The 576,716-nt window shown below is 39.1% G+C and overlaps 1 protein-coding gene and 1 long non-coding RNA gene across 2 annotated transcripts; one reads left to right on the top strand and one right to left on the bottom strand.

Annotated features, from left to right (window-relative positions):
- Window positions 1-1,632: 1,632 nt before the first annotated feature.
- On the bottom strand, window positions 1,633-125,099 carry LOC128150287 (uncharacterized). The gene is made up of 3 exons (XR_008238010.1): window positions 125,012-125,099; window positions 124,562-124,676; window positions 1,633-1,801 (listed from the first exon to the last, which is right to left on the bottom strand). It is a non-coding gene; the product is annotated as an uncharacterized LOC128150287 (long non-coding RNA).
- Window positions 125,100-248,640: 123,541 nt separating this feature from the next.
- Window positions 248,641-538,476, top strand: CHRM3 (cholinergic receptor muscarinic 3). Its single transcript, XM_052805705.1, has 4 exons — window positions 248,641-248,849; window positions 337,265-337,377; window positions 403,666-403,768; window positions 536,613-538,476. The coding sequence occupies exons 3-4, from the start codon at window positions 403,671-403,673 to the stop codon at window positions 538,432-538,434; spliced, it is 1,920 nt and encodes a 639-aa protein (XP_052661665.1). The 5' UTR covers window positions 248,641-248,849; window positions 337,265-337,377; window positions 403,666-403,670; the 3' UTR covers window positions 538,435-538,476.
- The last annotated feature ends 38,240 nt before the right edge of the window (window positions 538,477-576,716 follow it).

Here is a 576,716-nt window from a genome sequence, read left to right as displayed (position 1 = left end):
AGGCATCATTTACAAGGTGTCCCAAAAAGATGAAAACTTCCTAGTAATGGAGCTATGGTCCTCAGCAGAAGGCAATAATAGACAACAAGGTGGAAAGCCATAAGAAGCAAAAAGAATAAGAAGAACTACCATATAATTAACAATGGAAAACGTGCAAAATTATGCATTGAAGGAAACCTCAACATTTGCACTGGGATTGGAATTGGGCAACTGCCTGGCTCTGTGGCAATGCTGAACTAATACAGCATTGGCAACTGTCATTTCAGTCATTTTAACATTCATGATTTTTGTCTAAAACTGGAATCTGCTGTTTCTCAAGCTGTCATTAGTGATTGTCACCTGGAAGAAGCACTCGTTTATAGACTGAGAACAAGGGTGATCATTCCCCCAGCAAAGCCTTACTGATGTTTCTGTGTCCTCACTGCTTCTGCACTTGTCTGTGCTCATCTTGACATTTATCTCATGCTTATTCTATGTCTGATTTTTTTCTTATCAGTTACACTGGCTGTGGAAAATTAGCCTCTTTTTTTATGAGGCACTATGGGAATGGCACTGGAAAATGATTTCTCTTACTTTTGCCTTTTCCAGATACATGTTGTAGACCTTATGAAACTAACAGTGGCATTTAACCCATTCTTCAAGCAAATAAGCAATATGAATTTTAAAAACCCCTATTGTATTGTCCATATCAGTGGTAGGGAGATCTGAGTTAGAGATGAGATGAGAGCCTATATTATCTGTGAAATGGAGTCACAACTTTCAACAGTAAGTTCATCTGACAAGCCAAGGACGTCCCTTAAGTTCCTAAATACACCAAAATATATTAGCAACTTCAATGAAGATTTAACACATTTACAAAATGTGATAATCCTTCTCCTTCTTTTAAAACATAACAAACTGCCATTCGTTAGTTCACTGCCTCTGCTTTATAAATCAGAGGCAAGCAGTAAAAAAAGAAAAGTATTTAATTTTTAACAAATATGTTTCAAATATCTTTCTACTTTAAGGTTAACTAAAATTAAACAAATTTGATTTGTAAAATGTGACAAATCTCAAAAAAATCAAGAAGCAACACAGGGTAAAGAAGAGCAACTCTTTCCATATTAAAACCCAATGCTTTCAGAGGCTAAAGGCAAAGAGTTTTCACATTTTGAATGTCACTATCTTGCTAATAGCTCTTTAGACTGTGACTTCACAGCAATAATGCACTGTTTCATAGTTATTGCCTCTAGCTGAATTCCAGCTTGTTTTTTATTCATCTCAGTTCCCTAACACTCAACTAAATAACACCATTAATCCCGAGTATTTTAATTGCAGATGTGAAAATGGAGAGGTGGGTTCTTTTAGTCCAGTATTTCCGTTTAAACGGTACTTTTCAAGGGAACAACATTTAATGAAAAAAATGCACAATACAGTACTTACATACCACTGTATTTTAATACATTTGGAACACAAAACTACAAAAGTAGAAGGAAAGAATTTTAGCTGCTACCATTACTATTAACAATGTATTATTCACCAAGGCAAATTAGCCAAGCTCAGTCCTGCGCTTAACAGGGGCAGCTCTGTAATAGTTATGTGTTAGATATCTCACATCACATAGCTGATATTAAGCAATTCAAAGTGCTCATTTGTGAGCATTACTTACTTTTTCTTCAGAAAATTACAAAGATTCAAGAAAACTGGGAGCTGAAAATCACACGCAGCAACATTTAATCATTAGAGCACAGTCCAAGTCCAGTAACTTCTAATCTTGATCCTGACATTGGCTTGTTCGACCTCCTTTTGTTCGTTTCCTGACCTGTAAAATGGAGATAATATTTTACTTAGGTATTAAGATCCTTAGATATAAAACACTGAATAATGTAAAAAAGAGCACTGTTACATGCAACATATATCTCTTTCTTCATAGTATTTCTTAATTTTTCCCCATGATACATACACAAAAGAAATATAGATTTTTTTTTTACCCAGACTATAAATTCTCATATACATTCACATTGAACAAACCAAAACAGTCAGATTAACTTTGAGAGTGGGAAAGAAACTCATTCATTTTTGCTTGAACTGAAAAATAAATTTTACATCAACAACATATTGACTTGAAGTGGAGAAATGAAAATTGAGTCATGGATTTGAAAACTGCTATGATTTTCATTTAATACATAAATAATTTTTATTAATATGTTTGTGAGCTATTTCTCAGTCTTTTATGTATAAATACCACAGTAAAACTATTCCTATGGGAACAGTTATTAGTCGTCTCTGAGTGTTAAACTAACTCTGTAGCTTAACAGAGTGCTCCTACATTATTCAGATGTGCTAAATGTTCCTATTTTTCTGTGAAGTGTATGTCTGGAAACAAAGAAGGACATGATATTTCATTTTTTAGTAGCATAGTAAATAATCATTGAGAAAGTCAGACAGAATTTACAAAACTGTGTAAAAGAACTTAAGAGCACAAAGTGGTGGCTGTATGCATTGAACTGCTAGTACCAGCTTTGAACAACTAAACAGGATACCAAATCCCAAGTGATAAATGAGTTGTCAGATTTTTGACTCTGTCCCAGCCTCGTTGCTTTGCCGCAGGGAAGTGATGGCAGCCCGCATGGGGCAGAGATGCTGCTGCTCCCTGAGTCCCAGCCATCCAGATTCAGGTGGGGCCATATCCTGGCTCAGTACCCAGCCATAATTACACTCTCTTTGCCCGAAGCAGTCCAGAAAATAGCCATTAGACTAAACGTTTCAGACACGCCAGAGGGGACTGCCAAAAAAACTGTCAGATGTCAACCACAAGACGGTCAGCTTGTGGCTTGGCTTGGTCTGGGCTAGGACAGAAATAAGGTAACCAAGTCTGAGAAGTCTGGCGAGGTAAGGGACCTGGGGCGAGGTTCTCTGCCTTGATCAGCTCCGAGTTCAAAGCCTTCCTTAGTCTTCCCCAGTGGAGTTGTCTAATTTATGAAATGGGAGTGAAATCCTTATAACTGTTATGACGAGAAACTCTGAATGTAAGCAGCTTCCTACATTCATTACATGCTTTATTTCTGATAATTTATGTGATGGCATTGAAGCAAGCACTGTGCACTCTAATGTAAGAAATTGGTTTGTTAATTCTGGTCTTACTGAGACATATAAACAGACCACACAGCAAAACATGAACTGCTGGATGATGTTCTGATAAGTCATAAGGCTTTGTAATACAAAATTACACGCACCCCCACCAGTGTGTTTAGGAATGTTTTTTACGTTTTATAAAGCTCTAAAAAATAAGAAATAGGTAATAAAAATGCTATTCAAACTAGTAGAGCATTTTTTGTACAGGTAGTTTTGCTTGTCCAGTAGAACTGTGGCAGTTTCTCTTGTCTGAAATACAATTCAACTTTTGAGGTTAGTTTACTCTTGGGACCTTCCAATTTTTCTTCTACTTTCAAACTCAGTTCAAACATACAACTAGAAAACTTGGCACTTGGAGATCAAACATTCTATTCATTGCATGTGGCTCCAAGGATTCTCCTGGGAAAAAAAAAATAGGCTGCAAAATGTAATGAGTCTTAAGAATGAGGCAGTGCAGCTTCAGGTGATGGTTGGGACACAGGAGGAAGGTTTAGGGGACACTCATATTCAGCTGCAGCTGAGGGATTCTTGGAGAAAACCCAGAGGTCAAAAGGGACACAGGCTTATGGTTGCCTATATTCAGATGACAGCTGTCAATAAACTCCCTCAGGTAACAATCTTACCTAGAGGGGGTAGAGGAGTGCTGGCAGGCTCCACATTAGTTGAAATCCATGAATTAGGCATTTTGAGAGTCTTAGTTGGCCTTTGGCTCATTTGAGGTTATCAAATCCAGCACAAATCTGTTCCTTTGCCAGCAGTGAAATAAATATTCAATTGTTCAAAGGATTATAATCTTCCATGAATTCTGTATTTTCCCTGATTTTTAGAAAGATCTGTTAGGAAATGATCACCAGAGGTAGAGTGAGAGTATGTGTCTGGAGCTAAGAACATTGTATTGCGGTAATTAATAAATCTGAATCTAGAGAAATTTGCACAAATGTACTAGAGAACACTTTACCTTCCTTTCTTTTCATGTCCTGATGGCTTTCCCTTCTACTGCACAGTGATCCTGGCATTTTGGACGCCCTTTCAGTTATTGACTGAAATAAAGCCGTCCAGTTTGCTGACATTAGTGTCATATTCCTAAAACAAACTAAAAAATTCATCACATCTTTGCATTTTCATTTCCTCACTTGCAAGATTTGAGTTGCAGTTTATTTTAGGCATTGCATTTCAGTTTTAGAAACTCAGTTTATTGGGCTTGTTGTAAAATAATAACATACGAGCAATATGTTTAATGGAGCATAGAATGCCTTTGTGGATGAAGCATGCCCAGAATTGTTTTTGCAAACTAGATTGCTCAAACAATGCTTTATCTAATATAGACAAGGCCTGAGAGTGGGAGTTGTTTATACTATTGAAATATTCTACAGCTTGCTGTCTTTATTTTTGAATACTTTGCTGACTGGGAGGGCAGGTAAAATCTCAATCACCCGTTAGAGCACTGCCTTCACTGCTCTGCCACATGTTTTTATGTGGATGTGAAATTACTGTTGCAGTAACTACTGAACTTTTGATAATCTCTGTTGCCCTCTCAGCGTTTCTTTCCCTGCAGTACCTTCTAGCTGGTTTCATTTTATCTTAATACTCTGGGTGGAAAATGGTGTTCCAAGGTCTGATTCTTGAATGGCCAGATAACAGCACCATTTAATATAAGGCTGCAAGTCCAGAGCAGACTTCAGCACAATGCTGCTGGCTGTTGGACAGCTGGTAGCAATCACAAGGAGACAGCAAGGAGGTCAGGATTCTCTCATTTTGTGGCTAATATGCCATGAGTGATAACTGCAAGACTTGAGTGGAGCATGCACAGCATACGTGTTTTGTCTCACGTGCCTGATAAGTTGGCTGACATTGCTCACTTCCTCAGAGACAGTAAATTGGAGCAAAGCTCATTCTACATGGGGGAGGCCGTGAACAGAATTATTCTGAACAGTTTTCATTAAAATACTGTCAGGAGCAGAAAAACTGAGGATTTTATGCACCTCTAAGAGAACATTAGTCTTGTCAGAGATATGTGAGCATCTTGGATAGTTAAAATGCTTTTTTCTTCATTGAGAAATGACAGTTGGTCATTGGAGAATTAGAAGCAGTAACTGCTTTGAGAGAGCTTTGAGACAGTCCATCTGACTAGATGTTTTAGCAAAGAAGTGGAAGCAAATAGGATAGAATAAGTGGATAGTAGGAACAATCCTGGATAACAAAGGAAGAGAAAGGGAAAATCCAGTGGGATAGAAAGAAAAAGAAAATTGGAGATGGAAGATTAATTAATCCAAATCAAGGCAGATAACCTACATTATCTGCACTTTTTCTTCTTTGGATCTGGCCACATACAGGACCTCAAGCCTTCCTTTTTCATCAGTATGTGGCACTTCCAAATACCTAATCATGTTTGCATTGTTACAATATGGGAGTTGAGATGAATTAGATTGACTTTGTACATCCCATACTGTGGTTTTTATGCCTCAAAAGTGACCTCATCAAAGCATAAACATTACTTAGGAAGCCCTTCAGCTCTGCCAGCCTGGTCTTCCTCCTGAAGAACTTCTACTATTACTAAACTCTGGAAAAAAAAAAAGTTTGATTTTTATTTAAGATAAATAAAAATAATTGCAGGTTTTCAACTGTCACTGAATGTGTTTGAGGAGCTTGTTGCATGAAGAATTTGGAGAAAAGAAAATTAAAAGTACATGAGGTCACTGATGCTTTCCTAGAGGAAATGAAGCAAAATGAAGAAAAACTAAAAGCACTGTGTTGCTCAGGTTTTAGATGTAAGTAGAATGGTTTAAGACTTCTAATCAAGTGATTCATCAAGAGAAAATAACTGGTCTGATGTAAGTGACTGCTAATACCAGACTCTTCTGAGTCACACCTGCCCAAAATACCAGAAAACTGGACAACCTTATCTCTGACACAGGTCAAGTGTTCAGCTGTGACACAGAAATATCTAAGACAAGAAGTATAGCTGTTTAGTCTTTTATGAAATAAAAATCCCTGAAAATTCAAACGGAAAAGAAAAACTGTTTTAGAAATTACATTAACATACTGAAGAAAAATTTTCTCACTATTTTTGCTTCTGTTTGACTTTACAGTCCTGCAACAAAAAGATCTTGAGGCTTTAAAAACAATGTTTTCTAAGAAGATAAACTATGTGCCTGAAGGTCAGGTGTTCATCATTGTGAGCTATTTCTACCCAGAAAAAGCATAAGAAACAAGACAGTGTGCAGTTTCCACAATATATAGTATCTATACATCAGAAAGCCTGAAAAGAATGTGCAAATTATGCGTACATCTAGTCCTTTCAGAATTGATAGTACTGAATAATATTGTGGGAAAAGTCATACAAAATGTCATACAAGCTATGAAATACATTTTCATATACAAGAAAAAAAAAAGTATTGTCATTTGAGCAGAAGAAAAATGAGCTTCACAAGAGGTACTGCTGACTTCAATCACCTGTTCAATGAGCTTGCAATGTTACGCATCGTGAAGGGCCACTGGTTACAACCCTAGTAAATATGCAGTGTAAAAAAGACCTAATTCGTATAACTCTGCTGGAAATCATCAACCATTACTGCAGAATGAAGCAGACTCATCCACTTGATCTGGATACGCAAGAACAGATGTTTCCTAATTAGAATCTAATAGAAACTCATCAGCATTATGTATCTATTAGATTTGCAACAGAAGACAAATCCCTCTTTGATATCTGTTAATGTTATCAGCCAAGTATATTAGCAATTAGAGCACAGAAAATTTTCAGAAGATTTGGTGGTAAAAATAAAATACTTCTGTTTCATAATGGTAGTAGAAAGGGAAAGCTTTTTGATTTCTTACCCAATGATTCACTTACTTAGACCATATAGACCTACAAGAAATATTAGGAACAGAGACAGTTATTTCTTCATAAACATATGAAGTATTACAATATAGTAAATATAACAACTTCCAACTCATCAACATACATCATCAAGGGGAATTTTTTTTTTTTTTAACCTAACCTGGAAACATCGGTTGTTTAGGAAACAAAAGTTTGTGCATGATGAACTGAGTGACAATGATTGTGTGGAAATGTAAGTAAACAAGTGTTCACCGGTGAATCAGAGGAACATCCTCTGTATACGTAGATGCCCGAGAGGCAGGTGGAGTGCCTATTTGTGCTACTAATGGTACGCATTATGCACTTAAATGTTGATTTTTCTTGCTCTCTCTGTGTTGCATTCATTGGACTCACACTTCTGAAAACCATTTGATTTAACATATCTATTGACGCTTGTACATAATGGGAGGAATACAATCCAAGGGACCCAGAGATATTTTGATTTGGTCAGACTGCATATTAAACCAACTATACCCATCTTACTGCTGGTGCTTCTTTCCTTGAAGCCTGTGCCCTGGAAATCACCATAATTATGCGCCTCTGAACAGAGCCTTAATGTCTGCCCAAGGTGTGGTTTATGGGCTTGAAGGTAAAAGTTATGTTGAATAATGGCAGGTATGATCTGAGCTAATAAATATTTCCAAATTGAATCTAGCATTGTATATCCCTGACAGATTCATAATCCATAATGAATTTAAGATCCAACAGACATTTAAAAATTAATCACTGACGGTCAGGTTGCATAACCTGGTGTTCAGTTTGTGATGTATATTAATACTTTTGGCAGGCCTGCAGGTTAAAATATTAAGTTAAACATTTCCTCATCAAAATCTCGATATCTATACTACAGAGTATCATTTTAAAACTAGTACATCCATGTGTGTTTTGGTCTATTTTTTAAAAGGCAACATGAAAAGAGTAATGCCACTTAAATGAAAAATTATTGTACTAATAAAAAGCACATTTTTAAAGATATTTAAGAATGACATTCCATTTTTTTTGTGTTCTTTACATGCAACATATAAAGTAACTTCATATTTTGATAATGAATATGTCACCTAAGTCAATGTTATGTAGATGAAATCAAAGTAACAGACACCTCCAAGCAAATATCTCAGTCTTTCTCTCAGACTGTTTTACAGTCCCTCCCTTTAAGGACAGATGTTTTCGCTGTTGTCCTAATTGTGAGTAGTTGGTAATTTCCTCATTAATTTGGCTCTGCAGTCTGCTTAAGATGATAAAAGATGAGGGCTGTCTAAAGGAAGATAAGACTTTTCAAAGCAGTATGACATTAACAGTAAATACTGTATTCTTGTAGGCCACCCAAAAATCTGGGGATCAGAAATCGGTAGTGATTAAAGACCATGGACACGTCCAGTTTTTCCACTAAACTCGATGTATCAAGCAGCTGCCACCATTTGCCCAGATTTCTGGTTCAAAGCTTTGTAAGGCTGCACTGCAGTGACTCACTCTCGAGGTGAAAAAGGCTTAGATCACAAAAAAGCTGCATATGAACAAAGTATTTACATCTCAGCTGGAGCGGAGAAATGAAAAACAACATTCTTTACCAGTGCTGCCCTGCAACTATCTATCCTCCACAGAAAATACAGCTACTATTGTGAACTCAAGCTAGAAAGGAAAGGCATTTGCTTTCAGCCTTTCACTAGCATGACGTTTGTTGTGCAAGGTGGCCTCAGTCTTATCTGTATCAACTCCCATTCAGTGCCCCTTATCCATGCCCAAGCACCGGACCAGGTGTTTAGTATCACAGATCAGGTAGATCATGCAAAAGCTATTAACTTCCCTTCCAAGTACACTGGTGAGGCACTGGTGCCACCTCAGCAGTGTTCACAGAAGATTCCTAGCTGTAATTGTGTTGCAGCAGCGTAAGATGCTACTGCATGTGCCCGCACCCTCATTGCACCCTCCTTCTTGTCACTAGTGGTCCTTGCTTCCTCATATCCATCAGCAAAACTGCATGTGACGGTTACCCTACCTTCATTCTGTCAAAGAGGTTTGGGTGAGTCTGAATGCTTTCAACAGGGAGGCTGATGCTTGCTTTTGGTTGGGTTTTGTTGTTTTGTTTTTTTTTTTCCCCACCAGTTTGTTCGTTTGACAGCGGCAGGTTACAGAAGGGAACATGTGTGATGGTGCCAGCAGATCTGACAGGGCAATAATCTCCAGTGGGGAAGTGGTGATAATTTGCTTAGGGAGGTAGCGTTTTGTCTTCAAACAAAACTTTAGATACCTTAGGACAGTGCACCAGCTCCTGCCTTTTACTAGGTATGCTACTTGCAGAGTGATATGTTTATTTCTGTCAAGCTTTCCTCTCACCCTCTTCTCTGAAAAACCCCAGTAGTATAGCAACATGTAATTGTCCTGCATTATGATTTTACATTTCATAAGAATTTTAGGGAGAATTACACTTTTGAGTCCCTCTAGTAGTTATTTTTTGGTTTTCTGATCAATTGCAAGCTATCCCCTAAGCTAACCACTTCTTTTCTCACTTAAAAAACAAAACAGGCAATAAAGCCGGATAAGTATTCAATATTAGTTTTGATAGCTAACTTGCCTATTATTTAATGTTCAAGTTTGTTTGTAGAACATAATATATGGAAATTAGTGATTTTTAATCTAAGAAGTCTTATGTCTGTGCACGTAGCATGTAGAAGAGAATGTGAGGTTAGGAAAAGATGGCTGGCTGGGTGTTGGAAGTAAAGTATGTTCTGGTTGTCTGGGATTCTTGGCAGCTTTACGATTTGAGGAAGCACACTCTTTAAGTGGTGCTCAAGCATTACAGAGGCTTACGCTTCTCTTCCCCCTACCTTCTCTTCTTAGCACAAACTGCTTCACTGACTCCCATATCTATAATTTGGCCCTGAGCAGCTAAAGATGGATGAACTCATCTTGGAAACAAATGAGAAGTAAGAAAAAGAAAAATACATGTGAGGATGTTTTACATTCCCTGGACCCCCTGGTATTCAGCCCTCAAATTCCCTGTTTGCTTGAGGAGATGATATTAAAAACTGAGAAGAATTACAAGCTAAACCTAGGCTTTTAGTGCTGTCACTTCTGCACTGCATTCCCTACTATGTCCATTGGAAATATGCCTTAATTTCTAGAATCTGATACTGAAATGACGTCAGAGGCATAGGAGATCAAGCCAGAGCAGAGCCATTGTGAGGGGTTTGCTTTCTGGTTTGGATTTGAGTGTGTAGGAATTTTGTTAGGATTTTGGGTTGGTTTTTTTTTTTTTTTTGACATGCAATTCTGATATCTAGCTGTTCTGCAGACAGCTTGAATCAATAAGATGGTCAAACCACAGAAGACACCACCCACCCTCTTATGGTCCTTAAAGCAGAAAGGAGGGCACTTTAATAAGACTGAAAAAGCTTTCTTGATGTGTCAAGTATGTCAGTTTTCTGTGCAAAGTGAGAGCTGAGGCTTCACAGGGTAAATCAGTCCAAGAAATAACAAAGAGCTCTTACCCACTTTGGAGTGAAAAGAAAAAGCAGGCAATCTTTTTAAAGTGTAGCTTTGATTCAAGTGAATCAATTAGTAGTTAATCACATGCTTAATTTTAAAAGATTGAAATGCAAATAATCACATAACGTTACTTGAATTGTTTTTAAATATAGTAATCAAAATTCCTGTCTTGGATAAGAGTGTTAGCTGATACTTCACTCATGCCCATGTACATTTCCATACTTACAGTCATTTATGCTCCCTCTGATCATCTTTGAGCAGGCTCTGACTTGCAAGATTGCATGTGTTAGTGAAGAAAAAGAGCACAAAGGACAAGTTCCTCTAGCTGTCCTTAACAGACTCCTGCAACAAAAAGGAGAATTTCCTCTTCCTAAATCCAATGAGCATGCATGACAGCTAAAAGAGGGTGATGTGTTTGAGAGGACCCTTTCTCCCTCCTTTATTCACTATGCAGTGGCAAAATTGGACAGAAACATTGCATAGGTCCTTCACGTTCAGGGTGTCAGGAAAGCATCTGAAAAGCAACCTCGTGTGATCTCACCTGTGCCTTATTGCAAACTGCATTGACACGACTCCTTCAGAACTCACCCTCCTTAAAAAACATTACTTAGCCGTTGCTCAATAAATCACCCTCTGGAAGGGCATCCCCACTGACTGTATAATATCCTGATAGAGACTGTGCTCCCAACCTGAGATTTTTCAGCTAGGTTACACAGACTTGTTTGAAACTCCCTTTTTAAGATGTTACAGTTACCTCACTTCAGATTTGGAGTAACTCCACATAACGTCAGTCTTCTAGCAAAGGTCAATTTTATGCTCTGTGTATGACTAAGGTATGTCTACAGAGTATTGAAAAAAGGAGACTTTCAAGTCTGGAAGAACTATGGGTTGTTTCCACTTCTACAATAACTTTCAGTTCCTGCTCAAGACTGGCCTTTGAGAGAGACCAGTTTAAGAAACAGTATTGGTGCCACTAAACTACTCAGTTGCTGTTTTTCCAGGTAGTCAATGATTTGGTAGTTTAAGATTTGCAAATTTGCAATAAAGAGTTGTTCTGATTTGATGTTAGTTTTACCGACAAACTGCAGATTATGTTCACTAAAATGCTATTTGAGTTGTGTTATTTTACTGTCATGAGAAACAAATGCATTATAAATACAGCTTCAAGCAAAGCATAGTATATTGAGGATATGTTCACTTAATTTACTTGTTAAATATCCACTCAAACTATAAACAAATAGCTACTTGAAAGCCTCTGCATTATCTGCATTTCTATTTGGATTAGTGACAATGTTTTTCCCTTGTCAGTGGTATTTGTTTTAATTTATTGTATTGTTTAGTTTTCTTTGTCTTTTTGTTTCCCCTTAACTGACACACTTTCAAAATTTATGGTATTTTTCTTTTTTTAGGAATGCTGCTAAAGAGAAGTTTTAATTTAAAAATGTAAACAGTGTTTCCCTGGCAGGATTAGTCAATCATGTGAAGGGCAAGCCAGATATAGCTTCTGTAACAAAGCTGGAAAGCACTGGTTTTAAATCCAAAATAATAAGAGAGTTTTTGCATTCCTCAACACCTTTGAAAGGGGAGGAAACCTCTACTAGCTCTTTCTTTTGCAGCATTCAGGAGGAAAATTCTTTAGGTGAAGCCCAGAGCTTTGTGGTGTTTGCTGCCTGCATGGGCTGTGTATCAGGTGCATTCATATACCGCAACACAACATATTGGTGATATTTAGAGCTAGGGCAAAATAAGGTGCTTTGCATGAGATAATTCACCACATTAATTTGTCACAGGACAAATGTATCAGGATGGACAGAGAGTCAAGATATTTAACACTGCAAGAAAACACCCCTCCGATACTGGTGGACTCAGCCTCCTGAACCATAAAAAGCCCTGGCTATTTCTTTCCACTTAAATTCAGAAACAGTGTTCAACACCTAAAAAATATTTTAACAGAGACTTACTTTTCTGCTGAAATGTGGATGTGTGAAAAGAAGGCTCTGCTAGGGTCTTTTTATAACTAAATTTAAAAAAAAAAAATCAAATCAGAATGATTTTGCCTAATTCAGTCCAAAAATTTAGAGAATGAACTAATACTGGTCAAAGCAGCAAGACACCTTGCCTCAGAATATAACCTCTCTCATACCATTAACATTAACTCTGGCATTTACCTGAAACAACTCTTTGTTTTGATGGACCTTTGGAACTGTTTTGAACGTGCTGTTCAGGAGCCATAGACCATCTAAAGAGAATTTAGGAAAAAGTAAACGTACCATAGCTATTTTGATTGCATGCAGCAGAAAAAGAAATATGAATTAAAACTTTTGGTGTTCTGCAGACTGTATATTAACAAAACACCCAACATTCTCCAAAACCTGTGGCATAGAATAATCAAAACTTCAGAAAAATATGCAGTAAGGTGCAGTTAGTTATGCCCTCAAAACCATCGGAGTGTCCAAAACATGTAGCTTTTTGTTATTTTGGGAATTTCTGGTCCCTTTACGTGTCATAGGAAAAGCCTTAACATGTATGTTATCAACAAAAAACCAAACCTGTGGTTTTTTTTTTTTTCATTTTAAAGGAAAATTTATTAACATTGTTAGGTGTATATATGTGTGTAATTATATATCACACACAGGCAGGCTAATTATTCCAATAATAATGATAATTCCAGAAGCCGACTGTTCCACAAACAGTGCCTTATCTTTACAGCTATCATCTCAGTTGTACTTTCAGGCATTTCAGAAATTGATTTCATTCTGAAAAGAATCAACAAGATGATGACTCAGGGAATCTTTTTAGTTTTTTTTACTCCATTAGTAAAGAAACTTCCCAACTCTTCTCTATTCATATTGATACTTTACCCAAACTCATATCATAGCTTGAAAGAACTTCATGTAGCAGGGAACACACTCATGGCCTGAAGTGCACCAACCTTCCAGTTACTACATCTAGTCTCTCTGTAGGCCACTTGCTCAGACTGTGTGTGTATATGTATATAATAAGATAATCTCATTTGTAGACCTGAAACAGCTGGTTCCTGGGGTGGGGTTTCTGCAAAATAGTCAGCCTTTATTGGCAAAGACAAAGAAACCCAATTAACATCTTAACTGTTTCTTGCCAAATGAGCTTGGCTTGCAACTTCTTTATTGTCATGGGGTGGACAGTAGAGATCTTTTGATACCTAAAAAGTTTTCCAACAGCATACACAATAATAAGGTAGAAAAGAGCTGATGTTCACTGGGTCAAAAGCCAAACTTGTGCCAACGGTGCTGTGTTGTTGCAGAAAAGAAACTCGCCTGTATAGACATGCAAACTGCTGGTAAGACCCATGGATAACCCTGCAGCTCTGGTCAGGAATGGTAGGACTCAGTGGGAATACTGTGTCCTTTAGGTAGCACATCTCAAGAGAGGTGTTGACAAAGTGTGAAAGACCAGGGGAGATCCAGAAGAAAAAATCAAAGATGTTGGAAGCACAAAATGGAAAAAAAAAAAAAAGAAAAAGTCTTTACTTAAGACTACAGAAGAGAATCTTAAAAGGAGGCAAGATAAAGCTCTCCAGTTACACAAAGCTCTTGCAAAAAGCAAGGAAACAAGTTGTTTGTTGACAGGAGAAGCGCCTTAATCATTGGTTTGGACAGCAGCAAGCAAAGACTAGATTATATGCAGGAAAAGCTAAGGCTTTCTAAAAAAAAAAAAAAAACAAAAGCCAGGCTGTGGTTACCCAGGAGGGCTGAGGACGCTCCTTTGCTGGATGGAGTATGCCAGGAAACATTTCACAGGAGTGATGTAGAGGGCTGATCCTGTATTATGGCAGAGGAGAATAGCAGGTAACTTCCTGATGTCCTCTCTAAACCTTGTTCACCGTGATCCTCTGAATTTATGTCTTAGTAAGAAAAGAGTAGAGAGGGATTGAGCCATAATAGTGTTAGTTCTGATCAGAGGAAAGACTCAGGGTGTCACAGCCAATGTTTCTGGCATTTGGCAATGGACAAATCAGAAAAAAGAGAAACAATTGCTAGGTAATTGTAGCCCAGATTTTGAGAGAAATAAGCTACTTATGTGGCAGTTACATACATAGCCATTTTATCAGCAAATAGATTGTCTGTACTACAGGGCTTATTCTTAAAATATTGTTATTACCCCAAAGAGAAAACTAGAATCTTACTTCTGCATGTCACTGCAATTAATTTCCTTGCTATGCGGCTTACTCATGCCATCAGTAACGACTTGCTGCTAAGGCTCACAAAGACATTTCTACAGAGCAAATTTACATCATGTAACATCCTCTCTCTAACAAATATGCCTTCTTAAACTGGCAGCCGCTGAGTATCTTCATCAAAACCAAGCAAACACTCAGCACGTGTGCTTCAGAACTCCTCTACTGTGGTTGTAATTGTAAGAAGTGTTATCATTTAAACGAATAAATAAATTGAAAGATTTGGCAGTGTCTGCCCTTGCTCTTCCTTTTGGTAACTTTTCCCTGTGCAGGGCTACCAGCAAGGGAGAAGGCTTTGTGGCTCCAGCCTGTGCAAGAGCACCGGTCCGGCAGAGGTGAGAATACCTTTGACAAGGTGTCGGCAGCAGCGGGGCCGTGGCTGGGCAGCAGCCCTGCCCTTTGCTGCGGGGGGTGGTCGGCGAAAGCCTGGGAAGGGGCAGGTCTCATGGGAAAAACCAGGGATTTTTGAGTATTGGGAAAGAGTGAAGTGTATTGTCTGACAGACAGCTACTGACCTCTCAACTTTCAAAGAGTAAGGAGGAGAAGAGAGAATGAGGGAGAGGAGCAGAGTCTGTGACAGCCTATCCTCATAATCTGGGGGACAGAAACTGTGTTTACCCCAGCATTGCTTCATCTTCCTTTTGCAGGCAAGCAAGAAGTGCATCATTTGGCTTGTGTTTGTATGCAGGACCGTGAGGTCTCACCTGCGTTTCCTAAGCTGAGCACTAGGCGGTTTCCAACATGTTGTTGGATAAAATTATGTCCTAATTTTTTAAATTCTTGCATGCTAGGGAGTAACAGAAATTTCTGCCAAGCAATTAGTCTGTTTTAAAATGAAGGATAATGTCATAAAAATTATATAATTTTTAAGGACATTTTTTATATAGCAACAAAATTTCTGTCTAAAAGACATTCTAAAAACCCACAGTCACCTGTGCCTACTCTTTTGAAGACAAAAGTATGACAGAAAGCAAGCAATCACTTAGGGTTTTCTTTTTGTTGTGTTGACCCTTAAATTTTGAATGGATAATTGAGTGCGAATATAAATATATGCATATTCAACAACATTATGTCACAAGATTTACACACTTGCAATTTATTGGAGTATTTTTTTTAAGTCGCTTTAGTCACTTTACCTCAATTCTGTCCTAAGAACACGTGAACTGAGGACAGCTGTGTGAAAATCAACACCTTCAATAAAAAGTTCATGAGTTCATGACTGGCAAGAGGACTGGAGTTCACAGACTGGTTCAGTAACTACTTAACAGCTTTCCCTCAAGGTACAAGAAAAAAGTGTAGTTTGAGTTAACACTTTCTTTTACATTGCCTACAAATGTCTTGAAGCAATTTAATATCTCATAATGAGCTCGAAATTGGAAGCTGAAGTGAAGAACATGAAGGGGCATGCCCTAGTGTGTGGCTTAAAAAGGTTTCTAGATTTCTTTTTCTCTCATTTTTGGATAAGTAAATATGTTTAATTTATTAAGTGTGTTACAGGTGACTAGTTTATAACTATTTAATAGTTAGAACAGAGTAGGGGTCAGATTCCCTAGAAAACTTGGGGGTAGTTATGGTATTGTCTGTGATTTTAATTTTTTTAAATTCATTTGGCACGGTATTTAAATTGTTGCTGCTTCTTATTTAGAGATGTGTGATGCATTTGGGGGTGGAAACTCATAATCATGTTGTTCTACCTTTCTTCTTCATAAACTTTACTATCTTTACCAAAAAAACATTTATGTTGCATGAAAATCATTCCTTGTATCAGCTGAGATAGATAGCTGCTGACTTTCTTTTGATAGATCAGTAATTGTTTCAAAAACAAAACATGAGTTTTATCCAATAACTTATTCAGAAAAAGGTGTTTCTTCAACTGAAAGTTAAGCCCCCCATGTTAAAAAAATACTTTAATAATACAATAATATGTTTCTCCTTTCTGCTTCTTAATAACCTTTCTAATTTTAGTATTTAGTAGGTTTATTTTATCTTTTTTCCAAGACTAAGTGCTTAGTATCTAGTTAGTTCTATGTCTGGTCTGACCCTTATCACCTGCTATGCCATGTCTTCAATAGCTCTCACCGAACTCTGTAAACTCCCATGCTTTTACCTATGCAGAAAGTCATGGCCCTTTAATTTGTAGTTTATCAAACTTTAAGCACAGGTTTAATCTCTTAGCATCAGTCAAAGAAAAAGGTGAAGCTATGTAAGAAAGAGTGTGCCTTGCTTCATAGTCTGTTATTTTCCCCCTGTAGAGTTAGTGTGATGGCTTGGTAGTTACAGTCAAATCAAAGAATGAACACGTGAAACTGTATATAACACTTTACCTTATTAGTTTTTACTTTGTGTCTTGCTTCCAAATATGACCTCTCTGAACTTTGATGGCTGTAGTACTAAGTTGAAGAGTGGGCTGGTAAGTCTGATATCATGGAAATGTACTCATTAAGATCCCTTTTTGTTGCTGTTGGTTTATATCTGAAATTAAAGTAGCTTGGGGGGGGGGGGCTGAAATGTAGAAAGGGTGTGATTTTGATATTGTGGACCACTAAAGGAGGAAGGTCTAATAGTGACTGAAGCTGACTGAAGGGCTCCTTCAATCTGATGGTCCTAAACTTTATATTGAAGATTTTGTTGTTGTATTTAAACTGTATGAAGATACCAACTAGTTTAACAGCTTATGTTTGAATATGAAACATAAGCTGCAGAATTCAGTTGGTTAAACAATTTCACATACAATTCTGTTTCCTGGAACTGGAAGAAAACCAGGCAAATGAAGAATTACAGATGCTACTGAAGCCAATACACGCAGGCTTACTGGATCTCTCCTTGTCTAGCTCTAAGTATGTGACTTTTTTTTTTAAATCTGGGTGGAAGAAAGAGATTGCATTCTTTACTCTGTTTTCTGTTTGCACTGAAAATTGATTTAACAAATGCTTTTGTTAAAGCTTTACTTTTTTTTTTTTGCCTAGGCTTAGAAATAATAAAGGAAAGTTTTATTTTTAGTAGTTGTAATTTATGCGTTCTCAGTTTATCAATACACTACATAGTGTATGTTTTTCAGTAGACTTAAAAAAAAAAAGGCTGAAATGTTATAAAGTGTTTTAGTCAATGTAGTTTGTGTTTATGTGTTATACTCTTACTGATCTTGAATTCCATTTCATAACAAAAATCTGGAATACAATTTACCATAGCACAAACAGCACTCAGAAAATGACTTATTTACTCACTTATGGCTGGAATAAAGCATTTGAATTCTCCACAGGCTAGTAGCAACTGTGAAATCAGTATCCTTGGCAGTAAAGTTGATGACCTTATATGAAATGTTGTGCTTTGAGAAGCACTAGGCTGTGCTTCTAAGTCTCAGTCTTTTATGTATGCCTACAGCTGAGACTGTCCCTGTAGATATGCTGCAGTCACCACCTGCTCTGCCAAACAGAGCCCAAGGCTCACACAGCAGCAACTGGAAATTTTACATACAGCTGAATTGCCAGAGAATGCAGGAAAATACATCCCGATTTATGTTTGCTTGATGCAGCTCTGTTTCTGTGACAGGCAAAATCAAAATAGCTATAGATTTTACAGTTGATATTCACTCAGATCCTTTAGTCTGGATCTCTTGCTTGCTCTCTGCTGCCAGCTGTAATTATTTTCTATAAAGGTAACATACTCTAAAGCAGAAGGACCAAAAATTTGTTCTTTTTGGCAAGTATTTTTTTCCACTGCAAAACATAATACTAACATTATTTGAGAAAAACCAAACATGCTAATCTGTATTCACACAATTCAGTTGTTATTTGAGTATAAGGAGAAGAGATTGTCAAATGAAGGTCATGAGCTGGAGCTGCAGGTCGTAGGCCCTCATGCTATTAACATCACCAGAGCTCTACAATTTCTAGTCATATGGCTCTCTGTCATTCCTTTGCAAAGGTTTTTATCTTGCGTTTGAAAAACGATTGCTGGGAAGACCACAAAGGCCCTATGTGCAGTAAAGTATACTGTCTATATTTTCTATATTTAGCACCTACATTGTGCATTCTTGGGGAAAACCAAAAATTTTTCATGTCCAAAGGAGATGCATGGTCCTGAGAAGATAAAAATGTCACTGTGCCCTGGATATGGCAGACTCCACTGACAGAGATCTTGCTGCTCATTAAGAATGTGATGGCAGCTGCACCATAGTGGAGACTGGCAAAACTTGGACATGGAAGAGCTAAATACCTTTCCTGAGGTCATGCCTGACTTCCTCCATCCTTTTGGACACATTTCCGTCGTGCCCTTTTATTTGTGGTTGTGGTACTCTTACTTGATTACAGAAGGTATTTACAAACAAGGATGTTTGGCAGGGTGTATGGTGCCATGCAGTTCCATTATGTGCCAGTTCAAAGAGATGTCCAATAGATAATTTCAGACCAGCTCATGCAAAAGAACAATACAAGGCATGTGTGAATGATATTTCTTGAACCAGAGCTAACCTGATGAGAAGCTGTATTTATTTCCAGCTAAATGGAGGTCTATTACAGTAAAAGCTAAAATTACCATGTGATGGTCTTCAAATCAGATGCAAGCAGCGTAATTGCCATTGCAAAAGTGGAGTAAACAAGAAAACAACCTGTGCATCTTGTAAACACTTGGCACCCCCGTTCCTTTCTAATTCAAAGTAATGATTCCAGTTTGACCTCTTTGGCTATAGTTAAGCACAATAACACAAATTCTTCAGATTTCGGAACGTATCACTGGTTTGTTCCAGCAAAGAATTTCACTCATGGCATTTTCAAGTGATTTTTTTAGCAGCAATAGAAGCATGACAGCTTAGGCTGTGCAATTCTGAAAGGACTTAGAAAGCCGAGTCCTGTTCAACCTCTCTATACATATGCCTGCCTGTAGTCTGAAATATATTACCTTTGTCTTTTAAATAAATTTTTTAAACCCTTTTTATTGCTTTTCATTGTATAAAGACATCTGGCAGTTTTGGGGTTGGCTTTTTGTGTTCTTCTTTTTCCCCTGCAAGGGGACCCATGTCTGTGGAATTAGAGAATTGACAAATATCGTATCCAATAATGTAACAATTTACCAAAATAAGTATTTCCAATTGTCATTAGGAAGAACATCATGTCTGATCCTTCATATACACGTAGATCCAGGGGAGCTTAATGAAACATTTTTGATTGACAGCCATCCATCACCACACAATGAAGGAGCGGTGCTGGATCTGTGAGGAATACGAGGTTTAAGATAGGGATTTGAAGGGTGCATGTCAGTCAGTAGCTTTCCTGACAAATGCAGGTAATAGATTTTTGTAATGCAGGAGTTGTTCCTAGTGTGGTGTTAAACTTTACAGATGGAAATTTTTCAATTAATCTTTTTTTTTTTTCCCTGGAGGATAATAGCATGAACTGTCACAGAACTGTCTAAATTCCATTGATTTTTAGAGAGCCCTTTAAGTGGGAGGACACCAATGTATCATGAAAACTTCCTATTCCAATGAAAAAAGGAAACTGGTCTGGAAATAAAAGCTCAGCTCTCTGTTCAATAGAGCACCGAGTAGTACTTACACCCTGTACACTAGTTTAAGATAACAGTTTACTTCAAAACAGCACATGTAAATGTTGGTGACCTTTGATTTCTAATGCATCATAGTCCTTCTCATTTCCAGCTGGGGCTCACTTGACTTTCTTCAAGCCCTTTTAAACCAAATGTGAAGAGATCTTGTTAGGCATATGGGTAAGGAAACATGAAGCTTGACACTTGTCTTGGACATGACAAAACACCTGTAATAAATACCAGAATTTTTTCACATGACTTTTCACTGGGACCATTGCAAACAGCCTTTCCTATCTGATATTAGCTTAAGAGAATAAATAATTAATTTGATCAAGTATTGTTGGTTGGGTTTTTGGCTAAGAAAAATGTCTAGCAGTAATCTGAAATAATTAATCTTGACTGATGAACTTTGGACTCCATAAGTCAAAGAAGCATTAAAGGAGAGTAACACCGTGCATGTGTGCATACATGTATGGGGGAAACTGATATGCCTAGTCCTAATAGACATGCAGAATGCTTGCTTGTGTCTAATTTTAAAGGTATAAGTCATCTAGTAGAGTTAACTGGCAAGGTTCATTCTGAGAGTAAGTGCATGTATGAGGAAAGCAGTTATCTGATGCATAACTTGTCCTAATGACCTCTACAGCCCTATGTCCATGTTGTGAAGGAGGAATGTCAGAATATATGGGCTCAGCAATCCCTTTAGGACTGCAAAAAGACTTAGGTGAGCCTCTGAAAAACCTGTGCCGTATGTGGTAGTACACATGTACAAAATGTCCTACTGAGCTACTCCATTTTCCTCCTAAAGAAATATTGCAAATCAGATGCTGTATCTGAATTGGTCAAAAGTTGTTACCAGCTACTCAGGCATGTAAATCCAAGGAGCTGTTCAGGAGCTTTTAAACTCACTTCCCTGCTGCAGGTTTAGTTTCATGTTGTGGTACCCTGGGGGGAAAACACATAATGTTATCTTTCCTGTTCATCCTCATTAACAAGGAAGATAAAATATTTCCTACTATCAGCTTGGCACTTCTTTTTTTTTCCCTCCTTCTCCTTACCATGAAAATAAGATTTCTAGCAAAGCAAGTAGTTTCCTTCATATGGGCTTGAATGTATGGGACATGCCTGAGAAAGCTTATAGCTGTATTTCCTCCACTGTTTTAATCTTGTGACTTCAGTGGAGAACCATCACTGGTACAGCTTCTGTCACATGGAAGTTTAAAAGCCAAAAATTGTTATTTAAATATATAATTTAATAGAAACTAAGAGTAAAATTGTAATACAGACTGTTTGTTAAACTTAATGAAATTTCAAGGGGAATTATTTACATACTTTTCAGTTTTGCTGTTGGGAAGAAACCCTTTAATGAAGAACCAGGCAAACACCCACGAAGAAAAAGTTAAAACAAGTGTCTTTTGAAGGAAACTGTCTAGCAGAACAGTCCTGAAGTTAGTTAAAAGTCATTCTCACTTAGCTAGAGAGAGAGAACCAGCAGTAAGTATGAAATACTTTTCTAAGTTTCTGGCACCAGAACTGAAAACCCTGATACGAAATGCAAAGATATGAAGTGGATTACTACGTTATGGAGTCTTCATACTTCCAGTACTCAATATGTTTACTCAAATTTTGACAATAGGGGAATGAGGAAATGTTCAAAAGTGGGGTTTTTGTACGCTGAGATAATTTGAAATACCTTCCTAGTTATTAGATTCCTTTGTTGAGCTGAGCTTTTCAAGAAACTTAACCTTAAGTAGATACCTACATAATATAAAATGATAGCATATGCTAAAGTGTAGATCTCTAAAAAACAAACAAACAACCCCCCACCCCCCAAGAATGCCAAGTAAAGTGTACCTACATTTCTCTTCAGAGAAGTCTCCTGAAATTAGCACATGAGCTCAAACTCTACTCAAGTGAAGCTACTGGAATTATGTTCTCATTTAGAAATATAACCAAAAAACCCTGACACTCGAACAGCCACTGAAATCCTTGTTCTGTTTTAGACAATGGGAAGATTTAAAGAACTGTGCATATGCTTTAATTTGCATATATATGAGTTTTTTATGGTAACTTGTATAGCCTTTTTATTCCTGCTTTAGAATTTTTATAGAGATAAAGCTGAAGGAAGGAAGGAAGCAATTCCTTTAACACAAAGCAAATAAATAGTATTTATTTACCTAAATCATTGTTCATTGTCTGACATGTTGAAAATTGGTAACGATGCACACTGTTATTCTTGCTTTTCCTGAATTAAGTCCTCAGGTTTAGTGTTAGGATGTTCCTAGGACTTCGAACATTTTATAACCTAACTTAATGTTCTGAGTATGGTAAAGCTGATAATTATTTAACATGTGGCTGACAGTTTCGTTTTGGGTGTGTTTTTAGCTTTCCTTACTGATGACATATCAGTAAACTGATGATAGAAAAACTACTGTTGCAACAACTGTGATGTGCTTAAAGTGCATGTGTTTTACACTTTTCTAAATCAGCTAGACAAATAAATTAATATAAAATTTAAAAAGAATAGAATAGAAAATCTTGGAGGTTTTTGCTGGTCACACAGTAAGTCTTACAAGTACTACCAGCAGTTTGTTCAGTGAGACGGTTGGACCCACAGATCATTTGTGGCCATGTGGTTTTGAACACCACTGCCCGCTCCAGGCTTGGGCTTCCCTCCTCTGTCTCTCACTGCTCCACACCAAGGTTTAGACAAGGTGGGGAAATACTACTTCTGGTGGAATTATAAGTGCATTTCAGCATTTCACAGGTCTAAGACCACTTAAGGAGCACACCGTATCTTGGAAGAATACTTTTTTTTACTGCACCATCCCTCACCAATCTAGGGTTTATCATAGTGTCTACTACTGTGTTTTGCTAGTGTTTTGAAAAGTACTTATTCAACCTTTCCAAGAAAAGGTTTTTACCTTCCTCCATCCTCTGGAATTTATGCTGTATTTGAATGTGTTTGTTTCTCCTGATGATGATGATGATCCCTTTTTCTGTTTCATTCTTATGCTCTTTGCCTTCACTTTTAAATACAAAAAGTACACTAATTCCCACTCTCTTGTCTCTTTCTGAGCACTTGAAATAACCTGTGACAGCTCTCCATTTTGTCTTCACCTTATGCCAGGAATGACACAATTATATGGAGTAGAAATGTTGCATCCCAGCATTATCTCATGATGGCTCTTTGCAGAAAATCACGTTGACCTTTTTTGCTTACTTATCACAAGCTTGCATAGCTTTATACTGCTAGCCTACATTGGTCATGGATCACGTCATGGCAGAAATGGAGATATCTGCACAGCTCTATATGCTTTTAAAGGGGGGGTTGATAGAAACACTATTTGACAATGTTAAATATTATACCAGCCTGGTTTGGATTTCTTGATATGGGCAAAGCTATATTATTCCATTATTGTTCCTTTTAGTACCGTGGGTTTGACTTTTAGAGCAAGTGATTTCTGATTCTTATATATCCGTACGTCTTGCCTGAGGTATGTTCCTGTTCTGTATTGCTTCCATGGGAATGACTTGTACCATATTTATTTCTAGAATAAAAGAAAATATCATAGAAATGCCAAGTGCCCTTTTTCCCTTGACCTTTCTGTTACGGATTTGAAGAGCAAGTTTATTACTCATTAAGAAGGATAAATAATCAACAGTCATTAAAGCAATGAAATACGTCTTGCCCACAGCACTAGAAAATAGCTGCCGTTACCCACAAGAAGTTCAGAAAATCAATTACTGTTGTGTTTCTGTCTTACTCCATGATAAATGCATATGTGACCTACTTGCTAGTCCATAGGGCCAGATTCAAATATGAGATTTGGTTGCATTTAGGAGTAGCAGCCCTGAAAATCCCCCTCTCGATGCTGCCCAGCTCTGTCAGTGCCTAGATTTGAAGGCTGTGAGAGCGGCTCTTTTTTTGTGTGCCCTCCCCAGTTGCTATCATTGGGATAACACTGGAAAGCTTGGCATACGTTTCACATTCAGAATAGCTGGGGTTTCAAAAATAGGCATTCTCCGGACAAGCCAATCCTGCACTTATTTTAAGAGCATGTCTAAAATGTAAGTTTGGGATCTGGACAAAAAATAATTGCATTGTTTGCTATCACTGGCATCTATGAGATAGTGGTTAGAGAAGTCTTCAAGACAGACATAGACCTTGGTATCTATCACCTCCTAGGAGGGTACATGAATAAGACTATTAAGGGTATTTTCCTTTTGTTGAAATTGTTTTGTTGCAGCAAAGATTAGTTGCACTGCCTAGAAACAGATAACATATCTCTCCGTCAAAGTGAACTCTCTTCCCTGAGTTCTGATCCTGCTTTAAAGAGTATATGTGCTTCAGTTTTATAAATGGAAAAAGAAAATCTGATTCAGAAAGATCCTCTTTGTTCTTCCTAATTCACAGAATGTTACTGTTAACGATTCGGAAAACACCAAATGGACCTGAAACTATTACTGTTTGTGCAAGAGGTAAATCATGGTGCAGCTTCTAAACATTACTATTATTAACAACCATATTTCTTATATGCATCTTTCCTCCTTTAAGCAGAAGGTGAGTTACTACTGAAACAAATTCTGTTCATATGGTTTTTCAATACAGAATTTCTTTCAACATTTATTATCTAAACATTGACAAGACCTATGACAAAACAGGGCCATGCCCTTCCATTCACAGAAAGCTGAACTCCCTTATGGTGGTAAGCATGAATACTGTATTTGCCATCACCTCTGCCAGTAGGTACTTCACTAATGAGTCCAATTTTCTGTATTAAATGTAGCACCTCTGAAATTAAAGTAAAAGCAAAAGTACAGTAACTTTGTTCTTCTTTGTTCCTATGTTGTCTGCATAGTAAAAGACGCACTGCAAGTATGACTAATAGGGGATTTGTCAGTACCTGTGTGGTAGCTGAAACTGAATTTTCTTTAGCCAGATTGTGTGAGTTTCCTTCCTATATTTTATAATTTTTCTTTGCTAGAAGTAGGGTTTCAACAGGGATAAGATGGAAGTAAGAGGAAGGGTTCTGTTTGTTTTCTTATTATTGTTTATTAGGTTCAGCACTGAAGATTTATCTATAAGCTACATCCTGTCAGAAATCCTCAGGGAAGAATGGGATGAGATCAGAGACAGAAAATGACACTGACTGCTTAAGAGGAATATGATACCATCTGCTACAGAGCGAGATGAATTGGAAAAGTTATATTGTTGTGTTTTGTCTGCTATTCAAGCTACTCTTCTGTGTGCTAGCCTGTACTGAACCTGGGGTTCTAGTGGCCTGAGCAAATGGTAGAACCAGCTTATTCAGAAATTCTGCACTGCTCTTTCAGATTGCATTCCTCGGAATGCACTCAAGAACAGACTGACTACTTCATCTATTAAAAGTGACTACTTATTGTAAATGGATAAAGCTCAAGTACAGAAAGATACAGACCATCTGCACAAGCACTACTTCAGGGGAAGTATTTTAATGATTATGCATCCAGTGAGATGAAGGTGCTGTTTTATCACTACAGTGGTGAAGAGTGCTAATATCTTTTTAATTAAAAGTCGTGGCCTAGCACATTTTTTTACTCATAATTTAAAATCCTAGTGCATACTTTATTTCTTGGTCCAAAAGGAAAAAAAAAAAAAAGGGTGGGGAGGTGTTCATTCTTAACTTTTGAACTCTCAAGAATTAATTTAGTGAGTGTACAAAAACATGTCAGAGAGCATTCTGGAGAGTTAAGGGCCTGGTATTTGCAGAACAGCAGCACAGTTTTTAACTTTATAAGCAAGCACGTGTCAGAATCCTGGTTATACTATCCAACCCTGAGCCGAGTATTCTCTGAACTGAACAGTGAATTTGCCATTCCTGAATTTGCAAATACTCTTCCATCAGGTGTGCTTCAGTCCCAGCATGGGAAAAGAACAAACAAGCCCTCTTTTTACATGGAAAGATCATTTGGTTTCTCTGACTTGTTTGTTTCTTGCTAACTGTGAGGCTGACAATATCAAGAGTAATTAAGGTTCTAATATATAGCTTCAGCCACCCGAGATTTGATGTAGACTAGGGTCACTTTTCAAACAGGTCTGCAAATAGCAACAGACCTAAAGGTGTAAATCTTGCCGAGACAGTGACTTCCTTTGGTGACCTAGTGTAGAGCAGTCCGTATCCCTGAGATCCGAAACACAGAAGTGACAAGGGTACTGATGCTACAAAATTTTTCTGGCCCCTTCATTACTTGCTCAGGTGCTATGATGAAGTACAAAGGAATGGCAAGATTATGAATGATGGAAATAATGACACCAAGAGCGACTGGAATAATTGCATTGAGGTTTATCATCACCAGGGAGAGAATGAAGGAAAAACAAGTGGAATAGAAGAGCAAATGGAATAGGCAAGATGAGAAAAGAAAATTACAAACATTTTTTTATGGTTGTGGGGAAGGACAGAAAAAGGTGAAATACTTTTCAGAGATAAAAGAGGTAAAGATAGTGGACAATGAATATGATTTCTCCGTTTTTTTCCCCCCCTTCTAATTCCAGCTGCTCTGACTTCTGTATGTTCTGTGACTATTTCACGCTGGGTTTTCTACTACCTTTGGCTTTTGCTACTTCATTATTTGTAAGTGAATGAAATGCCCCTTAGTGCATAAACCAGTTTTGCCTATAGCAACATCTGAAAGAAGTGTGCAATGCAGCAAATTAAAGTCAAAACTAACTTAAGCACTGCCTCTGCTCTACTCATTTTTTTGTTGGCTTTGTGATTACAAAACATCATTCACTCTCCAGATGAAAAACAGGCTTCGAATAATATGGGCAATATGCAGAATAGCAAATTCTGTTGAAACTTGGGACACCAGCTGAAATAATAATGAATACTATTCTGCAGATAATATTTTGATGGAAATAGATGCAGTCAAATTATCCACTGCAGATGAATAAGAATGAATCATCAGAATGTTCTACTTCTGCCACAGGAGTAAAAGGGTGAGATAAATATTTTAAAGATATTAGCTATTTAAAAAAAATTTAGTAGTCATTAAAAGAGTTATTAAATAGTCAAGTTTGTTTTAAAGGTCTTGCCTAGATCTGCAGTTCCTTCAGGGCAAAAATCTTTTGGAAGAAAAAGCTTCAAACTCCTAAATACCTCACAATTTTGCCATATACAATTTGTTTTATTAACAATAGAACATAAGTAAGATTAAAAAACAAACAAACAAAAAAACCCCCCACCAACCCCCACACACACATAGGTATGGTTGGTGTTTAAAAACAAAGTTGATTGATTAGCATTGTTTTAGCTATGTATCTGAAAGCCAGACAATACCTGAATAGGTTTCAGCTGTTACAGACAGGGTTCTTCAAGGTATGTGGAAGCTCCCAGAGACTGGCTGAGGCAGAAGGATGTGAATGCACTACCACTTTGAAAACAAGCACAATATTTTGTGACATTACCTCACAATGAGGTAATTACCACAGAGAGCTTGTGGACCAGTGTGTATAAATGTTCCTCAGCCACTGCAAAGCAACATGAAGTGCTCTAATACTGCTGGAGATTAAGAGACCTCATGTAACTGTTTTGCTGCTGCTTCTGTGAAAATAAAAACCTCTGTACGTAAGATTTCTTCATTAAAAATGTCATAGAATAGATTCTGCAATCATTAATCGTGCTGAGCAGTAGATTACCATGTGAACAGGTTCGCTGAATTCAATAGCTGCATTGAAACGTGGTTTGTGATGGGAATACCTTTCAGTAACTGATCCAAAATTAAGTCAAGGCTCCACAGGATGGTGTCCAGGAATGGCTTAAGGGAATAAGATAATTATCTGCAAGTATATTGGTGGAAAAAAACAAATCAACCCTTTGCTGCTGTAAACCCTGGAAGGCACATAATTCAGAAATCTCCTATTTATCTAATATGAACACTAGTATAAATTGGATCAGTGAGGTGTTAAATGTTTGAAATGAAGGTGATGTGGGTCAGCAAGGTAGCTTGACCCCACCCACACCTGAAAATGCAGAACTGTCCTATAGCTTTGTTCAGCATCTCACTTTCCTGCAGTACAAAAAAAAAAGTTCCTAAAATTAAAGAAACTCACGAACAGAACATTTTGAAAAATTAACATTATTGTGCTGATGGCTGCTTGAAATATTAGATGAAAATGATGTGCATTGACGAGGCAGGATATTCTTCTTCAAATTACTTTTTAGCACACTTTGAAGTCAGTCTATCAGTCAGTAAACAAATTAAGGAATACATTTTGTTAAGAAAATCTACCATTGTCATAAAACATGCAGCTGCAGTACATTGATGAACCCTCAAATCTGAACAAAACATGTGGATGAGATTTGAGAATGAGTGGGAATAATACATGCTTTTGCACAAACACCTTTATTTGACCTGTCTTATGAAATTGCACTATTGGTAAGAGATCTTTTCTCTGTACTTGAAGCAGACATCCATCAAAAAATGTGTGGAGAGGAAGACTTGTTTAAGCTCATTTTTAGGGTTTTGCATGGAACAAAGTTTTTGAACTGGAATCATGCTATCTCAGGTCAGCGCAGTACTGATAAGGAGCTTAGTAAAGTGCAACACCTGTGCTAGGTTCAAATAGGGGTTATTGATTTTTAGTTTCAAAGGAAGAGCTGGAATTTAAAATCCATATGTGCAAAACCAAAATTCAATGCTAGCCTAAAATTTAGCAAAGAGTAAAATACCAAGTGTGTAACAGTTATTTCCTGGCTCAAGTAGACAGTTGTGGCAAGAGGTTGTGTGAAGCGTTCCCATTATCCTCCTAGGAAATTAGCAAGAAGCATTATCTGCTACTAATTTTCAAATAAGCTGAAAAATGAAAGTTAATCAGTGTCTGCCAACGATGAGTGTAATTTTGAAGGGCAGTTACAATCCTTGACTATTTTCGTCAAGATATTAGTTTGCAAATAGTTGTGTTCTGACATGCATTCAGAGTGACGATTCTGCCTGCTTGCTGGATGCAGGGAGTTCAGCCCTGTTGCCTGCGAGCTGCAGCCTGGCTCTCCCATCACTATGGGGTTCAGCAGCATGACAAGATTTTTCCATAGAGCTCGAGATGCATTACCATCTGAAATGTCTGCGTGGGTGATTGTCTCTTAGTTCATTGCTTCACCAGCAATGCTTCCTCCACCAGGTAGCCTGGGAGGAATACAGAGAAACTGTCCAAGGAGCCAGGGATCAGGTTAGGAAAGCCAAAGCCCTGATGGAATTAAATCTGGCCAGGGACATGAACAGCAACAAGAAAAGCTTCTACAGGTATGTCGGTGATAAAAGAAAGACTAGGGAAAACGTGGGTCCTCTCCAGAAAGAAACAGGAGACCTGGTTAGTCGGGATATGGAGAAGGCTGAGGTATTTAACAAATTTTTGCCTCAGTCTTCACCAGCAAGTGCTCCGGCTACACCACTCAAGTCACAGAAGGCAAGGGAAGGGACTGGAATAATGAAGAACTGCCCACCGTAGGAGAAGATCAGGTTCAAGACCATCTAAGGAAGCTGAAGGTGTGCAAGTCCATGGGGCCTGATGAGATGCATCTGCAGGTCCTGAGGGAACCGGTGGATGAAGTAGCTAAGCCACTATACATCATATTTGAGAAGTCGTGGCAGTCCAGGGAAGTTCCTACTGACTGGAAAAGGGGAAACATAACCCCCATTTTTAAAAAGGGAAAAAAGGAAGACCCAGGGAACTACAGGCCAGTCAGTCTCACCTCTGTGCCTGGCAAGATCATGGAGCGGATCCTCCTGGAAACTACGCTAGGGCACATGGGAAATATGGAGGTGATTGGTGACAGCCAACATGGCTTCACTAAGGGCAAATCATGCCTGACAAATCTGTTGGCCTTCTATGACAGGGTTACAGTGTTGGTGGATAAGGTAAGAGCAATGGATGTCAGCCACCTGGACTTGTGCATAGTGTTTGATGCTGTCCCGCATGACTTCCTTGTCTCTAAATTGGAGACATGGATTTGACAGATGGACCACTCAGTGGATAAGGAATTGGCTGGATAGTCGCACTCAAAGATTTCCAGTCAACGGCTCAATGTCCAAGTGGAGAGCAGTGACGAGCGGCGTTCCTCAGGAGTCGGTATTGGACTTGCGCTGTTTAACATCTTTGTTGGCGACATGGCCAGTGGGATGTCGAGTGCACCCTCAGCAAGTTTGCCAATGACACCAAGCTGTGTGGTGCAGTCGACATGCTGGAGGGAAGGGATGTCATCCAGGGGGACCTTGACAGGCTGGAGAGGTGGGCCTGTGCAAACCTCATGAAGTTCAACAAGGCCACGTGCAAGGTCCTGCACGTGGGTCGGGGCAATCCCAAGCACAAATACAGGCTGGGCGATGAGTGGATTGAAAGCAGCCCTGCGGAGAAGGACTTAGGGGTATTAGTGGATGAAAAACTGAGTATGAGCCAGCAATGTGCGCTCACAGCCCAGAAAGCCAACCGTATCCTGGGCTGCATCAAAAGCAGCGTGACCATCAGGTCAAGGGAGGTGATTCTTCCCCTCTACTCTGCTCTCATGAGAGCCCAGCTGGAGTACTGTGCTCAGCTCTGGGGCCCCCAGCATGAGAAAGACATGGACCTGCTCGAGTGGGTCCGGAGGAGGGCCATGAAGATGATCAGAGGGCTGGAGCACCTCCCCTATGAGGACAGGCTGAGAGAGTTGGGGTTGTTCAGCCTGGAGAAGAGAGGGCTCCAGGGAGACCTTATAGCAGCCTTCCAGTGCTTAAAGGGGGCCTACAGAAAAGATGGGGAGGGACTCTTTAACAGAGAGTGTAGTGATGGGATGAGGGGTAATGGTTTTAAACTGAAAGGGGGTAGATTTAGATTAGATATTAGGAAGAAACTCTTTACTGTGAGGGTGGTGAGACACAGGGTTGCCCAGAGAGGCTGCGGATGCCCCATCCCTGGCAGTATTCAAAGCCAGGCTGGATGGGGCTTTGAGCAACCTGGTCTAGTGGAAGGTGTCCCTGCCCATGGCAGGGGGTGTTGGAACTAGATGATCTTTAAGGTCCCTTCCAACCCAAACCATTCTATGATTCTATGATCTATGATCGGCCACTGTGTCTGATTTGGAATTACTTTTGCTTCTACATGTTCTTAACTCCTTGCCTTTCTGTATACTCAAGGCTGCAAGCAGAAGCTCCTGAAATCACCTAAGTGAAACTCATGTCCTGTGCTAGCAGTGCATGAGCACTACCTCTTTGCTGTTACAGTCAGAGTAAAGATTTCCAGACATTTGTCATGTTTGGATTTCTTTGATCAACTGTAATATTATATATATATGCAACATACATCAGACAAAGTATTCCCAGTTTTATCAGGCAACAGTTGGAGTTTGCTGGTATTTGACTGTTTTGGTTGTTTTTTTTTTATTTTTGTCCTGAAATTTTACACTGTCCTCCAAGATGTTTTTTTCCTGTCAGTCAGGGTGACCCTAGACCACATCAATTTCCAGCATAACCAGACTTATGGAAGTTAAATTGTGACAGAATAGTGTGGTGCTGGAGAAGAAAAGAATGTGATAATGGAGGTAAACCTCTAGAAAGTTTATGTTTATGAATATTCTTTTTATTTTAACTTTTTTATGAAGGGAGAATGTAGTGGGAAAGTGCTACACAAATGGATATGATCTATAGATCACACAGTACTAATAAAATTAATATCAGTTGTTGTGAATCTGCAAAATTCCTGTGAAAACAGATCGATCATTGCGTAGCAGCATTCGAAGCTGGGAACTCATGCCGCAGAAGCAGGCTGGGATTTCACAGCAAACGGCATACGACCTGCGCTATTTGACAACAGCAACCTCAACAAAGTGCCTGTTGCCAGGCCCAGCCTTCAAGGATCTGTGTCTGAAGGCTGTTGTAGCAGCGTGTTTACACAGAAATGAATGTGAAATGTGTTGCTGCATCAGTGTGACCAGCTGTCTCCCTGCAGTGACTCAGAGAGGCGTTTAGGTTGGGTTCCAGGGTGGTTTCATTACAAAGCTTTTCACTCTTTCCCCAGGACTGAGCAGTGATGCATGTGCATGTTTCCTAGTCTGTTCTTGCAAGGCTGGCTGAAGAGTTTCAGTACTTTAAGGACTATTTTTCAGTGAGTGGGTGTCTAAAGCTATCTGAAACATGAGCCCAAAAACAAAGATAAAAATCGCTCAGATCTGCAGTCAATTTTGGAAAATTGTTGACAGGTATTTTGTCAGCCCCCTGAATCCAGAGGCGGTAAGTTAAGGCCAGCTTGCACACAGCCTAGATCAGTCTCTAGCTGCTCCTACACATGCATACTTGTATGCAAGGGAGAATGCTATCCAGCTCGAGACTTCTGATTATCTGAATAATCTCACTTCAGATACTCTGAAAAAAGTCTTTCCTAAGTTTGCTGGCTGCATTTTTAAAGGGTCCACCTGCTGTCATGCTTTGTCATGGAGAGGCAAAGCATTTCAAGCTCAGGTGTTGTGTACTCACACTGGTTTTGGATCCAGAGCTTATTTACTGTGAGACAAGTGCCAACTGTGTCTTGCACAATGCAGAAAACTAAGAATGCACACTTAAATGAGATCCTTTCAAGGTGGTTGGCTGGGGATTCCCTTCTTGGAGAGCATGTTTTATTTCTCTGTGATGTAGCTCCAAATGCTCGGTAAGCGTAACAGTAAGTTTTCACATCACATGGATGTTGTGAAATATAGCTCTGTGTGTGAATCTCATCATCAGTTGCTCTGCTGAGTGCCATAAAATCCTATTGTATAAATGACAAAATTTACATTATGCATAGTAAAGGACATATGTTGAATGAGGAAGCCAGAATGAAATAATGAATTTCTGATCATGTAATAAGTGTTTGTTATTTTAGGCAGTGCTTATAACAGGAATTTGTGATATAGAAGAATATGTATATGGAATAATGAAAAAAGTTATTGAAGCACTTAAAGATTGTGTCATAGCAGCTTCTTACAGGGAAACTGAATTAAATGTGGTGTTGGCTTTAATTCTGACATTTAAAAATTCTTTAATTTTTTTTTTAATGAAGTTTTATAAAACACCAAAGTAAACAAAATTTTTAAACATGCTCTTATTTCCTTTGCCTGTTATATTTTCTATTTCTACTGAAACATGCTCATTAATTAATATATGCAGACATGTGTGTGCATGGGAGCAGTGTTCAAAATTCTCCTCTAGTCTGCCTGATCTCAAAAGTCACTGAATTATACCAGTGCCTTCATAATTCTCCTGGGTCTCAGAAACATCAAATAGACATGATCTCTCATGCTTACTTTCCTTTACCTACCACCTTCATGCCTCTGAAGGCAAAAGGAAATCCCATACAGATTCCAGGTCAGGGTGCAGGTGATGTTTCCACGTTATGGGCTCCAGTCTCATTTTGGAAGCACAGAGAGTATTTGTACCTTTACAAAATCATTTTTTCTACTAAAATCATACGTTTAAGGTGTAACAGATACTCCTGTCTACTGTGCTTGGTTTTGTTATGTTTACCTTCTGCTATTTCAACCATAGAATAATAAATGTTTATGTCTGACACTGCAATATTCATTTGCAGAGCTCAAACACTGTTGCAAAGGCAGGAAGACATTGTTATTACACATTACAAACGAAAAAAACTGGAGTCAAAGAGATCAGATGACCTGACAAGAAACACTGACAAAAAAAATGTGATAAAGTTTGTAGATCTTATGCAGTGCCATGACTCCTCCATTGCATCTGTCCAGAAATCACTGAATAAAGAACAACAGGATAAAATGGAATATTCTGTGTTTCTTTCTCTAAAATACAGAGAGAAAAGGCAACAAACAGATACTGTTGAAATAAGCAGATGCCTAGACACTGTCATTTTTTTTTCTAGGCATCCTGGAAGGAAAAATGCATTTTAGAAGGGATTATGAAGAGGATAACATCTTACTTTGCAGGTGTTCAAAAAGACCAACCTTCCCAGTCATGTATTATATCATCAAAGGTAGAACAGATGTGTTTGAAAACATACGGAAGACAGAGGCTGGTGTCATGGGATGATCAGAGGTAGGAATGAATCTCAAAGAGTGAATAAAAGATGAGCAGTGAAGGACCTTGATTATTTTTTTCACGCAGAAACAACTGAATATTTTAAGTTTATTTGAATATCCTCAGTTGTCAGATGAAAAGGAATTAGCTCTCAGAATGACATTTCCAAACCCACATCCAGTGGCTTTTGTTGGGGTCAAGCTGACAATGAAGGGGACCTGCCAGAGGTTGATGGCTTTGCCCTACTTCTGTTGGCATTCCAGAAAAGTTGTGCCATTCCCACCATTCCAACATCCTTCTGTCCTTTGTAATGAAATTAATTCATTGATACAAAAAATTTGATACAGTCCTCTGCTTGGAAAGCTTAGTCAGGGTAGAAGTCACAGACTTACTACAAATTGAGTGCAACAGTCAGTATAATTTCTTGTATAACTTAAGTCCAGTCAGATGGTCAAAATCTTTGCTACTGGGTCCTACATCCTAACCATTTTCACCTGCACATTCCAATTTTCTGTGTTTGAATCTAGGAACAAGGGATGAGCTATTTGGGAAAGAAACTATCTACAGATTGTCAATTATCACTACAACACAATAAAACTTACTGTTTTCTGTTAGAAAAAAGTAAAAAAAGTCTACCCAAGAGGGGTCCAGATACAGCTTGATTAAAAAAAAAAAGAAATTAATAAAAGCCAAATGATTAAAGGCTTCCAGTTGTGCTATTTTATTTATAAATTAGTAAATTGGGAACATATTCATGTTTCTGTATTCCATCTTAGGTCTTCTCAGAACAGACTTTACCCTAAAACTTCATCACAACAGAAGCTAAACAAACTATTTTGAATAATCTTAATGACTTTAAAACCAATGAAACTATAAGAAAAAGAAATTATTTCATCTTAGAGAAATCTTGCACTATGAAACAGAATAATTTGATTCCCGTATTTTAGCACTCATAGGCCTATACTGCCAAAGGCAAAGACCAATTTTCTCTTGGTTTCTTTTCCCTTATTGAGACTATCCTGTTAAACTAGAGCTTAACATCATCCTAGAGTTTATCCTACCCTTTTCCAAAATAATTTTCTCATTAGCTACAGATGTATGGCTAACTGAATTAAGAAGCTACTACAAAAGGATATACTAAAGTAAATTAAACTCATTAAGAAGATGGACAGATGTTTGCATATGCTTAATGCTTAACCAGCCTACCATAGCATTAGTATTCTTATGAATTTTAAAAGGATGCTAGTTTCAGGATATCAAAACAGTAACACTTCACAAACACACCTGACTTCACAGATTTCCAAGTGGAAGAGCACTGAATTCAAGTAACTTGTGTGTTAAACTCTCTTCTTTCTTTTAGGTTTCTGTCACTAATTCTGCCAACAGTTTGTCTGGATTCATCTCTCTTTCACACCAGCCTATAAAGAGTAATGCCCTAATAGTAAGGATTCAAGTCTTTGTTCTCTTATCTTTTGTAACTTGAAACTGTCACTTTCAATAATGTGCTTTTTTCCCCTCTTTTTTAAATGCAGTCAGATTATTTATATTCTGTAACATTAAGCATATACATTCATTTATGTTGAAAATAATGTTTAAACTTTTTGCTTTTTACAGTGCTGAAACAATATCAACAAACAAAGTAAATAAATAAAATCAATTCTCCATATTTTCTATGTCTGGAAAACTGATTGGATTTTATGGAAATCTGTTTGACATGGATGTACACTCTCTTTATATAAAAAAAATTTCTATAGTAAAATAAATATCACTAAAATAAATGCTAATAAATTTCAAAAGAAGCCAATCAATCTTCTCAGCCTAATTCTGTAGCTGTGAATGTATTAAAAGACTGTACTAGAATTGAACAGCCCAGATAATTTTCTTTTTTATCACATGAGAAAATTCTGATGAGTCGCAAATGAAATGGCATTACTCCCTACCTTCATTGACTTAATGGATAGAGATTAGCTTTCAGTTTATTATTAAAAGGAATCTTTCTGAATGTAAAACATATCTTTCAAACCTTCTAAAAAGTGTGGTAAGGGAATTAGTTCCAGAAATATTGTTCCAGATGTTTTAGGTCAGGATGACAACTATGATGGTAGTAGTAGGAGTGTGTTTTTTTCAAGCATGTATCAGAAATGAAACTGAAGTTATGTGCCTTTATAAAAGAGAAAAGAAATAAAAAAAGGATGTTACAGTCAACAAAATGCAATGCCTTTGTATAATTCTTTGCCTACACTTCTGAAGTTTGATATAATGCACTTTTGTGAAAGATTTATTTTGACAATAACCTATCAAGACAAACAAGATACCATTTATAGGAACAAAAACAAGTAGGTCTGGTTGAGGGTTCATCAAGCCCAATGTTGCATCTGAAATACCTAAGGAAGAGCAAGCACAGAATAAAGGAAATGTTATACATCCTCTGTCCACTTCTCCTAGTCTACAGGTATCTTTTGGGGGCTTTCCTGGGACTGATGTGGTTGGCTAGTAGCCCACTGTGTATCTCTCTTGCAAGTACTTGTTTAGCTTCTCCTTGAGCTCCACTAAACATATTGCAGCCTCAGAAGCGTGTTCCTAATTTACAGCATGATAATCTGGTGTAATACTGCAAATCAGCTCAGGAGAAACTTCTCCATAAAATTATCTCCTTGTGTTTCTGCATTGTTGCCTCTCCTCAGAAAAGTGCTCAGCCTTCCTGCCACCAAGGACTTATGGTAACAACTCCCTTGGTCTATATCTTATCTCAGGATATCAACTTTCTTACAGTTTCTTTCAAAATTTATGGTGACAGGAAGGGGAAAAAGCATATCTGAGTATATGTATCATTGCAGCAGCCTCTTCCTTGTTTCCTAGCACTAATCCGAGTTTCAATCCTATTCCTGTCTTCAGCACAGCTGTCTTTTCCCTTTCCCTATGCATGGCTGTGAGAATGGATCCATAATTTACTGAACTGTTATCCTCAAGTTGCTCCTGCAAAATACTTTCCAGTGAATCCATATCTTTTCTCTTACGCAGCTAGCCACTGTCCTCCTTCAACTTCATCTCCTGCCCCATGCTATTCATGTCATATCTCAAATGATCTCAAAACCTAATTATATGCAACGCCACATAAGGATGGAACTAAGTTCTCTCGCTAATTTTTGTAAAGAAATGACGAATGTGGACTGAGAAAAGACAATATCCTTTTGATCAGGCACAATGTCTCATTCATCTTGGGTGTGGAAGACACAGATAAACTTCAGTGTGGATTTTCTACAATCCACCTACATATGCTTATTCCTTCCTCAAAAGGTTCTAGCAACAGTAAATAGCAAAACAGAATTCAGAAATGCTAAAAACATATTAACAAAAATCCTATCAAGCTATAACTGACAATTCAGAAGAAAGAAATTTTTTTGTTGTTGTTCTTTAAATCCCTTTTAAAGTTTTAGTTATACCTTTAGCATAATAAAAATTAAATATTAGGGTAATGGGCAAGTAGATGCCAATCTCCTTCTTCAGGATTGTTCAAGAACAGTAACTCCTAAGACATGTAAAAAAACCCCAAGTACAAAGTACAGTTATGTGCAAATGGTGAAGAAAGAAGAAATGCATGGACTTCTATAGAACACTTTAATTGTATTTCTTGAAAAAAATGATTAACACTTTTATAATTGTCTCTGAAGTTATTTGTTTTATGCATATCTATCTTGGACTCTCAGATTAAGATAGTAAATAATGTCTATGTGGACAACAAAAGCTCCTAGTTTTTTCTTCAAAATGCAGATCAAACCCATCTGTCCAAATTTAATAACATACATCTTGGTTTTGATGCAAAACTAAGGAGTACCTGGACATGGTCTCTGAAATTTGGCTTATTATGTTTGGAAAGACAATTTACTGTTGCTGATAAAAAAAGGGGGTTAAGGCTCATCATTTCATTGTGTGATATTGTAATTACATATATGATGCAAAATAGTTATAGAATAAGCCCACAAAAATACCACAAAAATACCATAACATTTGAATTTCTAGACTAAACCATCCCAGATATAAGATGTTCCAAAGATAAAAGATAACATTTTTTCCAGGATGAAAAAAAAGAAGCATATGCATCTTGAAAATGACTTGTTTGATTTTCCAATCAACAAAACCCACATAAATAAATGTAAACAGATGTTATGTGGCATAACATATTTGTTGGAAAACCAAATTTGTCATGGAGAAATAAATTAAGATGACAGCTGTGTTAAAAGTAAATCCTGGGTTTTAACATATTTTTCTTCATATGAGTTGATACATCCACCTTGCTTTTTACAGATACATGGACAAGCCATATGATAAATAATCCATACACGCTACCGATATGTATTTTATATTTTCATTTCACTTCCATATTGTATAGAATTATTTTCTGACTCGATGGATAGCGAAACCCTTTCAATAGATCTCTTCTGGGCCACTGTCAAAAGTACTGACAAATCTTATGTATATGTTCACATATACATCACCCTTAAAATCATTGTAATTTTATTCAGGACATATGTTCTGCAGAAACACGAAAAATTAATAAAAGCATTTAAAATATGCTATAACTTTAGGAGAGGAGTTTACATAAAGGAGATATGGAACACATAATACTGAAACTCAAGATTTGGAAGAGAGAGGGATGCTAACAGCATTTTACAGGAAAAGAATATTTAATTTCCTGGTAGAAAGCAGGAAAAGTATATCTAAGTTTCAAGTGAGAATGAATGACTGAATAACACAAACATTAACCTATACCTGAAGGTTCAGAACCCTGAGAAAAACGTATTCTGGCTCTGTACTTTCCCCTCTTCTACCTCTTTTTGCCTCCTTCTCTGTCAGAAATGAACCTGGGCTATCACTGTAAGGAAAAAGTAGAAAACAGAGATATGAAAGGCAGAATTATTTACTTGTTAGGGCCATAGGTGTGTAGTTAAGCCATTGCTCTTCAGGTTATTATTAAAACACTTAGAGAGTCATAATTCAAAATGATTCATAGTTGCACCTTGACAGGGCTATAGGGAAACTAGTCTTAGACTGACTTAGTATGCACAGAGGGCAAAGTCTTCTCTTGGCTTAAGCTGAAAGGTTTTCAAAGGTGCTCCTTTACAGGTGGTCTGGGGTTACAGGGCCTTTTAAAATCATATCTGAAAAGAATTTCAAAGCAGAAAAAGCACTGTGTTAAAGCGTGAATTATGTATCATCCTCCCATGTACTTGAGCCACTCCTAAGCTTGTCTTCCCCTCCCTTGTTCCCTCCATCTCCCAGTCCAGACAAAACTGTAGTGTGATTCTCAGATTTCGGAAACACACCGAGACAGGTTATACTTCTGCCATCTCACATTTCTGACATCCTATTTGTGAAAAGGGACTAAACTGATCCATGAAACATGTAGTAATGGGAATGAGAGTAAGGAACAGCCACGTGGATGCAGTTCAGGATCAGCAAGTGCCCCAAGGAGAAAGGCTTGCCTGACCTAATTAATTCGAAGCTAATTCGAATTAAAGAAGGGTGTGTGAATTTTACTGTGAGTGTGAATCCAGGCTAGAATGAAGCAAATTTACTCATGAGCAAGAATATCTATTATCACAATTGCTCCAGAATAGCTGATCTTTATCGGGTCACAAGTGGTGTTCCCCAGGGCTCAGTGTTGGGCCCTGTTCTGTTTAATATCTTTATTGATGATTTGGATGAGGGGACTGAGTGCACCCTCAGCAAGTTTGCAAACAACACCAAGTTGGAAGGCAGGGTCGATCTGCTTGAGGGTAGGGAGGCTCTACAGAGAGATCTGGACAGGCTGGATCGATGGGCTGAGGCCAATTGTATGAAGTTTAACAAAGCCAAGTGCCGGGTCCTGCACTTCGGTCACGGTAACCCCATGCAGCGCTACAGGCTTGGGGAAGAGTGGCTGGAAAGCTGCCCGGCAGAGAAAGACCTGGGTGTGCTGGTTGGCAGCCAGCTGGATATGAGCCAGCAGTGTGCCCAGGTGGCCAAGAAGGCCAACGGCATCCTGGCCTGTATCAGGAACAGTGTGGCCAGCAGGAGCAGGGAGGTGGTTGTTCCCCTGTACTCGGCACTGGTGAGGCCGCACCTCGAGTCCTGTGTTCAGTTTTGGGCCCCTCACTACAGGAAAGACATTGAGGTGCTGGAGCGTGTCCAGAGAAGGGCAACCAAGTTGGTGAGGGGCCTGGAGCACAAGTCTTATGAGGAGCGGCTGAGGGATCCGGGGTTGTTCAGTCTAGAAAAGAGGAGGCTGAGGGGAGACCTTGTCGCTCTCTACAACTACCTGAAAGGGGGTTGTAGTGAGGTGGGTGCTGGTCTCTTCTGTCAGGTGTCTGGAGATAGGACGAGAGGAAATGGCCTCAAGTTGAGGCAAGGGAGATTTAGGTTAGATATTAGGAAAAATTTTTTTACTGAGAGGGTTGTCAAACATTGGAATGGGCTGCCCAGGGAAGTGGTTGATTCACCATCCCTGGAGGTATCCAAAAAGCGAGTGGACAGGGTACTCCAGGGCATGGTTTAGGGGGCATGGTTAATGGTTGGACTCGATGATCTTGAAGGTCTTTTCCAACCGAAATGATTCTATGATTCTATGATTCTATGATAAGTCCTATTCAGTATCTGAAAAATAGTACTGCCAACATAGGACTGTTTTTAAAGATCGAAGGCTGGTGGTCATCCAGGACTAACAGACTGACTTAAAGTGAACTTGTTCACACTTTATGCTAGTGCACCATTTTTAAATTGGTGTGGCTCACTGGAGTTATTCCTAATTTAAACAAGTGTACCAAAAAAGTAATCATACCTTACAATTCTAAAGCCTTTCTAAAATGTAAATGTACAACTGTAGAAACACATGTCATTTTGGGGTGTGTTCATAGAATTTTATTTCTTTAGTAAAGAAGGCAAAATTAAACCATGCTTAGAACTATATACAGAAAGTTAATTTTGGGTTTTTTCAGATTTCATTATTTTGATGTTTACTTTCAGATCAATCTCTCATTATTTTTAAATAGCCCATAAAAGTGAACGGAAGCTGGGCTCTGGGTCAATGGCATCAACAGGGTAAAACAGAGCCAGAAAATCTGGACCATCAAGAAGCTGGACAGATATATTCATAAATCTTACCAGACAGCACCGTGTCACCTGCAACCCAGGGAGCTCTATTCAGTTTCACCTTGTTAGGAGACTTACAGAGGACATTGGTGTTCAGGGCAGATGTGCTGTAAAAAGAGAAATATTAAAAGACAAGAGCTGGTTTCATCAAAGCTTTTTCTGGATTTCATTTGTATTAGATTCAGATACGTGAAACCTTTTTTTTTTTTTTTAATGACCTTGGCATTTTCTAATAAAAAGTTGATTTCCTGAAGAATGTCCGCCTCATGTACTGTACACAGTGATCTAGTTCTTTCACTGCTTCCTATCAAATCTGGTTACAAGTCTAAAGCTTAGAAGTCACCTGATATTTTTTACTGCATTATGTTTTACAATGAGATCCTATCATTTTTCTGGAGAACTATTTCTAAGTGTGAAAGAGCAGTTTAATAAACTCTTCTTGGAGTAGACGACCTGCACACTCTAATATCAAGCATGCTGGTGGTTTTGGTGCTGTAGATACCAATCCACAAGCAAACTTCTAACAGAAAACAGATCTTAATTATGCAGAAATGGTGGAAAACAGGACTGGACTTTAGAAACATAAAGGTCTCTACTGGTGTTGAACAGACAGAGTTTAAGAGATAATAAGAAAGTAGAATGAAAGAAACCCAATTTCCAGATCAATTCTGACCCTTTCTAGAGTGGAAATGCTGTGTAGTATTAATAATGTACCGTTATTTCAAATGCCCTTCCACTTGATGGCAATTGTAAGTTTATCACTTAGTTGTTCAAAGTGATGCCTGGTTGGTTTAATTTCTACTTGACATTGTAAATTAGTTCCCTGAGAAACTAGTGCTTGTTAGAAATGTCTCAGTTCTTATGCCAGCTTTCTCGCTAATTCACTTTGTGAGCTTGAACAGATCACTAATTTTCTCAAGAGGCTAGTCTATATGGCAAACTGACAGCGTAGTGCACAGATACACAGATTTTTTCATATAGTTCAGATGTGAAGAAGGGTCTATGCATGGCAGGCCAGTGCTCTTCTGTGTAGACTGATTCACCTTGCAAGAGAGTTAGTATGTAGGCATATCCCACCTTCATTTGTTTCTTGATGCAGACAAGTGGACTGATAACACAGACTCAGCTACCTCAGAGGGTCTGGAGGCAGGGCTACACTGCGAAACAGAGGGGGATGGCAGGCATGTTTTCTTATTTCTCTAGTCCTTTAGGAGTACTTGGTACTCATCCCACAGCAAATGGCATATTTTACATTTGGGGATATTTCCAATGGATTTGGGCCAAGTTTTTTTAATGTACCCAGATTACATCCTTCCTGTATCTATTATTTTTCCTTTGTGTTGTAACCCTCAAGCCCTTGTACCCCTGAGAGTACACTGTTGCCTCCAGAAATAAGGCAGCAGTTTTTATCTGTTCCCTACTACCCTACCTGAGAACACAGTATCTTTTGAGGATGATACTGTGTTTTCTTTACTAGCTCTATAATCAACAGTGTTGCCAGGGCTCATTAGCACACTTGATTTATAGAAAAAATGTGATAATGGAATAAGCCTTTTTTAATTTTGATTGTCTGATTTTATGCTTCATTGTTCTCATATTGCCTTGAGACTCAAATGTATTTCAATGTGCAACTTAATACCAAATGATACTAATAACTGTGAGGCTATCTATTCATCTGTCTCCTCTGGAAAATTTCATGTATTATGCTCTTTTATGCTACTTAGTCAATAAAAATTTCATACACCATGAAAGATACAGGTGTGGGTTATGGGCGCAGGATACTCAACTGTTCTGGAGTAGAGCTGGACTGAAAATTGGGTTGAAAGTTTGCTGGTCAAACAAATGATCTGTAAAATAATACCAGTCTTTCTTCTAAAAAAACAACTATCAATGAATTATGGTAAATGTCTTACTGAAGCTTTTTAATTCTGATGAAAGTCTAAGTGCTTCATATTAAAAACATCGAAACAACACATTTAGATTGTTAGGACATTTGTTCCCTTTCCCTCTGTTTTTTTGGCTGAAGTGGCTGAAATTCAACTGGGATTACAATTTGCAGTCATCCTGAACATGCTCTTTTCTGTTTAAGAACAAACATGTATTGTAACAACAACAACAAATCTGAGGGAAAAAAACCCCAAATCTACCCACAAAAAACCCCCACTGAAGTATATTTACAAATGAATTGACAAGCATATTGAGCCCCTGGCCCCAGTCCAGCCAAGCACTGAATTACATATTCATCTTTATTTTGGGTCTTCTTTCCATTTACTTTACTGAGTGGTAGATGTAATATTAGCCCAGGCAATCCCATAATCTAGGAAAAGTAGTACTACAAACTTCTAGCACAATCATAAGCAAGTGAAAAAAATGGTAATTGTCATTCCTGGATCAGTGAAGACTCCCCTGAGACTATAATTGAGTATTTTTACAGAAGTTTGTGTCTATTGGTACCTGACCCTATTCATTCTATCCTGTTTTTCTTCTTTCATGGACAGATTCATAGGAATCTGATGTGACTGAGAGAAACAACTTTTGCTTTGCTCCAAGCACCAACAGAGCACTGATTCCCTGCTATTACAGGGGTGACCCTGTGGAAGTGTTATATTTTCTTTATCCCAGGCTAACCATAAACCAGGTGAAATAAGGTAATTTTTCCTTCTCAAACATTTTGATTAAACCTTGGGGATATTAGAATTTATATTCACAGCCACGGTAGAGTTCAGATCTTTCTGAATGATGACTGATTCTCCTCCCTGTTCACTGTTTTCTTCAGTGTTCAGAAAGCATGAACAAATCTAATTTTCAAAAAAAGTGTCAAGGTTCCCAAAAGTAGATCTCAGACATACATTATGAAATGATGTTGTTGTTGTTATTATTATTTTTTAAATTATAAAACATTAATTTTTAATTAGATATTCACTTCTGGCCTCCCAGGTGCTGCTTCCCCATTCGCAGTAGAGCCTCTCCCACTAGCACAGTGGTAAAATTGGTTTTGAAGACAAAGAACCTGATCTTGGGATATTCTGAGTGTAAAACAGAGAAGGAGGACTACAAACAAAAATAAGCCTCTCAAGAAGTCTGGCATGAAACTGTAATTTTCACATATTACTATCTTTGATTAAAGCTGTGTTCAGAAAGACATCTTCCCATACATTCCTGTAAATTTATATTTATATAACCAATTATAACAACAGTCAGCCAGAGGAAGGTTTTTTTGTTTAATAACATAGCTTTAAATTATACATTGGTTTCTGCAGCAGTTCACCAACAGAAGCATGATTTGTACTGGAAAAACAGAGGTAGCAGAAGGAGAAGATTAAGAACACCTCTAAACTCCCAGCCACTCTACGTGGTTGGATTTTTCATAGTGGAAGATCCCAGAGGGCTTGGGGAGAGTCCTTTTCATCCATGACTATCACATAAGAGATGTGCAGTTATACATGTTCTTATTTGTTTGCAAATGTATGCGCAAATCCCACACAGTATGCTCTTTTTCTTTAGCAAACTAAAAATTGGTGAGCAGAGTAGAAGCAGAAGAGGAGCAATCAGCAGAGGTTGGTGGGGACAATCTTTGCTGCACAGTTAGAACTTGATAAAATCTATTCGGATTCTGTAAGTTTCTTTCAATAAAAATATGAAAATCTTACAGAATTGCCCACTTCGGTGTTTGCCTACACTTAAAGAGGAAATTTGCTTTTTTGGTTTTGGGCAAAATTCTGAAAAGAAAAGCTGTCCAGGGCAAAGGTTTTGTTAACCTAATTAAATATATACTATGTATAAGAACACATGCCACAAGTATATAGGTAAAATACATACATATATACATATATGTAAAATATGTAGTAAGAAAAATAAATTTACCTAAATTATTATGGCTAGTAACCTGTATTCCCTTGTGCTTATGCACAGTCCTACAACTTAGTTACAAGGATTGTGGTGACTTTTTGCCGGGCTGTGCCTTCCTGAGGAAGATCCAACTTCTTGTTAGTTTTCTTCAGGGATGTTGTATATATTTTAAAAATGAGTAACCATTTACCCACACCCTTAGTTTGAGTCTCTTTTTGTCTAATAATTGGTAAGTAATTTTTTTGTTGCTTTAGGCATTTGTCTTAAACTTAGAAGAGAGGTAAGGCAATGTCATGTAGGAGACACAATTTGTGCAAAGTAAGTGGCAAATGCTCATTTCATCTAGCATGCTGTATTGCAATTATTCTGAGACTGAAGTGGGCACAGTAGAGCCAGTCTGAAAGCGTGGTAGCAAGCCAGCACTTCCCAGCACATCCTGGGGGAAGTTTCTCTAGAGAGATCCTATCAAACAGCATAGGAGGGCTTACTGCATTGCGGCACTGGTGGGTTTTGTATTGTTCAGTAAAACAATCTGAATCGCTTGATAAACCCTGCCTATTCGAATAAAAACCTGTAATACAGCCAAATGAGGAGTTTTACACAGTTGAGAAAAAAAGAATGGAAAGCGTACAAATAGAGCAGGAAAATAGGTGTCCTGGAAGAGGATGTCTCAGAGAAAATGATGTAGGGATTCACAGTGGATAGACATCTCAATTGGAGCTATCATTGTAATGTTGGGTCAAAAAGGCCTAATGCAATCCTTAGATAAATACAGAGAAGAAGAGTGAATAGAAGGAATGAAGTGATTTTGCTACTGTACTAGAACGTCATGTAGGCTTTTTGTCTAACTTTTATAAAAAGGTTGTTGAAAATGTGAAAAGATGCCAGAGAGAGATGTAAAAATGAGTGGAGGGGTATAGAAAGTCCCTTTCAGGAAGGTACTTAGAGCTTAGACTGTTTAAATTATCAAAAAGAAGTCTGAGAAGTGAGTTGAATCCTGGACATAAGTACCTTTAAAGGGAGAAAACACTGGAAAGTGAAAGGCTCTTTAATCCAGGAGAGAGAGGAGCAGCAAGGACTAGTAGCTGCAGACCAAACCCAGGGCAACTGAAGCTTGGAACAAGCCATATCTTTTTAAACAGCAAATATGGTTAAACACTGGACAAATGGCAAGGGAGAGTAGATTTGCCATGCCCTAAGGTCTTCGCATCTAGAACGGGAGCCTCTCTGGGTAGAGGGAGGAAAGCAGCAGATGAACTGACTGAATTTGAGGTAACCTGAGACCCTGCTGGGAGCAGACCCTGCATAAGTCAGAAGTCCATAAAGCTTATTTCAGAAAGTAAGAGCAGCAAACATCAGGGGAAACTACAGTCCACAGCTTGGCTCTGGCCAGTTTTACCTAACCTGAGCCCTAAATACCGCTCTGGGTTTAGGAAGCATAGCAAGAGCTTGATGTCAGAAAGGTGAAAGAAGGACGAGCTGGAAGTAGTGAGGGTTTAGGTACCTGGTTTTGCCATAAAGCTGTGGTGCCCTGGGCAGAAAGAGGGGAGAAAACACCTTGTGAAAGGCAGAGACAACAGTCTGAAAGGGAGTGTGGGCACTGTTAGCCCTCAGCAGTGCCTGGGCTAGCAGCCCCATGAGACTCCGGGGCCCTGTTACGTGCCAGTTTGTTTCTATGAGTCACTGTCACACGCGTGGTCATATATATGTATATACTCCCCCATTCACTAAAAAAGCCACAAAGCTATTTATTATTCATGGAAAGTCCAATGTCAGAGTCATTCTTCCTTTAGTCATAGTCTCTATAAGTTGTTTTTTTAATCTAATGGGCCGGTTACAACTTTCATAAAAAATAACTTCTAAGGGGCTATTCTAAATATTTTTGCATGTGTATCCTAAGCTAATTTTCCTTAAGTATACATACAGATGCATACAGTACAATTTAACTTGACTATGCATCTTTTTTTCTTCATTTTTGCCTTTCTGAGTGATAACCTGGAAGGATGACTGCTTAAGCAAACATTTTGTGCTGGGGTATTCATAATGAAAGAAGTGGAAACAAATATCTAAAGCCTCTGATACAGTGGTGGCATCCCCTGCCTTCATTTTGGAAAGCATAATATGGAAAGAATTAATCTGAGATCTTCCATATTTCAAGCAGATTTCTTCTTCTGGAGGGTAATCTATACTCAGCTCATATTTTTTCCTTTTCTCTGAACTGCTTCTCTAATTCTTATCTGATTTCAAACTGGATGGATGCACATTTCTGGCAAACATAACTGTTTATGGGAAGGAAAGGAAAGAGCCTCCTTATTCTAGCTTGAAGGTTTTTCTCTCTGAAAATGTCATTAGAAATATAAAGAGATGTGACTCAAACTCCAGCATTCAAACTTTATCCATGGATAATTTTTTCCAGCAATTTTTCTAGGTGCTTATGGTTCTTTTTTCTTGTGAGACCTGTACAAAATATATGGAGAGAAGATCCCTCACAATCCTAGATTTTATTTCTTCTTAGAGAAACCTTCAGTAACTATAAGTTATGGAAAACTGCTGTTGATGAGACTGGTACGTGTCCTACTGGTTAAGAATATGATTAAGTCACTCTTCTTTGACATTCAGATACTACCACCTCATTTTGGTACTGTTAAATCCTGAAAATACATTCCTTGAATACATCTGCTCTGAAGAAAAGATTTTACCACAAGCACTCTTATATGTCATCATACAGAAGGTGCTTTCATGGTTTCATGGATTTACTGCAGTTTGGAAAATCCTGCTAGCACTCTGGATTAACATTGTAGCTGTGTTGCTGAATCTTTGCTGCTATTTTTACTCCTACTACCTAAATGCAAATGTAACTACTTCTGCTTTTAGACTGAAAGCTCATTTCACATGTGTCAATGCACAGCTTTCAGAAGGTAACAACACATTTTAATTTTTTCTCACTCCATTTAGATTTGAACTGAAAAACTGGAAGCAGATATCATGTATCCATTTACAGTGCAAATACTAATCACCCATGCATTAGGGTTATCTTCATTCTTTTGAAAATTAGTTCTTTTCAATAAGAAAATCATTTGGCTTCAAAATAAAGTGAATAAATCCTATAATGAGTGTTCTAAAAATATTAGTTCAATGTTTCTTTCTCCTGTCCCAAGAAAGGAGAACAGCTTCAAAGATCTATAATTCTTAATCCTTACAATATTATCAACCACATTTCACTTTGGTACTTGTGTCAAAATAAGATACAGCTGTAACTTGATGGAGTCAATCCAACAACAAAACAAAAAGTCATTTTCAAAACCATCTTTTCTCCTCAGCTTTTACTGCCCACCTGCTGTTAAATGACAGCAGCAAAGTTAGGCAAGAAAGATACCTCATAGCCAACAGCATCGGTGCCAGCCTGTGTCAGACAAGTGGGTAAAAAGTATGGAGACAGGGCTGGAAACTCAAGGTAATTCCCTCCAGAAAGTGGCGGTGCAATGGAGGGGAGATCTTAAAACAGTCATTGCTGTCATGGGAGAGTGGCAGGTGTCAGAGAAAGAAGGGTGCTTAATAGAGCCCAGCCTGGGGCATGATTCATGTCTGCAAGTTCTAGAAGTTGAGTTTAGTGGAGGTGACTGCCTGGCAGCTGTGGCTTGTGCTCTCGGTGGCACGGGGACATTGGAGATAGCTCGGGTTCAGACACAGGACCTCAACAAAAGGGTGAGAAAAAACTTCTTCTCCCTACTGGAAACTTATGTTTCAACACGTCATCATGTCTTACCAATGTGAGAGGGGGAGCAGGGCTTTCTGCCTCACCATGGCTGCAGCCCTGAAGGGCTTTGGTGGGGACTAGCACAGATTTGCTGGAGGAGTGCCTTCTTCCTCACTTCGGCACAAGGGATAGAACTGACAGGGGAGACGGCTGGCTTGCTCTTTTCAGAAGACTAAATTTTATAGGCAAATACAGGCTAACAGGTAAGAGGTATTACCTTACATGGTATTAGAATAGTTTTACAGTGGAATAGTTTTACAAGAATAACTAGAATGGTTTTACAGTTTCTGAGACTGGGCCAGCTTAAATAAGCCTGAAGGGGGATTAGTACATTTAAGGAAGAGGGACAGCAACTGCATCTTCAAACTGGAAGAAACCTCCCACCAGAGTTGCAGCTCTAACTAGGCAATTAGGCTCCAAGAAACACTCATTGACTACCTTGTCTGTTATCCTGGGGACGAAGATTTATGTGCTGACATAGCCAACACTAAGTAGTCACAGCAAGTTTGTAAATGCATTTTTCCCATTGCAGAGAGGTAAGGAGAAGCCAGCTCTGATGGAGTTCACCCAATGAAGAAGAATTTACATCTGTGGCTGTCTGACCAGAGCCAGTGGTAAAGGATTTGTCTTCATGATGTCCCTGCACCCTTCCCAGGAGGAGAAATACAGGGACAGCTTAATGCTTTCTTTCTCAAAGCATGAGGCAAAGGAACGTTATCTCAGAAGGGATCTGCAAGGAGCCTTCACTCAGCGAAAGTGCACATAGAGCTGTAGCAGCAGTGTTTGATTCTCAAGGTAAAGGCTGAGCTTGTAAAATCCTTAATTTTAAGGCACTGAGAGTTCTTTGCAAGCATCTATGCATATTAGACCATTATTTCTTAACATCCTTACAGGGCATGCCCTGGTTAACCAGGATGGCTGCTCAGCATATTGATGGGTAAATTTATTTATCAGGGTGACAAATTTTCAAGTGGGGAGCACGAGATAAGGCTAATGGCTAACAGAAGCCCCTCCCAGAGATCTCTGGAGGAATGCAAATTCAGGAGAGACTACGGATGATCTCTTTGCTTTCTGCAGCAAGACAACCGAATGAGCACAACCAGCAATCAGGCTTCAGACATATTCCAGTTACCTGTATGTATTATCATATTTAGGGGCTAAACCAAACTTTCATTCCCTGATAGGGCTGCTGGATAGAAAATGATATCAACTTTGGGTCCTATCCCATTGCTACTGAATAATCACTGTAAAGTTCTCATTAGTGGTACCTCAGCAAAGATCAGACAGATCTTGAGGGAAGCTGTGGGGGATTTTTATCTTTATTGGTTTTTTTCCCTGAAAAGGTCATCAGTTTCAGATTGTTAAAAAAATTGACTAGAAACCAGCTGGTCAAGCTGAAGGCTGGCAAGCACCTAGTGATGAATCTATATTATCCAGACCTGATTAATAGTGGAGACTCTGAAAATACAGCCTTCGCCACCTTTCTTAAACTTCTGGTAACATGTTTAGAAATATATTAGTTTATCTCTCCAAGCAAGTCTCTGGCATCTGTCAAAAGTGGCAGATTCCTGGCTCCATAAGAAAATGACAGTATCCTAGTCAAAATAAGAAGATAGCTGTATTACAAACACATACATTGTTTCACAGAGCGATTAGTTCTTCCCTACAAATTTATGTAATTGCATTAGGTTCAGAATCTGTCATTATTTGCTTAATCTGACATTAATGCAATAGGAAAGTCAAGATCATTTTCATATACTATAATCCTTTGTCCTTTTCTTTGCTTTTCTGCCCAAAAGATGAAACATGAGAAATACTGTCCCTTTGGAGTAATATTCATTGCTTTCACTTGCCTGCAGTCCTTACTGTAGTTGTCTTTATAGAAGCAATACTTCCTGGCAGTGACAAAGAGGCCATTTCAGAAAAGTGTGGGGCAAGCTTATGAAAGAATTGCAGCAAGCACAGGGTGCTTTACATTCTCTGAAAAGTGGTATGATGTTGTATTTTCACTTATTTTGCTGAGCAAATGATGAAAGTCACTCACTTTTCTCTGCAATATCTTTTAACAAGCTCTCCTAGCTGTGTAGTTACAGTGCAATACTATCCAGAATAGTAAAGATCTTCTTCAAATGGAAAAGGGGAGCTTATGTTATAAAAGAAAAGTGTTCCTTTTTTCAACATCTGAAAAAAGTTGCCTTCAGGCAGGTGTACTTTCTATATTAGTCTGGTCCTTGTATTGTGATATATATCAGTGGGTGACTCATTGTAAATCTGAAAAGAATAGATTTAGCTTTCCTAGGAATTAAAGATACTCAGATACGTTTCCTTTCAAAAAGGAATATTAAAAAGAGATTCTCACATCTTCTAGGAAAGCCATTATCAGTCAGGTAAATGTGCATTTATACAAGGTTGATTAGTGTTAATAGAAAAAACGAAAAGAAACTTGACACTAAATAAACAGGGAACCTGATGCCATGGTAGACATATGAACACACTAAACAAAGGATGTTTAGCTATTTTTGAATAAGCTGGGTTTGAACTAAAGGTCCATATCTTTCTCTTGTGTTTTGTGCTTTATCAAAAACGTGTCTCGATGTAATTCAAAGGGAGAGGGTGGAGGCAAAAACCAAAATCTCAGGCTTTTATGGGAAGGAAAAATAATCTTTCACATTTCCCTAACTGCTTAATTCAAAACTTCATTCTGTAGCAAGCCCCTTTTATTCCCACATATAGCAGCATTTTGTCATCAGTCAGCAACTTGTCCTGTTTTCTATAGTTTAACTAACCTACAGGAGTCAGAGGTGTCATTGTCATGTTGTCTGATATTTATATACGAGAGAGTAGAATTTGAGCAATTGATTGTGGGTCATTCATACAAATAACGTATTTGATCCTTTGTTGACTGAGGCAGGCTATGAAGACAAAGTAGGATACCTGTGTACGTACTTCACCCACCAAGAAGACAAAGGCATGTAATACAAGGGAAAAGGAGAAGGATGTATTGAAAGGCCTCAGAAGGATTTCAGGCATGTCTGTGGTTAAGGTAGAGTTATTTGCAGTTTTTATTTGGCATTTTAAGCTTTCTGAATTAAAATATCTAGATTTGACCTACCTTTTAAAAGAGGACTTAACTGTGTGACACTGCCAGCTGTCTCTTAGACCATCAGTAGTGGCCCAGTTCTATTACTTATAAAATGAAGACAAAACACTTGCAAAGAGTTTAGTGAGGGAAATCTATTTATTATTACAACTTACTCTATTCTGTGTATCATCTTCTCCATCGTTTTAGAGGGAGACGGTAGTGGAAGGAAGGGAGAGCAGGAAATATGTTGGAATTCTCCAGCAAGGAATTTTCCATGCAGGAATACATATAATTATTGGATGACATTTTCTTTGAGATAGAAATTATAATTGCAAATTAATCAGCAGGATGTGAATTATCCCTTGATAGTTAAATTTGATTTCAATTATAAGATTTGGTTTGGATCAGAAGCAAAATTTCTTGGCATGAGTGTCAAGTAACTACAATAAGAACCCGAATTTCATTTTCTGTGGCAGCCTCCTTTTTGCAAGAAGTGAGCCTGTATTTCCATTTTGTGGTAGCCCACAGCAAGAACTGCAAAGTGATTGCCCAGTGCTCTGCCTCAGAGACGCAGTACTGGAATTTCATGCGGTCAGATCCAGTCTGAAAACATGACAGGAAAGTCATAACAACTCTAATATAGCAAGTTCTTATTAAATGCATAGGTAAATGTTGTCTCGGTTGTTAGAGAGGGAAAAGGTAAATTGATCCTGGTGAGATGTCATTTGAAAAATTGTCAGCGCTTGATGTGTCAGTGTTCAGTTATGTTGCAGACAACTTCCAAACTAGTTTCTGACAGAAATGCTGCTGGACATCTCAGCAGGAGCAAGGGTGCACCATTCACCGCCCTGCCATTGAAATACAAGTGACCTGTGCTGGCCACTGTGCCTGAGAAGAGACGTGGCAGAGACAGAAAAGTCCAAATGCCTGCAGCTGCCTGTGAGAAGGGTAGCTGTGTCTAAGGGGATGTTTGAAGTGAGGTATTTAGAGTCCCTGTCTCTCAGAGCTTTTCTGACAGCACACTGAGTTACCCAGAGGGAGCTCTGGAGCTGGCACTTATTTATAGGTTAGGAGAATATTCAAGAAAAAAAATCCTTCCTGACAGATTTAGCCTGGAAGATCAATTTAATCCAGGTGAATTTACCCAGTGATATCTAAGGTGTTGCAAAGCCTTCTACTTTCAGGTCCGGTTTTGGGGAAGCTGCTGTGGTATTTAAAACATCCTCTTTCATTGTATTACCAAAGTCTGCAATGCCTTACTGTGCTAGACACAATGAAAACACTGGTTACATGAAAATATAACACAAGATCAGATTATACTGACTATGAATTTTCTTTTATGGAGGTGGCAAGTATCTGCCCTGCATGAGTATGCTGTGCAGTCCTTTCAGAGACAGACAAGGATCATTTGTGCTAGGAATTATGATGGCTGTGCCCTTTGAAATTCACTTCACAGAAAAATCAGTAATACAAGTGTGAATTCATGAGTTTCCTCCCTTGATGGCTACAGTTCCTGGAGATTTCTCTTCAGCCTTTGTTTTTCTGTAGAGGTCCACAACGGTCAGCCCAGACATTTTCCCTGCTGTGCTCTCAGGCACAACATCCTCTTACTAGGTCTCACTTAAATTAGGAGCACCTTTGAGAGCAATCTCCAGACCTTATTCTTCCACTTCCCATTAGCCATAGAGACTGTCTGAACATCACCACTGTCTGAAGGCCTGGCTTTTAGGCAAACTCAGATGAGACAGGCCTTACCCTTGGACAAAAAGACGGCAACAGGAGAGAAATGGTGAGGTGGGAGAAGTGCATTTAATTTTAGAATATAATAACATTTTTATTTACTTTAATAAAAGATACTTCATATATCGTACTTCTCAACTGATAAAACTTCAGTGAGATATAAGATGACCTCTAGGTTTTTTGCCCTAAAAATATTTTCTGGGTTTCTTTTAACTAAAAATATTGAATGAGCATGTCTATAAGACTGTACTTATTTTGCCCTATGAACTGGAATATATTTACTGAATAGGACACTGCATCCAAAGTATGCTTATCCAAATATTGCTGTCCTGGAGAAATGCAGTGCACTCGTTCTTCTCCTGCCACATCAGGCCACAGCACTAGTCCTGCATTTGTCATTGATTAGCAAGAATAACAGTGATACAGAGGAAAGTGAAGAGTATACTGAGACAGTATTAATATACTGTTACAAGGGCAGTAACATTGCACAGAAAAGACAAAAAAGAGTAAAAATACAAATAGTTTATTTTTTAGGCTTATAGTGCCATTGATGAACTTAGTGCCCTCATTAACACTGGTGGAAGGCAATAGCATTAGATACTAGCATGTACCAAGCCAGCTTTCATTCAGAATGAATAGCAAAAAAATAAACTTGTATTAAAATTATGCATGAGTGAAGTTAAAGCAGCACTGCATGGCACAGGTAAGTCAGAAATAGTATTGTCATTAACTAAAATATATTTTTATTATTTCTATGTGGTCTTTCACACTTGTTTGATCATTTCTAAGTATGTGTATCAAATAGAATAAAATTTATAACCACCTTCTCTATCTCATTGATTAAAGAGTGACAACATGCAGTATTCTCATTCTAAAAGGCATCCCTTGCTCTTCAGTTTTGTCTGCTTGATTCACAGTGTAATGAAGTTTCAGTCCAGCTATTAAATAGAGCAGATGGGATGACAAGGACATATTCTGCTAGGGCAGAATTACTTCCAGTGAAACCTGGGATCATTTTTGGTGGACGACCTTCCAGGCAACCAGGGGATGTGAACACAAAGGGCAGGAGTGCCTGTCCGCTCCACCGACACCTCCCTGGGAGCTTCCAGCTGCACACAACGTGGGGCCCAAAATCCGTGTGAGAGCGGTCATCGATAGTGATCTCATTTCTAAACCTGGAGTAAAGGCCTCAGAGCACCAGGCTGGAAAGTGAACTCTGCCACTTAAGCAAAGAAACAGAGAAACTTTGTTTGAATTGAGCAAGTTCTTATCTGTCTCACATAACGGCATCTGTCAAAATACAAAAGTCTTCCTCTGTTGAATTTCTAGGCCATGTTTTATTCTGGCTGTTATTTTATATGAGCTTCTTCACTTCTATCAGCTTTTTTTCCTAGGTTTTGAAAGCCAAAAAAAAAAAAAAGTTTATCTCACCCTATAGATAATGAGACAAAACTATGTGAACCAACTAAGACTGCTGAAGCAAAAAGCATAATAAATTGGTTTAAAAGGAAAGTAAATCCTTTATGGAGAAAGAGTTGGTAGGAGAATATGGTGGCAAAATGGGAAAGCCAAGTAGCAAGAAACTATAGGAAATTCAGTAGCTTTTCTCAGCAACTTCTTGTGCTCTTATGTTAACCTAATACATAGAAATTAACACAGAAATGTATTCTTTTCTGCTTTTTATTTCTTTGCTTTCCAGTTACAATAGTATTTTACTTCTTCTTAATGAAATAGCAATTGATAAATGCCCTGCAGAGTGTTTCACAGGGACAGCATTTAAACTTAAAGACAGAAAAGCAAAGCAATCTTACTTGAAGCTGCTCAAAGCTGAAATCACCTCTAAATGACTGATGTTCACAGTTCAGAAACAAGATGTTCTCTGGCCTTGAATCCTTACTGAACAATGACACCAAAATCAACAGTCTCTACTATAAATCAAATGTTTTGTCATCCACAAAAACAAGTAATAAATAAGCATTGACCATTCTGATTTTCTGCTATTTTTAGGAGAACAAGCTGCTTTCTCTCTGTCATGAACTATGGAACAAAATGCTGGCATTATGGCCTTCCAACAAGGCTTGTAAGGCTGTAGAAAAAGAAAATGGTATACTGCAGTGATTGATGGCTGCACAGTGATTTTCCTAGTACTAGAAGGGAAGACAATCTTTAGTGCAAGAATTAATTTCCTAATTATAGTCCCTTCTTACTGCTATCCTTTACTGACCAAACAAAAAGGGGAAAAAATGAAGTGGTGCTATGAGAATGTCAGAGTGGGAAAAGAGGACATATGGGCAGAGAAAGCAAGGAGATAATTTTTCTGAAAGACAGACACTTAAAAAATGTATTCTGGATAAAAGAATCCAGTACTCACTTAATCTAAGACCAAAACATATTTGGGAATGTTGAGGAATCTAAGGCAGGAAAATGAAAGTGAATGTCTATTCTTTCTAGCTGCATACATATTTTTCCCAGGCTAAGTAGGTGATTGATTACAAGATCTCCAAACAAGAGGATATTTGTATTATTTCCACTATTAGGCGCTTCTGAATTGGAGGAAAAGTATATTCCCAGAGTGCTTGTAAAGCTGCCACACGGGGAAAGGTTTTGAAATTGTTTGAAAGTCTGGGTCTGATTCTCTAGGGAAGCCAAGCTGTAAAGTCCCCTTTGCATGATGAGGTCTGCACCTGGCATCCAGTCAGATCAAGGGAAATGTAAGAACATATGGGCCTAATATCACGGGATTCAAAAGAGTAGTTCTGCGGGTATCCACCTGGGGTATACAATATGTTTGTTATATAAGATAATTACACAAAAAGAAATCATTAAAAGAACATTATTAAAGTTGCAAACTAAAAATCAGAGTTATTGATTTCTCTATGATTTTGCTGTTGGGCTCATGATTGTTCTATAGATGTGGATGCTTCTCATTTTTACATTATCTTTCTCAACACAGGAAAGACCTTAAGGACACAGTCTAAAGGACACAGGCTAAAGCACCTGTTAAGACAGAAGAGTGAAATTAATTAGAATGCTGTATAGGCATTCTTGATGTTTTTCCCTAGATAGGAACATTCTCTACAAGAGACATTGTAATTGACACATCAGTGTTGAAGATGTCTAACTTGGGGTGAGTTCCTGAGTGAAGGCCGCACATATTTTCATTGACAGATACAGAGGCGTCAAAGGATTTTCAGCCTCCTTGTACTTTCCATGTGGAGGTACAGACTTTTAGAAAAGTCATCCATATAGATGATTTTAGATGTGGGTTTTAGTTATCTTTCTAATGTTAGTCTGTGGGAGAAGAGAGAGGACACTTACTAGATGATTAAGCGGAAGTCCAGACTTCTGCACCATTCTGGTAGGGTTCTTCAGAAAATGTGTATAATCTCCAACGTAAACTGTTGGGTCAGTACTACCTTTGGAGATATGTATATGAGGTCCCATATGACAAGAAAACAGCCAAGAGTCCTTGAAGTGAAAGACCCTCAAAGGCAAATACACAAAGAGAAGCTGAAGACTCAGTGAATTTAAAGACAATGCAAGGTAAAGGTGTTCGTCCTGAGCACTAGCCAGGCAAGTGAAAAAATGTTCTTGATTTGTTACACAAAAGTGAAACTGAGACTCTAAATGACTCATCCTAAGTCCTGCTGGGAATTCAGACCCAGAAGGGATTTCGATCTCTGTCTTGCCCATTTGGGCTCAAAGACAGCTTGCTCCTCCTTCCACTCGATATCCCATCTGAGTCTTCTCTGAATTAAGACAAGTCACTCAACATTGAAGCATTTAAATCTAAATTACCATTGTCCCTGCACTTTTTTCAAGTGTTTTCTCATCATACTACTTACTTTCTATCACTTATCCTATGGATTTAATCTATACAAAATCTACAGCCACAGTCAGTTCTTTGACTGTAACAAGTCATTTAAGCAAGAATAGGTTTGAGTGGAGAATTCTTTGTTTCACAGACGTGAATTTATACAAACATGTAGATTTTTCCAGGAATGAAACTGAACCTGCACCATAAACTCACATTGTAGCTGATTATTTCTAGCTTTCAGAATAATTTTAAAATCATGCTACTTTAATTAGAATTGGAAGAAATGAAATCTCACAAGAAAGGCCAAATTTCCTGGAAGCGCTGGCTGAATTTTGAGTTTTGAGCATAAGTGAGGCCAATTATGTTGTCAGATGAAAATCATGTGAAACTGGATGGTTTGTTGTGTGACAGTTTTTCACAGACTTTTTCTGATTATTTTCCTGTTTTTCATCAGTGAGCTACTGATTTATTCCATTCAGAAATTAAAAGCAAAACTCAAGGAGTTAAATCCTGAAGTGGTTGAAGAGAGTGGGACTTTTACTCCTGAAACAAATAGCACAGTGAACCAACACTTCCTCCCTAATTAATTGCATTAACATTTGAAAGGAAAAAAAAAAGGAAGTTTTGCCTCTGTCTGCCCAAGCAAACCTGAAGCTTGCATGTTAAAGATGGTTGTTCCTATGAAGTACTGAAAAACTATTTTGGAAACTTTCCCGTCAAAACAGCTGTGTCCTTTTAACTTGAATCTGACTAAAAGGACCCTGTTTTTCATTCACATAGCAAGAAACGCTGAATGTAAAGCCATTAAAAGGAGCTTTCAAGATCACTTGGGCAGACTTAACATTTTTTAAATGTTAAGGCTTTAGCTTTTTCGCAAAAAATACCTTATTTAAAAATGAAGTTCATCTATAAAGTATTTTGATAGTCAATGATAAAACTCTTTTCAGCCCTTTAGTCTTAACAAATACCTCTTAATAGTTCCCATGTATTCTTCTATCACTGCTTTATTTTCTGTTTGCTTTGTCATTTGTTTTAATGAGTTACATAAAATATTATATCAAAATGAGATTTTTTTATCTCCTTGTTCTTATAAAGGCAAAAATATTACATAGTACTAGAAAGTCACTAGTAAGACTTTACAAGGAAATGTTGTTTTATAAAAATAGCAAAAATCTAACAAAACATATGGGACATTAGTAGAATTTTTGAAGCATTTTGGGGTTTTGTCATCAGATAATGAAGTATGGATCTCTTCAGTCACCAAGGAAAAAGGTGTATTCTGTGTACTGGTAATTCCAGTCCATGTATGAACTTCAGTGTTTATTCTAGCTAGAGTCCACTGGGTCATTCACTCAAAGGGGATGTTTGTATGGTCAAATTACAAGATACCAGACTCAGTAGAACTGCAGGGTTAAATACCAGGACCAAATTAAGATAAGAAGTCAGGCTGAGTGATCATATAAAGCCTTGATATGACTAACTTTCAATAAATCAGCATTTTTTCTTATGAACTTTCTTATTCCAAAGAAAGCCAAGTACGCAGTGCTGTGAGAATATGAAGTTGATGTGCTAATAAAGTAGCTCATCCTTCAGTGATATATAAGAATTTGGTGTTCCAGCAGGAATAGTTAGATACAAAAATTTCCATATCCTTGACTCATTGTCCTATTCGAATGAAATGAAGTAGCCTTAGTGGCTAAAGCGAGGCAGAACAGAACAGAAAAAATGTTTTTCTCTTTAGTGATGGAGAAATAAAATACCATATTGATAATATGGAAATGAGGAAAAGAATATTCCATTGAGGTACTATCAACTAGGAAGCTCTTGTTCCAGAGGACTGACTCCAGGAAATTAGAAAAACAGTCAAAATGCTATTGGTTCCTATTTCATTACTTTGCTTCATATATATCAATTATAAATGTTAGTCCTGAATAACAAATATAAATGTTAGGGCTGACTTGCTTGAAAAACAGTGGCTTTCTCACATCTGATTTTTCAACACCTGAAAAATTGCCATCCATGGGGTTATAAATACTGAAAAATATGGATGTGAGTTCATTACTTTTTAATTACAATGACAGAACATAGAAAAAAAAGAACCTGTTAGAAATTCTGTTCTTTGCTGGTAAACTATTCCAATAATTATATTTATTGTTGCAGTAGTAAAGAGTGAACTTTATAGAAACAGAAGAGTATGTGTTTGTCAGAGGAAAATATTTCTCAAATTTAATTGTGCTGCAGTAGACATTCAAGAAGAATTATTAAGTGTTTTTCATTTATATTTTACAAAACCCTCTTTCTGCATTTCTGTTCGACTTTTTGTATTTTTCCTTCTCAGAAATCAAGAAGATGTATGCAAAACTAATTCCAAAGAATAGTTATTTTGCTTTTTTATGAGTCTGTATTTTGTCATAATGAATACCTAGGTGGCTATTTCATGTTTAAAGTAGTTCTATAACAGTTTTCCTTTATTACTCTGTAATGTGCATGTCAGCAGTATTCACATGCAATTGTCTTATATGTGCTGGTGCAAAGACTAAATTCTAGCTTGTTTCTCAACTAGATAACTACACACTGAGAAAATGGAAGAAGCAACTGTTACTTTCAAAAAAGTTCTGTGCAAGATTAGTCAGTGCTATTGCTAATGTTGTTTTTGGAAAACTAGCCGCTGGAGCTGTCAGAAAAATTTCCTTTGAAACACTGTCTTTAAACTGATTTTTTCAAGGGTAGGGATCACTCCAGCTACCTCAGAGGTGGATTAGGCCATTTAAAATGTTGTATTCACTTAAATGTTGTATTCAACTGTTCAACCGCTACTCCAGGAAATCATATGTCTGTTGCAGATTTTATGTTAGTTATACCTGTTATGTGAACAAATGTCTTAACTACCCTCAAGTATTATCAGTATCTGGCACCAGAAAACTGCCTCAGTGGATGCTGTTCATTTGGGGCGCTGCTATTTTTATTAATAAAGTTTTATGGACTTCTTATTTTCATTTGTCCACTGATATTTCTCAGAATCAATGTAGTAAAATAGGAAAAAGTACAGGTATGAATAATAAGATTACCACAATCTTATGGGGTAGGAATGTTTCTATATTAAGGACAATTCACCTGAAACTTCTGCTTGGAAAATGGTAGCTGAAGGGAGATCTAAGAAATTATACAGTTGTGAATGGTATGGAAAATGTAGATTAAAAAATATTATTTATTTTTTATTATTAAACTGAGTGTTATGATTGGGTACCAGACTGAAAACAAAAGGGAAGCCTTTTTTTTCCCCACAAAAGAGCCTATTTTTACAGGAAGTTTTTAGACACCGCAAACATAAGTAGGATCAAAAGAAGAATTACTTAAATTCCCTGAAGGTAGATTCAGCTGTGGCTATTATCTATGATGATTTGAATCAAATTCTAGGTCACAAAATTTCTAGATTGCTGATTGCTGGGAAGGTAAAATAAGCAAAGAAAGATCTCTGTGTTATTTGTTCTTATACTCTAATCTTATTCCAAGACAGATGGCTTGCTACACCTATGATCTGACCTGGTTTTCTTGGTGGAGTTACCTGCCAAGCAGGAAGCATGCTAAGAGGTAAATTGTGATCCTTATGGGAAATGGGGGGGTGGTGGTGGAGATGACACCAATCAGTGGGGTTGGGTGTATAAACAAGTCTCCTTCACTTGCCACGGATAGTCTACCTGACAGTGTGTGATGGCTGGTTAGCACACATGACACCATTCTCCATATGCTTCCCTTCATTTCCTATCTGGCAAATTTACCTACTGAGTGTAAACCGCTGAGAAGGTCTGCTGTGTTGCAATAGCATCATGGCACGTCCTATTGTTTCTGTTCAGAGTTAGTCTACATTATGCCTCCTTGTGTACATATTCCACTTGTGTCAGATATACCTCACCTCAAAACTGAGCATGGACTCATCTTCTTGAACATTTCTTTGCGTCTTACTTTCCCTACCACAGCTGAAGTTGTAAATGATCTGGCTCATTTCCATTGCCTGACAGACTGAAACTGGAGTGGCAATGCCACTAGCCACTAACCATATGCAAGACTGAAAGCAGTAATAATCCACAGCAAAACAGATGAAAATCAGTAACAAATATTTTCAGGGTATATTCTGCATCAATTTCTAACTATTGCCACTAAAAATTAAAATTCAAAGAACAAGCTCTAATAATAAAGTTGAAGAAAAATAGGGGAAAATATAGCATAGATACGGATTCTTTCCACTGTTATTTCCATATTCTAAGGTTTTGGTTTTCCAGTCAACTCTTTCTGTGAACATAGTTACAGAGAGCTGTCAAGAAGCATTCTTCCCTGAAACACAGCTATGAGGAACCCTTGCCAATGACTCCAAGTGATTAATACTCATGGGACTATTTCATAAGCAAATGCAAATTATGATCTATTTTGCTGGTTTACCACAGCTGATTTCTTCAAATTTGTCTTTAATATCTTAGCCTTCTGTCTTTGTAGAAGAGAAGTCTGATCTTTGAAGGAAACTGACCCCAAATGCTGTAAGTTCAGGTCTTCTCAGCTGTGCTATACTGACAAGTATGATTAGCCTTATTTTTCATATAACCACTTGATAAGTAGCCTTATTGCGCTTACTCATTGATTTAGGGATTATAAAGATCCATTACAGTGCAAATGTTATAAAATTGCATAGCATGCTTTATTCTTTAAAACTTCCCATTTGTTTTTGCTATATTTATAAAACAATCTTGAGGTTTAAATATTTAGACCGAGACAGAGTAAAAGGTTAAAGGTTAAAGGTTAAACATTTAACTCATTGCAGTAAACTGACAAAAATTCCCATTAATTTCAGATAGAGAGTTTTGACCCAAACCACTTATATACTTTGAGCAGGATTCATTAAGTGTTTACAAGTCAGGCCAAGTGATTCATCTCATTTATGCCTCCTACATGAACAACATGGGGAGAACAACTCTTGATATGATTGATCTGACACTGAGAGTTTCCCAGATAGGGACAAGGATGCCAGTCTAGAAATGCCTCCCTCCCTCCTCTAACGATGCAGGGTTTCTAGACAACAACTTTAAACTAGATGCCTATCTTTAAATGTCTAAATTCTGAAGAGATTAATTCAGAAGAAATAAATACCACTCAATGTCAAACATTTTGTATCATCTTTGAATTTAAGCAAAATTAGTCCTTCTTAACATCAGGGTTCCATATCATGGAATCAAATCTTTCTTAGTATCTGTGCATATTTACCTTGAATGTTAGGCTGAAGGGGGAGGAGGGTTGGCTTTTTTTTTTTTTTTACTTTCCAAGGTTATCAATCGCCAGTTTCATTCATTAAAGGACCAACAATTATAACATCCAGCAAACACTAGTTACTAACTGTATTGGCTTTGTGTGGCAAGGTTTTGGTAGCGGGGGGGGGGGTGTTACAGGGGTGGCTTCTGTGAGAAGCTGCTGGAAGCTTCCCCTGTGATCAAGAGAGCCCATACCAGCCGGCTCCAAGACGGACCCGCCGCCAGCCAAGGCCGAGCCAATCAGCGGTAGTGGTAACGCCTCTGTGATAACATTTTTAAGAAGGGAAAAAAAAGCTGGGACAGATGGAAACGGCAGCCAGAGAGAGGAGTGAGAACATGTAAGAGAAACAACCCTGTGGACACCAAGGTCAGTGAAGAAGGAGGGGGAGGAGGTGCTCCAGGCACCGGAGCAGAGATTCCCCTGCAGCCCGTGGGGAAGACCATGGTGAGGCAGGCTGTCCCCCTGCAGTCCATGGAGGTCCACAGTGGAGCAGATATCCACCTGCAGCCCGGGGAGGACCCCACACCGGAGCAGGTGGATGCCCGAAGGAGGCTGTGACCCCATGGGAACCCTGCGCTGGAGCAGGCTCCTGGCAGGACCTGCGGATCTGTGGAGAGAGGAGCCCAAGGAGCAGGTTTGCTGGCAGGACTTGTGACCCCGTGGGGGACCCACGCTGGAGCAGTCTGTGCCTGAAGGACTGCACGCCGTGGAAAGGACCCATGCTGGAGCACTTCATGAAGAACTGCAGCCTGTGGGAAGGACCCACGTTGGAGAAGTTCATGGAGGACTGTCTCCCGTGGGTGGGACCCCACGCTGGAGCAGGGAAAGAGTGTGATGAGTCCTCCCCCTGAGGAGAATGAAGCGGCAGAAAATAACGTGTGATGAACTGACCGTAAACCCCATCCCCGTCCCCCTGTGCCGCTGGGGGGGGTTGGTAGAGAATCCGGGAGTGAAGTTGTGCCCAGGAAGAAGGGAGGGGTGGAGGGAAGGTGTTCTGAGATTTGGTTTCATTTCTCATTACCCTACTCCGGTTGATTTGTAATAAATTTTGTTAATTTTCCCCAAGCTGAGTCTGTTTTGCCCGTGACAGTAGTTGGTGAGTGATGTCTCCTGTCCTTATCTTGACCCACAAGCTCTTTGTTATATTTTCTCTCCCCTGTCCAGCTGAGGAGGGGGAGTGATAGAACGGCTTTGGTGGGCACCTGGCATCCAGCCAGGGTCGGCCCACCACACTAACCCACTTGAAGGAAAAATGCTATAAGAATATGTATATGGAGCTATAAGGCACCTTCAGAAAAAAAACCCCACCGCTTGTGTCACTGAAAGCTTGCAGGTATGTAAGCCAAGAAGGCAAGAAGCCAAGATTGAAGAAGACAGGAGAAGACAGAACAGAGGGCATGGATGAGAAAAGTTACAGCAAAGAAAGTCTGAGTGTTAATTTATGGCACACCTGTTATTTCAAAAGAATTGGCCAGAGGATTTCACATGCCTGCCCTATGAAAATGCAGGTAGACTGCTTCTCACAGCAAGGGGCAAACTACCTTGTATTAACCAGATTTAGAAAACATGTGCAGAAACATAAAATCCTACTATCCTAAGGCTTTGAGGTTGTTTATGCACTAAAATATTCCTGTTTTCTTTTCCTTATAACACAGGAAAAAGAAGAAACCTAACAATCATTTCTCTGGAGCTGAAGTGGATCCAAAAAAGGATAGCTTAAATAGCTTAAAAAAGGACACTATGCCAGTTGACAGTATATCATTGAAAAAGGAGTTTAAACTGTTTCCTCTTGGGTTTGTAGTGGTGGGATGTCTTCTGGGACACATTTTCTTTCCAGGAAAGTGATGGGCAGCAGGTGATCAATTGATCAGAAGTTGAGTCTAAGGAAGAACCAAAAAAAGGTGAGAACTGACTAAGGTAAAGGAAAAGCAAATAGCAGAGATCCTGCCCTGAGCTCAGCATGGCTCAGTGAGCTTCCCCATGCCGAAGTAATTACTGACCTTGCTCCTGACTGTGCGGTTGCCTCCAGTTAAAATGAATAAAACAGAGGAGCCTGAGCCATGGAGGTGCTCTGACCTAAGTGAGGTGGAGGGGGCCAGACACAGGACCCACAGCAAAGAGACCCTGCAGCTCCACTCAGAGCCTTGCTGTGTCACCAGTGTGTGGCCAGATGCTTGGGTGATGACTCGTTTACGGTACATGGCCAGTGAGATTTCTCTAACGCTGCTTTAAAAGCGGTGGTTAAAACCTCAGCAATAAACAGAAGATGGTTGCTTTCTTGATTATGGTAATATGAAACTTGAAATGTAAAAGCTTCAATTTGTTTTGAGGTTGTCTACATTGATATAAATCACTTGTTACTGCACTGGATGGACTGCAAACACCTTAAGAGACAGAGATTATTTTCCTTGTATATCAATCTTTTAAATGTTAGCAAGCAGTATAGACTCTACATTAAAAAGCAAACCAAAATTAACCTCTAAAATTAAGAAAGAAAAATGAATGTTCTCTATAATTTTGTCCTGGTTTTGGCTGGGAGAGAGTTAATTTTCTTTCTAGTAGCTGGTATAGTTATGTTTTGGATTTAGTATGAGAAGAATGTTGATAACACACTGATGTTTTCAGTTGTTGCCAAGTAGCGTTTCAACTAAGTCAAGGATTTTCCAGCTTCTCATGCGCAGTCAGCAGGGAGGCTGGAGGGGCACAAGAAGTTGGGAGGGGACACAGCCAGGGCAGCTGACCCAAACTGTCCAAAGGGATATTCCGTACCATGTGACGTCATGCCCAGTATATGAAATGGGGGGAGTTGGCTTGAGGGAGGTGGATCGCTGCTTCGGAACTAACTGGGCATTGGTCAGTGAGTGGTGAGCAATTGCGTTGTGCATCACTTGTTTTGTATATTCCAATTCTTTTATTATTGTCATTTTATTATTATCATTATTATTTTCTTCCTTTCTGTCCAATTAAACTGTCTTTATCTCAACCCATGAGTTTTACTTTGTTTTTCTGATTCTCTCCCCCATCCCACTGGGTGAGGGGAAGTGAGCGAGCGGCTGCGTGGTGCTTAGTTGCTGGCTGGGGTTAAACCACGACAAATTTGCAGAACAGGATTCTACATTTTTATGGGAAAAATATTTTTCAGGTCCCTTTTCCTAGACACTACATAGGTGCTATAGAAAATGTTAAGGTAGATGAGTAGCTTCTCAGTACCTTTTTTTCTGCATAATGAATAGTGGTTATAGTGTTTTTATGCAGATTTTGATTAGTTTTATGAAGAGCCATTGTTCTGTTGATATTAAAAAGGAGAAATAAGCTGTTTAATCTCATCCTGTGTAAGGAAATGACATTTATTTTACTAAATTGCATGCATGTACAATGAGTTTAATTCAGAAAAAGAGATGTCTTAAAAGTATAATACAAATTCTATTTGGATTAGATGCAACCAACTGCCAGGGGAGTAGCAATGACTGAGAGACTAACAGAATAGAAAGGATAACACTCATTAATGCCTTTCTTATGGATTCCACAAATTCTCTTGATATCTTCATGTAAGAAGAAGTGTACATGATGCTCCAGGCTCTAGCAGAAATTGCTGTGTGAACTGAGTGTTGGCCTGTGCCTGACTTCTGAACTGCAGGAAGGCTGTACTTCATTTCCCTACTTGTAAAATATTTATCGTGTTTATAATCTTAGATGGATTGGAAGGACTTGGTCACCCTTAATAAAAAGTAAGTTTCAGTTCTACCTCTAATGTTTTATTCATATGAATTAACGTAAATAAGATGTCACCCCCGAATCCTGATAAAGACAGATACATTTTGTTTTTGAAGTTCTATGATATTCTAAGAAGAGCACAGTAGAAATTATATAGAATTCTATACATCTTTTCTTATCTGTATTTCAGCAGAATCATTGTAAGAGACACATGTTCTGTCTTAGTTCTTATCCACCATTTTGGTACATCCACAGTCAAGCTAGTCTGTGTTTCTTTAGACATGATGACTTCACCATCACAGAACCACAGAATGATTGAGGTCGGAAAGGACCCCAGAAGTTCACCTTTTCCAACCCCCTTGCTCAAGCAGGGTCACCTAGTGCTGGTTGCCCAGGACCATGTCCAGACAACTTTTGAATATCTCCAAGGATGGCGACTCCACAACCTCTCCGGGCAACCTGTGCCAGTGCTCAGTCACCTGCACAGTAAAAAAGTGTTTCCTGATGGTCAGACGGAGCCTCCTGTGTTTCAGTTTGTGCCCATTGCCTCTTTTCCTGTCACTGGGCACCACTGGGAAGAGCCTGGCTCTGTCCTCTTTACACCTTCCCTTCAGGTGTTTGTATACATTGACGAGATCCCCTGAGTCTTCTCCTCTCCAGGCTCAGCAGTCCCAGCTCTCTCACCCTTTCTCCATAGGAGAGATGCTCCAGTCCCTTAATCACCTTTGTGGCCCTTCGTTGGACTCTCTCCAGTAGCTCCAGCCCTCTCATGTGCTGAGGAGCCCAGACCCGGGCACAACACCCCAGGTGCACCTTCACCAGTGCTAAGTAGAAGGGAAGGATCACCTCCCTCGACCTGGTGGCAGCCCAGGATACCATTAGCCGCCTTTGCCACTTAACACAAAGCCGATCAAGAGCCTTACTTATAGCTGTTTGATCAACCCTTGATAAATGCTTGGATTATGCTGCTTTTACTATTATTCTTTTATTTATGTTTCAGGGAAAGGGAAGTTATGGCATTGCAAATTACTTAAAGCAGACATTTAAATTGTTTTAAGATTCCTTGGATGAAAATGGACATCACTCAAGTCATTTTCCTGTCCCCTTTGTGTTTCTTTCCAATATTTCACCCCAGGAGTGAAGCACAAAATAGGCAAAGAAGGGCTTTTGTAAAGCTTTCAGTTATTGTTTGCTTCTGGATGCATGTAGATAAATGAAATGCAAAGCAGATAAAGCACATCCACAAACCCTGTCACTCTTCTGCAGATCTGAGAATTGCAATGATGTCTCAACAGTTCAGTCACTGTCATGTTGTTTGTAAATGTTAAAAGCCACTGTAAATGCACATGGTAGAACACTGCAGCTTGTCTATCAATGAAATATCGATTGGTAGTCAAGATTCATTAGAAGAGTTGGTAACTACATAGTTTTTTTCATACCTCCAGTTCTTTTTCAATGATAAAAGCATGATATCTGCTTATTCCGTTAATGCAATAAAATTATAAGTAATTTGTACTGGCAACTCACATATAGGTTTTAATAAGGTAATTTGTTAAAGGAATATATTTGAAATATTAGAGCTCTAAAGGTGCAACAGAAAATGAGAAACAAAGTTTTTGGCTTTTTCTCAAGCAAGGCTGTTATGCTTTGTTACAAAGGAATTGCTTTCCAATGATGTACTATGTGTCCATTCTACTGCTCACTATAATTACGGTCACAATTAAACCTCAAAAATTGTTACTGTCAGTTTAGGATGTATGAAGCTGAAAAGACAGTTTGCACTGCAATGAATTTTATTATTATTAAAGACTGGGTAATCATAGCCAGCTGCAGTTGATCAATCTGGAAATCTCACACATTTACGAACATGTCATTGAGCTGATTCTCTTAACTTTGGGGGGGGGGGGGGTGCAGTTAAATTGTAGCCATCTCTGTGGAAAGAACTATCTTAAATGTCTTTCCTCCTTCACTGCCCTTGTTCAAACCATCATGAGCAGAATAAGTCCTTTCTTTAGCATTTTTTAATGCAATTGGGAATTCTTTGTGATTAGGTTTGGACTCTTGCATTGTTATCATTAAAAAGACACTTCTATGGATGTGGAAGTAAGGTACAAAATGCTAACTTTCTCAAATTAGACCTTGGACTCAGAAAATTTTCATTTGAAACTCTCTCTTGTAGTATTATGAGACAAAGTTCTGAATTTATAGGATTAAAACATTTTTCCCTAGATTTTCAAACTCATAGCCTTTGAGTTTGATATACAAAACTTTAGTGCTTTAGTTGATGCCACAGTGTAATGCTTGGCTATATATCAAAATATATAGATTATATTCTAGCCACAAATCTTTATGAAATAATAGATTAGATTTTGCTCTTTTGTTGGTTGGTGCAACTGGAATTTTGAATTGAGTGCTTGAATTACTAGAGTTTTATGCTTAGGTGAAAGAGCACACAGTTAAGTATTTAAAACAATCTTTATATGTTTCAGTGTTAGATTTATTTTTAACTTCAGTAAGTGCATAAATTTTTATGCCACAATAATTTCTGATCTCACAGAGCAGCAGTATTTCAATTGCCATGTTTGACCTGTCCTATAGATTCCAGACTGGTTAGTAGGTGGAGCACTCGAGCCCTCGACACATACCAAGAACTACTAATGCTTCTTTCTCTCCGGGACTTGACTCTGAAAGTTTTGAGTTTGTAACATTTGACTTCTGTTATAATAGTAAAAGCTCTGTTATGTTTTCCAACCTTCAGTTACTCGTTCCTTAACTTGTATCTCAACTATAGGTTTTTATGTCTGGGAGAATGAGAAAAGTACAGGTTAGAACTATGAGAAATATTCTTTCAAAAAGTAATTATTTTTAAAAAAAGTCATGAAAATTTAGTTGTTGTAAGGTATGAAAGGGGAGTACAGATTTCGAATTGATTTCTATTATTATTTAAAAGCTTATTTATATAGACCATTTCAATAAACACTATGTCACTGTTATTGTGATATGCATTTCTAAATGTAAGAGAAATTAATTTTCATTTTTTCACATCCATCTTATAAGCAAAATCAGTGGCTTTAGAAAATAGCATCCATTTGCCAACTACAAAACTTTATTTGAGTTTCCTGTATTATAGTCAATACAGCTATGCACTATGCATATGTGAGAGTATATAAGAAAGTGAAAATCTAAAGTCATGAGAATCTAAAGTCATGAGAATAGGAGACAGAGAAATGAATTAGAGGCAGAGTAGTGTCAAGAAAAGAGGCACCTGAACAGAGCCTGTATGACTGAGTATTTAAAGTGGAAACACTGACCCAGACGAACCTGCATGGGAATATGAATAGTTCCTCAAAGCAGTCTGTTGTCACAAATTTTGGACTTAAGACAGAACATAGGTTTTTACCTCTGTCCCTGAGCAATATCTTCAGTAAGGTATTAAAAAAAAAAAAAAAAAAGAAAGAAATTTGATTTGTGAAATTCTAATTGCATTATAAGAATGGAATTTCTTAGACGATTTTGCCTGGTAAATCACAGTATCGAAGTACTCCAGTATTCAGCAATATTCAGAATCTCAAAGTTTTATGTCACTCTGTATCTGTGTTTAACAGCTGGACTCAACAATTTCACCTGAAGTGATAATTAAATCGGGATTTTTTCCTTTCTCACAAAGCTCGTTGCCAAAGTCTCTAGTGGTAGACTTGTGCCTGAAGACAAGTATGAGATCTTGCACTGATTTCATTTAAAAAATGGGCTGTCTTTTTGTATTTGACTCTTTGTTCCTTTCTCTTTCAATTCACTTCAAATTGACAATTATACCTCCTTATAGCTATGGCAACAGCCACAAGCTTGCTCTCTTGGTTTCTTTTTCACTGTGTGCTTCAAATGTTATGCCAGTTTTAGTAACATGGTAGACATTAATAAAGACTTTGTTTTCAGTGTGCTTCATTTGGTGGTTAGCTTTTCTACTTCTGTTGAAATAAACTCACCTCATAGTTTTGAAGTTCAGAGTATTATTAGTTGTTGTTGTTCAATATTTTAAATACAAGCCTAAGCTTATGTCCTACAGAAGAAAATATCCTCAGCCCCGAAGTCTGAAATGATGTGCAGTTAGTATCATAGGGATGGAGGACTCCATGTCACACTCCCTTAAAAAGAAAAAGAGCTAGGTTTCTATGTCAGTAAGACAGTTAATTTCAAAGTATATTTATAAGTCATTTTTACCTCCTATATATTTATCAGTTTTCATGAGAATATGCTGTATTATCAGATGCAAAACACAATAGCAAAAGTATCCTCACCCCCAAGCATCAAGCCCATAAATTTTCAAGTTCATTCAAATTTTGAATCTAAGACATAATACAAAGTTTTAAACTAGGAGTATTCCATATTCTGCATAGCATGGTCATTACACTTCATCCCACCTCATGCAACAAGCCCAGTAACATCTCTGACTGAAATATAAGTTGTACTGCTGATGGCTATGTACATGCTCCTTATCAAAGTGCAATTTTGTAGTCAAACATCATACTTCAAACCTGGCAGTAACTACCTTTGTGTGTAATTCCTGTAGGTGATAGTAGTTTAAATACTATCTTCCTGAAGGACAATTAAAGAAAAGAGTATGAAAAGCATGCATGAGGATAAACTAATAGGAATGAAAAGAAAATCCACTATTCTCTGTTCTTCGGTGGCCTTCAGATCAAATCATTGTTTTCATACTCAGATGTCAGAGGATAAACCTTTTTAAAATGCCACTTAGATACACCTGACTCCTTCTTAACTTTGCATAATGATTATAGTTATCAGACCTACCTCTAAAGTTCACAGCTTTCAATTTCATATCAATATGTTTACTCTGTTCACTAATAAATGAATTAGAAATTACTACAACTTGATTATTGTGGATGATATTCAGATTTCCAGGTTCACCTGAGCTGTGTCCTTAACAGCAAATATCAGAATCCAGCTACAAGAATTCTCATTAAACCTGCTTTTATTTGTTTCTTTTGTAATTTCACATGCTATAAAGACAACTGTTTTCCACTAAAATTAATGGCCCTGGGAATTATCAAAGTTTTATTGTAATTCAAGTACCTGCAGTTATAATGGAAGTGACTGGAAAAACCTTTGAAAACAAGTTTATCATATTTTCTAATCCATTCCAATTAATTTCTAATCCAAATTATCTCATTTATTGCATTACAGAAAATAAAAGGTAACTAAATAATCTTTGTTGTTACTCATAAGATAGCTGCAATAAAAATTGGAAACAATTTCCCCTCTCTGATGTCTTTCTTTGAGCATATCCAAACCTATACAATTATTGAAGACTTTTTTTCACACTTATCAGTATGCAATTTGTAGCAATACAGGACACTCATTTTCATTCTGCATTCTGGTTTATAGGCATCTATAGGAATTACTTGGCTATTACTAAAAGAAGGTATAAATTTACTTTATTTATCTTTGTTGTTTCAAAAGCAGGATCCAAATTATACATCCCTTTTTCTAATCCAGCAGAACTAGAGGCAGAGGGATAAAGGCTATTGACATGTTCTTGTTATGGGCAATACACGGCTTGGGTCTTGTCTACTATAAAGTCTGTGGGCAAGTTAAAGAGTTTGAGCTCTTGGAACAAGCTCTAACTAAGTTTTGAGGGGGCCAGCATTTTAGGAGCCCCTCTGGTCCTGCGAATGTGCAGGGTTGGTGCATCCCTCAGAGCCCACTGATTGTGGGCAGACAGCAGCGAGCATTGCTGGAGGTGGGTAAGGAAGACTTCATTCTCAGCCTTCTGTGTTTTAAAATTGAAACCTGACTGTTGTAATGCTAACCCACTTTCTGAAAAAAAGTGAAAAAATGAATTAGTTTATTGGTATTTTCTCCTTTCCTTTGTTCTGCGCGTTTCTAGCCTAGAAGAATTCATCGAAGGTAATACCAGTGCTGAGTGGCCATTGCTTTGCAGATGAAAGCCTTTGGGGAAGCCCCGTGTCTGTGCTGGCCACCCAGACTGCAGACACAGGAGCAGGAGGGAGATGTTTGGTGCCAGGTGTCCCCAGCCTGACTCCACGCCGGCTCCTTCACCTGCAGAAGAGCAGCTTTTCCTGACCAGCAAGAGCAAATGACTCTTGCTGGGGGTGAGGTTTTCAGTTCATTCCTGCTGATCACATTATTGTATGCTCTTGCCTTGTTACTGCTCTTTGAGCGGGGATATATTGCACTTGCAGGTTTCCATTACCCTTGCTTATGCTGTAAACTGGTATCCACCGATGCCCAGGAAAGTCAGGAACACCGTTGCGTAGGATTAGTAGGAGGTCAGATAGCGTCAAAGACTGATGAAGCAAATTAAGCTTTCTGTCACTTTCAACATATTCCAGTATAACCTTTTTATATATGATTACAAACATAATGTACTGTAGCTTTTTATAATTTTCTAGTTCCCTATTTGCAAACTCAAACTGTTTTTAACTCTCAAACTCTTCCCCATGCAATTAATTTTCCTCATGGACGAGTGGTTTAAAAATAACCTATTTGGAAAAAAGATATAAAATTTCCTCAGTTACTGCAGTGAGTGGTTTTGATATTATAGAAATACTTACAGTAACAAAGATACTGAGGATATCTCATAGCATTATTCATACATAATTGGCGTGTTTTAGAGACAAAACAAAAAGGGTGTATCCAAAGTACACCCTTTACTAATGGATCTCCAGTCCACGCTTTCTCTCACACAGAGGATCATACTTGAAATTATGGGATCTATATACATTGTTAGAAGTTGTTCTTTCTCAGAGGAAAAGCACTGTTGCCTTTAAAAGCAATTAGTTTTACCATGGAGTTGACTGAACAAATGAAGCCATCTGTCTGCATTTACCACCGTCAAACCAAGGCAGAGCCCTGCTGTTAATTTCTGGTAGGCATTGATAGGGCTCCACAAGCAGAATGACAGCAGACTGCAGCTTCAGCTGGCATCTAAATTCCCCCTCCACTCTGTTCCGGGGCATAATCTGAAGGTGGGTGGCCCTGCTTCCCCGTGCAAGCTTGCTCCTCATGGGCATGCAAGCATGCATTCCTACTGCCCCACCAGGCTGGGACAAGGCACTTTCTGCTCCCCTTACAGAAGTCCTGTAAGAGACATGATGGCAGATACTCACCATCATTTTTTTAAGCTAGTTTCAGACCAAAGACAGAACTTGCATCCATCTTAAAGCTGAGCATTTATGGTGGGTGAAGCAGGAAGCTCAGCATGGGAGGCCGCCAAGAAGCCCAACCTGGACAGTCTGTGTATTTGCTTGGTTGAGAGGCAGGTTTTACGCTCCTTTTGTAAGAGAAATTATTTTCCATCTCCATCACATACTGTAATTTTATCTCTTGTTCAGTTGTTGAGAATATAATGAACTTGAAACCTTAGTTTTCTCTGGAGAAAACTCGGAGATGTTCAGTGTGAGAATACTGAGGGAAATAACTGGACTGTTACTATTATTGTATGCATCTCTCTGTTCAAGGGATAAATTTTATAAATAACCCGTAATGTCATTGGAAACAACTAATTACCACAGCAATACGTAAATAATCCAATTTCATTTCAAGTAACAGAAAAGTTAAACCTTACAATAAGCATCACTACTATGACAGCAAGGTCATAAATACATTATAAATGGGTAAATTTGAAAATTCACTTTCCTTTGCAGGTTGGATGAGTTTTAGCTTTTCTGGTACATGCCTTGATAATAGAAAAATCAGAAAATGAAATTACAAATGCTATAAAGAAGTTTTTATCTTCTACTTTATGCCTACTTGAAAATAATCCAATTGATTAAAAAAGCAAACAAGGAAAAAAACCCCAGACACTCACAACTTTCAACCTGAGGCTTTATTTTTATAATTTCTGTATTAAATATCATTGTAAAGAACTTCAGTTTGCATGATGTGTACTTGCAGCTCGATGTTACCAACACTGAATCTTTGGGATTTTCAGAAAACTTTTTATGTAATTCCCAGAAAACAATAGTTTAATCACAAGGTGACATCTGGACTAAGGAGAATTCTTCAGCAGACCTCATACTGAGATGATCCTGATGAACAAGAAATCATTACATGCTTTTGTTTTGTTATATGCAAAAAAATACAAAATAAAAAACTATTATAAACTTTCTTCTTGCTTTAGAAAGGCCATTTTCAATAAGGGATAAATCCAGAACCAAATCATCTAGGGCACATAATTAAAGATTAAAATTTTTAATTGAGTTGTTTCAGAACGTTTTAATAGGCATCCAAAAATGTCACACTGATGAAATAAAAGAAGCTATAGTCTTAAAACAATAAACCAAGATTAAATCAGAAGCAAAACCAGCTATAATAAAATTTAAAAAGGAAATACAAACAAAAGGAAGAGTATGTTTATAGCAATAAAGATAAACTAATGCTAGGAACTCAGAAAACTGAAAAACTTTCTAGAAAAACATAAGAACATCTATATATATAACATAAGGACATCTAGAAAAACATAAGGACAGGTTGAAGGATAAAGAATATTTCAAAGAGCATGAAGAAAAAAAGAAACTTAAAAGACTTGTATTGATCACAGTTTTGCTTGACTAGGGGGGTTCATCTTTTGACTGATAAATCAAATCTAACTGATCAATGAGACTTGACAAGCTCTACCTTTTCATTTCAATTACGTGACAGGCGAAAGCATTCAGAAATAGATATTATGATAGAAGATGTCAGATGACTACTTCATTCATATCATATGATGAACTATTTTCTATTGCATCAGTAACTTTGGGAGGTTTTAACAACAGTTACAGGACCTAGACATGTTAAAATGAGGATTTTTCAGACAACTTGAAAACTTACACTTAAATAGTTCAGGAAAAATCCCTAATTAACATATTTAATGTTGATTTTCAATAACTAATGGAACAGCCAATATTCAAAAAAGACAAATGGGATGATCAAACCAGTTATGTCTGTCAGCTTGTCATAAAGCCTGAAGAACAGAGTGGACAAACTGAAAAAAGACTTTATTAATAAAGATTTAAAGGAAAGTAATGTAATTCATGCCAATCGGCATGAGTTTATGGAAATAAGATCTTGTTGGACAAGCTTTATACCTTCCTATTGCTGAAAATAAAACCAATCATCTATGGAGAAAAAGGACAAGGAGCAAGCTGTAGATACAGGACCAAGGCTGAGGACTCGCATCGGTTGTAGGAAGCTGTTACCCTGATGTGTGCAGGATGCCTACCTGAACAAGAGATCCCACTGGAGTAGGCAGACCAAAGGAGCAACTCTTAATATCAGGGCCATATGGGATCACAAAGTGATATATCCCTTTTACCTCTATTTCCCTCAGCCTTCCCAGGTCAGGAAGGAGGCTGGGACTATTCTCAGTAGGTTTCTTGGAATGGTCATATTTTTGGGGGCAAAGGGGTCATAGATAAGAGGTTTTAATAGTATGAATGCAGACTGTTCTTTGCCAGATGGACTCAGCACCAGGAAATAATCCTGGGCATGTACAATTTGTGGGGGTAGAGGCAGCCAGAGTGCCTGCATTTGGCACTGTTGCCATCTCACACAGGAATTCTCTGTATAGCCCAGAAGTTACTGATTAAGGAGGTTGCTGGCAGACAGAGAAGATGTCATGGAAAAGCCACAAGAACAGCTGGCAGACTGGAAAGATGCTTTAGAGTCCGAGAAGTCATCCACTGTGTCTGAAAGCTTAGCAAAGATTAAGGTGTGAGTTGATAACCTCTTGTAAGTGCCTACTGAGGAAACAGGAGTTTGATAGTGGAGAATAGATGTCCCATGGTTACAAATGGATGTTAAAGATTTCAGACTAAAGAAAAAAAAGACACCATTTTTCAACTACAAGAGTTATAATAATAACCACTTAGCAAGGACTATAGTGGTTTTTTCCATTACTTGCTTTAAAGAACACAGTTATATATTTTCATTCAAGATACATTTCATACAAAGGGAATTAAGCCAATGTAACTATAAAGTCAGAACAGATGTGTTAGAGCTGCTGATTGTGATTCAGCTCACAGGTGTGATACAGAGGCTGTTGCTATCGCCACAGTTTATATGCCATAAACAGCTGTACGCATATTGCTGAGAACAATCTATTATTTTGAGAGACTGTTAGCTGTCCAGACTTTCGGACCTACTCGCCAGCTGGGAGGCATAAGAACTTGCTTGGGGATGAAATTCAGAGCATGCTATTGCTAATTTCAAAGGTGGAATTTCATTAAGGGACAGCAACCTGGGAGCAATTACCCCATACCTTCAGGTGTCTAACTGAGGGATTGTACCATAGCAGGCACTGACTCTATACATTGTGCTCCTGTCATCTAGCTCAGGGGAACATCTGACAGAGCTACCTTAATTATTTCAGTGGCAGTTTAGGAAGCAGAGACTTCTAACTTTATGCGCTCTGAACTGCACCAAAAGTAGGTGCCTACAGTAGGCGGCATGAATAGCTTCCATTGTGGCAGCTGCTTGCACCAAGTGAAAAAGAAAAGGAAAAAAGAGGTGTATCACCACAGCTTGTCCAAGGAACATGCATAAGCAATGTGCCTAACTCACACTGGAAGTCAACAATGAGTAGATACCTAAAAGCACAAATGGCACTAGGCTCTTAAACACCTTTGACTTACAGAGGGAGTCAAGCAAGCATGCACAGCTTGACTCTGTGCAATTCTGCACTCCAAGTACCTCACTTCTCTGCAAATCCCAAGTTCAGGACTAGGAGTACTGTGCAGACCACAAAAGTGGCTGCATTGTTGGCTACAGCTGTTTTGTGCCCTACATACCCTTGGGCTGTTTAGAGCTGTTATTATCTCTCAGGAGAGCTGAGCTACACTAGCATATATATATATGGATTTTAATCTATTCCTCTGAATTAGAGCCTTTACAATGCGTTTGTGCTGCAAGTATATAAGACCAAACATTTAAAGCCAAAATTTTCAAAGGCCCTTAAATATGCAAAAGCCAAAAAGTAAGGGAAGTTTGATAGTCGTGTTGAGGATAGTGAGAAACAGTCAAAACATACTCCGAAGCTTGCATTTCTAAACACCTTCTCTAATCTTGTTAGGCAAAGTTTTATTCCTTTGATGTACAGATGTAATTCCCACTGGTGATTCAGGTTATTTTCCAGATCTTTTTCAGCCAATGACCTCGCTTGCTTATTCTTGTCCATATACAATAACTTGCCCTAGAAAAATAGCACATAATTTTTTTTTCCTGACCCTCTAAAACCTGCCAAGGTTTCTTTGAATTTCATGCTAATAGTTACAACCTTCGTGCCTTGGTGACCCTTCATACTTAATGAGCACACCTTCTGTTTGCTTCTTTGGGTCACTCATGCAAACATTTAGCAATTTTCTACCCTGCAGAGACCCTTTGGAGAGTGGAAACTGCTCAGCTTTCCATTTACCTGTGGCATTTTCATCTAAACCATGCTTTTCCAGTTTCCTTCTAGGAAAGGCACACGAGCCTGTGTTGAAAACCTTACTGGAACTGTGATATGACATCTGCTGTTTCTTCTCCATCCATAAGGCCTTTACCTTTTGTAGGAGGAAATGAAGCTGGTTTGGCATGAGTCATTCCTGACACACAAAGGTTGGTGGTTATTCATCCCTCTGCTTTACTCAGTGTGTTCACAGATTGCTTGCTTATTGGCTCCATGTGTTTCTCAGAAGTGGAAGGAAGTTAGGGTATCTGCAATTTTCTAGCACCTCCTTTATAAAGCAGTGCACCACTTTTGCTGTTTGCTTTTTTTTCATATCCATCTGTCACAACTTCTCAGAGGAAACCTAACACTGAGCTTTTATTAACGAATGCTTTCAGTGCTCTGGAAAAAAAACATTATCAGATGAAGGCAGTTTGAAAACATCTGATTAAGTATCAATTTGTTCCTTGCTACACCGGGCTGAAGTCTTGATCCTTTATGCCTGATATTAATTATGATAGTGTCTGACAGCAAATGAGCTTTTCAGAGAGAGTGAAAAAAGTCATTAAGTGTTTAGAAATTTTCAGCATCATATGTCAATCACTTTCAATCTCTGCAGGGGCAAACTAACCAACTCTCTTGTTTTCATTTTACCTCTGGAATACTTACTTATACGTGGTTTCCTGCTGCAGTTCATTTCCTCCATGAGTTTCCTTTTGTGACTTTGTTTTTCTAACGCAAACTTTAATTGCAGTGCTGTGTTTTTGCACCCATCCTCAGTAGTTTGACCTGGTGCCTGTTTTCTATGCAGTTCTTTTTTGTGCTTAAAATGCCAATGAGATATTTCATCATATTTAGAGTTTCTCAGCTGTGTGCCCTTAATATTCTTTTTAATTGCTGATCTCTTTTACACCTTCTCATAGAAGCCATCTGAAATGATCTTTCCTCCCAATTCTCTGATTTCTTTGAGGTCGGGCTTTCTGAAAGCCCTTGTTTTCATTCTGCCCTTATTTGTGCACTCTGAAGGGTCATGAAGTTACAATGTCATGTTCACTCATACCCAAGTTATCTTTCAATTTGATAGCCTCAGAGTTCTTTCCTCTTCATTGAAATAATATGTAGAATTTCTCCCCTATAAATGCCCTACAGTTTTGCTACTAATTGGAAGAACTTACAGGGCAGTCAGTGTCTCGCTACGTTCATTTTTCATAACTTGTTTCTGTTATTAAACATCTTTACTGATGACTGCTTATTTAAGGGTTTTAAAGGGTCAGAATGACATCACCTACTCTGGCTTACAATTGCAACAAATATTTCTGCTCAAGAGTGTTCAGTGGCTCATTCTATATTTTGTGAGACTTTGCCACTTAAATCTATTTCAATTTCTCCTTATTTGCATTTTAGTGGCAGTTATGAGTCTCAGCTATGGCTGAGGATTCAATCTTTTGAGACACTCTGCACGCATCTGTAAAGATGATAATAATAATAATAATAATAACCTCCTCTGTAATTTTCATATGCTTTCACAATAAACTTAATTCTCTCAATTCCTTTGCTTTGCCTGTGTTGCCATTTTGTCTTTAACTACTTGTTCAGCACAGTGAACTTGCGCATGTGTGTATGCATAAGTGTACGTGCCTGCACTTACCTGAATACTGAACTTAGACGGTGATTTTGCATGGTAAGGAGGCTAAGGAATAACAGAAAAAGGAGTGTTTGTCTGACTCCTAGAACTACAAGTGAAAACTAAGCTGCCTATAATCTGTGGATTTAAAAACTTCTGGGCACAACAGGCAGATCCATGAGAACAGTTTAGTGACTGCAGCAACCATAAAAAAAAAGTTATCTTAGCCGTATATAAGCAGAGACATCTTCATAAAAACTAGGAGATTATTAATCTTAATAAAACCTGTTCAAAATTTAATTTTAAAAAGTGTTTAATTTTTCTCCTTCCTTACCATACATCTCTTTGGTCATGTCTTTCCATTACTTTAGAGGTCTTAGAATTGGAACTAGACAGGCTGATTTACTTTGGCTGATGCTTCATATAAGTTCGCATTTAAGCATCTTATCCATGAAAGCCAAATAAAAAGAAAACGTATCAAGGATTCAGAGGCCTGAGAAAAGTGTGATGTTTTTCTATCCTGGAATTAAACTACTGAGGAATTATAATTTCAATCTGCATTAAAAGCAAACTGTATTTTTTAACCCTGTGTGTCCTTAAAACCCTGATTCAATGAGGCTTTTAAACACCTGCTCTACTTCAAAGTACACTCACAATTGCTTTATTGGATCAGGTCCTAATTCGCTCAAAAACATAAATGGACCTTATTAAAAGTCAACAAGCTTGTGCTCTGTGGCTTACTTTCAAGTTATTTCATTTGAAGCCCAGGGATCCAATTAATTCCGATGGAGCTGTTTTACAGATATTAAATTTACATATTAAATACTAAGTTGAGGCCAAATTGAGGATTACTGATGCTCTAAAGGCTTCCAGTTCTATAGCTGTCTGCAGTGCAAAACTATTTTTGCAGAATAGTTTCCCGTTCTTAGACAATTTTATAAACTATAGAAATATAACTCTTTTCACCTAGCATTCACTTCATAAATACATTCATCTTTCTTAAACCACCAGCATATAGTCACAACATGATTTTCAAATATAGATAATAAAATAAATTAGCGTAAACAAATGATAATGTTTATCCACTGGAAATATTAGGTACTGAAATCGTCAGAATTAATTTTTGGTACACTTTAGCTGTATCTTGTTAACATGAAGATTGGTTCTGATTTATAGGATCATTGTGGAGTTCCTTATTAAACTGTCACTCAGACATTATAAGAGCGGAAAACCCATTACTGTGTTAATTAGGTCTGTGGTAGTTTTCATACTCGTGGTGACAGCTGCCCACATGTGGCCTAGCATATATATTATCTGAGTGGCAACACTACCTCTGTTGGGGTAGAAGACTTTGCAGAGTCATGAGAAAAGGGAAAAGGATGTTGCTTTGCCCCTTACAGACCGGTGTCACAATCTAGGAAAAAGCTTCAAAGGTTACATTTATTTTCTTGCAAAATATGTGTGAGGACAAAACATGCTGCAGCTTCAGTTCATTTTGCTCTTTTTTTATTTCTTTCTTACCCAGGGGTAGCTGCCTTGCACAAACACCCAGTTATGTTCATCTAGATACAAACGCTACTGAGAAAAAAACAGATAAATTAATACCAGTGGACTATATTCTTCAAAAACGTTGTGTTTCTTGCATGACCTCAGCCACAGGACTTCAGGAAATAATTCCATGATAAAATAGGTGTTTGCATTTCTGGCCTATACCAGGCTGGGCTTAGGCAATAGGTAGCCCCCCACATCTCTTGGTATCTTTCAGTTGTTAATGACTTTCAGTTTCAGCAAATAGGGGTGAGACAGAACTTTGTAACATGCCCTTGTGACATGGAGACTAATCAAATTTTCAAAAGTGATCTTGAAAGGTATGTCCCTGGTCTTTCAATCAGACTTAGGCTGCACTATACACATCTGTTACTGTTAAGCAAACCAAGGTACAATATTCAGATGTTTAGCCGCTCTAGAGCAAATTCATATAAGCCTACACTTACCTGTGGTAAACGTGTAGTAGCAAGGCCCACCTCCATCAACAGGAACATGTTTGGAAACGTTGACGAACTCGTTCAAATTGCCTCGAAGGTACTCAAAGCTGTTATCACTTAGTAGCTAATACTCCTTATAAACCCTAAAAATCCATATCCTGACTAGTAAAGCATTCACTCGTTCATGTAGCCAGCATGCTAAGTCACATTTGAAAAGCAGAATATTCTTTGCTAAGTCAGTAAAGCATGTCTTAAACAGTGTCTCAAAACTAGATGCAGTGAGGCCCACCAAAAGCGATACTATTGCCTCCTGAAAGCCAAGTGATTTTTCTTTTCTTCTACCTTCAAAAGAAAAGTACTCTCTCTTTTTGCTCCATCATTGCACTGGGAGATGCTGTCCAGCAGTGTGGCAAGCAGATACGGTACACAAACCGAGTCATTCATTAAGCAAGTATTTGTGGGCTGACACTAATACCTATACTTAGAGAGCATGCTAAATATCTATTCCTGCACACATTGCTGTTTCTGCTCTTTAAAAAGTAAAGTAGACCAAACCAGAACCTGCCATGAATTCACTGAAGTCAGTGGACAGTCTCCCCGCGCACTGGATTGTCTTTGTGCCTGGGTCTCATGCTGTGCTCTGCTGAGAAAAATGGCTTAATCCATTTTTCCCCATCTCTGACTTCAATGACTCCCTGGTGTTATTTTCCCCACATTTCCATTCCAATCTCACTTTCTACTGCATACATCATTTCATCATATTTTCTGTCACGTTTTTAAAACTCATCATTTAATACTGAAAATTATGTAGAACTTTTTGACATTTAAAAGTTCATGGACTTCTCAGCAGAAATAGGCAAAGTCTGCCAGTCAGGAGACAGGCCACAATTAGTGTGCAGTCAAAACTTCTCCCGTGCATATAAATTACTCCATCTCACAGAGTCAGAAAGAACATGTGGATGAGACACTAGTATCATGAAGTGCTGTTGATCTTTACTATTTAGGCTGAGCTCATGGACTTGCTTTTAGTCAAAGGACAGAATCCAGAGCCATTTGTCTGGAAAAAGACAGTTGCAGTCAGCTAGCAAATAAGATAATTCAGCTAGAATATTTACAAGACAAAAAAAAAAATTAATTACATTTGTCTGAGATCGTTGTGATCACTTAGGATGTTTGACTGAGCTACTAAATTCCAAGCAATGGCAGCTAGAGTATGAGAGAGAAAAAAGAAAGTTGCTCCAAGATTACCTACTCAGTGTTCACCGTCCATCCTTCACATGATAGAAGAATAAAATGGTAGGTTAAATTTTTTTCTCTCTGAATTAAAGAGTCTCTGCTCATGGAACTCACATGTCATCCTGCCTCCATCATGACCTCCTTTGGAGGTTTCTACTGGTCGAAGGTTTAAAAAAGTGGCAGGTAATCCATGTTAGAACAAGGAAATCAGAAACATATCATCCTTTTGCCAACAAAAGACAGTTTACGTTACTAGCTTTCCTTGAATTACCTTTCTCATGATATGGGTAAGACCTTCCAGACAGACAGCAGCTGAAGAATCACACTTTGAAGCTGTCTCCACTAAAGCAGGGATGCTAAGAAACAGTGGATTTTCATAGAATCATAGAATCAGAGAATCATTTAGGTTGGAAAAGACCTTCAAGATCATCGAGTCCAACCATCAACCATGCCCACTAAACCATGTTCTGGAGTACCCCGTCCATGCGTTTTTTGAATACCTCCAGGGATGGTGACTCAACCACTTCCCTGGGCAGCCCATTCCAATGTCAGACAACCCTCTGAGTAAAGAAATTTTTCCTAATATCTGACCTAAATCTCCCTTGCTGCAACTTGAGGCCATTTTCTCTCGTCCTATCTCCAGACACCTGACAGAAGAGACCAACACCCACCTCACTACAGCCCCCTTTCAGGTAGTTGTAGAGAGCGATAAGGTCTCCCCTCAGCTGCCTCTTTTCAGGACTGAACAGCCCCAGATCCCTCAGCCGCTCCTCATCAGACTTGTGCTCCAGGCCCCTCACCAACTTGGTTGCCCTTCTCTGGACACGCTCCAGCACCTCAATGTCTTTCCTGTAGTGAGGGGCCCAAAACTACAGGAAAGTAGTAACACAGTACTCGAGGTGCGGCCTCACCAGTGCCAAATACAGGGGAACAGTCACCTCCCTGCTCCTGCTGGCCACACTATTTCTGATACAGGCTAGGATGCCATTGGCCTTCTTGGCCACCTGGGCACACTGCCGGCTCATGTTCAGCCAGCTATTGACAATATCCCCAGGTCCTTTTCTGCCGGGCAGCTTTCCAGCCACTCTTCCCCAAGCCTGTAGCGCTGCATGAGGTTGCTGTGACTGAAGTGCAGGACCCGGCACTTGGCCTTGTTGAACCTCATACAACTGGCCTCAGCCCATCGATCCAGCCTGTCCAGATCTCTCTGTAGAGCCTCCCTACCCTCAAGCAGATCGACCCTGCCTTCCAACTTGGTGTCGTTTGCAAACTTGCTGAGGGTGCACTCAGTCCCCTCATCCAAATCATTGATAAAGATATTAAACAGAACAGGGCCCAACACCGAGCCCTTCAGAGGAAGGCACAAGAAATCTGGAGCTGCTATGAACATTTCAGGTTTTCTGCTGTTTTTATCAAACTTATTTTAATGTCTGGTATAAAAGAGAGTTCAGACCTGGGATCACAATCTGTTTCCTTGACTGTGTTCTCAGAAGCAGTATCTGTCCCTCCAAAAAGGGTCTGGATTTTTTTGTTCACCTTCATTTCTGAAGACTCGTTTGGAAAATGGATTATCAGAAGTAACAACAAGGGGGTGAAAAGATTTCCTCGGTTACAAACAGGATTAACCAGTAGCAACATTAAGTTATATCAAATTATTTAAAAATATTTCATATCAGGACAAGTCCTTACATTTATGTTCAGATATCACCTAGCATGTGAACTGCTACTTAACAAAATTATTTGAATTAGCACAAACTGATTAATCACTGCATGCAAGTTAAACTCTCTATTAGTGCCCATCACCTTCCTTCAAACTTGCTGTCAGAATCCAACCAACTCAAGCAGCAGAAGAAAAAAGACTGTCCTTATGATTAAAAAGATGGAATTTTATGACTCCACAGCATTGCAATTAGAGAATAAAATGCAAACCTAAAATCCTCCTCTTAGCATCACTCAGAGCAGACGTTCCAGTTTTTTGAGGGGTTGAAAACTGGTAAGGGTGTAGTACATGAACTTTAAGTATTTGACAGTTATGGTCCTATACCAGGGATACTCAGCTTATTTTGTAAATCCAATAGAGAAATAAAGTGACATATCATTTGTGATTTTATATAGAGAAGAGTCTATGCTTCAGAAGTCAGTCAAATTCTCTTTTTGTTTACACCTGACCAAAAATAAAACTGAAAACTTCATTGTCAAAGGAAGATTGCTACATCCACAGGCATACACTGCATTTTAGCATGCAGATTATTGAATGGGTGTTAGTGAAGGCAATGTGATTTAAATTCTGAAAGATTTCTAAAGGTATCTTAATTCAGGAGTCCATTCATAACAGAATTCAGTCTAGCAGCTCTAATGAAACTGGTAAGATGCATCAGCTGAAGTTATCGTCAATTGCAATGTGTGCAACAGCACTAAAGTGAATTAATCACTATTAGTCACTCCTGAACCAGTTGCTTTCATGCTGATAGCTGTGCTTATTCCAATAACCACTATGTATAACACCCAGACGATTTTGTTTCCAACAACAATAATTTGACAATAGAGGTGGAGAGGTATATACTTTATTACATATCTGAAGAAGAAAATACAAAACACTTTTTTTTTTTTTAAACTTGGATTTGCCTTTCTACCTTAACTGATCTCTTACTACCAGGAATTTAAATCTTACAGTATAATGCAGCAACACAAAACACCAGTCTCTCATGCCAATATATTTATTTCCATGTGGGAGGTTAGAAGAGTATTAGATTTGTAACAGCAATGCTATAAGGAAACACTTGGTCTCCTAGCTGCCATAATTATTATCAGCTGCAAACTTACTGGGTTTCCTCTTATTAATGTTATCACTTGGCACAGAATTATAATGCATGTTTAGCCAGTTATTTAGCCATCTGTGAAGTGGTTTAACTCTGTAAGGGATGGTATTAAACAAAATTCATATTAGTTTTGAGGAACACACTGTTCATGGCGTTGTCTGCAATTCAGTTAAATAAAAATGAAGTCAGTTGGGAAATTGCTATAGTTGGACTAATTACATATAATAGCATAGGAAAATATGGGGATTATAGATGAAACTAAATCTTTCAATAAAGCCTCCTTATGATAGACGTTTTTGGATTTCCTTCCCCTTCTTGCCCTGCAATAAACTATGAAAAAATTGAACCTCTCGCTAAATTATTTTCCTTTAATTAGTCAGATTTCAAATAGAATATTTTTCATCCCTTGTCTTCATTTCCTGGCAGAGAACAGAACAAATAAATTAATTCCATTAAGAGCCATTAGAGGAACAATATAGAATACTAAATCTGGTCAATAATAGACTGACCTATTGAATCATCTTGTAGTAAATTAAAAATAATTTTAACAGCCCACAGGCTAAAGTATTAAAAACAACATCAAACCCCTTTTGGTTTCATGTGTAAGATTCAAAGGAACTAAAGGGTTGGAGTCTAAACACTGAGTTCTCTGCTTATTTATTCCCATGGACCTCACCAGCAACTTCAGGCTTTATATCAACCGCTGATACACACAAATGATGCCAAGACTTATATTCTTATAAACCAGTGTAATGTCGTAAATGTATCTATCTGCACCAGTCTACATTGCTGGAGGTGTAATTTTCTAAGGAATACACTGGAAAAGTCAGGATGCTCAGAAATCCAGCGCTAACACTGGTATGGAGAAACTTAAAAACAAAGTTATTTAGGTTGCCACTGTTCCTCCCTGAGAAGCCAGTATATTGTTTTTATCATGTCTGATGGGGGCTAGATCAGATTAAAAAAAACCCAAAAACCAAAAAGCAACTTCTTTTTAGACAAAAATCAAGTATGCATTTTTTTTAAATAAAAATATGTCCCTCAATAGAAAACTTGCTAAAAAATGGTATCCAAAATTAAGAGCAGTTTCTTATGAACGCTGCAAGGAATCACAGAACTTTGTTGATGATTGATACATAACTAAAATTTAGGAGACATAATTATTTTATCAAGCAATAAAACAATTCTCATTTTCTACATCTTGTTTACTGGATGGATGGGAGTGTTCACAAATTTCATGTTCCTTGTTTGAGCTTTATATATATGAATATATATATGTATACATATGTGTACATATATATATATACACACAAAAAAATAAAGTTCCCTCCAATATAGTCTTCAAGGATACTGAAGGTTATTGCAAAAAGGAACAGACTGATCTGTTTGTGTCCATGGTGGATGGTATGAGAAGCAGTGGATTTAACAGCATGAAGGAAGATTCAGATTAATCTTTATTAAAGGGGTTTGTAAAGTGAAGCGATATCTAAGAGGGAACAAACTAGAATAGATTACGTGGGAGGTGATAGAATCTCCATTTTTGGAGGTCTTTACAAGCAAGCTGGAAAATACCAGGAAAAATACAGTTAATCCTACATTAGGGGAAGAAAGCAGATCAGATGATCTCTTGAGATGCCTAGACACCCAAAGCAGAGTTGTGTATATCTTTCTGGTGGCCAAAGACTTGAACTTAAGCTTAGGTGTTTGAGTGCATCCCCATGATTGTTTTAGTTTGGCTCAGGAAGATGATTTCCAAGTGAATTTTGCAATTGTTCTCACTCACCGCATGGTGCAGTGCTTGTGTAGCAGGGAGGTCTCAGTGGGTATGAACTCTGTTCTCTTTAGGTAAAACTGAACTGGAAGATGCACTCTGGGATCACACTTAATACATTTTACCTGCTAACTGGCAATCAGTTCATGGGGTCAAACTAGGTTAGTCTGGAGGAAAGTGACTATAGTGCAGAGAAAGGTCCTTATACCATTTGTTTTGCTCTACAAAGCCTCTCCTGTCAGACCATTCTTCTTGCTAGTGTAGATGTGACTTAAGGCTTTTACTGGTTATGACCATAAGTTCCCGAGGAACTGATGCAGCCAGGATCTGTTGTACTTCTGAGTGCTGTACCACAGACACAAGGAAAATAAAAGGAGAGACAGAATTTAAGCTCTTTTTAGTCCCTTTTAAAAGCAGGAATAATTTTATTAGAGCATATTTATTCCATATATTAGATCATCTATATAAATCTCTATTTATATATATGAAAATACATTCATAACACTGAGCTTCAGTCAGTTGAAAGCAAGTCTACAGACACTGGGAGTTTGCTTAGGCATCACCATTCTTCATCTTTCCTGAACATACTTTCCAAAGTAAACATTTCTAATACAGATTGCAAATGAAATACAAAGCTTTTTGCTAAAAGATGATGCCTTTTATGCTTTTTCCCGAATCATATATCTGACCTATTCTTTATCTTATAAACTATCTTTTGAAAATAGTAAGTCAACAACAGAACATAAATTAGTAGATCACCTCATGATATGATGATGTCTCTGCTCTCATGGCCCCCCATGCTTTTGGCCATCATCCAGACACCAACACGTAAGTGCAATAGACTGGGATATAAAAAACTGTGGAGACCTGGCGAATAGGCCTGGGACTGACTTCTGATTTCGCTGACATTAGAAGCTCTTTCTGTTAGACTTCAGGCTTGTTTCTTTTGTCTCTCTCGGTGGTTCCTCAGTGTGTTTCACACTGCACTGAAACCCACAGAGAGGCATGGCCACAGCCAAACACTTTTCCCCTCTACAAAAATACATGCAACACATGGCTTCTAGCTAGGAGAACTTCTTTATAACAGGGAAAAGGAGTCCATGGTCAGGAGCAGACCCCGACAGAAAAACTGGGACATTAAAAGGACAGGAATGGCTCAACTTTCACAACTTTCTCCTGATGGCTGCAAACTGCAGAGAGCTGCTGGAGGTACTGAATGAGAGAGGGCAATGTGCTAAATGTCAGTCAGCAAAGATTAGCCAAGGAGTGTTGTGTTCAGGTTGGTTGCTATATTCAAAATTGAGCTGTCCTTTTTACACTTTATCACTTAAGCAAAAGGTAAAGATAAAAGAGGTTTCACGAAGCTTATGTCTAATTACTTCTGAAATTGACTGTCCTTGGAAAGAGCTAAATGGCAAACCAGAGTATCTGCACCTTGGCTGAAATGCTAATGTGTCCTGGTTTCGGCTGGGACAGAGTTAATTTTCTTCCTACTAGCTGGTACAGTGCTATATTTTGGATTTAGTATGAGAATAATGTTGATAACATGCTGATGTTTTAGTTGTTGCTAAGCAGGGCTTATCCTAATTCAGGGATTTTTCAGTTCCCCATGCTGTGCCGGCTAGGAGATGCACAAGAAGGTGGGAGGGACCACAGCCAGGACAGCTGACCTGAACTAGCCAAAGGGATATTCCATACCATAGGATGTCATGCTTAGCATATAAACTAGGGAGAGTTGGCTGGGAGTGGCAGATCGCTGCTCGGGAACTGGCTGGGCATCGGTCGGCGAGTGGTGAGCAATTGCATTGTGCACCACTTGTCTTTCTTGGGTTTTATTTCTCTTTCTCTTTTTTGTTATCTTCCTTTTCATTACAGTTATTAATATTATTAATACCATTATTCAGTTATTCAGTTGTTAAACTGTTCTTATCTCAACTCGTGAGATTTACTTTTTTCTTCCAATTGTCCTCCCCATCCCACCAGGGCCAGGGGGAGGAGTGAGCAAGCAGCTACATGGTGCTTAGTTGCCAGCTGGGGTTAAACCACGACGTAATGGAACACGCAAGAGTGATTATGGAGGTTTGGGGACAGCCTAATTCATTCTGACATCAAAATTTTTGGCCTACAGATGACCTGACCCCTAGCAGCCCTTCTCACAAAGGCTTGAAATTCTCCTCTGAAATGGGCATACTAAGGCTGGAGGATAAAATCAGAGCCAAAATACTATAATACCCTGAGGTGATGACAAAATCAGAATTTCTGTACATATGTACAGCAAATATGCATCTCTGAGACACAAACGTACACACATATATAGTAATTACTAGTAAGTTAGCAAGAAGATCTGTTAATAATTTGTCAGAAAAAATGAAATGGTGAATTGTCTAAAATGCAAGAAGTGGTTTCTCTGACCAGCTGCATAATGATAAGATAAGATTCACAACTTGCAGTCTGCAGACTTTTTATGATCCACCTACAAGGTCCTGCAGATCTGTCCTCCCCCAGATCCTTTCATTTGGGAGGGACTTCAAAGTAGCCAAGGCAGCTGAAAGAAGAGGGGGGTGGACTATTATCAAGGATGCATATATTTAGGAAATCCCGAGCTCTTGAAAATCTGCCAATAATTGCCTCTCTGTCTTACGAAGCCATTTTTCTTTCTCCTAGCAGTGTGCTTCTATTAGCTTTGGTTACAGAAAAGCACAATCACTTATTCAAATAATGAAGGACTGTCTTCTTTTTTAAACACACACTGAGCACTGGTAGGCTGCAGTATTTCACTAAACACTAAGGCTAGTCCGAAGATAACACAAGGAAGAAGATAAAAAGAGCAGCACATTCCTGTGTGAAATATTATATTCGGGTTGCCTCAGAATCAGACACCGACTTCCACCCCCTGTGCGCGTGCAAACGGGAACCCGATGGCACCGCAGGTTATCATTTCCTCCTGCCCAAAGTCACAGTGGCAAGAGTTTGAAATTGCACCTGAGTTTAACTCTCTCACTGATACATGGTCCAATCTCACCAGCTGCTTACCAGCACCTGTACCACTGAACTGCAACAAATGCCAAGGAAATAGTAATTTCCTGCGGAGCTGCCCCTGCCCAGTGCTACCTTCTGTCTCCCTACAGGCTCTGACCTTGAGGTCCATAAAGCCAAAGTTTAAGAACGTCCAGCAACTAGCCAGCTTTGTTCCACAGAAAATATTAGGTTTTGGGGACTGACATCTTTGGGGAGGAACAGATTTCTAGCTCCGGCCATTCGATAACAAAAACCACTTTTTACAAACAACAAAGAAACGTTTACTAAGGTGTAAGTCAGTGATCTTGACTGAGTTGTCTAAGATGGCATTAATTTCATAATCAGTGTCCTTTTTCCACAGAAAGAATGAATGAATCCTCAATCAGGAGCTTATCTTAAAGATACAGAGTCTTGTTCTTTTTGCAGTCCATATCCAAAATAATCTTTGGAACTAAAAAAGAAATTATTTTGCTCTCATATTTCACACTAGTATTGACTGAAATGAAAACTAACTTTGACGCATGCAATTTTACTCATTTATTTAGGGAAATGTCAGCACAGTATTTAAAGCAGGCATGGCAAAGGAATGATCCCTTATTGCCTGCTTCGGCGATTGCAGGTGTCACATCTAAATTTTTTAGGGAGCGGGCACAAGAAAAATAAATGTTGTACAGCTGGCATATAAATATTCTTTTGGATATTGTCTGTGACAGCTGGCTCTCATACAAGAACAGGTGAATTCCTCACAGCAGGTGAGTGTTTGAGGAAGTTGTCAATTGCTGCAATAACTAGTGAATACACAGTTCAGGTTAGAAATGTGTACCAGGAGACAAGGTTACAGATGTTTTCCAGAAGGTAGAAAACAAAAGACCAGTTATTTAACTGCTCCCGGTCATGGAGGACAGGAGAGCCAGACAATTTTGTGTCTCTGTGTGTGTGAATGATCCCATGTGGCTTCTCAAGGGAGCACTTTTTTAACATACAAAAGCTCACATCAGTAATCCAGAATTCTAGAAGGATTTTTCCTGCTCCTAGAGTAAACAGGCAGTTTTTCTCCTGCTGAGGTGAATTTTTTATTAGTCTTATTGACATAGTCTCTAAAACCAGAAATCTCTACCGCTTCACATAAACCATGACGTTCTTCATGCAAATGTACTTGATAGCTTGTTGTGAGCAGACACTCTGTGAGAGTGTTTTTCTTAACAAGGTAATCACTGCATGTCACTCATGAGGTCATTGGAGACTGCCACACAACGGGACTTTGTTCTCTGCTTTGCTGGGCAACTCTGACAACAGAGCTACTTATGCAACAGCACAGTTGCAGTCCTCCCTTTAGAAAATCACCATGAGAGAAGTTTTTATTTTTAAAAGTATTGGATAATCTTACAAAAAATACATGTGGTATATATTATGTTGTAGTGTTACAAAGTTACACTCTCCAAAGCAAATTCCCTTTGATTTCTAGAAAAAAAGAAATAAAATGACAAGTAAACCCAATCTAAATAATGAATCAAACACCCCAAAATGATCAGCTTAAAGTATTTTTTCTTTCTTCTTTTTTTTGTTTTTGTCTTCATGTAATAGAAGTCTTTATCACCTTGTTTTGAAACCTGTAAGGTTCACTAAGGTTACATTTTTAAGCTTTTCTCTGCAACTACAGGGAAATTTTCCTCTTAGCTGAAAGTTAAGATTGGCGTGGACCCGGGATTTGTGGCTAAAAGGAAAATGTCAGATATTATGAGAGTTGTGATAATATCATACTAAATTCACCTCAAATATCCTGGTAGTAAGTCCTGAGTTGGGCGCGGGAACAACTCGCATGAGGAGATGACTGAGTAACCGAGGTGCCAGACTCAGGGTTCCTATCACGAAACAGGGACTGGGGACAATATACTTCTACCCTCACAAAGATAGTGGAGCACGTGCTTAGGCACAAAGGTACTTCACTCTGTCTGTAGCCCTTGTAAGGCAAAGAGCCCATGGTGAGAGTACAATGCTGTGCTGCTCCTTCTTCCCCTTCCTCTGCCATCCTTCTGCGCTATTCCCACCCCTGCCTGAGTGCAGTACACAGCTTGGGTCCTATGGCACCACTTTTTTCCAGAAATCACCCCAACAGATTTTTTTTTAATCTTATTTATTGAGGAAACATTTATATCTTGTTTATTTTGCTATGGGTCATGTTTTGCTTGTCTCTTCTCCTTCCACCCTTGCCCCCTCCCAGTCCTCAAACCCAGGTGTTGTGTAATGCTGCGAATGAGGAGCCTGTGCTAGAACTGGAATATCAGCTTCCCTGAGAGAGCAATGAAAAACAACATGAAAAGGTCACCTCTGTGGTAAAGTGCCCTTACACCTTTCTGATGGGAAAATACAAGGCTTCTGTTGACTTTGCAGAACTAATCAGAAACGATGATTTGGATCCAGACTTCCCTTTCCTTCAGAAGCCAGAGACTGATCCCCTTACATAAGCTGAAATGTAAGAAAGTTAACATGCCACTTAGCCTGGATTAAGAGAACTATCTGCAGACTACGATATCCTCAGTCGTGGAGTGACCATGTTTGGAAAGGGTAATTTTTAGGCATTATCAGCCTAAACTTCATGAATCTGAATTCTGTTTTGCTACGTAAGTGTGAACCCAGAGCAGCTCCATTGACTTATCTGCATTCTTACCAGGGTTACTGAGAATAAAATCAGGACAGGACTCCCAGATTTTTATCATTTGATTTCTAAATGGAGATGTATGCCCTTCAACACATAAAAGAACTATTTGTTAATTTTCTTTTTAATGGAGTTTCTTATAGGTTGCTAATATGTTACTTGGGAATCACTTCAAATATGAAAGGAGAGGTAATTCCCACTGCTGGGAGTAAAAAGAGAGAAATGATGGTTTGAGATTTATTCTACCAAAATATGCCCAAAATTCTGTTGGAAGTGGCTTTGATTAAAGAATGCATTAAAGTAGTTTTAAATAACGTTGATTAAGAAAGTGAGCATATCAAGAGGATATATTTTAGTAGACAGGTTAATATTTACCCTGAAAAACAAATTCATGGCTTGAGTGAGTCAGCAGGATGTGTGGGAGAAGAGCTGGTGGAAGGCTTCTCAGCAGTGGAAGTAAAATTGAATTATTCTGCCTCAATGAAAAGGGTACAATAAGGTAGCTCTTTCTGGCAAGGTATCTGTTTTCCTTTTTTTCTTCTCTTCTCTTCATCTCCATCTCCTCATCTCCCATTGCAGTAGCTGCTTCCCAGACTCTTTGGATCATTGCTTGGAAAGCAGAGTTTCGTACTCCGCAGCTTTGTGTTGCAGGGTAAAGTGAACAAGAAAGCCACTGCAGCCTCTTTTTGGGACACCTGCTGTCCCCCAGCACTCAGCCTGGCTATGAAAATGCCTGCTTTGCCCACACTGACAGTGACAAGAGTCAGACCTTCCAACCAGATGCATCTCATTAAGCAGCTTTCCTTCCATATACTCAAGAGCAAGAAGAGTCAAAGTCCCTGTGTGAGGCTGCTCTAGAGTAACCTGTCTCTGCATTAACTATCTAGAAGAACTGACCTCCCCAGACATCTAGTGCAGGTGTCTAGAATTAAATTTCCTATATCACTGCATTATTATGCAAACACACTGTTACTCAGATTTCCCTTCTCCAGGACCTGTCTGTCTTACAAGAGTTAGCTCTGCAGAAAACTGGTCATTTGTACTAGTTATTCCTGCATATTTTGGTCTTATTTAGGGTGAAATTTAATTTTTAAATCCAATTTCAGTGACTAACAGAAGAACCTGGCGAACTGATGGAAAATTTCTTGTGAGATCTAAGATATGATTGAAGCAGCAACTTTTGTAAGTACCTTCAAGTGATCTAGACAAATAATAGGTACTGATTTTTCTTTATTGAGGATGAAAGCTCATGTCCAGTCCTGCTTATTTGCAAGAATATGTTAGTGGTAGAAGTACAGGGATGTTGAGAAGCATATGTTCAAAGACAAAATCTTGGATTAACTTCAGAGGAAGCTTAAATGCTCCATTTGTTCTTCAATAATACATTTTATGTAATTGGATTTATTTTTCATTCAGATCCAAATAAGCAAAGGCTAAAAAATACAACATATTTCATCTTTCTGGCGGCTCAAGTCACTTCTTTCAATCCCTAAGATACCGACTATCTGGGTCTCAGTATATGCATTAGAAATGACCTTGTATCTTTAGCCTGGAGTTCAAATCCCCACTCATACCTGAGTCTGTCATACTTTTTTTTTCCTTAAGACCTTAAATCCTGAAACTGCCAAACTTCATTCAGCTACAAAAAAATTAGAAGATTTTTAATGTTGTAAAAATCAAATGTAGGATATTTGAGTGAATACAGAATTCAAAGTTAAAATGAAACTTGTGTAGCTAGATCTGGCCTGCATCACTATTTGTACTGATTATCAGGCATTGTGTAGTAAGGGAAAGTGGAAAAAAAGAAATAGATCTGTGACTTGTGAAGTCTGTAGCACTGAGTACAAAAACTGAAAACAGGACAGAAGATTTCATAGCTCATTTCAAGTACTTTTATGTCTGAATGTTCCACTGTTGGTGAACTTGCAGTATACCTAGAATATAACTAAAACCAAAGTTAAATCAAAGTGATGCTGATTTGAAATTTTCATACGAATAAACTTCAACAAACATACAAAGAAACCTCATTTCTCCTACAGAAAAATCAGAGCATTTCACTCTGATTTAAGTAAAAGCTCTCTTTGTTGAAGGAAAAGAAGTTGCTTTACGAAAATAACAGACTGATGTGATCTTTCAATAGAATAAGGTCCTGCATTATAAATGGACATATTTGGAGTTTAAAATATGACTGTTAACCAAAGTCATAATCTTTATGTTTTGGAAAGGAATAGTCACACCGTATGAAGTATTATAGCATTTTATGTTTTACAACAGAAAAGAAAAAAATGTATATGTGAAAGTTTTCCTTATACCTACAAAAAAAACTGATGACACATTTTCTGCCTGTTAAATGGCTGCCTTCCAAAGAGTTCTTGCTACCAAATCAAGCTTCATAAATACTTCAAATGTGTTTTCTATTGAAAACTCAGTGATGTATGAGGATTATGTGGGTTTTCCTTTTGTTTTGAAGGAGTTATCCTGGTCATCCTTATATTCTTTGGCAATTAACACTCACTAGAAAACATGGGTATTAATTTCTGCAGGATACCCATAGAAGTAATGGAGAAATTTATTTCTGAAGCTTTAAAAGGCTATTCAGATTTCTATAGCAAATTCCTGTCTGAAGAGTCTAAACATCACCTTATCTTCACAACCCTGTAATACAAAAAAAAAAATTAAGTAGAGCTTTTAAGAAAGAGTCTGTGGACATGCTTTTCTAGTAACTGCATGTAGAATACTTCCACCAGAAGCATATTTTGGATAATGAGGGCTGCAACGGCCAGGAGGCAGCATCAGTCTCCCTTCCCAAGTATAGCATTTATTGCCCTAGCTGTCAGAGCTGAATAGGTTTAGCATGTGGTGCTTACAACAACTCGTTAGCTGTTATATGCTTGACATGTGGCAACAGCTTAAAACCATTTGGAAGCAGAAGCTAAAGCAGGCTTCTGTACAATGAGGGTTGACATTGCTGGAGCAAACATTATTGCACCTGTGAGGATAGCCTATAGAAGCTGCCTTTCAGATCCTGGTTTCCATCCTACTGTGAGAAATCTGCCTGCATGGTGTGAGCCTGCATTTTGGAAAGGCTGCCTGGTCATCTGCAGGGCAGGTGAGGGAAAACCAGCCTGTGCCTCCCTAGGCCCCATCAGTCTGGAAACAGGCACCTTTGAAAGGGAAGGACTTGTGTTTGCTCTCACCTGAGATGTCACCAATGGCTGCATCAGAAAATTATTGTGACACAAAATACGGTAATATAGAACAAAACCAGCAAGAGATTTGGCACTCCATTCTCCTGGACTAAAACATCAAGCGCCAGGGCTCTGCTTTGGAAATAGCAAAGCAGTGCACTTACCATGGCAGTCAGGCTGTGTCCTTTCTTCGAAGTAGTTGCAGGTTTGAAGCAAGAATTATTGGGAAAAATCCAGTAGTGCACATGGGGCAAAAGGCCCCAAAGAGGAATTTGATGGTCTCCTCTGGCCTTAAATTCTATGAATACCGGGCATAAATGCAAAACTAACAGCCATAAAATTAGTGCTAAGTTCATCTTTCCTCTCTTACAGTTACTACTGCCCAAACTCTTCCCCATTTTTATTTTTTTTAAATGTCTGAGGAAACTTGTGCACTGTTACCAACAGATTTGGGCTGGTCTAGACCAAGGAGGAAAATCAATTCCAGGCCCTCAGCTCTCTCCCAGGTAATATTCTACTGGTTTCCGCTTGTGTTGTACCAGCTCTGCACAAGCTCACCTGCCTCCTGCAATCTCAGCTGGGGAAAATAACACAAAGGGGGAGCAATTCTCTCGTGGTCTTCCAATTTCTTTACAAAGAAAACAGATAGCACAACATATATCCACACTGTGTCCTATTTTAAAGGAAGTTTTATCCTGTAATTGTTGTACAATACTTCTGTAGTAAATACAATCTAATCTAATATTAGCCAGGGAAATAATAGCTTCATCTCCAATTAACTCTCAGGTTTATAGATATCTTTCCAAGAGATGCTGTTCTTTAACAATGCCTAACAGTATCATTTTATGGGAAACATTCATGTAGGCTTATTGTCATGGTGTCTAAGCACCTCATGTTTATTTAAAATATATATTTAAGAAGCATTTCAGTAAGGTGGAGAAAGAGCCCTTTTCTGATATTACAAATAGAGGCCGATGGCCTGGCCCAGACAAGGAGGTACATCTTTCTTTTAAAAGGAGAAGAGTATGTATCCATGCTTCTTCTTTACACCTAGTAAATAATTGGATAACTCCAGCAAGGTACAGAAGACATGGCTAGAAAATGACATTCAGGCCTAGACACTTCTCAGGAGTGACTGACTCTTAGTGCCAGACTTAGCCATTTAAGGACTATGAGCATTTCTTCAATGTCAGTGTTGATGTATTCGCCTTTGAATGTCATACTTTCAGATTTATGACCTGGAGAAGTGAGAGAGATTGCACAGGTCCTTCGCAGCTCTGTGAGATGGGGAAGAAAGAGATTTCCATCCCTCTTTGCATGGTTCCTATGTATCGCTATCCTCTGGTAGTTCAAAGTAAAAAAGTTGGAGCAAGAACCTCCTATGCACTCCCTGTGGGGCACGGCCATCAGACTGCAGTGTGGCTCTCTCCCTAGTTTTCACCTTCTGGCTCAATGACTCCTTAAATACTGCATACAAATTGAAACTTTTCAACAAAAATGAAAGAAAGTTCCCCATTCTCTATCTCAACTTGTGCCCAACTAGACACATCTGAAGCATCTGTACTGGATTTCCTTGAAAAAGGTTTCAGCCTCTTAGACCATCTCTTGCATACTCTAAAAACAGAAACCTACTTTACTAAAAACTAAGCCAAAGGTTTCACTTTCCAGTGGACACTCTTTGAAAAATATTTTTGTAGAAGGCACTTTCACTCTGCACAGAGGGGTAACGTAATTTTGGATTACATAGAGCTTCAGGCCAATACAGGTGCTTGACACCACTGAATTTCTCGTGACCACTGGGCGCAAGCAGTACTACAAGAGCTTAGGCAAATAAATACTTTCAGTGTTAGGCATCACCTGGGATGAGTTTTTAAACCTTCTCTATATTGGAGTCAAGTGTTTAAATTCAAACAGTCTAAAAAGAGTTTTGCCCAGAAAGCCTCTGAGGAAGGGTTGAATAAAGTAATTATTCCAAGTCTTGGGGTTAACAACTGCAACAGTGACTGATACAGCAAGAAACAGAAATTCCTTTCATTGCAGGAGCAGAGAGAAATGGCGTTTGTGAAGAAGGAAGACAAACCAGGTGTCTATCATGGTCCCTTCTGATTTTACATATCTGTGAAAGAGGTAAAGCCTCAGTAGCTATTAACAGGTTTTACCATATAGCTTGCCAAGACATGAACAGGTCTCCAGTGCTGCCATCATCCCTCACTATTTCTTCTGTTCCTTTTATTTGTTTGCTACCCCAAATCACCACACTTCACCTTCAAAGAGCAGGCGAACCCCTGAGGGCAGAGACTCTCTCTTACTCTGTTTGCACAGAGCACAGCATGATCCTGACAGAAGCTGCAGGAGCACACAGTTTAACTTCATTCATCAAATACTCCTAAAAGGAAGGAGTATTTTTGAGGGAACAAACTGACTCTAGTGATTCTGGGGAAGTGTAGGCTGGTTTTTTTGTTGTTGTTGTTGGGTTGGGTTTTTTTGGGGGGGTGGGGTCCCCCACAACTATCGTCAGATCAGCACTGTGCTGTATCAATGCTGCTTTTACCCTGGCACACCAGTGCTGTAACTGGGTCACCCTTGGTTTGCTCACAGGACCTCCAGACATTGAATTCTGAGTTTTGATTTTTATTTTCTTTTAAATTCAAGATTTTGTTATCTAAACAGACTTTATCTATTTCTTCTGCTTTGATGTTCTCTGAGCATGTTCTCAGGGTATAAATTTTTTTCCCTAACATCTAGGGAGCCGGCACCCACTGGCCCCAAACTCCACCTGCTTCTCCTCAGGTTGGGATCACAGTTAAATATAGTCTTTTATAGAATGCTAGAGAGGGTGCAAGTCCTCACTCATTAAGACATTGTTCACAGAGTACCCCCTCATTGGCTTGTATGGTGAAGCTTAGGAGAGTGGGTCTGCTCTTTCCCTTAAAAGACAAGGCCCTTCCAAATTTCAGGACACCGGTATATCAATTTTTCAAAGTACAGTTTATTTCTACCTTATTAAGCAACTGCCTAAACAGCCTCTTTTCGGCTTCAGCTGCTAAAAATGATTGAAGAAAGAGTGACTGTTCTCTCTTTTTTACAACTTTCCAAATCCACATGAAAGCTATTTGGAAAAATCACCATTCAGCTACCTTAGGGGATTGCAGACTGGTTACCGAACCAGGTAGCTTTGCTGTTGAAGTGGTGGTCTCTCTTGTTACATCTCTGACTACTGGGTAGTGTACTACCTAGGTGACTAGCTTCAGGGAAAGGCCAGATCAGGTGTAGCAGTCTCTTCTTGACAGGTTACTAGAATTTCAGCCCAAGAAGAATGTGGAAAATCAACAACAACAGCAAAAGGCTGCATGTCCAACATGGAATTTGGAGTTTCCTGGCAGCTTTGTCTGTTCCCAGAGTTTCTGAGCTAGAGAGGCCGACTCTCAAAATCCCACATCTGCCAGTGCCCCCTTACTCTAACTGCAGCAGTTCACTAGGGAAACTCAGCTGATGTGCTTTCCAATCACTGGGTTTCTGGAAACTCATGAATAACTACAGCAACATAGGCTACCTTTATTCTCTGAAAAATTCAGTCAGCTTAAAAGTAATGTGCTGTCATTATAGATCTTTGTCTTAGTTTACTATTTTGTAGTTTCTTAAACTCCTTGTATTAGTGGAAGCCAGGGAACAGAGGACAGGGAATTTGCGCACACTATTCTGGCAACTCATCTTTCCCTAACTGAATGGGAGGCAAACTAGGTGGCTCATTTCTTTTGCATCCTTCATGGCATCCCACAAATGCAAAGACAAATTATAACAATTCATCTGGATGGCTGGAGAATCATGTATGGATTTGTTCAGAAACTAGCAGACCAATACAACCATAGCATTCAACAAGCAGCTCGTGTGCTAAGGCTGTTTGCCAGCACTATGGGACAAACGCCGTTATCACATATCACTTTTAAAAAAATGGTACATAGCTTCTGGTTTTTTGTGGGGTTTTTTTCATTCTAGAAGGAATTTTACTGAGCATCAGTTTTCCCGTAACTATAGAAGATAACAAATGAACTCAAATCTAAAGAAAATAATATTGTAAGTGGAATGAAGCTGTGATGCTTTGTGACTGCTATACAAATTCTCATGATGAGTACAAACAAGGTGTAGAAAGTTAAACTCTGTATCACAGTTCTACAGAGTAAACAGCTTCTTGCTCTTAAGACAAATTTTATGAATATTGGAGACTGTTTCCCCTCTACACAAAATCCAAATATCTGGGAATAAAGAAACCCAAACACACAGTGTCAAAGTACATAGTTTTTGCCAGAACCAGTGTGCTTGACATAAAATACATGAAGAATCAACTTTGGTTAATGAAATATGGCACAAACTGTGCTCACTTCAGCAGTTAGGATCTGCTCCCATGAAAACATGCTGCCAATTTTACACTGAGATCTGCCCCCAGCAAACCAGGCTTCATGAATCTCAGGAGAAGCTACATGCTGATCAGCAAAGATGTTTCAGATAATTCTAGGAGTTCATCCTGTCGTAAATCCTCAAACAAAGCCTGCTGATGAAAAAAAGTATTTTCATAAGAGCTGTTGAGTATACTCTTATACTAAATCAAGTATTGCTTTTCAATTAGATCATGGTGTGCTCAGCCCTGCAAGTCAGCAGGAAGGTTAGAAAAGTCATCTTGTCCTGAATTAATCTACTAGCATAAGTGTTTGCGACGTTGTATGTCAAGCCGATCTAAACATAAATTGATACAACATACTTATTTAGAAAAAGCTGTGAAGAGGATATAAATTAAGGCAATCTTTTGGCTCACTTAAATTGCTACCTGAAGTTTTCCCTCATGCCTTTGTCTTCTTAACACTTCCTCCAAGCCATTGCAAAAGCCTCTGCTTCACTTTGTTCCTGTCTGCTGAGACAGAAGACTGTCCAAAATCGTGTTTGTCTTGTATTAACAACAACAAAAAAGTACTGTAAACCAGGATGAAGCTGTCAGGCAGGTTTCTACTTTTACAGACATTATTACTCCTTTCTAAGCTGTGGTTTACTAAATGGCAAATACTAAATCTTCCTTTTACTAAGAATTTTGTGGCCTTTATTATAATTTACAAAGTAAAGCATAGTTATAACTACCGCTTGACTGACAAAGCTTCTTAATGAGATCCAGCACAGATGGGAATTCCCATGTCCCATTAATGGTTTACATTTGTCACAGAACATGCAAGAAAAGAAAAAGCATTTCAGCCGTAGATGGGGAACAGTCTCGGGCCTAAATTAATAAATACCATGTTATTTATTTCTTGCCTCTTGAGCCAGGAGGAAAGGAGAGAATATACCAGGACAATATCCGTATGAACATGTCTTAACTGCATTTGGCCCCAAAGTTTTCAAATTTTGAAGATATCTAAAGATATCTAGCAAAAAAGAATGGGAATATCAATAAGACCTCACAGCTCTATGGAGGCTGCAGGTATGTTTCTAGTTAAAATTACCAGCAGCAGACCAATTCCTCACACCCTTCACTCCGGGTCTGGGGCTGAGGCTTTTGCACTTGCACCAGGACAAAGCTCTTGTCCCTGCATATAAGCTTCTACTACAGGAAAACAGTAGCTCCATACAAGTATAGCCCACCAAAACTTTAAGTTAGGCCAGTTTGGGGATACCTGATTGTCCTGATTTCAGCTCAGATAGAGTTAACTTTTTTCTTAGTGGCTGGCACAGTGTCTTTTGGATTTAGTGTGAGAATAATGTTGATAACATGCTGATGTTTTAATTGTTGCTAAGTAGTGCTTATCCTAATTCAAGGATTTTTCAGTTCCCCATGCTGTGCCAGTGAGGAGGCGCACAAGAAGGTGGGAGGGAGCACAGTCAGGACAGCTGACCTGAACTAGCCACAGGGATATTCCATACCATAGGACGTCATGCTCAGTATATAAACTGGGGGGAGTTGGCCAGGAGGGGCAATCGTTGCTCGGGCATTGGTCAGGGGGTGGTGAGCAACTGCATTGTGCATCGCTTTTCTTTGGGTTTATTTCCCTCTCTCTTTTTTTTGTTATATTCCTTTTCATTACTATTATTATTATATTTTATTATTATTGTTATTATATTTTATTTTACTTTAGTTATTAAACCAGTCTTATCTCAACCCCTGAGTTTTACTTTTTTTTTTCAATTCTCCTCCCCATCCCACCATCCCATTGTGGGGGTGGGGAGTAAGCAGCTGCATGGTGCTTAGTTGCTGGCTGGGTTAAACCACAACACTTATGTATGAAGGCTATTGCCTTTAATTTTCATGAATGCTGTCTCCTTGCCACTTTACATACTCTGCCTGCATGGATTCTTTTCTCCTAGACTCTTGAGGGGGCATTAGGAATAAGAAAAGAAAAACAAAAGGAGAATATTTATATTCTGTTGGTAAATGTGGTTGATGCAGGGGGTTCTGGTTACTAAGGGGCAAAGAAAATCTCAAATTTGTGAAGAAGTTGCAAGGACATGTGACTTTGAAGAATCTCAGTGTTTATAAAACTTAAGATACATTAAAATGGTGAAACATTTAATGATCTGTCTCTATTTTTCAGTCTTCGCTGCTTTCAAAATTGGTGTTTTAGGAGTCATTTGTCCAGTAATTCTGGATATATCTACACTAGCATTGCCAGAGAACATTGCTTGGGCAGTGAGAATCAGTCGTCTGTGTTGTCAAACTGTGGGGATGTCCCTGGCCTGGTGTGGACCCAGGGTAACAAAAAGTGCTCCTCTCTGTCCCTGGAGCAGTCTGGCTGTCAGCCTGGGCCAAGGACAGAGGCTGGAGGTAGCTGCCCTGTTCTGGAGGAAAAGGACATTTCATAGGAGAGAGATGGGCTGTCTCGTACCTGTTGGTCTCAGTGCCAACCCATGTGTCATGGCCACGTGAATTTTTAATATAGTTGTAGTGTAACCCTCCTAAACACCTGAAAAGAAAGTGGTGATTTCTTACTTTCACTCTGAGTTTCATTTCTCTCACTTGTAACGCTGGCAGATTTTTAGGGACACTTCAGCTCTGTAGCAGCACAAACTTCCGCATAATAAACATAAACAGATGAATAAATAAATCTCAGCAGGCTAAAACAGCCTGGTACAGACTTTTGGTTGTATATTATGATTATCCACATATTTTGTCAACTAATTTAGTGTTGTTGCTTCCTCCACGACTAGCCTCTGATAAAAAATATTCTTTTCCAGAGCATAAAAGCAATATTTATCTGTTGTGTTATAGTTGACTACATAGTTCTCGTTCACTAGCAAATTGCAGTGTCAACTTTATTGGCACAATTTAATTTTATTTACCAGGAAACAAAATTCTTCAACCAGATTAACTGGTTGTGGCTTTTATTTTTCAAAGTTACAATGAAGAGGGCTTTCAGAGAACAAAGTAAATATTTAATTAGTAACAAGTTATATAAAGCAATTACCTCTATAGGAAGCGCACTTTCTCCTCCTTTGTGTAAGAGACTCATTGTTTCCAAAAGCGAATTTTGCCAGAGTAATGACTGTATGACACACTTACTTACATAAAAGGAGAGAATGTCATCCACCAGTAGTGATCATAAGTATCACATAGCCATTATTGCCTTCTCTTTTGGCAAATGCCACCCAGAGTATCCAATGAACATTAAAGAGGCTTCATTTGCATACCACATAAGGCTATCTGTGTTATAAGTGTTTATTGCATTGAAATCTCAGAAATATGTGTGTATTTGTGTAAACTGGCACTTTTACTAGCTGATGTATTCAGAAAGTGCCAACACCTTATTGCTTTAAATCACTGTCCTTAGGGCTGGCATTATAGAACAGGCAAATATCTTTAAAAGCATGTAAAATCACCCCTCATGTCTTTCCTGGGGCGTCCCTGTCCTACCCCCAGCACAGCTCACAGCATCCTCTTCTGACAGTCACGAAAGCTCCCACAGCCTTGTCTCCCTCTGTGGCTTCTTCCATGAGCAATGCAGACTAATTAAGGGTATTTAAGAGTGATTAACTACTGAGATAGCCTCCCTGGGCTCGAGTTACTCTTTGTGAAGGTCTGCTCAGTCAATGACGCATCACAGATAACTTCATTGTCCAGAGATTGTAACAGTCAGGAAGGACCTTCTTACATGCGTGACATGAGCACTGGGAAAAAAGGATAGCGACACATAAAGGACCCTAAAAGCTCAATATTTACAAAAAGAAGTGCTCCCGTTCCACGAGCTAAGGAAAACCATGAGAAATGGCCTCCTGAGGTTATTTGCAAACCTCACTGGGGACCTCTTGAACACTTCCATAGACTCAGAATGGTTTGGGTTGGAAGGGACCATAAAGATCACCTAGTTCCAACCCCCCTGCCATGGGCAGGGACACCTTCCGCTAGACCAGGTTGCTCAAAGCCCCATCCAACCTGGCCTTGAACACTTCCAGGGATGGGTCACCCACAACCTCTCTGGGCAACCTGTTCCAGTGCCTCACCACCCTCACAGTAAAGAATTTCTTCCTAATATCTAATCTAAATCTACCCCCTTTCAGTTTAAAGGGGTTACCCCTTGTCCTATCACTACATGCCCTTGTTAAAAGTCCCTGACATTGGATGTTTCTCAGAGAGGACAACTGCACTGACACTGTGTCTCAGAGTTGACACAGAGGCTCACAGAGCATATAGGGATGAGCAGATATAATGCAGGCAGTTGTCAAGGCCGTCTGTGCCATAGGCGTGCTGGCCCAGGGAGTTGCCCATGAAGTGACTTTTCCTCAACTCCAGTCACTTTGGGTGCGAGTTCTGCACATTGACTCTCAAAGGTGCAGGCCACGAGTCAACAGCTTCAATGTGGAAGCAAGCCCCAACACTTACTGTGTGTCTAAAGTCATGGCTTCACAGACTCAAGAAGTGAGTGCTGGATCCTGTTTGGTCTACTTTCATTTGTCTTCACTGTTAGAGGACACTGAATGTACAAAATGTAAATCTGCACTGGGATGCTCTTACCCAGTGCAGGATGCTCTTCCACTGACTGGTGTTTCCTTAGCAATCTGTAGGACACTGACCTCCCCCGAAGAATCAGATACAACATGGGCTCTTTTCAGTAATGCTTACTTTAATAGTCTTGAGCAGGTTAAGCAAAATACTGAAACTTTCTCCATAGTAACATGAGATAAAGACACCTGAAGAGCGATCCTGTAAATGCTGATTTACAGAGAGCTATCCATGCTTAAAATTAAGCACTAACTGAAGGGTTTGGATGGCTGGGCACCAAAATTCTTAGTGTCTTGGAGTATCAGACCCTTTGTCAGTGTACGTAGCATAGATAGGCATGGTAGAATTGAGGAAATATTACACTACAGATGTATGCCATTGTCTTTATTAGAATTTTGCTTTTAATTATGAAAATATTTCACTATTTTATTCTAATAGTTACCCTAACTATACAGATGACTCTATAATGTTATGTTATAAACTCTCTTTAGTCCTTCCAGTCTCAAAGACATGTAAAATTATAGAGATAGTCAGATTTTGAGGTTTAAAAAGTGCACTTGAGATATCTGAAAAAGGGAAAGCCTGTCAGTTTTTTTCCCTTTTGTCTACCGAAGCATTCTAGTTTTGAATTAAAATATCTTAGGTTTGTGAATGCCAGGAGGGATTTACTGGAAACACAATGACAGCTGTGATGCTGGCACTCAGAGTAAAGTCAAATGCATGAAAAGGATCTGTTCTGTGATTCCATAGAAATATTGTTTGTTTGTTTAATCAGTCATAGGACTCAGTAATGGGGATAATAGTTGTCCTTACGGGGAGTGTTGCTCTGTGCCTTCACAGGAGTACTCTCACGGCAAAAGTATCTCTTACAATACAGAGCACTCCATAAGTGTGAAAACACTATCATTAACGCTGAGTGGTAGCACCATAGTTCATCTTTTGTAGTCTGTTGATAGCAAGGTATAACAAAAGTTATGCCTTTATATGACTGAATTCCCACCTGAAGTATAAAAAATTGTATCCATTTTCTGCTTCACAAGTTCTGTCAAACTACATGAGATGGGTAAATTGATTAGCTGTGGGGATTTTTATCTGATACAGAATAGACAAAGGCTCAAATCCTACTTTTGGAACTTATATTGGGTCTGCATGGCAAGGTTTTGGTAGCAGGGGGGCTACAGGGGTGGCTTCTGTGAGAAGCTGCTAGAAGCTTCCCCCATGTCCGACAGAGCCAATGCCAGCTGGCTCCAGGAGGGACCCGCTGCTGGCCAAGACCGAACCCATCAGCGATGGTGGTAGTGCCTCTGGGAGAACAGATTTAAGAAGGGGGAAAAGTTGCTGCACAACTGCAATTGCAGCCAGAGAGAGGAATGAGAAGGTGTGAGAGAAACAACCCTGCAGACCCCCAGGTCAGTGAAGAAGGAGGGGGAGGAGGTGCTCCAGGCACCGGAGCAGAGATTCCCCTGCAGCCTGTGGGGAAGACCATGGTGAGGCAGGCTGTCCCCCTGCAGTCCATGGAGGTCCACAGTGGAGCAGATATCCACCTGCAGCCCGTGGAGGACCCCACACCGGAGCAGGTGGATGCCCGAAGGAGGCTGTGACTCCATGAGAAGCCCACACTGGAGCAAGCCTCTGGCAGGACCTGTGGCCCCGTGGAGAGAGGAGCCCACGCTGGAGCAGGTTTTCTGGCAGGACTTGTGACCCCGCGGGGGAGCCATGCTGGAGCAGTCTGTGCCTGAAGGACTGCAGCCCATGGAAGGAACCCACACTGGAGCAGTTCATGAAGAACTGCAGCCCGTGGGAAGGACCCACGTTGGAGAAGTTCATGGAGGACTGTCTCCTGTGGGAGGGACCCCACGCTGGAGCAGGGGAAGAGTGTGAGGAGTCCTCCCCTGAGGAGGAAGGAGCGGCAGAGACAACGTTTGATGAACTGACCCCAACCCCAACTCCCCATCCCCCTGCGCTTCTGGTGGGGGTATGTAGAGAATTTGAGAGTGAAGCTGTGCCCAGGAAGAAGGAAGGGATGGGGGGAAGGTGTTTTAAGATTTGGGTTTATTTCTCATTACACTACTCTGATTTGATTGGGAATAAATTAAGTTGATTTTCCCCAAGTTGAGTCTGTTTTGCCCATGACGGTAATTGGCGAGTGATCTCTCTCTGTCCTTATCTCGACCCACAAGACTTTCGTTATGTTTTCTCTCCCCTGTCCAGCTGAGGGGGTGAATGATAGAGCAGCTTTGGTGGGCACCTGGCGTCCAGCCAGGGTCAACCCACTGCAGAAGTAAATAAAATCACAGTTACAGGTACCATCATTTTAATCCATTTTGATCACAAAAGATGTTATAATAAACTTCTCTCTATGTTGGAACTCATTCATCATTTTGAAATAAGCACACAGAGAGGATTAATTTTTAAACTCCCTTCTGTTTTCAAACCACAAAAATCAAGATAAAAACAATATTTATGACAAATGGCAGCTACGCGCATGATTTCTGTTATGAAAGTGTTCGTTTTCTGTAGAAAGATGGCAAGAACAAGGAGTTGCATTTTTATTGATCATCATTCAAGTAAAAAAAGTCACTTAAAATATAATTGAAATCACACTTTGAAGCCCTCAGGTAAGTTTGTATGAAGTTTCTGGACACTACACATAAATTTTTTTTTTAGAGAAATCATGGCCTGTGAACATATTATATTCTATTAATATTGAACATTTAGGATGAGATATACATATATCCCTCCTATTTTATTCCTATTGTCTGGATTCTATATTTTACATATAAGTTTACATTTTAGAAATATGCATGTAATAGTAGGTTCTTTTCAATAAAGACAGCAATATCAGAAATGTCAGAGTTGTAATCAATACATTGTTTGACCATCCCAAACCTATTTAGATTATAATAAACATTTGGCATTTGTCATTTGTAAATCAAAAGCAAATTTACAAATGTGGAAAATTGTTGTTGCATTTGTTTATGGTTAAAGGTAAGAACTCAGAGATGTAATTCCTTAAATTCTGAACAAGAAGCTCTTGCCAGAGCTGGGAATAAGCTAGAGGTGACATTTGGTCTTTCCTGAAATTGGAGAGAGTTTACTATTGACATTTTAAGAAAGTCAACATTTGTTTCACACTTCTTGGCTACAGCTGAGTAGCTCCTGTCTACTGCTTCAAGTGAAGTTGTTTGGGGCATTGTCATTCTGGTACCCAGCGGACACCCAGCTTCATCTCACAGGTGTTTTGCAGCACCTTTTGAGTTTACAATAATGTATTGTTTCTTGCTTTTGGCTTGGCTTGTACAGTGTGTCTTATTGCAGAGATGCATGCCTTTGATTGCATCTATTTGTTATGTGAACCGCAGGATAATTTATTCTAAGAATTTTGATGGTGCCAGTTATGACACCAAATCTTTTTTAAAAAGTTGCTTGTTGCTCTAAGAGGTTGATAAGGCATCGCCACAGACATAGTGTCCATAGGAGTTGACAATTCAGTAGCATATTTATTTTCTGAATTATATTTGCTAAATTTTACATTTAATTTGTCAAATACATACTGTTGCCTATCACAGAATCATCAGTGATCCATATCAGCGAGGATGTTGAGTCTGTTTATATTGAAAATTGCAACATTTTGCTGAGAAACAGGAAGGCAGTAAAAAGCTTGAAATCACATCACCATCATTCCCTCTGAAGGACAGAAAAAGGTCTGGACAATTACTTTTATGAAGCAGCCCTAAGAAGTGCTGTACAGAGTCTCACCCAAAAAGGCAAACACAGAAACAGAATACAAGATTTTTAATGGAGTCTTCAATGAAAGAAGAGCAGCACAAGCTGAATACAACCAAATGCTAAAGAGTTATCAGGATACACAACAAAACACTGCTTAGGAAATACTTGTATAAAAATTGAGCTGACAAAATAGTAGGTCCAGTGCAATGTTCCAAGTTTCATACACTCACAGACAAGAGGAGACAAAAATTGCCCTTGATTCACCCCGTTCCCAAACAGATTTGACTAAGATTAGTCACAACAGTATATGTTTTAGTTTGAAATGTTCAATATCTTAACCTGTTATGCTTCCAAGCCTTTTTAAGAAGGCTGTGTCTCAACCCAATGCCTAACTGTCAGGAGATTTTCCTCAGCGCTAAAGGTACACTTTGCCACCTTAAATTTATCAAGCTGCCTACTGCTGAGTCTTCCAGCCTGAACATCTCTCTTCTGTTATTGTCACACATATAAGTCTCAGGCAAGTTACACAAAATGGAGCTCTCAGTTTTCAACTTCAAACAATCTCTCCAGATAGTTTATTCTCTGATCTATCTTTTAAAGTCTAAAAATAGCATGTTTGGGTTTTTTCATCTGTTCTGAATAGAAAACAATAATCTATGTGTTTACTGAACTGATCTCAGACAGTGATTCCCCACATGAACCTCAAATTAAATATGGCTCCAAACCAGTTTGCAGTAAAATGTGCCCTGAATGGCAAACTGCACTTCATTCTCACTTGTATTATCACAGAATTACTTTCATATCTTTTCTCCACTTTTCACTTCACCTTTCACTGAAAACTTTTTTGAAGTTTTGTTCCATAATGCAAAAATATTCCTCAAGACTTATCAACACATAATATTTCTATGTATTTCTATTTTCGCCCAAACTTTTCTGTTCTGTCCTTGTCCTTTTGTACTTCTAACTCTGGTGGGTTGACGCTGGCTGGATGCCAGGTGCCCACCAAAGCCACTCTGTCACTCCCCTCTGCATCTGGACAGGGGAGAGAAAATATAATGAAAGTCTCATGGGTCGAGATAAGGACAGAGAGAGATCACTCACCAATTACCATCATGGGCAAAACAGACTCAACTTGGGGAAAATCAACTTAATTTATTCCCAATCAAATCAGAGTAGTGTAACGAGAAATAAACCCAAATCTTAAAACACCTTCCCCCCATCCCTTCCTTCTTCCTGGGCACAGCTTCACTCTCAAATTCTCTACATACCCCCACCAGAAGCGCAGGGGGATGGGGAGTTGGGGTTGGGGTCAGTTCATCACATGTTGTCTCTGCCGCTCCTTCCTCCTCAGGGGAGGACTCCTCACACTCTTCCCCTGCTCCAGCGTGGGGTCCCTCCCACAGGAGACAGTCCTCCATGAACTTCTCCAATGTGGGTCCTTCCCACGGGCTGCAGTTCTTCATGAACTGCTCCAGTGTGGGTTCCTTCCATGGGCTGCAGTCCTTCAGGTGCACACTGCTCCAGCATGGCTCCCCCGCGGGGTCACAAGTCCTGCCAGAAAACCTGCTCCAGGTTTTCAGGCTGCAGGGGGACAGCCTGCTTCGCCATGGTCTTCCCCACAGGCTGCAGGGGAATCTCTGCTCCAGTGCCTGGAGCACCTCCTCCCCTCCTTCTTCACTGACCTGGGGGTCTGCAGGGTTGTTTCTCTCACACCTTCTCACTCCTCTCTCCGGCTGCAATTGCAGTTGTGCAGCAACTTTTCCCCCTTCTTAAATCTGTTCTCCCAGAGGCACTACCACCATCGCTGATGGGTTCGGTCTTGGCCAGCAGCGGGTCCCTCCTGGAGCCGGCTGGCCTTGGCTCTGTCGGACATGGGGGAAGCTTCTAGCAGCTTCTCACAGAAGCCACCCCTGTAGCTCCCCTGCTACCAAAACCTTGCCATGCAAACCCAATACAAACTCTCAATTTAAATTAATTTATAAATGTTATTGAACATTTATAATCCCCCTTTTTTTGAAAAATAATGTACACGCTACAATTACAAGAAGTATTTATCCTTGTAGTATCTCTTCACAGCTCAATAGGTCATCTTTTATTATCTTTTCAGTACATATTCTTTCAGCAGATTGTATCCTTTCTTGTTTAAGGCAATAGGAATTGATAGAACAAAAAATATATTGTCATAAATCTTGTTGATTTCAAGTACTTTATATCTATAATGTCGTGTTTAATTAGTTAATACTTCATATAGAAATAAAACGGTGCTTTACAGTAAAATACTTTTTCAAAATATTCACTACTTGCTGTTTATGGCTTTTTTAATATGAAACAGGCGTGGATCTGCAATGTGTCTATGCACATTTACTCCTTTGCTTTTGAGCTATATACAAAGTACATTAAGTAATCAACTTCTGGGTTTGAATTTTGGTGCTACATTTACTTTTCTAAAATCCCCCAGATCATCATCAATTTTTTTCATGTCTGTTAAAAATGCTGCTTAGTGGTAGAGTAACTGACATGTTAGCTAATCTTCCTAACAGCCTAGAAGGATAAGGTAACCCTCACATATTCCATTTTAAGTACTTTTTTCCATCTTAGAAAGTTATTTCTACTGTCTTTTTTTGATACCTCTTTCATTTTTTTCAGTAATTTAATTTAGTTACCCTCATCTGGTAAACAATCTATGTTATATTTTGTGATATTTTTCTCTTATACATTTATGAGAAACTTTTCTTAATTTTTTTCTACCATCTCATTAAGTCCTAGTGGACTGTATGTATTAGATATTAATAATATTAAATTACTCTGAAGGGTTATTTCATAATTGTTGGAATTTCTGCTTCAGTCATTAGGCTGGGAGCTGTGTCCATTGTTACAGCTAGAACAACCCTGTGTAGGGGGCACCAGGAAAATGGCATGTAGAGGAGCAAATGAGGAAGGAGCTTGCAGCTCCTAGGAACTCTCCTTGAATGCTTGAATGGCACTTGCAACAAAAGCAACAGCTGCACGAATACACAGGTAGCACAAAAAAGAAAAGGTTGTGAGTCTATCACTCACTAGGTATGCAGCTTTGCTCCAAGCAGAAGACAGAATTTAGATTTCAGCACAAGTTAGCATTTCATAAGGAAGAATAAATAATGGCTCAGCTGTAGGAAAAGATTCAAAATACAACTTGAAACTATAAAACTTGTCTGGGTCTGCATATGAACATGATATATTGCATGTGCTACTTTCAGATTTGTTAAATATTACAAAACTAGTGAGTATAAGGAGGACTAATGTTGAACTGCATTTAATGAACAGAAATTGAGGATTAAAAAAAATGAGTGCTGCTTTTTTAAAAAGAAAAATACCTTTTTTTTTTTTTAATTTTAGTATTGTCATTGATGATTGAAAATTCCTGTTCTCTAAATACCAACCCTTGGAATAATATTCTTGTGTACCTACATGGTTTCATAGCTTTCTTCTGCCCACTTTTTACATGCAGGTAAAAGCACAAGTAGTCACTAGAAAGAGAATGCCTACATCAACTGAACCTGAGATTCAAGGCTGGGCTTCAGCACAAGAAAGGAAATGAGGAGACACCACTTGCAGTATACTGACAAGGGAAGATGCAAATGTTGAAATAGTCTCTACCAAAACTGGGTGGTTCACACCAGATGGACCTGAGGAAGAGACATCTACAACCTGTTCACATCACTCAAATCTGCATTTCTATTGCTGCAGGGTGAACTGATCTGTGGTGTGTCCTTAATGTCTTACTGGCCATGAAACAGACTGGAAGCTCCTCTTGTACTCATGCCTTGCACTGAAACTCTCCTACACATTGCAGTCAAGATGATAACCACATTGTGAGCCTCACTGGAATACAAACATAAACCCTAATAATGAGTAGTAGTAAAACTTAAAAGCTTTAATGCTTTAATTTACAGCATAAGCCAATTAATGTTGCCAAACGCCGTATGACTTCCCCAGGATGGGTACCTGAGGAACTGCGGTAGCTCCAATATTTCTCTTTACTCCTCCTCTGCCTGAATACTTCCAGCCTATTCTATACGCTTTCTTTAAAGGTGACCATTTTTACTCTAAATCCACCATTGTTCATAATAGGTAGGATTTGTCCCCTGTCTTGGGTTTCAGATGATGTTGACAGATGCCTTTTGATTTCACTATACATACACGTGCACGCGGTTACATAATTACCAAGATTCAGCATAAATACCCCCTAAAGATCACAGCCATTGCAGGTCTCCAAATCTCTAGACCTGACCCTTTAGGGACATAGACCCTTTAGGATGTAAATTTTTCAGCCTGTTCTAATATTAAGTGGTGAGTATAGTGACAGAAAAATAAAGACTTTGCAGTGCTGTGCAGGGAGTGAAAGTTCAAACTTGGGACTTGCACTGAATGTCCCCACATGTTATCCCCATGCCAGGGAGCACCTAACCTTTCACTCTGCAGACTCGGGGCAACTGGATGAAATCTTAGTCATACCGCTGTCTTGTTACTGTATCAAAATAAAGCATTGCGCATTTTACAGGCTTCACAACTCCCTTTTGAACCAACTATATCTGTTCTGAGGTTATTTTTATTGTAAAGGACTTATTTACATTCCTGACAAAATTTAGTCAAACCCATTTAGTCAGTAGCAGAATCTCTGTCCAACCCTGCACCCTCCACCCTATAACTTAATACCCACCTCATAACTTGATGGCTGATCACATTCCTATGTGTACGTACTTGCCCTCCCAAGGAGTTCATATGATAGTGCTGTCTTGGGCCAGATTTCACTTTACAAGCTTCACATTTCCAGGTTCAATCACTTCATGGTTTTCCCTGTTCCTTTCATACTCATCAGCAGCTATCCTTCAAACGGCACTCTTCCAGAGCCATTTACTCCAAATGGTGAAAACTGCTGCTCTGTGGCAATGCGATTTCTATCTAGGAGGGGGTCTGGATCCTTCCCCTCTTCAATTCATGCGTTTCACATTAAACAGCATAAGAGGCCTTGAAGTGAATCTCTCATCCAGCAAGTAATGTACGTTCATTTCAGATGGCATATAATGCCAGGCAAGCGCTGCATTCAGCTTGCTAATTAGGCAGTTAGTTTTGTCCCCTCACCTTGCTTCTGGCCCTTTGGAGAAGCAGTTTTTGAAAACAGGCTGGTAAGAACTAAATTACTGTTTGGAAAACTTTCCCTGATGATATTCTTTGCTTCTTTCTGCTTGGACAGACGTGGTTAAAGGTAAGGTATGTATTACGGAATGATTCAGAAGCTAATGATATGTGAACTTGACTCTGGGGCAGCCAGAGTATTTGGATTAGAATTGGTATTAACCTCCAGCAAATCTCTATGGAAGCTCTGCTGTAGCTTCTTGCCTCTCTTTTTTCCTTTGTTAGAATGTGCTTTCTTCAGTCACCCTCTTTCCTGAAATAATATTTTTCTGAAAGTATGCTGAAGAAGTAATGTGGGTAGCGAAGAAGCATGAAAAAGTGTTGAAAGGTGGGGAAAAGATGTAAGAAATCTGTCTGGTTTACCTCAGCCAATTAAGAGTCTGATACACAATCTGCATACACTGCCTGTGGCATTTCCCGATCCTCTCAAAGATTTTGAAGCAAATTACTTTTGAGAATAGGCTGAGAGACTGTGGTTTGGTAAATGTGGGAAAGGGATGGGAGAGGGGAGGGTCTTTTTGCTTTCTTCTACTGCTTAATGAGTAGTTACAGAGAAAGTGGAAAGAGACATTTATTGGAGGTGCACCCTGAAAGTCTGAGAGGCAGCGGGCACATATTTCAGCAAAGAACATTTCAATTAGATGTGAGAAAAAAAAAATTTCTCAGTGTTTGCCAAACCATTTGCCCAGAGATTTTTTTGGAAACTCCCGCTTTGGAGACATTATAAACTCAACTGGAAAAGGACATGACTAACCCAGACTAACTTTTACTTTGGCCCTGCTTTGGGCAGGAGGTTGGACCAGACAACCTCCATAGGTTCCTTCCAACCTCAATTACTCTTTTTCAGTAATTTGGCAGTAGAACCTGTGTCAGAGATATGATTAGAAAGAAGGAACGTATTTATCATGTTCCCATTTCATACTTTCTATCTGTTTTTTAGCTTTCTTTTTATTCTCCACCTCTGACATTTGTGGTACAGCACCGTTGGAAAGAACACCTTTCTTGACCTATCAAAATGATTTGCATGATTGCTTAAAACTCTTCCTTTATCTCCGTAAGAATCATGGAAGTTTTTTAAAGTTATGACATTCCCCATGAAACTATCCATTATAAGGTAAAATAAAAATATTTACAAGAATTGGGATAAATAATTAGGAAAAAACCTGCCCAAACTCCAGAAGTTTTGAAAGCTCACCTTCACCTGAATGGTTTGCCTCAATATAAATTTTTCTTCATTCTTTATCAGATCAACCTGATGTGCTCTCCATGCTGTTAAGAAAGTCTCTTACCTTACCACAAGACTCCAGTGATATGAAGATCAAAGAGCTAATGTTCATTATCATACCCCACTGTGGTTACAGTACTTCCACAGAACAGGGGGTACTACCTAATCAGGTAGGGCACGTGGCATTTGTTGTGGTACTCAGGTATTTCCCACTATGACACTCAGTGCTCAAATGCATCTTAATTTCACCAGGCCTTTAAGTATTTGAATTAATTTTCCCATATTGTAGCACTGTGTCAAGTGTAACGTTTTTTGGACAATTTCAGATAAAATTCTTTGTCTGTTTTCCAGAATGAAAATAGACTGAAAATTGCTGTTCTTTGTCCTTCTGCAATAAAAATTCTAGTTAATTTTTTCCTGTGCAAAAACTGTACAAACACTGCACTCTGGAAAAGAGACTTGCGTCCTGTGCCATAATCTGCATAAATCTGTATAAACTTCACAACTTAAAAATTAAGCTTTGCTTTCACATGCTTAGAGAAAGTAAAATACCCCAAAGCTCCCATCAGCTTGGGCTGGATCAGGTCATTATCTGCCACGAGACCTTCGCATAGCAGTTTGGAGTGGGGGTCAGGCTGGTTGGGCAGGGTCCCTGCCAGCAGCATGGCTCTTTGCCCAGTCTGGGCAGCACAAAGGAAATCCCACATCTGACTGAGGGGGAAGATATAAATGTGTTGTCTCAGAGAAAAGGCAGATGTTAATGTATAAATTCTGCAATTAAAAATAATGCAGGAAACAAATGCCTATGAATAAAAGGCCCTCACTGACCACCAAGGTGGCCTCCCTTAACAGTGGTCATCAATTTTCCCTTGACATAAAATCTAAATTTTATGAGCCTAGATGAACTGCCTCTATATCCTATCTGTGTGACTTATAACATTTTCATCATCAAATTAATTGGGACTCCTAAAAACTATTCTGAAGTACAAAGAGTCTTGAATTTATTTTTTAATTGGAACTATGCAACTTTATGTTAGCTAATTGCCATAGCTTCATCACCCAAATGTTTCACTTGATCCTTACTTACATACATTTTAGGATCTTAAAATATTTATCTAACCTAAAATATACTTATATCTATGATATCTAATATAAAAAGAAATGTCAATGTCTCATTTTTTTGTTTTCACTGCAAGCACTTTTCTGTAACCATTACATGTTTTTCCCAGTTCACAAAAATGTCTGTTGTATACATTTTGGTCCATGTTTGTTTGCTATAGATGAGTTTTCTAACCTGCTGAACCCAAGTACCTAATTTGCAAGTGGTTGTCAACTCACAGGACTTCAGTGATTTGTTTTAAGCAGTAGATTGGAGGAGTATAAGAACATGAAAGTTTGCGAACTTTTTTAGTCTCAAAGCTTCCTATAAGCAGTTGCAAGTGAAAATAAAAATAGCTCTGAAATTGTTACACCAAAAAATGTGCTGCAGAAAAAGGTCAAGATTTGTTGAAGTACAAGCGCTTCCTTCTAGAAAACAAGCCAGTTTTGTTCTTGTTAGCAAGGTCATGCAGCCAATTCATTTCATCTAACTTTCAAAAACCATTTTTAAAGCACTCAATTTATTAGATTTAGGGCCTTGGGCTGATACAGATTGTTGTGGCACCAGCAAACCTCTGGAGTTACGTCAGCTTGGGATCTGGTGCTTAAATTTTTATTCTGTGTCTTGCCACATAAATAAAAGTGGTTATCACAAGATTTCTCCTCACAGGATTTTACAGGTCACGGATGGGGTCACCAGCAACAGGAACTCACTGAAATAGTTTGCAGGTTCTTGTGTAACGGGACATGCTGCTATGTTCTTCCCCTGCCAAAAGGCAGCAATACAGTCCCAAAGACCACAGAAGATGTGCTACGCGTGGCTCTTGAAGGGATCCTGCCTGCCACAGAGATCCCATACGGACTGGTAAGACATATATGTACTTCCCTGACCACCTATGCCTCCTACCAGGGGTGTCTCCTCCCTCCAGGAGGTGTAAAACCAATCTGAATGTCCTGCAGAAAAGGATCAATCCTAAAACTTAATATGGCTTCCAAATTTTTGGAAGCAGGTCAAATAAGATAAGGCGGCGGCCAAGTCACGGGGCGTGTGTTGGGCCCAAGGGTGCCACCGTTCTGACTCTAAGCCTGGTGTCAGTGCCGCACCACCGTGGGACCTGGGCTCAGTTTGACCGTGAAAGCGGGTAAGGTGTGAGAAGGTGCTGGAGCTAGAGCCATGAACTGCAGGTAAGAAGTCCCATGGCTGTAGTTGCTGGGGCTAGAACAGCTAGCAACTCAAGGCTTCAAGACACCTGACATGAAGAAGTAAAAAAATAAAAAACAAAGGGAAAAAGGGGTTAAAGGGAACCTACAGAGGGTAACTCAGCAAGACCAAGGCTCAGCCTGCTCCAGGCTGCAGTGAAGGCTCACTGGTCCATCCCTGACTGAGAGCTACCTGCAGAAGTGTTTTGTTCAGCCTGAGGAGCATATTAGTGCTTAGCCTGGCACTGTGTTGGTCCTGGCCATCTATTGCATGTGTCACCCAATAAATAAGTGCTGCGCTCTCTGTGCTGTGTACAGCCTGCTTGCAAAGTCTCTTTGCGTGTGGTAAAAGGTGTCTGAACCAAGGTGACTCATGAGGGAGAGTGACGTGTGCTATTGGCATAAAGATTCCTGTTGACTTAACTTCAGCGTTTGCACTTCACATAAATATTTTAATTATTGATAAAAGCATGATAAGGAGGGAATGGAAAGGGACAATTAATGGGAAGGGACAGAGGAATGGGGAGGAAGGGAGAACAGCAAAGCAGAAATTGCCTCTGAACTTTGCTTGAGGCACGGGTCGTTCATATGATATTGTACTCGAGCCAAGCATGTGTCCATGCATGAGCAGAGATCTCCATCACGAGCAGGAGAAGGTTGCTGAGGCCTCCATGTGCTCCACAGACCGCCCTGCACCCCTACCCATACCGGGGACAATTTGTCCCCAGCGGCGGGGAGGGGGGTGCACTGATTCGTTCAAATTCATTCTCCCCTGAGGTTCACATCAGGGTTGAGAAGGGAGGAGGGAAAACAGGAAAAGAGCAGGGTGTGGGACAGAGAAGGAAAAGGGCAGAGGAAAGAAAAGCAACCTGCCTGAAAAAAGTGAAATAGTTATCCCACAGTGGAGTGGAGGTATGATCATTTGAATTTTATCACATTTTTCTTGGTCTAAGTGTACCTAGCCACGGACAGATATTGCAGATGAGCTGATTATCAGGTAAAATGTTAACCTTTAGTACTCTGTACTCTTAAATGTTAAAATTGGCTTGAAGTATAAAGTTTCTTTTTCTCCTAAAACTGTGTCATAGAGGAAACATTTAATTATACACTGACCAAAACAAATCCCCCATGTAATGGATTTGAGTGTATTTTCTTTTACTGCTGAGGGAAATTCTGTGTGCAATATAGCACAAAACAGATCATTCAGTTTCTTCTACTACAAGCCTCCATGGAGCATGGAAAATCTCAGATACGTCTCATTAGCTTTTCTGCATGTGTGTCTCTAATTATGAAGTGCTATAATTGATCATTTTCCTTTTCAAATTAATTTATAACATAAGAAGATTTGATTGAGGAAATGTACAAAAAGAATACTTTGGTTTGACCTTACAGCTTGTTCCAACTCTTTGGCTGGTGTCCATCAGGATCATTAAAATCAATTAAGGAGTTAAGTACAGGACATCTATTGTTCTGCCATAGAATCAATGGACCCTTTCAAATCTCCTGTAATTTTAGGGATCACAGCAGGCAGTTTAAAGAATTACTCTTTTGTAGAATCATAGGCTCTAATCCTGTATACAATGACTTTGTTAGGTCTATTTGCCTCTTTAAAGGCAAACACATACACTTTGGGGGATTGGAAATATAGTGTGATCTATAAGAGGCATTCAATCCACATTCCATCTGATACCACAGACACACTGCATGAAAACTAAAGTACAGCTGATTTCTTTGCTCCAATCAATTTCATTGAAATTGCTAAATATTCAGTGCACTAATCGTTGGTCATTTGTAGCTGCAGCTATATTTATAAAAAGGAAAAAAGAGATATTTATATCCAAATAATGAAGATGTGGCCAACGTCATAGCTACGTGGCTGGATCAGCCGGTGGCAGTCATTGCAGCTATTGAAATAAGAAATGTGGGGAAGGACAGACTACATAGTCCTTAAGGCCCAGAAGCTACACTGTTGCAATAATACCTTGGAGCCAGAAATAAGCTTGACTTGTTTGGTGAAATAGGATTATTTCATGTGAAGCGTGGCTCCATTCAGAAACTGTAAACTCAGAGCTGGGACAGTGTTCGCTCATATTTACGTAGCAGCTTCCAAATGGGACCGATAGCGCCTAGGGGTGTCAGTGCTAATGCTGGGTAAATGTTAAATGGCTCTTGTGCTTTTTATTATTTAGCAGCTATTGCTGGGCTGTGGAGGAGCCGGTGCTAAATATAATCATTTTCAATCACAGTGAAATATTATAGGCCAGATAGTCATTCTGGAAACTAAGGATGAATGGAGAATAATACCACACACCTTATTTATGACTGAGTTTAATACATATGAAGGAAAAATGAACAAGGAGAGGAAATTCTCTAAAGTCAATGCCTACAGTTACACTCAAATTTTATTTATGGGCACAGAGGAAGGACACCTTACATAAATAAAGCCAAGAGTTTATTGTTCGTATCATCGAAACTGAAAGAGTCTAATCGTTTTTAGTCCACATCTAATTGTTACGGAAAAAGAAAGAAGAAGAATAGAATTAGCAATGGTATACACACACATTTTAGTTTCTGCCCCTTTTCCTGGGGTTATGCTCCCCCTTTCCCTGCTCCGTGGGGGGTGTTATGGCAAGCTCTCAGCATTTGGAGTCCTTCATCAGGAGGAACACCATGTTCATGTTGATGGTTTCACCTCACTTGGCATCCTTCTTATATGTTTGCTAACATGCTTTCATACCTCACTCTTTCTTCGTTGGTCTGCAGCTCAGTGTTACATTCAACCTTATTATATATGGCATCTTTTTTTCTATGGATGCTATTTCTTTGTTCTTTTTTCCATCTCCAGGTCTGCATTTCTTTGACCAACCTTGGCTGAGCAGTTTATAGCCTTGGGGCCTCCAGTGCCAGCCACTGCCCCATCTCACCACTGAGCTGTGTTTGGTGCCTCCACTTCTCAAGGCTGCTATCTCACCAACCTGTGTTTCTGTACGTGACATCATCACGGTAGAGTCATCAAATCATGGTGGTACACCGTACAAAGACAGAACAAAAGAAAACAAATCAGCTGTAGACACCTGGTAATTAGAAAAAATGTTGTTACAGCTGAACCATATTGAAGCAAAGCTGCTGGCAGGTCAGTAAAAGTTCAGACAGAGCAGGCATGCCAGTCCTCAGACCTGAGGCCTTGCAAACTCAGTACAACACTTATGGCCACTTACTAGCAATTAATACCATGTTATAGAGCTACAGGGTAACACTTAGCTACATGTAGGTTCAGCAGTAAATCCTATAAAATTAGTATTTTCTTCATCTGACAAGATGCTTGGTTCAACATTAAAATGTTGTCTGCCTGCAGTGAGAAATAATCACTCATTTTTTTCCACTGAAAAGCCAAATTAAATATGTTTCCATATCCAGTGGGAGGACTCCTTAAGCACTGATTACTGCATAACCTGTACTACACTGTCATAGAAGGTGTCCACATTAAAAAAATGAGTGAAGTATCAGTGATGTAACTTCACTTTATAATGTGGCTTCCAGCTTATGTGAGAATAAGACTAAACGTAAGCACAGTACTTCTTATAGTCCATAATACCATATATATTTGTTATCATCCACAATATAAGGGTAATTCAAAAGCACTTTCTTAATTTGGGAAGAAGCGCTCAATTTCTACATTGGCAATGTGAAGATATCAAAAATTATGTTGGTTCTTTCTTAAATTAGCAGGCTATCCCTGTTCCTCTTTGCTCCTCAAGTTCTCAAGCAAATACCCCATCAGGCTGCAATTAGCTCTGCTGCCATCAGGGCAGTGGTAGATGCCAGTGTCACTTCCACCTGGGGACGCTCGGCCAAGCAGGGGCAGGAGGGAAACCCAGGAGGGCACAGTGGGAAGGGACGATGACAGGGCAACCCCCCCCCACAGCCACCAGTCTCTGGGGGTGACAGGGAGAGCTCTCGTCTCCCTTGGTCATGGATGAAGGTGCAACTGGTACCTGTAGAATGGGCTCAGAGAGAGGACGGCAGGGGACTTTGGAGGATCCCTAGCATGGCCCCTGTGAAGAAGTGGGGACAGAGATTCCTAGTCCCCTGTCGCCATGCCTCCAGGCCTGCCTGCCTTCTGACAAGCAGCTTTAACCCTCTGTCTTGCATAGGTGGGTACCAGGTCCATTTCCAAAACCTATGTGCTACTGTCAAAGCGAGAGACAGGAGTTAAGCACCCTGCCGCTCCTTGGCTTGCCCTAACAGCTAGCTGGGAAGCCGCAAAATGCTGACAGCCGAAAATTCATCATTAAAATGTTCTTCAGCGTCTGTCTTTCTTTCCCCTATCACCAGCAAGCCCACAACATCAAGACAAACAGGGTGACCCTGACAAAGAGCTGACTATTGCCTTGTGTGTGCCAGCTATCGGGTTTTACTACCGCTGTTTTCTCTCTTAGCAGAGCTATTCCTAATTGCGTGTCAAGAACATTTCCTGCCTCAGAAAGCAATAATCTATATCGGTAAAGAACTAAACTACCTAAGGCATCTCCATGAGCCAGTGTCCTTTTTCCTGAGCAGTACTTTGAGGGCTCAGCACCCCACTTTGGGTAGTGGTGTCTGGACAAGCCCCAAATCCCCAAGTAGCAGGGAATCAAAAAGGGGGAAAACAACATTTGCAGGGTTCCCCATGTAGCCTTCGGTTGAAACTCTTGACACTACAAGGGGCAGGATACAAGCAAACATACCTGGGGAACAAAGGAGCTTTGGCAAGAAAATGCTCTGTTAAAACTCATTAATTTAGATCATTTATGTGCACTGCGCAAAGCGGCACTATGGAAAAATAAAACGCTACATGCGTTTCTTCTTTTCTATGGAGCAAATATTGTAAGGACTGGCCTGCAATTTGTAATAAACTGCCTGGTGTTTCTTCAACTCTAACGGTCTGATGTTTCAGATTGCACCATATTTCCCTCATGGAACCCATGGGAAGAACATTTGCAACTTGGAAACCCACGTTGAGAAAAACACCTGGACATCTATTATATTAATGTATTCCTAACAAAAGCAAAAGGATGCTTCTGAATGCCATCAGAGTTTATACATATTTTTTTGAGCAGGTTGTAATTTTCTAGGAAAGCCTGGGATCCTGACTTTCTGTAGTGCAACTGCCACACCTGAACTGTTTATTCTGAATTTTTTTCTTTGGCAACTGTTAGCTATTTATACCTGGAAGATATGAACTTTTGTAGATCTAAGAAAGCAGCCATTATGTTTTTCAGCATTACAGACTGTTTTTTTCTGCTTCTTTATTATGTTTTTAAGCTTAAATTCCTTTCAGCCCTTTTTATTTTTCTTGAGAAATTAGACATATAACATCTTATGTTACTACTATAGAACATAAATTTTATCCTTACAATTTTATCTTTCATGCAGTTTGCAGTACGTTATTCTATGCAAACCATTGAGTACTCCAACTTCTACATATATCTGAACTCTCAGAAATACATGTAATCATATTTTATTTTCAATGTTTATTACTTTTGGGGAAAAAAAACCTGTTTATTGTTTTAATTAACCATCAGCTGGCACAATCATTTTTGTTTCTTCTTTTATATTACACAGTTTACAAGTCTTGGGAAAAAATCTATTAGGTAATAAAAAGTCATTTAAAGAACTGAACCATACAAATGTAATGTAGTATACATACATTTCTAAGTGGCATGTGTTGCAGATAAAAGGGATAATGTACAAGTCCCTTATTTTTCAATTACTATTGTTACATTCAGAAAAAAAAATCATTAAACTTATCAGAATTAAAGCAGAATTAAAATATTCCCATTTAACTCCAGTTCCTCCACTGATTTTTTTTTCTGAAAAACACTTCAACAAAGGCTCACCAGAATATTTTATAGCAAAAATTCAATACCTGAAAGATAATGATGCATGATAGCAAACTTACATATTGGCTTTCCCGACTCTGCAATAAATAGGGGAAAACGTTATATAACCTCAATGGAGAACATCTCTCTTATGTGAGATTTCTATTTGCTGGATTTAAAAAGTCACGTTATAACTACATAGAAAGAATAGTTCAATTTTTCTTTTTTTCTCTTGCATATGTAACTCTCTCCTAAATGAAATCTGGAGATCTGCTTATTACAGCCTCGCAACTTGTTCAGTCAGAAAAGGTACATTGTATATTTAATTCTATATAGCAGGGAAACCTGCCTCTCAAATGATCTTGAACTGGAACTTTGAATGCAAATTACCTTCCCACACGAATTAGAAGATAAAAGAAAAACGAAACAATCATAAGTGCTTGTTTAGATGAAAGTCAAAGGGAATAAGTATTTTTTCAGAATTTTTACCCAAATCTGGTATAAATAAAAGTTTTGTTTACAGAAATTTCTATAATAATGTAAAACCAGGTCTCCCTCCTCACCCTTCTTTCATGATAAAGTTGTACCAATACAATGGGCTGTTGCTGAATGGAGCAAAGCCGAAGTGCAACAGGCTTTACCAATGGAAGCAACTCTCTTGCACTTTGTCAGTGTGCTTGTATTTGCACTTTCTTACCGCAGCTCCTTATCCATGGGAACAGTTAATTTCCGTTTCAGCCATATCCCATTTTCTTATTCTACTCTTCCATTAGTACAGGATCTGAGTGCAGGCAGACAAGCCTTATATATAGCCCAGGCAGTGCAAACAGATGGTTTGTTTGCATTATGCTGTCATCACTATGATTTATCTCAACCACTCCCAGAGTAAGACATTAAATTTACCTTATTGTCCCTCAAGGACCAAGTTTTAGAGCTTATAGTGGAGAGCAGAGTAGAGTAGATGAAGGCTGTAAGGCTTCCCACAGTCACCAAATTGATTTTTTATGTCCCTGTGGTGCTGAACCACAGATTCATAAAGTTAGGTCGAAAGCAAGGTTTTCAAGAGAAAGTTTCAGACGTGCTGGTACGCAGTGATATGTCCTCCTTTGTAAAACATGAACACGCCAAATGCTAAGTGCTTCTTACCCCAAGACTCTGGCTCCCTGCTGATACAGTAACACAGGAACTCTGTTAACTATTATTTTCCTTGCCATATAAACCACAATGGTGAATCAATTTAGAGTCAGAATATTAGCACAGTGGTCATGTCACCAAGAAAAACTGCAGGTCTTCCTTCACCCGCACAAAGAAAACAGCTGGAGGAAATGCTTATTTTAAATATTTCTGGGTTACCTGTAGTTTCTTTCAAAAATTTCTTACAGAAAAGGTTTCCTTTTTTCCTGCTATGTAACCAGGTGTCTGCCATCTGCTTGAGGAAAGTGCAGTCTGCTGAGATATTCCTGCCTGGTGGTGGGAGAAGAAGAGACTGACTGAGTCAGAAAGAGGCAGCCACCCACATCTGCACCTAAGATAGGATTGTTCTTAAGAAAACAACACAATATAAGCCAAACAAACAAACTGATCATTCATTAACTTTACTAAAGGGGACAAGACAGTCCACTGTTGACTCACTTGTAACTCTTGGGGTTGCGTGTCCATTTGATCACAGTTTAGGACTTTTTTAACATGGAGGTATGCAATAAAGCTGTGAACTAGCAGAGGTTGTTAGGCACACCACACAAAACCTCTGCAGAAGCAAGCAGATGAAACATGAATCCCCTTAGAACAATGTAAAACTCCGTGCTTTTGCCTTTCTTTTGTATTGCCCATGCCCTTAGCTGAGTGTTTCTCTTCCACCAGAGAAGCCAAACTCAATTTGCTGTGCTGTGCTTACCTTTTTTATGATATTTTCCATCGCCCTGCAGTCCCAGACCACTGGACCTCCAGGTTAAGTATGTTTTGGAATTAGATACACCTGACCCAATAAACCTGCAAACCAAGCCAAACTTCAGCATGTCGTGTGTGTTAAAGGAATTAAAAAATGCACTTTTTACTGTGGTCAGTTTTTTCTGACACAGTTGGGCAGCTGTGAGTAATGATAGCACCTTATCAATTTAAGAAACTGTAAACTAAAATTCCTTGCCATGTCCATTTTTAAAAATAAATTTTTTAAAACCAGTAAAATTAAAATGTAAGCAAGTAACTTAGGTGAAGATTCATGCTTTAGAGCATTACACTTCAGTTTTGGTTGGCTTGTCATGTAAAGGTACGTAAGAGGTGCATCATATTGAGATTGGAAAAAATAGGAAATTATAGAAAAGCGAAAGAGAAGGATGTGCTGGAGGTTTTGGCAGAGGAAAGACTGTAGGAGCAGATGACTAAATCTTGTATTTGTGTCCACAAAAGGCTGTGAACATGAACTAAGATTGAAAAAAGAAGATAAAGATAGGAAAGATAAAGATATCAAGCATGGAGCACAATGGTACAGAGTAATGAAGAGCAGCAGCTACTCCCATGCAAAGATTTGAGGAAATCTGTAGTCTGTGAAAGTCAGTTTACAAAGGCAGTCACACAATGTTAGCCCATTCCTATGCTCTCCTCTTTGGCATAAGTAAGAACAAACTTTCTGCGGCACCTTGCGCAAAAGCTCTTGGCTTACCGAGTCTATCAGCAACCTATTAGATATTAGTACTGCCTGGAAACACAGTGAATTCCTTTCACTGTTAATACATTTAATCTGAAATCAGCATCTCGGCCACACAGAACATGCCACCTGAGGCAAGGTGTCCCCCCCCACCCCAGTCAGGCCCAAGGATGGGTCTTTGTAACCCCCACTTTCTGTGTTAGGAAGTACCTTTGCTTGTTGGTCAGCTCCAACAGGAGGGCGTCCGGAGCCAGCATAAGATGCTCCAGAGAAAAGCTCCTGTGGGGAAGCTTCTGCTGTGCTGGTAAGGAGCCTCGGAGGGTAGAAAGCTGGGGACATGGATAATTCAGAGATCATCAAAAGCAAATGAAAAAAGTGCTAGTATGGCCTGCCCTGGTTCTGGGGAGTTTGAAGTGGAGATCCGCAGCAGGATAACTTCCAAAAATATGTTCAGGGTTCTGGAAAACAGGCATTTCAAAAGAAATAGAAAAAGTCCTTCTTAAGTGTTAACAATCATAAAAACTTGGCCATGTGTCCATGACAATGAGAATATGAGAACGTTATCTGCCTTATGGACTCCTGATTTCCTCCAGCATGTGTCTGGATGGATAGCGTGTACTAATTTCAACATTTTTATTACCCAGGAAACCTTTGCATAAGAAAAGAAATAAGAATGCATACTCCTGAAAGGTTGCATACTTTGTAATAGGAAAGCCTTTCTGAATAATATACTTAAACTGAGTAAGGGAAAACTTATTCCTTTCCCACAGGGCTGTGTGTATTAAATCTTGTGTATTACAATGTCTACACTGAAAATGGCAAGTCAGCTAAAATAGGGAATTATCATCTTTAGCCATTTTTCATACATTTTTCAATTGTTTTTGTACTTCTGCTTTCTTCCATATCTGTAAAATATATGAAAATAAGCCTTTTGATACTCTCAAGCTTATTTCACAGTTTCTCATTTACTGGCTTTTACATATCAAGATGAGAAATATTTTTGAAGGTATATCTTTAACTTGCTTCAGAACGTCGTATTTTCTTTAACAATTATGACGATTAAAATCATATCTAATGCTAGTATGGAAAAATAATTTTAAAATTCAAATAAGATGACAGAATGGATTCTATAAGAGGTTTTATAGCTTAACTCATCAATAAGTTGAGTTCAAAACACATCATGATGAAGAAAAAAGAAACTAGACTCTACATGTGCATTCATAACTGCACTGATAGTCTTTGAAAAACAGACATGGAAACACACAATATAAAAAAAGCATCGGAATCTTGTAAGCAACCAAATCTGTGGTGTTAAATATAAAGGAAACTATTTACACTTCAAATGAAACGTAAGAAAATTAGTCCCAAAGAATAATGTTTAAGAACCCCTCCATACCTTCAACCTAAATTTTTGAGATGCTGTACTCTTACAGTACAACTCTGTAACTGTTCTTACCAATATCTGCTAGTAGCAGACTGACTGGTGTTACTCTGAACTAAGTTTCCCCAACTGAGTGAGAAGATGATACAAAAATTAATTTTGAAATATTTTTATATCCAAATATTGAGATAATACCCATTTTTCATGAGGTTAGGCTGTTCCCTGTTCAAAACCACTCCTAAGAAAGGTTAATAAATTCAGTAAATGTCATAAATGTCTTGTTGATGCTCTTTGTTTTCATATTTCAAAAGCTTGCCGCATCCAGTCAGGAAATAGTAACAGTACCATGTGCCAGCGGAAGCATTCATATCCTGCACCTCACAAATTTTGAATTCTCTGCTTCAGCAGTGTGTTTGGACTGTTCGCTAACCCACGCCTAAACAGCGAAAGTGGTTTACACATGACTTGAGCTTTTAAATGTATAGGCTTTTTTCCTACTCATCGTAACATTTAAACCAAGCCTAGTATTATGTGTGCACCCATGTCATTTGCTTACCCAAAATGGACTGAGGCAAATACCTACATTCTTTGCCAAACTCAGGTCTTTGCTAGTGTTAATGGATTCACGTGTATGCTAGCTCAGATGAAGGCCATATAACTACACAAGCAGATGATTGCATGAACACAAGAATGATTGAAATCCTAGATAATACTTACAGAGTGCTGCCAAAGAAAAGTCTTTGGGAAGAATGAAATTATTAATCAAGACTGTACTATTAACAACCCACATATGTTCCACTTTCAGTGCTCAGATATTCCTCTTTAGGACTTTCTGTCCCCAAGCTCGTCATGCAGCACTTGCAAAGAACAACAAAAAAAAGCACTTGCTTCTAGATTTAGCAATTTCTGACTTACATAAAGACACACTGATAGATGGATGTCTGGACTCATTAAATGAACTGGACACTGTTTTATAGGAAATGGCAGCTGGTCTTAAATAGCTGCTTTGAAAAAGGTCTCTATGCTGCCTTTGCTAGCAAGCAGCTAATACATTATTGTAAGCAGGAACCATGCTTACATTAACATATTAGGCAAGATACAGCTCTACCAGTGTTTGCTTATGTTATAATAAATTACTATTTAGTTCAGGATAAAACTGAACACCGAAGCCCCTTTATGAGTCTATCTATTTGACATTGGCAGGCAACCCTCAAGTAGCTGCACAGTATCTCCACGGAAGGGAACCAGTGATCTGGAAACTCCTAGTGAAGAACTCATGTCAGTGTTTTCACAGTGATACTAACTGAGGGAAAAAAAAAGGCAGCTGATTCTTTAAAAATTAAATATAGGGTTTATGGAGAGATGAGACTATTCAGGGAAACACTTCTTTCATCAAACTTTTGCAAGTCAGAATTAGTAGCCAACCTAAATTTACTTGTCACTGTTCCATTTTACCCTTGTGCACTGGCAGAGATGCAACAAAAATCATCTACCATGGCACAAAGCCTCACTTTGCAGGTGAAATGGTGACGAGGCCACTCTGCCCAGAATGAATTTACAGACCTTAAATCAGGGACAGAGGTAAAATTTGACTTCAATGTATAACCTCTCAGCCAGTGTTAATTTTCCTACATTAATATTAACTTTTAACCAAGCAGAAAAAATAATCTTAACGAAATACCGCTTGTGCAAAAAGAAATAATAGTGCTTCCCTCTTAAATGCTGTATGCCAAGTGATATAGAAGCATTTAGTGTCACACAATCAAAGGCTTTTAGAAGACCAGCTCTCACTGTGATTTTAAATTTGAGTCAAATTTCCCTGAGAATTGTCAGCAACTGCTCATTTTTAAACGTGAAGTCTTATTACATGGTTTTATAATGAATTCTGTGGAATGTTTATACAGATGACAAGCAACAGCTGTTGCAAAAATATTCCCCAATTTTCTTCCTGTCCAAAGAATAATTTTATACTATCTTCAAATATTTAAAATTATTGCTGCTCTCCAAAAGAAAAGAAAAGAAAAGAAAAAAAAGATAAGAAAAGAAAAAGAAAGTAGCCTGTCACAACAAGTTAGGGATGTCATGTCATTTGATCTGAATGTTTCTGTTGTGCTGTATATGCTCTACACATCAGCAGTAGGTGTAAGTGCAAAATAAAAAGTCTCACATTTCAGGATAACCTTTTATTTTTAAGCTTCTCAATTCATACAATCACTCCAAGTCCTGTTCCTCATTTGTGACACTCTAACAAGTCCTTACAACTATGTGAGAATCTCAATTTAATTCTTGTATGTATTTCTAAAGGCTTCTGTGCAGGATGACTGTGGAGAGAGGCTTAAGAACTTGAGCCAATCTTAAATCAAACCCAGAAACCTGAGGAAAAGAATATAAAATATTGTATCTACTTGTTTTCCTTTTTTTTAAAGCCCAAACCCAACACTATGCCACTTTCAATGAAATCAGAAAAGTCAGTGCAGGTCTCTTGACCAAGGCTTTAGTTTCACATATATCTATCTGCATAATAAGGGCCAGCCCAAATTATCGTATCACAACTACATCATATACATCCAAGCCCATTCTCAGACATGGGCTTAATAAAACCTTCAAATAGTTAAGAAATGATGTTATACTCTGAGCACTTCTTAACACAGATTTCAGTGAATCTGTCTTTCCCACCCAGCTCTGACCATCCTCTCTTAGGTCACATATCTGCAGGGCTTTCTTGGAAGGAAAAGTTGTTGCTTGCCACCAGAGGAGATAAGACTAAGCTCAGGCTTCCTACGAAATAGTAAGGACAAGGTCAACATAGCTGTGCAGAGGAGGGTCAAGGAGCATTCTGGGGCTGACAGCTCTTGTCTGGGAATAAGAAGAGAAGAACAGCATGGTGGCTAAGATCTAAATTGACTTTGACCTCTCTTACAGCAGTGAATAGCAGATGACTGAAGAAGACTATCAGAAAAGGACAAACTGCAGTTTAGGGATATGCTGGTCCAGAAGCAGATCTTTGTGTTTAACAGCCTTGGCTTTTTTCTTTTTCTCTTTTTAAATTTTTCTTTATTCTATTTTAATAATATATTTATGTAATCACTTTTGAAATTATGCAGACTTTTGACATCTTCGATATTCTGTGGCAAGAAAGTTCACTTTAACCCTGTGAAAGAAACTTCTACATTTGTTTATTTAGAATCAGATTAAGCCAGGGGGTTGATGACAGGGGGTAAGCAGTCATTGCCTGTTACCTGTTCACCTGCCTCATGGCACCAAGGATTGCAGAAATCCATACCACTTGTCTTCTTTCATTTTGAAATGCGGCCATCTTTTAAACACTTCCCTGGGTGAAGACTATTGCATAACTTTGGCCACCTTTGTCACTCTTCTTTTACACTTTCATGATTCTATTATATTCTTTTTTGAGATGGGAATCAGGGTTACGAGCAACCACTAAAACAGAAAGGTGTTTTATGGATTAGTGCAGTGGCAATGTAATGTTTTTCTTGAAATTTTCTAACATTTTTTTTGCTTTTCAAATTATTGCTTTTCCTTCAAATATCATGAGTATTGATGACTGCTTTCAAAATGTCTGTTAAAAATAAGCAAAAATGTCATGATAATTTCTGTAATTACTAGGCTTGACTGTTATAAAACCACCCTGAGTTCATGAAAATTACAACTACTATAGCCTGCTGACTCTACAATGTAGGTGGATTTTAGCATTTGTATGTACTCTCAAATGATTTCTGGCAGATTGTCATCACTTCCTGAAGTGTCTGTTAGCACTATGGTAAATTACACATTATAATTATAGTTTGCTCCTGCCTGCTCCCAAATTGGTTATTCGTGTTTCAGGTATGATTGTTACCTTGTTTTTGAAAAGGTAAAAATATTTGTGGTGACTGAATAGTTTTTGTAGATTATTTTAAAGGTGTTTTCATCTTGATATCTAAAAGGCATACCCACTGATGAGTTCTAAGGATGACATAAAGAATGACTTGTCTTAAATAAGATCCATATTTTCATCATCAGTTAATAAGTAGAAATGTTTCTTGCAAGATTCATCTTAAGTATGCCAGAAACTGCCATCATAAAAAAAAGCGAAAAGGCTTCTTTATCAATTTGAAACAGGTATTCTCTAATTATGATTTCTAAGTTTGATTGCCAACCTAGTCTAGAGATTCCCTAAAGCAGTGGAAAATATGCTCTGTGGGTAGAGCCTAAAACAACTTCCTTGAGGACAGAATAATTCTCTCTCACTGAAGATTGGGTACATTGCTAATGCATATCAAAAGATTACCTGGATTACCTACCTCTCTACAGTGTCTTATATTTGTAACTCTTCCTACATTATCTCATCAGTAATTGCAGAGCATGCAAAGGATGCCTTGATGCAGGCACAGTACCGCAAACAGGACTGTAATCAGAAATAAGGTTTGCATGTGGCAGAACAGCTGGTGCAGATGGCGGCTCTGTGGATGGCACTGCAAACGCAACATCCAACTGGGAGCAGAGCTGGATGAATGTAGCATAATGGGATTTCTGAATATTTTTGTGAAATCTGCTGAGCTTCTCGCTAGTGTCATTGAGGGCCCCCATACCCTTTTTTCCACTGAACAGCAAAACTGGAAGGTTTTTTTATTATTCATGTAAGAGACCTGCACAGTTGCAATAATTCAAGGATAATCCAAAGGAAATAATGGGGCCTTCCTCTACGAACACATATATAGAGTGATTTGATGATCACATAATATGCTATGAATATACAATACTCATTGCAATTAGTCACAGGCAATTTACTTGTCTAAACTGATGGTGCCAGCAGTTCCCCAAATAATTATGAATAGTAAATGTACAATAATATCTGTGGTTTGAGAAGTGATTATTCATACACAGGTATAGAAACTATATCTAGTAATTGGGACAGAGTCCAAACCCAGTTCATTCTCAGATTGATTACCCCTGGCTTTGGAGCCTATGAACTTGAAGACCACAACTCCTACATAGACCTCATAGCCACAACTTTTTAGTCAACTGTAAGAAAAGCCTAGAGAGGACAAATCTTCAAAAAAATCAAGTTCTCCCTGTTTGATGGGTACTCTGTGTCATTAGGCTGACTCACCTTTGAGAACTCTGCAAGGACATATCATATATCTTTGTTAATAACTGATGCTTTTTCCCATGACAGTCTCCAAGGCAAGGTAGAAACATATGGTGGACAAGAACACCGGCAGGTGGAAAAGTGTTAAAGGAGTGGTTACCAGTGGGTCATTATCAAAGTAGAAGCCTGGGGTCTGGGGTGTGGTTACAGTCAAGAATTTCGTTCATTGTGTTGGAAGTGCAATAATCATATCCTTTTTCATTTTCTGATGAGACAGAGGAGCAATGTGGAGGACACGACCAATGCAATATCTTTAGATACCACTTTCATAAACCATGTCTCTATATGCCTCAACTTTGTTCAGATCTGGTCATTATTACTTAGCAACATCTTCCTGGAAAGGATTTCAACTCAAAGCATATTCAGATTAGTTTGAAATAGATTTCATTCAATAGAGGTGAATACAGGTTATTATATTTTAGGCTAGGGAACTGACCAACTGACTGCCAGTCCTGCAGGAGACTACGCAGTTGATCATGATTCATAAATTAGACATGTATCAACAGTGATGCCTGTTCGAAAGAAAAAGCAAAGCACCTCACAGGATGTGTAAGCAAGACATATATGAAATGTGAAGTAATCCCCTAGCTTCACTCAACTGTACTTCAAGGGCCAACTTTAACCCCTGCTTTCAAAAAAGGTGCTGAACATCTAAGACAGCATCCAAACAGCAAAAGTTTACGGAAGTGTAGAAAAAATAACCTTCAAAGAGGGAAATGGAGTTATCCACCATACCAAAGAAAAAACCACAGAGAAAGACATAGTAAGTATTTTAACATATAAAAAACAGCTACAAGAAGGAAGGAAGTTAACCCTCTTGCCATAGGCAAAGAAGTTATAGGCTTGAAGTGCAGCAAGTGCAGCTGAGGTTGTGCTGGGAAAAACTTTCTGATAGGAAAGATGATGAAGCCCAAGTATGGAAAGGGAATGTTGCAGAATCTCCTGCTGAGAGGTTTGTAATAGCATACAAATAAAACAAGAACCTGGTATAAATGGCTCGGGCAGCATCTCGACAGGTTCTTACTTGAACCTGTTTTCTGTGATCTTACACTCCTTTTGCAGAAGAAAAAAACCCTATTCTTTTTGTTAATGTAAAATAATAAAAAAACCCTGCTGTTGTTTTCCAAAACACATGGAAACATGTATACTGATGTTAATGGAGGAACATGATGTTACTTCATTGTCAGTGATGTTCTTAAACTCTGTTTCTAGGTATATTGATTTTAAGACAGAACCCCCTTTGGTTCATCTTGATGATTAGGAGATAGACAAATTTAAACCTGAGGGAAGTTTAATTTCTTGATGTCAGTGAATCCAGATTCATGTACCTTGGATCTAAAATTGGCACTGAGAGCATGAGTGCTTTTACTTTCTTAATTTAAAAAAAACATCATTGCTGGTTTCATGGGGACAAGCCCACCCATTCATTGTTCTTATGGTTAACCCACCCATCCATTCTCCTTTCTGAGCCCATTTGTTCTATTTTAACTTCTTTATCTTCTTTATTTCCTTCTTGAATTCTAATATTTATTTTAAACAATAAAAGCTAATAAGATCTGCCAGAAACTTAAAATTCAAAACTAGAGATTAAAGTTGATTATAATGTTATCTGAATTATTATCTAACTGTTGGCAGGTACTCCACAGTCACCACTGAAAACTTCAGTAACTGAATTTATTGAGCCTATAATAAACAAAATCAGTGAGTTTAAAATGAAAACATTAAAAATTTTTACATTGAAGAATGAATTACTATTGATATTTTAATAAGATGTAAAATAAAAGTGAACGTTCCACATTGGAATGTCTTTTCATTATTGCATAGAAATAATTGGTTATGCATGTGCTCAGGTATTTCTAAATGCAGTTAATGCAAAATAAATGCAACAAAATGCCAGCTTAAATGCCATTATTGATAACTGCATCATTGCATATAAAAATAATAAGACACATTCATCAGATTTTAGTTTCATGAACATACTCCATCTCCTGTGGCTTGAAGACTAATAGTTCCAACAACTGAGCCACCCTAACTGAATCAGCTGTATTGTGTTACTGCACTTACAGTGTACCATGCCTTTGGTGAGTGAACTATATTTCTGATACAAGCAAACACATTTTGTTCAGCACTTGCAATGTGCTAAGATCATGCATATTGCCAGCTTTGATGGCTTATCTAGCAAGAGATAGTTTGATTGCTTGCAATCATTCTTTTTATCCTAAGATAAATACTGGGTATATTGGCTTTTGCATCACAGGCTGGAGCTATAGACAATGTTATATTTATGACTAACAGAACTTGATACATACTCACTGAGCTGAAAACAAGGATTTTACTAGCACAGGACATCAACCGATGAACATTGAGATGCAAGTGATGTGAAACCTCTTGCAAGACAGTTCTGAACCTCCTTGGGACACTGTCATTACAGAGATCATCACCACCAGAGGCTGACCAAAATACTGTGGACCCCAACAGACACCTGTTCTCTATTCCCTGGTCAAAGAGCTCTCTCTTTCCTTTGGTGACAACAGGTTTCTATTTTGGACAATAATAAACAATACAAGCATCTTTCAAAGGAAGTATCAGCACCACATGAACTCCCATATGTAGCGGTAGAAGGCATTGAGTTTTAAACTTAACTTGTGAATCTACTTTTTCTACTGTGTAAGCCTTCTGTCCTCTGAATCAGCATAAATAATATGTAGTACATTGCATTCCTTATGGTCTTCTATATCTCTCATGATATCTGAGGAACCATTTACTCTAAATATAGGAAAATGCCATCAACAACATCCTTTAAGAATTATTAGGAAATTGTTGGATTTCTTAATGGCAACTACTATCTTTTTTATTACTGACAATTATAGTGTCTTAATATGATCAAAGGTTGTTATAAAGTGCAATGCTGTAGTTCTTTACATGAATATAACAGGTACGCAACATAATTTTAAGATAATGCCACTAGAATCCCTCCATGCATCATCAATTGGTCTTGGTCGCTGTTGCACTCCAGGGCTACGCTGCCACCTTGCACACAGATTAATGTTTTAATTATGGCCCTTCTCGGAGATTATTTCACATAGGACTCATACTGCTGCTGTGGACTAACTATATATATATATGTATATATATATATGTGTATATATATATATATATATGTCTTTCTGAATCATCAAATTAGTGTAGGCGACTGAGTCCCAGTTTGAGAAGGGACTTGTGAATTTTGGGCCCAGATACCACCTATTGGATCTTGGAAAGGTTGGGATTTGGAGAAAATGGAGAGACATGAGACAGGGAGAAGAGGTAGGTGTCAGAAGATTGCAAGTCATGATAGAGGAATTGCTAGAATGTAGTCTGCTAAGATGGAAAAAAGAACAGCTTGAAATACTGTGCAAGTATAAGTAGATGATACTGTAACGACTTACAGACAGCTACCAAGACCCATGGAAATGCAGTAATGGGAAACAGATAGATTCTTTCTTACTTCTCTGTATATCTTTATCCAAAATGTCACTGTGCATCATGCAAACTTCATTCCTAATATTTTTTATTAATTTTTGCATATATATGATGTGCTATTAAAAACAATAAATATGTAGATTGATATTGTGCAATTTCAAAACTTCTTTTGTAGGAAGCACGTGAAGTGTGTGTGACAAATTGAGGACTTTCCACCAAATGCTCAAGGTTTCTGCCACTTAGGCCACAGGAATTGTAATTTGAAATGTATGCTCCAATCAGCATCTAGTTACCTGTATGAAAATAATGAGATGATAGATAGACAGAGAGACAGACAGAAAGAAACCTAACTATTACCGACAGCAAATATTGAGAAACTCACTGTGGAGCAGACAACAGCTAACTATGCAAGTCACTGGGATGTGAAAGAATTAAATTAAAGCCCCTGGTCTGAATTATTAAGTTAGATTTTCCTTATTTGACTATTCTAAATGAATCCAGAGCCTCCTGTTTTCACAAATTAATACAGATCCAATGAAAGACAGTTTTATCTGAACAGCCATAGAAGTCTAAAGGTTAAATCTTATCTTTTCTTCTTCTCAAAACCTGTAAATCCTTTAAGACCAGAACATACAGGTGTTCTTATCCTTGACTGGCTTGATTGGGTACAGAGGATACTGAGTAGCTTTTAATTTAATGAACGTTATTCCCCTGTCTCTTTCAAAATTTCTGAAGCCCATCTCTCAGACTCCACCTCTTGAAGAAGTATTTTCTAATCAGTGCCAACCTGGCCCACTTTACTAAAGCCTGTGTTTTTCTTGATTTTCTTACAGCAGCTCCTGGGACTCTGATGAAGTTTAACTTCTTCCATTTTCTATTTTCAGTCACTGTAGTGGAATAAATTTACTGCTTTGCTATACTGAAATTTTCTTTGCTGTCCCATGATCTTTCTGCAAAACAAGAGCATAAATGATTAGTTTGACTGTGCTACAGCAAGTTTTTCAGTTTTAACAGTGGTATTACTTGTGGGGCAAGCAATATTATTGTCTTATAAAACTGCTAAATCATTAAATATTTTTATGTGTTATAAGAACATAAATTCTTAGGCAAAGAGTAGTATAGAATAATTAATTTTAATATAACTTTGATTTATAAGATTTGTGTTGATACATACACATAATTCAGTTGATCAAAAAGTCCTTTCACGCTTTTATTAAGCAGTCATAACGGATCTGAAATGCACGTAAAGCACAAGTGTTGTTCTACTTTATAGTTACTCTCCTTTTATGGTCATGCTCTATTTAGTTCACAAAAATGCCCCTAATTCATGAGCAAAGCAACAAGCGAAGGAGATTGACTACTAAATTACAGGCCAATTCTCCCTGCTTATGGAGGAGAAAGGCCTTTATAATCCTGCCATAAACCTTTAGCCAAAGGTTTTACTGTTGGATGGGAATTCCCTGTTTGTGGCATGCTCTGAGCAGTTGTCCCTCAAAGCTGTCAGAGGAAGCTGCTAAGAGGGAAAAAGCATAAGGAAAAGGACATGGACTTGTTCTCCACTGACATGGAGTCCATGAACACCCTAGAAAGTTTTGGGCCTGCTTCACTGTGTGTTGAAGCCAAGTTCTAGCCCTATGTATCAAGAAATCATAGCAGCCTTCCTGAAATGCATTTATTCCCTACACATTGCCCTAGCAAGAGAAAGGAGATAACAGAGTCTGTTTTGAAATCTTTGCAAGCTGATCTTGATTGTTGTATTATACAGAAGCCAGAGGGCATCTGGGACGAAGAACTTCTTTTCCATAGCGTCCTCTTTTGTAATAAAAAAAACCCAAACAAGTGAAGATATGCACAGCTTCTAATTATCTCATGGGAGCACTGTTAGGAACATCCCATAACACAAGAGAATATGACTAGCAGTAAAAATATAATAATATAAGGTTAGCAAGTGATTGCCTTTTCAGTGGAACTGACTCACATAGGTGTTATTTCTCAGAAGTGCCCATATCCTATTTCAAAAATGACTGAGGTTCTTGGGAGCCAGCATCTTGCTCCACATTAAAACTAAATCTCTTTACACCTTGTGAAAATGTTACTCTGTATGTTTGTAGCATATTGCTACCCTTTTCCACCAGACTAGTTCATCAAAATTAATTTCTTTGTGTTCTCTCTGTATGGGAGAACTTGATAGTGGGGCCAGGTATTTCTTTGCACACATTCTTTGTAAATAAGGATTACGTCAAAGTCTGATTCCTCTGAATGCAACAGGAATCAAACAAGAAGGGAAAGTGTTTACTCCCTACTCCAGTATTTTATAATACATATTGTTCAAAGACTGTCTGAGATTAATTTCAGGTCATACTATAAGCTCTTTTTTGGCTTTTTGCTGCTTTTTTTGCTGTTTCTGCTGTGCCTCTCAGACACAAACACACTGCTGCAATCCAATCCATATCTTGCCCCACCTCTGTTAGCAGAAGTTCAGGATCTCCTTACGACCATGGCTTAAGTCCTGCTACATACTATCATACATAATCTATTTTGGCAATCCAGTCATATTGTTTTGGATTACTATTCCATGGAAAATACAATTTTCTAATTTCTCTGAATAAGAGGCTGCCAAATCCAGTTTACATTATGTTTTCTCATACCTTAACTGTGTTTTTTATGGATTAATGGTAAGCCTTCTCAACTAAAAAATTCTAAGGAATTTATCTGTCTTTTACAGTTACTCACTGCGGTCAGAAGAAAGGACTGATTGATTACAAATACCCTACACACTGCTATTTTCAGGAGGTCCTCTCTAACACATGGTGATAGCTCAACCTGCTGGTTGACTGAAATCATCTACTTTTTCTTCTTAAAATATTGGCAGTCAGCGCACAGTGGAAGGTGCTGAGGGGGATCCCAGCCATACTAAAATTCTGTAAATTTCTACTGAAGCAAATGAAGAAGTCTGAGTATCTGGAAAGGCAGAAGAGGGCTGAGGATTTTGTGTTTCCCTGACTGGGTAAGTGATATTCACCCCCAGAAGTGCAAGGCAAGTTAGGTGTTTCCCTATTCATAACAGTGGTAGGATAAAGCCTGATACAATTACCTCTTCCTGAAGCATCTCAGGGATTTCAAACTTGAAAATGACCAAGTTGGGTAAAAGTGTGTGATTACTAGAATGATACCAACCCCACCCTACCCCACCCCCCAAAAAACCCAACAAAAATATTCCCTTTACAGTCAACATCAGCAAAAATCAAATCTTAACTAATACGGAAATAAATTGACCTTGAAAGAACTTATTGGATTACACAGCGAGAAAAGATCAGACAAATATGTGGTGAATGTTATAGTGACATTTAGGCTTAAACTCCATTTAAGCAATTACTTCAGAAGCGCTGCTTCTAAATAGGTAATTTATATGTGTCAAATGTATCTGCCTGTCTCTGGCTTATTATAATCAATAGTATGATTTTTCAAGTCAGAGGAGAAATAACTACACAACACACATAGTAAGGGAATATGAGGAAGAGTGGAATTGCCAAATGTAGATTTTATACCTGTTCCTTCTTCATTTGACTTGGGTTTAGGAAAAGCTCCTGTTTATTCTCAGATTATTTCCTAGGGAGAATTGAGCAAATATAAAGCCACATACTTTTCCTGGTGCAGCTACTCAAATTCACACCAAAATTAACAGATTCTGTTTAAAGCATCAGATAATTTTACCCCAAATATTTGCTCAAAATCAGTGCATGTCCTGAGTGGTTTATAACGTATCTTATTCTATTGCAGCAAATCTGCTGTGAGTCAGTAAGTCTTATCCTGCAAGTAAGATGACTCCCACAAAAGTAATTCTCTCTTTTTAAAAAGATGACCTTTTTCAGACTGTTCTTCATCTCACTGGCAAGAAATGTACAAATTCCAGCTCATTAAGTCTTCCATTGTCCACATGGATCATCCTGGAATGAATTTATTCCTTCTGTCAAGGGCACACTTCAGCAGGATAACTTCCACTGTGCTGCTCCATCTATAAGAGGCCATCCACAAAACTGGGGGTTTACTCCAATTCTGTCAGAATCCTCCTGCTCGTCGTCCAACAGCACCTTTTTTAAACCGTAGTGCTTATGAAAGGATTATGAAGCAATGGAGTTTCCAAGACATGTATGTGGTGGTGGTAATAAATCAAGGCCCAAGTTTTTATAATGCTTTTCTCATTCCCAGTTATGAAGTCTCTGATGCTTTTAATTTACATTTAATCTTGCAAGAACTTGTTGTTTAAAAAAAGATGTGAGGCAATTCATACTTTAATTCACTGTGAACTAATTGCCTTAAAAAGTCATGATGGGAATCAATATTTCGTGTACTTAAGATACATATGCTATGTTAAGCATTAAGTGCATGTTGCTAGCTTGGTGTTAGTCCTGTCTGGAAGACAGCCAGTGAAGCTGAAACTAGCATTTTGACACATTCAGAATTGCAGGAAACCTCTTAATGAATAATTATTTCTACAGAATTGTTTACATTCAGAAGTTTTAACCAAATCTAATGCTTGTTTTAAGTAGAACCACATTTATCTTAGCATGCTGTTAAAGTGCATATAAATCATAATTTACCTTTGCTGCGTAACCTAATGCAATCTGTTAAGGAAATAGTTCTTTTAATAACAAGTCTTCAGGAAACAGAGCGCTCAATCACACACAAAGAGACAATAAGATTACTGTTAATACACTTTTAACCTTTTAATAACTCACTCTGATTAGCACACAGAGCTGAAAGGATCAGTGGTTGTTTCCCCCTTTATGGACTGACAATTTTGTCCCCCCCGAAACCAAACCCATGGGCCAGAAATGACCTGGCGTCCCACCTCGTTCCCTCGTCCTCCTGGCAGCAGGGCTGGGCCCCAAGCACGTCACTCTGGGTAGCTACCCGTACGGAGAGGTCGGAGGCACCAAGCACCGTGAGGCTCGTTTGAGCAGAGGTGGTTTACTTTGCAGTTGGGGCAGCTGTAGACAGCTCTCATGGGCAAATCACTCGGAGGTAACTCAGTAAGCTCCTGTAATTCAACACTTCGGTCTGAAATACCATCCCCTAAGATCCCTTCTTCTGCCTTTAGCCACACTACTGGTCTCAATGGAAAATGTATTTACTTCTCCGTACTTTTCCCTATATCAGTCTTTATCAAATGTTTCAACTTTTCTGAGAACTTTGACATTCATAGACAATATTTTTCTAATTAACAGAAATATTTTTTAAAAGGAAAAAAAGGATGCCGTTCCAACATTTATCTGTGGTTCAAAACATTCAAGAAAGAATAAAATACAAAACTCAGAAGATAAATGGACGCTTTCATGGCTTTCAAAAATTACAGAATTTTAATATTTTGAAAATATTTAATAAACCTTTTTTTTTTTGGAGGCAACTTCCAATAAGATATCTGTTAGTGCAATCACTGAGGCACTAAGCTAATAGAGATATATAGTGTGATGAGGCTATTTTTATTTGGTCTTAAAGTTGAAAAAAGGCATCGTACCCAACGATGCAAAGATTTCTAACCTTCACACTGAGCTTAAATTGTTTACCCCTGAATAGTTACAAGGGATTGAAATTTACAGTCAAAATATTGATTTGTTTTACCAAAACAGGTTTATAACATGCTACTGGCAAGCAAGAGACTGTTCAAAGTTTAAATGATGGATCAATGTGGAAAAGCATTGATAATCTGAAGCAATCAGACCTCTGGCATCTGTAAATCTTAGGACCAAACTTTCTTTTAGGACTGACAGCACCTTTCACTTCTGGTCTCTGGCCAGTGCCAAGCTGGTCCCAGTGCCAAACAAGTGATGTCTCTGAGGATTCCTTCATGAAGCCTTAGCCACAGTTGCAGATGCAAGCTGTGTGCATTTATTTCCAATTTTCAGAAAGTTCGGTCAGACACTTGATGCTAGCAATGTCCATGGGTGGAAGGAAGCTGCTGTTTTTCACAGGAGTTTGTTGGATCTGATCAGGAGTACAAGCCAGTTCTCACTGTATTTTAGTCTTCCACTCTCTTTTCTTTCTCGTTTCAGGCAACTTGGTTAAACCATTGATAGCTCGCAGGAAACCTTGAAGTTTGTTTCAGAAGAGCAAAGAATTTTCTAATCTCCCTTATTCATTATCTGACTGGTGGCTGGCTGCTGAATAGCCAGTAAGCAGACAGATTAATATCTCCCTAACAAAATAAAAACAAACCAAAAAGACACTTTTGACATCTGAGGGAGGCATACACAGATTTTCACAGCTCTTTTTTTTAAATGTACCTGCACAACTCAGGACTTTGAACTTCCTTCCAGGAAAAGGATGCACTCATTAAATGTACCCAGGGACATCTTTAATCATAGACCGCATACTGAACCAGGTCACACTTTGTTCTGGCTTACAGCGTGTTCCTTCCACATTTTGCTGAAGGGTTTTGTTTAGTCAGCTTTGGCTCTACAAGCCACTTTTGGCTGGTGGCATCCTCTCTGTCTTTTAAGCGACAAAGCTCCAAAAGCATTATAGATCGCAGTTAGGTTGGGAAGTAGGACTTAATGGAGACAATTTCCAGCTTTCTGTTATAATTATGCCTCTCCCTGAGCTGTAAATTTTGTATTGGCTTATTCAAAATACAGCCTGCTTTGCAGCTCGGCATCCTGGCTAGGCTAGCTCTGCAGTGCACTGAGAGTGTTTAAGAGCATTTCACAGGCCTCTCCGCCAGCAACCTGCTGCCACCCGCACCAGCCCTTCGCGGTGCCTCCTCTGGGCTTTTGCAGCCTCCACAACACGCGCGGGCCCCTGGCACAACCCCAGGCCCATCGGCCCTCATGCTGCTGCAGGGACACCCCACACACCCTGTGGTGTCCCCCCACGAAGCACTCTGAAATCAGCCACCAAAACCAAGGGACAAGGCTGGGGCTGTTGGGTGTAGGTGGCAGATAGTACTGGAGACCATCCAGGAAAACTAAACCCTAAGGAAGCCTGTGATTAGCTGAAATATTACACACATTTTACATCATAGAAGTTTTGAGGACGGTAACTGCTTCTTCAGCTGATGGACTTCAGTCATTAGTGTTCAATTCTGTAGCCTCAAGGACCAGCACCAGCAAACTGCTACACCTGATCTTTTTGAGGTGCCATACGGACCTCGGGAGCCTTGTCTTTATGGCAAATGCTGACTACCTCCATATCCATGACAAACAGCAAAAGCTGATCATGTGCTGTTTGTGCAATCAAAAGGATAGATAAGACCAAAAGCACATAGAAAAACAACAAGGTAAAATTAAGCTTTGGTTAAAAATTAAATAGCTACATATACACCTAGTAAAAACATGCAAACAAGAATATACATTATATGATAAAAGCTCTAGGTAAGAAGACAAAGCTTAGAGTTTAAAATATAACCAAAAGAACCTTCAGACACATCTAAGTAGAACTTGCTTCTGTATCACAGGCTGCTCTCACTCTCAGGTTTGACTTCTTCATGGCTGATCCCTTCACCTCAATTCGGGCCATACACTTGAGGAGAACATCTTTGCCTTGGTTTTACCTGAATGAATGTTCACAGAAGCCACTCATTGCAATCTTCTCATAGGGGTATTTGAAAAAAAAAAAGGAGTATATTTAAAATATTAGGCAGAACTATTTGTGTTGTAGTGCTTACATACTCTTCCTGTGAAGAGAAACACATGAATATTGTTGCCATTATCCAACACCGTTTAAGTAGCAAAAAGCTACAAAAATTGTTTCCAGTGAATGTTTGCACATTTTTATTAATTTATTTACTAAAGATTAGAAGTAAGTCATATTCTCCCCAGGGTTATTACACAAGCCGCAAGAGTATCTAAGTGAACTGAAAATACCAGTTATAAATTATCTATGCAGCTTTTCTTCTCAAATACTGGCAAGCAGACCTCTGAACTACTGGATTTAGGCTTCCTTTCCTCTTCAGTGGACTATAAAAAACCCTCCAATGTTAAGTGGCAGAGCGGAATACTTGTAGTCCTCCCCCATCTTCATCCAACATCAAGCTTGAACATGTATCACACCAGGAAAAACTGCTACTCCTGCAGCAGGCTGAGAGTTTTTTCCTTTTTACAAAATGGTTTTGGAAATGCAGAATTCTCAAATCTGAAACAGTTGGAATTCTCAAATCTGAACAGATTGGAAATACCAAATTCTCAGATCTGAACCTCTTGGGCAGGAACATACCAGCTTAAATTTAACTGAGTCTGCCATGAAATTGCTGACCAACATGGAAGTGGCGGATGCCAGAACAAAAGATAAGCAGGTGGTTGGGTTGCAGGTTTGGAATGTGATTAGCTGAGATGTGAAGGTTTTTGGACATTGAAAATAAGACCTGGCCCAGACTGTTGCCCCTCTCCTGTGCAAAGAACAAAGGTCTGCTTTTTTTCCAAAGCTGGTCATATCTCCTCACTATCTTTGGAGATACTCCTCAAATTCTAAAAAGTAGTTGCCATTTCCTGACTATTAAAATGGAGGAAATAGCTGTTCCTTAACTCTTTTCTTTCATGCTTGGATGAGTACTTGTACTCTTCTGTTTACCATCAGCAGCTTTTCAGGAAACCTTTGTTCATTTTCAGATACTCTTACTTTCTACAATGTCCTTCTTAGAAGAATGTATTTCCTTTCTTATGTATTCACAGCATAATAAACCTTTGCCATTCAAAGACGGTTATTTTCCTTAACAGAGAACACAATCTCTATATAAATGTTAGTAATAAAGATTGTTAAATGTAAAGTTTAGGGATTATGAAATGGTTATAAAACCACCATCAAGTTAACTTTCCTGTTGACTGAACTGTGCTTTGAAACATTTTTGTTCACTTGCTCTCTCAGTAAAGCTGCTGTCACTTCACTTCAGAGAGGAAGACAATTCCTGTTTTCTCCACTTTCAGCTTGGCTTCTCTGATTTGGGTTAATGTGTTTTGGTTAAACAAGAAAAGGTGATGACTGTTCTTGCAGGTCTTTTCCAATTTGTTAAGATGATATACTGAACAATAGCGTGGTCTTCATTCTCAGTCTATAGACCAGACATAGGATACAGAAATATGTACTTTTTCTGCGCTGTTGTTTCTGGCTTAGCTGAGCTTCATATGGTCTTGATTATCCAGTTGGCTATACAACCAAGGCATCACCAGGCAAAATAGAGCAGAGCAATATAGTGATTAATGCATAGATGATTTAGACAATACATGATATAGCATGACAAGGACAGAAAGAATACCTCTAGGTGGCATAACATGATGACTTTTCCTGGCATGCAAGGCCAGTTGATAGGAACCAGAAGCCATTACCTTGCCAAGAAACATTTAGAAATAATGTGAAACACTGGCCTAATGCAAACAATTGATACTATTTTCCAAAGCTAAGAAAATACTCATTGAGTTGCTTGAAGTAAAATAATTCTCTAGTTTATGAATGTTTCTGTAACTGAAATTCCAGAATTCTCAAAAGATGTCAATAGTCAAAAGCAAGGAAATTCACAGGACAAAATAATTTAAAAAAATGTAATACAAGGAGCACAGTATGGTATATTCATTCCATATCACTACAAATATTACCTGGTAGAGAAATTATGTATGCACTCCTGAATGGTTTTTGCCGAGTTTGGATGTATGAGTGATAAGCAGTTGGGAATGGCTGCTATGGTCTGTGTCACTGAGAAAGCTGCCTCCACAGATGGTGTGTCCCCTCCTGTCCCAGCAGTTCATTGTGATGCACTGTCAAGGTTTGCAGCTTCTTCCAAAGAAACCATCCATGAATCAGATAGACTTCTCCTGTGTCCTCTGTGTATCTTGTGTGCATAAAGCAGAATTTCCATGCACCCACCTATGAGATTCCTCACCATGTGGTTACTTTTCTAGGCTTCTTTTACGGTGTTCCACAGCTTTCCCATGGTCCATGTTGGCCACAAGCCATTTCTTTTTATTAATATGGTACTAAGCCCATGCTAATATTCTCTTCCTCTCCAGCAGGTTTTATTAAATTGGGATAACCTTAGTTACAAAGCTTCCGATTCAAATCTGGCTCACATTTGAGTGCTTTGGAAAGAGGATAAAGTTCTTGCATAGCTATCTGCAAAATTTCATTTAACTGTAGTCTCCATTGAAGCACAAGGTAACAGTATTTTATTGGCTCTAGTGTTGAAATTTTTAAACTGAAATCAGGTACTTACTTACAATTTAAAAGCAGACAATCTTCACAGTTATCTATCATTTTAAGTAAGAGATCTAAACTCTATTTTGAGAGTTTTTGAGGCAGAGCTTGGTGACTATTCTCAAAAGAGACTGTGAATGACAGAAAACATGTTATCTCACTCAGAATAGAATTAAAGTCCTATGCATCCATATCCTTCTTCCCTATAGAAAATGGGTCCTTTCCTGAGCTACCGTATATCCTATAATTTTTATGTACTTCGTATTGCAGCTACTTGCTACCTGTTTCTGATGCTTCTGCTTTCCCTGTATATGCTCTGTAGGAAACATCTATAGGGAATGCTCTTGAATTTGAAGTAAAAATAATTTATCTAAGAGCAGTTGAATATGTATATAAAAATTCACCATACTGCACTTAGATCACAATCTTGAAAGTGACTTTGAGTGAAGGAAGAGCTCTGAGAGTTCTTTGAAAGCCAATTTCCTAGGGATTTCATCAGCAAATCTGATCAATTTGAGGGTTGCCCTAGTGACTGCAGCAAATACCTATCCACAGGCAGTGGTTTAAATATGATTTCAGTTCATTAAGTTGGTGTTTGCATTGAAAAAAAAGTTATTACTTTCCACTTGTCATCCAGGTTTTTTCTCACGTTTTTAGTTCTAATTTTCTAAACTCTACTTATCTCATCATTAGAGTTTAGGGAATATGCTAAAATTGATCATTTTTTGCCCACAATTACTAGAAACCATATCTTCTAAACATGTTTTGCCTTCCTTCTCTCCAAGTCATTTATTTTAGTCTACAGGTACTTAAATTGGCTTGACTTGGTTTATTAGTTCCCTGATACATCATGCCTATTAAATTGTCCTTTCCAAATGCATCCAGAAGTATAATTATCTTCAACATATATCCACTCAACAAATATCTTAGTGTAGTCATCAGATTTTTTAGGTCTATAATTTCCATAGCACTTTGGGGGGTTTTATCCTTTTTAATAATGGAACTTTATTTGTGTTTTCTCCAGATAACCTGAAACTTCTGCTACATTAAAAGATTATTTTAAATTACTGACAGGAGGATGCTTTCTTCTTCAATGCCACTAAGGTTAAATTCTCTCACATGCAGAGTCTCTGGGTCCCTCAGAATGAATTCTGAGGATTTAAATGTTGAATAGCCTTGGCTGAGAAACCCCTCAGAATACAGAACATCAGAAAAATTAGCCAGGTTCTCGTCACTTTAGTTTAGTCCAGCGCCTCCTAAAGTAATGAAAAAATTCCTGTTGACCTCAAAAGATCATGTTATCTTTGCGTGCAGACTCGTTGAAGTTAATTTAGAGCAGGAGACCAGGGCAAAATCTGACACTTAGTCCATTAAAGCGGATGGAACTTGAATTCAACTAGTTCTCGAAGACCTACTTACATCCTTACTAACTGATAAATAAGGGAAAAGCAGTATGCATTGACAACATTTTGTGTAGGAGCAGTCTATTTTCAAGTGTAAACTCCAACACCCATCAGAGCAGGTGAGGGACATCAGACTGATTTCATTGTGCTTTTTATACCACAGTGAGGTGATGTACAGAAAGGTATGTAAATAACATAATGCTGTGTGGGACTGAGTTTATATAAGTCTGACTAGTTCATAGAGTTTAATATAAAGATACATATGCACAGATATTCACTAAAGCAACACAGTATATTTGTTGTCAAAGTGCTTGTTTGGTACTAGGCAAAAGGTAGTCAAGTTGTCCCTTGTTAGCAAAGAAATGACATGTATTTATACATACACACAGGAAATCCAACAGAAGGGAACGTTAAATGTTCAAGTTTCACTTCCAAACTATAAACTCATTCTTCCATGGAGGAAAGGCAGTTACGTGCAGAGGCGAAGAAGCTCCTGTTGGCTAAGTCTTTGGATGATCCTTTCAGTTTTAAAATTAGTAAACAATTCATCATGATTCTTGAAAACCTTTCAAGTCTGAATATTGCCTACAGTATACAAGGTGTAATTGAAACTCCATTTGTCTGAGATCAAACCCAAGGGAAATTACCTGAATTTGAGTGCACTAGTCAGTTCAATTTAAAACTGCCTTCTGATGACAGCGTGGGCTTTGTTTATTTGCTTGTTTATTTTCTAATCCGGCGTCTTCCTACCAATTGTTTGGTAAAAGTCCTTAATTAAAGGTGGGTGTTATTGTGAGCAGCCAGCTTAGTTTTATGAAGAAGCAGAGTTTCTAGGAAAGCTCTATTATGATCAGCATAGAAGGAAGCGGCACATTTGTCTTGTTTTGTGTCAACCTTATTTTTTCCTTACCGGTAAAGTAGTAGAGTTTCAAAGCCAGACACTGCAGCTTGGGGAAAGAAATGTCAGACACATTTTGCATCAGAAATGCAAGGCAAGTAATTGTAATTGCCTTTAGAAAAATCCTAACAGGACATCTGCCTGTGTGTGAAGCGTAGGCGTCTATCTAATAGCACACAGACATACTGTTTGCAAGTTTGCGGGACACTTTATGTAACTTTCATATGTTGCAGAAAGTTAAGAAAAGCATTAAATGACAGTGGGAACAATTCTCTAACATTTTTACTCCCCTGCACAGGACAAAGGACTCCACAAGCTGGAAACCAGTTGATCCGACACCTGCTTATCCAATAGCAGGAACAACAATGCCCAGATAATTATCTTAATGGGTTTTTTTCCTTGTGTTTGGGTCACTACAATTCTATCCTAGCTACATTTACTGGCAAACTTACTAAACAAACAAGGCTGTCCAAACTCTCCATCTTGTATGCTGGCTGAAAGTGGAAGTTTGATTATACACGCCCTTGTTATGGACTGATCACTATCTCTTTGTATATGATTTGTGGGGTGCTATTTTTGTGAGACAAACAGGGCCAACAGAACCACATAGAAGTACAGTCTGTAGGTTTTCCATCTTCTGCCAACTAATTGTTAGCAATATATCTAGTGAAGGATCTATTGCTTCACTTTAATTGTTGGGAAAACAATGCTTACACCATGTGCACCTTTCAGTGGGTGGAAGCAAAAGGAGCCAGAAGCAGACAAAGAAATAGGTCTTCCACTTCTTTTAGCCATCCGCGAGAAATGTGTCTGAAACCATACATAAAACTTCACTCTAGTTGGATTCTCCCAAGCTGAGATACACCTTCCCAGTTCAGTCACTTCTTTCAAATTAATGATAATACTTGAACAGATCTCCTGCTTGGAGCAGAAGAGTGAAAATACAGGATATGGGGAGCATCACTCTTGCTCTATAATGCAAGTCCTAAGAGTGAATTCTTTCACATTCTTCACCATAAAGCATATTTTTAAACTAGGATATTAATTTAGATTATTTGTTTTCACTCTGTGAAAACTTGCCACCATGACACCGCAGATAAGTTTGAAGGATGAAAAGGAATACAAAAGTAGAATCACTGACCGTGTTTGAAGGTTCTGATGCAGAACCGTGAAAAACAGCCACAGCTACCACAGAGGTCAAAAGCTTCTTGGAAACTTCTTTAAATGCTTAAAAAAATTTACTGGTGCCTTGGGCCAGATCTTAAAATTATACCATGTATTAATCTGTGTACCTCAAATTTTAGATGAGATTTGTCATGCTCATTACAAATGCGCATTGATATTTTTTTTCTTTCCCTACCACAATACTGTGTCTTATCCTGATCTTTGAAGTTTCCCAGAAAGTCACTCCTGGGAGACTAGTGGCAGGGAAAGCTAAAGGAGAGTTCTGCATGCTTCTTTATATACATAGCTAGGTCTCAAAAAGCAAATAATCTGAGGGATAATCTGTGGATGGGATTCAAAACCACTCTAATACCAGCCGCAACTGTTCTGCCAAAGCAGCTATGTTGTGCCCATATTTAGGGAGAAAAGCAAACAGGGCCAAGAGCTATTCTCCTATGTTTTGCATCTGACAGAGCTGTTTCATGTCAACATCACCAAATAGACCATGGTTTTGGGAGAAACCTGTTGTTGAACTCAGTCCACAAAAACAACGTGAGGACCATTTCCCAAGAAGAGAATGGCTCAGGGGTAATTTCACATGGGGACAAAAATCTAGGCAGGACTGGGAGTTCAACTGAGTTTTGCATTTGTTTGCCCCTGGGCCACAAACAGATGATTAAAAAGCCAGAGCTGCATCCTTATAACCGTTGCTGAGCTCCCTCCTGTTTCTGGACCTCGCCTGTCTCGGGTGACACCTGGTCTGTGGTCCCCAGCCTACCGACCTGGCTTGCTCTGGGCGTGTTTTGCAAGACAGCGAGACTGTCACCCTCGGGGCTTGCTCCTCCATGTTACAGTTTGTTCCGTTCAGTTTTTTATATAGTCAGGCCCTCTTCTAACATGTTTACCCATGGAAATAATTTTAACCCCCCAGTACCATTTTCCTAGCAATTTTACACTATTTATCACAGGAAGATAATGTTATTTGGTAGGCATCCTAACTTTTGCACATCAATGCAGTTGAACTGTTGTGATTAGAGTCTGTCCTGAAAAGAGTATGATATACCTCTGATTACAAGTAACAATTTTAATGTTAAAATGACAAGTTTTACATTTCATCAAGCATAGCCCCAAATGAAAACCTGAAAAAAAAGGCATATGACAAAAAGTGCTATGAAAATAAGATATGAAAGGTATAATTTATTATTCAACAACCCCTGATGAGTAAAATATTAAGAAGACAGTGCAATCATAAAGTACAATCATAAAAAAATCAACTACAAAAAATCCATGAAAAAGCAGCAGTGGTTAATCCATGCAACCAGATACTTTCTGTTTTGTAAGATGAATTAGTAGAAAATGGAGAGAGGAAAATACTAAACTTCACATTGAACTATACTGCTCAACTATTAAATGGAGCCATCGTTCTATTTTTATACACTTTCAGAGAATGTTAAACTTACTACCATTGCAGATGACTAGTTTGGAAGGGAGGATGCTGTGGGTAAAACTTTTGTGTAGAATAATTGCACTTTAAAACTTTGTAATGGAAGTTCCTTATGCATTTATAAACATACCAGCAGAGCAAAAATATGTATGCTTTCCACTTTCTCAGAAAAATGAAATTTTACACACACAGCCTATATACGTTTCAAAATCAGTCTTACATGTTGAAATGGTACTTCGAGGGTATATTTTTAGAAGTAGATTGATGGCCCTTCTGGGAAGGAGAGTAACACCGAAATTCAAACATTGCTGTGTAAGAATAACCAAAAGTTTCCTGGCTATAATTTACAATTTACAATTCACACCGGTGGAGTTGATTGGACCCTAAACTCTGAGTTCCCACCGATGGGCTACATGGCCTCTGTCTGCTGTCTGGTGAGGAGGGAGGTTGGTTGTAATAGTTACAACAGAATTACTGAAAATACTACTGTAATTATTGCAGAATAATAGTGGTCCCAGTAGTAATATGACTCTGTTTTTGCAGCAGTAAGCAGTCACAAAAGAAAAATGCTCATGGGTTGGTGTATAAAAATATTTTGTACAGTTGCTTTAACCCTCTAGCCCTTCCTAAATCCGCCTGATGTTTGAGTAATTTGATGACGTTTGTGGTGGAAGGGTGTCCCCGCTCAGAGGACCGGAGGTGCAAAGGCACTCAGGACATGTGGGGGAGGCGTGGGAGGCACCGTCCTTGGAGGAGGGAGCGCAGGCCTCGGGCACCCTCCTGACCAAAAAGGCCCCAGTGTCTTCCCAGTGCTGTGGCCAGGAGGCTGCAATCTTTGGAAATATGCACCCCAAACAGCTAGTGGATCCTGCAGCATTGCTGCTCAGGAGAAGACTTTGTGTTGTTTCAGAAAGATTTCATCCTGTTTTTCCAAAGAAACTCTTTTAATAAATTTTCTTTTCATGGAAAATATAAATATTGTTGAGTCCTCATTCCCACTGAAAACAAAAGCTTCAAAATATTGGCATTTTGCCCAGAATGGAAAGTCCAAGCTTTACTAAGCACCTCCCTTTGTTTGTCTTTTTTTCTGTTTAATGTCTTCTTTGTTTTGGATTTCTTTTTCATACTGTTTCGTACAACATCATGAGCTGGACAGTTGTTTCTTGAGCAGCTTGGCAGAGAGGTTCTGCAGCACAATTTATTTATCAGTTGAATTCTCAAACTATTGGATGTTATTGGATTGACTCAGAAATTGCAAACATAAAATGAAAAATATATTTTAAGCTATTAAATATATTCTAAAACACTAGCTAGGGGAAAAAAAAGTGTTAAGTTTATTTTCAGTTTAACAATATCTTGTCCCAAATTTACATTTTCTAATTTCTCATTTCTCATGTTTGATTACACATGAACAGGAGGGTCTTCAGACATCAAGACCTATCCAGGTTATTGGAGACAAGCATGTCCCTTGCACGTTCCTTTCTCAAAATAGGCAGCTGTCACCTTAGCATCAGTTAGACCTATCATCTCAGACATGCAAAGGTGTTGGGAAACAAAATATATATATACATTTTAAGTTCTTGAACTTCCTCTAGCTGCCTCACTGCTGCAGTCAGTGAAAACATCCATGGTGATAGTGTGGTCAAACAGGCTAATTAGCCCTCCTTGGGATTTAGCCCACAGTATCAGCCATGGTCTCTTTCTCATACACAAATACTTCCATCCCTACAGCAAAACAAAAGCGCAAAACCAAAAACGTGAAAGCTGGGTTAGCAGCAAGCACAGGCTCTGGTACCGTGACATTTAAATCTTCATCAAAGCTGCTACAGACCAAGCTGACCTTTTGTTAACAAGAGCTAGCGCTTCGTGTTGTTCGAATAAAAGTTTGCTTTAACAATTTACTCTTCAAAAGTGTAAAACACTTCATGTTTGCTTCTTAAAAATTACTTTCTTGTTACATTTCAAAGTTACTACTGATAACAAAACCTACACACCTTGAAGTAAAAAAAAAAAAAGGCAATGAGAAAGAAAACAGAACATTTCTGAAAGGGTTATAAAAATAACTGTAAGAATTGTTAAAGCCTTTTTCTTTTACTTTTGGGTAGAAAGTATTAAGTTTGCTTTGCATTCTTAGGCCAATAAAGCACAACACGCCAAAGGATTTTAAAACAAGTTTTAAAGTAGGTAATTACAATAGCCTGCATTAAAAGGCTTATATGCTGCTGGATCTTCCAGAGCCCACACCACTTGTTACGTACAGGCAAGAAGGCTTTGAACCTCAAAGCTATGGCTTTGGAGAAGAAAAAATACCCAACTATTTGTCCTTTGAATATCCACATATGTCCACATCCCGGTACCGCAAGGTTTCGTTGGCTGCAGCATCTCATTCCAAAGGTTTGCAGGGCTTCTCCGTCTCCCCTTCTGCCCCTGCCACTGGGGATTGTGCCCTTGTCCGTCCCTGCCTGCACCTTGCAGGGGCCAGGCAGGGCACACATCCCCAGGGGGGCACTGACGCAGCATGAGCAAGCAGGGGACCCCCAGCCTCCTCTTCATCCTCCCGTGTAAGATCTGCTTCTCTCCCTCCCCGTTTGCTTTGCTCAGATTAAAGGTAGAATTCCCATCCTGAGACAGCATACATGTTAAGCAGACAAGGAAGCAGCTACGCCCAACATGAAACATGATGTTGATGACAAGTATTTATACTACAACTCTGTGCTTTGTAAATTCTCTCTTCTCTTTACATTTTTAATTTTGTCTTCAAAGCCCCCTGAGCACTCAGTGTTTCATATTGGTTCCTTTCATGCTGATTAGATTTTCCTCTTTCCTTTTCATTCTTGCTGTTTAACCCATCTTTCTCTGTTAATAAAATCACTCTGGCAATCTCATCTTGTACTCTCGTTTCATTTGTGACAATCCCAGCTGTTGTTTGTTTGTTTGTTTTTTTATTCTGAAGTCCATTGTTAGGTTTAAATAATGCCTTTCAAAGAGTCCATCTTTTGCTTTAAATGTCCTTTAGCCACCCATGACCTTGGTTGCATTTTGGTACTCTCGTTCCCTCTTTTCCAAGTTCGAAGGCTAAATCTCTTTCTTTCTCATTCTCTTCTTTCGATGCAGTCATCTGAGGACCTAGGTTAATAGACTCTGAATTTCTTTTGGCCAATCCCTTGTGTGCTTCTTTCAAAATTTCCTTCAGAAAAGCCAACTCCTTATCCTTTTCTCATAATCTCCTTCCTAGTTCTCCCTGCAATGTTGCTACACTTCCCGTGGCTTTAGAGTTTCACTTCAACACACGGCCCAGCTGCTGAAACAATACCCTGTGACCTACTGTTGTGCTTTAAACCAATAAAGCAGGTACAAGTTGCCAGCACTGATTAAACAGCACGCTGAGGTTTCTGTTTTGCACTACTCTGGATTTTTTTATTTATTTTTTTAATTCCCATACTTCTTTACAGTTGAATCACTGATTTTTAACTTTATTTTATTGCAAATAAATCTTCCAAAGAGCATGCTCTCCTGCGGCACACTTAGACACACAGTGCAGGGGGAGAAGGTGCAAGTAAGGAAGGACTCTGCCTACAAATTTCAGCTCTGTTTAAGCTACCTTTAATGCTTTTTGAGTAGGACCATGTGTTTGGTGCTTAGGCTCCTTCCAGGCCGAAGGGACACAATGGGTTATCGCAGGGTAGGTCCAGAGGCAGCGGCGGAGGGGAGCATGGCCAGGAACCATCCCACCCCGGATGCTGTGCTGAGCCCAAGCCAGTAGGGAAAAGCTTCAGCCCTTCCCTTTGGAGGCTTATTCACAGCCAAAGAAAGTAGTGAAGGAGGCATGTGATAGCCTTTCTTTCAAATGCCCGGGTGGGCACCCTCAGCAGTGCCACCGGAGCCCCCAGAGCAGCTGCCTGGAGTGGACATTTCAGTCTGAAGGTCCTGGCTTCCCCAGACCACCTGAGGCTCCTAAATACTTTTTTACAGTTAGCTCTGAGAGACCTAGCCCTTAAGTCTCTGTCACTTCCAGTGAGTCATAGCAGAATTAAAATCCTTTGAAACGTACGATCCATTGCTGGTTTGAAGCCCTAGAGGTACGTCAGAGAGAGGAGTAACCGTTCATTATCCTGGAGAGCTGAAAAGTCAGAGCTGAGGGTAGGGGGCTGTGAGTTTTCTTCCTCTTTTCTTTTCCTTGGAAGTTTTGGCATTTTCCTGCTGGTTTTTGCCTCTCTGGAAAATATTTTCACTCAAAGTACAGCCTCTACCACCAACAACAATCCAAACACAGAAAAAGGAAAATAACAGAAGTAAAAAAACACCTCCAACCACAAATATCAAAAAGAAGCTTAAGCAACAAAAAAAAATTAATAATTGCAAGAAGCTAAGAAAAATATGAAAACCTATGTCATTAACACAGCAGTAGTACAAATCAGAGATGTCTGAAATATGGTCAGAATAAATCCTATGGTATTGCAGCAATAAGCCAGTTACTTCTATAAATCAAATTATTTGTTAACAAACCCTTGGGGTTTTTCCAAACCAAGTTTGAAAAGAAATACTAATTTTCAAAAGTACAAGAACTCCAGGATGTTTGTTAACCTCAGGGCTCCTGGCTGGTTTATCAAATTTTGCTGTGTTCATTTTAATGTAATAAAAGACACCTAGATTGATAATCGTGTCGGTATGCATCATTCAGCAAGTTCTTGGAGATGTAAGTGCACATACCTCCACTCACCGCCTATGGCTGTGACAGTTATTAACCATCTTGCTCTCTTATTTAAACATACAGAGAAATAAAGGGGAAAACCAAGGGTAAATAGCTGTTATTGGTGCAATCCACCTTTTTTTTTACCTTTCGAAAACTGCAGAAAAGTTGGTGGGCTGCCCTGAAGTGCTGGTGAGGCCGTCTTGGGCACTGAAGAGTCCTGTTCCCTCCGGGAGGGCAGCCCGTAGGTGACTGCTCTCACCGTGACTGTGTCCCCCTCGTCCTCCGGCCCAGCCACCCAGAGATGCAGTACCCTCCTGGAAGATGTGTGCCCAGACTGCTGTGGATTCTCCTTTTAATTATCTCCTGCCCTTCCAGCCTGAGCAATAGGCTCACCACGGTTTTTAAAGGTTGTCTCAGAAACACAAGTAACAAATTACTCATGGCAAATAAAACCAAAAGCTGACATTTTCTGGAAACAACATGATTCCATGAGTTTATGTTTGAGAGAAATAATGAATATTGCAAAGTTCTATGACAACTGTGTGAAATTTGTTAGGAGTGCATGGTAGAGGAATCCAAAGATTTTACATGCTCGTAATAGAGCTTGTTCTCAGCTGCTGTCCAGTACAGCCACTGACACCGGTGGCAGAGAAAGGGGGAGGTGGACAGGGTGAAGTTTCTCCAGATGTGACAGGAGTTGCTCTCACTGAAAAGCACAGCTGCTGTGAGGTTACAGCACACAAGACATCTTGCTGCCTGGGATTGCTTTCAGTGGGTGATAAACTCTGTCCATCTTCACCATGTTGGAAGGCTTTTTATGAAATTGGCTCATAAACTCTGATGCAGTCATAGCCTAAGGTCCTCACATGAAGTTTTTCCTATGCAGATCCACAAGCACTTAACAGGGTTAGCTCTACAGTTCTTAGGAATCAGTTGAAAACATTTTTCTTCAGTCCAAGAGGATCAAAATGAAAATAAACAGTGCTGGAATATTTTGCTGGTCTCATAATTTAATTAAAATGCAGGTCTGCTCCAAAATCCCTCCTCTCCTTCACTCTGCCCAGGCATTTGCACTGGGCGGCTGACTGTTCTCCAGTGTATTGATCTCTGTGTGTTTCTTCATAAAAATTAAAAAGAAAAACATTTAATAACTTTGATTTAATCTTTGAGGCAATTTTGCAAAACAGCCTAAACCTTTTGTTTGAAATCTCTTTGGCACGGTGTTAGCAGGCAGCAGTACCCCTAGTTGTTGTAAGCAGAAGCCAGCAGCAGAAGCTATTCACCCAGCGAGCAAGGGCAGACCTTGAACCCGAGTCCCTCAGAATTTGTTCAGTGCCTTGGCACATTGCCTCCCCCCAGCCTCCTCTATTTGCCTTTTGCAGAGTGAAAGCCCAGCCCCTTGTGCCCATGGGTACGGCTCTGCTTTGGCTTTGACGGGTCTGCATGGTCCTGCCTGCCTGCGCTCCTCGGGCAGGGGTGAACGGGAACAGGATAACACACAATGTAAGGTCAATCTCATCAAACATGAGGCTTCAAAGAGAAGTTTCTGTTCACAAAGCCGGAACTCTGCTGGCAGTAGTGTCACAGAAGTGGTGAGAAATTCAATTTTCTTGCCCTTTTTCTACTTCCAGGGTCATAGTCCAGCAAATAGATAGAAAAGTCATAAGGCTGTCGTATTTTCTTTTGATGAGTATAAATGACAGTGAAAGAGAACCGGCAATGATTCTTGTGTGCTAATGTTCATATTTATGAGCAAGAAAAGGCTCCTAGAGAAAAACAAAATGTAGTGTGTTTGTAGTAGACAAGGATAATTTCATTCTATTCTATTTTTGGCCAAGAAATAGTCTTTTGAAAACTTAAAGTGGTGTTATTTTGCACACTTTGAATACCTGCACACTAACATTACCACCTTTAGTTAAGAAATAAATAAAGTACCTGCACATTTCAGAGGCAAAACTCTGACAATATCAGATTCGATTTTAATGACAATAGGCCTCTCGTATGGATAACAAGAGGAACTGACAGATCATGATTATCCTGCTACTGTTGCTTAAAAAGGCATCAGGATGAGGGAACCTGAAATTCCTGGTTAGCATTCACGTGGCATGTTGACAGTCCCTGTTGTGCTCGCCTTTAGGCCCACACATCGCAGTTCAAAAACAGGGGCTTTTTCTGGCTCGCTGCCTTCTGTTCTGCCTGCATTTACCTGTACCAAGTCAGCCCTCTTCCACCGCCCGCAGCCTTGCCGATGGGCGCGTGGGGTGCTCTCACAGCTTTTTCACCTTCTGGTACATTATTGCTTCTTAGCTTTACCCTATTTCATGACAACTGCAAGTGTAAAAGTAAAACCTGCCTCCTGCCTGACGAAGCTCTGTGAATCTGAAACATGTTTTTCTATCAACTCAAGAGAAATTTTTTTGTCTCAGGAAGAGTTTTGTGAGGACATTCCTGTGCCATTTGCAACATACAGCTCAGCCAGGTGGCAATGCCAAGGGTTTTTATTCTTTTAGCCCCAGCACACACCTTGTCAGCGTGGCATTTTATAGATTTCCTACCACCATCTATATGGAGATAATTTTTGCAAAAATGCAATCTGCGGTATAAAGAAGTGACACTTTTCCAAAGCACTCAGTTTGGAAACACCTCTGCTTGAACACAGCTGTATAAATAAGTGAATCTTCAGATGATTTGAGTGAGAAAAGCAGGAAAATAGCTTTCTGGAGTCAACACCATGAAGTTTGTTCAGTCAAAAAAAGCCACCTTAAATACAATATTTCAGTTTTACTTAAAAGACTCCCAATAAAATAACTAGATTTCTAGACAGAACATTCTACTAATGTTTTTAGAACAGAAAGAATACAGGGTATTTTGACAAAATAAATCTAATTATTTTATTCTTTATTAGTCAGCTTTGTGGTGAAAAATTGTATCTAACAAGTTAATTCAGTTTTATTCATGGGTTTATCTCTTGGATTATGATTTTTAAAAAATCTAACCTTTTTGAAAGAAACCTATATCACAATTTTCAGTTCAAGACAATGCTATAAATGGCATCAAGGGTCTTTGTAAAGGTGGTGTAAAAAAATTACAATAAGTTACTATAATGTAAAGTTTAGAGAGATTTAAAATGGTAAAAAGACAACATAACTCTTCATTGCAGAACTAATAAGCATTCTATTTAACCTAAAGCATTTTAGCTATTCAGCCAGTGAACTGAAAACTTAGTGATTGCAATGTGTAATAACAGTAATGGCTATGTCTTGCAAAGCATTTCTCAGCCATTGACATAAAACACTTCACAAAGAACATAAGCACCAGTTTCAGGCAGGAATAATGATAAAAGCTCCATGTTACTTACTGGCTGAGGGGATCTTTGCAAGGCAAGGGACATGACGTGACGGCAAGGCAAGGCAAGGCGAGGCATGGGAAGTGGGGTGCATGCTGGGGGTCCACGCTGCCAAAAGGGCGGTGCATGAAGAGAGCGAAATCTGTCTTTGTCTTTCTGTCTCTTTACCCTCCTTCGTCTCCATGAACTAAATCCCTGTTGAAGATCTGAGGTGTATTTGACATCTGGGCCTGTTTCTGTGAAAAGCAGAATTTTTCTAGGTGTTAGAGAAGTGACTAGATTTGAAAGAGCTCATCTCCTTGGAGAGGCCTTACATATTAGTTTCTTTTTCAATGCATACACTGACTTGGCATGCAGGGATCAATACAAAAGCTGTGTATTTTTACTTGCTTATTGTAATAATAAAATGTCTCTGTGATATCACTCTTCTGTGTCTCAAAATCAGGGAAAAGATCAGACAGACACCTCCTTCCATCAAAATATCTAGAAGAACAATAATAGCACTGGGCTCCCTTGCATGAAGAAACAAACATATTAATGGCCAAATCTAACAGCAGTCTACTATTTCAGAGAGGCCTGGGTGGGAATCTATAAGCATAACCATTGGGGTTGGTGGCTATTGTCCCTCTCTTGAGCTTTAGCTAGAACTGGAAAATAAATCTGTGTTACTGAATCTCCTCTGCATTACATACACATGTATGCACACGCAATACAGTAAGGGATGCTGGTATTACATGTAAACACACACACACACAAGTTGCATATACTTAACTACTTTTCATTCTTTTGCTATGGAGCATAACAGTGAATGTTCAAGAACATGGTTTCAAACTATTCAAAGATATGAAGTTCCTGGATCAACAGGGTTAGCCAAATTCACGAGTGAAATATTTTCAAATTAGCAGAAAACATGTTTTTCAGCACCCATGGTAACAGAATTAACAGCATTTGAAACTCTACCCAAAACCATACTTTTTTACCTCTGGAAGAAAAGTCGTCTTAAATGAATAAACATAAAATAATTATACAAGTAGAATTTTAAAAATAAAGTAATATATGTTGTTAGCATTCCAAGCCAAAATGTTTTACATACTGCATTCAAATGACCATTTCATTTTAAGACACAAGATTAAGATTTATTAACCCAAACTTGCATTAGTATGCATACTGCACATTTTTTTACAGTTGTTTTGCACTAAGTGTTTAAGAACTATGGAGCTAATTCCCAGCAAGTTGCTACCTGAGGCAATCAAACTGAGGAGATAATATGTATATAAACTATCCTTCAGAAAAAGACTGTCTTTATTTTCATCTGCCATTGAGTGGAATGAACAGGGTATGTTTCTCCAATATGGTGACATGGTGAATATTTTTTTTCTGAATTTTTTAATTAATTTTATTCTACGTTGTGTCTGAAACATGCTACGCATTTGCAAGATTGGTGTTCTAGAGGATTTTATGATATTGCAGGAAGTGTTATTTACTTGAAATCCAGGGTTTTTTTCTTTTTCAGAGGGACTTAGGCATTGAATGTTTCCATGTCTGACATGTATGCACTGGAGCCCATTATGTACCCAGAGTCCTCAGGCTTCCTACAGACTCCTTGGAGTAGGAGCCACAAAAGTCAGCTTGATTAAGAGGATGCTGTGCTTGAAACCAACAAGCTGAGCTGTCAGTTTTCTAAATTCAGGCTCAGGTGACCCAATGCCCACACCTTTAAGGTACCAGAAGCACGTTCCATGAACCATCTTTGCAGCTTGACTTTTGCTAACTAGGTAGCAGAAAGGTCAGTGCAGCTGAGAAGCTCTGAACTTCAGCCAGGTGAGTGAAGTGTCCAGGGAGAGCTCAGCACAGTCACTGCGGTGGCAACCATAGCTGGATGCCTCAGCCTTCGCTCTTTGGCTAGAGAAAGAGGATAGTTGTTTTGGTCTTTTGTCTTGAAAACCCCTATGTAGTAAAAGATGACATTGATTTGGGTCAGAACAGGAAAACAGGGAATGCTAAAGATACTTAAGGACTTTTAAAATGACATCTTCTTCATGTTCCTAAAAAAAATATTAAGAGAAAAAAATCTTTCTTTCCTAAAAACAAAGTTTTCTTCTATAGCTGTATTGTAATTGATATTGTCTATAATGTAATACTTTCAGGGACCATCTTTCAGAAATACTTTCACCTATGGGAGTATTTGCTATCCTATTCTGCTTAAATAAGAGAAGTGGGGACTAGTGTCTGTCTGTCAAGAGGCACACACTGTCTAAGGTTAGCTCCTTAGACAGTGGGTATAGCAGGCTCCAAAGCTTTCTGGAGAAGTGTTGCAGGACTCTAGGGAGCCAAACCTAGTTCAGTCTTGGGAAGACTGTAATTTGGGATCCATCCTTGGAGTGAGCTACCTCCAGACTGTCCTTGGGGAGAGCTAGTTGATGTGACCCTGCAGGAGAACTGGGGAACAAGCTAATATTGAGATCGGACAAGCAGGGGTCCAGTACAAAATCTCTCCCCAGCCTTCTTTTATTTTGCAGCACAAAAAAACTCTGGAGTCATTTAAAAGAATAGCTTCATCATAATTATCCATGACAGCCCATGAAGTGCACAGCCACAGCTGCACTCAGGAGTCATGGTTGCACTGAAACGTGATACCCAGGGTAAAAAATCCACACACACCCCCCGCTCCTTGCAAAAAGCAAGCACAACACCTACATACTGTTTATATCCCAGTCGTGTTTTACTCTGACCTGAATGCAAGTGAGATATAGACCTTGTTTTATGAGGGCAAGTTTTCAATTCAATAATTAAATTAAACTCAAGAAGGAGACAAGCTGTATCATATGGTTGAGAAATCCTGAGGCTTCTGATAAGGATCTATCCAACGCCCGACAGGTGTAGCACAAGCTCTTAATCTGACCCTCTCCTCTACTCATCAACAGTATTAAACACTGATCTGGAAGTGATGGCTCTTACGTTTCTTGCTGCTGAAATCAGAGCTACAACTCCTCACTAGTAACACAGCTCCTGAGAGTTCACTGCGATGTCTCAAGGAATACCTCTGCTGCAGTGTTCCATGCCATGGCTTCAACAGTGGCTAATGGTTTTGCTATTACTTATTTTATTTTGGGATGACAATGACAGATCTTTGTTTTAAATATAGATGTACTCATTCCAGTTAGCTGAAATATAATGTCTAAACTACTTGGAAATATCTCTTTAAACACATATGTAAGGACAAAGACTTCTGCATTGTAAAGCAGCAAATTTTAGTAAGTGAAGAGAAACATAGGGCAAAGAAAATATATTTAATCAGTTCTAGAAAAGCAAAAGGATTCTGACACCGCACAAGACCATATTTTTCACTCCTTCTCTATAAATTGCAGTTAATGATCTCTTAAAACAGGAATGTGATTCTGGATTTTGGACAATGGCACATTCAGTCTTGGTCTTTGTTTGCCCAACCTCTGCCAAAGCCCATCCCCACGCTGTCATCCACATGTGCCCTTCCAACCATCGTCCCCTCCCTGAGGCTCAAGAGTGACATTCAGTGGAAAAGGGGTTGGGGGAAGGCTGGTGCTGCAGAGACCTTACCCTCCACGTCCTCCCTGCCCACCTTCCCATCTTACTAAAGTCACCCCATGCATCGCTCTGTGGGGTTTCTGAGCCTCTTTCATAGAGAGCTTTATGTGCCACCCTTCTGCCTTGAGGGACACATCGGTGGTTGGGTGCAGCATAGATATGCTTAGCATTATGTGTAAGGCCAAAGGCTGCTTTCTGCCATTGCACTGTCAATTCATACAGGACGTGGAGAAAGAGACTGCTTTACAAAACACATTTTTATTAAAATCTCTGGGATGAAGAATTGCTATCAATATGAACAGATGCAGAATAATTGGGTACTAAATGTACAGCATAATTGACTTCCACTAAAAATGGGGCTTTGAAGGATAATTGCTGATATCTTTTTCTTATATAAAAAATGGTTTGCAGATTATGAATAAATAAAATGGAGAGAATTGAACCTTTTTTTAAAAAAAAGTTCACTAGCACAAAATGTCTTTGAGAACACTAAGTAACTACATGAATAACGACCATGTCTTAAGAGGATAATTTCTTGTAAGGATATGTTAAATTATACACTAAATGACGTGTTACTATACCTAATACTTAAGTTAGGGCCATGCTATCCTAGATGCTGCAATAAGACAGCTTCAGGAAATGAAGCAGAAACTATTCCTGAGATCGTGAAAAACACTGTGGGTCTCTTTCTTTGAGCATGTTGCTGTCAATCACCCTGCTGATAGCAAGGACAGTTGTGGGGAGACCCCAGCTCATCTCCCTGCTCTCCAGTCTGGCCAGGCACAGGTCAGCTCTGGTCCAAAAGCTGCAGACCTGAGGTGGGGTGGTGCTGAGCATGGACTTCACTCACCCAGGCAGCTGGATCAAGTCCAAGCAATTTAAAATGCAGAAGCAAAGTAAGTTCATGTCCATCTTCTGACATCTGTGTAGAAAAGCCCACGGTATCTCAACATTTGCCTTCTCTGGCTGAAGAGTGAAATCCTTTGCACGTCTCTCTTTCACTGCAGGGTGCGGTGTAAACCAGCTCCTGTTTCATATTCTGGAGCTGTTGAAAGAAAACCACGACAGGTCCCTCAGATTGTTTTTTCCTGCATGTCACAATTACCCACATTGTTTGGGGTCTTTGGGCCCTAAAAGAAGGAGGACCTAAAGGTAATGCAAGTCTCCCCCATGTAAGCAGCAAGCAGATCACCTAAGGGACCAGAACAGCATATATTCTTTAGTTGATCCTACAAGTAGCTGCAAATTTCACTCCAATAAGACAAAAAAAGGGTGATAGGAATTAGTGTAAACCCAACATAGCCCTCTTTTTTATTTATTTATTTAAATTTTTGTTTATTTTATTACTTTTATTGCTTCACAAAATGAAGAAATTGCTAACATCATTTAAACTGGAATAATACTGTTAATGTTTTCAGTGCACATAATACTGGGATTTTGTGGTTTACAATTAATTTGACATTTCAAGCTGTATTGAAGGTCAAATCCAAATGACCTGTGTTATATTGCCAAACCCATCCACTAAAGCTTGTTAAGAATTTTTTAATTAAACAATGTTTAATTCAAAACTTTTCCTGGAAAAGGTTCCATCTGGAATTCTAATCAAATGAAAAAGAAAATTAGTGAACAAGATGTACAGAAAATAGCCAAGGAGTAAACAGTCATGGCACTCTTCAGGACAAGAGAAACTCTGGTTCATGCCTTTCCTGTACTCCTGAGCTCATTTCTCAATAATATTGCTATAATATTTTCTAAAAATTTTGGATAGGAATTTTAAAAGTATTTTAAACATCATCATTATATAGGACAGGGAAATTACTTACTCTTCAGCCTCAGTAGCCACAACCACCTGAAACACCAATAGCGTAGTCACACAGTGCACATGTAGAAGTGCACACATTTCTTTTTACCAAGTAAGAGTAAACGTCAGGCTTGCAGAACAAATCTGGGTCAGTTAGATCTGTGTCCATCATGACTTCATTCCTTTCAAGAGCTGCCTTTATGCAGCAGACAAACAATAACGCTGTAATTTCATGTGGTAGCTAATACTCGTTTGAATTGTATAACTTCAGATAGAAATACATAGCAGCAGGAAAGCAAATTATGGTAGGAAAGCAGTGGCAAAGTGGTTAATATTTCTTTATCCACTGTGCCCTTAGAAAATTATATGTGGCAAAGATGACTTTTTCTATTGGTGGTTTCCAAAGGAGCCACAACATAAATACTCAGCTATCTCCAAAGTGTTGCATACTTAATTTAGGTCAAATCCTTCCCTAGCAAGCAGGAACTTAGTATTTACCTAAATGGAATAGCAGATATGAAACAAAAGTGTGTCTGATGATTAGATACAATGTTTATCAGTATGAACAGAACTTGTATGATTATGTGACTTCAAGAAAAAAACCATCCAACGGAAATATTTATTTTCACAATCTTCAGTGCTTTGAAAAATAGCACCCTTACCTGTGAGAAGCAGGCTTTGCCATAGCAACTCACGCTTTTTTTCCCCAGCTTAGATCATTGCTCCAGAAAAATTAGTCTAAGCTGTCCGCAAATGCCACCAAGAACGACCGGGGAGTGTCTCTGGCCGCTTCCAACACAGCATAAAAGGGCAAGAGCAAACCACGCCTGGGAGACAGGGAGTGCAGCTCAGAGGACTCTCTTGACATGTACATAATTTGGGCAAGAGATATTCCAGAGACCTCATCCTCTCCAGCTGCTACTGCCAAAAGGCCATGTTCTTAAAAACGCAAAGCCGTTATTCATTTATTTTGGCTCAATCGTATCAGAGGACAAGGCAGACAACACAATACATTTCAGAAGCTTAGCAGGAGAAGTTTTAAAAGCCTGAGACGCTTTCAGTGACACGATGTAGGACAGAGTATCTCATCACCTGCTGCTGTTGACAAATGAACTGAGGAAACTGCCTGTATTCTCTGAGCAATATGATAGCATGGATGTTTCCCAGAAACAAAAATTACAGAAAATACAGGTGTGGGGGTAGTCCATTACACCCCCTCCCTGCTGCAGGGAAGGATAAACTATACCAAAATCATTCCCAGTAGAGAAATATCTACCAAATCAAAGCCAGATGGGTTCCCCCTTCGATGTCCATCCCACAGGCTTCCCACCCAGCCTGCTTTGTGCCCGGCTCAAGGCACACCTGCCAGCAGCCAGAGTGGGAAGCTGTCGGCTTTCTCTGTGCCCGAGGACAGGGAGAGGGCAAGGGCCGATCTGCAAGGCTTTCCTTCTCAGCGGTGAAGGACAAGCCTGGATGGAGAGGCAGGAACAGCTCCTGCGTGCAGGCAGCCTCCCCAGCAGCAACGGCAGCAATCCATTTGCAGCACCCTCCTCTTTCCTTCATCCCAACTTTTTCTCTTCCCACCGTAGTAGAGTGAGACTCTGACTCTGGTTTTGGCGTTGTGGCACCTGCAAACACTGCCAGGAGCCAGGAAAGGCTCGGGGGGGCTGGGGAGGATGCTCTTGGAGGGGTGACTCCAGCTCTCCATCTCCTACAGAGCCTCAAAACACCCCATAGCTACTCCACCCCCAGGACACCCCCCCAAAACTGCTTCACCTTTCTTTGTCACTTGCAGCCCTCCACTGACATCCTTTCCCACTGCAAGCTCCCGCACGTGAGCCCTCGTCCACCCAGGAATTCCCCGTGCCCCCCGCGCCTCCCCCAGCACCCCTTCCTTCCCCCTAGACCCCAGTTGCTTCACCTTCCATGCCCAGTCCTCACCCAGCAAGGTCTTTCATCTGACTGTGTCTCATATTTGTACCAGGGCTTCACTCCGAGCACAGCACATTTATTTCCCTATCATCAGACTCGTACAAAAAGCCCATTAACAGAGACATATGTCTGCACTTCCATAACACCTTATCTAACAGAGACAATCTTTTCTCTTAATAAAGTGCACATGGCACAGCCATTAATAGTGAAGACTCTGCAGCACCACTATTTGTTTTCAGAATGAGTTAACACTTACTTCGACATTTTCAGTGTTTGCTCCCCCATCCACTCTACCTTGTGTTTGAGCTTTGGCTGAGCACAGGAAATGGTTCAAATAATTATTCATCTATTTGGACAATAATGGGTCGCATCTCCATAGTTACAACCAAAATCAGTCTGTCTTATTTTACACTTCTATAACTTTGATTCCACAAAATGAGTTTGACATGGAATTTTAATCCAGTATTACCTCTAGATTCAGAGAGAAATAATTAAACTGTCTTTAAGCTAAATTTAAATAGTACAAAGGAAAAGGCAGTAAAAACTAGTTCCAGGTTTGCATTTTCAAGTAACATTCCTTTGTCTACCTCAAGCGTCTTAAAAATTCATGCTCAAGGTATACTTGGCAGTAGTTTTATAATTACAAAGCTATTAAGCTTTTGTAGGGAAAAAATGAAGCTGTTTTTTTCCTAATTAGCTAATCATAAATTTTTCAGGGAAATAGTCTTCTGCTAGAAAATGGTGATTTGAAGAAGCAAAGTCTTCAGCAGGAGTATGTTGATTATAATATATTTTCTTACAAAAATCAGTACATATCCCCAGTTAATTAAGTCTGTCCTTTGGTAGCAGATCCACTTCTCTGCCTGGATAACTCACATCCTTCCTCCCACCGCTGCCTTTAGAGATGCTGCACAGTGAGGTGCCAGGAAATCAAGCAGCTAAAAATGCTCACGACCCCATCAATTCCATTGTGAAAAGTTGAAACTTCTGTACCATTATTTCTCAGTGGAATTCCTGAATTCTGTGGGAAATATTTATGTTTATAAGGGAATGTTTAGCAATTTGGAGAAATTCTTATGAAATAGATTTCTGACTTCTCCATCTAATGCAATGTCATTGTAGCTTAGACTTGTAACGCATTGTCCCAAAGACCATATAGAACCTGTCAATATTAGCTGTCTAATACAGACATGAGAAGGCCAAAACTGAGGATACATTTGTAATAATGATAGCTCTTCACTGCAAAGGAGATACTCATACCTGGACCCATGATTATACTGTTGAGTTGTTAGAGAAAACAAAGATTCACAAACAGACTGGTAAAGTAACTTACTGTTTAATGATGAAGTAATCATCGGGTGTATTTTCCTCAATACACACAAGCCCTTCCTTCTGCTTGCAGAATCCATCTTAAAGATGTAAAAATATTTTTCTCAAGCCATTTTATAATTCAACATGAGACGCATATGTTCCTGGTGGGTTTCAGCCATTAAAGGAAAAAAAGGCTTAGCAAAAAGAACAAAGTGGCTGTATTCAATGTACAGAACAAACAAAAATCTTTCCACACCCATTCAGTCACACACACCCATACACACATGCACCAACAGCAACTGAATTTCCTGTCACAAGGAGTTTCCACCTGCTTTTGCAAGTTGTTATGAGAACTCTTTCTTAAAACTCACATTTAATATCTGATATCAAGCTGGCAAAAGGCTTTTCCAGCTTTTAGGCTCAAAGCAAAATCCTTCACCAAGGGTGAAGGCAGAGTCTGCACATCTGCATTATCTAAACTCATTTAGGGAGCTTGTCGGCAAGAACTTGAATGATTCTTGAATACCTAAAGCACAGTGACAGCTATCCTTCCCACTGACCTCTAAACCCAAAGTTAAGTGTGACAGGTAGGGAGAGAAAGGGCAATAAGCCAGGAAATTGGTGAATCTCCAGTGGGAAATGTTTTTGTTGCTAAGGAGGGTGAGAAACTAGGAACTGGAAAGTGAAGACAGGAGACCTTATAAGATAAAATTATCTTCCTCTAACTCCCCAATGAGCAGAAGACTTTTTCTACCATTCCTTATCCCCAGAACATAGGACTTATTCCACTTCTTAGGGGTTATAGTCTGAGTTGCTCTCAATCCTTCCCCAATGTTCCTGAAATAAAAAGCTAAGAGAGATCTCATTTCCTTTGCTTAGGAATACTCAGAAAGAAACAGTTTCCAAAAAAGAGAGTGTTTCATTGAAGATGTCCATTGTTCCTCCATCTTAATTCAGTATTTTCCATTGCCTCTTAGTCACTGTGTCTGGAGAGTGTGCAAATAACCTTGGTAGTATAAAAGTAAAAAATAAAAAATGTGTGTCTGGCTTTTCAAAACACTATTCGTGTAGTGTCAGACCCTGAGGACATTCTTGGGCACCCGAGATGCTCGTAAAGCTGCCCCATTACTATACCTCGTTACTCCACCACCGTACCTCTGAACTCTTAGACCCAGAGACGGACAGAAGTTGCAGTCCTGAATTTTTACCTCAGGGCAGTATAGGGGGAAGCACAAGTGAATAACAACACAATAAAGGGCAGCAAGAGAGGAAGGAGTCTTTGCAGCACATCCTCCAGTCTTTCCTTCTGCCTTTTAGGCATCTGTTGCCTTAAAAGCACCACTGCCTTAAGCTCCCAGTGAAGTCAACAGAGCATGAGGGGCACCCCTGAATAGGGACACCCCACAGCTGAGCTGCTCCTTTTGAGCTGCTGCACCTCCCTTCTTCAACAACATCGTGTGCCTGCATTAGTGATTTGATTCAGAGCAGTGTGTAGCTGTGGAGCAAATGCTCTGGTTTTATTTATCCTGTGTGGTTTGGTTCTTAGAGCACTTTTGGTGAACATGAGCTGGGTTCACTTTGGAAACTAGGACTTGTAGGAGGGCACAACGCAAGTCTGTTGCTCAGGAGAGTCATTCCCTTCTCTCAGAGTCGGAGCGGCTTTGCACCACCCTCTGTCTTTTATTCTTTGCCAGGTTTCCTACTGCCAGCCCTTTCTCCCAGCACCTCCATGCAGAGCAGCAAGCAGGTGCGCTTCTGTATCCCACACATGGGCTCGCCTAAGCAGCCCCTGGTAATTCCATTCCCCTAAATGACCCATTTTACTAAGGCCTGGGAAGGACAGAGCATAAAGATGCGGGCTTGCAAATGGAAGGAGTAGGTAATGTGGGCTTATTGAGCTGGCTCCTCTAAACTGGATGAGAAATGTTTGGGGATGCAGTTCAGCCCTCTCACTTCTTTATGTGAGAAAGCATGGAGATGAGCATTCAAAAGTTGCAAAGAGATGCCTTCAGGTTCAAGAGAAAATGTGAGGCTTGAAGGTAGGTCGAGAAAATTCTGCAACTGTGACAAGGAGAAAGCCACTGCTTAAAGAAAAATAACCACAGGATTGATAAGATTATGTCATGTTCTGTCATTTTCCTTAGGAAGAATCTTACTCAGTGAAAGGTGTGAGGGTTATAGGAAAATCAGGTTGGATGAGTAAGTTCAAGGTTGTGAAAAGATGTCTTCTTCAATGAAGCAGCAAAAAACAAGTTTCCTTAGTTATGAGGAAGATAAAATCAAGAGGCCTTAGAGATTCCTTTCCTTGGAGAATAATAAGAGAAGAAAAACAGCTCTGTAGGAAAATATTTGGCAGTCCTATGTCAGTATTGTTAATATTACAGATTATATAAATAATTTATTATGTAAATAGCTATTTAAGCTAATTGACAAATCATTGTAATTTATTATGAACACTGTACGTGTAACCATAGATGCACTGCCAGTTTGACTGATAGAATAATCAAGGCCTGAATTAATAAACGATGGTGAGAGATATTGTTGACTGACATGTCTTCCATTTTGGAGGCTGGCATTAGCCAATTTGGCCTTAAATGAAAGAGAAATCATTTTCAATCTACATATCCGTTCTGTTTTGTTAGCAGATTGTCTACTTTTGTTTGCAGATCAGCATGAGTTCCTGATGACAGCTGACTCACACATATCGTAAACCAAGAAATATCAAGTAAAATGATGTTTGGCAGCAAAGTAACAAAAACATATAACCATTTAAATATTGACACTTGACTTTTGTCATATGAGCAGCAGCATATTTTGTATGAGTCTTTTTCTTTTCACGATGAATCTAGAATGCTTAAGATCTTGTTGGTGCGTGGTGTTTTGTCTACCATGGAGATATCTTCAACACTCCAGATGTCAAAAGTGGCCCAGAAGCGATACAGACATTTTTTGCCGCACTTGTAAAAAGTGAAACACAAGCAAGGAGTCCCCACTGCATGCACAACAGTGATACTGTTGGACTTCTGCAAGCTCTGTTAGAGGCTACAGGCTTCTGCTATGGGCAGAAGCAGGGGTACAAAGTGGGGCATTGTGGGCATTTACTGAAGGCTGAGGAGAGCCGGAGGTGCCCCACAGTGGGGCATCGTGACAGCGCAAAGGAAATGCCAGCTCATTATGTAGAGGGGTGAACTCTTTGATTTCTATCAGGTGCTGTGCCATCTTACCAGAGCTGCCCAGTGTCACAAAGCTGCTCAGGCTTTCCTTTGCTTGCCCTTCACTTCTGCTGCGGATGTCCTTTCCAGAAGTACAGCACCAGTGCTCAGATCAGGTTTTCCAAAGCTTGGTCATGCAACAGGCGCAGCAGCATCCAAGCTAGGGGGAATTGAGGGGACCCCGCAGCTGCCCAGACCAGTCACTAAACTGGTGGGGTTCTCTACCAAATGATCCAGTATGGTTCCAAAGATGGAAAAGATATACAGAAAGAACAAAGTATAACAAACCTAGTGCCTCCTAGTTCAACAGGACCTTGCCTTTAGATACAGCTAATGTATGTAAGGACATGTTTCCAAAGCACAAAGGAGAATAAAGATGAGACCAATCAGTTGTCTTATCTATATAAAGAAAGGAAGATACATTATGTCTTATGTGTCATTTTTAACAGGAAAAATGCCCTTAAATACCTGTTACCAGCATTATGCTTTTACAGATTGTATTTATTCTTAAACCTTGTTATTTTGTTAACATTATTACACAGAAATTCTTAAAGACAGTTTTATATAGAAAGAGAAGCTTCATAGCCAGTTAAACACAAAGGTTTTCTGAACCGTTCATTTTTGGTTTGCAGCAGGGCAAGTGGACGCACAGTTTTGAACTGAGGAGCCAAACCTCTTAATAAGCCTAAGAAATTATTTCTCACTTGGAGCTGTTCTAGGGAAATTATTTTAACTAAACTGGGTTTTGATGGGAGTTAGATTCAGTGATATGGAATATTAATTAATTTATTTTAGTTTTATCAGATCATTCCTTTTTGTATTATAATGTTTTCTTCTGACATTTTGAAGAAATTGACATTTCTTTCAATTTGAATGTAAAGACTTTTAATAAAACTAATGCTCAAATCCAAAATAGTATTTGTGAATTGTCAAAAAGTTGACTTTTCTGTTTGGTTTTGAGTTGATTAGAGTTGAAATTTTGCCAGCCAACAAACCAATCAACCAACTAAAGAAACCAATTAGTTGCACATGCTTAACTTGGAAGAGCAGCTGGAAACCAATTTGATTCATAGCTCAGCAGTACAGCAAAGAATAAATGCTAATGAATATAGTAAAGTTTATTCTCTTCTCACATGCTTCACACATGCTGGTTGACTTTTCTCTTTTCTTTTACACCACTGACATATCTCTCCATTACAAACATTATACAATATCATACTCTGTGAAAACTGTACATCAGTTGGGCATCCCAGGAATCCTCTTCCAAATTGATTTTTTCTCATGTAAAATATAACTCTGTGTGTGTAAGGGTGCAACCACAACAGCCAAAATGATGTCAAATTAAGTTAGTCTTGAGTCTTACTTCTTCAATAGTGTATTAGAAAAATTGTCTCAAAAGATAGAGGCTTTGAAGATCTACTAATAAAGTGAAAGATCTGATGCTGTTTTGAGCCAGGAATACTGTTCTTTTCATTTCCTAATAGGGCTCAATAGTAACTCTTCTGATTAAATGGATCTTAATAATTAGAACTTTATTGACAATATCTCAAATGGCTTTACTGGGAGTGGAGGTCAACCAGTGAAAATAACTTACAGAAAAAAAAATTATTCAACAATTTTCTGAAGTGCTGTAGATTCGAGGTTACTGTATTTTTAAGTTAAAAATTATTTTAAAGTACACTATTGACTTTCAAGACAGTAAAAAAAGTGTGGTTTATATTTTCTTGTATTTTTTGTTGTTCTTAGTCTGTGTAAGGTGTTTATATAGATTGATTTTGTTTAAGTTTAAAAGTCTCAGGCAATTCTAAAATATCTGGTGGGGATATCAAGCTTTTCTGGTTGTCATTAGTGCTGACCCACACAGACTTTATCACATTTAAGAGCTATACTTTGGGCTATACTGTGCTTCTGGCACCCTACAAGAAGCAGAGTAAAAGTAAACGTCCTTGAGGAAGAACACTGGTGTGTCTCAAAGAGGTGTTATTTTTCATGTTATTCCTTGTTTCTGCTTGGAGATACAAAATGGCAGCGTCCCTTTGTAAGGCAGCACCGTTCTGCCCACACTGTGAGCAATCAGACTACTAGCTGCTCTGCGGTGCAAAAGCTGCCGCAACTGCGCAGGCTCTTCAGTCTCTGTCGTCCTTGGGTATCACACAGCCTCGGCATGCCAGGAACAGAAACAGGAGCAAGAATAGATTAGCTATCATAATTCCTAATACACAGTCAAGTTTGGCAGAGTTAGGCTCATCTGTAAATGCCACTTTGTCTGAGAATTCATTTATAGTGTATATAGTGTATAGTTAAATGAAAGACAAGGTTTCAGTCATTGCTTCTGCTATCATTGTTTCTTGCCCAGCTGCAAAGGAAACTAAACTTTGCTGCAACTGCTTTTTGTTTCCATGAAAACTATAGCACGTTCATCTTCATGTGGTTTAGGAAGATATGATAAGAGATGCACATAAAGACATTGTTTTCTCTTTCTATTGCCTCTAATGTCAATATGCTGTGTGAGGGCGGAAGCTGGGAGGAAATTGAAATTTCCCTCTGAAAGACCATAAATCTAGATCTGTTACTCATTAATGAACTCCATATAGCTCTTAATTGCCAGTAGATTTGCTGTGTAGAAAACGCATATGGTAGAGAGTCAAGAAGGCATGCAGGCAGCAGGCGTGACCAGCGTACTCTCTCCTTTAGCTTGCTAAGGTGCCCGATAGCCATATTGAAAAAGCAGAAAAATTTTGATGGAACCAAGCCTACTTGGTCTGCATTCATCATCAAATTGGTAGCAAAACCAGAAGTACTTTCCACTTAGGACATTTCCTCAGAGGAAAAAAAGCCTCTGCCTGTTAGGTTCGGTTTGGTGATGAAGCTTGCCCACCTCATTGCTGTGTCAGCTACTGGATTTGTAAGAGCTGGCACTTAGCCCGTGGTCCTCTTTCTGGAAGCTGCTGAAAGAAATCATCATAAAGACAAAGCAGTTTTGTACAGCCTCACAAATTTCAGCCAAACGCCAGAGTTTTAGGCCATAAGTAGCTATTTAAACAAGCTGTATAATATCTACAGTTGTAAAACCCCAGTATGTCCTGTTGCTGGGAATTACAGCCTTGGTGCCTGTGAGAAATCTGCTTAGAATGGCTAAAATGTGACAGGATGATCTTACCTGGGATGCAGATGGCGAAACTGCATTTTTGCATTTTGGTATGAGGTACTGAACAGAAACAAACAAACAGGAGGGGATGAACTGCAGAATGACACAAGGTAGCATATGTTTTTTGTTTAAGTTACCATTTGAATCTAACAGACCTGTTACTGGCAAGACAATGGAAAAACAGATTTTTCCCAAATTTTTTATCTCATCCTATGGGTACAGGCTGGAACAACTAAAATTTCTAACCTAAACAAACATGGTCTGTTCTTGAAGGCAGCCCAGTTAATTAGTTTTGACATCAGTACTTTTCAGCAATGACAGTGAGAACTCTGCTGTATCACACTTGGTTTTACTTCCAACAGCAGGGGAGGCAGAGTTATGGGAAAACCCTGTATCTCTTATACCTGATGATACCCAAATGGCTGCTAGGCACTGGATGATGGAGGCATGTATAAAACAGCACTCTGCAACATGTATGCTCCCTGCCTGAGGTCAGTGGGTGCTGCCCATGGGCAACAGCCATGGGGTGAGTAGAAAGATGCAAGCAGAATTCACCTAGTGCCTCATCTGGAAAATAACAAACTCTGTGCTTTGTTTTAATCAGGGGCTTAATGCTAAGTCATACAATGCCTGTTTGAGGGCCTAAACCACACATTTTTTTGATGAAGAGAGCCACATGGAAAAGATAAACCAGTCAAATACTGTGAAGGATCTTGCAGCCTGGATAGCTGGAGGCTCCCAGCTCTCTGCTGCTGTGCAGCGATGGGCTTAGTTGTTCTGGAGAAACTAAATGAGCAGGCTGCTTTGAAATGTCAACATTCTGTTATTTCCTTTCCTTCTGTCCATACTCAAAACACATCATATTCACCCAATTGATAAATTAACTTAAGAAGTTGGAGCTGTAGCAACAATCAACATGACCGCCTCTTCAGGACGAAGAACCGTGTCTGGTTTATCTGAGCAAATTTGATTTAATTGCTTAGTAGCAGGACAGGACGTGTTACAATGGTGTTACAATGGAAGTGGCCATCTTGAACGTATGGTATGCCTCATTTTTGCTTTTCCCCTGCAGTGTAGATGTAGCCTTTGATTTCTGCTTCTAGCTCAGCTGTGATCATACCAGTTTCATCCTCTCATTCCCATTCACCATCCTGTTTTCTCTTTGTTTCCACCATCAGTGTGCAGACAAAAACCTGAGCTGAAGTATTGTTTCAGTGTTGATTTACAGTTTTAATCTTTGCTTCTGCTTCTTCATTCCTCAACTTCCAGAACTTTATACTCTCTTTTGTAATTTCTAATTCATCTTGATTTTTCTTTTTCTCAGTTGACGCTTATACATCCTGACCTCTAAGTTCCAACCATTTGCCAGCAGTCCTTTTTTTTCTGCTCCTTAGGCTGTCTTCTGAGATCTCATATCTGTTCGAGGGTAGAAGAGGATGAAGGGGACGGGAATGAAGGCAGAGGAGAGGAAGATTTCAGGCTTTACCAAAAGGTTTTTTCCTTTTGCTTCACATACAGGTTAATTCTGTACTGATCGATGTAGGTAGTTGACTAAAATGGATTAAAACAGAAAAAAAAGAAACAAACCAACCAAAACCAAAAAACTGTCGAAATAGCAGAATGCGTGATTATTGGTTGCTCAGTTCTGATTTACCTCTGGTTACAGTAGTGCATCTACATTTAAAATGCCATTACATGTTATCAGTCACACTTTTTAGACTGTACATGCTGTGATTTTAGATACATTCTTTATCAGAATTATTTCTTAAATATATCTCTTTTCCTTTGGGGGATTTTTACAGTCTTTCCAGATCTGCCTTTATTTTAAAGAAAAAGAAAAATGAAAAAGTATTTTAAAATTAAAAATCTGAACCTTCATTGTTAGATAGCTAAGCTATCTGGAAACAAACTTCTCTGCAAGGGTTGCCTTCAGATAGTTAAATACTGCTGTCTGTTGGAATTGTCCATTATTTTAATTTCTCCAACTGAGAACTTTACAACTTAACAACATCTCAAAGGTGGTCAGGGCTGTTATATTTAAATCGTCCTATTGCAAAATGGGATGGTATAATTCATCACGTGTGAAAAACAACCTTGCCACTTTCATTGAAATACTCAAGTGTCCAAAATACTATCTGAATAAAATCAGAAACCTGTATTGTGTAGCTCCTGTACATTGACTAGTCTTTCATACAAACTGCTGTTCTGAACCCCAGTCAGCAAAGCAGCAAACTTATTTTTCCATAGATGAGAACCAGGTGATGTCTGATGAAATTCATAATTAGCTTGGAAGTATGTCATACATGCTGAATAATCAAAGGCATAATATCTTAAGCCATGCATGTGTGAGTGTGAGTAATACTTTATTGCTCAGCCCCCTTAGCTCCTCATAAGATGCTAAGATCAAGTTTGCTCTGCTGGGGTTGGGTTACACACAGGTTTCTAACCTATTTATTTCATTTTCTAGGACTCCACGTCAATCATTCTCTTTACTTTGGGTAGAATTCATTCTAGTAAATTTGATCAACAGGCTTCATCCTACGTCTTTTCTCAAGAGCTTTTACTATGTCATCTGAATATCAGAAGATGAATAGTCGTCTTTCACTCCAGTAGCAGGTAATGCGCTGGAGAGTTTCAAGCAGCTCAGAAAAACCCCTCTGACTCCACTCACTTTTAGGAGGAGAAAACCACAGAGAGAACTCTGGCAAAGATCACGGTAGAAAGCATGTAAGTTTTTCAGCTGGGGAAACTGTAGCGCAAAAAAGCTTAAGTGACTGCACAGCAAGGAGGTGATAAATATAGAAGAAAACGGAAATTCTACTATTGTTAATCTAAGTCTAATTTATTACTGATTCCACTTCTCTCTGTAGTTCTTTCTCTCTCAAAACTGACAAAATTGGGGTTAAAAATTAACTTTCCACTAAGATGAATAAGAAAGGATCATTTACCACTCATGCTTTTTTTGTTCTATCTGAGGATTTAGTAAGACATCACAAGAAAATTCATTTTCCCCTACTATAAAATTATATAGCACATAATACTGTTGACTCCAGAGCAACATCACATCTAACCCAGAACATAAATGTTAAAAATGTTTTTTTGTTTATAGGTTCTTAATACCATTTTCTAATTCACTTTTCTTACTTCAGCTTTCTTAAACCATTTCATCCTCAGCTCCTCCTTTTGCTGACATCGCTGATAAACTTGGGAGATTTGGGGGTTTTTACAGCTCTTCATTAAGCTGTGTGGAAGAATTGAAAAATTGGGATAGAAAACTCAGCCTTCTCACCATTTTAGCTTGTTGAGGACTAAGATTTATATTCAGATTGATTTTCAGTTATAATGGATCGACAAGTCAATAATAAGGCTGATAAAATATGGTTTCCAAACAGCAGGATATTAAGAAGTCTGCGTTAGAGAACAATTTGGACCCAAGCATCAGACTGTTCTTTTGAAAAGAGAAGAGCGAGTCAACACAATCAAGTGAACCCAAACTTTTACAATTGTTACTCTTTAAATTGCCATAGAATTAATTAGCAATGACTAACTGGTTTATTAGTTTGTTTTTCTCATTTGGAAACAAACACGTGAACTTGGTTGCAGGTTGTGAAATGTTATTTGTGCTGGTATATGAAAGAAATTTTAAACTTTGTTTTTGCAAAGTGCATGGTCCTTCAGAAAAAGTCTTCTAAGCTTTGCAAGCAAAATTCCTGCAAAATTAAACTCCAGTAAAATGCAACACATGATAAATGCTTGAGTGACATCTGATTAAATTAGTAAATCGATACTGGGTTCTGAACACACTTCTAGATCAGGCAGAAATAAGCATGGCAGTTGCTTGCTGCACAGTTACATGTTTCAGATTCATCCAGCAGAAGTGAAGCTCTTGACCTCAGGCTCCTGTGAGCAGTGCCTACCTCCCAACACGTATATCCTATATAGGCCAGCCCGGCAGGCAAGTGGCCCTTCCCATCCCCCTTCCATTTCTTAGTCGGATGCCAGTGATCCTCACAGACAATAATCATGATATCTGAAGTTAGATAAAGATCTTTCCTGTTTGATTTGACAAAATACTTTTTAAGAGTTTATTCCCTATGTACCACTTAAATACGGAAATTATAAAGAAGTAGACTAAGAGAAGCCTTCAAAAGACCATAGAATCCAGCCCTCTTTTCTTTGGATATAGGATCAAATATTCACATATTGGCTTGGTCAGAAGTCTGTCTAACTTCAGTGTAGAAGGAGAGATGAAGGGAAAATGGGCAGTATGCAGACCCAGACTCCCGTGCACACGTTGCTGACGCAGTTACACATAGCCACTGCCCAGAAGTAACTGCTCTCCTCCCGTACCCTGATAACTGATTTCACAGTTTTACATTTTATGCAGTTTGAGCACACATTTTAAAAATACTGATAAATGTGTTACCTGCTTTTTTTATCATGGTGTGCAAGTAAATACAGCACTTTAAAAAACAAGCATTCATTTTCTTTCACTGCCCTTTAAAATATATGGACTTTCTGTGACTTCAGTTACAGAACTTTGACTAGGTTTTCTTACTCCAGTAAAAACTCAGGCTCTTTCTGTCTTTGTCAGTGCATAAACAGATACTACATTCATCAGCCAACTATTCAGTCTTCAGAACAAAACTCATAAAATTTGACTGCAATGGCACAGACCTCACTCATATACTGAGGCAAAAAAGCAATGGCATCTGTCTGGATAAGCCAAGCAAATGAAGGCCTGAAAAGATCACTGAAAAACAGTCACTTCTTAGTCTCCTTGCTAGGAAACCGATCTTATTTACCTGGGTTTTTTTACTTCTGTATCTCAATTTTCCTAGGCCCCTTCAGCAAGGGCTGATATATCTCCTCATTCTAAAGCTTTCCTTTAGAGTTGTGTTTAATTCTGTGGTTACAAAAACCCCACAGGTATATGTGCTCATTTTAATATTTATCTTTAAATGTCAAACAATGTAAATTAATTTTCACAGGTCGTGATGCTACTGAATCAAATTTCAGCTGCATTAATTTCTGAATCTATACTGTACAATGTACACTGGTGGGGATTAAATCTTTTTTTTTTTCTTTCTAAAAACATACATTCTGGCTGCTCTGAATATATAAATAGCAAAAGAAAAAGAAAGAAAAAAATTTAAAAAAAATACTATCAGCAGGCTGAATGCTTCCTGCTTTCCTGGAGTCTATAGGAGACATGCTGCTCAGCGTTTCCCTGGAGAAGGCCATCAGCAAAGAGCACAGGTAACTCCTGCAGTGATAACAACCCCCATGGAGCCCTTGTGCACAGACCCCAAAGTTCTTCATCAAATTAAATAATGTTACCTGCACTGTCTTGTGTGGGAAACCAAGTCATAAGAAGCTGGGTGACAAAATTTACTGTCACCCAGTACAGTGACAGGGTACTGGGGACACCCAGTAGTTACGGGCCGAGCTGAGGACACATTCAGCATAGGCCCTTTATCGTGTGGGTGTGCCTAAACATCTTGCTAACTGTTCAAGTACACAAGCCTATCTATATGTTCCAGTACCTTATTGGGAAGTGATCCTAGTGCACTTCCTGTGGAATTATGCAGGTGCCACAACAGAAATCTACAAAGACACATCATGAGATTAATTGCCGTAGGCATTATGTAAAATAATTCTTGAGGTATTGGATGGTGACAAAAGCAATTAATTCCTGGAGGGTATCCACATTTTCCATGTACGATTTCCTGTAGGAAGACTTTGTTTCACGTATTTTGTTTGCTTTTGAAAAAAAAAAATCTATTAATAAATGTCATCTTTCCTTTTCCTGTATTTTTTTTCCACTTCCCTTTCTCCCCTTCCAATGTTTGCTACTGTGTACTATAGTACTGAAGGGGTAGCCTTTACTTTCTCTTTTATTTTCCTATACTTATTTCAAGTGATTCTTCAACTGTAGAAAAGTTGCAGAATGCTACAAAAAATGTAAGGGTGGAAGGGAAAAGGATTTTTTTATCACTTATTTTATTTGGCCCATGTTGCTGCAACTCATTTATGCATAACCCACTTTGTACAATTGTTTCTTCCACCCCTGCATGCGCTAATAGATATACAAAATGCTGCAAAAAGTATTTTAAACAATGCTTATAGGGAATTGATATTTCATATCTCAGGCTCTGACAACATGTGATTTTTAAAACTGGAGATTTTTCATTAAGTCCAGGCATCTGATTTACAGGCATTTATACTATACAGGTATTGCGTTAATTACAACCACTCACAGATGCAAGAAAACACAAGCTCTCCATATTGTGGTGAAGTTCAAGTTTAGACCAGCAAAAAGGTGATGTGATAGGTCTCTTTATTATCTAATAACAGTGCAGACAGTTTTTCCTTTTGTGTCTAGTGGTAACTCAATTTCATGGTCTACTGTGTAACTAGACTCTATGGACTACTAGAAAGCATGGGAAAGATTAAATTTTTTATGTCAGCATGTTCCTTATACAGATATTTAGAGAGAAAGAATGACTTGAGGAAACAATTATTCCCTTCTAATACTATGAAGGCAAATTTATTCTCTAAGGCATAACTTTGGAAACACAATAATTCTGAAGTTACAGCAGAACCATATGCCCTAATTTTTTCACTTGCTTGAAAGAATGAATGGCTCTCACTTGCCTTAGTCAGGGACCCTCTGATCTACAAATGGGATCCCAGAATCACAGAAAGGTTGAGGTTGGAAGGGACCTCTGGAGGTCATCTGGTCCAACCTCCATGCTCAAGCAGGGACACCTACCGCCAGTTGCCGAGGACCATGTCCAGATGGCTCTGGAATATCTCCAAGGAGGGAGACTCCACAACCTCTCTGGGCAACCTGTGCCAGGGCTCAGTCACCCACACAGTAAAAAAGTGTTTCCTGATGTTCTGACAAAACCTCCCGTGTTTCAGTTTGCGTCCATTGCCTCTTGGCCTGTCACTGGGCACCACTGGGAAGAGCCTGGCTCCGCCTTTTTTGTGCCCTCCCACCAGTTATTTATATACTTATATCCCTTCTCTTCTCCACACTGAACAGTCCCAGCTCTCATCTTTTCTTCGTAGGAGAGATGCTCTAGTCCCTTCATCAACTTGGTAGTCCTTCATTGCACTCTCTCTAGTATATCCACATCTCTCTTGTACTGGGCAGCACAGAACAGGACATGGTCCTCCATATGGGGCCTCACCAGTGCTGACCAGAGGGGAAGGATCACGTCCCTCGACCTGATGGCAATGCTCCTCCTAATGCAGCCCAGGATACCATCAGCCTTCTTTGGTGCTAGGGCACATTGCTGAGGGAAAGGCAGCATTCAGTACTTCAGCCTTTTCCATGTCCCATGTAACCAGGTCCCCCATCTTGTTGAGCAATGAGCCTGCATTTTCCCTAGTCTTCCTTTTGTCACCTAGGTACTTGTAGAAGCCCTGTCTGGGATGTGAGCTAAAACACGCTAGATTCCTTCTGGCAGTATTTTGGGCCTTAGTGTAACATACTGCTTCCAAAATTCCGCCCCCCTGCCAAAAATTGGTTTACCATATCTTAAACCAAATCTAAGTTCTACTGCCTTTTTACTGCATGCTGCCAACAGGGGATGTAGTAAGCCCCAGAGCAAAACTCATCCTCTTTTGCATCTCTTATTGTGTAAACATAGAGACTGGGAAAACCTGCATCTCTACCTATATAAAAATGCTTTTACATCTTTCTTTATGGTTTATGTAGAGATGTGCCCTAGCTCAAAAGACCAGTGAAAAAAATAAAGGTATCTTGCTAGAAAACTTTCATTCAGCTGCAACCTGGTGGCTTTTTAATTCAGCTCTGCCTAGGACTTTTTTTGCTAGGTCATGATCAAGTTAGTTAAGGAAGTCCTAGCTGAACGGAGGTGAGCATGATGTCATTAGCTACCATTTAGCAGGATGGCTGCAGCTGAAGTGTGTCCTTGGCTTCCTCCTTCCAAGGCCAGGAGAACAGTTCTGCTACCCATGTTGCAAGTTTTTAGCAATGTTTATACATAGTGGAAGTGTGTGAAATGAGATGCATCCTAGTTAACTAAGAAATTGATTTCAGTAACTAGAATAAATGTTTGCTAAAAAAAATTGAATAAATATTTATTTCCTGGCAGGTATTTTTGATGTTTGCTAAGAAGGTAGGGAACTTTCTGTCTCATTAACTTTGTGCATAAGATCATGAATACAATTGCATAAGATCTGAGTTTCTAACTGAAATGTGAGTTCTCAGTGGTATAGATCTCTATCTGAAGTATAAGTCAAAAGATAAACTTCAGCTTTATCTACAACTCCCCCACCTTTCAGTTGTACTAGGGAAGATACGAGATTGCTGGCCTGCCTATTTTTCATGGCAAGTTTTCTGAAGTCTGGGGTCCATAGGTCTTTGTTCCTAGGTAGGACTAAGCTGCATCTGGAGTTGTATTTGGTAGAATAAGAGCCTTGAATATGCAGCAGCTCTAGGGATCCATCTCCCATGATCTTTGAACTGAAAAATCAAAAATAAATTATCTAGCAATGGACCATGACAGAAAATCTGGACCAATAGCAGACGAGCTGGATCCTTTCTTTCATTGTGATAACTGCCATCATCAGAGGAACGAAGAGACCATTAAAAAAAAGGCTGTTGGATGCAAAAGATAGTTTTTATTACACTTAACAAGAAGCAAAGAAGAATAAAATGACCCATTTCATCCTACGCATAGAGAAGAATGTTGGACTTTAAGGTGGGAAGAATCCTACACTGTTTTATTATGTTTAACATCTGATGAACTGAGAGCCAAAACCAGCTGGATGGTTGTACAGATACTGTATAGACATTAACTCTCATCATAATATGGTATCAGTTGATGATATCAACAACAATGAATTCTAAGATTAAAGTACAGAACAATGTAAATGCTATGTCCCATCCACTCACTATGGAAATACTGTATTGCATATACAATGAAATGAAGATAATCACACCTGGATACTACTTAATTACACCACAGCAACTTTAAACATCTAACTGCTATATGGTGACTTTTTCTTTTCTACTTTCTTTTTTTTTTTTTTTTTCCTTAAGTGTCTGTCGAACTCTGAATGAAGGTTAAGGAAGCTCCAGCATCTGTTCCCTGACCCTGTCATGGCTTTTGCAGAACCTAAATTGGATGAGGCAAACAGGAGAGAAGACACCTGTCACAAGCAGGCCCTTTTTCCTCTATCATAATTTCCTTAAAAAAAAAACCCCAAACTATTCTTTTTCCTTTCTCTGTTATTCCGAAGTAATGGTTCAAATCCCAATTAGAGGCATTGAGCTAATTTTAATCTAATTATCAGGAATGATTTTTTTCTTTTTAATTCTCTGAATGTACAGTGAGTTTGTTCCTACTCCATGGAATAATTGAGCACCATGCAGTCTGTTGTTTTGTGGATTTTCATATGCCATCCTAAAAAATCACATCCCCTGCAATTACTGTGAAAGTACTGTGGTATTTCCTGTAAGTGGAGGATTTGTTCCAGTGTCTTTGTGGAAAGTTTCTCTGTTTCTGCTAGGAGTTCTAAACTGGCTGGTTTTTTACTCTAGAATTGACTGCCTCACAACTGTGTGATAAATGTTTCCCTACACCCAAGGAACCAGACTACCAAGCTGCCTAAATACCTAATGATAACTCTTGTTATTAGAGCGTGTTTTAATTATCACAATATTTACTGCATTTCTAATGATACTACTGATTTTAAATCTGGACATATTCTGAACATATAGTACAACATATTACAAAACTACTAATTTGAAAACATAAAGAACAGGTTTACCATATGGTAAATCTAATGTCATACAGTTCTCCAGCAAAATCTCACTTATTTATGAAGAAAACCTAAGTGAAAAGTGGTGTCAAATACTATCAGATATGAGCTCTGGTAAAATGCAGGTGGCAATCAGTCATGATGCCTGCCTTGCTATTTCAGCTGGTCAGAAATGACCTGGCAGAAAGCTTTTCATTTAAAAATACAGAATCAGCAAACCCAAAACTTTCTGCGAGCATGCGTTTTATGTATGTATGTGCTTACAAATATATCAGTCTCAATACAGTCAGTTTTTAATAATAAGGAGGATTTCTTGCCATCAGAATGTAGTCTGTGGGGATAATATCTCTTCTTTCACAGCAGATATCCATTGGCAGTCAGAGCACTCACCCAAGACATAAGGGAGCTGGGTGTTTTCTTGAACACAGACTAGACACCTTAACTCATCAATAATGGAGTTAATAATTCCATTAATTAGCCACCCTCAGGGTTATTTTGGCAGAAGTTTTCTCTCTCTTTCTTTTATTGAAGCTGATTTACTTTGTATCAGTAAACTAAATATTCATTGGTCTAAATAGAGAAAGTGTGATTTACTCTGTTTTCTTAGCAGTTACATCACTCACCAGCAATACAGGAAACCATAGGTCAAGTTCTTGCTCTGGTTAATGCATATGTGATAAACTGGTTTTGGACAAAAAGGGGGACCTGCAATCCTTAAAAGTCATAGTAGATCTTAATGGAGACACTGTCAAGTCCATTGCTGGTTTGACATCATATTGCTTTCTACATCCTCAGAAGAAGCCCTTGGGCAAGGGACAAAGGACACGCTATAAACTTGACCTTGCTGAGTCTGCCATCAGCTGGAGTAGTCCATGCTCCACTTACTGAATGCCGTCTTTCTCTCTGGAAGTTAAATTGTTAACTTATCACCTACCTCCAGCACTTTCTGCAATGAAACAGGTTTTTTCCCAGTGTGAAATATGAGGAATTGGACCAGTGCGGTGCTCATGTCAATGAACTAACAAAAAGTTTTCTGTCAAATTTAATAAGGCTTCCAATCAGAATTTTCTCTTTTCCTCGAACATAAACAAACAAACCAAAAAAGGAGACATTTCAAAATGTTCAGATTTCGTATTTTCAGATATTCAGATTTGCATTCAAATCATGACACTGACTTTAGAACCATGTACGTATACTTTGTTTCAATTTTGATTCTCTAGAGTTCAGAATGGAAGTCTTGCCTTTGAAAAAATGGACTTAGAAAAGAAAAGGAAGGATGTAGGAAAGGTAAAACAAACAGACAACTTCTTCCAGCAACTGGAAATTCTGAAAATCATCAGATGGTGCCAGGTTTATGGTAAAGTTATCAGACTTCATCACTTTCATGGATTCTAAGTGACAGAATTTTGAGGTCAAACAAAAAAAAAATCTTACAGATTTATCACAACCACTCATGACTTAAGAATTCACCTGAGGATTTGTTGAATGTTTTCTTAGTAGAGCTGAATGAGGCTCAAATTAATGGGGGGGGGGACGGACGACACACCCTGAAACAATATGGAGATTAAACATTATTCACAGCTTTCTCAAATAAAACTGTTAAATTTTACATGTCATACTTCTAAGATTAGGCACAGCAAACTTCCTTGGTTTGCAGAACTCAGGAAGATGTATCGTTGCAGATGTATCAGTACGTTACAGTACCTTTTCAAATATCTCCATCTAATCTTCTGTTTTTCTAATACTGAGATGGAGCTTAAGTCTGATGAGCTCTGTTTTTCCTGGCGTAGAGGGATGGCATAAAAATGCTGAATAAGAGATTAGTGAAAACTTGCTTGTATGTAAGTGAATCCTCATGCACTACCTTCCAAGGATAACAAGGTAACAAATGTTGGGATGCAAAAGTACATGTGGGAGCTCAGATGTGTTGCAGAAATCTTCTTCTGAAGGAACAGCTCTGGCATATTACAGGTCCAGAAAGGTCCAAAATCAAGAGGTTGTAGCACAACCTTGTAAAGCACCTTTCAGTTCATGTCTGCTGCAAACTATTTGTTTCAGACCTTTCAGAAACTGTAGTGTGCTGAAACAGTTCCTATTCCACTTTCCCCTTTGCTTGCTTTTCTAGTGCCTATGAGAAGGTGGCAACACCCAGAACTGTGACTCCAAAAACCCTTTCACAAATAGAAACTCTGGAAATAAAGGTGAGCCAGAACCAGTCTAGAGAAAGCACCATTATCCCAGGAAACACAGAGAACATAAACCAACAGTAGCTTCCCCCGGTAATTATTGTTTTTATCCTTTTACTACATGTTTGGGTGAAATTATGAGCAGGCCAAACTCTAAAATGTTTCAGAACATTTCCCTAAGAGAGGATAGTACCTATCTGCTATGAATGAAAAATTAAATATTCACTTTTGCTTTTTCCTGAGTAAATTGCAATTTCTGAAAATCAGGGTTTGATCAAACATGCAAACTGAGAAAATTGCCTTTGCAAGTCTCTTTGCTCTTTTTGAAAAAGAATTCAAAGCACTGAAATAATGATGTGCTAAGCAATAGAATTGGCATTTTTCTCAACCACTACATCTTGCAGGCTATAATTTTCAGCCTGCTCAGGGACTCTTGACTATGCAAACTAAATTGAACCATTGCGTGAACGATATAAAAGGTATGGATGCTTTTATCCAGGACTGAGTACTCCAGCTGAAACACCCCAAATTAGACCACGTTTTTGTCACCATCCTGTCTACCTGCAAAACTCTACATGGGTATTTGCATTCCCAAGTAAAACAGGGATTATACTGGAAAAAGTCTGGGGCAAAAGATGGAAACAAAGAGATACTGCACTATTTGAAAAGTACCCAAAGATATATCTGAAAGTAGGTCTCCCTCCCTGGCCAAAACTGTGGAATATACCAAGTACTGCCAGAGGATGTCCAAATGCACAGCAGGTCACTCACTGAACCAAAACCCTTCTTTTACATCCCAATTGGGTCACAAAAGCCAGCAAGATAATTTTACTGATAATAATTTTCCTTCATTACCGTTCCCATTCACCACATACAATACAGCTAGGGAAAAAAAAACCCAACCACCCAAAACACAAAAAAACAAACCACAACCCACATTCGTCACTCACCTGTATTTGGACATAAAGAAACTAGAACAAGGGTCGGGTGTTTGTCATCTTGTACCTTTTTACCTTTGCTGCCTTTGTTTCTGTTTATTAATTCTATGCTGGTTTCACTGGTGCTACTATACATAGAAGTCAGGAGAGCTTCCACGTTTGTGTCCAAGGACTGCCAACACAATGCCCCAGCTGGGGTGGATGCTTCCTTGATGTGTGAGCAAAACAACAGTAACTGAGTGATGGGAAGTACGCAGCAGACTACCTATGTAACTGGTCATAAACAACCACCTAAAGGACAAAACCTTTCATTTAGCAGCAGAAAGTAATCTTGATTAAAGGTCAGAAAAAAACATGTCAGAAACAATGAGAGTACTTCAAAGACCCTGAGCAACACAGAGTCTCCTAAGAAGATGAAACTCTTCAACTTCTTGCAATATTTTTTGATGCAAATAAACAATATTTGGTAATATTTAATAAAGTATAGACCCTTATTGCCCATGGATATTTTGGCTATTCAACAATGAGAACTAAACTAAAGCCATACAATTTATCCCTATAAAGGAGAAGGAAGGAGGAAATGCATCCAGCTGGGAGCATGTACTGCACTGACTCATGTTAATGGAGACTGGTGTCTATCCCACCAGTATGTAGAACAAATGAATGATTCTCTGCCTGGTACAAATTTTTATTTTCCCTCAATTCCACTGCTGAACTGAAAAATTAGTTTGCAGAGTTCTGGCCAGCAATACTATATTACAGTAGCAGAAGATTTTCTTATTACAAAGTTAGCCTCACTCCTGTAAAACAGCTTGGTGATATGGGAGCTGCTTTGATCATCTTTCTGAGTCAGTCTGTTACTCAGTTAAAGGCAATGGCATACTAAATGCAGAGTCCATGAAACTTGTGCACCATCCTGCCTATATATCAGCGATGCCACTCTCTAACAATTTATAAATGCACTTATTTGGTGCATTTTGTATTTCAGAATGAAAGCCTAAATTAAGTCTCAGGAGGTGAAAGACTCATACATTTAATCTACTGCATAATTTGGCACTGGATTTACGTTTTCAGTCCCACATGCCTTCCCAGAAGACGTGATTTAGTCAAAAACAATTACCAAGCTCGAGCCAGAGCCAGCATGGGGAGATTCTGTTGTCTGTAGTAGGCAATCTGGAGAGGTGAGCTAATGGCACCTGCCATTAGTGAATCTGTGTTTCTGAAAAATGTATTATGTTTTGACTACACCTGTTGATAATGAGGGAGAATCCAAAGGTAAAACGAAACAAAATAAACCACCTTTAGTAATCTAATTAAAACAGCTTTAGCTCATACACCAATGCATTCTTGACTTACAAATAAAAGTCCTAAGCAGACTTTCTGGCTGGCAAATAAACCCAGTTTTTAAGGAATTTGATTGATACAGTTGTGGAAATTAAACATGCTGCAAAGTAACTCATCATGGAGCACATCATGGCTTCGAGCTAAAGGTAAACACACTAATGTTTACATGGCCAGAGCACCAATTTATGCCTAAATTCAGCAGAGTATTCCATGCAAACCTAAAACTTTGGAAGTTGCTAAATGTGTAAGTAATAGAAAGTAGTCACCTTTTCCCCTGCTGCTTTTTAGAGAGTAGTTTGCTTCAACACATTTGCATTCTGCTTGGATCTCCCAAGTCAGCCCCAAGGTAGCCCGAGGATCATGCCTTCAGGGATTTGGGGCCAAGGGAGGAGCGGGCTCCTCTTCTACTTTTTTGCCATGGCACCTGGAAAATAATTGGCACACAATCACAAATGGTGGTTTTCAGCAGCTGTGACATGAGAGGATTATAGCCTTAGAAGAAATATCAGTTCCCCAACTGAAATTTTCCAGAGGGCTTCACGGTGCATGAGCAAGATTGAAATGTGGACTCAGGGATAAAGGAGAAGACTCATGTTTTTATCTGGAGTGACAAAAGTGCTTCTGGCATGTAAGAGAGCAAGGAGCAGGCTTTCAGACCACTTCTTCTTCCTGAACTGGGATACCCAGTGGTCACCACTGACATCTTCCATAAGTTCAGCTGTTCAAGTGAACACAAAATCTATTAGTGGGTCTGCTTTGTAAAGGAATATTTTGCTGCCTGTTCCACAGTTGTTCTCGAGAAACTTTTTGTGTGAACTCAGATTGCTTTAGCTTGACCATCAGTGTAGAAATTGCACCAAAACCTTCCCTACCATGGAATGAGAATCCTGAAATAGTTACTACTTTGATCCAATTTAGGTAACTATCCAAAACTCAGTTATCAATGTAAAATTAACGTGGGCTTCTTAGAACTGATAAATTTCATTTTAACAAATTTTCACTGTAAAAAATCATGAAAGAATAAGCTCCCTAGCTAAAGCCTGGATGAGAACATAATGCAAATAATCATTCAACTCATATGTCCATTTTATTCCCCAGTTTTTTAGTTTAGGTTTTGGGGTGGGTTTTTTCGTTGTAAATTCTTTGGAACTAGGGTCATATTATGTGTCTGCATGTTCTGACATTATTCTCATAGTAACTAAACCTGAATTTTAGTCTTGGCTAGATTTTCAGGAAAACCTATCAGCTCCAGTCCCTGTTAGAGAGTTCTGCTTCCCCATTAGAAGAGCAATCAAGACTGTAATAACTATGTAGTCTGAAGCGCATTAGTGATCACACTTCAAAATGTAATTTCATATCTTCCTACCTTTCTGTCCCACTTCTCAAGCTCTGAGCAGAGCGACTGCAGAAGAATGGAAGGGAGGTGGGAGGGAACTAATCAACTCTTGTCAACCTCTATTGTGCCATTTTAATGACAGGTTCACCTTCCGTGTTCCTCTGGGAAACAGAGCAAGATGCCAGAGGATCAAATGAAATAAAGTGATAGTGGAAGTGCAAAATAAGTTAGAATAAGGTAGACCATGGACAACAGCTAGAATAGACTAAATGAGGGGGAAGCGGAAAGGTGGAATTGGAGGGAAAATAGAAAAGTGGACCAGATAAAACTTAGTGCAACCTGAGAAAGTGAACAGCAAATTTAAAGGTGCAGCAAATGGGATGGAAAAAGCGATCACTAAAAAGTTTGTCTTCTCAGAGAACAGAAACAGAAAATGAAATGGTGTCTAAGAAGATGTAGGAGAAAGATTCAACAAACAAGGGTGCAGGGCAGGCGAGAACGCAGGGGTAAGAAAAATAACAACAAAAAGAGTGGGAATGAAGAACATCACTGAAGAAATGGAAAGCCAAACAAAAGATGCCAAAGAACTGGAGATGGGAAACAAGGTAGTGTCAAGAAGCAAATGAGAGTATAGGCAATGAAGAAGAAGAAATTTCATTCATAGAAAAAAAAGTATGGAATAAATAAAAGATATAAGCACACATATAAACGACAATGACAAAAGATGATGACCTTGTGCCATGTGAGTATGGCTTAAGTTTGCCCTAAGAACAGGTAGTAGTTTTCCCACTGCTGGTCTTGCATTTGTTGAATAAAAATATTAATATATTATACTAGGGAAAACATATTTCACAGTGAAAAGTTGTGTATCCATAATAGAAATGGACTTGATGTCAAGATAGTCTGAGGAGGGAGGTTCAGGTAGTTTGTTTTCTATCCTTCATTGTACTCCCTTATGTAAAAAAGGGACCTATGGCTTTATTCTATCATTCTGATACATGCTGAGTAGTACCATGACCTGCAAGTGATTTGAGTGAAATCAGTAGGACTGCTTGCTGAGCAAGGACTTGATTGCTGCTTTGCCTGGGGTCAACAGCAGAATTCCCATTCCTTCCAGTGAGAAAAGATCAGGCAGTAAGATAATAGTTGTGAGAAAGAATGACAGAATCGCATACTATACATAAATAAGTACATGTACGGGGATGGGTACATGGCAACATACTATGTTATATATTAATGTAAAATATGAACAGGTTTTAGGAATATTTCCCATTTCCACCACCGAGTGCAGGTGAAAACCACTACAAAACAAAGGGATATCAAATGAATGCCTTCATTTTCAAAAATATTACATTGATAAACACCAGGTGGACATTGTGTTCAAAAGGTATAACGAGGTCTTTTGCACACCTTATTTATAATCCAATGTTAGATAAATTAAGTTCACTTGGAAAATTATCATGAATTTTTATGAAAAACATATATTACACAGTCAGTAGATTTTGGATGGATAGCAAACACATGTTCCATTTGTTTTAATACAGCATAAATAGATAGAATGGGTACTGAGGATCAGCAGATGTAATGTGTTTAATCACATTCTCTTCCATATCTAGCTAATAGGCTTCCGTCACCTTGAAATTCTTAGATGATCAAATGTCCATACAATAATGTATGGACCTTTTTTCACCAAATCAGCAAAACTTTTGAAGATGTTTGTAACATAAGCAATAGTCCATTGCCAAACTTTTTATGACTTTGACCCTTCTGGACTTCGGGTATCTTATGTTTTATAAGGATAAAAAGGAAATATTCTCTGACTTAATGCTCTTTAAAAAAAAATCAGGAAATTTTCTCAGAACTGGTTTCACTGCCCTGGACTGGGTCAGAATATTCATTTGATTCAGCTGTAGCTTCTTCTGCATTTGATTCAATAATTTGAATATCAAGAGACGAAAGGGATTGTTTCTTTTTTAACTGAAGCTCTCCTTTTTTATACTTAGGCATCAGTCTTTTAATATTTCAAAGGCTCATTTCTGAACACACAAACTCACTAAGGGTTTGCAGTTTTGACAGCGAATTATCAAATTACACTAGTACCCAAAAGGTATGTTTGTAAACCTAACTTTCAGGGAAACCTCTAGGGGAAAAAAAACCCTGTAGGTCACTCAAGAAACAAAGCAAATAAATAGATACATAATGGTGAAACCAGACAGTTCAAATTGCACGATTAAACAGTCAAAGGAGACTGTAAAGAGTAGATAAAGATGTGTGTAGGCTTATAACAGCTGGTAGTTTTCTGACTATTGAAATGAATTGTCTTTCAGTATCCAGAGTGTTGAATACTGAAACTTATGGTTTTAGTTAGCATGACTAGAAAATTGCACAAAAGGGAACATTTGAAACGATGAGGCGAGGGGAGGAAAATGAGAACCAGTAACAAGAAGATAAATTCTATTATTATATTACCCATTCCTTTCACAAAATGCCTCCTACTGAACTCCATGCTATTGGAAATCTATCCAAGCTCATGTTTGCTAACTGACAAAAAATATCACACAAGGATCCTCTTTCTAGACAGATCTTTGCTAAATGGGTATTCTTTATCTATGAATAATTTTATTTTACAGTTGTTTTGCTTGCAATGAGCCAACACACTATGGAGACATATCCATGAGTGAAAATAAGTTCATGTATCTTCATATATGACTACAGTCATGCAGAAAATAGCAATCAATCAGTCATAATAAATCTAATAAGAGAAATAATGCCAGAAATGAATGTAGTGCTATGAATTTTGTCACACTGTCTGGGTTTGTGATTCAATAGGATTTCACAAATTAAATAAGCTGGGGCCTAGTATAATAAAGTTGCATTCTTGCAGACAGATTCATTTACCAGATCCATCATGCAGGCGTCTCATGAGCCAGGTCTGGACTCCAGCCCTGCCATCCCAAAGCCACCAACATCTCAAGGATACAGGGAGCTAGTTACCTGCCTACAGCTGGTGATATGCTCTTGTCTTCTCTGTAATGCAGCTACTGTCAGAAGAGATGAAGCAAAAGCTTCAACCAAGTCTTCATTCAATTCAGAATAAGCATTATAATTATTTTTTAAGAAGGGGTGTAAGTGGAGGCGAGGCTGTTTTCAGTTTATCAGAAAAGTGCTGCTGTTGCACTGACTACAAGAGAGGGCGGTTGCGATGGTGACGTCCTGGCTAATCAGGGCACTAGATCCCCAGAGCACTCCCAACACAATCATTGGGGCTTCACCCAAACCCTCCCTTCAGTATCCACCTGGGGAAACAGCATTGGGTCTCCCTAAATTTTGCAGCAGCAACTAGATAATTCGTTCTCGAGGACAAACGTGCTTTGGGCAGAGTACTACATGTGGTATCCCAATGCAGAATAGATGCATGAACTCCCTCAACCACATTCTGCATGAAATCAAAATAGATAGCCTTTCATTTGTTCAGAAAACTGTCCTTCCATTTATTCACTGACAGGTTTCATCTGTATCTTGAAATTCTCCCAGCGTCATCAACTCAGAAAGTATATAGTTCTCATCTTCTGCCTCTTCCCGACAACAGAAGCCACGCTTAATTTTATTCTCTGTAAAAGAAATGGGAACAAGAATCTTGAGTACTGTTAGTCACCATCTTTTCAAGTTTGGGATCTCTAATGATATATTTTCTATAAGACTATCTATCTCATTTTTTGTAGTGCTGCAGTATCTCACACATGGTCCCAAAGCTGTATAATTTCTGTAGACTGCTTCTGTGTTATAAATAAAATATCCATGGTGAGATTATAGAAAAGAAGAAATCCCAGTATTTATCAACACCTCTTCCCCAAGGTCCTTGAAGATACTTAAGTATCTAAGTCCTGTTATAAACACACTAAATCTAATACAAAGACTAGAAAAGCTACAAGGCAAATATGAAGGTCAAAAAATCAGAGTATATTTAAGACAAATGGTCATTTAGGTTGATGCATTTGCACCGTGTTGGCTTAGGGCCCACAGTGGGATGCCAAAAAGGACAGAGCATGCTGAGGAGGGTTTTTAATACGCTGACTTTCCAAATGCATCCCCAGGTCTTCCCAGCTCATTCCAAAACTCAGACATACCAGGCTGTTACTAGCGTAACTGAAGCCAGCGCACTAGCAAATCTGGTGCCCTTTGTGACAAGTACCATCCCTAATACTAACTCTATATAGCTATCACAATATTTTTTATTAGATGTGCTTTACCTAAAAAGAAGAGTCATTTTGGAGAGGAAAAAAAAAAAAAACTTTAGGAACCGACTTCAAAAGTCAAACCCAACCCCAAACCTTCATAGGGTATTTTATAAATCACACCAAAATGTTCAAATCACAGTGTATATTTTTGGAAATTAAAAACACTTATGTGGTAAAAGTTAATTATTTTTTGCAGTAACATCAGCTGGCCTAATTTAAAACAATGATGTCTAATAGTTCCCATTCATTATGCAGGGATGGAATTCAATATATAGTGAGATACCATGATGAGTTACCTGAACCATTGGAGGCTATTATTTATATCTTTTTTTCCAAGGCCTGATACCTCTGTAAATATATATCTCTGCATTTTGTCATGCATGTTGGATCAACGTGCAGATGGGCTGCCTCTGATAAAAAGTCCTTTTTCTTCTGGAAGAGATTCAGAAAGTGTCATTAACCCACTCTCCACACTATAATCACTTGGTGCTCCAGTATGGCACTAAAGCTACGATGCCTCAAAGAAACAGAAAAAATCAAGGTTGTTATCACTTGGGACTATTACAAGTCACAAGAGTGGAAGTGCTTTTTAGCATGCTATGCTATCCACAGATTCTCCCAGATTTCATTTACTATACCATCCGTTATTTCTGTATGATATAATATTATTCATTGTCCTAGATCTTTGTTCTAGATGTCCTAGAACAAATCACAACAGTAGGAGACTGGTCCCATGGAATTCAGTGGAAATATTTACACTGTTTGGTTTAAGACTGCCTGGGTTTGTTGCTACCTGTTTAGTAGCATTGAAGCATTTTGCTGCCAAACAACAGACATATTTCGCTTCTAAGTGTCTAGCTTTTAGGACTGAGATGTTTCCAATACTGATATGAATTTATGATTTGACTCCCTGATTTTCATATATATGTTGCAGCCATTCTTATTTAGATATTGTAATAATTCATTTCTCTCCTTATGTGAAAATTTCAATCGCTCTATTACATCATTTCACATTGTAAAGGCATTTTAAAAGAAAAAAAAAAACACCAACCTTGAGGAACTTGTCTTTAAATGTTTCAAAATTCAGTAAACAACAATGATCCAATCAGGGATATTAGCCAACTGGCAAATCAGTATCTTGTTGTTTTTAATGACAACCTTGCAGCAATTTGACTATCTCATCAAAAAATCTTCCCGTCCTCTTGGAACAATTTCATGTGCCTTTAACAGGCGGTCTGGATCTATCTGCAGCTTTTCTAACCAGAGCTGGCCTTTGCTATTTCAGTCCCCTGAAGAATGGAAACGCATCCACCCTCTCCTCTGTATCCCTATAATTTACTGCGCTCACCAATTAGAAACCTCTGACTGAAATTGTGAAAGGGGAGACACACAGTCTTTATGTAGATGGAAAACCTAATAATGTAAATTTGAGTGTATTCCAGGAACAGAACAAGCAAATAAAAAAAATTGCCCTCCAAGTGAACAGTTCAATTTTTTGTAGTTTTGGTGCAGTGTCCCCACATCAGCAGAGACATACACGTTTTGCATGTGCCTCTTCAAGAAGACCATGCCACCAGGGGTTATTCCACACTCATCCTGGGGGAAAACAGTTTACTGAAAGACAAGAAATTGCCTTTTTGTTGCTTTACTTGTTTATTTTGCTAATACTAAAGGCAGCTAAAAGGGGAGGTTTGTCCAGCAGCTCAGTTGTAATTCAGACAGTGGACACCCCACCCCAGCCCAAACTGAGTCCCCTGTTGTGGCTGGGGACCCAGTCCTTCCAGAGGCCCCGGTACTGGGCGCCTCCCTCAAAGGCAGCACAAGCTTCCTCACTCCTACTCGTGGCCTCGGTAACCAAAGGGGCTTTCAGGTTTAAGAACAGAGTTTCCCATTGATTAGGATTTTCAAATGAAGCCCCAAATGAATGAAAGTAATAGCAGTCATGCAAGCTGCCATACGAGCCGAGACATACATTATCTCTTAGACCTTTCTGTCCACACTCACATCCTCTGTATCGCTATTGCTGCCCTTGGGGTGCAAGGGAGAGGCTAATGACTGTTTTCACAGTTCACGGGAAAAGGATTAAAGCTACATTTTGGGTAGATATTACTTTTTTAATTTTCAGAGAAACAAAGAAACCTGAACTGATCATACACCAACTTTATCTTGCTTTGCATTCTGTACCATGGTCTTCTGTAAAGTTACTCCTGAACAAGACTTTGTAAGTAAGTGAAGAGAAAATTGGGACAACTGTCTTTAGGCAAAAGGAAACTGAAACCCTAACAGATTATAAGCAGGGATTTATTAGAGCATCTTATGAAACAGACAACCTGTGTATACCTACTGGTTTTCGCTGGGATAGAGTTAATTTTCTTCATATTAGCTCACGTGGTGCTCTTCTGGATTTGTGACCAAACCAGTGTTGATAACACAGTGATGTTTTAGTTAGTGCTGAGCAGTGATTACACAGTGTCAAGGCCTTTTATTTCTGTTTCTCACACTGCCCTGTCAGCGAGGAGGCTCGGTGTGCACACAAAGCTGGGAGGGGACACAGCTGGGAGAGCTGACCCCAGCTGACCAAAAGGATATTCCAGACCATATGGGATCATGCTCAGCAATAAAGCTGGGAAGGGGAGAGGGAGAGAGGGAGAGAGGGAGAGAGGAAGGGAGGGAGGGAGGGAAGCTGGCCGTGGCTGCTGTTGATGGGGGACAGCATCAGTTGGTTGGTGGTGAGCAATTTGGGGTTTTTTGCATCACTAGTTTTCTTGGTTTTGTTTCTTTTCCTCTTTATTGTTGTTTTTTGTTCTTTTATACTTTTTATTACATTGTCTTTATCTCAACCCATGAGTTTTCTCACTTTTACCTTTCCAATTCTCTCCTCCATCCCACTGGGTGGGGGAGTTGAGAAGCAGCTGTGTGCGGCTGAGCTGCCCACGGGGGTTAAACCTTGACACCATTGTATTAGCCCTGTACATGGAATCAAGTCTTTTTCAAAGTATTTTTAGGATGGGGGCTTGAAAATAGGAATCAAAATGCTAGAAATTTGAGTTTTCATCAACTTCTGTATTTAAAAGTGTCAGAACTGTGCTAATTACTCTTAACTGTAAAGGATTGTCTTACAGTCATTTTGCATGCTAATGGCAGCTATTTATCACTGTTGAAAAATTTTGTTATGTGACTTATCATTGTAAAAAAACCCATAACTAATCATGTTGGACTTTTCACTGTGCTTTTTTTTTCTTTTTATATGCACTTAAATTGCTGTATCTTAGGTTAATGAAGGGATTTTTTTTTCCTGGATACATTATTGATGAGAAATTCAGCATTTATGCCTGCTAAAGGTCATGGTAACATTATGGAGTTTTTCATTCTTGATCCAGTCTTTAAGCCAACAAGGGCAGCAACAAATTTTGTAAGACCATTAGCAAGCTGAGAAACAAAGCAATAGCTGCACTTCCATTTAATTGGCATTGGGTTCTTTCTAGATTAAAAAGTATGCCTTGGAGCCTGAATGTATTACACATATTTCATGATTTTTATAGTACTGATTGTAAGAACAAAATAATGATTGCTGTCACCTCCCACAGTGTGTGTGTATGCACTCTGTATCATACATGTGTCCCAGGTGGAAGACAGAGTAGTAAGGAAAATAAATTTGCTTAAAAACAAAGATTTCTCTTCTTTCACCCTTCAGTCTAGTGCAATGTTGCAGATAATAATGCCTGGAAAAAAGTCTCCTTTGTGATCCATTTGAAAACATACATATTTCTGCTTTCTTTTATGTTGCAGTTAAATATTACAAATTTTCAAAACTGAGTATCATTTGAAGCAGAGGCCTTGCATTTTCTAACTGAAAATCAAAGAGACTGATGGAGGAGGACAGAAGGAAAGTATGCAGAGTGGGAAGAAAGGAGTGAGTTTTTCAATAAAGCAACGTTCTGGTCTGAGATTTTTCTGTGACTCATTTGTTTGGAGACACAACAATAAAGTAGGACAGTGGGATGCTGAGATGCTAATCAGGAATAGAGACTGTTCTTCCCCACATGCTGCAGTGTCACTGCAGTTCTCCTCTCATCTCTGGAATTCAGTCCTTAAGACATACTTTCATTTGGGCGATATAAAAATAAGTCTTAAATTACAGCCTTCACCATGGTAGTTGTCTGGTTTTTGTCATCCTAAGTTTTATAACTTGATGGTCTTCTTCCTTCTGTGTATCTGTCACTGTCTTTGTTCTCGCTGCGACATGGGGGACAGCATTATCCCTTTTTTTTTTTCAAGCTTCTTATTCCCAGACCTAATAATGTCTCTTCAATATCTGCTGTACTATGATGGGATGTGACCCAGGATCAATCTTTTATCTGCTGTCTTGGAACTGATGAGGTGTTACAGAGGCACCCAATATCACACAGGCTTTATAATGCCCAAATATGCCCAGCTTATCCTATCCTATTTGTAGTGATTTTGGTACCAGCGTCTTTTCTAATATCTCTTTATTCATTAGTTTTTAATTTATTGTCAAATATTTTGCTCCAAGAGCTGCACTGAATGTTGCTCATTTTTACTTCCATCTTATTATTTTATGTCACAAGTCATTTTTTATTATGTGTTTTTACTTACACAGATTATAGGAACTTAAACTCCCAAGGTACTCTTTCAATGGTTGTAACCAGAGTGGCTTGAGTGGTGACTGATGTAAACTAATATACAGTAAAGGATCAAAGGAAAATAAGCACGCAGAATGAGTTGAGCAGAATTTGTTTGTATTTCCACACAAATAATTCCTTGTATCAGCTGCCTGTCTGGCAAACTTATGTGCCTGTATATGGGAAAAACAAACTGAGTAGGTGTCCGAAATCACACAATAGAAATAGCTGCTCTGATTTTAAAGCTGATCTCCTAATGATCTTTCTATGCGTCATAGTTTAGCTGCAGTACTTTCTTTCCCCTATTGTATTGGCAACTGTGGAGAGGACCTGTTTTCTGTTCGCCTGCAAAAAATACAATCCCAGCAACTAGTGGAGGTCCAAGCCAAAGATTTCCACAAAACTCAGCATGTACACTACTTAACTGGAAAACAAATTTTTGTCAGATACAGCAAGGAAAAACTTGAAGGATAAGTGAAAGGTCCAAATTGTCCTGGACGTAGAAGTTCACATCTATCATTCACTGATCTTCCATTCCAGCTGTTTCCTTGTATAGCAGATCGCATGTCCTTTTTGCACAAACCCCAAAGCCGGGCAGAGGTGCAATAACTGCAGGTGAACGTTGTGCTGGGCACTGCCCCTGGAGCATGGGTAGCTGACCTGATGCTGGGTGTGAAAAGGGCTTGGGAGAAGACTGGGAAGCTGCTCTGCTCCGAGCTCCCAAATATTTTGCTAAATACTACAGCTTTGTTCTAGGAAAGAGAACTATAGATTCAAGGGAAAACAAGAAACTAGCCATGGCTCTCTCGTCATAACTGTTTGGTGCCGGTCCTGTTAAATTTTCCCAGATCAGGTTTATGGTTTGGGACTAGGCTAAGGGTTTATCTGGACATTCCCAGTATCTCAGACATCGGGTTTCTCCCTGAGATCCATATTTCTGACAGCTTCCCACACTCTGGGGCAGCAGCTGCACCATGCTGCCATAGTCTTATCACAAGACCATCAGTAAGAATGAGGTCTCTCAGTCAAAGTCAACAGTGAAGTTATGAAGCAGGAGAAATCACTTTTCCTCTGAAACCTGTACAATTTCTGTAGCTTAACTTTAACAGACCACAGTTGCCATTTGAAGGAATGGATGAAGAGTGGGGCAGGAGGGATGATGTTGGTATTAGTGTGAAGAACACCACAGCTGTTCTGTACGCAAGGAATGTCGCTGTTGTACCCTTGTCAATCATTTAAGTAGGGACAATGAGTCAGCTGGTGGTCTCCTAAAAACTTCTTTCATTGCTGTACCTTTAGTTTCCAGCATGACCAAATGTGTGCTATAGGATTCTGCAGCTGAGACTTGTTCCACAGCCACACGGTGCATCGCACCGGCAGCTGTGGGAGCAGATCCTGATGGTGGTGGCGGAGGTAACGTCTTTCATCCATAATGTGACATTTTTGGCAGACCAGTTTCAATTATGGGGATGTCTCAGAGCAAGAACCTCAATTAAAATTTGTGGATGCAATAATATTTATACTGTCATCACCAGGATATTTTTTCTGAGGTTATTTTCAGAAGTTTGTTTAACATGCGTTGTTAGGAAATCAGCTCAGTGGGAGAAGATGCTTCCTGAAGGTGCAGAAAGAGATTGAACAGCACTGATTTTCCCCACTGCTAATGCAAAGCTTCTTCATTGCTCACATTACTATCTAGCAGTTAACCTAGCAACTATATAACAGGAAGGAGGCTGGAGTCAATCAATTAACATTGATTCCTATGCAGCATAAGCCTAGCAAATAGTACATTTTGTATTTGTGAATATTTGTCTATTGCAGAGGAAACAATCAAGGCTGTAAATAATAATATTTTTCAATGATTTCTTTTGTCTAGGAAAAAACTCATTAAAAATATTAACAAATTCTCAAAGAGTTCTAGATATCTGACATTTCACATAGTAGTCAGTTGAGAGGAAGTGCTTATGTGAAATTAAGTTAAAACAGCTACAAGTCTAGACATTGTTATTATAAATTATGCAATAAATAATGTTACTATATTGTCATGTTTCCTGTCAAAATTATTCTATAAATCCTTCTCTTTTTAATAGAAATTTTTGACAAAGTGAAACATTTTATGGAATACTTTACAGAAAAATATGGATGTCTCATTAGGAGACCAAACCACTCCAAATGAAAAAATTCCTGGATCAAAAAAATAAATTCTCCCAGCTTTCATTTTGTGACAAATAAACAGCAGGGAAAAGAATAAGCCTTTCTTTCTAGACTAGCCAAATTAGACTTTTATTATGCCTCTTTCATTTGGGCAAGCAATCTGTCCAAATGTGGTCTGGAAATCCTATTTGCAAATGTCATAAAAATATATTTGATTTCCAAAGCTGCAGATATCTATTATTAAATATTTGAAGTTTGTAATCAGTAGATCCCACGCAAAATCTTTTTTCCCATTTCTTCCAACAGAATAGTGAGCGTATCTAGAAAACCCACCTCCTTTCTCAGGAAATGTCCAAACATTTTCCATATTAAAATACTCCATTTATATTTCTAGCAAAGAAACTTTTCCTTTTGTTTTACTGTCTTCAGTAAGAAGGCAGTAGTTGTAAGTCTGAAGCAAATTCAGTGTTAAACAGGCTATCATAGACTAGCTGAAATGTAAAGAACAAGAGCTTTGGTGCTTCTAATAAAACCATTAACTAATAACTACATATGCTCCCTGTAACAACACTAATTACTTCTGCTTTCAGAAGTAAAAATGGATCCATGCAAAAAATGACTGTGCAGATGCAGCCTCAGGTGTGAAATTTTAGAATCTGTTTACTTCTTTTAAATTGTAATCATGACTTTTAATTTTATTTTTTAAATTTCTGTGCATTTAAATGTAGTTTAGTGTATAAGTATGTGCATAATGATCCTAAGATGAAATTATTCTTTTCTTGTAACTGCTTCAAGTTAACTTGAAGAGACTAACAATAAAATAATTCATCCCAAATGGTTTTTGTTTTTGTTTTTTTTTCCAAAGTTGCTAAACTTCCCAAGTAGGTTCTAGGATGAAATACATTTACTTTATCTCTTCCATAAGAGCAGCACTGCACTAGCATTACTGGGATACTGCTACATCTGAGAGGGTCATTTATCTTTCCCTGCCATAATTTGCAGGTTTGATGTTTCTTCTGTGCAACTACAAGCAAGCTTTCCCATCTGTTCTGCAAAGCAAAAGCTTGGAAGTTGACTCTTAACTTTTATGAGCTCTCTCTGTAGTTACTGAGTTACAGTTCCACTAGAATCCCTATTTTATCCACGAAAAATAGGGAGTGAAAAGTTTGCTTCACTTCAGTTTTGGTTTTCCCTCTTCCTTCCTCACGTGGCTCAGAGTTTTGCCTGGGCACTGAGTCAGGGCTACCCCCTGGGTCTGCCTCCATCAGGCCACCCCGCAGAGCTGGATCGTGGTCCAGCCTCCCTCTCCATGCACAGCACCCAGCAGCTCTGCCTGTCTTGCCTTCCCGCTGAGCCTTTGCAGCTGCATCCAGCTTCTTGACTTTTACTTTGTTTTCAACACCAATTCCAACATTAGAATCATAGAATCATAGAATCGTTTAGGTTGGAAGAGACCTTTAAGATCATCGAGTCCAACCGTCAACCCAACACCACCATGCCCACTAAACCATGAAATAGTTAAATGGTGCAAAGCTGAAACAAGTAGATAGTTTTCATGCCGGCCTGTGCTAAACCTGAAAATTACAATGGTTGCAAGGCAAAATTAACCCAAATACAGTGCATCAGGCTTTTACAGGTTGGTAGCTGTCGAAGTCTAAAGACAAAATTAATGTTGACCTGATCGCGAAGGGGATTGAATATTGACAAAAACCCCTGTGGAGTCAGTGGAATTTCAGCAGTCCTAAAGACCAAAACATAATGCGGTGTTCTGACCAAGGCAATATCTGACCATAAGAATTCCTGAAATTAAACATTTTCATGACAAAAAGACAAAGAAATCACCATTTGGACCAGCTTAATTATGTCAAAGCTGTGAGCATAGCCAACCTATTCCTATACACTTTTCCCCCACATGATGTTTTCTAGTGATTTTTAATTAAAGTGAAATTAATTTAAAACATGACTCAGAGCATTCACTGAAAGCCTGTAACAGCAAGGCCTAGTAGCACGCTTTCCTCATTTTTCCTGGCTTTGAAAATCGGCTTTCAGTTGCTTTAAACTTTTCACAAAACACAAATTTTTGAACAGACAGGTGGAAGCACCAAATAGGCAATTTGTGCACCTTGAGAGCTCCAAAAAATGTGGTCCTTAGTTAAAAAAGAACAAAGCTATTCTGGAAAATGGCTTTTAGTTGTCTGTCCTGAGTACTTCAAAATGGGCCATGAATTATTCTAAAAAATCTTGGGTTTTTATTCCCTGGAAACCCGCGAGCCCTTCCTTGGTGCACGATCTGGGCTATGTTGTGATTCCTAGTGTCTGGGTTTTACTTTCCTTTTTGATTTTTTTAAGGTCTGCTTCACAAACATAAGACTAGTATGTTATGACAAAGAAAAACTAGATGTCAAAGATTAATCCATGGGCTGAAGATCTCTTGGAAATGTGTATAAGAATAAGACTGTTTTAATAACACAGTGATATGTTTGTTAAAAGACTTCTCGGGGTTTTTTAACTGGGACTATATTGGTCAAATGTTTGGGGGACTTTTTCAAATGTTCAGACATGACATTGATAAAGAGTTGTTTCTAGCACTGAACGCCAGCCAGCAGGAGCTGGCTCCATACCCCTGCTGCATGGTTTTACCATATCTAACATAATGGAGGAGCTGAATCATAACATCATACTTTGAGACATGTCGAAGTAAGGACATCTGATTCAAAGTATTGTAAGGCAAGAAGGGTAAGACAGACTAGTGATTTGTTCAGGGCAGTGCCACCAAAAGACAACCCGAAATATCACTGAGTCCAGCTCAGCCACAGAGATGTTGGAAAAGGACTGAATTTTAGATTTTATGTAGAAGGTAAGTCTCAGGATACAAGTAGTTGGATAACAGTCAACCCATAGGGTTGATGGGATGGATTAATTTTGTTATATGATGTTTTGGAGACAAAACACTACTGAAAAATTATGCAGTAAATAGGACATTCATATTTCAAATAGACTACATGGAGACAAATTGGAAGATTAAACACTAAGGTTTGTTTTAAGCGAAATATGACGCTGCTTGTACGTATAAGTGCTAGAACAGCTATACAGAGAATAAATCAAATCGAGATATGCCCTCTCCTGACTACTGCTTTCTATGTGGTTGAAAGTTATTTTTTTATTTTTCAAGTATCTACCACTGGTCCATTGTGGACCTTGACCACAAACTTTTTAAAAGTTCATGAATCATGCATTTAAAATAACTGTGCAAATGGATTTTTGTGCTGAAAAGTCTTCGTTGGTGAGAGATTACTAATGGAAATTTTGTACCTTCAATTGATTATCTGTTTCTTTGGTGATTGAGTGGCTGTAGTTCATAGCTTGCAATAAACATTTATTGTTTCCTACATCCATTTGACTTTTTGCTCTGTTTTTCTGATTAAAAAAGTTAATGGATATCAAATGAAAATGCAACTAAAAAAATGAGGCAAATATCAATAATATATGCATTTATACATTTGCATTGTGCATATTCAAACCATGGAAAGGTCTCAAGTTGTTCCAATTGTTATATGACAGATTTTCTGCAATTCGATACCCTTGTGAACACACCTGAATGTGCTGCATGTGCTGAGAAGGGCGTTGAGGGGCTGTCTTCAGCCACCTTGGAGAGGGACTGCTACTGCAGATGGACACTCGCTGCACAGCACCTGTTTCGATGGAAAATCTTGCTCTACTCTTCCTTCACAGGCAGAAAACACAACTTGAGTGCTATGTGATTTCACCATCATGTGCCACCTTGCAATAAGCTGGTGCTCTTATTCTGTTATTTCTGAGAGACGACATGCCCTTTGACCAAGAATGGAGATAGGAGAAGTATCCCACATACTTCCTCTCTCATCTCACAGCCCTTCAGGGACTCTTAGGGATTCACTATGGCTAGTTGAGCTCATGGGGTTTAGTGCCACCTCTAATTAAATTTAAACAAGTTAAATCACAGCCTTTCATGTCCCCTAACATGAATCAATCTAATTCTGTTCTGGGATTTTCTAACAAGTTTGTGAATTGAATTGATTTTTCCTTTTCCTATTCATCTGCATAGTTACAACAATAAGTTTAAAGTGAGTTAGTGCTGTGAGCTGGGTTAGAAATTTATTTTCATACAATTTCTGGAACTAGACTGAAAAATGCTCAGCATCTTCAGAACCAGGTTTTCAAAACTTAAAGGAATTGAAAGAACTTGTTCTATTGTTGTGTCCAATCCCTCTGCTGTTACAAGCAGCCATAGTATGTGTGGCCTCTTTTCCTGTTTAGCCAAAACAACTGGCCAGATTTTCAAAATAAAATATTGTATTGGGAGCCATTTAGCACAGGTTTGCCTCTGATAGCAGAGGAATCAATGACACCAGGTTTTTAACTCCATGAGTCACAGGCCTGAGACAGAAAGAAATAACCAATATTTAGAGAACTTGGAATGAGAACCAGGACTTTCAGGCAAAACCAGAGACTGAAAGTGTTATGAAAAAGAATCAGGACAGTGGCTGGAGAGACCTGGATGTACTCAGAACTGGAAAGGAAAAAGGATTTATTTTTTTTTTACACAGAATCATTGAAAAAAGATTTATTGTGCTTTTCCTTTTGTGTGGCTTAAAATTCCTGCAAACTTAAACCAGTACCATGCACTTTTCAGCAGTCACTGCATTCATTAAAGACCAACTGTCAAGTAAAACTGTAGCAGCTCTGGCCATGCAGTTGAGTCAGGCTCCAGGCAGCTGTTGTGCAAGTTATGATGAAGATCCTTTACCAGGACTGAAATGAGGGTGCTGTTTTTGTTATACATGTCAAATTGTCCCTTCCTGAAATCCTTCTAGAGAATGCTGTAATCCCTTAGTTTAACCCTGAGCTTAAGTTAAAATACCTAAATCAATGAAAGGATACTTTTTGGTTGTTTTGGAATCTAAATTCCCTCCTAGTTTACTTAACTGTTTGGTAGAAAAATGTTTCTTATTTATTGTCTTTTGCATTTGATGTAGAGGAGTAAGACGTGTAAAAGTGACTTGACTTTTTGAAATCCTGATAGTTTGGGGGGAGCATCCAACATTATCAGATTTTTCCCTTGTTCCAGCCTTTAGCACTCTCAGTGAAAGCAGTGGAAAATCTGACTTTACTAGGAAAGAAAGAGATCAATATTTCAAATTATTTATTTATATAGTTGGCTATCTTGAAGGAAATCAAGCTGTAGTTCCAAAAAGCTTCATATTTCTTACTGACAGCTGATCAGATACTTGCGGTGAAAGCCATTAGCAAATCCCATGTGCAGTATTCACCATTTGTGTGGTGTATTTACCATTCTTTGCAAAGCAGGTGGTGGAAGGGTAAATAATTTGCCTTACAGAGCAATCCGATAGACTGTTTTTCATTAAGTGTAGAGTTACACAAGCTCTTACAGAAGGAAGACAAGTTGGAAACGGAGTTAAATCTCCAGGGAGAAAGTCACTGCTCCAACAGGAGAGACATTTTCAGAACTTTTCTGAAACACGAATGTGAAAATCTCAATGCCCCAGATGCATGAACTTTCAGTTGCCATATGGATTGAGTTCACCACAGCCTGGATTTTATAGAGGTGTGAACAAGTGTGGCACAATGGTTGGACCATAAAATACTGCTAAAGGTTCTGCTGCTGCCGATCCAAAGTCTCTAGCTTAGCTACAGCTAAAAAGTGCCCCATGTCGGGGCAAGTGCTGTACGCAGCAAGTGGGAAACGTGTTCTGCCCAAGTTCAATGCACCTCCTCAACCAGCTGAACTCCACGTATCCCCCATCAGTACAAGATCAAGAGAGCAATGTTATCTGAGAGAAAAGTGTCCTTCTAGGCTCTTTTCTTCCTTTTACACTGAGCCTCTGGCTGGCTCCTAATGGAGATTAGGTGACAGCTGTCATCTAAAAGAGTGGCACTGTGAAAACCTAAGGTGTGGGTGAGGTGTCCAATGTCACCAGCAGGAAATGATGTGAAGAAAGGCTGCATCTAAACCCTCTTGAAGAGCAATCTAAAGGACAGAGTCCCCTTCAGACTAATTAGAGAGGAGAGTATTCAACCTGTAAGAAACATCCTGGAAGAAAGCACAAAGAGGTTTACTAAAGAGAGGAAGGGACTGAAGGACAGTGCCACTGGCATGGCAACATTGACTTTTCAACTCTGTCTAGGAATGCAAAGTTTGATTCTGATGTGGAGCAATCCATGAAACATTAATGAAGAAAGCATCACTGCTACAGCCCAAGTCATAAGCTTTGGGCTTGCACATGTAAGAAAACCCCCAAACATGAAGTTTATTTGCAGTTCTCTGTACCTGCTGGCTTTAGGGCACAGAAGCAGCACATAGTCTGTGAGCTCCGTTACCCTCCCTTACAGAGCCCCATGCAGCTCCAGCTGGGACATGGGTCCCTGCTGTCTGCGCTGGGAAGGGACATCAGCACAGATGGCACTGAACCATCACCTGTCTGAATATTGTCTATCACCCAAGACAAAGCAGAACTGGCTGCACCAGTTTATTCTGCCAGAGGGAGGAATCTGCAAAATTATTAGGTGCAGAAAACAAAGCAATATCTTTGAGCATAACTATCCAAGCATTCAACCCTAGATAAAAATTACCAAGTTGTCCTTGGAAAAATTAACAGTGAAGTCTACCTAATTGCTAGGTCCTTGGTCAAGAGTCACATTTAAACTTGCGCTGAGTTCTGAAGACAACTTGATTCAGTTCATGTGATCAAGCAAATGACGGCATAGAAATATTTTTTTTTTAAAGAGATTATAAACAATATTGCAGCAAAAAAACCCAAGAGCCAGAATGTATTCTGGTGATGCTGGAAGACATATATATATGGAACGTGTTCATTTACATGAAAGAAAAATTGCTGCAAAAACATTACCAATGAATGATCTCTGTGTACAGACTGAAGTTTCAAAAAGAAAAATTTTGATCGCTTGTGACATTTCAATACATCTGCTATCTGTGTTTTCAGATTTCTGTCTGCAACTCAAATGGTAAGGCAAGTCGAAAATGTGGCAGGAGCAGAAAGCAAAGTGCCTCTTTACTCTTGGGACTCCTCCACAGGAATGCCTCCTCTAACAGTAGAATCCCTGGAGGGGAAAGAGAAGGGGGAGAGGACGGTAAGCAGCAATTGCTTCATTTATCAATTTAAAATAGTGACATTTATTCAGCACATAGCTATTAATATTTTAAAATTTATTATGGCTTCCTCATCAAAACAAATTATGAAGTATTTTTGCTGTGATCATGAGCTTTTCCTGACTCTTGTCCTTTATTTGGATGAACAGTCTCATTTCCCAGGGAAGGTAGTTGGAAGAATGGGAGCAAGAAAGTGTGAGTTTTTCTCATATAAAAGACTAGGAATCTTTAAAAGAAAGGAAACAGCAAATTATTATGACACGCAGGAGCTGAAACTAGGTATGCCTACAACTGAGTTTAGGAAAAAAATTCTAAAGAATTTAAAAGAAACTGGCTGGAAGAAAATTGTCATCTACATCTTGCTGAACTGCTGATACTGAGTTCTACAGCTGAACCGATCTTTAGATTTGTTAGCAGAGTTTATTTATTTTGTAGCTTAACTAGATTTAGTTGCTTAGTTGCTTTCCTGCTCAGGGTGAGAGCACTGTAATATTTGCCCCCTTTATATTATTTGCCCCCCTCTACATTTGCTTTATAGCATGTCTTTATAGGATATCTCCTCTTACTCATTTTCTCTCTAAATGAAACAATATTTCAATTTCCTTCCATAAAGTAGCCTTTCTGTAATTCTAATAACACCGCTTGTCTGTTTGTGAACCTCTTTTATTGCTGTCATATCCTTTTCTGAGATAGAATAACAAGTGAGCCAAATATTCCAAAGAAGAGCCTATAATTGATCCTCGTAATGACAGTATAATATTTTTTTGTTCTGTTTTCTAGCTCATTTTCACATAGCATTCTTTCCAGAAATGCTTTGAACTTGAACAATTATTAGAGCAGAAGACATGAGTGGCTCACATTTCTCTCCCATTGTACAGCAGCCTGATTTTTTTCAATAATTCAATTAACTGACAGCTGTATTCCCTTCCTCCAAGCATTCTGACCTCTCTGAAGGTGCTCAGAGCTTTCTCTAAGTTATTTACAGCTCAAATGTTTGTTCCTCAAATATTCATGCTGAAGTTGTCCATGCTGCATCACAAGATGCATGCGAATCTCTTCTTTCTCAGCAGCTCCCATACAGTCACTTCTCATAACTTTCCAAGAATAATTAAAAACAAGAAAAACCTGAGAACAAAAACAAGGGCTTGTGACATTTCAGGTTGACTTTCCATTATAGTTCTCTGAGGGGCTGCAAATGTGTCAGATTAACTTTTTTACTAACTTCTTTCACCATCTGTGAGGAGGAGACAAAAGTTCCCATCAAATGTTCCGAAAGATGTGAAATATTATTTATACATAATAATAAAAGATTATTTTTGAAAGGAACGGTCCCAAACATATCCTCCTCCCCCTTAAGCTGGAAGCCAGTACCCAGAGACTGACAATATCCACGCCAAGGGACAATCTATGTGCTTGTCTCGTGCATGTCTCCCCACCTCCCAGCCACCGACCGCTTTCCTTGGCACCCAGCCAAGTCCTCTTTGCAGGTGTCAGTGCCTGTATACCGTGGTGCTGCTCCTCTCTTTTCCCCTCTTGCTTCCCTTCTCCTTCCTGCCCTTTGCCCTTCAGTAGCCCTCGGCTCCTCGTCCCCATCTCTCCCTTCCCACCGCAGGGTCCCCTGCCTTCTCCCGCAGCAAGCTGCACCGTCTCCTGTCCCCTTCGCCCCTGGGGACTGGGGGCGAAAGCGGCTGGGGAAGGGGATCACGCCTGCACCCTGTCCCTTCCATCACTCCTGCTGAGCTTGGGGCAGGCTGTGTCCCGGTCTTGGCATAAACCCACCTGCAGATATTCCCCAGAGAAAAGTTTAGCCTTTTTATTTTTGCAATCCCTTTAGCCTTTTGTTCCCCCAAGACTTGCTTATTCAGAGAGTGCACACAGCTAACACAAGTAGCAATGCTTTGCTGTAGACTTTTGCAATTCATTGCATCCACTGCCTTTTCAAAATTCTCATGGTATAATTCTTACTGTTTTTCCCTCAGGTAGGAATTTTATAATTCTCTTAAAAGCAATCAGGACAAATTTATGCTGCTTATTGCTTACAACTTTATCATTTTCTGTATAGATTTAAGGGCTTTTCTGTTGCCATTTTCCTTACAGACTGGAATTTTATAGATACATAAATATATTAAATATGTTTGTCGTAAAATATTGCCTACATTTCCTCACATGCTGGTGCACCTCTCAATTAAATGACTTATACAGACCAATGACCCAAAGGCACTTTATATGCAGATATATTCTATGTTCATCCTGCAGACCACCCACTGCCAGCAAATACAATTATAATTTTATAATTGGAGGAGAGCTGGAGGGATACCAGAGTGCGCGTGCACACGTGCGTGCATGTGTGCGCGCGTCTCGCTTGCTGTATATGTGTGTGTATGTACATATGTACGCATGTATAAAATGCACATGTGCACACTCACTGAGGGTGGAAAAAGAAAGGAAATCAAGTGAATTAAAATGTCCTGGGTAATACGATAACAGCACATTCAAAATGTAGCATACCGGCACCAAGTGCGCTGCAAATGACTATGAAGGTCCCCATTAAGTGCAAGACTGATGGTATTCCAAACCTCCTGCCCAGCCTGGCTTTGGTAGAGTGTTTAAAACACAGCAGTCAAGGAACAGGATGGGGGAAGGGTGGTGCAATGGTTCTTCCTCACCCACAGTCACACCTTTCTGTCACTTCATCTCTTTTACGCAATTAGGATGAATTAAGGAAATAATTGCAGGAGATTAAATAATAAGATTATATTCTGCCAGAATGTGTTTTTTCGAGGCTTTAAAAAGAAAGGCAATACAACAGCAGCAAAACCTGGAAATAATAGTTTTGAATGAAGAAGACACCTTGCTGTGATGTGATTTGTAGCAACAGCTATGATACAGTCACAATGACTAAGTGTTTGCAGTGCTAATAGGTGTTTACTCCCATACAGAGATGGCTGGGAATTTTTCATCAAAATGGGTTTCGAAGTAATCATGCTGGTTTTGTCTTAATTCTCAAATTTAATTTTCTTGAAAAAAATTAAATATGGCATAATTTTCCCGTCCTTTGTGAAAGGTCATCCTAACTTATTAGTCAATGTACTCTTTCTATTTGGTATCATATTTTTTTTTAAATATAGAAGTATTTCTTGTTTGCTTTGCAATTAAAACTGAACACTGGATATTTAAGAGAATAAAAAGGACGTGTTTAGTCTGAAAAATAAGATAAAATGTTTCAGGGAGGTAGCAGCTCTCTTTAGCCATGTTAAGAATAAAATCAAAGTAGGACAGCTCAACAGCATTAACGTGCACTAGTGTTATGCTAGTGGCTGCCATTTCTGACAGTGAAAAACAATGAAATAAGAGATGCAACTTTGAAGCTTGGAAACAATTTTGAATTTTTCCAAACAACTCAAAACCCAAATGTCAAGTTTCTTTATAAACAAATGCTTTTGTAGTGCCAGAAGGGGAAAGATACTTGAAGAGAGTGGAAATGAAAACTACAATTATTAATGTCACTATTTATTTTACATATATATTTTTAGACAGGCATTACACAATGAAGACCGATGTATTGCATAAAGTAGGTAACTACAGTTCCCATGTGAGCAGAAGAGACTGGAATACTTTCCCAGGCTTCACAGCAAAGCTATCACAGGGAAGAGGAATGGATCGCATGGAGCTGGGAAGCAGAAAACAGTTTTGACAACCAAGACCTCTAGGCAAGTGCCCGGACAGAGCAGAGGGGCAGCCCACGGCTCTCTCCTTCGATGGGGAAGGCACGGGTGTGGGTGCAAAACCCCAGCCAGGCAGCACAGCACCAGGCAGGGGGCTCAGAAGGGCAGGAAGGCAGCAAATTAATGTGGGAGATGTGACAGCTCTGAAAATGTAAAACTCCGCGTGTGTGCATGCGAGCGTGTACGTGCGTGCGTGTGTGTGTGTGTATCTCTGCCCTGCTCTTTTATGGAAGGATTTTTCGGTGACCTTTCAAAAATTGTTAGTAAGCCAGAGGAATTTCTGTCAGCTGATTGGTACTCATGACAAATACAGTTCCTGTGTAGCTGCTTACATGTGTACTTCGGGCCATATATTAAAGGTGTTAGGTTTAGACAGCAATATTTTTTTAATGCACCTATCCTTCAGCCATCTCACCAGACTATTCCAGTGGCAGCAGCTGGTCCCTCTCACAGTCCCAAGTGGTTTCTAGAGGCAGATGTTTAGCAAGGAAATGTCTTTTGAATTTATTCTCCTATGAGCTTTAGGCAATGAGTTGTTTGAGTTTTCAGTTCATGAGATTTGGATAATTATTTTCCCTTTTTTCTAACTAGTCACCTACTTTTCAAGGTAGAGGTCTGCTCTGGACTTACATGGTGCTGTGTCTGGGAGGAGACACCATGACCTGCCCATGCCCACACCAGTGCAGAGCCTCACTTGGGGTCTGGAGCTTTTGTTTCCTTCTCATGGGCCTTTCCATTTTCATCCAGTTGCCCATTTAAATCAGGTGCTGAGGCTACAAAATAACCCTAAGCACTTCTTTTCCTAGAAAAGTTCCCCTAACAGAGAACAGCTAATGGAGTGCATGCAATGGATTTTATATGACGGGATTTTGTGGTCACTTTTAATTCATTTTCAGCTACTTGAAAATGCAATGTAGAGATCATGACCATAGGTTTAGACCAACATATCTGATTTTTTTAACAGGATGAAAAAGTGAGTGCATGTCCTTTAATATTCATGAAGACTGCTGTCTTAATTTCATGAAAGTCAGAATAACTATCCAAGATTGAGATTTTGGACAAATGAGGTTAAAAGAAACTTTCCAAATTACTTAAGATAATTTAAATTTAAATATTCAGTGAAAAAACACACAGTTTCTGCAAACAGCCTGTTAACATGGAAGTTCTAGCGCCTGCCAAACTCCAACAGCTTCTCTTTTTTCCTTTTTTAAGTAAAGATAGAACACCATTTGCTCACTTGAGTCATTTATGTCAGTGCCTGGAGAAGGTGAGACGCAGTGATTCCAGTGAAATCCTGTGTGTTGTGTCAAATCTGCTGCCTGCTGCTGCTTATCAACCATAGCATTCATTTCACATCTTATGCATTGTGCGATCGGAAAAGGAAAATATTTTCTCTTCTGTTCCCCCAGTTTATAGTGCCAGTGCATCACTGTATCACTCAGCATATGACACAGACTCCTCTCTGGCAAAGGTAATGAAGTGAGATCACCCACATCATAATTTTCATGAGTTTAAATCTGTATGCCTTAGTAATAAGTCAAGAATGCCAGCTATTTGCCAGCAACATCATTTAAACATTATTTAACATGTTACAAGGGTCCTGCCAACAGGGTAGTCAAAATATAAATGACCGTCTTGAACTGAGAGACTTCCTGGGGATGGGCAATTAAAAACCTGCAGTCTTTATAAGAGGCACAACAGAGGTGGTGGTGGCAAAACGTTCTCCCCGCTATGTTGAATTGGTGTGTTTCAGCCTCGGACTGCATGGATCACCCACAGGGGTGCAAGGAGAAGTAATTTTTCATGCTTATCTTGCAAGTCCTGACTGTGACCATGGGTCTCAATTAATGTAGGGCACTGGAAACAGTTTATTTACAATTTATTTATTCCGATAAGCTATCTCCATCTTTTGCATCTTTGTTGCATCATATTGAGGCAAAACATTAGAAAGTCTAAACAGAATTAGTTGCTGTAGAAATAGCTCTTGGCAAAGACCTGCCTCGAAAATGTATTCATGTGGAAATTCCCAAGCAAAGGACTAATTTGCACCATTAATACTGATTAATTCTCCATTTTCTCTTACTTTTGGGAAGCCTGTGTCTTTAAACCTTGCTGAAACATAGAAAAAACCCCACTGATCAATCATGGTCATGCATGATGCCCTTCAAAGAGCTTTCTTGCTCTCCTGACTAGCTTCATCTAGGCTTAAATTGGATGCTCTAAGCAAAAAATTACAGACTATATTTAATCAGTCTCCTGAAACATCTAGTCCTGTTCAAGAACTTCCTCCACATGCAGTTATTAGAACATGGTGGGGAGTAAAAATCTCCCCTTCTTACGTGACAGCCCACACCATGAGGCCACCGAGTAATTTTCTGAATGTCTTCCCTCCACGCAGAGCCACCTTTCACTTTGGCAAGAGCTACTGAGGGCTTCACCCAGAACAATCTGTGGCCCAAAAAAGCTGACAGCTGCTTCTTGCTTTGGTGCAAGAAAAGATCATTATTTTCCAGACTCAGAGTAAGCAATAAAGCTCATAGGGAAGGTGAACCAAGCAGCTCCTTCCCCCTCTTAAATTATTTTTACTGTCTTAGTTGAGCTTAGCTGTGTTGCAGCCCCACAGCCTGGTTCTTCCCTTCCATCAGCCGTATTTTAAACATTTTTCTCTCTTCTGTTCCTCTGATGTCCCGATCAAGAGTCCAGTGAAGAAAACAGATAAATTAGTTTAACTTGACATTGTTTTCTGTCCACCGCCTCTCTGGTTTGCACTCTTTGCCCCAGTCACTAAGTACAGGCAGCATTGGCCTGGAAAAACGAATCAAAACAAAAATTTTTACTGATTAACCTGGTGGGGTTTTTTTACAGTGAAGTAGAGGAGGAGAAAGAAGCTTGCCATTGCATCGATTTCTCTTGACCTTCTGGGCATTTTATGTTTGCACATTCTCAACTTCCAGCTTTCCTACATCTGCAAGAGCTTCCTCCAACACATTCCTGCATTGTACTGGAGGACTTCTCATCACTCCCCCAGCCAGTATTTGATTGTACTTGCCTTCAAATTTTCAATTTGCATCCTCCAGTTAAGTTTTAGATCCACTGAAGGGTTAGACCAACTCTCTTTAATTAAAGCTTTTCTTCTGCCTTCTTTGTAGATAATTAGTGATGACAATAATTCAGCAACATTGATAGAAATCAGATAATGGTGGCTATGATGATTCTAAGTGCTTCTTAAAACGGCTACATTTTAATCTAAAAACACAAAACAAATCTTTATTTATGGCATTAAGCAGTCTTGAACTGTCCCCAAGATGAAATGCACTTTTCATTTTGGATGTATAGTTTCTTCCAAAGCATTAGTGCTTTTGGTTGGCTAACCACTACATTCCTCCTACCAAATTATTAATTACACAATCTATCAAAGCAAGTAGTCAGATAAATGGTTTGCCCTGCCTTCTTTGCCTTTTTGCTGTCTCAAATCATCTTCGCACTCACGTGCAAGGATGAACACCACAACATACCCTCCTTCACCCTTAAGCTGAAAGAATTCAGGGTTTGGTGCTTGTGACTGAAGGGTGCGAGGAAAGAGAGAGCTTTTGGGGTGGGCAAGAGGAGCGCTGCTCTCCCCTGCAGTCCTGGGCTGACTCTGCAGCCTTTACGTGGAAAGGTAATGCAAGCTACAGTGCTGTTAACTATCCTAAACCTAAATTTTCTGATAGGAGGAAAGCCTGTAGGGAGTCTGGGAGGGAGGCATACTTGATTGTAATTGTGTCTGTACTGTCATGATACTCATTTCTCTAACATTGCCAACTCACTTGACCCCACTGAACTGGTGGAATAAGCTTTTCAATAATTAAGGTATTAACAATTTAAAAATAAAAATTGAAACTCTTGTTCTAATTCAGCAGTCAGAAAATCATCCTTCTTCTAAAACAAGGGACCTAGTGCCTGGCAATTCATATTTCATATTTCTTGCTTGAATAGCACAGCCTTGGCCCCTAAGACTCTGCAGAACTCCTTCCAGTCTCCATTACTAATAACGCTCTTCCAGAATCTGTTCTGTCTCAAATTCTTCTGTTATTTGTTCAAAATCATGCAAATCATTTACAACTCAAAGCTAAGTTTAAACCTTTGCCTGTCTCCTCATGTACAGCCACCAGCTACCCAATTTGATCCCCTTGCTTAGAGGAAATAATCATTGATTTTATTTGCTATTCTTATCTTCAGTATTCTCCTTAGAAAAACAATGATTTCCCTGTAGCCTCCAAAAAACTTCAGAAAATAATTTAATTCCATGTTTTGTGCAGAAATTCAACTCTTAATAGTTCCTTCTGGGTTAAGGAATCAGTTTACTCCTGCTACACCTCCTCTTTATTAAGTGTTTTGGAAAATGGAAAATATAGCCTGTCTTGCTTGAAATATTCTGATCCCACATCAGCTGAGGGTTTTAACTTTGATCTTCTGCATACTATAACAAAAATACATCTGAGTAAGTGAGGAATTTTCCAAGTGCTTTCTCCTCTTGCATTGGAACAAGCCCAGGGTAACTCTTTTCCAGCCCTATGTCCTGCAGTGCCTGGAGCTCAGCCCTGAAGAGGTGACCACCTCCAGCTATCCAACATGTAGACTTCACCTAATTAATCTGGCCCCTCAGTCCTGACAATAAAGCTGATATCACTGTGTGCCTTGTCACTCCTTAACTCTTCTCTGTCAAAATTATTTGGACTCAAAAAGACCTGCTGGTGGAAGTGCCTGAGCTAGCCATGTCTCCTTGGCCAGCACCTGGATGCTAACTTTTGCTATTGAGCAGTACAGCTCTGGATTTTTGTGTTTCTTTTGTTTTGATCCCCTTCTGGCACACAAGCTGTATTAATCTAGCATTGTCACTTCAAATTTCAGAATTGGGAAAATGAAGCACTTGCCATGTCACCAAAAGCTGCAATGAGATGTGATAATGGTGCTTCTACATAACAGCTGATGATTTTCCCATGCCGCAGTGAAAATTGTGACAATGTATGAAATCGTCTCTGTAGCTGACAGTTCAAAACGCTTCCAAAAATGCTAGTATGGACACAGATAGGTGTTCTTTGTGATCAAACATTTCTAGATGGAGAGTTTTCAATGTGATTTTTCATGAAAAAAAAATTATTAAGGGGCAGGAAGAACCTGGAATGTGTTAGAATAAATCTTACAGACCATTGATTTGATATTATGCAACACTTCTTGATGACCAAAATTTTACAAAATAATTTTTTTTTAAATGAATATGGTTGTATTGATTGCAATGAGATGATACAGGCAGCTTATATTTTACTTGTATACATTTGTTATCACTTAACCCTACATTAGGACCACATTTTTGTGTACTGATGACATCGAAGAGAAAAGAGACAGCTTCTAAGGGGAGCAAATTTAGGTTTCAAAGCCTCAAAAAAGCTCTGTAAAGCTGTGTCTACAATAAAATTAAGTAGTATTTCAGTCACACTCCACTCATCAGTGTTTTCTACAGGCTAATGGAAGCTGTTCAACACGCGAACTGCTGTGAGTCTTTCTTCTGTGTAGAAGATCACTCTGCATTTTCTACAGAAGCAGTAGGTCTGACATAGGAAAGTGGGTTCCAGTTCTGGCTGCAGACACATAAATGTAGGTGTGATGACATTTGCTATACATCTCCAGATAAGCAGTACTCAGGGCTGCATAGCCTTTTCTGAGCTATTTTAAGAGGGAAGTGTTGGCTTTCAAGTGGAAAAGTTACAGTCCGTATGATATCTGCTTTCTGTCTTTGGAGAGAGCGTGTGTGTGCAGATTCAGAAAAAAAAGTATGCTCACATAATGATTTTGTCAGGTTAATTTGATCCATCCCAACATGAGATTTCTAATTTCAGTCCAGATTCTACTATTTTGACAAAGATGCTGCATATGTAGGGCAAAAATAATAACTACATTATACTCTCTGCCAGACTGAAATGGTGGAAGTGATGGATTCTGAGTTTGAAGCCACTATAACTTTAATTAACATTAGGAACTATGATGCTCTGTCTGGCCACGTGACTAAATTAACTTTCTTATTGTTAAATGATTTTTGCTATTAAAAGATAAGGAAGTTGCCATATGCATTTGTTGCACTTCAGTATGCTTTCAAATCTGTTGGTAGCATTCAAATGTTGTCCTTAAATATGTAAGTTGTTTCAAAGTTGAGTTAATTTAAATTAAAAAAATCTGTACGCCTTATTACTCCTTTTAATATTTTCTTGCTACTGCTGGAAGAGCTGATTGCTTTCTTCAGTCAAATATTGACCAGAAGAGCATCTGCAATTATAATCACCTAATATCCTTTCTCCAGAATGAATATTTATAGATTTAAAAAAAAAAAAATCCTATTCCTGTTACACAGTTGGTCTAACTTCATGGACTCATCTACAGCCCTTTTCATTCCTTCATTGTCATGATGGGAACCTGATGGACCATGCCTAGTAATAGCATTTTACATCGTTCCTGTAGCGTGTCTTTTGGTTCAGGCAGGCAAGTAAACTCCTACTGCCACTGATAGGTCCTGCCTAAAAAGAGTGCTGGAAGGGTGTAGAGGGATATTAAAAGATTTGGTTTCTTCCAGAACAAGGTCTTTAGAAGTATTTTTATGTATTGCCCCTTGGATATGCAGTGGTGGCAGCTTTTGGTTGATTTGGAGGGGAACGTAACAGGATCAGAAGCAGCTCAAGATTTTAATTCCCTGTGTTCCTTTCTGATCTTTCCTTTCACATGGTACTCCCTGGAGAGCCTGGGTTCAGGTCTTCCTTGCCAAGCCAGTGTTTGTAAGGACAAGGAGCTGAGTTTGATGCACAGCTGAAGCAAGCAAGGGACCCCCAGGTGGGGATGCGCAGAGTACCTATGTATACATAGCTGGTGCTACAGTTTTCTGGCGACTCATGTCAACTTGCAGATCACATTTAGATGTTACAATGTCCCAGTTCTTCACAATATGCCACAGCTCCTGGAATAGGCCATGGCCAATAAATCATAAAGCAAAAGCAGACAGAGGGCCACCCACCAGCAATTTTTTCCACCCAGTCATGCTTGGTTCAGTTCTAATACTTTACAGAGTTCAATTTCTATGAAGGTTAAAAAGAAAGCAAGCAGGTTTCTGACCTAGCAGATAGATAAACATCTGAGAGAAGTAAGGACCTGCTCACCAAGTGCCTGTTTCCCCTTACCCTGAGCTGCCAGGGTCTGGCATTCTGGGATTGGCATCTGAGACCTCAGGGTTTCACAGCAAATCCTGAAAGGGCACAGGAGGGACCGCTCCAAAACTCCTATGCAATCACCTTTTCAATGGTTTTGTTCTCTGTGGAAATAGAACAGCATTGCTTTACCATAAAGTGGTTTTAATTTCTTTCCTTCCTGAGCTTGTAAGATCTGTTTTTTCTTGTGCTCACTTCTGTGTGCTTGCTTGCTTGATAAAGGTATTGGCCAACTGGGAAAAATGAAAGGATGGAGTGAAACAAAAGAAAAAGTCCTAAATGTATATGCCTTGATTAACAGATGGCTGAGGAGAGTGGGATGGCAAATCATGATGGTCTATAAATAGCTGAAGGATGGAGTTAAAAGACAGTGTTGGGCTAACAGAAGACATCTTTTATGAAATATCAAGATTTTATCATAAAAGTATCAAGATATGTTATATAAATGTTTAGAAAGAATGGTCTATTGGAAGACTCTCTCTCCTCCCTTATCTTCCATATTTCCAAAATGCCACAAAGGGAATCAGCTATCCTTTTCTGTGGATGTGATGTAATTACATGCTAAAGCAGCATTTGAAAATATTACAGTTAATACCCTAAGAAGCTGCTCTTAAATTAAAAATGTGTCCAGACAATGAAGGTGATCAGGATCAGAACTATTGTGGCCAAAGTCATGATCAGTCATCTTGCCACTGTCGATAACAAGATCTCTCTCAAAAAAAAAACCCCAAACCCCAAATAAAAAAGTAAAACAAAAGCAATGCATTTAAGGGCGAAAGGATTTCTTTTTATTCATTGTGTTTGTTTCTGTTTGAGGTATGTCTGGTTAAACTTTGAGGCAAATCAGGACAAATTCCTTTTCCACAATAAAAGTCAATAAGGATTTTGATTTACCTATTTTAGGGGGAAATGTCCAAAACAACACCATGAATTTACTAAGGATTATGCAGACCAGACTCTTCAAATGTTAAATTCCATGTGGGATGCTAATCCTAAGAGAAACAGTAGTAGCCTGTTTTGTTAAGGGAAGATAAAAAAATATGCTGCAGATTTGCCACATGCCTCTTTCCTTGGTTGTTTGGGGTTTTTTTCTTTCTTTTCTGTTTTGTGTCTTAAATCCTTCTGATGCCACGTGACTGACCACAATTTGTTGTAACCTGATGTCTCCTCAAAATTTGTCTGAAAGCTCACTGTGGCCAACTCTGTGTATTTAAACACTACTGAACCGTTACCTGAATAAATTTGAAGGCAAGAGCTAATAAAGGACAAAATTTGCATGAATTGTAAGTAAAATTCAGATGCATAAATTCAAAATTGCAATCTGAACTAATTTGCTATTAATTTTAAAAATGTCTGAATTTTATTTACATGTCCCACATGAAGAAATTAGCTAAGCATCTTAACTTCTGCTCCTCCGAATACCCGCTGCAACTTGAACATCTCAGTGTCTAGCTTCTAGCTAACATTTGGGCCAGTTTGGAAGCAAGCATGTCTATATTCAAGTTATATTAACAATCACATATTAGTTCAGATCAAGAAAAGGGAATTTCCTGATTGTCTCCATCTACCAAGGTTTGTCCTGCCACGATAAAGCAGTCTCACAGCAGGCAAACTGGAGTTTTTTTGGATGAAACTAAATTGGAAGATATGCCCACCAGTGGGCTTTCATCTCAGACTCTTATAAAATGTAGACACGGCTTCTGTTAGTGGTTAGAAAATTCATGCAGGTCTCTATATTAAATGCCCTTCTCAGCAAGGGGTGGGACACAATCACTACCTGTCCTAGAAGGAACGGCTCAAGAGGGAACATGGATCTGTGAATTCACATCTAGGGTGCACTCCTTGGAAGAAGTTTACAGAAGTTAGGCATGAGTTTTTAAATAATTTCTAGAGAAAAAACAGTCTTGGCAGCTGTCCCTAGAACTACTCCTGATCTGCAACCAATGCAGCCAAGCCTATCAACTGGGCTTGCACAGCTGTATTCCTTCTCATGCTTTTGGGTTTTAGCACTGTGAATCTTTCATTGCTTTCTTAATCCTTCATTGCTTTCTACACGGTGTCATAGTCCCAGCAGGAAGGACTGATAAGACCCACTACAAAGCCTGTGACTTGGCCTGAGAGCCTGTCGGTGGTTACAGCACAGTCGATAAGCTCCTTGAAGATGTTCTCTGGCTTAGTTTTGCCAAAAAGGACACTGGTTGTGTGCTCCCAGGCTGTTCCACACTTCAAGCCAAAGCATAGAAAAGGGTGATGAGGACGTTTGCTTTGAAGGTGCCCTCTTGGCCCAAATGAAGCCTTTAACACAGATGTACCCTGTAGAAATCCTCTTAAAAATGGGATACGTTCCTTGGGCACCCTGAGGATGAAAACAGTATCAAACTTCAGTCCCTAGCATCCTGCACAAATGTTTTAGCCATTGTGCTCTGGCATAAAAAAGGATACAATAACCACTTTTCCTTCAGCAACCCTCTTCTAGGTCACTGCAGGTTTGGGGTCGCTGCTCTGTCCATTGAGATATAGCAGCTCTCAGGGCAGCAGTCCCCGCTGAGGCTCGGTGCCTGGCAGCAGTGCCTCCACAGATCCCTGAGCCAGGGGGGTTTAATGTCCTTTCTGGATAGCTCTGGATGTTGCCTTACTTAACTGAGGAAAGTTTTTTGGATCGGAGTTTGGCATCCCCTCTGGAGGCCAATGACCTACTTTGGGGATTGGGTATCTGGAAGTTGGGCATTACAGTATCCAACAAATAGAGAAAGAAAAAAAAAAGAAAAATAAACATTAGGACTGTCTTCTACAAAACAGAATTTCACAGAAGCTAAGAGTTTCAGAATCAGAATATACAGATTTCGTATTTCAGGTTCAGAATGACACCAGCAGAACATTCTTCAAAGAAACATAATTTTCATGATGTTTCTTGCTGACTTACTGGTCATCACTGAGTCCTGTCTGCTGGTGGCAGTGCTTAATTGGCTACCTCTGCCTCTTGTGCCTGCTTTCCTTCTCTCATACAAACACAGCCAATCCCTAGCAGTAGCCTTTTACAGATAATTTCAAATGCTTGCTCTTCTGGCTGAGAGCAGGTGAAACTTCCATATTCACTTCTCCACAGTTTAGCAGGCTGTCATACTAAAAAATAATAATAACAAAAAAAACCCCCACAGAAATGCAAGCACCAAAATTACATTCCTGAAATAAGTAAGTACAATACACCCAACTTTGCGAAAATAAATAAAATGAAAACAGCTCACCATATGGGACTCTGTCAAGCTCTGTGCCTGTGGGTGTAGGCTAATCATCACAAAACACCTCTTTGTATCTGAATGTTCTTATTTTTAAAAGATATAAAGGCAAAACAACAACAACAGCAATAATAATAATAAAAGGAATATCCCAGTATTTTTCACACTTAGTGCTTTCCATGCAGCAGATATATATGAACCCAGAGTAATACAGGCAAGAGTGCATACACCCTCCTTCTGTCCACCCACATATACAAGGGCAATGACAGCCCAAATGACAAGATAAGTTTAAAAGATTTTTCTCCCAGCTTTTGTGATTTTTATTGCAGAATGTCATCTAGCCTGAATAATAAGGGCCAGAGAAGATTCCCTGATAATTTACATATATACACCATAACTGCTGTTTAAGCTGCAGCATATCTCTTAGACAGACTGCCTTTTGGATAGAAAGCTTTAAAGGCTGGAGAATCCTGTATTTTTCTAGGTAAATTGGTACAGTGTTTTTTACTCTTGCTACTAAATTGCATATAATTTCTACTCTGAATTTGTCTAAATTCAATTTCCAGGCATTGGATTTCATTATCCTTATTTTACTAAATTAAAGAAGTCATTATAGGAAGTCTTCTCTCCACAGAGGTACTTCTGAAGGCCATGATCACATCACGTGTTAGACTAATTAACTACCCTGAGTCTCTTAATTCTCTCTAGACCTCAAATCAAGTTTGTAGCTCTTTCCTGAACTTTTCTAATCTTTCAGCATCCTTTTCCGAAGCATGGGTAGAATCAGACAGGCCCCTGCCCTGTAGGAGCCTCACCATGATGACACAGGACTGTCACATCCCTATCCCTTCCTGGCAATCCTCAGCTCAAAAGTCTGAGGACTGTGTTCACCTTTGTGGCTTCAACACTGCAATGGGAATTTGTATGCAAATTATTTGGCTCCTAGATGTCTGACTTTTTATTTAGATATGCTGAAAGGCATTTCCCTCTGATAAACCTGTATAATTGCTTTGTCCTCAGCAACATATAGCATTTTACCAGTTTTTATCTAATCTAATATTTTTTCTGATAAGGACATTTTATATTTTCTCCAGATCATGCTTACAGTTACTGAAAAGCACTAATCTAAGGAGCTCAAGAAATATATATGCATAAAAGGATTATACTATTTGAACATAATGAAGCAATTTTTAAGCCATACAATGAAGACTGTCAGCTTATTTGTTTTGTGAAACAAAGTAAGATACAAGACCAAATTATTTGAAGATGTTTAAAGTTGATATGATACACTGTTCTTAAACGAACTTCTAGTTTTAATTGAAAACAGAATCTAATTTGTTTGTCAAGAATAAGTTCCCTCCTCAAACCCATGTGAATTTGCATGAGCTGTACTTCCACCCTTTGGGTCACCTCAAGGAACACTCCCACGTAGCACGTATACAGCTCAGCTTGCACACCATGCCACATAGTCAAGGTTGAGTCCTAACTAGTCTTCTTTATTCCCAAATTTCTAGCATTTTCCCGCAAATTTTTCTTCACCAGTGAGCCTAAACTGTTTAAAAACATTCAGTTCCCTGCCTGTGCCTGGATTTTACTTGCAAAGTTTATTTCACTGCTGTATTTTAACTTCCTGTACCTTTAAAACGAGGTATCCTGCAAACTTTATCAGGAAACTTTACTCCTGCTCAAACAGCAAATGCAAAGCTTACAGTGGATCCCACTTTGCATTGGTTTTAACTCAATTTTCCAGTCCTAAATACATTAAATGTTCACTCCAAAATGAAGACTTAAGAGGATGAAAAGCCATTATTTTAAAATTGGTTTAGTTTGAAAGTGTCCCTGTAAATGTTTGATTTCTGCTCATAAGACCTAGCACCTAAAAGCCATCAGTCAAATATCAGACACCTAACAGGAGTGGGGTGTAGTTCTCCTTTTCGAATGGCAGTGTGCTAAAAAGTGCTAGCAAACCTATCTGGGTCTGGGCTGTATCCCAGCTGCCACATCAGTCCTTCCTCCAGGCTCTCGTTGCAGAAGTCGGGGCTGGAGATCAGGGAGCCAGAAAGAGCCCTGTCTGCTTTTAGTGTTCATCTGGGAGTTGTCGAACAGGACATTTGGAAAGAAGATTACTTTCTCCTTGTAAATGGAATATGAATTTTATCTGCAAATCTCAGAGAGAAAATGATAGTGGAATCCGCAATGCCACTTCCACAGTCATTTCTTGGAATACAGTTGTGCTTTAAGAGCATTTAAGAGGTTACCTTGCCTGCTAATTTGAGGATTCAACATAGTTACTTCAGCTATAAAGACAATGCATTTGGAAAATACATGTGACAGATTTTCTGTAGATTAATGAATATAATCACGAAGAACAAATTAAATGAAGAAGACTTCCAGAGAGAGTAAATTCACTTAACAATCTGGAGAAAGGGTAATTTATATCTAAATAAAGCTCTGCTAAGGATGAACATCCATGAACCCACAGCTCTTTTGATATTCTGGGAGAGTTTCCTCCCATTCAGATTTCTCTGAGCTTTTGTTTTTCCTTCACGGAATAGCAAACTGATAAAAAATATTACAAAAGGACTTTTTAAGACTGCCAGGATGACAGGTTTCCTCCTTCACTATTGTGACCTGATTCATTCCTGGCTGAGAAATAAGCACTCTCAATCACACTTAACAGGTTTCCATGAGAGGGAAGGTACAAATGCTTTATGTAATATAATAAAAGCTAAATTGGGTCCTGGTCTCAGCTAATTAGGATTGTATACACTGAGGAAGCAGCTGAATGCTCTGTCAGGGCAAATAGATTATTTTTTTATATTCACAGTGCATAACTGGAGGGACAGCATGCTCAGATGTTACTCTGTACACACACACAGCCCAAATTTCAGGAGCATTCTTTCTGAAAGGGAAATGCTGTCGCTTCTTGATTCCTGACAAATCAAGGGGCAGGCTGCAAGATCCCTCATGCAAAACCTTCTTTTATTTATTTTTTTTTTTTTAAATAATTAAAGATTTCTTCTCAGGTAGACTAGAAAAAGTCTTGAGATCATTTGAAGATTTCCCAGGCTAGGGATACTGTCTCCTGTCCTAAGCTTTATTAGAAACATAAGTCATGATTTCCTTTGACCTTAATGAAAGCAGTGTAGTTAAATCCAGAGTAATCATTTTATGAGACAGAGCTACATCTCTCGAGCATACTTGCATAATAGTCAACTGAAGCAAATTTTCAGTAACATCAGGGCAGTAGAAGCAGAGCTGCAGAACATACCAAAGCCATAGTAGATAGGCTGGTACACTTATTTGTCACATGTTTATTTAAATAACTAGCTCAATTGCTTCTATTGAAGATGTCTGAAACAGAGAAAAATCACTTGAATTTTAAAAAATAGTTATTCTTACAGCTGTTACTGTAAGTACTGTTTGACTAATAATATATCAATATAATATGACAAATATGAACTTAGTCCTGCAACAGTTACCAGGAAAGCACTCCTTATTTACTCAGCTGTGAAAATAAATTCAGATATTCCCTTGATAACTGTTACAAATATATGGTTATGTTAATGACATCTATTGAGAATGAGCCACAAAAATGAAGTTTACTTGGGAATATCTCCAGCAACTTATATAATTACAGATTTCAGAAAACATTTCCTTTGAACAACACATACTACTTCTATGATGCTATCATCAGTCTTGTGCGTAATTTGCTTTTTAATAGTCCCTTTAGAAAGCTGATAGGTCTAATCAAAGCTTGGATAATTTCTGTTTATCATTTAGGAAAGTTAGCAAGTCTTCACCAAAGGAAAACATCTCTGGCAAATAGTGCACCTCAGCTCATTACTGAAAGACGTGGGCTGGTTCTCTGATGCAATTACTAGCAATATTAGTGGTAACTAGAAAGTTATTTGTGTCCATAAACAAATATTAAAGGTCTTCAGATTTATATTTATAAAAAATTAATCTGGTTTTACAGCAATAGTAACTGCACTCTTACTAAAGTAATTGATTTATGAATTAGTAATTTTTATTCCTGCTAACACTGCAGCCAGTAACTACTGAAGCATTTTTGCACTTTGGTGAGATGAGGCAACCAAAAATATGACAGTTTTCCTTTCCTGGTAAAATTCAAGTTTTGTTAAATCAAGCTAAGTTTAACTATGGAAAGTTTGGAGATGTGCAAAATTCTTGAGGAAATATAAATATTCCTAAATATGAAATACGCAAGAACCGGTGTTCTTGCCAGCAGACAGATATAATCATCTGTTTAATCGGCAAGAATATTGGTTAAAAATAAACAGTCTTTGCTTAATGGCTCTATCCCACTGCCCTTCAGCTGGTGTAGGTCCAGAGGGAATCCTGCACAGGGACAGCCACAGACCTGTACTCTCCTACCGCAATGTAGCCGGGTACTTGAGCTGGTGTAGCAGCAGCCTTCTGGTTTTGTCATTGTGAGTTTTACAGAATGGTGGACTTCCTCTTTTGTTTATTGTTATGAAAATTACTACTTAGAAATGCTTTTGTTATATTCAGCTGACTTTAGCTTTATAGAGGCAAAAGTGCCTTTTTCCATTAAATGCAAAGCCTGCACCCCTCTTGTCCCATGTCTACTATTGCTCTCACTCTCACAACTTCTGATACTATATGGTATTCTTGCAGTCTGCACTTTGACTAGATTTCTTTCCTGAACCTTATCATGCATAAGGAGATAACATAGCCCACTAGTATATGCGAATACAGATTATTTTATTATTTGTGCTTTCTTTAATTGTATCAAAACACTCTTAAGACTAATATGCAGATGGATATTTACTGAATTTAGTTCCAGCATCTTGAACAAACACATGTTTTCAAAGCATTTTGGTGGGTGAAGGAGTGTAACCAAACAAATGTTATGTGTGCAGTAGTGGGTGAGAGACTGTTTCATGTGCACTCACTTTTATTTTTTTAATCAAATGTAATTTGAAATGCTATCTGTATATGAGATTTTATTGCGGACTGGATTGTTGAGGCACTGTGGAAAACAAGACTGAACAGCATTAAGCAGCAAGGTACAGGACTATTAATCTTCTTGTGGTGTGGTGGAGGCTTTGAGCATTTTTTTCATCATACAATCTTTAAACTACAGAAGAACTTTACAGATCTCCAAGTTATAACTAAAACCACTTCTAAATGATAACGCATCTGATTTTAGCAAGAACTAGAATGCAGAAGACATTTTTTCTCATTAATAAAGAAAAAAAGATGGGTTTGTGTTTAGGATAGAGTAGTGAAATTCACAAAACCCAGGACACACCCCCCTTGGTACTGCGTTCGGGTGCGTCATGTATGCTAATGTAAAGGCTACCATCAAAACCATCCCATTTGAAAGTTACTGTTTTCAGGGAGAAAATAACTGCACCATAAAGTAATATTTATCCCTACAGTCCCGCCCATTGTGAATTCCAGTGAGTTCACAGGAAATCATGCAGTATCTCTGTCTGTTCCTTGAAGTGTAAAATTAGCATAATACCTGTTGATCCACCTGAAAGGTGGATTTGAGACAAACGTACAGATACCTGGAAAGAAAATGCTTCAAAACCACAAATCCAGATAAGCTATCCCCAGCCTTAAACGCTGTCTAGATGTTGTGCGTGCCTCTTCCTAACTCATCAGACCAACTAGAGCCCATTCACTACACCTTTGACATTGGATATCACCTTAGCTGTGCCTTTTTCTGGATTTGTTTTTTTCCCCTGCTTCTCACTGTTGTTATTTCTTTTCAGGAGGCAGACATGACTCCTGCATTGTATTACTACTTAAAGCTACTACCTGATTATTTTAAAAATCTGTTTTTTCAACAGATTCTTAAAATTTATTGAGGAGAAGAGGAAGGAAAGTTGAAGTTTTCTATGTTATTTCTATGTCCTACAAACATATACAAAAGATAGGGAAAGCATTGTCTTTCTGAGTGTGTCAGTTTAAAATACGATCTTCAAATATAGTGCAATCTGGAGATTATTCACTAGTAATATTCTAGAACTTCTATTTTTGAAAAAAATATTTTTTCTCAGATACTTCAGGATAATTTAAATAAAGTGTCTTTGGGAATGCCAAGTATATATTTGTATGTCAAAAACTCCTAATCAGAATAGGATTAACTAAAACTCCCTATAAGAGATAAATAGATCAGCCAAGTGAGATTTGAATTACTAAAGATGTAAAAAATAGATGTTCATCATGAGGTATGTAGCTCATACTCAAAAGATACATAACCTCAAGGCTTTCAGTACAATGTCCTGGATCACTAAATTTGCTTATAGGGAACTGATAGGCGTCTGCCTGAAACAAGGTGGTCAGCCCTGTGTTGATAGATTCCCTCTACAACCCCCTACTTAATTTTTCTGCGTATTTGGCTTAATCATCAAGTCAAGGGACTGATTCCAGATCTAAGCCAGACAAATGACTGCCTAATTTCGTGATGTGGCTGCCTGGCCTGAAGTTTAGCTTTTGCAATGATAGCTTTTGAACTGTAGTTTAGCAATATGGACTAAGCAGTGTAAACTGCCATGGCCAAGTATAATCCAGAGCTTCCCAGCCAGGGTTGCAAGGCCTCACAGTTCCGAAGAAAAAATTGCTTTTTGTTTCCTATTCTTTTTTTCCTCAGATCAAAAACTTAATGGTACTGAAGAAGTAAGGAGCTGGCTTCTTAATTTAGCACTGTCTTACTCAGCAATTTTTAGAAGCTTTACTGGAATAGGAAAGATACAAAATAGACGTTGGTTGAAACTAATATTTTTCTTCTCTTGTGATCAAATGGTCAGATTGGGTGGTGCATCAATCCTGGACAGCGGTCTGGCTTTCCCTATGCCACCATCCTGGCTCCTGTATTTCGGAGAACTCTGTAAGAAAGACTGTGAGAATTTCCCTATACGCCCTATTAAGTGCAGTGTTGGTAAAATACAACTGCAGCACTGGTATACTATAACTTCCTATATGGTCTATATATAATGTATACAAAATATATGCATACATGTGTGCTTGTGACCATGTGTGTGTCTGTGTGCACCTGTGAAGAGAAAAACTGTATATAACTGTACTGTGCTCCCAATTTGTGCAACAAACATTATCTGTTCAGTCGTGTCTGTCTGTACAACAGACACTCTGTCTGTGCAAAGACACTCTCTGAGCATGAATTAAGTTACCGTCAGTATGAAAAGCAATTTATTGATCCAGCCCCTGATAGATTTCCTTTTCACTCAATTTTTACCTATTGTTAGCAAACCATAGAGCTTTAAAGGGAAAATTCAATCACTGCTGTTCCTATTGGGTACTGTGTATCTGGAAGACCTAGAACTTTAAAAGCATCTGAACTTGTAAGAGAACTCCTATTCCACACCAGAAAAAAACCAAAGCAAAAAAGAAACAGAAAGCTGTAGTTTGCTTCTTTGGTGAGATCAGGAGAGCTAGACTTAAATCCTTACTTTTTCTGAGCCAAATCAGAGAGATGAACTTAAGTATCATGAAAATTCTTCACCATCACGCTGTAAGCCATTTATCTCCCACACTTCATAAAAAAAGGACCTGCTTCAGTCTCTGGACAAAACACAAAAAAGCTGAAATCTCAGAAATATTTCCAGCTGTAGTTCTTTGAGATGTATAAGTACCATTGGCATTTTTCTTTGGAAGAAGTATTCTTCAAAAGAAGAACGTATTCTTCAAATGAACAATGCCCTGATTTATTATGACAACCTGTTTATGAAGTTTTTGTTACACCAGGAAGATTCCTACTTTTCTGTTTGCTTTTAAAATGAAGCTAATACACTTTTGAAAGCTTTTGTGTCATCCTAGTGAGGCATATTAGTTGGGGTTTGGGAGGAGAGTCTCACTTTTTCTGTATAAAACTTCCTTTTTCCTCCCCTCCCCCATGTCCACGTGTAATTTTTTTCAGCATTGCTTCGTTTTTCCTATTCTTTCTTGATTTTTATTCTAATGTGGGCAAGTCAGACTTGGTTAGAACTCCTAATCTTTGCCTAATATGTGTGACAGGTTAGACTTGGGCCCTGGTTTTGCAATTGGATCTGACAGTGTGCATGCCCCTCTGCAGGGACTTGCTTTGGCATGGTACTGTCAGTGTTGAGCCATTCACGTTCCCTGCTGTATTACTTGTGAGTAACCATTTGGCCTCCCTCCGTGTAGCTTTCTTTGCTTTCGTGCCAGTAAAACAGACAATAACAACTTTCTTTTCCCTCTTCTTTATCGCTTTATTGTATTATTGCTGCCTTAGTAATATCAGGTGAGTGATATTGGCAGCTGTCTTCCCACAAATGCCAAAATACTAATTGCTTGCTGCCACGGGACAGTATAGTGTTCACATTCCCAGGACTCATCCCTCTCACACCAAATATGAGGACTTCTGTTAAGACCAATACAACTTATTAATAAAAAAGACCAATCATTAATGATAAATGGCTCCAAGTGTACATCAAGCATTGTATAACCATACAGAGAGATATGCAGGGGTTTGTGACCTCAAATACTCAGACGCACTCAACTTAATATTTACAATGAATTACATTCTTCCACAATAGCAGAAATACAAGGAAGTTTATTTTGTCAGGCTCAGATTTCATAAAATAACACCTTCCCATATAACTTGTCTATCCTCAGTAAAACAAGTAAGCTTTTGTGTGTTCCAGTACTAACACAGAATGCACATCCTGAAGAGCATCTTAAATATATTGAGAGGAATAAATGGTTGCATGATCTTAATATGATTTAATACAGGATACAGCAAAAGATATAAGGCAGCACTTCCCAGATTTTCTTCAGCAAAGTCAGTGTCACCAGAGGAGACACTTACTATGAAAACTATACTATAGCCTTTGGCGAATGGTGAAGATAAATTATGTGAGTTAACAAAAAACTGGGAACAGAGTATGTTTGATGAATTCAGAACAGGATTTGAAGTTAAAGAATGACATGTAGACAGAAGGAAAGATTTCAGAATACCTGGAAATCAAAACCTCATATTTAAAGGAATAGACTGATAGGTAGGAATTTTATTCCCAGTTCTGTCCTTGCCTTGCAACATGACCTTGGGTTAGTCTCTTGACTTTTCTGTTGGGTTTGGCATAATGGTGTGCTCGTTTTCTTGCAGAAAATGACCATAAGAAAGATTCCTTTCATTGAATTTCTGTTTTTTTTTCCATTGGAAACAAACAAACACTGAACCACCAAACATTTTAAGTAAAAAAAATACTGAAAACTTAAAAATTTAAGGTAAAAATTGCTAATGGAATTCTTCATTTGCATTTCCCATCAAGAATTTTCAAGGAATGTTTTCAAGGAATGCAAGCATTTTCCAAAACAATGTTTGTCAAGAAACACATTTTCCCATCAAAATTAAGCTTTAGTAGAAAAACACAGAGCAAATTTGGCCAACCAACATCATTACATGCCTACTCATCTATATATCATGAAACAAGAGTTTTCAGTGCCCAGATGGATATGGCTTTCAGTTGACCAGGTGGGCTGAATGACACAGACCTAGCAGTTTTGGAGTATGTGACATGGTCCCTGCTGAGGGTCCCCTCCATCTCCCTGCAGTCTCTTCTCAGCACCATGGCATACCCTTGGACACATCCGTGACATACCTTCTAAGTGCTAAAACAATTTCCTCTTAGCAACAAGTCAACCCATGATTCCTTCAATAACATTTATTTATCTTAATCTCTTCCCTTTTAATTAGTCCAAATGATTGTTTGTTGCTTTCTCACAGAGCTCCTACTACCTCATGTATAAACTGGCAAGGTAGTGACAGAGTATGCCTCCTCAGCTTACAATAAGATGGAATTATTTCTGGATTCGTTCAGACTGTAGCACATACAGTGACATACATCTGATAGGGATGTGTTGAATACTCCACAGTATCCATAGGGTTAATTGGCACAGCGTAGAGCAAAATGCATACAAGGCATAGACAGTAGATTGCCAGGCCTGCGATGGAGTCTTTTACCATAAAGAACATAAAACTAGCTAAGATGTCATGAGTCATAGGATAAGTAAGGAGGAAACACTGAAGGGTGGTGAACAGAATTAGCTTTGTCCAACACATAGGATCTCCAAAGAGGCTCTATGAAATGCCTGTCTTACTCCCTCATTTCCTGATGAAGCCAACGAAACGTTGCTAACTTCTCAATTTCATCACACATTTTTTTCCCTTTCAAAGCCAAGTCCTCGGTTCTTTTACTTTCCAGCTTCCTGGAAGTTCACATGGCAATGAGTTAGTTTCATTTTATTAATGCAGGACTGTTTCGTGGTGCTAGTTGTTCACACATCCCTCAAGGACACCTGTAGTTTTCAAACAGCTGGTTTGGCTTTGACTGAGCCAAAATTGCGGTTGCCTTAATATTTTCCCAGCTTCAGTGAGACTGAGGTTAGTTCTTCAGAAAGAGAAGACAGATAGGGAGTGTTCCCAGCTTTCGCTCTGCTTTTACACCCTTGGTACATAAACATGGACAGTAATTTATAATACCTCTAAAGTCATTCTGCTTGTTGTCTCATTGCACTCACTATGGCTTCTACTGGATCGAGCCTAGATAAACTCTTATTTCATGGCTACAGCTGCACAGTTACAACTGTCTCATGCAGAGAAAATCTTAAGACGATAGTGAGCTTGATTCCTGCCTGTCTTGTATAGTCATGTACAGGTAAGTGGATATGAATTGTTGCTTTTCTGATTCAATATTTTGCACTTACTTTGGGAAGATATAAACAGAAGAAAGCACAAAGCAGGGAAGAAAGATTAAATCATTGGAGAAAAGGATAAATCTTTAATAGCTCTATGTAAACTATGTAAATTAACTAATCTAGAGCAATTATTTTTATTAGAAATAGCACAGGTTTGTGCTGATAGCTTCTTAAATATTTTTTCTTTATTTGTCATCAAATGTTACCTTTGATTACTGGATAATAAACTTTTAAAGCAATTATTGAAAGGGCACAAGCCCAATCAAGCATCTGTGACCCCACCAATTATCTCTGCTAATTGAAATAGCATGTCTCTTCCCCAAGTCACTAGTTTAAAAACACTGCATGACAAATAGATCAAAAGCTCCATATTCTGTGACATACAAACAAAATTAGGCATGTGTTCTTTTAAAAAAAATGTTTATTTTAAAGATTACTAGCCTTTCAGTTAAGTTTTTCTGAACAATCCTGACTGTTTCAGAATATTACTTGGCCATTTCTATGCACAATAGATTAAGGCTTGGCATAGTTTAAATGAAATTTCGTATTATTATTATTGTAGTTATGATGATGCATAGCATTTAAAGCATTATTTAGATAATAGAAAAAAGAGACTGTTTAGGCAAAGGCATTATTTAAAAGAAAAAAGAAAGAATTTTACATACATGCAATTGGATACTCAAGTTATTTGAACACGTAAGAATTTTTCAACATGAGGAGTCTAGCCCTGAAATGGATGATACCAAGTTTTCAAAAGTAGCCTTTCATAATGCTTGTTAACTTGTTAGCAAAACTGAACACCTCATTTCAACACTGGATGCCTTCCTTACGAGTCGTAAACTGATGTCCATAGAAAGAGCTGTCTGGAGGCTTTCTTAGTATCTATTTACAGGTAGTCATGTAATGGCTGTCCAAGAGTCTTAAATGCTGCCATGACATCTGTGAACTTGCTGGACCGCTTGCTAACCAACAAATGTGCTCCAGCATTGCCTCCCTGGCCCATGCCTAGCACCGACAGGACTGAGTGACAACATGTGAATTCCTGGCCACATCAGCTCTTACACTTGTAACAATTCCTTGGTATACACAGATAAGAAAAATCACGGTATTTTTCAAGGCCAGACTCAAGGTTTTTTTAGGGTTGTTTGGTTTGGTTTCGGTTTTTCTATATCTGTCTGTTTTATCTATCCATCCATCCATTTTGGTATACCATAAAGTTCAGAAATTGAAGGCAAGGACTACTGATGACCTTTCTGAGCTTTTACTTCTGTTTTGAGCACAGAGATTAATCCTAAGATTCAGTATATCACTACTGATACTTCTCTTTAATTTCAGTAACAGACTGTAAAGTAGCATTTCTGAAAAAGGTGAAGAACTGCTTTACAATACATTGTTTGTCCCCTATTAGGCACACTTTGACCCATTTTAAAATGGTTAACTCATGTAATATGGCTTCTACTGGGTCCTGGGATACAAGTCAGGAGCAAAACCCAAGAATATTTTCCCAAGAAAGTCAGAGAAATCTCTGCTTTTGTAGTGTGATGGGTAGTGCTGAACATCAGCTGGGTACATGACTTAAAATTATTATATGACTTAAAAAATATAATATAGTAAATAAAGAACAGCATAACAAGGAAAAACATAATATAGGCAATTTACAAAATTTATGAGTATGCAAATCATAGAAGACAAGGAAAATATATGGAAAAAACTTTTACACTTAAAATTAGAATTGTTCTCCAAAGAATATAAAAAATATGACTAACCTATGAAGGAAGAAAACCTTACCTAATTTCAGAGGCTAGACTTCAAAGGTTTGGGGTATGCACAGATGGAAAACCTCAGTTCAAACACAGCTTCAAGGCCAGAAAGACACCATATTGGAATAAACATTTAATTGCTACTAACATGAAATTAATCTTTTTAGAGTAAATAAATCCCTATCTTTAATACAATAAAATGCAAATCTATATAAAGATAAGATCCTTAAACTACTTCTGTGGTTTCTGTCCTGGCTTATTTCTTACTTCTGAAACATTTAATGTTTGATGTTTCCCTATCACGTAATTTCCTATTGCCATAACTACAATGAAGTCAAATGTATACTGCCTATAATGGTTTCTCACATTTGCTAAGCTTTTACTTATTTTATATTGTCCCTGAAGGATATTTTATACTATTTTTATAAAATCTTATACCATTTAACACCTATAGGCTGACTAAATGAATGAACATTAAATAATAGGGTAGTAGCAGAAGTATAGCAGGAAAAAACGCCATGAGAGCAGCTTGCTCTGAACATCTGCTCAGGAAGGTCTGCATTAAGGCCGTTGATATGAAAATGCTGCCCTTCATAGGCTTATCTTTTCGTAGTTGCTTCCTTTATGTTCTCTATGGTATTCGCACCTTGATCTCTAGCAGGCTTACAGTTTTTCAGAAGTATTTTCATAGACCTATGGAACTATACAGTGTGCACTTATATAGTGCTCTCAAATCATATTGATTTGGGGGTGTTTGCATGGTATAACTTGTACTGACAGAAGTTCTTTGGATGTGCTACAAAGTCAGAGGTTTTCCAGTCATTTTTCACTTAAGTGAATACACAATATTCTTGCTGTGCCAAAAGATAACAGACTGTATTACACTAAACTGTAATGTTTGCATTTACAGTTAAGGCCGTAATATTGCAGTGGCACAACAGAGTTCTTGAAAAAAGTATTTCTACATACTGTAAAATTTCATTACTCCTGCTACTACCTCAGGATCCAGGATTTGCTTTCCTAAGGGCTTCCTTGAGGGCTTCCTCAAGTGCTTCTGAAAAGGTCTATGTTTCCTTTTTTATAAAAATTCTGAACACAACAGAGAAAGAAGTTAATCAGAGCAGTTAATCCAATAACTCCATGTTTCGTCTTTTTCTACTAGCATTCCATATCTAGCAGTCACTGTCTACTAATATGTTAATTTCCTACTCTTTAACTGACTGTGGTCTCTATGAACATATGCACGCTTATCAGTATAAATATGTACATTTTAGGCCTTGGCTTCACACAACAATGAAACCAAATATTTACAAAACATACACAATAGAATCCTCCCTTTGTTAGTGTGATTCATGTTTAACATTAGTGTGTAATTAATTCATGTCAGTGTCCACATAACCATTTGCTTGCACTTTTAAAATGCTCTTCTCTTGTAGGTGTATTACCTCGCTAATAAATCGTCTCTTGAAAAAGTTGTGCACCCAACTTTGAGAATAGGTCACCATGGGCAAAACTGAAATGTGTGGGAAGGTGGAAGTTAGGATCAGTCACAATCATAACATGCAGAGTAAACTACAAAAAAAATTGAGAGAAAATTCCAGCTTCGTTTGGTTTTTTAATCTAAACCGTGCTGCATACTCTACCTGAATCTCATTCTGTGTTAGTGCAAAGTGCTTTTCAAATTTATGAGTTTCTCGATCAATTATCCTAACTGATTAAAATATCTGCTGGAATGTCCCAGAAGAATATATTATTTTATGGGCATGACTTTTGCATATGGATATGAATATGAACATAGAAAATGTACGAAAAATCCACTACTGACTCTGAAGCAGATAATTAGCCTCATATTGAAAGCTGTTTAAAAAAAAAAAAACAACTTGATTTGCGAACCTTTTGACTGCATAATTCCCATAAAATTAATTATACTGCAAATTCAGAAGAGTGGAACTTCAGCACTTACAGGTTGTTCATGTTGCCTTTTTTATTCAGACCCCTCAAAATAGATCACAAATATTAATTTATTACAACCCGGGATCTCATGGTTTCTCAAAAAAAATGGTGTCCCTGCCCCTGCCTTTTTCCATCTTAGCTTTCAAGAGACCGCTGTTTCTCCTGGCAGCCCCAGCCCAGGAGCGAGCATTTTGCAGCGGCCCTTGGAAACAAATTCAGCCGTACAGATCAACCTTTCCCTATGGATAATTTCCACTTGAATGTAAGGATCTTAGGGAAGCTGTCCAATCCTTTTCCTACATTGCTGAACTACAGGATTTTGCTGCTGAGATGGCACCTAACTGTACCTCAGGGGACTTTTATGAGAATTTGTTAAGACTCCTGATGATGAAGGCCAACCATTATTGTCTTTATTTTTTTCAGATCTCAGTAGGACTGTACTTATTGCTCTGTAGTCTGCAGCATGACGTGCTCTATTGAAGTGGTATGGCACAGAAATACACATTTTCCTGTATTGAGTGAATTGGAAAATCATGTGTTTTTAATTAGCTGTAAAAGGACACTACAGCAGCTGGTACTACAAAGCATATGAAAAGATTTGCCTTGCTTTGGCTTTGCAATTGGAGAATCAAACAGTTAAGTGCCTGCTTTTCTACAGTGAGTGATGAATGTGAATTATGTGGATTGGAGAAGGCGTGGGGTTTTAAACACAGGCTCTTCCCATTTCACTTCGGTGCTGCCGTGTGGCTGCTAATTTACTCCTGCTCTATTGCCTGTTTCTGGATCATTACTGAAACTGTGTTAGTCATAGACTCCCTGAGATGTTTTACAACATTTCTTGAATAACAGACAGCTGGTATACATCGAGAGCACACCATAGAGGCTCCAGTCCTCCTTATACTCACTTGTATGCTCCCGGGCAGGGGAGGACAAAACACAGAAGCCTGCAGAAAATCTCTGGGGGGAAAGAAGGAGGCATCCCCGGAGTGAGATTTCTGCCTCCCTCTTCTTCTGTAAGCTGCTCTGCTCCAAAAGAAAGAGAACAAGAATTGCAGGTGGCCAGGCGGCACATTTGCCTCCCCTGAATGTCTGCTTTGGCTTCTGTGATGGGGAATCATGCAATGGTTTGGGTTGGAAGGGACCTTAAAGATCATCTAGTTCCAACCCCCCTGCCATGGGCAGGGACACTTTCCACTAGACCAGGTTGCTCAAAGCCCCATCCAACCTGGTCTTGAACACTTCCAGGGATGGGGCACCCACAACCTCTCTGGGCAACCTGTTCCAGCGTCTCACCACCCTCACAGTAAAGAATTTCTTCCTAATATCTAATATAAATCTAACCTCTTTCAGTTTAAAACCATTACCCTTGTCCTGTCACTACAGTCCCTGATAAAGAGTCCCTCCCCATCTTTCCTGTAGGCCCCCTTTAAGCACTGGAAGGCTGCTATAAGGTCTCCCTGGAGCCCTCTCTTCTCCAGGCTAAACCAACCCCAACTCTCTCAGCCTGTCCTCATAGGGGAGGTGCTCCAGCCCTCTGATCATCTTCATGGCCCTCCTCCGGACCCACTCGAGCAGGTCCATGTCTTTCTCACGCTGGGGGCCCCAGAGCTGAGCACAGTACTCCAGCTGGGCTCTCATGAGAGCAGAGTAGAGGGGAAGAATCACCTCCCTTGACCTGATGGTCACACTGCTTTTGATGCAGCCCAGGATACGGTTGGCTTTCTGGGCTGTGAGCGCACATTGCTGGCTCATACTCAGTTTTTCATCCACTAATACCCCTAAGTCCTTCTCCGCAGGGCTGCTCTCAATCCACTCATTGCCCAGCCTGTATTTGTGCTTGGGATTGCCCCGACCCACGTGCAGGACCTTGCACGTGGCCTTGTTGAACTTCATGAGGTTTGCACAGGCCCACCTCTCCAGCCTGTCAAGGTCCCCCTGGATGACATCCCTTCCCTCCAGCATGTCAACCGCACCACACAGCTTGGTGTCGTTGGCAAACTTGCTGAGGGTGCACTCGACATCCCACTGGCCATGTCGCCAACAAAGATGTTAAACAGCACCAGTCACAATACCGACTCATGAGGAATGCTACTCATCACTGCTCTCCACTTGGATATTGAGCCGTTGACTGGAAATCTTTGAGTGTGACTATCCAGCAAATTCCTTATCCACCAAGTGGTCCATCCATCAAATCCATGTTTCTCCAATTTAGAGATAAGGATATCGTGTGGGACAGTGTCAAATGCTTTGCGCAAGTCCAGGTAGATGATGTCCGTTGCTCTTCCCTTGTCCACCAACGCTGTAACCCTGTCATAGAAGGCCAAAAAATTTGTCAGGCATGATTTGCCCTTAGTGAAGCCATGTTAGAGAGTTAGAGAAGCTAAGAAGCAGTGCCAAATGTGCTCAGTTAATATTTCTTGTAGCTGTATGAATTTGTCTCACATATTCCGTGGTACTCATTTTAGGAGGGCACAAACTTCCACTCAGGCTTCAGCTTCCCAGCAATCAGCAATAGCGTCACTTCGATGAAAGCGCTGCACAAGAGCATTGAAGATTGGGATGGGCAAGCAATGAACATTAACAGCCAATTAATATTTTCTGTGTTTTGCCACAGTTTGGCCTCAGCCTTTGGAAGTATATACAGGCAACTTTCCCATCACCCTTTACTTAATTCATGGACACACAGACTAAAACAGATTTGAACTTTTCAATGTTTTTTTCCCTTCCTCACTACCACTCTCAGATTCTCGTCTATTCAAAACTGGTAACATTTACTAAAGCTTGTGAGACTTAAGTTCCCTTCAGCGTCCAGCATCACCACTCACAGTTAGCACTATCATGCTTTTGTGATACTGTGGAAATGGCAGATGTATATGAGTGCTAAATAGCCAGTATTATTTATTGTTATCAAAATTATATACCCCTCAAGATCTGTGTATATCAACCTTAAGGCTCTAGAAATGAGTCACATTTTTAATCATATTTATATAGTTTCATGTACCATGTTCTGGGTACTTATGTGAAGAGTTTCCATGTTTTGACAACTAATCTGATGTTATTACAGAACACTTTGCTGAAGTGCTGAAATCCCGGCTAACATTGCAGCCAAATAACCACAGACTTGTTATGCATATACTTACTTTGGTACACCTTCCAGACTGATTAATCTCTAAACGCTTTTCTCCTCCTTCCAATTTCTGTGCAAGTCACTACGCTTTCAAAACACTCCTAAAGGTTTTTTCATTGTTTCTAACAAAAATAATGGAAAGTGAATTATTTAATATAAAGAGTAGCAAACACATACTCTTTCAAAAATTTCCAGGTCAATGATCAAAAAATATTACCTGCATCCTAAAGGTAGAGTTACATGAATTGGCACAGTGCTGATTTCTCTCTGCTGCAATGTGTAGAAGTACCTTTTCTACCTCATTTGATACTCCACTGAAGAATTTCCTCAGTGTGTTCTCTATATGAGAACTGGACTCAATCAATTTCTATTAGTGAGAAAGCTATCTCTGGAAAAAAAAAAAAAAGTTTTAACTCACCATAGCAGAAACACCATTTCATTTTTTTAAAGCTGTCAAAAATGAAATTCATGTTGGCTTAAGCAGAATAAGTAACTCAGGTGTGGAGATACTAAGGATAGGTGAATGGGTATTTGTCTCTACTGACAGTTAGACTATTCCCAAATTATCTTTTGGTCCCCCAAAACTACTGAACTTCATTCTTCCAAGTTATTTTCCAAAACAGCATCAAATAAGCCAGTAGATGTGCTCACTTTTCCCCATATAGCACCTACACAACACCATAGGTTGCTGTCCACATAGACACCCCAGCAGCAATTGCAAATTCACCTATAGAGACATGGTGGGTTGACGTTGGGCAGCTGCCAGACACCCACCCAGCTGCTCTCTCAATCCCCCTCCTCAACAGGAAAGAAGGAGAAAATAAAATTAAAAGCTTGCAGGTCAGGACAGAGAGATCACTCACCAATCACCCTCACAGGCAAAACAGACTTGACTTTGTGAAAATGAATTTAATTTATTGCCAATTAATAACACAGTTGGATGGTGAGAAATAAAGACAAAAACTAAAACAACTTCCCCACATCCCTCACCCTTTTTTCCTAGGCTCAACTTCACTCCTTCATTTCCAGCTCCTCTACCTTCCCCCCAAACCGGGCCGGCACAAGGGGATGGGGACAGGGGCTGTGATCAGTCCATGGTGGCTTCTCTCTGCCGCTCCTTCCTCCTCGTGCTGCTCCCTGCTCTAGCATGGAGCCTCCACAGGCTGCCGTCCTTCAGGATGAACCCGCTCCAGCCTGGGCTCTCCGCGGGCTGCAGTTTCTTCAGGACATGTCCACCTGCTGCGGTGTGATCCTCCCCAGGGTCTGCAGGGGAAACCCTGCTTCGGCACCTGCAGCACCTCCTCCCCCTCCTTCTGCTCTCACCTTGCTGTTCACAGTGTTGTTTCTCACAAGTTTTAAAAATTTTCAAGTGTTTTGCGCTTTCTAAAACATGCCTTCCCTGAGGCACCACCAGCGTGGCTGCGGGGCTCGGCCGTGCCCTGTGGTGGGTGGGTTGGAGCCGGCTGGAACCGGCTGTGTCCGGCACGGGGCAGCCCCGGCCTCTCCTCACAGAGGCCGCCCTGCAGCCCCTAAGCGCATAGTTTGACACATCTTACAAGTGTATGACCTAGTCTCAAAAGCGTTTGAAGTACATTAAACGGATTTTAAAGGGATGCGGCTATCTAGACGCTCTGAGGTAATGGAGCTTGGCCTACACATTTCCGATGTGCATTGGATGTTCATACAATGCACTGGAATAATACTTACCTAATGTTTACTTTTATGACTTAGAATCAATTAAAATATGTGCTTCGAGACCTGAACTTTACCAACCTGAATGATCTGAAAGATATTTATCAGGTTAAAGTATTCAGTCATAAATGCTTAGAAAATTATGCCAAGCAACACAATCTGCCTCTGATTTCTGCCCAGCCGACCCTCTCCTGATTTCTCCGTTACTGTGTCACCATCCATATCTGATTGATGGCACTTCAGTACTTCAAAGTCTGAGATTAATGATCAAGTTCCCACCTCTTGGTCACCTGATTTTGAAGGAAGAACTGGGATTTGAATTGTGGAGGTTAAAAAAGGAAAATATTTTTCTTGTCTTGCGATGGCTGAAAGGTCATTCTTGAGCACAAGTGGTTTAAATAATTTATCATGAGGTACTGAGTCATAACAGAGTTACTGATCTGTCTTTTACTACAGTGACGTTCTATTTTTTCAACTCTGTATTTTTTTATTCTGCATTAGGATTAAATAGCACTCAATCTGCAGTAACCAGAAATGTTTAAGCATGCTGCAACTGCATAATGATGCATCAGGTCTGTACCTTCTATGGTCTGACTAACAGAGAAGTCCTTTGATGGTACTACATGCTAAAAAGAAGTGTTTTGCTTGGGAACAGCATGCCTCTATCAGCTTTGAGTGCATTATTTATTTTCTAAGTAGCCTGTGCATACTCACTTTGCAACAGGAGATGATTTCAGACTCCAATGCTGATCTACTTTTTGCATTTCTGCGTTGGAACTGAGAGTCTTCCCACCTCGTTAAACTTGTCTTCTTTATTTTGCGTGCTTCATTGTTCTGTGCAGTCTAGGGGGGGTAATATATCCCTTATTATATCTTTTAGTAACTCTGAAAAGTTGCCTAGAAGTTAAGATAATTCTTATGGCTGCTAGTATTTCACAAATTTAATTTTGTCCTCAAGGCAAATACCAAATATCAAAATATTTTTGTTTTCCCCACCTAACTTAAAATATTTATATGTACCGAAGACATTCTGGATCATATTCCCTGAGAGAATATGGAAGTTTGGCCCCTTGAAAAGTCTATCTACCGAAATATCTTTCCAGTTTCTTTCTATTTTGATTGCAAAACCTTCCTTCACCATAACTGCAAATGCTTCTAGTTGCTGTGTAAAACAGCCAGCCTGAACACCTTTCCTTAAGAAAGACTGCACAATCTTCACTCTGCTGCTTTTTTCTTGTCTCTTCTTCTGACCCTGAACAATGATTATGGACAGGAGCTAAGGTCTCTGCAGAGATATGGGTCTCATTATGAGGAAAAGGTCCACTTGGCAGAATTTCTGTAGTTCAAGAAATGGGAAGCAGTGAAAAACTGTCATGGAAAAAAAGAAGTAGAGGAGAAAAAAAACCACATAAAAAAGGAAACACTGGATCCTGTCATGAAGCTGTTGGGCTCCTTGCAGAGTTAGCCCCTATGTTGGTTGTGTTTCGGCAACATAGCCTGGCTGAGGACAGCAATTCTTCTGGGTCCTTCTGCGTGGGCAAGGGGCCCATGGGCTGCTACAGATTTCCACCCTTCCAGCTCTGCAGCCCAACCACCCCTTCGAGCCCACTGGACTGCCTCCTCATGCAGTTTCCCCTCACCTCTCCTGCGCAGCGTGTCCTGCCCAGGCTGAGCTGGGGCATCCTTAGGAGTCTGTTCCCTCAGCACGGAAAGAGGTGGAAGCTAAAAACAAGCAAGAACAATATGGGATCAAAAAGAATACGGGAAATTGTAACACTAAAAATGAGCTATGGAAAATCTGGGAAGAGCTGCTGTTACAGGCAGTGTACACTCAATTTATACTTCTGCTGGGCATTAACAGGTGCTGGAGGAGGAAGGTGGAGTATATATGTTTTTGTTGTATTACATTAAAAAAGACAATTTAATTTCTACTTACTTCATTGTTAGATCTGCTATTGCTATTGCATCCGTTTCAAAATTTGGGAATAATGCTATTAACCTTACAAAGGTCTTGAAAGGATTTATTAATTGTTTTGGAAGTGTTCCCCATTATGTGAAATCAAAGTGTTATAAAAATCAAATTATGTTACCAAATAATAGCCCTAGAACCTGAACTTCAGTCTTGACTAGACCAGTCTTATGTAGACAAGGCTCCACCTGAACACACTTTTCTGCTTGTATACGTTTTTCTCACAAACTGTCAGATGTTCTATCCAATGATGTTTGAAAAAACCTATCAATTTGGAAAATTGTGAACCACTGTCATCCTCGTTGGACATTCTCTGAAACTGTTATGAAACATGAATGAAACTATTCTTTAGATGTATTAAACAGTAGAAAACTCCACACAAATTGTGTCTCATTTTTTCAGATGTGCTTAGTGTTTGGTTTTAGTGTGACCTTGATAATCAGCCATTAACAGGATTTTGATTTTGCTTGCACTACAAGGATCACCTGACTTTATGGAGTGGTTTGCACTGATTTACACGATCTAAAATCAGATAAAATGCAGCGTGAGTAAATTGTGCCAGACTAACTTGATCCCTTTTTTAGACAAGATAAATAATTTTCTTGACAAGGGTAATTCTGCAGACTTGATCTATTTGGAGCTCAGTAAAGCATTTGGCAGAGTGACACATGGGGAATTGTTAGTTAAGCTGAAGAGGATGAGGATTAGTACAAGAATGTCAATACAGTAAGGCACGGGCCGAAGGGGAGACAATGAGGTGTGTTGTGCTGACAAACCACTAGGCTAGATGCATACTGCTGGTGAAATTCCTCAGGGATCAGCAGTTGCTCAGCCTTGGCCAAAGGGAGGGATCTGCCAGCTGAGGCTGTTGGTGAGACGATGTTCAGAGGCGCTGCCAATGCTGACTGACAAGTATCTGGTGATGGGATGAAAAAAATGGAGTGACCATAACATCACAGTATGGTCACACAGGCATAAAGTGAGAAATACAGCAAGGCAAAATAGGATAATGTATGTAGGAGCTAAATACAGGAATTTCTGATGTGAGCTGGGGGTTATCACCCGGAAACAAATGAAGCAGAAGAAATACTTGTCGGTACTATTTGGCCAGAGGGTAACTATTAGCCAGCAATGTGACGGGGGGGTGAAAACAGCAAGGTGAACACCAGCTTACAGTTCAGGGCACTCTCACCACTTCTGAGCTCTTTCTAACTTGTCGTATCTAACACCTTGTCTAAAACTGGTATATAATTTCACCCATATTGAAGGAAACTCAACTCAAAAATAAAGATGATGCACAAACGCAGCTTGGATAAGCAGAAAAGAGGAGGACCCACGTAACAAAACAAGACTAGGAAAGCACAGGTTTAACCTAGCAAAACTATGGAGGGGGCATTATAAAGATCTTAAAACACAGGAGAATGGTGAGCTATCTCAAGGCCAGTATTGTCAGGCAAGACAAATGGCTATAAAGTATTCAGAAATAAATCGAGGCTTAAAATTAGAAGTTCCTAACTGTTACAGACATGAGGTCCTGCTGTTCCAGAGGAGCAAAAAGGGAGGGAGCAAAAAGTAAAAGATGATCTTAATCATCTGAACTTCTGAATGAAACTATATGATTCCTGATTCCATGTGATGAATGACACCATGGAGGAGGAATTGGTGTTGCCCACGAAGGTCCTTCAAGGATAACTTCAAGGAATGCTCAACAGAGATAACTAAGGTGATTTCTTAATGATCTTGTTTGGGTCTTACTTGCAAATACATGACCACAGAGCATCCAGAGGATGACTGCACAGACTCTGGGAACAGCAGTGGCATGCACAGAGGCACGAAAAGCAAAGGAGGCCAAGGACGCAGAATCAGTATCAACAAAGACAATGCTGCAAATTCAGTGGTCCTCAACAAAAAAGCATGTGTTGCACATCAGCTTGTCCAGTTGTCCAACTGCATGGTGCTCCCTTGTACATCCCCACCTTTCCTGCAGCGCTGTTCTCTGCGAGGGCTGGCATGCTCATGGTGACTTGGTCTTGATCCTCCAGGGGTCCCACACGGCAGTTAAGTTCTGTGTTGTTCAGTCAGAGGAGAAATAAATCGAGATGTTGAGAGATGTGCAACTTCTGATGCCAGATTTGCTTCTTACTCTCCTAGATACCTCATGAAAGATAATCAAGTAATATTTCCTAGTTCAAAACAAAACAAAACAAAACAAAAAACCCAACAGTCTTCTAATTAATCTTCACTCTGTCCCTTCTTAAGAATATATTGTAAAGACCTGTATTATACCTAGGAGCTGTACTATGTGGGTTTGAACCTCTGGTCTCTGCTCAGCCAAAGAGCTTGTTAAAGTCAATGTTTTTTTTCTGTAAAGGGTATTATTTAGCAGTGTCACTGCAAAATTTATTCCCCTACCTTAGTCTTCCCTAAACAGTTCCTTGACTGTCTTGACACTTACTTCTTTATACAAGACATTACCCAATATGTGTTTTCTAGGATCATTGATTTTAATGTGTATATGCTTGCTTTAAAGGCTCATTTTGCATGACTCAAGGTTAAATATATTTATGGTACACAATTGTGCTAGGCAACTGGGCCCTGATTTATAAAGTATTGGTATGTGTCTTAAAGCTAGGCAAATTCAAAGCCAAGCTGATCTCAGCTTGCTTTCAATCTTAAAAAAACGTATTTTCTAAAATACATTCTGCATTATATACATAGATGATTTTTGCCGCAACCTCAGAAATTACTGAGGTTGTGGTAGATACAAAGCTAGCTAGTTTTTGACCCTGGTCTAATCATACTGTGATTTACCATTTGGGATGCTTTTTCCCTCCCATATGAATGGTCTATGTGTTAATGAGATCATCTTAGCTGTATTTTTTGTGCTCACAACTGGGAAGCGCATAAACAAAAGTAACAGCTAATACAAGAGACAAAGGGGAAAAGACGATCAAATTACCTAGGATTTTTTTTTTTCAGCTACAGCTTCAATGGCATAAAAAGAAATACACTATTTCTAATATACTCTTAAAAACCAGGGGTGCATCCTGTGACCTCATCTCCGACACGCAGCGGTGCTGAGCCCTCGGTAGCCGAGGTGCAGAAACTGCAAGGACAACCATGCCGTGAAGGGTCACCTGAGACGGCTCTGTCACGGGGGCTCTCGGCTGCTCTGAAACCCCAGCCTGGTGTTACAGGGTATAGAGTTATTTCTGAGGCTATTTTTAGATGCAAGGTAAAAGGAAAAGCATAGATGGGCAGTAAAGCAAACATATGCAGAGCTCAAGAACAGAGGGATCTTTGCGCACCAAAAGGTCTTGATTTTTTCACGTGTAAGAAATTTTTTTTTAGCTTTTTCATCCCACAGGTATTTTTTAGACCGTTATGAATTTATTCATTGACTTCATTGAAAAACAGCGGATTCATAATTTTTTTTTTTAAGTGTTGAAAATTTAGCACCCAAACTTTTATATATTCTTTCACAGGCTCTGGTCACGACTACTTGTCCCTAAGGATCCTACGGCATGTTCTGTGAAAATCCTGGCGTCGGGGTGTAGGATGCAGCCCCTCGCGTGAGTGACTCGGCACCCGGCGGGCATTGGAGCAGTGTGAAGGGTGAAGAAGACCCGCCACCCAGGGCCGGCTGCATTCGAGCGGCAGAGGAAGGGACCTGTGAAAAGCAGGTAATCCCTTCTTAACTGAATGCCTAAGGTGTAAGACAGACCCCAAGTTTTTAAAATTCCTTTCTGAAGGTAGTAGATAATTGAAATAATACTATTTATAAAATCAGTAGAGAATTAGAACCCTCCAAAGTATACAACTGCTGTCTTGTTTCTATTTTCCGGAGCACCAGTTTGTAAACTTTTCTCTTGCATGTAACGAAGAAATACACTAGCAGGCAAACAGAACACACCCTGCGCACCCTTATGCCAGAGCAACTTGACCGCAAGCAACGTGGACCGCGAAAACAAGTGCCGAATTCTGAACTTTGTGTTGAATGATTTCAAGTTAAATTTATTAATCTTTTATGACAGAAGAAACACAGAAGCGTGAGGCACCCCAGTTTGATGTAATAATATATCACGTACATTTACGGCATCTTTTTAGAATGCGAAACATTTCCTACGTTATTCTGGTTCGATGTGTTTTAATTGTGCAGAAGCATATATTAATACATTATTTGGCTTTCTGTGAATTCGTAGCGTACCCTGATTAGCTGAAAGGGGAGAATATTTTAAGCACGTCTTTTGAAAGATTGCTAGTAATGAATCAATACCGTATTAATATCTATTAGGGAACTATATGATGATATGTGACTTGGTTGATGTTATATGCCCCATGAAGAGGCATATTTAATATGCAGCGGAAAATTATTTACTTTCCACAAACAGGACCACAATCTTCAAGCAATAGCAGCTCATATGTCTCAATTAAAACCAGTAAAAATGGATTCCAAAAAAAAAAAAGGAGAAGAAACCACCGCAGACTACTGGAAGGAAGACTGCCCCACATTATCTCGTTTTCCGTGAGTCCTTTCTACTTGGCAGGCAGTTTGCAAGTGCAGGGGACGTTTCTTGCAAACCTGTTTCCAACTCCCCGCACCCCGAGGCAGGGGGCCGCGGGCAGACCCCCGCCCGCTCCACCGCCAGCCCCCGCAGTGTCCCACCGGCTCAGGGCCGCCGCGGGCCACCGGGCCACCCGGCATCGCGCCTCGGAGGTGCCGCCCGGCGGCCGCAGCCGGCCCGCCCCGCTGCCGCCGCCGGGCGGCCCCCGGGGCACCCGCTCGGGCCGGGCCGGGCCGGGGGCGGCGGGCGGGAGGGGCGGGGCGGGGCTGGGCCCCGTGAGGTCAGCGGCGGCGGGCCAATGAGCGGCGCGGCGCGGCGGGCGGCGGAGCCACGGTGCCCCTCGTGCGGCGGCTGCATGGGGAGGGCGGCGGCGGGCGCGGGGCGAGGGGTCCCGGCGCGCCCCCGCCCACGCAGGGGGCGAGACTGAAGGGGGCGGCGCCGCTGCTGCTGACCGGGCACAGGTGCGGCGGCGGCGGCGGCAGCGGCAGCGGCGCGGGTGGGTGCGGAGCGCCCTCCTCCCGGCGGCGCCCGGCGGGGGATGTGCCGGCCGCCGGGGGCGCGCCGCCCGTGGGAAGCGCGCTCCTAACGCCACCTGGGCGCCGCGGGGAGCGCTCGGCGCGGAGCTGCGCGGCGCGGGGTCGCCGGGAACCGAGCAGGTAGGAAGAGAAACGCCGGTCCGGGAGGGTCTGAGGGGCTTTTGTTTGGTTTTCCTCTCTTGTGTGCGGGGGTGCCGGTGGCGGGGAGCGCGGCGGGGCTCCCCGCGGGAAAAGTTGCGGGGATGGTCCCTGCGGCGGGGCGGCTTGAGGAGCCGCGGGACCGCCCGCCTGCTGCTCCCTGTGCGCCCGGGGCGGCGGGGCTGGGGGCGGGGGGGGCTGCGCTTGGGGCGGTGGAAGCGGCGGCGGCCGCCGGGGGGCTCCGCGGACCGCGGCGGGGCTGCCCCCCTCCCCGCGGGGCTCGGAGGAGCGGCCGCCCCCGAGTACCGCTGCGCCCCTTGAACAGCGAGGCGAGGTGCCGGCCGCCCCGCCGCGCGCGCCCGTGGGCTCGCCCCGCCGGTGAGGCTGGTGGGATCGGGGACGCCGGCCGCACGGCACGGCCGTCCCGTCCTGCGGCGGCTCTCGGCGGGAGTCCCGGAGCACGGCTCGACGTGCCGCCGGCTGCCGGGCTTGTCCCGCTGGGGCAGGGCGGGAGTGCGCAGCGGTGCGCGGCTCCCCCCTCCGCCCCGTGGCTGGTCGGTGTCCCCGCAGTGTCCCCGCGCACTGTGTGCGGTGTCTGCTGCTCTCTGGATCGACGAGGTTCCTCGGGGCTGCGTACCGGAGTGCGGGCTGCCGTGCAGCTGGAGTTTGGGAAGGCATCAGTAGGCAGGGTGTGCGCTGCCGACGCACCCGCAAGAGTGTCTGAAGCAGAGCCCAAGTATTATTTAAAACTAGAGCTAGCCATATTCCCTTCACTGTGTAAGTCTCAGGGCGGGGAGACTCAAACGGGCTCATGTGTGCAGCGCTATGGATCTACTCGTGTGGGTTTTCTTAGTGATTAACAAGCTTCTGATTGTCTGGGATTGCTTTTGGAAAAATGCAAATCCTAGCAAATATCTGTGCTGACCATATATAGAAGTAGTCACAGACAGAAGAACCGTAACTTCAATATTGCTGACACATGTCGAGAAACTTTAAAAAAAAAAAAAAAAAGGGTCAAACAAAAGCCAGGATGTGTCCTGGGGATGTTTTTGCCCAAGCAATATATTTTTCCTGTGTTTACACCCTACATTGAGGTGTGTAGGTACGAACATTTCAGTCAAAGTCACTGAATGACACATTGATTTTATTTCATCTGCTTCTGTATATTTAATCTGACAGTGTTTGGTTTGCCTACTTGTGTTGGACCAGGACTGCAGCAGGTAACTCTGCTTTTTCCAGAATGGAAGCCTGGTTTGGTGGCTTTCAGGACTGTGCTTCAGCATGGAAGCAAGCTGGTCACTCGTACGCTAGCAATTCTTCGTGGTATGGAAGAAGTATTGCAGGGTTTTCTGATGTTGTGTGTCCTAAAAGTTTTCATGTTTTACGCTTTTTTTTTTTAATTTTCTTTTATTTTTGAATAGTTCTGTTATTACCAGAAGCATTTATGTGTACATTATTGGCCTGTAGAGCAATATGAAGAATACATTTTCCAGTGCTGAATCTCATTCAAAGTAATGTGTTTTTACTTCGGTGCTGTGTGCATGTTAACAGGGTAACTTCAGCTTTAGAGAAGAAGAATCAGTTGACTTGAACTGAAACACTGGAAACCATTCTCGTGGACTATTTTGGATGTAGCAGTTTTGCTGGATTTTAGTAGCAAAGCAATGAAATACTCCAGGGATAATCCAGTATGAAATTCATCTGACTTGCTGCCAGCTGTATGAAAGCAGGTTGCAAGTTTTCTTTTCTTCTACCAGCTGCACTCTGCCACCAAACCCAGAAATTCAGTTTTGTATCCTTTCACATTTCATTCAAAACAAGTAGAGCCTAATTTATTACAGAAACTGTTGTGAGGTGCAAATTCACGTCAGTTTAAAGTAGATGAATAGTAACTTTCTGGAGGGAGCCGACTGCATACTTTATATCATATATCTGTATATTGTCAAGTGCAATCCATTCTTATTTCTGTTACTGAAAGAAATTTAAATTTCATTTTATTCATAGTAATATAGTTTGCATCTAACAACTTATCAATATATTTTAGAGTAGCAGTCTCGGAACTAGGTTTTCATGGTGAATACCAACCATGACCATATGAAATGTCACAAACACGGTGCTCAATGGTGTCTTAAATTACAGTTTTAAGTATTAGTGTTAAGGATTAAAATGTCCTGGTTAATTTGTAAGCTGGTCTAAAAAATTGTCACACTTATGACACTTCATTCTAAAGCTATAGTTGCTGCTTTAAAACTATCCAACCTCCCTTTCTTGCATTAGTATTTGGATTTTCGTCTTAGTGCTATGAATGTTTTCAGGATCAAATCCTGAAATGCTAAAGAAAAATCTTGTGATGACTAAGGTGCAAATTTCTTCCACATAAATATTACAACATTATGGTTGTTGTGTTTGTACTTTCCCTCTTCCCTCAGTCTTGATTTTAGCAGTCAGAAAGCCTGAATGCATACTTTGTGCTGGCAATTACTGTGCTTATGCAGTGTTATGTGACTGGAAGGGGAAGGGGTGCAAAAGGTGCTTGACACTAGAAGAAATTATAAAGTGATCTGGATGACCTTAATTAATTTTGTCCATTATCATACTATGGCTTGTTTGCCATTAAGAGGTGGTGCTCTGGGGATGAGACAAAGTATTTGTGAGATATTTGAAGGCAATGAAGCGCTCTTTTCAGCGTGTGTAAATGTATGGTTGCTGAGTTTAGTACATAATATGATGGAACAGTTTACTAATATTATTAGTATCTCTTACTATAGTGGCAGCTTTTCATTTAGTGAAGATGTATAATTAGGCATATAATTAAAATAAGGAGCAGTATGGATAAGCATATGTGGGGGAGGATACGCAATGCCATCTCTCTCAGTATCCTCAGCTATATTTAAGTACCTTAGTCTGTGAATGTGTAACAGATGTTAAAATGGATGTGTAAGCTTGGAATGAAAAGAAAGAGTCTGGTAACACCAAAAGTTGTCTGTTTTGCACATTCATTCAACAGTGTTGCTACATCCTCCATGACTTCATTTTATGTCTTTCTTCAATAAAAGAACATCAATTCTGCTAGACTGCACGGCTGCTGTAACGTGTGAAACTCTGTCAGTTAGAGATGCTGGGAGAGTGTATATCAACTACACCTCTAGATGCACAAACTGTGCCTCTCAGTCTATCAGACAAAGAGTGTTGTAGAATATACACTGGGGTATGTTTCTGATAGTGTTGGGGTGTAAAACAGAATAAATGAATTTAGTATAAGCCTGGTGTGCCATATTTAGATTGGGACTTCAAGCTCAGGAGTTGTTTATGTCTTATTTTTGTTTTAAGAGAGGATAACAGCATGCTGTGACACTTTCTACTCCTTGTGCCTTGGTTGAGTGCCATCAGAACACAACCTTCTGCATGCAAGCCTGGCTAGGAGATTCAGTGAGGGCGAGGAAAAGCCATTCTCCTGAATATAAATTGTCGAAATTACTGTGTGTAAAGTAGGAGAGGATGGAAGATTAACCCTCTCACCTATTCCGAGTATGTGGTTTCATGGTGGAAGCATCAATTAGTGTAAAGGAAGGTAGGCTTAAATGAATTTCTTCATTAAATGTTTGCAAGCTGAAGGCAAGGTCCTTTCTATGGTTGGAAAATTTTTTGAAAAACAAAACCAAAAGATGTAATTTGTATTACAAATGATAAATACTCAGTTGCTGAAATGAGAGCTAGAGGCAGTTTGATACTTCTGTAAATTAATCTTGATGGAAATAGTTACAGAGAAATATTTAATAATACAGCTACAGTATGGATTATGGGAAAATGCTTCCCTGGATACGATTTGAAAATGCAGCCACTTGTCAATGCCATTACCTTTCCTCCTCTGTTTTCTGTGCTTTCATTCTAAAGTTGGAGTAAACAAAGCCGTAACTTTAATTTAGAAAACTTTCCTGCAAGCAAATTCAGGGTTTTGTTCATTTACCCAGATGCGATACAGCAGCGTAACCACAGTATTACAGAGCTCCATGCAGCCCAATCATCTGATAATTTGCCCAGTCTCTGTTGTCAGCATTATGCCTGGTATTGATCTCCAGGAGGTTGTGGCTGCTCTGCTAGTTTGTAGGACGTTCTTGTTGGGGTGGTGAATGTGATTGAGGGATTCAGGATTGTCCAGTTGCTTTCAACAGTTGATGGAATGAGTACTTCTGATTTTTTTTTTTTTTTTTCTTTGCCTCTCTGAATGAGAAGGCAGTGTGATGACATGTAAGGATAATCTCTCACCACGTGTAGATGATAATCTGTCCTTCTGCATTCCCAGTGTATCCCCATAGAAAAAGATTAATCATGACATGCAAAAGCTCATAATACAAAAAGTCAGAGGTTTCCCTCTTATTTATAAATTCATAGAGGATGGAGAAATTGGGGGGGCGGGGGGCGGGATTAAAAAAAAAAAAATGCTTGTGGTTTCTAGGACATGCCTCTGTTGATGTGCCTCATTTCTGCTAAAGAAAATGATCTACTCTCGATGTGTGTGGTTGGCTATGGTGTTTTGTGCAATGTTGTTTGCCTGCTTAGCTCTAGCTGTGTCCATGTGCACCGTTCTGTCCGTTACTGCCTTCCTTGACAGCATTAGGTGTACTGGAGCCAGATGCCAGGGGCTTTTCATGGGCCTTGGACCTCCCTGTGAGATGTAAAGGGACCTCTTTTCGGGTCAAGTCTATAGAGTTGTGACAACATGCATTGACCTGCAGCCTCCTTATTCCTGCCTGTCCTTCTCCTAAGCAAGAGAAGGCCCCCTCCAGCATCTAGGATTAATGGGTTTTGAGAAATCTTCTCAACTTTCCTGCATGAAGGTCTGAGCTATCATCTGTAGCATCTAAAGGAAATAAACATGACAGTTTTGAAGGGAAAAAAATGCTATATATCACCCACAAGGATTTATAAAATAGCTCTGAGGGGGCAATCTGCCACTAGCCATCATTTCGTTATGAAATAAGTAAATTTATTGTGTTCGATAATTATTTGGGTTTCTAGTAGCAGAAAATACATTATTATTACATAATTATTACATATTATTACACAATAATACATTATTAAGGCTGTCAAATCATACTTTAAAAAAAATCTTACTAAATACATACTGAAGAAGCAAAGCATTTCACTTCCGAAAGCCTTGCATTATAAACAGTTATGTAGAGCAACACTATTCTTTACAGGATTGAAATAGCAAGTCAAGCCTAAAAAAACCCCTCTGTCTAAAACCTTAAATACCTTCTAGAAGGTACTGGGCTTCAACAGAACCAAATAATTTGGTGAGATAATAGCAGTTTTAGTGTAGAATATTAATTACTTCCTTTGGTTTCGTATGACCTGGAAAACACTTACCGGCTTCATGGCTATTACTCAGGAATGAGAGCAAGCAGGTCATTATCTTGAAGCAACATACTTGCATTCACTAAAAATGCAAAAGAGAGGTCTCTGCAAAACACTGAAAGAACAGTGTCAAATCTGTAGAGAAAAGTATTCAATTCGCCTTCCCTATACTAACGTAGAGGAGCTTGTCCCACAGGGTGCCATTATGTGTGAAAGGAAACACATCCCTGTGCTCTTGTAGGACTTCCTGAAACACAACGGAGTCTGGGTCCATCTTGGGGTATTCAGGCAGCAACATTCATGCTGCACATACTGAAGCACGAAATATCCATTATGCTTGGTTTTATAGCTGCAAGCTCTATATTGGTCACCTATGCAAAATCTTACTGCTTTTTTTGGCCAGAAGCCTTCTAGCACTCTCCCATGTTTCTCTAGTAAAAATTAATAGTACTAATTGCCACTTCTTTTATTATTAATTTCTGAATCAACACGATGTATTGCTATAGCAACAAATCCTTTCAAACTTCACTGCAGACAATTAGTAGGAGCATTTAATCTCAATATGTAATAAGCACAATAGTAAGAAGTCTGCAAAAGATTAAGGAACTTTCTTTTAAAAAGAAGGGGAGTAATGCAGGCACTCAAAACTGTCATGGAAGAACAGAATTTGAAAATTTTCAGAATTATATTTTTATTAATCATCTCCAGTTGCTGTACAAAGATGCACATGTGCTTCTAACAAAATAATTACAGCATGCTGTGTCTCCTCGGAGATAAAACATATCACCCGGTGGAATACTCTGCAGATTTTTATCTCTGATGATGATGTTTCACCATAAACTGCTTCATCTTCTCTCAAAGGGTGGCTGTTCTTCAGCCCTGACAGTGCATGTGTGGGAAAACCTGAAGTAGGTTTCAGGAGTAGCTGGACATCAAACAATACAAATTTATGAAGTCAGAATTAGATAGTGCTTTTTCTCTGCTTTTTCACCAGCTGAAGCATCCTTCTCTCTTTCATTGAAATGGATTGCTATTTGCATTTTACCTTGTCATCTCTCTTGATAACAGGCAGACGAGGGAAGTTACCCATATATACACGCGCACACACACACAAATCGGGAGGCCTAAGGGGTGTGGAAGTGCCAAATACCTGGGGAAAAGGGGAATAAAATGGAACTGTCTCAGACTGCGAATCCATGATTGGTGTTATTGTCTGTGATAGATTTTGAGGTAGTGAAAGCTTATAAATTTTTAGGGGGAGCTAAGTTTCTGAGTATGTTGATTGCAGTGGACACAGGCTGTGTGAGAAGGGAGCATAAGGGCAGGTGAAGGGTAAGAACAAGAAAACTGTAAATTAAGGAAATGAAGAAGATAGTCAAAGGAGGAGTAGTGCTTGTAGGAGGGAGGTCTGAAGGGAGTCTCCCAGGAGCCTGTGTCTCTTGCATATATACAGGACAGAGAAAAGAAGAAGAGGGAGCGTAAAAACCCCAGAAAAATGGAACAACATGACTCCAGATGCTGAGGGAAGAACATACCTGTGGCAGAGATCCTGGGAAGGATGTGGCAGGTTCCTGAGGAGGAAGGGTCCCTGTGTGGGTTCTTGCTTCACCTCATGCAGTGGGCGTCTTCTTCACAGTGGTGCTTCACTGGATGTCAAGGCTGGCTCTTTGGTATATTATTAAAGTATGTTTCCTTGTATGTAGTGCCCCTGCCACCCACCAGACCTTCTTTGGTTCTGCTGGCCAGACTGTTAACCTCACAAGTAATAACTGGTAGAAGGCAAATATTGAAAATGCAATTGCTTGCAAGGCGACAGCTCTGCAGCTTTCTCTTGTCAGAACACCTCTTCTTGGAGAGCCCGCCAGAGCCCTTTGCATAATGTCAAAGTTACCGTTTTCAAGCAGTCAAAGCTTGAAATCTCTCTTCAGGTTGTATCTCTTGGTTGTTCCTTTTATTAGCATAGTGGTCTGGCTTCGTCAACTGGGAAATCTTAAAGGAAATTCTGTAATAAAAGCTACAAGAGCATTACAAAAGCCTATAGTGAAGAAATGCTGAGTGTGTTTTACTTCCAGGATTCTTGGAAGACAAATAATCCCTGGAATATTTATGTATGTAAATATCTTTATTAAATACCTATTGCAGAAAGCATCTCCCAATAAACAGAGAATGAGCAAAGTCATTTTATCAGTGTCTCTTAAGGAGGACTGAAGAAAAAAAATTGGAGTCCCATCTTGGGTCTGGAGCTGCTGAGGTAAATTCAGGGAGATTTAAATCTAGTAAGAAGGCTTGGTGGAGGATAGAGTTATTTCAGATTTCTTTGTATTCTTTTTCTAGTTATTGTTTTGTATAAAATTATCTTGGATTTCCTGTGGAAAGAGATGGAAAAGTTTACCCTTAAGAGAAAGGGCATAGATTTTTCTCTGGCAGACAGAAAAAGAAGATCTCTAGCATCTGGATGCAGCTTAAAGCTAACAAAGAATGACTTTAGAAAAAGAAAGAAAGGAAAAGGTCTACACTGAAGCAGACAATTGAATGGGCTAACCTTCAAATGCATGTGGAAAAGAAGCTTACAGGACTACAGCTCTAGGGGTAAAGGGTTGTGCTGTAGAAAATAGTTGCTAAAAATAATGCTGTACAATGTAAAGGGAACTAATATAAATAGAAAAGCAAGGAGAATAATTTGTAGCTCCATTTCTGGAAACTGCAATTCAGTAGCTACTGGCTAGTGATGACGTGGTAGGCAAATGTATTGGTCCTCCTGTTCCTTGGTTTTAAACTGCAGTGTGATAAGGGAATATATCAACAAAACTGAAGACAGTGTTTGACTTGCCTGTTGATAGGCAGTCATAGGTATGTGCCTCGGATTATCAGATTTTTCCTTTTCAGTCATACATGTAGTTTTCACTGAAAAAGCATAATGCCTACTAAAACTTCCAAATAAAAATGAGTGACTATTACTTTTCCTCCCGTTCCATATCTCCATTCAAAAAATTCAGTTGTTTTGTGAAAGCAAGTACGTGGAAGGTGCAGATACTTGTGAAGATGAACTGTACTTTTCAGAAGCAGCAGACTGTGTTTATACTATTCACTACTGAGTCAGTAATTTTCATTCTCACTCAACTCAATGAAAGCTGTGTTTGTTTGCCGAAGGGAATGCTAAAGAGGCAAAAATGTGCAAGCAAGACTGAAAAAAGTTTTATAAAAATAGCAGTAGGTTTGTTTATCCTTGGAAGATGGTAGGAGATGAAAAAAAAATAAAAGCAAAATGGATTTAATACATAAAAAACTTTCAGTTAGTCTTTAAAGGCTGCCTAAGATGTGATCACTTTCTGCTGCAGCCTGTCTAGAAATTTCTGATTTTCTTCTGCGATTATGTTAGCCTGAATGCTTCCAGGTTGGTTGGATCTCATGGATAGAACTTTAACTAAGTTACAAATCTGTGTGAGTTTGGACACAAAACTGTTGGGATTATCTTTGGGAACTGGTGAGTTTTTTGTGCCGATACAAAAATTTTAGATTCATATCCAGTGATCAAAGATATAGAATGTTTATTTTACTGGTAAGAATTTCATTAAAAGTATTCATTCAAATCTAATTTGCATTACTATGATTCTGAAGATCATATTTTTATATAAGCTATGTTTCTCGTAAGCACAACCCAAGCGATCCATCATTAAAAGCACATTCTTACAAGCTGCAAAGAAGAGACTTTTAAAGCTATTTACCTTTCCATCCAGTTTGGGGAAGAAAAATGTCATTTGTCATATTCACTTCTGCATTCAGTGTGATGTATTGCCATCCATGAATAAAATATTGAAGCTAAATAGATGGCATGATTCTTACTAGTGTATATTAGTCTGCTTCCCTGCCTCCTCCACAAATAACAACGCTAAGTTGTAAAATGAAAATTGTGGTTCTGGAAAGACTCTCTCTTCAGGAATGCTAAGCAAGCATGGATTTAGTTTTAGAGATTTGTACTAAACACTTTCTTGAATTAGGTTGAAAAAAATGAATTAAGTTGAAAAAAAAACAAATGTAGGAGACTCAGCCACTCATTTAAGTGTACGTTCAGTCTGCCATCCAGAAATAAGGTTCACTAAATAGATACTTGGAGTGCAGAACCTTTGTGAAGCATTACATGCTGAAGCTTTTCAGGGCACTTGTGAGCAACTCTGCTCCTGATGTAAGCTGCCAGGAGCAGCTCTTGAATTATGGGTATGATAAAATCAAAATTTAAATGCCTGAAACAGAGGAATGAGGATTATGCGACTCTTGTAGGCTGACAGCAATGATCAAGAGATCCATCAAGATCCAGGATATAGCTGAAGATGTTGAGGCCTAAAAAAGCAGGTTTGATCTCAAGTGAACTTAATTTGAAAGAAAATAATACACAAAAAAGCACATCTTGCCTACTTTATTCCCACAACATTAGCACACATACACCACTCTAACTTGCCGTCATATTTGCAAATTAAGAAAATGGACGTTCAAAGATAAATATGTTCATACATGTTGTTTCCAAGAAGAAAATACTGAAATTGAAGCAATTTGTAACATACTGATTACTTTTTAATGTAGCTAAATGTCTGATATCTAACAACTTGCCAATATTAGCATGCAGAGGTCTTATCCTTGTTATATCAGTTTGAAACTTTCCATGGTACAGTGAGTCATATGGGTGACCAGTATCTTTCTCCGTGTCAGATCTCATCAATTTATTTCACTTGATATGTTGGTTGGTTGGTTTGTTTCTAGGAATAATGCATTCATTTTATAACAGCTATACAGTTTTACTTCTGCTTGTCTTAAATTTCGTTGTAGTTACTGTTTTTATAGCTGTTATGGAGAGCAAAGGTTCCTTTAAAAAAAAAAAAACCCAAACCTCATCCTTTTGTTTTTATAAGGTGGGAACATTTCCTTGATATGGCTCACATAATGGGATGGGTAAGAGTTTATTTGCATTGTGTATTGATTTATATAACAAGAACAGTTGAATACTGAGAACGCTTGGGTTGTAGCCTTTTGTGGTTGTGTGACTTGCATGACTTTGATTCTGCTTTCTGTATTGTAGTTGGAATCAGGCATTGCAATGGCATAAGGAGAGTGTTTCCAAACCTTAATGTTGGACATACCAAAAAACTGAATTTCAGGATTGTTCCTTTCAATTACTTGGAATGTTTTTATTGATCATGTGTTTGAAACTGTGGCCTTTTTTTTCTTTTCTTTTTTTTTTTTGTGGTTTAGCAGCTATTTTCCTTCATTATGTATTTATTTTTTACTATGTTAAAAATAACATTTGATGGCCTTTCACTGGGTTTTTCAATTGGTAATGCTACTGTTCCTGATCTCAGTGTAAACAAATGCAAGGCTTTGTGGATTCATTGGCAACTGGGTTGAATCTACAATGTTAAATTATTAATTTAATTTCTGCATGGATTGTGGAAGGTCTTGCACTCATGGCCAATTCCAGGTTAGTATTGGCTGTTTAGGGAATGCAAGATAGTTACCATACTGTTTTTGACAGAAGTCCTAAAAAGAAATGTTTCTGTAAGAAATTTGAGAAATCTAGTGGTTAAGATGGTAAGTTATGCTTGGGCCTGAGCATGCGTACTAGAAGACGTTAGTGCCAACACCTTCCTCCCCAGCCCCCAAACTCCAGTGCCCAGTCTTGGATTATTAATAATTAAGACCCATGAATAGATGCAGAAAAGCTTCACTCATCATGCTTGGCTAGCTCATGCAGAAGGTTAAGCCTAGAAGGTAAAACATTAAGAGGAAGCACTATAGAAGTGTTCATAAATTTGGTGGTTGTATGTATACACCGTCTGGCTGTGTTTCTGTCTTAAAGATGTGGGGTGACACCTAGCACCATTAAACTAAAGGTTGGGGTTTTTGTTTTGGGTTTGGACAAATTGAGATTTCAATTCAGCCTGTATTTTGCTTTCCTTTTCTTTCCTTTTTTTAAGCTTGGACAATGAAAAGTATAGTTTTTTCTGCTCAGTTTTACTTGTGTATTTTCTTTATAACATTTTTTTTTTTTTGAGTTTTCCAGTAGCAGTGGTTCAAAAATCCTCCCATTTTTTCTACCAAAGACATTACCTTCTCCTAGTTAAAATGAAACAGAAATGGGAATTCTAGAAATACACGGCCAGTTGGTCTAGTTTTGGCCAATGATGTGTGTGGAGTGTACGTGTGCAAAATATACTTCAAGGCCTGTCCTAATCAGCTTAAGCAAAATAAATTGAAATAAATGTCCCCAAACTATTTGCAGCAGTTAAATGATATTAATTTAAATGAGATTAAAGCTATAATATGTACAGCTATTTTCATGTGAAGATAAGCTTAAGCAATATTCTTCCTCTGATCCTAGTTCAGAGTAACAACCAGGCCAGAACCCTTCATACGAGGATTATTATTTCACTTCTGAATTTCTAGTCTCCTTGGGTTTTTTTGTTTGTTTGTTTTTTCCTCTGCTGGTTAGCTCTATAATTTTTCCAAATATTCTTGTTTGTGTGTTATTTACAAGTTTTGTTCTGATGCAGTGATCCGTATATATATTAAGACATTTAGTTGCGAGACTCATGGAACTGGAACAAATATTCTAAATAGCTAATTAAGCACAAAATCATAAGAATAAAGGTTGTTATCCACAGCCTCAGGTAGGAATTTTTGGTTTTGATTGTGCTTGTTGATAGATCTCAAGTGTGCAAAAACCATGGATCATTGGGGAAACTTGAGTGAAATGCTACACATGGAATAGAGTTGAAGTTCTACAGATTAAACCCCAATTGTATTGTGTGTGTGAAGGTAAGAAAGTCATATTCTGAATTAGCCTGTAAGAGTGAAAGATCCTTGATATAGTATTGCTGTAATAGGAATAGGATTAATTATGGATTTATGATGTTTTGGCATTTAATCTTTTCAGCAAAATTTAGACGGAAAGAACGCTGACTGAAAGCTGAATAATATCTAGAACAAAAAGATGAGCTCTAGTGACTTTTATCAGTCAAGCAGTTTTCAACAGCTTTAACTTGGTGTTTCAATGATATTGATTGATTGCTAGACTGCATTATTTTGTAGCAAGGCTTTACCTTGCCCAAATTTCTGATTTGGGTAAAGAAAAAGTCATTAAAATATGAAAGTTATTCATGAGTCTGTACTGTCACCAGAAGATATAAAGTTGAATGTGCACAGTATGTTTAACTGAAAGGCTAGTTTTACTTTTGTAATTGTAAATATGGTGTGCAAACAGCTGTAGAAGTGATATATTGCAGGATTTTAGCCTGAAGAGCTGAATGTAAAGAAATGTGGGCTAGCATCTGGGTGGGTATGAATTAGCCACGTCCCATTAGCTCGTATTTACTTATGTCAATTTGTAGCTCCTCTAATGTCATCTTCAGCTTTGCACAGAACACCTACTATGTGCGCTCAGGTTCTGCCAGCCCTGAGAATTTTAAATACCTGTAGCTGAAGCTTTTTAGGCCTCTTGGGGGGGGGGAAGAAAAAATAGTATAAAAAGGCACTATGTAGACAGACTGTGTACCAGCTGTTTTCTTTTCCTTTTGCACACCCTTGGTGTCCTATGCTTCTGTGTTCCTTCTATATTGTTTGTTGATCTTTCTGAGATGAAAGTTACTGAAAATGTAAGCTGAGTATCGCAGTTTCCATATTGGAAAAGCAAGTGCATAAGTATTGAGTTGTGAATTCCCGTGTTGATATTTGGAAGCTTTGACTGCCAATCCTGTATTTCAGAAGTTCCTTGAAATTGTTGTAATGAGAGTTGAACTTAAATGCACAGAAATTCATATGCTACAAAGCAACTTTATTGCATAATAACTTCAGTACAGAAACCTGAGAGAAATAACTCTGGACTGAGGAATTTGTTTACTCTTCTGACAAAGCCTGTAAAAATTAGTCAACTAGCTACAGTCAAGGGAACTTATCTGATTTTTCGGGCATGATCGATGGATCTCTGCAGTTCCGTAACAGCTATATTACCACCTCAGAAAACTTTTACACTCTTTAGCTTAGACAGCAGATGGACGCAATACTGTCTAATTTTCACTGAGTTTAGTGCTATGGGACTTCCCCCTTCCTGTTCCTGTTAATCCTCTCTGTTTAGTTAAAATTCAAAGAAAGGAGATGAGGACAGTTACCTGACCGCAGAGACAGGCTGGCCGCCCAAGAGAGTTCAAAGCTTATAATAACTCTAGTTAATGGGGAGGAATTGGGGAAGTTTAAGTTTCTGTCATTCATGGATTTGAAGCAGCAGTGCTTTAAAACTTCAGCATTACCATTATGCCATGAAGATCTAGATAGATACTTTCAGTTTCCACGAGATGGTAGAAGTCATCTGATAGCGAGGCCCTGGGAGCCTGGAGGCAATGGCAGACGTGAGATAATGAGAAGTGGTGTTGAAATAGTTCACCAGCATGTATTCCTGACTTGGACACTTGTAAGCATTCACACAGGCACCTCTCAATGAGGGAGAAATGTTCAGATTTGGCTCCTGGAAGCCTTTGTATGTAATCTTAACATGACTTCATCACGGTAGGATGCAGCTGTATCTCAATACGCTTGTGAGTTTGTAAACTGTTGGTTACTAATGAATCCTTTATGCAAAGGGTTTCTTTTTTTGCCCTCTGAAAAATGGAGCTGCTAATCTGCTTCAACAAAAAATTCCTCCCCGCCCCAAAATTTGCTTTATTCTGTGGCAATTAATTCCTTGGGGTGTCGACCACAAGGTGGGTCAAGTGATGATATTTTTTCCGAGTGCTCAGCTAGAGGAAGTAGTTTGGAAGTGGGTTTCCAGTTTTCCAGCCATCTGTTAAAGCTTTTTTCTTGAAGCTGTTTGTTATTTCTGAGACTGCAGTGTATTTCTCACTAAACTATAAGGCTGTAATAGTCAAAGATTCCCCAAGCTGGGTCGCTGAAAAATCCTTCAATGACAAATTTAAGTCAGTACTGCTATGTGTAAGAATAGCAGATGTTTTGCCATTATTGTGAACTGCAATCAGAACCACGTCACACGAGAGAAGTGAATTGTGTATGTTGGAGAAAAAATGAGAGAGTATGGGTGACTGTGGACTAAGGCATTTGGGAGCTCTCGTACAGGGGAAGAAAGGCAGAATTAGGGTTGATACTGGAAGTTTATAGGCTTTCTTTATACAAAGACATTGTATTTTAAATCACATAACAGATCAGCAGTGAAATGTTTTCTCCCTTACAGTCAGGGGTGGTACATTAGCAGGCAATTTTCTAGCTCACGTTGCTCATAGTGACAGGCCAGTTTTGAATTAGGTAGATTTGCCAGTGCTCTTCTGCCCAATAGCTGTTGCCGTAATCAGGGTGGAAAGAATTCCTCCGTATGCTCACACAGTAGAGTCCAGGGTTTTTTGTCTGCTTATTAGTCTGCTCTGTGCAAAAGGGATTCCTGTGCTCGGCCACAGTTGCAGACCGCTTCCCCACCAGAAGCGTGGTAGTCTGGCAAGCCAGCAGAAAGGGTGAGAATGTGGACAGCAATTGCCAGACCATCACAGTCTATTAATTTTCCCTTAATTATACTTTGGCCTGTGATTAATACAGGTCATTGCTGCCTGGTCACATTGTAGATCATGCTGAATATTGTACAATGACAAGTACAACTCCTCTGAGCCATTTTGACTCCATGGCTTAAACAATCATTGTTTAAACAGGGTAAGGAAACTGTTTATTTTAAAAATGTTTCCAAGAAGTCCTAATCCCCTTTGGGGGTAAATGGAAGAGTTTCTGCTATGAGGTTACTTTTAACTGTAGAAAGCAGTCAGGTTGAATACTGAAAAGGAAACAGAAAAGATAATTTAAGAGCTGTTCTGCTTTCTCAGCAAGTAAAGTGACAAAATTTCTTTGGATTGGGTAGACTTGCTCTTTAGCCCAAGGGCTGGATGGAACATCTTTGGAGGTCAAGAGATCAGGCAGAAAATGTGTTCTCAAAAGAAGACTTTGGACCAGGAGTGCTTAGAAGCAGCATAGCTCAATGCCTGCACATCCACAAAACTCATCACAGTGGTAGGAGCATCAAGCATAAGAAGGGGGAAGTCATTAGCTTAGGATAGATCATTCATTCACCATACAAGGTAGCATCACATGCTTTGTTCTAAGGAGTTTTGAACGTTGTTGTGGTCTGGAGACTGCCCCAAACATCCAGCTCTTCTGGTTTGCGTTGCTTGCAGATCATGGTTACGCCTTGTGTAATCTGCTAGCATCCACCTGAGCAAGAGCTGCAGCCTTGCTGTCACATCCCTATTCCTTCCTTAGCAAGCATGCCTCTTTCTGTCCTAATTACAAATCAGATGTTTTCTTTCTCCCTATGTTTCGTATCACATGGTATAGCTTCAATGGGAGGGTCTGGTGCCTGTGTCTTACGAAGGGAAGAGTTGCATGTGAGTGACTTGGGAGATGGTCATCCTGTAGCTGTGCCCCCTGCTGTCACCATGCAGACCACTGAGCGGCCCTCCAAGTGTCATGCTTTGTCCTGGGGTTTTCAGGGGAACTGCAGTTACCACTGCTTTGCCTGAAAGCATTTGACTATAAAATGCAGAAATCCTGGAGCTACCTCAGGAGTAGCTGGGCTGTCTGTGCAGCAAGGGCAGGAGCACAGCTGGGACTTACAGTCTCTGTACCTTGTTCCTGTTCATTCAAAGCCTTTGAGACTAGACTGTTTTCCTTGGCAGGGCTTTTTCCAAACTTAAATGTGTTCTTGGGAAGTCCAAAATGTATGCTTGAACCTACAGGTTCAGTTCCCCACTGCCTCTGAGGATAGTGTTTGGCCTGAGTGACAGTTGTAAACCCTGTGCATGGTCTTTTCTTTCAAACCTAAGTCTGTATTTACATGCCGTTTCCTAGCTGGTTGAGTATAACCTGTTTGTTTGACAGAAGATGATTCAGTTTGGTCTCTGTTTTGCCAGAAAAAGAAAATCTTGAACAATAGTAATTCAGGTTGAACCCCCCCAAATTAATATAATCTGTTGGCTTCACAGTTGTATTTAAAGGACAAAAGATTTATACTTCTGAGTTTCTTGTGTGTTTATATAAGAAACAATGTGAGAGGATTAAAAGTTGAGTCACTTCAAGACATAAAGCAAATTAAATTCTTTGCTGACAAAATCACAGCAAAAAATATTAAAAAAAAAAAATCAAAACCAAACCAAACCAAAAACCCCCAAGCCAAAAACCCAACCTGAAACCCTTCACATGTGATCTTAGTAGAGGTTATATTCTTGGGAGTTGTTTGTTTACTGGCACCTTCTTTCAGGAGTAATGACTAAGTACATAAATGTATGTGTATGTAAGTACAGCTCTGCAACCCCTACTTCTTGTTCCAGGATTGCAGGAGTCTGGCAGGAGCTTCCATAAATGGCGACTGCTTTTCTCTTCAGTTTTAATTACATGTGCATAGAGGTAGTATGTCTTCAGAAGCTCAAAATTCCCTTCTTGTCATCACATACAGTTATGTGAGAGGTTTTTTGCTCATAGGACCAGATGATAGCTTTCTTGCAGTGATGAGCAAGTGGGAGTAGGAGGAAGAGAGCTCTTTTCACTGTGAGTCCTACATAATTACATTTAAAATGATGGAATGAGTCAAGGCTAAGTTGTCTGGGCATATATGCATACTTATAGGCTAATATAGGTACAGTAGTTGCATTTCTTAGATCATTTTCTTATTCTTTTTGTATAAGTGTTTGCAAGAATATGAAAATTACATTCATTAATTTGTCAATAATTACTTTCTACCAATAGGCAAAAAAGTAACAACAGAAAGCTCTCCCTGCTATACCTAATTCCATACACAAAATACTTGAATAATTTGACCACAGAAGCTGTTCCACACTCATGTACATATATTCTTCATTGCCTTGGTATCTCAGGGAATTTTGTTCTTGTGTGGAAGTAAACAAAAATGTTCCGTCTTTGCTATTTTAAGCAACAAGTGGAAACTTTCACGGGTGAAACAAAGAGTTGAAATGTAAACTGAAACAGCTTTCAAGTTGAAGTTCACTTTTGGGGTTATAAACTGCTTTTGTAAGACTTGACTGTAGCTTCATTGCTTCTTTCAGATATGGGTATGATTGCAAATGCTGTTAATGTTTCCCTGAGGTAATGGGAGGGGGTGAATGCTTGTCTGAGAAGACTGAGGAGCTGGAAACCTTCACTCTTTCATTCAAAGTCTCTGTTGACTTCTGTGGTGGGAACTGAATAATGAGAAAAGCATTTGACTGAAAATTGTAACTGCCTACTGTGTTTTGCCTCATCTTTCCTTCACCTGCTTTTTGGTCTGTTCTAGATGCTTTGTACGTCTAGGGTATAGAAAAACTGTGGTCTCACCCAAACCTCTCTTTAGGTGCTATTATGTTATAAACATATCCTTTTGTTTATATTTTCAAATTTTTGCAGGATGTTGGCTCTTTACCTACTGTCAAAATATAAATTGTAACTACAGGTATGCCTCTTCTCAACTCCTATTTTTGATTTGCATTTAACTGAAGATAAGGTGCCTGCAATTGCATGTTAAGTTTGGTATGCTACTCTGCTACAGAGATAACAGCCAAGTAGAGATACCAATCAGTGGTAGGAGAGTCATAAAACAATCGTACAAAGCTTATAATGATCCCGATTTTTCCTTTGGATACTGAATAGCCTTTTCTGGGGTGCCAGTGTAGATCTGTGAGAAATAAGTTGAACATCCTTTTGATCATCAGGTGCTTAACTGAGATGAACGAAGCTGGAATCGATTCAAGTGTTGGGCCCAGTCCTTTCCAGGCAGCATGCTTGAGGCAAATATGTACTGAAGACTTCCTCTATAAGAGCCAATAGAAATTAATGAATTCACCTCTACAATTAAATTTATAAAGTTGGGCTGAAATTTCTTCCTGATACCTGTATAAAAAACTTAAGAGGAAAAGCTAGTGGCTCTTACTATGCAGGTATATGAGCCTTATTAGTGCAGTTCCAACTGCTTAAATCTTTCAGGTTTGCAGCATCTGCGCAAGAACTGAGGTGGAATGGTGGGGTGTTTGGGGTTTTTTTTGTGGTTGGTTGTTGGGGTTTTTTTTAGTTCGTTCTTAGCATCGTGTTAAATTAGTCTTAGAGAAGCGTTTATTTTTTCTAAAGTCATCTTTTTACTTTGCTGTTTTGAACACTGAAACCATGATGGACTACAAGGCAAGAATACCTGGATTAAAGTTCAGTTTATTTTGAGCCTAGGGCTATAGTATCAGTACAAGAGCAGCCTGAATCAAAACATTCAATTTTTGGAAGACAATCCCTCTTTAACATGGTTTGAACTTTCTGTAGCATGGACCTTTTCTCTCTAATTCTCTTGTTTCTTCCAGTTCTATTTTAATTAATTACCATTTGAAAAAGTGAAAAGCTTGCTACAAATGAACAAAGAACCGTTTTTGAAAGTATAAATTAAAGTTTCCACCTGTGTAAAAGTTAGTTTTTCATTATTTGGTTTTTAAATTCATCTTGGAGGTGAATTCAACTTTAACTAGTTCAATTAGTCCACTCTGTGCCTATGCAGAGTACTTAAGGCACACTAGTGGAATGTCTGCAAGATAAGGTACTTAGCTTTCAGCTATGGGGGGCTGCAGACCCCTACTCCGCCCAATGTATTTTAATGTTACTGTTCCTTTGAATAATTCTGCTTTATGCCACTATTTTCGGTCTCTAGCGAACAACTGTATGCAACAGAAGAAATGAGCACCTCAAGTGCAGCTCAGATGGAATTTGGGAAATTCTGTCTAGAAATTTATACATAGCTTGTTAAGTGACGGAGGCCAAAAATGTCTTGATACTCTAATATTTCCACCACTATACAGGGAAAAGTGAAACAGCATGTGGAAGGCTGTGTACCCACTAGTACTAAGTGGTTTGGGAAGGGAGGAATGAAAAAACAATGTTGTCTGCAGTGAATGAGTGTGAACTGGAGGGAAAATAAAAGCATTAGGAAGCTTTCTGATTGTTGGCCTTTCTCTCTCTGTAAATCAAAGGAGAGCATTTCTTTCTTGACTTCTTCAGACTTACCAAAGCTTTAGGTGGCCCCGGTTACCCCTGAGATTTCTGGCTGCTCTGGTAAGGGCTTAAAAAGAGCTGGCTGATACTGGAGCTGGGAAGTCAGCCCAGGCTGTGCAGCCAAGAAGGGAAGGAAGGTCACACAAAGGGAAACCATGTGAGATGCCCAAGGATCACATCACCTGCTTTGAGGAAGACATAAGATCAGTCCCCTGTAACAGCCTGAAATGTTGAAAACTGTTCCTTTCCTGGGAGGTGCCTTACCTGTACTGACTGAAAGGCAGCAGAAGCAGCACAACTTTTGCAGTCCCTTGGCCCTTGCTGGGAAGGGAGAGAGCCGCTTCTGTTCCTTGCTTCCAGGACAGGTTATGCGTCATTTCTAGTGAGTCTTAATATAAGATGTGTAAGCAGTCCCAGAAGCAAAAAATGGAAGTTGAGAATGTGCTCATCACTTTATTGCACTAACTACATTATCCATAAAGCATATGCTAAATAGATTAAGAATAGGCTGCCATCTCAAAAGTGGGTCTTCAAAATGAAGCCTGTCCATCTCTTCAGAGCTTAAAATAATATCCGTTAATGATCTAGAAACAGGTGAAATCATTGACAATGATGCTGTCTACACATTTTATCAAAACAGTAAACAACTATGACAGTGAAATCAAAGGAGTTATACAATTGAAGCAGGCTATTTCAGTTTCAACAGTAACCGAGTTCACATCCCTATGTGGTGCTGTAGAAGAAAATGCGGTGATATTCGTATGTTCATTATATATATAGATATTAAATATACAAATATATATATAGGATTATATATACACCTCTCTGTGTGTGTGTATATATACATTTATATTAAAAAGCTGGTGCAGATTGGTGAGGCTGACCCTAGACAGCATACCCTTTTGGTATTCATATTGAAAAGAAGTGTTAGGGAAGTAGGAAGAAATGATTGAAAAGAAAACATGAATAAGAAGTTAGGAGAAATGCCTCTGAAAAAAAAAAACCTCCAGAGCTCAGTTTGCTAACCAAATCAAAGATTGGGAAGTTAACACAGTGTAGTGCAGAGGAATTTTGAGGACAGAAAGCCAAGAATTAAAGCATTTTCCACTCTGGTGCTACAGACAGATGCAGGATGACAGAGAGCGAGGTCCAGATTTTAGCATCGGCGGGGACAAGTTGCCATAATCTGTGGAGGTTCTCCAGCCCCCAGCACTCCTTCATCACGCCTCCGTGCCTTGCTGGCAGGTCTGCTCTGGCAAGCTAGCACTAGCAGAATTAAATACAGCAGAATAAATGGTTGAAATGAGATTTGCAACATACAGAAGATCAGAAAAAATCTTTGTGTAAACATATAGTGTCTTCTGACATTAAGTTTGATTAAATGTTCTTATACCTCAAAGGAAAGTTCTTGATGTTTTACAGTTAAATTGACTATTGACTACTGTTGTGATAGGACAAGGGGTAATGGTTTTAAACTAAAAGAAGGTAGGTTCAGACTAGATATAAGGAAGAATTTTCTTATGATGAGGGTGGTGAAACACTGGCACAGGTTGCCCAGAGAGGTGGTAGATGCCCCATCCCTGGAAACTTTCAAGGTCAGGTTGGACGGGGCTCTGAGCATCCTGATATAGTTGAAGATGTCCCTGCTCATTGCAGGAGGGTTGGACTAGATGACCTTTAAAGATCCCTCCCAACCCAAACTGTTCTACGATTAATTTGTCCATATAGGGATTGTATGACAGCCTTACTAACAAGGTGGTTTTGATTAAAATGTAGTTTAGTTGCATTGCATTGGTTAGTGTCACGACTGGACACATTCCTTCAGTGTGTCCAGTATCTCTGTCTGATCACAGACCACTTAATTTCTCATCATTTCATCATGACACGTGGTTGAATTAATCTTATAGAACAATTGCTACTATTACCACAAAATAAAAGGAAAAAAATACACCCTATTCTGGAAAACTTTGACTTAGTTTAAGTCTATATTTCTTTTTGCCTTGGCTTTATATCTTGAAAATGATACTAAAAATACTCCTCTTTGAGCATTTTTTAAAAACATTTTTCAGAAAGGGTAAAAATTTGCATTTTTGTCTCTGCACAGTCTATGTACTGAGATGTTTCTGAAAAGTGATATTACTGGCATTGAGTATTTTTTTTATAAGTCTTTGAGTACTGCTTGTTAAAGGGAATTAGATTATTCCTTCTAAAGTAATACGTTCTTGTGGAAATTAAGGTCTCAGAGTTTACTTTGTAATGCATTTTGGTTTTGTGCTGAACTTCTAACTTCAACTGTTTGAAGAGAAATCTGAAAAGTGCTATTTAAAGTTGGGAAACTTATTTTTGATGAAATTTAAAACTAATAAAATGCATTTTCCTGAATCTGTGTGCCCTGTCCCTCCTGCTTTAACAAATTGTGTAGCAGAAATACCTCTCCATAATGTTTGATTTCTCATTGAATGGTAACAAAATGAAGACCTAATGAAGACCCTAGTCTGAACCCTTATTGCCACGGTTCAGAAGAATTGAAGATAATGACACATTAACCTCGGTGTGCTAGTTGTTTTGGAGAACTCTAGGGGAATCATTCTTTCACCTTGCACTAATAATCAGAAGATGTTTAATTTAAAGTTTCCTTCCAAGAAACTCTGATTAATTTTATATTAATGCCTAAGTAAGGATTCAAATTGTGTAAGGCTTAAATAATTTCTGTTCACTTAAAGAAGATTCAGTCAAGCAAGATCCCCTGTGCTTTAAGACCAGAAAAATATTTTTAAAATTTGATGAGGTTTAATTAAAAATGCTGATGTTTGTTTCTTCTGGTATTACTCTAGCGGTAAACTACTTGCCTAAAGAATCCTTCAATAATGTTAGTTATTAGTGGTAGTTGTGTGGGGTTTTGGGTTGTTTTTCTTGTTTAAACTTCCCAAACCACTGCTGTTCCTTCTCATCACAACAACCCTAAATGGGAGCAGCAGAGCAGAGGGAGATCTGTCTTGGTCTGTATCCACAAGTGTTGCCTTTTTTCCAGTTCATGTGCACAAATGCTGCCAGGGACTCTTCATTCGACCCTGAGCAGCTGGGAATGGTCACTTCCTTACAATTTGTCTGATGAAAGAGATGGAGTTCTTCAAGAAGAAAACCTCTGTTTACTTTACCTTCATCAGTTCCCATTCAGCATCTCTGAATAGATGGGTGGCCTCTGGACAATTCGAAAGAAAACGTCAAAATGCAGCTGTCTGTCAGCTTTGTCTCCATTATATCAGCCAAGTAATTTTTTAAAAATAAGGAATAAAAAATTAATTCAGGTAACATTAATTCAGTAGCTGTTTTGAATATGCTAGTACAATAGAAATCTTGTTAAATTAAAAGAAAGAAGATTGAGGCTGTTAACTTTCAGCACTGATCGTACAGCAATATTGTTAGTACTCTTCTTTTTATACTCTTCCACCCTATGGAAGGGAGAAAGATAAAGGGAAGGTAAGACTTGTGTGCTGGTGTGCACCTCATGGCTTGTTCTGTCTTTATGCTTATAATTTCTGTGGGTTTTTGTTTGTTTGTTTTAGTCCAGGAAGCAGTGTTGTATATTTATTGAAAGCAGACTTCCATAGGATTTTGAAATTTATAATTTATTTTTTTTCTCTTCTACCTCACATGCAGTGTTTCCTGAGGTCAGTACATGTGTGTGGACAAAGAACTTATTTTGGCATTGTCTTCTGTTCAACAGTTAAATCTTTTTGTTCTGATCATTGTCTTAGGGTCTTTCACGTGCTTTTTTCTGTCTGTCTGACTTTCTGACTGTCTGCACCGTGAATTTCTTAAAGTTCTTGCATGGTGAAATGCTGAGAGAAATCTTGTATCGTGGATTTGGATGGTAGTAAGGCAGAACATCAAAAATCTCAAAATTTTCTCTCAAGTACTCTGCGTTGCTAGTAGGAAAAACAGCTCTCAAACTAAAAGTTTCCACTTGAATTCTGTGAAGGTGCTTTGAACTGCATGATGTTCCCACCTCCCAAACATTTGCTTCTCCAGTGAAGTACTTGGGTCACAGTTGATCTGTACTTGACTACCTCTGTAAGTCTCCTAAGTATTTGTGGCTTCAAAATCTTTAGCTCTGTGGTGCTGCTGCAGCTGCTATCAACAATTTTTCCCCTATTTTGTTGCATACCTGCAGTTGGCTATCTCTGCTGTTGCTTTCTTACGTATTCTGTAGTTGGTTAAAAAAAAAAGATATTTTTGGCCTGGTTGTTATGCTAAGTGTCACTTATCTATGGTGATATTCCATCATTTAAAAAAGGAAAAAGAACAAAAAAAAAAGGCAATTCTCTCCTTCCTTAGCATAAAAGCTTTTAGTAAATGGAAGGTGGGATGGGCTGGTAGCCAGGAGACTGGGTGCTTTTGTCTCTTCTCTGCAAACTGAGGCTGGTTGTTCTGGGCAGTTCACAATCCCTGTTGACCCAAGCCTCTGGTCCCGTTTTTAATGTTGATGTAACTAGCATTTTGTATATATTTAACTGATGCTATATGTAATGATTTTAGTGAGTATTTGAAACAGGATTCAAATCTCAGCTGTTTATCACACTTTGATCTCATACTTCTGGCATGAATGTGCAAAATGCATATTCAGTGGTATCTGTTAACATCTGACTTCCTTAGTAGGGCACAGTTTTGCTTCAGAGATGAGCAAGTAACTTGGGAACCACAACATTGGACCTGCCATTGTCCTGTGGCCATATAAACAGTGGTATGACTAGCAGCACAGAAAAGCCTGAGCAGAAAGGACGTCTTAAGGAAAACCCCCCCCCCGATGCTAGCTGTTAGCTGTGAGCGTCTTCAGCAGTCCGTGGTGCAGCCAGCCGTGTTGTCTATTCCTTTTGCAGCTTTTCCATTACCATGGGAGGCAGAGAGAGATCTAAAAGATCATGTGTTCATATCCTCCTGTTCCACTATGTGAAAGGAATAGTGTGGGATGGGCATTTATTATGAAAACTGTAATAGCATATGCAGTACTCCTGCCCTTGTGCATTATGCATTTTCGTATTAGAACTTTCTAAGCATGTCTCCCCTCTCCTCCTCATGCTACTTGCTGTGTTAAAGATTTTGTAATAATGGAAGTGCTGAAGAAATAGAAGGCTGTATCTATAAACAGATTAGTAATAGATTTTAGTAAAAAAAAAAAAAATTTTTTTTTGGAACCTTAGTTCTACTCCTTGATCACTTAGTGCTTTCTGCCATATGCTGCTGTGTGAAGACAAGTAGAATTACTGAAAGGGAAGATCTGTAGGAAGGTGGTACCTATCTGTGTCTTGCTAAGCCAATAGCTGTTTGCTAGCATTCAGTTAAGGAAAGAACAACAAATCAGACATCAGTTTATTACAGAAATATGGGTAATATAGCACTCGAAATATTTGCGCTATTAGCTTCATATAAAAACTCAAAGATCTGCTCGATTTTATTTGCATATTTGAGACTGATGAAAAATGGGATTACAAAGCATGCGAGTACAACCTCTGTAGTGATGTCTGAACATGATGGTGTCTGAGAACCAGTCTGAAAAAAGGAAATCCCAGTTTCCATGTAGGAGGGAAAAATTCAGTAAGAATATTCTAGATTTCTGACAACAATAATAGATTTCTGACATAATGGCATTATCTAACTTTCAATCCAAAGCATGCATAGCATCTAACCCAAAGAAACACACTGAAGCAAGGCAAAAGTCTTTGGAGGAATCTCCAAAATGCAAACAGATTGCTTGAAAGGAGCTGTGTGAAGCATGGGGCAGAGATGCACACATACTGGTGTAAGAAGTATTTTCTCTTTGGACAGAGAGACTGGATTTGTAGGGTGGTTGTGCTTCTCACAAAACTGAGCAGAATAGGACATAATGTACCTAAAAAAAAAAAAAAAAAAAAAAAAAAAAAAATAGAAGTATACATATCCTGCAAAATGAAGTGATTTGTTTAATAAACTACTACATCCCCTAGTTGGAATAATTTCCTTGAACATGATGGAACATCGGTGTTGCTTGTATATTTGACAGTGAAACATGAATTGTTAGATAGCCAAAGTTGAAGCAGTTGAAGGTAAAATCTACTCATATGTGAGTATAAGTAAAAGTTAGGTGGTATAGTAGCTAAATTGAATTTGTAATTGACAGGGAAAGTAGTACACTTGATGGCTGAAAGCAGGTGGAGACTACAACAGTGAGTATGTACAGCAGTTTAAGTATAAGGCTGGAGGGGACATCAGGACCCTACTTAGTCCCTCCTATTTTCTGGTGACATCTGATTCTATAAGTAGTGATGTTTCATATAAAAGTTAATTTAAAAACAAACAGAACCAAATGAATGAATGAATGCAAGGGCATTGCACCACAGAGAAAAATAAAACAGTAAATATACCGTGACTGAAGATCACCTCAGTTAAACCTTCATAGCTACAAATGATATGCACATAATGTTGAAAGAGGGCCATTTCAAAAGCCAGCAGTCTTAGACCTTAGGAAGGGGCTGGGGGATGCAAGGGCAGCCAAGCAGAAAAAGTATTAAATATCTTCAGCTTCACTGTAGAGGTAAATGTGAGTGCTTTGGGATGGTGCTCTGATCAAGAAGAGCTGCACATAAGGTCATGGTTTTTTTTGTGACCAGAGGTTTTCCAGAGTTGGTCTCTGCTGCTCTGGTGAGGCTGTCTGGAGGCTGGGTCCTCAGCAGTGTACACGGAGCCTTGCCCTCCTTCCCGAGGTCAGTCTTCTCGTGTGTGTTGGTTTGACAGCTGCATTGCAGTTTCATCCCAGGGGGTCCATCTCTGCGTTGCTCTCTGTCACCACTTACTAAAAGTACTAAGACTTGCGGATATAAGACACCAAGCTATGAATACAACTGCAGATTCATAAACAATGTGTACATAAACTATCCAGTAAAGGCTGATGTACAGCTCCATTGGTGTGAATCACAGAAGCACTGGTTATGCCAGACTGAGAATACTTTTTCTTCTGCTGGAGAGCTGGAAACTTTGCCACATCATCAGGCTTTCACAAGTTCACATTTGTGTTATGTGGGGAAAAAGGTGAGGGGCAAACTGCAAGTTCCTTCTGTGCTCCTAAAGTAGCAAGTAAGATATTGGCTACATTGGCTATGTTTCAAAAACCACTGGCAGAAGTCAACAGAAAAATGAGGTATCGATGAATTTCATTCCTACTTATTTACTGAAATTTCACCCTGGGTTATCTGGGGTATGAGGAAAGGAGGATGCACTTACTATTTGTTTTCTAGAAGAGGCCAAACCAAAGCAATAGCGAGAATGTGTCATAAGGACTGCAGCAGGCAAACAAGGTAGGAATCGGTGGTGCTATGTGCCCACAAGTGCTTACTGCAAGGGAACTCCGCAGTTGATCTGTGCCTCTCAGCAATAGGTAAAAATAATAATTCAATGCACCTATCACTTCTTACTGAGTTTTGTGAAGAGGGGTTCTGATCTACACTTGCATTAAATAATAGCTGTTGTTTCAAAATTATCTCCCAATTGTAGAAACTGAAATTTACTTAAAAAATCCAGGTGTTTTGTATTATGGCTTAATCGTTATTTCTTATTGATGATAAATCAGAATTCTTAACATGGGTCTTATTTTAGCTTTGTTAAAGGAAGGGGAACTAAAATGTTTTGACCTCAGTTTGTGCATGGTAACTATTGGGACTTGTGGGAAGGTTCCTAGCTTTTGGATGTGTGCGCATGCCCTGCTTTCCAGAGGATCACAAAACCAAGCAGTTGTTTAAGCGAAAGACTCTTGAGTGTGTATTTCTGGGTGTCTGCTGTGAGAAGCCTGATGTTCATCTGTTGGTGTTTGGTAGAAGGATCCATGCTTCTTCTCCAGGCATATGGTAGCAAGGTCTATTTGGGTGGGTGGAAAAAAAAATAATACCCCCCCCCCCCCCCCGCAAAAAAACCCCCAACCCATAAACCAGTCTCTGGATTGTTGTGTTAAAAACATGACTTATGTGTTTAGTGTTGGTTTTAAAAATACCTTGAGGGGATATGGATGAATTAATTCGTGTTTGTGATTACATCTCCCTAGACCTTTCCAGCCAGTCATACTTCTGGCTAGAGTGAGGAACTTTATTTTCTTGTTGGTCTTCCGATCTAATTGAGCAGATGGCAAAATAACAGTGTTGATTAAACAAACAATTCAGTGTTTATAAACTAGGTTTTACTACACTTTCTTTGTAGGACCCAAACATTTGGCCCCAGTACTGCACCTTAATGAGTTACTGTAGTTCAGCTGAGCTGTGTTTTTCCTTGAATTTGCAAGGAGCTGAAAGTGTGAACCTGGCTGATGACTGTCAGTTTCTTGATGTGCAGCATCTGAGTAAGCCATGAGAAGGCAAATTTATGTCAGAGGTCTTTTGGAATCACTATCCAACCACATCTGACTGCAAATAAATTTTTTTTTCAACTCTGTCATGCAGAGTGTTTCTACCCTGGAGAGCATGTTGATCCCGAGTCACTGATCTTGAGTAATTAGAAAGTAAAGCTTTGTGTACTTGATTTAAATAGTGGGAATGCCTGTGTATGTATGGAAACTTGTTTAAGGTTAAATTTTTAAATCTTTAAAATTTATTTTTGTATAGCTTAAAATGGATCTTGTTAGACTAAATATAATCTTAAACTGTAGGCAGATTCATGTATGCAGGTGATTCCACAAATTTAATTCAAACTTGTTTTAATTAATATTTTCAGTAAAAAGGATTTGACAGTCTTTTATTGACGAATCTGATGTGTTTATAGCATGCAGACAGCAGTTGGGTGGTTGTAAATAGGTGGGTGGTTCGCTGTTATGTTACAAGTAAAGATTGGAGCTTTTTGCATTCTTCAAACTCTGTAGCTAAAATTAAAAACAAAAGACCCTAAAACCTTTCCATTCTGCACTGGAATGGAAGCAGCAGCAGTTGAAATGTTCAGAGTAAGACTTCTGTAATCAGGGGTAGGCAAGCATTTGCTTGAGCCCCAGAGTACTTACATGTGGGAGAAGGGGAAACCTTGGTACCCATCCTTGCCTGTGGGACCCTAATGTAGTGTCAAGCAGCTCCTCTAGCCAGGTAGCTATTGCTTGAGTGGCAGTGGATGGGGTATCACCATACCGCCTCTTTTCTGTGGCCCTCACCCCCTTCCTTTTTTATTTTTAAAAGAAATATGTAAGTGCTTGTAAGGTAGTGGGTGGGCTTGGTTTGGTGGGTAGTTTGAAGATCCGTGAGGAGTTAAGACAGAACACTGTTGTTGTTTTGACATTTTTGGACAACTAAGGCTTGTATGGAATTGGAGGTTGGGCATTTAAGGATGTTTGCTTGTGAAAATCTAAATCCCGTAGGGATTCAGGGACTAGGCAGGATATTTGAAGGCTGCTGCTTTCAACCTGTGTACCTGAATTTCTTATAGTCCATTGTAACTACCCCATAGGACCAAGCACAAAAATCTTTCCTAAATGATAGGAAAAAAAGATTGGTTTAAGCATGTTGCTTAAAAACAGATATTCCCTGTGGAAGAACTCTAATGCAAACCAATATATCATGATGTTTTTTAAGTGTGCTTCAGGGTGTGATAATCATGCTTATTTCAGTAAGAAAATATGATGGGTTGCAGAACTGTGATGTAATAACTCTGTATAACTTGCTAGAGGACTTCTTAGGCCTGCATTGTCTGTCCTCCTTACACCCAGTTCAGTTTGTAACTGTAGATAAAATTAACTTAAGGGGGGGGGGGAATCAGTAAAACTTTCTATAGTATTTCTTTTTTGAAGGGCTGTTTTTCATACATATTCACTGAAAAGAAAAATTAAAGCTCTACAGAAGCAGTAAAAAATACAATATTTAGTATGAATTCAGGTTATGTAGTATTTCTAGAAAGAATGTAAAATAAAACCCCACTAACTCCCTAACCTGGGGAATAGGGCTTAATTCACCATCAAGTTGTTTGGATTCATCAGTGTGTTAAATTTAATGAATAATTTCTTAAATATAAAAAAAATATTTCAAAACCTATTAAGAATAGTTTTAATTAAATGTAAAGGTACAGGATGACTTTACAAGAGTCATAGCAAAGTGTGGCAGCATGTAATTGAAAATTTTGTTGTTAACACTGAAACTGAAGATTAAGTTTTTCATTCAGATTACAAAGAACTTTATTCAAAAGTCAATTTGGAAGAGGATAATATGTTTTAAAGTAAAGTTAAAAGTTTTTGACTTAAAATTTCCAAAGTATGTAATGCATATCAGCATTTTAAAAATAAAATTATTGAAAATAAATGCCACTTTATGGAGAACTTCAAAATGTTGGGTTTTTTTCATTCCGATTACAAATGAACCCCCACACAGACTTCAAAAACTGTCAGAAAAAGAAATCTTTTGAAATTAAATGCCAGCACAGTGAATGTGATTTTTGTGAAGCATTTTGATTTCAATAAAGCAGCATTCTCTGGTGGATAATTGTTCGATTGTAGTTTTTTTGCAACTAGCTCTACTATAAAGTGGCTTATTTATGCACTTTTTATTTGTGCATGTTTTATTTTGTATGGCACATTTCCATTTCATCTTAGGAGCTTTATAAAGATTAAGCTTTATAGAGCCCTTTTCTGCAGATATTATCCCCATTACACAGGAAGGTAAGCAAATACAGAGGAAGGTTAATTGAATTGCCCTGCTGCCGTATGTGGGTATTGGAGCTGGAACTACAATTTGGGAATGATCGTTCCCAAGTCAGTGCTTTAATCTAATATAGCACAGGAGTCTTTCCTCTGGTATTGTAACCACAGAAAAAAGAAGGGCAGAAAATGCAAAGTTAATAAGATCTTAAAATTAAGCTCTAAGGTATTGCATTTCATCCTGTTAAGGCTGTGTTTTCCTCTTTATACATTATTTCCATTAACAGCCTTCTTTCCTTCATGCAATAGCAGGTAAGAGAAATGGGACCAACTGTGGCCAATAGGAACCTTGCTGTTCATTTTAGGGCCCAGAGTTTTAGTTGATCGTACCTCTTGGTTATGTTTTTCTATGTATTTGAATAAGTGGTAAGGCACAGATTTTGAAGGGCCTTTAGAAAGCCTCACAATGAAGACCATTTGAAAACTGTTTGTATGACTGATGAAGGAGATTGTCTTGTACTCATAGCAATGACTTTGTGGTATTGACTGTTTAAGCAAAATACATATGGTCACTATCCTGAGAAAAGTAAATCCTTGACACTCTGAAAAGCTGTACAAGTGATCTGTGACATGTATGAGTGGTTGACTTCTACCAAACTAGTGTATATATTTGTTATAGCTCTAGCTCCGGTGTTCTTGTTTCACTTAAATCAGGACTGAAAGTTGAGATCTGGTCATGAAGTATATTGCATGATTTTCTGATTTTGGAATAATTATTTAGTTAAAGTCTTTACTTTCTTACTCTAACTTGAGTTTCTGTGAATCACATAGTTTGGCAATCCTGTTGGACTTGTAGTGGAAATTTAGGTAAGCAGTGCTGGCGTGGGGCTCATCTAATGGCAAACCCCTCAAATACAAGGTTGTGCAAGGAGAAAGGGGGAGCACAGCAGGGAGGGGAGCTTTGACCCTTCCGTGGAAGGGATCCTCATGCATGCACTGTAGCAGCACCAGCCACAGGTACAGTGCTCTCTTTCATGGAGCCTGTTTAAGGGCAGCCTTTGGGCTTTCAGGGAGGGAGGGGAAAGCTTGTTAATGGTTGGGAAAAGAATGTGCTCAAGATCTGCTTTCTCGCTGTGCTCTTGGAGCTGCATGGCACTCTCTGCTGACTAGAAGCAAGGCTATGGATACGCTGCACCCTTAGCAGGAGTGATTACTTTGTAATTCTGTTTCAGCTGCTCATTATCCTGAGCATTTAGCACAAATGTGTTTATGGAATATTTAAGACTTTTATGTGGTAGTGGAGGGGCAACAATCTCTCTTCCTTCAGGAGGGTGTTTTAACAAGAAGCATTTTTTTGTCAAAGCAAACGTCCAACTCCTTTATTACTTTGCTGAGACTGTTTTTAGATTAGTGTAGCTTGGTTTTTGAACTGCATGTCAAAAAAATGATTTACCACAGCATCTGTAAAATGTTCTGGGGACCCTGGCAAATAACTGATAGTTTAGGTCCATCTCCAGATACTGGGTCCTATCCCCAAAATAGTTTTGTGGTAAATGGATGAAAACTGCTGGCAAGTAAGCATGCGAAGAAAAAAGAATTCAAGATGAATTGGTTTTGTTATTTTTAAAAAGTGTCTTTTCAGTAGATTTCTTTTATGAAAGATGTTGCCAGAGCTCCTGTTACAGATAAACTTGCTTACTTGGGACTATAGTTTTAATGCAGGAGCAAAATTTATGTGCTTCCTTTTTCTTGCTGAACCTTTTAGAAATATAACAAAGCTGTAATACTTTTGTCCTTTCTCTAAAAAACTGAAGAGGCAACAGAGTCCAAATGCATTTGATTACTGTATGAGTATGATAAAGTAGGCTAACTTGTCTCCATGAGAGGGAGGTATCCAGGGCTCCTTGCCTCCTAGGGAAAAATAAGGAAAACATCTTTCTATACAAACGTGGTAACTGTAGGTGCTAGGGAACAAGGGAATGTACTTTGCCATTGACAAGCTGCAAGTTCAGGATCTAATTCACCCTATGTTAGGGTGTTTGTATCTGTAATTACCCTCTAGTTCCAGTGTCTATTGAAACTTTTACTTTTCTTGCACAAAGATTTGCAGTGTCTGCAACCAGGAGCAGTTCTGTTATTCCTTGGCAATGGGAATACTCGACCTCTATGAATTTTTTCTAGTTTTGCATGCCTCTATGGCAATGATGCACAATACCAATTGAATGTTCATTGTGAAAGATACAGAAAAACAAAAGCATATTGAGATACCATGAAACACTCTGGGAAGTATTAACTTTTAAAATCAGTTTATTGAAACTCCACAGATTATTCCTAACGAGTGCTGTGTTTTGAGGGCTGTGGTAGAGCTGGTCTACCACATGAAACCACAGCTGTTAGGCCCTTCTGTTACCTTGTCATACTGGTAACTTTTTCTGCTCTGTAAAAGCCACCGCTGGTCTTAGCTGTACTTCTGGTTTTTGAGAAGCTTCAAGTAAAGGACTGCTGTGACAATTCCCTGCTCTCATGCAATATTGACCTACACTGAAGGAGGTGGGGTAAGCAACCTGGTTGCTCCTTACAAACTATTTCTGGAGTGAAGGCAAGCACTAGTGTTGGTTGTCCTGGGCACTTCAAGCTGAAGTCATAACACAGCACCTGCTGTACATTCATCTCTTTGTAGCAGCTGCTGAACTTTTCTCGTTCAAAGTTGCAGAGAAGAATTTAGAGACTTACATAATTCTTTTTACCATTAAGCTCAACAGGCCCTAGCCAATTTTCTAAAAGTCCAAGGCCCATGTTCACGATTGAGGTAAACTTTTCCCTTGCCTCTGCTTTTCTCCCACAGTGATTCCAGTGGCTGGTGTAAATGCCTTCAAAGGAAGGGAGAGAAATGCAATGAGAAATGTAGGGACCATTTGTGGCCTGGGTTGTTTCCCCAAGAAAACACAGACCTATCTGTTCTGTACATACCATATAATAGAGAGAAACAGGATTGGTGTCACAACCATCTTTGAGTTGCTGGTCAGCATTTCCCATAAATACTCGATATAAAATTAGGAGACGTGTATAAGTTTCCTGTTTATGAGACAGAGATCACTAACAACTTGCTATTTTTGTCTGATCATTGAATAAAATTTTGCAGTTCTCTCTGAAGACATATATTGTGGGGAAAAAATATTAATGGAGAACTCCAAAACAAACCTGTCTGACTTCAAAGAACGAGGCACAAATACCAGGCTATGTGCAATAGCTAGGCATGCATTTTTCCTACCCAAAAGGAGTTATCTGCTGTCAAGAAGACCATCTTTTGAGAATGAAATTGTGAAGTAGTTTAAAAGCACAAGACAAATATAAGCAAGATAATTGACTCTGTTTATGCTATTTGTGAAATAATATGTGGGAGGTATACAGCTGCGCAGTTAAAACTGTGCCCTCGTAGATCTGGAAAAGATGAAAATGCTGGAGGGGGGAAGCTTTCATTTCCTTCTGCAAGCCCCAGGACGGGGCTAAGGTACCAATCATGCTTGTGGTTATGTCTGGTCCTCAGGCTCAGCCCCGGTTGCAAATTGCTGCAGGATGCCTGGGCAGCAGGGATAGGCTGGGGTGTGGGGAAACCCAGCAGGTAAATGGTCCTATTCTCCATCTGCCCACCTCTGCTGCAACCATGTTCTTTACTAGCCAAACATTCGTGTGGCTTTGGTTAGTTGACTGTGTCTCCATTAACCAAGAGTGCTGGAGTTACTCCTCACTTTCTGGGCAGCCTGCTTTCTCCCCTGCCACCCCAAGCTTCTCTCAGTGGTGCCATGATCTCCTGGAGGCACCTTCAGGCACATCCAGAGTAGGATGAGACCAACCTGGGGAGGAGGAAAGGCCTTGGAAAAGCTCTGTTGAGCCCGATGAGAAGGGTGAGAGGGAGGGAAACACCAACACACGAGCCCTTGCCTGGCACTGTGTTGCATGCTCTTCGTCTCCAGGGCTGGAAGTCAGGAAATAATATCTCAGGTTGAAGGGTTTGGGTGTTTTTATTCACACCGGGGTCTGATGGACTGCAGCTGTCACTCTCTGGTTCCTTGGAGAAAACTCTCTTTTGGCTGAGCCTGTGCATAAATACTGACCTGTTGCCTTTGGGGTGTGTGGGGGGGGGGGGTGGCTGGGTGGGGTGCCTGCAGGAGCAGAGCCGAGCCATGCTGACCAGTGATCTCACCTGAGATGTGTTTACTAAGCTGGCTGGGCATGGCAGGCGGTTAGTGATTCCTCTCCTGCTCATGACACCCGGCAGCAGATGGCAGGGCAGCCGTTTGACACATTGGGGTGCCCAGCTCTGGAGCCTCCCCATCAGCTCGGCCTTCCCCTGCCCAGGCAGTGTGTGTATCCCCCCTGCACAGTGGCTGCCTTTCTTGGTGTGATGGCTGACATTGCTATGTGCTGCTTCACTTTTCCAGCCCACCCCAGATTAATCTAGCTGGTCTGAGCCGAAGCCTCAGGGCCCTGAACAGGGCCTGGCCCGCAGGTGGGCTTTGCTCTGAGGTGTGCAGGAGAAAGCCCAGCAGTGCAGGAGAAAGTCCTTTGACCTGCAGGTGCTCCCAGGAGGAGGGAGGAGAAAAAAAAAAAACAAACAACCCCAACAGTTCTGAATCCTCTTTGTACTGGATAGCATTCCCCCCTCATCCCCATTGTTCTGTGTCTTCAGGTCACCATATCTCTGGTAGCTATCCCTCGGTGTCACAGCAGAGGCTGTGGGGCATGACTGTCCCTTTTACAGGCAGTGGAGCCAACCCAGAACAAGTGTTGCAGCTCTTCTGTTTAAGACCTGAAGTCTGATGTGTCTGAATAATAAATCCCAAGAAGTGTCTCATGAACTTGAATGGAAAACACCTGGATGTCTTTTTTTTCCGCCCTCACATTATAATCCCTTTGGCCATGTGCTTTTTCTTTCTCTCTCTCATCTTTTTTTCCTCTCTCTATTTTTCTCTTTCCTGCTTTTTCTTTTGCATACTGGCAGCAAAACTATTTAAAAAAAAAAAAGTTCTTAAATGATGGGTTGCAAAGCCTGTGCAGGTACAGAGGCCAGCAGGGAGCCGTTCAGAGGGTTAGGGTGAGAGGAGATGCCTGCACCTAGAGTGGAGGCAGAGCCTAGTGAATAGGGGTGGGCTGTGAGCTGGCTGTCCTCTCACACTGATGCCCCCTCAGCTTTGGCCACCTTGGAGGTGTCTCCCCCAGAAAGGAGCTGGGGATGATCTAGGAAGAAGCGAGTTCAGCTCTCTGCAGCGCCTGCAAGTGAGGTGGCATGTCCAACAGCTAGGGCAGGTACAGGTGTGATGGCCTTTCCCTGCTTCCTCTGCCCTGGGAGGTGAGGAACAAGCAACAGCATGCCCTATTGTCTTCCTTTCTATAGCTTTTTTCTTCCTTCCATGCCTCGTCAGTTTAACCTGCACCTGCAGGGTGTTTCCAAAGACTTGTGATGATATACTTCTTGTTTTGAGGGAAGAAATAAATATTTTTTCCCTTCAGTTGTGTATGGAGAACCTAAGCACAAATATCCACTAATTCTGGAGTCCCAGACTCCAAAATTCAGGGGTTCAGGGCGCCAGGAGGGTTGCTAACTAATAATTGAGGCTATGCACTCATTGTACCAGCTGCTTCAATATCCTGAATTCTTAGAGCTAGTCTAATATCAGCTAGCATGATAAACTCTCACAGTTCTTACCTGAGAATTTAGCTAGTTTTATTTTCTACTTTTTTTTGAAAGGGTTACAAATTGAGCTTCTGCAGGCTGGTAGGTTTCTTCAGTGGCTTCTTCCATTGTTCCAGTTTTACAAACAAGGACCTGAAGCACAAAATGATGAACATATGCATTTGAATTCTAAAAATTGTGGATGTACCTTGGTGCTTCTCCTGCTGAGTACTCTACGTGGGCTTTAAATAAAGGACTGACTTTACCTGCTGTTGAGTATGTGTCTGGAAATCCAACAACATAAGGTTTTCAGGGATTATTTTTCCTTTTCTAACTCACAGAATATAACAATATCAGAATCAAGCTTAACTTTAGAATACCTGAAGAGACACTGAGCATTATTGTTTTCTAGGTTTCAGATATAAATATAGCTATTTTTCTATTATTTTTCTAGAGGTTTCACAACCTGTAGAGGTGGTCAAATTTAACTAAACTTACAGCTAATCCATGTCCAAGAGGAAGAATTAAATTGAAACTTTGGATTGCTGATTATTTGTTTTTTTTTTTTAAATAATTAAACTGGACCATTAGTATAGGTAAACTAAACTATTATTTTCAATAACCAAACTAATTTTAATTTTAGTAACTAAAACGACAAAGTGAGGAGTAAAGAGCTAAACAATATGTACGGTTTGAAAAAGATCAGTGTTGCTACTTTGTATTGGATTTTAACACAAGGGTTCTGTTTATTATAACAGTTTGTTACCATAGAAGTATAAACTGAAAGGTAGCAATGATGACTTAGTGTAATATGTTATATTAAATAAACTTGTCCTGTTAGCGCTGCATGCAAGGCTTTATTTACATTACAGTAAGCTGTTTTCTGCTGCATTTACAATTCTGCTATACAAATAAATTAAGGGATCGCATGACTGTATGATTTACTTTCTCCCCGCAAACTGCAAAACGTTAATATTTTTAAGCATATTTTCTTGATGTGGTTACATTAAATTTTCTGTTGGGGCACCATCAAACCTACCATCTAAGAAAGGAAATAGATGAAAGTCAGTCTTATCTTCTTGTTCCTATGTTTAAAGTATGGGCAAATATTAGATACTGTGTTTAGAATTCAGTGCTATTGCAAACAATATTGAATAACCCTTTAAAATATATTCCTGTCCTGCAATAACAGATAAACAGCCACAAAATTAAATAAATTTTAAAAAGCCAGTACAATCACACACAAAGCTTTGACTGTTTGATCTTCTATGTTGTACAAATGTGCTTTTTTGGAAATCGGTGAATTTATACTTCAGCTTTGGTCTTGCTGAACAGGTGCAGCTGAGTGAATGATTTGGCCCGTAATATTGGTGGTGGTGGTGATAGATAAGCTGTGAAGGAAAAACTGAGTCTGAACTTCCAGTCCCAGGATAATTTGCAGGGCTGATAAATTGGGAGGTGAGGGGAGGGAAGAAGTATTTCTGTTTAGATAAAGGAGCAGATGTTGTCTGCACTCCAGGTACAAAGGCCACGGAACATCACAGTCCAGTCTGTTTTTATATAATATTGTCATTAAGATACATACTTCCGACATGATACAGGTATAACTCCTTCTGTGAACATCTGTTCCTTTAAAAAAAAAAAAAGCGTCAAGTATAATTTTGTTTCATATAAGGATAGTGCTCGTAGAATTAATTTGATATATCTTGATGTAAGTATTTGGAGTTAAGCTCTTCCTCTTTCTACCGTCTTTCACTAAAAGCTGTTTGACAAAACACAGGGTAACCTATTCTTTTTGTAAACATTGCCTCCTTGGGTTGCTCAACCTGATGCAGTTCCCATTCATTAGGAGCTGACAGCCTGGATCCTGGAAGGAGAGGGATGCTGCTCTAGCATGCAGCTGACTCCCTATGCAGGACACTGTATGGCAAAGTCCCCCCCTCATGAGGGCACATGGCATCAGGTGTTCTGAGCCACCAAATTCAACATCATTTGAAGTTATAAACTATCTAGCTAAAACATTTATGGGATTTATAGTTATTTATCTGATAAATATTTGTAAGTAATGCAGCCCTTTTATCTGCAGAAGCTCCCACACTTACAGAAAATGGTACATATCTGGCTTCCACGATGGTATTAAGCATTCATACTTTTATTTCCAGTATACATAGGAGCACAAGAGAAATGCCAGCTCTGCTATGCTCAGTTGATTGTGCTGCGAGCCACACTTAGCTGTTTGTGTTCTTCGCAGCTGGACGTGTTTCTCAGTTACAACTTTGTGTTTTGTGTATCTGTGGTGTGATGTTGTCGGTTCCAAGGGCCTGTGTGGTGTTCAGTCTGTTTTCAGAGAATTTCCTCCAGTGTTCAGATTTGGTTCAATGCTTGTAAAAGGCAGCGAAGTTGGTGGGACTAATGCCCATGGAAACTAAGCGTTGGTATCTGGAAAACCTCTAGCTATTCCTATAGTTTTAAGTAATTGGGGGAGTGGGAGTAGGAGAGCACTGCTCTTATGCCCTGTAGTAGATCACTGTGAAAATGTTACGCTTACTTTTATTAACTATTTGCTTACATTTTTCCTTCTTTTATTTTTCATATTTTTCCTGTTCTTTTCCTGGAGCAGTGGGGTGGGGGAATAAACTTGCAATTCTGTACTATTTTTCTCAGCTGTATGCCCTACTTAATACTTAAATGCTGATCCTATGTTTTCTTTTTTTCCAGAATGAGCCTGCCATTATGTTTCAATGGAACAAAAAACTTGCAAAGAATACTGATAAATAAAAATAAGCAAATCTCACAGGAAAACTTAGAAATTACTGAAATGTGATTTAAATGTTACTAACCTAGTGGATCTGCTTTGTCTGAAAGCACGTTAGAAGTATGATATTGTTTTGATTACTGTAGCAAAGTTATAGTACTGTGAAGTGTTTTTAAAAGAAATATTTTTTCTAGTTTATATAAAGGCTCTTATGTAACTAAAAATGGACTATTAGTCATCATTAATATTATATTGAAGATTTTTTGCATGAAACAAGTCATGCAAAATCCCTAGGGCTGAATGTCAGGTAATAATCACGTAAACCAACCCACCAAAATAACCCAACCAACAAAAGAAAAAGTAAGTAATGATGTGTAATTGAGAAAGAAGCTACTTTTTAGCGTTCTGAGTTGAACATAATGATGACTTATCTGGGAAATTACAAATTATCAGAGAGCGATTGCTGCTGATTTGAAGTTTCATTAGAAAATACTATTATTTTGCCATTTCTGTTGAAGGTGAGCTGAAATGAATTGTATAATGTGTCTGCAGCTCTGTAAGCTGTCATTCAAATATAAATTGATACTACCTGACCTCTCTTCATAGTTTCTCTGTCAGTAGAAAACCTAACTGAAAGCAGAACTTGATACTTTATTGCTATTTGGTAAAAGGCAAGTGATACTTTATTGCTATTTGGCAAAATATTAATAAGCCTTGTAGGAAGGCTTTATGCATTTATCAGATAATGCTTACAAAAAGCTCTAAATCTGGCAAATGTAGAAGAGTTAGAAGACTTGGAAAGAGTAATGTGGACAAATTGGCTTTCTGGTATTGAGTCTGTGTGTCGATGGACTCCTAGGAGGGTGCGGGGCTGCCTGTGGTCCGGGCCATCTCCAGAAGCCTCAGGAGTTGTCTCACTTGCCTTAGCATGTCTTAAGTAACTCCAAGTACCTACGGTTAGGCAACAGAAATGACTTTTAGATGTCTATCTTATTTAACAGACCTATAGACACTGAAATATAGGTGTGGAAATGTCAAAGTGGACCTTGCACTTGGAGCTTGAAATTTTTCATTACAGCATAAAGCAAGAACATCTTGCTTTTTCTTCTCCCTGAAAACCATTGCACAAGGTCAGGTTTGCTGTCAGTGTTTCTGAATGTGAATACATTTTGTAGATTTATCACTGACATTTTTTCTTGATTTTTTTTTTTTCTCTTGTTATGACAAAAATTTGGAGTGCAGTTTGTGTCATCAGTGTGAAAACACTGAGAAAGTCTGACGCAGGGCATCTCCCACCTAGTTCAGAATTCCCCTTATGTACTTTACTTTGATATATACATGTGTAAAGTTTTTTCTTTCACTGCTTAGCTTATGGTTTTATCCTTTCAGAAGAATTAAAGGGAAAAAAACCCCATCATTTTTCATTACTTCATTTAATCTCGTTATTATCAGTGTTAAAGTGTCCGTACTTACATGAAAAGTTTGCTTCTTGCACTGAGATGACTTCAGAATATGTTTTCCTGTACCTAGAATTGGACATATTTCTGTGCGAATGTGTTATTTTTTTTCAAAAGAAATTCTTCTATCATCTTGCTCATTTTTGTTGCTCCGACCTATCTGTAGCAGTTTACCAGCCGCATCACTAATGGAGACAAGCTTCAGCTATCCTAGTATGGGTGGAACTGAAATACACTTATATATGAAGGGTCCCATTTTTATACTTTATGATGTTTTTATCTGGTTTAAAATTGTATTGGCTGTTCTCTAGTCCTGTTGCATAACATTCAGGTTTCATTTTGAATTTGAATTAATTTCCTCCAGGGTTCTTATTACTGTTGCTTTTCAACTTCGCCCTGTATACGAAATTCTTATGAGGACCCTCAGGTAAGAAGGGCCTGGTAGTGCTAGAAAACAGAAGAGCAGAGAAACAGAGGTCAGTTCTACCAGGGGAGCAAGAAAACGTTTATGTCACTAGGGAGCTGTAAAAATCTCAGAGAGGCATAGAGAGCAAGGTTTTTTGCCGTTGCTGTAGTTTCTTTCATATCTAAATCACTATTAGTTTAAAGACTTTGTTGTTAAGAAATAGTCTGGTTTTGTAACATTGCCTTTAAGTGTTGCATAAGTACTGAATATGTAAGTATTCCCTTTAATTGATTCTGCCCCCCCCCCCCCCGAAAAGGCCAAATACAAGTACAAGGAAATGTAATAACATATTTTTGGTAAGTATTAGCCAATGGACTTTTTCAGTCCAAACGGTATGCATTAAAAACATCTGTTATTGATATGTAGCTTATTGACATAGTAAATATGTTGTCAGTGTCTGGACAACTACCTATAAAAGTTTTATGGTGTCTATAGATAATGTTAAGATGAAGTGAGATGGTGAGGAATTTACCAGACTTTTATTCCACTGTATAAAGGAAATGCAAGTTGTTTTTACTGTTTTGGTTTGTAGGGGGTTTTTTGTGTGGTCAGTGGTGTGTGTTGGTTTGTTGTGGTTTTTTTTTTAATACTTTTTAGTAAGTATAACCATTTATTTGTAATATTTTAACCTACAAAAGAGAATTTTGGTGAATTCCCTGGGGAGATGCTTACTATCTGCATTATTCTTCTAACTTTTCAGCCCTTGTCCCTAACTGTTAATCGTGGTAGAATATCAGTACCTAATGAAAAGGTAAGACAGCCAATTAATCTATGTAAAGCTATAAAACTATATTTCTGTCAAAATATCCAAGGTAATCCATGTCCAGAAGTGATTTTAATTTAGAAATGTGGTTTTTTGCTTTGTTGTTTACCGTTGAACTCTGTATCGTAGCTGGTGGCAAAATGCTCCATGGAGTCCTGCCTGTTTGTCTCTTTCAGTTAATGTTTTGGTTACGCTTGGAAAATATCCGTGGATTTGGGTTTGGTCCTACAGGGCGCACTGATAGGCCGGGATGCTCCTTTCCTGTGCAGAGAGCAGAAGCAGGGTATGTAAGGACTCAAAGAAGAGTGCATGTTCTAAACTGGGAATTAGGCAGGGAGAAAACAAAAATAACAAAAAAAGTGTTAATTGATAAAATTCCTTGATGGATACTTAGAGGTTTTCATGCGACTGATTTAAAAATTGCTCCTGTGGTAGCAGCTCAGCAGAGACAGCCTTTGTGCATGTCTGCTGGGAGGGGGCTGGGGCACACTTTTACCCACCTGCTTATCACTGCTGTCAGGGAAGTTTATCTTGTGGACTTCATATGAATCACATACAGGTACTGGAGGAAGAAATTTCCTCTGTGGTTTAAGCAGCCTTTCACATGCCGTCATTGATTCCTGCCTGGGCCAGTGATAAACTCTTGTTTCTCTTAATTCTGGCTTTGCTTGAATTATGCAGTGTATAACAATACAGATCGTTATAAAAATAAGTGAACGTTAAAAGTGAACATGCATCGAAAATCTTTAGAGGACTCTTTATTATCCAAAATATAGTTTTTATCAATGTATGCCTGGTTTTATAAGAAACTTCCTATCTAGAGGCTTTGTATATCACCGCTGTCAACGTCGGACAGTTCACCTAGATTTTTTTTTTTTATACTTTTTATTGTTCTTAAAAATTCACCTTTCCCATTTCTCCTCAACTGATCATGTGAAACAGTTTTGAGGAAGGTGCTGCGTGTGGGTGCGATCATCCACAAAGTACTAGGAGGAACTGTGGGTGGCTGCACTGCCGGCATCCGGCTTCTCACTGCCCCTGAGGGCATAGGGCTGCTGTCCTCCCTGCAGTTACAGATGGGATGCTTCAGAGTTGAATGGCAAATGCCTGTAAATTTTAATGGGATTTAGCTGCCAGAATCTCTTCGGCCACTTTTAAAATTTTAAGCTGTGATTGAATGTTTCTTGGGAAGAGACTTTCCCCAAATACTAGTTTCTTATCGGCTAGAGGAAAGTGGGGTTTTACTGCGCTGGTTTTTGAAGCTCAAAGAATCAGACTTGACTGGCAGTATTTGTTCTACATAAAATATGTAATCATATAATTCTGAAGGATGATGCTGTCTGTATACTATATACCAGTCTTTTCAAAATTGTTTCTGTTGACATACCTGGTCTGTTCATAGTGCCTTTATTTTTTAATTACATCAAGTGCCCTGGTGTATTAGTTTTATACCTCATACTTCATGTAATATTAGGCTGAAGCATTTACCATAAATTTCTGATCTGATACAACAACATATACTCCTATTATTTTCTCTATATTTTTTCTTTACATTTACATTCTAGGAAATTTCAGGTTGCATGCAAGACAGCTCTCCTGTTCATCGCCATGACCTGTGTAAACAGCTAGCAGATAGGCTTTGATATCTGGGTGCAAGTCTAAGCTTACAACAACCGGATCAATTAGCCGTAATCCAAGGTTTCAGGCAGGATGGGGAGGTGCTGCAGGGAAAGGTGTGCTTCAGAGACATGGGCTAGCGGGAGGCAGGGCAGTGTTCAGGAAGGTCAGGTCCCTTCTCCTGTTCATCCTTTCTATTAAGTTCACTGGTAAGTCAACATAATAAGTAAATACCAAAGCTATATATGACACTCTCTTTAATAATAAACCAAACCCACCCAGTTCAGAAGAAGTCAAATTTCAAAATTACTAGCGGGAAAATTATGTCAAATATGACATTCATCTGAAGCAGAACAATTAGGGTTGGGTGTTTTGGTGTTTTTTAATAATTATATAGATAATATATATTATAAAAGTAGTGAAACAGGGAAAGAACAAAGTGGCTGGATACTGCTTTTGATGATGTGCTAAACTATTAGCCCGGTGATGAGGGTGGTTATGCTAGACAGAGTAGACTCAGATTCAACTCACCTTTTTGTCTGAGGACACTTGAACGCGCAACTCCCCTCTCTAAAGAAAGTGCTCTGTTAACCAGGCTAGAAATAACTCGGAAATAAGGTCTGTTGTGCTGCTCTGTATACAAAATTAAACATTCGAGGAGCAGGGACTGGAACCAGATGTCTCATTTCCCAGGTGACTAATCTAGCCACCAGGCTAGAGAGTTGCATTTTCTCATTACCCCTCCCTTCCTCCTTTTACATACAGTTTATACATGGGAGACAGTACCAATTGGCCTGTAACATTAGAAATTATCACACTGGTGCATAATTTTCCACAGGGTATAATTGGACCATGCCTAATTCAAGCACAGGAGGGAGTGACTAGCCAAAAGATATTTTGGTAGGTCAAGCACCAAGACCTGTGTGGTTCATCATAGAGACAAAGCATTATTATTTTTGCTTTATCTGAGGAATTTTTGTGCCCTTGGGGTTGCCTCAAGGAGCCAAGAGATGTTCAATTCCAGTCTGAAATGAAAAGAATATGAGGAAATGGCCTCCTGAGCTGCATTAGGAGGAGTGTTGCCTGCAGGTTGAGGGAGGTGATCCTTCCCCTCTGCTCAGCACTGGTGAGACCACATCAGCAGTGCTGGGTTCCGTTCTGGGCTCCCCAGTACAGGAGAGATGTGGACATACTGGAACAAGTCCAGCACAGGGCCACAAAGATGATTAGGGGACTGGAGCATCTCCTCTATGAGGAGAGGCTGAGACTGCTGGCACTGTTCAGCCTGGAGAAGAGAAGGTTCAGGGCGATCTCATCAATGTATACAAATACCTGAAGGGAGGGAATGAAGAGGAGGGAGCCAGATTCTTTTCAGTGGTGCCCCCTGAAAGGACAAGAGGCAATGGCACAAGCTAAAACCCAGGAGTGAGTTCCTGTCTGAACATCAAGAAACATCTTATTACTGTGAGGGTGACCAAGTGCTGGCACAGGTTGCTCAGATAAGTTGTGGAGCCTCCATCCTTGGAGATACTAAAAACCTTACTGAACATGGTCCTGGACTACCTGCTTTAGCTGACCTTGCTTGAGCAGGGGGGTTGGACTAGCCAATCCCCAGAGGCCTCTTCTGACTCAGTTTTTCTGTGGAAAAACGTGTAGTTCTGCTGTCTTCTTTTACTCACTTATACTCATTGACCATGTAATCATCATGTACCTAGGTTTCTTATTCTGTCAGATTAAGATGTGAAATCTATAAAAAACCCAAAGGCAACAACAAAAAGAACCCAAAACACAAAAAAACCCCACCAAAAAAACCTAAAAAGAAAACCCTGAAAAAAGTTAAAATGAAGATGAAGTCTTCCCTTAAATTCCTAGGTGACAGGAGCCAATTAGACTGATGATTAGTATGATTACATAAGGCACAAGTAACTTCTGGAGCTTAGATAAACTTTGAGGAGTTGTTTGAAATGAAGTTTCCTTGGCAAATGCTTATTTTAGCTTGTGTTGACTTCTACTTGCTTTTGGGATAGGGGATTAGGTGGCAGCAGAATCTGTCCTTTGAGTCTGAAAACCATATGCAGGTGACTTGAAACATTGTTTTCCTTATCTAGACAGAGTAATTCTTGGAAAAAAAAAATTAAAAAAAAAAAGAAAATCTTTGTGAGAAAAGGTAGAAACAGTGTGAAAGCAGTGGGTTCATTTCAGTGTTAACCTGATGGCTTTTGAGTCCCAGAATACTGCAGCAGTAAGGAGCAGCACATGTGGTCCTCGTTTCCAGTGCACAATCACTCGGAATTTTGGTATGTAGTTTGAAGAGGGAAAGCTGTAGCAACATTTTTTTTATATTTTTTTTTTCCCCTTATCTCCCTGATACTGGATGCTGTTAAAACTGCAGTCATAAACAAGGCTTCAACAGAGAAAAATGTAAATTAGTTTTCATTAATATATTCAAGGAAAGAGAAGATTTTTAATAGATTCTCTTCAACAATTTAAATGTAAAGTGCATCTTGCTAAAATTCTGAGCCTCTCTGTTCCAGTGTGATGTTGGGAACGCACTTCTGCTTTGGAGGGTCTTTGGTATGTTCGGGTCTCCATGATCTGGTCTCCCATGGCTGACTTAAAATGCAACTGGTATCAGTGGAAAGGTCTTTGTTTACTTTCGGTTGGAGCTGGATAGTGTCTCTAATGATCATAGGTTTTGCCTGGGAAAATGGTAGTGCATAGGATATTTCCATGTGCTTCTCTCTGGTTGAAGTGGCTTGAGCTCTCTGGCACCGCAGGTTTTGTCTCTATGTTCGAAACCAGGCAGGCTGGGGCTGTGCGTGTGTTAAAGGTTTGGGTGTCATTCCTCTCGGCGGTTCCTTGATGGCTCACCCGGCACTTACCACCTACTGCTTGTCCCTGTGCGCGGTCGCCTCAGTTGTGATGCAGAACGGCTCGCAGGACTGTGTAACAGGCTATAATAAAGCATGGCTGGAGGCTAAGAATAGGCATTTTTACAGAGCTGTTTTCCACCTTCATCACTTCCTTGCCCCAGATCACTGCCTTCCCCGCTGGGCCTGGACGCTTGAATTGGTACGAGCACTGCAGTGGCTGCCTGGTGCCCACGCTGCTGCCAGCGGGAAGGGCTCTGTGGCCCACATGTGGAAATGCAGACACTAGATGTTGTATGCCATAGGGAATCAAGTGAAGAAATATTGTTGTATTTCTGAATGCAATTTGCAAGCTGTGTGTATATATTAACTCTGTATGATCAACAACCGTATTTCTAAGAGTTGTCATTTTGGTCATCTGTACAAAATTTAAGTGTCACGCTGTGGAGCCTTGGGTTTTCTGTGGCTCTGAATATGTTTTGACACCTTCCCATGTAACTGAGCGATTATTTTTGTCTTTCACCATCGTATCTTCCATTCTTCCAGTGAAGATTTCTGTACTTCATCAAACTTCATAAAACATGGGATTCAGACCAACAACAGAGCAAGGTGTGAGTCCTGAACATCATCTTTCAAATTCCTTTCTTTTAAAATCTCGTCCTCTTCCTCCTCCCATTTTATTAAACTGAATCCTTTGCAATTATTAGGAAATACAGCCTGGGTAAACTTGACATCATAACTTGCAGACTGAGAAGTCAGACATGAGGACATACCTTGAAGGGGGTTGGTTAATATTGGATTATAGTAGACAGTGCTTCTAAGTTTATTGACTCAATCTCTTAGCCAATTTACTAGTAAATGAGGTAGCACATACTGAATATCAGAGTGGCAAGGTCTGTCACTTTAAAGTTTTTTATGACATTTAATATTAATCATAAAAAGAAAAAGCCAAATCCTCACTTATACTACATTCCAAAGGAGGAATATCCTTATGGCTTTTCTTTTTACATCCTTTCAATGAATCTCTTCCTTCATTTATCTTAACTGAAGGAAATCAATTGTGTCATTTTAATAGCTATCAACAAGCAGTCTGGGACAGCATAGTTGCTGCTTATTTACACTTGGTGCTTTCATTTCAGTCCTTAGTGGTGATTTTTTTTCTTAAGTTCATTATTGATAAACCTAATGAAAAGTTGATTTTTTTTTAAAGATGAACTGAGAAAGGGAAAAATTATGCATTATATGTTTTATTACAAGAAGTTTAGAAACAGGCAGATGTGCATATATATGTGGGGAAGAAAGGGAGCATAGGTGCTAAACAGAAGAAAATTACTTTTTTCACCTATTAATTTTGGACTACTGCTTAGGCTATCCAGAAGCTGGGTACTGAGGGACTGCTAAGCTTTTCAGTATCAGAATAAGCAATTCTGATTGCCAGCAAAGATTTTTTTTGTCAATCTTCTTTAATACCTGTATAAACCAAACAATTAAAAAAGGGAACATTCAAGAGCTGGAATGTGTTTGATAAGTTAGCTAATTCATATTGCCTCAATACGTATCATAATTTTACTTTGTAGTAATAAAAAATAGTGGGCAACAGCTGAACAAGCAGCATAAGCAGAGAGGAGAGCTTCTCTATGCCTGTATTATCTGTTAGTTGCAAATTATAATAGATAGAACAAAATCAGTAAAATAGCAACATTTGAATTACTGAAGTTTCTCTTTGTAGATTAAGGGAATTGAAGGTGATGGCCCTGTTTGACATCAGTTTGATGAGTCAATTTCAGCTAATTTCATTTCAGTGGTTGAAAATAGTTTAAGACAATTCCATGTTTTCCTTGAGAAGTATTTTTTTCCTTTTGTTGTTGATTTGCCTGCCTCCATGCTTTTGAGAGCTGTTTAATTATTTCCACTGAAATAATTTATGGCTAAACGTTCTGTTTCTTCACTTTTTTTGATTGATAAGTTTCAACTTTGCTGGAAAGTGTAGATGCAAAAATGAAAATTAGTTTCAGCCTAACCTAATTCAAGATAGTTTCTTCTTTGAATATGTCCACAGAATATTATTATAGTTCAACAAAATATTTGATGATGGTTTCCTGAGATTCATTTGAACTTGAACTGCATTTTCCGTAAGGGAATGTAGCTTGATATTTTAGTTAATTTTCAACAACAGCTACTTTTGAACTTCATTTTCAGTTAGTTTAACAAATGGGAATGAAACAATTTGTTATCTGGAATATCAAGGAATATTTATTATTTCAATCAAAGAATTCAGGTTATTTAAATATTTCTAAACTGTCTTATTGCTGTTGTACAAAATTTTTTCCATATGTTGACAATGTTACCACATCAGAAACAGGAACAGTTAGTGTTTATTCTGCAACCTTGAATAATTTTACAATGGCATTCTGGCTAATTTCTTTTATAAACATCTATTTTCCTGGTAAGTTGCTTTTAACATGTTTCTTCAGTGATTTTTATCTTCCCTTAGCAATTGGTAATAAATTAATTCTTCAAGTTGTTCACATGTATGTTTTGCTGTCCCTAAGGAGAAAAAGTTGTGCAAAAAGTATCCATTGTTAGTAAATCTTGGTTTTGACGTATCCTGAAAAATACAGAAAATTAGTGTCTGCAACTTGTTGGTCCTCCCAAGGGAAGGATTCTTGGAGTTGCTTAACAAGTCCTCAGTCCAGCTGTTCCTTTTCAAACCTGTGCTGCTGTTTATCCCTCAGCAAGGCTGCTGGACCGTTTGTTAGGTGATACTGGAAGTGATCATGGCAGTGATGGGCTTCATTGCTTATCTGAAAACAGGGAAGCCAGGCAGCAGCGAACTTTTTAAATCCACTTCTTTTCTGGACAGGGGGCTCATGGAGCTCTTCCTCAATGCAAGGTGCAGCCTGACCCCTGAAATGCTTTAATTTCTCTCCCTGAAGTCACTTTCAGTCTCTCCTTTGGCATTGTCTATGAGCATACAGGTAATTTTTTAAGTGAGTAATTCCATTAGCTTTGGTAGGATAACTTGAATATGTAAAGCTAGACATACTTGGATACTGTATTGAATCAGGGACCAGATTTTTCATAATCTTCTCTTTATTTTTAATCTGAATGAGTGGGTCAGTCTCAGGAACCAGATGTCTGTCTTTCAGAGCTCTGCACTTTGTCAGTTGTGATCAGCCCATACTTTTTTTTTTTTACCAACAATTATTTGATGTTTTTTTCTTCCAGTCTATGGAAGATAATGGGATTCTTACTGTGTTAACAGCTCTTTTAAAGAAGGCATAAGTAATAAACCCACCAAATGAACAATAGCTGTATCTCAGCAGTACAGCTTTGGGAAGTTGCAAAGTAATTTTTAAATTTCCTTTGAGATAAAAACAACTAATTCTGAGGCGGCTCTTTGTAGGTGCATCTTGCATAGTGAGGTTAAATTACAGTAAGTGAGCTAGGTATTTAACATGACTTCTCTATGTTGTGCATGCCAGGGTGCCTGGCATTACTGGAAGATGACATCAGGCTGAGTTAAGTGTTGTATAAAATATTGAAGAAACTCTTTTTAAGCTTGGAGAGTAGAAGATTCTTAGTGTGCATATTTCTTTGACCTAAAAAATGTCTACGTTGTAATTACAGGGGAATGTCCTCCAAATGGCATTATTTCCAACTATATGCAAATTTTGTTTCCTTTCATACTTTTCCAGAAATTTTTAGAAGCTTTTATATTAGCTTGTTAGTGTTTTGAGGAGGCCTAAGTGTATCCTGAAATAAACTACATGTTTTCATTCACTTGGTGTTACATGTAGCCTATACAGTGTTAACATTTAGAATCCAACCAATCATTTAAAATTATTCTTGATATTTACAGTTTTCTGTATCAGAAAGGCTGGTTAGAAGCTCATAAGAGTAAAGTAATTGCCTGACTTTGGAATGGACGTTAAGTTCCATTAAGGCTGCTACAGTAGGTTGGCCAACATTGCATAGCCACAGTATTTGTATTTAGAAAAGGAAACATTCACTTTTTTTAAAGTGAGAACAAAAGTCGATTAGTCTGAAGTGGTGCAGTAGCCAGCAGTCCACTTCTAGTCTTTAATGTGTTTATTTTCACAATGTTATTGGGAGATCACAAATCCTAGTAAGACTCCAGCTGTAACATGGATATAAGGTACAGAGACCATGGCAAAAATTTATAGGTACTTAAAACCTATTTCAAGAGATAGATACTTTTGAAATCAAGAACTACCATTTTACAACACCTTATTTTTTCCCTCAGTTGTTAAGCAAGTGGTAAAAACCTGGCTTGTTATGTCTTAAATTGACAGAGCAAGCTGGAAAAGAAAGAGCAAAGAAATGGAAACTTCTGAATACCTACTTAATTGCAGGGTATCTTCTGAATTCAAGTTTGTAAGCAATTCAGTGAAAGTTTGATGCTTTTTATATTGTATTAGTTTCTTAAGATACTGTGTTCTACCAGGTCTTAATAAAAACAAGGTTACAGTGGTAATATACTTAACCAAGTCTATAATCTTATAAGTTTCACAAAAGTAATGTTCCAAAAACTCATATTAAGTAAACATTAATTGTATTCACTTCTGTTACCGCTTTTGATTAATTTATCACTGTTTCTGTTGTTTTCTGGCAAATTCATAATACCTGTAGTTTTTGGTTTACTTATTAACCTTGCTAAATACTTGTACCATAGCTTTCTTTCAGTCTTCTGGAAGTGTTGCTGAATTCCAAGTGGCAGTCCAAGTGGTAGAGTACTTATTGGATGGACCTTGTAAAATTTTTGAAAGGTAATAGTTTGAATTTGCTCATGAAAAGTACAAATTTGTAGCTGCTGCTTAGCACTCTTCTTATGTATTATCATACTAGCTAATACATATTAAATAAATATTGCCTGACTTTGAGCTACGTATTGGTGACTTTTGCCATTTGTCTATTACTGCTTGTTGAAGTACTAATATTTTATAAGAAAGTAGTTTTACTTTTCTTCCACATTGTAAAGAATGCTGGATCATGTGTTGTCGGTCAAAGGTTTCTCAGTATGTATGTACTGTATGTACAGTTACCTGTATGTGCTTTCTGGAGAAGTAGCCCATCACTGGAAAGATTTTTTTCAATTATAAATAAAATATTTGATTAAATTTGGTCCTTTTTAGTAGAATTAGTTTTACTCTTAAAATCAGACATCAAATAGACCACATTCCCAAAGATAAAAATATCTGCGTGAAGGCAACTAGATGATAACTATTATTTTATCATTTTAATGTATTCTTTATATAGCATTTCACAGATTTTTCAGGAACAAGTTACCATGGACAGTTTTCCCATTGTATTTCATTAACTCATAAATACACCTGCTTATCGTTATCTCTTTCTTCCTTAACTAGTTAAAGTTCATATCTAAATTTTGTGGAAGAATGGAAAGATCTATTTTTCGTGCAACTTTATTTCTTACGTTGATTCTTGTATGAGATTTCTGATAAGAAAAGCCAGGGGGTTATCCATATAACGAGATAGTCACATACCTTTTTAAAAGTATATTCTAAGAAATAGGCCTGCTGTTCAATCTAATCTTTCTTTTGCTATTTCTGTAAAGCACCTCTGAGTGTTTCTTGAGCTTAAAATGTTCAATCCCATGTGCTGTCCTTTTGTCTCCTTTTTGTATCTTTTCAGGGTTTCTGATGTCTTTGAGTGTCACTGTATCTTTCCATGCATTTCTTCATATTCCTTCTTCAGATCTGAATATAATTCTTTCCTATATCTCTAATTCATGCCCTTCCCTCATGCTTTCCCTATTATTTTAGTATAGATTTCTCCTAGATTCTTCTTTTCATTAGATTTATTTAAAGGCACTGTGATCAATCAATAAATTACATTAAATCTCTTTTACATAACTCTCTTCCCTTTCTGAGTGCCTGTCATTAATTCACAAGATGTTCTAAGATATTCTTGCTTATGTATAAACTATACAATTCTTATTTGTATTTGCAATTCTAATAACCTTGTCATTGTCCTTTTTTGTCGCCATTTGGGAGTTTTGCTGAAAGAGTATATTCATGTACTGAATCTTCTGTCTTTAAAATCTGCATTCAAGTCCATTATGAGGCAGAATTAAAATAATTTTGGGAGTCTTAGTCTAGTCTTTTCTTGAATTTCTGTCCCATAATAAAGCATAATGCAGAATAATTGTCCTTTTCTGCTTCAGTTGGTTTGAGTGTCAGGGATACTGCAGGTCAAGGCTGAAGTACATAAAAGCTTGCTCAGCACATCACTACTGTTTGTCTTACCACATTAAATTTGTCTTGATATATTTCTTGAGATCGTTTAAAGTAAAAAGGAAACATTAAGCTAAACTCTTCATGAAGAGAAATACAGGAACAAATCATCCCATTTTTATGCCATTGTATAAATCCCAGTACCATGAAAAATGGCATTTTTATCAACCTTTCCTTGGTTTCAACTATGTTTTCATCTTTTTGGACTGGATCCTTAAACTGTAACGTTAAACTTGATAACTCATTTTGGTCGTTACATGGCCTGTTAATGATTGCATTGTTTCATATTTGCTCATGTTCAGGACTTACAAGTATAAAATATAGATACATTCTTATGAAATAGAATACTTAACATTAATTACTAATTCTGCTTTGCAATGCAGTAGTCTTGTTTGAATGCCATCATCTTGGGTAAATACAAAATGATTAGGCTGTATTGGCAATTCATTTAGTTTTACAGCTTTATTATGCACTCCTAGGTAATGAACCAGTTAAGCGTGCCTTGTGTTATCTGAACTCACAAAGCAAAACAGATCAACCTTTTATTTGTTGGTGACTAATCCTGATGCTTTCTCACTGTTACACTGTATTTATAACATTGTTTTCTAATGATGCAAAGTATAATTATAGATATCAGAAATTGTTGAAGCCTGCTGCAGTTGTTAATGATGGAGACAGCAAAGTCTTGATAACGTTCATATAACAAAGACATTTATGAAGAGAGAAGATAAAGAGCCAATAGGGTAGATGGCATCTTCCAGGTCCTTCCTGGAACAGTAGCTGATTCACACTCTCGTGTATGCTGTTGAGCTGATTACTAAAGGAGGAAATGCTATAAACGCTGTGACAGTGTAAATTGCAACAGTTGTCTTCTCAGTTAAAGTACACAGGAAGGAAGTGACACCTGTGAAGAGGACACAATTTTAAAACCTGTGTTTTATCTCAGGTGGCAGCATCTAATCAGGGGGTGTGTTCATTCTTGCAGGTATGTTCTCTTTAGCTTCTGTGCCCTGCCTTTTTTCAGCCCACCTGATTTACCCCTCTCACTAATATAGGCTAGAATCCTTGACTTTTCATGCTGTTCTCTCTCTTCTGTTTGAAGTGTGGATTTGGGATTTTTTGGGGGGAAAGGGATCAGATTTGGAATTTTTTTTTTTCCCCTAGTAAATTCCAGAGACTGCCCATGCAATTCAGAAATTTCAGTAGCTGCAAGGTAAAAGACTGTTTTATTTTCTTCTGTGATGCAATCCACTAAAGATTTTTTATTACCATTACATCCCAAATTATCCTTTTGTTACTCCAAGCAGGTATATTTATATGACTAAATAGAATTAAATTCTCTGTGACTTTCTCCACAGTGAAATCTACTTCGTGACAATTATATTTCTCTTACAAAGGTCCGGTGCCGTCAAAAGAACGATCTAAATGGATGACTGTAGGTGGTTATGAATGTTACGGTCATTATTAAAGTATTACTCAAGAAGAGTAGTTGTAAATGGCTTTCTGGTCATAAACTTTATTTTCTGGATATATTTTTCTCTTATCACTAAATGAGGTATTTAAGGTCCTACGCCATTGCTGGTAACCTTAACCTTTCATTAACAAGAATTTCAGCAGTTTATTTCCTTGCTGATTCTGCTTTTAATCAGAAAGAAAAATATTCCTATTAGTAGTCAAGTTGGCAGCTATGATTATTATTTTAACTTACTGTGCCTAAGAACAAGTAAAGGGTAACCTCTAAGTAACTCTTCCTTTATTTATAATAAAAGGGGGTTTATGGTCATTCGTGGAAGTATGGGGAATATTTTATGATAGAGCTGATCAGAAAACAAATCACAGCTGTGGACTGTATTTTAAATGCACAGGGATTATTCTAACATTAGGCAAAGAAGGAAGGCCTAGTGTGTGCCATGGGTTTGACTCTTTTCCTCTCCCCCATCTACAACCAAGCTCTTGTCTCTTTAAGGAAGCCATTGATGTTTTAGAAAAGCTTTTATAAAGCTAATGTGAATAACTGTCTTTTTGGTTACAAAAAAAGCAACAGAAGAGGAAGGATGTGTTAAGAAAACGGCTGCAGATTAAGTAATTGTCTTCTTTTTATAAAATAATTCTGTAACTTGGGCTCAGTTCCTTCCTCTGCCTGAAAGGTATTTCCTCCCTAGGACGGTGCAGTGACTGCAAGGCTGTAGGAAATTTAGGTGTTTTTAAAGGCTGATTACAGTTGGCAGTCCTCTTAATTTCTGCAGGTCATACTGTTCCTGTTATTGCACTCTTTGCAAAGGGGGGAAAAAAACCCCAAACCAAAAAGGGATTTTTTGGGGGTATGCAAGTGGGAGGAGCTGTTCCAGGGACATTTGGGCAGGTGTCTCTTGTCTCCCGTGTTGGGGAGAGGAGCGTGGATGCTCACAGAGAGCCGATTCCTCATTCCTCATCCCTTTTCCCTGGTGTCAGCACACATGTTACAGCAGAGGTGTGCAGGGGTTTGGCAGGCAGCCCCTCTCCAGTTCCTTCCATCGCATGACCACACTGCATGCCCCCTCCGCCTTTTTTTTTTTTTTTTTTTCTTTCACTGCCTCCAGCCCTTCAATCTTTGCTTCTTATCTGCCTGAGTTTGCCACTTTTCTTTTTGGCTTCTATCAGAATTATTTTTTCCCATTCAGGGGGCTTCTTGGTTTTAATTCTAGCCTGGCTTAGGTTCAGCCAGACCCTAGTTCAGGTTTTTTGGCTGCTGGGGGTTCCTGACAGCCCCTAGTATAGATAGGACTGACAAGGTGCCTGTTCCCTATCCCATCTGTGTGGCTGCAGGTGATCTCTCTAGAGAAGGCTGGTGCTTTTCAGATCCCGGGGGTTATACATTGAGTCAGCTTTAAAGGTGCTCAAAGGCAGGACTGCATTCCAGGGTTTGTGCATTTGAAAGACGTTAACTGGATTTGTCAATCTTAAGAAATACTGCTCAGTTTGTGGGGCTATGTTTTGGTAATAAACAAGCTCATATGTGAAACACTGCAGTTCCCTTGCACTCTGGTGAGGCAGGATAGCTGTTCACTGCAGAGTGGCTAAATAATTGTGTGTTTTGGAGCACCTACGAGTCCATCGTTACTTATGGCAGGGATTTGCTGTAAACCACATAGATGAATTCATCTTGCATTCAGAGTTGGGAAAAATTATCCCTAGTTGGGCGGGTACCCTAAACTATTATTACATTTAAAATAAATTATTACACATTCTCAGTTCAAACCTGCAGTTTCAGAATTGCGGTGGCAACATCACTGCAGTAGATAATGCCTAAGAAAAAATGGCCCAAGTGATTAAAGGCAAATGATTGTCAGAAACTTATAAAGAAGGAAAGAAGAAGAAAAAAAAAGGAAGCATACTATTTAGACTACAATAATATAAATTTGGACTGCAGCGTGTGGATACATTCCTTCAGACAGCTGGGGCGGACACAATTTTTTATTCTGAAAGAGATACCACAGCCAAAAATGAGAACAGTTACTTTTTCTTTTCCCCAGAAAAAGAGAAAACCAAATTTTTTTTGCTGTCCTGGTTAAATTGTTTTCTTTTACTTACTCCAAATTGTATTTCTAATGTACAGATGATGCCAGAACACATACAATACTTATGTATAATACCAGGACTGACTGCATCATTATTAAAAATGATCAACAGTAAGAGATGTGCGTGATAATCCAGCATGGATTTAAATACATGAATCTGTGCTATTCTGTAAGTGTACATACTTTGTGAAACTGTGTGCAAATATGATGAAGCATCTAACCATTTGTGGCTGTTACAATGCTGAACAGACATATGTGAAAACGAAGTTAGGTCAGAAGTATTATGGTATTAGTAGAAACTGTCTGTGAGCTTAAGGCTGAATGTAGACATATTAATCATTTGCAGTTTCTTATTCTGTGCACTTCGCATATGAAGAGACTGGGCTTGAAGTTATGTTTTACCTACACTGTCTGTAATAACATTATTTGCATTCTCTTTATCAAGGGACTTACTTCAGAAAATGTTAATTCTTAGTTGTTCTTCCAAAGCGAGCTGATCAGTCTTTGTTGTTCTCTGAAAATACAAATGGAACAGGAAGCCATATATGGTGCTTATTTAGGTGTTGTTGCATTTTCCCGTAAAAGATACAAATTTTAGCCATAGATCATTGGTTAGGGCTTTTTTTTATATTTGAGGTAAGAAACTGAAAAAGTGTGACTCATATAAAAACAACAGTTCTTTGTGTTTTTTTTCCATCCACAACAATAAACACTAAGTATTAAAAGGTACTGCAGCTCTTATTTAGAGTCGTAGCAGCTATTGTAAACATCCTCTTTGCTTTCCATGGTTTTTTCTTCTCTAAAGTGTGAGGTTTCCTTTTGCAGGAAGAGGGATAATGGCTATCTCATTTTACCCTAGGACCATCTGTATGCTTATCCCTTTTAACTGTTTTCCACAGCATCATGTCTAAAAAAAAAAAAAAAAACCAAAAAAACTTTTCACTTTGAATAGTTGTTGGTTTCAGTTGTGTTTTGTTTCTTTCCCCCCCCTAAATTCTTCCTTTCTTCTTGAGGAAATCTAGGTGATCTAGGCTAACTCTTTTCAGTGAACTAGCAATGCACAAGAAATCTGGTGTCAATGGTACCCACACTCATGCCTGGCTCTGCTTTTCTAGAGTGCTTTAGCAGTGATGCTGAGGCTAGTACTTTTTGGCTTGTGTACCCATTGTTATACTTTTAGCAGGAGTTTCAGTCTCTTGTTCTGGCCGCCAAAAGGACTGGAGGTTATACAGTATCTGAGAGAGTTACCTGGGAGAAAGTCTTGTCAAAATGGAAACACTCTTGCCAAGTATCTGTGCCAACAAATGGTATTTCTGACTAGAAAGACTCTGACTAGTTATGATTGAAAGCTGTCTTTTTTTCCTTACAGTTCTGTGTCTGAGCGCTGTAGAAGGGGATGGCACAAATCTAAAAGGGCTTGGTTTACCTTTTGTTTCCCTTCTATGATTACAGTCAGTATCTTCTTAGCACATAAATCTAGCTGAATTTCATTTGCAAGATGGGCATATGTGCGAGGAACGATGTGGACTAATGTGTGATACACTCTGTAAAATGTGTGATGTAATTTTCAGTTGTACTATGCATCAACTTCGTCATTTCCAAAGGTTTTATCTTCCAGATACATTTTTGAAAGAGGTTTTTCTGACTCAACTATATTTATCTCCAAACTTGACTAAGTTATGTAATTTATTCAGATGCTATTCAACTCTGCTTAGGTTTCTGTGACTTTCTTGTACAAGTTACCTTTACCTTCATTTTTTAAATTAAATGCCAAGGGGGAAAAAAAAAAAAAAAAAAAAAATCCATGGGCGAGATGGTTTCCAAACTCAGTTTTGTACTTTTGCTTCAAATTCTTAGTTGAGATTCTCTCTGGTTTTTGTTTCAGTATATTGCCACTTTTCTTCAGGAAAAAAAGGCTTGTCTCATTGCAGTTTGCTAGCACACCCCTGTGAATTGTGAAACTGTGGGCTATATGAAAGAAAATTTGTGAGAAGTGGTGCCATGTGCTGAACAAGGAGCTGAGTGAGCTCTGTCCCATCCCCATCTGGAGAAGCAGCATCCTACTACCCAGTTGGTGCCTGTAAACTGGCAGTCCCTCAGGGAGATGGCCTGAAATCAGCTAACTTGTCTCCTGCGGAGAGCTGGGGAAGTGGGAAGGAACGGGTGGCCTGGCTGCGTTTCCTTCCTCAGCAGCTTCGTGCAAGAGTTCAAAACTTTCTGTTCCAGTATGTGCAAAATGGAGTTGCCAGCCCTCTCCTGTGGAGCACAAATGTGCAAATAGTAATCCTGAAAATAGTACTTCTGCTTCTGTATAGTAGGGTTCTTTTGGTTTGTTTCGAGTTAAGAAACTTTTTTCCTCTACTTTCTTTTTGTGCTTCCTTGTATTTCTGTTCACAGTGGCATATACTTCTGCAAGTTAAAATGGGGAATGTCTCCATTCATTCTACTTCATTTGTATGTAACGTCTCATGAATTTAATTTCCTAGTGAATTTTCTTTCCAAATATGACTTGAAAACACATTTCTTCTTTGCCTTTCATCTTAATATTTCTTCCTATCTTTGATGTATTATTTAATTTGGCAATTTTATTATTTAACACCTGAGAACATGCTGGACTACAATTTCTGAGAAGCCCACTGTATAGACATGCACACTTTAAAGCTGGTTAGAAATTTTCTGAAAACAGACAAACAGCAAATATCTTTTGGATATGGAATCAATCATTGGAAATTGATTGAGCCTAAACATTTCATTTTAAATACCTGGGTGGAAAGAACTTTGCCAGTTTGAAGGGAGGAGTCCGATGAGGACCTGGTAGTGGCAGGAGCTGTGGCTTTCTTCAGATAGACAAAAGGAAAGTTTGGTGAAAAAATAAAAAAGGGGGAAAAAAAGGCATAATTTTATTATTGAACAGTCAATAAAGACAAAGAGAAAAAGAAATCACCATTTCTAGCTCCTTGCTCCTGGTTCCTCAGAAATACCATAAAACCGATCAGAAATCGACTCACGGTTCTGATTCCACGGACCTGAGTCTTTCACAGTAAATAGCTCAAGTGACTCAAAGTCTAATTTTGTATATGCAAAGCAATTCACACATGAAACAGAAGAGAGAAGTGAATACTGTTAAATAAAGATTAGTATTTGGCATTGAGCCCATACTCCTGAAAGCACCATTTGCCTATTCCTCTGGGATCAATGGTGAGTACCATCCTAAAGCAGTGGCAAAATATCAATTTAGTCCTAAGATTCCCCAAGCCACAGCAAGGTGTCCAGGAGGAGTTATGGCTTACAGCTGGCTGAATTTCATTCTTAGACTTACTGTATATCAGAACAGATCAGTGTTCATTGCAAATGGGTCCCTTGCTTCTGGAAAATGCCAGCAAATGGTAATTTTTCTGTTTATCTGTTAATGTGGGGTATCTTTTGCCTTGATTGTCTATTAAATGTGAGGACTAAAGAAAAAAATAATTTACCATACCTGTTTAGAATATAGTTACAGGAAGTGACACCTGACTTTCTCAAAGACAGGTAGTAAAAATACTATTGCTATGGTCTTCCTCCACGAGAGATGACTTTTCTGCAACACTCCTGGTACATCTATATGCACAGTGTTCTGCCATGTGAAAATAATTGAGTTAACCTTGAGTAACCAGTGTAGCCTTGTCAGATGTGTCTTCTGCTCAGGTTAAATGCTGCTTCTCAGCAGTGCTAATTGTAGTGTTGCACTAATATTAACTAAACTGCCTTCTTCACATTAGTGACCTGACACTTTTGATTCAACTCAATTTCGGTAGTTTGGACCTTTGGATTTCTGTACAGTTCAGGATATTTTCCAGTTACCATTCTGTGAGAAATAATTGAACATTCAAAATTATGTTCTCTGTATTTTTTTATATCATTAAGACTATGCCCATATACATCAGTGGGTTTTTGAAAGATGCAACAGTATTGCATGCCTGAAAGTAAAACAAACAAACAAACACCCCTTCGTAATCATACCTTTCCTAGTTTTGTGTTTCTTGCGATCTACTTCAAGTCCTGTTTAAAATGTATCTTTTTGACCAGTATGAGAAACAGCTGAGGGGCTGTCAGTCAAATGCGATTTCTTCATCTGATAAAAGAGATTAACAAGACAAATTCAAATATGTAGTTCTACATATTACATCTTCTAGGAAATGTGTAAGTATATATTTGACTGGATAATGCTACAACATTTTTTTTTACATTATATGGAATTTTTAATATATTTACATTGTGTTAATCCTGGATTTATGGTCTAGAACCTGAGCCGAGAGACCAAGGACTAAAACTATTCTCCTCAAGAAGATCCACAACATTGTGAAAACGTTAACTTATATTTTGTGTGGCTTTGGGCCAACTTCCTTAGAAAAGTAGACTAAAAAGTTGAAGTTTTTTTTTTCTTTTAAATTCTAGATTTGTTTTAATGTTTCAGTAACTTGCTATAACCATAAATATTTCTGTACAGATGCAAAGTCAATTCTTTCAAAATTTTTATTCATTATTTAGGTTTAATCAGATTTGCCTTCTAGCCATAACTTCAGATGAGAAACTGATCTTTCATTTCTCAAAATTTACATTTCATTTTAGCCCTTAACATGTAGAAAAGTTGCTAGACGGTTCTAGCTGACAGGATTTGACGTCATGGTGCAGCTCAGGAAAATACATCCAGGACTTAACTACCTGATAATCTGCTGTTTAGGTACTGAAAAAGTTCCCTACTTAACTAAGCTACGTGCAAATATTTATGTACTACATGACACCCCCATGATGCCATAAAGTGGCATTCTACACATGGCAATTAGCAACGTATCCCTTATAACTGGTGTGTGGTTGAGATGGTGTAGGCTGCCTAATAATCACTTGTCAACATGCCATTTGGGGGAATTGTGTGCCCTGATAATCTTCATGTGCTGTCAAATTGCAGCGTCAGAGAATGCTTTTTCTCAGCATTTCCTTCTCTGTCATGGTCCAAAGTTGTTCAGAGACAGCCTCTCTGGAAGAACAGGGGAAATCTGCTCATATTACAGCATTGTAGTGGGCAAAGGACACCCTCTGAATGTGAAGCAAAAGTTAGGTAAACTGGAGATGTTAGGAAAAGATATTTTAGGTGGCTTTTCAATGTACTGAGGAGTGAGCGAGAGCTGAATATCTAGCTTAACTAGAAATAAAACGGAGACTTAAAGCAAGATAATTATTTTCCTAAAAGTTGTAGAGAGGATTGATATACAGCCATGCTCATACCAAAGTATCCTTCATCCTAAAGATTGTCTTGGAGAAATGTTGATAACTGTCATGCTATGTGTGCAGGGGCCCAATAACAGTCCTCCGCGTTCATCCTCTGGGAAGGTATGTGATGAAGACGCTAATAGCTTAAGCCAGGCCATAAAAAGGGTGGTAGATCATAAGTCTGTCTTTCCAAATGCTGTATTAAGGGCACACTAATTTATGGCACTTAGCATTATCTAATGGTTCTGCTCATAAATGCAAATCTTTATTATGGTTTCAGTAGCTTCATCATTTTAGACACTAGTTTCTGCCTCTCTTTGATGCAGCCAGATAATTTGAATTATACCATTAGCAGCAGAAAATGTTTTCATGCCAAAACCTCTTGCCAATCAGCATCTCTTATATCACCCTTCTACTTTACTGCTGTTCTGCATGACATTTCTGTATGTATTTCTGCTGATTCTCTTTAACTTTCTATTTTCGTAATGACTTACCACTTAATTAAGCTAGCTGGCTGAGTATAAACAGAACCAGTGATGATGGATAGCATCTATACATAAGTTAAAAATATTTTTACCATAACTCATTAAAGCAGCTACTTAAGTTCATGTTAAGTGTAAGGGGAATGTGGGTGGGAAGGGCTGTGGAAACTGGGTTTGGGAAAATTCTTGAAATAATTCATTTACTGAAGTTGCAGATATATATTATTAAAAGATCCAAAGCTGATGAAATAATCAGGAAAAAGTGATGTTTAAAATCAGGCTTGGCGTTGCCCAGTGGATGTACTTTAGCAAGCTTCACCTTCTCGAGGTCAGTTCTGGTGACGTTAAACTTAGCTTTAGTGCTGCCTTTGTCACATAGGGCTTCCCTTGATCAATACAGCAAGGGCTGGACCAGTGTGGGAGTGCCTCCTTTGGGTACTTGTGCTATGGAACATCTCTTTTTTTTTTTGTTTGTTATTTGGTTTTTTTTGTTTGACTTGACTTAAAATTTGTGATGCTTATTTCATCTAGCCTTAGGTTGTTACTGATCTGACTTAATTGTGAAACTAACGAGTTTAGGAGAGGATATAATATTTCATAGTTGATCTCTAAAGGTATTCAATGTCAAAAGTTTTGGGTTTTTTTTTGTTTTTGTTTTAATAGATGGCAATTAACATTTATCAGAAAACTGAAAGAGAAAAGTTCTCCTGTGGAAGATTCTTCAATTACTGTGGTATGGTGGATAGCAGGATCTGTGTTATGTGCTCACCTGAGAGAATTCAAGTCCTAAGGATCATCAGATGGTGGTAAAATTATTTTAATGAGAGGAAAAGAAAAACAGGAAAAAATGTCACTTGTAGTATTTCTATCAATTTGCCTAAAGCAACACTACTTATTCCCACATAACTACTTTTAAAAGGCTCTTCTGTGTTTAAAATAACATTTATTTTTAAAAGAATGTTAAGTATTAGACTTTGTTAACACATGGCATATTTTCCATCTCCTTGCTGTAGTAAACTACTGTAGTAATACTGTTTAGTGGTTAGCCTTTACTCTGCTTGAATTAATATAACTACTTTGAAGGGCTTGATAATTGAGTCCTTTCTTCCAAATTGCAGTTCAGACAAAGATGGTTCATAAATCTTAACATGTCCTGAATGGTAGAAGGACAGTAATTGTTCATGCGCCAGGATAATTAGGAATAATGTGTTTTCCAAGAACCTACCCCCATATATTCAGTTAAACCCATTCTCCATGAAATTTAAACTGTAAAGCTTGGTATACAGCAAACCTGTATACCAAAAGAAGACGATCCTTCTTTAATTGTCAGAAAGGAAACAAAGATGATTGAATCACAAGCATAAGTGTTGCGGAGATTTACAGAAGAGGGCTTTGCTTTGATTAATAAGGTGTCAAGTTGAGCACTGGTTGTTATGTTATCAATTTCATGAAACAGCAGTTCTAGCAGGTTGACAAAGCTGAAAAGACATAATAAAATTAAAAAAGTTAAGAAAAAGCAGGTTGAAAGGATGGGCCAAACTCATCTACATATGACTTTGATGCTTGATACTATTTCCCTGTGGGAGTGTTCAAAGTCAGTAGCCTTGGGATGGACTAGCTTGAGCCTCACTCTGTCAGCTCTGCTGCTTTTTTTGTTTGTTTGTTTTCTTCCCCCCCCTCAAGGAACAATATTTTGGCTTTGCAAAATAAGTTAGCTTAAAAGAATTGGTTATATTTTAAAACTTGTTTAGTAAGTAGTGACTTTGCTGAGAATCAAGGCAGCTTTAAAGAGCCCAGCTATCTTAGAAATCTGGCTGCTTAGGTGGATTGACAAATAGTAATTTTTAGGTGCTGTGCTTCATTGATAGTAGGCAGATTCTTTGTTTATATAATTCTACATTGATAAAATCCAGTCACAGGTAAAAAGCTAAAACCTGCCCTTATCCAGGCTATATATTTGAATTTCTATGAATTTCGGTCTGAATAAAATAAAAATTGAATTGCTAATGATTTTTTGATATTATTTCTGTCATTAAGACATCTGCTTTTGGTCCCATGCCTTTACCTGTTTCACAAAAACAGTCATGCAGCAGGATTTGTGGCATAGTATTTTCAGTTCTTCCTCCTCTGTGCAGAGAAGTGTTTTATAGTTAGAAGGCAGCAAACACAGTGTGAGGCATCTAGCTCCTCTTCTAATGTAACTAAAAGAAAATAAATAATAAAGCTAATTTGATTCTATGTAAATCAGTTTCTTTAAAGAACAAAAGAGCATCTATTCCTGCTTGCATGGCTTTAGCGTTGGTCTTTTAATGAAAAAATCATTTTGTTCTGCTTCAATATTTCATTCCTTTTATCCATCACTGGCTGCATATGCATTAGTGTTTGTTTCTGATCAGTGGTGTGGTTTTAATGCAAATCCCCTATTGGTCCCTACTTACTGCCTACTTAGTGCATGTTGCTTCATTACCTGGTTTTGACAAGCATGAACTGGCTGCTTCTCAGAGGAAATTAAACCAGAAGTTCCATTTCAGATCCACACCAATGGAGTTTATCCTGGTCTCTTTTCTACATAGGGTAGTTGCATGATTTGGATTATAAAATTGTTTGAAATCTTAAATCTGGCTTATCATAATTTTTAAGGCAGGTAAACCAAAAAACATAGTGAATTGTGCTTCATAATTTTCTTTTTTCCACCCTTGGTAGTTTGCTTTTAAATTAATACTTAAATTAATTCTTGGGGGTTTTTTTTCCTGTTTGGCAATTTCATCATTTGATTCTTATAGCATTTTCCTAGTGCTGAGTTTTGAGTTATTCCCTCTATGTGGAAAGAGAATAAAGTTTTCTTGAAAATTCACAATGGTATGGGCAACTATTTATAATTTTTAAAAACTATATATATAATTAGTGAGTTGTTTGAAACTATGCTAAAGGAAAATTAACTTTTTTCTGCCTACGTATTTTGAAAATTGGAAACCGAAGTTTCAATTTATCCCGGTTCAGAAATGACATACATATTTGGTCTTTTTTATTAGTGTTTGATTAGTTACAAAGCAAATGTAAACTTGAAAATTAATTGGTAGGCTAATTGTAGAAGTAAAACGGTAACACAACCATAAAAAAAAATCCTTTAAGAAGATAGAACAAGCATCTTTCTTTCCTTTGATTCATGAAAGCAATTGAAATACACTGCAGTATTATCCTCAACACTTATTATATCTAATGGACAATTAATTTAAGCTTATTTAAGAAAGTGCAGGGAAGAAACAAAAGGGTTGGGTTACCATTAAGAGAGGATGTGAATATCAAGCATGGTGGATCAGAAATGAATCAGCAATTTGCCTTTTAAAGGCAAACATCTGATGTGATCTACAGCTTTCAAATGCTCGGAGCTGACACTGGATATAAATGTTGTAAGGGATTATTGGTAGCACTGGGTGAAAACCAAAAAGATTGCTTTGAAGAAAGCACTTTCAAATTTGTGGTTTTGTTCCAATGAGGAACCAAAAAATGAAGAGACTCCGTTTTCTCTTGGTAAGAGAGAAGATGGTTGCACTTTCTCCCTCCTCCCCTTCGTCTGCACAGTGGGGTGCGGGGTGCGGGTTGGGATACCCAGCTTCAGTGAAGTCCTTGTTCTGGGCTTTGTGCAGTGGGTCTTGCTCTTCCCTGCGTTGCAAGCCTATGTTCTTGATCTTTTGAGAAACGTTCTTCATGAAAGTATGAGTACAGGGATGCTTTCTGGCGAAGAATGTAAGAGTTGAAAAATTTCCTCTTAGCCTTAATGTATTCAGTCATGTGCTTCCTGTCCTGGTCCATGTTACGTTGGTGTACTCAGTTGTGGATTATGTGAATTACAGACTTCAGAGTCTTCTCCAAGCTCCTAGCAGACAAATATCTACATCAGGAAAAGAAAATGTCATTGTAAAGCTGTTTCTGCTGGGGATTGCTGGGACATGGTTTTGGGGGGTTTTGTGGTGTGGTTTTTTGGACTTATGCCTCTTTTCATCTTCTCTTGTATCCCTGCTGCAATTTGGGTGGAAGAAACAGTTAGAAACCTTCCACAATTACTGAAGCAGGAGGGGTTGTGGTTTGAACACATCTGGTGGACTGAGCTGCTCTGGTAGTATAAAACAAGCAAACACAAATGTGTTTTGGGATGATGTGCACATCTAACATGAAATCAAGCAAAAGTAAAATAAAACTATGTTTTCCAAATAGATTGCAACAGTGTGTTTGACAATGTTATTAAAAAAAAAAGAAAAAATTACAGTTGGTGTTGGGAGGAGATGGGGAACACCCATACCATTTCTTCAGAAAGGACATCTAATGTAAGGGTCACCTTGTCGTCAGAGGAGGTGGGTAGCATCTCTGCAGCAGTGCTCTGTTACGCTTCAGTTACTATAAATTGACAGCTGAAATGTCACCGTAAGGAAATCGTTCCAGTTCCAACCCATCTGCTCTCTGTTGAGTGGTGCCATTTTCTAGCACATGAGTAAGTCTCTGGGCAATGGCTCGTTCATTAGAGTATGCTTTTAGGGCTTTTACCTGTTGTGGCTTGTGTCGGAAGGGAGACAGCAGCCTTTATTTCAATAAGCTTCACATGCTTCTCTCTCTCTGCTTTGCAAATATTTTTAAACTGGCTTTGCTAATCTTGCTTACGTCTTTAAGACTGATACATTCTCTGAGTTATTTTTAATTGGCTGCTTTTTGTCTGCAGCTTATTGGTTGTTTTTCCCATGATGGACTCAATGTATCAGTGTGCTCTACTGAATGTATTTCGTGGTCATATCCCATCTGTATGGCCAGCTGGCCTTTCCTGTGTCACAGGGGCACCATGTGGCTATTGCTAAAGCAGTCCCCTACTCAGGCTTCTTCTGTGGTTGCTTCTGCTCCCCCCCATCAGGCAGCTTCTCCAGGTTTCTTTCAAATAAGGCCAACTGTGAGTATTAGTAACACAGACATAGCCTTATGCTGTAGGACCTGGGAGAAGTTGTTAGCTTCTGGGTCCATGTGTCACCCTAGTTGGATTCTCTTGCTTCATGTACCTCTCCTCCTCTTCTCTCTATGTGCTCAGGCCTAAAGATGAGGACAAAGCTTTCTGAGCAGTCCCCTGGCTGGGCAGTGAGGTGCCAGCGTGGCCAGGTATGATGCCGGGGATGCCTTGCAGAGCTGGGACAACCAAGGCTGGCAGGGCTCTGTCGTGGTTTAACCCCAGCCAGCAACTAAGCACCACGCAGCTGCTCACTCACTACCCCCCCCACCCAGTGGGATGGGGGAGAAAATCGGGAAAAGTAGTAAAACTCGTGGGTTGAGATAAGAATGGTTTAATAGAACAGAAAAGAAGAAACTAATAATGATAATGATAACACTAATAAAATGACAACAGCAATAATAAAAGGATTGGAATGTACAAATGATGTGCAGTGCAATTGCTCACCGCCTGCCGATCGACACCCAGTTAGTCTCTGAGCGGCGATTCCCCGCCCCCACTCCCCCCAGTTCCTATACTAGATGTGACGTCCCATGGTATGGAATACCCCGTTGGCCAGGTTGGGTCAGCTGCCCTGGCTGTGTCCTGTGCTAACTTCTTGTGCCCCTCCAGCTTTCTCGCTGGCTGGGCATGAGAAACTGAAAAATCCTTGACTTTAGTCTAAACACTACTGAGCAACAACTGAAAACATCAGCGTTATCAACATTCTTCGCATACTGAACTCAAAACATAGCACTGTACCAGCTACTAGGAAGACAGTTAACTCTATCCCAGCTGAAACCAGGACAGGCCTGCTGGGTGGCCATGGGCAGGGCATGATCCTGGGGAAGGCACTACAGAACAAAAGATCCCTCTTTGGATGTGTTTTGGTGCTGGGTGCCTTGGTGTCGCTGGCAGCGGGGGCTCACCCCCCAAGCTGCTGCTCCAGAACCACAGTTCATGTTCACAAAGGCCAGTGTAAACCTGGAGTGAAATGCACGTTGAAAGTCCAAGATAGGCTCTTTCCTACAAAGAGAGTATGTTCTTAGTGCACTTATCTGATGACTTGGTTTGGGAATGAGCGATATGTAGGGATTTCTTCTCCCATGAATCCTGCCGCTAATAATAGTCCTGTTATGCTTTTACCACATAACACTCTACTTCTGAATTTAAAAATAAATGTAGAAATTCTGAGCAGTACAGTAACAGTTAATCATAGTAATCCTGAGGGGTTCTGTGTTTTATGTGTAAGCTGCACAGTGTTGTGACAATGTCCTTTCTTCATTTTCGTGGTGACTCCATGCCTCAGTAATATGTACTATGACAAGAAAAATACAAGTATGTAAGAATTTAAAACACGGTTTGGTGTAGTCCAGGTGATTGGCACCACAGTGAGAGAAAAAGCTCCCTTCATCCCTATCTCTGTCACCAATTTGTAAGGAGATTTCAAGGAAGTTATTTAATATCTGTTCTTCATTCCCTGCCTGAGATTCACTCCTGAAGATCTTCAGGAAGTGCAGTGTAATTTATAGATCTTTTATAAAGGGAAACCCTGCTTTCTGACTTCAGGCTGTAACTTCTAGGGAACAGATAATTTCTGTTGTATGAGATGTTGACAGTGTCTCATCATTGAATGGTTAGATGTTCAAAGAACAAGTTTTGGTGACTGTGGTGTAGCTTGATTTATGCCTGTCAGTAGAGTAATTGGAAAACTTCTGACAAATTTAGTTTCTTTTCCTATTACTAGTATTCTCACATTGCAGCATGGAGACAAGTCTACTGGCATAAATCTGTGCAGAAAAAAATTACAAGGTATTACACATGTGCTGGTTTTGCCTGGGATAGAGTTAATTTTCTTCGTAGTAGCTGGTATGGAGCTATGTTTTAGATCTGTGCTGAAAACAGTGTTGATACCACAGGGATGTTTCCCTTGCTGCTGAGCAGTGCTCACACAGAGCCAAGGCCTTTTCTGCTCCTCACCCCACCCCACCAGCGAGGAGGCTGGGGGGGGGCACCAGAAGTTGGGAGGGGACACAGCTGGGACAGCTGACCCCAACTGACCAAAGGGATATTCCAGACCATATGACGATGATGTCATGGTCAGCATGTAAAGTTGGGGGAAGAAGAAGGAAGGAGGGGATGTTTGGAGAGATGGTGTTTTTCTTCCCAAGTCATCATTAGGCGTGCTGGAGCCCTGCTTTCCTGGAGATGGCTGAACACCTGCCTGCCCATGGGAAGTGATGAATGAATTCCTTGGTTTGCTTTGCTTGTGTACACAGCTTTTACTTTACCTATTAAACTGTCTTTGTCTCAACGCAAGAGTTTTCTCACTTTTACTCTTCCAATTCTCCTCTCCTTCCCACAGCAGGGGCAGTGAGCGAGCACCTGTGTGGTGCTTCATTGCCAACTGGGGTTAAACCGCAACAACGTTACAGAAAAAGGGAGAAAAATAGTCAGGGGCAAAAGAAGAAAAGCTTTCTACAAAGAAAGATGATTCAAAATAAAATAGATATGAAAAGTAGCATTAAACAGTAAAAATACAGAAAGCACTATCTGTTATCCTGTGGTTGTAAGGCTGAACCCCCTGTCTTGTGTACTGCTGATAACTGTACGTCAGACATTATTGATGGCTCTAGATGTTTTAAAGAATGAGTGAAAACTGATTCACTACGTTTAATTGCTACTTTGCAAACAGCTGAGTAGAAAGTAATAAAAATGCTGGTCAGATAATGCAGCAATTGATAAGGTATGTGGGATTTTTTGCAAATGAGAAACACCTTTTTTTCCTTTGAGACTCAGGAGCTGTTCTTTTTAATAAGCATTTTTTAAAAATAATTCTGGATTGTCACATCACTTACACTGGGACAAATCTGGAGGAATATACATGCCTTGGAGCACCCCTCTGCCTTAGTAGGCAGAGACACAGATTCACTGAATAAACTTTTTCTTAAACTCAAATTGTTTTTGATTGTGAAATTAGTATTTTTACCCTTAGTCTTTGAATTCCTGACTGTGACTTCAGCTCCTCCAGCATAAATCGCCATGGTTATGCAAAGGCACCTGGAGGCACCATAAATTCGTGCACGGGAATGGAGCGGAGCAGTTTTATGTTTTCTTGGCTTTCTGTCCCTGGAGCTGAGGTCTCCTCCCTGTGGCTTTCTGACAAAAACGTGGAAAGTTAAAGGTGGTTCAATATGTGAAGGCTTCCTGTAGCTCTAACAGACATCTGCATTTCTGAGATGAAAGTGTTGGGTCCCTTCACTCCCCTCCTTTGCCCATCCTTTTTGGTTCGTTTCCTTTAGTTCTTTCTTCTATCCTAAACCTAGTTTAATCCAGTTGGACATCAAAGTAATAAAGCAGAAATGAATCATCCATGCATCAGATGAGATAAAGACATCTTAACATGAAGTTTTATTTTAATTGCCTTTTATGGAGCACAAGGGAATTCTAAATAGCCACATGAGCCTTCTGTAGATATCTGTGATTAGTAAAACTGGCCATTTCCAGAAAATGATAAACCAGAGAAAACTTGCATTTTGACAATTGAAAAAGGAATACGATATAAATGAAATCTCATTTTTTCATATTATTTCGCTACATGCTAAAGCATTTTAAGTGCTTCAGAATTGATCAACACATTTACAGCAGGAAGCAATAATAAACATTTAAAAATATTAATTTAAATTTCCACCTTTTTCAGAAGCCAAAATACATGTTTAAAAAATGGGAATCCCTTTTAGGGAGAATTGATGAATCTGAATCCAGGTGCAACCTGATTAAACTGGGTTCTTGATATAATTCCTTATAACCTGATAGGCTCTCACACACCTGAATCCTCTTCAAAGGTGGAGTATGAAGTAGTTAAGGAACTTTCTCAAGGCCTTGCAGGAATTGTATGTTAAAGCAAGGAATGGATCATCTTCTTGTGAAAGTCAGTCTGGTACCGTAATCACAACAGTGTCTGCTGACACTGCTGTCTTTGAAAGCAGATCTCCTCCTGACACTCGCATGGTATAAACAGGTGACTCCAAGGACATAACATGTCCAGATTTAATTTGGGTATCTCTAGCCAAGCAATGAACTGAAAAATAGGTAAGTTAGCTGTGAGATGTTAGCAGATTTCAGAGAAAATTGTAGAGCTACAACTCCCTACCTGGCACAAATTGTAAGGAGAATTTTGCCTTTTAATTATTCATAGAGGAAAAAACATCCTTTAAAAGACTCACTTTCTCACATGGTATTGAAGGTGGCTTTGTACATGGACACCTGGTAGGTCCTTTTCACATCTTAAACTCAAAGTTTATAGGATTTTATAGACCTCTCTGATTCTTTGCCTTTAGGAAACACAGGTGACTTTTTATTTTTTTTTAAATTGTTGGTATATGGGTACATACAACTGGAGTTGTCTGTCCAGCCATAACTTCATAAAACCCTTTATGACATGCAGTGTCATTTAAATGATTTTATCTGGAAACCCAGAATAGTTGGAGTAATTGAAGAAGACAGACATTTTTTCAGTGCTCACTACAGAGCTACACTTTAGAGAATACTTATCTTTTAGGGAAGAGCACTGTAAAAGCTCTGCAGTGGAGAAGATGGACATTACTTGTTCAGGCCTAAGAATGATGAGGAATGCTTAAGGTGAAAATTTGTCTGAGAATCAGTCTCTTAAGAGGGCATTATTCTTCCTGCCTGGAGCTGTGTCTTAGTTTTTTTTTCTTTTCTCTGTGACCCTTTCCTTTACCCTTTTCCATATGTGATATCTATGCACAACCGCTGTGCTCGTATCACTCCTGCCTTCCCTCTGCCTGTATCCTCTTTGGAGCCAGCATTTCAGAGAAGAGAAATACACAAACCCTTTATTCATTCATTCATCCCTTTCCTGCCTTCTCCTTGTTTGCAAAACGAGCAGGAAGCTGTTTGTGCCTGGTGACTCACCATCAGATTTTATGAGGGGATTATGCTGAACATCTCTGATTCACACACTCTCAGCCTTATCGGAGGTCAGTGTCTTGGCAGCATTCCCCGGTAAATACCATACAAGTACTGAGCTGTTGATCTCGAGAGCTTGAAGTCATTTCTGCCTTCCATGGTAGCGGCTGTGCGTCTTGTTCAGAACAGTTGCAAACAGGGAATGAGGTGACAAATTCTGTCTCTGTATTGAATAGAGAAATTTCCTGACGTTCAGGTGGTGTGCAGGTACCTGCTCAGCAGCAGCCTCCTCCCCTCCCCTTCACCCTGAAGCATGCACTGATTTTTACTTTCCTTAATTCAAAGAGCTGTTGAGATGAGCACATAAAATCTGATTCGATATTGTTCACAGCCTTTCACTTTGTAATTCTCCTCCCCTCTTACCACGTGGTTGCTTCCTGCCCCTTTATATCTATTCTTGCATTTTCTCTTGCCTTCCTTCAGGATGCTAATCTTTTAAGGTTGCTTAGCTTAAGGAGCTATCAGGTCTTTGAAATCAGGGAGATTCCCATGAATTTTAAGAGTTAGGCTACAAAATCCCAGCCTGGGGATTTGGCATTTACTTGTTTGAATTTCTCTAACTCTTTCTGCGTATTTCTGGGCACATACACGTGATGCAGCAGTAGTAAGCTGTGTATTCAGTAGCGTATGGGGAGGTCCAAGAGGTAGTCCTGCAAGCAGTAACACAACTGCCTAACTAACTTTGTCTTCGTGACCCATGCCTATGACATAGTACTTGATTTCTTGCAGAATGAGCCACTGTACAGGTTTTACACAAGATCTTGAAAAGGAAGAGGTCCGTTGAAGGCTTACCAATAATGGCAAACAAGAAATGTCCCATAGGGTTGATACAAGTTTAAAGATGTTCTTCTTTGTGTTGTCATCTTCAGATTTTAAAAAAGTTAAGTTGCTTATTTTACTTTTAAAATGCTTTGAGCCTTGGAATGTTAAGATAGAAGAGCTGAAGGAAACTTTCCAGACATGAATACAGGTTTACGCCATCTGACACCCCCAGTCAGTCCTAGTCCTTCCTCGTTCCCATGTGTTGCTCTGCTCCTGCAGGACATTTGCTTAGAGCCCTTCTGTCTCCACTGGAAATACAGAGCTCTTCCAGATCTCACCGGGAAGGCAAAGATTGGCTTGGAAAGGCTCTGGCATAGATGAGCTCTGCCTCCACCAGGCATGCCACTGGATGCTTTGTTTAACTTGCTGATGGAGACTGCCAGGATGCCCGTCATGCGATAAGATGAAGAGCATTCTCCAAGTTGTCCATTCAACACCGGGTACATGTAATTTTGGGCAGAGCTCAGTATAGGCACAGTTCTTCCCCTCTCTCGATATCTAATATCCAGTCAATTACAGTCTCCGTACATAGGAGAATAGTAACAGACCATTCTTCTTCCTTCTTCACAGCAATGGGGTTTTCCCTTTGTGATGTATTTTCTTACAGAAGAATAAAAATGTGCCTTCTAAGCTCTGTTACATACCTTTCTCACTTGCACAGTAAATTCATCCATTACTAAACTATTGCTATTACCTTTGGCCGCTTTATAGACTAGTATATCATAGAACGGTTTCGGTTGGAAGGGACCTTGAAAGGTCATCTAGTCCAACCCTCCCTGCAGTGAGCAGGGACATCTTCAACTAGATCAGGTTGCTCAGAGCCCCGTCCAACCTGACCTTGAATGTTTCCAGGGATGGGGCATCTACCACCTCTCTCGGCAACCTGTGCCAGTGTTTCACTACTCACCATAAAAAATTTCTTCCTTATATCTAGTCTGAATCTACCCTCTTTTAGTTTAAAACCATTACCCTTTGTCCTATTGCAACAGGTCCTGCTAAAAAATTTGTCCCCATCTTTTCTTATAGGCCCCCTTTAAGTATTGAAAGGCTGCAATAAGGTCTCCCCAGAGCCTTCTCCTCTCCAGGCTGAACAACCCTAACTCTCTCAGCCTGTCCTCACAGGAGAGGGGTTCCATCCCTCTGATCATTTTTATGGCCCTCCTCTGGAATGGCTCCAACAGGTCCATGTCTTTCCTGTGCTGAGGGCTCCAGAGCTGGATGCAGTACTCCAATATAAAACAGCATCTTTTTTTTTTTCTGATATTGGCATGTTCAATTAGATCTGGAATTTAAAACGGTTTGTTCTATAAGCAAAGAAAATAACTAAGCTTTATTTCCTGTGGATTTGTTTTCTGTCTTAGGCCACCCACATCTTCCTATCCTTTTCTCTCTGGGTGGACCCAATTCAGAAAGGACGGTGCTAGAACAGAACTGCACGTATGCCTGGTGCCAGCAGGTGGAATGGCTGCAAGGCAAAACAGATTAAGGCTGAGTGTTTCTTGCCCTTTTTTTCTAGACATTCTTTCATTACTAGTGTCTGTTTCCAGTACCTATTCATCCTGAAACTTGTAGAAACCTTACAATTTGGAGTGTGCTGGTTTTGCCTGGGATAAGAGTTAATTTTCTTCATAGTAGCTGGTATGGAGCTATGTTTTAGATCTGTGCTGAAAACAGTGTTGATACCACAGGGATGTTTCCCTTGCTGCTGAGCAGTGCTCACACAGAGCCAAGGCCTTTTCTGCTCCTCACCCCACCCCACCAGCGAGGAGGCTGGGGGGGGGCACCAGAAGTTGGGAGGGGACACAGCTGGGACAGCTGACCCCAACTGACCAAAGGGATATTCCAGACCATATGACGATGATGTCATGGTCAGCATGTAAAGTTGGGGGAAGAAGAAGGAAGGAGGGGATGTTTGGAGAGATGGTGTTTTTCTTCCCAAGTCATCATTAGGCGTGCTGGAGCCCTGCTTTCCTGGAGATGGCTGAACACCTGCCTGCCCATGGGAAGTGATGAATGAATTCCTTGGTTTGCTTTGCTTGTGTACACAGCTTTTACTTTACCTATTAAACTGTCTTTATCTCAAGCCACAAGTGGTTTCATTTTTACTCTTCCAATTCTCTCCCCCGTCCTGCTGCAGGGGGAGTGAGCAAGCGGCTGTGTGGGCCTTAGTTGGCAGCTGGGGTTAAACCACAACACTCACATGTGCATTCCATTTTGAAGAGTTTTCACTGAAAACTGGGGGGAAAAAAAACCCCCCACTTTGTAAAGAGGATGTTTCTTCATTTTGTATTATCGTGTCTTCATTGTAGCTGATGTTACAAAAATTGATTAACCTGACATTAGAACTTTTAATTCAGGTGAACATATATCTCATTGGAGAGCATCTGAGTGGCAAGGTTTGCTGATGGTGCAAACTTATGTGGGATAGTGAGGGAAGGTGTAAAGAATTGCAGAGGGATTTTAGGAGCTGGAGATAATACCATACACAGAAGCCACCACCACATGTGGCTCAGTGATTTGTTAAGTGTCTGGAGGGTGGGAAAAAGGTGGGGTATGCTTGGGGATCACTTATGTTACTGCCTGGGAATTTGCTTTTGGCCACTGTTGGAAGTGACAGTCTGAGATCGTTGGACCCCTTTCTGAGGTAGTGCAGTACTGTTATGTTCCTACAAGTTTCTGAAAAGACAGCGTGTTTAAGAAGAAAAAGTTGTTTCAAGCATGAGAAAGAACTAAGGAAAAGCACGAAAGGAAGGAAAAACAAACAAACTACTCATGCATAAATTGTAATTTGGAAGAAACAACTATGATATGGAGAATTTATGATGTAGTTCATATTTTACATAAAATGTGTAAGCCTGTATTTCTTATTAGAAAGCCTTCAGCTGTCTCACTTCGATGGCCTATGGTCTGGTTTATAAAGGAAGATGTTAGCATCTTTGGGAGAATCAAGTGTTTTCAGGTCACTGCGCAGGAAAATCTTTAGTTTGGCTGGATGTACAAAGTGAACTTCAGCACAAATTCCACAAGGTGAGATTAAAATCATACATTTACAATTACTGTCGTTTAGAAACTTTTGGAGAAACAAAATTTGTTACAGAAATGGTTTGTTTTGTCTAGAAAGAGGTGGTCATTAATGTTTGTTGGCTTACTTTGGTCACCATCTAAAATATAAACATAGTTCCCTGTCACCAGACTGTCTGAGGAATTGCTGGTTAACTCTATGTGGAAGGAAAAGTCACTGTGTTTCAGATCTCACCCTGTCAGAATTGTCATGTACTGTTGCAATTAAAGGTGTAGATAGTATTGATCTTTATTGATTTCATTGGGATGTATTGAAACTAAACTCCACATAGGTAATCAGTATTTCTCTCTCTTTTTTTTTTTTCTTTTCCTTTTCTCCGCCCCCCCCCCCCCCCCCCTCAAGATATCTTAGCTGTAGAAGCCAGCCTCGGAGGTAACCCTAGGGTTGTTATGGTTTTGGCATGTACCTCCTCAGCAGCTTTGTTCAGGATTTTTTAGCATCTCATTGTTTTCATTAATTCATGGGTGATTTGCTTTAAAAGCAAATGTTTTTTTCAGAAAGGAACGTGCAGTCTTCAGCTCCTCTGTCTCTCCTTGTATGACTGGTACATCGTTCGATGAAGTTATTGGTGAAAATAAGAAATCTACTATCTCAAATTAGGGGTTTTCTTCTGTAGAAGACTCCTTGGGTTTTTTTGGTAGTTACAGCCAAATTATCCCTTCTGAGGCAGCAATCGTATCACTCAGACTTGTCCTACTCTACTTACCTCTCATATACTTTCATTTGCCTGATTTTGAACTACAGATTTTAAAACTAAAAAAACTGTCCAGTGAAGTTGTGATCACTGCCAGTAAAAAGTATTAAGCCTGCTCTTAAACTTGTTTTACCATAATGTAATCTACATTTCCTCTCAGTCTCTAGTTTTGTCACATTTACAGTTTACGCCAGTAGGATTTGGATGGAGAAACCAGAAGATTTGAACTCAGTCAGTGCTGTAATTTTCTTGCAGCTAGGCGTTGCACATTTTGGTTAAAAGCTTGATAAGCTTAATATGATATTTCTGTTATTTTGAAAGTCTGAACTTGAATTTTGATGCCATAGCAGTGGATGTTCTATGAGTACCTAAAAGATTTATAGGAATTTCACATGTATCCTTCTAATTATTTGCAGGGGAGAATAGGGTTAAATTTGATTCCCTTCTTCTGTATGATTTTATTTTTGCACTATTGATGTACTGCATGGAATGCTGTAGTATTTGAAATCTTGATTTCCTGTAGCTTATGTGACTTTTGTTTGAAGCAAATTGCAAAATGAATGGACACAAAGTACAATAGGCTTTCTGGGAAGAACATCATCTTTCTATTAAGAAAAACAACAGTGGTAGCAAAATACTAATGAAAATGAAACACTTATAAGGCATTTTTAGCTATCAGATTTTTTTTTTTAACAAGGACTCCACTCTTTCGTAAAGACAAAAATAACAAAACACAAATCTAATTAAAAGAACATGTTCCCCTCATCCTCCCTTATAACTTATTCTTTGGAAACAAACACACACATCTGTTTTGAGTGTGTTCAAAACTCAGACTAGTTTTTCAAAATTCTTTAATACTTTAAAAAAGCTTGCAACTGGTAATATGGTTAAGCATCTTCCATGTGAAGAGGATGGCTCTTGAGCAAAAAATGCGTCTCAAAATTTTGGAATTTTTTAGAAGTTGCAAGTTCCAGGATACCATGTGCTCTGAAATGTGCCTGAATGAAATAGAAATCACTTTTTACATGTAATCTCATATGAAAAAAAAAAAAAATAAAAAAAGGAGGCAATAAATAGATTGTATTTGTTAAATGAAATAAATAAAACAATTTCTAGTATTCCACCAGGGTAAAACAATCATAGCTGCCTTTTTTTTTTCCCCCTTACCCTTTTGATACCAGTTGTTATACAGGATCACAGTTTTGTACTCTTGTAGGATTTGTTAAGAATGCAATTATCTTGTTATTTTGTATAAAGCACAGTTATAAAGTTACATCGTTCTGTGGGTAGTATGTGATAACGATCATGAATACTAAGGATAGAGGGATAAAGCTGTGACCGCAGAAGAGTATTGTGTTTTAAGGAAAGCATCTTTCTTTGTTGATGTTCTATTGAATTATTCTAATTGTTTTATTATGGGATTTTGAAATAGAATGTAGAATAAGAATGGTAACCTGTCTTTTAAGCCTTCACCAGCCTTGCAATCATTCTCCTCTCAGATGAGTTAATTGTTAAGTGACAGCAAGTGTTGGATGTTTATGCTCTTCTCCTTCAATAGCTGCCTGTTTCAGAGGGCAGAGGGAAAAGTAGCATAGTATCAGTGAATACTTGTGGCAGTACATGGCGGTGCTTACCATTCAAACACGGTGTTAAAACAGTTTTCTTTGCACACTGCCTGACCTCCTTAATGCAGGTAGAAACCTGTCAGCCCGTCCATAGCAGGAGGAGCGAGGCTTTGCCGCTGTGCTCACAGGGATGTCTCTGAGCATGTGGGCCACCTGCTGAGCTCTTCAAGCCTGGTTACCAGGCGAGGAAATGAAGTCAGCATTTGGGCTGGGTAGTCTGGGGTTTCCTCAAAGTATAAGTTCAAAATGACTAAAATGTTCTCTCTGGGTCTTTGAAAGCAGAAAAAGTCCATTGGCATAGAAACCTATAGCCCAACTGGTTGAATCAGCAAAGTTATAATCCACTGAGAAGAGGATGAGGAGTTGTTTTATTTTGACTGTAGAATTATTGCTGTTTCTTATGCATAAGCATTTGTATCTGTTTCATCTACAGAAAAGGTACAGATTAAAGAGGGGTTTCAAAGGAAGGTGTTCTACTGAAGTCTATCAAGACTGAAAACTATGATTTCTCTTTCTATTTGTATTTCTAATACCTATTCTAATAAAACAAAACAAGAATGATACGGTTCTTCAGACATCTACCTAAAGTTTATGAAGTGATTATCCCTCTATATATAGCATGTTCTTGCTTGCTTTTTGGAAGCTTTTTTAATATCTGAAGGTTAGCCTTTAGGTCATAGCTTTTATAGGTTTAGCATAAGCCTTTAATTTCCCTTTAATGATTTTTGTGTGTAACTTATTCTCATAATTATTACTAATAAATCTACCACATAGCAAAGTACAGTACATCCTTGTAATATCAGAATTCTTTATTTGTTTATATCTTATTAGCAGAAAAAATACTGCCTATCTCTTCTTGTTTCCCCCAAAAAAGGACCTTCCAAGACTCTATAACAGCACAGAGCAAGAGTAATGTAGAAAAAGGATATTCAGATTTGGCTAACATCATCTTGGTCAGGGAAGCAGTGTTAATTTTGAGGGAAAACGTTGCTGATTTTTTTTGTCTTTTTTTGTTGCCTGGGGTTAAGTTACAGTAAGAATTATGCTAAAACAGTAATAAAAATAGGTTTTTAAACATCGGGTTTTATCACCCATATAAAAATCAGTAATATAACTTGTCTGGGGTTTGTACAATATGTACTTATGCCGCAATAACAGAAGACATCTGCTGAACTAATTTGCTCAGCAGTTTAAAGAGCTGCATATATTGTGAACTGATGGATATTCTCTGTTACCTCACAGCCTTTTGAACTTCATACATCTTTTTCATTATAGCAAAATTACTTGTTCCTTAGCGATTTTGCTATATGGTATTTTCACAGAAAAATAAATGTAATGAAACTTTCTAACTCTACTTTCTTCCCATTTCTTGTGATTTTCCTCCTACTTTCAGAATGCTACTTCCAATACAATTCTTCTCTCAATGAGAATAAAATTTGCTGACTATGCCTCTGGTATCTCCCCTTATTTTTTTGGTTGCTCAGAGGAAAAAGCTCTGACAAATGGGCCAGATGGCTTCCTTCCCAAGAGACAGACAGTAATTTTCCTGGTTCCTATATTCCCTGATTTGAGGTTCCAGCCTTCCCTCTCCCCAAACCTGCCGCTCTAAACAGGCAGCCTGCGAATTGCTTAGAGCATCCCTAGCAAGCTTCGGGGTAAAGCAACACTTCAAACGTTCAGTAACTCATCCATGTACAGGGTAGGTGAGGTACAGTACTGACACTTTACAACTTCTTACCAACCACTTTTTAAAACTTTTTTTATCCTCCAGTGCTATCTGCTGCATCCCTTGAGAAGTGCCCATATGTTTCTAGCTTGAACCTCTAACTATAAGATCCCTGAGGGTTTTTGGCTGATGCTTGACTGTACCTTTGTAAGTGCATAAACGTTGGCCATGCTTTAGCTGGTAGTATGGTTTAGCAAAAAGCAGTATGCAATGCACAGAGGAGTTGAGAGCTCAGCACTTGTTTTATTGCTAGTCAGCAGAGCAGGATGTGAAGTTTTGGGAAGATATTTGACTATCCTGTGTGTTTCTGAAAGAAAAAGTACCAGGAAAGTTTGTCCTGCCAGTAATCCTCAAATCTATCAATTTTGCAATAACCCACTTTCTCCCACTGCCCCTACTGAGTTTTCTTCAGGTTAGATGACACAGATAAGTTATTTTCCATTCTGAAGTGCAACTTTTTTTTCCTTCTCATTGTATTTTTGGGGGGGGGGTTGGGGGTGGGAGGGAGAAATCGGCATTTCACACCTGGATCTGTAGAATTGTGCAAGATCTGGGGCCCCAGAGGAAGTCTTTAGGGCAACCAGGTACATGACCGCAAGGGAATCACAACTAATAAACTCTAGACAAACATATAACATCAAAAGTTGCCAGGTGAAGACAACTAATGCAACTAATATGAAGGCCATGAATAGAAAGACAGTCGAATAGTTTTATTTATAGGGTCATGATTAACATCAATCTGTGCACTGCGTAATGGTCAATTACTGACTGCTTAAATTACTTTATATAGTGAGACTTCATCCTGTAATCCACAGACTCTGAAATGGCTGCTTTCTTTCCCCCACATCTTAAATTTTATCTTTGCTCCAAGGAACCAGGATTGTTTTCATATTTTATAATCCCAATTAGTGTGTATAGTGGGTATTTGCTACACCAAGTTGGGTGTCCTACATACCAGTGAAGAGGAGGATGAATGACCCTTCTGAGGAGGTTAAAACCAGTCTGTCATCCCCTCACCTCTGAGTCCAAGTCCACATTGCTGATGTTGACATCCATTAAGGAGGAGGTGCCATGAAGCTGTTGCAACCTCATTTCTCCTAGGCAGGTTTTATTACAGTGTAATATAGGTGGTATTTCAAGCTTTATTTATTTTTCCCACAAGTGATGATGTGGCTGGCATATTTAGAGGTTTATTGTTAATTAACACCAGTTCATTAAAGGATTAGTTCTGGGGGTACATGCTAAGGACAGCCACATTGCTGTTGTGTGAGGGTGTTGACCAAGGGAACCGTGTTCTGCTCTTAGGCTCCATCCACAGTCAGTCTTGGATGAGGATTCTTTCCTTGATAAAGAGTCATTTTCTTTTGATCTTGTTTTTTCTAATGAACTGTTATTGCTAGATAGTAGAATATCTGCTCAAACCATCAATTCTGACCTTATTCCTTGCCCTCCTACTTTATTCATATCTCACACAGGCCAAAGGTGATGAAATAACAGTACAGAAAAAGTTGGGTTTGGTTTTAACTGTTGTGTAGCACAAGAACTTCTGTAGTTCCCCAAAATACTATTTGGTTCATAGAATATAAAGATACAAATACTTGCTTTGCCAAGCACTGTCAATGGCCGTTCACAGAATTGAAATGTGTTGAGAAGCAGTAGTTTTGCATGTGACATCTCCTTTCTGTTGCTGATATGGTAAAAATATTCTCGTGTGTCAGCTGTTTTCTGCAAGGTGGAAAAGAAATACAAAGCCATTCCTCTAGCTTAAAAAGAAGAAATAGGTTGTTGACAGGGACACAGCACAGTTGTTCCTGACGTCCATTGGTGAAGAATCTGTTAGAGACTGTATACTGCCATGAAAGTTAATCTTGCATCATAGAAAGGATGTGCACTGCAGCGCTGGAGAACAAATGTCACATTTTCATGACATATTTCCTCAGAACAGAGCTCTCTCACAGGAAATACATTAGCCCTATTTCTTCACCTGATGTCCTGCTAATGGAAGAGAGTGAGTGATAAGGGAAGTTCATGGACTGATTAAGAAAGAAAGTCTCTTTAAAATTACACAGCTTTTAAAAATTATACTCAAATGACATTAACTGCACGGTTTATTACCATGCATATAAGAAGTGATTTTCAGAACCTGTTGATATAAACTGAGATGTCAACTCCACTGTTCTGTTCCCTTACAGCAGCAAAGCGGGTATTTTTCTCACAAAGACCTTAAAAAACGCGCAGACAAATATCGACATAGCATTGCGAGGCTTCATGCAGATCTGAAGTAAATAGCCTAAACGAAGACCATGGTTTGAATGGGAAATTAAGTGCAAAATGTTCATCCAAATACTCAACAGAAATAATAGATACCACTAGTAACTATGTGGAGTCCTACCTAAATTTCAAACCAAACTGACACTGTTCATCAGTAATTCGTTACTAGAATTTTCATTTTAAAATAAATTACAATAAAATCATAAATAATTTTATATACATCCCAGTGTTAAAGTGTTGAGGCAAATAACCTTAAATTCATTGCAAACACTGAAGGAGGATGTAGCGAGGTGGGGGATCACTATGGAGAAAAAAAGCAAAGAAAGATGCAAGAGAAGTGTAAATTATGTTTCACAGTTTCACTTGCTCTACTACAAGCAGTGTTCACTGTTCAGAGATCACAGGTAAATAGTCCTTCCTTCCTGAGAATGAAAATCTATTGTTTGAAAAGTTAGTATCAGCCAATTCTTTGTGAAAAATCAGATTTTTTTGAACAATGTATGCTGCCAGATGCACTTTTAATTAACTGTGCTCTGAATGCAGCTTCATTACATTTTTTTTTTGGACATTTTTTCTTTTTGGAAAATAGCATCTTAATGGCATATCATATTCTTTGGCCTCTGAGTAGTAGATTTTTTGTTGTAAGTGTAAGCTGAATTAGTTACACTTTGAAAATAGGTCAGTGGCTAGTAGAGTTTGTATAATGACTAAAAAGCACTTTATCAGTACTCATTAGACATTGCGGTTATAAGGTCTCACTGTTAAAACAAACTTGAGATTTTCAAGCAATAATATACTACTCCACAGTTTTTAAATATTGCATATTCATAACATTAAACAAAGTTTGATTAAAACAACAGTTACAATAGTTGCCAGGGGCCAAAATGTTTGGTCATTTGGATATGATCCAGTTTTGTTCATTATAGGGGGACAAATGCATCCAGTTTCTCTTCCTGCTGTAAACAATTAGTATATTGTTATTCTTCGGTGTCTTATAATAATCAATTGGCATTTAGCATGTTGTTGACACAAATCTTAGCATAACCAATCCTAATGAGAGGTTCTCATTCAAATAAAGACAACTGTATAAATAGCAATCAGTTTGAATACAGTCAATGATTTAAAACGGGCTGTACATTGAGTGTTTTGTCATGAAAGCTCTTTAACGCTTGTATGCATTTACACAGTGTGTCCGTCCTGGTTTGCACAGTGTGTAGCTGGTAGCACTGCTGGGTTTTTGTGTTTTCTTTTTGTTACGTTACACCAGGCAGTAACCATGGGTTTGACTAATTTAAAAAAAGAAAGAATGAGGGTCAAGAGTTATGCTTAGAATTAGAGGTACAGGTACACAAAATGTTTGCCTCTGTGATACGCTTTGATGAGTGAAAATTAATGTACCCAACAACTGAATATGTATCCAATACTTGATATGTGTTTTGGCTCAGAGGGATGCATGCAGAGTAGCAGAGGCAGACACTGCATGAATGACCGCACGCCACTCTGCCCTTGCAGGTGAGCAGCGCTGGGACAGGCTTGTATAACCTGACCGTCAAGGGTGTGCGAGTGACTCATGAATTTTATCTGAACAAGCCGAGCCATTTGCAGTTAGCTATTCGAGATTAGCCTTTCACTGGTTGTGAAATACATGAAAAATACCTGTGGTTTCTAATTAGTTTTCAGTGCAGGTTGCTTGCTAGGAAAAAGCCTTTGCCTTTATTGAAATGACAGCTTAGATTTTGATAGAGAACAATGCTTGTAAACTACTTCTGTCAATAATGTTCACGTCCTTCAAAGCAACTTTTCTAGTTAATGAAATGAATTGCTAATTCATGTTCCATCTGGATACTTATATAGCTGCATAGTACACTCATGAAATTGCCTTTTTTTAGAAGGGCTTTTGTGGAGATGGCAGAGAGACATACGTACAGTCTAAACTGTCTCCACGTTTCTGAGAAGTGAATCCAGGATAAAATTTTTACTTCATCCTCGGAGAACATCTGAGACTTTTTGTATTCTACTGAGCTTAGAACCTCTGCTCTGGGAGCAGGCTGCCCTTCATGCTGGAATTGGTTACTGGTGCCAGTCCCTGTACCTGTGCTGGGGCACTGCTGACCTTGCAGGGCCTGGCTGCAGGGACGTGTGGTCCCTATATAATGCTGATGCACAGGGACCACTTTTCTCATGCAGTTGTATGTGCGACTGTATTTCAACCAGAGGTTTTGTGTCCAGCAGTGAAGTCACAAATAAACTCTTAATTGTGCACCTGTGCCACTTAAGGGCTGGGAACAGATTGAGACTCTGGCTACAATGAGCAGATTTCTAGTTGCTTGCATTTCAGGTGTTTTGTAACTTTCACTAATATTTAGTAGCTTCCTTAAAAAGCCTTATGTTCTGAATACTACCTTATTTGGGTTTGTGTGTACTGAAAAATATATAATGACGTTAATCCTTGCAAGGTTTAGTTTTCTTTTATATTCTTAAAGTATTTGAAAACATCGAAGTCTTTTTATGGCTTTTAATTTTATGGGCAGTCAAAATACCACAGGAAGGCCAAAACTTGTATTGTTTTGGCTCTGCACATCTTCTTGAAGGATTAAGGCGGTCAGCAGAATGTGTAAACACCATTTCCAGCTTTTTAAGTTGGTCACTAAAGCATCCTTAAGAGCAGCTTGGGACTCTAGTCCTGCAACACAAAGCCCTCAATCATATGATTCAATGATGGTCAGGGGCTTCTGTTAAAATGTTCTAGTAACTTTGTGCTTCACAGCAGTAAGTCAATTCACTTGCATTTGAGACACGGTGATTGATCATGTGTATGTAACTAGTCCATTGACATACAGAGTGTATTTACTTTAACTGCAAGTTTACCTCAAGTTATGACAATGTAATTATTTAAACTTTGGTGGGTTGACCCTGGCTGGACGCCAGGTGCCCACCAAAGCCGTTCTATCACTCCCCGTCCTCAGCTGGACAGGGGAGAGAAAATATAACAAAGAGCTTGTGGGTCGAGATAAGGACAGGAGAGATCACTCACCAATTACTGTCACGGGCTAAACAGACTCAGCTTGGGGAAAATTAACTCAATTTATTACAAATCAACCAGAGTAGCGTAATGAGAAATAAAACCAAATCTCAGAACACCTTCCCTCCACCCTTCTCTTCTTCCCAGGCACAACTTCACTCCCGGATTCTCTACCAAACCCCCCCAGCAGCACAGGGGGACGGGGATGGGGTTTACGGTCAGTTCATCACACGTTATTTTCTGCCGCTTCATCCTCCTCAGGGGGAGGACTCCTCACACTCTTCCCCTGCTCCAGCGTGGGGTCCCTCCCACAGGAGACAGTCCTCCATGAACTTCTCCAACGTGGGTCCTTCCCACGGGCTGCAGTTCTTCACAAACTGCTCCAGCATGGGTCCTTTCCACGGCGTGCAGTCCTTCAGGAGCACACTGCTCCAGCATGGCTACCCCACGGGGTCACAAGTCCTGCCAGCAAACCTGCTCCTTGGGCTCCTCTCTCCACAGATCCGCAGGTCCTGCCAGGAGCCTGCTCCAGCGCGGGGTTCCCACGGGGTCACAGCCTCCTTCGGGAACCCACCTGCTCCGGCGTGGGGTCCTCCACAGGCTGCAGGTGGATATCTGCTCCACCGTGGACCTCCCTGGGCTGCAGGGGGACAGCCTGCCTCACCATGGTCTTCCCCACGGGCTGCAGGGGAATCTCTGCTCCGGCGCCTGGAGCACCTCCTCCCCTCTTTCTTCACTGACCTTGGTGTCCACAGGGTTGTTTCTCTTACATGTTCTCACTCCTCTCTCCAGCTGCCATTTCTGTCTGTCCCACCTTTTTTTCCCTTCTTAAAAATGTTATCACAGAGGCGTTACCACTATCGCTGATTGGCTCGGCCTTGGCCGGCGGTGGGTCCGTCTCAGAGCCGGCTGGTATGGGCTCTCTCGAACACAGGGGAAGCTTCCAGCAGCTTCTTACAGAAGCCACCCCTGTAACCCCCCCGGCTACCAAAACCTTGCCACACAAAGCCAATACATAAACACAGGTGTAGTTATTCAGAAATTATAATGTGACTGCAGCAGTTATCTGACCAGGCCCTGTTCATTGTACACACTGATGGCTTTCTACATTCTACAGCTTCTGACACTGAAAAGAAGAATATGCAAAGTTTGTGAAAATTTTGGGGAAGATACTGCTTTACTGGAAAGGGGAGCATGTGCTGATATAAAAAAGACTCTTGGATTTTTCACATTAATTTTATATCTTTTAAAGGAAAGAACTAGGAGAGTGGAAAATTGTCTCCTCACTGTTTTCTTAAACATAAAAAAATCCCCAAACCTTAAAGGTTTTTTCCTAGTTTTGTGGTTGTTGTTGTTGGTTGTTTATTTTGTTTGGTTGGGTTTTTTTGTTTGTTTGGTAGGTTGGTTTTTGGCCCTTTAACCACCTGCAAGGAAGTCGTTCACTAAGGAAGTCTAAACCTGTTCAAGGAGCAATGTAGGGGAAAAACTAACTAGCTGATTACCCACCTCACTGTCTTGGCAGGGCCAGGCTGATGCCTTTTCATAAGTTCAGAGCTGGAAATGCAAGAAAGTTATTTGAATAAAATAACAAATAAATCACTTTATCTAAATAAGTTATGGGTTATCATAAAGGTATTGTTTCTTACAGAGTTTGAGGAAAAAATTAGAATATCCTGTAAAAAACCCTCAATAACCATATCAATTCTGTTCCACATTTTTCACATTTTATTGAATTTAATTTTGTCTTTAGAAAGCCTTAAATTTTAGAAGTTTGTACTGCATAATACATTGACAGCAAAGCTGTGTGTTTGCAGTACTGGGTTAAAATACTAGCGTATTCATAGAGATATGGTCTTCACCGATAAAATATTTCTCAAAACAAGGGCGCAGTTTGACGTGCATTTCAGTAGTAGCAGTGGCAGGTTAAGCAGTTTATATTCTTCTCTCTGTGCCTACCCCTGCGCTACCTCATCTGTTATGCCAGCATTGTGGGTTTTGTAACCAAGTCGTGAACTGAGTGGGGAAAACAGACCTGCCTTTAAAAAAAGAAAGAAAAAAAAAAGTTTTTGACAAGTTATTTTTTGTTGACCCAATTCCCCACTCCTGTTCCCTTGTGCTGAAAAGACAGCAGGGACGCGAGAAGTAACGGCAATAAGTAGCCTGGTGCAGGATCTGCTTAAAGTTGCTGGTTGCCTGAACAAAGCCTGACTATACTTGAAAATAGGTAATTTTGGCCTTTGAAAGAGCATTAGAAAATGAGTACAGAAAAGTATTTAGAAGAACATGCACATCAAAAACTATTGTATGAGAGCAGAATGTCTTTTCCTAAGCATATTTGTTTTGACTTTCATGCAGGTCTCCGCCACGATGAAATATTCTTATATTTAGGACAATTAAGAATTTATTTCCCCTTGTAAAATAAATCTGGATAAGAGTTGGTTAGAGTAAATTTGTGTGATGACATTTTCTACCCATCCAATTTTCATAAATTTACGTATCACTTGGCTGAGCCTGTAATGCAGCATTTCTAATGGGTTTTTAGAGAAGAAAGGCAGACCAGAAAGGTTAAATGTTTGGAAGAGTTGTGTAGCTGCCCTTAAGCTATTAACAGAATTTAGATGTAGAATTTCAGCAGAAGGGGGCAAAAGAAAAGTGTGATTGATGCAGACAGAAATAATCTGTGGAAAATGGTCAGAAAATTATATTCATTTTACCTAACCTTTTCTCATTAAAGGTGAAAAGAAAATCAATTCCTTAGCTTTCAAGATCTCTGCAGTTCTATGGAAAATGCAAAACCCCACTTCAGAGAGATCTTTGAAATCTCATTCTGTATCTGATGAAAAGCATGTTTTGGGACCCCCCACTTTCAAAATGTTCCATGAAAGAAGAACCACGGTGCTGGGATCACACTTTCACTTTAGTCTTGACTTTCTTTTAACCTAAGATTTAACATTAAATATAACTGAAATAAAAAGCCTCTTTTGAGAGGAAATGTTTACATCTGAAACTACTGAAATGGGATGCTTCAAGAGTAGTAGAACTCTCCCATCCCTTTTTGCTTGGGGGGGGGGGGGGGGGAAGGAAGCAAAAAAACCCTCAAATTTGTCAAATTTTCAGTTTGAGCCAGTGTTTCAGTTTAAGTGGCTGCACTTTCTGGGAAATTGGAGGAACCATGAAAGAATGGTTCTGTAAAAAAAAAAAAATTTCAAGAAGCTCTACTGAGTATTTATTGGGAGAAAACAAGATTACTGAAAATTACTGACATTAAACGTTATTCAGTGGAACTCCATTGTCCTTTACGTCAGTGCTATACAGCCACTTGGCCTGGAGCCCACCTCTCCTGCCTTTCTGCCCATCATCTGTGTTTAAAAATGCAGCTTTGAGATCAGCTCCTCAAATAAGCTTTGTATCACTCTGGCCTTCACCGTGTGTGCTCCTAGCCCCAGTTAAGCAGCGTACCTTGCATTAGAGGTGTTGGCGTTGTCAGCCACCGGCTGACCCCTGTACCAGGCTGCGGGTCCAACCAGGCTGCCTGCTCGCATGCGGCGGTCTTCCCTGTCCTGCACAGTTGTAATTAATTTTGGCCTGTGGATTTCGTGCTTTGGTGGAAAGTGCACCGTGAAGTCCAGCATAAAAGAAACAAAAGGGAAAATAACATAGCGCTTGAAAATGTTGTTTTGAGTAAAATGCTGATGCATAAAACTGTCATCATTAAACAACAATGAATAAAAGATCTGAGTCCTGAAAAGTCAGCTGAAAGCCAAAAAAACTGCAAAAGAACTGCAAATGAAGTATCTGAGCAAAATACATTGCAATGGTTGTAAGAAAAGCTCTTGCTGGATGGCAATGGTGTGCAACAGGCTGTTTTCTGTCTTTTTAAAAGTATGCTTTGAAGAGCGGTGAAATTGTAGTTCAAATAAGGAACACTCAGTCTTCACTATTTCAATGTCTGATTATCTTTTGTGTGTTTTGTTTTTTGTTTTTGTTTTTTAAGATCTTGATGGTTATGGCAAAATCTTTCATCAGCATATGGTATAATGGGCTACCAGTTGGATGATTTACAGTCATCTGAAACATGATACATACTTCTTCTCTTCCTTGTCCATGGTAAGTTTTGTTCCTGTACTTACCTATTAAATACTTGACTGCAGAGAACGAACTAAGTTTGCAGTGACCCACATTGGATGTCATTCCCGTTGTTTTCATATGGACTAGCCTAGAGTTGTTAATTTACTGAATACATAAGAAACAGTTCTTTTTCTTAAGCTGTTTGAGGATGTTTTAAAAACTTAAGTTCAAAAAATAACCATACAAAAATTTTCTCTCTTTTGGATGATCTTAGAGCTGTGCAAAGATCCTGATACACAGCTTGAAATGTTATCTTTCCCTTCAGCCTGAAAGCATCTTCACCTCCCTGTGGAGTGTCTTAGTTCAAATTAGATTGCAGCCAAATGTTCTTTTTGGTATGACACATACCACAACATATTTAAAAACAAAATAACTGTAACTATGTTACAAATATAATTCAAAACACAGGGAAAGAAAAAAATTGGAGAAAATATTTAGAAAGAGGTTTTCAGTTTTATTTTTGCATTGCTTCTATGTTTTGTGCCTACAATTAATCTAATTATAGTATCCCTGAGCAATGTTAAGTATTGTATAAACAGTAATATTAAAAGCAAGGCTCCTCATAGTATAACTGAACTATCACTTCTGATTTACAGTGTCCAGACATGGAATAATGAGATCCAAAGCACTAGTTGTTCATTTGGCTATACGCATTGACAAACCAAATTTGGTTATCAAAATGTTCCACTGACTGCTCTTTAACACAGCAGAAATAGCAGCCCAGTCTGCTATCCAAATATCAGGTTAAGCATTTGAGGTTAAAATCCCCACTGTCTTGCTTTTCTCTTTTTTAAGAGTTTTGACATGGCTCTTACACCGAAGTTTGTTTGTGAATGGTACTGAATCTTCTGGAGTAGTTCCTTAGCCATTGTGTCGTGGTTTAACCCCAGCCAGCAACTAAGCACCATGCAGCCACTCGCTCACTACCCCCCCCCCCCCAGTGGGATCAGGGAGAGAATCGGGAAAAAAAGTAAAACTCATGGGTTTCAAAAAAGAAAGTTTAACACGATAGAAAAAGATGATAATAATAATAATAATAATAATAATAATAATAGAATTGGAATATACAAAACAAGTGATGCACAATGCAATTGCTCACCACTCGCCGACCAATGTCCAGTTAGTTCCCAAGCAGCGATCCACCCCCTGCCAACTCCCCCCAGTTTATATACTGGGCGTGACATCATATAGTGTGGAATATTCCTTTGGCCAGTTTGGGTCAGATGTCCTGGCTGTGTCCCCTCCCAACTTCTTGTGCCCCTCCAGCCTTCTTGCTGGCTGGGCATGAGAAGCTGAAAAATCCTTGACTTAGTCTAAACACTTCTTAGCAACAACTAAAAAAAAACCATCAGTGTGTTATCAACATTCTTCTCATACTAAATCCAAAACACAACACTATACCAGCTACTAGAAGGAAAATTAACTCTATACTGGCAGAAACCAGGACACATTGTTAAAACCTGTCTGTAAATGTTTGTTACCTTAAGTCTGTGTCTAGGGTTCAAGTTAGAAAAGGTGTGACATGCCAGTGTGAGAAGTATCTTTCCTTTTCCATTCCTGTTCCAGATTTCAGAGTCCTTAGAGGTATGCAGAAGTAGTGAGAAGAGCAGAGAGATGCAAGCATTGAATAGAAGAATCAAATTAATGGCATTAGTCAAAGCCATTCTTATGATATGCTTAAGTACTGTAATGAACTAAGACAGAGGCAATACAGTTTCTAGAGGTGTGTTTGCACTTGATAATGGAAAGATGTGTTTAAATACCCCATATAAATGGATAGAGATATTTACCAGCAAAACTGGTTACTATTATTTTTGGTGGAAGTAGGTATTTACACAGTGAAATGGACAGACACATAGCACATCTTTGTCGTCCTTTGGAGGGTATCTTCTGCCTGCCTCTCTGTTACCATTTCAGTTCACTTTGCATTTCAAATTATATGTCTCCCAGGTACTAACCATACAACTCTGAAACCAGGGAGCTAGATAAATAACAAAGAAAACATTGCCTCACTGGCAAATTATTGAGAAAAAAAAAGATATTGTTCGATGGGTTATCTAGCACCTGTTGATTCTGTGAGGCAGTTCCCCGGGTATTCATTGAGTTCTGCATTGTTCCCTAACCAGGCTTTTTATTTGCCGAATTAGCCGATTTGCTTCAAAGACTTGACCTTTTCTTTTCTCCTCTTCCTTATCAGCAATGTGCCATACATTTCTGAGCCTGTTTTTGCATCCTGAATATGCACTGATTCATGATGAAATAAGGCCTTTGTGACAGGCCTGGTGGAAGAACTAACTTCTTTAAACAGAGAAAAGGATGTCTATCCCATATGTGTAAACACTGCAGGATTTTGTCTCCCTTTTCCAGAGGTCTGCTACACCACATTTTACTGCAATTAGTCCCTATATCCACCAGCATGAGAACAGAATCCAGTCCACAGTGTTTCCTTTGTGGCTAAACTAACAACAACAACAACAAAAAATACTGTGATGTCTTAAATTGTTTAAGAAATGCTGTTTTACGTTGCCCTGGCAATTAAAAAAAACCCACTGCTTGCTTTGGCAGTCTTATTTGTCAGAATTGTTTCTCTTTGCAGTCAAACTCTTCAAGCAAAGAGGATGTGTATGTGAAAGGGCATCTTCATCCCCCCCTCACTATTGTATCTGCTCAAGACTCATGTAGGCACTCAGAAGCCCAGTGAGTTCCCCCACTGCTTCTTTCTAACCAGCTTAAAGCTAAGGTGGACATCAGGAAGTAAACTGAATGTCACCACACATGATATGAAACCTAGAGGATTTTCTGCTCTTACTACAGTAGCTTGTGGAATGCTATCTGGAGGCTTAATAAGCCTTACTTGTCAAATTCAAACCCTGCAAGAGAAGAAATGATGTTCAAAACAGTAATATACATTTAGAATTTGTAAAATAATAATGATGATAGTAGTAGTTCTTGTTTGTTCCCAAATCCTATACTCCATTAGCTAGTCCAGGGAAACCTACAACAGAAAGATACGTTAAGATGATGAAGTCAGGCTTTTAGAGGAGATGGTGGGATATGAGAACTTACATGAAAGGGAAATGGAATCTCTTACAAGGCAGGTGTACTGGAAATGCAAAATTTTACATCGGCCTGTAGTTATTGTGTGTCTTCTGTATCTTCATCCTGCATTGGACCAGCTGATAACAATTTTGGCATTTTTTTGTGGCTGGAAAGCAGTCAACTCCACTAAGATAAAAAACAAAAAAAACCCCAAACAACAACAATAAAAAGTGGAAAATCTTTATTGTCTCTCATATGTTGAGAAACTTGATATGGTATTTTAATATTGAAAGGATTCTTTCAAAGATACTGAATATGTAAAGTCAGCACAGAATGACAAAGAAGCTATAAAGAGCAGAAGCCAGGTGCTGTTTAGGAGACATTTATGATAGTTAAGAAGAGAATATGTGAAACATTAAAGGTCAGGATGTCTACAAACAAGATAAATGGTTCAGACCATATGTTAAGTTATAAGAATAATGAAGGAATTTTTAGTACATAATCACATCAACTTACTTGGAAGGCACACTGAAGATAAGTCTAGGAAGCTCAATAAAAAAAGCTGTAGCAGGTATCCCAAAGTCCTAATACCTACCAGCCCTGTTTTCTGTGTGTTATATAGTATAGACAACAACTTGAAGGAACAACATCAGCAACTGCTAGGTAGTGTTACAGTTCTATTACCTGACTTAAAAAAAAAAAAAGCAAGCAAGCAATAAGAAGAAAACATGGAGAAAGTCTAGCCCTGGATCTCAGTTTCTCAACTCAAAACAATGTGTCAAAAACCATGTACTGAAACCTCCTATATCAACACTAAGTAATGGAAAGCTTGCATTTTGGATGTTTCTGCTTCTGAACTCTTGTTTCAGCCTCTCCTTGCCAATGGCTCGTTGCAGTTTACAGATGGTGTTGTAACTGAAGTGGACATTTTAACTGTAAATCATGATTAATAAGTATTAAACCCAATCAATTTTTGTTATTTCCATTGCTTTCTCCTTATTGTTGAAATTCAGGGTTCTCTAGACTGCTACTGATTGTGCTTAGAGCATTGCTCCATCAGAGTTCACACAGATGCATTCAGTGAATCCGGGTCTGTCCTGCCATGCCACTTGCTAGCCGGGCTGTCCGAACACATCACCGACTGCGTTTGGATGCCAGAATAAATGGCATAGTAGGTACACTGAGAGAATCAAAATGAAGCATGCATTATTTATGGAAGTAATCACAATCCTACTGAGATATAGCCTGAACTGAGATGCCTGCAGCTACTAAACAGAAACAAAGGAATTACTGTTAGTGTTTGTCTTCAAAATTTCTGGTTTGGGTGAATTTAAACTAGGTTTTGCATGCTGCCTCAGTACATTCAAATGAAGTAAGAACTCCCCTTTGCCCTTTTACTTTCATTTCCACACACTTCTGTGTACTTCATTTTCAAGCTGATATTGTGATCTAGAAGGACTGCACTGTGTCAAGAGTCTTGAATAAATTATGCCACAGGAGCTTCAAAAGCTACAGAGAAGGTAGCCTCAAAGTTAGGTATTGGTTAAAAGAAGGCTCAGTAACCTAAGAGGCATTGCTGCTGATGTGCTGTCTACTAATGATTTTCTATTAGTAGGGAATCTTGACTAATGACTCTCTGTCAGCGTGTCCTGATTGATGCGCTAGTCAACGGATCGGTGCGTCATTTTATTTCCTCTTAAAGAACGTCCTGCTAATGTGAGTGTGATAGGATTTGGCTTAAATGAACTGCTGCAAGCCACTTCTTTATCTGAATGGAGACAGGAAAATATTTTCACTTTCTTTAGGTCTGAATTTGTGCATAGTTTTCTTCTGAATTCATAAATTATTTGTGCCAAGTAACTACCTCTGTGGGCTTTTTGCATTTAAAAAAAGATAGTAAATGAGTAAAGATGCTTGGAGTGAGAAGAGGCTCTGTGGTAACGTTACTGTTGTGTTTAAATTCTATACTTTTTAACTGCACCAGGCTCTTAAAGAAAGTGCTGGGTTTAAAGCTCCAGCAAACTTGCTTGAAAATATATCCAATGAATTAATATTTAATTTTTAGCCTTTCTACTGTGCTACTGTAAAAAAGCAATGGCAGCCATTTTCTACAAAAGAGTAAGGGCTTGCCAGTTTTATTAGGGTAAAAAAAAGCCACATGCAAATACTAGTAAACTGATTATTTGTTTTTCTCCTTAGAATGTTAATCTAGTTTTTTTCCCTCATTAACAGTTAGTGATATAAGAATATAGTGCTTCAGATCTGTTTGGTTTTCTTATTCTCCTATAAAGGTAAAGCTTCAAAACTGCAAAACCAAGATGCAGTACAGAACTATCCAACCCATTATCAGTTTGACAGGGGAGGATCCTAGAAAGCTGGAAGGGTTTAAATGGCATGCGATCTAGGAGAACCATATCAGTGATCAACTGCCTTTGGTGCCTTAGCAGCACCAGCTTCTCCCTTCAGAGTTAGACCTTATTGAGCTGCTGGAAATTAGTGCTACTAAGTCGGTGAGAGATCTTTTAGAAAGAAGAGGTAGCTTTATTTTAGATAACCCATAACTGAGTTGATTTTACCCATTCATGTTCTCACACTGGCATGGTCACAGCACTGAAATACATGTCCAGGTGATTGGGCCAGCATCACTTGTGTGCAAGTCTGGAGGCCAGGAGATGCCAGCAGTTGCGTCCTCACCACTTCTCTTGGGTTCCTCTTGGTTGGTGGCAACAGATGAGTTTTGGGGAAGCTCTTTTATGATATAGGACCCAACGGTTGCTATATTTTGATCGTTCACCTCAGAATTTTGCTTCTTCAGCCTCTGTAAGTGCTAGGCAAACCCGCTGCCAGGTGTTCTCCTTTCATGTTTCTCAGTGGCTCGGCTGGCAGGAGGAGGCATGTGGCATCGCCACGTGTGGTGTCACCTCTCTTGCCTGCCTACACTTCTGACCTGCACAGCAGCCTGGTTTACAGTGTCATTAATTACACGGTTTTAATTCTGGATACCTAGCTTGAGAAAATATGCTAAATGTTTACTATGCAAATTGAGGACCTTAAAGTTATCTAGGATTAATCAGCCAAAAATGTGCCTAGAAAATGGAGCTTTGTTTCTTTTTAAGAGAAACTAAATATATCTGTCTCTTGTTTGGCGAACGTTGACTGCCGGAGTCAGGTGGTGCTTCCCGTATCCCTGAGAAACTTGAGTGATAACTGCCAGAGTTTCTCACAGAAAGGATTCAATAGGGACTTCTGGAAAAGATAATAATAAAAGAAGTATGCTGCTTAGAGCAATCAGTAATTTTTTCTTTGTTCTTTCATAGTTAGCAGGCAAAGTTCCTTTCTGAATGCTTATTTTTTCGGAGCTTTTGGAGGTTTGTGTTGGAACCAAATATATATGTTGCAACTAGATTTTTATATGAGCATAATTCTGAAATAAACAAGATAATATTGAGATATTTAAAAGCTATGTGCCCCCAACTGTGGGAGAGAAAAGCAGGCCTTTGGTAATCAGAGTAAATAATATTTAAAAAAAAAAGCAGTTTTAAAAAGACTGAATTACATTTTTTTTTCCCCAATCATCTAAATAATTAGAATACTCATGAGTATTTATAAAACCCAGGGACATGTTGGCTGTAAGGCCCTCGGGAGGGCTCTTCCCACTCCAGGCGGGACCATCGCCCATCCGGATGAAGGCAGCCGCGGCTCTGCCCTTGCTGGGGCTGGCTGCCCATCCCCTCCGCTCCTGGTCCCTACTCACGCTGGGGGTTATTCTGTGCCACGAACCCACCTTGGCACCTGGGGAATGTCATGAGGTTTCTGTTGGCCCAAACCTCAAGAGTATAAAGGTCTTTCCAGCTAAAGACTTCTCCATGAGCCACATCAGCACTCCCCCTAATTTACTGTCAGTTGTGTATTTGCCAGTGGGAGGCTTTTTGGCAACCAGCAGGTCACTGATGAAACCATTAAACAATATTGGCCACTGAAATTTACCTGTACAATGAGGTATGAATTAATTTTTCATTTTATTTTGAAGTATTTTCAACATACCAATGTTATTGTATAATTTACCTAAGAGCAGAGAATTGTTATAAGGACATGTGCCCGAATTAAACATAGTAATTTTAAGACTCATTTGAAAAGTAGCTTTGCAAAGCAAAATGCAGAAAACAGGTAAGAATCACTGCAGTTCTGTGACATCCAACTCATCAAATACATATGGTATCTATATCTCTGCTAACTTTGATTATTCTCTCAGCCAGCATCAGCAATAGGAGAAATGGGGGAAAGAGGAAACTGGTAGAAAAGACACAGCTTCTGAAAAGCAATTTACATTTCTCAGCTCAGGGAAACAAAATCTAGGCTTTTGAAAGTACTAATGAAGTGCTTGAGAAGGGGAGGAATGAGATTCATAAGTTTAATTCATGCTGTTACAGCAGGCATCCACAGTTCAATTCTGCATTCATTGCTTTTAGATGAGCTCTATATTAAATCTGAGTAAATTTATTCAGAAATTCAGATAAGACTTTTTTTTTTACTTTTACTTTTGTCAATAAAAGCATCTAGATATTGGCAATTTGTTAGCTCGGATAGAACTATCTCACTGAGATCAGAACTGTTCGTAGAAAACTAGATCAGTGCAGATTTTTATAAGTAGATCAGTCATACTTTCTGATACAATAACTACTGTTTGCAGATAATGTTCACCTTTTCAGACTTTCTGGTTACACTGAAATGCTATTGGATAACCTTCTTTACCAGAAAATTAACAAAGTTGGAGTAAAACGGCATAAAATCCTTGGAACTTTAAGGAGCATCTTTCGTGGAGTTGCTGTTGACAAAAGCAACTTAATCTTTAATATCCTCCTGTGTTAACGTCTGCTTTTCGTAAACCATGTAACACTTCCTTATCAGCTTTCCTCTCATTTTATTTCCCTTTGTATTATACTGCTTTCTACATCTTTACATAAACATGTCTTCTGACTGCATTTTATGTGAATTGAGTGCATTTTACAGTGGTTTGGAGCAACTAATTTGGGCTATGAATTTCTGTGGGTAAGCATTTCTCTTGGCAAATTTTAATTTTTCTGCTAAATTATTTGCTTAAATGCTGCAGTGAATAGATTTGGTATCAAAAGTAGTTCTTTGCCATGCTAATATTAGGGAAGTAATAATTTAGATACATCAGACTACCGATTTTGAATAATTGGTACCACTGGCTTAGTGAGACATGATATTCATTATTGTAAGAATTAATATATGCTGTTATATTTCAGTATTAATTTGCTGTATGTCATTAACTGATGTCTTTTTTTTTGTGTGGTGTATATATATAGGTATGTGTGCACATATATAAAAAGATGAAAGAATAGTTTAAATTATACAGAGACACTTTAAAAAAGAAGTTGTGGGGGGTGGGGGGGAGAGGATCGTCCTCTTATGAGAGATGAGCAAACTTGGAAAGTAATTTCTTTCCTTTAAAATAAAACTTGTATTATTTTTTTAAAATTGCATGCTTTATCTGTGTTCTGAATCCATTTCTGTGCATCTCTTATTACACAGGTCTTTATAATAAAGGTAGGATTCATCTGGTGTCTCAGTTGTCAATGGGGAGAGGCAGGCAACTCCAGAAGGCAATTCCTCTCTTACATCTATCTTAGATACTTATCTTAGAAGGGGATATATTATCCTCTGGAGTTGGCTGTGCATGCAATATTGTTATTTCCTATTTTAAAAACAGGCCAAGATAAGCATGAAGAACTCAATGCTTCCTATAGTTCTTTTTATTTTGTTGGAGCTATAGCAATTGCCTCTCTGGACCAGCTGCACTTGTTCAAGTGTATTCTACATTTTAAGTACCCAAAGGCTCTCTCAAAATGATAGAAACTTTCAGGCTGGAAAATACAGTACTTTACCACTGTGATTATGTAGCACAGTAAAAAAAAAAAGTCTTCAATTATACTAGCATTTAATTCAAATTGGTGGTGTTCTCCCAATCTTTTGTTTGCTTGGTGGTTCGACATTCACAGAAATAACACACTTGCTGTGTTGCATTCTACCTGCTGCCTTTTTATATATATAAGCAGATTGTTACATTTATGAAAACTAGGAGTTTGTTTGCGATAAAAATAAGATCAGGAGAAGCGAGACTTTTTGAACCATTTTCTACTTTTTCTATTTGTTACTGGAAAAGAGTAATGTCTATCAATAATATTCATTTAACTAGTTTGTGCAATATAATTTCTCTTATGTTGAATCCTGTGATACCTCTTCTCTAGAAAATTTTGTCCATCTTATTATTTTATTGTTGGTTTTTTACTATTTTTTCTGTTTTGGACAAGCTCGGGTTGCTTGTTGCCTTTCATGTTGCCTATACTAACTGAAACTAATAAAAATCTTTGCCTCTGTTAGATTCTTTTGCCTTACACAGGATCAACTATAAAAATACAGTGATGCTTCAGTGTTGTGTCAAACTAGAGTCTTGCCTACGTTTACTCACTACAATAGCTTTTCCAAATATTTTTCAGTTATAGTGTCTTTGCCATGTCCTCTCTTTGGCAAGAGCTTTGCCGCTTTAACATGTTTACTCATCTGTAGTTTTCCATGGATTAGACAGTCGTCATTTCCTCTCCTAAGTGAAACGGGTGTTGTGGTGCTCTGTTAAATAGTCAGTGTTTCACCACAGTAATGTGGGCATTTTAGTGGTGTGGAAATTATTTCCCATTGGAGAATATATGGCTTTATTCAGGACTTAATACTTACAGTCCGAGTTTCATCTTCAGCCAAGTGAAGTTAATGGCTTGACTCTGCATTATACAAGACCTTCTTGTATAGTGCTAATTAATCAATGCCATGTATTAAAGCTGAAACCTTTTGGATAAGAAATAACAGCCAGGTTTCAACCATTTATACTAATAAAAGACAATGTGCCATTTGGGGTTATCCTGACCAGATTTCAGCTTGTATTACATCTTGCGTAATAACCTTCTTGCTACATTTCAATTATATAGTCTGCCGTTCTTTAATTCTTCCTCTAAGCTGTTTTGTTGCTTGGCACAGTTGAGCAGCTGCTGTGTTCCCTCCTCCAGGTGGCTTTGCTTCAAATGCCTGGAAAAAAATTATTCCACTTAGAAATAGGTAACACCGCAGTAACATATAGGAGGTATTTAAAATATCTCATGGTCCACTTTTTCCTGCCTGAAAGATTGTTGATATTTTGGCTTTACTACATTAGAAGAAGGAGAGAGCATTTTTCATGTTAGGAAAATCATTTAATTGCTTTATAGGCTGCCCAGCTACGTAGCTATCAAAGAGCAACTGAAGGCTTTTGAGAGAGGATTTGTGGGTGTGATTAAACTCAGGGGAGAGAAAGGAAGTGAAGGATCTGCCTCAAAGTGGTGAATCCTGTGAGAATTAAGGCATCAAACAACCTTTCCAACAGGAGCCTGAAGCAACACATTAGCATCTACAGCAGGTGATGCCAATGAGTCTGAAAAGCTCAGATTAAATGAATGCAGGTGTTGGTGTTAGAAAATCAGGTCTCTAAAGAATAGTGCTAGTTACTATCAAGGGATTGTTCTTGCCAAAAGAAGTTTGGAGGTAATTTAAATTACAGTGCAACTCAACTTTTTGTTGACTCCAAGCAAGGTCATAAAATAGTCATGCATATGATTTAGTTCTGAGTGTGTCAGCTATGGAGCAGGAATACTCTTAGATTTCTTTTGTTTGGAAAATTTGCATACTTGAACTGATTCAAGCACAAGCTCACCACATTTGTTAAAGATCTAGTACAAATTTTTAAAACCAGAAGAACTAGAGCCTAACTGAGGAGAAACGATCCAAAATACATTTCTTTTTTTTAATGAGAAGTTTGCCAGTTGTCTATCCTATGCACAATAAGGAAGAACAGCTCTTTCAAATAAATCAATAAATAGAAACCTTGGAGTGTATGTAGAGGGCACTATTTAAATCCTTTTCAAGTATATTAACATTGTGAATAAGCAAGATGGGTTATTCTTAAAAAAAAGGAAAAAAAGTGTTTTTGTAAGATGTAGGAACTTCTTGTCCATTGCGTTTGGGTGTAATCTAGTTGGATGAGAGACAGAGAACCTTTGGCCATTTTTAAAGGGGTATGGCTTTGGGAAGGGGTGACTTCATTTCTGTGTTTAGAATGGACATAGTGATTCCACGTGTTGTCCAGTGCTTCCAGTCTTCTGTGGGTGACACAGATGAGAGAAAGAAGGAGCTTTTAACTCCGATGCTATCCATGGGAGGGCTGCATGCATCCTCTGCCATTATGTATGTCTGTAATCTTAAGCCACTCATAAGATAAGGGCTAATTCAGCTGTTCCTGAAGAGTCATTGTTATTTCAGAGGATAAATAATGCTGTCATATTATCATCACTTCACTGAGTATTATGAGACTGCTAACATTGACATCCCCTCTATTTGGTTAGTTTAAAGAAAGCTATAAACCTTGCTTGTAAACCGTGTTTTGCACAGCTGCTTTTATACCACATTTCTGTGAGCCGTATCATTGTTGACAGAGTTTTTGATTACGTTTGACTTTTATTTTTGCTCCCAGTGTTCTATGAACTTTGGATTGAATTCCTGATTATAAGGTGTCTGATTACTGATAAGCTCCTAACTATTCGAAAAACTGAAATAAAGCTCTTTTACTTTTCTTCTGCCTCTCATCTCCCTTTCCTTAAATTAGTCGTGTAGCAGAAGAAAGCCAAAGGAAGACACCAATATTCATGTGCAAAGAAATTCGTCATAATCTGGTTATGCTGTTGCTAAGAATGCTTTAACTTGTTGAAGGTAAGTGATACAATGCACTTAAAAAGCTACCTGCGCTCCGTCTGAACTAAATTATTGGGATAATTGGATACTTCTCAAACCTGATGGACTATATAACTACATTATTTTTTCAAATACTTTCATTAATCCTTAAGGTTTCAGTTTCCTGATGTGATAGGTGAAAAATCAACGAAGTGGAGAAATGTTTTTGTAATGGCATGATTAGCCATCCCAGCCAGGAACAGCACCAAACCACCAGACTGGAGAAGGGCTTGCTCCGCACGGAAGCTGAACATGCTCCCCTTTCCCTCCTCCCCTGTGTCTGATCCCCAGGCAGCATAGATGCCACTAATTTCCAGCAATATTTTGCCCATCCCCACCAGTTCTTAGGAACTGGGAGATTCCAGGAAGCTTTTGAAAACTGAGGTTTTTGTAAGTTTCATAAACTCATAACGTTTTCCAGCATCCCAAAATAAGGTTAAATTCTGTGAATACTTTTTTTCCCCCACTAACTAAATCCCTGCTGCTTTTCCAAGAAATTAATTTAAAAACTATGTTGTTTTTCCAAAAGGGGAATTTTGTGTTATGCGAATTAGAAACAATAAACCATCACCCTTCCCCCTCATTTAATATGGGTGGGGATTCCAGTGTAACTAACCCATTGTCCATGACTAGCTGTTAACAGTGTGGGTCTTCATGTGCCACCCAGTTTATGTGAGGAATTGCACTAAGCATAAGAAGAGCTTCAAAGTTTCTCTACTGTGGCAAAAGAATTTTGCTCCCAAATATATGAGCATCTGTTGACTGTAACCCACTTCATTTCTGCAGAGATCATACTCCCCTGATTCAACTGAGAGGACAGTGGGTGCTGTGCCTCGGCACGAGCTCATTAGAAAAAGCCTGTCCTTGCTTCAGAGGGTCTCAAGGTGGAGGAAAATAGAAGGGACAGGCATTCGGGGAAACAAAAGGCAAGGATAAAACAAGGCTGGCCATCTTGAAACTGTAGTTGCGCAGCAGTAGCTAACATTGAGGTTTCAAAGGGAAGCCCCATGGCAGAGTGTCATTTTATGACTTTAGGACTTGCTGCTGTTCAGACATGACATAGTGCAGTTAAGAAAATTACAAGTTAGAGAAGCAGACTTTTCCAGGAGGTTACTTCACTTCTGTGATATCCACAGAAAGTTTGTCAGAGCTCTTTTGCAGTCTCTTAAAGTTCTGCAGATCCCTGAGATCTGGGGAAACACGTGTCTCGTGTTCTACCGTGATGAGTGGTAAACTAGCGTTATGTCTGTGTTATCTCTGCAGTTGTGGGGCTTGTCCTCTACTTATGGAGTATATAGATAAATTAAAATTCATAATACAGGAAAAGAGTAGGTGAGGTTAGTTTAAGACATCTGTGACACAGTGAGAAAAGACCAGCAAGTCAGGTTAGTAGCTAGTTTGTGTGCTTTTACACATTTTAGAGATATAAAGAAAATAGAGCAGAAATCAGGAATAATTGGGGGAGGGGGGCGGAGGGGCTTTGCAAAGAGAGGAAAAAAAAGTGCATATGTAGTTTGAAATAAAATATCTTTTGTTTGGAAGTTGGAAAGTTTCTGCTATTCAAGGCCTTCTGCTACTTGCCTCTCAGGGTGGGAGTGCTTCTTTGGAAATCTCTTCCTTAGAAAGTAGGTCAAGCAGCTTCCGTCACCGTGGTGTTTTGTTTATGAGGGAAAGGGGAAAATGAAAAGAATTTACTAGCAATACTTGAGAACTGTCGCCATCTATTCCTTGATGGAATGCAGATGACAGTAAGTGGCATGTTAGGGTATAGGTTAAATTACGAGTATTAATTAGCTGTCTGAGCTCTCTGTTTATTGTTTTTCCTTCTGTGAGTCTATTCTAGATGCATCTTATGGGTCATACAAAGTATTATCAAAGCAGTTTACTGTATATGTATTTACTTAGCTCTGTTTTATAATGTACTTGTTCAAATGTGCAAACGGCTCTGATTAACTGCTTGGTTAATCTGGCCCAGAGTGGTGGTGTTTGTGTCAACTTTTTTGTACTTCAACATGGAGATTTTATCATTCAATATAATCTGAAAAAGTATGTGGACTAATATTGACTGATACAGGAGTGATTTTCAGGACTTTAAACAGATGAGAAACTGGAGGTATATCGAACTTATGATCTGTAAATTCATCAAATTTAGATTGAGTGGAATGTGGAGATATTTTTTATTAATGCAGCTATTCAGCTTTTTCTTTAGTAAAAGTCTGTAAATGTGTTCCTTATAATTTGGTTTTTGAGCCATGTCTAGTCTGATCCAGGATAATGATCTTTTTAGTAGTGTCAGGAGAGCAGTTATTAACCTTAGTAAGGTGTTTTGGACTGTCTTAGTCAGTTGAAAATCAGTTTGGATGTAACCTTTATTTCTGGAAATGAACTCTTCTCGTATTGCTTGCAGAAGGAATTACAGTGATGTGTAGTAGAAGGTGCAATACAATATAACATCTAGCATTTGCTTGTGTCTGCATGCACTGGAATCTCTGCCCGTCCCAGCACTAGCAAAATGAAAGCTGTTGGTTTCACCATGCATCGGCTATGATGCTGACATGGCTGGTTATCTTTCCTCAGCCCACCGTCTCCTTGCTTTTCTTCTGAGGGCAGGGTCAGCTGCCTGCTGGTGTGCCTGCCCAAAATCTGATCCCGGGCTGCAGTGGCAGGTACAGCTCTGTCACTCAGGAGGGGTAGGATGGAAAGCCAGTCCTGAGCTGTGCAATGCCAGTGTAGCTTAATGCAGCGCTCCAACAAAAGAGGTTAAATGGTGCCTCGAAGGCATGATTTGTGACCTTCTGCATGGAGAGCCTGGACTGTGTCTCCCAGGCACTGGCATGTGTAGTGCAGAGGGGACGTTGTCCAGACTTGGCACTGCATTGCAGTGCAGCTCCCGTCCCCCTCTTTGCCAGCAACGCCTGATTGCTTGTGTCCCTCGCTCCTCTGTTCATTCAGAGGCCTCCCTTGTCGATGGGGAAGGGGCAAAATTTTCAGTGGTAACAGCGGAGTAGTTACTTCAAGTATTGTCTGTAAGCTCTGATTGGCTTTGGTTTTGTTTCCTATTTGTATTTAGCAATTTGGCAAAATAGTGGTTAAATTGATGTCCAGATGATGTTTGCAGTGAGCTTCAATACAAATAGAAATTTGCTCTTTTTTTTTAAATGGAGCTCTTCAATATTTAGTCAGTTCTGTAGGAGGGCATGGATATGCTCCGATGACTTGGTTAAGTCTCTGTTTTATCTGTGTCTGCTTTTATATAGGCCTTTTCGGTCACGACCGGCACTTGTTCTTGCTTGTGAAAGAGATTGCAGGATGTGTTTTTCTCCCTGTTTACTGATGGATTTATTTATGGATTCAAAACCGATTATTGCTTTGTTTGCTGCCACCAGTTGTTTTTCAAACTGTTTTGGCTTTTATTGAGGTGCTGGTGCTGTTCTGGGGTAGGGTTTTTTTGTTTTGTTTTTCTCTCACTGTCATTATCCTTGAAAGAGAATAATGAAGACCAACCCTCATTAAACGGAAGAGTAATTTTTACACAAGACCAAATGTTATAAACTATGTATAAATGTGGTTTAGGAGTTAGAAGGGAAGCTCTTAATCATTAGGGCAGTTGGACTATGCAGCAGCTCTGAAATATAAATAATGAATTTGATAAATATATTAAATGGATCATATGACCCTTTGCTATTGAGCACCTTGGTATCTGAAGCTCACCTTGGTAGATCCATACATACACAATCAGTGGTTCACAGAAACAGGGTGGCTTTTAGAAGTGTAACTGATTCAGTAATTTATCAGAGACCAGTGGGACATGGTGGCATAGCAACATAACAGGACTGATTCATTGTCAGCTAAGTCTAATCGGGTCTGAAGAACGGCGTTGTTTATCCATATGGGATCCCCCTTAAAACAAGCAAATGCAGAACTTCCTAGCTCCAGCTCTTTTACAGAGCAGCTACTGGCATAAGGAAAAGCAGAATAGATAGTGTGGTACTTCGAACTGAGTCTTTTTCTACAGACTGTCAGGGCTCAGTAATCTAATCTGTTGTACTGATGATAACTGATGGAGTTAAGCACCACAGGGTAGGGCCAAAAAGGAAGTTATAAACAGAAGTCTCGCAGCACTGGGGAAGTATATTGAAATCATCCTTCTGAATGGTGTGCATCACAACTGCTGGAGTGACAGAAATGGCTTGCAATGCTTCAGCACTTGAAAGGTATGTTACGAGAGTCTTAGCACAAAAAACCAAACAGATCTAGATGTTAAAAAGCAAGATGTTAAAATATATTAAAAAATGCCTTTTCTTACAGCTTTGAAGCACTCTTGCATCTGACAAAAACCTTCATGGGATTGACAAGTATCGCCCTCCTGCTCGTGCCTACCCTTTCTTGTGCAGACAGTTCCCCTTCTCCTCAGCTAATCCTGCACTTAATCATGAAGCCGAATGCACTGATGAAATTGTTCTCTTTCTCTTTAGTTTTTGACTGTGCCCTGTATTGAAGTCCTCCCCCCTCCCCAGTTATTTTCTCAGACTCTGGAACATTTAAGACTCATTTTTAACCTGAAGTCTCTGTTCTCCCAGTTAAGATTTGTCAGCTTTCAGAACTCTAGCCACTCCTACAGCCATGGCAAAAGATAATTCCTGTGTAGTGTGAGACTGCCAGTTGAATGCGATCCATAAAGGCAATTCATTAATTTACTCATTAGCTTTTCTTTCATCCTGATGAGGCACAAATTATTCCCTCTGCCTTTGCTATGTTCTTTTTCACATCTGGAGGCTGTACTTGCATGCCCTGAGGTTACTTTATGGCAGCTCTCTCTTTCCTGGCAGGTCAGGCACTGCAGAGGTTACCCTCAGTAAGTTTGCAGAGGATGCCAAGTTGGGAGGGAGGGTTGATCTGCTCGAGGGTAGGGAGGCTCTACAGAGGGATCTGGACAGGCTGGATCGATGGGCTGAGGCCAACTGTATGAAGTTCAACAAGGCCAAGTGCTGGGTCCTTCACTCGGGGCACAACAACCCCATGCAGCGCTACAGGCTTGGGGAAGAGTGGCTGGAAAGCTGCCCGGCAGAAAAGGACCTGGGGATATTGGTCAATAGCTGGCTGAACATGAGCCGGCAGTGTGCCCAGGTGGCCAAGAAGGCCAATAGCATCCTGGCTTGTACCAGAAATAGTGTGGCCAGCAGGAGCAGGGAAGTGATTGTCCCCCCGTACTTGGCACGGTACGCTGCACCTCGAATACTGTGTTCAGTTTTGGGCCCCTCACTACAAGAAAGACATTGAGGTGCTGGAGCGTGTCCAGAGAAGGGCAACAAAGCTGGTGAAGGGCCTGGAGCACAAGTCTGATGAGGAGGGAACTGGGGTTCTTTAGCCTGGAGAAAAGGAGGCTGAGGGGAGACCTTATCGCTCTCTACAACTACCTGAAAGGAGGTTGTAGCGAGGTGGGTGCTGGTCTCTTCTCCCAAATAACAAGCAATAGGATTGGCCTCAAGTTGCACCAGGGGAGGTTTAGATTGGATATTAAGAAAAATTTCCTCACCGAAAGGGTTGTCAAGCATTGGAACAGGCTGCCCAGGGAAGTGGTTGAGTCACCACCCATGGAGGTATTTAAAAGACGTGTAGATGTGGTGCTTAGGGACACGGTTTAGTGGTGGACTTGGCAGTGCTAGGTTAACGGTTGGACTCAATGATCTTAAAGGTCTTTTCCAACCTAAATGATTCTATGATTTTGTGATTGTTCCTCCTGCCCTCTGCCAGATCCCAGGACGGTGGGTCTGTCCCCCCTTGGCCCAGGTAGGTGGGAGAAATGCTGTGTCCCAAGGACCGGCGTGAACAGCCGCCTGGAGCCTGCTTCTCAGGACCCCGTCCCAACCTTTCCTCTCAGCTGCAAGATTTTGGGCCCTGCTGTGCAGGTCCAAGAGGTCTGTGCAACCTGTGGCTCAGATGCGTGTTGTTTGATCCTTTCTTCAAGGAGCCCAAAGCCTTGAATCAAGTTTCTCAATCACTGTTTCCTACCAAACCTGGTGAAACAAGTGAGGATTTTTGTGGGGGAAAAGGTGGGGATGTTGTGTGCACTAGCAGTGACTGAAACCAGCGAAAGCTTTTCCAATTAGGTTTTTCCTTCTTTTTTTAATTTTTTTTTTTTAATACTATGGTGTTGAAGAAGCTGAGGTGCTCTTAGCTGCAGTGGTGGAAGCATTACAGTTTCATGTGCTGCAAAATCAAGAACAGTATGTTGTTGATCTTAAAGCTTAAAGTTCCTATTCTCTAAAGTTTTAAAATGTCATTGGTACAACAATTTGCTAAACTCTGCTAAGCACTGCTTTACAGAGCTGTGACATTTTGCATTATAAAATACTTCTTGAAGCAAGGGGGTTATTTATTATCTCATCCCTCTAGGCTGATAGCCAGTGCAGAGGTTGTCACTCAAGAGACAGATTACAGTACGTAACAAAAATTATTTAAATTGTTTCAGATGTATTTGAGCAAGAGATACAAAATATGCTAACATTAATTTGTGATCTTGAAATTAAAACCAGATTTGTTTTCAAATAAAATTGGTGCATTACAGAAGATTCACATTTCAGAATATCTGATCATAATAATAGGATACAATAATAGTTTCATTTTTCTCATCTGAAAGGTAAATTAATATTTAGGCACACAAGTAAAAGTGGTCTTGATCTCTTTTTTTTTTTTAATCCTATCCTAGAAGCACTGGGTCTACAGAAATTTTCTGTACTCTGCAAATGCAACTTTTTTTTTGTCTGCAACTTGACACAGTCTAATTTTAACACTGAAATGCTAATAGGATTTTCAGGGGAATAATTCATACACTTCTATTGCTTATGTCACTGTCAAAAAGGAAAGAAATTTGCCAGACCTGGGTAGTTGTTAAAAGGCAGCGTAAGCTTGAACAACTTTGTGAGGGGCGCACACGTCCTTCATGGCACAGAACCTTGCCCGCCGGTTGAGAATTGAGGACGTCCTTCAGGTTTCAGTTTCTGGCTTTCTTTTTGGTTTTGGCAGCAATGGATGATATTGCTGAACTTTCCTTTGAATGCTCACAGCACTTTCTGTGAAATCATTTTCTCATGCTTGGCCTGTTTAGGAGCATACCTGAGCCATGAGCGGGCTGAGAGACCCCCCTGACCCTATTAATGTGCTGTAGAACAATTTGTCTACTAGGATAGATTTGCCTGACCCAGTGAAATGATTGTGTTAGTTTTAAGTTGTGCTTTGCTCTTGTTTTTAATATAACTTCACAGTTTTGGGGCATAATCTGGCTATTTCCCTACTGTGACTTTCTCTCTGAATTTCAGCGGAACTGCTTGTGTATTTAAAATAAAACATGTGCCTAAGTGCTCTGGTGGCCAGGGGCCAGAGCACTCAACATGTTGCAGGCCAGAGCCCTAAGTGCGTGCTTCTTTAATGTATAGTCTTCTCTAGCCCACGATAAATCAGTATTAACTCTGTAGGAGGTGTCACAGTACTGTGAGGATTTGGTAAACAAGTCACTACGTGGAGGGTAGCTCAGGCTCCTAGTAATACAAATGCAATAGAAGCAACGCCTGTGGTGTAATGCTTTTTTAAGTTGTTGTCAAGTGAGGTGCTTTTTGTGGCTAATGAATTGGTCAGTTAATTTTCTCATCACCGCGTTCAAACTTGTTCCTGCTGTTGAACACTGCTCTCATCTTTTCACACGTTGTTGAAGATGGCATTAACTTAACCTTCTTTCCTGTTATAAGGGCTTTAAACGCCTTCACACTAATACTGAATAAATGGAATTTGTGGTTTAATCTGCACATAAAGTACATTATTGCTGCTGAGGAAGCAGAGGGAGGCAGGTAGGAGATCTCCATTCTCAGTCTTTCATTCCTGTTAGACCACAGAGGCATTTCAGGGTCCTTATCAGCAAAGCAGTTTATATGGTTTTTTTCCATGCTAATAGTGACATAAAGTGTGATATAGTTCAGATGTGCATTTTGGCAAGTATTATTTGGTAACTAAGTCTTCAACATGTAATTTTATGCATATTCTATTTTTCTATCAATTTCTGTGAGGGAACTTTTTCACTTTGGGGGATAATTGAAAGACATCCATTTTATTTATTTTTTAAATGACTTTCATTTGAATAAAAATCTGGGTTATTTTGCTTGAGATAAGATACTTAGAGACAGAAGATAAGAAAGGGGAAGGGTGATGTTAACTGTTGTATGGTTGAATTTTGTTTATTGATCACTGAACTCTGGGTAGCTGGTTCTGTTGCTTAGTTGTCTGGTCTACTCTTGTTCCGCTTTTATTTTTCTTTGGGGTTTTTTTTTTTTCAGTCAGCTAGTTTTACATAAATTGTTACACAGCATACTGAAGAGGATTTTTTGAACGGTTGGTTTCCAGAGGATATTTCTTCCCTTATGCTTGCCAATGCTGGCCTGTTTCAAATCCAACTGGGCTGAACAAGTTAGTTCCAGCGCTCAGGAATCTTGGGGGGAACATTTAAAGTGGTACTCAAGCAAAATTCAGGAATTGTGTTTACTGAGTCAGTAAAGCATGGAAAAGGGGCAAGAGGCTTTCCAGTCTCCTGCGGGGAATCTCTTGGCTTGGTGACAGGAGATGAAATTATGGGTGTAGGACAAAAATAAAATGGAGTGTATGGAGCTAGTAAAGCTTAAAAATATGAAAGCCAAAACATATAAACAAAGGGCTGGAAGTGGGGCAGGCATAGGGTTGGGAGTTGCAGAATGCAACATGGCAGAGAGCCACAGTTTTGGGGATTTTCTCAAAAAAAAACTCAACCAAAAAAAACCCATAAAAACCCAACCAAACAAGACAAAATCCTGCAATCTCAACTGTGGTGATGGAGAGGTATAAGTAATACTGAAAATAACACTAGCAATTCAGAGTGGTTGCAGTGGGTTCTCTGTATCACAGCTGGGTTTTGTTCGGGGGGGGGGGGCTATTTCCCCCCCTTCCACAATGACAGTTCAGTCCTCAAGTGAACTTCCATATGGTCGTTTTGGTTTCCTAAACTTGCCTTGGCTACTGTAGCTGATAGATGATCCTGCCGGGTGGTACTGCTGTCTGCCAGCTAGCGTGAAGTGGCTCAACACTGTTTATTCCCCTACCTATTGCAGTTGTTTATTTCCAGGCAAGTTTAATTGTGTGTTTCTAGTCAAAACATATGCTGGCATCTGCTAAGTGCTTACAGTGAATGAAAATAAACGGAGCATATTGTTTGCCTCTTTTCTTCAGAAATTGTAGGTAGTGAAATCACAACTGTTAAGCCAGGTTTTGTGCTTTTTTTTGTATCCTCTGCAACATTTTGTACTTGCCAATCATACCTATTTCTCCACAGTAATTCTGAAGCCCATTACTTGCCTTTTTCTCCCTCTGTGCCTTTTTTCAGTGGAGATCAAATCCCTTCTCTCTACATTTTTTTTTAACTTACTTTCATTGAATTCATGGAAAAAAGATGTCATGTACATGAACTCCAGCGATCTTGTGAGAAAACTTTTGTTGTAGAGTGCCAATAAAAATAGAGGATGAAGAAAAATGGTCCAAAATCTAGAATAGGCAAAAGGTCCGAAAACGTATTTATTGGACGTTATGCTGCTTGATGGATATATGTGACTTCCATCCTTGCCAAAATCTTCAGGTTAGGAGGCAACAGAGAACACATTCCTGTGTTTAGGGAGATCTGCCTGTATGCTATTCAGACAATATTTAAATGGTCCTTAGAAAGTATTATACTCAGCATGAAGAAAAGTTAGCATAGAAGTATGCAGAAAACAGAAAGAGCTAATGTTGTTATGCTCAGACCTTTGAACTTTTTTGGGGGGGAAAAAAGCAGCAAAGGCTACTTTATGATGGAAAGGACCTCTGGAGGTGCCTTCTTCAGTCCGCTGCTCAAATCAGGGCTAACTTCATAGTTCGACTGGGCTGTGCCCTGAGCCTTGGTCACTCAGGTTTTGCAAACGTCCAAGGGTGGGGCCTCCCACCCTCCCTGGCTTCTGGCATTGCCAGACCATGTGAGACCTGTGAGATGGTGAGTACGGAGCTTTTTAGCAGAAATACGACGACCTCAGAGATGAGAGGACAAAAATGCTCCTTTAAGATTTGAAAAGCAAAATAGTAGATGAAATAAGCAGGTTTCTTCCACTTCTGGTAGCAAGTGCTGTTGCTTTGATTAAAATCTGGAAGGAGTACACTGCTACCTTGCTAGAAAGCAATGCTCGCATTTTTCAAAGGGGAAACAAAGTTTCATCTTATTTAATTATGTTGGAGATTAAGAGCTTTCTAAACAGCAAAATCTTTGCAGAATACCATAAATTGTGCTAAGTGATGTCTTTCAAGATTGCAATAAAATATGACTATGTAGAGCATAGCTCTATCTTCACTAGTAGTATGTCTTTGCTAAGTGGGTTATCAGTGCCAATAGTCAAAAATTGCTCTGTCACAAGCCATTGTAATTCACTGTAGTACTAAAATATATTTCTTACTGAACTACCCTCAAACACCCTACAAGATATTTCAGGATACGTGGTACTGCAGTAGTGGTTTTACATAATATAAGGAAATAATAGACTTTTTCATGTTATATTGATGTTTGTGATTTGAAAAGTCAATATTTATTACCATTAAAGGGTATGTTGTCGAGAAAGAGTAAGCTGATGTTTGTGGATATAACTAATGCTACAAAAGACTGATTAGGAGGATTGCCAATTGCCTTATTTTTATGGAGCATAATGACAGGCTTCAGATGGTTTTCTACTGAGCTCCCTCTGAAGGAGCTCAGCAACCACAAAGTAATGATGTCAGAAAGCAGTCTGTGTTTCCGCTCGATTAGCTCATGTCACTTTTGTCTCTTTTCTGAATTTGCTTTAAAATCCTGCTGAATCCTTCCATTGCTCTGTACATACCTCAAGCCGTTCTGTCAGATCATAGGGAGGGGATGATGCTTACGAAAGCATCTTGCTGAATCATCTGGATCGTCTCTGGGGTTTCTCTGGCTATAGGATGGCAGGGCGCTGAGCCCAGGGAGGACGGGGCTGATGGCAGGGAAAGGCCTGTCCCTCAGAGGGAAGAGGGCTGCCCCCAGGGGACATCCCTCCTTGGTGGCCACCGGGCAAAACCTCTAGTCCTGTAGGAGCAGATTATTATACCGTGCTGCCACCTAAATGCATGGTCATAGCCAGGGTCCCCTTCTGCCTTGTCTGGAAAGATAGCTCAGAGGCTGTGCATGATGCTGGGTGCTTTGGGAAGGATATTTGTTCTACTCTTCCCAGCAAATCACATCGTGAACTGTCTCCTGCACATAGAACGATTTATTCTGAAATGGTACGAGCAAGTGTTCCTTTGATAGCCACCCAGCCAGGAGCATTAGCAGAAAGCAGTTGTAGTAGCCTGACTTTGTAATAAAAGTTACAGAAATTTGTAAGGGGGCTCATCGTTGTTGCTCTGCATCAGAGCGCTTGAGCAGGTTACAGTCCTTGTATGTCCAGCGATGGCTATAAGCCTGCTGCTTTTTCCTTATCGTGGTTCTGGGTGATCTGCTCACCTCCAGAGGGGGAAGAGGTGTGGGTGTGTGACAGACGAGAGAGAAATCTTGGAGTGATACTAGAGATGCGATTGTGAGGAGATACCTCGATGAAGTTTCAGAGTCTGACTAAATGCAAACCTTTAGGGAAGTGACTCTGTATTTGGTCAAGTCCTTGTGCTGTGGTTATTTTACATAGCTTTAAGTTTTTCCTTTTGTTCAATAAAATAGCATTAAAATCTAAACCAAAAGTAAACCCAACAAAAAAATATAAATCTATCCTTTAGAATATTGTTCCAGGCAGCACAAAAGGAACAGATAACATTAAGTAGTGACATTCAAAGTTTCCTTTGTTTTTTGCAGGCTTCTGTGTTTTTCAATCTTTCATTGCTGTTTCTCTATGAGAATAACAGGCATAAAAGTTTTCTAACAATGTATCAGCAGCTTGTTCTGATTTCTGTACACTAAGGATGTGTCCTCTACCAGGTGTTGGGGGGGGAAGTAATTTTAATAATCTATGTAATATTTCTCATAATAGATCACTTACAAGAAAGGCAAAATCTCTAATACAGAGAGATATCTCTAATACCAGTTAGAGTCTAACAAAATCTAGAATGAAACTATTTTATCCTTTGATAAATTACCTGTAATTGTTCACAAAGTGCTGTATCCTAGTTTGTCATTTTCTGCTGCAAAACAATAAGTATTGATGAAGTGGTGAATGCTTATGAAGCCTTTTCATGGCATGGTATCTTTAATGAGAATCTTGCAGTCTGCAGCTGGGATCAGGATAATATAATGCCTGTGACTAAGCATTATGGAAACTTTCAGACTTGCTTAAGATCAAAGAATTCAAAGCTTTTAACTCTCTGTGATTGTTACCTTAGTTGATTGTAGACATATGTACACATTCATATTACATAGAGCTGAGTTCATACATCACACTTAAATGAGGTACTGAGCAGGAACTTGGGCATCCAGCACAAAAGTGTCCTAATTCCTTGGTGAAGGATAGCTCAGAAATGGAGAGCTGGTGCAGCCGTCATCTGGAAGGAGGCATGGCAGGACTCCAGCCTCCTGCCTGAACTTTCCATTCGTGTCGAGCAATGCAGAAGATGGCTCAGGTCTCTTACAACTCGGAGCGTTACAGCAGAGAGGATATATAGGAAACAGTTGAGACCTGGGAACTAATTACAGGAGCACTTCTGCAGTCTGTTCTGCAAAAAAGTGGAGAGGTGCCTGTATGCTTAGGTACAAGTGAAAAGGAGTGAGGGGGAAGGAATATTCAGCTCAGTGAAACTCTGACAGATGAAAAGTCCCTGTCCTTGCATACTGATTTGGATATATAACAACACTCCATAACAGACCATTTCTACTATAGAGCAAGGGAAACTATGAGGGAGATGCAAAAATTGCCATCCCAAGACAGAGAGGAGGTCTGGATACAAACCCTGGCTTAAAATTCATCCTCCCCTGAGATACATGGGGCCAGCCATGGTCTGCAGCCCAGCCATGAGCACTTCACCTCCTGAGGCTCTGCAGCCACCAGCCTTGGGCTGCCCCGCGCTGCCCTGGGGCACCCACTGCCTCTCTCCCCCAAAGCCCCTGGGGATGCCTTTGCTCAGGAGCTGCCTGGCACAGCTGCTTGGTGTGATGTGCTGAAGGTGTATCCAGGAGAGGGCAAGGGAGCTACAACAAATAACAGCAGGCTCAGAGGGAAGCCTGGAGCCTGCTCTTTACGTTCTCGTAACAGAAAACAGTAGCTCCTTGGCCCTCCTACCTCCGAAGAGTTGGGCTGACAGGTACAAAAGATGCTCTCTCCCATCCTTTTCTCAGCCCTCACCTCTGCTGCCGTCATCTTCATCAGTCAAAGGTAACCTTGCAACCACGCACTTAAAAATCAAAAGCAAAATTTGTCTTTTAACTCCTGTTTGGCCCCCCTGCTCCAGGTTTTTTACATGATATTAGAAAGCAAATAGTCTCTTCTGGGCCAGTTTTCCTTTCCTTTTCATGTTTGTTTGTGTCTATGTGTGTAACTTTTCTTCCAAGCCTAGCTCTGATCTTCAGCAGGCTCTCCCTGGAATCCTAGAGATGAAAAGCATATGCCAGGCAGGCAAGCATCATCTCTCTCTTTCAGAAACAACTTCCTTTGAAAAGGGGCAGTTGCTTTTTTCTCCTATAGCCTGTGTATCAAGTTTAACAACCCTTCCTCCTCGAGACCTTTGCCTTTCCTGTCATTGAAGTCACTGGTGTCTATTCTGTTACTCTAGGTACCGTTTCAGTGTTGCAGTGGTGCCTGGGCACTTCTCTACAGGCTGTGACATCCAAGCTGACTTTCAGCTGGATGCCATCCTTGACTTTCATTTTCCTCTCTGGATAGTTGGAGGGCTGTGCCAGACAGCACAGATATTTTTATTGTAATGTAAGTATAGAAGGGAGTATCCTCGTAGGATAAACCTAGAACAATCTTTGTGACAATTTATTCACACATCTGGACATACTGGTCCTGGATCTTTCTTGAAATCATTTTTTGACTTAGTTTTTAAAATAAAAATTTATTTTGTTTTTCATTCAAAGCATTACCTATTGTATTATTGTGGATTTTTTTTGTTACTACTATCTAGGCAGTTAAGCACTAGACTCTGAGTTTTGAGTTGCCGTTGTCTTCCACCATATGAGTATTTTACTGGCTTTTATTTGGTTCTTACTAATTACATATACACTTTGGTTTGCTAGTGTAACAAGCTTTGAAAATAGTATTCAAAAGATAATTAGTAAGATTTGCCCTTATAATTACTCATCTTGACCATGTTTATAAATGTTGTGTAATACAGTGCCTGCAGTAACAGGGAACCCCAGTCAGCAAATCAGGAGGTACTTTCTGATCCTGCAAAGTTAATGACTGGAATGCAATAATATTTTCTGCAATGCACTGATAATATGCACCAAGATCTTTGTAAGAAAAGAAAAGTATGTTGACTTGTCATTTGGCAAAGCTAATCTCAGAAGTACGTAAGCATACTCATCTTTTCTTTTTGAGATTGCTCCCTATCCTGCAAGGTGTGGCTGTCATAAGAAATAATTCACCAAAATTTTCTCTTCAGGCAGTGACAATGAATTACAGCATTGGACCATTCGAAGTATTACATCTCCAATCCTGAAATGAGTGCACAGATGAGTCAATAAAATGCTGGCTCATATTAATAATTTATTATAGGGGTAATTATACAGGAAATAAAAGGGACAGAGAAGGCCATCGTCTACTTGCATCATTTCTGAACACAGACATGCATTGTATGTCTGATGTAGGTTCTTAACGCTGCTTAAGAAACATTGGCCTGTAACTATGCAGAACACCTTAGAGAACTATAAACACAGCCCATAAAATACTGAGAAACTAGTTACATATTAAATGGCTGAACATCAGGGAGAAATAGTGCAGCTTTAAAAGTTTTAGCTGGGCTGAATGGTAAAGTTTTAATTAAAAAAGAAAAAAATTGTTAAAGTCATTTAACATTAACAGTCAGCCTTGTCAATATCTCGCATACTTTTTCACAAGTACATTTTTCATGCCCAAATACGACTTTTGGAGTATCAGAATAATGAGCACAGAACAAGATCCTCTCTTCTAGAAAGGTGGGATAGACTTTCTGTTAGCTTCCACAGATCCAGGTTTCATTCTGGCATCTTCCTGCAGACTGAAAAATAATGCATTAATCAATAAAAAGTCCTGTTGTACCTATAAAATATCCTTATTTGCATTCTAAGTGAACATGAGGATTGTTCATAGATTGAAGCCAGGAAAGAGCATTGAAATCATACAAACTCTCAGGCTGTAGCAATATCCTCAGCTGATTTCAGCTGAACCAGAGATAATTTCCCTGCCCCCACTCGAAAACATTTTAGACTCCCCACCCTCCCACCCCGGTCCTAGCCAATTTGGATTTTTAGACTTTGTGGTGGTGGTGAATCTATATGAATTTTAGTGAAGCATCATATTGTCCAACTTCTTTGAAGACAAACCACCTTGCATGTCATGTCCATGCTAAATGCTGTCGCTGAGATGATAAGACTGATTTTTTTTCGTAAGAAGAAACCACACAAACCGATCACTTTGCCCCTTGATCTTTTTTTGTTATTGAACTTAGAAGGTTGGGCTGACCGAGGCAGGTGAGGATGGTCTAGTTAACTATTTAATTTTAGGTGCTTCTTCTCTTTTGATTGCCTATACAGTGAGAATAATTTCTGTAGAGAAATTACCCACAGTGCCAAAATTAAGCTTAGGTGGCAAGTCCCAGGCATTGAATCTGATCTCTCTCATTTCAGGCCAAAAAAGCAGGTGGGTTAGTATCACTCATTTTTCGTTTTCATTATAGCTCATGTTTCCCAGCACTGTGTCATGTTTTAAACCCAGTCACTGGAAGCAATGTGCCCTCATTTCTTCAGGCCTTGCTGAAGCCCTGAGGCCAAAGTTATGTTTTTGTTGCACGGAACTGAACTTGTTACAACAGGGGACAACAGGCTCTCTAGGCACGTTTTTCTTACAAAATCTCACTGGAGACCTGGTAATGAAGTACTGGGGCAACTCTCCATCCTGCAGGCAAAAGAGAGCAAGGATGTGTGGTTACCTTCGGCTGTTCCCCCGCACACACACAGTTTCCTTTTCCTTAGGCTCCCTTACCCTCTCCTGGATACCTTCAGCACCTCACACCAAGTAGCTGTGCTGGGCTGCTCCTGAGGCTGGTGGCTGCAGAGCCTCAGGAGGTGAAGTGCTTGTTGCTGGGCTGTAAATCATGGCTGGCCCCATGCATCTCAGGGGCGAAGGATGAATTTTAAGCCAGGGTTTGTATCCAGACTTCTTCTCTGTCCTGGGACAGAGATTTTGCATCTTCCATGTAATTTTCCTTACACCATAGTAGAAATTCTCTATTAGTTTCCTTGGAATTTTCTTTTGAGAATTAATGCTTATGGAATGTTGTTAAATATGCAAAGTAGTACAAGACAAAGCTTTCTGTTACTTCCATTGCATGCCATCACCAGCCTTTTAATAGGTAATTTAAACCATTTTCATTTGAGTGGGTTTTGTTTGTTTGTTTGTTTGAGAAGAAAGTTTATTGTATCTCCCTGAAGAGGTTAGGGAATTAGGATTGTTGCCTCTAACTTCTGTTTTAGTTTTTGACTTAAAGGAGAAAAGCTTCGTCCAATGTAAAGATATTTTAATGCAGATAAGCAGACTTTTGAAGCACAATAGACATTTAAACTGTGATTTTAAAAATTGTTTACCATTATAAAGAGCAGCTCTGATGGAATCATGGAAATATGGGGGGGGATCCCTTCCGTTTCATAAAATATACCTATACTGAGCTATTTACATGTATTTTATAAGAAATAATTGAATTAGCCACTGTAGAGGGTGTTCCCTTAGACATGTAATAGAGAATTCTGTTTGAAGAACGAGAATCAAAGCAGTTGGTTTGAAGCATTGTAGTCCCTGTGCTCAGGGACATAAATGCTGACTTGTGCCTTGTTGAGATGAGGCTGCATGGCCTCCTCGTAGCCAGTCAGCATGGTGGCAGGGAGCGCGTGCACTGGGGCAGGGAAGAGTCCCATCCCTTTTAAAATTCCCCAGACCCAAACTTCTCTTTCAAATGGACATCTCCTTACTGTCAGTGCTCATGGCTGAAGTTTTTTTGTTTACGTGGAAAGGGTTCATCCCCATTCACAGCTCTGAAAAAGGTCTCTCTCAGCCCTTAAAACAAGTGACGTTTTCGAAGAACTGCTCCCTTTTAGGATGTATTTCAGAGGCTGTTGCTTTGCATTTGTGGGGAGAGCTGGCAGCGTGTTCTCTCCTGAATGAGAGCGGAGGCTTCTGGGGTGGCTGCTCTCTGGGCTCCTGCAAGCCGCCCGTTGAGCTGGGAGGTTTGCTCAGGGGACGGGGGACCGGTGTGAAGCCGAAGCCCTGCAGTGCCTGCGTGTGCCCTGCTCGCAGCACCCGCTGCTCCGCTGCATCGCGCCAGCTGTCGTGTGCCACACCGCTTACTGATGCCAGCGTACCCTCTGATTGCTCTCCGGAGACAGATGCGTTCAAAGCCCAGGAGACAAAGAACATTTCGAAGAGGTGTGTCGTCGTCGTCCCCCCCCCCCTTTTTTCCCCCCTTTTCTTCCTTTCCCTTCTTTCTTTTTTGCCCTGGAAGCTGAAAAGTGAGTGTGAAGCACTTTCAATAAAATGCTGTTGGATGGAAACACAAACACATCATACGGGACAAGCTTTTGAAGAGATGAGAGCTTTCCTAATGTGTTCGGTAGTCAGAGTTAGTTTGAGAGAGTGACAGCTCCCTTTGATGTCCTGGGCACCAAATGTTTAAGGAGAGTGTTGCAGGAAAGGAATAGAAAGCTGGTAATGTGCTACTTTGTTCTGAAATCATGAGCTGTGCAAAGAAAACCTTGAAACTGCAAGATTTAAGAAAGAGAAATGTTCATGCCTCAGGAGAGAGATTATGAGTCCTAAGAGGCTGAAAATCAGGTAATTCTGTGGTTTGATGTTTTGATCTGCATATCATTTTATCTTTTGTGCTAATTCACTCAAGCATATGTGGGCTTTGGGTTGCTGGGAAGGTTTTAATTAGAAACATGCTGAACAGATTAACAGTAGTTGGAAATATTTGAAAACTATGTCTTTGCAGCAAGTTCTAAAGAAGGCAAGATGTTTACTGTTACGGTCCCTCTCCATCTTCCCTTTACAAGTGGTGTTTGAATGCTGAAAAGTTGGTGACTGATGGCATTTCAAATCTAGTTATGTGCACTTTGTGACAACGTGTTGCAATCCTTAGAAAACATTTTAATAGATAATTTCATAGTGGGTAATTTAGGATGGCCTATGTTGAACACAGGTGATGATTTCGTTTCAGGTCTGCCTATTCCAAGCCGTGTTGCTGGGAAAGGGAAGGAATCCTACGGTTTCTGTTTTGATAGCAAAACTGTAGCAGTTTTCAAATTTTCCATTTCTGTAATGGTACCATAGCTCAATTCTATCACTTCAGCTGATCAGAGAAAGAACTCTGCATGATCTTTGTAGTAATTTGTATTTTATTCCTCTCTTTTCTTTAAGAAGCCCTTGTTTGGTACATGTTATGACCATTAATACTTTTTCACTTCAGGAAGAGTTATCTGCTAAAACTTTTCCTTCTCTTTAGAAAGGGTGAGGAAGTGGCTTAAAACATTTCAGAAGAACCAGCAGATTTTCCAGACCTCTCTGTCTGGCAGTGCAGATATGTATGCATTCCCAGTGAAATGGTTTTTTGAACAGTGATAGCATAAGGTATGCAAGCCACAGAAGGTGCCATTAAACTATCAAAATGAGTCTTAGTCTGGTAGTGTTTGGGCTGCCATGATGGGAAGGAAGGAGTTTTCATGTTAGATCACCCACCAGTAGCTCCATAAAAGAAATACAGGGTGACAAGGCTAGCTGAGTGTTAAAGATAACCATCTCCATCTCTACTCTGTTTAACACAGTCTTATTTCAGTGGAGTCATACCAGTGTAATTCTGGGGTAGTGAGGTGGAGAATCTGTCTCCAAGCACGTTTGGTTATTCTGAGCATAAAAGCGGTTCTATGCCTTCTGTTCTGCTACAGGAAGAGTGTACTGTAACATCTACTTGGTGATGCTGCTAATCAGAGAGTTTACTGGCTCTCTTCAGGGGCTCTGTCTAGCACTGTCGTGGTTTAACCCCAGCCAGCAACTAAACACCACGCAGCCGCTCACTCACTCCCCCCCACCCAGTGGGATGGGGGAGAAAATTGGAAAAAAAAGAAAAACTCGTGGGTTGAGATAAGAACGGTTTAATAGAACAGAAAAGAAGAAGCTAATAATGATAATGATAACACTAATAAAATGACAACAGCAATAATGAAAGGATTGGAATGTACAAATGATGCGCAGTGCAATTGCTCACCACCCGCCGACCGACACCCAGCCAGTCCCCCGAGCGGCGAATCCCTGCCCCCCCTTCCCCGTTCCTATACTGGATGGGATGTCACATGGTATTGAATACACCGTTGGCCAGTTTGGGTCAGCTGCCCTGGCTGTGTCCTGTGCCAACTTCTTGTGCCCCTCCAGCTTTCTCGCTGGCTGGGCATGAGAAGCTGAAAAATCCTTGACATTAGTCTAAACACTACTGAGCAACAACTGAAAACATCAGTGTTATCAACATTCTTCCCATACTGAACTCAAAACATAGCACTGTACCAGCTACTAGGAAGACAGTTAACTCTATCCCAGCTGAAACCAGGACAAGCACACTGAATTTGTATTTCTCATATGAAAGGCCAGATCTTTCTAAGTGCAGGCAACATATCAGTGTATGTAGGATTTCCTCGGAACCTGCCCCAGCATTTCCCACATTCTGTGGAATCACAGAATGGTTTGGGTTGCAGGGGACCTTTAAAGGTCATCTAGTCCACCCCCCCTGTAGTAAGCAGGGACATCTTTCAGTAGATCAGGTTGCTCAAAGCCCCATCCAACCTGACCTTGAACACTTCCAATGATGTGGGGTCCAAAAGGCTCTCAGGACAGCAGGAGGTGGAAGGATCCCCTCCCTGCTAGGGTGGGGCAGAAAAGAGGAAGGTAAATGTAAAAGGATGTAGTGAAATCCAAACACCTCACTGTAGTATCAGTGTTAGTCATGACCATCAGGCTATGGGCTATTCTGAGGTGCCTCTGTATTGTTTTGACTTGTAATTTGATTTGGGAGAGTGTCTGAGTAAGACCTCTGTACTGATCCAGCAGCCATCTTCATTCATCATAATTGTACCCACGAGATGTAGCTGAGTCACCAAGCTGGGTTATTTTTTCTAATGGGCATCTGTGTTTTATTTGATTATAAAGTCCAGATCCTCCTGCTTTCTGTTACAGGCTTTTTATCTTACTCTGGTCGTGTCAAAATCAATTTGTAATTCTGTGGTGTACACATGAAATTAGTTTTAATTTGCTATGTGTTTCCAAGGGTGACTGACATTTAATATTTTGTTCTGAGGGTCTCATTAGTACTGTGTACCCATAATCTATTCTATGGGTGTAATGACAGAGGGTAAGTGAGCTATTGAACAGCATCCATCTGTACACTTAGCGAATGGCCAGAGGGAAATACAGGGAAAAAAAAAAGATGGATAATTTTCAGCATTTCTGTATTTGTAGTTCAGAAAAGTCAAATACAATACTGTGGGTTTGCTGTGAGCTTCAAGGATTTTGGCCTTTCATGGCCTGGAATATGCTTCTTAATAGTAATTTGTACACACCAAGCGATGAGAAAATCATGGCAAAACCTGTAGAGGCAGAACTGATTTTCAAGTATGAGAACAATTGCTACACTGTGAAAGAAGTAGTGCCTTTCGTGGCCCTAACCTCAATATTGAGAGCCAGAGTAACTGCGGTAGAAGGAGAAGTATCTCAAAAATAGAGCAATGATGTTTTAATGGTTAGGTGCTATGTATAAGACATGCCACTGGTGATTGATGTTACAGTGCTGAGGCTTCTTCCCACTTCTAATCTTTTTGCGCTTGCAGCCTTATACACCATTAACTTCCTGGGAGAGAGTGATGTATAGAGGAAATGGCAGTGAGATTGTAACCTTCAGAAATGTTATATGTATTCTACAAACTGCTGTCAAACTTACCTGAAAAGATATCTTTATGTAGGGTATTTTAAATATCTGTGGTATCTTTAGAGATCCTCACCATGTTTAACAAGAAATACTGGTTCACAGAGAAGCGTTTCACTGTAAACTTCTTTGTTTCTTAAATGTCAAACGAAAGTCATTTTTTTTTATACAGGTAAGATCTTTGGAGAACTTTGTGTTGTCAGAAACAAACTTCACAGTCTTGGCTTGTTAGCAAGATTATAACTCAAGTAAGTAAACTCAGGAACAGTCAGTGCAATCAGTGTAAATATCGTAGGAAAAGAAGCAAAGAAAGAAAAACGCAGTGAAGTGATTCTGTGATAACAGAAACCTGTGTGAAAGTAGTTAAAGAGAATGAGGACTTATTGTAAAGCAAAGTATTTCAAACCTCTTTTGTCCGGGAGAATTCTTGAGATTAATTATTTCAGGACATTCACTTTTATTACACTGTGACATAGTTCACGTGAATTGTCTTGGTGGTTTTGGTTTTGTTTGTTTCTTTAGAAAAAAAACAACCTGCAAGTTTTTTTCCACTGACCTTTCATTAGATTCCTTTTTAAAATCTATTTTCTACTTTATGTTGTTCTCTACCTCTGTCTGATAAAATTCCCTTACCTCGTGCATTAGGGTTGAGGTGCCTGTTGTGGTTACGCAAGAGCAGGACAAACGGTAAGGGCAGAAGAAAGAGCAGATTGTACTCTTAGATTGCACAGTTAGTTATGCCAGGGCAAAGGACAGGCAGAGGATTGCTTTCCAGAACAACTGCTCTTATCTAGACTTTACAGTGCTTTTGAAGTTGCGTCTGGTGCTTGTAGTGTCTGTTGTCACTGGGCCTTTGACTTTCAGCAGTCCACGTGACCAGCTATAACACAACATCTTCTCATTTGGAGAAAAGTTATTCTGCACTGCGGCGGGGTTGCAAATGTTTTCCTTACATTCAATCCTGCTATGAATTCTTGCTTTTGTCATGTACATTTCCATGTCCTTTTCAGAGAAAACATTTTAGGTGATTTTTGTTCTTTTATCATACTGAATTCAGTAGAGTTTGTACTTGAAGAAATTGTAAAATTATATTAGAATTTATATTTAGGTATATCTATATATTTACATATTCTATAGAAAATACATTTAGATATGTAGTAAATAATAGTTGCCTGCAATATTTACCCTCAAAATGTTTTATAGCATTATATTAATTAACCAGCAGTAGTAAAACATTAATTGTATCTACGTAAATCTTAAAACAAAACAAACAAAAAACCCCACCCCATACTTTCATTTGACAATTTTTAGCAAGAAATGGAAACTGCAAGAATCTGCCATAAATACATGCATCTTGCTACAAACTCTCCAATATGCTTTTAATTTCTACTCCATTTGTATAGATATTAGTTTTACTTTCTATATAAAATATAGACCAATCTCATTTGCTAATCAGTCACACTCAGCTCCTCTCATGCCCCATATAAGAAAATTGTATGAAGCTAGAAAGTTCAGTATTGTCTTAGAATCATCTTTCTATATGAGAAATAGCATCACTGTTTATCGTGAAGCTGGTTTAGCTGTGTGTAGGAATTGGCCATCCTTATATGTAGATAACTCCCATTTATGTTAATGGCATATGAAAATAGAAAAGGAAAAAAAAATATATTCTTGACATTCTAAAGTTAAAATATTTCTTTCCTTATTGATGTGCAGTGATTTTATCAGAAAGTATTATCTCCTGAGGACAAGAAATGCTGATGTTGGTATCAGCATTTTTTCCTTATAGATTTTAGTCTTGGTGACAATGGCTGTTCAACATTATTCTCCCAAATGGTCTAACCATTTGGAAAAACATGTGAAGGGGTGAGAGGGCGGAAAGGAGAGGCCTGTCTCCGAAGTTTGTTTCCCATACTGAGGAGTGATACATGGTGGACAGGCTATCAGTTATGAGAATGTGCTTTAGCTTTTATGCTCTCGAACCCCTCCCGCACCTGAGCTGGCTTTAATATAGTTTGGTCACTTATCCCTAGACTTCCTGGCCTGAAGCAAGGCTGCTTACTGCATTTTAGCCTATCACAGCAATTATATCACTTCGGAGTTTGGCTAAGCTTGTCAAGCTTGTCTGCTCAATTTAAGCAGAAGACAAGAAGGACAGGAGAGAGCAAGACACGGGAATGAGGATCAAGTGCTACATGAACAAAAAAAGAATGGAGCAATAAGAATCTGAAATCTGTGTTTAACATATTCAACCTATTTGCCCATATTAAACGTGTTTAGCACTGTCATCCTGACAGGGTACCAGGCTGCTTTTACAGTCGTCTTCTTTTGGACTCCAGAGACTAAGTGTTTGCTGTTGCAGTTTCAAGGGATTTCGCCTCATCCAGAATTGTGTAGCTGCTGGTTTGATACCTCCTCCTTCAAGAGAAAAATCAAACATCACTATCCTATCCAGTTGAAGAATGAAAATTAATTTGTAGTAATGAAATGTTAAGTCTGTCTTTTTGTTTTGTTTCTTGCTCCAATGTTTTAGGCCATTAATATCCTAGCTTATACCTTCAGTCTGTATGAGCCAGTGTCACCATAAGAGTCATAAAGTGAACAAAGACTAAAAATCTGCCTAATTCCTAAAATATATATTGAATAAGGGGCTTTAACAAAGCATGGACAATATATATGTCAGATTTTCTCATGCACCTACAGAGGTGCATGACCATTTTTTGGTCAAAGAATGCACACCACTGAAACAAAGACCCACAGATTCTGTCTTTTTAGCTTAGAATATTTTGTTTGTTTTTTCTTCCAAGTTTTAGAAAGAAATATAGACTTGGAAGGTAAATGTGCTGTCTTGCCAAAAAGGAAACCCTGTTTCAGTTGAACTATCTTCAGTTGAAGTGGATATTGGTCTTTTCTCATTGTTTCTCAAGTAGCTTTCAGTGGGTGAGTTTATACAAATATAAATGATATTCTTATAGTCACATAACAGCAAGGATTTTGACTCTGCAGTTCATCAGAGTCAAAAGCAAATATTAAGTGTCACACACTCTATTATAGTAACTGTCTAATGTGACTATATATACAGATATCTTGTTTACATTTTCCATAACCCAAGAATAACTGTGGGAGGAAGGTGGTTGACAGAAACGAACTGTGTCCTTTTGGTGACTGTTAGTCTACTGAGAGTTTTAGTTTAGCTCAAGAGGGCACCTTTGGAGCAAGTTTCCTGATCTGCAGTTTTGTTCATGTTGCAAAGCTATCTTGGTGCATGCAAAGTAGGTGCATGTGGTGAAACTAAACTGGAAGAAAAATGCAGTTTAGAAGCAAAAATTGTAAGTAAAGGACTTTGGAGACTATATTTCATGTGCTTTAATTCACTGTAACCTCTTCCTCAAAATGCTTCACTTGTGACTTCGAATCTCTCCACTGAGCAATGAAGCAGAAAACAGTTGATATGGGTCTGCAGTCCTTGATTTTGGCCTGAACTTAGTCCAAAATCAAATGCAGCACGTTTTCAGTATTTCTAGGTGGTGATCAGCTTGTGAAATACAGAGATTAAAAAACACAAACAAACAAACAACAAACAAAACAAAACAAAAAAACCCAAACCAAACGCTAATATTAATCCATGCTTATTTACATTTTTTAATAAAGCTCCAGAATATTTTGTTTTATGCTAATGTAGCAGAAAGCAGAATTAGCTTTTCTCTGTCTCCAACCCTTCTACTCTTTGTTGAATGACTTTCAGAACTGATTTTGATCTAGAAAACAAAAGGGCTCTTCTGTCATTTTTTTTGATTGATGGATTCATTTCATGTTAATATTAAGAAAGTCTCATTATGAAGTCTTTCAATTTAGAAATATTCTGAAGCTAATTTTAAAAATCTGTATGATTCCCAGTCTTTATTTCTGGGGCTTCAGAGTAGCGTTGTCTGGAAACAAACAAAAAACTATGAGACGCTTTGAAATCTTAAATGTTCTCTTATTCCCTTTATCCATTGTCTTTGGTTTGAAATTTTGGATTTATTCCATCTGAAGAACAACTAGGGGAGCAATTGTTTCAAGCCTTGTTGTAAGAGAAATAAAAATTGTCATCAGTCTTGAAGCACCTATAGCTATTTGGAGGTAACAAAACCTCTTATCTACGTTTTGATATATGCAGGATTAAAGACTATAAAACCTCTTATTGGAGTTTTGATATAATATATGTAGGATTAGAAATATTTGTTGCCATGCTTTGTGGCCTGTTTATCAGCATTTGCTAAGGATGCATTGTTGGGATACAATTCTACAATCTGGGCTTATTTTCAGGCTACAGATTTAAAATGCAAAAAGGTATATCCTGCAGAGTTTAAATGTATTAAATGTAAATAAGAGGACTTGACAAGGCAGATGAAATTAAGCAAATCACTCTCTTCTGTGATCTAAATTTTGCTTTATTTGGAAAAAGTGCTATGTATTTGGAAAAGAAAGAAGTCAAAATACTTGAAGGATCTATGTAGAAGCTATGGTGACATTTTTATTTTTTCTCATTACTAATAAGAATACTGAGTAAGTAGGATAGTGAATAAGGAGTATGAAATTGCTTGGTGCTTTTTACTCTTTAAGTTTTGGTAGGAATAATGCATATCTCACCACTGAGAACTGACTGGAACACATCTGTGTAAAACATTGTCTCAGGGGCATCTCATTTACATTACAGACCAAAGACAACATTCTCTGTCTGCTGTTTTTGCAGAATAACTGTAAACAGGGGCAGACAGAATCTATATGCTTCTGCTTATCAGTTCTGACCTTTCTAAAATTTTAAGACTGCTGAAATTTCACAAAAAGTATTTATATGAACTAATTAGGTGACATTTATATGAACTAAAGATGACATTTAGATATGACATGCTAAATGATGATACTACCAAAAAAACCCTTATGTGGAAAACCTGTTAGTATTGTCATTTGTGTCTCTATAGGCAGTGCAGAAAGATCCTGAAATAGGTTCCAGTCTGTATTATGTTGATATATCTATTTATTCAGGGGGCTTCCTCAGAATTTACACTGGTCTGACGTTAGCCGGAATGAATTTTAGACTTGAAAAGATCCCAGGCGGGACTCCTAACTCTTCCTTTCGAACTCTTGTGATGATGTAAACTCACTGGCTTCCCTGAAGTTGGTATGAATTTATATTCTTTTTGCCTTCTGAGTGAAGACTTTTTTTATATATGAGTATTAACATGTCATATCTAGCTGTTAGGTGTAAGTATACAATATATACTGCAGAGCCTTTCATGTTAATTCATTGTAGTCAGCAGTGGGTGTGACAGCGAGGTGTTACTACTGTAACGAGATTAAAAAGTACGCTGTACCGACTCACCGCATGATTAATTTGCTCTGGTGTGGCAGCAGCAGAAGTGAGGACTGGTCTGGTATCTCAGGGCTCCTCCTTTGCTGGTTCTTCCCCAGCACCCTCTTTACCCCACTGGTTCACTGCAGGGACTCCTGCTGGCTTTGCTGAAAGTTGGGCTAAACATGAAACGCAGGTTAGCTCAGTTTTATTAGAGTGCACTTTCTGGCCCATGGTAATAAAATGAAAGCAAGTGAAATTGGGAGAAAAGAGGAAGGGGCAAAGTACATATAAGTCATGCCATAAGGGAAGATCACCTGTCATTCTCAAGCAGATTACTCTGCTTCGGAAAAGCAATGCAGATATTAAAAGTGACAAGTGGCGAAATCTGATTTATACTGTAACTTTTATGGTGTCTTTACATCCTATGTGTATATATAAAAAGAGATATAAAATATATGAATTCCCTGCTTCGGTTCATCTAAAGTTCAGGAAGATAGAAAGAGCTGTCATTTCAAAGAAACACTTCTTTAGTCCAGAGGTGCGCTGAGAGCACAGTGTACAAAGGGGTAATCCCACATACTATTTTCTGTGGTTCTCAAGTGTCCTCAAATATGTAATTGACTTTTGCAGCTGTTCCCAAAACTTGCAGCTCTTCCTATCTTGTTTGTTTTCTCTCTTGCGCAACCAAAGGAGAGCACTGGGGAGACAGGGGGACTAGTGACAGCTCAGGGGTAATTGATCAGGTGCCTCCTTTAGGAGTTTGGGAAAGGATGTCAACAATGAAACAACGTCAAGGTGAGGAATGATGCTTTTGAGTCTTATTTGCTCTTACAGCTTCAGGTTTTGCCCAGCTCTAACAAAATGGAAAATTGGTTCTAGGGAGCATTTTGGATGGCAATGATTTTGGATAATTCTCTTCTGCCGAGTTTTCTCTTTGCTGAGATTACTGTTGGGAAATTCTTCACATCTTGGAGTGTCCTCATCATTAATAGGAATTTGCACATTGTCAGAGATATGTAACCTTGCAATACAATTGCACATGAAGAAATATTAGAGCACTATTAAGAAATACAACCACTACTACATGGAAAGTCAGAGATAAGTGTGAAGAATAGAGTTAGTAAATTCTTTACCCATACAGAAATGTCTAAATAATGAGGTGTTTTCAAACTAAGCCTTCAATTTCTATTAGGTATGAGAATTCCATTCTCTGTCTGGTTTTAAGGAGTTATTCTCTGTCACCTCTTGGTTAAGGCACTCTGTCCCTACATCCTCCTGCCAGCAAATAGAAACTGGAAACTATTCAGTATGGTTTAGGGTTTTTGTTTTTTCTTACAGAGAATTTCTCTCCCATTATCCACTCTGTTGGCACAGCCAGCATATAACCAGTTAAGATTGAAAAGAAAAAAAAAAAAAAAAGGCTTAGCTGCTCTCGAAATCTTTATCTAATTGAAATGATACATGGCACAACTTAAATTTCAGTAACATAGCTGCAGCCAAAGATCTTTTGCTAAGCATGGCTGACACACATGCTTAATGGACTAGATTTTATTTTGTTCATCAGAAATGTGTGTCTTACTCCAACAAAAGGCTCAAAGGATTTTGCCAGGATGTAGTCATGTGGCTAAATGTTGTTCTCTGTTTAATACCTAAGCAATTCTCGGTGCCTTATTTATTTTGTTTTGAATCTACATTTAGGTTGTGTAGCCTTGCCAAGCAAGAAGTTGCCACCACCTCAGAATGCCCAAATTTCAATTTAGTTGAAGTGCAAGATAGCTGTTAATAATGGCTTTTGGATTTGAGGAATTTAGCAGATTGTTTTTAATGATCCGTGCTAATTTACTGAGTTTGCAACTCAACATGTTTTGTTTCACAAAACCCAAAAGAAGATAGTAAAGTTAATTGGAACCTTGTTAGATTTTCATGTACACCCTTTTTTTAAAGTGCACTGGAAATGAGAATGAATAGTTTTCTCACTACAAAAAATTGCTATGATCTGACATCCTTCTTACCAACACATCATTATAAAGTATATTATGTGTGAGTTATGTCCATAATATATATTATATTTCACAGTTTTAGCAAAAAGGGGTTCAGATAATCATTGAATGCAACAATAATCAGGGAAGCATTGAATGTTAATTAGGTTTTTATATAAAATAAGCTTCAGTAGAACAAGAGGAACTTACTGAACTGCAATTTTTCATAACTATTAGAAGTTGTTGAAAAGATGTATTTAGAATGCATTGTATTTCTTAGGTAACGTATGCTATCAAATATGCTATTCTGAAGGTAATACAGCATTATTAATTACTTGTATCTAGTCCAATTTGATAGATTCAAATGACTTTAGGAACTGTGCTGCTTGTGAAAATATTACACAAGCCATGTAGGTGGTGTTTTTAAAAGCTTAATCCAGAGGCATATATGAGATTTGTTGGAACACTGAGGGGATGTACATAAGTACTTCCCATTCACAGTTATGCTCAGAAGCAGCCAAGAACCAATTCAGCTCTTAGACCAAGCCTCTGACTTGCTCTGATTTATTCTGGCTGACGTAACAGTTACATTAGTTTCAAGTCCAAAAGAAAAAAAATCTTAATCCATTGATTTATCTGAAAAACTTCACTTTTGATAATTCTTTCTTATGAAGCCTTACTTGATAAGCAGCACATGCTGACTAATGAAGTAAGAAGTAGTCAAGCCTCATGAGAATTGCCTGTAATAATCAAAGTTGTGGTAATAAAATCAAGGCACAGAAAAACAACGTACAAGAAAGAAATGTGTGAAATATTCTCAGTGGCTTATAGCTATAAAAATGCTATTGTTAGGGTAATAATATAATCAGAAATCTTCCTTTTGCTATGAAGGACCATGGAATGTGAAATGACAGCCTCCCTCTGCAATTTCACTGAAAGTGGGCAGCAGGATAGGCATAAGCTGCTCTTAAATGAGAACAGTAACCCCATGCTACATCTTTAATCAGGTTAAGAACAGCAAACTCATAGATGCAATGAGTCCTGGAATGTTTCAGTGGCTTGATAAGGTTAAAAAGATTATCTCCCCACAACTGCCCAAAATGACCCAAAAGCACAGATAGTGGTCCAAATCCAACAATGACACAAGCAATATTACAAGTTACATGAACTAGAAATTATTAGGTACGTGAACTAGGTATTTCCTAACCAGCTGTTAAGCCAAGTTTTTGGAGATTTCTGCTTGGGGGGGGGGAAGTGTATAGTACAGTATTACTGCTATAGTAACTTCGTTAGCTTTCATTCTTTTTAAAATGATGAAACAGAGGCAAAGAAAATGGCCATGGAATTTAAGGTGATGTAAAGATTTTAATGTACTTTTTGATGTGATTCTTATAATTCCTGCAATTTTCTTCTACTTGCAAGTGATGCATGTAGTCTGATCTCGTGGCAATAAAAGCTTTTAACACAACAATCTATCATAAGTCTTGGCGTGCATAATATGTGCAGGATATTTCTCTTAGTTTCAAAAAGAGTAGGTGGGTTTTTTTGTCTCCTTTCGACTATTGAGCTTACTTGTCATTATCTCTGTGAATGAAACTCAAAGAAAACCTTTTAAAACTCTTCTCAAAATGGCTATTTCTTTACTTCGTGCATGTATATGGCATTCAATGTTTGCATCAGCTGTTACAAGTCAACAGGGCCAAGACTGGCATTTAGTGTCCACTAAAGGCAGTTCAAGTATTCAACTCAAGACAAGAAAAAACAGATTCACTAGTCATTTGAGAAATGTCCCGGGTAAATTTTCAGAATTAATGTTCATGATGGTCTTCAGACACTGTCTAAATTTCCAAATGGCAGTACCTCACAATTTAGCTCAAAAATGTTTTGCCTTGTGGCAAAGGTGTAAAGTTAGCATTGTTTGTTGATTAAAACAGGGAATTGGCTTCTTCTGGTCTGAAAGGAAAAGTCAGTTTACATTAGATTCATTTGGAAATCATCGTACACAAATCATTTTCCCAGTTATAAAACTTGTCCATCATGCTTCTCATGGAAATTCTCCTGGTGAAGCCCACATAAGGTCAGGTGTTTAATAATCCTGGTAAAATATATCTATAGTTTATTAACATAGAGATCTCTTCCAACTGCTGTTACTTCTAACTCAACCTGGGATTGAAGAGTTTTAATTGGATTCTCTTCTCTATTTAATCATGAACAATAATTAGGCAATTGCTAACTATTTCCTAGCCATTTCTATCTTCTGTGGGTATGATGGTTCTGCAGCATCAATATGAGTTACTAACAATAGTTAATAACTGTGCTAATAGTAACCATGCTTCTAAACAAGGGGTAGATCTTCTGAGCGAGCAGGTTCTGCATTGTTTCCTAATTGTGTGGTTTCAGTTTCTGCAGAGATAGATGGTGAACTTTAAGAACTCTGAATAATTCATTTGTCTCCAGTAATGTCATGTGAAGGCAAGGATACTCTGTGGACAACTTCAGAGCAGTATTAATCCTGGGTTTCACAATACAGATATCCAGCTATGCTGAAGTCTGGTATTTTCTGCCTGTCACACATTCCTGTGTTACCGCAAAACTCTTTGTGCAGCTATGTGGTGAAACAGATTGGAAAACTAATTCATCTTTTTTCTTGAGAGAGGTAGAAAAAGGAAGAAAGGAGATTGCCAAGAGATTGTCTAACGGTTTATATCATAAACTGTGGTTTTAAATCTTTCTGTATGCATCCAAAGACATTGCTTACTGGTTATAACCTCCATTTGAAAAAAGCAAAATAATTTACAAGATTTAAAGCATCATTCAGAAGCATTTTGCAGTTGGCTCTAGAATAGAGTGTGTGAAGTTAAAAACTGGTTAAATGCTGTATAGTTCTCCTGATACAAAGATGTAACTGTCACATTGTGAATAACTCTGCTGCTGCCATTTAATAGTAAAGCTGCTGTTCACCCAAACTGAAAGAAAACTGGCTTTGGATGTGGAACAGTACCAGCAAAAGTGGAACCCTTCAAAGCTTTGTAGTGCTCATAAAAATGTTAGTACCTTGGGTACTAGCAATTATCACTTTCTTTTATAGAGAAAAAAAATAATTCCATTATTAAATAGAGATGTTTCTAACTCAGCATTTCAGGCTATACTTTCATAGTTGTTAGTAATTGATCTGTACCCTACAGGATCACCCAGAAATGCAGGTATAATCTGCACCAGGAAGAGGCAAAACTCTTACGTTTGTTTCTGTTCAACCTTATTAACCAGTGTGATAGGGAGTTTCTACCACTGTTTTCTTTCTATACATCATAGTACATCAGAACGGTATAGACGGCATGTAGGAGCAAAGAGAAACAGAAGTGAAAGCAGAAGGTTAAACATATTAGCTTAAGACAGTTCTAGTCCAGAAATGAGCATCTCACAATTTGTGGAGTTGATTGCTTAGCAAAAGTCAATGTCAAACATGTAGCTCTCAGAGAGCCCAGTAAGAGTGCAGCATGAAATGTAAAAGAGAAAAATAGTGAATGACTGTTGCAGTGGAGTAAAGGCTGGGTGCTAAGGCAAGCTGTGGCAGTGCTGTGTATTTCTCAGGTTCATTTCAATACTTTGCTGTGATCTGTTATAGCTGGCATTTGCCTGTTGATCCCACTTCAAAAAGCAAATTACAATAATGCCTTTTTCCTGCAAAGTTCAATTGATACTGTTACTCTGTGAAAAATGGAGAAGCTGCTACTTGTAGTCATGTTCTCCATTCTGGAGAACTGGAGTAAGAGACCAAATGGTGCGCTCTGCCAGAATCGGTAACAGAGCAGGCATTTCACCTTTATAAAATCTGTAAAAAGAGAAGATGGTATTTTCCTAACATGCTCCTTGACATGCACAGTGCTGTGGAACATAAAGAGATTTAGTATGAGCCAGTCAGGCACAGGAAGAATAAATCTTTTTTCTATAGTATTTGAAATGGACTGAAAAGCTGATGCTAGGAATTAAAAACCAATCATTTTCATCAAAAACAATCGTAGCAATAGTATCGACTGATACTATCAAGCGATCAGTAACATCATTTCAATTTTCAATAGAAATCAGTCATACCACTGGTATCTTCTGGTTAAGTGCTTTAATCTGCTTTAAAAGCAAAAAATTCAGTCCACTGATATCAGAAGTGGACTTGCTTGTGTCAAAACAAAATTTCTGACATACACTTCTTATATGCTTGAAGTGTCTTAATTTACATTTACTTTGACATTTCAGAGTTTGAATGTTGATTTTCTTCTGGAACTAGCATTGGAGATAAATGTGAACGACAAGCATTTTTGCACAGGATTTGCCTTGCTGCTTACACTAGATATGGTCAGGAAGAATTTTGTGAATTCTGGTTTGGTTTGGTTTTTTACAAGAGTTTTAATTGCCTGTAATAGAAGAAAATGCACAAAAGTGGTGATGAGAGTACGGACACTAATCTAGTTCAGATGCTAAAAGGTGTTTGGGAGGGACATTGTCAGAAAGTTTATTCTGGCCTAACTCTGTTGATGAGTTTTATTTTGCAGCCGTTAAAACATGGAAAGTACTCCATTTAAAGTGTATTCATCATCTAACTAGACCACTTAAAGCAGATCAGAACACCTAAATCTTAAGTAAAATATGAAAAAAAATGGATGCATGTAGTCCATTCTTCTCTAGACATTCTTCTACTTGATAGTCACCAAAACTTACTCATCTTTCTAATGGTGTGAAGCTTCTAGCTCTAATTTGCATCTCTCTATGGAAGTAATGCTAAAGTTGCATGAACAATCATATCTTTTTAATCTTAATCTCTTTACAGAAAAAAATATTTTCTTGTATTTTTGTTTGCCAGCAGTGCTGCCACCCAAAAGGTTGGCAATAGCTAGAAAGAACTGAGTAGGCTTAACATACTTTTCCAGTTTTGTGTATGGGCTAGTTCCTTTACTTTCCCGTGGTTGTCAGCAGTTACTAAAGATGTTACCTTGCTGTTCATGTAAGCACTGTTCCTATCAGCAGACATGCTCTTCAGAATGGGATGTAAGATACTCTTCTCTATGTTTATCCTCTATTTACAGGCAGATTCTTCCACCTCTCTAGCCAAGTCAGGCTTCAAACACTTTTCCTTTCACTGATGGTTCTCTTTCTGTGAAGTCATTAAAGTGTGTTAGCTTAAATTTCCTAGAATTGCCCAGCTCTAATTGGAATAATGAAGCAGGGCCCCCAGAATCATGGAGCTGGCTTTGAAAATGGCAAAATAGAAAATGGGATGTGACATTATCGTTTTATGTGTTGGATTGATGTTTGTCTACAGCTATGAGGCTTAGATTTATTTTATTTTCATATTTGTGAATAAAAATGGAAATACTTACCCAAGGGCATAACTGTATAAATCTTGGCCTAAAACAAGAACAGAAATGTCAGAAGACTCTCAGAAAAATTGTCAGCTAGGTGGCTGGCTTGTTCAGAGCTTTCTTCTGTTTTCTGATTCTTCGGCAAGTTTTTTTCAGACCAACTCATCTGATTTTTATAACTCCCTTTGGAAAGAAATCTTCTCAGGCATTTTAATGATACCTGGTAGTTCTTTCTGATCCACTTGGGTGTTTTGCTCTTGCTGAAGAGCCTTTTCTTGCCAAGACATACTAATTCCTAGATTTCCATTTTTCTGTGAATATATAAGAATTCTTAGAAAGTGAAATATCTTGTCAAGATTTATCATGTTATCATCTGAGGAAGCAGATATATTCCCTGTAACTCAGATTATATCCCCTCGTCTTCATTATTAATTTTCTAAGCAAGACTTTAAAAAAAGAATCCCAGGAATTGAATCTTTCTTTGTTTTTTCTTTTTCTTTCTTCATTGTTTTTTAACAGGTGTGTGAAAGCAAATAGCATATCTAGTTTTCTGTTCAAATGTTATATTATAAAATATTAGTAATAAATTTCACAATTCTTGGACTTGCTTTTCTCTTTCCTATGCTTGTATTGACACTGATTCCCAGGGTTTTCCTTTACAGGCTTTCGTAGTTGTAGTTCACAACTTACAGTGTGCCTCATCACCATGTTCATGCCCTCCTTACCATACTTTATAAGGGACATATGCAGAGATAAATAATTGCAACTTACACACTGGAAAAGTAAATTAGAGCAGAGGTAATGCATTTCCTTATCTGTCTCTCTCTATGTCACTGTTAGGGGATCTTTTTGAAATAGGTCCAAATTCTAAGTGTCCTTTCTACCCCCTACTTGAAGGCAAAGGAAGGCTCTGCTCCGCTCTTGCTCCTTTGGACACGATGGTGGTGGATCTCCATGTCCTGACTGAGATAGAGGCCACCTCTTGCTGTTCTGAGGGCACCTGGCAGTGGAAGCTGTTTGGGGATGAAAGCAATATGTTTGTGTCTTCTTGTTTTGAGATTGCTGTTTGCAAACTGTCTCCAGTTTTTTTATGGTGTTTACTTGCCTCTGCTTCCAACTTTGCTCTCCTCCAAAATTCCCATGAAATGTCCCATTCAGAATACAAAATAGACTGTGACGAAAGAATTGAAAACACACCATTTAAACATCTTAAACTTCCAAACTACTGTGGCACTGATGCAGCAGTTCAGACACTACTTGTTGCTGAAAAAAGATTATCAAGAAGGATATCAAGCAATTGCTAAAAGAGGGAAATGACTCAAAGAAATGAGATCTAGTGGGAAAAAGGAAAAGGAACAGGGAATGTCTCAGTAACAAGGAGAGACAGAGGGGAAGGGTATGAAAATGAAAAGGAGATTTTAGAGGCTGAAGAATGCTAGAGGCACCCACAAAAAAACCCGCTACAGCTCAAGAAAAAGTAAGTTAGAAGACTGAATTTGTGTTTACAGAAGTGGAAGGGAAAGTAAGGCAAAGAGGGAAAAAAGGATGAAAGAAAACAGACTTAATTATTGCATTTGTATTACTATATTATAAGCTAGATTCTTTTTTTTTTCAAATGTAGCGTGAAATCTGATATAGTGGGGTTCAGACTTCTGCTTGCTTTTATTTTCAAAGTGTTCTTTGAATATCATATCCTACTTAATTTGGGGAGGGAAAGGGGAGTCTTGTTGCTACCTTGCCTTGCCACAGTGGGCTGGTCAGCAACCAGGTTGGTCATGGGTTTAGTGTGAGCATCCTCATGGAAGAGACCCACTTGATCAAGTGGGCTACAAAACATAATCAGAAGGAAGAAAAAGCAGAGAGCTGCAGAGAGAAAGTGTTGGATCTGAAATCAAAACACATTTCTCAGCAAAGGCTCAGGTAGCTTGTAATACTGCAAGCAAACACCTGTAGAACCAGGGGGGTGGGGTGTTGGGGATTTTTTTGGGGTGGCGGTGGTTCTTTTGAGAATAAAAGCTAGGTTTTGTCATCGACTACAATGCATGCAGAAGACACCTATGTTTTGTGTTGACTCTTGTACAAAAATTAGAGAGTTTTTTTTCCCTCCAATGCATTTTATAATATTCTTTTTGTTTATACAGCTACTGGACCACTTCAGCTGTCTCTTTAGAAAACACTGTCCTTTTCCATTTACTTGTGTTGTTTCATGACTTCTTATCCTACATTAGGAAAAAAAAAAAAAGAAACACCCCCCCCGCCCCCAAAAAAACCCTACAACAACAAAAGAACCACTGTCCTTTTCCATTTACTTACACTGTTTCGTGACTTCTTATCCTACTTTAGGGAAAAAAAAATCCCCGATGCAAAAAAAACCCACAACAACAACAACAAACCACTCAAAATTCTACTTGAAAAAAAAAATCTGTCATCGAGTAAAGTGCTCTGCATTTTAGACTGCCATAACTCTTGAGCCTGGCTAGTAACAGTATCCTTTCATCTTATCATGTAAGAGCTGGAGTAAGATTTGATAAATACATAGAGGTAGTCTTTAAGCTGCCAGGGTTTAATGATCATCCCAGGGATGGTTGGAACGGGAAAGATTCCAAAGAAATTGTCATACTTTATAGGAAAATACTTTGTAAATCATCCTGTATGCTACTTTTTATTAGATTAAGTATATAATCAGAAAACTTTTTCAGATCCAAAACTTTGATTGCTTTGAAGTCACAATTCAAAGGGAAGTTATCTGATTGTTTTAGAGTTGAGGAGTAAAATATTGATGGGAATGCTGGTTCAAGGAGAGTGCACGGGTTATGGACCATCTCTTCCTTTGAGCTCCATGTATATCTCTGGGAACTTGTAACAGGACAGATTACCCAAGGCAAAGTGTGCTCAGGCTGTTGTTTTTTTTTTTTTTAAACTGCCTTTCTCAGTTTCTCCATTCATGTCTACTAGCTTTTGAGCAATGACCTTCCTTTGGTCTGGATCTGCTAGAGCTAATATACAGCAGATACTGTGTAAGAGTAGCTAACAGAGGATGCTTCTGGTCTAGTGATGCTCCCAGGATAGATAATGCACTGTGCTTAGCTTCTCCGTGATTACTGTCACTCACTTGATGATGTTCAGGGCAGTTACAGAGACAAGAGAAGCAGAACAGAGATTACAGCTAGAATAGTGTTAAGATCCAGTTTTCCACACATGAGACTACAGAACAGTCTCCTATAGATGTTCAGTTTGGTTTAATTTGTTCAGGTTTGAAACTCACTTGGCAAAAAAATAGAAAATGTACCAGTTTCCGTACAGGGTAGACAATAATTTGCTCATTACTCTCTGGGATGTTTGCTTACTCTAACCTTTGCTTTCTGTAATAGATGTTCCTGTCAGGAACATGAATGAATGAGATTATTATATACTTAATGAATTTAAAGTAATTTTGTGCAAACTGCTTATTTTGGATCTATGAACTGTAGAATTCAGAAGCAGTTCCCTAGAAATACATGCTTTTATTAGGTTTCAACAAATCTTATAAAGTATGCAAAAAAAGCTGAAGAGAGTATGGTTTAAGTGTATTTTTAAATATATCTACACATTTATAGGTATTATTTCTAATAGTTGAACAAAAACTTGTCTTGAATTTTTAAAATATGTTAATCTGTCCATTTCAGTATTCATTTATTGCCTGCTTGTAAACCAGGTAAGGGATCTTGTAAACAGTACAGATATGTATCTCCAGGCACAAGTGAAAGAAAAAAAGAAGTGTTAATTTTGTAAAATAAAACACAAGACTAATGCAAAGGAAAAGTAAATTACCCCCATCACATTTACCATCCCAGCTATTCATAATGTCCCAGAATTTAGCTACATGTATCTTGCTGTGGTAACAAGCAAGTTATGTTTACCTTATTGTAAAAATATGTAACTAATTGGCAAGACTAAAATAAATAAATAAATAAATCTGTATTTTCCTTGCTAAAATATGTTTCGTTTTTGTTAGCAAACATGCTGTCCATCATTAATTATCTGTTAATATTCATCACTTACTTCAAACACTCTTGTAAATCATTTGATCAGGATGCAACTCTGCAGGGATTGCCAACTATTCTGTCACATCAGATGGTTCCTCCACCTTTTTTCCTTCTTGGATGGCAATCACAGGATGCAAATGAAAACTTCTTGTGAGATATTTTCTAACATCTGGTTCTTGATGGGCTCCTCAGGCAGCTGGGCTAGGCACACTGGAAGAACTTCTGAGCTACTCTCATAATGAAGTGGCTTCCTGGCCTCTTAAATGCAGTGTCCCCTCCAAGTGCCCTTTGGATGTGAAATGATCTGCATGTTATGTCTTGCCACAGAGTCCAAAGATGCAAATTATATACAGCCAGAAACTGCAAACGTATGGTGTGAATCGAACGTGCTGCAAACCATAAAGTACGTGGACAGTTGGGTAGTCTGTTGTGATGGCTGCTGTGTTTCACATCAGCATGTGAAAAGCCCAAACACCCAAGCTGTAGCAAATGATTTCGCAAATTTCTGGAGTAACAAGGCTCAAAGTAGAGGCAAAAGGAAAGAAAGTTTAGATATTTTAATTTTAAATTGGAAATGAAAATTTGCTTTATGAGATTTTTGTCTGTATGCTAATTTTTCTTTTTTTTGGTAGGTATTCTTAGGCTGTAGTTCTGTATTACAAATAGATAACCAGGGGCTCTTTATAGCCTAGTGGGCTTTCAGGTACCCCGAAGGAGAATGTTTACCTATAAGTACAACTCAACTACATTTTTTTTTTATGGTATGGAGTTTCAACTTCAAGTAAATATGAGGCTTAATATCCAAGATTGCAAAACGTGTACCAGCCTAGTATGTTAACAATGGTAACAGGAAACCTAAAAACAGAGAGCCTATCTTTTTGTCAATTAAATTAAATTGTTGTTATCTAACTACACAAGTGGACTTGACAGTTATTTGTAAAATACCTGCTTTCTGGTTTTTGTCATTGATTATTGTCTTAGATAATCAAGATTGTTGTCTTGATAACTACTTGCCATGAAAAAAAAAGAAAAACAAAAGATAAAACTTGGGGAAGTTTAGATATCACATTAAAAAAAAAAAGTTAAAAAAATATGGGGTTAAAACCAAAACTACATCTCACTTGAACAACAGTTTTCCAAAATGCTTTTGATTTTTTTCAAAATGCAACAGTTTTCTGCAAAAATTGATACTTGATTTAGGTAAAACTCTGAAAGCTCACGAAATCATTTCAATTTGAATAAGCACATAAAACTGGAATACTTTTGATTTCTGCTTGGGTTCTATTTGAAGAAATAACCTGGATCGAAAAGACTGCGTGTGGCTGGATTCTTTGAATTCCTTTGGCAATAAAAAGAACTTTAAGTAATCTTGAAAATGTCAACATTAACAGTACATTGATGTACTTTACAAGAATACCTTCTTGTAAAGAGGAACTTGTTTTTTATTGATGCAAGTGAAAAAAATGACATCAGAGAAGTTACAGATAATGCATTAGGAGGAATTAGACCATTTTCTAATTGTCCTTTTTCCTTTCCTTGCTGTAACGTTAGTATTTGAAGATATGTCAACCTGTGGTACCGATTTGCTATTTTTCTCATTTCTGGACAAGTAAAAGAACTTCTGTGTAATAGCAAACAAAGGTTTTTCATGATTAAAATTCTTACAAGATTTCAGTTAGACTTTTCTCTGGTCAGGTGGAAAAAACACTCCTCAGCATCAATTTAGGTATTATAACAATGTAGAGTTTAAATTTCATTCTTTTGTTTTGTTTTGGTTTATTACTTGATCTGTATCCGTATTTTACTCTTGATGTTATGTATTTACTAAAAGGTTTTGAGGGCCTTTTTATCTTGTGAGTTAAATTCTTACAGAATTCCCAAGTAGCTGTTCTTTTGATCCTGTGGCTAGAAAATTAAAGTTACTAAGTACAATTAATCTGGACAGAAGAAACTTCAGTGGTTCCCTGGCAAAAGAAAAATTTAATTTCCTTTTAGGGAATGAGCTACAGCTCAACATATTTTTCAGATATGACTTGCAGTGCAATGTTCTGGAAGGTGCCACTGTGGAGTGTGTAGCAGCCTTGCCATCTTACGAATTCTTGTAGGAGAATTCAGCAAACTGGTTTCCTAAACCAAGAGTTAGAGGTAGATTGGAGAGTGTATAGATCAGGCACTGTAAGTTAGGGGAAAAAATGTTCCTATATTTAAGAAAGGCAAGGAAAGAGAAATAAAGAAAAGTGTAGCTGGAAGTTTCTCTGTGAGGCTTTGTTTTGGAGCACCTGTGTGGTTCCTCTGTTACTCTGGGACTAATCCTGGCACGAGACTTGCTGGTCTGTGTGAGGAGCCCACGGGAACTGATGCGCTGTACAAACTGGTTGGCACCAAGGCTTGCAGGGTGCTTGGTGCAGCAGCATTATTTCAACAAAGCCTACAAATTCCTTCCAACAGTACAATGCAAATTCAGGATCACCCTAAACTCTCTGCTTCTGGCAATGTTTGGTTGGTTTTTGGCTGAGTTGGGGGTTTGTTATTCCCCTAAAAGCTTTAGCGTCTAAGAGTGAATAAGTATAAATGCTATGCATAGATTTATTGCAAAATTATATCAACTTCATCTTTTAAGTAACAGTGATCTTGACTATTCACCTTGAGCGAGGTGCATTCAAAAGTGGAAAAGAGTGACTTCTTTCCTTGTACCTCCTCCTTCTGAGTTGAGCTTTGGGTTGAGTAGAGTAGTTGGGTTGGAGCAGCTTTAATTAATAATTGGGCTTATTGGCAGGCAAGGATATCACTCCAGAACAACAAAGTCTGTTGAGGGTGAGCTATTTTTCTAGTAACCTCATGTGAATTTAGGGGAGTTTTAATAATCTCAGACTTGTGAGAAGAAACTAGGGTAAAGCCCAGCAAATCTGCTCTATCATTTAGTAAGTACTGTTGCATCGTTAGAAGGATCAGAAACAAACTATGAAAGATACTTGTTCAGAGTGGAGTTTCCCCCCTTCCCCCAAACAACGTACATGCTTCTTCATTAAAGTATAAAATACTAGAGAAAAGGTCATGTCTAAAGTAAACAGCCATGGATTGGTTACACGTTGATTTACTGGAGAGAGTATCATGAGTTTACCAAGTCATTTGAATGCTAGACAGTTGTGGAAAGATAGACTTCTTTTAAGTAAAAGCAATTGTCAAAGTCACATCCATTATAATATTCTATTCTCTGCACCAGAGCAAATCTCTGTCTCAGCTAACATTGCTTTGAAATGCATCACATTTAAATTTGCAAATAAACAACCAACAGCCACTCTCTCTGCCCAAAATAAGAAGATGATTCCACCTGGTTGAAGGTTTTCCTCACCTGGGAGCTTGCATTGCTCGACCCTTACTGTTACCCATCAAGTCTTTCCTTACTCTGCTTTCTTCTCTTTCAGAGCACAGAGTGGTATGCTTTTAAATAGGTGACATTTTTACATCTAATGCATATATAACAGCATTTGAGGCATCAACACACTTTTCATAATTTCACACTGCTTTTCGAATTTACAGGCTTATTAAAATGTTCCCAGTTGTTCCTTTTGTTTGCTGGGCTGAGAAAGAGCTATTCTTACACAGTGTAACCATACAAATAGTGGGGCCTAGAAAAGTTCACTTGTTTGAAGTTATATGGTAGGGAAGAAAGTTCTGTAGATGGAATTTATTTATCTGCTGCAAGGTAGAAAGGCTGTCCTTGAAAATGACTAGCTTTTAAAGTATAACCACCCTGTTGTTTGAACTGATATTCCCGTTAAATTAGCTCCCCATAAGAAAACTGTACTACTCAAAGGAATAGATGACAGCAGAAGCAGTTTCATCAGTGCTTTGCCAACCTTTCTTCCAGAATAGGACCAATATTGAGCAATTAGGAATGCTTGCTTCTCTTTTTACATTGTTTTTGCTTCATGGGGGTTAACGCTGGATTTCTTTTGTTGACTTAATGTAGAACGAGATTATGACCTGATTTCTAAACTGGAGAAAAGCACATACAGACAATTTCTTTTTTAAAGAGACAAATAACTTTAGGAATATGATAACATTCAGAGTTGAAGCAGCTAGTGTTCCTGTCTGTAAGCAATATATTTACTTGGCTGGCAGCATTGTTTAAAAAAATAGGAGGGCATAAAGTACTGCCTTAATGCCTGTTGGAGCTGAGCTATGCTGTACCAAGGTGTACAGAGGAGGGGAAGATGTCTGCAGTACCACTGAGACCCCTACGCTGAAAGAAAGGTAGCATGAATGGTGCTGAATGCGTGGTATCATAGCTTTGTGCTCTCCGAATAATCCAATCAATGCACGGACAGTCTCTTTCCCGTGCATACGGATGGTTAAGGGATGCATTATCTTTGGAACAAGGAGGGAATTTGGAGCAGACGTGCAGAGTAACGCCTTGCTCTCCACTCTGCTTCAGGGCTCAGTTCAACAACACGCTGTCCTTGGTAGAGATCATGGCAAAGCCAAAGTTTAGTTATGAATCATGAAACCAACTGATTTCTCCACTGACATATGTTTACAAAGGTTGGGGTTATTATTATAGAAAACCATAAAATGTTAGCTATTCCTGTATGAGACATTTTCTCATTATACGTTCTTAATGGTTAGATTTCTGTTCAGAAATGTTGCTAACTAAACAATAGCCAAACAAATTATGTAGAAATATAGGAATTACTGAGTAAGCTGTGTTGCTTTGGCAGACTTGATATAAGCTTTAGAAGTTTAGTTTAGCAATCAATGGATTTCAGACTATTTTCAGATGGCTGTGAAAAAGGTGCTATTTGCTGGCTTGGAAAATCTTTGGAACTTGATTGTATTACTGCTTTGTAAGAAGGAAAAGGCCAGATTTTTATTCGGACCCTTGACTTAGTTTTGGGTGGAATCCAACTTGCCTAAAGTTATCTGTCTAGATGTTGGGTGTTTAATCTAAATTAGCCATTGGGTTTTTTCCTGTGATCGTGGAGAGGGGCTGCTGCAAGGGATGATTCACAACAGACTAAAATAAATAGTTAAGTTACGTGGTATCAACAGCCCTCTTGAGGGCGTTTCCTATGTCACTGGGAAATTGAGCCATAGGGATATTGCTGAAGGAAAAGATGCGGTGTTTTTTAGAAGTTATCATTTTTGTAACACTGGAGTGGTATTATTCCTCCCGAAGTCAGTTAATTCAGAAGTTACCCATACTGGCCCATTTTCTGCGGCAAAAAAACAACACAATGAGTTCTGTTGGGTATTCTGCATTGGCATTTCATTATACTAATGCAAGACTGCTATCTGAGCTCAGCCTTGGGGGTTTTAACTCCGGCTTTGACATTATTCCTCTTACCTCATTTAGAAGAAGAGCTGAGCTTACTGTCTCATTTTCTGTAATGTCAGCAAGATACATAATTTCTGTAATTTCATTGTTAGCTTGCAACAAATCAGGACCTTACTTGACTCATGAACCCCATGATGATGATCACAGAATTTTTGTCTGTAAAGTCTTTATTAAGTAATTTAAAATCTTATCCCAGTGAGAGCCCTTGGTTGGGCTGATTGTATGCTAATGTTGTGTTGCCGTCCAGAGGCAGCAACTGTCATAAGGCAATGTTGCTAAAGATCTTAACTGTCTCAATACATCTTGGTGTGCTTTAATGCCTCTAAATTAATTATGCAATTTAGTACTGTTATTAAGTCTTGAATTGCATTACTTCAGCAGAAACATAAAGCTAATGTGATTGTGTGCTATAGGAATGGAAGCACCTATGTTTTTAAGGATTATCCCCCAACATTGCAATTATTCAGTGAACGTCTAGTTCAGAAGGTTCACAGAACATTTTGCTCATATGCTCCTGGGGGCCACTGAAGAACTTACATGTAACTTATGACTTACAGTAAAAGGTCAAAAGTCACAATTATAAGATGTCTCAGAAAGAGATTATAAGAAATGAAGGCCATTGCCAATAGCTTAAGTGCCTATAGAAGCAGAAAATATTTTAAATAAAACATATTTGTAGGGAATACACTGTACTCCATATTCCAGGGAAAAGCAATAATAAACAAAACCAAAAGCAACAGTCCTTGCCAATCTAACTTGGGGACTTTTCTTCTTACCTTCAGATTTGGTTATTGACTTAAAGGTTATTATTTTTTTTTTTTTTTTACAGAACCTAGCTAGGTACCTGAAAATTTTAGTATTGCTGGCAGCATTGGTTCACATCATTTTGAGATTGGTCTGGTATGGTTAACCTTTCCTTGAAGAGGAAAATGGGCTTTTAGTATACTTTCACCTCTGCCTGTAAACGGAAAGAAAACAGATATGAATCCTCTTCCCCGTTTCTGAAGCGTCTTATATTTCTTAAATATTTAAAAATCTAAGTCACCTCCACTCATATCATCTATCAAAAAAACCCATCATTTTCTTTACTTCCTAAAGCATCACTGTGAAAACTATATATACAGGAAAGACAGAATCATTATGCTTTGGGGCACATCACTTGTGTGAATGTATAGAAATAATACTACTGCTCTTTGATTTAAATTGAAATAGAGAAGGAACTATGTATAAGCAAAAAACATGGTTATCCCAGCTAGAAAATGCAACTGAGGATACTATCAGTTCTCAAGGGAAGTGTGTACTTTTACATTTTGTCTAGATGACAGCACTTCCATTACTGTAATGACCTTTAAAGTCACAGAATAGCAAAGCAGCACTGCAACGCAGGAGTGATTATAATGAATCAGCCAGAAGTGCCTGTTCTTATGATATTGCCTGTGGAAGTCAAAGCCTACATACAGTACACAGAGCTTCTGGTCCGCACCAATTCTCTGTCCTGGTAGGGTATAGGTCATTCTGTTTCTTTCCTAGATACATCTCATTAGAGCTTAATCTCATATATCACCAACTGAGTTTATATACTCCTGGAGTTATTTACAGTATTTTTCTCATATTAACTCATGTGAGTAAACGTATATCAACAGCAAATGTTGATTACTGCTTCCCTCAGTAGTACTCAGTTGCAAGCTTTTTCCAATACTCAATTAAATAAATCCTGTGCAAAGCCAAACCTGTATTATCTGAGCAGAAGAGTTAAACGGTGGTAGGAAAGCCATTGGCTTATTTCTCCTGGGCTGTCTGTCTAGTTTTAGTAAAGTATTGGCATTGGGATGACATCCTATACTTTGTAATTTTGGGAATCTGATTTGTTGATTAAATTGTGAATTTAATGACACAATGTGACATGACACAAGGGTTTCATGTCAGGCTTGTTACCTTCCCACATATCATTCCTTTCTTTTTTTTCTTCCTCATCCCTTCTCCCCAACAGCTGAAAGCTGTTTAGGTTTTTAGTTTGTGTAAACATTCAAACAATTTTCAAGATATCGATAGGGAAAGAAATGGCTGAGCTGCTTTTTCCAATACTGAAGTTCTGTATACTAATTCAGTACAAAATTAATAACAGATCTTTAACTTCAGTTGCACAGAAAGCCACACTGCAAGTGATCTACAGAGGTTAACAGATTTTCAGATGAGCGAAGGCATGTTACAGTCCCAAAGCTTGCTTACGATGTTCTCCCGTAGAGGGTCAGGAGTATGTCCCCGCAGTGAGCGCTTCTCAGTTTCTGCTCCTCAGGCCTGATGCCTGTGTGGCTGTTCACAATAACAGAGAAAAACAGCAAGCAATAACTTGCGTTCCTAGCAATGAGAAATTTTAGTTAAAAGTCAAAATCGGCAGCTTTTCCTACACTGGTTTGTGTTACGTTAGATGTTGCTGTAGTCTGTAAATGGTACATAACTATATGTATTCAGTCCTGGGGCTTAAGTACAGTTAGGCTTTCATATAAAGAAGCACGGATCTCCCTGGTATGCACCAAGACCCAAAACGGGCAACCTGTCCCTCTGAACACTGGCATCAAAGAGGGCAGCGGCTGCCAAACCATGCAAAACTCCCTTTGCTGGGTAGCAGAAGCATCTCGATGAAGTCTGGGGTTGTGAGCCTCGCCAGTTCATTGGGTGTTTCGTACTGGATGGAGCTGTAGCCTGTGGGAGTTAGTTCTGAACCTAGTCCACCCAAAGAGCAACCCTTCGGGGCACCGCTCCATGGACCAGAGCAGCTGAGCTGCTGCTGAGTCACTTTGTGGTGGCACAGGGGGACGGGGACAGGGGCTGTGATCAGTCAGTCCATGGTGGCTTCTCTTTGCCGCTCCTTCCTCCTCGCGCTGCTCCCTGCTCTAGCATGGGGCCTCCACGGGCTGCCGTCCTTCAGGATGAACCTGCTCCAGCCTGGGCTCTCCGTGGGCCACGGGCTCTTCAGGCCATGTCCGCCTGCTGCTGCGTGGACTGCCCGGGAGCGCTTTGTTCTTTTCTAAACACGCTTTCCCCGAGGCACCCACCCGCGGCTGAGGGTCTCAGCTGTGCCCGGCCCTGCGGCCCTTGGGGCCGGCTGGAACCTCTCCTCACAGAGGCCGCCCTGCAGCTCCCCCTGCTGGTGCCTGGGCACGGACACCCGAAGCAGAGGTAAATCCAAGTCCTCTTAGCTGGTTTTATTTCATCCTTTAAAGTGACATTTGCCCTGGAGGTTACATCAGTGCTGCCACGTTTGCTGGTGTCTCCGGGGCGTGCAGGAGCGTCTCCCTCCCCTTCCCAGGGAGGGACGCCATTTGCGCCGCTCCCTCCGGGCGCCTGGGAGTAGCCGCAGCCGCAGGAGATGGCTCCGACGCCGGTGTCACGGTGTCCCAGGGTCCTGCCGCCGGGCCCGGGAAGCCGCCCGCTCCACAAGGAACTGACATGCAGGCTGAAGCCGGGCTGGTGCCACCGGGCCGCTGTGGGGGCTGGCAGGTTTAGCGCTGGTGGGTTTATGGGCGAGGTAGGCCTGGCCGCTGGTCACACCTTCACCCCGTGGCGGTTTTACAACAATCGGTTCCTTTCCGAGCTGTAAGGATTTAAAATTACTCTTTAATTTAAAAGAAGAAAAAAAAAGTGATTTGTTTTCTTCTGCTCTGCAAATAGATTTAGGGAAACTTCTTGGATAAAGAGGCTTAAGTCCAGTAGATGCAATTACAGCTGTTGTGTCTGTAACTCTTGGGTGTGGAAGGAGTTGAACATTTAATATTTCACCACCTTTTTTCTTTGCCCAGAGACATAGTTGTATATGTTTGAACATAAAAGCTGCATTGCAGCCACTGTCTGGGTTCATTTAGGGAGTTGTTTAAGGTTTGGATATACATACTGTTAACTGTCTTTTGATGTAGAAGAGTGGACTTAAGTAGGTGAGTGTGGGAGATTATTGCACCTCTTGCCAACAGCTTCTCTCTTCTCTGTCCTTATAAACATCTTCATTAACCCCATAATTTCTCATCAGAAGTTTCGTGAAGACAATTTTCGGGTAATTTTGTCTATACTTGATACAAAATGGAGTTTAGAAAGAAATTAATGATTACTGAGATTTTCCTCTATTGCCTAGAAGGCATAGTTAGGAAAGACCAAATTATGGGACATTTCCTACCTGGGTACCCCAGTGAACAGGCAGCACGTTTCCATTAACAGACTTACCATCCCTTTTCAGGAAAGTCCATCTGCTTCCAACTGATAAAGCAGCATATTACTCATAGCGCATTCAACTGCCTCATATTATAATTCAAAACTTTACTTGTGCTTTCCCACTGTCTCAGATTTAACACACCAGACACGTATCATGTACATAAGTCACACCCAAATATTTCCTGAAATATTGAGATTTCTAATGTTTCCTTAGTTTGTTGTTTTGGGTTTTTTTTTTTCTGTTTAGTGTAATCAGTGACACTGAAGACCACACGTGGGGGAAACATCTTTCTCAATTGCAGTGATAGGTGTAGAAAAGGCTGTCAGTGAGAGGGTCATGAATATCTTAAAATTTTGGAGTAACTGTTAGTAGTGAAACTCTGTATGGAAGAAACGGAGCAGTATGTTTGCTGAGGACATCTTTTTCAGATAAGGTTGTCTTCCATGAGAAGGGGTATGTGGGGTTTTTTCATGCATATATATATGTAGAGTGGATCCTAATCTCACTCTAAATGGCTAGATGGATCAGAATATTTATAGACTAAACAGTGGATGAAAGGGATTTGTAAAAACAGTTATTATGGATACCTATTTATGATCATGAGATGTGAACACTCAGGTTGGGATTCATCAAAGCAGATTTACATGTGCTGTGTAATGGATGGAGGACATGAGATACTCCTAAGGCTTGCTTCATCTCATCCTAGCGACAACAGCTAAAATACATCAGCTCTGTTGAATGGTCCTTTGATGTGGCAGCTTTTCCTGTGTTGACTTCGCAGAGTCTGTACAGCTCAAGGGTAGATGCCTATAACTGTAAAGATATCTAAAATTAAGTGGGACCACTTCCTAAATTATTAAGGCTGATAACTATATACCAAGTAGTGAGCTTCCTGGTTTCGTCTTTTTAGCCATGGTTGTCTCGTAGTGTCATGTAAATAATAAACAAAAATAATCTTTGTTTTCTTAAAAACACAGCTGCTATAAGTCAGGCATCAGTAAGCACCCAAAGGAATCAAAATCTAAGAGAGATTCTAATCACTTCTAGAATTTTAAAAAGCTTTTGTGATTATATATCAGATACATAGAAAATATAAGTAATAAATAGCAGTTAAACTGAAGTACTCTCCTAGTAGTTGTTACTACTGAATATATTCAGACACTGTAGTGCACCTATGAGATGCTTTGTACGTGAACTGAACTAAGTTGAACACTTTTATGCTGAGCAGATCTAACTGAATATTTCCAAAATAGCCACTCAACTTTGCCAGTGAAATGCTGAAGTCACTATTCTAGAGTGAAACAAACGTGATATGTCTAGACTGAACAATTTTTGAGCTGTGAGACTACCAAATTAAAATCATACCTCAAATGTCTGGATTTTGTTTTACCATACTCCTCAGAACTTCAAAACAAAACGAAACCTTCTAACATAGTTATTCAGCAGCTGAAGCAGATTTGGCTGAGTCAGTACTATAAATTGACATCTCTTCATTGTCTAAATTCAGGATGCTAATCACTAATTTTTATCTTGATTAAACTGGATGAAAGGGGCATAAAATTATTGCTTTCAGTCATCCTCAAAAAATAAAAGTTGAGCAAATTGAATGAACTGTTATGTGACATTAAATTTGTCCTTTTATTTTGGCCCTATGGAATTTGTGCTACAACCTCAGAAATGCAGAAGATGATTCAGTTCAATGGGGGCTTAGTTGACATTTGCACAATATAGGAAGAATTTATCTTTATAGCTAGTGTTAAGAACAGACACAGGACATCAATCTATCTTTCAAGTCAGAGTTGTTAGAATGAGCCTGTGCCTCCTTCTTCCATCTAATTTATAGGATATTCTAGAACTGTTCTTCCTTAACGTAGCCTTTTGAAGCAGTTCAATGTCAAATACAATATTAACATGTTTATTGGGCTAGGGTTAGAGAAAAGATGATCCCGTCATTTTGGATTTCGTGTGAAGGGACCACTGGTAGCCAGTGATTGCAATGAGATCTCTGAGCGCATCAAGTGATTCATCATTTTACAGACTACTTCCATAACAGACATGGAGCTAAAATTAATCTTGTGCTTCTTTTAAATTCCATTTGACAGGTCTAGTCTCCATACTTCAAGCAGTGAGTTCAGGCCAAAGACATTGGCAATAGAAATTTGTGAATAAATAATAGAAAAATTCTGACAATATCTCTCTAGTGCGTTGCCAGAAAATTGCAAACAATTTTGTTTCACTTTTGGTGTCTAAAAAAATTTGTTCTATTTTTTTAATGCAGGTTTTTGACTCTCCCATATATTATTCTGAATTCATGACCCATGTGTACTTTATGTATCAATAGTGCTAAGTTTTGAGATATTTAATCAAAAAACTGTACGTTCAGTAGTACCTCAACTTTTCAAAATTCTTACCTACTTCTAACCTGTGCTGGCTGGGAGTCAAATCAGCAGCTTGAGCTTGGAAACTGGCTTGATTCCTTTTGTCAACAGTACAAGAATCTCTTTTTATAAACCAACTCTTTCCTTAAGGTAAAAAAAACCTCTAAGAATGTGAAAATAAATTAATAACAACAGAAAAACTGTTCCCAGCAAGGAATTATGTCTTGAGCTAGGTGTAGCATGTTTTCCTCTCATATCAGTGCAGAGGTGCTTTTCAAGCGTATAAACATTGCAGTTGCAATCTCTTAGCATCCAGCTTTGATCTTGTCTTGGTCCGGAATGATTCTAACCTCTTTCTAATGAGATCCAGCAGAAGAAGCGCAAGGCAGAGACACCTCTTTCAGCTTGCAGACTTTTTTATACCTGAAGCTCAAGAATCAAAAGATTTTCTGCCCTTTAAAGTCCACTGGAAATAGAAGCTGCAGGGCTGATATTGTAATACGCTTTTTTCCTGATTTTATAAAGTCATCAGGATTATATCCATAAAATTATTACGGTACCTTTTATCTGTGTAGGTACACCTAGAAGCATTTTTTAGGATGATAAATGTGATGTGTAGTGTTTTGATTTATTTTTTAATAGATTATTTAGGCAAGAAAATACAAATAAGTAACTAAGTCTCTCCAATTTTTGAGACCTTTTTTTTCCACACAGAAAGGCAAAAATTGCCCAAAGTTCATTAGAAGAAGAAAAAAAAGGACCCATGAGATCATCTTTATCTGTTGATAAACACTCAGGTGAAATACCCATCTGACTATGTATGAAGTTTTACCAGTCTGATAGTGAGAAACCTACTTTGTGATACACCTCTGTATAAACACAGGAACTCAATTTCTCAATGCAGAGTCAACGCGTGCAGATTCATCTTACCAAGTAAACAAAGCAGAAACTACTGTATCCAGTGTTTTGCTTTCCACAGAAGTAGTTCTCTTATTTAAAGGCCTTTCTGACACTCTAGTCTCAAGTGAGTTTTTATCAAAAATAAATAAAAAGCTAAAGGCAGCACACAGGTGCACTTCTTGTTTTACATAGGGATTCTCATGAATATAGGAAAGGAATCATACAAGTCATAAAATGTGATCTTCAGTTCTGTACCTGGAACACAGTGTGCCCACCTGTCCAGGCAACAGCATCTTTTAAGGTATCGTAATCATGGATGTATTTGTAATACCACAGATCTCAGTCCCCTCCTCTCCATAGCGTGCCCACATGTGCAGAGCCTAACTCAAGTTCCTCGGTCATGCTGCCTCCCAAACCATGCCCAAGCTGAAATCCTACTAGGACCGGTCTCAAAGTTTAAGAGCACAGATTGAGTTCCATTGCCTAGAAACACCCTGCAAATTAAATTTTCAAGCATAGACATATAGCAATTGAGGTTGGAGGTGGCTGATGTTGGCTTAAATATGTCCAGGATTCATGCTGATAAGAGGGGTGGGGTTTTGGGGAGTTTGTTGGTTTTGGGGCATTTTTTGGAGCAAGTCTCCCGGAAAGAATAAAGGAGGACTAATGAACTGTATCAGCATAGAAGAATGGTTCAAACCATTTTTTCCCAGGTGTAAAATACAAATCAACCAGGTTTCCATCCTCCCTGATTTTAAGGGGTTAGCAGCTGCGTTTTATGATGTCTATTACAGGTCCACCCTCACATTACCTATTAGCATCTACCTCCAAATGCTTTGTGTCACGTAACAGCCTTTCTCCCTTTTCTAAAAGAATCAAATTGAACCAAGGTGGAAAGATGCGTGGGGATAAAACTTTGATGCGGTTGCTTCAAATGGACCTTGATATTCTGCACAAGTTGAATCGTCAACTCGTTTTAATTGCTTTCATAAAGAGTAGAGTTTATTAGTTTTGTAGCTGAATATACAAACAGCACAAGCTTATTCGAGGAGTCTTAGTTTATTGTAAATTAGGGCAATGAATTCCACAGCTCTGAGTCACAACCTGCGTTGTTAGGGGAGTAAAACTGGATTCTTGATAGTAATAGCATAAAATTAAAATACAGTAGAAAATTACTGGGAAGAAATTTCTTTATTGAGAATAGCTTGAAAAGCTAATTTAATAATGAATTAGTTTATTGCTAACTAAAAACATAATAACTTGATATGAGGGAAATTATTAAGCATTATTAAACTTCCAGTTTTAATTGTCAGAAACTGTAATTCCTCAACTAAAGGGAGGCTCAACTAATTAAAAAGAGGGTTCCCTTTTCAATTGTTTTGCAGTCTTAAAAGTGTAAAAGTGACTTAAAACTGACTTTGGTCATGAAGCTGATTTTTTTAAAGTATTTTTCTGCATTGCTACTGTGAATGAGAAATGCTTTTCATCCTTTATACTTTATGTATAAAAAATAATTGAACAATTAATTTTTTAAGTGTTTTAAAGTGTAATTCTCATTGTTGTTTCATGGGTGACAGTACGTAGAGTTTCACCAAGGACCTTTCGAGACCTCAGTTAAACAGTAATTGGTACATGCTGTACAAATTACAGTTTTAATAAATAAGTGAATTACTAAGGTGTGGATTCACTGCTGCGTCACTGGAGTGAAGTACTGAAACCAGACCTGCTGTTTTGAAAGTCTGGAACCATCCTTCCTGAGCCAAAGGATCGAGCTCTCCCACCAAAGGCTCCACGATGTCCTTACAGAGCTTCTGGGTCACTTTACAGAGTGAAAGCCCTTTGCAGGCACGAGGTGGTTAAATGATGTGCGTGAGCTCCCTGGCTGCTCCTTGCCTCTTTCTGAGGGTTTTGCTTTCTTTGCTCGGTGACCTTGGGTGCAGACGCATTTCCTTGTGCTGCGCTTCCTGTGCATTGTCTGCCTGGGAGCAGTGGCCGGAACAGAGCGTTTGAGTAGCGGTGTAACAGCTCGGCACAGAAATGCCTAGGAAAAGAAATGCTTCAGGAAGTGGGTTTGGAGCAGTTGTCTTTCATCTAAACATAAATCTGGGCTGAGAGGGTATCAAAGCCTGCTCTTAGGAAAGGGTTTGCCACACTGATGTGTCCAGGCTGGTTCCAGTTAAGAATTGCATGGAGCTATTTGTGAGACAAATAATGTGTATTTCTTCTTTCCTCACCGTATTTAATCTGATCTGCTTGCTTTCCACTTGATTCTTGCAAATACAGCCTCTTGATTCTTCATTTGGTGTATGACTGTGTTCAGATTCACTTCCACTCTAATGCATTGCGCTTCTTGGCTGTGCGGGGTTAGTGGAGGGAACAGCTGTCTTCCAGGAGAGTGTTTTACCAGAGGATGGAGAGACCTTCATGATTAATGGTATATCAGAGCTGTGTTAGAAGTGCTGTGTTGGCGTGCAGCAAGGTACATGGGTAGTAAATGTGTATTTTCTTCCATTCTGAAAATGAACTGGAATATGGTCTCAGTCTTGTTTGTTAATAATCTCAACTTTCTTGTTCTTGGTTTGGTTTTTTTGTTTTGTTTTTTTTTTCCTGAGAAACTGAGCATCCAGCATAGCCAGTGTGTTATCTCTCTGGTCTGCCGCCTCCTTTTTATAACACCTGGGAGTGAAATCCTTTGGCATGCTGGTAAAGGATGAGATACTAAGAAAACACATGGAGCATCTGTAGACTCAGAATCACTCTTCTGTTTAAGTTATTCAAAGGCGTCTTAAAGCCTTAGGCTGCAATGGCATGCAATAAATGGAATAATAATGGCACATGGTTCCACTTGGTACTAATTTTATATAACAGAATGGAACATGGTAGTCAGTGGCTAATCCTTCTCCTACACTTCTGACTTCAGGAATTTACCACTTTTGCAGAGGAAAGTGTGTTGTCTAGGTTTTAATTATTCATATTTTTGCTTCCTCTGTAGTTGTGTCAACTTTTAAAAGCAACTGTATATTAAATGCAGCTGGAAATATAATGTATGGAATACATTGGGGGGGTATTTTTCTAGTTTTTTACATTTTTTACATGAAAATTAATATTCCAAACCAGCTTTCTAAATTGGTTAGCTTGAGAGACTGCATAATTTGGGGAAGAAAAGGAGAGCCCAGTTCTTAGTTCTGCCCCTGTGTCAAGCTGCTCCTGAGTTGTGAGCGGGCTTAGCATCCCGTGTCCCTCTGTGCCCAGAGATGCCAATTTCCAGGCACAAGCCAGCCAAGCTCCCTTGCTGACTCAGCTGCAGACTAGTTTGTGCTGTCTTGGAGAAACTGTTATCTTCACTCCAATTTGGTCACTGGGTTTGAAAAATCATCTGAAAATACTGTGATCATACATAGCCCTTTGCGAGTAGGTGTGAGCAGCCCAAACGCTTGTCAGTACCATCTTATTACCACTGCTCCAGATCTGTGTGATACATGCACACTTGAGTTGTTCTATTTTCAGCTAGGTCTCCAAGATTGAAAAAAAGAAAAACAAAAAAGATATTATTCAGTAATAGAAAGTATTAATAGTTTTTGTCTTCTCTTGGTCCAAAGGAAGCCTTTTGGCTTATATGTCTGTGCCTCCCCCATGTGTCTGTAATCTATTTTAATAATTTTTCTTCTGTCTTTTGTTTTGTTCACAGCCTACATGCTGACACACTACCAGTTTTATTTCCAAAAGAGGAGTTCACAGAACTACGCAGTGCCTGATCCAACTAGCCACTTTGATGTTCCTCACTGGACCATGTAGGTACAATTCAAAGAAACATATATATTCATACTATATTGTTCCAAGTATTCAACATATCGGGAAACAGCAGATTTTTGGCAACACTGCTCACTTTGTGAAGTCAGAGTCTTATGGAATTTATGGACTACAAAATCATTTATTAAGGCCCTCTAATGTGATGTGTTTTATCATCAACAGAAACATCTATTTTAAGTTGTTGTGGGTGCTGGGAACGCTGCGATGCCTATGATTCCTGTAGGCATACCTCAGCTAACTTTAATAGCAGCTGCAGTGGTGCAAATTTCAGCTTAGGCACAAAACCCGGCAGAGAAATTGAACTAATTCTCAAGCAGTTGGCAAACTTTGCGCTTCTTGTTATTACAACTGCACAGCTAGCAGAATAAGAGCTAGTCAGGGTAAGAGCTAGGCTGAACAGGTTAAGAAGAGTAGACCAGTATCATGTTATTGGTAATCAGGAGAAAGATGCCTTCAGGTTATTCCTGTTGAGCATCTTGAGCTTCTGCACAAACCTTCAAGTTTTCTATGAGTATCAGACAAAAAATGCAGCCGATATTCCACCTCCAGGATTTCCCTGCAGAATAATTCAGTCTTGCTATAGTAGAGGTGAGAATCTAACAAGTTAAATTCAGTTTCTTGAAAAGTATGTTTTCACTCCTGGTTTTGATGTGCTAGCTGGGTTTAGTTTCAACAAGTCATTTCCCTCAGCAAGAGTAAACCTAGACAAAGAACTAAATTGTTCTGATTAAATTGCCAGAATTCATTATCACTTGACTGCTTTCTCCCTTGTATGTTATGCTGTTTTATGTCTCAGTTGCAGTAGCATTTAAAATAATTTACATGAATTGGTAGGCTGCAGCGTTTATGTTTACATTATAGTTGGTGTTTCTTTTACATTCCTTACACATTTCTGTAAAACTTCCACTTCAGTTTGCATTTCTAATTTTGTGGAAATGAACTGTAAACATGGATATGTAGCAATGGTTTAGATGGCCTGTATTTACACATGCTGGCACACTCTCCTTGCAGAGAAAACGGCTCTCCTCACATGCTTGCTTTAGGGACTGTGGCACTGACAATTTATTGTGATTGTTTCTGGAGTGTCTTGAGATTTCAGTCACTCAATTCTGTCTGGAGAAAGCTGCTAACCAAGTCATCTCAGGAAACCATTTTCATAGCATACTGGCTGAATCTTTATGGCTTCAATACTAACAACAGATGTCTTGGATGAATCCTGAAATGATGCTTAGCCCTGCTTTCATATCCTGAAATTAGGACATGGTATCTTGCACACTGTTACACAGCTCGCCATATTCAGTTACAGTTGGTTTTGCCTTTCATGTTGTGTTGACCATATTCCAGCTTTACTTACTTTTTTTTCAGGTATTTTGTGTAAGGTAAAAGGTTGTGGGTTTGGGGTTTTTTTTTTGCTGATGACAGATTTTCTATTAATAAAATTCTGAAAACACATAAATTTTCTGGTTTAGTAGTTAAATTGTCACAATTCATAAGTGGGTTGCTAGCTCTAGGTTGAAGAAGAGGTTCATGTTCTCTGTTCTGAGTATCCAAAATCTTCCCCAGTTGTAACTGATAGGCAGGAAAGCAATCTCAAAAGACATTTATTATGCTGGAGAGGATATCGAGTCTGAGGAGAACGCGTTTTCTGTAGGTATCAGTGGCACAACAATTCCTTGTCAGGAAATTTTTTAATTTGTGCCAAAATTCAGAGTACCCCAAAGGAACTGGGATTGAACTGTATTCAGTTTTAGCCTGAAAGGAAAGTAACAAAGAAAATACCTGAATTCATATAATTAACTTCTGCAAATTTTGTTACAGTCCACATCTCTCTCCCTGTATAAACATGTATTATTTGTCACTTAGACTCTGACGTGACAGTGGGGAAACAGTGAGCAAAAAATAAAAGGTCAAAGCACCAAACCATATAATCCGTCTATAAGAAATATACTAACAAAGTTTTCAGAAAGCCAGAAATTAGTATCTTCTTTTTTTCTGATACTAAATTAGGAACAACAAAGCCATTATGCAAATAAATCTAATGGATTGCTTTAGATTTACACTACACTGTCATGCTAGCTCTTAAGAGATTATATGTATGTCAATTATTTAAAGAAAAATAATAATGTGTTAAAATTCATTCATATTTGTTTCATATAGTCATGTGATTAAAAATACTTTTTCTGCATTTAAATACCTACCTGAAACTTTGTGATATTGATAAAATCTAAATCAGAAGTTTAACTCCAGAGCATTGATACTTGTTATATAGAGTAGTGACACAGAAATATTAGTTCCTATACTTTATCCCTTGAAAAATGATTCAAGCTCTTAATCCAAAGCTAATGAGAACGTGTATTTTTATTTATTTATCTATTTATTTTTTTATAAATTTTGGTAGTAGGTTAAAGCAGAAGAGTAGCTTTCACAAAAAGAACAACCAGTTCAAAGCATATGTAATTTCTGACTACAGCTGTCATGAGTTCATGCTGTAAGCAGTTGTATAATCAGCCAAATCTTAGAGTGCTTACTTGCTTAGTCCCTTTGAAGTAACTTGGCTTGGCATTATTTCAGGAGAAGCATCACAGCTTAGACCATTGTATATCTATGGCTGGTGTGTTGAGTTAATGGTTCATCCATGACGATAGGGTACTATTATGCTTTAAAAAGATGATTAATGGCCAAAATTAATTTTCTAGAGGCAATTTCCTCTTTGTCACATGTTATTTAACTGAGTCTATGCAGTAGCTATTGATGATGAGGAGGGCACGTAGACTGGCGTTCAATTTATTCATTCATAGTTGCTTATTTATTCATAAATAGATTATTTTAATTACTTGGAGGAAAAAAGATGACACAAACTGGTCATCTGTAATTTGCAGCCTGAAAGAAAGTGTACTTTTTATACTAGAATTAAATTTTTTAAGGATTTGTGATTGAAATGAAAAATGGAAATATTTGCATATTTAAATTTAAGTGTACAAAATATAATAACTCTCAGCTGAAACTCCCTCTAATGTATAGTGTAAACAATTCTTTTTCCATTACATGCATTAAAAACTCAAGTGGAGTGATTATAGCTGAGTTCCGTTCCCTCTGAAAAAACATAACTTTTATCAACAAAGATCTTTCAATACCTTTTTTCAGAGGGAAGGCTATTAGTCTGCAGAATTACAAATTTCTATGTCCTCTGGCATTTTAAAAAAATCTTGAGTTTTCTTGTCACGTACTTCACCAGACTGATCATGTTTAAATTGTGAGGTCAGACTAGTTTGCAGCAGTAGGTGGTATGTGAAATACAGACTTCAGGAAGAGTATGATTTCCGTAACCACTTCAAAGGAAGTACATTATAAATAAAATACATTTCTCTGGGGGCTTACAAAACTATTCTGTTTATAATTTAAATTACATTAAGCTAAATAAAATAGTACAGTAAAACCCTCAAGGGAAAAATACTTCATTTAAGTTTGAACATTACATTACTGCCATTAATTGGAAGTATTTTACTCTCTCTCTAATAGTTTATTTTTCATTGAGTATATATAATTGAAAGTATTATCATTATAACAGGAGACATTCTCTTCCATTTTGTGTTCCAAGCCCTTCTGTTCAGTAGATCATGATAGTTTTAATTGCCTACCTTCCTTCATTTCTCACTGCTTTATTCCTGGTGACTAACCCTCTGACTGTCAGTGTATGACAGATTACCATCGCTGTGTCATGCGTGTTCAACTTAATCGAACTCATACTGGAACTGACACTCTCAACCAGCCTGAAGTTCCATATCAAAACCACAGAGTGTGAGACTTTCTTCTGATGGAGTATTTTAGAGCCTGCTCGTCAAAACCATGCAGCTTCATGCTTCTTCTGGCGTGCTCCCAGAGTTAACTGTTGAGCAGGGGCTGCAACACAAGCAAGAGAATCCATTAGTCTCCCTACTTTATAAATGTAACTTGGAGGCAGAGAGGAGATGCTGTACATACGTACATGCATACGTGCATGTGTGTATTTTGTGTATCTACAGTTTTAAGGTCATACATGTTTGTGCATGTGTGCGCATGTGATTTGCTGGTATATATATGGTTTCCTTTCTTTTCTTGCTATAAATTTATGCCTATTCAGTTTCATGTGGGAACCTGATAGGATATTTCACTTCAAGTCATATGAAGATAATATGACTTCCAGGAGAGGGTGACTAGGAAAATATTGGAAAACTTCAGTGAACTATCTAATTGTAAGAATGATTTATTCTACCTTCCTTTTTCACCTCATGACAAGAAACCATACAGTCTGAACTAAATCAGGTTATTGTTCTTAACAGCATGGAAGGCAGTACATCTGTAGTGTCGAGCTCCTCTAATATTGACAGCTTTGAAATACAAGTTTCTGTAGAAATTGTCTAAGCACATGTAAGCTTACAGAAGCTGAAACAGGCTGTAATAGAAGCAGGTCAGTCCCATATGCAATACTTATTCCCACTTTAGAGTCAGCTTTAAACCAGCCAGTAACTTCAAATTAATCACCATTTAAAGTCTAAAACAAGCTTTGTGTTTCATATAAATTAAATTCAAGTGATTAAAAATTTTTTTGCCATGGGAAAATAAATCTTTACAGGTATATTAACAATATTGAAATATAAAAAAGAAAGAAGCCATGCACAAATTTTCCCCTAATTTATAAAATGTTTGCTTTTTTTTTAAAGAGCACTTTCAAAAGGCAATAGTAATTAAAAATAATGCTGGCTTGAATAAAAACTTGGTTGAGTAAACCTTAGAGGGGGGCGGGGAAGAGGTAGTACAGAATATCAAAGCTTAGACATATTTTCCATTGACTCAGAACCTAAAGGTTTTATGAAAAAAGTAAGAAGAATTAGTCACAAAAGTCTAAAGAAATTACGTCTTCGGTATATTTTCCAAGATTTTCATTAAGACTTAAATAAGTTTACAGTTTCATTGTATATCCTTAGGAAATGTTTCTTTTTCCTTTCTGCTTTATAAGATTATTTTTTTTCTCCAGTATTAGTTGTCTGCATTTTAAAACTAGCTTTTGTTCCTACTATAAATGGTCATCATGTGATTAAATAATAGAGGTAATGAACTCCGTAATGAAACACTGAATTTACTATACTGTGGCAAGTAGGAATTGATCTGAGTTTTTCTGTATTATTTTTAACTTTCTCCAAATTGGGGATACACGTGGATGAAAAGCTGGATATGAGCTGGCAATGTGTGCTCGCAGCCCAGAAGGCCAACCGTATCCTGGGCTGCATCAAAAGCAGCGTGGCCAGCAGTTCGAGGGAGGGGATTCTGCCCCTCTACTCCACTCTGGTGAGACCCCACCTGCAGTACTGCATCCACCTCTGGGGTCCTCAGTACAAGAAAGACATGGACCTGTTGGAGCGGGTCCAGAGGAGGGCCACAAAAATGATCAGAGGGGTGGAACATCTCTCTACTGTGAAGACAGGCTGAGAGAATTAAGGTTGTTCAGCCTGGAGAAGAGAAGGCTCTGGAGAGACCTTGTTGCAGCCTTTCAATATTTAAAGAGGGCTTATAAGAAAAGATGGGGACAAACTTTTTAGTAGGGCCTGTTGCGATAGGGCAAGGGGTAATGGTTTTAAACTAAAAGAGGGTAGATTCAGACTAGAGATAAGGAATAAAATTTTTTACGATGAAGGTGGTGAATCACTGGCACAGGTTGCCCAGAGATGTGGTAGATGCCCCATCCCTGGAAACATTCAAGGTCAGGTTGGACGGGGCTCTGAGCAACCTGATCTACTTGAAGATGTCCCCATTCATTGCAGGGAGGGTTGGACTAGATGACCTTTCAAGGTCCCTTCCAACCCAAACTATACTATGATTCTATGAAATTTATTCAAAAATAGTTTTCATTATGCAATTAAATTACACTATGATTAATTCTTTTTTTTCCCTTTCTTGTCTCCTATCCCTTTCCACCAACTTCGAAGTTAATAGAGAATAATTTTATGATTTTAATAAATGTATATGCATATATCACCACATATTTTGTTTAGCTCTCTGGCTGGGATGGTTTGTGGTAGGCTGAATAAAAAGTTAGTTCCTCATTAAAAATCTGAAAGTGTTGTGCAACAGAAGTCCATCTTTCTGTAGGTAAACGTATGCTTGTATCGCCAACTAAAATTCAACATGCTAAGGTAGTTCACATCCTGCTCTCAGGGCTGACTGCTTGATCATAACAAAGAAACAAAAGCCCTTGGAGAAATTCAGGTCAGTAGCAAACACTGGAGAGGTGGGGTGGGAGGGCAGCAGTCCCTCCATCCCCTTCCCCAGCTCTTGCTGCAGCTGCGTCCCCCTCACGTTGCCTGCTCCTCTCCAGACCCACGGTACATGAGGTGATGGTCACATTCTCCTTGTAACCCCTCATGCGCAAGGACTTAAGGAGGAACTTCAAGTCATTACCTTAGTGATACAACCTTAGGATTTTGCTGAAATGTCTATATGTAGTTGTCATAGAGGTACCTAGCTAAAGCTGCAAGGTAACTAGGTTTTCCTTTAAGGAGGAACTGCAAGACTTTAAAATGAGGCTTTGTTCTGAACTTGCAAATTTGTCTGTTTGACTAGTTGTACACTTTATCATGCGCTCTGTCTTCATAAGCACACAGCTGCCTGCCAGCCATGCTCTGAATGACAGCAAGGCACTAGATTCACATGTTTTATTAGGAATATGAGTCATAGGGGAACATAGTTGCAAGTCCACCAAATCTGTTGTTTCAATGTAATTTATAAGTAAAATCAGCTTTCAAATGGACAGTTAATGTGGAAAGGAAAATCTTTTAATTCCAAAATGTCCAAAAATTTTATTACAAAATATTTTCAACCTTCTGCACATACGATAACACCTTGCTTGGTCTGTTTTTCTAGTTACATTGCTCTGAAAAACAATCTCATCTCACATTTGTGCCTTTCATATTGTCTCTCATGATGCTATAGCACTGTCTTGAAATAACCCCTCAAAACTATACTCTTTTTTTATTATTATTTTGAACACTGTAGTGAGCAAGGGAAAATGAAAGATTGAAGTACTAAAGTCAGGTATACTTCAAGATGTGTTAAGTTACTTAAACGTATAAAAATGTTTTTAACACACATATAACATAAAACATAGTGCATTTATATAGATGTTAGCCTTCTCTTTCTTGTTTTCTTATTTAGCCTATGAGATTTCTGGGAAATGTATTGTGTCTGATGTGTTGGTGGCTGCTATCAAAATACAAATAATAAAAGATATCATAGTGGAGGTGTCAGTCCAGCTGCAGGTAGTAATCAATGCTGCTTTGAAGCAGAGAATGTAGGAAGAAAGGAAATGGACCAAATAAAGAAGCTGTATTCGTACTTCTTCCCTGGGATTTTTCAACCTTTTTCCATTTTAGACATCAGAAGAATAAGCGATTATGAAACTGAGCTTTATATTCAGTTCTTGGGCACAGTGTATCACTTGTGCATGAAAGCTAGAGAGGTTCACAGTCAGCTCTAGAAAGATGGTCACTGCTAATTTGCCTGGTGCTGGGTGAATTACAAAGCTTATGCTTTCATGCTAGTGCATATCTTCTGGAAAAATGCCTGCATTTTATTGGGATACCATTGCAGAGCTGGTCCTACCAAGATGCCAAGGGCTGATTCCCTAAGATATACTGACTCTCAATGTCAGCCCCTGTATTGATTTAATACAGTAGTTTGCATGTGACAAAAAAAAAAAAAAGATTCCTCAGTGTTCAAAGCATTTTAAAATCTCTGTTTTTTTCAGTGAGGATTTTGAATAGATGACTTTGAAGCTGATTGTTTCAGAACAAATTAAACAGGTCCAAACTTATGCTTGTAGCATGCACTGATACAGTGTGCATGAGAGAAGAGTTAGAATCATATTTACTGCAACCTGTAATTACTTTGTTGGTGAGTTCGTAAAACTTATCCTAGTGATTAATAGAAAAGAAGAAATTAGTAGTGTGCCTCTACCATTTTTGTGGAAGATACTCCATCCCCTCTGTTAATTTATATTAACAGGTTGACTATGTTGACAGACTGACACTAAGGAATGGAGGTTATGAATGATTGTGTCACAGAGGCACGCACAATCAAATCCAATAGGTGTTAAAAGTCAGATTTTTTTCTTCAGTAAAAAGTTAGTTAGTTAGAACTCTGGTAACATTTTATAAACCACAGGCTCAATGGTGTAAAGGGAATTACTACTACACAGCTGACTTAAGAATCCTTAAGATTTAAAAGTGATGACTCAAAATGCACATATCACTCACCTAAAAGATGAGGGCTCTCAACCTCGAGGAGTTACCTAGGGCGGCATCCCCGACTGCAGACCCACTGTTCCGAGGAGGACTGATTCCAAAATGTCCTCCAGTGGAACCCCGTTTATACCCTTGTTGAATCTGATCTGTGGTCATTTAATCCCTATTGGCCAAAAAGGTCACTCAGTGTACCTGGCATGTCTCGATTGGTCTGTTCAACGTTCAACCTGCGGCCGCCAGGGTTTGAGGTTTTTTTCTCTTCTCCCTACCTGGAGAAGTTTCGTTTCCTGCTGGGGGGAGCGTACTGCCACAGGTGTAAATTGAATGATTCACTATGATTCTTCAATTTCAAACTTTTCTCAAAATTAATTAATTAAATGATTCATTTACCTAATTAAAAGAGTTGTTGTTGCTTTGATGGTTATCTTAAAGTGAAGTGAAAAGTATTTTCAATAACAGCACAACAAATTTGCAGTGTCACACTGTGGCCCAAGGGATGCCCAAGACAAGGTGTTGTAGCTCTTGGGAAAGATCGACAGAGAAGTTGTACAACCGAGAGCAGAGCTTTCTGTGGCATGGTGACAAGGACTCGGACTCAGTAATCCAAATGCCCTCTGCTTCTATTTGTAACTGGCAGTCTGCCCAAGCATTTTCAAGATTTGTTTCCATTTGTCTTTGTGCTCACATTTTAGCATTTACCTCTTAGATTTTTCCACTGCTCTGTGACATCTGCAGGGTCTGATGACCAGGATCTCAAAGTCTTTGTGTGTAATCATTGACCATTTCCTACATAATCGCTAGGTGACAGAGCTGCAGGCAACACAACTTGCAAGAGAGGACTTTTCAGCCTGATTTCTGATTTTCAGGTGAGCTCTAGGCACCACTCCTATACCACTTCATCTAAGGTTATTGCAGCCCTGGTGGGACTGTGCAAAGGGTTTGAACAGCTGGAGGCTCAAGTGGGCTGAAAAACATGTACTGGGCTGCTGATCGGCTGGCATTTACCAGCTTGACTGACTTCTAAAAGAAAACTTGAGAAGCAACATTTTGACACACAATTTTTCAGTGACATTCGTATTAAATGGATATAATGTCTGTCTTCAAAAGTACTGAGCTGGATCTGCAGGCTATGTTACTCTGAATAATTTTTAAAAGTATATCTTCCCTTCTGAAACATTTATTGGACATTGTATGGTTAATAAGAACTAGGTGTACTTAAAGGTCCCTGAGGAAAGAAACAACAGGTGGTTCGTGTCAGTTGTCTTTTTTTTCATATGGGGAACATTAAGTTGAAGATTGGCTGTGATATACTATATTGGTTTATTTGTCTCTCAACAGAAAATAAGTTGCGTTTTATACCAAGGTATTACCTAGTGCATCTTGGGGAAAGGATGTGGACTCTTAAGTTTCTAGTCTTTTGTTTGCCCAAGCCAGTGCCTCTTTGATGAGTTGCATTTCTACTTTCTTCACACTGCATCCATTCCTAGTGATTCCTTTTCTTCTAAAGAGCAGCCAAGGTTGAGTAATTATTATTATCTGTTATCTTTATGCATCTGTCTCTTTGGGACTATTTGGATCATATGCCTAAAACCCAGTGAGGACTGAGAAAGATTTAAAGTACTGACAAATCCATTTTCTTATTACTCTTCTTTTTAATTGGGGCAAACTCAGAAACCTAAGGACTACCAATCCATACATCCCTTTTTCTCACTAGCCAACATGTTTTGCATTAACAGGGGTTCTATTAGCAATTTTTTGGTTATCTGTAATTGCTGAAGAGGCCTTTGGGTTGAACTGCACCAAGTAGCTACCAAAAATATATAGGGTTGTGTAGTGCATTAGACGTCATTAAATGCTTAAATTAGATCCCTAGTGCACACATGTACAATCATTACTACTTGTAATATGTATCAACAGTTTCAGCTCTAAAAATTTAAGCTCAAGCTCTGTAGTAGCCACTGCCATTAATTTGCTCAGACTGTTTGTCAGTACACATAGGGATTTGTTGGAAAGGGTCAATAATTAGTGCGATATTTGCTGAGGTTTCTTCCTCATTTTAAATATAGTTTTAAATTTTGTTTCAGTGAGTCTGATTAGCTTTTGGCAATTTAAAGAAATGAAAAGAGTAAATCTTGAACTGGAAAGAAATGCCTGTATTCTTCTGGGCCCTGATTTCTGCTAATGCTGCCTGCAGAGTAGAACAATTCTACAGGAGAACGTCTATCACTTATACTAAAATGAGAATCAAGGAAATTAAACTTAAAAACCTTCAAGACAAGAAGGTAGGGAGCTGCCTGGAAAAGAGAAATATCTTTAGAAAAATGATTTCAAGTTGCTAGGACTTATTTCTAAGGGGGAAGTGGGGGAAGAGAGAGAAAAGATGTTATATTTAACAACACTTAGAGGAGATAGGACTTCATCTCTGAAAAGTCCTGTGGAGGACCCCTATATGCTAAGCTACACAGAATTTAATCTACCTCCGAAAGATGAAAGGATGAGGTGAACCTGCCAGAATTTAAGCCTCTGCTTCCAGGGAGTCTAGGTTTTTCTACTGTAGTGATTAGATCTCAAAGCTACTTTCTCTGGCTATAAATCCCTCTAAATCATTGCTTTAAAGAATTGTATACAAACTGACTGTAGCTCCATGAGGTAGTGAGGAGCCTCCATTATTTCAGTGCAGGGACCAAGAGGATTGAGAGTCAGGTATTTGAGAAAAACACAGGCTATTCTTGGTTGGTTTCTTCTTGCTCAGTCCTTTTTGCATTTAGAATACTTGCGGCATAAATAAATAATACAGCTTTGATTTTCCAGTTCAGTTTCTGGTGTAAAGATCCCAAAATGTAGGGATATATATTTCTTACATATCAGATTTAGAAAGTTCCCTGCAGATTAAGCCAAAGGGATTCCTTTCCTTATCTATGTATTTAGGTATGTATGCATTTGTTTGTTTTATTTATTGCATTTGCCCTGATGACTACAAGTTTAAAACCAGTGGAATTCTGTTGTTCCACTTTTGTGAGGTTTAAATAGGCATATTATAATGGAAATAGAGAAAAACAGGTGACGGCTCTTGGTCTCCTATTAATAGTTTAAAAAGGCTGGACCTTGTATTCAGAGTTTTCTACATAAAAGCAGTATGTTTTATTAAAAAGATAATAGTATTGTATACAATTAATATGAATGAAAACATCTTTTTTGAGATTTTTGATGAAATGTAATAGCACATATTTTCATTTTAGTGATGTCTATACATTCTCTATCATCACAAACTGACTTTTTAAGTTAAACATAATTAGATATATCAAATGTTTTTGCATCAAAATTTTTTTATTTTAAAATTATATTTATTTTTTTATTGACTCTGAATTTTTCATATAACGTGATATAAATAACCTAAATAATGACTTCTTGCATCTAGTAATGAATTGTTTGTGAGCTATCTAGTTACATCAATTTTCAGAAGAATATCAAAGATTTTCCCACATAAAAGTAGATAGAATATGTGAGGCTTCAACATTTTGGCTTCAGTACTGCTTCCTTTCTAGCGCTTTTCAGTGGTCTGGCTGTTAGTGAACTATACGTGTAGATTTTTATGTTTTCAACCTTTATGTGATTGCTGTCATGGATGGAAAGCACGTGCCAAGTAATATCCAGATCTTTACTTTTCATTAATTAAATATAAAAATGTATATAAGAAAATAAAGGAGAGTACAAATTGATTAATACCTTTTTTTTGTAAGACAGATGTAATAGCACCATCTTTGTGAAAATTATGTGAAGGAGTATTTAGGTTGTGGGTTTCTGGAAGTGTCTAAAGGAGGTTAAACTTTCAACAAGAAGTTTTAGATTTTTTTTTTTTTTAAATAACCTATTTCTGAGAGTTTCCTGACCCAGAATACCAAACTTACCAGATGTTGGCAATGGCTGTAAACTCAGTTGTAAGTGAGGATTGGGTCAGAGAGGAGAAGCACATGATTTCTGCCTTTTGTGCCCGTGGGAGGGACACAAACCCAGGATTTTTCTGCCCCATTTACAGGGAGCTGAGTAGCAGCAGCAACAGTATTGCACTGGGAAAAGCTATGCATTCCTTCATTTCTCACCTTTGTGCAGATGTATGAAAAGCAGGGTGGTCGCGATAGTCCGCCTTATCTATTTTTCATCTGAAAAAACCGAGCACAATCAGTCCTTTTATGTGTGCAAACACATCTCAGAAAAAACATGGGCATCTGGCTGACAGTGACTGGATGGGCTTATATGTGTGTTTCACTCATAGAGCAAGGAAGCAGAACATTTATATGATACTGTTAATCTCAGAATAGTACAGGTGAGTTTTATCTGCAACTTCCAACAATGAGTGGGTAGGAAGCATGGATAAACTGTGGGAGACTGCCAGCTCAGATTGGACCTCCATGGGCAAGGACTTGAGAGCACAGCTGTCTGAAGGCAAGCACAGCTCTCTCTTATCCACAGGTACTGAAGCCTCTATCAAGGTATCTGTTGCTATGCTTAGCCCTCCACAGAGTTATATGACAACTGCGCAGGAGCGGATATGGTCTAAGCTTCAATATGATTTTAAAGGAGATTAACTAATTGTCCTAGATCAGTATTGCAAGCAAGAAATTCTACAAAATCAACATGATGGAAATGCAATCTGTTCAAAGCATGACTTCTTAGAGGAGACTGCACTAGAACAAGCTGGCAGGTAATACAAGGGATAAGGTTGCTGTAGCACAAAAATCGCATGACATGGAAGTACAGCTGTCTAATGCCAATATGATTTCAGTATTCCATTTTAATAGTTGCAAAGTAAATTCTGGTGTAATGTTCTTCAGAAGCCACTAGAAAAAAAATCTTTAGTAACAATACTATGCTCAGGGTCCTTTCTGATCTCTACAGTCAGGATCGGTCATTCTAAATGTGTGGGTTGTTTTTTTTTTTAAATAAACTATTTCCTGTTACAAAGGCTGAAACAAGAAAACAGAACATACATCGAAACTCTTAGTCAGGGGTTGTTTAGAGACTTCTTCAAATTTGGATCATAATACACACTCTTATCTAGTAAGCAATAGGTTCTGCAAACACAAAGCACTTCTTGTTTTATAGTGGACATGTTGATTGCTTGCTAGATGCTGTTCTCCATCACTTTTAATGCTGTCCTTCCCATAGCAATATTGTAATATCTTTTGGATATGAATTGATCACTTACCACATATGCAAAGAAACATGTCCAGTATTGTGTTCTGTTGTGGAAGCGGTTTCCTGAAGCATTCACATTGCTAAGGAAGGATAAAAAGTGTTGAGGCAAGGTTGTGCTTGGTTTTGTTTCTGTGGGAATTCACTTCTTGTGTTCTGGCTAATTTCTAGGAAAATTTCTCTACTTCCCATGTAATCAGTATCCCCATAGAAATTTCTGTTATGCCAAAGAAGTAAAGTAGCAAGTTTGTAAAAAGACCAAGTCCCTAGAGGACAACTTGAAATATTATTCCCAGATGGATCAGCCTGAACAATGCATTGCCAAAATGTAATCGTGTTTAGGGACCTGCCCATTAAGCAATACTGCCATTAGTGTTTATGACATTTTTGTTGTGCAGCTGAAAATATCATGCAGTATTCTTTTCTATTCAGTATTGCATGCCATGTAACACTGAAGTCCTCTCTTTTGTTCTGCATGAAGTTTCCTCTGTAAATTGCTTTCCTTCAAAAACAAAGCTTCTGCCATCCTGTCTGTCCTTTCCTAGTCAGTCTGAACGGGGACGAGTTAAGGGAATTTGTCACAGTGGAAGCAGTGAAAGAGCTTCAGGAAACTGGTGAGCAAATAGATTAACTATCACTGAGCTCAGTTGCTGCTCATGAGGATGCAGGAGGGAGATACTTTGAATGAAGGAGAAAATTTGTTGGTTTTCACACATTGAGAGTCATCAGGAACATCCACCCTACTAAGATTTCTTCTATGTCTAGGAAAAATCTCTGATATACTGCACATGCTGCTGCCAGTTACTCAGCCATTAGGAAGCCTTCTTCCACTAGATTTTAACCATTGATGAGGTAGAGAAGAAATATAATATTTGTAAAAACAAAGAATTAACCAAGGGATATTTTGCATTTGTATCAGTTCTATTACTTGCTGTTTCTGTTGGAGCAAGGTCACCTTTTAAATAAGCAAAATGCTAACTCTGGCTTCCCATCTCTTGGAAATGAAACAATATCTAAAAAGTACCTTCATAAAAGTATCATCAACATGATATCATAGTCGTATCTTGTGAATCTGCACAACACATTATTCAGTCTGCAGGCCAAAAGACTATTGCTATCTCTTAGTCCACTAACTTTGAGGATTCAGGTAGTCAAAATAAGCTCCTTCCATCCTCCATGCTTTCATCTTCCGTGCTTTATCACCTGTAGTCAAGGCTCTTTGAACTTACTGTCAGTCCATTATTATTCATTGCCTACTTATGAGGTCTTCAATTATACCTATGCTTTTCACAGGTGCTACCAAAGAAATCTTAATATAATGTGTTTCAGAGCTAGCTGAGGCTACATACTTTTAAATGCTAGGAATATTTTATGAAAGTTCAGAACCTTATTCAGGCTAAATCTGTATATAGAGATTTATATTTTTTAAGTAAAGAAGGAAATAAATCTGAATTATTTTAATTCTATGTGGGCAGTGTAGAAAAGAATAGAGCTAGTGAATGGATGGCAGTGTTGCCTGTAGAAAAAGTAGGAACAACCTGGTTTCAGTGAAATTTTCTTGGGGGAAATGGGGGGAGGGAGGGAGAACACAGATTCGGAAAGCACCAACAGGAGTAAGAAACAGTTGGCCCACCTCAGGAAAAAAACATTGCTTAAGGCACTGACACTGGGGTGGTTTAGTCTGGAGAAGAGAAGGCTTCAGGGAGACCTTATTGTGACATTTCAATGCTTAAAGGGAGTTTATAGGAAAGATAGAGACTTTTTACCAGGGCCTGTAGTGATAGGACAAGGGGTAATGGTTTTAAATGAAAAGAGGGTAGATTTAGGTCAGAAATAAGGAAGAAATTCTTTACTGTAAGGGATGGTGAGACACTGGAACAGGATTCCCAGAGAAGTTGTGGATGCCCCCGTACTTGGAAGTGTCCAAGGTCAGATTGGATGGGGCTTTGAGCAACCTGATCTGGTGAAAGATGTCCCTGACCATGACAGGGGGGTTGGACTATATGACCTTTCAAGGTCCCTTCCAGCCCAAACCGTTCTGTGATTCTGTGATTAATCATATGATTCTGTGTAGGAGATAGTCTTTGCTTTAAACCAGACAAGCAGAGGGTTTGAAGAGATATCTCTGTATTCTCATGTAAAAGCTCCAGACCTTGTGTTAGTAGATATTCTGGTAAATATAAGTCTGTGTATCCTATTTATACTTTTAAAAAATTAAATTCCACTTCTCTCCTGATGAAGAACAGAAAAATGCAACCACGATCTCTCAAATGCGAGGACGTTTTCCAATAAGATCTACTTGGGTATGCATTTTTGTTTTCAAAGGTGGTCTCAGCACAGGAAAAAACATTTAACTTTCTTTTCCTGGTTTTCTGATTTGAAGAGTGGATACAATAATATCTTTTTATGAACTCTCAGAGAACTCCAGAGAATGTTAAGTCATATACTACTACATTTGCTTCTATTACCCTAATTCTTGTTAAGAAATGTGTTCTTAGATCTGTATAATGATTTTTACCTGCATCCAGTTTTATCTTTTGAGAGCATCACTATAATCACCAGTCTGCTTTACCCCCAATTTAAGGTAATTTCTTAGACCCTTTGTGAGGGCTTAATATGAAACTGTATCCCCCACTTGCTCCATTCCTGTCTGAGCCGTTTTCAGACTTTCCTCACAGACCAGGGATGCTGCACTTACGTAATGCAGCAAACCCTCCTAATCTGCCAAGGTTTTAAGACCAAGCCCTTCAGTTTCTCCAGAAATTTTCAGAGATGGGTTCAAGATAAAGTTTTAAAACTGTATTGTTATTCCCATTTAAAGCATAGCTGTTCCTGTTACACTAGGGAAAAACACTGGCTGCATTTCAAAGTTGAAAACATATGGTAGCATTTCTTAGCTTTTCTGTTCCTGTTCCTACTTTTCTGTCATCATTTTAATGTAGATATGCTAAATGGATTAACATGTGCTCACTACAAATCAAAACTTTCACAAAGGGGACCCTGTATCTGTGGACTTCTGTGAGGAATCTTGATATCCTGCTGTGGCTCATGTTTTCAGCCTTATTTTCCATCCTTTCAGTTCTGTCAGCCACAGAGATGACTGGAAAATAGAGTTAACACAATCGTTGCTATCTTATTCCCAAGTCACCACGCTGCTTTGGTTTTTTTAATCATGTGTACAGTAACCTATCCTAACTTGAATACTCTGTGTCAGACAGGGACAAAAAAAAAAAGTAAAAATAGCAGATTAGTGGTTTTTTTAAAAAAATTATGAACAAGGGGAAATTTTGCTTTATTTTTTTTTTCCTTTGTTAGAGATAGCTGTAAATTTTTAAATACCTTAATGTCCTAATCCTTGGGACTGTGAAGAAGTTTGCCTCTGACTTTTTCTTTAAGATATTTTTTTATATATAAATAGAGCTGTTTGAAAGATGTTGTCAGATTGTATCTTTCTATGCTTGCAGAGATATTCCAGGAACAAGAGGACAGTTCCCAAAAGAGCGTATCTATTTAACTGGAGTTAAGACTAGTTACACCAGTGATTACATTAGCCTATCACACATACTTTTCTTTCCAAATTAATTTCCTCCGTGCTTTTCATCTGGTTTAGATAACAGTTAAATGATGTTTGTAAACCACCTGATCCATGACTATGAATTTTTTTCCTAAATAATACATCATGCCGGTACCTAATCAAAGTAGCTGACCAAGGACTGATCCGATGACTGACTTTAGAGGAGTAGGGAAGAAAGTGGGGAACTGTCTTGATTTTCTCCCTGCTTAGCATAAACAGGTGCTGAAAGCATCAAGATCTGATACTCTGGGCAGCAGATTTTGCAGAAATTAAGAAAATTCAATCATAAATTCTAGGTTTGATACAGATTTTACTCTAGACAAAGCCAGAACCCCCAGAGCTGGATTCGTCCTCATACCTGATTCCTGCTATATCTGCCCATCCATTTTGTCTCCTCTTACCAATGCACATTTCCATTTCTTCTTGGCCCACATGAACATGATTGGCTTGGGTTCTCCTGTGCTGTCACTGACCTTTTCAGGAATTAGCTGCTTTAATATCTCTGAGGGTCTGTACTGAAATATGTGAAGTGAGGAGAACTATAGTGGGAACCAGGTCTTCGTGTGGTGGGGCAACTGGGACAGTTAGGATAAAGGATATGAGTCTAAATAAGTCCATGGTTTAAAATGGCAGTGATCTACTTTATCAGAAAAAAAATCCACTTCTCTTTCATGTTTTTTTGATTTCTTGGATTATTTCTTTGTTTTGCTGCCAGTCACTATTTAATGTTGTTTGTCCTTATGCCTGTATTCTACTGCTTTTGTTATAATTTACTAATGGATGGCATTTGCAAATTTGCAATAATAGCCATTTATGGGAGAGAATGGAAAGAAATAACTTAATATGAGACAGCATAGTCATCTGTAGGTAGCAGTAGATTTATTAGATATGCCAAATTCCAAGACAAAGCTCAGTTTCCAAGGCTTCAGGGTGGGATTTCAGATTAAAGCATGTTTGCTTTGGTTATGTCCATTGTGAGATTTTTGGAGTAATTGTATCTTACATGTGAAACTCAAAAGATGTCTTAAGATCTAGACTCCACAAAACTATGGAGGAAACTAGATGACACCTTGCTGCAAACTGAAATAGCTATAGTTTACATGTATCTAGTATTTCTCATCAAAGTAATAAATATCCAACTTGATGCCTAGTAGTCTAGTACAGCACAGCATATTTTGTGTTCCTGCTGAATAGTTCTGTCATGCAGGTGACTCTTCAGTTTCCTGTAGTAAAGTTGTATTGCTGTTGAATTATTATTAATTATTTAGGCAAGAAATGGTTATAAATTTTGTGGGGGATTATTTTTTCCTTTAAAATCTACAATAAACTAAGTATAAATTAGAGTAATCTTCTATAAAATTTTGTAAGAGTAAACTATGAATTTTTATCCATAAAGAAATTGGCAAAAACAGTGAAAGGCTGCTGTTGTCATTTTACTGCAGTTTTGTCTCTGAATAATTTTTTGAGATACCTTTTTATGGGTTCAAGGGAAAGAGAGTAAGTCTCCCATTCTGCCACCTGCAAACACATCTTAAGAGGGACATAAACTCCTGCAATGTTGTAAGATCTGGAAGGAGGACAGTAAGGGGCAGCATCTGCTGGTACTGCAGATGACTGCAGAACTACAAAGTGCCTAAAGCCAGCTTGCATTTGCAAGGGTTTAATGGGACCTCTGGTACTTAGTCTTGGTTTTAGCCTTGTTTCCTAGTAGAGTTCATTGAATCAATAATTCCCTGTGGTGCTCTGTGTGTGAAGGTCCTTGGAGGAATGAAAACTACCTAGGAGAGAATCGTGAGAGCAACAGTGGCCTCCCCAGAGGTGCCGTCCTCTCATTAAATAGTAGCTATTACTTTTGATAATTACAGTCAGCATTGTTCCTGCGTAGGTGAGGTCATCCTTAGATCTCATCTTTGTTTAGAGATGAATTGGTTCATTTTGCCAAGCTTCTTGGTTGATACCATTGATATTTAAGGTAAGGAGAACTAGAGCATTGATAAAAAATTATATGTATACTTAATCTCAAAGATAAATTTAAAATTTTTGAATTACTAGTTTTTCCTTCTTAGCTTTCAGTTAGCAAGGTGAAAAGAACATGGTGGCATCATGAAAAGTCCTGTAAAATGTATATTGGTCTGTTTTCAAAATAGGCCGTGGAGTTTTTATTGACCAGCCTATGATAAACTGATGGCTATATCCACAGTGTAATCACTCAAGATAATGTGCCTCATATAAACATCTCACAGCTGGCTTAGAATTGCTGGATCTGGGATAATTAGAAAGTTAAGTTCAAGTTAGCAGCCTACATATCTACCCAGCTTCTCAGATTGTGTTCTCAGTGTGTTAACTGACCCCGGGCTTCGTGTTGCCGCAGCCATCATTAACCTTTGGTGTCATCAAACTAAAGTCTCTTTGCCCATGTAACTATTAAACCTTCTAGAATTTTAGCTGAACAGGGAATGCAAAATGGACTGTCAGCATCGGTCTTTGCATTGATTTTATGGGGCATGTGCAATCACCATTTCACCAATGGATTTTTGGTCAAATGGAATCAGACAGCTGTTGTTCAGCTTAGACATTGGAACTGAAAATGATAATAATATACTTTTGCATATCTTGGATAGTCTCAAGCTTTATAGCTATGCTTAAAGGCAGAAGCAAGATGAATAAACATCCCTTGAGTCTTTAGTGGGGTAATACGCTGGATTCCTTTTAATTTAAAGCAGCGTGCTCTGCAAACCATACTGACATTGGCCATATTGGATTTTAAATTATGCCGATTACTCTGCAGTGCCTCAATCCATAGAAGTATTTGCAGGCTTCTTTTAGGCTTTTTTTGGCTCTGAAAAGACAAGTCCAGGGAATATATAGCAAGGCCTGATGTTTATCTTTCATAAAATACATCTAAAATGTCAATGCTATTCTGAGCACAGCCAGAATACATTTTTAATTAGGGTCTGCAACCTCAAACTACAGAAGGTGAACAATATTGTCATCTCTATCCAGAGAGCACATCTGAGTTGTTCCAGCAGGAAGCCCAGGCTGAGTAGAAGATGGCTCTTCTGAGTTTTCAAGCTTCAGAGGCTCGATTTTGCCAGCTAATCAACTAAGCAGCAATGACAGAAACACTGCGCCTGCTAACACAATTCAGAGTTGTGCTGCAGCAGGAGGTTGCTCTGTGATCTTATGCACCTCCAGAGATGTTTATTTTCCTGATTTTTGGTCTGTATGCGCATGGTGGCTGCCTTTCTATCTGGCTGATGAGGACTGCAGTTTGGTACGTGGTTGGTGTGCACAAGTTGCAGCCTTGCATCTTCACTACCCCTGCATAGTCCCCTTTGGAAGAAGCTGTCCCTTCGTGATATATGCAGCGCTTTACGTACAGTCGCATGGGCAAATAAATTCTCTGTGAGTTCCCCTCATAATCCTATGCCATGATATGGTTAAGCAGAATTTAATAATGAAATATGTGCTGAACTCAGCTTCAGCATAAGGGAGAATTCCTGCAAGGCCCTTTTCAAATTAGAAGAGCATCTATGTTTGATTTATTTGGCCTTTTGTGTTTATTTTTTGACGTTTGGGGGTACTTTTTAAGCATTCTCAAAGACCTACCTCTTGTAAATCCACGTTTTGCATATGTGTCATCAAGACAGCCTACTTATCTTCTGATACAACAGCTGTTGATACCAAATAACCTCTCACTTTACAAATTCAATTTCTGAGGAACATATTTACCCCTTTCACTCTCATTAAATGAGAATAAAACACTTGTATATTTCTCCCTGGGTGCAAATAAGGGAAAACTGTGGTCTTAAAACAAAATTGATACGTAAAACAATCTTCTCTCTACTGATCTTTCCTGCTCTCCCATCTCAAATTGCAAATTAAAAATTCAATAACCCAGATGTATTTATATAACATTACAACATTTTTGAACTTAAGAAAACAAAAATTAAACCACTGTTTTGCTGGACTTTGATGAAGGATAAACTTTGCCTTGGGGGCAGGGGTTTTTTTGGTTGTTGTTTGTCTGATTTTGTTTGTTAGGACTTATTATGTGCTGATATTATATAAACACATCCAAGTTATTGCATTATTTTATTTGTAACTGGAGAGCAGCAGGAATCAGGAGACAGAAAATGTCTCTGGGATGAGAAATGCTACCAAGAGGACTCAGGTGTCAGTAGCGGGTGTCAGCAGGGCACTGGGCATGAGCACAATGTTCAAATCGTGGCTGGTACATCATGATGTTGCTGTATCCACACTTGTGCAAGAATCTGGCATGTTTCAGTCCCTTAGATACCATTCAGAATAAGCTGCTCTGGATTAAAAACATAGAAATATAAAAAGGAGAGTAGACTTGACAAAACTGTGTGATGTGCCTGCACAACTCACCATCAGAAAGTGTTTCAAGATACAAAGTAAAGTTATATTTTCCTGGATTTTGCATGTTACAGACAACATGTTGAAACTACTTTATAGGATGTTCCGTGAGCCATTTGCAGTAGGTCTTCCTTCATTCTAATAATAACCACTTTTTTCTAAATCAGTGCAGGGCTTACAATTGGTATGACCTCTTACCAATCTTGCTTTTGTTTATGGTTATTAATCTTATATTATTATCACCTATCTTACTTTTTTTGGCATAGGAGAAAACACAGAGGGCAAGAAAATAACATTATAATCAACAATCGCAAATTTCCTATTTTTTATATTCATTCATCTTACCTAGTATGGCAAATTCATTTCTCCTTCTGCCTAGAAAATTCAGGACATGATTAAAGTGAGTATATGCAATAAAGATACTAATCTATGGTAGATTTCTCAAGTAATACTTATGGTTATAATGAAAGCTTATTTCACTGAAACTGAAAAGGTATTGCTTTATATGGACAAAGACAAAGCCAGAACTTCACTCATGAAATTATATGTTGTCTATAATAAGAGAAATTTAAAATTCCCTGATCTCAGGATTTATCAAATTATATTTAATGTATTCCAGATGCTACAATTAATCTTCAAAAAACATATGGAAGAGTTCTGTCTTCTCCAAATCCATTTATTGGTGTCTTTTCAGTTACAACTGAACTGCTTGTGTCCATGTATATATTTTCAGTTATATGGTTTTGAAGGTAACTTATTTATGGTTTATTCATAGTTAATTCTGTCTTTTGATCAATCACTGTGGGGAAAACTATGTAATTATCAGGACCAAATTATTGTCAGACCAACTATTTTTTAATCATTGAATGGTTTTAAAGGCCATAAGATACAAATAATGTTGCGTTTTTTACTATTGCACCAAATACAATATATCCAATATATGTATATAAAATATTTCCTGCCTCAAAGTGATTAAAGTTATATAAATAGTTACTTTTGACTTCTAATTCAGGCTCTATTCATAATCTTTTGGCAAGGGCATGAGCCCTAGACATGTGAAGACTTAACTAGCTCTTCACTGCAGAACACTGGCTATTGCAAAACTGCATTTTTGCATGCTATACTGTCTTACAAGAGCTTAAACTGTGAACCTAGCACCTTCTACAGTATAGAATCATAGAATCATTTCGGTTGGAAAAGACCTTCAAGATCATCGAGTCCAACCATTAACCATGCCCCCTAAACCATGCCCTGGAGTACCCTGTCCACTCGCTTTTTTAATACCTCCAGGGATGGTGACTCAACCACTTCCCTGGGCAGCCTGTTCCAATGCCTGACAACCCTCTCAGTAAAAAAATTTTTCCTAATATCTAACCTAAATCTCCCTTGCCTCAACTTGAGGCCATTTCCTCTTGTCCTATCTCCAGCCACCTGACAGAAGAGACCAACACCCACCTCACTACAACCCCCTTTCAGGTAGTTGTAGAGAGCGATAAGGTCTCCCCTCAGCCTCCTCTTTTCTAGACTGAACAGCCCCAGATCCCTCAGCCGCTCCTCATCAGACTTGTGCTCCAGGCCCCTCACCAACTTGGTTGCCCTTCTCTGGACACGCTCAAGCAGCTCAATGTCTTTCCTGTAGTGAGGGGCCCAAAACTGAACACAGTACTCGAGGTGCAGCCTCACCAGTGCCGAGTACAGGGGAACAACCACCTCCCTGCTCCTGCTGGCCACACTGTTCCTGATACAGGCTAGGATGCGATTGGCCTTCTTGGCCACCTGGGCACACTGCTGGCTCATATTCAGCCGGGTGTCAACCAGCACACCCAGGTCTTTCTCTGCCGGGCAGCTTTCCAGCCACTCTTCCCCAAGCCTGTAGCACTGCATGGGGTTGCCGTGACCGAAGTGCAGGACCCGGCACTTGCCCGTGTTAAACTTCATACAATTGGCCTCAGCCCATCGATCCAGCCTGTCCAGATCTCTTTGTAGACCCTCCCTACCCTCAAGCAGATCGACCCTGCCTCCCAACTTGGTGTCGTCTGCAAACTTGCTGAGGGTGCACTCGATCCCCTCATCCAAATCATTGATAAAGATATTAAACAGAACAGGGCCCAACACCGAGCCCTGGGGAACACCACTCGTGACCCGCCGCCAACTGGATTTCACCCCATTCACCACGACCCTCTGGGCTCGGCCATCCAGCCAGTTTTTCACCCAGTGAATAGTGCACTTATCCAGGCCACAAGACGCCAGCTTCTCAAGGAGTATGCCATGAGAGACAGTGTCAAAGGCCTTGCTGAAGTCTAGGAAAATAACATCGACAGCCTTTCCCTCATCCACTAGGCGGGTCACCTGGTCATAGAAGGAGATCAGGTTGGTCAAGCAGGACCTGCCTTTCGTAAACCCATGCTGACTGGGCCTGATCCCCCTCTTATCCTGGAGCTGCCGTGTGAGTGCTCTCAAGACAAACCGTTCCATAATCTTTCCCGGTACCGAGGTCAGGCTGACAGGCCTGTAGTTCCCCGGATCCTCCCTCCGACCCTTCTTATAAATGGGAGTCACATTGGCAAGCCTCCAGTCCTCTGGGACCTCCCCTGTTGACCAGGAACGCTGATAGATGATAGAGAGTGGCTTGGCAAGGACCTCTGCCAGTTCCCTCAGTACTCTTGGATGGATCCCATCAGGTCCCATAGATTTGTGAGTGTCCAGATGGCGTAACAGGTCCCTAACTAATTCCTGCTGGATTGAGGGGGGTATGTTATGCTCTTCATCCTTACCTTCCAGCTCATGAGGTGGAGTACCCTGAGGATGATTGGACTCACTATTAAAGACTGAGGCAAAGAAGGCATTAAGTACCTCGGCCTTTTCCTCATCACTGGTTGCTATGTTCCCTTCTGTATCCATTAAAGGATAGATATTCTCCTTGGGATTCTTTTTACTGTTAACATATTTGTAAAAACATTTTTTGTTGTCCCTTACGATAGTGGCCAGATTTAGTTCTAGCTGAGCTTTTGCCTTTCTAATTTTCTCTCTGTATGATCTAACAAGATCCCTGTACTCCTCCCAAGTTGCCCGCCCTTTCCTCCAGAGATTATAAACTCTCCTTTTTTTCTTAAGTCCTAGCAAAAGCTCCCCATTCAGCCAGGCCGGTCGTTTTCCTCGGCGGTTTGACTTGCGGCACATGGGAATAGCCTGGTCCTGAGCCATTAAGATTTCCTTTTTAAAGAATGTCCGTCCCTCCTGGACCCCTTTGCCCTTCAGGACCGTCTCCCAAGGGACTCTCTCAACCAGTGCCTTGAAGAGGCCAAAGTTTGCCCTTCGGAAGTCCATAGTGGTGGTTTTGCTGACCACCTTCTTTGCCTCACCAAGAATTGAAAATTCTACCATTTCATGGTCACTAAGCCCAAGACGGCCTCCAACCATCACACCTCCCACCAGTCCTTCCCTGTTCCTAAACAACAGGTCTAGCAAGGCTCCTCCCCTGGTTGGCTCACCCACCAGCTGTGTCAAGAAGTTATCTTCCACACACTCCAGGAACCTCCTAGATTGTTTACTCACTGCTGTGTTGTATTTCCAGCAGATGTCTGGAAAGTTAAAGTCCCCCACAAGGACAAGGGCACACGATTCTGAGACTACTGCCAGCTGCTTGTAGAACGATTCATCCGTCTCTTCAACCTGGTCAGGCGGTCTATAACAGACTCCCAGCACAATATCTGTCTTATTGGCTTTCCCTCTCATCCTCACCCATAAGCACTCCACCTTGTCATCAGAATCGTGTAGCTCTGAACAGTCAAAACATTCCCTAACATAAAGAGCCACCCCACCACCTCTTCTACCTTGCCTGTCCCTTCTGAAGAGCTTGTAGCCATCCATTGCAGCACTCCAGTCATGGGAGTCATCCCACCATGTTTCCGTGATGGCGACTAAGTCATATCTATCCTGCTGCACAATGGCTTCCAGCTCCTCCTGTTTATTGCCCATGCTGCGTGCGTTGGCATAGATGCATTTGAGCTGGGTCATCAAATCCACCCCTAACATCGGCACGCTGCCCCCAGGCTCATCTCTGGTGCGCCTAGTTTTATCCCTTGCCCCCTTCGAACCTAGTTTAAAGCCCTTTCTATGAGCCCTGCCATCTCATGAGCAAGGATTCTCTTACCCCTTTGAGACAGCTGGACACCATCTGTCGCTAGCAAGCCCGGTGCTGTGTAAGTCTCTCCATGATCAAAAAACCCCAAATTCCACCTATGGCACCAGCCTCTGAGGCACGTATTGACCAGGTGTGTTTTCCTGTTCCTTTCAGTGTATTTCCCTGCCACCGAAGGGATTGAGGAAAACACTACCTGTGCTCCCGATCTTTCTACTAATCGTCCCAGTGCCCTGAAATCCCTTTTGATTGCCTTTGGATTCCTCTCTGCAATCTCATCACTGCCAACCTGCACAACCAGCAATGGGTAATAATCAGAGGTCCGAACCAGACCAGGGAGTTTCCTGGTAATGTCTTTTACCCGGGCCCCAGGGAGGCAGCAGACTTCCCGGTGGGATGGGTCAGGTCTGCATATCGGGCCCTCTGTCCCCCTTAAGAGGGAGTCACCTACAACAATTACCCTCCTTTTTCTTTTTTCTGAGGATGTGAGAATGCGTGGGGATGCCTGACTGGGCTTAGGCACCTCCCTAGATAGGGCTTCATCTACACCCTGATATTCACTGGCCTGGTCCTCCAGTTCCAGAGCCCCATACCTGTTGAGTAGGGGCAACTGGGAAGGTGAGGGAGACCGGGAGCGGATTCGCCTGCCTCCCCGAGCAGGGACCTGTATCCATTCCCCTCCATCTCTTAGGTCCCCTCCTGCCTGGTGTATATAGGCAAAGGCACATAAAAAGCCATCACACTGCATGGGAATCTCCTTAAAAGAGCCTTCGGGAAATGCTGAGGAAGGGAGATGGCGTCTGTGGCACACCTTTCATGCAGAGTAAAGTGAAGCATCATCTTGCACTTGGTAATTTTCTGTGGTAGTCAGTCAGCAGCCTTTGGCGCACACTGTAGTTGGAGGAAGTAAAGTATCTTTTGCTTATTGGTTAAAGCATTTACCAAGGCTTGAGGAAAATCATTTGCTTGAAGGGAAGCTGTGCTTCCTGCCCCAACAGTGGGGGTGAAGCCGTGTGGTTGGGGTTCGCCCAGCAGTGCTGCCAGCAGAGCCCTCCTTTGCCTAAAGCACCAAAGCCCTGTGGTGCCTGCAGAGCTAGAGATTGTGGCCTTCAGAGAGCGTGAGGCTCCCCTCCCCTCTGAATAACTTGAATATTTTCACGTAAATGCAGAGATTTGCAGTTTGTATCATCTCTGTTTTATTCTGCAGCCAGTTTGGTGACTCCTCTGAAATCCTGAGCTCAGGGCAAGGTGTCAGAGAAAGCCAAAGAAAGGACTGTGTGCTACTCTGTCTCTTTACATGTTGTGGGGGTTTGTTTTGGGGGGGTCTATGAGGAGGGTTGTGGGTTTGGGGGGTTTTATTCCCCTTTACGGCATCATTTTGAACTGAGTAGTGCATAATCAAAGAAAGTTATTGAATTCTGTGTAGTGTCTCTATAACTCAGTGTTATGAAGAAAACCTTCAGTCAAGCATGATTTTAATAACTGCAAACTGATGCCAAAATATTAATGGGTTTAAAGGATTTCATCCTTTCAGGTCTTCAGGAGAGTAATTTAAAGTTTTTATTTTTCCTTGGGTATTTTTTCTCTTCTTAAAAGTTTTTCATTTTCAAATATCAGTGTGTTTCCTACTTTTGATATATTTGAAGGGGCTTTATGCTTTGTCAGCTCTCAGTAAAAATGAGGGTTTTTTTCAAATGACCTGATTATCCCTATACAACATTGTTCATACAGGGAAGGAAGAGGAGTGGGAATGACAGCAGCATAACAACTGAGAGAAGAGAGAGACAGGGCTGAAAGATGTGGACTAAAATCCTTACCATTAAGGCTCCATGATAATTGAGGTTGAATTGTTTCAATAAGCATGTCTATACCTAACTTGAAATCTCAATAAATGAGATGGAAGTTTTGTTTAGGGAATGGTCAATATTTCACTTATTTGATTTCCCCCAAAAGTCCTTTGTGTCTGCAGAGTTTTAAGATTGGTGATACCTTCCTGTGTTGAATCCCCAGGGAGCATTGCAGAAGTGAATACTGTCTCCCTGACACCCACCTCGGGTAGAAGGGCTTTAGGTCATGCCTGAGGGAGATTTCTTTGCATCCTGGCACTTGATGTTATCAGTGATTGACACTCAGGGCTTGGTCAGAAATGCATCTTTTTTCTGAGCGGCCTAGGTTTGCTCCCAGTTGCAAGGATTTTGTCTGCACACTATTTATTGGTGTTACCTTCTTGAGAAATAATGTGCCTCCCACCTCTCAGGTTAGCTTGAGACCGCTGTCTATATGTTTCACCAAAAATTCTATTGTCTGTAGAAAATCAAAGGCCGCTTCTTAATTGCCATATGTAGCTTGTAAATGTGGTGAGGGAGTCCCCACCCCACAGCTGCTCTGCCCCAGCAGCTCTCCTCCACAGAGCAGTTTCAGCAGGGGAGCAGAGGCAGGACCTCTGTCCCTGCCCCCGGGCCAGCCCTGTGGTGTGGTCCCTGCTCTTGCCATGGCCCTACCATTTGCAAGACCACAGGAGGCTGCAAGGGGCTGACCAGGCTGAATGCTAATTGCTCCAGGCCTGAGCGGTAGGAGGCTGCAGCAACCTACACTCTGGTTAAACTGCTCCATAATTTGGGCTCATCTGCTCCATCCCCTCCCTGAAAGTGCAGTCCCTCTCCTCTCCCACATGTGTGTTTCTTGAAGAGCCTTCTTGGTCCTTTCATGCAGGAGGAGTGGATTTGAATACAGCTGTGCCTGTGATATTTGCTCTTCCACCTTCTTCTTGTGCTCCCTAAACTGGGTTATAAAATCAGAAGCTTCCCTTTTGCTGGAGATTGTCTCTAAATTTACATTTTTACTATATGCTAAAGTAACATTTTTTTTTAATTTAAGTGACTTCTGATTGCTCACAGTGTTTTCACGACTGACAGAGTATTTTAGGAATCACAGGCCATAAAATGTGCATAATGTGCAAGGACTACTTCTTCAGCTGCCCTAAAACCATCCATGACATACTGACGTTTTAGGTGTCAAGTTGGGAACTTGGGGTGCTTTTCGCATGGTAGCTTTGTCCTACTTTTTCAGCTTTAGCAGCATGTAACTTTACATGGCCAGAGACCCCATTTCAGCTTCAAGAGGGCACAACTTTTATAGTCCCTGTTCATTCAACTCTTCTATGTGAGCCCATGGCCATTTTTCCCTGTGTTACAGCTGAATGATAAAATCTTTAAGGCTTCAGCTGTGTTTAATGCCAACCTCCAAAAGTAAGCTGAGAATCGTTTTACATTCAAATAAAGATAGTGCAGTCCTACAAAGAGTGGTTAGTTTCCAGCTCACTCATCTGGTTCACAGGTGTTGGTGCTGGTACAGTGACAGAGCTAGAGTATGTGGCTGGTGACTTCAGGAACAGCAAGCCCGTGGTTGCCTTGATTTAAATGAATTGTAGCTGCTGTGCAACCACACTAGAAATTTATATTCTGAAGTTACAGGAAGCTGACAGACCAAGTGATCTGCTGCCAAAGAGAAGTCCCATTTCTGCTTCCCTATTTCCAAGGTTCAAAGCAATGTGACATAATTTGTCCCCTGTCTTATTTCTAAAGGTAGAGGTAGATTTCCCTTGCATAGGACATATCACAAAGCACAGCAATAAACTGGTGTGTCACCATTTCTTTTTTACGCTCCAGAAAGAATGAAGCATCCTTTGTTCCTGATAAATCCTGAGTGCTGGGGTTGAATGAATGAATGAAGCTCTGCGCTGAGCACAGATCTGGGCTTTCACTGAGGACCTTTAGTGGTATCGCTGCACAGGTTCCAGAGGCAAACATCAGTTTACATGTGAATGTAGAGTAAAAGTGATGGTACCTACATTGCACGTGACTGTGTCACTCAGTTCAAAGCATTCATATGTTTCTGGGAATGTGTGTAATTCTTCAGTCTCTTGGGTTTGATTTGGAGCCTGACTTGTATATACAAAATCTGTGGGAAAATTTAAATTGTCTTCACTTTCTATTTAAAAGAACACTTAGTGCCAAAACAGAATTTTGTCACCATTTTTGTATCGGTTGATAAGTATCTGCAGAACTACTGCATGTTACAAGATTACTAACACAAAATAGTAAAGATTCCACAGCAGAGACTGAATATTGGCCAGATTTCTCAGCAGAGACCATGGGAGGATATTCCTTCTTCATTTTGTCTCTCTGCCAAGGAAGTGATGCAGATCATCTTTTTACCACAGAGAACTCGCTGTTGTGTGCTGTTGCTTTGTTGTCACAAGAAGTGTGTGTGCGAGTGTATATAGGCAAGTATGATTCATTAGTACCACCAGCCCTACCGTTTTGTGTCATTGGCTAGCAGTTTCCAGAGATGGACATCAGTTTAGTCTTCAATGCGTAGTAAAAGCAATAGTACCCTCATTTGATGCATGTGACTGAGAATTGAGATAGTTGCTTATGCTGGTTGGATTTGTAGTTGTATTTGGGTTGACAGAAAGAAGTTCAATCTTTCATGATCTCACGGCTGTTCCAGAAAGAGCCTACTTAAGGAAACACTTTACCATGGTATTTGCTGTGTTCTGAATTTATTCCTTGTACTTAGCAGAGAGATTACTTCTTAAATAAAGGTAAATGTATCTATTTATCCTTAACCACTGATCTTAGCAGGGCTACAAGTGGTAATAATGAGCAACCACAGAATCACTTGTGCCTCTACATCAATGCCAGGATAATCTTTATTTTACTGCTGCACCTTACCTCTTATCACAAGGATTCAACTCCTCTGAACTTATGCAAACATGGCAGATGATTTAGCTGTATTGCAGTGTATGTTATTTATCTGCTAAACTTTATTTCTCATGAGATAATGGCAAAATGTTTATTTTTGTTCATGTTATATTTCTGTAAGTGTAGGCACTCAAATCCTATGGTTATATATCCAAACCTTTCTTTTAATTTTGTGAAATACTGGTCATCATAACTACTTTTTTCTAAACTTTTTTTCTGTGGCTACTTTTTCCTGACTTAAAGGTAATGCAGTCTATATAATCTGGAAAATAACCATTGTCTCACTGTTGCTGATTGCTGCGACAGGATATGTAAGTAATATTAGCTGTCTTTCTTCTAGTGCAGTATTAATGGATCCTAAAATGCAAACCTTTTCCAAATTAAATAGCTGATGAAATGCTGCAGCTCAAAAAGGGAAACTGTCCAACAGGTCAAAGCAGGCATGACTACATCCAAGAGCAGAAGCCTCGTGGCTTTGCAGGAAGGTGCAGAAGACAGGACTGGCTGCTTTGGTTGATAATATACATACTTCTGACAAAATAAAACTTGAGGTTTTGCTGGATCCATCTGCCCTTGATCCAGGGGTTTTGCTGACTCTCCAGGAGACATAAGTGGGCAGGGATGGAATTTCCTGTGGGATGTCATTATTTCACTCTTCTGAGAAATCTCAATGTTTATCCATTAGAGACTGCTGTGTTTTTCACTGATCCATAGGCTAAATTTCTGGAAGGGTTTCTTTGGGTCCTTTTTTCATGGATGGTGTTTTCACTATTTTAGAAAATTTAAGAGGCAGGAAAATGGCAAACAGAGTAAATAGATTTTCTTTTCATATTGAGAACTTAAAGTCCACTTGAGCGATTTCTCTCATGGGAGAAAGTTTGGGAAGTTATGCCAATCCTTTCATAATATTTTGAATTACATTTGCATAAACATTATACTTTTACGGAATTGTTTAAAGGAGAACTCTGGATATTTTAAATTTCATAGTACTCATTTATATGGCTCAGAAACAATAACACTACATTTCCTATACTAGTAAAGATAATAGGTATAGCACTCTAAGTTCATGGCTTGTTCCTCAGTTGTCCTTTTGGTCCTATAATATTTGCCATTTGTCTAACACATAGCTATCTGTACGGAGTCTCTAGATTAGATTGGAAGTGAGCTGATATTTATCAAGCCACTGGGTAATTCTGACCACTTCGTCTGACAATTTTAGTGCTGTGCCATGGCAGCTGACCTATGTAAGCCAGGGATTCCTCTATCACCAGTGTGCCGAAAAATGTCTTGGAGCATTCTTTCAGCACATGCCTGTTAAAGGTAAGAGAGGAAAACACTTGCTTTCTGTGTATTAAAAATGTAATAACTGTTACATGGAATTAGGGGATGAGCTCTGTTTTCGTTCTGGGTTTGTCAAGGCTTTGAAGGAAGCAGCCATGTGTGTCTGTCATGCCATCACATCGTTTTTATGTAGAAAACATGCCATTGTCATTGCACTGTTCTTCTTCAATCCAGAAGGAAAATTATGGCAGGTTCTTCTGGAAATCTGTTACACTACTGTGAATGTAATATTTTAGTGGGGCAAAACTATGAATTCCCTATATTAAGGGGTTTTGTCTGTACAAAATACTTAACAGCAGCAGTGCTCAGTGCTTTTATTTCAGCTCAAAGACCAGCATTTTCTCTTAGTGTGAGTGCTGAAACAATGCAGCATGTTTTTCTTTATCATATTTAGTGTTGCATGAGGAGTAGATAATCCTCAATTCAAGCAGATAAGCCTAAAAGGGATTTCAGCTGCTTGTCTTTAGCAAAAAATCTTTTCTCCACCTGCTTTCTTTTTTGTTGTTGGTAGGGGCTTTTAATAAACAGTTTGTATTATCAGTACAACAGGAGGGTATTTTTTTGTCCAGCATGACATTCTGGCTGGCTGACCCATCAGTTTGGTGTAAGATACAGAAAGAAAAATAATAAATTCTGATCAAGGCAACAATGTGATCATGAATCATTCTGTCCTGTGAAAAAATAATGTCCTCTGTAGGAAGCATCATTTCATAAGCAAAACCGGATTGTAGAAAACTGCTCTGGCACAAATGTATGCTCTTAAATAGGCATTGCATCATCCAGGAAACTCACAATGGCAATCCTTACTGATTAGAGACTAAGGTAGCCAGTTAATCAACTGGCTTTTGATCTCCTTATATGCCTTGCCAAAGATTTAAGTCAAGAATAGGTTCCAAAACTTAGCATACAGTTTGCATAAATGATTGCTGTTCTTGTGATGCTCCTCTCAGGACAAAACGGCACTAGTTTCTACAACGAGACTGAGAACATTTTGTTTTACAGATTCTAGTTTTTCTTCAGCTCTGTAGCCTGGGAAATGCAGATCATATTGTGAATAATTTGGAGCATTCACAGTAATCCTCATATCTCATTCTGAGATCATTAGAGCCTTTAGCTCTTGGCCTTTTCTGAGTAGCTTTCTGAAAGAATAAGATGGGGAATAAAATGTTTTCTGCTACCTGAGAGCCAAGTTTGCTGCACAGTTCAGCAAGGAGAAAGTGTAAGTGGTACTGAAATTGCCAGCTCACTACCCTGACCATCTCAGTGGTTGTCTTCCGTGCCTGATGGTCTTGATAACGGCTGACAGGCTTTGGGCCCATTCTAAAACTTGTATTTTAAGCCAAGCATTCTTAGCTACTTGCTTTTTTAAAATATATTTTCACTTTTCCCTGTTACGAAGATATGCCATATTAAGCTCTTTTATAAAGATTTTCAGACTCCAAATTTTCCTTTCGTTTACCTTTGTTAAAGCATAGGCAGAAGTCTCTGGTGATAGCAGACTAAGACAGGCTTTTACATTAGGAGCATTATAAGGTACATTGCGCAATGCCATTTGTGCTGATACGATGTTGTTAGATGAGTGAAACTGAGGAGAGAGAAAACCAAATTCATATCAAGTCAGAAACACTAATACTTAAGGGAATTGTTCTATGCACTGCATATTAAAAGAATAAATGACTTTTCATGTAAAGAGCACTGCACATTGTAATTTTTAGAACTCCCACTTACATGAGTAGTACTTTTCCATTTGTTGTAAAGAAAGACTTAGTGTTTTAAATACTGGTATTGGAGAGAAGATGAATAAAGATCCTTCTGCAAGGTATTTCATTTGAGGAAGGCAAAAAAAAAAGGAAACGTGTTTGGTGGTTTGGGTTGGGATTTTTTTCTCCTTGTTAGATGTTTGAAGATGAAATTGCATTACTGGAGTAAACTCTTTTAGAAACAAAACATAAATGCAATTCCTTTACTGCCCTATGCACCAAGGGAGTGATCTTCTGGGTTTTTTTCCTCCAGAAATTGAGCAAGATACCTGCTGTCAGGACCAAATCACCTGACTGGTACTTGAGTCCAACTACTCTGTTCCAAAACCAGCACCTACCTACGCTCCACCCTGGGTAGCATATGATGCATATGCTCATGCAGTCAGCTGGTCAGGAAATGCAAATTCTAATCAATTTTTTTCCTCCCTCACTGGAATGATTTATGATGTGCATTCTCCAATATTAAAAAGTATGGTCACAATGAAGCACATCTCAGAGCCTCTTTATCACGTTGCCTATGAATTATGATATTATGTCCTGGTTTCAGCTGGGATAGAGTTAACTGTCTTCCTAGTAGCTGGTACAGTGCTATGTTTTGAGTTCAGTATGCGAAGAATGTTAATAACACTGATGTCTTCAGTTGTTGCTCAGTAGTGTTTAGACTAATGTCAAGGATTTTTCAGCTTCTCATGCCCAGCCAGCGGGAAAGCTGGAGGGGCACAAGAAGTTGGCACAGGACACAGCCACGGCACCTGACCCAAACTGGCCAACGGTGTATTCCATACCATGTGACGTCCCATCTAGTATAGGAACGGGGAAGTGGGGGCAGGGAATCGCCGCTCGGGGGACTGGCGGGGTGTCGGTCGGCGGGTGGTGAGCAATTGCACTGCATATCATTTGTACATTCCAATCCTTTCATTATTGCTGTTGTCATTTTATTAGTGTTATCATTATCATTATTAGTTTCTTCTTTTTCTGTTCTATTAAACCGTTCTTATCTCAACCCACGGGTTTTGCTTCTTTTCCCGATTTTCTCCCCCATCCCACTGGGTGGGGGGGGGAGTGAGTGAGCGGCTGCGTGGTGTTTAGTTGCTGGCTGGGGTTAAACCACGACATATTACCAGCCAAAATTATGGCCCTAGGAATTCTTGCAAGGATCCCATCCATTTCAACAAAAGAAACTGCAGTTGTGTCAATAGCTGTGATGGGTTAACCCTGGCTGGATGCCAGGTGCCCACCAGAGCTGTTCTATCACTCCCCCTCCTTCTCAACTGGACAGGGGAGAGAAAATATAACAAAGAGCTTGTGGGTCGAGATAAGGATAGGAGAGATCACTCACCAATTACTGTCACGGGCAAAACAGACTCAGTTTGGGGAAAAATTAACTTGATTTATTACAAATCAACCGGAGTAGGGTAATGAGAAATAAAACCAAATCTCAGAACACCTTCCCTCCACCCCTCCCTTCTTCCCGGGCACAACTTCACTCCCGGATTCTCTACCACCCCCCCAGCGGCACAGGGGGACGGGGATGGGGTTTACGGTCAGTTCATCACACGTTATTTTCTGCCGCTTCATCCTCCTCAGGGGGAGGACTCCTCACACTCTTCCCCTGCTCCAGCGTGGGGTCCCACCCACGGGAGACAGTCCTCCACGAACTTCTCCAACGTGGGTCCTTCCCACGGGCTGCAGTTCTTCACGAACTGCTCCAGCATGGGTCCTTTCCACGGTGTGCAGTCCTTCAGGCACAGACTGCTCCAGCGTGAGCCCCCCACGGGGTCACAAGTCCTGCCAGAAAACCTGCTCCGTGGGCTCCTCTCTCCACAGATCCGCAGGTCCTGCCAGGAGCCTGCTCCAGCGCGGGGTTCCCACGGGGTCACAGCCTCCTTCGGGAACCCACCTGCTCCGGCGTGGGGTCCTCCACGGGCTGCAGGTGGATATCTGCTCCACCGTGGACCTCCATGGACTGCAGGGGGACAGCCTGCCTCACCATGGTCTTCCCCACGGGCTGCAGGGGAATCTCTGCTCTGGCGCCTGGAGCATCTCCTCCCCCTCCTTCTTCACTGACCTTGGTGTCCGCAGGGTTGTTTCTCTTACATGTTCTCACTCCTCTCCGGCTGCCTCTCTCCGGCTGCCGAATACCGCCGTCCCAACTTTTTTTCCTTCTTAAAAATGTTATCACAGAGGCATTACCACTATCGCTGATTGGCTCGGCCTTGGCCGGCGGCGGGTCTGTCTTAGAGCCGGCTGGTATGGGCTCTGTCAAACACAGGGGAAGCTTCCAGCAGCTTCTTACAGAAGCCACCCCTGTAACCCCACCCGCTACCAAAACCTTGCCACACAAAACCAATACAATAGCCTGGCTGCCCTGCCCACTGAATCCTCTTGATATTTCTGTATCTGAGCCAAGATTTGGAAAGGAGATGAAACGGGAAGAACAGAGAGGCCAGGATGGCAAAAAATGTTCCTGTCTCTGTAGCCTGCTACAATATGGCTAAAAGAGTCTTCCAGATGATATAATGTTATTAAAATACATAGAAAATAAAATTGCCTAAACTCCTGAGCTCGTGTGCTGTGGAGGAGCATAGTGCAATAACAAAACATCTAGGTACCACAGCTCCATTCGTTTGTTCTTGTACTCGCAGTGAAGCCTGGGGACCTGCAGTTTTACAGAAATTGTTGAATGTCCTCATGACTTGAGCTGGAGGACAGGTCAGAGCTTCTTAGACACCGTCTCGACTCCTCTTCAGTGGTGCTGAACTTGGCTCTGAGTGTATGCTCACTCGGCACTGTTTGTTTTCTCATCCCTCTCTGAAGCTTCTCTCACTGATTACTGCTCACAGCTTACTATTCCTGCTAATTAGGTGATGATTTAATAATTGATTTGTAGGTGTTTGCTAATTAAAGTTAATCATGAATGCACACTTGTAATTTCATCTCATTCCAAAGGAGTGTGATCACAGCCAATGAAAAGAGGACAGGAGGAAATGATTCAATGTGTGTGCAGGATTTTCTTGAAAAACATGTAAATGCTTTTCAGATTTTTAAATGCTGTAGATTCATCTACCAGTTGAGCTGAAAATGCTGCCAGTTACTGAACAGAGAATCGGTTATTTGATCTAATGAAAATCCTACCTGAATGGCTAAAAGCTGAGGACTGGGAATCCTCAGACAAACTTCCAGGAGGACCAAGCACATGTAATGCAACCTGTGGTGACGTGAGTGAGAGTTGGGCTGGTTGAAATTTGTCAGCATCAGCCTCTGTACTTACATTTCTGTACCTGTATTTATTCTTCATTCTCCCACCTACAGTTTATCCTGTAGGTGTAAAACATTGGAGAGTTTTAGTCTAACGTTAGTCTGTAAGTGTCTGCGGATTTCCTCTCTTGAGTTAAGTGTTAGCTGGTAAATATATCAAAGGTGGGTTTTGCAAGTCATCCAATGAGACAATAGTGGATATAACCTAAGTGGATGTCTTCCTTGTCTTTATGCCAGTGAATTTGAACTCTTTATGTGGCGTTCTAGACCATCATATTTGCATCTAAATCTTGCTGTGTATTATTCCTGGTGCAATTATAGGTGAACTTTGGCTAACAATGTATTTGTCCATGCCTTTTAGTCTCCCCTGGACTTTCCGAAGAATGGAATTCTCCTGCTGGTCTTTTGGAAATAAAAAGGATAAAGGATATACAAAATATTTCCTTCTTTTCCCTGCATATCAGGAAAAGATGATTTTGAGTTCACTTGATAACAGGGATTAAATTGGTTTGAAAATGGAAAAAATTCATCTTGGTGTAAGGAAATGTGGGCTTTGCAGTTCCACTGTGGACATGGCCACGAACAGCAGTGCCAAAGCAGAGAGCTGCAGTGAGGCTGCAAGTGTAAAAGGGGTGTGAGCTGGTGAAAGTGCAGAGCTGCAGCTGGGGAGGCCACCTTGTTATCTCCTGACCTGGAAAACAGGTCATAAATTATTTCCCTGTTCTAAAGGAAATAAATGGGTAAGGAGGTTTACTTTCACTTCCCACCTCTGAAATGGGCTGGCAGCCAGCCCCAGACAAGTACAGCATAGGAAACTGCTTGCATACAACTGAGCAGCTGTGGACTAGTTTCTCACACATGAAAGGGGCCTGAAGTGCATTTAGCACCTTTGCTACGCTCCTGCCACCTTTGCTGCATGTCCTGCTTTTCTCACCCCTGGGCGCATAGTGCCGAAGTGCGTGCCTCTTTCTCACCACCCGAGAACTGTCATGAAGTGTTTGTAAGAGTGTTTCATTTGAAACTGAAGTGTGCTAAAGTGCTACAGAGAGTCAACTTCAGCAATGGCAGTGTAAGTGCTTTGCTGAGCAGTATCTTACAAATTGCAGGTATGAATCATAGGCCCATTTGTTTTCCAGACATTTTGCGTTTTGGGTTTGGGGGGGGGGGGGTGTCTCCCTTTTCTTATAGCTTTTAGTAACACATCATTAGACTTGTTCATCTGTTTGTACAGCTTACATTCGCTGATCCCAGTCCTGCCCTGGCTCTGTGCTGGACTGCAGCCAGGCGCTGTTGTAGGACAGGAGTCAGGGTTAGCGATCATCTTCTGTACTCACCAGCTTTATGTTGTGGAGCTGCTTCAGGGGTGAGTGACAACATGAAAGTAATGGTATATAGGCTTTAAGTACAAGATGGGTCAAAGGAGCAGGAGGGCAACTAGTGAGCTTAATCCTGTGAAATTGCGAGGGGAGGCTGTGTCCCTGGCTGCAGCTAACCCATTGTAAAGTGCCTGAGCTGCTCCTCCAGCAGGTCTGTTCAGATGCCTACCTCAAGGTAATTTTCACAAAACATACCTAAATAATGGCTCAAAGAGGAGAGAGGACAGACGTGAATAATAGGAAGAGGTTTTTCAAATTGGTGTTTGCTACATGTCTGTGATGAGTTGCTCTGTGCCACTTGGTGATACAGAACAGCCATAAAGCTGGTTTAACAGCATGGTTTCTCTGGATTTACTGCTTCACCAGAGCAGTACAAAACAATTGGAGTGTAATGATGAATCAGTCCTGTTTGTTTAATTTCGTTTTGCATACTTGAGCTTTACAGCAGCATTATTAATGGCTAAAACTTAAGAAACATTCATCTTTGTTTATAGCAGAAGCTGAAATAATTTGAGAAAAAAGATGTTTTCCTCTGATCTTCTTCACATTTTTCAATTAAGCCACATTTGAATTTTGAATCTCTTGAGACTCATTCCTCATTATCTTTTCTCAGGGTTGTGTGTGTGTGTCATTTCCCCAGAGCTGAACTCCCTGGGGCTAAAAGTCACTTTACATATTCCTTAAATATGAGGCAATAAAGAACAAATGCATTGAACAAATAGAAAGGAAGAACAATGCAGTAAAAGTAAAGCCATCACCATGTGTGGTTATAATTATTGTGTGTTGTCTTCTTTTGTATCTCTGCTTTACCTCGGATATCCTCTTACATGCTTTTCTGTGCATACATTGTACTTAACTGTAACTTAACTACATATTGGACCAGTTCTTCAGCAAATAGACTCTGCTGATGACAGAGAAATTGGAGGTTAACAGTGTATGTGTTGTGAGTCCTGCCAAAGACTTCAGACTGTTTCCATTGAGTTCAAAGGTGACTTTAGCAATTTAAACTGTGGAAATGAAATCTTAAAGTGTGGTGAAAATTATCAGCTGGATTCTTTAGTAGCTCCTTAGAAAGTTTTGGTTCAGTGCAGATCTTCTCTTGGGCTGAGGAGTTTGGCATTTTCCTTTGTATTCCATTTATTGCTCCACTACTTCTTATAGCAACAAATGACAGTGAAATCTAGAGCATCTCTCTTCTTGATTGCATTTGATTAGGAGTTTTCTAAGGCAGTAGTTTTACAAGCCAAAAGTTGAAAGGTAGGTTTCACATATTTGTGTTCAAATGGAAAGACTTTGTCTCTACCCACTGCCAATTTATAGCAGTTATGTTTATTCATTTTCAGCCAGCTCTAAAGGACAAACTTAGGATCATAAACACCTAAAACTGAAATGCAATGAAATTCAGTAAAATATAATTTCTCATAATACATCAAGTATTTTTCCCTTATAGATGGCTTCACCATCCTGATGAAATTCGAGGAAGGGTCTATATTTGTCATTTCTCTTACAACTTGCAGCCAGAGCCAGTCTCCCTTTATTGCAGAACAAGGGTCCACATAGATTATCCTGCAGTGGTATGAACCATTCTCCCATCCACCAAAGACAACTCGACATACATCTATCTCTCAAGGTCTGTCTGCAAAACAGAGCTGCCAGCTCGGGCCCTTTTATGGCGGATCCTTTACTCCAATGCACCATGCTCCAGAATGTGCAGAATGATGAATACACAGTGTTTGCAGGGGGAACAGGGTAGAAGTCACATAGATCAAAAAAAGCCATATATTTTCTGCTGGAAATCAAATCACACTGATTTTTTTCAAAACAGCTAAAGAAAGTTGTACACTGTTTATTTACCTGTAGATTTTTAAAATGTGATTATAAGTGAAACACAGCATATTCACATTGAAAATATATTGATCTTCAGTTGAAATTTGGATTTCATGGCTTTTGGTGTCTGTGATTATCCACTTAGTTATTAAGAGCAAATTCTAATGGGAAATAAGCCCATTATTACATTCTGACACTGAAAATGGTAATTCTGTTGCTTCATTAAGCAGGTACCAATATGTTCTATTGCCCATCTGAAATATTTTTCCTAAGTCACATTATTGCAAACATCTGAAATAATCCACCCAGCAAATCTGATTTTTCTTAAAACTGCCAGTGAATAAACACACCTGGAGAGACATCCTACTACCACTCCTCCTTTTTTATTGGGTTCTGCTGCTTAGAATGTCATTAAATTTGGTTTTAAAGAATGCATCATTTTGACTCATTAGAGAAAAGGCACCCTCGATGACTTTAGAAGAATCCATGCAAATTTTAAAATTTGTGTGTATTTGTATAGCTGCCTTGCAATTTCATGTCATCTTCTACAAAGTTAGTGGTAATCATTTCATAGTAAATTTTATCAGTATGTACCCGTGAACACAAAAATTTCACTTTTTTGTAGTACAAAAGTTTAGCTCAGTTTAACTTGCTTATAAGCAACAGGTTTCTTGTTTGCTTAAAGAAAAGGAAGGAGGCTTTAGCGATATCCGGGATGGGATTTGCCACTTATTTCTTTGAAGCCGGAACATTGCCTTTTGTTTTGCTTTTCAGTTCCCCCCTCGGCGAACTTGCCCTGCCTCTGGGTTCTTGGCATCAGCCTCTTCCATGTTGTGCATCCCCGGGAGTGGCTGCTTATGGGCTCGCCTGCAGCAGTGCTGCCCACATCCCTCCTGGCTCTGGCCCCGAGAGGCCTCGGCACCCACATTTCAATGGGTCTCCCTGGGTCTCACTGGCATGGTTTGGGGGACGCTGTGAAGGCGAGGGGTTTGCACGGCTGCTGGTGATCCTCCAGTGCTGCTGGGCTGTCTGGCTGGGAAGGAGAGTATCGTGTGACTGCTTCGAGGCTGAATGTGTGCAACTGCGTTTTAAACAAAATCCTTTCAGCCTGAGGATCACTGACACAAAGCCTTCCAGGTTTGCTTTAGAGCCAGGTTTGGCTGTGTGGGTGGAATTTTTAAGCATATTTATTTGATAAGACTGCAGTCTCTGGGTACAGAAAGCACCCGTTCATTGACAGCTCCTGCTTTCCTGCACTATGAAGCAGCTTGGCCTGCTTGGAAGAGCCGTGCTGTCAGGTGGCTGCAGAGGCACTGGCCTGCGCCGGTGCTTTCACCCAGGCTGTCAAGTTACTTTGAAACTGGGTGTTCACTCAACAGTTCCAGGACTTGTGTGGAATTGGCATAAAGCTGCCCTGGTGTTTCCTTCTCTGCATGAAGTGAAGCACCCAGTGCTGCAATGTGAAGTCCAAGCTCCTTACTAGTGCAGGGAAGTGTCCTGATCTGCTAAGCCAATACAGAGCAGCCTGGTTTGTGCTGAGCAGAGAGATTAGGGTAGCGGCAGCTTGTTTGTTATATTTATTTTTATTTTCATTTTCAATTCTAGCTCTCCAGGGGCCTGCTTCGAAACCTGGTGAAGCCCCTCAAAGGCTCCATGGTGGGTTTAGGCTAAGGTAGAATAAGCAATATCTTGCTTTTCAGTTCCAGAGGAGTGAGTGCCAAAATACACCTTTTAAAAGGATAACTTTTGAAGTTGAAAAGTTGCCTGCTTTCTCATGTATGACCCTTTCAACTTGCTCTGGCATTGTGAATTGTTTACATTTCCTCAGGGAAATCTGAACAGATTTTGCTCTTTTTTCCTTGATGTTTATTGCAGGACTTATACTGTAAACTGTAAAGATACTTTGGTAGTTAATTCAGTTTGTGGCTCTGCATTAACAGGATCATAATGACTTTATTTCTTATTTGGAGTCAAAGTTGTCACAGGTATTACCAGACTTCAGGTCACTAAAAGTACAGTAGCAGTAGTAAATTTGCTGTACAACTCCATGGATTTCATAAATGGAGTTGAAACAACCTGATAAAATGAATATGTGCTATTTTCTGTGAAAATGTGCTTTCTTTTTCTTTAATCCTTGATAATAGTTTTATTCAAGAGCTTGAGTCCAAGAACATTCTTTGAACACAGCTATAATTGCTTATGAATATTCCAATTATGGAGAAGGCAGTGGTAAATCATCTTGTCTTCATAGAGAAAGAGGAGTGTCGTTGTGTGATGAAGACTGTGGGTGGGTAATCAGGACTGTAGAATTTGAAATACTCTTTTTTGCCATTGACTTTTTGTTTGACTTTCAGCAGTCATTGCTACTTTTCTTGCTTCAATTCTTCTAAATCTGTCAATAATAGAAACAGTCAACTTAGAGGGATACTTAATATTTGCAAAGTGCTTTTCAGCTTTTAGCAGAAAAAATGCAAAGAAAAAACAAAATTAATTTATTAACTTGCTAATTATTAATTTTCTTCTTTTACTTGTGATATTCTAAAATGAAAAGGAAGTTATTTTTCAATGGTTTCTTGATGTAAAATTGCTGATAACAAAGATATTTGAATGGTCTTACACGTATGCAAATAGTGACACAACAAAAAGTAATACAGCATTTTCTTTCATTTATTAAGTAAGTTCTGGATTCTCCCTTCTTTTTCTAATAGCCCATTTTGGTTACTATTGAAGTAGGAGTAAACTTAGTTCAATTATCCATTGTCTTCAGTAGAGAGTTCAATAACATGAAATTAGAACAGCAGAAATTTTGGGGGCTTTCAGTAAATTATTCAAAAATAATTGAATACTCTGTGACCAAAGGAGTTTTGAAAGGGTTTTCAGGTTTTGGCAATTGCCTCTTTGTTTTCCTCGGTTAAATACGATTGGATGTATCTTACATTTCATTAGGTTTAGCTGGATTTTGTGCTTCTTTTAATTATTTGTAAAGCTTCAAATGGAAACACAGAGTCTAGGCAGTGTTGAGAAGAAAAAAAAATTGCACATAATATCCACAGTAAACATATTAGAGCTACACAGAAGTCTAGTGAAGCTTGAAATACAGGTGAAAAATACAGCTTTTTTTACTGTTTTGGTTTTGGTTTTTTTAATGTAAGCAGCGTGACAGTCACCGGTTCAGAGGAAGAATGACTAAACAGCACTGATTGCTGGTTATGTCACTTTTATTAGGGATATTCTGACCTTCTACCATGAGAAAGGGATGGGGAACTAAAAAAACCCCATACAGCTCTAAGCCCTGTCAGGAACTCCTCTCTCCAAGTAGAAGCTTTTGTAATTCAGGTTCTTCAATTCTTTCCATCTTCTTTTTTAATCTCTTTATAATTGTTAGATTGATGCAATCAATATTTCTTCTACACATTTTCTAAGATAGACGTGTTTTTAATTAATGCCATGTAGATTAATTCAGGAGCTTCCAGTGCTGAAACCATTATCTATTAAAATGTGAGGCTCACTTGATATTCGGAAGAGTACAGGGTGGAATTTGTACTAGATGCTCATCTCTGGTACACATAGCCAGTGAGGAAAATTTTCCTTACGTTTTGTTTTCTAATCACAGTGTACTTTGTGCTTCGTGAATGGGTGTTTTGTGTGGGTTATCACCTCCTATTCAACTCTTACTGCCTGAAGTTCACTGTTAGTGTCTTAAGTGAATTTAGTGCCTTAAGCGAATTAAGTTTGTCCCACTGATGTGTGACTTTATCACTTGTTTTATCAAACACCCTGCAAAAAACTGATGAGTTAATTGCAGGTGAAACAGTGCAAACGCCCTCCCAAGATACTGGCTGAATTATTAAAAGGAATGCTTAAATGACAGTTTAGTCCTTCTTTAGAGTAATAAAAACACTTAGGACAAGGTCTGCAATATACTTCCTACACAGAAGTAATTTTAAAACATCCTCCAAAATTTATATGACATTTTGAGAAAGGAGTGTATCTTCTGTGTCTTCAGGTCAAGTGTTACGGATAATATCAGTTATGGTAAAACATGTGATATAATTTAGAGCTCCAGAAAGTAAAATGCCCTAGATCCTTTAGCCTGAGAGAGGAAAAAAAAATGATTAATCATCTAGGAGCTTCCTTAAGATACAGAAGCACACTACATTACAAGAGTGAAGTAGATGTCAATTAACCGTATTCACTGTGTTTTTATGATGGATTGTTACTTACTGAATTGCATTGAAGCAGTAATAAAACATGAAAATGGTGAGATCAATTCCAAACCCCTTTATTGTGCATTTCTTTGGTTGTAGTCGTGTTTCAGCTGACATCCACTTGGTAAAATGAGCTGCTGCGTTCCCTCATACCCCAAGCTATGAGTTCGGCACCACTTTGTGAAACACAGTTTGTGAGGCAGAGGTAGGTTTACTGTGTAAGAATTATTGATATGTCTCTGAAAGTAGGATTTATGTCTTTGGGCTCTGTCAGACAGGAGGGGGAGACGCGTCCTCGGCACTTTCACCCAAAGACAGAAGGCGCTTACAAGGCCAGAGGTTAGGGCTGAGACATGAAAAGAAAATGCTAGAGCACATAGCCTGCAGTGGTGGCATTTTAGCATTTAACATGCACATGGTGGCAAAAGAAGTCAGTAACCATGTGCAAATATTTATGGCAGCCCCTGAGAGATCATGGCCATCATATCTAACTGTGCAGTGCTGTGTCTGTGAAGTGTGGCACCGCTAGCCCTCCCAGGAGTCTGAGCTGTTGATATGAGGAAAGCATTACTCCCTTCCTCTCAGCATGGACTGGAATGCATGTGCATGCAGTAATCTTGGTGGAGAAAGGAGGTTATTTTGTGCTTATAGTCTCTAATAAAGCCAATTAATGTGAAAACTGTTTCTTCCATGTGTATAGAAAAAAAAAAGGTTACCTCTGAGTGTTAACCTTGTGCTAACCTGTATTATGTAAAGTTACACTGCCAAAATATATGGACTCAGAGACAAAAAAATTTATAAAAAGAATTTATACATAAGAATTTATAAAAAAATAAAATTTAAATTTTTATCATACAGTGGACACATAATTTCACAAAGTTTCATGTAATGAATGTCTTATGCATTCCTTTGTTGTTTGTTGTTAATTAATGAAATAATGACGCTATTGATACTGTTGCATTCTGAATCGGTGATTTGAGATGAACGTGTTTAATGATGTAGCTTCAGATTTTTTTCCAAAATATAATGCATTAATTTTATGTGCAATAAAGGGATAATATTTAATGCCTCTTTAGTTATAGTTATCATAAAAAGTTAGAATTTTTAACATCAGCTGGTCAGAAGAGAGCCTCTTCTCCTACCCCTTATTCCTGCTTCAGTTCCTGCTTTTTCCTCCTAAGCCTGTACACTTTAGGTCACAGGTAGACACCCTGACTCTTAGCAAGGTTGTGCTACTGGTAGACCTCTGTGCAGCAATTAAGTATAAACAGGCTTATTAGTCAATTTCTGTATAGGGTATACATACATATATATATATATGTATGTATATATACGTGTGCACTTGTAGTATTTTGCTAAAAAAAATGCTGTTTCTATTAAAGCTTTGCAAGCAGAATTGATGATTACAGTAAAATTCACTCCTTTTGTTTCACTGGAGTACAGATAGCAATATTTCATTCTGCTGAAACTATTAAGGTACAATAAATTCACTGACAAAAAACAAAATTGGGAAAATATCTCCACATTATGATCTATTTAAAAATGCCTTGAATTAGCTCCTTCAGGGCAATGCAAATGACTCTGGCTCTGTTTTTAAGAATATTTCTTGGAAATAAGTTCCAAAGAAGCTTACTTAGAGTGATTGAGTTAACAACAAAAACAAATTTGGATTTCAGTTGAAAAATAGAAACTGTGGGAACAATAAACAATAATGGTGCTGCCACCCTAATCACTGTGGACAGAAAAAAGTGCTGTAAGGAAAACGTGTTTCATGCTAACATAATACATATTTAATTTCCCTCATTTAATGTGAAGAAAATTAGATAAATTGATGCAATCTGTAAATCCAAAATTAGAACCACATGTGTAAAATAAATTCGGACAATTTATCAGTTGGAATAAGTGTGCTTTTCTCTAAAAAGGGTATGAATAAGCTCAGCACATAACCTTTTTTATACATAACAGATGTTATGTTGAAAGTATCCCCTGTGGAGTTTGTTTCACATTTAAATACATGACCTGTTTGTCATTTTTCATATGTCATGAGTTCATGTTGTTTAGCTCTGTCAAATCAAATGTGAGGTTATGGATTTTCCCTAGTTTTTCTAGAGTCCGGTGCAGAGGACTTGCTTGTCAAACTATCCAGTGGACACCCTGGCGATGTTCAGCACATATGAAAATGAGGGAAAGTGAAGTCAGCAGCAGAGGAGTTGCAGGGACAGCAAAATATCTCCAGTTTCAGTGAGGAGCTGTTCAAGCAAACCTTCGTAACTATATGTTTTCCTGATACTGGGCAAAACTGTTAGTGAAAGATAGGTAAATAAGCTTGTAGTTACATGAGTTTGCAGCAGTTTAGGAGCCTCCTTAACTCCCCTGAATTTATGCTTCAACATTCTGACTCTTTCACAGAGACAGAAATAATACAGGTAGGAAATTAAGCACATTTTAAGCACCTCTTATTCTCTCCCATGGGTTTTCCTCATGTCTGTAACAGAGATGCAGACTGGTAACATTTTTTCTCTAGATGAAGCCCATGCTTGTGACCCTGTTTTGCCCACTTTCAGTGGAGAGCAGAGCAAGGTTCATCAACGAAGTAGCCACAGGGTGTACACTGAGTCCCCACTGAAGCCCGGCCAGAGAAGCACTCCTTCCAATAGGTGGAAGCATCTTCTAGCCAGAAGATAAATGCATGCTGCTTGTCTGTGAGATAAGCAATGCCTGTCAGGCCAGTGGAGGGGCAAATAGCATGTCTTTTCAACCAAATGAAAAATTCAGGTGATTATTGTTGGAGGAAGGGGAGCGGGTATTGTCAGAGCTGTAATACGGAGTAGAGGATAGGAGATATGGGTACAGGAGAACTATTATGGTAGGAGGAATCAGTGGGAAGAGAACAGTGTAGGAAAAAGAAATATCATTTTACGTTGATAATGCCTCTCTGTATTACCTGACCTAGGAATGCTTGTCCTAGGTTCTCGATCCTGAAGAGGATATTTGTTTAGTGGCAGTTCCTCTAGTCCCACACTATTGATATAATGCAGTCAAGCCTCTCTAAAGTATTGATATTGAAGGTAAACATTACAGAAATATCATACCTGTAAGCAGTGACATTGAGTACCATTCATGTGTAGCCAGCCTGAGGCATTGCTAAGCCTACACAGACTTACGCACTGCAAATACACTGGGACCTGCATCTCTTCAGGACTCCCTGCATGTGTGTTCTGCAAACTCCATTTTTGGAGGGTTTTCAAGAAAACAGGAACAGAGTTTCTCTCTCTTCATGCTTAGGAACTTACTTTTTAGTTTGGAGGTTGAAATTGTACCTAATACCCTATTCCCATAGAGAAGCTTCTAGGACAGTCCTTAGAAATAAACCTGGCTTCCTCTACCTCTCTCTGAAGAGTTTTGTGATAGAGCCTTTATCCACATGTTTTCTTTTCATGTTCTTTGAGCACAACGATCCTGTTTTCACTACAAGCTTTTTCCTTCTGAAATACTGTGATCAGCAAGTCAATCCTAGTCACTCTGAAAAGGATCATTACTTATTCATTAATTATGAATTATTCATAAGTCATTACTTATTACTTAACCTTCAAAAGCAAGCAGAAGGTTACACGACAATAGGACTTTGTGCATGTGACTTATTTACAAAAGCTGCTAAGAAAAAATAAGAATATAAGTTCCCCCCAAGTTTGTTAGCTCCATATCTGACAAGGAGAAAAGACCTTTCCTGCTTTCAGGCTCTGTGTATTATCCCTGGTGAAGCTGACAGCTTTTGCTGTCATTGCCCCGGAAGCCTGAACTGTTCCCTATGCTTCTGTCTCCACCAGTTTCCCAAAGCCCCGAAAGGTTTAATATTCCCTCATCTCTCTGTCCTTGCCTTAGCAGTTATGTCATGGGCTGGACAGGGCCAAGGAGCTGTTCCTGTGTGGCTGTTGGATTCGCATTTATTATTTGCTTGGGTGCTCCTAAGTAACTTCATTACTTTTCTTTCTCTGTCTGAAAACCTGTAATATTTAATTCCATAGCAATTTGCTTTGATTGCAAACACACAGAGGTTGGCACTGAATTCAGAAAATACACAGTGTATTTTCATAACTATGCAGTGTTTCCTTGTTCAGCTTGGCAGTGCACTCTGCCTCAATAGAAGAAGGTAAATTTGAAGATGGCTGTAAAGGTATTGTTAACAAAGAAGAAAGAAAGAAAGAAACACTCCTGCTATCTAGATAAGAAGAATGTCTTCTACCAAAACAGTCAGGTGAATGGCAACGAGAGAAGACTCCTCAGCTCCGGCTATGGTTTACTGAGATTGTTAAATAGCTGTATGCCAGTTGTATTAGAAGAATCTCCTTTAAAAAGGCTGAAAGAAAAAAAAATGTGGAAGATGAACTGAAAGAGAAAGTCAATGAAAAGCTGAGAAGCTGGGAAGTCTCAGGGAGACTGCTGCAAGGAGCTGGGGTTCTCTCTGTGACTCTCAGAAAGCCAAACCTTCCTCAGCTGTGAGAGAAGTTGTTAGTCATGTATATCTGTGTCTTTTTTGTTTGGTTGGTTTTGTACCTACTATAGATATGTTCTCATTTAACATTCAGAAATCATTAAATTTCACCAAGTTATTCTTGTGTTGATCTAAACCACTTTAAATTAAAGAATAAGTGCCTTTCTGAATGATGTGTAAGACATCAAGTGATAGAGGATCTGTTGCTTCTTTCAAAGGTTTTCCTAGTGGATGACTATTTTCCATGACAATGTGTGCATTTTGCTTGTTTCAAGACATTTATTTCAGCTTCAGGCCACTAACTCCAGTGTTTTTCTTTGACAGAATGAAGATCCTTTTAGTATTTTCTCTTTTTAATAGCACATATACAGTAAATAGATTATGGGTCAGTTTTCTTTTGAGTAAGGTGGAAAAAATACGGTTTGGAAAAAAAATAGCTCTCTATTCTGCAGCTACTCTGAATTTTCTATTTCTTTTACAGCATTTCCACCAGAATTGCATATATTTGTTTATTATAAGTTCTTCCAATTTTGTCTGCAGAGATAAAATTACCTTCTCCCTATATACGTGTGTATACACAGCCCTTGTTCATATGGCTTATTGATCTTGTAACCCTTTTATGAAAGCATTGCTCTAGGAGCATCTCTTAGTCTGCTTGAACCAATAGGTCTTCTTCATATTAACTACTTTCTAGGTTGGGTACCTGCCCAGTAAATAAAGACCACCTTTAAAATAATGTGTCATGCAGATCCTGAAACCAGAGCCTTCCAGACCAAGTGCTCCCCCAGAGGAGGTACACAGACTTCTGTGGGATTTTTTGTGGGGTGAGAGATTTCCTTTCATGCAGCTGATTACAGGAACAGCCTTGCCCTAGGAAATTATATCCACATGTCCTTTACCATTAATTTGCATGCAGTCTTACGTATAATATGCCCCTTTTGCTTCTCCGCTGTGAAACTCATCTGGTGGCACCAAAATGAAAAAAAAAAAAAACACATTATCACCAACATTTTTGTTAATTTTGCGTTGTCAGTTGTCATTGCTTTTTATTAAAAAGATTTTATGTGCAGCCTGATTTTCACTGCCTCCTCGTTCTGTGCTTAGGGCAGAGAAAATATGTCAGTAAATATTGAACAGCAAAGCTGTATTATGACTGACAGTTATCCTAATTCTTTGAGATACACTGGTATCAGTAAAGTAATGTCTGTTCAAGAATGAAGTGCCTCATTTCACTTTGTTTTGATTGCAGAACTGATTTGGTTCAATCAAAGAGCGATGGCTGGTATCATTTTTAAGGCAGGTGTCATATGTGCTTTATTTTTTAGTTCTGTGGTCCAAAATTGCAAATAACTCATCTTCTGTGGCATGGTCATCTCTAAATATAATGATGTAATAGCACAAATACAAGAAAAATCATTGGGTCATCTGTCTCAGATGCATCTAGCAGAACCTGTTCCCAAATGCCTCTTGACCTGCCATGGAAGCTCCCACCAGCTCCAGGGCAACCTTGTGGGTAAATAGAGGGTCCAGAGAGGCCAGCCAGCTGTTGTAGCAGGCTACTTGTGGTATTCAGCTATCTCTGCACTTTTGGCAGGCTTGTCTCTGCCCCTCTACTAAGTGGATGTCTGCTCTGAATCTCTGCCACCACCCTTCACCTCAGTTTTACTTTACATCTGTCCCAAGTGCTTCTGTCCTGGTCATGCTCACCTACATTTCTTTGTCTTTTCTTCTCTGCTTGAGCTGTCACTTTCTTAGTGCTCCCTTCGCCCCCCTTGTCCCATCTCAGCCTCTTGTTCTCTCTTTCCCATTGCAAAACTAACATTTGCCGTGATTGCATTGCTCACCACACTCATTTTTTGTAGCACTTTTGTACCTATATTTTTTACCTCGTCTATAAACTCTTCAGGATAGCTATGGTCTTTTTTTGTGTATCTCTGCATACTACAAAATCCTACAAGGCTCATCTTTTACATGGTTTTAGGCACTACTGTAGTAAACATGATTAATAATACTAACACCTACTGTAATGTACTTGGTTTATAACTGCACCATAAAGGAAAATTACTTACTCACCCAGCTACTGATTGTACTTTGTGTTTTGTCTACTGTAACTGTAGATATATGTCTCCCTCTATAAAATACTTTAATAACCTAAATTTTTCTGGGCTGAAATTGTAACACTGATCTATTCCTTAGTTTTTTCAAGCCAAGTGAGTCCAGCTAGTTTGACCTCACTGAAGTTCATCAGATTGCCCCTGAATCAGGTAGAATAGCTTGTCTGATCATAAGAATGTTATTTAATTGCTAGTATTACTACAATGCCCAGGAGCTTTCTTGCACAAAGCACAGTAAAAATACCAAAAAGAAAAAGAAAAGAAGATAAACTGTCCCACTGGCTTACAATTGAATACAGGGAAACAATGAAAAACTACTCACTGTGCCCACACCAGATGCACGATTTATATACATTGTCTGGTTTTTTTGGAAGTCATCATGGTGGAGGAAAACTTTAGGGAGACATTTCAAGGAGCCTAAGCAGGGGTGGTTTTATGATTTCTTTTATGCTGCCTCAAGTGTTTGAGGACTTCATCTATCAGGGTACCAGTCTGGCTCCAGAAACCTTAAAAAATTGTAACGTTAGCTGGAAAAAAATGTTTTGTGTTCCTTTCCAAAGCACTGAAGAGCTGTGGGCTCGCACAAACCCAGTGTGATATAGCACATCTTCGTGCTCTAAATTATGGTGAAATTGGGTCTGGCATAAACCCAACCCAAAATTAAGGCATCTAGCGTGGCTCCCTTTGAAGATACCTCAGCAGCTGCATTTACCACTTGTTGAGAACAAAGCAGCAGAATCTATGCACTAATATCATTATTAGCATTGTATGCATATTACCCACACCTGTGTACCTCTGCAATGCTACAGAATGTAATGGGTCTTGGTAACCTATCTTTTATATGCTCTGTTAGCAATCCTAGTCATGTCTGTTCCCCACATGAATACTTCTCTCGCATCAGGGTAGTCTCATACATTCATTTGTTGCATTTTTGGTCTTTTGTTCTGAAAATAACATGGTTGTGGTTTTCTGCAGCAAGCCCTTACAGAACTCATTTCTTATATTGCTCTGTTATTTTGAGAAGAGTAGGGAAAATATTAATTTCCTGTAAGCTGAATTATACTGCCATGTTGTCATAAAGAAAATACTGAAATTAATATTTACCAAAAATCCCATCTTTATACAACTTTATACAACTGTCTAAGCTAACAAAGCAAATGATGCACCATACCTCACTAGTGTTTTCTAGTATTAAAAACCATGAAAGCTTGACAATAAAATTCTGCTCTGAATATAGAGCTGTATATATTGTATGTATTACATATACAAGCCTTCTCAGAATAGTAGTACAAAGGATTGCTTATGGTGTTGGTTAGGTGAAGTTGAAATCATGACTTCACTAAGACAAAAACTGATTCTAATATAAAAGGAAATTTCTGTGGTCTACAGCAGCATTGTAATTTCTACAGGTGTTTGAGAATTTGTGCTGTAAAATCAGGTTTTCCTGTTGATTATCAACTGACCAACCGGACTGGTTGCAAAGCCCTTACTGATAGACATACTGCCCAGTTCTGAAACTGAACTCATACTGATTTGCTTTTCGAAATAGAATTCAAAATCTAGATTTTTCAAGTTCCTATAAATGATAAAAGTAAGACAACACAGTGATTTTTAGACTGACAACATAAAGTACAGTATATGCAGGTAATTACAGACAATTGAAGAACACCTGGCACACAGTAGCTGAAATACAGATAAGATTGAATAGAAACCATTTTCACCCAAAATGAATTAACAAGTAAAGAAATGAGCCCAAAGATATGAGTTTTCATACTTTTGGAAATGTGTTGCAAACTCTTTTCCCCTTCCAAATACTTTTCCCTTCCCAAATATTTAAACTTTGCTATTTTTTAATAGAGTTCTCGTCATTGAAATGAACGAATGCTTTAAAACTATTAGTTAGCTTTATAACTTCTCTACGATTCTGGTATTATTCCTTATTTAATTTATTTTTTTAAATAATAGGGAGACAAATTAAAATCTTAATCCAAGGTATGTGGGAGCAAGGTTATTCATAAAATGTCACCTAGAACTCCCTTAAAACTGACTTAGGGAGTTCAGTTGTCTTCTATGGCTAATACACTTGAGAAGATAAATGTAGGTGGCCTGATAAATGGTAGGTAGGTATACCCAAGTTATTTGCAACATGATTGTTCTGACATACATTTAGTCTAGAATTTATGTCCCCAGTGTTTTCCCATATGAATGTTAGGCATCTTGTCTCAGCTAGTGGACATCCTAGAGAGAGGTGTTTCAGGAATGGGTGGTTCATCCAGCAATGGGTGGTAATGAAGGCATGTGAGGTGAATAAGTCTCCAGAGGAAGGTTTTGTCTGTGAGCCATTTCCTTCTGAGGCTGAAGGCCAGACATTAGCAGTCTCACTGGATTCCTATTAATGAATATTTATGTATGTTCCAGTATCCTAGTCTATTTGTATTTGCTTAAATACATTATCTCCATAATTTCAGTTAGGAAAAATTATCTTTCAACTCTGAAGCTACTATGCTTGTGTTGTCTTGTACAATTAAACTACCATAACATTACTTATAAACTTCTGTGGTTTTAGCTGTTTTATACCAGTTTGCAAAGCTGAAGAAAGTCCCTGGCTGTAATTTCAGCGATAAGGCACCTGAAGTGTAGATTTAAAGATTTTCCCCAAGTAATGCAGATGGTTACTGGCTTATGAAAAGCAACCTGTGTCTTCACAGTCTTGGTCTAGTGCTGTAATCGTTAGGGAAAAAATTACACTTTATAGTATTCAATAGTCTAAACCCCTCATCCTGTAAGTTTCTAAATACTTCCTGTGCTTAACTTTGACACATACAAGTAATCACACCAATTTAAAGCTAATCAAATTCAGAGGAGTTTACAGGCTCACAACCTGTTATTGTATGTAGTTGTATTTAATTCAGGTAAAACTTTTCATTGTTTTTGACAATGCTGATTACCATTGTTAATTGCCAGGACACCTTAAGAAAAAGATCAAATTGTATTCTAACCTTCAAAATACAGTGTCAAACACCTTGAAAAGATACAAAACTTCTGCTGCAGATTTCTTTGACAGGAGGGAATAATGTCCATATTGTCCTGAGAATAAATCCCCTAAGAGGTAGAAGATAAAGAATGTGGAGGAAAAGACCAGGGAAGGAGATAGCTTTGCTGCATCTTTTAAACAAGGTAGCCAGCACTTCGCTCTCAGAACTGTGGTGGTACTGAGATGGAAAAAGCCCTCACAGTTATTTTCCATTACAATAATGCAGGAAAAATTAATTGTTTCATATCTTATGGAAATGTTCTGAAATGAAAAATGCTGTGAGATGAAATGTCGGAGGCCCAGGTCCTCTCATTCCTGCCTTTGGATATCATTTGACTCATCATGAGTCTAACAGACTCGCAAACATGTCGTCAATCAATCACACCAAATGACGGCTTTAGTAGAACAAGATTATGGAGAGTCACAGACACAGCTGCAGTGTTCAGGTACCTTAATTGGTCCCACCCATGACAAATGCATCGTTTCTTGTAGCATTTGATGGATTAAAATTGTATAGGCACCACTGAAACATACTAGTTATTGTGTTAAAAGAGATCTCTCTTCGATTATTCAGTAGTTTTGGGGTGACATTCAGTGTTAACGAAAGGATAAAATGAACATGAAATAGTTCACAGGCATTTTACAATTACCTAAGAAAACTGGAGTGGTCAGAATAGACATCATTCTCCTTACGTAAGAAAGCACTTTGGCAACTAAGCTTTTATAATCATAGACTATCATATTATTTTCAAGTTGACATGCTTGATATTATATTTTGTATGTTTTCTCAAAAGAATAGAAGTACCTTTCTGCCAGATAGTCCTATTGGCTGGTCAGTTTGGAACTAAATATGCTTTCTTTAATGAAGGTATCATAGCTCTCTTGCTGATTAGACCACGGATCCATTACCTGATACCCTTTTCTGCTGAAGCTCTGTTTACACTCAGTGGGAAGACAACATTCTCTTACCCTCATAGTTGTGTATCATATTGTGGGGTAATAGAAATTTCCCTGCCTTCTATCGGGTGAGAAATAACTCTTTCTAGTGCAGCCTGAAAATATGCCTCTGGCATATTGCTAACTTCTGTCTGTCCAGATATACTGATAGTCAGGGCTTCTGAAAAAGGATCTGCCTGTGGTGCTTTTGAGAACCCCTGACTGGCTGTACGCAGAACAGCTTAAGGGCTCTCTTGCTTCTTGCAGCAGCAGTATCGTGGTTACGAGAAATGTTCTGAACTTCTGCAAGTGTTAGAATAAAGGCATTTCAGCAAAATGGAAATACATGTTCTGTTCAAAGCCTTAACTTGGCTTCACACCTTCTGAAGGGTGGGTGATTTGCCTTTATCTAAGGAAGAGGAATGCAAGATCACAGTCCAACTGCAAAATGGTAATGAAATATCGGCATGATAGAATAAATCACTGACACCAATGCTTAAGAACCCTTACTCAGTTTAGCTTGGTTTAGGCCTGAATTTTATTCTCCTTGGTAGATATTAGACAGTGTTTCAGTATGCCATGCTATCTGAAATGACTCCTCAATTAGCATTTACTTTCTAATGTGTGTTTTCTGAAAGACCTTTAGGACCAAATTCTGTCCCACACTGTCTTTCTGATTTAAAAGGTCATTAGAATCTGCCTGAACATCTCCTTCTGCCGTTTTTCTCTCAGGCCTGGAAAAGGTTAAGAGGCATTTGTTGGCTCAGTGAGGCAGATGACTCATAACTTCTGGATATAAGAGGGGGAAGTGGCTGCCTGAAAAGATAGAATCTAGGGTGTGGGCTCCAAAGTCCCAAAGTAGTCATCTTAGCAACAGGCTCAATAAAATGAAATGGCATCCACAGAAGTTTTGAGCTGAAGTTATCTTACTTTCTTTGTTAATAAAGGTAAATCTCTGAAAGGCACTGGAATAGGATTTTATGTAACGTGGACTCTGTAGAGAGCAACTGACTAAGGTTCATATTCACAGAAGGGAGCACCAAAGACTAATGCAAAAGGTTTATGCCAGATGAGCAGAGCAAGATCAGAATAGGGAACTAAGTGATTACACCAGTAAACTTGCATAACCCAGTTTATACACTTTTCTTAAGTTTTGTGGGGTTTCTTGCAAATATTTTGTTGAAATTTCTTTTTTCCTCTATATGAACTAATGCCTGTGTTCTACCTTGGCCTCGCTGAAACAGGTACATAGCATGCAGCATGCCTAGAAACAGAAATACACCTTTGGGGTTTTTTTCTGTGTGGGATACAAAAGAAATGCATTCAAAGTGAACATAAGAGAAAAATAAGAGAAAAGTAAACGGAAATCATTTAGCTGTGTTTTCCCTCTGACATTCTGATTTCCCGCATGGAAAAACATCTTGGTGTATATCATAAAAACAATCTCTTATATGATTATCTCCATGCCACTGCTAAATTCAATTTACCCTTCTTTAAAGCATCTAGCTGCTGAGCAGACTTTTCTTTGTTTCTGAGCTCAAATCATCTCTTCTGTCTGCAATCCACATCAGGTTGAATTTTTCTCCCATTCCATCATAACACTTTTGATGAGATTCTGATTCTCATTATCTTCAGAGGACCAAGCCTAACAGCGCATCTCCTTTTATAAAGTTCGTATGTTCCTACAATCTCATCTCCTCAAGAGACACTGGTTTCTGTTATATTCAACTGATTATGTTTTCCTGACCACAGCTGAAATTCATGTCTGTGTTTAGCAACTGCTGTCTTTGCTATAGATGGATTTTTATTTTGCTAACAAACTTGTTAGCAAATGTGTGCTTGCAGTAACAGGAATTGCTTCTAATCCCTTGTAGTTTTACTTTATTGCTTCAAATGCTTGCTTTGAAATTAAGGCATATGTAAATCTTTCACATCAGTCATCCTCAGTAACGTTAGCATTTTGACCTAAGATTGAAAGGTTAGGTAGAGTGCAAGAACATGCACGGGGAGGACAAAGCTATCCCTGAGCCTGTGTTGTGCAATTTGGGGAACAGAAGCAATGGGACATTGTTTTGCAAGCCGTTCCACTTTGTAGCAGTTCAAAGCCAAAACAATATGGATACAGGATCTCTGGGCTTTTTATCAATTTAAATATTTGTGAGCAGGTAACAGCAGTGGATGTGTAGCCAGAGCTTATTGTATTCCACTAATACCTATTTGCCACAACATTTATGGATTGTTGGGATGGGAATATATTCTAAGGAACTAGGAATATATTCTAAGAGAGAAAACAAATCTTGCCTTGAATTCACCTGGTGTTTACCAGGAGGTCTTGTGGTACTTTAATTTGAGATACAGCTCAAGCTCACAGTCTGCCATCATCCTAGTTATTTTTCTTCTCTCTGCTTTTACAGCCCCTGTAAACTATTTATTTCTCTAGGCATTCTAGCCCATCTCCTTGTCTTGCCATGTACAGTCAATATTCATGTAAATGTGATTTTAGAAATAAAGTTTCTGCAACCTGTTTCTGTTTTTTAATTCAATGAGATTTTATGTTAAATTTTGAGTTTTATGTAGCTCCTGATGTCTTAAGAGTTTATATTCACAGCTTCCATCTGCCAGGCTAACCTAAGAGTGCCATTCCTTCAGTCCTTTTTTTCAAAATTGATTTCTTTTTCTTCTTCAAGAAATAACTCAAATTGCCCTCAGCTGAGTGGTTCTAATTAAGAAATATGAACAGCATTTCATATTTTGCCACTCTTTGGCAAAAAAGGATGGAAATTTACACCTAAGCAATCAGTTCATTGCATAATTCTTGCTTAATGTTCCCCTTACAAGTGTTGTAAACGAGACAATGGCAAACACGTGCAGTCGCAAAAGGGTATGGCTCATACAAGTGATCTCTGTCACACAGAATTCCTTTTCTGACATTTTCTGAGTGCTTCAGAGTCTTAGATTCGAATTCAGAAGGAGCACATTGGTTTTATAAAGACTAAACTTAGAAAACTAAGTGCCAGGGTCCTCTCAGGCCATTTTTCATTAATATGACACAATTAGCTTAACATAAGCCATCTTTGATTTACATTAGAGTGAGAATGGAATCTGTGAGGCAGTATTTTCTTATGTAGAAAATTAAATATTCTCTGAATGCTATTTTTTGCTCTCATCTCCAAATAATTAATGCTATTGTATTTCCATAGCATTCAGTGCCACATGGAACTATGTAGACATAAGACGTTTGTTACAGTTACCACTTTTTAGGGTAATTGACTAAAGCACTCAGTGAAAAAGAAGAAATCATTAGCACAAGATCTGGGGACACCTACCAGAATATCCAGTCAATTATTTGCCAAGCCTCAGGTGCCCCACTTTCCCCTTTATCTCTGCCCTCTTCACTGTATTCTATTATAAACACAACAAATACACTCTCACCCTTCCTTGGAACTGCACTGGACAGGAGCTTCTTCCATGAAAACAGTTTATTCTGTTAAGAAATCACTATAATGTCTGCTAAATTTTGTAGCATCTAAACCTCCTCATCCAGTCCCTTGCCTCTTATGCATGTAATGGCACTTAACGCTATACTTCTCTTATCCACGGACTAAATACATCTCCTGTGTGTCTGCTACGAAACCTCCTGCTGGAGCACCTTTCCCTTGCTGTCTGCATAACACAGTAATGAAAAGAGACATTCAGCACCATAAATATTTTCTTTCACTACACTGAGGTCATCCCCAACCCTCACTCAGGTACATCATCCCATGAAGTGATATTTCTCCCTCTAATCACCAGCACAACCTGCTCAGCAGCTCAGCCTTGCTTGTGCACCATTCGTTACAACCGTACCATACAGCTCACACGGTGGCATCCTCACAGATGATCTGTCTGCGTCAGCCTGGCTGATGGCCATTTGGGAGGGAAAGCTGGATGGACATGTCTTACTAAGTCATAGGTGCTAAAAGGTTAGGCAGCATTCATCTGAGATGAATAACATGCTATGTCAACATTTTTTTCTTATATATCCTAAATAAAGATTTTGCTTGTAAGAGTTAGTGAGCATTTAGATAACTGTAGTTGTCCTGCTGGTTTGCATTTGACATAGTAACAGCTGAGTGTATGATGCACTCGGTAACTATAAACTTGCTTGTCAGCTCTGGGGCAGTCAGTAGTAATGGAATGAAAGTTTCCCATCATTGGAATATTTTAAGTGTGATGTTGCAAACACAGCCAGTGAGAAATCACAGATAAAATCTGTCCTCTGCATTGTTGACTATCCGTTAAGCAGTAGCACAGGAACTTTTAACATCTGAGAGAAGAAACAATATATGAATTCTTCTCTCTCCTCTTTTTTCACTATCTCCTTCAGGATTCAACACTGCCCACCACAAATCTCATCATTTAACTTCATTAGCATGAACAAAGTTGCCCTCTGTTGCCTATTGTCTTCTGCTTTATACCTGTTTTTATCACAGGCATGTCTGATTAGAACGACACATCTTTCCTTGGTTACAGTACCTGACATACCCTGACAGGTAGATAATGTTAAGCCTCTTGGTCTCTCACATCCAGGTGTTCAGTCATTTTTAACAAGTCACTCACTCTGGAAAATGTTCTCAGTTCAGGTAATTTTGAAGTGATCTGTAGAGACTTTCCAGGATCCTTTTAAAATTCAGTTCACCTAGGTCCAGAAAGAATTCAGACTATAGAAGGAAACCATGGCCTTGCAAGTGAACCTTGTGTGGTCTTTACACTTATGTAAGGAGGCGAAAATAACCCTCAAGAGCACCACAGATTCTGGATCCTACAGGTGTGTAGGCTTAGACACAAAGAGAGAGGCAGGGAAGCGTTACCTCTGGAGCATTTATTTAGCAAATTTATTTAGCAAATCACTTTGCTATTTCCTGAACATGCCAGTCAATATTACACAAAGAGGCAGGAGGATGCTTTGCAAAAACTGGGTGAGTTTCCAGTTACTGAGAACTTTCAACCCGTGACAGGAGTCGTGCTGTTATTTGCAGGTGTGCATGGAAGGAGGTTTTAATATCTGCCAGCCTTCAAGAAAAGCAGTATCTGCTGGGTGATTTATCCATGCAAATACTGGCTAGAGTGACACCTAAATTTGGTGTCTTTACTATGCTGTATTCCATCAGGAGAGACACCAAATCTGAATGTGTATTTTGGAGAACATTGTGGTAGTAGATAGAACTGATGACCTTCAAAAAGACATGATTCACACTATTGGTTGCAATAGAGCTAGTGGTCCGTATACTAAAAGTTATGATGCAAAAGCTGTGTGAGGTTTTTTCTCTACCTGATTTCTGTCACTGTTGTTCAACACTGGGAAAATGCCCATGGAGCAGCAGTGACTCAAACACGGGCACTAAGCTGACCCGAGTGAATTCTTGGAGATCTTAGGAAAGAAACTTGGCAAGCAAAAGACTTTGAAGGAGGGCAGCATTTATGCCCATTAGTGTCAAGTCTGCATTATATTGCATTTCAGGCAGAGATTCTTCTTTGTTTTCTAGTACAGCCTATTTTAACTTGTTTGTTGTAATGAAAGTGAACACAATAAAACATTTATTATAGAAATGTTATAAATAATATTATTTATATAGTAAGACATCAAGGAAGGAAACTTGATGGCTGAAAGAATTGCTGAGTGACCATATGGTCAGCCTTTAAGGAAGAAAAAACAACAGTCTGAACTCACCATACCATCCTGGAAAATCTGAGCCTTAAAGTTACTAATCTTTGGAGTCTGTCTATCCCGCCTATATCCACTTCTTGTCCCATCGTCTCAGCCACCTGGCCATTGCTATCAAAATGCTATTGGTGCTGAAAAAGGGGGTTAGAAATACGCAGTGGAAATAACTGTACTCCTGTCGGAGATGTGCTTGAATGGGTTTTCCTAATCAATTTTCTTCATAATGTTTCCTCAGTCAATAGGAACTGAACTCTTCTGAGAGGTCTAATGAGATTGGCTAAAGACGAAATGAAAAAAACACCCAGAGGGATTGCAAGGGATAACTATTGCCGTTACACAAGTATCAGTTCCTCCTTTTAAGCAACACAGGGATCACTGTTCTTCCCCTGAATCAATTCAGAACATGGAAAAGTCCCCACAGGTTCAGACTCACATCTAGTGATTTTCCTTCTTTCACCTGGGCACTGTGGAAAAGTGACATCCTAAGACAGCTCTGCCCAGTTGTGTGCAGGCCTATGAACCCAACAGCTTGAAAGAGTACCCAAATCCAGCATGCTGTTCTTTCGCTGCCACATGTGGCAGATTTACTGCTGCCCAACCTGTGGACAGATGGATTGGAGTCAGTGCACAAGAACTGTCATCACTGTGGTTACTTTAGTGAAAGCTTTATCCATTTGGGCGGGTATATCCATTTGCACCACAGCAGAGGCAGAAGTGGTAGTCCTTCTTGTCCTGCCAATAAGATGGCCTTCTCCTGCCTCACTTGTCTTGCCTCACCCTGTAGAGAGGGTTAAGGCTGCAGGTAGTGGAATATCTATGAAAATGCTACTTCTGCCCTTAAATGGAGTCGCAGGCTACAGTCATTGACAAGTGAAGTGTTCCAAGCAGTCTTGGCAACAACAACATCAAAAAAACAATGCCTTCCTGTTCCACATTCGTGGTTGCTGCAGGTTGTCTTGCTTCATCAAAATGACTTGGAATACTCTGGATGGTTTATACCCCTCATTCACGTGAATGAGGACACACAGCCTCGTTTACAGTCATGGAAAGAATGTGCTCGAGATGCAGTTATTATTGTAGTGCAACTCTGCAAAGAGCTGTTAAAGTCAAACCTTTCATAATGGTTCATTTTTCAGTTCCATGATGTGGTAGCAGTATTGTCTCTGTGAGTGCCTGTTTTGGTAACCAGAGCAGTAACAGAGCTCAAAACTCTGACAGTTTTACAGTTCAATTCTGTATAGAATCCTATGCTGAAGGGCAAGCAGCATGCGAGTCATGCTGAGGAGAGTGCATCTCATGACAGTGTGCTCATTTGTGTTCATATTTACACAGTAATTTGCTTTCAGCAATTTAAAAGCAATATAAAGTGTAAATCATAGTCTCCTCCCAGTAAACTAGAGCAGTCAGAAGGAGGCTGAAAGCAACAGGAGCTAAACGGGAGAAGTAATACTGCTGGTGTTTCCCACCACTCACTTGAGAGGTTCCGCCGGAGTAGCGGGCATGGCCCCACAGCCATTCTCCCACTCACTTGTGCAATGCAAAGGCCAGGTGGAGCAGCAGTTTGGGGAAAATGCAGCCTAAGCATCACAATTGGTGCCATAGTCTTCACGTTTCCTCCATCTCTTGTGATGAGACTTGTATTTTGTCTTAATATTTTGTGCATTAGCAATTAGCATTTTTTTCTCCACTTCTCTCCCTGTGGGATGCTTTCCCAAGAGGAAACTTACTTGATTTTTAAAAAATCTCTCTTTTGGAACCATAGTGAGAATCAGATGAAAATTCATTACACTGATTTACATCTAAGAAAGGGGGGTGAATCTGATGTTAAGACTCCAGCAAGGTGTAAGGATTGTCAGTGAAGTCTTACTTTAATTCTCCTAAAAACTTAACTCTCCATTCAGTAAATATGACCAGAAACCTGCCCTAGAGGATCAAAATCAGTGTATAATGTCATAAAGATATTATGCTTGAAAAAAATGCATTTGTTAAGACCACACTTATGTAGTGAAATACAATTAGGCATGTATGAAGAAAGAAAATCTTCTTTAAAAAAATCACCCTTAGGATCTCTGCTCACTGTGTGGTAGATACAGACTCAGATCTGAGAGCCCTCTATAGTCCATGCAGAGCTTTTATTTCAAAGGATTTCGGACTGAAACTGTGAGTGGCTAAGGACTGGGGCAGTCCACGTATTACACTGTACTGATAGGATGAAAGCATTCTGGTCAGGAATCATTTTTGCCTACTTTAAGCTTATCACTTACTCTCCATTTGAAAAGGGGTGGTGAGTCTTATTAGTTAGTTTACACATCAGTGTTTCCATAAAAAAAGTGCCTTCCTCCTTTGTATTGTGTGTTCAGTAAAGCTTCCTGCCCCAGATACTTCGGCAACTTTCTTGCACTACTTCCCAAATGAATTTATTTTTTTTTTTAACCAGTTTAATGCATTTTTATGGTTAGAAGCGTGTCTAGTAGCATATGAAAAAACAGAAATGCTTGTTCTAAGTTGAAAATACTTATGCTAGGGTAGCTATTGTTTCATGGAAATACCCAAGTAAGATATTTCTGAAACACGAATTTTACAAGTGGTTATTTCCTGTGTGTATGTTACACTTATTTTTCTGTGTTGAAATGGCTGAAATTAAAATAATTTTACATCTGTCCTGCATGTCTCAAATATCACATGCTAGAACCAGAGAGGCTAAACTGCACTTCACTTTTCCTGTGCCAGAGTTCCTTGTTGGTAAGGTCATTCTGAAGGAAGCCTTGGGTAGCTCAGTAGGATGTTTGGAGAACTGAATCTGTGCATGAACCGCTGTAAAACATTAGCACTGTGAAATAAATGCACACTAAGTATAGACACATCCTCATTATGGATGTTTCTCAAGCTAAAGAGTATTCACTGAAAGTAGGTAATAGCAGGAGCAATATCGTGCACTGTGGTAGGCTTGTGAAATATAATATGCTAGAAATCTGCCAAGTATTTTTGCTGGGGAAAAAAGTTAGTATATACAATAGAAAAGAAAACTTACTGAACCTTGATTCAGCAAATAATGACATATCCTAGGTTTGGTTCATACCTACACATTCCCGGAGGAGACATGAAGTATCACTCAGGATACTTAAAATGTTCCGGTACGTGTTCATTGGTTGGGTTAAGATGACAGAAATGACAAATCCAAGGATTCGGGCAATAATTTGAAGGAAACTTCTCTCTTCTCTGGCCTAAGTAGTGTTCTGAACATATCACTAACTAATGTTTGTCTGGTTTAGGTTCTTAATTGTATTGTTTTGTTTTTCCGTATGGTATTTCTATGCTCTACTTTCAAAATATTTGTTAAAATTTAACATTTATATACAATTTTATTTAGATTGGTGATTCAGTGTCAAAAATGAGTTCTTTTCCTTTGAACTCAGTCTGAGTTTAATTTGTATTCATCCCATGATTATGTTGGCTTAGTGTGTAGTGAGGTAAAACAAGTAGGCTCAAAGCAAAGCTGTTTCTGAGAGAACCCTGGAGAGCTGATAATATTCTAGGAAAGAAGAAGAAAAGATTCAGGAAACCACAAGTTTAAACAACCAAGGGAGATTTAAAGGAAAGTTCCCCCGGTCAAAGGACTGGTTAATCTTCTGGTAAATGTGACTAGGGAAGTTACCTCTACATAAATGTGTATTTATATATGTACTATATATATTGTTCACATCTGACTTTGGAAGTGAAGATCCTCATGTGTTTTGACTAGTCCTGACCGAGTGGAAAACAACTGATGCAGCAGCGTTGTGGTTCAGAGCCTTGCCTGAGAGTAGGATATTGCAAAACTTCACCTCACAGTAGACAGGGAATACATATGTATTGGGCCCTTTTGCAATTTTGAAGTACTCTGTGTTGAAGGACATGCTCATTTTCACTTGGGATGAATAAACATGGGTTAAATTTGTGACTATTTGACTCAATACAAAGTTTAGTTGGTAACTGTAGTAATAGTGGAATGATGGTCATATTTTAGAAAACAGTAAAATTCACAGGAAATAGGTTATTCCCTGGAAATTGTGAATGTTCAGGGGTAGAAAAACAAACATGTAATATTACATTAACTATTATGTATCTTAGAGAAATGATAGCTAATGAAATAACAGATCTGTTTCATAAGAAGAAAAATACATCAAATGTACAATATCTTTGAAGAAATTAAAACCAATAGTGATCCAATAATTTAATTTTTTAGCATGCTTTTGATATTTCACAGTAAAAAAGTTCATTAATATCTCCTTAGAGAGACGAGGAAATGGGATCACCTCATTTAATCAGAAAGCCACAGACATTTGACTGATCAGAAAGTAAAAGCCTTAGCCATAACTTTAAAGAATATTCTCTTCTTATAGATTTTTAAATTTCATTAAAAGTATGCCTGTGAAGTCCCTTCATTCCCTTATTCTATATTTAAATATTTGCATCTTGCTTGCATATTCTCCAGAGAAGGCACAAGTTATACAGTACAATTTTTTAATTAGCTACCTGGCCAGTTTTGCTCACTTCAGGTTTTTTAACAGTATATTAATCTACAAGAGGAAAAAATCAATCGCACAAAGAAGAGTGGAAGTGATTCATTGCCCCAGAAAAAGTCTGCTGTAAACAATGGTAGGGGTTTTTATTCTGTATTATTTCAACAGCTTTGAAATGTGTCCCTTTATAGAATTACTTAATGATTTGTTTTCATCTCCAGCAGTACTATTAAGCTTTTAGTGTGCTTGACTTTAGTAAAGCCTCAGTTTATTGTTTTGTGGAAAAAAAATGAAAACTGTACAGTCTCAAGATATCTAGAACACAGGTGTACAATCCAACAAAAACAACTTACTTTTAAGAAAAGGAGAATTATCCTTTCAGTGAAATGCTTGGTTTGACTTCATGGAGGAAGCTGTGAGGATGTGGAGCTTTTTGTATCGCCCAGGAGGGATTCTAAATGTGACAACTGAGTAATGAGCAGAAATTTCAAAGGGGAACTGCTCCTATTACGTTCAAAAGGAGTTTACTTGACCTTAAGATTAGTAAAATTGAACCTTGTATTATTTTTATAACATATTTACAAAGAAACTCGCCTTCTGCCTGCAGCACAGTGCTGTCCGTGGTACATTATTTTCACTTCCGTCTGGCTTGAGCTATCTTAAATGTTTTTTGCTGCCCACTGCACCTTGGGAATGGAGTGGGAAGCAGAGCCTCCTTCTTGTAGCAGTCATTTTCAGTTTTTAATTAAAATTAATTATAGATTAAAAATGCAACAAATTTGTTTCTGTGGTTCCTCCACGCTCAGGACTGTTAGCTAGCACGTGGGTGATGTTGCAGTAGTCCTTCTGCAGAGGTGGCTAGCACAGCAGGACCTGCTTCAGAAGGGGGCTGTGCATGTGAAGGATTTCCAGGGTGCTGGGACTAGGGTGGAAGACCATTCATAGCCAGCAAATGTGAAGGGCTTTAGTGTAGTCTTCCTTTTGGAGGTGGGAGGGAGGGGGGAATTAGATGGGGTTGGAGCTTGATATGTTTATGAATTACATTATTTGATTTCTTAACATTGCCTTCACGATTCAGAAGATGCATTCTAGTTCTGTCTTCCTAACATAAAGTTGCACTATATCTAGAAAATAGGACAACTGTAATGGGGAAATCCTAGCAAATAAATACTGTAAGCAGGAAGAGTAAGTGTACTTCAAAAGACCAAAAAGAATCTCCACAAATAAATTTATACCCCCTCTTCACATTTCCTCGTTCCATCCGTTAGAGAAGCCACTGAAATTTGAGAGTGAAGGTTACATGCAAGAGCATTAGCAATTCTTAATCTCTCTTCTAAGTCACAGAAATCCCAAATATCAAAGCAAGAAGCTAATTAAAGACACGATTCCAATTACAATGAGGTTTTGTGCTGAAAGTAACTCAAAAATTGCATAATGAGCCTCCATTCTCTCTCAGTGATTTGAGAACAAAAGCAGCTAGTCTATCAGGAAAAGATAAACTTCCTCCTGTAAAGTCTCACTCTGCAATACGAGTCTGTGATTTAAAAACAAAGTTTTAAAGCTCATATGTACTTTGCTTGCTAGCACTTCCCAGAACAGCACAGTGGGTAGTTCTGTTCCCCAGGTTACAGCCGCACATCATGTCAATTTGATAGGCATGAAAATGAGCAAAGTCTTTCCCACCGGTCCTCAAGATTTTTTATCCTGCCGGATGCCTCCCTGCGAGCATGTGCAGAGCAGAATCAGTAGCCTGTGGTCTCCCCACTACTATGTGGTGCTCTGATAGTGTCTCAGAAGTTCAGTGTCAGATCCGGTGGGCTCCAATTGTGCGGTCCTTCTCCAAGAGGCATGTCCATTCATGCTTTAAGATGGCAATGCTTATAATGATTAGAAAAAGCATACTTAATGTGCAGGTAATGCATGATTTCTGTGAGATTCAGTTTGAGATTAAGACTACATAAATATAGGTGCCTGTAGGTGGATGTCTTCATATGAATGAAGGAGGTAATCTTCTATTATGGCCAATGGGGATCTTGCCAGTAGTCAGTGAAGTCTAAAGAAAGATTTAGTTTAGCTGCTTTAATTGTTTACGTAGTGAATTAAACCACCAGAGCCGTAACACAAAATCTGTGAACATGTGCTCCCTACAAAAAAATGTTTAAAATCCATGGAGCCTACAAATGCTCAACACAAAGTCATTATACTATATCTAGCATATTCAATACCCTCTTGGAAATTTTAGAAAAACATCAACTATGACCACCTATGGACTTGTACAGACAATTGACTTATACAGACAACTGATAAAGAATAGAAATACTAAGCTACTGTTGGAGGCTAATTCCCCCCAAATAAGCACCTTTTATTGAGGTTAAAGCCAACCATCATCACTATGAGATGCATATAAAAGGTATTTAGAAGAGTTTGGGAAGTGAAATTCAACCCTTCTGAGGTTACCAAAAAATAATGGACTCAGCAGAGACCTCGGTTTTATGTCTTCTTACAGTCTTTCTGCTGCCACGTCTCTTAATCTCCGATACCACAAACTCTTTTGTTTCTGTATCCCAAAGTCTCCTAGCCTATCAGTTCTTCTGCCCTTAAATTGTGCTACCTACCTGTTTTACCCAAGTAAGTGAAGAACATTGGAAGTTTAAGCTAAGGAATCTTGTGCCTGACCTGTTCCAACCTGGGATTTTGCTTCATCATAATAGCTTGGGTGAGAGAACTGCAAAACTGGATTTCCACAAGGGAACAGCCTCAGTGCCAAAGTGTTCCTACTCACTCGTTCCTGCCCAGCACCATATTCTGCCATCCCCTCAGCTTTTCTGATATAGCTGCTTACAATGTCTTAACCATATCGGTGAATCAAATTAAAAAAAAAAAAAAAAAAAAAAAAAGAAGGGAAAAAAAAAACCCAAACCAAACACCACCTCTCCAAAAAGGAATTATTTTTATGTGGATTACACCAATGGTAAAATTCATCGTGTGGCCCGTTACCATCTGCATTGCAGCAGTGGTGGTGTGAGGAGCTGCAATGTAGGGATAGGATATTTTTCATGCTGGCTTCCTTGACAAAGAAAATATATCATGTAACCCTGAATCTAAAAGTTGCCTTCTTTTCCTAATTATAACAATTTGTCTAATTGAAGATTAGTAGATTACCTATGCCTTCAGGCTGTTTCCCTTGTATACTTATACCATCACAGATGCAGAAAAGCTGTTTTAAAGAACAAAATTAAAACTTTTTTTTTAAGTAAATAGGAGTTTGAATAGCAAAAAACATATCTGCTGAATAAAAAGCTGGATATTTTACAAATTCATATTTTCTTGTATAGAAGGAATATTCAGTTTAAATCCGAATCAGTGACATCAGTATTATATTTTAGTTCCAACCCCAAAGCACAATTTTGCAGGTGGCTTAAGATTCACAGACACAAAATTTATTGTGCTTATTCAGTAGTACCTTACCCATTATTGATATGCATATAAGTAAAAAGGTATGCAAATTTACTAAACATCTCTTGCAGACTCTTTGTTTCAAAAGATGTCGTGCTTACTCATAATCCTTACTTATATTTCCCATCACAAATAAACTCACAGTAGGCTGGAGCTGTGATCCCATATTGTGAACAATTAACTAAATAATGGGTACATCTAGTGCAGTTTACTTCATATTGGTATTGATTCAATTCTTAGCGTAAGGTTAGTAATATGAAATTAATTACTTTTCCTATCAGCAGTCACTAATCCAATTCTGATATTGACGCATTTTTGTGTGTCTGCTCTCTTATTAATTTGGCTCTTTTTTCCTGTTAGAAATAGAAACACAGCAAGTACGGCAGGGAGGAGTTTACTGGGTGGAAGGCAAAAAAGGTTAGGTGATAGGTGGGCAGTCTGCAGCACCGTCCAGGTAGTAAGCAGGGGAACAGCTGGGGCTTCTTGCTGTGTTGCTCCCATGTGAAGGCTCCTACCCCCTCAAGCTGCAGCTGTCCCTGTCTGGCAGATTATCTGGTATGCAGATACGTAGAAACTGAATCTGATTTCCAAGTGCATTACCCTCAGTAGTCAGCCCTCTTTCCTTAAAGACTATGCAAGGGTAAATTAAATTATTTTGCTGTCACAATGGTTAAAAAAAAAATTCAATTAATGAAAATTAAAAGATGGTTATTTTAATTGCTCTTGTTAGTTACAAAATTAGCTTAGATGCTGAGTTCTTTTACATTGGACTTGTACTTTTAACAATGAACAATTTTGAAAATCCCACCTAAATTCCCTTTTTGTTTTCAAGTTTTCTACTTTGTCCTTTATTTGTTTCCACTGATGTTCTTTCCTCATACTCCATATCATTCTCCATTTCTTTTCCTTTCCTGTTTCGTAGTTCTTTCTTTTGAATAGCCATTTCAAAACAATGTTTGTCTGGTAAGACAGTTCATATTTAAATATACTAGAATACCAAAAGTTTTGCTGTGATTGAACACCAGTCCAAAGACAACTGCAGAGTTTAAATACAGCTATATGAAAGGCAGAAAAACATGTTTCTGAAGAATTCCGAGGGCTTTGAAATGTAGTTTCATTTTCTATCAGAATTGAGCCTCTAAATTCTTCATACAACCCAGTAAAAATAAATTCTGCTTTGAAATGATTCAGCAAAATAATCTGAAATTTTGATGGACTCTCTAATGTTTATAATTTACCATGTAATGAAAACATCAAAACCAGTTATAATGCCAAACTGAGGATCACTACATTTTATTCAGCATATGTTATAACTGAATATTTCAATACTTTCAATGCATCTTTTTTTTTAATGTTATTCAAAATGTTGGTAACATTGGAAGGATTTTAGAAAAAATTTTGACAGTTCATTTAGTAGATTTGATAGATTTGTATTAAATATAATTTAACAGAATTTTCAGTTGATGAAAATGGTTTCTTTAGCATTTCTAACTGTTCTCTCTGCTTGAAACTTTGGGACCCCTCATGTCTTCATTTACAGTGCCACATGGTCTTATTTATTCTGTACTCAACGTGTGTCTTAGGTATTACTCAATTTACATCCAGGATCCTTACTTTTCTTACTCTGTGTAACTATATTTCAGTCCGCATCTATCAGATATGCAAAATTAGTGAGGTTTCCCTTCACATAAGTGTAGGGAGTACCTCAAATATACACAGAGATATTACCAAAAATCTGAAACTTCAGGAGGAACAATGAGGAAGAAAGTGGTTTCATTTTCTCACAGTGATGTTCTTACTGGGGACTTCTTTAGTTTTGTAAAATGTGAATTCATATGTTTATTTTATTATGGTGTCTTTCATGGGACCTATACTCCCAAGTACTCACTGAATTGAATGACTGGAACAGGGACATTTGAGTTTGGGGACTTTCCTGTGGCAATATCTGCTCTATGCTTTACATACAAAAGAGTAAAGGGTGTCACTGTTTACTAAAAACAGTATTTGAGTGTTACTGCCTGCTGGCGAAGTCCACAGTAAGGAGAGAAGCCAAGCCTGCAGGGGTGTTTGCACACGTATGGTGATGAGGGAGATGCTTCATCCATCAAGTGAGGAAGGGAGGAGGGTTCCCGACATAGCTGGTGGGATGCAGGAGCTGTCCCTGGGGTTGGCTGCAGCAGCACTGCGGCCAGGAACCGAAGCACCAGAGGTAAATGCTTCTACCCACTTCCCAAAGCCTGCAAACCCAAAGGGAAATCAGATGTTTCTCATGTGCCTTTTTTGCTTCACACCTGTGGGGAACTCAGCAAAAGAGGCAATGTGTCAGTCCCTGACGGAAAAATGTATTGTGACCTGTGTGTGAGGAACCAGAGGGGATGGATTTGATTCAAAACCAGCTACAGTGAAGTGTACTTTAATCAGTATAAAATCTTATAATACCATCCTTAGATCCACAATTAAAGGAGAATTGAGGGTCTATTAACTTCAGCTTTGTCCAGCTTTCTCCTTGGCAGATTGCAGACACCAGCCAGAACCATATAAGGCCTTAAAAATAAAAATAGGTCACAAAAGGTCTCATGTCAAAAGCCTTTATTTTTTGAAAATGCAACCAATAATCAGATCCTTGAAATGTTCCTGTGACATATAGCTAAGCATATGCATAAATATATATGTGTACTGATACATTTTTTTATCATTTTATTATTGTCCTTCTGCCATAGTATATTCAGAGTGAATAGAACACCTCTAATTTCTTTCTCAAGTTATTTTCTAAAGTGTTAGGATCCTTGCCAGTGTGTGTGTGTTTTACTGACCTTTCTTTAATCGTCCTGGCATTTCCATTACAGCATTTGAAAATTGCCATTAGTTTATTTGCTGAGTTGCCAATGCTTGTATTATGTTTGCCACCTACAGAGAACCGCAGTAATACTTGCTGATAATATCACACATTATTCTTGGCTGTACTTTGACTCAAAGAGTAGAGGGGAGCTATGTGTCTTTTCCCTAGCTTTAGTGTTCTTTTTTTTTTCTAGATAAAATCATTTCACTAAGATACAGTGTCTCTTTCCACTCAGCAGACCAGTTTAAAAGGCTCATCTCTGAACTTAAATGAATTTTCAGTTCAGAGGATAACGATAGCAACGCTGAGTACCATACATGTAAACTGATAGATGCTGCACTGTGTGAATAAAAAAAATCATTATCTCAAGCATATTTTTACAGTTTATTTTCATAGTTGTGAATTTTAAAAATATCTCAAGCATCATGTTAGTTGAACTCCTGTCACACACAGTAAAGCAATGCACAGACGTTAATTAAGTCGTCTTCTGAAAGTCTGTGTCCGCTGACTTTGTTTAGGAGAAATACATTTTGCAAAAAGTAAAATTCTTGTTAAAACTGAAATTTCCATAACACTGAGAAGATGTAGAAGTCTAACAAAAATACTGTAATAGGATAGAGCTTTTTTGTATGATGATAGACCCACTTTCCATGTGACTATATTCAGATTGTTTTTTCTCAGCTGTATATACCTGCTTTTCTAAAAAAATGTATATATTACATGTTGGGGAGTTTTCCTAATTGTACATGTTTTCTTTCTGGTTTTAATTTGACATTATTTACTATCTATTTGTGTTTTGGTTTGTATCACTTTTTCATCAGATGCTGGTGTGTTAAATCATATTTTACCACCATCCAGAGTGGATCTTTGCAAACTTTCTAGAGGAATTTAGTAATCAAAATCACAATAACTCAGGGGGATTACCAACCTGTGGTATTTAGCTCCAATTTAAATATTTATTTAAGTAGAATCATGGAAATACTTTCTGCCATGGAGCCACCCACAGTTGATAGGTTCCTATTTTCTATCAGTCTCCATCAGGCATATACAGCAGGTGGAGAGTACTAATCATCATTGACTAAGGACTCTCTAACATTTATCAGGGTGTTTTGGAATATCAGTTCCACCACTCTTTGTATTAACCCTAATTTTCCATCTCTATATTTTTTTTCTTCTTTTTTTCATCAGCACGTTGGTGTCCTCCCAGTCAGGGAGGATCTTTCCATCACATGTAACCTTTTCTGAAATTGAAGATGTGAAATCTACTTATCATTTGAAATCACAGACATGGCACATATGTTTAAGTTCAGGAAAGTTAATATATTATGCTTCTGTGGCAGTAGTAATACTCTGCACATCACCTGCACCTTCAAAACACTGTTTCTGATGATGCTAGTTACCTGTTCCTTGCAACGCCCAAAAAGCATACAAAAAGGTCACACTTAATACTACTAATTAAGGGCCTCAAACAAAAAGATGGATTTATGTATTGAAAATTTATTTTATTGGGGAAAACTGAAATCTAACATTTTGCTGTTGACTGTTGGAGGCAAACACAACTGAATGAAAATGATCTTGAACACAGGCTGGTTTTTTCTATTTCTCTATCGTTTAGGACCCTTTGACACCTATGCACCTGGGCCAGTTTGTTCCAGCTGCTTTACAAAATACAGCACAAAAGAACAGTGCCTGTACCAAATTTGGGAATTAACATTGAAACATATTAATAGAAAAAACAATAGTGATGTGAGTTTGCAAAGATGTGATGTGACTTGCTTGTGTGCAAACTTTTAACATAACAGGAATACTGGTGAATCTACACCTAAAACTTTACTCTGGACAGTTGGATGTTCCTAGTGCTGACAACACTTGGAGCATCCAAGTAAGCTATTCAGAAAGGGTAACAAAGGAATCAATACAGCTGAAGCACCAAAGAACTGGTTTACAAAGATTAAAATCACAAGTGTACTTTCTAAGAGGAAGATAAGATCTGCAAGCATTTGAGGGATGTAAGCATGAAAAGAACTGATCAGAATACTCCAAATGGATGTGGCTAGATGTGATGGGTTAGATGAAAAGGATTTGAATTTGACAGGGAAAGGAAGTTTGTTAGCTCTGAGATCTTTAAGCTGTTTAACAGTCCACATACAAATAACAGGAGCTTTATCATATAAGTTTTAAATCAAAGTAAAAAATATATGTTAGAGGATTAATTTTATGTAGGCAGAGGAGGAATGAGATAATTTTCTGACAATATTATATCACTGATTAATTAACTCCTGAGTAATCAGAATGTAATTTTCCTTATGATAGCTCATGACCTGTGTCTGGAGGTGCTAAATCAGCCCTGTGAGTTCTGAGGAGTCAAAATAAAAGAGATTTAGGTCCAAATCATGTAAGCATGAGAAGGATCCGTAGCCCAGTTCTCCTTGTCCTTGAATCAGCACCAGGACACTGTGCAAAAGCAAGCTGCACAGCTGTTACCTTGGTTCACCCAATAAAGGTGGGTCTCCATGTTGTGTTAGGAGAGACACGGGCACTCATTTATCCATATAAATGTATTGCTGGGTCTACATATCTGTCTAAAGTTAAAATCCAAGAGAACTCTCAGCTCAGATAGGGCACTTGTAGGTACTTTCAAGGTTGGACAAAAATTGCGGTTAAGAGAGCTGACTCACTAGCTAGTAACCTCTTGTTCATTATATAGACTTACAGCATTTTAATTTTCTTGAGATTGTTATATTCCATCCTCACTTATTCTGATACAAGCTAATGGAGAGTCAGACAATTTTCTTTTTCTGAGGAAAAAAAGGAAAATAATAATTACAGATGGCATTGTTCCTTAGAAGTAGGCACTTAGTGCTAATATATTTAATATTGCACCTGAGGAAATACTCTTGTATTGACTCTCAGTACTTGTTCTTATAGCCAGAGCATTCCTTCCTACATCGTATTAAGTTAGTGAGACAGCTTTTTCACTGTAGCAGATTTTTGAGTTTTTTCAGATCTTTGTATGAAAATTTATTCTGACAGCTCCATGTTTGGTCCATCACATTTGCTAACTGTTCTCAAGTTGCTAAGCAGCTTTTTGCATTTCCCCCCCCCGATTTTAAAATGAAGACTTTTGATTCTTTCAGACTTCAGGTTTATTAATGCTTTTTGATCACTTTTCACAATACCTCTGTACAATGGAATATTAAAAATACAAAACAAAGTTTTATACTTGACTGTCTTCTTCCTTGAAGTGATATCTGTACCTCAGCATAGTACCAAATAATACCAAATTAAAATGAGCCCTGCTGTCATATATGGGTCTGATTTTACATTTCTGGGGAATTGGGAACTGATACTACACGGTAAATACGTGCTTTATTTGTAGTTATATGCTATCCAAGTGAAAAAAGAGACAGTATGGTATATACTATTAGCAGGAAAAGGAAAAAAAATATGAGAAGTGAAATGAATGAAGCTTTTACCCAATTGATCTATTTGTTCAGATGAGATTCTCTGGTTTTTAATAAGATAGAGATTCTGATGCTTTTCCTATAATTGAGACATTTTTAACACCTCTTTGCTATCAAAGTTTAGGGACATTTCTCCAGAATACCATGTAGTTAGGGTCTCTCTCTTTAATCCAGACACTAATTTTCATGAAACTTGTAGGCATTTCATACTTCTGAGGTCTTTTTTTCCATATCAAATGTGAATTAAATTGGCAGATGACTCAAAGTCTTGTAAGAGGAGGACACGAAAAGTGCATATACATACACATAGATACAGTTTGATGCTTAAGCTATGTCTGTGTAAGAAGCAAGGCTAGAAACTACACTAAAAACCCTCTAAAGAGTTCTAAAGTGCCTTCGGTCCTTGCAAATCCAGTTCTGTCCTTAACGTATTTATTTTTCCGATGTGCTAGAGAAAAGCATTGAAGAGGCATAAGAAAAACAAGCAGAATACTTAACCACAAATGTTTGTCGTATCTGTTCATTACCGAGGCCAGAGTAAGTACCTTGAGAAACTAGAGACAGCATCTAAATGATGCAGGCATTATTGTACCATCACTGCAGAGTTGCGTGTGTTATAATATTCAGCCCAGACATAACTAGAAAAGAAGTCCAGGGAGCTTAATTTTTATAAAATTGTTTTCAATCCAAAATCGTTGGTTGTGCCTATTAAGTGTGAAGTACAGAAAGTAGAATAACTGGAAATTATGTGATGCTTCTATTTGTCTAATCAATTAAAACATGGTGTCACTCAGGCTTTGGTCTCAGGCCTCCATCGTTAGTCAGCGTGGTATAGCTGCAATGCAGAGTGGTGGTGCAATAAGCCAGCTTCCTTACCCTCAAATGCAAGGGTCCTTACGTCCACTGCATCTCTGTTATTAGTTCAGCTCCACTATATCGCCTAGCCCTTATTGTCACCCGTGTTCCTTATAGGCCTGCCGTGCACATGTCTCTGCCACAGTGCAGAGGAGAGCTGGTAGTGAGGTCGTCTTTAAAGTCAAATCTTCCACTTTCTTTCTCCAGTCAATCCCAAGACAAAAAAGTGGGCTTAGGAAGCAGGCAGATTTGCATCTCAATGTTAATCAAAATGTTGTTCTTCTTTTGCAGACTTGCTTCCTCAATATAGTAGCAGCTCTTTTTACTGCAGAAATTCTGAGCTTGTATAATTAAGACAGTAATTTCAGTTTTTGAGGTGTGTGTGTTCTGGTGAAACCAAAGGAAAAATAAAACCTCAAATTCGGTATTTGAAATTAAAATCGAATTGAAAGACAGCCTGATGCTTCACGTGAAAGACTTGGCAGCCATACGCAGAAGGGATGTTGGTATCTACCAACAAGAAGGCAAAAGGTATGCTGTTCCAGACAGTCACTGAGAAGTCCTGTGTTAGCTTAATGTACAATATTACATCCTCCAGAGACACAGACAGCAGTAACTCTGAACATCTGGCTTCTTCCAGGAGAGAGTTCACCTGGAAAAGTTTCTTTTGCATTAACTTACCTGGGTTTGAGAATACGAATCATCAAGTCCCACCTCAGAAACTCTGCCCCACTGGTGCCCCATTTCTCATGTGGCTCCAGTTTCTTACAGTGCAGGGGTGCAGGATGCACACTGGCCAAGAGCTACTGAGGGCTGGTAGGGCGTGAGGTTCAGCTATAAAGCCTCACAGATCTCTACAGCCACTTCAGATCTCAAACTAGCAATGTGTCATGCCCACCTCCTCTTTCTTTCCCCTCCTCTCCTTTGGAAATTCAAGCTCAGGCAGGGAGAGCTCAAAAGGTCCTACCTGTCCTGTCTTGTATTTTCAGAGGAACTGGTGGGCAAATGTTATTTCTGGAAAACTTTGATATTTTGATATTTGGCTTCCATACATAAAAATCAAAATTTGCGTTTAATTATTTTATTGCTTGGAATTAAAGTGGCCTTACTGCAACATAGAATTTTAGTATGTAATAAAATATATAGAAAGTATAGAAATAAAGTATAGGTATAGCATATCATACATACTTCATCACATACTACTTCAGCTGAATGCAAGTTTGATCAAAATGAAATACTGTATGTTGGAACTGAATTGTTTTGAAATGTTTCCAATGACATAATCAAAGAGTTATGTTCCAGCAAAACATTTCAAGTCTGACATAACATTTTCTGACGAAAATGTCTTCCATCAATTATTTTTTCTCTAACTAGCTGTGGCTATTAAACGTTCTTTCTTGTAGGGAGAACATGACATTTGTTTCACATAATTCATACTGATTTACAGGAGATGCAGTACCGAGAGATAACTTCAATTAATGTGTGATGCCTCCACTGTGATCTGGATACTGTAATGTTTGCCTCTGTCACTGTGATGCTTTGCAGTAATTGTACCTGCAAAAGAATGGCAAGGCAGGAGCTCTTTATCTAATACAGAAAGGACAAGGTGGTAGAAAGTTCTCTGAAAAGGAGTGGCCATTTTTCTCTTGTTCACAAAACCCAAGCTTTAGGCCACTGACCATATTTCTCATTTAGGGCTTTTTCTTGTCCTGAGGATTGAATGAAGGGGGGGGCTCTGTGATAAAATTTCAACTTTGAATATCAATTTTTCAGACTCGTGCATGTGATTTTGTATGCAATCCGAGAGTCTTCATTGGCTGTATTTTTAATAACATTTTTTATTGACTGTATTTTAAATAGATATTAGTTGATGTCTTGAATTAGCAGGGTGAGGGGTGAAGGGTAGGGTTACCAAACAGATTTTTAGCTATTTCCCTTGCCAATTTCTAGCAAAGTCTAGTGGGCATTTTTGCCAAGAGCTGTTCTACATAAAGCAGAGTACTGGCCCCGGCTCTATGGAGCAAACCAGGCACACCAAACCACTTTCGTAGCTGGCAAGTGTGATGGCAAGCCATAGCTGCTGTTAGACAGACTGGGAAAATGGCAGCATCTCCCACAGAAATGCAAGAGCCATCACATACGTGCGGCCTTGGCCAGATCAAAGTTTACTTGTGGTCTAGATCCAAGTCAGAGTCCTCCATCTGAGTAATTCTGGGTAAAGAGTGGAGTCAGGACTTCTTTCCTCCATTGCTAGTTTTGATACCAACCCACCACAGTGGGAAAATAATTTGCAGCTCTAATTTTCAGAAAGAGACACTCTTTAAAAGAAGCCTCAGTGTTTATAAGAAGGCAGTCCCAGGGCCTATTGAAGTGTTCACCTAAAAGAAGAGATTGCTTTTTCTCAACTGGTTCTCTTCACTGCATTATAATTCAGTGTCAGTATTTGCAACATTTTTCGCATTTCTGTCATCAAAAGATCCTGAAAAGCATCCCAGTCCATCAGTTGCATTTCCTCCCTTTGTTTGTGAATTCTTTTATGCATAAACACACACACACACAAAATTGCTGCGTGACAGCTGTCCTGCCCTAATGTTGTGTGCTCGATGCTGCATTGAGATAGGATGATAGAGCTCATGCCTCCAGAGCGCAGCCAAAGGCATCTTTAATCTTTTTGGTATTTCTGCCATTTTAGTTTTAGTTTTTGTTTCCTGCCCTTGTCAGCCCTGAGTGGAAATTGTCCAATATCTCAAATGGTTAAATACCATTAAAAGGATTTACAGCTTTAAATGAAGTGTAACCTCTTTCCCTGTGGCTGTGAATTAACTCAGTTCCAAGCTACTGAGGTTTCAAAACATTTTTAAAGTATGAGATGATAAGACTTCAAACATCGTAAGACCTTTCTCATTTCCCTAGATGGTCACATTTTACAAATTGTCAGATTCATCTTGGTTTACTAGCAGAGGATAAAGTCCTGGCTGCTTTATTTTAATTCTGCAGTTTTATAGCCCTTTTATATGGCTGAAATTCTGGAGATTAAGAAAAAGGGTCTGAGAAAGGAAAGGTTCAGAACATAATTTTTAACAGTTACTTAATTGGTTGTCTCCCAGGGAAAATAGCCAGCTAGTTAAGTGACATAAGTAGGAGAAATGTCCAGGTTATCTTTGTGCTTCTATCCTACCCCTATATGTTTCCATATGAATTCATACACGTTTAGCTATGTTTTGTTTTACAAGCTGCGGTACTGTACATGCAAAATAGGAGGAAGGGTACAGCTTACTGTCCTCCTCCTACTTAACGAGACACAGCTACAGGGAAATGCCCATTAGGAAATGTTAAATAGAGTATCGTATTCCTTTCTGCACTTTATCCTACACTGTTGCAGAGCACCGTTGTGTGCCATTAAACAGTTGCTGTGTTCCACCCCAGAAACACACTTCATTTCATTGATTGAAAATTTGTCAAGATAGCAGAGACCATGTCAGGGTAGGAGCACATGGCTGCACCGGCATCTGCGCTCTGCGTAGAGAATGTTCATCCATATGCTCACATGCTGTGGATATGACTGCATGTACAACCATCATGACACAAAAACTTGACTGAATATCAACTTTTTTTCCCCACTGTAATTACAGAACGTTCTGGGAACTAAAATCCTATTTATATTCTCCTACATTGCTATATTATTTGTAAACAGAACAGTAATTTTAATGGATGACCTAGCTGATTTTTTGCTTTCAACTCCAGGGCATTCCATGCATTTTTTAATCTTAAAAGAGCACATCATTGCACAGATTCATGGTAGACAGTTTTGATGCTTCTTCACTCTGAAGAAGTTACAACTCTTTTAACTAAGAATATAAATCTAGTGCAATGCATATTGAGACTCAAGTGAAATGTACTGTGCAAAAAGGGTAACAACATATTAAATCAAGTGCCTTTTTCCATCTGTCTTGGGATGTATAATGGAGAGCAGATTTAAACTATATTTTGACCTTTTTACGGATATATTCAAATACTACTGTGACTCCCTTTACATCTGTTTTTTTTATCATTGTACTGTGCATTTGCTTTTGTTCATAGTTACCCTCCCTTTTTGGGGAGGGGAAACGAGTTGTCTGTTGCTGTGTTCATGGACAGAAGTCATGCTCCTCAGCCTCCAGCATGACTCCACTCCCAGGATGAGTCCCCCTTGTTGTCCCCATGGGTCTTCTCTGCTCTTGCTGTGGTCTGTGCTTCCTCCTCCTCCTCCACAGGAGGCCAGAACTGCACAAAGTATTCCAGACCATCTCTGCTAGAATTGTAGAATCATAGAATCATTTAGGTTGGAAAAGACCTTTAAGATCATCAAGTCCAACCGTTAACCTAGCACTGCCAAGTCCACCACTAAACCGTGTCCCTAAGTGCCACATCTACATGTCTTTTAAATACTTCCATGGGTGGTGACTCAGCCACCTCCCTGGGCAGCCTGTTCCAGTGCTTGAGAACCCTTTCGGTGAAGAAATTTTTCCTAATATCCAAACTAAACCTCCCCTGGTGCAACATAAGGCCATTTCCTCTTGTCCTGTCACTTGTTGCTTGGGAAAAGAGGCCGACACTCACCTTGCTACAATCTCCCTTCAGGTAGTTGCAGAGAGCAATAAGTTCTCCCCTGAGCCTCCTTTTCTCCAGGCTAAACAACCCCAGTTCCCTCAGCTGCTCCTCATCAGACTTGTTCTCTAGACCCTTCACCAGCTTTGTTGCCCTTCTCTGGACACGCTCCAGCACCTCAATGTCTTTCTTGTAGTGAGGGGCCCAAAACTGAACACAGTATTTGAGGTGCGGCCTCACCAGAGATGTTTTGCTCAGCAAAAAAAGTACAGCTACTTCTTCTGTGGTATAGGTATAACCCTACTTCAGTTTTGAGCATATTTGCTATCTTTAATACCACATCTTTTCTCGATCATCCCCTTGATTTTTTTTCCACTTTAATTCTACTTTGGATATTGCATTTTGCCATTTGTTTTTTTTTTTTTTCCAGTGTCAGGCAAGCAGTATGCTCCTATCAGCTTCCACATGTCACATAGCTGCAGCGCACTTTCATTTCCCCTTCTTCCCGGCCATACTGCACTTCTGCAACTGTGCCAATACTGATGTCTTTGGGCAAAACATCACCCTGTATGACATCAAACTGCAATTATTCTGTCTAGTCTTTCCTGAAGGGAAAGTTTTACAGCTTTAAAATCCTGTTATGCATGGCATCTTATAAAGAGAATAGACAAACAATGATTAACAACATTTAGTCTAGACTATGTAACATCTATGTTCTTTGTAAATTAAGAAACTTGATCTATTGCTATCAAAAGGAGAGTGAATAATAGACCCTTTATAGTCAACTGCCCATACCCCGTCAGTAGGCAAAGGACGGTCAAAACTCTGGAAAATAGGAATGTGCGGGTACGAGTTTTGGGAAGGGAAGGAGGACTTATATTCAGCTTACCTCTGCTGCAGCTTCTTAGGCTCTCTTCCCACAGCAAAATTTCTGTGAGTGGTTTACGATGCTGACAGTACTTTTTTTCAACAGTTACAAGTGAGTTCCTCCATCCTATTTAGAAGGGGAATAACTTGTTGGTTTACAACCACCAAAACGTTTATTATTTACGCCTCTGCTCAGTGTCACACATCAAAGATTCCTAATTGGCACACAAATAGGCAGTATTGTTTTGTCCATTTTACAACATTAGATATTACCTACATAAGTTAGGGCTTCTCCAAACATTCCTCATTTCCTTAGCTGCTTTTTTTTTTCTTTTTTTTTTTTGGTCTTTTTCTTTATGGTGGTATTGCCTTAATGGTAAGAGTCTCCAGTTATACCATGAAGGGATTTTCTATTTATATTGGTTTTCTCCTTCTTCAAAACATAAGGCATATTATGAGGTATTCTTCTATTTGGACAATGTTGGATCAGAAGGAAGTTTTCTCCCATCTGGATTAAGCAAGCAATGTCTCTGTTCTGTTCTGAGTTCCTAATTCTAATATTCAAATATTAAATTTCTTTATAAAGGGATTTCTATGAAGTCATCTGCATAGTGGTATAGTGCCTTGGAGATCTAATATCTCATTCTTGGGTTTTTCCATAGGGTCTTTTAAAATGGTGAAAGGTTCTCTCTATATAAGAATATTTACTCTTACTATTCAGGAATTATTAGGATGGTTACAGATTAGTCAACTAGATCCCTGTCTTGTTTCCTAATTTAGTTCCTAATTGGCTTAAAATCTAAAAATTATGGTTGTCTAGTTAAACTGGTCATCTACATGGGGTGAGGGAACATGTTATCAAAAGTCTATAACTCCTAGAGAAGTCAGCTGGGTTTTAAGATTTTTTTTAAACTAGACCATGTGTTTAGGTGACTGATATATATTGTTGCTCAGTTTTGTCCAGCTGAGCTGCTATTAAAGCTAAATAAAGAAAATGTGATTCTTTTTATCAGGAGACCGGCCTATGAGTCAGCAGGTACATCCCTGCAGAGGAATAAGGGTACATCATTTACATTTATTGTCTGAATTGCATGTTGCAGGATGAGAAGACCGACCTCCCTAGTCAAAAACCAGAATGGACAGAGAAGTTCTCTTCCAGGGCTGCCTGGGGCCTTTGATCTGCTTCCACTGTGGAGGAAACAGTTTGTGCTAGATATTTGCTGCCCTGTATTGCCTCTCACCCCTGCCACAGGGAGACCAAGGATGGTACTATAACTATGTGACATTTCTCAGTCCATTCATGGGGCAGATCCTCTTTGTGCTGTGCCTTGCAGGAGGTTAAAAACAAAGCTGAGATTCAACCCCAGGTTATATAATCAGTTAATAAATAAGAACATAAAAAAGAAACAAGCAGTCATAAACACACATACGGGGCTTTGTTTCAGGGTCTGTATTTCTTGTTTCTATTACTAGGATCAATGTAGCTCAAGGAAATTCACATTTGTTTTCTCCGTACATGAGTGGTTCTGACACTTTGTGTTGCAAATGTGCATATAACAGCACCTTTATTTAGTGTTAATGTCAACACATACAGCCTCGCAGCATCTGTGAAATGCCCCTAGAGTGCTTAGAAATAAGGCTTAAGGGAAAAAATCATTCAAACTTCTGTTTCTTTCAAGTGGAGCATGGAGCAATCAGACTTGTATGAAGCAGATTTATATAGTCCCAGGCAGAAGGTATATCCTGCTTTCAACAAATACTCCACTAATATGATAAGAACATGCAAGAAACAACATTCTATTTATCAAACCTGAGTTGAAACTTTACTTTTAAAAAGAGCATTGAGACTTCCTGTTTACACATTTTAGGAAAGAGTGGTAGTATTGTCAGCCACTATAGTCCATTTATAACATCTACCAAAATCAGAAGAGGCATTTTTCAGTGCATGCTGCTTCTTGAACAGGTACAGGATGCAGCCAGCCTTCTGCTCATGGATAGAGGCAGCTGAGGGACTTCCTCTAAAAATAAAGTTTTATGCTAAACTGAATTTTTCGTAGGGAATTTAATTCTCTGTTAACTTTTCAAATGTAAAATAAAAATAGGAAATTTTAATTTATAAATTAATAATTTTTCACACTTCATCAAGGTTTTCCAAATTTTTAGAACAATTTAGAACAAACCTTAGATGTTTCCTGTCTGGCACTTCTTTTTTACCTCTAGTTCTGAAAACAGTACTTTCAGCACTAACTGCTTTTTTAACTAGCAGAAGCTGGACAGCAGTCAGAAACTGATAAATCTAGTTTCTGAATGCCTTCCAACTTTTGCCAGCTAGAAACACAGTATAAAAAGAACAAGAATTGCAAAAATTATTTTATTCATACAAAAAGCCTGAACTAGAATCATAGCAAGAAGAATCTGTTAAGTTCAACATCTAAGAAAATTCATGCTGACTTCTGCGTACTCAGATTCCCACACAGTTTCTTTTAAACTATTCTGTTTCTAGAGTTGTAAACAATTTCTTTAGACATTTGTCCAAACTGCAATTACGATTAGATAATTGCTTAATGCAATGGTCTTTATGTGAGGGGTTGCAATTACTGCAGTGAAGTCCATGGCAGAAGTTCTGGCTGAATTCCCTTCAAGGGTTTGGAGTGAGTGCACACAGGAGAGGCAGCTGTACTGTCCTTTGGAAAGATGATCCTTTCTTCTCCATCTGTTCCACTTCCAGCCAACTCCACTTGGCCAGGTCTCTATCCTCACTGGGCAGGGAGCACAGATGGCAACCTGTGGATTTTCTCCAAATTAGCTGGAACTAGGGTGCCCAGATTTCCTGGGACAGGACATATTTTCCCACGTATTTTTGAGTCTTTCATATTTTTTCCCTAGCTTTTCTTTTAACTGAAAATTGTGGAAGCTTCAACACAGAGCTGTGAATATTTCAGCAGACTCAGAATTTTATTCTCCCTGTTTTAGCTAAATACTCTACCCCTGCTTTAATACTAGAAATGATCTTGTACTGGAGATACCCAAGAGACATGTTGATATGCACTATAGAATAAGAAGTGCCTACTCTTGAGTGTTGTCAGGTGACATCCAAAAAAAATCCATTAACTTCGTACAATCCTCTCCTTATAGGTCATAACACTTATTAATACAAATCTTCTTAGGTGATGTGCACCCTCAGCAATAACCACTGGTGAACTGAGCTGACTGGAGCAGCTGGAAACCATTCAGGTCCCTCTCCACAGCTGGAGCTGCTGCAGGGTGCCTGGACTGGGGCTGGGGCTGCCGTACAAAATGCTGAGAAAACAGGCCTTTTTCTCACTGTGTGGGTCAGTCGGGCCCATTTTGTTATCATCTGGGTTGTTGGGCTTTTATTAGGAGTTTTAACAAAACACTTCCTAGTTTTTGATTTGATTTTAAATCTAAGAAATGTTTCTTTCTCTACATTCCCAATAGTGCAGTTTCCTTTAGCTGTCTGTCTTAGCAACAAGAGGGTTCCCACATAAGTTAACCTGTGCATGATGAAAAACACCTGCCCACATTCACGCCTGCCATAGGGTCACATCCTGGCGGTTCTGAGAGGTGGTGCAGAAGGAGCTTCAGGGCTGTATAGAGATAAAAGAATCTGTGTGCCTTCAGGAAAATTTCTTGGGGCATGTGAAGGAGAATGGAGGAAGGAGAAACAAGACCAATATGTAAAGTGCCATTAAGAATTTCATCATATGGACAATGACAGTTTTATAGCCTGTTGGAAAACCAGAAAATGGATTTCTCACAAAATCAATAAGCCTCCTAGAAGATGGTTCCAAGAGGATAGAGCAGCACATATCAAAGTAATCAAAAAGCTGAAATAGAGGACTATTTAAGCTCTTGGATACAAGGGAACAAGCTGTTAAAAATTAAATGGTCTCCACTGAGTTTTCTATATTACTCTACTTTATGAATCTATCCTATTTAATTTTCATCATATGAAAGGCTGACCATTTTTGAAAGGAAAATGTAAGACTAAAATAAAATTTTCTGTAATGCTTGCTCATAGCTATTTCAGGAAAGTGTTTTAATTAGGTGGGTGAATAGGCAATTAATAAAGCCCTGAGTAACCCAAGTACCAGTCAAAGTGGATTCTCAGAGGACTTCCTTAACTTGTCCTGCAGTTAATTTGCCACATTCTTCTTGTATTATCAGATTTTAAATTTGATTCCTTAATAAGGGAGACTTGGGAATATATTTGGTTGCAGAATGGTGTTTTTCAAGCATTGAGCTGTAACTCCTCCTGAGGATCACAAGGGCTTTGAGATTGACTGAAAAGCTTTAGGAAAAGCTTAAGAAATTCTTTCTTCTAAGACAGCTCAGGCCTTCTGCGGAAGCAATACAGACAACCAAAAAAAGACGAGTCAGGTTTTCAAAAAATTAGAGAAACACTTCCATAGATTATATCGTATTTTAAGATTATGGGCTGAGAATTGTTTAAAAACAAAACAAAACAAAACAAAAATCCAAGCAAATAGATTGTGATTCAAGGGCTGTGTGATTAAAATGAAGGAGTAAGTTATAAGGGGAAATACATCACAGCACCCTTCTAATCCAGAAATCACACAGCCTCTGGTGTCCAAGGGCTGCACGCACTGTTCCAGCAGCCCCTGCTTCTGCCTGCTGTGGGGTGGGCTGACAGAGGATGAGGTCAGCTAAGGATTTATTCTGATATGCAAGTACTTTTTAAAGGTTGATGATTACTTGAGGAGTGAACCATTCTCTCAATGTCACTGATGTAAGGAAAAACTAAAGCAGTGGCATGTTTAGACAGAAATGCCCATACGAAACATGGAGTGAATCCATTAAGAGCAAGGAGGTAGAAGCACTCCAAAGAGCTGGATAAAGCCTTAAAGCAACTGACAAGGAGAACTAGATGGGGGAAAAAAACAAACTCAACAAGTTTTAGGTTTCTCTTTCCATACCTAAAGTTCTTTGCTGTATCTGCAGGGTTAGATAAAAGTAAACCAAAGAAGATCAAAAATACCATCATTAATTCTGTGCAGCATGGAAAGTCTACTTAAGGGGAGACAGGACATGTCCCAAACTTGCAAACCAGGTGGACAAAGGAGATAAGTTTCCAGTTTCCATTGTCCCGTAGTGGCCTGCAGTCATGCACAGTGTAGTTTCTCACACTTCAAGTCTTCCTACAAAAAGAGTTGGAAAGCTGTTGTGCTGGCATTAATGTAGGATAAAAGCAAATATAAAAAACTGAGAATTTTTCATGGAACAGGCATTGTCTTGTCAGTGCTGTGAGTAAGTGCTGTGCCATTGTGCCTCTATATAACCTTATTTTACAGTAGATTTTTATTTTTTTGTCTTGCTGTTGTCATTGCTGTTATATGGCTTTGCTTCAGAAGAGTATTCTGATCCTTACACTGGACATCCCTCACTGGGGTCCCACTGTGGTTGTATTCAGGGTAATGGGATAGGGAGCAGTCACACCCCAGGGGAGAGGCTACCACCATCCCTATCACCTTTGTGGCTGCATCCAGCCTTTACTTACCTGTTGCAAGATAAATATTTGGAAGAAGCCAAAGTTAATGTAATTCCTAACTTCACTGCTTGATGACTTAGCTTCAAGTGTGCTAATTTTCTCCTGCAGTACTTTAAAATTGTGTTACCATCTTAGCTGATGCTGCAAACTTGTAAGCATTTCTTTTTAGGCTGGGGACTGAAGGGCCCAGCACCTAACCTTTCAAATTCTCTGACTATGAAATCCTGAAGGACTCCCACAGATTAAATGTTACAGTAGCATACACCTGGCTTAGCTGGTGCTTACTGGAATTTCAGGTGCTGTCCTGTTTACCTATGTAATTGTCGTATTACTGGTTTTCTTCTGTTGGGAGCCTGGCAGTCTGCTAATGCAGCTGAATTTTGAAGAGCTGCTGTAGCATTCCTAACACCTCTAGCCTTTGGACAGAAATATTCATCACTCTTGTTTTACAGAGTATATTTAGTTTTATTATTCAGCTTGAAACAAGGTAGATGAGTTCAGGTTACTTAGCAAGTCTCTGATCTGGATGTTTCTTGAGGGCAGTTTGTTTTAAAACAACTGCCATGCACATAAGGCTTTAGGTAGATCACATTAATGATTGTTCCATTGAAAGCCTTGAGCTGTCACTGTTCAGATGCAGTATTCCCTGCTATGTTCTACAGTTTTCTGTCAAGCACTGGCCTGCACTGTTACTAGTCCCTGATAGTGGGTAGCACTCCTACCTGCGCCATGATGCTGTTTGCTATGATGATCCCAGGGGCAGAGAAGCCTGTGCAGAAACACAGAGCAGCCTGCAGGTCTTCACTCTCTTTGAGCATTGATGCATTCAATGCTCAAACTGTCAGGTGGAGCTGCAAGGGTCAATAGTGCCCTGCTAGCCCTGGCCGTCCCTTCCTCTCCCTCCTGTGGCCGAACACCAGTGGCTCAGCGACCCGATCCAACCACAAATTCACCTCACAGATAGACAGATACATGGAGTTTATCTACAATAGCTCAAATCCTAACGCTGACACAAGGCAGAGGCTGGAAGGCATAGCTGGGAGCGAAGAGGAAGGTTGTCAGCAGTTACTGCTTAGACTGAATAAAGCAACCAAGACGCCTCAGCCACAGACCCAGTGAGACGCACCCACACAAGCAGGTGGAGGAGCTTGTTCTGGAAGGGCACAACTGAGGGCTGGCTCTCTGCAACAAGCTGTCTGACAGCCAGCTTTCTCACCTCTGTAGAACATGTCCTCATGCAGGGACAAGTTCCTGGAGCCTCAGCACGCAGCCTCTTCTCCAGAGTCCCATGCCAGGCCCCCATTTATATGGGTGTATATCCACCAGTATACCTTGGTTTTCCAGACCAGCTTAGCCCAGTACAGTTGGAGCTAGTTACTGGCTAAGACAAATGGACGAGTTCATCAAATTCCACCCAGACAGTAATTCAGGAAGACCGGGGGGGGGGGGGGCGGGGAGGAACCAAAACCAGGTTTTCCCATAAATCTGATAGATCAAACTGAAGAAGAAAAGAATTTGCTTCTCTTCTAGCTCCAGGAGTTGCAGTAAGATTTAACCACATTTTTTTAAGCACCACAGGATGCCAATCAGCATTTGACAGGATTTCAGAACCACTTCTATACTGCTCTGCTATGGATTTGGTTTAGCTCTGACTGTGAAGGCTTTTTCTTTCAAATGCCTCATGTCCCACATTCAGGGTTCAGAAAATTAGTGTTATGCAGACACCTCTAAAGGCTGCCACAATGGGGCATGGCCTCATATGATTATGAATGAGACTGTAATTCTTGCCTTTGTAGGTTGAAGTTTGACTCAATGTTGTTTACGTAGGTTGCAGTGTTCTAATTCAAGAGAGGTTATTAAGTTTTGAGTGTGCCATTGAAGCTTCAAAGCACTAACTTTCCAGACACACAAAATTGAGGTGAGGTTGCAGCTGAGAATGTACAACAGCAATGTTGTCATTAACTTAAACCCCAGGATAATAAGTGAAAAAAAAAATTCCAAGCCCAGGTTAAATATAAAAAAGCCAAACATGTTAAGATATAGGTAGTAGCAGTTAGATCTTCCAGGAACTTTCACTGTGCTAATAAATGACAAATTTATTTGTCAGAAGAAGAAGAAATAAAAAGGAAAATGGTAATGGACTTTAACAAGCAATTTACTGAGTTTATAAATACTGCAATAGTTTAATAATTAATAGTATACTTTAGCATGATCACAGGCAAAGTTTGTATTTGATATTTTTAAAGTTATGTTTTATTTTTTATTCTGATGTTTGTAATGCTTGCAGTATTGAACAAAGAAGTATTGTCTACCTTGATAAAGACACTACGTGATAAAATGCAAGAGGATAAGGCCGGCAATACTTTCTGGGTAACATTTGGCAAAACTGTTTTTTAATTTTTGGATGAGCTTTTTTATACAGTTTCAGTACCTATGAATACAAAATGAAAAAACGTGCACAACAGAGACTGAAATGAGGCCTGCTGAATAAAAAGAGTCCATTGCTGTCCTACCCAGTGTCTTAGGCCATCCATCCATCCTTAAGAAAGGCTAACTCTAATCATCCAGGTTTATATTTTTTGGTGATGATATGAGGGAGATCAATGGCCTAGAGATGAGTATGTTATCCAGAGCCTCCTTTTTCCTTCAGTGTGTTGTGGGCTTCAGAGGGTAAATCTCCCGGGTCACCACTCTGGAGCCACTGGGCAGTCTCAAGAACAGTTTATTCACGAGGCAGAGGGTGAAAGAGGCTGGCCCAGGAGCAAGTGGTGTTGAGCTACACTGTGAGATTAAATATGTTGTGGGACATTGTCTCAAGTTTGACATCAAAAGGAGTTGAATGTGATATCAACTAAGCAGATATAAGGCAAATCTCATTGCAAATTCAAGAAGTGATAAAGGAATATACAGGAATGTCCAAAACTAAAGTATATCAGCTTGACTTCTCTTTTCCTTAAATGACCCTGTTCTTTCTATGCGAACAGCTTTCAAATGCACATCATTCTGGACCCTTTTCCTGCCTCCAGCCTTTCAGTTCTCATTTTCTCTAGGACAACTAGGACATATCCTTCCAGATAACTTCCTGTCATTTTATTGTACTGACACTTGTCCTTCTTTTCTGTTTGCTCAATCCCCTTTTCACTATTTGAGTTTACTTCTAATGTCATGCTAAATCATGACTGTCCACCCTTCTGGGCAGCACTGTATCTTTATTAGTGGGTGGCCACTTGTTGAGACTTAACTGATACAAAGCTCCCACTAAAGGCAGAATGGGTGATGTCTGAGTAATATCAGATTAACTTTTGTTCATAGAATCAGTGAAGACTCAAAGGAAAGGTTTGAATATAAAGCAATTCACGTAGTTTTTGTCTCCCTTTTTAATTAGCTTGCAATACAAATTACATCAAGTATCATGTTCTGTGATATCTATTTATTTCTAAACAAATACATTCTGAGAGGCAGTTTCCTTCTGCAGATGGATGTGTTTGCTTTACCATTTCCTGTTTATTTTCCCACATTTCATTTCCTTGTAAATCTGAAGTTTATAGTTTGTGCTATGAGATGAGAACTGATTATAGTACTTAAACAACATAGTGAGAATAGCTGAAAGCCAAAATGCAGTGACGATAGATCCACTTAGCAAATCATTGATACGTTATGAAAGTCCATTTCAAAGCAGTTCTCTTTATATAAAATACAAATATTTTTTTTACTTAGCTTTTCTGCTTTATTTACTGGGATACCTGTAAGAATAAGGCCTTTATTTTTTGGTGCAACTCTCTGATATTAAAAGGAAAAAAAATCACTAAATTAGTTTCTGAGAAGACAACAATGATAACATGGATAGTGCAATAAGTTACATTCATATTATGTTAGCATATAAATCTTTTTTTTTGAATGGATCTGTTTATTGTTTTGAAGTATGAAGGACATCAATAAAAAGTCAGAAGCTCCTCAGAGCTTTTCATGGATGGTGGCAGACTTTAACCAGGTGTTGATATTGTGCGTGTCGAGCAAGCCAACATTATTCTTCTGACTTTTGCTGGAAAACAAGCGAGTAAGGTCGTATTAGTTTGAAGATAGGAGAGTCAGTGAAGCGGAATAGTTCCCTGAGCCAGAAAAAAATACTGCCAGGAAGAGAATGATTCTGTGGAAATTTTGTCAAAATGTTCAGCCAAAATTTATGTCACATTTGTATTTATCATTTATTTCAGTTAGCAATAGAAGAAAATGACAGAAAGGAGTGAAATACAGCAGTATGATATGTAATTTAAGGAAAAAAATAACAATTTCACAGTAAAATAAACAAAACACATTCTAATAAGCAAATTAGATTATCAAAATTGCCTGTTATGGGGAGCTTATAAGTCTAGCAGTCACATCAAAGGAATTTATGCACAACTTTTGCATAGATTTTTAAGGTAGGGGCTGAACTCTTTCAGTCTATTTGGAAAATATTTTAGAACTTTCTTATCATTTTCAGGTTTTTGTATGTTGTTCTAAATTATAACCCCTTATGTCATTACCTACATGGTAGTTTCAGTGAAAAAGATATAACACTTGGTGCAACTTCTGCTATGATGTGCCCTGCCCACATGTGTTTATTGAGGTATTACAAAGAACAGTCATAGAAGGAGACCACTATACAATGCAGCACACGTTGGTTATAATTTCTGAATCCGCGTGGGTGCAATGACAAGAACTACAAGTGTCTTCAGCACTACACCATTCTTAATGCAGTTTCTTAGCTTGCTATACCATTATTCTTCCCTTAATAAAGATAATTTTCAAGCAGCAATTCATATAACAAGTTCTTAACTGGCAGGGTCCTTGAGCCCTGGGACGTCTGGCAGGAAAGCCAGTGACATCGTGTATGGTGCCAAACAATCCAGATTGTATCCAAGATAATGCATAAGATGAATACTGAGAGAGTTCTTGGAAACCTGCTTCTGTTTGCTCTTCCCTTTGTCTTTCTCTGCTTTCAGGCTTTCAGTCATTTAATGTGTGGAATGATGGGGCTAACTTGTCTGTTCCATTTAATTATTTCACTTTATGAAGAGGTAGATAGAAACAAAGCCAGCTGCAAGGTAATTATAACCTGAAAGGAAATCATGCTGGATTGGGATCCTAGGGTGTTAAATGACTGTCACGAGGTTGGAAGCAGGTGTACTGGGGCTGTGTGGCAGAAATACTGCAAAAGGAGCCCTGGCTATTCCCATGAGGTTTCCTGGGAAATGTACTGGGGAGGTACATTACCATCATGACATATTCTGCTGCTACACGAAATACCAGCACCATCAGCCCTCCGTTTCCCTGTGGGCAGAAGATGAATCCAGAGTAGCCGGGGGACCTGGAGTTGGCAGAGGGGGCAGCAGCATCTCTCACTTGGGCTGGATGAAGAATTCAGGTCCATGTGCTTTCTGCGTGCCCTGGGAGGTCCAGCAATTATGGAGTGACTCAGAGTTTTGGAATCAGAAGCTCAGATTTATGCTCGTACATTTAGGTACTTAGGTTTAGGTATCCAGTTTTGGAAACGTTGGCACAGGGCTTTACATCCTCAGCAAACAGGAGCACAGCAGCAGGTCTGCTGGTTTGCACATGATATTCACATAAGCGGAGGTTCACATTTCTGTTTTCCTGAAATGACTGCCACGAATTCGTAGGATTGGCTTCCATTAAACAGTAGGAAATGATCAAGGGTAAGAAAAAAAAGAGTAAACTTCAGTAAATAGGAATGAGGTAAATGAGTTAAATTGGAAAAGCGGCAAGCATTAATGTGCCTTGGGAAAATGACTAAAATGATCTATGGGGAATGACATTGTTGAAGAGCTATTGTAATTATGTAAAGTAGTCAGCAAATCCAGGGAGCTGTCACATGTTTTATCAAACAGGTTAATTTGCTCTGTCGTTTTTAAGGACATGTTCTTCATCTTACATGGTCAATACAGGCTTGCAATAATGCACATTTCCTTCATTTGGCAAAGCTGTTTTCCTTTGCATTTAGAGCAACTGTTATAATCCACCTCCTTCATTGTCAAAAGACTGCTGATAATTTAGAAATAATTAAAAGCTTGTACAAGAAACATTCATCCTACTGTTCTTTTTCTGAAAAGATGAAATTCCTGTTGAAGATTTTCATTCTCTTTTTGATTAGCACTGCCTGTCTCAGCAAGGTTTTGTGGAATCACTTCAGTACAATCAATACACAACTTTCAGCCAAATGTCAGGCTGAGAGGTATTTTAATGCTCTTACTGTTTATAAGAAATCAGTATTCTGAGCATTGGTTTCTCACAGGCTTTTTGGTCCCTAGAGTCCTAGACTCCCACTGTTTATTCATTTATATATTTATTTGTTGTCAGTTAAGTTTGTTATTATTTTTACAGTTAATTAAAATCACAGTGTATGACTATCTTGTGTCTAGAAAAAAGGAAAATATGTCAATATATTCAGACTAGGAGCAAGTAGAAAATACAGCATATAAATGTAAATACAATTTTTTATGGACAAATCAGGAAAGAATCCTTAACAAAAGGATTCCTCAAAACAATTCAGACTTTAGATCTTTGAAGAGCTAGAAATCAGAATTACATGCTGAACTCCACGTTAAAAGGTCCATCCATTATTAGTGTTCCAATATCAAAAGCTCTGCAAAAATAGGAAATGTCAAAATTGAGGTGACTTGTGCATGTTGATATATAGCCTTGATCCCTGACAACCTCACTGCAAAGAGCAGCTTGAGGAAGGGTGACAAGAATATTTCCTTTGAAATGTTAAAGCCTTTCTCACCTCTTCTGCTCTCATTCCCTTTCTTCTCCCCTAGCCTCGTCATCCAATGTGCCCTCTCCACATTGCTTCTTGTTCTGCTTTAATTTTTCAATTTGTTTTGAAAGAAAACAAAAATTTCTTGTCAAGGTAATATTTCAAGAGATGGAGGAGAGGAGCACTCAGCTCAGACTGGCGGTGCTCCTGCAACCCACGATGCAGTCTGCCAGGATCACACTCTAACACACTCACTTCCAAACCTGAGGATCGTTTCATTTTCCCACACAGTGCTCCAGCTAAGCAGAGAGCAAAACTCTCTCTTCTTTCATAGTCTCCTCCTCCTTTGTCCTGTTTAGAAGGACAATTCAGAAAATAAGCATTATTTTTTACAGGAGTTTTGCAACATTTGCGTGTGAACCACATCATCTAAGCATGGAAGCAACACTGGCACTGTGTGGATTTAATTTTTTTAAAACAAAATCTGGCTCCTATTTGGGTATTTCAGAAGCAGCTGAACTCTTTCCAAACTTAGTATTTATTCTGAGTGTGGCGACCATGAAAACCTGGCAACATACTTAAAACTGAGATCAATGCATCAGAGATAGCAGATAATAATTTGGTTATAGAGGCACCAGACAGGTCCTGCAATATCACAGATTTGGGATTCATCTGCTATCACGCACGTTCAGAAGTGCAGTTCTGCCAGGGTGCTCGGAAGCTTCCCAACCCCTTCACCGGGAGGCTCTAGGGAAGAGGAGGGCAAGGAAAGAAGCGAGGCAGCAGCAGGGGAAGAGCAGCGCCTGCAGACCCTTCCGCTGATCTCCTCCTGGGGCAGTCCAGAGAAAATATTTACGTGTCTGTTGGTGACAAACTCACCTACAAGTGTGCATTCTTAGGCATTATGTGGGAATCTGATAAATATGGGAATCTCTGCAGCACAGTTAAATACTTCAAAGTCATCCGTAGAGTCATTTTGGATGTCTTTTTTTGAAGCACAAACCCCACATTTGCACTAGAAAGTGAAAGTCTCTGTTTCCAGGAGTATTTGTACTGAACACTTCAGTGCCATTGCCATAAGAGACAGGAGTTGCGTGTGTCATGCCAGGAAACTTTTTCTGGTAATTTAACAGCCATTAATATATAGAGGTACAACTTTTAAATATGTTGTAATGTCTCTTTTTGTGACCAGAAGCACTATTGCCTAGGGTAGGAATAATGAGATTAGTATTCTCTGTGTGGCAGACTCTTTGTGTGTAGCTTTTGCATTTAATAAAAGGCAATTACATAGAAGTCTGGGCCGTCATTCTCAATTTTGTACATGACCCTTATGCAAATAAGGAAAAAAAATACCAAATTTTCTATTGTGTTCCCAAGGAGAATTCATAATTAAAAGTGAAAAAATAATTCTTCTTGGAATAAGCCAGTGCAAATAACCATAGGCCCTTTCTTTATCTGAACAACACTCCACCAACTTTCTTTACAAACCTCAATTACAGTTGCTATATTCTATTTTGTTTGCTTTGCCAACCTGTAGAAATAGCTGTCACAGTTTATGAATGCTACACTATGATAGAAGGTCTGTGTATCCATACAAATATCCAGCATATGCTGCCTAGTTCTTTTTGCAGACAGAAAAGGAAAGGAAAATGTTAATACCAATCAGTCCTTCTTTATCACCAGAGCTGGGAGTGGATAGTTTTAGAACTGAAAGGAAGTTTAACAATCCAAGGTCCATATTCCTGGTTGTTACCTATAGTCAGAAGAGCAGTTAAAAGCATTCATACACCTGTCTCATATTATTCAATGGTGATTGGATGACCCATTAAAATTAGAAAAGAAGTGCTGTATTATTTCAAACTATATGTTTCAGAAACTGTTTACATAAGTATATGATAAAAAATATTCACCTCCATGTAGTAGCTTCTTCCCAGTCTTCCCAGGACATTTGATATAACTGAGTGCGAGAGAAAGAGAAAGGAAGAAAAGAGTGTATGCAGAAGGTGGTAGGGTTTGTATGTGTGTCCTTCCTTGCAAATCAGTTAAATGAAAACAGCAAAATCAAATACACAGGAGTTAGGAGTATGACTCTGAGTCTGGAAAGCAAACTTTAGCATAATGTCAGGCAGGAGACTGTTTAGGATGTGATTAGAGGGGAGGACCTGTAGGCAGCAGTTGTACCTTAATGAATTACCGATTAATAATTCTGATAATGAAACAAAACTTGTTATTTGTTTGTCATGGCAACTGTAAAATGTAGTTTTTACTTGGTGATGCAGACAAGGCTTGACATTGATGAAAATGAATTTAGACTGGAGGGAGTGATGTTTTGAACTATTCAAAATAAATCAGAGCTGGTGCAAGTTGCAGTATTCGTGAGAGAGATGAAAGGCATTTTATCACCCAACGTGAACATCAAACCAGGCCATGCTAAGCAGGGTTACAGTCTTTTAGCTCCATCTTCCAAAGTCCCATATATGTGGATATATCCACAGCTATATGTATACTCGTATGTCCTTAGTTGTGATTATTCATGCTCATCTTGAGAGTTCAAGGGCTGATCATCTTAGAAAAATGATTATCCTTCAGCTCCTAGACCATCTTCTGATGGTCTCTAGTCAGATCAGAAAATTAATGGTAGCTCCTTTTCTTTTGAAAATGACATGTTTGCAGAGTCTTATGGAAATATAATCCACTGGATAATTTCTTTAATTTCCTGTAGCCTTTACTGCTCTTTAAGGGACAAATCAAGGAAAGGAAAGGTTAATGGGACTATATTTTACCCTAGTTCACATCAGCGTAAGCTTGGAGTGACTCTGATGTTCTAGTGAGGTTGCTCTAAGTTTACACTGATATAAATTAGAAAATAAATCACAAGATTTACAGTTCCTGAACATTATTTTAATATTCCCAAGCTTTTCTCCACACTACCCTGAAATTTAAAATGCAACTCGAAGGATTAATGTGAATGGTACAATAGCTGCTTCTAGGCTTTTCTTGAAGGTGATTTAATCTCAGTTTAGAAATGAATTATTTTTTATTTAGTTTTGTATTGCTACTTTCTTTTCAGAATCACAATTTCAGCCTGTGTTATTTCAATTTCAGTGTACTAAGAAATACTGCCTATCAGACTGCAGTAACCACTTTGCAGCAAACTAACCAGAGATTCTGTAAGTCTGATTCTTAAATTTCCCTGTAAGCACGCAGTCAGTTCAACTGATAGTAGTAAAGAGAACATGAAATATTTTAAACATTTTGGTGGGTTTTGGCCATCAAGCACAAGTATGAGTGGATTGCTGATTGATATACGCTATTTACATTGGAACCACTGTGTTCATTGTGTATTTACTAGAGGTATATAGAAGACATTATTTTTTCATACTAACAACAACTTGCTGCTTTCTTTTAACGAAAAACATCTCTGTGTCATGGCTAAGAGATAGCTGGTTATTTTGATGATGGCAGCTAAAGTTACGTGATGTATGAGAGGATCTGATGTATTATAAGATCTGTTTGTGTTTGCAATGTAAGATTTGACATTTAATGATAATAAAGGAATTTCTGGATTATTTAGCACTTCCTCCTAATAACCAGATGAAGAGTAATGAAAGAACAGCTCTTACAGTAAAGTTTGGGCTTCCTACTTCTGATTTGGAACAGGACCTAAATGTAGTGGCAGTTAATAATTACAACCAATGGGAAACGAAGCCAGCACATAAACATTTTAAAAGTTTGTTAGAAAATTGATTGCTTTTTTTTAATGTTCTGTTGCTTCTGCAGAGGCACAGGAATCTCCTAGGGAGGACAAGAGAGAGGGAAGATGTGGACAGCAAGAGGTGAACTGTGTGTTTCTCAGGAGGTTAAACTGATTAATCGGTTTTAATCACAGCTCAAGAGACTTGTCTTTCCACATCTGAAACCTGAACTCAGAAACGTGTAACTATGCCTTCTCTGCACTTCAGACAAAAGCAGAGATGACAGGTTCAACAACCTTCCATCTTGAAGAAGCACCAAAAGGATTCAGGAAGCTTTTTTCTTTGGCTAGAAGTGTTAGGTCAGTTGTACGTTGAAGGCACAACTGCGCCTGGAGTTACTGCAGACACCAGTCACAGGGTGACCCATCACTGTAGGGAGCTATGGCAGAAACACGGAAGGAAGATGGTCTCTGACTACAACCTAGTTTACAGTCAGAACATCTAATATAACAGCACTATCAATCACAACTGTTCCTTCTTTTTTTCATTTACTATACAGCAATTTAGCTGTGTGATCCAGTGTTTCTAATATCTTCGTTGCAAAATTTTGCCAAAGTTTTATATCAATAAAGAAAATCCTACAGAAAAAGTCAGACCAGTCAAATGCAATGAAGCTGTGACTTTCCAAACAAGCCTGGCTGGATATGAAACAATCCAGTCTTCTCAGTTAAGACAAAACCATAACTACATTTTCATGAAGCAAAATTCAGAACTTGTGGACACAGTTCTGCGGTAATTTAAATGAATTAAAAATAATAATTTATTTAAGTTACTACAGAAATATATGATCCTAACAAAACTGAAAGATTACTCTAATTTTTAGCTATCACAGTTCTTTTTCTTTTTTTTTTTAAATTTCCAATCACTCTATATTACTGTAAGATAAAATATTTGAAAGCTGGGCAGGGTTTGGTGGGTTTTTTTGTTTGTTTGTTTGTATTTTATCTTTGACAAGATTATAATTACACATAGTTTGAATATCTTTGGCAAATATAGTAAATAAGAAACTGCAATTGTATTGTATTACCTCATGTATGTAACAGCCCTACTACAGATATTGTGCTCTTACCTGGACACTTTTACCTTAGAAACTCAATATGCTTTGCAGGCATACATAAGCTGCTTAAATACTGTCTTAAGATGAAGGCACTTTATAAAAGTAAAATCTACTATTGTAAGAACCGATACTATTTTGGTACTTTCTTGGTACTCTTTTAGATTAATATTTGGGTAAAGATTTAACAAAAGTATTCATTTAGGATGAAATAAAGTTCTGTTGAGAAGACTAATACAGCTTTAGGAAGAAAATTAAGTCAAAATTTGATGACCTTATTGGGACCTAACTGCTGCATGAACTTTGTGCTACCTTTCTGCATAGGCATGTTTTCCAATTTAAAAACATATCATAAAGAGGTTGCATTTTGAAATTGAGTTTGAAATTGAAGAGAGTTTAAAATTCAAATTGTATGTATCTACTTCTGTTTTTCTTTTGTGTTTTAAATTCAAGAAGTGGAGAAGTCCTTGAAGCGTGGAAAAACACTGTTTATTCAAGATTTCTCTAATGCATTTTTTGCAAGGACAATCTTAGGTGTATCAAATACAGCATTTTTAATACCCTAGCTGTAGCTAGAGTAACCTTATATAGTTATTATTTTGCAATTAGCTTTGCTATGTTAGAACCTGCATTAAGACTTAGGGAACAGAATTTGGCTGCTATCAGTTTCAACTTTTCCAAAAAAAGATGTTCCAGGTCTCCTGGAGCTCTGTTGCTCTTTATGGCTTTAGGCTTTACAGCCTCTTAAAGCTCATGGCAAGAAGCACTGTCCTGAATGACCACTACAGGCATTGGGCTTCCCTAAGCTGAGACACTCACTTCCCCAATCTCTGCTCTCCACGGGTCATGAATTAATCTCTCACTTGCTGCCTAGGGTAATTCAGACATATCTACAAGTCTCCTTGGCCGTGCTTTCCTCCCTGACTTCTCTTCAATATACAGATCTAGATTTAAAGGTGGATGGATGCAGAAGCGTCTTCCCTCCTTATCTTCTCAAATGCCCTCCACTTCATAATACACCTTCTGCGCAGGTGGGATACCCACCTCAAACGCTGCCTGTGGAGCAGTCCCTGGTAAGTCCCCAATATGGTGCTCAGGTTCTATGTCACCTATTTGCAAAGTAGGGGAAAATTTGTGGTCAAGTCTCAGCCAGATTGTGCCATCACTACAGGCTAAAATCCGTAGGAAAAATCCCTGGGTCTCCACAGAGATCAAATCAGCTTGAAGGGAGAAAGGTAGAGAACTCTGCCCCAAAATCTTGCACAAGGCATCAAAATTTAACTGGTTCTGGCCCTCATCCCCAGCAGCTTTCTCCTCATAACTTCATTTTGCTTACACTAATGAAAAGCCTTTAGCCCAGTTCTGAGTACAGCCCTCAACCAGACAAACTAGCAGGCCATACTAAATAACATGTGCTACCATCAGTTATACACTAAAATAGCCAGAAAAGAGATTTTGCGTTTCAATTCAAATCCCTTTCAGGAAAAAATATACAAAGGAACTTCATACCAAGCCAAATCCATCTGGATCTCACAAATGAACAATTGCTAGTTTTATCTGTTATAAAGAATATGGTTTATGGTGCCCCATACAGATGCCCTATACAAATTCAGTAGTAAGGCTGAGGATTGTGTCCATTGTGGGTGTTTACTGAATATATTTAGTGACCGCATAAATCCTATTTCATTAGGACTAGAACATTTCACTTGGTTTGCTTTCACTCATAAAACTCTCTCTTTAAGTTTCGCATGTTTCATCTCTTCCTGAAAATCCTGCCAAAGACTGATAAAATATATATCTATTGATATTTTAGATTTTTCATTTAATTCTGTCATGGAATCCCTTAATTCCTCACTTCTTGTGCATTTGCCAACTTTTGTAGATAAGATGCCAGTGACACCCAAAAGTGGCACCTCTGTTATGCTGCCTGTGCTCTGGCATTAGAGATGTATATATATATGTATACCCTGAGCCAATATGAATCAGTGCAGAACATGCATGTCTGAGACTGGCTGGAGACTCTGTAAATGGCCAGAAGTTCTGCAGCACTGTTGATTAAAGCAACATCTCTCTTCTTTAATTTTCATTGCTTTTGGGTAGGCACAGTGTAGAGCTGGGCCCGGATGCAAGGCTGATTGCTGCTATATCAACACTATTCACAGATGGAAAATTACCACTCGTTCTGCACAGTGTGGTGAAATCTGTGCAGGTGCCACATCCACTTGAAAGACAATTGACTGTCTGTGGGATACATGGATTTGTGTTATTCTGGGGCGTTGTGGACTTCTAAAACACAATATCCAGCCTTGGCTCATAAGAAAAGACTATGCGTAGGGAGGGCAATTAGGCCTGAGGAAAAAGCAGACAGCTTTCTTCAGCTGCTTTTAGCTGATGTTCAGGCCTAGCTTTCCCACACTTTACATGGTTTGTTGGGTGGAGAGGACTGCAGGACAAAGCATGGGAAACACTTGTTCGTGAATGTTCAAAGCTATGAAAATCATGCAGTATGTTCACATGAGATGGTAAGATGTTGTGAAGTAGACCCTCCAGCTTAGGTTGTGAGCTGTTTCCTAATACATTTTGTATCCTGAAGGCCTCTTCTTGCTTTTCTAATACCTTGCTGAGATGAGTCACCCACTTAAAGGCTTCTAATATCTGTTTCAGCAATTTTACAATATGTATTTTACTCTTTTTTGTCACTGAAACTGGTTGTAGTTTGCAGAAGAGTCACAGGGAAGAGAGTCAGTCCTGATGTGAGGCATCAATGGTTCCCAGCTTTTCTTTCTGAAAATCCAATGAAGTGGTTGACTGTACTTTGGGGAATATTGCAGATCCAAATCATATGTATTGCATTTGAACTCACAGGTAATCAGCAGCTGCCCTTAGATACAGGCCAATGTTCACATCAAGTTCACATCACATTTCATCTCCTGGTAAACCTCTGGAAGTAAGTGTCATCTAGTCAGACTACTCATCATGATTTTTTCCATTACAGGTTAGGCTACTATGCAACAATGCAAGTGATGTCTTAAATGTAATTCACTACCAATTTTTTTTCACTCTTGCTGTCTTTGAAAAAAATGGACATAACCCTATAGACTAACCTGCCTACAGTTTAACACTCTACATAGTTGGTAGTGAATAAAATACATTCGTCTTTCTTTGTTTCACAAATAAACTTTAATTAGAAAATATTTCTAAATAGTCTTCTTTAACAGAGAGGATTAGAAACGTAGCAGCATTGAACATTTTTTTGTAGCTATTATCCACAAGCAAATTCCACTGTTCTACAGCCATCACTGTTTTCAGCAGGGTCTTTCAGTTTTTATTTTTCTTCTGTTTGAGATTAGCTTGCTCTTGTAATTGATTCCTGCAGGGATTTTGTATCTCAAACTTACTTTTTAAAGGATATTTCCAATTTGGCTGGCGGTTTGTTTGTACGCTAGGATAAAAGAAGCATGTCATTTTCAGTAGAATAAATCCATTTTTACTTTGTAAAGAAAATGTGTCAAGGATGTCTAAGATCAAAGTTTTTAACCAAACTGACAACAAAGATTGTCACAAATGAAAAAAATGTCTTTCTGTGGAGAAGAAAATCTTTGTAAGGATTTGGTCATAAATGTAAAGCCTTCAGTACACAGTCTCCAAAGTAAAAAATAGATTTGCAGATATGTTTGTGATTATTGGTTTGTATATATTGAGAAGAAATGCAGTGTGAAAACTAGGAATAAATGTTTTTGTTAATGATATCTATTATTTTACTGTGAAGAACCACAATTAAAGTTACAATTATAGACTGTAATGTCACACTTCTAATACTGGGGGGAAAGGCAGGTAGGAGTGAAGGGGTAACAGAAGTTACCAGACACTGAGAATTTTGTCTGTGGGTATGCTAATACAGGAAATCTCTTGTTCATAGCAGTTTTTTAAGGATGAAAATATGTTGCTTAAAATGAGTCATTACTGCAGTTATCTATTTCCAGCATGTATATTTTTCACATAGAAAATACAATAGAGACTTTACCTTAAGACCCAACATATTTCCTCTTAATTTCCAAATTTAGCCCTGTAATGTTTAGAAACAAGTGTACTATGAGCAATTAGAGGTAATCCCTGTAAGTAGACTGTTTTCTTTATTGCAGTCAGTATGAACTCAGAAAAACTTTGTATTGACCTTCTGCAGTTAGTAATAGCTGTATTCAAATGTCATTTACAACAGAAGACCATAGTTCATAAAGTTCTCACTAATGCAGTAGTTTTATTAATGCAAGTGCATTTTAGTAATTGTCTTCAGTATTGCTTTGCTTTAGTTTTAAAGATGAGCTCTATGAAACAGGACTGATAACACCTAGAGTTTCAGTATTTCCTTTTAGTTACTTTTATTTATTATTCTTTACTTGACAGGAGCATTTCTTTCTTCACTGAATTTGCAAAGGTCATTTAAATAACCGTTCTCCAAAAGAAGGCTCAAGAACTAGTTATTAAAATTAGTCTGTGGTCTAAATCTTTGTCTTGACAGACTAATTGAAGTATAACTCAGGGTAAGAACACTTAGTCTTAATGGATTGTTCCACCAGTTCATTTCCAGACATGGAATCACATCTCTGTTGTGGGTCCTATCCATGTAATCTGGATTTCCCTTATTCACAGGAGACATTACAAGTGAGCTGCATTGCCCAGGATTACAGCTTTTACATGTGTGTTCCACTGTGGCATGGGACTGTCATTTGACTGAGCTGATGCAAAAGCAGAGTTTTGACCCTTCCATAGTCTCCCGCCAACCGGCCAGCCAATGTGTGACCGTAAGAGCAGGAGTGCGATGAGCCGCCACCTGCAGTGGTGTGACTCTTCTGTTCACGCTCTTTCACTTCACCTAAGTGAGATGAACAGTATCTCTGTCTTACTGAGCTAACTTCTTCACCTCTCACTCTTTCCTCGTTATCAAGCTGTGGCAGAGACAGGTTTTCAATAACATCCCACTTCCATCAGTCAAATAAAGTTATATATATATATTTCCTGATTACTTTGATTACTTTCCTGAGGTTTGCACAGCAATTTTGTTGTTCAGCCCTAGTTGAGAGAAAAGGACAGACTCAGAATAAAAAGTCTGAGGGACCATGATCATCATCAGGAGACATAGTCTAAAATAATAGTGCCTAAATGTCCCTACTCCTGGTACAGAAGTGCTTTAGCTCTCATTATCATCATTGTTGAGCTCTTATTTCAGCAGGGCTGCATGTTTCAGCCTGGTCATCCCATGGCACAGGCTACATCTGTAGCTTTCAAAGCAACAGGAATTTTTATGCTGGATGGAGTCCATGAGCAGTAAGTCATCATTGGTGGGAACGATTACTCAAATTACTGTTATTAGGACTTTTTGCATGAATGCAAGCAAACCATAACTGACTCCAAAAAAATAAAGGAAGAAAAGTATTTTCATGGGAACTGAAAACTGACAAGATCCTACAAGCACAAAAGGGCACAAAAAATGTCATTCGTGTGCCAAAAGATGTTGCAAACCTTTTTTATTGTAGATAAGAGACCTTCAGAAGATGAAAACTTTAAAACCTGTAATCACATTTTTATTAAGTTTTAAGTGTGAATGTTGTGAAGTGAGCTTTTTCCGTTACAGTTGTTTCTGATGCACATAACATTTGATCTGGAAAGGTAAATATGTTCTCAGAGTCTATAATAGCAGAGAGCAAGTGTCTTTCATTTCTCTAGTACTGGTTTCTTCCATTGTGAAACATTTAGGTGCCAAATAAACTCTTCTCTCAGATTAAATTAAAAAACTATATATTTTCATTAAAAAACTATACATTTTCATAGATTTGTAAAAACTATAGAGAGCTAAAACTCGTTGGACCCTCTAGCCCACCTCCTTGCCAATACGAGTTTCCTCCTTACAGTGCTTTTCTTCTCACTTTGCCAGTTTAGTCTTTTTAGTTTGTTTGCCAGTTTAGCATTTTAAGAACTTCCTTCAGAGCTTCAGACGTATCCTAAAGGCTGATAGTTCATGGTGCCAGGAAATCTTCCCTCCTGCTCATAAAAAATTGTGTACCCTCCTTATAACACTATATATAATCCTGCCTTTCTTGGAGCTACACTGTGATTGTTATTTCCCCCCACTGGCAGCCTGTGCATTATTCCTGAGACACTTGTGCTTCATTGCTGGGAATAATTTCATCAAAGTTATAGACACAACCTGTGAGAATAATAATGTCTCACTGATTCTGATACGATTTCCAAAGTTACTTGGTGCTCTTCAACATTTTAAGTTTCTCCTGTACTTGTCATTTTGCTTAAACAACATGTTTCCTCACTCTCTTCCCATAACTCAAGGACTCCAATTCCACATACTTTTCTATTTTTCTTCTTTCATCTTTAGTTAGTTTGTAAGTATCTTGCACAGATCAAGTTGGCTGGAACAAAACTCTATTACACTGTGGTACAACTGACGTATCTTTCAGCCTTCAGTCTTCTCAATATGAAGTTATCACAGAAATGCACATAAGGCTCTGGGTCATGAAGATGTCTAAGGTAAACTGAAATTCATTTATAACTAAAGGATAAAAACATATTTGTATGTATGAAAAAAATTCTTAAAATCATGTAATTTTTTTTCTTTTGTTCAGATGACAAAACTTCAGTTCAGAACCTTGAAAGAGCTTTCTCCCTTTACTGCAATATATAACATTACCACTGCTGAAGTACTGTAGGCCTATAGCTGCCAAGTAGACCTAAAGTGTTAAGGATGTCAACTGCTGTAGAATCAATTATGAAACTTTAAGCCTGAAATCTATTTCTGCTTGTGAAGTTTTCAGTTCACCTGTTAAACAACTACTAAAATAAGATTAATTCAGGATTGAAGGAAAGACATCAAAAGATGAAGATGTATCTCCAAAGCAATTTATTTTTGTAACTTCTCCAAAAATCAGGGTTAATATTATGAACTACCCAGTTAATCTGGACAGTTAATATTTCAAATGAACATGACCGTGAAGTATAGCATATTGTAAAATTAACTTTCTCAGAAGGATTTTTATAATTCTTTTCTACTTTATTCCACTAATTTTCTTTTTATATATACTCTGATTCTGGACTCTTAGTCTCAGATTTGCAAGTGATACTCCATTAGTGAAGTCAAAATCAATTGCATAGACAATTTTTTTGCATAGGCAATTGCACAGGTACTTGCATAGTAATTTTTTCTGATCAGCACTAGTGGGTTTTCCAAAAGACGCTACTGTGCAGCTGTTCGGTAGTGCACAGGGACTATCCATTGGTCCTACACAAATATGTAAAGGAGGGCAGCCAATGCAGTGTCCGTTGGCAATGATTCAGTATCTATTTTCTCTCCATTATTTTAGCTTTTGCCCACAATTCACTTACTGTCTGTCTTTGAGGATTCTGATTCACTAACAAATGGGACAAAAGAACCTTAATATTTCTAGTGAACCTGTTTTGCTATGAAATTCAGTTCCAAGTATCTGTCAAAACCAGATTTGATACATGTGTTATAAGTGTGTGTGGTTTATATCTAAAATATGCAAATTACCTGTTTGGATTTAGGAGCTTTCTAATTCAAATATTTAATATCTGAATTGTATTCTGGCTGGTTGGGAATTTAGGTGCAGATAATTTTTTTTCTGAAAATATATACTTTCCAAGAAGTAAAGTATTTGCATGAAAACTTTCTGTAGGAGTATTCTCTTGGCAAAAATCAATATGAATTTTTCAGGCTGATTTTACTCAATAGGCAGTGAGTTAATTTTATTTTTACCTGGACTCGGTATGTCTTGGAAGTTTCTTGCCTCTGAATATTGAGATAGCCCTAGCCTAGCCAGAAGTTAAAAATGGAACTTGTAGAGATAGTGCATGGCTTAATACTGTCTTATATAGATGCAAAGTGCTGTAAGTCATTGCAGTCCAATTTTAAGGTGGGCCAAAATTAAATACTAGAATGTCAGAGGTTCCTGCAGGAAGGGAGAGTTCACGTTTCACTTGCCTCTGGTTTCTGGTTGCTTAATTGGCATTGTTTATGACAATTAGAATTTGCAGGCAAAGTTGAGTCATACATGCTACTGTGATAGAAATATAAAGTATATACTGATCAAGCTTTTGCTTAGAATTTCATAGAATATCAATAAACATTTTTACTCCCAAACAACCATTGCACTTACCTGTACACTGTAGTCTTGAGAATTATGTCTGTATAAGGGAACTGTTAGCAGGAGAAATCCAGCCAAACTTGCTACATATGGCTGGTTCCTTTTCATGCCGGGGAATCCTGTGTGCAAACCCGTGTGGTTGCAAAAGATCTGAGAAGCTTCAGGGATTCTGTTGAAGAGCCCTTGGGGATCTCAGATGGAGATACAGAGGCAGAAGAAAAAGTAAACGAGAAACTGGCAGCAAACCAAGACGAGTGTTCAAGCGAAGGGGGGGCAGGCAACCCTCAGCACTTCTGTTGTTGCTTCATTTATTTGTTTGTTTCCAGCAAACATCCTTAGCATTTGGCACTCTATAAAAGGAACAGCAAGCTTCTAGCCTTTGTATATGGGACCTCCACTACCACCTAGAAAATCCTTATTAGCTGAATTAGTAGCCATAAAAGAAGATAGTGGGAAATCTACCCCAGCCTAATTCCTGAGTTTTTTCAAAGTAATAGGTATTTGGGAATTGCAGGTTCTGTTTAGTGTAGTACAGCTGGTGCAATAAAATTAGGCAAATCAGGCAACTGCAAGCATAAGTGTGAAGGAGGAATTAGAGGATGTAAATTGCTTCTTCCTCAGAGTTGCTGAAGTTGTATTGAAGGTTAGATTATTACTAATCTTGCACGGGTGCTCAAGGCAGAAAGGACAGAAACTGCAAAAAGCTGCTGCCTCCCTATTTGTACAGAGAGATGCAGTTCCAGGTGCTGCTCTCTCTGAGTCAGGTGTGTGCAATACCAGTGCTGAGAGAGGTACCAATCACTTGAAAAGTAACAAGCTGAGAAAAGCCATTTATTTCTCAACAGCCAGTGCACCTCTTGTGCCTGGGTGGAGTAAACTCTGAAATAATTTTTCAGGGAGCAAGTAAGGCATCTCAGTGCAGCCTGCCTCCTCAGGAGGGGAGACAGCTAACTGTGTGCTACAGGAAAGCACTTACATTACAAAGAATTCATTCCTCTCATTTAAAGACACAGAAAACTAATGAAGGCTGTAGTAGAAACTCACTGATGTGTATATTGTGTTGCTCACAGAATAGTTGTGGTTGGATGACAACATCTAGTAGATGCTTGGAATTTTTGATTCCTTTGCCTAGTTATTTCCCATTTCACTCGTGTCTTATAAAAAATGGCTGTGAAAAAACAAAATATGGTGTATATAAATAGTACAAGAAAATTATGCCAGCCATAAAAAAAATTGATAACCATTCTGTTCTAGTTTCATGGATATTCCACAGTCACTCAGAAGACATTCCAGAAGAGTTGTATATGTATGTGTGCATATGAATACACATACTGTCACATGCATGTCTTCACTTCTAACTGATAAGGCCAGCCTTGATTAACCTGTCCCTGATAATAAACTGCCGTTAGCAGGAGTTAAAGATGTGGTCTGAGAGAAAAGTGGCAATCTTGCCAGCAGTCTCTGTAAATGTGCATATATATTACAGTGGCATAGGTAGTAATAACTCCCATAATCAATATATTAAACTGTCCTCTCTTCGCTCCTATTATGATGTACTTTTAACTTTTAACAAATCTATTTGTTTAAGTTGGAGTGTATGTATGTGTTTATATAAGTGCATAAATGCACAATGTATTGGTCCGTGGCAAGGATCAAACTAGTGATCTGTTTTGTACAGATCTACTGCCAAATTGGAAAAGTGAAAGGTAAAGTTTGGCAGAGGAATAGGTTTTACTGAGGAATGACATCTTCTTTCATTGCTTAAGAACAAGCTGGTTTAGACTTAACCAGTTTTTTTAAAAAATTATGGATTCATACCAAAGTTTGTTTAACGAAGTCCATGAACTAAGGCAGTGGGTGCAATGAGGGGCTTTAATACCAAATCTGCAGTTTCTGGAGATGGTCTGGCATTTTTTAAAAATTTAATGTGTAAGCTTAGGCTTCAAAATAAATTGCTAGGCGAGTAATATGTCTTCAAATTTTCAAACGTGCTGAGTACATTTATTCCCATCAATTTAAACCTAAACTCAAAGAATTAATGGGGAAAAAAAAAAAAGGTATGTGGGTACATAACCAACCACAGTCAGTTGTAACTGACTCTCTGCTCTGACAAACTTCCAGTGCCATTTAAACTGGAGCCATATCCTACCTGAGTATAAGACTGCCCAAATCTGATGCTTTCCCGTCAAATTTTTCCAGGTGACGGGAGCAAGGCCGGGTGCTGCTGGCACGAGTGTGGCTGTGGTTGTCCCCCTTATGCCCCTTCCTGCCTGCGAAAAGACTCATGCTGCTTTGGCACTGGCATCTGCAGAGTGTTGCTTAGAGGTCCGTGATATGTTCCAGAACGTGCTGGAGTTACGCCTTCATCCTTTAGGTAAAGATGTGCCTGTTTCACCTCAAGTCCCTATTTCTGTGACTCAGCAGTGACAAGGGAACAGGTTTGGGCTGTCTGCCAGCTGCCAACAGAGGTGGCCAGACACCCCCGCAGGGTTGCCTTGCAGCAGTAACAGAAATGTGGCAGTCTGAGAAAAAGGTTTCCTCCTGGATATAAAGCAGAGCTCCAACACTGTGAGCTATCAAGCTGGCAAGGTTGCCAAGCATAGGTGAGCAGGAAATTCAAGGACCTGGGCAGTTGCCCTTGGTGGGAAATGTGTTCTGTCAAAAAAAACCTGCCACAATATTTGCAGCATTAACTTACTTTAAAAAAGGTTAGCCGTGTAATGCCTTGCTTCATTGCAAAAGGTGATCCATGACTTCCATGATGGTGCTTGTTATAACTCTGCTGGTTTTGTAATAAGGTTTTCAATCCATATGGAACTTTTTTTGTTTGCTTGGAAAGGGTACTTTGCAGTGTGTATAGATACTAAAAAGTGAAAGGCGGATTAGCAATTCTTTGAGAGTTTAGGAAAATTAATTACATAGACTCAGTGCACTTGTAAATAATTAGCTATAGTTCAAAATAGCCTTGCCAATTAAATAAATGCTTTTTTTTTTTCTACTCAGATAGATCAACTGAGGCACAAAGTAGTTAAAAGCCAAGACCTTAAAACAAAGTTTATGTGAATCTGTAGTTTGATGGTCAACTTGAGCCACCTTTGGTCTTCACGATGTGGACTTCTAAGTACTTTTCATATACAATAGTCAATAGCTCAGGGTGAAAACCAGCCTTAATACCTTTGAAACTGATATAATGAGGAACTTAGTTTCAAAGTCATATAATCACTGTCAGAACTAGAAAAAAAAAAATGTTGACTGCTAGACTAAATGGTTGACATGACCCTCAGCAGTGCTAGGAGTGTCAGAGGGGACTATGTCCTCCCTTCTCAAGCAGCTGTGTGGCAGAATCAGCTCTTTGGAAGTATTGGAAGTTTAGCCCTAAAATTATCACTTTAATGTCTTTCTCCTTAAAAGTTGATGCATTCATCCCCCAAAAATCTGGGACTTTGGAAAAACTTCAGCTCCAACTAGTTAACTGAGGTTTGAAAGCTTTGATTTTAATTATGATCCAAATGAGAACGATGTGAGTATGAGTTACAGTTGTAGGACAATACTTGAATGCCACATACCACATGTTAATGGTTTCTAAAAACATACATGTATAATTAGCATAACCTTATATCTGATTCTGGCACTGGACAGCATCCCGATATTGTCTCTAATAGTTTACTCCTGTGTATCATGTCAGAGATTTTTTTCATGTCTTTGGAGTGTTGATGCTTTAATTCCTTTGGTGGTGGTTTTTCTAATTCTTCATATGGATCAAAAACGTGTGCTATCAGATCAATCCTTCAGTTTGGGCATGTATACCATTTAGAGAACCAAGGGAGACCCACTGTATTCTTGTAATTTAATTTGTTCTCCTGAGCCTCCTGCAAAGCCTTTTAGGTCAGTACTGCAACAGTACCTGATGGAAATATGTCTCATGCTTGATACATAGCCTTTTAAAAAAGAGACTCAGAAAAACTCTACTTTGAAAATTTCTAATGAGATTTTGTCTGCACCTCAGTGGGGTAACAGATAACTTCACATCTATAAGCCTTACAGATAGAGCTGGACAGGAAGCTTCAGGTACAGCAATTTCCACTGCTAAATGCATTTTTCAGGAAATGGAAGACTTTCTCTGAAATATAGCAATTCTACTGAAATTTTAGATGTGAAAGGGTCTAAATGCATCATGTAGACTACCAATTAATTAACTACTGACATTTTTTAAATTTAAATATTTAAAATACTTTATGACACTATCAAAGTAAAATATTTTGACACTGAAATAATTTTTCTACATTGTCAAAATGAAAACCTGCTTGGATTAAAAAAAAAAAAACAAACCCAAACCTTCTGAATTTGATCTATTGGCTTTTCATTCCAACCAAAAAAAGGAGCAGTTCCTCTGAACAAAAATAGGGTTTTTCACATGCCCAGTTTTACCCATGGTCTGTCTTGAGCTGCTCCAACCATTCTACCAAATGAGTCTTCTTCAAAACTTTCTCTGCTCAAAATCATGGGTTTTATACCATTTTTACACTGATAAGTCCATATACTTTTTTGCAGTTTCATGAAGGATACTGGGAAAAACTCTGCAACTGGAAAGTTGTTTGTCACACTAGAGTTTTAGAAGTCCAGGTGCATTTTACCCTCCCTTTGCCTGAAGACATTCATTAATTATGGGCTCAGGGATACTTGGCAAGTAAATCTACTTTCACTGAGCTACAAAAATGACAACTGTCTTTAGATGTAGCCAGTATTTTTTCCATAGTTCAGAGAGCACTATTTTGAAGCTCTGCCATCAATCACAAAATTATATGTAAATTAAATTGTAGATTCTAAAAAGCTTCAGGAGAAATAGGTAATACTGAAAGTCAAAGAGAAAATATTTTCCACGCTGAGGTCTGGAAGCAGCTGGACTTCCTGTAAGTTCAAGGGATTTATTTCATTGGAGACATCAATTACATTGGAGATATGGGACCAATACCTTTCAGATAAGCTAGTCAAATTCTGAGGGAGAGGTGTTTTGTGGTATTCGAGAAAGCAATCATTGATTTGATATGATTTATTGAATTCTCTGTTCAGTGTATCTTATCCTGCAACCATGCAATGGCTAGGGAGATTAAAGGACCTCCACCAGGATTCGTGCAGTGGTTGTATAAGAAGCAGCTGTATTTGGTTCAGGAGATCTCCTTCCATTTGCTGTTTCAAGCAAACTGCCATCAAATATTCAGGAGAGGATGTGGCACAGAGGAAAGGCTCCTTAGCATATACATGTTGGCTGGCCATTTACAGAGGCCGGTGTTGAAAGGGCAAACTGATCCATGGGCCATATTTGTTGTCAGGGCTACTAAATGGTCACAGTTTGGTCCTCAGCAAAAAGAAGTAAATTTTTCAGTTCTTTTTTCAACAATTACCTTTTCCTCTATTATTCTTTTCCAGTCCTTGAACTACAGGAGAGGTTAAGAAAAAAACCATAAAATCTATTGAACGAGATTAGGATCAATTGTGCCGTAAGCTGGTGGAAAAAGGTTATGAACGATAAGCGTTATTATTTCATTGGGGTTTTTTACCATTTTTGTTGGGGGGGTAGAGTGTTTCTGTAGTTAGAGAAAAAGTCCAAATATTAGTAGACAGTGAAACAATGAATATGTTATGCCCTGCTGTTGGGAGCTTTATATAATAAATTTCCAATATTTGATAAAGCACAGTGTTTTAAACACACTCTGATGGATGTCAACAGTAAAGCAGAGTATCAGCAGGATTTATTTCCTTGGAATCTTAAAAGCACCTGTGTAAAAACAACACGTCAATCAAATTAACTTTTGTTTCGTTTTAAAATTGCATAAAATTACATTCAGGTTGCGTTATTTTTCAGGCTTATCAGTCATGACTCTGTGTGGTCTCTACAGGAAACATACTCTCTACAAACATAATAGATTTAGACACATTAAATCTATAGCAGATTTAACTGGATTTAAGAACATGCGTGCATGAAGAATTTAAATTCTTTTCTGAATGAAGACCATATTTTAATTAGGATCACAATTCTGAGGGTCACATCATGGATTATCTAATCCGCACTCGTGTTTCCATCAGACAATATTCTTCAGAAATATATTGTGCTTCCCCTTAAAGTTTTAAAGGTTTTACGGTTTTGTCACCACAGCTCTGATTTGGACAGTGATTTGGTTTGCTTTGCTTTGATGTAGTTTGGTTTGATCTCCAGTGAAACCTTATTCTTGGCCAATCTACAGCAATATGTAACGTTGTGTGATAATTTGAATAACAATTCAGCAGATCAGTTGGCAATAATAATTTTCTAAAACTGTTGCTGAGGGAAGACGTATCAAAATCTTGGAACAGGACTATCAAACATGACTACAGATATAAAAATATGTGGGAATCCAGCATGTAGTCAAAAACTTGTGGGAAACAACTGTCAAGCAATACACTGGAATTTATCTTTTAACAATACTTGAAATATCTTTAGAGTGGCAGGTCTGGGCAGGAAACCAAAGTCAACCTCTGGTTTATTTTTTTTTAATATATATACATATTTATATACGGTATATCTGTGTAACAGACCTCCATGCAAACTTCTGCTTGCAAATGATTTATACATTCTGTAAAAGGTAATAATGAAATTGTAAGTTTGACAGACCAAGCAAGATCCTGCTGACCCACAGAGGATGTATGAATGGCAGCGAGGATGCGACTACCTCAGCACACAGGCCCACGCAGAGGTTTTTTGTAGGGTTGAGCTGCAGAGCACTGAGGAGCTAAATGCTTCCCAGTGGTCCTGCTGGTTTCCTGCACTCAGACCCTCATCCATCTAATCCCTGACTGCTACACATAGTTCAGGATTAAACCATCTCTATTAGTCTAATGGTGAACTGCTACATGAGTGGTTGTCATCATCATTCTCTGATTGCAAAAAAAGCTGGTGGATATATGCTACCAGTTCTTTTAAGGAAAAATAAAAAAAGTTGAGTATGTAAGTTATGTATATCCCACATTCACTCAGATCTTGGCTTGCACAGAAGGTCAAGTATCACCCAAGCATATAGAAAACAACAAGCTTGCAGGTCATTATTTTCCTGCTGGATAGTTAAAATGTGGAAAATATAGCAAACTATTTTGGTGCATTATATCTTTTATGCAGTTTTGATGCAGTTTATAAATGAATTTTTCAGAATCCATTTTGTAAGCTACAATTCTAAACTTGTAGGGAAATAAACACTTCTATATAGGCAAGCATAATTGGAAATGATTGTTTCCTGTTGAGTGCATTTTGAATGAAGACATAAATGCTGTCCTTCATTTACTATGAGCCAGACTTAATATCATTTTTGCAGAATAATCCTTCTTTGCTACTTTACACTTTATGAACTTATTTGCATCTGTGAGTTAATAGAATAAATCACAAATAAGAACAGTAGGTTTTTATTCCTGTTTTGCATGGATGGAAGTGAGTTGAAAGAAAAACGAGAGGTCAATACAAATTTGCAGAAAAGTCATATTAACACAGATACAAAGAACCTCCCAAGTTTGTGTATATTTAGAAGAGATTAGGGTGAAGATCTTATGCCAAACAGAAGAAGAAAATTATTAAAAATAAATCAGGATTGTTTGTTATTTAAAAGGCTAAATCCAAATCTATTAAGAGCATGATAGTGCATAGCAGCCTGGAAGCAAAGAAGTCGAGTTCTCTAAGAGAAGCCTAATGAGGACAGAAGAGTCAGTCCGGGAAGCCTCTGAACACAGAGGACTGTCAGTGCTCAGAGCCAGGGGGAGTCTCCCATGCAAAACCCCTTGCAGATGAGATTTCAAGCTTTATTGGTTAACAGCAGGCACATATAGAGAGATCTTGCAAAGGCCCATAAAATTGAGCTGGTAAGTACCAATTTATTAATCCAGTTGATGGCAGCTTTTCACAATGCTGAATGATCTGAATTTCCCCACTTAGTTTGCTTGCATTATCCGTGTCCACGCTACTGAACAAGAGCAAAGGGAGCAGAATCGGGGTCCTGTTGAGTGGCTGTTCTAACCAGGTATGATAGCATCACTCGAGAGCTGTGAAAGTATTGCTATTCCATTTGGATTTCTCAAATCAAATTTCATCTAGACATGCAAACTAAGGTTTGATATTTACCTGGCTTTAAGGAAAAGGTCAAATTAAATAACTATTAGCTATTTCCTATTAGCTTTAAGGAGTTTTCTTCCGAAGGCATCAATATGTCTTACGGAATAATTCAATTGGGACTTGGATACCACAATTAGGTAAATGGATTTTATACCCATTTATAAAAATGAGGAATTAAAGTGACTTGCAGAATGACACACCAGTGACTCCCGTTAGGAACAGAGCCCAGTGTAGCCTCTTGACTTCTCTAACCATGCAGCATTGCGTCTGTGTGTGTGTGTGTATGTGCACACACAAGGGACTCTGTGCTTAAGTATATACAGGGGAAGATGTTTGAATGGGTCTTTTTATTGGAAAGTGGTGACTTATGAACTGGTTTTTACAAGTTCAAGGGAACCAAAATGGTTGGTTGAGTTATTTGGAAATTTCTTCACAAGTTAGAAGAAAAAAAGTAACTTCTTAATTCCTAAAGAAAGAAGAACCTGGTTGCCATCCACTTCTAATATGCACTTACTAGACAATTAAGTGATCTGAATTTGCTTGCATTTCACTTCTATCAATTAAAGTTAAGTGGACATTACAGTAAAAATTACTTAATGGAAAAATCTGCCTTGAAGAAACCTTCTAATGGAGAAATTATTTTTGTAGATTTCCTGAGTTTGCAATAAGACATTCCTATTTAATATCAATGTAGATTTTTTTGAAAAACAGTTATGAGTGAAGATTATAATATTCATATGAATCAGACTGGGAGGTGATCAAGTACTTGATGCAGCCAGGAAAATGAATGATATATAGCAAAGGGAAAGGCTAGTGAAGGGAAAGCCCCATGGATTCATTCTCCAATTACTGCTAAAATGAGGCATCCCAGAATCCTGCCCTGTGTGTGCGCATATCAGTTATCCCTGTACATTTTGTTAGCCGTGCTGATTTTCTCTCCACCTATGTCTTTAGATTATGGCTGGTGCTCCCTGCCTCTGACTAGAGTAAGGCACTGTAAGTGCCATCAGCTGAGATTTGGTTACTCAAGTTTTGGCTTCCAGGTTTGATCTCCTGTTTTTCTGGTTGGCTTGATTTCTGCCCAGGAGTTTCAATGAATAAATTAAAAAACCTAGCAAACATCACTGACAGTCTCAAGTGAACTCTGACCTGCCATATTGTGAGGGCTGTTACTGGGAAGTTACTTTGTGATGCTTACTGCCCAGCATCCCCACTCAGCAGTGCACCGGGATGAATTGCAGCCAACTGAAAGCACAGCGAAGTTAGCACTCGGGAACTTGGTGTTCAGATCGCACACTTGAGACCCTGCCGCAGTGGCTTCTTATACCTTGGGGGGGTTGGCACACATGGAGAGTAAAATCCCAGCCTTTCATCTCCTTGGGGTAACAAGGGCTCGCAAACATGTTATTAGCTGTAGAGATTTTGTGCGCTGTATGAGGCACAAAATCCGTGAATCTCTGACTGTGAGCTGCCTATAAGCCACATCCCCATCATTCCCTGAAACTCTCACATACTAGAGACTATGTTATGGCTGGAGCTTTGAATGTCTTCCATTTCCCTCCTCTGATACCAGTATCTCTCTTTCTTCCTTCTTATGTTAGGGGTTAGGTGTGCCCCCCATTTCCAGCTGACCTTCTCTTTGCTCATGCCAGAAAACCTGCACGTGTATTCATGTCTCCCGTTTGTCTTCCCCCAACAGCCAAATTTTGCAGTCTAAGTAATATTAAGGCTTGTTTTAATTTTTTTTTCTTTTTTATTACAAAATAAAAGGGGCGAGAAGCTTTGCAAATGTGCTAAATTACTCAAATGGAAAAAAAGAAGTTGAAATTACAAATGAAGTGTGTTGAAATAAATTCATTGTGGAATCTTGCAGCATTAGAATTAAGGACAATATTTCCAATTATGTCAGCATTTATTATTTCCCAACTCTTGCATTTTTACAAGTAGAACACACTTTTTTATTTCTACTTCTCAGAAAAGCTTTTCCTCTTTTTTATAAAAGGAAAAACAAGTATTGATGACTAGAGAGGCTCTAGTGAAACATTGATTCATCTAGGTCCTATAATTTGAAAATTATTTCTGATAGCAAAAAGCTATGTGGTTTATTATGCCTTTTTGAATAAGGTCATGGGCGAGAAACAGTAGAAACTCTCATTTCTGCTGACACTTTGTGTCTCAGAAATTGTTTCCTCTGGTACACTAATTAATCTTTTTTTTTTTTTGCCCTTGTCTGACACAATTTACCTCTACCTTGGCAGGAAAAGTCACTTCCTCCTGTGAGTAAATGAGTGATAAAGGTCAGATGAAAGGGCAGAAATGTGCAAGTGCCATCAAACCCCTCATTTTTGAGTTTTAATATGCTGCAGCTGCAGACATGGAACATTTCTCTTGCAGTTGAAAGCACAGCCAGCATGGGAATATTGGTAAGGTTACATGAATCCTTAAGAGTCGCAGCTTATTTGTATTCACTAATAAACTGGAGCTTGGAGGATACTAACTGTATGGATACATTTTCAGCTGGAAACATCGTGAAACAGCAATAAAGATTAGCGAGAGGGATTGATGGGGAAACAGAGACATTTGGAAAAGCAAGCTCAGATCAAAACAGGCTACAGTGAGATTTAAGCACTATTTTCCATTGCAAAAGCTAAGGTAAATATTAATACATAGCAGAGACTGATTCAGAACTGTCCCTCGTGGATATGTTTTTCCTTTTGAAAGACTTACCAGTTCTCTGGCAACAATTGATATTATTAAGTGTCAATAATTAAGTTAGTATTACTTCCTTCAAGATCTTGGAATTCCTGTATGAATTCATAATTTATCACTAACTTCAGTAGAAATGCAGATAATCTGAATCTCTGAAATTGGGCCACATTTGCTGATTAAGGGTAGGATTTTTGAAAAAGCCAGAGTCACTGGATGCTAAATGCCTATTCAAATTCAATAGGTACTTTTCAGTGATGGGTAAGTACCCTGATGCTTTAATTTTCATTAAGCATTTAGTTAGAAAATGTATTTTTGGCACACAGTATTGAGAATGGCAGGGAAATCCAGCACCATTTTGATGATAAATTCACAATACAGCAAGAAATCCAGAAAATCCTGCTGTGTACTATATTGATGATAGAGCAATTCAATTAAATTTATCATATTTAGTGGTGTAGGCACAAAGTAAATAATAAAAGCACCCTCAGATGCCATTATACCTGGGCTAATGCACCTTCGTTTTTCCCCTGATAGTGTTTCAAACCTGGTATGATAGAATTTGTCACTACTGGAGGTACCCATACACATGATAGCTGCTTCTGACATAATGTAGACCAAATGCACCTTTAAATAGTAAATAAATTAATAAATAATGCACATTTTAATGATGCTAAGTAATGTACATTATTGTTTTAAAACAATTGTGTTCAGGGACCAGAACAGTGCTGTTTCTTATCTCTTTGCTCAGGATTGCTAACATTGGTTTGATAAAAAATTCCAGTTTTATGTCTTCCTGAAACATTATTTTGGCTGTGCAATCCTAAGAAGCAGAGGTCCATCTGGTGTAAATTTTTGGCCTCTGAAAGGAGCCAGCAGCCAGTGATTATGGATCCACCTAAGAGCAGGACACGGGTACCAAGCTGCCTCAACTTCGAAAACCCCTTAAACATTGCTTCCAGCTGTTACACCACCACACCACCATGTCATTGTTTGGCCCCTCTGGTCAGACTATATTACAGTGACAAGGGTCCTGCATTCCTGTTCACAGCTGTAGTTCAATTTACTGTTACAAATTCAAATTAGTCTTCTTGTGCTACAAAGGAATACAATACATCCTCCTGATCTGAGTGAACTTGTCCTAATATGCCTTCTTTGAAAGCTCATACTATTAAAACAATTTGGACAAAGTTAAACTGGCAATATAGCCAATACCAAAGAGAAGATAAGCCTTTAGGGCAGAGGCAACGTGGACACCCAGTTTACACTGTTTTTTATTTTGGTGGACCTTGAGCATCTTGTTGTATTCTATGCTCTCAAAAGTCTCTTTAACATTTTTAGAAAGAAGAGCTCTCTTGGACTAAAACCTAAAATGCTAAAAACTGCTTCTTTCCTGAGAGACTAGGGACACATGTTGTTTTAACTGACCACTGATGTGATATTTCTCATTGTCTGTAGAGTCATAAGGGATTTATGACATAGAAGTTTTTGTGTATAAACAACTTAGAGCTCTGCTGCACTACCAAGGGAAGCAAAGCAGAGAACAGTGGTTGTATTTTGTTTGTTTGTTTCTACATCTGAGAGCGATACATTGTAGTGCACAGAACTCAGGATGCAGGATCCTTGTAGCTACAAGGATTACAAAAAAATCCCACTTTGCTAGAAACGCCGTGCATAAATATAGCAGCTCAGGCACATTCCTACACCGTTCAGTCTTGCTTGGCTATTGCTGGCAATAATCATACAATGCAACAGTGTTTGACCTCCTGAAGACCAAGGTTTTTCAAATGTTAACACAATATTCACAGGTTCACTTTCCTTATAACATGGTTATATGCCTTGCATGTCACTTCTGGACTGGCCCATGAAAAGTATTAGTTATCACTAAAATATGAATGTCACTTAAAGAGAAAAGATAAAGAAGCCAGTCAGGATGTGGACTCCAGTCTCTTATCATATTTCAGCACAGAGCCACTTGAGGAGCCAGCTCCAGTTTCCTTCCATGTGCCCTCTCCCCCTGTATTTCATGTGCATACAGATAGATCCAGACAGTGCATTTTCCTTGTGCCCATGGGTTTATTAAGATACCATGCACTCACTCCCTTTCAGTGACCACTGCCTCCCAAGGAGCAAGGAGTCCTTGGGGCTCCCAGCACAGCCAGCACCAGACTGGGTCCGTTAGCTGCCTGCTGGTATCACCGGGGGGATCAGTGTATCAGATGGGCCACTCCTTATCTGTGCCTTTCTTCTGCTAAAGCAATTCACTGATGTGAGGATAGGCCTGGGAACAAGTTGCTTTTCTCTTTCTCGTCTGTCATTTTTAATGTCTTCTTGCTTTATTGAGACTGAGTTTTCCCCGCCTCCTTTCTCTCATAAAACAATACTGAATTGGAGAGGTCCCGTGCAATGACGATTGCAGGAGCAAGCATGGTGGATTTGCTCAGACACTTGCTCTGCAGCAGCTGGAATTGGCAGGAAGAAGGACTTGGCTCCGAGGCTCACGTGTCTGTCTGCCATCACCTGGCCTCAGCTCGCTGCGCCGAGTCACTGGCTCCTCCATAATGCCTGGTCTCTTTGGAAACCTGATTCTCTTTTTAGCTCTGTTCTTCATGCTACCGTACCAAGCATCTGCGATCAGATCTCGGTCTCAGCTGAAATGGTGTAAACCAGAAGTAACTGGGTGAGGGATTTTTTATTTATTTATTTATTTAACACAAGGGGTGGGTTTCCTGAAAGTCTGGGAGGTAGTGTGCCTTCTTCCTTCTCTTCACTAAGGTCATCGCTGGCACTTTTCCTGTCACACCTATGAGAAATAAGACATTGGTTTTTTTATAATATATGCCAAAACAACTTTGTGCACTCATCTTGCTCTGTAAAATTCTGATATTATTAACAGAACCCTTGTTCTTCCCTTCCTACTCTTTGAATTTGTATTTCTGCTGTGACAAACAAAAATTTAGGTTCTTTAGGATAGAGGCATTTTTTCCAGCAGCTCTCAAGCAATTTTTTTCTTGCTTAAGTTTGAATAGTTCATCACTGAACATGCTTATTTCTGTAGAAGGGGATTACAAGCCCCAGCTGTTCTTGACATCTTCACTCCATTATAACTGGACTCCTCTCCTAACTATAGCTGTGGTTGTAATAGTCTCAGTTTCTTACAGAGTAAGCCATGAGGGCTACCATAGGAAGAGGGAGGACTGATGACAGAGAATTGCTGCTCCAACTAATGGAAATGTCTTTTTATTTCAAGTGATTTTGTTGCTACTTTGAGATACAAGAATCCTTATCCCAAAAGGAACGATTGCCTGCATGCCCTCCCTGCTTTCCACGCTGAGTTCAGGTTCCCATAAGGAGTTATCAGATTGCATCTTAATAATCTCTTTACCATGCTCTACCTATTCAGTTGTTTTACCTTCTGTCATTCCTTCCACTGTATTTTATATTCCATGTTCCTTTTATCTTTATCCAGATTGTTGTTGTTTGTACAGTGAAATTTCATGCAGGGCTCCAGGAGCTTTTAAGACACAAACAATCACAAGCACGTGCAGTTTACACTGATCATTCACTTTTCCCCTAGTGCAAACCCTGGCTATACCTCTTCCTCTCCAAAGAACATCCCCTGGCCCACAGGGCAGGTTTTTTAGGAGAGCACGCTGACACTACAGTACAAGCTTCTCTCTGAACACAGGGAACCAGCTCACAAGCCCTGCAAACTGGGAATACTGAATTTAAAACATCTCTGGGAGCTGTTGCTCAGGTCATGCAGGTGAACAAGAGGCGGAGCCCACACTGGACCTTCTACAGTAAACCTTTCATCCTGCAAGAAATGGGAGGGGAGGGTACCAAGAGCAGCAACTGAGGTTTCCATTTGTCCTTTGCTCAGATGTCCACCAGCAGAAGCCCCAAATCCATTTACCTCATCTGGAGTCTGTCCATGGATTGCTGCAGATACTTACCTAATTAAGACTTCTCAGTCCTAGGAGCTTTTACCCACATGTATCACTATAGGACTGCCAAGAAAGGTTAAAAAAAAAAAAAAAAACAAAATACTCTCCTGAATGGCAGCCTGGAAGTACAGCTCACTGGCAAACCAAAGCATAAAAGTGGGGCAGCTGGAAGATAAAAGCAGATGAATGGATGGGAATACTTCATACTTAATGAAGCATTAATACTTCTTTTTTTGAGCAATGGGACTCAGTGAAACCACGTGCGGCATGCATCCCTATTCTTAGTTCAAGCATTAAAATTCCTCTGACCCTTCAGGGCAGGAGATATTTTTTTCTAGGTGCACATTCTCTTTCTTCTAGCTTTCCACTTCCTTTCTGGAAGTAACATATTATACTTGCCATTTGAGCAACACTATCAAAGCTGGCAGAAATATTTTCCTTCTAATTTAGCTAGGACTGCTGATTTTAAGTCTCTTGTTGATTATCCTAGACTGTAATGGGTTTGCAAAATGCAGGTTTTGTAGGCTTGAAAGAGCAAATGCAAACAACCATGAGTCCACTTTACCTTCTTATTTCAGAAGCAAAATCCTGTTACTTAGATAGCAACCTTTACAGCTAATGTAATTATATCTCCATGTCTTTCTATTTGCCATATGAGAATGCATGAATCCTCAGAAACAGCAACAAGGGGGGAATGCAGAGTACAGTGAGTGTGTTAGCTAGATAGTGAGTAGAAAACTTGTAGTGTAGTAGATGAATATATAGTTGCTGAATTTAAAAAATTGTCTTTTTTGTTGATTGAATGATTTTAACATTTTAGAAGCATGCAGATGAAAACCTGCAAAGATGTAGTTCAAGATCATTTGTTTTGCAAAACTGCATATACAAAAGCTGAAGAATGCCTATGAGTTACTAAATTCAGCTTTGCAGTATCCTTTCAAGGTACGGTGATATTATTTTAAAGATCTGCATAAGTCACTCCTCCTGTACTGTGTGGAAACCCCGTGACAGAATTAGGAATACACTTGAGTTACTTAACTGCGAGTCCTTCCTTTTTCCTCCTCATTCTTGTGCCTCCTTTACTACATACCTCCTACAACCATAAGGCAAGAGGGTCTTAAAGAAACCCGGGCTCTGCTGTGCAACTGCGATTAATTGCTGGAGCATGTCCATTCTGCACACTGAATAAAATCACCGCTTTGTGAATGTGTATCCTTTATACTAGAACTGATTTTTTAAGACTGTAGTTCAAAAACTTCAGACTCTTGGGATATATTTCAAGTAGGCAGAAAAGACAGATATTCAAGCAAACAAACATGTAGCAACCTCATGAAATGCTAGTAGGAAGAGGACCCTGTCACAAGGGTTACCAACAGGCATTTATGTAGAATAACTCAAAATAAATTTTTCATTACCACCTCCTCCCTCTGTGTCAGGACTATTTTCATTGGACATGTCTCCATTTATCTTGCTGTGTAACTCAAAAAAGCAAACAACTGAAAAAAACCCAACAAAACAACCCTGTGAACAAACCCTAAAAATGATTATAACATTGGAGTATTATTTAATTACTTGTCTGTATCTGAGTAGAGAACAATTGCTTGCATGCATTAAAATCTGCAGTGCCTGCTACCACCGATTTCCCAGAGACTTTACGAATTCCTGGCAGCATGCATACAGGGGGTTGGAGTTTGTAATGGGCCATTTTGATTAAATTGTGGAATTCCACCAGGACTTTCAGATATGTCTATTCCAGAAAAAAAAAAAAAAAAAAAAAAAAAGAAGTTAGGCTACAGCACAAAACACATTTTTTGGTAATTTGGCTGCTAGTTTGGTTCAGACCAATATTTGGATGACATGCATTTCTTTTAACTGCTGTCCCTATCAAAGAATAGATATGATGTGGTTGGTTATAAGACATAAGCTTTACGAGAGGCTAGTTAAGATTTTGTTGCAAAGTTCAGACTTTTGCTTCTGAATAACTATTGTGCCACCTAGTGGGTATTAAACTACACTTTTAAACAGATGGAAAGATTGGCTTAAAATGTACCGGTGAATAATGAAACATAGCATTTATACAAATATTTCCAGTGACATGTTGAAACAAAGCATTTTCCCTTTTTGTCTGATTATTTACCAAGGTGTTCCATTAAGGTAAAAAATATTCCATTTCAACTATATCATAGCATTTTGCTTGCAACTGTATTAATGAAATATAATTTTTAAAAAGGGCACACACAGAATTCTTTACCTCCCTGGCAATAGATCCATTCCTTAATAAATTACTAGCACATTTCATATGCTTTTATGCTTTGATCAAATTATCGGTATGAAAGGATATCCCCAAATCTCAGCTGTTAAGAATTTCCATTCTGTAATACAATTAAATAAATAAATACATTGAAAATGTTATTTTCTGACCAACTATGCCAATTTTCATTTGAAACCAAACTAAAATGCTTTAAAACGTTATTATGATTGCATGATTTAAAGCATTATTTAGAAAAAATAATAAGCAATGTGATTAAAAACAAAACATTCTGACACAGTTTCTCTCATAAAATTTCCTTTTGCATATAAATAGTTCCAGTGTCCAAATACCTATATAGATTTAATTAGCTAATAGCTATTTCTTAGCAATTTTTCTCCTCTAGCTGAAACGTCTCAACAGTTTGTTTTTTTTTTTCTTTCAGCTTTTTAAGTAAACCATCTGTCCAGTGTGGGAGTGTTGGTTTTGCTGCAGTAGATAGAAATAATATTTTAATCACCAAAGCCAATAACAATAAATTTCCCTTAGTGGAGTGTTTCTTAATATTGTTCAAGTCACTTCATTGCATCTTATGTAAATTGCCAAACTATCTGTCATCAACAAAAGCTATAGTAGGTGGTCTGCATTTTTAGCACCTGCGTGCAATGCCATCGTTACAGTAGAAAATGTAGTGGTCAGCAATAGTACAATTTAGAACCTTTTAGGTTTCTCTCAGACTCAAGAGAACTTTAAACTAATATTATTTAACACGTTTAAACGATGGATGCTAGAGATCTTTCATATAACAGGACCTGACACCAGGTAAAATGACAGCTGGACCAGAGGCCTTGATAGCTCTTTGCCAGACCTTGATGTAAACACAAGTATTTTTTATTATTTTCCCTAAATAAATAACAAAGCAGAACTCATCTGCTTTCAGCAGCATTTGTCAAAAAATATCTGAGATTCAGCGTGAAGTTGACAGAAAATGGAATTACTTTCCGAAGAAAAAAAACATAGTGTTTGAAAACGCAGAAAATCAAAACTGTGGTTTGAGGTTTTATTTATGTTTTTTAGTTTGGGCTATTTGTTTTCCCTCCGTGGAAAGGATTTCCAGAAAAAATATTTTCAGTCTTCTGGTTTCAAGGCTTGACAGCATTTTGTCATTTCATTTTCTTCTTGCAGACAAATGAAATTGAGAATTGTGTGTCAGGTGAGCTTCTTTAAAGCTCAGTGTCCAGGCTCTCTGTCTTCTTTGATACTTGAAAAATGTTTGTACTGTTTTCCAGTTTTCCCTGGTGGTATATTGTGTCAGTGAGCAAACAGTAAAAGCAAAAATGTATTTATTTTTATAGCATAATCAATTGATTACTTTGTTTTAAAGCAGTTTTGTTAAAGATAGTAAAGAGGTCTGCTAATGAGATCTGTTGTTCCCTGTAAAGGTTCTTAAAGGCTAATACTCACATTAAATATGGATTTTAAATGCATGCAAGGATTACTAAAAGTAGGACTGGATTACAAATACAGTAAAATTTACTTGTTTTATCTAGCATTGGTAACAAGCTCATCTTGATATTAAATTGCTCAAACATTATTATTTTTTTAGAGAAGGATGCCATTTTAGCAAAAGAGAAGAAAGTCACTTAGAAGGCATGAAAATTTTTTTCTCTCTATCTGGGCACATATTTTTCCATGTCTATTCAAGGTATTCTAGCATTTAACATCAACTGGGAGGACAATATAGTTAACTGTAAGAATTCCCATTGCTTTATTTCACATGATCAACACTTCAATGTGATCTTTAAATACCACATTGGGAGGGTTGTCTGTGGAGTCAATGGACAGTATTTCATAAAGAGATAGCCGAATGTACAGTGAAATTTTAGATCATTACTTTGATTCAACATCATAATTAATAAAAAAATATTAAGAAAATCTATGTAAAAAGTGTATATATAACAAATATTAAAATGAAGTCTCTAAGAGGGATAGGTTTTTAATCAAAGGAAAAAATATGCACCTCACGCACAAACGAGATAATTAAATTGCTGGTATTCTTCTTTCATCTCAAGCTAATATCACATCTAAATTCAACACAGTAACCAACTCCTCAGCCAAACCTTCCTGTCCCCAGATACCTGCAAAGTCAGTGAGTTGCTCAAAGCGAGTAAAACTCTCAGTATTTGTTTGTCATTCTGACTACGTTTCAGACCGCATGTCTGTTTCCTCCAATATCAATCAGACAGATGGGATGCAATTCCAATAAAGCTCTCTGAAAGAGAAACTGCCTGGAATTCAAATAATTTCCTCTCTTCATAAGAATGCACCTCGTAGATTTAACTGTTTGAGCTGATGGTCAATATTTACTGTAATCTTAATTAAGCAAGACCTGATTTGCTCTGGTTTTCAAGCATTTGAAAATTGTAGACACATCCAAGCTCAGGCTTTTGAAGGTTTCACTTTGTTCTGTACGAGTTGTTCAGACAATAACCACCAAGTGCACGTGCCTGAGAAAGACAAGTACCGTTCCTTCAGCAAGTCTGCTGCTGCTACCCGTGCTAAACCTTCACTGCCCTTAGGCCATATCACAACTGGGATTAGTAGCTCATTTCTGAAGCTTCTCCCTGGAATCATTTTAGAGGATTTCAAGACAGGATTACTATGAAACTAAAAGCCATGGAGTCAATGAGTATTGGGTCACTGAGGCTAAAGAATAAATAAATAATAAATAGCATAGAAACACTTATTCAGCAAATGTGAATATCTGTTAAAATTACTGTCCTTTAAACTATGCAGACTAGGATGTATGTTTGTTATTTATGGCATATTTGCAAAAATTATGCAAGAGAATTAGACATTTCATGTAACAAATTCAATCTTAAATGGAAGTCTTAAGTGTGTGCAAGGGATCAGAAATAGCCATCTGGATTTTTGAAATGGCAACAGATGCAATACGTCTGAGATTTTTTTTCTTTTCTGGTCCTAGTGGTAACTCAGTATTTATTCTTACTTTTGTAGCTGTGTAAATAAGCAGATGTTTCCACTGAAATCACTGGCCATTAAAACACATTAGTATTCAAAGTTACATTTCTATCATAGTATAAAAACCCTCGGTGAAGGGTTCGTACTACATGAAGTGTTTGGAAGAGCAAACACAGTATAAGCAAGTGAGGCCTGCAGTGGCTGGTGCAGGTGCAGCTGGGCGGTATGAACGTAAGCCTCTCGGTCCAAGTGAAGGAGATGGTAGATGTTTGGCAAAAGCTAATTGGCAAATTAAGGCATAAAAGAGGCTTTTCCCATGGCCCAGCTTTAGATACCGAATTTCCTGGCTGTGTTAGGTGGGCAGTCCCAGGTGCTCCCAGTGTGGCATCCTTATGCGTCCCAGCAGGAACACTTGAGGTTCTCTTCCCCAGGAGGGATGCTCCCTTCTGCTGCTTGGTGCTGTGCATTAGGTTCTCTAAACGCTCTCCAAAGTAATGTAACCAATATGTATGATTAAAGAAATTAGTTCCTACTTTGCTCATGCTAGACCTCACACACTAGCAGCAGCAACACAGTAAGCAAATAATAAGCAAATCTAATTCATTAATCACAAAAGCAATTTTAAAGCACTGACATTAAATCTAGGTAATTTTGGTAAGTGTAAGCAAAACATCTTTATGGATGGAAAATGGAAGAGCTTGGGTTGAAGTGTTAGTGGGTTATGTTTGACTGAGCTTTATCTATATCAAGTTGATAGCTAATTAGTGAAAGATACAGTCTTTCCATAAACCAGTATTTGGAATAATGTGACAAAAGTATGTGTATATATATCCACAGATATATATGTGTGTGTATATATATACACACATATGCATAGATATATACACACACTCGTGTATATATATATCTGCAGATATATACATATACTTTCATCTGCAGCTATATACACACATACTTTTGTCACATTATATGTGACATATTTGTATGTATATATTCTTATGTGTATATGTGTATTCTTATGTGTATACATATAAAAGTATAAGAGTATATCAAGTTATTAGTTTGTATCTACTGTGAACGTGTAAGACAGTGGCCAGGATATTTCATAATGGGATTGATTTCTATGGCTCTTATTCTCATTCTGCAAAGATGCAAAACTATATTGAGTGTAATATATTTAATCATTAGTGTAAGTAAGTCATGGTCAATCTGGGGTCCTGCTCACTGATAATTACACTGTGCTTCCTGTTATCACATACACATTCATAAGGAATCCTGTAGCTTGTGCTACACTAACTGCAAGTGGTGTGAGCTGCTATATAATAAATGTAAAACCGTGAATGCTAGTGTGATTACTTGCATCTTCATTTTTTTCATTTCAAGTTTTTAAAATTCTTTATTGTATTTGAGAACAAACTCTGTGCGATTTGAAAAATAGGTAGATGTAATCTTGGGAATAATTTCAGGAAAACTTTAAAATTCATATATATTTTTATTTTACCAAATATTAGTTTTGGAACGAACCTTATGTGCTAGTTTAGGTAACTGCATTAAGCGTTCGGAAGGCTTGGTTTCTTTATGTTAGAAAACGGTTTTCTAATTCACCCCATGGAGTTCTCTGCTGATTAGGCTAATGTGTATACAATAGCAATGCAGAGGAAAATAGAAAAATAAGGAAAGCAATTTTCTTGTCTGTGCAAACAGATGAGATGTGAAATTCTTCAATCGTAAAGGCTTGCGGGTTTTGAGCTCACATCTAGCCAAGGCCATAGAGTGCCGTCTGACTTCCCGGAAAATGCATCTTAGAGCGCTTTAAAGACAGCGAGAAAATAGACTTCACTGCAAAAATGGACGGTGTCTGTTTGTGAATAGGAAGGTTTAAGGAAAGGAAAAAATTTGGTGAACTGAAATGTGAATTATTCACAAAACCACTGAAATATGAAATAAGCAGAGAGAAATGAAATGCAGTGAAAATGTGTGACAGAACTGTTCCTACTGTCTATTCTATTTTACTTTCTATTTACAGCCATGTGCAATGAATTAGACTATTCCAAAAATTCAGGCTTTCAAATCCGTTATACCCATTTATTAAAATTAGTGACCATTTCTGTAGCTTTCTCCTTCCCTGCCAATGGGTCTTAGTGAGATATCTAATATCTCAGTCCCTCCAGTGGGGCAGGGAGCAGAGGCACATTGGGAAGGATGTATGTGAATGTTTGTATAGCCATTGCCTGTACTGGGCCTACACTTTCCCTGAATAATGCTGGGAAGTGTACATTGCCTCTGGTGTTCTCTGGCCTGTACCTTTCATAAGCTCTTATTAAAAAGCAGAAACAAGAACAAAAAAAACCCAAACCATGGTGAATAGCATAGAAGTAGTCTTAGGTAAGTAATTATATATTCTTGGGCTAAAAACAGTTTCCTTTGTTACTCCCTGGCTTGAAATTGTAATGTAGTGTATCGTATCAGTAATTTGTAAACTCTTAACCTGGTATATAAACCTATAATCATTTCACAGTTTGGTTCATTTGCCTCACTCAGGCTGTGCTGCACTGTTTGTTTTACCAAAATATTTGTGGCTGCTTTCCCACTTGGTTGCACATCGTTCTGTCTCTGAGCCTGGCTTGCTGGGCAGGTGCTGGCGGGCTGTACTGCTGATCATGCTGTTGTCTTGTCGAACCCAGGACACGCTCTCTTTCCCTGTAGCACTTCTTAGAGAGAAAGCAGAAAATGCCTGGCTGTTTTGGAAAATAATGGGTAACTTAGCTTGCTTTGGCTTCCTAAAGGCAAGAAAATCCAGTTGCGCTGATCTGGTATGTTATGGTGGTGGTGGCGGTAGTGATAGTTTTTTCCTATGCAGACAAGCATATGGGTAATACATTTTTTATTGAATTAAACGGTTCAGTTACAAGAGCTTGTAGAAGAGCCAGAATAACAAAAGACTGTACCCATTGTCCTGCTAGCACTTCCATTTTATCAAATAGTCCAGTCAGTGTGAGTTTAGGGGTCCCTTTAGTGCCCGAGGATTATAAAAAGCCGAGTTCCGGCTTGCAGGATTGCACTGGGCAGCAGGGAGCTGTCGGTGGGTTGCTCTCAGTCCCTCCTCTTCCTCAGTTACTGTACTGCTAAGGACTGTGCAGGTTTTCATTGAAACAGTGGCTTAGAGAAGTTACTTTGAAGTCCAGGGATGGGAGAACTGACCTGAGAAATAAAGGTTTGGCTCCAGCACTTGCTCGGCATCTTGAAAGACTGCAGCTGGTTTTCCCAGGCTTCCTTGTGAGGAGTGTTTCAAAGCATGGCATTTCTGAAAGGATTTATTGGTTAATTTACATTGAAGTTCCATTTCAAACTCTACAATTAAACAGAATTCACAATCAGTTTATGGACTTAGTGATGGATAGTGCAGCATTTACACATCAATTTTGCAAGATTATTTGTATCTTTTATGTGGTGGTTGTTTCGGACTTCCAAGGCTAACACTTAGGTTAGTTTATGGTTGTGTTATGCAATGCAAATGGGAAGCACTACCAAACTGTCAACTATTTTTATTTCTTAGTGATACTGTTATTTCTACTATCACTTCTAAGTGATACTGGTTTTTATTCTATGCCCTGTAGTGAAAGTTTAATTTCCTTTATCAGTATCTTCTGCCTGGTCCTTTCTTGTGTATTAGAAGATACTAACTTGTCTTTGTTTATGATAAAGCAGCATAATGATATCATCGCCATCTAAACTTACCTGTCAGACTTCTCAATCAATACTTGACAATGTTGGCTGTTACCTTGTAGAGGTTTTACAAGTGGATGTCTGTGGAGAGGATGCTTTCTGGCTTTCATCCTCTGCTTTCTGTCCCCAATGTCAGTGAAGGAAGGTCTGCACCCTATAACATTAATAATTTCTGGCATATATTTAGCAAATATCATTATTTCAGATCTCTCTCATACTATTCTGGTTTTGACCTCATCCTATCTGACAGCTCTGGAAAAGATGCCTGCTTCCTAGGAAGACATTGCAAGAAGGACGGTTTCCAGCAATCCTGTTTGAGTCAAAGTTTTTTTCCCCACTGTGAGTAACCACCCTGGCCCATAAACAACTGGCAAGAACATTGTCAACACTTGCTTAAGTGGTTGCTCACAAGTGAACTGTTTGTTTGTTTCACCCACGCATTGGAAGGGGCAAGGCAAACTTGAATACTGCTTCACTGTCTTCATTATTGTACATTGGGTTTCCGTGGGCCTTCATTTGTAATTTTTGAGTATGTGGGATCTCCATTTTTATAGACATGTAAATGAATGTCGTCTTTGGTCAAGGCAAGGGAGTGAGCTGGTATGAGTGTGCCTGAGGGGGTGTGAATGAAAAACAAGAGAGCGTGCTTCTTGTCCAGACCTCTGCTTGCCTTTTTGTAAATGACTTTCTGCAGACTTTCTTTTCATTAGTGTAGGTGGGATGAGTCTCTCTCTCATGCAGTGCAGATTTGACTTCTTCAGCTTCTTTGAAGCAGTATGATAGGGATCGATGAGGACACATCCAGCTGTATGGTAGATACACCAGCTCCATAGTCAGAAGCAGTATATCTTGAGGAAGAAAAAAAAGAAACATATTGTGTCCCACAGCTTTCCTAATAGATGGCAAGGACATGGTGAAATTGTGTCAGAGAAGCTCATTTAGATTTTCCTGGGAAAGGAACAATTGAAATGGTAAAAAATACTGAACATTTTAGAGGAGCAGCTTGAGAAATTTTCAGAATATCTTTTTGCCTGAAATTTCATGCAAAACTGCACATTTCTTTCATATGAACTTTGCATAGAAAAGAAAACTTGGAATGTCAAAGTTTTTTGATAAAAGATCATTTTAGTTTCAACCTACTTTGATTTTAAGAAAATCAAAGTTATCAATGTTAGGTTACAGCTTATAAAAATCTTACCATTTTTCTTTTTAGAAATTATTTGAGTTGCTCCAAATTTTCAATCTTTCTATCAGGAAAAGAGTTAAATTTAACTGTGTAATTTCCCAGAGCAATATTTACTGTTGTTATTATTATGTTATTATTATGTTCACGTCCTGTGTGTTACAATGATGAATGCATTAAAAGTGGATTGAATTAGATTAGAATAAGGCAGCATCATCGTAACTTTGTCTTCCTATTAATAAAGAGAAAAAATAATGTCTCATTTACACTAGATATCAAAATATGGGAGGGGTTGTCTTAGTCATTGTGCATGAGCTAAGGGAAGAAATTGTTGGTCTGTTTACTGCATATGGCAAAGAAACTGCACCATTTAAAATCACATATTGTCTTCTGGCTTGCTAACAAAACCAAGTACAGTTCAAGGGAAAACAGAATTTAGAAATTAATTAATGAACCAAACCCCAAACCTCTTCTTTTGGGTAAATATTTTGTGTAACACCAGTGCATTGGGATACTCATCTCATGCCATAACATATTGACTCTGGAAGGATTCACAGTTAGAAAACGAACAAAATTTCTCTTTGACAGCATATTTTGTTGAACATTTGCGGTCCATGAAGGACTTTTTCATCAGAATTCTTGCTTCTTGATGATATAATTGATTTATTACAATGAATCTAGTCAGTTGACCACAGAAGTTAATGAAATAAGGGAAATCCAAATTCCTATTCTGAGCATGTCTTCATTTTACATAAGTTCTTGGGGAAAAGGATTAAGGCTTAATTATGAATCCCTTTCATGCTTTTTTCCTCTTTTCCTAAAGTGTTTAACGATTGCTTTAACATACATCTGCCAAACATTTTTTCCTGACTCTAGAGACCATATTTTCAAAGGAAATTTTACATTTGTTACCCCAAAGACATTTTGAAGTCATCAGATGTACAAAATCCTTAGTCCAAGTATAAAAATGTGCATGAAAAATGAATATGCATGAAAAATGAATATTGGCATGTGCAAAAAGCGCTAATGAGAACTTCTTGTACCTTTATCAGGTAGCCGAAATGTAGGTGAAAATGAAAAGATCTTTGCAGCCTCACAGATTAGAGTAGCTTCACACAGTGAAACGATGCTGGCTTGTATCTCTATAGTTTAAGGAAAGACAGAACAATATTTTTGTTTGTTATTAGCTGTAGCTGGAGGCAGCAGAGGCTGGGGCTGTGTTTTGCTAGTGCCAGGATAGCACTGGGGACCAGCATGGATTTGAACTTGGAGGATTTGTGGTTGCATGTGTCTGGCATTTAGTTTTTGAAGGCTGCAGGATAGTGGGCTGTTGAGATGTAGAGTTCAGGGCAGATCCATCAGAGAGTGTTTTAATTAAGACTTAGAGTTAGGGGGCATTTTAATACTACCGCTGGTTCAAATTCTCCTGGGATTTTGGTTCCTCTGTGACAGACTGTTTTTAAGGAAACACTAGCGATTACTACAAAGAGCTCAGATTAATCAAAGCTGTAAGCTGAGTACTACCACATACATGTTTGACTTGGAATGTGTCACAGGCAGCTTGGCTTTTAAAGACATCTTTCAGAGTGCTGAAGGGATTTGATGTATGAGTATGAGGACGATTATCTATTTACCATCTTCACCTGTTCACTTGATTTTTGTTTGTTTTTTCCCTGCTGCAGACTATGTCAGAGAGCCACAATGATCATGCAAAATAATAGTTCAGCCTCGCCCCTGTTTTCAAATGTGAGCTCCTTCTGGAGGAGAGATTCGCATGGGCCAGGACTCCTTGATGAAGCAGCATCGCTCATCGGCAGCTATGATTTCCCTCAGACCACAGAGAGTTTTCCCTTCTCCACTGTGGAATCAACAAACATGTCCCTAAATGCCACAAGCAAAGACCCTCTGGGTGGACACACTGTCTGGCAAGTAGTTTTGATTGCTTTCCTCACTGGGATCCTTGCACTGGTGACCATCATAGGAAACATCCTAGTGATTGTTGCATTTAAGGTTAACAAACAGCTGAAAACAGTCAACAACTACTTCTTGTTGAGTCTTGCTTGTGCAGATTTGATCATCGGTGTTATTTCCATGAATCTTTACACCACATACATCATCATGGACCACTGGGCTTTGGGAAACTTGGCCTGTGATCTTTGGCTCTCCATTGACTATGTCGCCAGTAATGCCTCTGTCATGAATCTCCTTGTCATAAGTTTTGACAGGTATTTTTCCATCACTAGGCCACTTACATACAGAGCCAAACGAACAACCAAAAGGGCTGGGGTGATGATTGGTTTAGCATGGATCATCTCTTTTGTTCTTTGGGCCCCTGCCATCTTGTTCTGGCAGTATTTTGTTGGTGAGAGGACTGTGCCTCCTGATGAATGTTTCATCCAGTTTCTAAGTGAACCTATCATCACTTTTGGCACTGCCATAGCTGCCTTTTACTTGCCAGTCACCATTATGAGTATTTTGTATTGGAGGATCTACAAGGAGACCGAGAAACGCACCAAAGAGTTAGCAGGGCTACAGGCTTCGGGCAGTGAAGCAGAGGCAGCACGCTTCGTCCACCAGACAGGCAGCTCCCGGAGCTGCAGCAGCTACGAGCTGCAGCGGCAGAGCATGAAACGCTCCACCCGAAGGAAATACAGACGCTGCCACTTCTGGCTCACAATGAAGAGCTGGGAACCCAACGCAGACCAGGGGGACCAAGAGCACAGCAGCAGCGACAGCTGGAACAACAATGATGCTGCTGCCTCCCTTGAGAATTCAGCCTCCTCTGATGAGGAAGACATCGCTGCAGAAACCAGAGCCATCTATTCAATCGTGCTGAAGCTACCTGGTCACAGCGCCATCCTCAGTTCGACAAAACTACCCTCCTCGGAAGATTTGCATGAGTCAGGGGATGAACTGCAGAAATCCGACACGGAATCGAAGGAAAAGAAACCTAAAAAATTGCACCCTCCCAAAAGTGTTCAGGATGGTGGAAACTTCCAAAAGAGCTTTTCTAAGCTTCCAATTCAGCCAGGGTCAGCAGAGACAACCACAGCTTCTGATGGCATCTCATCAGTGACCAAGGCATCTGCAGCCCTGCCCTTGTCCTTCAAGGAAGCAACCCTGGCAAAAAAGTTTGCCTTGAAGACCAGAAGTCAGATCACAAAGCGAAAACGAATGTCACTTATCAAAGAAAAGAAAGCGGCACAGACACTCAGTGCCATTTTGTTTGCCTTCATCATTACCTGGACCCCATATAACATCATGGTTCTGGTGAACACCTTTTGCAGCTGTATCCCCAAAACTTTCTGGAACCTGGGGTACTGGCTTTGCTACATCAATAGCACAGTGAACCCCATGTGCTATGCACTGTGTAACAAAACATTCAGAAACACTTTCAAGATGCTACTGCTGTGCCAGTGTGACAAACGAAAACGACGCAAACAGCAGTATCAGCAAAGGCAGTCCGTCATTTTTCATAAGCGGATCCCTAGGGAGGCTTCATAGAATAGTATTTTTTAAACAATTTAAAAAAATAACGAAGCAGGGATGGGATGGGATGGGATGGGATGGGATGGGATGGGATGGGACAGGATAGACAGGATGGGACGGGATAGGACGGGACAGGAAGGCACGGGACAGGACGGGACAGGATGGGACGGGATGGGATGGGATGGGATGGGATGGGATGGGATGGGATGGGATGGGGTGGGAGGGTGGTTCCAGGGTGCTGATTCAAACATTTAAACATCAAGATGTGAAAGCAGCTGCCAGGCTTATGTATCCTTTTAATAAATCCAGTTTAATACAAAAATCAAGTCTGCATTCAGCAAAAACTAACAAACTTCAATGTTTTTACTAAGGAATGAAAGACTTAATAAAGTTTTCCTACAAATTTGCAAGAAGCTGTATAGCAATTATAAACCCATTACTGATCTGCCCAGCTCTTTGATTATAATCAACTCTGGGATCTCAGGTAAGCACATCTAGCTAGCCCGACTCTTCTGTTTCCAAGGAATCCAACAACTTTCAATTCAAGTCACATACAGATGTAGCAAGCTAGCAAAACAGGATTATGAAATTATTTGAGACATTGTATAGGTTGCAAAATTGCTTCTTGTTGTACAGGTAGAGCTTCCTGTCTACTTCTCTTCTGGTGTATTGTTAATTGTACCCCTGATTCCTGACGGCCGAGTATCTCTGTGTGCAGCTCATGTTATATGTGTGTGTGTGTGAGTGTGTATGTATGCATAACATACATTCACACCTCTAAAATACACACATACCAGGAAAGAGGTGATCTATTGTTCTAGGTTTTACAGGGCCCCCCATCACGATTACATGTGAGTGAAATTAAGAAATAAAAAAATCAAATCATATTAAAAATATATATCTCATTATTTGCCACCTGAAATTCAAGTTTATCTTCGAAACCAAAAACATGTTGTCCACATTTCAAATGGAGAGAACCAAAGGGTAGCCTGGGAGCCTAACAGTCTACAGACGTTTATAATGGGGCACATGCCCAGTAAAACCTTAATCTTGAGAACGGTATCTCTTCCCCAAAGTGATCACGCCTCTTTAAAAGATACGAAGGTGAAAGGAATTGAAGGCTACATTCAGGACACAGTATGAAGTTGTCTTTGTAAGGTGTAGGATGACAAGAGCCCACATCTGGGCCGCACAGTACTGATGCTCGAAGGGAGTTGCTCAGGAACCAGGCGGGCGCAGCCATCAGCAGGAGCTCCGTTTCATGCTTGGGCGGCTGCAGCTGCGGCTGTGCTGCTGTCGGGGCACGCACGGACGCTGCAACACCTTGTCCTGAGTTGCACCGTGTGGATGCACCGCCCTTCTCAGAGCCAGCTCACATCCGATGCACGGTATCCGTACGGCTTCCAGTGAAAGTTCAATTTGTAATATTCTGTCTAAACTTGGTGGAGCTCCCTGCTTGCACTGTCTGCCCAAGTGATCGTCAGATGCAAAAGATTTGTGTAAAAGAAATGCTTTGTTTTTGCACATGAAGGATGCTCACTAAAAAGTGTTTCTTTTCCAGAACCTGTTTTAAACATCATCAGGAGAAGTGTACCTAAATCCGTTTAATGCCAGGTTATTCTGTGTTGCGAAAAACGTGATATTGCCAATTTGTAACCTGGCAATTTTTGATAAAGAAAATTTTAAAAGGGCTTTAATATTTATAGCTTACGCATGACCAGTATTTCCTGGTATTTGTGATGTGGTCTGCACCAAACATGATTTATAAAAGTCAGAGATCCCCTGGGGAAAGGATTGTACTTTAAACTATTGTTCTAAATCCGATTTAGTTACATGTTGAAAGATAATTTTGTATTCTCCTTTGAACTGACCAAAACTTTTTTATTGCTTAGACTCTTATTTTGCTGAAAATAAAACAAAACAAATTTCTTCTTTTAAAAAGGGGCATCAGTGTTGTGAACACAGAACTGATGTTAAAGCTGCTTTTGTATTCAGTGTGAGATGGTGTTTACAGATGATTTTGACAACAGTGGAAATATATTAAATGGTGTCTGTGTATCTGAACTATTTAATTTTGTGTTATGTTCATATGAAGAAATATTTATACATACGTCACCAAATGTTTTATTTAATGTTGATAAATATTGCTCTTCAGCTGTAGTGTCCTTTAAAGTGATTCATAAAGGTCTGCTTGAGAAATGAATAGAGTATACTTCGCTTTCTTGTCACTAAAACAAATACTCTTGACATACAAGTCTTTCTTTTGTCTGAGTTGTTTAAAAAATCTACCTAAAGGTAATCTTGTAAATGATATTGCAAGTCTACTGCAAGTACAAGTTCAGTATAAAACACACAAGTTAAAGCTTCATCTGTAAGTCACAAGTGCATTTTGAGCTAAAGATACCCAGAATTGGTTTACCAGTTTGGTAGCCACATACAACCAAAGTCTTATAAAGCACCCATGTTGCAAAGAAAACGAATGACCTTTATTTATAGAAAGAATCATATATTTGAAATACATTCATTACTCAAGTTGACCTAACTAATGTTTTAACACTTAAATATATATCTATACCTATATATATTGCCATATTATTATCTTCTGATATCTAGAGTAGTGCTGTGCCCCTAATACACAAAACGTGAGAGCATGTAAGGAAGCCAGAGTTCATCAGGGGGTTTTATAGTATATTAGTATTGATTTTACAATGGGAAACTATTATTTTTAATGAAGTTAAGCTTTCTTGAAAGCGGCTGTCACCACTGTTTACATAATAGGAAGAGTTAAACCCTTGGATTGTTTTAACAGAGAAATAAATGACCTGTCTTTTGATGTGTGAACAGGCTTTAAAATGTTATTTACAGGCATCATAAAATGTGTATGTACACACATATTGTAGCATAGATCAATTTAGTTATTATTTATTTAATGGAATATGCACTATAAAATATTAAGAATTTGGCTGTGTTACAAGTACAGTGGGGATCAAATTAATTTGTATTTTATATGTCTATGTGTTTGCTTTAAACCCATGCACACACAAAAATTTTAGCTATATGGACAAGTGGATATATTATTTATGAATACAAGCGCACATGATAGGTTGCAGAAGATGAACAATGCAAGACCAAAAGGTACAGTCTGACACAGCACTACTTTTAAGTACGAATGATGTAATATTTCATCTGTTTCGAGGAAAATTAAGTCAGGAACATGACAGAAAGCATCATTCTGAGGGCAGACAAACAGCTCAGTCCCATTATCACTCCTTACATGGAAAGCTGGCTTTTCAGAGACCAGGCATCATCCCCATTAATTGCAATAATACAAGATTAGACTCCATATGAAGAGGATCAAAAAATCAGAAGCGATAGCCAGACAGGAGCCATTGGGCTGTCTGGAGAAATCTTTGTAGAATAGACCCCAATCACTGTCAGCCTCCAAACAGCTCTAAGACAACAAAATGCGTTATAATATATGCTTGGCTTTCTTGATGTAAAACTGTGATAGAAGTTTATTGCTTCTGTACCAGTATAGGCTGTGAGAAATGTCTGATCAAAAGGTCCAGGGACAGGTGTCACGGTGCAGGAAGCACTTCATCCTACCCCAGCGTAACACACTTCCTACAAATGTAAGCTGCGGATCGGTGCGGCACTGTTCTAAAGCTGAGGGAGTATAGAAAATGCCTGAGCAGTTCCCAGGATCTAGATCTGTGGATTTATATGTCCCGAACAATAAATGACCTAAAGGAATCTGGCAGTTTTGTGAGGATACCCACACAGATGTTCTGAGGCAGTTGGTGACCTTTCTCAAGTATGTACAACTTTCTTATTTTGTTGTCTTGATTATTATATTTCCTTCTGCAAGAATATTCTAAAAAGTCTTGGCTCATTATCAACCTTGTATATGTAAGAAGTGAATACAAGGCCCAAAGTACACTCAGTTTGCCTCTATAGAATGCAAACATCAAAGCAAAAGGAAATTTTAATCTTTTTTCCTTGATCAGCAGCATCTGTAATTTTGAATATACAGTTATCATCATGCTACCATATATACAGTAGGGATAGTCATGGGCTATCATGCTGAGCTATTTATAAACTGCATTTCACTTGTCCCCTTGACCATCTGACTATTTATGCATCCCTATTCAAATTCATATTTGAGATTCCAAACCCTCATTCTCCTCCAGATGGTTCCCAGATTCTTTTCCTAAAATGTGCTTTACAAGCTTGTCTTGGTATCAGGCTTTTTTTTTTTTCCTTTCATAATATTCCTATGCAAAGTTAATGTGCTCTTAGACTATCAGAAGGCACATTACTAGCTGTCGTGGTTTAACCCCAGCCAGCAACTAAACACCATGCAGCCGCTCACTCACTCCCCCCCACCCAGTGGGATGGGGGAGAAAATCAGGAAAAGAAGCAAAACCCGTGGGTTGAGATAAGAACGGTTTAATAGAACAGAAAAAGAAGAAACTAATAATGATAATGATAACACTAATAAAATGACAACAGCAATAATGAAAGGATTGGAATGTACAAATGATATGCAGTGCAATTGCTCACCACCCGCCGACCGACACCCCGCCAGTCCCCGAGCGGCGAATCCCTGCCCCCAATTCCCCATTCCTATACTGGATGGGACGTCACATGGTATGGAATACACCATTGGCCAGTTTGGGTCAGGTGCCCTGGCTGTGTCCTGTGCCAACTTCTTGTGCCCCTCCAGCTTTCCCGCTGGCTGGGCATGAGAAGCTGAAAAATCCTTGACATTAGTCTAAACACTACTGAGCAACAACTGAAAACATCAGTGTTATCAACATTCTTCGCATACTGAACTCAAAACATAGCACTGTACCAGCTACTAGGAAGACAGTTAACTCTATCCCAGCTGAAACCAGGACACTAGCTCCAGCAGTTGTAGTGTTGAGGTCTGATACTTTCTTTTCTAAAGATATATAAGGCTTATCAAAAAGAACTGGAGCAGGGTCCACATAGTCCCAGGTCCTTATTGGCAGAAATGGTCTGTACCACGGTTTGGCTGTTCACAAGCCTGACCTTCTTTGGGGCATCTGGGGATGCCCTGCCCCTAAGGATGTGCTGCCAAGCCCCCGCTAGCTTGATCTTCATCCAGTTCATGAATCATCACATATTTTAATGCATTCTGAACACATACATATTCATTGTGATAACTGAATATTCTTTGACCCGTGTAAATCTACTGTCTCTTTTCACAACTTGCTTCCAGCTTCTGTGATTTTCTATTTTATGTATTCCTTTTATGTTTTATGTATTTACCCATGCAAATACCACTGCACTTGCTTCTGGGAGCAGGTCAAAGTAATATATATTTGTAGATTGCTTCTTGTTAACCCAAAGGATATGTACAGAAGTCTGGTAGAGCTGAGGTGTTCGTAATGATGACTGCCTTTTCTGTCTCATGAACTGCACTCCCATGATACCCAAGCACTTCTATTTGGAAACTTAGCTAAAGCATATATGACATTCTGGTTTTCATAGAATTAAAAACCTGATTTAATTAGGATTTTCTGCCTTGTGTCAGGCATAGATCATTTGTAGGTTCTGCACTTTCCTACTTCTACTTTTAGGAGCTGCCCGACAGATACTGGGGAAAATACTAATTTGTAATGTCTGATACCTGGGCATTTTTGTACTTCAGCTTTTAAAGTAAGCAGACAGGGAGTAGCTAATCCAGTCGTGCTATTTGTTGGAAATGAGCATGAACAGGGATGTTTGGAACTATGTTTGTTCTATTTCATACACTGTGGCACCACAATTGGCTGAGATTGACCATCACATCACCTGTCACTGACAGGTCTTCACAGTCTTAATTGGCAAACTCATTAACTGTGCCCTACTGGCATTCAGGACTTGGACAACTTTTCACCACCCACATTGTACATTCAAAATATAACATAGATTGCCATTTGTTTTCTCAAGAAAGATTGTTATTTCCAGATACCTTCCTAGATGCGCTTGAGGATTTTTTTGCTTGATTTTAAATATTAAAATGGCTCAGGGGAGTTTCAGTGAGCCCTGACAGAGATTGTTTAATGGAAGGAGTACAGGTAACACAGGAAAACGTTAAGATAAGTGCTACATATTTCATGGCTTATTCCAACATGTATGGTGTGGTATGCATATTGTACCTATACATCTCTATGCACTACGTATATCTCAGAAGGATAACATATGTATGACATAGTATGGTGCATGTACATATAGAGAGATGCACGCGCATCTAGAGCAATGTATACGGATGTATATACAAACTTACGCTGAAATTGTCGGCCGTGGTAAACATTGCCTTTGATGCCTCATAAGTTGTAACTGGACGGTGGAACTGTGTTTAAGTCTACTCTGCTTAGCTGCAGGAAAAAGTTTCCACACCTTTCCTTAGTGCATATTTTTCCAATCGCATTGTCTTTATTTCTGAATGTGGTGTTATCAGTGTATTGTGCTGGCTCTTCAGTCATTACCCAAAATTTAGAAATGCATGACCAGATTTCACTTATTGAGCTATTGCATCAATACTGCACTAGGTTTAACTTAACCAAAATCACTCCGGCTTTGCCAAATAGGAAAATAAAGGCCTCTATTTCTAACAGTAGATTCCATCTAAGTTCACGTAAGAGAGACTCCTGTGTTCATGTGAACATCACTGTCGGTTTCTCAACATGGGTACAGGAATTCAGTCACTATTAAAACAGTTTGAGGCAAATGTCACATATATATATAAAGGCAAAATAAAGCAACTCACCACTGCAAATTATTTAAGGTAACAAGAACAGCACTCCTCCTATTAGAAAGGAGAGGAAAGAATTATCATCCTCCCTCACTCCATCCTATTGCTCTGCCCTTTCTGTTGCATGGAATAATACTTTTCATTTGCCTGACCCCCAGGTGGAATTGTGTAAACTTTAAAAACCTTGTTTGCCTGGTAGGGCTGAGAAATGCACAGTATATCTAGACCATTCACCCTCTTCTGGTTTTGTAAACAATAAAACCTTGACTGAGTTTAACTGGGATGTATGATGCTGGCCTCAGGGAAGATCTTCCAAAAATGGTGATAAAACCATTCAACTCAACTGTGGTGAGGAGAGCTAACTTTTTTCCAAGCTAGTGAAGCTACGCAATTTATTTAACTTGGCAGAAAGCATGGAAGAATACCCAAGACATTGAAAGTTTTTATAGATGTGAACATCCTTCTTGCATAAGGGTGAATAAACACATGTAAATAGTGCCCAAAAAGTTCAGTGTATGAATGACTCTGGAAGCCAAAAGCACACGTCACCATCAGCTACGCTGGTGGCATAGCAGCCTGACACCCCGCTCAGGCCTCTATGAAGAGATCCTTATTATAGCAGTCTAGGACTAAATAACTAGGCATTAATATGAAAGCAGGATTTGTTTGTCTGGGTTCATATGCATTTTCCAGAAATTCTATGGGAAATTCTTCATCTCTCCAGGACAAAACTTATTTAGTGCAGTATCTGGAATGAAAGAACGCTTGAAATGCTCTGGTAATCATTACTCGACCATGGCTAATAATCAGGAAAGCACAGGACATTATTGTACAGAGAGAACTTAAATTTATTTTTCAAGTCATTCATAGAGGCATAGTAAATTTACTTAAAATACAAGATCTGAAAACTTTTACACTATCGTGGAAATAAAGTCTGGACAAGAATCTGATTCCTTATGTTGCTTCAAAATATCCAGTCTTCCTGAGACTATTTTTTCTTCTGGACTGAAATCTTTGGGTAACAAAGCAACTGTAGTCACTCCACAAATACTACCTAATCTGGAGATGTCAAAGGGATGAGGAAGTGGCCTTCCTTAATTTGTGCTTAATGAGTCCGCATTAAGAATTATTATTGTGGTGGCACAGACCAGTTAACACCATGAGGGTAAAAGGTATAACCCAATTTACTTTGAACCCAGCACAGTGCTGCACTCTGCGTTGTGTGGATACATCACAAGAAATAGACCTGTGCAGTATCTCCTGATGCTCAGTACTTTTCTCCACTCATTGCTTTTATTTTTCATATGGATTCAGGCCCCCCCCTATTGAATATACCTATCAAATATACCTATTGAATACCTTCCACCATGTATGAAATCAGATGTAGCTGGAGTTAAGCAGCTTTTTTTCCTCCAGTAGTGTGAATTTTTCTGATTCAGAAATACATTCCATTTGCTTGCCTCATATCTTCATTTATGATGTTTATTTTACAACTGATAGTAGGACAAAACCTTTCCACTGTTCGGGCTGTAGAAATATCTCTGAGGAAATATTTGGTTCCTTTACTCAAAATGGGTGTGGTTTCTTGACCATAGGCTAATCTGAACAAAAACTTCTGTGTATAAGGACAGAACAGGCTTTATCTCCTGCTCTGCCCATACACTTCACTGAATATGATGGAGGAACCTTTCAGACTTGTTTTCAAAATAGTATAGCTACCTTAAGTAGCTGCACATTTCCCCACAGTTATTGGTACTGTCTGAGGAGCCTTAGGCTCATGTGTTTTGCTCCCTGCTCCGAGGCAGGAATTATCAGTATGAAGAACTACCACACCACTGAATGTAAGAGAAGCTTAAACTAATATGCACGTGCCATATTTTTGTACTCCGTACAATGCATATTGACTGACGCAGTATCCAGCATTAGAGGTATAAAGTATAAAGACTAGAGATTCATAACTGCTGTCAGAAGCAAGCTGCATAAGGAAGGATCATTGAAATCCCTATAGTCAGTACACAAAAGTGCCTATTCAAACGTTAAAGCTTAAAAAAGCATGAATTACCATTCATTGCTTTCAGAAAGAACTAAGAAAATGCTAAACATAACGTCAAATTTGCAGTTGTAAGCTGCAAGACATTAGAAGATGTCAGTGAAGGAGACATAATTTTTTTGACGCGAGTTACCTGGGGTTTCTAGAGGTGTCCCCTCACCCAGCTGACTCTTACCCCAATTCTTCCTGCCTCGGTGTTGACTGACAGTCACGGGACTCCTGCCTAGCGCGAAGCTGGAAGTGAGCTCCTGCGCCTTCCACCCCGCTGGTGGAAGGGTGTGGGCCACACCAGTCAAGACAAGTTGTTACAAGAAAGAGTCATAAGCTTCCTGCTTCTGTTTGGAGATAGCGGGTATTTTTGTGATAGAAATAGAGATAACATTACAGGAATCTGATGAACATATTTTATGTGTGTCCTGATATGTTTTTCTGTTCCTATTACTTGAAAGCTTGCAGTGCCATTCTTCTGATTATGGAGCAAAACAAGTTCCAGAGACAATATCTGAATATATAACCTAAGGCTTGAATATTTTAAATAAATTGACATTTTCCTGGTTCTTTCTGATTTGAAGTATATGGGCAAATTACATGCAGTAATTAAGAGGCTCAGAAATCGCTCTCATAAAAAGGGATTTGTAGTTTTACTCCTTATCAACTGCTAATTTTCTTCAGCCAAAACCAGTGGAGCTGAACTTACTGTATACTGATGAAATAATTAGGAAGCAGTAGAAAGGAGACCCTCACCTTTCGCTACATAAAAAGACAGTGCTTGAGCATTCACTCAACGTCTGGTGTCTATTGACCTAGTCGTAGCCATCCGTTCAGATACTATACAAAATATTAGCATTTTTTAAATTATTGGCCAAGTTGCTCTTTTTTTGCTAACAGCTACCTTACTGCGTAGCAATCCTCCTGCTGACTAATTAAATTCTGTGTCTTGGTAAACTCTCAGAAAGAATAATCGGTCCTAGCTCATATTGACGGCAGTTTACAAAACACCAGCACATTAATTGGAAGAGTAGAGGAGGATAATGATGGAGAACAATTGTTTTCCTCAGTAGCAAAGTTTTAGAGGAACCTTCCCTTTCTCAGCCAACAAAAACAAGAGTAAGAGAAGACATGACGAGACACACTCCAATGCTTTTGTAGGTGTCCTCCCCTCTGGAATGACCACCGGCACTGCAGTCCTGAGGGCAGAAGGTGGATGGCCATGTGTTGGTAGAAAAAATGAACGCTTTGGCCCAGGTCAGGTGTCCTACGAGCGCTCACATTTCTCCTTTCACTGCATGGGTATCAGCCCAAAATGTGCAGTCAAAACTTGGCTCCCACTGAACTATCACAGTGGAACATTGTGCTCTTAAAAGATTTTCTCCTGCCAAGATGCTTTAACTTTTTTTTTTTTTTGACCCTCCACGTAAACCTAATCAGGTGGCACCTTCCCGTATGGAACTTTCCTTGTAAATATATTATTGTAATCTAGAAACAACTTTTACCCTGTACGCCCCTGATAACAATTGCATTAATACAAGCTGATAAACTCATTTCTTTAGTTGCTGCTTGTAGAGGGGCTTGCTAGTTAAGATAAAAAGTAAATGATGTGATATGAAAGTCATATCTGATTGTACAATAATACACTGTGTGCCAAGCAGTTGGTGAGGTAAGGTTTACATAACCACTAGATGTTGCTTGAACGTTTGAGATAAATTTCCATGTTCTTTTTTTCATCTCTGAAGCCAATGCAGGGGCAGAACACGGAACAAGCAATTAAGAAAAATTAAAAATGTAATTGTTTTGATTAAAGTAATTTGAGATTAGTAGTTGCAAGAGAGGTAAACAATCTAGAGAAAGTGTTTGGAAGTCTTCTTCGTGTAGGTCCTTTTCTTTGGTGAAACTGTCATTCCCCTCAGCCTGGCAGGCCTCTCTTTGACTCCATTCATATGCTACAATGTTCTTTGGCTGCTATTAATTCACTTAATGACACAGTCGGTTGCTCGGTGAAATTGCTCTGTGCTCTCGTAGCGACTGTGAACGCCAGCCTTTTCTGGGGGCTGATCCAAGCCCAGCTCCAGCTGGTGGAAAGACTCCCACAGTGCTCCTGAAATGCCCATTTTTTCCCCCCAGCCACGGCGCAGGGCTGCGCCGCACGGCCTCCCCTCTGCGGCCCCGACCTCGGCCCGTGCCGGGCTTCCTCTCACGGGGCACGAGCCTGCAAAGAAATTCTCTGGGAGAGCACAGAGCAAGCCGAGTGAGCCATCAGCGGCCGTGTATCTCCTTCCAGTTCCCCTCCTCCTTCCTGCGGCCCAGTGATGGCATATTCACACAACAAAAACGGTGGCCTCTAAAATCCTTTCCAGCTTAACTGTAAACTGCAGTGGCCTTTTTTCCCAATAGCATTAAAGAAAAATGGAAATGAGGAATTGCTTGTCTCTGGCCCATTTATGACTTCTTTTTATTCTTTCTCATTTAAATGATGTACATATAAAAATTATTTGTTTGGAGGAAAGGCTCCAGGTTACTGATGCAGCATTCTGATGGATATTTTAGCATATTCAGAGAAGAGAAAATTCAGTCACACAAATAGACATCTTGGATTTCTTTTTCCTTTATTACCAAATTCATCGCAGACAGTTTAAGACTCACCTCTGGTTGCACAAGTGTCTTCCTGTATTTTTGACGATTTAGCAATTTTCTCACATGTGCCAGTTTGTTCAAATTTTTTCCTTTCTCTCTTTCCTCACTAGTGGTTTCTGCATTAGTGAGCCTTTGCCCTTTTGGTGGTGCACAGAGTCTGTTTGCACCAGGTTTAGATTAACGACGCAGTCTAAGGTATCGGGAGCAATCCAGCTGCGGTATGAGTCTCCTCTACCTTACCTTATTTTACGGCTTGAATTAGACCCTCGGCATTCTCAATTATCACACGCTCACAGACAAGGAGTTTTGTCCAGTGCTTTTAATCTTCATAAAATTTAATAAAATAATTAAGTGCGTATAATTGAGGAGTTAAAAATACCAATCCATAATCCATCCTATTACTTTAAAGTACCATATCAAATACATTTTCCTATTAGTTGTGGAAGCAAGTATCTCAGTGCGTAGCCATGACTAGCTATGTAGCCTATAATGAGATCTAATACAAAACAGATATTCTTCAAATATTTCATTAAATAATGTGACCTAATTCATCCTGGCTGAACAGACTTAGTTTAGCTCAATGCTGCTGTTAAGCCTTCTTCAAAATTCTCATTAGCATCAATGGAAATTCTAGCAAGAGCAGATAAATCAGTCTCTCTTTATAGAACAGATTAATAATGCTTTGGTTGTGTATTTCTAGTTAATAAATGTAATCAAATTACTCTAAAATATAAACAGTCAAAGCCTGTTCTGTGCCCTCAGGGAACCCCCTTCACTATCCCAGTGCAGTAAAGCTGCATATAGCAGGATATATTCCACTAATACAGTCAAAAATATATGGGTGTATAAGACTAAACAGCTTAAAAAAAAATCATACTGTAAATGATGTGATTGAGTGAAATTGTATGTATATTTTTCAAGTCTTCAGAATAGTTGAAGTTTTAACTTATTTCAAATTTTTAAGTTGAAATCTATTCATATTTGGAAATTTTGTACAACCTTGTAAAGTTAAATACTATGTCACTGTAATTTATTTTTGTTGTCATATATTGACACATGCTCATTTATATATGAAGTGTACTGTTTATCAATTGCTTCTAAGGCAGCAATAAAAACATGAAAGTTGTTCTCATTTTCCTGTCACGGCTGTCATTTATATCCAGTATATTTTTTTTACTTTAATACTTTTAATTCTGTTCCTTGCTAAAACAGATAGCCTACTGAGTTTTTAACTGTATGTCTTCCAGTGCTCAGTCAATACATGGCCTATTCTTGCCTGGGGGAATTTGGAAATACGCTGTGCAGAAGCCCTAGGAAGAGATTGCCACTTCAGTGCATCACCCCAGGAGGATGTCAGAAAGTGAATGGGAACAAAAAGTCAGAACTCCTTCTCTTTTCCTACCAATTTTGGTTTTCCTTTTTAACTGAAAGGTTGCCACTTCACACCACAAGTCCTTTCAGGCTCTGTAATGTGAGGGGCATTCAGACCTCTCATGAAAATGAGTGTGAGTAGAAGTTAAGAGTACCTTAGAAAATCAGTTCCACTGTTGAGATTTGACTCAGTAAAATAGCTCTTCTCCAATTTCCCTTCATCTTGAAGGAAATGCTTTAAAACCTTCCTCCACAAGCATGAACTGTGGGGGGCTGAAGTACTTTCCCCCCCTTGTGCGCCATGGGATCTACCTGCAAATTCCCAGCTGTATGGAGTGGTTGCACATGTCCAGCTTTTCCCTCAGTCCAACCCAAAATCTAGGTGTGTAATGGAGGGCAAATGTATTTTCTGTACGTCAAGGAGCACTTGTTGCTATGAAATGCAATCATCTACAAACTTCGGAGAGTCATATCTACAGCCACTGTAAAACAGAAGGCATGTGAGCAATGGGCATAACTGGAGGAGTTTCCTACAGTGATTCAATTTCTTTTCCTCCTTGCTGATCTGAGGAACATAAACGTAAAGGTAACATTGGTAATAAAGGGAGCTAGAAACAATAAATTCTGCTTTATATGACGGTCTCTGCAGTAAAGTAATAGAGGAAATACACAAAATACTAAAAACCAAAGGGAAGATCCTGGACACTGACCACACATAATATAAAAGGAAAACAAATGTGTGTTGTGAAGTGGGTTTGTTTGTTTTGTATAGTTACTACAAAGGTGGACTATTTTCTTGCCGGATGTCCTTTGGTATCTGCTTGTGTCATGAGCCTTTCTTTTTGATCACTGTCAGATTTCACCTGTCCATCTTCCTTCCTCTCATTCCAGGATGGAATAGATTTATTGTCACCCTTTCAGGAACGAATGTGAACAGTGGATCACAGAATAACCCAAGCAGCTGGAGCACAGCTGGATGCAGCAAGCAGCTGAGGGTGCCACTCCTCCAGCCCCGGCCAGCTAATCCACGCTGAGCTGCTTGTGCCAGGCTCGGGAGGGAGATGGGAGGCAACACACGCTAGCAATTACTGCTGCTCACCTGAAAGCAGTAACTCTGCACTCAGATTAGGAATGCCTTCTCAACTGATATAAACTAACCTATTTACACTGCAAGAGAGAAAAAAAAAGAAGAAAAAAAAAAAAGAGAGACTGATGCAGCTAACAAGCATCAGCTGAGAGGTGGAGGCTGCCTGCTGGTTGTTGTTTCTGGTGAGTGTGGGACCCTCTTGCAGTGGCTCGTGTGGCTGAAATGGCCTGGGAAGTTTGCTTGGCCCAAGTGTGCAGCATAGTCTTAGCCAAGGTCTGGTTATTGGGATACCAGCAGCGAAAGCCCTATGCCTTGAAAATTATTGGTGCTGCATTCGAAGATCACTTGCTTCAAGTAAGGCTAAGGCGGTGATAGGTATAGATTAAAATTCTGGATTAAGGCTTTAAAGATGCTTTTAAGCAACTTTAAAGTAACTCTGGATTAGGACTAAAGGAAACTCCTGGTGCAGGCACCTTGAAACCGGATAGTCCAGCTCCAGTTCAGAAGCTCTAATATAATTTCTTAAAAACTATTCATTCCTAATTCTCTGAACACTCTCCATTTTCTGCTTAATGCAGAGGGCTCTGTGCTGCACTCAGTATAAATATGTCAGGCTGCTTTATTAAATAAAACAATAAGCTATCGCCATGACTTGTAACCAGAGTAATATTTGTCTGCCACATTGGCAGCTAAATACATCTGCCTGATACAAGAAGAAACTGTAAAAGCACAAACCCTTTTCTCCAGCCAGCAAGCTGTTTCCTGATGAGGCTTTCAAAATGGAAATTTACTTCTGCTTCATTGTACAAATATCCATACGCTGTGTTTTTCAGCATTTCTGTCAGCCAGCTGATACAACCATTCACAGCTTTTTGGGTGTGCTACTTAATGCAACTAGATGTGGATTCCAGTTAGTTGTTTGTATCTCCTCTGAAGCCATTTATTCTGCTGGGATGTAGTAAGTCAGCAGGGAAGCATGGGAATTTGTTGCCTTATTGAAAATGTTTCCCAGCAATTTTTGTGTTTCTTCCATTCAGCTGGGGTCAAAGAAAACGTAATGCAGCTCCTCATGCTGCTCAAACAAAACGTGAGGGTATGTTACTCAGTCTGTTCCTCAAAGCTTCCCCCACTTTCTTGCAGTTATTTCAGCAAGGATTTGCACTATGACTTTACTACACAGACCTGCGGCTCTGAAATATTGTGGAGAAGTATCTTTTTGTAGCTATGAAGTATGGCTGTTTGGCAGACTTTTACGTGGCTTAAATTAAAACATGCTTATCTCAGAGAAAGAAAAGACAGGATTTTTTTTCTCCAAAATGTCCATCAGGGATACAGAGCAAGAGCAGCATTGAAGTCTCCAACTAATACAATGCAGTCAAAAAACTCAACTTGACTTCAGGTGGTTTTTGCCGTTTTAAGGATTTATCGGTCTGGTTGTAGCCAGTCTGAAAGATAATTACCTTAAAGCTGGTGGTTCTACGCAAAACAAACCAGGAGGGATCTTGCATGGAATGAATGTGCCTTGCTTTTGGATTATCTAACGTAGCATGAGAACTGTTGCAAGAGTCCCTTGACAATTATGTTGTCAGCAGATGTTAGAAATGAGGAAATAGTTGCCTCTTGCCTATCCTGTCTGTAACAATACAAGGCTACAGATACTGTGGAACTAGTACTTTTTTTTTTTTTTTTTCCCCACTGTATGTGCCAGGCTGTGAAGATTGTGAAGTTCTTTGCCAAATACCTTTTCCTCTTGACATACACGAGGACTGAGGGCAGGACAGGAGCCCCTGGACACAAATCTGATCCATGCAGGCAAAAAAAATCTGTATGCTGCTCTGACCACAGTAGTGTTCCCTGTAGAAACTTAGCAGTGGAAAGACGGGGCAAATTGAGAAGTGGATATACCCGTTAACAAGAGAGACCTACTGAGTGCAGAGAAGGATGATGTGGAGCAACTACAGGTTTATGCATAATTATGGATATTCCTAATTATTGTGGGTATATAATACATAAATGCGGCTGAGCATGCTGCCTGGTTTTTGAAGCTATGCAGTTTTTGCCGACATCTTCCCCCTTTGAGAATAAACATCACTATTCTGTTGAAATGGGGGGGAAGGCAAAAGGAAGAAAGGACCATGCATGGAAGAAAATAATCTAGGATTTTGACATGCTTCGTTTTAAGAATTAGCATCAGATTCAGCAGCTGTTCTTTGACTTGATGTGTAATGAAATTAAGTTGTCCCAATTCTCGAGCCTAAGTAAGTCTGATCTCTCTCTCTCCTGAATAGGGATATATTTTGCTTGAGTGATTTGCAACAGTAATAGGACATGTAGAATGTCCAACCTTTCCCCTATATGTTGTTTGTAGGAAAATAAGGAGAATGACTAGATGGTAGACAGTTAGGTGAGATGGAATATCTCCAATGGTAAGAACTATTAAATTGTAATAAAAACGAACTGCAAAATTGGCTGCAAAAATATATGAAGGATACAGAGGTTGGTCTAACAGTTACAGAAAGCAAGAGAGAATAACATCTTGTCATCAGTCTTCTGAACTTTCTCATAATTTTCTATTTATTTGAGTGGTTTGAATTCTTTGTCAATACAAAGTGTTGTTAACCTTGTTGCAAATACCTTTTCCAGACTAGACCAAAGAAGAAAGGAGTTGCAAAAGCCACCAGACAGCTACTCCTTCCCTCCTGCAGAGAACAGGTCTTTGTTCATAGGCCAATTTCTCCGCTGCTGCTGAGTAGTGCTTAGAAAACCACCCAGGCTCAGTGACTAGGTCTAACAACATTTAACTACCAGTTACTGGTAGTTACTATCAGAAGACTGACCTAGTTACCTGACTGCCAGATCATCTAATCTCATGTGATCACTTTCTTCAAGCATTCCTTCATACTGCAGTTGTTCACCATTTTAATGAAATAATAAAAAAATAAAAAGTATTTTAAAACCCCTGGCTTCTAGCCATTGTAGCTATTACACAACAGTCCAATATTGGCCATAGAATGGATAAACCAATGGATTAGACAAATTATGGGCAAGTTAAATTTGCTATCAGTTCATCTAATATTTTTGTGAAGTGGCAGAAACAGGACAAAAGTCTCTTATAAACCTGGGATGTTATGAGCTGACTGAACCAAAGGCAGGACAGTCAAAACACAGGGAGGGGGGAAATGAAACTTCACTGAAATGGATTAATCCCCAAAAGTCTTGACTTCTTTCTTGCTTTCTGAAGATGCCTGGGGAGACTTGCAATGGAATATGAAGCTGCCTTCCGGCTAGAACAGTGGCTCCAAATGGCAAGGTAAAATTAAATCGCAAGAATCGGAAGGCATGATGCTTTGCTACATGGGGACACCTGCCAGCTCAGGTGGCACGCAGTGCACAAAAATTCCTGGCTCTTCTGCTGCACCTGTTCCCTTGCGAGGAGAGGACTGGGTTGGGTTGGAATTTGTTACCATCAGCAATAAATGTATCAGATCGGAGGAGGATTAGGTGCTATAAGGGGTCATCATCTCTAACTATGTATGTATATGGACTATACAGATTATTATTCTGTCATAAGAAACAATACTTGCAGAGATAACATCATGACTGGTAAATCTGTGTGCAACACCCGGCGATAGAGCATACCAGATCAGCACCCCCTTATTCAGTGTAGCACAGCAATTCTTCTTGTGTGCTCTAGAAGGATTATCACTGGTAAATAGCTTGTTGCTTGTGGTTTAACTTTTGGGGGACATGTAATACCAGAGTCAAGAATTATCCAAAGAGAGGAGGTAAGTAATAAATCATCAAGACAGTCTTAAGGATTGCAGCAAAGATTTTAGAGCTCCAGCTGGTGTTGAAGAGAGCATCAGTAGGAATGGGTGTTAGTAGCATTGATTTCTTCTGTTACCAACGAGTAAAGCTTGAAGATCACTGAATCAAACAGCTTAGCTGGCAGTACAGAAGATGCTGTTTGGGATCATGATGTAGCCTTTGATTCCACTGAGTGCACACCAGTCAATTCCAACTAAAACCCACTAGAATGTTCAAAGCACTGAGGATATGATGTGATATTCAGTGCTGTGTTAGGTACTTGCTGATAAAAGTAGAAGTTGTTTTACACTTTAGGTGAACTTCATCTGGATTGTTGCAGAATGACTCATCTAATGTGGACATCTAATAGAGGCCCTCATGAAAGAAGCTGTTTGTCTGGATTGACTGTAAGAGGCATCTCTACAACTAGCTCAGATTAATATCTCTGTTGCAGGTATTTCAAGTTAAAAGTCAGGATTCTTCTTGCCATCTGTTGTAGAGGGGAAAAAATCAATGCACACACAAAAGAGGAGCATTTTCCCATCGTTTGTGTTCTTAGATTGCGGTTGCCAATACACCGTAGACACAAATAAACCTAGCACTCTACAGTAGGCAGGTCAGTGGTCGCTTGCTCCAGGCAAGCTCTAGATTGAAAGCTAGATGGCTTCACTAAGGTGTCGGTGTGCTCAAGCAAATCCATAAGCCTTGCTGATGGCACACTTGCTTTCAAATCAGACCCTGCTCACATCTAGCCAGCTTGTTTAGATAAAGTGAAGGTAGGTCATTCAGCAGTGGTGCACCCTGCACACATTTACCCAGCGGTAGATGGGGACGAGCACGGGAATCTCCTAAGGAGAACTGGCATGGACTACTAAAAAACTCGAGGTGAATAGACATGATGCTGTTAGACAAGGGAATGAGAAACATCAGTGTAGTAACGAAATTCTATGATAAAAATTTCTATTTAATAATGCACTTCATAAAGTTTTGGTCTGTTTGGAAATTCCCTTGCTTCCAGGTGTTCTCAATCCTAATTTACCTGTATAGATTAATGATAGTGCTCTCACTCTGCCATAATCTAGTTTATCTGATTCTACCGAATTACCAAATCTAGATAGCTCTGAACAAATCAGACTAAGGGGGAGGGGCGGAAATAAAACAAGCAAAAAAAAAAAAGGGCAAGGTTTTTCTGTATCAGGGAAAGAATCAAAGAAGTCAGTTGTGGGACATGAGGATTTGTAATTTCAAATGCAGGAATGAAGGTGATACATGCTTGTTAATGCTGGGTCCATTCTCTACTACACCAACAGTGCTCAAATGCCCACAGTCATTCTCAGAGATATACTGGACCAGTTTTCCAGAGAGAGGAGCACATGCACCCCATCTGGGCTGTGATCTCACAGGGTCCTCCAAATTGCTAGGTTATAACTCTGTTTAATCTCATATATTGCTATGTTTATATCACTGAGAATAATATAAAAGTTTCTTGTTATTAAAATGTTTAACAATTTCACTTAACATATATTCTAGGCACATACAACATATTTTATTTCTCATAGTGCCTTGAAACTCAGATGACTGCTTCTAAAGTAAAATCACATGCAACTTGCTAATTTATCTGCATAACATAAAATACAAATATACTAAATATCTAAGTTTATATTTAATGTATATATTTGTCTCCTAGCAGTGACTGTCATAATCTATAAATTCAGGAGCTACATAGAGATCTTATGGGGAAAAAAATAAAGTAAAAGCTTGAACTATTCAACTTAAAACTATTAGAAGGAATTCTCTGCTTGACTTCTAGCATTTTAATGAAGGGATTGGTTCATGAAAATATTTAATTTTGGCCTTCTTTTAAGCAGCTCCTGGTGCAATAGTCATTAAAAGTGTCAACGTGTTTCTTAAGCAAAGATATCTTTTACTATTTCTAATATATTCTCAACAATAATTTTACTGATGGGTTAAATGGTAATGCCAGAAATTGCTATATGGTAAGGGTGTTTCCTCTCTAGAATACTTGTAAATAGCTCCAGTTTAAAATCACTTTGCCAAGCATTCACTGGCAGGTTTGAAGCGTATGTGAATCTCAGGTTTGCTGGGACTGGGCTGTGTGCTCCCCTGTTGTAGTGCTTCACATACGTTTCTCTGCAAACTCCCCTGCCACATTCAGCATCCTTGTGTTAGGAGAAGCTCTTACATTCAAGCTTAAATTACCATTTTTAAGTATTTTGTATACATGCAAGTAGAGCATACAGAGTTGTACGAGTTTACAAACTGTTTTCAGTTACACCAGTGAGATAGATACAAATCTGATCGTTTCCAAAGTTTGGGCCATACTAAGCTCTGGGGCTTTGGTGTGAGACTAATTGTAGGGAGAGGGTAAGGCTAATTACAACAGAGTAAACTGGCCTAGTAAGAGAAACCAGATCCTTTAATCCCATAAACATACAGATCAGTTAATCACTGACACGGTAGTTCTTATGCGGGGGGTGGCAGAGGGCTATGGAGTCTCACAGACTGTTCCAGTTTAATAGATGACATCTCACAGAAGTGAAGCGGCTTGCCCAGAGTCCTAAATCGAGGAGGTGGCTGTAGCCCCGCATGCCAGGTCAGTGGGAACACAATGAGGCACATGCTGCAGCTCTTTGGGGGTTGTACAATAGGTGTTTTGTGAAGGAAGAAATGAGAGAGCCTGGCCCTTGCTGGGGATGAACGTGCAGGAATGAGGAGGTTTTCCCTGTAAGAAACATACTGAGCAAAACTATCTTGGGGTTCCTGCTATTAAAATCACTGAGCAGGAGTGTAGTTGTCTGTACCAAGCAGTTTGTAGTGAATAGCTATAGGAAAACCCCAGAAAGAAATAGGAAGTCAAAGGACATAGTTCTGGAGAAATACAGAGCTGTGTAGCTGTGCAGCTGGAGAAGGCAGTGCTCAGTATCCTGGGATTCTGGAACTTGAAGTACAGTGTGGTCACAACAGCAGCTTCAACCTGCAGAAATGCTGCATAGCAAAGGCAAAGAAGTCAGCGCTTTGACCCTTTAAGAAAAAAGATAGCAAGGGAAAATGTATATTGATTATCGCGGGGAAGGTGAAAGACTGCCTTTAAAAAAGCTCTAGGCATTGGACTTTTGCTTATACGAGAAGGCAAGAAGTTGTATTTGCCCAGAACACACAAAAATCACAAATCGGTTGGAATTAACTGTCTGTAGTATTGCACTCAGAAAGGCTATCAGGCAGATCAGCACAGTCTTCCCCCTGAACTTATACATCGCATTTAACAAATCCATCCTCTCCGTAAATGTTTATTTTCAGCTTTATAATGTTTAGTTATAATGGATTCTTTGGGCCTAGGTACTGTGGACTTCTTGGTGGTAATATTACCACAACAGTGAGGGACAGTGCATTTTTCCGTTTTGTATTTCCTCTGAGGGAGCTGCAAAGTAAAAATTAAAAGAAAAATATTGTTTTCAATTTTTAATCACATTTGGAAAATTATTTTTGTTTGCAAATATATACGTATGTATTTTTTGTGCAGAATGAATCAAAAGCCTATGTTATCATTTAGTGCATATCTGTGTCTATTACGGCTAGGTACTCCTACTCACAAAGCATTAGCCACCTCATTACACATGCATTACAAGAACAGGTTTTGGTAACAGGCAACATCACATGCCTGCCTTGATAAATGGCATGTGCCTTGGGAAAAGTCCTGTCAGATGTGGGGAATGCATGGCAGATGTGCAGGAGCTGCTCTGTGAGCAGCCTGGTGGCACTGATTAAAACTCTGCTAAATTGTATTAGCAAGTAGGTTTGCTATTGCCAAAAAGAAATGAAATCTTTCAGAGTCAGACACCTATGACAATATGCAGAGAAACAGTGTTTATATGTGACCAGGCAGAGGAGCTATTGCATTTCCAAAAGGAAGAAATCTATGGAAGCGTCGTGGAAGCCAAGGTTTGACCTTAGAAAAACACTCTGCCGCGCAGCAATGTAAGCATACTTCCTCTGAACATTTTGGGGAAGAATGGTAGCAAGTGAAAGCAAGCTGTGCAATTTGCACACCCTACCTGTAGTGATGCCTGTGCACCGCAGCGAAGGTATTTGTTTATTGACAAAGCACCTGAGATGAGAATTTGGCTGTGGGAATCAAGTGGAGACCTCTGTAGCAGCCATAGGGGAAGGACAGTGTGACAACGAGAGCGCGATGAGTTTTGCAAAAGCTTCCCAATGGCCATGTGTGAGGTGGTGGGGACCGACTGCCTTGTGCGATAAGCCACAATGCCGTATGTGAACTTAAATAAAAATAATATTCTTGTCAATCTATAGCTGTACTAGCTTTATAGAACTCAGTAGTGAAAGAATTAAAAATCTGTGCTATATATTTTCAGTCCCTGAGGCTAGAAGAGTTGGCTCAAAGCAGAGTCATCTACTGGTTAGCAAGATTATTCTGAGGTTACATTTAGAAATATGTCATTTTAATTGTATTCCTGAAGCTGAATTTCTCCACGTATAATGGAGTTACACCATAGATTCTGTCCTCATTGCCCGTGTTACTTGCATTAAAGAAATCTCTTGCTGCCTGCATCTTGAAATATTTGATCTTCATGGATTAAGGAGTCTTAGCCCCTTCTGCATAAAAAAGTACCAAATTTCTGGGGGAGATTTCCCTTCGTGGGGTATTGCGGAGAGATGCTGATTCATGATATATTTCAGGGTTTCAGTGCTGCTTATTATAACAGCAGTGTCCAGCCGTGAGCTCAGTTGTTAACTAGACAGACTCAGTATATTCTAGTTTCAAATTTATGGGAATAAAACTGGACTTTTAAACACAATTCTGGTAATTTAGAATTGTTTGTAATATTAAAATGTCTGGTGCAGAAAACTACTTCTCATATACAGAACAAATATGATTTTCCTTTACTCTGAAAGAGGGGGGTTTATTTATTTATTTATTATTTTTCAGAGTATGGATACTGTAGCCATGACAACAGTGGGTGCCTAGAAGAAAAGTGTGGAGATGCAACAGACATGCTAGAAATACATTATATGTCAGGATAAAAGATTGCTTCAAGACCTTTGAGTCACAAAAACAAAGTCCCTCAGAGGGTATTTTAACTCATATTACTTTTAAGCCAAGAGAGGCAGGGTGATCTCAGCAACACAAGTGAATGAAAAAAACAAAACCACCAAACAAAAATAAAACCACCTTTACTCAATCTCTGTCTGCATTCCACTTTCTAGGACCTTGACTAGTTTATTAGAGTTACAGCACTCAGTTTAAAAAAATAAAAGTGGCGTTTTTTTCTTTCCTTCTATCTTAAAATGGTAAATATTTTTCAAATTTCAGTTTCAATAAAATGTAACAACATGAATGTCTTTGCAGAAATCTTAATGAGAAGAACTGAAGGAAGGAAGGAAGATCTGTTCCCTCTGCCCCTAGCCGGACTATTCATGGACTTGGGTCCCCTTCCTTCCCAGCTGGAATTTAGGACCGAGGACAAAGGCACCCCATCAAATTCAGTGGGAATCTTTCTCTTGTATTCAGCGTGTGCTGGTTCAGGCCCTCAGGCTGTAATTTCCCTTGTACCCAGAACCATAAGACAGGCAACGTACTAAAGTCTTCAGGCTCCTGGGAGCCTTAGCAGGCTTCCTGATTTAGCTCCGTGTAGCCTCATGTGCATATTGGGGTAGGATACCAGCAGGTAAGTGCCACCCTGTCAGAACAGTGAGGTAAGTTTTGGGTTACTTACAAACTTCCAATGCCATTGCCACATTACGTGGGGTCTCACCCAGGAGAGGATCCCTTGGCTGACTTGATTGCAAATCATGCTGTAAAGCCCACAGCATAGGCATGCCATACCTCAGTGTACCATGAGCCTGGTCCATCCATCACACAGTGATGAGAGTCTTCATCTTTCCCCTTCGGGCAAACTTACAAAGAGAGCCTGCAAGACTGTATCCACAATGTAGGTTCAAATTAAGTTTGACATTGAGACTGGGTTTTTGTTTGTGTTCAAAATGTAGGTATGACCTTAGAGTGTACCTGTTTTTAACAGAATTAACCCCATTGTGAAGGATGCAAGCCTCAGCCTGTATACCTATGGAAAACGTGCCTGGCAATTCCTTATCCCTCTGCCCAAGCATATAATTTGCAGAAGAAAGAATTGTGGAATCCCCTCTCCCTGCTGCATGTAGCACTTGAGCTGCAGCACAGAATAAATGCTTCCAAGCATTAAACTAGCTCGGTGTGCCGTGCTGCAGTGAAGATGATTACCTAGTCATTGGGTTTGCATTTACCTCTCTGCATACCTTACCACGTTACACATTTCCAGCAACATTGTTTTCTCTGTCTTACCTTGTTTCAAAGATGCTCAGAGTGTTCAAGGGCTCTCAGGGAACTTGTGATCAGCTGAGGCAGGCATTGGAGCCTGAATGAAAGAGTAAGTCCCTGAAGTACCCTATAGGTGGAGAAATGTGTCATTTGTACAAGATTTCAGTAAACCAAGTCTTCATGCTACGTGCTTATGGACTAAAGAGGTAAAATCAGCCGTTCATCAGTGTTTCAAGACCTAGTATGTTCCTTGCAGTGATTTTAGGGATGATTTTTTTCAGCCTAATATTTGTATCATCTAAACACTTTCTATTGCAAGTGAGCCATAAAATGTCAGAATTAATTAGCCATCAGTTTTGATGGTTTCAGCATGAAAATAGACTTTGTTTTAGAAAGATAGATTTGCTTAAATATAGCCGGAAATTCTGCAAAGTGCTAGGCAAATATGAATCCATATACAGCTAACCCTAAAATCTGTATATATTTTATAATTTAGGAGATGATTCTCTACTTGCAAGCCAACAGTGCCATCCACTGATTTTTGTACGTTTTCACACAGATATTCTTCAAGATGTTCTAAAACAACAGGTGATCCTAAAAGCATTTTTAAGGATGCCTGTATGCTGCTTAAGAGAACAGAATCCTTTTGGACAGACCCACAAATGACAAAGGAAAAAGTCTATTTCATAGTCTGGTGCGGTTTTTAATGGATTTCATCCTCACATCTGCAGAGGGCTTCTCTGCTTTTGCAGGAAGCTGACCTGTATTAGTTAGACACCTTCTCATCCTCACCTGCCAAAAATACCAATGATGTCAAACAAAAATCTAAAGATCAGATGGACATGAAGATTCTGATTATAAAATATTAACCTTTATTCATTTATCAAAGGACCTGAATTTGTGCTGATATCATGCATCAGTGTTTCAACCTGTTACATGCTTTAGAGGGCATCCAGAGACCTGTACAAAATCACTCCTCTGGCAAAGGCTGTAAATACACTCTCTTTCTCTCTGGAGGGAAAGTGTTTTGACCCAGGATATAAAATCAGTTTCCACACTACAAATGGAAAGGTCATGCATTAGTACTCCCAGAATTAGGGCTGTTTATTTACATATTTATTTATTTATTTATAAAGGAAGCCAGGAGGTAGGAGGAATTATTTAATTCATACTTTGGGTTTTAAGCCTTTAATGTTTGTGTTTTCAAATTGTGTTCTGTAGTGGTAACTGCTAGAATCATATTTATTTTTGTTTGGTTTGGCTTTGGCTTGGTTATGTGAAAGCACAGATTACCGTGTAAGTTCCTGAGATACAGATCTACAGAAAGACAGAAAACTTTTCATACAACTGTGAGAAGCCACACCATAATTTTAAGAATCAAAAAGCAGCCATTCTAGCCACTTTTATGGTTACGTTATACCTGCATAATTACTTTGAGACTGACCAAACTGCTACCGTTGCTCTGCAATCCAGTTATGAACTGAAGGGTGTCCTTCTGTGAACTGCAGGAGCAGCCCCAATGAATAGCACTGTGTTACTGCTGCAGGCTCTCATGTGCATGCTTACACTGTTATATTTACCTGGGGCTGCAATGTAAGCTACCTCTTGCTCTTATTTCCATAAGATCTTGTCATGTGTAGAGGGAAATTCTTTTTCTCCAGTTAATTACATTTGTAATAATGGCTCTTCTCAAGCATGACTTCTTAATTGCCTGTTAGAAGTTTGGTAACTTTGTATGTTGTTGAGATAAACATGTTTTGTATGCCATAGTAATAAGTGTGAGCCTTCTAAATTTGAAATAAAATAGTTAAATTTTGAAATATTCTATAAACAAATGATGTTGGAATAACATATTGTTGGGGGGGGAACAAAAAGACCCCCCTCCCTCCCAACAAACCAAGCAAATCACTTGTCTAATAACCTGTTAGAGGAGTAATGGGTTTCAATTGTACTGGTTTTCTGCAAACTTATCAGCAACATGTAGGTGGCACTGCATGATCATTTGAGAGACTGCAGTTTGGCATGCAGAGCTGTGCTCACTCCCCAGGACATCCTCACAACATCATGAGGAACAAGTGCTGTCCAGTCCTCGGGCTGATGGCAGAAGCAGTCTAGCTACAAATAAATGTTATAAGAAAGTATGAAAATATATCAAGATAGTTGATATCTCAATTTTTTAAAAATTTAGATTGTTAACAATGGATTTAATATGTTCTCCTGTTAAATTTACTTGTAGTCTTTTACATTAAATATATAGCTATATGAGTATCTGCATCTACAGATCTATATATACCTACACCATGCACACCATCCAAATAAAATAAAAGTGTACATGATGTTAAATTGTATTTATTACTAAATTCTGCTTTCTGGACAAGCAAAAACCGAGAAAGTATCTCTTCGGTAAAACAGTTCTTGATCATGGTTCTTGACATGTAATCGAACATTACATGACACAAGGAAAAAGAAAACCTGTAACAGAACTACTTAAGATTGTTCCTCTGGTGCTTTCTTCAAAGGCAGAACATCTAGGAGCTAATCAGGAGGGGTCAGCATCATCTCAGGGGTTTTCACTCTAAGCAAACACACTCATCTTATTACATCCTCCTACTCCATATTGCCAACTCCCAGGGCACCCAGGCAGGCAAATATTCAAGGCGTGCACCCAAGGAGGGCAATGTCTGAATACCTGCTCCACAGAATGTCTCCCTTTCCAAAGACCATGTAACCCAATGCACATACAGACTTCTGGAAGCAAGGACTGGAAAGCAAGGTTCACCTTTGCAGCCATACCACTGAGCAAGTCTGAGTGTCTTGTGCTGGCTTTCCTTCCCACCCGGTGCACCTCGCTGTGCCGGCTGGGCTGTGCCCCAGGCTCAGCAAGTGGGCAGGGGCTGCCTCCCACCTCCCCCAGCTTGTGCCCTTCTCTAGAAACTCTCTGGCCCTAGTGACTGGGAGCTGGACCCTCACCAGGTTTCCTACATCTTTAACCATGCCCTCCTTGGTTAGAAAGCTGCCTTCCGGGCAGAAGACAGGATGCTGTGAATCCCAAGTGCATGGATACACCTATCTCAGAAACTGGAAACTGTTGAGATATTATCTCAAGCTTTGGATTGTCTGCTTATTGGATGTAGGCAGGTTTTGTTTGACATTAAAGGACAATGAGTTACCATTTGCAGGAGCCTTCACCTCACCACAGGCTCTGTGTGTAACTAAACTGGGTTCCCCGAAACGCACTGCTGGGCTTGGGGTCTCCAAGGCTTTGCCTCATTTATGTGGGCCACTGACATCAAGAAAGATGATTTTTTTTTCCCCTAGTACAAATGCTTTAATTTCAAAAATATTTATCTTAATACATTGCTGTCCTTCAGGTTCCACTCATCCAAAACCGAATAGCCTCTAGCCTATCTAATCCGTTTCTTTCTACCCTGGCAGTAAAGGATCGTCATTCTTTCAGTGTTCTTCCCCTGTCAAACCCAAATGACAGATGAAAACACTATAACTTCTCAACAGTCCCACCATCATACCCTGGGTTTTTTTACATTCATTTCCAGGTATGAATTGTTTCATAACATTTTAACAGAAAAAGACAACTCTCTTAAAGTAAGAGCAAGATCCAAGAAATGGAAGAACAAATAACTGGGGCTTTGGGAAAGAGAGCAGTTTGAGGGTATACCAAAAAAGGGATCAGAGAAGGAGCCTAGGAAGGGAAAACTAAGGAACAGGAAAAGAAATGCAGTGATTTTCAAAAGTTGCAGCACTGACATCTTGTGCGGGTTTGGTGTTATGCTGTGGTGTTTTCCTTAATGCTCCACTTTCTGGAGTTGGATAGTTATAAGAAATTTCATATTTGCGTGGTATAGGGGAGAAAGACTTGATTCCAAATCTGTAAGGTATATTTGAATAATATTAATTATTCAAAAGAAATTGCTAGCTTAAGCCATACTTATTTATTTAGATGCAGAAGAAAAGAATATACTGAACAGTATATTCTTTACACTGAACAGTAAAGCAGGCCCACATAACCTTCTGTAAGTGCTGTCTTGCTGACATCACTGGCAATACTAACAGGGAGATTGATTCCCAATTTTAGCATTAGTTTTCTAATTTGGTGTCTAAGCCTAGCTCCACTTAATTAGTTTGCTCTATCAATAAATGTGAATGAAAACCCATGCCCATGGACTGTTTATTTTCCCAAGATGCTATTTTGCTAATCAAACTATGCAGAAAAGCCTAACAAATACATGTGAAAACAAAACAAAGCAGGTAAGCATTTTATGGTCAAAACCACACAAACCTTCTCAAAATTTTTCACAGCTTAACTATAACTGCTTCCTTATGAAAGCATGGCCAATAGAGTTATAACCAGTGGTATCCAACCTACAGCTTTTATTCTGTTCAACCAAGCAGCCACATGCCTGCCTTTACACAAATACTTAAACCTTATTTGATTAAAAGGTAAATCTAGGAGTTGATATATATTCTCATACTCGGGCTGTCACCCTTAGTCTCATGGCTGAGTTAAATACTTTGTAATGATTTCAGTTAACTGATACAAAAATGGACTCTGTGCAGGTGGAAAAGTCTGCTATGTGTGTGCTCATTTATATCACATTTTGGGACAAAAATCTGAAATTATTAGATTCATAGTACAGTAAAATGCTCACAAAAAATTAATTTGGGAATAATTGAACAATCTGTAGCACTGCTTTTGATTGAAACATAGTATTTGTCAGTGCCTAAATAGAAAGATTTTCCTGGGGATTAATCTCAATTTATGTTCTAATTACTGTGCTGTGCCACAGGTATCTCCTGTCTTCATTACTCTGCCTGCATCCAGCTTTCTATCCGGGCAGCACCTTCTCTGGTCTACACCTGTGAGTTTAATGAACCTCACTGAAGGTAGCTCTAGCACTGCAGAACACACACCAGACGTTGTTGTGTAGGAAACAAACTTTTATCAGCCCAGTGGAGCCAGACCAGCCTAAGGTAAATTCCACAGTGATGATTTAAAAGACTTCGTATGCATGGGGAAAACTGGTGTTGCTTATCAATGTTAATGCCAAAAGACTGAGTGTCATACAGCTACCATGCTAGTTGGCTTGCCAGCCTACAGCGTATGGCTCTGGACTGTGAAGCCGTGTTACATCTGCTCTGCCTAAAATAGGCCCAGAAGAATTCAGCGCCAGCCCTCGCAGTTTTCTGTGTCACCATGCAGGCAAAGCGAAGACGATCTGCTTACCAGCGAGGAGGCAAAAAACCCTTCTGCTCTGCCAGCAGGACTGCCAATCTTATGGGAAGGCATTCAACAGCTCGCTCTTGCTTGAAAGAGTGTGGTTGCTCCCTGCAGCCCCACAGCCCCTCGTTTTAGCCGTATGCTGAGGCATGTCTCTTGCTGCACAGCCCCGTTAGCCAGGCTAAGCCCTGATCCCCCACCAGCCACAGTGGACACATGGCTGGTCCAGGGCTGGGAAGAAGGCCCTGCTGCCATTGCCTAAAACAGCCTGCTGGGACCCTCCTCTCAAGGTAGCCAGGCTGATCGTTGTGCTCTTAGTGAATGCGGGCCGCTCCAGGCCTTTCCTGCCATGTGATGTGATGCAAGAAGTAAGGGCAGGAAAAAAAAGTTTGTGCCATATTCTTTCTACCTAATCTCTTTTTGTCTCCTATTCTAGTTTCTCTCTTGCCTACTTATCTTCATTTTCATCTTATTTTATTTCAGCTGTGTTCTCCTTTGTCCTGTTCTATTCTCTGCCACAACATTCATCTGCCTCCATTCAAATGTAAGATGCTCACTTAAGGGTATAAACAGGGGTTACCCTGATGCCTGTGCAGCTCATAAATTGTTATACTAATAGTCATTAGCAGAATAGAGGCTTTCAACTTACGCTCTTCAGGGAGCTTTTTCTTTTCCCCTTTTCCTGTAGTTTTAAGTCTTTATCATTTTCTGGTTCCTCCCTGTAGAGTCTTAACCCAGCCCAAGGAGAAGGATACATGTAAATCCTTTGCTGACAGCCTTAACATGGTGCTGACCCAGGCACTGGCACACCTGTGGCAGAGCCAGGAGCGATGGTAAAGAGGCACAGGTGCAGCTTCACAAACCTGCAGAAATGTTAATTTCTACTGTTGATCTATAAAAAGAGGAAAAAGTAGGTCTGCTTTTTAGTGCTCAAAGAAGATACTTAGGCAAAGCATCTTAAAGCTGAAATTCTGTTTATCAACTGAGTTCTTCATCCCAAAATTTGTGGAAAAATTGAATTGTCTCCCTCTGCATTTGGAATTGCATTTTTTAAAGGGTAAAACTAAATGTGGTAACTTTTTTCTCTGATATTAGCCAGCCAGTTCTTAATTGTTATCTTCTTGACAGTGTTGTCTGGTACATGCATTTCTCTGGAAAGAAAAAGAAAAATCTTCCTTTTTCCTCTTGTAAAGAAGCATTATCTAAATGCTTCTTGGCAGTTGATGATAAGAGCACAGCCTGTAATACATTTCTCCAATTAATTTCAGGCAAAAAGCCAGATGTTACTGCCATTCAGTTTGTCAAACCTATAGGAGTGCTTAGATTTTGGCTATCATTTTTTTTGACTATTACAGAGGTGGACGGAGTCAGCATTAAGTCTTGCTCTAAGCATTTGATCAAGTACAAGGTAAAAAAGAAACAAGAACCTCCACGCTGATTCTTCTGAAGGTAAGTCTTCTGCCATTTTAGTGAATTCCTCAGACTTCTACTAGGTCTTAAGATATTGTCTTAAGAAATATATCTTTATATATTCATTTAAATCAGAATTGTTTAAATGTTTGGGGTGTTTTATAATTTTTAGCCAGTATTATTTCTATTACAAGTTATAGTTATATTTATACCATAAAGATGTCTTACAAGAAGCCTTCTGCAAACAGAAGTAGTTGTGGTTTTTTTTTAACCACGTTGTTTATATAGCTAATATTTTACATCTTAAGGGTAGGAACCTTTTAACTGGAAGCAAAATGTAACCTGCTTTATTTCAAACTAAAACACAGAAATGTTACCAATTTAAGAATGGGAATATTATGGAAAAACTTCATTCATGCATATATCTTAAAATATCCATAGGTTACTGTGGAGGGAAGAAAATGTTCATAAGAAAATTTGTTTTTTCAATAAGGAACTGAGCACTGAATGAAGAAAAACAACTGAATAGGCAGGGAGTGGCATATAAAGCATACAAACTCTACATCAAAACAAGGTGCTCTTATCCGTAGCAAACTTCAGGTTGGTGGGTTGGTTTGAAAGGTAATGTGAGAAAACCTGTCACAGCACTTGTAGCTTCAGCTTTAGGCAGGATATGTTTTTGTAGCAAGTGTTTGAGAATGTATCTCTATGTGGCCACCACACGTGGGGTTTCCTTTCCATCTCTTACCTGAGGAACAGTTAAAAAGAGATGGTTTTATCTACATCTAAATCTTCCTCTCTTTGTCCTTAAACAGGGCGCCTGTCTTATTCAGTGCAATTTGTGGAACCAAGCAGGTACAGCTTTAGACCCTTCTGAGCAGTGAAGCAGAGTCTTTTCCCAAAACAGGGACGCAGCTTTAGTTAAAGCAATGGGCTGCTTTTTAAGGACTGAGGTCTTCAGTGACTTGGGCACAGGCCTTGGGCTTGAGGCAGTCCTGTTGCCTAATTGCTGGACAGCTTTTGGCAAGGTACATCATCCGTCTGTGCTTCCACACTTGTAAAAGGGACACAACAATACCAAGACATCTGTGAGATTTCTGCTGCTGTTGCTGGACCCCTCCTGATCCATGTGCTCGCTGAGCATGCAAAGCATTACAAGTTCAGCAGCATGAATTACCCAGGATCTGCTCAGAAAGTGATGACAGATGCTAGAACTAATTCTCATTTTGGATTGTGAAACACTTTCCCAGTCCTTGCAATTGTTAGAAAACAGCTCTACGGTTTCCTATAAAGAAAGTCAACAACTTTATTTTCTTAATGATCAGTCTAGCTTTTACCTTCTCTTTCTTTTCTCGCTATCTTTCTCTCATCACAGAGATTCTTCTCTTTTAGAGGCTGCAGGATAGACCCAGTAGGCAGAGTGTTAGAACTGGCAGTATATTCACTGACGTGCACCTAATTTCTGAGGCAATATAGTATATCCCATATACTGCGATTATGATTCTCCTCAGGCCCACATACATGGAAAAGCCACAGGAAATCCTGCCTTGTGCTTTTTCCTGCAGCCAACAGCAGTTAGTGGAGCAATGAAGTTGCTGTTTCGGGCTGAGAGCAAGAATTGCATGTTTCCCAGTAGTATAGTTATTGTAGACATTTCTCTACTATTTCTGGCTGTTTCTGCTGTCTGATTTTTTTTTCTTTTTTTTTTTTAGGGTAATAATGTACCCTTTCAACGGTAGTCCTGTCTGTCCCAAAAATGTAGGACTTTTCTGGGAATTCTGCCTCAGCCTTTGAAATGCAGAATATGATGTAAAGGCCAAGTTGATACTCTAATTGCTTTTTGACTGTCTGTCTCCATAAAATGAGTGCTATCTCTGTACAGGATACCATAAAATTTAATAATATCTATGTAGCATTCTGAGGATGCTTTATATTGTATAAAAAAAAAAAAAAGCTTAAGCAAAATACCTACCTTAACTTATTCTACGCAGCACTCTGCAGGACCTCTGACAAAGCAGTATGTTCAGCAGTATTTCAGTAAGTGGGCTTGAAATAATGACTAGAAGGTAAAATAAAGGTTAAAAACTAAAGACAAATTTATAGAGATTTATTGCTTAATTTCCTATGGGTTTCTGTGCCAGAGAAATTATTTACCTGACAAAATTCCCACCAAAAAAAAAGGATATTAGGAGATTTTCTTTTTATTTCCCTGTATGTGTAAAGTAAGATACACTTCTGAGCAGTAATAACGGAAGCACAGACATTCATGTTGCTCTATAATTTGGCATTTTTTCCATGTCCTTTGAGTGCCTCCACTGAGATGTGATCCTCTTCTATCTTGATCAGCAACTCAGTTTAAAATGCTTAATTTTTCTACATGCAAGAATTTCAGTGCCTGAATCATCACAAATACTGGCACATCACACATTTAGCAGAATTGAGAAATCAGCTCAAATAGAGTATCACAGGATTTGAAAGCAGTGAAAGAGCTTGCTCTGTGCTGAACTTTCAGGCAAAGGAAAGTGTACTTACTGAACATATTTCCTTGTAATAAAATTATTCTTTTTGCTGCTTTGTATTTCTGAAACAGTGATGTTCTCCATGTTACAGTTCTTAAGTTTCGTGCTGTGTGGCTTTCAGTCCTAAACCCCCATTTTGGTAATGGAAGTAGGATTAGAACTTGGTGGGCACTTAATGGTTCCTTCAAAATCTAATTTAACTTTTCATTTCCAGCATATGGAGGGCCAATAGCAAAGCTATTACATGGTACTTAGCTGTAACAATCAACTTCTCTGAGGAGACCGTTACATAAAGAAAGCAGAGTTCTGACTTAATGTCAAGAAACTCTGCAAGATTCTTCTTCACAGAAGCTTTTGTATGTGGTGACTCAATTTCTGAGAAATAACATTCCTAGCTTGCCTTCAACAGTCTGTGGGGAGAAGAGGCAACTACTCTCAGTTAATCTCATTCTAGATACTACTTTGGACAGTGGAAAAAACATTATTATATTTCTAGGCATGACTTTTGGCAGGGCAATAACTTTAATGCATATTACCTTCTACTTATATTTCACCAAAGCTAAGTTTGTATTTGTATCCTGCACCAAAAAAAACCCCCAAACATACAAAACCCCCCCAAAAACCCAAACCAAAACAAACCAACCAAGAAAGCAAACAAAACACTGCTACTATACATGGCAACTTCACTCTATTTTTTCCCCGACGGGTAGAAACAACAAATTAAAATCCACTTTCCTGTCTTGACTGACTAGAACCTTGGGAGACATGTTGTAGCAAAACATCTCCATATGGGTGCTTTCTTTGTAGGCCATCAGTTTTGATTGACCTTGTCTTAACATTAAGATAGAATTACTTGGTAATTGGAGGAAAAAAGGTTCAAGAGCAATTTCTCTGACTTGCACCTGCAGTTAAATTAGCTCATGTACTGCTAAAGACACAAAATTCACACACATGTGTGACTCAGTAAACGACCAGTGCATAGCCCTCCTTGGGGGATTGAAACCTGGATCATAAGTTCAGGAGATCCCACACACAGTCTGATAACTGAAGTGGAGGGACCTCTGTAGGCTGGTGAGCTGGAGCGTATTCAGTCTCTGTTTAAGTTACTGCTGTGACTGTTCTACAGACAAAATTAATTCAAAAGGAAGTTTTCCCATTCAATTTTTAAAGCAATCTTACCAGTTGGTTTTGGTTTTTAATTTGGGGGGTGGTGGTTTTTTTAAACAAAAGTTATTTTCTGGCCCTCCCGTAGCTTCTTATCTTGCTTGTGCTATCTTCCTTCCTCCAAATACCTTCACATAATTTATTACTTCTTGAGCTGACTTCACGAGATAATCTCAAATGATGCCTTCATGATAATGTTGCTAACCCACTCAGGCAGGATAAATCACTCTCTTTTGGACTGTGGAGTTTGCAGATGGTTATGATGTCTTCGTTCTGTCTAATTCAGCACCTTAATAATGATGATGTAGTCAATGTGGGGCAGGAGAAAATAGTGAGCTACCAAATCTCCTTTAGGTCTATTCCTTTAAATCTTGGGTTGGGGAAGAAATCTCATGAAACAGGAATACTGTGATGTTCCTACAGCTGCATTTGAGGGCTGCTGGAATTCTTCCTTCTGGAGTATCAAACACTTAATTCTTTAACTGTAATCTAGACTGAAAACATGACAAAGAAAGAGTAACATCATCTCATGCTTTCAAACTAAAGGAAACAACTGTTCTACTCTCTGCCTCATTATATCTAGCTTTTGGAATGTATATACAGGGTTATGATGCAACTAGTTTTTCCCAAGATTTACATAACTTTCAGGAGAATTTTGAAAGCAAATGACAAGATTACATCTGTTCTCAATTATTTGCAGGCATCAGACAGATCTGCCAGTGTGGATGCTACACTGCATGGATAGTAGCTCTTACTGAAACACTACTTACTGTATACCCTAGCCATTTCTGTGGAACACAAACACTGGCTGTGTAGCTTGTACTCATTCAGTCTAATGTGCTTATTGTATCTGAAAGGCATATGAAGGGGGAGTTCCTTGACATTAATTCATCTTTGAGGGACATGATCACTAAATTAGATTGACATTAGCTTCTGAACAAAAAAATCTAGCTAAGAGTATCCCTTAGTAAATGGCTTTGCTTCTTTCCTTTGACTGCCCATACCAAACGTACAAAATTAGCCCCTTTCTGTCAAATGTTTGATGGACTTAATGTACAAGCATGATACAGGTGATCTGCACATAGTTAGGAAGTCTGACATCCATAAAATGTGTATAGGCTTTTCCTGCAAAGCATGCATTAGACAGCAGGTATTTAGTAGCTGTGTTAGAACAACTGCTCTGCACCACTGCACACCTATCAATTTCTTTTCCCTCCTGTACATAGCACGGAAACTTGGTTTGCCAGTCATTTGGTCACCTCTTTGGCTTAAGGTACCAAGAGCTGTGGGAACCATGCTAAGGGGGAAAGAGGAAAGAACTATATGATTTCCTTTTTTCTCTGCTTCCCCTTAGAAAAATATCAATATTCTGCTCCCAGAACCATGCAAAGTTTATAAAGGGACAATGTGCATGTACTGCGTTAATCCATCTATGTTTAATCGGGTTTGAGTTATTTTTTCCTCTCTCACTGATCTTGAGAGGTGAAAGATTTTAACACTTGTGAACGCTCCTTGTAGGCTTCATGAGGTCTTCAATTCTTTTTGTTCGCTTTAAAAGACCAGAGAGTGTAGAAGGAAGCATCTCGGGTGGGAGGAAGGCTTAAAATAATCCATGTAACTTAGGTTTACACAGAGACAAATAAGAGTCTGTCAGATGCTTGGACCCAGCTACCTCTTATCCTATAATACAATGATTCAGGGACATAGCTGTGCCCCTTGAGGTCATCTTCTGAACATGAGACTTCCTCAGAGACTGAAATGAATTGGAACAAACGAGAGCTAAACTGTGAGTGCCTCCATTACTGCAGTCCTGTGAAATGTAAACCACAAATCTGTTGTCTTCCCTGCCCTGCAATGTTGCAAACCTGATGGAGAGCTCCTTCAAATCTAAGACAATAAAAATAAATCCCTTTACAAAATTGAAGAATGTGTTTAAAATAAATGAAGACAGGGAAGGGAGTTTACTGGAGGCTTAGGTGCCAATCACAGATTTATTCTAATTCATCACTTTTGTCATCCAGAGGTGGAATTCATCCCATTTAATTTCTCAAACTCTGACAGCCATTTAATATCAAAAAGTCAGATTCCTTCCTGATTTGCATACAAGTCCTACTTCAGTGAGCTTGTAAAGACATGAAAGTCAGGACAGAACTTTACTCAATATTGTTTGCTCCTTAACATACTATATAGCTATGTGTCATGTTATTATGAACACTTACGTTATGCTACTGTTCCTCACAAATAACATGCATACTGTATTTTCAATAACTTTTGTGATAAGTCTTTCAAGCAGTGAAATTTCTCAAGGCATTTATGGGTTCGGGGTTTTTTTTTAAACAACATTCCTGCAAATGTCAGTGGCTGTTAACATCTGAATCAAGCTGTTCCCAGTTCATGTGACTGGAAATGGTGCCCAGAGCAAAAAAGCCAGACACTCTGACTCTCACATAAGTATAGTCTGTGTGGAAATGTTACTACTGAACACAAGTAGAAGTTGCTGAATCCATATCAGAATACATTTTGGCAGGAAATAAGGTAAGGCTGCATTATGACCATTTTATTATTATTGTTATTATTATTAGTAGTAGTAGTAGTTTCATTAAAGTTATGGTTTAGAAATGGTCTAAGAGATGAGGAAAATCACTATGAGCTGCTAAATAAAGATTCTGGGTAGACACAAGGCTAACTGGCTCACACATTGCTGGCAGTATCTGGAACTCTCCCGGGATTATATTGGAATTATCTCACAGGAAAGAAGGCTGAATTTGGGGTTTTAGCTTATAGCCACCCCAGGGAGCAGGTCTGAATGGCCTTATGTTCTTAAGAGGCTTTCCACCCTCTAAGTAGAAGGAATGCCATGCAGTAACCAGCTGTGCATAAGGTTAAAGGGCATTTATAGCAATGAAGAATGAACGAAATGAATTCAAACTCTATGCACATGTGAATGAGACTTATTTGGGGTGTTGCATGGGTGGCATCAAAGACAGAAAAGTGTGACAGTAAGAGATGGCTGGACTAGGAGCAGCTGCAGACATACACTTGCATTTTACCTCCAAAGATGTTAGCGTAGCTAAATATATTTCAGACATAACACATTGACATATGCACATACTTTCAGAGAAATTGGAAGGTCTGAAAACATAGCAGAAAATATGTAACTGAATCCCTAACTGCCTATGATGCTCACATTCTAGAAGAGAAAAGCTTTTTCGTTGTTGTAAAAAAGTTGATCATACTTATAGGCTCAGATGAGTACTCTAAACTTCATCTGTCATTTAGGAATAAGTCTTTTTTAAGACCAAGCACTGGATGGCCTATGGCGGGTAGTTAGGGTGCATGCAATGCTAAGATACAACTTCACTGAAAGAAAAGAACAGGGAACAGAAATTAGCTCCTTCTGCCCAGCCTCCAGCTACCTTCACTTTTTGTTACCCAATGCTTTTTGCATGCTTCTGGCTATGTGGAAAAAAAGTCCATGGCTGCATAGACCCCTCCCTCTCCTCTGTGGTGGCTTTGAGTCCTAATGCTATGGCAAAATCTCTCAAAATAAGCATTAGCCACATAATATGACAGCTGTAGTCCTTTGTACTTTGTTTCCCTTCTCTTTCTTCTGTAGCCTGCTTACAGTGTGTGCTTATGTAGGAGAGAGGAACAGGACAGAGAAGTAGCTATTCCACACCTCCACTATAGTCACAGGAGGTTTGCTGCTTTGGCAGCACACCACTTGTGTTCCTATGTAACTACAAGGCAGGGTCAACAGGCTGCCCACGTAACACTTGACTAACATATTCATGGGACCCAGGCTACCTGCTTGAATGGATGGATTGGTTTTTACCTTTTCTTTCATCACAAAAGTTCTTTTCTTTCCCGCATGCCTTCAAGAGGGGACATGGTAGGGGTAAACTAAGAAAAATAGGTGCTC

This window comes from Harpia harpyja, chromosome 13 (genome assembly GCF_026419915.1).
Source record: "Harpia harpyja isolate bHarHar1 chromosome 13, bHarHar1 primary haplotype, whole genome shotgun sequence".
NCBI classification, from domain to species: Eukaryota; Metazoa; Chordata; class Aves; order Accipitriformes; family Accipitridae; genus Harpia; species Harpia harpyja.
The sequence above is the reverse complement of the archived record's forward strand: the minus strand, read 5'-3'. Positions and strand labels throughout refer to the sequence as shown.

Excerpts from the sequence above, each read along its gene's own strand:
- CHRM3 (XM_052805705.1), top strand. The coding sequence starts at position 403,671 with ATGCTGACACACTACCAGTTTTATTTCCAAAAGAGGAGTTCACAGAAC. Across the intron at positions 403,769-536,612 it reads GATGTTCCTCACTGGACCAT|ACTATGTCAGAGAGCCACAA; the intron begins GTAGGTACAATT and ends TCCCTGCTGCAG.